Raw genomic sequence first — 460,847 nt, 5'->3', positions numbered from 1 at the left:
AGTTTGAGACCAGCCTGGTCAACATGGTGAAACCCCGTCTCTACTAAAAATACAAAAATTAGACAGGTGTGATGGTGTGTGTCTGTAATCCCAGATACTCAGGGGGCTGAGGCAGGAGAATCACTTGAACTAGGGGTGCAGAGGTTGCAGTGAGACAAGATGCCACTGCACTCCAGGCAGGGCAATAGAAGGAGACTCCGTCTCAAAAAAAAAAAAAAAAAAAGATATACAAATAGCCAGCAAACATATAAAAAAAAATGGTCAGCATCACTAATCATCAGAGAAATGCAAATTAAAACCACAATGAGATACCACCTTACTCCTGCAAGGATGGTCATAAGTAAAAAGTCAAAAAACTAAAGATACTGGCATGGATGTGATGAAAAAGGAACAATTTTACACTACTGTTGGTATTGTAAATTAGTACAACCACTATGGAAAACAATGTGGAGATTCCTTAACGTACTAAAAGTAGAATTACCACTCAATCTAGTAATCCCATTACTGGGTATCTACCCTAAGGAAGTCATTATATGAAAAAGACACATGCACACACAGGTTTACAGCAGCACAACTCACAATTGCAAAGATATGGACCCAACCTAAATGCCCATCAGCCAAAGAATGGACAAAGAAAATGTAGTATATATACACCATGGAATACTATTCAGACATAAAAAGGAATGAAATAATGTCTTTACAGCAACTTGGATGGAGCTGGAGGCCATTATTCTGAGTAAAGTAACTCAGGAGTAGAAAACCAAATAGCATATGTTCTCACTTATAAGTGAGAGCTAAGCTATGAGGATGCAAAGTCATAAGAATGATGTAATGGAATTTGGAGACTCTGTGTGTGAGGGGAAATGTTGGGAGGGGGGTGTGGGATAAAATACTACCCATTGGGCACAATGTACACTGCTTCGGTGACAGGTGCACTAAAATCTCAGAAATCAGCACTAAATAACTTATTCATGTAACCAAAAGCCACCTGTACCCCCAAATCTATTGAAATGAAAAAAAGAGAGAGTAAAGAATCAGAACAAGGAAAAAATAGAAATGTAAAATAAATGAGCTTGGAAAAGAACTACCTCAAAGAGAGATGGCTTTCTGCACCTCCACCTTCAAAGTGGAACAATTAACCTCCATTTCTGATTCTCTCTCCCCACGAAAGAGAAAACAAGAGATCATATTGAGTACTATTTGAAAATTGGAAGATTTTTATATGTACTATTTTATTTGATCTCATGTATGCTTTTATAGTAATATGTCTCGCCCTGACCTCACCTGACCTCCAAACTTACAGTCGAATTGCCTGCTTGAGATCTTCACTGGAAATTTAATAGGCATCTCAAAGTTAGCACACCAAAACTTGGTGAGGTTCCCTGTGCTTTCCAACAACGCCCCTTTCCTATAGTCATCTTCCCCACAGCCCAGGCAAGAAATCTCAGAATCAGCCTAATTTTGTATTTCCTTTACATGCAGTCAATCCTGCAGCAAGTTGTATTAGTGTTACTTTCAAAACATATCCTGAGTATGTCTACTCAGCATGCCACAGCTACCATCTCAGTCCAAGACCACTGTCTCTCAGCTAAGTGATGCCAAAGACCTCCTAAAACTGATCTATTGACTCTACCTTTGCCACTCCACAGTCTAGTCTCCACTCAGCGAATCATCTTTTAAAAATAGAAGAGTGTGCCTTACTCCATTAAATCATCTGATGGCTTCCCCCTGCTTTCTCTTTCCACAGCCTATAATGCCCCCTATGTGGTTTGGACCCTACTTCCATCCTCAACTACATTTCATCCCACTCTTCTCCTTACTCACTGCATCCCAACCAGAGAGTCTGCCCATTAAGAAGCCAAGTTCACACTTCCTTACAGCCTTAGCATCTGCTCTAATGCCCCAGATCTTTTGTTTTGCTTTTTTTTTTTTGGTGATTTGGGAGTCAGCTGAAATGTCACTTCTTCAGATGTCTTTCATGATCACCTAATATAAATCTTAATCCGCACACATTCTATCCATTACCCTACTGTTTTTCTTCTTTCATAGCTCATATCACTATCTGATATTTTCCCTTTTTGTTTGTTGTTCAACTCTCTCAAGTAGAAAATATTATCCATGAGAATAGGCGTTTGGTCTGCTATGTTAACCACTGTTCCCATAGCAGCTAGAACAGTGGTGGTCTGTAACAAGCAGTCATTAATATTTGTTGAATGAATACATAAATGAAGCCCTAGATATATTTTAAAAATGTATTTAGAAATGTAGCAATTAATAACCCTATAGTAAAAGTAACATTAGGCTGAACTTCTGTGACATAATCAATTATTAATGTTTCAGCTTACAAAGGGGCTAATAAATCCAAGTGATAGTATTTCAATAGTCAAAATATATTATACTACCTCTGGGAAGTGGGTCTTTGAAGTATTATTATACACAAAGCAAACTTTTTGAGGTTGTTGGTAGAGAGGAACTCTTAAAATTTAAAAAAAAAAATCCAGGGGTAGAGTAAAATAGGCTGACAAAGACACTTATATACAGAGTGAATAGAGTGAGAGTTGTTCAAAGTTCTTATGGTGAATGGTGACCCAGGAAGTGAGAAAGTCACTAGGCAAGAAGAGCGGACTTCACCTGGCTGGACCTGAATTGAGTTCAGTTTACAATGAAGGTTTAGCGGGGTGGGGTGCAGTTAAGAATTATTCTTATATAATAACATCTTATAAATACAGTAAGCTTTAGTGAGGGCGCTCTCTTTAAAGAATTTTCTACTTTTTATTATGTTAGGTAACTCTCACTGAAACAGAGAAGACAATGATTGCATGGAGTATGGAAATAAAAAGTCGCCTGCGGAATGCACACATTGTAAAAAATGTGTAAAAGGAAAAGATGAGATCCTGACAAAGTCCAAAAAAAGGACATAAAGCAGTAAATGGTAACCTGGACTCATAAGAGTTGATACCATATTTAGAGTTAAAAAACACATGCAATCAATCCTAATTATCCATGGCAACATGGCAAATGTTAACACAGGGACACTTCTCATCACACAGCCATCAGAATTCAATGTGTGAATTTGGAATTGAAACTCATTTCACTCTCACACAACATAATTATGAGGTAAATTTTCTGGAAAAACAATGCATGTAATAGATTCTAAAGTCAAATGGAAGTGATTTTTAAATTATTTGCTATTTTGGGTTATTCAGAGTAACTAAATGTTGATTTTATAGTTATATCATGTATTTGAAATGAGTAAAAGAATAAATGAATTTATATAAAGTAAATTAGACTGCGGTGGTAACTAGCTGCAAATAGAAAGGTGGGCAGTTCAATATATAAGCTTTCATTTCTAGTATAGCTTTATGCTTTAAAATTTATAAATGTTATATATATGTGTGTGTGTGTATGTGTGTGCACATGTGTGTGTTTGTGTGTGTGTACAAATAAATTTCAGGCTAGAATGCACCTGATAGATTATCAGGTCCAATCCTTTGTTATTATGGGCTTAAATATTCTTTCCTTTACCATTAAGCATATACTGATCAAAATTGCTGTGTAAAGTGTGGCTAAGGTACCTTAGCCCTGAAAGGTCCTGGGTTTTGCCCAAGGTCACAGTATTGATTGAGGGTGGGGCTGGCATGTCTCTTGACTCACAGTACTGGCCCCCTAAGAAACATACATCTCCATTTGTATCATTAGGTAATTCAAACCAATTCGGTTAGGGCTATGAATAGATTATTTCTCTATCAAGTAATTTTTACTTTTAGTATCATTTTTTAAATTTTCAGTACCATTTGAATTACGTTTTATTGTCTTCTAAAATTACCTCTTAGGAAAAAGGCAGGAAGTTTAGGCCATGTTTTCCAACACTGTATGTATAATGATTTGATTTTTAAAACCCTAATATTTGAAGAAAGTATTCTTGAGCTCCAGATCTGTCTTTATTCTCTGGCTCATGCAACTATGGAAACATTACACTTGTATGTTCAGCATCCTAAAAATATATGTTTTAAATATTCTATAAGATTTTGTCACTTTTTATGGATTTTTTTGGAACCAAAAGAATACGTCTTCATTTCCTGTAGGGACTCAAACACAAAAGTGACTGTTGACACCTGATTTCCTTTTGGCAGATGACCAGATAGAATCAGCATTAACAATGTGCAGAAAAATGCCAAATGAGGGGGAAATGACAAATGTGTCAGGTGATTTAATATCGAGTAAAGATAAAGGTTAACAGAAGTGATCTTTTCTTCTTCGTTTGCAAAATAAGTTAAAAGTGCTTTTGCCTTTGTAAAATACTTTACAAAGTATGTCTTTAAAATGAAGACAGTGGTTTTATATATGTTCTGTAAAAATTTTGATCAGTATATGTTTAGTAGTGAGGGGGGTCATTTAAACCCCAACACTTGGGGAAAAGCTAAGTAATTATAATCAGATGATGAATTTCTTCAAGTAGGTTGAGCAATCATAATCAAACCTGAGAATATTTTATGTATAAACTCATAACCAGGAGCTTGAGAACAAAGTCACTCATTCCATTTCTTGTTGGCCTGTTGCCATTAATACCAGTGTTCCTCGCTCTCAAGGAGTCTTGGTGACTCCTTGTCACCGGGGAGTTTAATGGCAGAGGATGGTGGATTGGCATGAACTCAACATCATGACCACCTACAAAAGTGAACTGAATAGTTTTTCCCTCTCCTTTATAATGAGGATATCCTTATAACATCCTCCTAATTAAAAAATATTAAATGGCCAATGAAGATAATTTTTAAAATGCAGAGAAGCACAAAGGAAAGATTTTTTAAAAAATATTTTTTTGATCACCTCTAATCTGACCACCTAAATATAATCCCTACTAAGATCTTGGCATATCTTTACTATAAAATCATATTTTATATTCCATTCATACTATTCTTGGCAGAGCCAATTTCCCATTTCAGTAAGTATTCTTCTACAACATCTCTTAAATGGCCGCATGCTATTCCATTATATGGATATACTATAATTTACTTAACCAGTCTTCAATAATTAGTGCTCCAGATTGTTTTATTTCTCACAATTATTCATTATGTCAGCAGATTAATTTTTATTCTTTGGTATTCTGTTTTTCTTTTCAAATAGGGATACCAAGTAAAGTAAGAATAATTACGGAAGAAGCATCTATTTTATTTTTATGAATAAATATGCTCATTAGAATAAAGCATTATAGAGGTTATAAAAAGTGTCTTTTGTCAGTTTGGCATGGCATGATGTAATATTGAATGAATTATTAAATTAGCTGTAGTCTACTAAAAAACTGATATATATATGATATATCTATATCTATATATACATATAGATATATATAATCCAAGTTATGATTCTGGATGTAATCATAATATTAGAACAACCAGCACATTTCTTTTTGTGAAAATTCCTATTCTCAGTGATCTCTACAAAGTTTGTTTCAATATATTCCTTTTTTTTAGCTTTAAGTTGGAGGTTTCAAGTATCTTCCTTTTTTTAGCTTTAAGTTCAAGGGTACATGTATCTTCCTTTTTTTAGCTTTAAGTTCAAGGGTATATGTGCAGGTTTGTTATATAGGTAAGCTTGCGTCATGCAGGTCCAATATCTTCTTTAGCATCCTACTAAATACCAGAGGCATTGAGGTTGGCTTGAAATTGGCAAGAAGTTATAGGCCCATTTTATCTCCTAATAAAAAAGTTTTGATGCCATTCTTGGATCAAATTGTTAATTTAAATATGATATAGCAATGTTTAGTAAAAAGCATGAATTAGGAAACATTAAAAATTTTTTAACAGGAAAAGAATACGGACTGCTCAGCTACAACAACTGTTAACAATGGCTAAACTGAAAGATGTGGTAGAGCACTATTCAAATGTGGAGGTAGGAGATGAGAATAAAACCCAAATAAATACAGTTTCTGAGATGTAGTGAAAACACTGATGAACTGATTTTAACCATGGAATAACTGAATTTGTTAGTAAACAAGGATCTTTCTAATGAGTTTACCGTATGTAAAACTTTGTTCTGTGCTTTTTCTATCCCTAATAAATATGTTTACTATAAAGACATTTATCACTTTACCACCCAATTTTCATGGACACTAAACCATATGAAAAACACACACACACAGACACACACAAACACACATACACACACACACATTTTTTTTTTTTTTGCAAATCCTTTCTTTACTACTTTGAAGAGTAACACTGTAGTCAGTCATCTTTTTAAACTAGAACATTATGAATGGGAATGTTCCCATATTAGAGATATGAAATAGGTTAATAATTTCATATTAGATGCTATTGCTCTTCTGGGCAGGTATATTTCTTAGCCAATACAGAAAATCAAGAAACACATCCAAACCAAGAACATATTTTGTTGCTATCTTTTAGGAAAGAAGTATTCCTTCTTTCTCCTGGAATTAATTTCTTGACTCACAGCTGGAGTAACTTCCATTTTTCTTTCACAAAGCCTAAAACAAATTCCACACATATTTTGGATCAGAATACAACCATTTTGAAAAATCTGTATAAACCAGCTGTTTACATGCCTCTTTTTTGTTTCATTGGTTACCTGCAAGAGGGTTTTTACATAGACCCAGAAATGCAGAGAGAATCCTCTACAGCCAAATCTAGCATACCCTGTGGTACAATGTTAGAAGAAAAAGTACCTATTGTTTTCAAGATCAGATTCTTTAAAGCTGATACACATGATGATAATCTGATAATAAATATCAAAATGAAGTTGTACATTTTTTGCATTATACAGATCATACAGCTATATTGTGCATTGTGAGATTAATATAACCAAATATGTAATGTTGTCAGCAACACTACAATATTAAACATATACAAAATGTTCTCGCTGCATTTACTATTTGGATATACAATGCTAGCATCAATTTTAAGATGCTATATTCTTTGTTACCAGAATACATCTCCACAAGCAGCCTGTGTTTAGACGCTGGCATCATATCAGTGTGTGTGTGTGTGTATCATTATGTAAGTTAAACTCATATTTACTGATTTTGCAAAGGATTTTAAAATTATAATGACAATTTCTTAGATCATATGCATGCTGATTTTCCCCTAGTATTCTTGTTCTCTAATCATATAGGTAGAAATGTATGTGATGTACAATAAAATATGAGCTATAAAATCAGCAACAATTCTTATACCTTAATAATACCATAGTTTAACACAAAAATAATGCTTTCTTCCTTCTCCATTCCCTGAAAGCCACAAAACTCTGAGTACATCTGCAGGAAGCAAGATAGGTAATTTTTAGAGGTATTCCAAATTGTAATGGCACAATTGGAGAGATTCTGTTTGAAAAACAGTAAGAAACCTAATTTCTACAAGTAACTCTCTTGGACTCTCATTAAACCGAAGCCTACACAGATTTGAAAATAAATAAATGAGTAAATCACCATAGTAACCATGAAGTTTATAGCTATTCACCTGGAGTCAGATAACCTGAATATGAGTTCTAGATGAAGATGGGATTGTGTACATTTATTGTGCTTGGCTCTATCCTAGGTGTTTGGTTTATCCTCACATCCTTATAGAACATGCGTTACATGTTCCATTTAACAACTGTGCAAACAGAGACCCTGTGGTTTGATGTAACTTACTCCTAGTGACTGTGCTAGAATGAGCACCTGAATTTGCAAGCAAGATCCATCCTCAATCTATTACTACGTACATTCTCTGGCTCCATCAGTTGCATTGAACTTCTTGCCTATTAGTTTCCTCATGTGCGGAAGGGAGATAAGAATGCTCGATTACACATCTCCTAAGGTTTTCAAAGAATCAATTGCAATGTAAAACAACCTTTAAAACTATGTGGCCCTCTACAACCTTAAGGATTAAGAGATAAAAAGCTAGGAGTTATTAGCAAGAAAAGCCAGAGCCCACATTTCATCACAGTTCCTTTTTCCTTTTCTCCCTTTCCATTTATTCTTCTAACCCCTCTCTTCTGATTAATCTCTTCCTGACACAGTGAAAATTCTTGTTTCTGGCTGTTTAAAATTGCCCAACAGGAGAACTGAGCTTAGATCATAGGATATGCCTTCTTGCTCTCCTTCTATTTCATCTTCAACTCTCTGTAACAGGACTTCGATCCAATTAGGAAAAGTGCATCTCCTCCTCTAAAGATGGCTACATGAGTGAAATGTAGGTAGATGTCTTTGTTCAGTCAACAACTTGTACAACTATATTTGGCCAGTGAACACTGCTTTGGCAAACTCACCAATGACCTTTTATTGGCAAAATCCAATGGACACTTTTAAACTTCATCTTGTTTAAATTCCTTGTGACATTTGACAATGCCGAGAATTCCTTCACAGAACAAATTTCCCCTCCTTAGTAAAGCTGATACCAATGTCTCCTGATTCTCCTCCTAAAGTTCTGACAGTTTCTCTTAGTTTTCTTCACAGGCTATTCTTCTTCTAGCTTCTTCTAGGGTCTATCTGTGTCGAGCACTCTTTTTTCTCACTGCATACCAATCATGAGCAACCCATAAATGACGCTACATGAGGTTTGGGCTAAAACCTATAGAAGACTGAAATCTCTGGATGTGAGGAAAATCTCAAACCCAGCCCTTGGTGGAAGAGGTAGGATGCTCTGGGAGCGAGGCATTAGCGCTGCACTTGTTTTCTTGGTTCACCCCACTATCTGTGCACTACTCTATCCATTACTGTCCGTCCTAGAGAAGCCATAGGGCTGTATTATGGAGGCAGTTGGTGGTGACAAGGGGCGTCTCATCCATGTTCATAACTAACACTTGTCACAGGACCTGGTATACCATAGGCACTGGGGGAATATTTCATTGAATTGAATGAATGATGTTAACCATACCCCTTTAAGGTGCTGAGTGACCTCAGAAAAGTCACTTCAAACTCTCTGGACCTCAGATTCCCCATGTGTAAAACAGAGAAAATAATAATCACAAGGCCTTCCTGGAAATTTAATTTTAAGGCTGAACAAATATTTTTGAATCGTGAGGTGTTATGCAAATGTCAAGGTTAAAAGATTAGGGAATTACCTCCGTGTTGTTAATAAATGTGCCTAGATATTACTAATTTGATGACTGAAAGAAAATGTTCGATTTTGTCATTTATAATTTTTTATTCAATAAAACAGATAACCTAAATGGTAGAAATTCACTGTTCTTCCTAAGGAATTCAATTAAATTACTTTAATCTTGAATTGAAAATTATACCCAATTAACAGATCTCTGTTTCTGGAATTTAATCAGAAGTTGAAAAATGTGCCCACCTCTGTTTCATTGTTTCCCTGAATGATACATGGAGCTCATGGCTTCAGCTCCTACTTCTTTGCAAATGACTTTGAAACTATTGCCGTCTGACTTTTGTTCCCATAAATTCTCTGAACCGTTCTTATCAACATGACCAAAACCTCCTTTTTGCTAAATCCAGGAGACACTTTTAGCCCTCTCTTATTTGACCATCTTAGCAGGATTTGACAGAGTCAATCATCTCTCCTCATTGAAATGTTTGTGTAGCTTGGCATCTGTGACACTCTACTCTCCTGATTTTCCTTAACATTTAAAATTTTTCCCTCTCAGTTCTTTTTCTGCATTAATTGTTCTTTGGAGTTATGTTCTTGGCTTTTTTCCCCCTCCACATTTACTACTCAGGTAATCTAATGCACTCTTAGGCTTTCACTCATGATCTACATGTGGGTTATTTCCAGGTGTTTTCTCCAATCCAGGGCACTCTTCAGAGTTTCACACCCAAATATTTAGATGTCTTAAAAAAACAAAACAAACAAACAAACAAACAAAAAAAAACAGCCAGATGTTCACAGACAATTTCAACTCAATGTGTTCAACATTGAACCATCATCTTTCCCTTCCTCAGATATTCTTCCTGTTGTGTTCCTGGTTTAATGAACGGGTCTATGTAAAAGGGCCATCCATGAAGGGATGATGCATGAAAAAGACAGCAGTCTAAGTGTCTTAAGTAGAAGGAATATAATTTAGGGCCTCTGCACATGATGTTCCTTCCATCTGAAGTCCTTCCCCCACTCCCCAACTCCTGCCACTGCTATCTTTGTTCAGTTAATTGTTACTAATCCTAAGGTTTCTGATTTAGGTGTAATCTAATCCTGGAAAATTCCTTGACCCTCAAAGTCTGAATAAAGTGCCCTTCTTACATAGTTTGTCAGAAATCTGTCATAGATACTTTTCTATCACAGATGCTCATCATATTGTATTGTAATTGTGAGTTTGTCTGTCTCACACACTAGGCTTTAAGCTACATGAAAGCAGGGACCATATCTGTTGTACCTGTCTTTGTACTCACAATCCCTAATACAATGGCAGGCATAAGCCATTTCATGCCTCTACCCTCATCCTTGCTGTTTGAACTGTATCCCTTACCTTCCCAGTGGCACACATTTTCTCAACATTCCTAAGTCAGCTCAGGTGTTACTTGCACTATACATTTTTTTCTTGACCTGAAAGGTAGAATGCATTCCTTTCTTCTTTAAAGTTCCTGCCCTTCTTGAAGATTGTTTGCAAGTAGTAGAAATGGATTTCAACTATTTTCAGTGAACGTGAGGCTTTATAACGCAGATATAAGCAGGCATGCTCAGATACAGCCATAGCATTGGCTAAAATCTTGAAACATTTCCATAATAGTTGCTAAATAGCCACTATCTGTGTTCCTACAAGAGCCAGCCCAGCCACTGCAGCCACTCTCCCTGGATCTCTCGGCACAAACAGAAACTAACTACCAGGAGATCCTCAGTATCTGCTCCAGCACCATGGATAGTGGCCATGAGGCTTAGAGCTTGGAAAAATATCTATTAATCCAGAAATACATGGTCTCAGACCTCTTCTTCTCTCTGTGTATCTGGTCATATTTTTTATTATTTGCCCATAAACTTTTATGTATCTTTAAGTACACGAAGGCAAATGTATCTACCCCAACTTCCTATTCCTTCCCAGCACCTACAGAGACTGACTAGCATCTGTAATTGCTAATTTTTTAAACATCTTTATTATATAATTTATTTTTTCCTTCTTTTATCACACATTATTGAATTTTATCATACAGAGGCACAATATGAACTCCTAAGCCAGTGAGGGAAACTGTCTAGTAAACAGATCATCACACTTCAGTCTAAATGGTAAATAAAAATATGGACACATTATCATGGGAGCACAAACGAGGAATTAACTTTGCATGGAGGATTGAGTCCTGGATTAAAGATCTGGGCAGATTAGGGTTAGATTCAGGCCTGTTAGTGTAGGCGTGAACCCAAAACGCAATGACCAAGAGAGAAAGAGTGCTCTAGTCAGTCTAAATCTCACGTATTCTGTGCGTCACTCTTTTATAGAGAGAACTTTTACTTTTCAGTGCTAGCCCATCTCTATAGGGGTGAAAGCAGTTACTAAGGTGTTTCAAATTTCTTTTACAATTAAAAGTCCTTCGGTGTTAGCTTTGCCAACTGAGCAATGAGAACATATGGCAGTACTCACTCATTCATTCCACAAACACATAATGAGGCCCCTATGTGCCAGTCATGATGCTGGGAATTAGTGGTTTATGAACAAGCTAAAATCCAATGTGACTGCTAATTTAAATTCCTGGGAGAAAAAGTCTTGCTTAAAATGGGTGTCAATCCTGGACTATTCACCAGTGACCACAGAGCAGGGTCACACATTGCAGAAATAATTGAATGTGTCCAACTTTGTACCCAGAGTGGACAGTTCCCAGGAAAAGGGACATGGGCTAAGCTCCCACCAAAAGGCATCTTCTGTAATCCCCTGAACCCAGCCCAGGATGCTAAAGCAGCCTAAAGTACTCTTTTGCACTTACTGCTATATATATATGCAAATATACATACATAAATATTACACACACACACACACACACACACACACACACACACACATTTGGAGACAGAATCTCATTCTATTACCCAGGCTGGAGTGCAGTGGCATGATCTCGGCTCACTGCAACCTCAGCTTCCCGGGCTCAAGCCATCCTTCCACCTTAGCCTCACAAGTAGCTAGGACTACAGGTGTGTGCCACCATGCTTGGTTAATTTTTGTATTCTTTTGTAGAGACTAGGTTTTTCCATGTTGCTCAGACTGATCTGGAACTCCTAAGCTCAAGTGATCTGCCTGTCTCGACCCCTCAAAGTACTGGGATTACATGTGTGAGCCACTGCTCCCAGCTATAGATTATTTTTCTAATGGACTGTAAGTAGCTTGAAGCAGGGGCTATAACTTATATTTTGATATCCCCAGTGGCTAGAACAGCACCTCACACAAATAGGTGATCAGTAAATGTTCATTTAACACATAAATGAAAATGATAGAGGGGAGAAAGCAACTAGAAACAATCATCTAGTCTATTTTTTAAATCTGTGTTCCAAAAAGCACTAATCCTGTAAGACAGTCTACATCAGGAATAAGCAATTTTTTTTCTGTAAAGAGCCAGATAGTAAATATTTTAGGTATTGCAGGCCACATATGCTCTTTGTTGCACATTCTTCTTGGTGCTATTTTTTACCCTTTTAAAAAGTAGAAGTTATTTTTAGCTTCAAAACAGGCAACAGGTGGAATCTGGCTCATGGGCCATAGTTTACTGCAGGTTGCTTTACATCATAAAATAAGTTTGATGTGGTAGACAGAATAACGGCTCCCAAAGATGTCCATGCCCTAATCCTGGGGACCAGAGAATATGTTACCTTTCACGGCAAACGGGACTTTACAAATATTATTAAATTAAAGATCTTGACGTTGGGGGATGAGCCAGATGGCCCCAATGCAATCACAAGGGTTCTAATAAGAGGGAGACAGAAGGACTAGAGTCAGTCAGAGAGACAGATTTGAAGATGCCCCACTGCTGACTTTGAAGTTGAGACAAGGGCCCACTAGCCCAGGAATGCAGGCAGCTTCTACAAGCTGAAAAAAGCAAGGAAACAGATTATCTCCCAAAGCCTCTAAAAGAATTGTAGCCATGAAGACCCATTGTGTACTTCTGAACTCCAAAACTATAAGATAATAAGTTTTTATGGTTTTAAGCCAGTACCTGTGTGGCAATTTGTTATAGCAGTAATTGAAAACTAATATATTTGGGAAGTATAGAAGAGTATATTCCTCTTCTTGGATATTCATTATGTATATTACAGGCTCTAAGAAATCCTGATAGAGAAAATTGTTTCTATTTGTTTCACAAATAAGTTTTCAAAGTCATTCTTAGTGGACACTTGTTTTGGCTATCCAGAATAAGTTCTATCTGTAGCCCAGTTATTTTTTATGGAACTCCTTCCTCTCCAATCTCACTGCATGTGTTTCGGAAGGAGCTGACCTCAGTTCTAGAAATAGGCATGTGATTTATATCAACAGCATGTAGTGGACACATGATCCATTTCTAGTGACTGGAAAACAGGCCAAGTATGTTTCCAGAATTTACAAGGGAAGAAGTCTTTTCTTTTCAAAAATGCTATTAAGACAATGGGAAGGGGACTGAAACTGTTGGAAGCACCTGGCTTGTGAAAGGAGCTGACAAAGATGCAGAATTCAGAGATGAAAAGCACCAGACTATATTAGTTTTCTGTTGCTGCTATAACAAATTACCACAAACAGTGGCTTAAAACAACACAAATCTGTGATCCTACAGTTCTGGAAGTGAGTTATAGGTCACTAGAGTAAAATCAAGGAGTGGGCAGGTCTGTGTTTCTTTCTGGAAGCACTAAAGGAGAATCCAATTTCTGCTCCTTCAGGTTGCTACTGTAGGACAAAGGCCCCATTTACTTTCTGCCTGTTCAACTGGGAGTTGTTCCCAAGTTCTAAGGGCCACCACATTCCTTGACTTGTGGCTCATTTCCTTCATTTTCAAAGCCATCAACAGTGGGCTGAGGCCTTATGATGTCCATTTCCCTTATGTATTCCTCTTTCACTTTAAAGCACTTGTGTGATTAGATTGGGCCCAGTATAGTCTCCTTAACTCTTAATCACATCTGCAAAGTCCCTTTTGCCATATAAGGTAACATTTCACAGTTTCTAGTGTCAGGGCATGAACACCTTTAGGGGAGCATTATTCTTCCTGTGATACAGGTACCAATGATATTCAAGCCACAGGGTTACCTATATGGCCTCCTCTACCCCTGGACTTTTCAGCTCTCTCAGAAGATAAACCCCATTTTTTGGTTAAGCTAGCTTGAGATAGGTATTTTATAACGTGTAGCTTTAGGAAACCCTAACTACAACATAATTGGACTAGAAACTCTTGCATTTTTTTTTTTTTAAAAAGAGGCAGACATGGTAGTTTATGCCTATAATCCCAACAGTTTGGAAGACTGAGGTGGGAGAACTGCTTGAGGTGAGGAGTCTGAGACCCGCCTGGGCAACATGGTGAGACCCAGTCTTTACAAAAAATAAAAATACAAAAATGTGCTGTGCATGGTGCCATACATCTGTAGTGCCAGCTACTTGGGAGGCCAAGGCAAGAAGATCACTTAAACACAGGAGGTCAAGGCTTCATTGAGCCACGTTCATGCCCCTGCACTCTAGCTTGGGTGATAGAGTAAGACCTTGTCTCAAAACCAAACAAAACATTGTGTGTGTTTCTCTCAAAGAGATGGTGTTCCAAAGCATACTCTGGGGAATGTTTATTTATTCCCCAATTTTCTAATTTTATAAAAGAAGCCAAAAAAAAAATTTCCTAAAGTCACAAAACTAGTTCATTTCAGAGTCGGTCATGAATCTCCAAATTCCAGACTCCCAGTACAATGTTTGTCAGTACATTAAAAGTTTTTATTTATTTATTTATTTTTTGAGATGGAGTTTCACTCTTGTTACCCAGGCTGGAGTGCAATGGCACTCTCGAGTAGATGGGATTACAGGCATGCACCACCATGCCCAGCTAACTTTGTATTTTCAGTAGAGATGGGTTTCACCATGTTGGTCAAGCTGGTCTCAAACTGCTAACCTCAGGTCATCCACCCTACTTGGCCTCCCAAAGTGCTGGGATTACAGGCGTGAGCCACCATACCTGGCCAGTTTTTCTTTTATTATAAATGTCTAGTTTTTCCTACAGTGGCCAACATCAAACACATCCTTCTATAAAGACATGCACAGTCTCCATTTGTGCCCAACAGGCTAACATCTGGATTTTATTTGCTATCAAAACTACTGCCTTTCTGTCTATCTAGAGTAAGTCAATTGACTACTTGTTTGGTGGACTAATCATTTATTTACTCATTCATTCATTAACAGAATTATTTAGCTGCAATAATAAACCAAATTATCTCATAGTTGTTAAATATTCATTAAACTTTTACAAATTAGTATATCTTTTCTTTTTAAAGAAATGTTAGAAATGTTTAATAGGAATATTGCTTTCTTTCTGTAGACAAGTGTTTGTTACTGTTTTAGTTCCCGACAACCTGGGCCAAGGTGACCTTGTTCAGTTCCTAGTGGGAAAATGCATCCTTTTTCCTGGCAAGGATGAAAGAATGTACGTTGGAGAAGGATTTCTAATTTCTGGAACTGAGAACAGCTTAGTCTCATAAGTCACTCCTGACTAGCTCAAGAGGTGTCCGTGATGTTTGATTCTGTTCCCAGCTATCAGCAATGGATTAAAGAAATGAAGTAACATTAGCATTAAATGACTTAAGATTTTTCAGTGTTAACTTTTGTGTAAAACAGTACACTTACAAATTTCACTTTATACATTTGTTTAATTATTTTTTGAAATGGCAGAAGTAAATATGTGCTACTTTGTGTTTTTCTCTCTTCCTACCTTCTTTGCTCCACACCATGTGAGCCTAACTGTATCCCTATGCTGGGCTCCTTTCCCACCTGGCAAACTCAGTACCCCAGTGCTTCCTTTTCATCTTCTCCAGTGTTGGTTGAAGTCTGGTCCAGGGTAAGGTCTGTGGGACCATCTGGTGTAGAGAGAAAGAAGGGTTGCTCCCTTCAGATCTCTTCAAGAAATTGCTGTGATTTCCCCACTCAGGCCAGAATCCATTGTCAGAGTGCATTTACTTCTTTCCTTGTCTGTTCAGAGCGACTGCCTCAATTCTAGAAAGTATTTTTTTGAAAATATTTCTAGTTTTTTTTTCCATGAAATGGAGATGAGATGCACACGTTATTGCTGACATATGAGGCTTTGCTTTTCCCACTGTGGCTAAATTTTTAAAATAAGATAGGTGTAGTTTTATTTTATTTTCATGTTAGTAGGGGTAAAATTGTGTGTGTGTGTGTGTGTGTGTGTGTGTGTGTGTGTAATCTATCTACCAACTATCAATCTATTTATCTATTTTCTCATGGTTAACAAAAACTAGACTCCAGAGTCAAACTACCCAAATGTAAATATTTTAAATTCTTATTCTACTACCCACTAGCATCATAATTTCGTAATTTTTACCAGGTTATTCGACTTCTATATTCCTTATCTATCTCATCTGTATAATAGGGCCAACATAAAATGCTTTACACCTAGTAATGAAATGAAATAATGCACATGGAATGCTTGGACCAGCATCTGATATATAGTAAGCACTTTAAAAAGTGTTAGCTACTATTATTATTGAAGTAAATTGTATGTCTATGTGAACCAAGGAAAGAGATAAATTCTAGGCAGAACCAAAGGGAAAAGTAAAGGGAAGAAAAGTAGATATATCTAGGTTACCAGGAAGAAAAGGAAGAAGCTTAAGACTTCAATGTTTTCCCCTCAATCAAACCACAAGGAGCTATAGCACATCCTTGCAGTAAGCCTCATCTTTAGGCTTTACCATACAAGGGGATTATATTCTGTAGCTTGAAAATACTAAATTGAGGAATTCTCCTGGTTGAGAATGTTTTTCCAAGGACTAATTTAATTACCTTGCTATTATGTTTACCATTATTTCTATGGAGAAAAATATATTACAGATTACTAACAAACCAAAGTAGAATAACTTTTGAAATGAGCGCCATTAGTAAACTTGGATAGCCTAAAGAGTATATTTTTGGTTGATGAAAAGAAAGGAATGTAGGTGTCCCACAGATGATCATGTTCTTGTCACCAACAAGCTGTATGTTTTCTGAAAAAAGAAATAAAAATGATTTTTACTTTAATCTTAAAAAATTTGTTTTAGAGATAGAGTTTTGCTCTCTTGCCAGGCTGGAGTACAGTCATGCAACCACAGCCCACTGCAATCTCAAACTCGTAGCTTCAAGTGATCCTCCTGCCTCAGCCTCCCAAGTAACTAGGACTACAGGTAAGTACTATCATGCCTGGCTATTTTGTTTTTATTTTTGTAGAGATGGGGTCTCACTATGTTGTCCAAGGCTAGTCTCAAACTCCTGGCCTCAAGAGATCTTCCTGTCTCAGTTTCCCAGTGTGCTGAGATTACAGGTTTGAGCCATTGTGCCTGGCCAAAAATGCATTTGTAAATGTTAATTTAATTTCAAACATGGGAAGAAGTAATATCTTTACTAACAAATTGTAAATTAAATGCTTCATTGTATTTTTCCTTCTTGTGGAATAATAAAAACAAACTTTTCTTCAAATGAGAATTCTTACAAGTTTATAGTGAATCTGGCAAGAAATGTTTCAAATTGCAAACACATGAGAAAAGGAGAGAAATCCAGGGAGTCTTTATCAATCACAATACAAACATCTGAGGAAATAATTACTCCGAAAGTGTACAGTTACAGCTGATAGTAATTGCTACACAATGTAAATTGTTGTTTCCTTAAATTTTTAAAAAATATTTTGCTTTCAGAAAAAGTATAATTTAATTTTTTGGTTAATATATCTTGATATTTACACAATAGACAATAGTATCTTTAACAAAGAAGAACTTAATTGAAATGCCAAAAAGTTCAATCATTTAAATTATTTTCAATTTTATGCAAATAATGATGAAATTATACAGAAAGTTAAAGCAGAAAATGTTTTTAATACAGTACCTCATAAAAAGTCTCAATCATATTTTATACTATTGAACAATGTTTATTTTATCTCATTGGATAGATGCAGATGAGATGGGATAGATTGTGTTTCTAGAATGAGAACACTAAATCAGCAAATGGCAGAGCCATCATCCCAGTATCCCTTTGGAGTTGCAATCCCTGCATTTCATCTTGACTAAGACTCTTCCACTGTGGTAGCCAGCCCCTGAGATGGCCTCCAGTGATCCTTGTCTCTTAGTATCCTATGTTGATTCTTTTCACATTGAATAGGGCTGACTTGTGCAACAAATAAGGTATTGTGGAAATGACAGAGTGTGACTTCTGAAGCTAAGTCATAAAAACATTGAAACTTGTATCCTTTTCTCTTGTATCATTTGCTTTGGGAGGAGATAGCTATTGTGAGGAGACTCAAGCACCCTATGGTGAGATCAATGTGGCAAAGAATCCTTTCAGACTTGAAAGACCCTGAGCCAGAACCACCCATCCAAACCACTTCTGAATTCCTGACCGTAAAATCTCTAAGATAAAAAAAATGTTTGTTGTTTTAAGCTGTCAAGTTGGAGAAAGTGAAGTAACATCCTTATCTTCAAACACCTGGGTTATGGCTCATCTTTGGCCATGGTTTCTTCCAGCTACTATTCATATAATTGTTGGTAACATCTCCCAGGTTGCAGTGATGCTTGCCCTTCATAATGCCAAACGTCTTCCACCAATCTCTAATTTTTTATTAGCCTTCAGCCTCTATTTCCTCCTCCTTTTCTTAAAGGCTCAAGCTTTAATAATGTCTAACCTGACATAAAATTTAGGTGAAACTTCCAGGACAGCCAGTTGTACATTCGGTCTGTCATTATTGCTCAAAATTGTTGACCAGAGCAAAATTAATGATAAAATCAAACAAGCAATGTAGCAAAGTGCCATGGAAGAAAACACAGAATGATACCTGAATGCTTACTGGCTAAAAGCTTAAAATGGTACTAATCATATGCATTGGATGACTGGCTGTGAGAAAAAGCCTTATTTATTTATATTACATTTGAAACAGTCAGGGTAGGTTAGATTGTGCTGTAATATAAACAACCCCAAAATCTTAGAGATTTTGTAGAACAAAGATTATTTCTTGCTCACACTACTTCTCCATGGGTTGACTTCGTATTTTGCTTCGTATCATTCTCATTTCACATCATCCTAACTTCAGTCTAACTGAGTAGCAGTGGGAGCATTTCCAGTTACCACCACAGAAGGGAAAGGCTACAGCAATGTGTACTCAATTTTGCCCAAAATCCATTGACAAAACTAGTCACACTGCCATACCTAATTTCAAAAAAGAGGAGGGAGGAAATATAATACTATTGTGTGCACAAGGAGGAGAATATCTGGTGAACAACACATATGCCACAATATGTGTACAAATTTATCCCAAATATTTCTGAGTTGAATAGCACTAATTAGGTGATACTATATAAGAAATTCTTATAGTGTGACTTTTTTTCAGGCATAGGTGGGATGGGGTGAGATGAAGATGAAATGAAGTGGAGAGAGTATAGAAGGAACAAAAATGTTGCAAGGACAATTAACTGCATTTATTTGTTATTTTTGTGTGTTAAAGATCTAATGTCTCATACCATGGGGAAGAGGAAATGATGAGAGTAACTAGATGTTTGAAGAATCAATAAGTTAATGGATAAACTAATGAAACCTATGATTTTGAGTATTTCATTAGTGGTCTCAGATGGCTCCTGGACTCTCAAAGTTAAACCAGTCCCTCTAGTAGTCTTTTTGATTAACTGATTGCCTTCCCTGGAATGCTCAGTACCTGTGCTAAGAGTGACCTAGGCTAGTCTGGAATCATTGAACCCATGGGAGATTGTGTTTTTCAAATCTGGACCTCAATGAACTTGAGGTCCTTCCCTGTAAATTGTAGCATTTTCTTCCATTACAGAATTTATGAATGTCCTAACACCACCCATGTGAGATATCTGTCATTAATTCCATTAATTCATAAAGATGATTATAAGCATCAAGGTAATCAGAACTTTTCCTAAGGGCCTTTGATCCTTAAATTTTCTCCCACATTTTGCGAAGTAAAAAACAAATTTACTGCCTTGACCAAATTACATGGTGAAAATTTTAAATAAGTACAGTCATGCATTGCATAATATTACATAACAACATTTCAGTCAACAACAGTCAATGTATAATATTATAATGGAGCTGAAAAATTCCTGTCACCTAGTGACACTGTAGCCATCCTAATGCCTAATGAAATGTTTGCATGTTTGTGGTGATGCTGGCATAAACAAACCTACTACATTGTCAGTCATATAAAGCATATCACATACAACTATGTATAGTACATAATATTCGATGATAATAATAAATTACTGTGTTACTCATTTATCTATTTACTATAGTATACTTTTAACCACTATTTTGTGCACTCATTCTACTTATAAAAAAGAGTTAACTTTAAAACAGCCTCAGGTAGGTCCTTCAGGAGGTATTCTAGAAGAAGGTGTTTCTATCATAAGAGATGACAGCTATATGTTATTGCTTCTGAAGAACTTCCAGTGGGACAAAATGTGGAGGTGAAAGACAGTGATACTGATGATCCTGACTCTGTGTAGGTCCAGCTAATGTATTCGTTTGAGTCTTCATTTTTAACAAAAATGTTGAAAAAGTATATATATACACATATACATATATATAGAGAGAGAGAGACAGGGAGGGAGAGAGAGAGAAAATTTATAGACTAGGATATAAAGAAAACATTTTTGTACAGCTGCACAATGTGTTTGTGTTTTAAGCTGTTATTATAAAAGTGTAAAAAGTTGTAAATAATTAACAATCTGTAAAGCTACAGTAAGCTAAGGTAAATTTATTGTTGAAGAGATAATTTTTTAAAAATAAGTTTAGTGTAATCCAAATATATGTTGTTTATAAAATATATGGTAGTGCACAGTAGTATCCTTGACCTTCACATTGCATTCACCAAGCTCCATTCATGGTAGTACCCTATACAGGGGTATCTTTTTAAAAATTTTTTAAATTTTTGATTATTTTTGGTTTTTAAGGAGTGGAAAATGTAATAGACAAGAAAGAAGAAAGAAGAAAATGGCTCCCCCGTACAGAGTGAGGGGGGCTCCGAATGGACAAACCTCCATTTTTAAAATCTTTTATACCATATTTTCACTGTACCTCTTCTACGTTTAGATACAAAAATACCATTGTGTTACAATTGCCTACAGTATTCAGTACAGTAACATGCTGTACAGGCTTCTGGTCTAGAAGCAACAACCTATACCACATAGCCTAGGTATGTAGTAGGCTATAACCTCTAGGTTTGTGTAAATACATTCTATGATGTCTGCATGACAAAATTATCTAATGACACATTTCTCAGAAACTGTTCATCATTAAGTGGCACAAGATTGTCATTGCCCACTATAAAATATTTTCCTCTTCAGCTGTTTAGTAGACCTGTGTATAATCTTTGCAATATTACTATTTAAAAAGGTATTTTGAGATTTTTAAAAGAAGTGTAAAATATCAAATAGGTTTAAAATACTTTTAGCCTCTAAATAAATGTTATACTGTGTCAAACTATTTGGGCCACCAAAAGGTAAAAATAGAAAGAAATTTGTAAGTACCTTGATTTTTTTCTTCCCAATATTTTCAAATCTCTCTGGGACCATTTAAAATAATTACTATTTCAAGATCTCAAATTTCAGCATTTCTTACTTATATTATATTTTCATTTAATAACTGCTCTGCTAATGTCTTCGCTTGTCATCTTGCGTTGTACCCAAGATTAAAGTATTGCATGTATGTATATACTGACTGCTCTATCATGTATTTTGTTATAAAAAGGCATTTCAATAGAATATTTAGAAACATTCTTAAGGTGTTTGTAAATTTAAACTGCTTGCTGATCACAGCTGCCAGACTGAGACACTTTCAAAAGTAAGTTATTTATCTATAATTTGTTTCAAATAGAAGCAGTCTCACAGTTTTTAGCATTTTATAGTTATCAATATCATTATGAAATATTTTTAAAACATATTCTAGAAATAAGCAAGTTTTCAGCTTATGGAAATTATAACTTAAAGCATGACAAACAAGTAAGTACAGAACAGTATAAGGAATTACTAAGATGAGGAAGGGATGTTCCCAGAAGGAGAAAGCAATGGAAAGGCATTCAGTGAGGATATGAAAAAGATTTGCTAAGCTAGTTGCCACTCCTCTTTCAGATGAAAATGTCATTTGAGTTTCATCAAGAAGAGCTGAGTCTCCCATATCAATAGTTGATCATTTTCCCTTATTCTTTGACCCAGAAAAGCAAATGAAAGCTGACTGGAAATGAAAAGGCGCAGGTTCTAATGTTAAGTTCAGCTTACTTGGTCGAGGCCCCCAACTAAACTGTCTCTCATTATTTTTTCATCACTGAAAAACAGATGAGACTAGTGGAATTATATAGTTTTATAGTTTTAGCACATTACTACCACAATTAGTGTTAAATGAGTCAAACAAAAGGAAAACTTAGCCAAAATTAAATGAAGCCACTTTGAGATGAATAATGGCTTTCCATTTCCAATTAACCTAAGGCACTGCAAAATAACCAGATAATATTATCAGCACACAGCTAGTTCACCTGTTGTTCTAAAGTCTAGATTAAGCAAATCAAAAAAGTCCCCAGACTCTTAGTTCAGGTTGCTTTAGATTTAACAACAAAGAAGAGTTTCAAATTTCAAGATGCTAAAGAAAGTAATATAATGAATGGCTGATTATGAGATTGGGGAAAAGAAAAGGCTTGTTCTGATGAGTAACATTTCCACCCTTTGTGTTTAATTTGTGTCGCAAATGTTGATATTTTATAATTTTTTATTTATTTATTTACATTTATTTATTTATTTTACTGTTTCAAGCTAGGAGTAGGACTTCAGCATTCTATAATCTTTTACCTAAAGTTTTGTTCCAAAGTTGTGATAAAGACCAAAAAAGATAAAGTCACGTAAGTATGTAAAAAAAGGGAGGGTGACAAAAGATAAAAATATAGTCAATTTGAAAGGCAGTATTTCATCCATGTGTTAATAATGGTATGAGTTCAGGACTTAGGAAGCAAGATAACTAAATGGTGAGGTTCTATGCCAAATGCTCCAGAATACACAGACACAGTTACGATGAAGTGCAGAACTGAGATTTGGATACAGAGAATTCTCAATCTTTTTATCAGCATAGTATCAGGTGTCTACCAGCTTGGGGATGCCCTCCCCTTCACCACTCATGTAGACACACACAAAGGAATACTTGGAAACAGAGCAGGACTTCCAGTATCTCATAAATACAATGACAGATTTCCCAAGAATTATACTCTGGGTTAGAGGAAACCAAGAATAGAAAATGTTCTTAAAAGGAAAATCCATAAAGAGATATCTGACCCTAACCTCAACTACCAGAGCTACAGAGAAGAGAAACAAAGACTTTGTTATAAAGAAGACATTAAAACAAACACATGTACAACATTGATAAGCATTTTACTCAAAGGGAGAAAAGAACGGGAAGGGCTGAAAGTCTCTACACAAGCCAATCTTTTTGATGAAAATATATTTCCTTTTTTCTTCTGGTCTCCTCTATAAGACAGTGCACAAAGTGCTCATTTATATTTTCTTTGTTTTCATCCCAAAGCTAGAAGATCAAAGAGTTAATAAAACCTCCTAGCTATAGAAGGTCATTACAAAACTAAATGCAGCAATTCAAAGTGGAAAATAGAATGAATGCCAAGGAGATGTTTAACAAAGTAACATTCTAGATGTATTCTTTGAAGAACATTTGCAGACTCGTTTGATTGCTTTAGAGCGCACAGGGAACAATGCAGCTGCATGGAGCTAACATTGACTGATGGTTGCATTCTGCCAAACCAAAGCCAGGCGGCTTAGAATCACAAGTGTATCTGATATAGAATTACCTAATATAGTGGAAATATTCATGTGTATTTTGCATAGCAAAATAATATTAAAAACTTCCACCTTTTCCCCCCTTGGGCCTAATTAAATGCCCAAACATAAGACATGAGTCTATTCATTGGAAAAATAATTTGAAGCACTATTTTTCCAAAAACTGACAAAATTGGATGGCAAAATAAGGGATTAGCTTAATGCTTCCCATTAGCTATTGAGATCCTCCTTCTTTTGCTTTTTTCTTCTTTTTTTTTTCTTTAGTGCTGACATCCTTATAATGGTAGCAAATACAGAATACAAAAGGGAGTCTTTGGAAATCATCAATATTACCACACTGATTTATTCAAAAGAGACAGGTTGGTACACTGGTCTTGCATTACAGTGTGACATGCTAGAGTTTGCCATTCACTGTACACTGTCATCTAAATGCTTGAGTTCCCCCAAAATTCTTATGTTGAAACCTGATCCTCAATAGTATTGAGAGGTAGGGCCTTTAAGAGGTGATTAGGTCATAAGGGCAGAGACCTCATGAATGGAATTGGCACCCTCATAAAAGAGGCCAAAAGAAGTTTGTTTGCCCCTTCCTCCATGTGAGGACCCACCTAGAAGTCACCATCTATGAAGCAGAAAGCAGGCCCTCAGCAGACATGAAATCTCCTGGTGCTTTGATTTGGACTTCCCAACCTCTAGAACTGTGAGAAATAAATTTCTACTGTTTATATTTTTGATAGCAGCTCAAATGGACTAAAACACTGTAACCCTGGGGTCTTAGCATTAGGACCCATTAAACAGGTTTCCTCCTGGAGAAGAAACAGCAGAACATCCTAGAACATCAGAAGTGCCCATCCTGTTGGTAGGGCCATGGCTATGTGGCAACATGAAGGCCAAATGATAGAGGGTATTTAAGGTCTCCTACTGAGGTCTAATCAAATGATGTTTTTCCCACTATTTGAAAACTTGGGAAAAACTTGTTTTCATGTTGAGGTAAAAGGAGATCTTTCCTAGGGTAATTTGAAGGTGAATTGAAGACTGGCATAGCTAGGTGTTCATATAATGATTTTATTTAGGAGAGTGTAATTAAAAAAAAAAGCATAGAAATATTTAAATAGCTGAGATTAAGCTTTAATCAATTAAACTTTTTAATTATTTGGGGCAAATAACTAACATTTCACTATCAAATGAATCTGTTTTGAAGTACCATTGAAAGTTGTGCTGGTGCCAATAAACAGTCTTTTTGCCTCAGTGGTGCATGTCACCTTCCTGCAAGGCAACTAGTTTGCAGATATGGTCAGAGGGAAAATTACTGAACAACAAAATGAAAAGGGGGCATAAGTCAGCCAGCTTTCTCAATCCTAGGAAAGGAAACTTCCCTCCTGCTTATGAAAGAGGACGATTGTGCTCAGTACCACTTAACCAGTGCCAACAATCTGGTAAGCCCTCTATTCAGTGCTACACCAGGGCTACAGAAAGGTGACCTGGAGTTTGGGGCCGAGGTCAGGGAAAGGTCACTGCCTGAAAAATGAAACTAGTCAAAAGAAAAGAATCCTAGGAATGGGTGAGGTTACTCATCCACTAAAGTAGCCCAATCTAAAAGATGGCATTTTTTTTTCTGGTAGTTTAGTGGTCAGGGAAAAAATAAAAGAGAAAGAAAAGGATTTGTTAAAAAAAATATATTCAAAATTCTAAGCCTTTTAAATAATCCTGCTGACCCTTGCAAGCTTGTCCTAGCATGCTTTGAAGTGTGGCCATAAGAATCAGCATTTTGTCACTAAAATGCCTACAGACTTTCTCTATTTTTTTACTTCTGCTTTTTAGGTTCATCAGTTCCCCTCTCCTCTCGCTGGTTTTCCTCTCCATCACCACCACTACAATTTCAAAACTAAAAATCAGATGTTAGGTATGAAGACACCATTACCCTGTTGTTTGAAACGTGCTCTGAACTAGCTGGTTGACTTTCCCCTCCTCAGCATCTTCTTGGTGCCTTTCTATAAAGGCAGCGTATCCAACACATGCCAGTATGTGGACCTTAGTTGGTCATGGTATGCCAGGAGTGCCTGTTTTAAATAACCCCTTTTAAGGTTAAAGGAACTTAAATTCTTGGCATATTTATTTGCCCTTTCATAGCTTTTATCTTTGAGATGTAGATGAGTGCTTACAGGGTGCCTGGAATGGAAACAGGCTATAGGATGAAGGAGCATGGGCTCAGGGTTGCATATTTTCAGGCTTCCCCACCTCAAAACAAAACAAAACAAAACAAAAAAATCCATGACATTTCTTTTCCTGGATGGCAAAAATGAAAACATTTTATGAATAAATCCACAAATAAAATGATATCACTTTAAAGATGTGAAAAAACTAGGTGTACTTTGAAAAAGTACATTTTAAATAGGGAGCCAGAAGCAGATATGTGCAACTGCAATGTTTACTATTCATCTGATTTCTTTTTCTAAGAAACACAAAAACCATGAAGTTAGAAAGAATTCAATTAACTCTCTTCAGTGTGCAGAAGGATGTAGGAGTTTCAACTTCCTTTTGTTTTATATTGGTTGTCAAGAATTCATACAAGAAAGTCAATTTTATACAAAATAATTTTACAAAATTACTTTTAAGATAGTCAATTTCCATAGATCAACTTCAGTAGGTCATATAATATGTCTTTTAATATGAACTCCTTAGCTTTATTAGTGCATTAAAAATTATTTATCTTGCAAAATAATAAATTAAAAACAGAATTAGAATATCTTTGCTTTATGTAGCCACAGTATTAAGTTAAAATAGTATAATGCATGTTATACAAAGAGAAATGTAAATGGGGCCTAAAAGAACATTTTTAAGTCAGTTTCACATTAAACATTGAATAGAAAAGTTGACTTATCTTAAGTAAAGCAAGTCACTACATCACTCTGCTACAGCAAATGTTTCTTTGTAAATGAGGATGAACTGACAATGCTTGAAAGTATAGTTCATCAGAATCACAAGAAACCAAATATTATGAATGTGTAAAATTCCATGTTTATTTAATATCGGTTACACAGCCAGTTTATTGAAACCAGTCTTTGTAAAGACAAATAATATGTCTGATGAACATAAACAGTATCATACAGTTGAAATTCATCCTGTATTTTCACCTGAATAAAGATGTCATTATGCAAGAATTTCAACAATAAAGACCTTGCCTTGAATTGGCATGGCATCTCTCAGAGCTTCAAGGCAGCACAGTCTTCCATCCAACTCCAGAGATTATCAGCTCTACATCAGGGAACTTCAGTGATTAACTTGTCCACACTTAGCTACCATGGAACCTTCCTCCAGTATCTGCATTGGCCTCCAGTGTAGTCAGTGACATGGGCACCTTCTCAGAGGACATATCCAGAACCCAAGCTGGGTATTCCTAGGACAAAAAATATGCAGATAATGTAAATAAGGCTCATTCCAGTCACAGAGAAGTATGAGTGTTATACTGCTTAATAATGATACCAACAAATATTAATTTTATTGTTATAGTTGCCCATATATATTAAAGTTTACTATGTGCCAGGCATAGCACACTAGCTCATAAAATTGACATAAGAACCCTATAACTATTAAAATTATCTCTGCTCCAGAGGCCAAGAAACTTGAAAAAGTGGTAGAAGCAGGGTTTGCATCATCAAACACAGCTCAGGTAAGACTAGTAGCTTCCTTTACTCAACATTGTAATGAACTAATAGTTTCTTCAAAGCCACTCACACCTTTTTTTCTGCCCTGCCTTTCTCTCTTTCTTTCAATTAGTTTTTAAATTGATATATAAAATGTTATATATTTACTGTGTACATCATGATGTTTGGAAGTATATATACATTGTGGAATAGTTAAACTTAGCTAATTAACAAATTTATTACCTCATGTAGTTACCATTTTTGTGGTGAGAACACTTAAAATCTACTCTCTTAGAATTTTCCAAGATACAATCTATCATCATTAACTATAGTTACCATGCTGTAAAATAGCCCTCTTGAATTTATTCCTCCTATCTAACTATAAATATGTATCCTTCCACTGCACTCCAGCCTGGGCGACAGAGAGAGACTCCGTCTCAAAAAAAAAACAAAAAACAAAGCAAAACAAAACAAACAAAAACAAAAACAAATAAATATGTATGCTTTAACTAACAACTTCCCCCATCCTCAACTTCCTAACCACTCATCCTCTGGTAACTATCATTATACTCTTTACATCTTTTCCTTCTTTTCTTTCTTTTCCTTCTTCCTTCCTTCCTTCTTTCTTTCTTTCTTTCTTTCTTTCTTTCTTTCTTTCTTTCTTTCTTTTTCTTTCTTTCTTTCTTTTTCTTTTCCTTCCTTCCTTCCTTCCTTCCTTCCTTCCTTCCTTCCTTCCTTCCTTCCTTCCTTCCTTCCTTCCTTCCTTCCTTCCTTCCTTCCTTTCTCTCTTTCTCTCTTTCTCTCTCTCTTTCTCTTTTTTTTTTTTCAGAGTTTCACTCTTGTTGCCCAGGCTGGAGTACAATGGTATGATCTCATCTCACTGCAAACTTTGCCTTCCGGGCTCAAGCAATTCTCTCACCTCAGCCTCCTGAGTAACTGGAATTACAGGTGACTGCCACCACTCCCAGCTAATTTTTTTTTTTTTTTTTGTATTTTTAGTAGAGATGGGGTTTCACCACATTGGCCAGGCTGGTCTCAAACTGCTGATTTCAGGTGATCCACCTGCCTCGGCCTTCCAAAGTGTTGGGATTACAAGCGTGAGCCACTGCGCCCAGGCTTACGCTCTCCACTTCTATGAAATCATCTTTTTTAGATTCCACATGTAATAGATCATGTAGTACTTGTCTGTCTGTGCCTGGCTTATTTTACTTAACATAATGCCCTCCAAGTTAATCCATGTTGTCAGAAATGACAGGATTTCCTTTTTTTTATGACTGAGTAGTATTCCATTGTGTGTGTATATACCACATTTTCTTTATTCATTCCACTGTTGAGGGACATTTAGATTGATTCCATATATTGGCTATTGTGAATAGTGCTGCAATAAACATGGGAGTGCAGCTGTATTGTCAACATATCAATTTCCTTTTTCTTTGGATGTATATTCAGTAGTGAAATTGCTGGATCATATGGTAGTTCTATTTTGAGGTTTTCGATGAACTTCCTTGTGGATTCTGTAACTGCTGTACTAATTTAAATTACATCAAAAGTATGCAGGGGTTCTCTTGTCTCCACATCCTCACTAATACTTGTTATCTTGGTTTTTTTTTTTTTTTTTTTTTTGGATAATAGTCATCCTGATAGATGTGAAGTGATATCTTGTGTTTTTTTTCATTTGTGTTTCCTGTGTGATTAGTGATGTTGAATGTTTTTTTCATATATAGTACCTGTTGGCCATTTGTATGTCTTCTACTAAAAAATGCCTATTTGGGCCTTTTCCCATTTTTTAATCAGGTTATTTGTTTTCATGCTATTGAGTTACTTTTATAGAGGCTAACTAAAATTCTTGATATTTTAGAAAGACTTCCTTCTGCCTCTCTGATAATATTTTTCTTTTTCTTACAATTTTTACATTCCAAACCACAACACAGCTCTCCTTGCAACCAGGAGTGGCCATGTGATGGATTCTGACCAACGAGATGCAAGCCGAAGTTGCTAATTGGGACTCCTAAAATCACTTTTAAAAAGTCATGGACTCATGATCTCTTCACCCTTCTTCTGCCTGTCTCAAATTGTCCATCGTCAGATTTCTTTTTACACAAAAAAATTATTTTCAGCTAGGCCATGTTAATTTGATTTTCTGCTACATGCAGCTGACTGTACTGATTATCTAAAACTGCTTTATAAAGTTTTGTGACTAGGGGGTGGGAGCAATGATCACTCATATTCGTTAAGTGAAAGGATAAATGATTGAATTGTGTATCTTAATTGTGGTATATTCTGTACAACATTTTTACAATAAATTATGCTGAATGAGTTTCTTTCTATTTGATACCAAAGGCTAACACATCTGAAATAACTGTCAGTTTTTCTCCTTGCTAAAAGTGCACAGATTAAAAAATAAGCCGTTTGGGCCATGTGCACTGAAAGAATGGCTATAACTCTTGCCCTGATCAGAGGGTTCCACAAACTAGCGTTGAACTCAGTGGGGGCCCAACAGAGAAGAAAAGGAGGAAATCCAGGAGATAAATTAAGGAATATTTGGAGATGGTGAGATACTTAAATTTTATAAAGATTTTTCAATTAAATTGAATAAAACCCACTTTGTAATCTCCCCCTATTAACGATTGAAATCCCATTTCCAACACTTATTGGGTATGTCATCTTAGACAAGGTTGTTTCACCTTCCTGAGGTTACTATATTTTTTAGCATAAAGTCAATATTTTACAATCCATCTCATAGTATTATTTTTAGGATGAACTAAAACAATGGATGTGAATTGCCTAGTACTGCGCTTGACACATAATATAAAGTTAGCAGACTTTCATGCCCTGTCTGCCTCCCTGCTACCCGATTCCCCACGACTCATCTCCATTGACCGAAGAATGACTTTAAAGACATCAGTCTAATCTCTGAAAGCATTTTTTCCTTTTCTTACCTCACAGCCCAGTCACTATACAAAGATATCATTTCACTGGACAGAGATATTAGTGAAAACAATGCCTCCTCCGACCAGGGTATAAGTTTCTTGAAGGCAGTAACCATGACTTAAAATGTCTGTGTCCCTTACAGAACTTGAGTTTCTAAAGAATTTCCAACTACACTATCTGAAAGGAAAAGAACTTTGAGATATTTAATTTTTAAATAATTTTTATCAATGCAAATGATCCTGTTTTTCAAGGTACAATCTTGTCAGCATTTACCACCAAATAAGCACAATGCTTGAAGACCTATAAAGTAGTTACGAACATAGACAAACCCATATTTTTGATGATAATATGAAGGCATATCAAAAAGAAAAGAATCCCAATATAATTTACAATCATTGTTTACTATGAACTATTCACTGCGCTAAGCACCTTCATACATTACCAACAATCCTTTCTAAAACTCTGCAAAGTAGGTGTTGCTAACTTCATATTATGGAAAGGAAAACCAAGGATACAAGACTTGACTAGCACTAACTGCTAAGTGAATCCAGAGCACCTTAGCCAGAGTGTGAATTCATATTTTTTATGTTCCCATGTTTGAGTTCTTTGTACTTCACACACTGCAGAGCAGAAGACATGAAGATTATTAATTTCTGGGGAAGAAAATTCAAAAATATCCATATAGTTTAATAGAAAACAACATTTTGGGATCTTAATTATTCAGATCCATACCACCAAAATTAATTTTTGTTTATAAAATAAACAATAAAATAACAAATATTTTTAAAGCAACATACAAAGTTCTAATTTAATCTTTACAGCTGTTCTGTAAGGTAGATATTATTACCTCTTCATATGAATAGATGTTGAAATTCAGAGAAATAAATTACTTTTCTAGATAACAAACCTTGAACCCACACCCTGGCATCATGATAGAGTTATTTCCACCACACCACAATATTATACTCCCTGGGTTATTTTACTTGAGTTTCAATGAAAAAAGGATACAGGAATGGATGAAGGGTGTTATGGTTTGGCTCTGTGTCCCCACCCAAATCTCATCTCAAATTGTAATCACCATGTGTCGACGGAGGGACCTGGTAGGAGGTGATTGGATCATGGGGATTGTTTTCTCCATGCTGTTTTCATGATAGTGAGTGAGTTCTCACAAGCTCTGATGATTTAAAAGTGTGGCACCTCCTTCTTTGCTCTCTTTCTCCTGCCATCATGTAAGATATGTCTTGCTTCCCCTTCACCTTCTGCCATGATTGAAAGTTTCCTGAGGCCTCTCCAACCATGCTGAACTGTGAGTCAATTAAATCTCTTCCATTTATAAATTACGCAGCTTCAGGTAGTTCTTTATAGCAGTATGAAAACAGACTAATACAGAAAATTGGTACCAGGAGAGAGGCATTGTTATAAAAATAACCTGAAAATGTAAAAGTGACTTTGGAACTGGGTAACAGACAGACATTGGAAGAGCTTAGAGGACTCAGAAGAAGACAGGAAGATGTGCGAAAGTTTGAAACTTCCTAGAGACTTGTTGAATGGTTATGACCAAAATGCTGATAGTGATATGGACATTGAAGTGCAGGTTGTTGTGGTCTCAGATGGAGATGAGGAACTTATTGGGAACTGGAGCAAATGCTACTCTTGCTATGTTTTAGCAAAGAGACTGGCAGAATTTCTGCTAAGACAATGGAGAAAATGTCTCCAGGCCATTTCAGAGATCTTCATGGCTTGGGAGGGAAAAATGGTTTCATGGGTTGGGCCCAGGGCCCCACTGCTCTGTGCAACCTCGAGACATGACACTCTGCATCCCAGCTGCTTCAGTTTCAGCTGTGGCTAAAAGAGACAAACATACAGCTAGGGCCATTGTTTCACAGGGTGCAAGTCCCAAGCTTTGGTGTCTTCCACATGGTGTTGGACCTGTGTGTGTGCAAAAGATAAGAATTGAGCTTTGGGAGCCTCTGCCTTGATTTCAGACGTTGTATGAAAACACCTGGATGTCCAGGCAGAAGTCTGCTGCAAGGGCAGAGCCCTCATGTAGAACTTCTACTAGGGCAGTGCAAAGGGGAAATGTGCGATTGGAGCCCCCACACAGAGTCCCCAGTGGGGCACGGCAGACTACCACTGTGAGAAGAGGGCCACCATCCTCCATACCCAAGAATGGTAGATCCACCAACATGTTGCACTGTGTGCCTGGAAAAGCCACAGGCACTCAACATCAGCCTATAAAAGCAGCCGTGGGGCCTGTACCCTCAGAGCCACAAAAGAACAGCTGTCCAAGGTTTTGGGAGCCCACCTCCTGCATCAGCATTGCCTGAATATGAGTCATGGAGTCAAAGGAGTTTATTTTGGAGCATTACAATTTAATGGCTACTTTGCTGGATTTCAGACTTGCGTGGGGCCTGTAGCCCTTTTGTTTTGAACAATTTCTCCTTTTTGGAATGGTAATATTGCCTGTACCCCCATGGTATTTGGAAGTAACTATCCTATTTATTTATTTATTTTTATTTATTTATTTTTTTTATTTTACAGACTCATAGGTGGAAGAGACTTGCCTTGCCTCAGATGGAACTTGCCTTGTCTCAGATGAGATTTGGACTTGGACTTTTAAGTTAATACTAAAATGAGCTAAGACTTTGGGGGACTGTTGGGAAGGCACGATTGATTTTGAAACGTGAAAAGGACATGAGATTTTGGAGGGAACAGGGGTGGAGTTATATGCTTTGGCTCTGTATCCCTACCCAAATCTTATCTTGAATTTTAATCCCCACATGTGGAAGGAGGGACCTGGTGAGAGGTGATTGGATCATGGGGGCAGTTTTCCCCATGCAGTTCTCATGATAGTGAGTGAGTTCTCATAAGATCTGATGGTTTAAAAGTGTGGCACTTCCTTCTTTGCTCTCTCCTGCCACCATGTAAGATGTTCTCACTTCCTCTTTACCTTCTGCTATGATTGTAAGTTTCCTGAGATCTCCCCAACCATGCAGAACTGAGTCAATTAAGCCTCTTCCCTTTATAATTTACCCAATCTCAGGTAATTCTTAAAGCAGTGTGAAAACAGACTAATACAAAGGCACGGACTTGTCACCATCTTTAGGCCTTCTTACTTCCATTATCTAAATTACTCTCTTTTGAACAAATGCTTTTTTCCAACAGGTGTCTTCTGAGAAGTCATTTTGATACAGTATGAATTCAATAAGACAAGTCTTCCATTGAGCATGCTTGGGCAAGTAAATATCAAATTTTCTAAAGGTCTTTAATTCATGCTTGGTGTTCAGCATGCCCTTTTTCTCCTCCTTAATGTTTGTTTTCAAATGAGCAGCAAAGAATCAATTTAAGAGCTGGAATAGCTCTGGGGTATTTAACAGGTGCTGAAACTCATGTTTAGGTCACCAGTTCAGATCCCAAGATATGTGGTTCTCTCTTCTGCTACTCATGATTTTAAGTAGGAAGACCCGATCACTACCTCTAAACTGGCATGTCCTACCATAAAACCGTTCCTCCCTACCTTCATTGAAGGTACTGGTGAGGAATCACCTAAGGTTGTTACCATTGAGAACTAGCAGAACAGTAACCATCATTCACTCCAATGACACATGGTGCATCTCTTATGCTACTAGAAGCAGCACAGCTGGATATAAGCAACCAGGTGAGGTGGGAGAGCATATATTCCTTGGAAAAAAGTCATCTTGAGTTTGGGAAAGGTGGGATTATGGTGAGCAGCAGAAAGAACAGAAAGGAGTAGGTGACAAAGAAGAAAGATGATGATCCAAGTTTGGACTAAATTAAGACAGAAAGAATGATCAAATGGATCAATAGCTAAACATGTCAGAGAAAAGGGGTCAAATGCCAAGTGTATCAACTTTGAAGACCAGAGAACCCTAGATAATAAAGATGGAAGTCAAAGCAGTTTACTCCGTTATTCTTAATAAGTCTTAGTTATCTTTTTATCGTCTCTAAGTGTTATAAACATTGTCTTCAGGTATTACTGAGAAAAGATGCTGAATTAGGAAGACCCAATAACATCTGTAGTTAATATCCTGGTTCCTGCAGTGGATGTAACAGTGTACGTCATAATTTAGGACCTCTAAGACTCCTTTCCATTTGGTTGTGCCAGACAGTGCATATTTTTTATTTTTTTCCTTCTCAAACTTTCGTTGACTGCTGTGTAATGCCTATTACCAAGAGTGAACACTTTTATTTTGCTGTTCTCTGTAACAAATCTTTACTAATTTAATCATCAAAGCAAACTTGTGAGACCAAATTTATTAATATCCCCATTTTACAAATATGGAATCAATGTAAGAGAAAGCCCTGGTGACTTTCCCAAGGTTATGTAGTTAGTAAAGTTAGGGTTTAAACTCAGTTAGTCTTCTCCAAATCCTTCTTCCTAAGCACCACACAATAATGTCTTGCTTAGATGTTTCATGGAGTTAAAATATTTTAGTCTTCTAAGGATAAAACTTCAGTACAAACAAAGTTATAGTTATGTTCCTAAGAATTTAGTGAACCCATCACTGACCTAAAAAGCCAAAACTGTTTTGTATTATAAATCTATAATATAATTCCTAATCCATTTAGGTATGCAAATTATATTTTTTAGAAATAAAAATTATAATATTCTTTTATCTACCTAATGACAATTATTACAGAAATATGAAAATTTCATGAAGAACTTAAGAATTATAATATTTAAATGGTTTTGTTCGAAAAGCTAAACCAGAACTAAATAGGGCACCTCTTTGAGGAATGTCTAGTTTACAAATAATGAAAGAGTTCTATATTCCTAACACCATTTCTGGGCACTATAAACATTGTTTGTATTAGTGAAAATGGTACTGCTGTTGGTGGCATTTCAAAAAAGGAAGCAGAAGTTCTACTTGGGAGTCGAACATAAATATAATCAGAAAAGATGATGAACTAAGTCATATTTACAAAAGGATTTAAAATAATGGCTCATGAGTCTTGTAAAATATTTTCCCCTTTTTAACATAGAATCACAAATAGTACCCTATTGGTTCATTTTTTTGATGTCATTTATGCCATAAATCTCCTTGCTAGATAGGAAATCTAGGCCATACCACCATTCTTTAAATTAAGGTTACTGTTCTTGCTTGGTGATTGGATGAAATAAAACCTAAAGATTACTTAATTTGTTTCATTTCATTTTGAAATCAATTTAAATCAGTGGCAATTAAATAGGCAAACTCCTAAAATTCATGGCATGGTCAGGGAGCATATGCATGGGAGTCTGCGTGTGTGTGTGAGTGTGTGTGTGTGTGTGTCTGTGTGTGTATGTGTCTGTGTGTAGTTTATGCATGTGCCCAAAGACTACTGCAGTGATGACAACTATTTGGTAGTAGAGACTGGTAAAAAGGGGAAAAAGGAAAAATTTAAATGAGGTGAACTTTTTCTCTATTGCATGTTTATCTACCAAAGTCATAGAAAACCCAGACTCATTTTAGGCTTCTTGAAAAGTAATCCAAAAACTGATTTAGCATCTCTTATAAGATGTGCACATATGGCCGGAATGCTAAACATCACATTGAATAAAAAGCAACTTTCTACTTTCCCCTAAAAAACCCTATTCTGATTGTACTGGTCTGCTTGGGCTGCCATAACAAAATACGATAGACTGGGCGGCTTTAATAACAGAAATTAATTTTCTTACAGTTCTGGAGGCGGGAAGTCTGAGATTTAAGTGTTGGCCCATTTGGTTTCTGCTGAGGGCTCTCTTCCTGGCTTGCAGACTGCCACCTTCTTGCTATTGCCTCACAGAGGGACGAAAACATTCAGTTCATAGCACCGACCAAAAATTATTTCCAGGCAATCCAGTGAGTAAAGTCTGACTATATTAGCCTGAGGCTTTTCTGAAGTATTCCTGTATCCACACAGCTCAAGTTTCTATCTCTGGCCTTACTAGAAGCATAAACTTTCTGGCTATATATCCCAGATATATGCTATCCAAGAAAACACCAGAATAAAGTACAATGGAAAAGTGGTTCTCAAAATGAGATTCAAGAATTTCTGAAGTTCTGTGATAATCCTATGTAGTCTATGGATTACGTAAAAATCTATGGATTCTGTAGTCCTGTGTTACGTAAAATAATCAATTTTGAGTGGCAATGTCCATCCTTTTTGTTCTGGCATGAGCTAATAATTTGCTTATCAGATATAGTAAAATTATGTGTCGGCTCACTATTACATCATCAAAAAGAGCACTAATTCTGATAAATTACTTTGACAGGTACAGCTGGAATAGAAAAGATAGTGGATTCCTTGGCTTCTTCCAAGTGGACTGAGGGTTGAAGTATTTTTCCAGTCATGTTCTTGAACACCAACTTTCATGGCATGCTGACATTTCCAGACTACTGAAGTTGTGATGATTAAATGATCCTGCATTTGATGAGAAGAAAGTTTGCACATTCTAAAGGAGCTAGGTTTCAAATGACTATATAGGGTACGATTTCCACTGAAGTGATTTCTCTTAATCTTAATCCTTAACCACTGTCACTGCTACAGTACCTTCCAAAAGTGAGCATAGTTTATAAAGTCTTCAGACTACCTTTCAGCACGTTAACATACTCTTCACAATCCCACAGTAAGAGCACCTTAAGTGCAGGGATGTTTTTCTTTCTTTTCTTTCTTTCCTTCCCTCCCTCTTTCCTTCCTTCTTCCCTACTTTCTCCCCTACCTCCCTCTCGCTCTCTCTCTTTCTTTCCTTTCTTATCCTCAGTGCCTAAGAATTTGTTCTATAGAAGTCTATTTGAATGAATGCATGGAGATACCTAAAGTGAGTGATTTGAGGTAAAGTGATACTTGATCACCTATATCGTAATGAAAGTGAGGCCAGGCATGGTGGCTCACACCTGTAATCCCAGCACTTTGAGAGGCCGAGGTGGGTGGATCACCTGAGGTCAGGAGTTCGAGACCAGCCCGGCCAACATGGTGAAATCCCGTCTCTACTAAAAATACAAAAATCAGCTGGGCATGGTGGCTGGCGCCTGTAGTCCCAGCTACTTGGGAGGCTGAGGCAGGAGAATTGCTTGAACCTGGGAAGCGGAGCTTGCAGTGAGCCAAGACTGCACCACTGCACTCCAGCCTGGGTAACAGAGCGAGACTCTTGTCTCAAAAAATAATAATACATTTTAAAAAAAGAGAAAAATAGGCTGTAGATATGGATGGGTAGTTCAAAAAATAAAAATAAAAAATAAAAAAGGGCTCATAAGGAAAGTGAAAAAAACATTAAAATGTACAACCATGTCAAACCATGCCAAAATGTCTGCTGATAGAAAGAGCCCTCCTCACTATCATATATAATCATTTAGAACAGAACAAGGCCTCCAGTTTTGTATCATTGCACCCCTGCCTAACTTCTATGATTCCATGTGAATTTAAAAAGCCGCTCTCAATCCCAAGGTTTACACTCACTAACTTTAGGCATCAGTGTCCAATTCTATGAAGTCTTAGAACAGCATCTACATTACAGTGCTCAAGCATCTTACAACATGCTCTTTGATGAGCGTGTTTGGGGAAAAAGTGACCAGTCTCTGTCACCATTCAGATCTCCTAATTTCAACTCACTCCTCTACTGGCATCTCTTTGGCCCACCAGAAATTTAAGAGAAAAAATATTGTGAAAAGACTATTTAAGTCTGGCCATTGAAGCAATTAGACAGTGCATCAGATTAAAATGACATCACTGTTATAACAAACTAGATTTCTTATAGCACTGGAGAAAAGAAAATTTACTGATGAACTTTGGCTTCGAATTTTATAAAACTCTAAGACAAGTTGTCATTTACCTTGAAATACTTTGAGATATTTACCTCCTGAACTTAAAATGTCCAACTTTCTTACTTCTGCCTTTCTGCATAATTCTTCCCTCTTCCAAGCAATAAACGGCAACTCAGTCTTCTGGGACCATATCCAATATTGTCTCTACCATGAAATCTTTCCTAATTTCTTCACTAAAATGTGTGCTTTAATTAATTTTTCTAAACATATTTCTCCTTGGTCCAAGTCCAAGGCCTGTGTCTTACTCATTTGCCTGTCCCTAACATTTAGCAGAGTATCTGATTAGTACACGTCAGGTACTCAGCAAATATATGTTAAATGCAAATAATTAATGAGTGCAACCACCTCCCAGAGATTTCAACTTCTCCCTAAAGTGGAATATAAACTGAAGTCATGATAGAGGAAGCCATCTTAAAATTTGATATTCATTATTATTATTATTAAAGAAGCCACTATTGAGGGAGGAATAAAAGATAGACAATGTTTCCATTCGAACTTTCCCAGGGAGGGCATGTCCTTATATTTTCAGAGTAGGCAAAAATCAGACACATTATTATTAAGGCCAATTTAATTCTCATTGTCCTGGAGTCATTTAACATTTAACGTAATTATCTGCTTGTACCATTAATAAAGAAGAGGAAAATATATACAACGTAAAGGTATCCCTACCTTGACAAAACCAGGTTTTAAACAATTCCACACTCTTCACTCTTTCCATGTTTATTATGTCTCTCAGGGGTCAATGTTAGAACAGATTTTAAGTTCTTGGTCATTTCCTCAAGCAAATATTCTGAAACAAAGGATCCAATAACACTTTCAATTTATAATATCTCACTACAAATTTTTAATTTTTTTTACAAATGAATTATTCAAGTTGCAATTGATAGTGGCTTCCTTTGAACATTATTTAAAGCTCTTTTTAAGTACCTAAAGGATAATAGAGAATAAGAAAATTCTTCTGTGATTGGTTAAAGAGCAAAGGTATGTGTGCTATTGACAATATGGAAAAAATCTGCCAAGTGATTTTAATTAAGCCCAATACTGTGAACCCATACTTGATGAGGAGGAGAACTAAGCAGGAAGCCAGTTATAGAGGATGACATGAAAGATGGGAGATCATTGGGTCTGAAACTCTGGAAGCAAAGATAAATGACTTTTTTTTTTTTAATCAAAAGGAATCAGTAATTTTTTGGCTAACTTAGTTGGCTTTTCCTCCATCAACTAGGGTATATTCTTTCCTCTCCTTAAGACTGTTTCCTTTTCTGTAAAATGGGACCATTGTAATACCCTTCATAAATGACCAGGATAGGCAGACCTGAAATAACAGTCCTTCCTGAACTCAGTCAGATAGGGTAAAAGTTGAGATAGAGAATGCTACTGGGAATTGCATTGCAAAAGAAACATCTGGCTGGACGCAGATGTAACCCTAATACTTTGGGAGGCCAAGGCAGGTGGATGGCTTGAACCTAGGAGTTTGAGACCAGCCTGGGCAATGTGGTGAAACCCCATCTCTACAAAAAGTAGTCAGGTGTGTTGTGCATGTCTGTAGTCTCAGCTACTTGGGAGGCTGAGGTGGGAGGATCACCTGAGCCCTGGAAGGTTGAGGTTGCAGTGAGCTGAGATGGTGCCACTGCATTCCAACCTGGGTGGCAGAGTGAGACCCTGTCGCAAAATAATAATTAATAAATAAATAAAAAGAAAGAAAGAAAGAAAGAAAGAAAGAAAGAAAGAAAGAAAGAAAGAAAAAGAAACATCCAAAACGGGAGGCTGAGTATTGGGGTGTATTCCAATTATGACACAGCTATGGGTTACTTGGTGTTGATAAATAAGTAAATAGCTCTTTGTGTCAGATTCCTCCCTGATAAAACAAGGGAGATTTGCAATACACATAAAGCAGTTGACCCTGAGCAAAGTCCTAAAAATAATTTGTGGGTTACATAAACCAAATTAACTCACACTGACATGGATTGCTAAAGAGGCATTGTGGAATCCACACACAAACAGTGTTGCTTCTAGTCTACCCCACCATCCTCTTTTCAGAGGAGATTACAGGAGAGACATTTCTAAAGACTGGACACTTAAAACAAACTCTCAAATGACCTGGGCTGGACTGCATGACATGATGCTGCTAGATGAATGGCAGTCTCATGAATGAATCAAGGAACTGTAAAGATGAATTTCAGGCCTTTGTGAAAATGGGTCACAAGTGATCCCCAATTTCAAATGATTGTCATTTCTGTTTCTGCTCAGACATTCTGCATCGGAAACAGATCTGCTCATGAATCCTTGCAAGAAAATCTAGCAGAGTACAACAGAGTGTTCCTTTTCCTGGTGAGCTAATGCACAGGAATATCCATTCTAGAGTCCGTGGTGTGCATGGAATGATATATCTTGGAATTTCCCAGGGACTGAAACTTCTCCAATGACTATTCGGTTGGGCTCTCAGAATTAGAAATAAACATGTCCGAGCCAGAGGGTGGGTCTGAAAATGGAAATCCTCAGGATGAGACAATATTAATTAGTTGGAAAGGGTGATAACTTTTCTCTGTCCCTAGTTCACAACCTGGGAGTGATTTAGACATTAGGATATGCAGCCTAATTTCCCATTTCAACCCTTGGTTTTATACTTCACTAATTGCTGTTAGTTATTTCTTTAGATAACCCAATAACACAGAGGTCTATTGGTCCCATTATTTGAATAAAGAAAACTGAGGCAGAGAAAGGATAAAAAATTAGTTCCCATCTGCCTGGGATTTTAAAATGTGTTAAATGTCTTACTCTGTTTTACCTCTTTCCATATACATTGATTTTAACATCCAATCAATGGATGAACCAGCTTGACTTTGCTGCCCACCTCTTCATTCCCTCCACTCCAACAAGAGACAGGCTTCAATAAATAGATACTAAGTAGACAAGGCAATAAAAGTTTTTAATCTAATTTAATTTAATTTATTGAGGCAGGATCTCACTTCATTGCCCAGGCTGGAGTGCAGTGGAACAATTATGGCTCATGGCAGCCTCAATCTCTTGGGCTTAAGAGAGCCTCCTGCCTCAGCCTTTGGAGTATCTGGGACTACAGGCATCTGCCACCATGTTCAGCTAATTTTTTTTAATGTTTTGGCCAAGCACAGTGGCTCACACCTGTAATTCCAGCACTTTGGGAGGCCAAGGCGGGCAGATCACTTGAGGTCAGGAGTTTGAGACCAACCTGACCAACATGGTCAAAACCTGTCTCTACTTAAAATACAAAAATTAGCTGGTTGTGGTGGTGGGCACCTGTAATCCCAGCTACTCAGGAGGCTGAGCCAGGAGAATAGCTTGAACCCAGGAGGCGGAGGTTGCAGTGAGCCAAGATTGTACCACTGCCCTCCAGCCTGGGCAACACAGCGGGACTCTGTCTCAAAAAAAAAAAAAAAAAAAAAAACAGTAAAAAAAAAAGTAAAATGTTTTATGGAGACAGGGTCTCACTATGATGCCCAGGCTGGTCTTGAACTTCTGGCCTCAAGCAATCCTCCCACCTCAACCTTCCAAAGTGCTGGGATTATAGGCATGAACCACTGCACCCAGCCAAATATGAAAGTTTTTAATTTTTAAGTCAATTAAAGATTGACTTTAAAAAGTTCATTTTAATTCAGAAGTGACCATTTTGTCATTCTGAAATTTTGTTCTTTGTCCTTCAGAATGTTTACTTGACTGGAGCATCCAGTGTGGTTGGAATCCCTGCGCAGTAGGAGGAAGTTGCTCTTGCATCCTTCTCAAACCTCACAGAAACACAAGGATTTCACAAAAATCTGTTGATTTCTTTCTTCAACTGCATTTAATTATGATATTTTTAAGACACAGAATTTCCTCTTAATTTAAAGCTTTCTTTTTCTAGGAGCATTTCAGTTTTTTCTTTTCTGTGAAAGCCTGTACATTTTTTTATAAAGATTCATTAGAAAGTTTGTCTTGCCATGTTTCCAAGAATTCAAGACTTGTAAACTTAAAACAAAACCCATTTTTACCTTTGCAAACCAGCCTCAAAAGAGAAAATAACCCTACTTTAGCTTTGAATTTAAAGTCAAATTTTATATTGAAGGAATTCTTTTCCATTCGCCTTCTCACTAACTCATGTCTCACAATTCTGGCTTCATTTTTCTAATATTTACAGTTCCTCTTCAATAACCTTGTCAAGTCAATCTTGTCATAATTTGGGGATGAAGAAATAAAGTTTTATTGTTTTTCAAGTTCAGACTTAGTGTATATTGTTCACAAAGTGATAAAAAAAAAAAGGTCATTTTGAAAAAATGATTCAAGTTGTCAAATAAAGTAGTGACATCCATTTCGTAGGTGGCCTATGGATAGCAGTCCTGATTTTATGATTTTCTGACCTCTCTGGGCTTTGGGTTTCCCATCTGTCCAGTGAGGGAGTTGGCTGCCAACTCCCCAAGATATAGTCATTAACACAGCAGCCTCGTGCTTTTCGCCATGTCACTGACTACAGCCATTATGTAATATTTCCACTGCTATATTCACTGCACTAATTTTCACTTGATGTTTGTCTTTAACTCGATTTTTATTTTTAACTTTAAGCGTGTTTTAAAAGGAAGCTTTGTGTACCTGCCATTTTAAAAAGTGTCATCCGTATAGTTGGTAACCCAAAAAATTATATTTTAATGAAAACCATACAGTATTATTAAATTCTGGCTCTATATAGTTATCTGCTGAAGACGCTGAGCCTGAGGCTTGTCTTCTATTTCTCAAAAAGGAAGATAAAAGTGTTAGAGACTTCTTTGTTAGCACCAGACTGAGAATTTCTTCTTGATATAATTAGAAGTCTCAAAAAACCTGAAAGAGGCTAATTTTCTCATTGTGTTATTCACTATCCATATGCTTCCTAAAAGTATCTTGTACACATTAGTGATCCATATTCCTCATCCCAGAAAAAAACTGGGCTGAATGTTGTTCTTAACAGTTTATTATATTGCAGATCAGTAATTTCAGTTTACAGACACACAAAAGATACAGAGGAGAGGTACATTCCTCTTCTGGTGCTTCAAAAAGCAGAAACACAAGCATCTTGTAAAAAGAGCTGACTCCTCTCTCTACTTCATGACTCTGGGTAACTTGTTTGGACACGAAAAGGTAATAAGGAAGTGTGAATAAGAGCAGGAATGAGAATCCAACTGGTCAACTTGATTTGGTTGTTGTAAAAGAACTTTATCTAACAATCAGATTGAAAAATGTCATTAAATCAGTCAAAACTATTTTTGTCAGAGCTGAAAGGCAAATGCTGGAATCCACTTGACAAAGTAGTTGTATTTTCACAGAGAATTGGTGCAGTTTTGGTAATACTGAAAAACTACTCGACCATCTTTAACTTGTTCTGACTACCAGTAGCCATTCATATAGTAAAAGTGAATGTTTTAAAAGCTGAAATGAATAACTATTTCTGCTATACTTGTTCATAGTTTTGTTTGTATGTCTGTGGTTTTTTGTTATAAGCTTGTATAGTTAAACACAAAGTAAAACTTCAGTTCAAAAACTTTACTTTCCCCTTTGTTTCCCCTTTGCTGCTAGAGTTACACAAATGACCAAAGTTTATAATCTTTTCATTATCCAGCATGAAGTAAAGATAATAATTAAAGCAGACTCATGTTGAAAGTAACAACAGAAAATTAGTGGGATAATTCACTGCTTTTTTTTTTTGGTTTTTACTTCTACTGCCAACATAAAACAGCATAATGGCAATTGAGATATCAATATTTTCAATGCTCCATTTTACTTGGCAGTAACTGCAAGGAAACCTATCCATCTCCCTGAGTCTTAAAGACAGTTCCTAAGATTAAAGCTAGCACTAGCCATTTCCGACGCTCACTTCTGAGTAGGAGATAGGTGGTTCACCTTCACCAGAAGCAGTCTCAAAAAATTCCCATGGCATCTGCCATTATGAGAGAATTTCAAGTTCATGTAAGCTTCAGTTGCTCCTTTATACCTTCACCTACCTAATTCCTGCTTTACCTTGTCTGGAAAAAAAATAAATGAACACAGTCTGGGTCCACAGACTGCAAGGCAAGTTCCTCACAGGATCTGCAAAATCAGACCCTGGGTGGGATCCTGAAATTCTGTGACTTGGTGTTGTGGAGAGCAGTGGCCTGGGAAACAGGAGCCCTGGGCTCCAGGCCCAGCTCTACCACTAACTGTGTGACACTGAGCAACTCTCCTGTATTTACTGGACTTCAGTATTCCCATCTCTAAGGGAAAAGGAGAGAAAGGATCTAGATAGTCATTTCTTGCTCTAACGTTCCATAATTCTGTCTACTTCTTATAGTGTTACAGTAGTTGTCTAGTGTTAAAAAATAATGTCAAATAATCTCAGACTTCAGAGCAGCAACCTAGTCTGGCTAAAAGTTTTAAAAAGATCAGGAAGCATGAACTCTCATCAAGCCATGCATTTTATTAAGGAATTAATAATAGACTCACAACTAGATAGATACGGTGATTTTGATTGGCTGGCTAACTCATTGACTCTGCCATGTATTGACTTTCAAGAAGTTAGAGAATAATATAGACCAACCCTTAAGCAGTTGATCTTCAAATACACTTGCATTAATATTTTGTTAATTTCATTTTATTTTCATCTCAGTGTGGCTAAAATTCCAGAGATAAATATCTTCCTTTATGTGAAGCCCTCAGGGAACAGTAGCATTGATACATTTATCATTAAAAAAAATGCAGGCTATCTGCCCAACAATTACATATAAAAGTACATTTGAGTGACTACACCAATAGAGGCCTTCATATTTTGTTAATATTTTGTTAATTTTCTTTTGTTTTGTTTTTTAAAGAGACAAGGTCTCGCTCTGTCTCCCAGGCCAGAGTGCAGTGGAGAGATCATAGTTCACTGCAACCTCAAACTCCTAGGCTCAAGGAATCCTCCTGCGTCAGCCCCCCAATTTTCTGAGACTACAGGCATATTCCACCACACCTGGCTAATCCTTAAACATTTTTTGTAGAGACAATGTTTTACAATGTTGCCTAGGCTGGTCTCAAACTCCAGGCTTCAAATGTTTCCCCCTTAGCCTCCCGAGAAGCTGGGGTTACAGGCACAAGCCACTGCACCCAGCTTAATGCAGGCCTTCATGTAAAATCAGTGGCTAACTTCAAGCTTCACAGGAAGGGCATGTTTCCACAGACAGGTGGAATATTCCCAAGCTGGAGGACTAGCTGAGAAAAGGCACCCAAACTTTATCCACTTAAAGTCTTTACTTTTCTGTAACAACTCCATCAACAGTGTAAAACTGAAAACCAAAGACTATGTTTTCCAAATATTTTTTCAAAAGCAAAAGACTATATTTATTTATTTTAAATTTCAGCCAAAATGTGATAACTTCTAATTACACAACGTTATTGTAATATTCTTTCCTTTGTTTTTTTTTTTTTTTTTCCAAGAGCAGTATTCTGACTTTAAGAAATGTAGGCCGGGCATGGTGGCTGACGCCTATAATACCAGCACTTTGGGAGGCTGAGGCAGGTGGATTACCTGAGGTCGGGAGTTCGAGACCAGCCTGACCAACATGGAGAAATTCCGTCTCTACTAAAAATACAAAATTAGCTAGGTATGGTAGTGCATGCCTGTAATCCCAGTTACTTGGGAGGCTGAGACAGGACAATTGCTTGAACCTGGGAGGCGGAGGTTGCGGTGAGCCGAGATCGCGCCATTGCACTATAGCCTGGGCAACAAGGGCGAAACTCTGTCTCAAAAAAAAAAAAAAAAAAAAAAAAAGAAATGTAGTGGATAATATTAAGTTCCTAAGAGAGTCAGTCAACATCTGTTAAAATTCAGCCATTCTGAATAGATAGCTGGTAAACTTTAGTGGGATTTTGTGCCTCAACTTGTTATTAAAGTTACTCCTGAGAAATGATCTTCAGTTTGAATTTCCCTTCCTTTGTGCATTCAGCAAACTAATATTAAAGGCCTACTACGTGTCAGACACACAGTAATCTCATGTGTGTTCCTTAGCACACTCCTTTCCGATGGAGATAGAGAAAAACCACCCCGTGGCTCAAGCTTGGAACCACATCCTGGAGGCCAAATGTCCACCTACTCCTAGAAAAGAGCAGAAAAGATGTCTGAGGCTAAAAACCGTGAGAATGTGTTCTGTACCGGAAATCCCAAGATCTCCTTCAGCTCCTCTCTGACTCACTTTCCTGAATTATATACTTCACACCTGATTTTCTTCATCAAGAGGGGGCAGCATAGCAAAGAATAATACTGCCTCTCTAGCCACACAAATTTGTTTCTGAATCCTCACTTCCCCACTTACTAGATGTGGAATTTGGGCATGTTCTTAAAACCTCTTTAAGCCTAAGTTTCTTCTTCTCTAAGTTGGAAATACTCTGCAGGGATAAAATGAGATAATGTGAGTAAAGCTCTTAGTACTGCGCCTGGCAAATGATAAGCACTCAGGAAAGTGTAGCTTCAATTTAATCTTGTCATTAGCTGAGCATAGAGATGACAAATGAACTAAGATTTATTAAGTTCCTAGTGATCCTTGGGCTAAAAGAGATTCTAGAAATTACCTTCTCCCCATTTTCTCTCCCCAACCCCACCCCACACAAGTTTCTTCTTTATAGATTTGAGAGCTAATTCTCTAGCTTGTGTACCGTGCTTTTCCTTAATAGCCTCTTTCTAATTCTTCATGATTTACTTTGGAAATATCACTGTATATCAAGAAAACCATCAACAGAGAGAAAAAAGAAAAAGAAAAATGGTAAAAATTTATATCATGACCTAAGAGATATTTATTAGTAGCTATTTCTATGTGGTAGAATTAATGATGATTTTCATTCTTTTGACTTGTGCTTTTTTGTATTTTCCAAATTTCTACATTAGCAAGTATTGCTTTTCAAAGAACGAAAAAGGTATTTAAAAAGTATGTGTGTGTATGAGAGTGTATAGCTGGAGGAAGTGACGTAATAAAATCAATAAAAAGATATGGTTGTAGGAGACTATGTGAAAGTAACTGAAACAGGCATGACTACAGAGAGAAAACTATTTTAGTAAAAAGCCCAGGACTTCGAGCTAGAAGACATTGGGTTAAAGTCTAGTTCACTGATTTGGTAGTTGTAGGACCTTTGTCATTTAACCTTGCTAAGCCTCATTTTTCTTATCAATAAAATGGGAGTAGTAGTATCATTCTCCTTGTAATTCCAAGTAATTCCTTAAAATTTAAGTGAGATTGCAAGTAAAAAATGTATGATACATTGTGCAGAGTTAGTGCTCAGACTGTAAGTCAGTGGACTCATAATCTGAGGAGTACGTAAATACTTTTAAAAAAGAATTAATCAGAAAATTTAGACAAAAGCTCCTGTACTAATTAACATTATTTCATGCACTTGGATGTCTCATCCATACCTGATGTGTAACATGGTAAAAACTGAATGTAATATCTTTTTTCTTATTTTCCGCACCAAAACCAGCTCCCTTTCTTGTATTTATTATACTGTTGATGAAAAGTTCCACTGTAGTGTAATTTTCCTATGTTAATAATATAGATTTATTCCAACCCTTGATTTTGCAATATTCAATCTGTTCCTTATTCCAATTGAGGTTTTCTCTGAAATATTGGTTTAGTTCAATCTTTTGTCTATATTTCCATTGACAATCTTGGCATATGCTGCTCTTTTCCCACTCCAAATGGATTTTTAATTTTTTTTGTTTTTTTGTTTTTTTGTTTTTTTGTTTTGAGATGGAGTCTTGCTCTGCCGCCCAGGCTGGAGTGTAGTGGCGTGATCTTGGCTCACTGCACTCTCTACCTCCCAGGTTCAAGTCATTCCCCTGCCTCAACTTCCTGTGTAGCTGGGATTACAGGTGCATACCACAATGCCCAGCTAATTTTTGTATTTTTAGTAGAGACAGGGTTTCACCATGTTGGCCAGACTAGTGTTGAACTCTTGATGTCAGGTAATTCACCCGCCTCGGCCTCCCAAAGTGCTGGGATTACATGCATGAGCCACTGAGCCCGGCCCCACGTGGATTTTTATGATGCCAGTGTCTCTCCTGAACATACTCAAGTGGCCTACAAATCTTCAAACTTCATTCTCATCACATCACTCTTTTTCATTAAAGCCTTCAATCTCGGCTGAGTGTGGTGGCTCATATCTGTAATCCCAGCACTTTGGAAGGCCAAGGTGAGAGGATCCCTTGAGAACAGGAGCTTGAGACCAACCTGGGCAACATAGTGAGATCCTGTCTCTACAAAAAAATGGAAAAATTAGCTGGGAGTGGTGGCAAGCCTGTATTCCCAGCTACTCAGGAGGCTAAGGTAGGAGGATTGCTTGAGCCTAGGAGTTGGAGACTGCTGTGAGCTGTGATTGCAACACCTGCTCCCGCTGCCCTCCAGCCTGGGTGACACAGTGAGACCCTGTCTCTTAAAATAAATAAATAATACATAAAATAAAAATAAAGCCTTCAATCTAAATTCTTCGTGTTACATTCAGGACTCTCCATGAAAGTATAACCAACTGCCCCTCCATCCAACACTGTATTTCTCCAACATCAGTTCTTAGTATTCTAAAGGCCCCAGGTTGGCCCTGTCCTGTGTTCAAATTTACTTCATCACTGTTCTCTACACAGAACATGCCTTTGAATGTTATTCTCTTTCAGAGTTTATGAGCCTCAGCACTATCAACATTTTGGGCGGCATTATTCTTTGTTGTGAGGGACTGTCCTGTGCATTGTAGGATGTTCAGCAGCATCCCTGACCTCTATTTTGTGACAACCAAAAATGTCCCCAGACATTGCCCACTCTCTCAGGGCAGGGGGTAAAATCATCCCCAATTTAGAACCACTCCTCTGCTTCTATGTTTTTGCCCATATTCCATAACAACTGCACTCTCAGATTACACTATAGGTGTACATAATAGTACTAGGGACTTTTTAGAACATTTATCCCAAATTTAACATTTGAATCTAAATTTGTTATAAGGATTCTCCATGTAATTTCCAGAGGGTTGTACAAGAGAATGCTGAATACACTGCATTCATTTTTCAAACATCGTCTGGATAGGATGGTGCTTCATGTTTTCCTTCTTAAAAGGCAGTACGTATTATTAAATGAAAAGATCTCCCTCACCATTAATCCTCAGAAAAGTAACAATTTTTTTAAAAAGTCCTCTTTTATTTTGCTGTGTAAATTACATCAATATGTATTTTTTACATATTATATTATCTTCTTGTTTGTCTATATTAGAACACATGTTCTAATTGCAGTGTAGGTGGAGCATGCAGTTCATATCTGAAACTGTCTATAATTTACACAAATGTATCCAATAATATGTTCATTAAATGTTAAACAATCAAGTATTAGGTGCTTTTTATAATGCATAAATTCTTAGTAGATTATCAAGTAAATGTTTAAGAGAGTTTTATTGATTATTGAAGAAATTGTTGGGGTTTTGCATGTACTAAGAATGCATTATTATTTTTCCTATTTACAATATAAATTATTTGCTTCTGCTACACAAAAATTTGCCTTCTCACATGTTTTCAGGAGTGGATTAGATTTAGATAATTAGAAATGGCTATAGTTACATTATTTGAGCACTTACGCAAAGGTTTGTGCTAAATATTTTGTATATGTTGTTTCTTTAAAATAAATACCAGCAGACATACCTAGACAGGAAAAATAGAGAATAGATGTGGAAGAGAGGTAGAAGATCTCATTTTAAATTTTTTAGAAAATATGAAAGTAATTCTGGTTCTTAATTCTAAGAGGAGATAAAAATCTGCTTGTTATTATAAGGTAGGACATTTTGTTCCCTTACTTTCCAATTTATTTCTCCATCCACTGAATTCTAGCTTCTGCCCCCACCAAATTACTAAAACTCCATTTGCCATATTCATCAATAGCCTCTTGTGGTGAATCCAATAGGTTTTTATTCCTTATTGTATGTGATTTTTTGACTTCCTTTAACACGTTTGACCATTAGGTCCCTTTAAAAATACTCTAGTCTCAAATGTTTATCCCAAGCCAAAATTCTTGCCTGATCTGCAGACGCAATGTTCAACTAAACACCAGGCATCACAACTTAGATGTCTTACAGACACTCCTATGATTCAATTATGTGACTGAATTCATCACATCTTCCTCATCCCAAATCTGCTTTTCCTCCTCTGATCACCACTTCAATAAATGGCTTCATATCACCTCAATGTTTTGAGCCAGGAATAAAGCATGATTGGTGAATTTCCTGTCCTTTGCTCCTTTACCCAAACAGTCATCAAATCTGTTGATATTTGTCTTTAATAGCTCTTAAACCTTTTATTTCTCCATCCTCACTGCTACCACCTTAGTTCTGAATCTCACAGTCTTTGACTACTTTATGCAGCAATTTCCTAATTGGCCTCCCAGGGGGTCAACTAAGTATAAAAATAAAGTGCTTATTTTCCTGAACTGACCAATCATGTATGCTAAAATAGATAAGACACCTCACACAGCTGTCAGACAATGCACAATGTGGAATGAGGTACAATGAGACTGCAGGAAGAAGGCAATGAGAGTACTATCAAAAAGCTAGGGGACCTTAGTTCAGGTGGGTGATAAAAGGCAGCTAAATGTGACTACTGGGTGTCATAAGGAAAAAGCCAAATTCTAAGGCAAAGACAAGAACCAAGGATAAGCAACTACTGAAACCAACCGGAATTACAGACAGAAACCAGGGAGCAGCAGTACAGGGATTTATAGGATTCTGCAGAATATCTTATTTTTATCCAGGCCATTTTTCATAAACCAGGTGTACACTTGCAAGTTCTTATACAACAGCATCTTGAAAGATGTCATGCAGTATCTTCCCTGAGATACATGGTCTTAAGAAGTGGGGTAAAATATTTCAACTGTATCCACAGTTAGAGACAACTGTATTGAGTCACAAATAGTCAATAGGAGGGAATAATAGAGTAAACTATTCCGGAAAAAGATAAAATATATGTCTAATTATATGTCATTTTCAGCTCCTCTACCTCAACTTCATTCTAGGAGATCTTAAGGCAAAAAACTTTGCCTTTATCTCATATATAACTGTTTCTGCTCTGATATCTGCTTAGGCTACTTTGGTCTCCCCCTTAGCTAATTTTGCTTATTTTGAAACAAGATTTTGTACAATTTGTTCCTGCTGCTTGCCATTGTATTAGACAAAGTGTTGACATGATGTGTTGTTCTTTAGATAGTAAACAGTCTATAAAAATAATTAGTTACAGATAAATAATGCGTATAGCAAAGGATGTCATTTTAGCTAAAGTAAATACATGAAAATTGGTAGATTCTAAACAATAAGTTTCTTCAGGCGTAAATTAAAATAATGTTTTGAGATACATATACCTACTATGTACCGACAAAAAATAAAAAATAAAATAATGATAAAATAAAATAATGTTTTGTTTTCCAATAAACATCAACTTCTTGCAAATAATTCTTAGGCTCTGAAAACTACCTTCTCTTAATTTTTTGTGAAAATGTCAATGAAAGTAGATAAAATTGTTCTTTGCCTATCCAAATGTTACAAACTTGTATAGATAAAAATGTGAGGTCACCATATTCCTTGGTTAGTTGATAAATACAAGAAATGTACACAATAGAATATGATATTGTATTCTGTTTTTTTTTTTTCAATGTCTTTTTTTTTTTTTTTTTTTTTTTTGAGACGGAGTCTTGCTCTTGTTGCCCAGGCTGGAGTGCAATGGCTTGATCTTAGCTCATTGCAACCTCTGCCTCCTGGGTTCAAGTGATTCTCCTGCCTCAGCCTCCCGAGTAGCTGGAATTACAGGCATGTGCCACCACACCCGGCTAATTTTGTATTTTTAGTAGAGGCAGGGTTTCTCCATGTTAGGCTGGTCTCGAACTCATGACCTCAGATGATCCTCCTGCCTCAGCCTCCCAAAGTGCTGGAATTACAGGCATGAGCCACCACGCTGGGTCTGCTTTCTTCAATTTTAAGAAATTTCATCTGATGCAGGCAAAATAAACATAAAGATATGCAATGTCTGTTTAGCTCTTCATTTTGAAGTGCTAAATACTTTTTTTTTTGATTCTGATTATAGTCCATAACTGATATTGTCTGTTTCATTGTTTTCAGGGGTAACTCTGAATTCTTTTTAAAGATGAAGAATTATGGAACAGATTACATGAAATGCTGTACAGTTAAGAGTAATTAATAGTGATTATGATAGTCATTAATTAATAAATTCATTGTATTTGTAACTATTTATAATAGTGAAATAGAAAGTGACTTTATGTTAATGGATCATGAGAGAAAAAGAAAAGTGTTTTCTTTTTTTTTTTTGAGACAAGGTCTCATTCTGCCACCCAGACTGGAGAGCAGTGGCGTGATGATACCTTACTGCAGCCTTGAACTCCTGGACTCAAGGGATCTTCCTGCCTCAGCCCCCCAGGTAGCTGGGACTACAGGTATGCCACCACACCCAGCTAATTTTTTTTTTTTTTTTCAGACGGAGTTTCGCTCTTGTTGCCCAGGGTGGAGTGCAATGGCGAGATCTTGGCTCACTGCAAACTCCGCCTCCTGGGTTCAAGCAATTCTCCTGCCTCAGCCTCCTGAGTAGCTGGGATTACAGGCATGTGCCACCACGCCCAGCTAATCTTGTATTTTTAGTAGAGACAGGGTTTCTCCATGTTGGTCAGGCTGGTCTCGAACTCCCGACCTCAGGTGATCTGCCCATCTTGGCCTCTCAAAGTGCTGGAATTACAGGTGTGAGCCACTGCACCCGGCCAATTAATTTTTTAATTTTTTTGCAGAGACAGGGTATCTCTCTGTTGCCCAGGATGGTCTCCGATCCCTATCCTCAAGCAATCCTTCCACCTCGGCTCCCAGATTGCTGGACTTTACAGGTAAGGGCAATTGTACCTAGCCAGAAACTCTAGGTTTTGGGGAGAGTGGGTGTGTGGAAATGTAATAGAGGATAAAACTTGTTAAAGATATCATCTAAATGCCTTGGCCATAGATTTTTTTTTCACATTTCTTCTGAGAAGACAAGATTTTTAAAATTATAATATTCTCTACATTCAAATGGTTCAGTGCTGACAATTATACACCACCTATATATTAACATGGTAAAATGCCACAGGGAGCAACTCATTGTTGCTACCTAATGATCTGATTCTCTGTGAACCAAAAAAAAAAAAAAAAAAAAGGTGTATATTTGCACAAACAAGGTACAAGGTGATGTCAGGATCTATTAACAAAAGTATGAAGGGTCTGAATCAACCAATATGTACCTGGTTGATATTGCCATGTCACATCAGCTCCTAGTCTTCAGTTGTTTCCAGTAAAACCACCTTATATTTTTATCATACTTTACAGTTTGCAGAAAGATCTCACATAAATTATCACATTGGATCCAAAAGAGAATCCAGTGAGATAGGTAGGGCAGATTTTTGTCAATATATACTAATAAGAAACATAGACATCTAGAATGTGGCCATAACATGTAATAAATATGATGCTGATTTATATCTCCCCTCAGATTAGGAGCCAGGGAGGGATGAGAAGTTAATTGAGCTGAGCATCTCAGAAACAGGAAGTCACAGCTAAACAGCAAGAGTTGCCACCGAGAAAAGAAATCAGCTTGGACAGAGATCTTGGTCTCAACACCAAAAGGCCCCTTTGAGTTTTTCTAGCAAGCGTCCCCAGTTCTAGGAAGCCAAGCACAGAGCAAACTCTGTGTGTACTGACTTCCAAACTGCTTGGTTTTGGATCCCTTCTCACATAGTCTGAAGGGAAAGGAGGCGTATTTGTTTCATTGGATTATATGGAACATCAGAAATCAGGTGGGGTGGCAGTGGTGGAATCTCTTAAAAGTCTTTTGAATTCTTTCGTCACTGAACTGGTCCTAGTTAAAATCCTGAGCAAAGAGATTAAACAAAAGAAAACAATATCACAGATACTGAACACAAGGGAATAGTTCATGTATCTGAAGAGCTCTTTAATTCTAAGCATAGTCAAGGAATAGTTTAGAGGACTTGCCTAAATCAATTTCACTTCAGAATGAAGACAATGTCTGGGTCATTGACCAACATTAATAGAAGAAAAAAAATCATTAGCTAAATAATGAAGTGACAGGAGTGGAGGAAGGTGAGAGGAAAGAACACACTAAAAAGGGAAACAGAAGACATGAGCAAAGTACAAAGGAAAAGGAAAAGAAATTGAATCTTTCTCATTTTTTTCCCCTTTGATAAAACATTCAGAACAAAGATTATAACCATACCTACTGTATAAAGGTTTAACATGCAGGAGATCAACACATCAACATAAGACCAGTTAGAAGTTCATGTCCAAGGTCAATGATACATTTTTCTTATTGCAAATCTTAAATGCAGAAATCTAATTATGAGGTATGAGGATTGACCCAGGCAAAAAGACAAACATTTTACAAAACAAAAATACACCTAATTCTCTAAATAAAAATGTTTTCATCAACACATTTAAAATATTATATCTCTAAAATCAGGATAAGTTTAAGTCATAATATGGAAAAATGTGCTTTTCAGGTAATGTAAAATACATGTATTTCTGCATTCACAAATACATTCCACTTGCTAAATAGATTTTGGTTTCAATTCTACTGACATATGCTTAATAAACCTAAAGTTCTAACTATGTTCTTTTGGTAAAATGTCAATTTGCACATGTATTCAATTTGCTTCCAGTCTTTTTTCCCATATGTTTATTGACTTTTAGCTTAGTCCCTGAGGTTCTTACAAATTATTTTCTTCTCTCTTAAGATGGGGACTGATCTAGCTCAAGTTATGCACCTAAAAACTTAGTTGTAAGTAAAAAATAGAACAATAAAAATAACAACCTGGAGTTATCTCAGTTATGTGCTCTGTACCAAACAAGACACTTTATTAGGTAAATCAGTTATTAGTGCTTCATTTCAGGATAGTCTCCATACGATGTTTTTGCACCTTATTGTGGATTTTAATAAATTTTTGGCTTAAACAAACTGAAATTTATCAGCTTACATAGTGATATCCACCATAGGCAAATATATTCAGGGAATTTCTGTTTGACTAACAACATCCTCCAGTGAACACCCCCACTCCGTTTTTGTCACACATGTGGTGGTAAAGAGAGGGAAGAGAAAAATCTTTGGAGATGTTGTGGAAAAAAAACACAAACTGTAAAGTCAAAATGCTTGATGGAGAGATTCTATTTTCTCTAGAAAAAAGTATCTTTCAATTTACCTCTGCCTCGAACGATTGTCTGGTCATATTCAGACATTAGTCACCTGCCCTAAGTCACACAGTTTGTAGCACTGCTAGAGAAAGAATCTAAAACGTGATGCTCACCGCATTCAAGACTGTATCCTTTTTTAGCAGGAAAAAATGGAAAAAGGTTTTAAGTTAAAACAGAGTTCATAAACATCCACTAGGGGTTGAAGAGGGCAGTCTGAATCCCCAAATTCTTTACATTCAACTATTCATGGTCCCAGATAACTCTGAAACTTATGGTTTGAAATTTTTGGTTACTGGCTGGCATCCATTCTGATTGGTTGCTATATCCATTTTAGTTGGTCCATTTATACTTAACAGCTTTATTTACTTATTTTAGAAACAAAGTCTCGCTCTGTCACCCAGGCTGGAGTGCAGTGACACAAATGTGGCTCATTGTAACCTTCGACTCCTGGAATCAAGGGATCCTCCTGCCTTAGCCTCCTAAGTAGCTAGGACTACAGGCACCTGTCATCATGCTTGGCTTTTTCTTTTTTTTCTTTTCTTTTTTTTTTTTTTTTTTCAGAGATGGGGTCTTGCTATGTTGCCCAGGCTGGTCCCAAACTCTGGCTCTTAAGCAATTCTCCCACCTCGGCTTCCCAAAGTTCTGAGATTATAGATGTGAGCCACCATGCTGGGCCTTAACATCTTTACTGAGGTAAAATTGATATGTAACAAACTGCTCATATTTAACTATATAATTTAAATGTATCTCTATGTGTACACCTGTGAAGCCATTACCACAATCAAGATAATGAACACATCCATCACTCCTCCCAAAGTTTCCTCATGCCTCTTTGTAATTCCTGCCTCCTGACCCTCCCCAACGATAACTGCTGATGCGCTTTTGTCCCTATACGTTAGTTTGAATTTCCTAGAATGTTACATAAATGATGTGTACTCATTTTTGTCTAGCATCTTCCACTCAGAATAATTATGTTGATTCTTCCATGTTGTAAAATGTATTCGTGGTTTATTATTTTACATTGCTGGGTAATATTTCATTGTTGGACTATACCATGATTTGTTTATCTATTCACTTGTCGATGGACTATTGTCTAAATTTTTAGGGTTATTAAGCTGTGCAGTGTTGAACTTTAGATGGGTGTACAACTACTATTCCATTTAGCCTATTTTTCTAATTCTACTTGGCAGTTCCTCATAATGTAATTCTTCGAAGGAATATTTCTGTTTCACAAAATGTCAACATCTTAGGGTTTGCAAGCTATTGCACTTTTTCTCCCCTTTAATTTAGGCTGGATTGGTCAGCTTAGTCAGTCAACAGTGTTTGAGAGACCTGAATAGCCCAATTAGAAAAAAGTATTGCAAGTTTATCTGAGATCCTTGGGAATAAAGATAGGTTTCCACTGAGTTTCATTGATTCTTTTCTTACTTAATTTTTTTGTTTGTTTGTTTGAGGAAACCATGTAAAACTTAGGTGTTACTAACTATTTTAAACAAAAATTAATTACAGTAATACTTATAACTAAGCTAAGAGTAAAAGATATATTTAGTTAGGGGATAAACTCATTTTTATTTTCTAATTTCAAGAGACATTTTTAAAACTAAGAGGTTTTTATTGGAATTGGAAAAATATATATTGATGTTATTTTTTTAACTGAAGGAAGTAAGACCAAGATGGGGCAGATTTCTAATTTTACTGATTGGCACTGTAGGAAAATGCTCATATTTCACAGGTATAACATTATTAATGCCCAATCCCGTAGTCCTTTTTCATGCAGAACTCCCACTGGGAGTACCACATGAGAAAGAAATGCAGGATGAGACCCGATTATTATAACTCACAAGACTAATTATGACTTTGAGTTTTCCTGGATAAGCTAATTCTTTCTGCACCCTGGGATCAGTAAGCACAAAAGTAGTCTCACTAGGGCTTCACTGCATTTAACATTATGTATATTTACAAATAAATTCAGAGACATTAAACAGTACTTCAGTTCTCCTCCATTTTCTTTGTAGTTTGTTTTTAAAATTATAAAAAAAATTTAAGACAATGCCACAGGTGTAGTTTTACTTTAAAAATAATAGTAAGGTACACACCAGTCATTTATTTTTTGGCTTTGACTCATCTGTTTTAAATAGACTATTTATTTTTATCAGCGTCACTGGTGAGTAAGACTAAGGAGGGACATCGGAAAGCAAGGATTAAAGAGAACTTCAAAGAAAAAAGTACGATAGACAAATAGGAGTTGGAAGGAAAAGACAGAAAGAGAACAACTGTTGTAGATAAAAGAATACTGTGGCAGGAGGGGCTTAATTTTATTTTTATTTGTGGAGAGCTTTGTGAATGACATAAAATGATTACATATTCTTGAATGATTTAAAATCAGTGTCTGATTTTCTGGCTTGACAAATCTCACAATCAATGATTCCAGAGTTTTCTATGATGCCACTATCAACAAATCCCTCCAACAGCCTTTTTTATTCAGTTACCCATTGTATCTCTATATGAGAGAAAGTCTCTTTGTGTACTAAGTAATTTCCATGTTGTGAAGTTTCTTGTCTTCAGATATCTTCAATTTTATGCTTTAGTCAGAAAACTCACATAGCATTCAAAAAGGAAAACTCAAAGCAATATAGACTTTTGTGCCCTTTACAAAGAATTAGAGCTGTGTGCCCCTACCAATATAGCAATATATTATATAAGGTCAATACTCCTTTTCACATGCCTCTAATACAGATACATTTTATGAGGTAGAACAGCAAACACTGAATCCCTCTAGTAGAGATGCACAAAACAAGTAATTATAGTTAGTTGTAGAAAAATAATTATGCAGTTGTGTGATGAAAACCAGTTTTTAACTGGGAGGGGAAATTCTACCAAAAAAGCACTTGGAAAAGCTAAATGTTGTGCTCTGGGAAACTTCTAAATGCAGCTGTATCACCAAAGAGAGGTACCATGGTTTTTTTTTTTTTTTTTTTCCCCGTAATAGCACATTGTACAATGGTACATTGAATGTAATACAGTATGCTCATGTACAAGGCACATATAATTACTGCTATTTTCTGTTGACTTTTCTGTCTAAGTGACCATTTTCTCTATTACCCACTCATATAATATTTTAGCAAGAATACCCTTTATTGTCACTTAATGCTTACCAGGTAGTCCTTGATTATGATTAAATAGACACCAAGGATCACTAACAGTTCTTATTTGGTGTCAGCTATTACTATCATAAATGTTACTGCATATTCCATATGTTCAAGATACATATAATAGCATTTAATATAGGAAAAAAGCAAACAGGGCTTTATTCATAATGTGGCATATTTTTCTATACATTAGAGAGGACATCAATGAAATGTGTACATTTCCACAGAAGGTATTTGTCGCAAATATCTAATGTTCATTTTGCTCTTACGTACACCTAACCCTCATTGAAGCCAAGAGGATTTTGCTTCCTTACTGTTAAGCATGGTTGTTCTGGGCCCTTTTAACTAAATCCACTACCATGAATGAAGTTAGAGCAGAAACAGCAAGTACAGCTGCATTTAGGCTTATATCAGCATTTCCGTTTAACACATTTTTAAACTACATTTAAGGAATGTGGAGGTTATGACATGAAATGACAAAACCCAAGCGTGTGAGCTGGATGAGACTATCTTTAGCCAGGCTTCCTGGGCCAACGGGAATGAAGTATACGGTCTAAAGAAAGAGGCTCAGCTTTGCCTCAGAATTTTCAGGAGTGTGGAGGCTCTTTTTAAAGTCTTAATATTAAGCATATCTTATCTATATACCATAATGGCATCTGTGGCCAGCAAACAAGCCCGTGAAGCTCGAGGAAGTTTCCATCCTAATCCTTTCATTGCTTCTTGCTACTTCCTCCTCCCTACAGCCATATACTGGACTCCATACCACTACAAAATGAAAAGAGCAAACAAATAAGACTACCTTTGGTGCAATTTCCATGGTTGCTTTCAAGTGAAATGCAACTTTTCTGCGTTTAGTAATTTGAGTTACTAAACTCTAAAACTGGTTTAGTAATTTGGGTGTAGAAAGGAATTGGTCAAGATAGAACCTTTAAATATCCATTTTATTATATGATGATCAATGTTAAAATAATGACAAATCTATCTATATTGCACATACCTGTATACATATATCTGTATATTCTTGTGAAATATAGAAACTCTGGTGCACATACCAAAGGATCTGTATTCATTTTTGCTTAGTTATTATCATTAATATCTTTGGGACATTTATTCATTGTAAATCTACCTTTATCGCCTCATTTTCTAATCAGTTGTAGAGCTTGATAGTAAATACACATGTTAGTGTGATATATTACATTGTCATTAATAACAAATTATTATGTATCATATCCTAAATGTTTTAGCAGACTAACATTTTCTCTTGGCAATTTAAATGATACAGCATAACCAACCACAAATTCTGAAATTGTATCTACTGAGATTTTGAATAAAAAAATTATTAAATCTGTTGCTATTTTGCAAGCTATTTTATTTTTAAAATGGTAATGTTTTCTTTAAAAACTTGGAAAAATAAATATTTGTTGCTAATTTCATACATTTATTTTGGCATACAGCATAGTGATTATTAATAATTGTTCTCTTTAAAAAGTAGATCTACTCATTAGGGGGATTGGGTTTTTAAATATAATGTTAAGATTAGTGTAATTAAGTACTTTGAATTCTTAAATACTCATTTAACAACTCCAAAAAAAAAAATTTTAGTTGAATGCTTTTAAAAGTTCTTCAAAAACCATTGTCAGTTTTATTTTGTAAAATCTACTTCAAAAATTAGTCGACTACTGTGAAAGAAATGCTTTTAATAGAGAGATGAAAAAAAGCGGGGAGGAGGGATTCAGGAGGAGAAAAATGTCAAGTGAATCAATATGATTAATTAAATTAAATGTGGATTCATAAAGCTCATATTCACAGATTTACACAATATATTCACAGTGACATTTAAAACATGTTTGGAAATCCCTAAAGTCCCACGTACATGAAGACATTTTTCATCTTTAAAAAATAAAAAAAGTATCTACGTAAAAAAATCATATATCTTTACTGCTAACTACTATATATGTTAATAGTTCTTTGACAGAAAAACAATTTTCAGCTGTAAAACTTTTAAAGGAAAATATATCTAGTTTTGCTACTTTCTGAGAAGTTTATCCTTAAGCCTATCCATAATCTTGGCTACAAATATAGCATAAATACTTTTTCTTGTTTTTAATTCATATCAAGGTCGTTTTGGTGTTAAGCCATTAAATTTACAACTCTCTATGCTGTTCTTCTACTGGGTCACTAAACTGTTAAAACTTAGCAGGTCAAATATTTATAAGAATAAATGTTAATTTTTACAAGTTGTAAAATATGATGTAGAGGAAAAGAACTGGTTCTTAAGTTTCTGAAATATATTGCTTTAAAAAAAAAAAAAACTCAGGCAACACAAAGACAAAAGTGATACCTTAAGCCTACTTGTAGAATTAATATGTCTGAATGATAAAAATGACAACAGGGTCTTTAACACAACATAACACCTAAAATAAGAGATTTGGAGAGAATATCCAGGTTCTGACAGTACTTACTGGTGTGATTTTTATGTAAGTCAATTTAACTTAAGAAAATTAATAGTCTTTAGGTATTAATTCTGAGTTGTTTATGATTACTCTGTCACAAAAGTCTATTAATGTTAGTGGGTTTCTCCTCCAATCCTGTGTATTTCATATTAGTATAAAGCCTTTTATTCCTGCTTTCATGAAGAGTATATTATATTGCTTTCACAACAATTCAGTCATAGCTCAAGCTATTTTAACAAATGACAATTTTTCCCTGTAAAAAAGGTTCCAAGATGAAGATTTTACATCACAGAGAAAATGGAGGAAAATTGAGAGAATACTTTATTTCCTTTAGTAGCTTGCTATTGATGATGAAAAACAAGGAAACAAATATAATTGGTAAAACAAACCCCAAAGGAAGTTTCAAGTATCTCAAATAGGGGAATATTCTTAGCTGTAAATAGCTCAATTTTATTTCTAGAACCTAAACTATGTATCCCTACCCACCCGCCCCCCACCACCACCAATCTTGCTTCCAATTTCAATACTTCAGCCTTATCAAGTAAACAAGCTATTGTTAGAATAGAAAATCCAGCTAAGGTTTGAGGGCTGCTGCCACGTCCCTCTCTTCCTAGCACAATTCGGTGCCAATAGCTTTTGGAAAAGGGAAGAAAGAAACGTCTGCCACTGTGGTGCGTGGAAGTAAAGGGGCAGAGGGGCATCACTTCAATCTCTTGGCTCTGGCTCTTTCTCACTCTCGCATCTCCAGAGAAAAGAGATGCTCTTCATTCACAAAACAAAACAAGAAAATCTCTATAATTATTTTTGGCTCAGCTCCATTGAAATTCATTCTCCTGGAAGCGTCTCTGTTTTAGATTAAAACAATGCTTAGAATATTCATTCTCTGCTCCCCTTTTCTTGCTTTCTCTCTCACTACCCCTGCATGCCACCCACCCCCAACCCACCCACCCACCACCATTTTCCTCTTGCTTTCTCTATTTCTCAGTCTTGGTTTGTTTTGCTGTCTGCCCCTGCCTTTGGTTATATTTTTTCTTAATAGTACCAAAGTTAGGCCTCAGAGATTGCTAATACCAGTGCCTACAAGTGCCTACTCAAGGTCTCCATGTTTAATGTCATTTGTTCAATCTCCTCCCCTCTTTCAGTCAGGGAATTTTCCCAATCCTGTGTCACTGGTCATATTTTATGATTGTTGATTTGCTGATATAATGCTTCAAACCAAAAAATAGATCACTTCTTGTTTTATCCTGTTCAGTAAAATTGGGAATACAATTTACTTTCTCTTTCTTACAGACCTCTCTTCAATATCTAGTCCTCAAAAGATGAATAAAATCTTCGTTGTCCATAGTACATGGTAGTTATTAAATTTCAGCAGAAAAGCATAGAAAATTATTATTTAAAAAATCTAAATTTTACCATTTAGTCAGACAAAATTTAATGCATGAAAGAAGGATATAACTATACAAATTTTTTTTATCACTTTTAACCTTGATTTTTTTTCTTTACGGTAAAACTTTTGGCTCTTCTCTTTGCTAAGGGAAAACAATTTCAGCAAATGGAAAGTCGAATTCCTTTTCCAAACAAAGTTTGTGTGTACATATTAACAAAAGTTATTTGTGCTGTGAAATGTGGGGTCCTGTTTCCTGAAACAGTGGATTCATTTTGGAACCTACTACAAGACAATAATTTTATTTATAATGACTTACATCCTGTGGAATTCCAATTTCTCATACCTTTCAATTTTTGGTGACTGTAGACAAAAGTTGCTGATAAACCTTTTACAGAAAGAGGCGGATCTGATACCTACATTCATTAATATTAATGCATTATTCTGTTTCTTACTTTCTAATTGTAATAATGAATTTGAGTTCGTTTCAAATTCTTGGTTGTTAGCAAAGGCATCCAACCTTAGTACCCATCACCCGTGGAGTGCGCTTCCTATTTAGGGGTACATTTCTGCTCCTTTGAACAATGAATGTTTTATGTGGATACTGTATTCATATATAAGTAAGCCCTACCCTTCCTGCACCATCTTGACAAACAAAACAAAATCCTGACAGTTGCCTAGATCTGAAATGTCTCTAGGATTTCCTATATGCTCAACAACACAAAAGCAATTGTGTAAGCGTGTATTTAAAAGAGTTTGAAAATCCATTCTAAGACTTCACAAGAACTGATTACTGAACTCCATTTGGTTTACCAAATAAAGAGGAGAAAAGAAAAAAAAAAGGAAAAGCACACACTGCCGTTAATTACACTGTAAACATTAAATATTCTTTCTTTCTATCCTTTGCCCTTTTCAAAAAGAAAGGTGGTAATTTACATGTACTGTGCCTCTTTCCTCTCATTGTTTTAATTCCTTTCCTTCTGGTTTCTTTTTACTTCTATAGAAAAGAGGTGGACATATTTGAGAAGATAGAAATGTTTACCTAGTACATTTGTACATTTTCTTCATGTAAAGAAAGAGCGTAGGCACCTTCTACTTTGTCTTATGACCTTTGTTAAGCCACTAATCTGGAAGCTGCATTTTAATTACAAAATATTGTAAAGGAATATAGTAGGAATACACAACCTTTGATTCCTAGCCAAATGAGAGAAGTTTAATAGCAATGTATAGTTGCAGGAATGGTTATGCTTGGGATCCATATGCATGTTCAACTCACACATTCAGGCAGTGCAATAAAGCAGGGAAAAAACAGCTGATACACAAAAGGGACCGTCTAGACAGTACCCCATCAGTCTGGCTAAATTTGGTGCTGGCATTCCCAACGGGATTGTAATATAATTGTTCTGGTGTCTGCGTTCATTCTCCCTGTCAAACACCATTCCAAATATACATCCTTCTCCCCCCAACCATTCTTGTTCCACAAATATGAAGCCCAAACTGTGCCATGTTGGAGAGGGTGTTAGATGGCTCAAGCCAAAGAAAACGTTATAATTTAGCAAAATCACATTGTTTAATTCCTAAAAAAAAAAAAAAAAAAAAAAAAAAAAAACCCTGTTACATCTTAGCTCCAAATAGAATTAATTTCAATCAAATTGTAATAATTTAAATTAAGAACATGGAAAAGATTTCAATGCAAATACAAACAACCTGAAAATATTCAGCACCTTAGATGAAAGCAAATAGGCCTTTTTGCTCCCTGATATTTATTAGCCTCTGTCAGAGACGTGAAAGTGTAATGATCGACATGGATCATAAATTCTAATGAGGAAAAAACCTAATGAAAAAAATGTTAAGCAAAAGCATTGAAAAAAGGCAAATTGTGTATTTTTTCTTTCTTGTGCTTAAAGCCATAATTTTTTTACTCTAAACACCTTACGAAAGTTGAAATTGTGATATTTATATATGAACAACTTCATAGTTTTGGCTTTTTATAAAAGAAACCAGCCATACTTACCCACAAATTTATAATAACTATCAATTAATATTTTTAAAATACTTTGGTTTAAAACACTGAGAAAATGGAAATCACTACTTACAAAACCGAATAAACCAAAAGGGACACGATTAAAATGAATAATACACAGATTATTGGCAAAAATATTTATAATCTAAAAACTTCCACAATGTTGAAATTAAAACTGTCAGATTCCTTTTTTTTTAAAAAAGGAAAATTCAGACTTTAGGATTACCATATAATATAACCACAGATACATTTATTTTATTTTCTGTTTTAACATGTCACCTCTGGGCATTGCTTAGATATTAAAATTGGGCAGTAAACCTATATTTTAATCTTTTTTTTAATTCCAAAAAAAAAATATTTTGGGAAAGAAGCTGGGCTGTTTGTTTTGTCTTGTTTTATTAAGTGTAAATCTATGTTTGTACTTCTGATTTTGGAGGTTTAATAATCCTTTCCTTGATGCTGTAAATAGAAATTGGTCTCCCACCTCCCAGCAGTTTTGAGATTCTAGATTAGGAACCCAAGTGAGTGAAGAAATCTCCCAACCCCCATCAGGGACTACTCTAACTAAAGAAAAATCAAAGAAAATACTTCAGGCACTACATCCTGCCTTTATCCAACTTCAGGAGGCTGAGAGACAAACACACCAACCAAAACGGGGCACAAGCGAGAAATGGCTGTTCCAGAAAGAAGCAACACACAGTCTCAACTCGCACAAAGACAGAGCACCAATTACACAGAAAACCACAACCAAAGCAATCCGGAAACACTCAGATATGCTTTGGAGATGCCTTAAAATGCTCACGTGGAAAAGAAAGAGAAAATAAGTTTAAGAGATTGTATCCTTTTATTTTTAATTTTTAAAAATGTAATTAGTGACTTCATACTTTTCCTTTCTTTGTATAAAATTGCTATTCTGATGTGCACATGGGTGCTAGAAACAGTCATTAAAAAGATAATATTTGAGCATAGTGCCTGCCGGAAGCTGGGTATTTTGCTTGTGATTGTTTTTTTATTCGCTTTTATTTTACTTTTTTAGAATACATACATGGTATAAAGTGAAAGAAAGGCATACTGTAGGCCTCTGTGAGATGAGACAGCGTAGCAAAATCTGAGTTTTATACTTAGTTTTCAAACTATTGAATAATATCCTATGAGACCTCTTAGGTCTTAACTGGATTAAAATGAATATATTTGTGCTCCGGCTCTTTTCAGCTAACTAATGTACATGTGAATTGATAGTGTACGAGGGAGCAGGCGAGAGCAAGTGTATATGACACTGGGAGTGGATGCAGGGGCCAGGCCGAGTGTGACTGTGTGAAGGAGCGTGCAGGACGGTGTGGGCTGTCTGGACAGAGTGAGAGAAATGAAAATTAGCAGGCCTTGGGGTCTGGTGCGTTTTGTCCAGAACCACAAGAGAAGCTTAGTTGGGAGATGAGGGGGGAGGGGAAGGGTGTTGGTGAAGGGAGGGTGGAGAAGGAGGTGTGGCGTGTGTGTGTGTGTGTGTGTGTGTGTGTGTGTGTGTGTGTGTGTGTGTGACTCTGAGGTTTCAGTTATGGTTGAGCCTTGGGTTTTTGTTTTGGCGGTTCCCAGCATAAATAGGCTGGAGTTTCAGGTTCAGGGTGGAGTGCATGCCAGGGGATCGGATCGTCGTTCTGAGTTTCTCTTTCTGGCCCTTCTCTATGGTTGCTGCTCAGAACATTGCGGCTGTGAAGGATTGGGGGGAGAAGCAAGGGATGGGGGTCTGTCTGCAGCTGCCCCTCTCACAGTTGAATAAAAGAACTTTTTTTTTCAGGGGTAGGGAAGCTGTGAATACCTTTCCCAATAAGAGATGAGGCATATTGAAAACTATATTAAATTACCCTGATTAACAATTTAGCCACGAACAGGGGAGCTTTGGGAGATCTCTATAGGCAGGACTGGGGGCTATTCATGCCAGCAGCTAAGAGGTCGAAAGGTTTCTGAAGTTCACAGGCTCAGAGCCTTTGTTATGCTAACAGACAATCTCAAATCAGCTGCCTAGTGGAGTGTGAAATATAAATGATTCCTTGAGAACTTCCAATAAGTTGTCACTCTTGCTCTCCAAATACCAGGACAGGCTGCTAATTTCTAGCGGGCCCTTTTGCAACATTGCTAGCCCTAAATGAATGCCTTTGTAGTTCAAATAATCTTTTCAAGGGAGCTGTCCTATCATCATAGCCCAAATGCATCTTGGTTTTGACTATTAAATGAAAATCAGGGCTCAACTGTGCTTGACTTTTCCAAGCGCCCGATGTTTGGGAAGGATGGTGGCAGCTCTCATGCACAACAAGTTAGCACCCACTGCAGGAGGCCAGGGCATTAATAACAGCCCACAGCCCCCAGCTACCCCAACTCTCACCCCCACTCCCTACTGGGAACAAAGCTCCAGGAGAGATTTACGTGGCTTCCCTTGGGCTGGACTACCTTCCTCTTTCAACCACACCAACATTTCTTTAATTTATGGACCCTCTATCCAAGAGGATAGCCAGCTGACCTGCTAGCATCTGACTGGTCACTTCGAAGCATCAACTTTGGGGATGGATGTATTCATTCTTCAGGGCAGATGAGAGGTCAAGGGGAAGAGGGCAAGGTGTGCGTCCAGGCCATGCCCCTAGTATCAGATGCCTGTGGATATTATTTTATCATTTTCCCATGAGAAGGATGTGAACATGGCTTATGATCTTGAGGGTGACCTTTGAGCAGGTCCCAATGGATAGAAAACCAGTCTTGGCTCTCGGAGTTAAAATTGCAAAGCTTTTAAAATAAGGAAAAGCACCCCCATTCTAAATCTCAAACAAGCTGAGAGGAGTGAGAATGAGAATCTATCAGGGACAGTGTGCTCAAACATTCTTATAGAAAGGACAATGCAATTTATACAAATAAAGAAAACACATAGACAAGAGGACACAAACGAAAGGAAACTAGAAATCCATCTGCATCAGCCTTCACAAAGGAAAGGATAAAACCTTACAGCAATAACTTGGGCCCTGAAAATTTTGATATTTTTGACTCCATGACCTCCACTTCCTTGCTGAAATATAAAAAGGTCCATGATATCACAGAAGCCTCAGCTTTTTCCAAACAGAGCAGGTTTGATTTTTGAGGCAAGGAATGGGAAAAAATCAAATGGACTACATTTCTTAGTATATAATTAGGGTAAGTTTACATTCACATAAACAATATTTTAAAATACATCATTAAGTAACTTTATGAAGCTGGATGATACAGCCATACAGAAAAACCGAGGGCCTTGGTTTCTCGTCATCTTATTGTTCTTCTAATTACAATGATTTAAAATGATTACATCAAAAATATTCTGGGGAAGTTAGTTTCTACTGGTTTAGAAACTGATTTAAGTAAACACTTCTTTGTACTCTAGGTCTACTAAAACTTCTGACTATATATTAAAACATGAATTAGATATAAATAAGAATGGTGGCATAATTTCATCAGTTTTGAAATCGTCTAGCTTACCTTTTAAAATCTTTTTTAAAAAGCCAGGGTAGACAGTACAATTGTGAAGGACTCTGGGATTCAACTCAGAGAATTTGGTTCTTAGACTAGGAGCCAGTGTTTAAGAATCAGGTCATCTTTGTCTTTCAAATTCTTATTTGTTTCACTCAGTAAAACAATCTGCAAATAATATTGCCTAGGAAAATTAGTTCAGATTACTGACATTACAGGAGTAAAAGTTTATGGTTTCTTCTGCCAAATGTCAAAATTAAACAATAATGTATTATTGATCCACTCACACCCTTCTCAGGGAGACTTAGCATCCTTGTTATCCTTATTTTACACACAGTAAAGTGACTGGCTTTGGATGCACTCCTAATTATGCAAAACAGAAGGCAACATTGATAGCTAAAAGTTCAGCACATGAGAGACAATGTGCCTAAATTTAACTTTTCATCTCTTTTCCATCTTTTAAAATTTAATTAATATTAAATGGTAGAGTATCTACACATTATTGACACATTCTGGACATTCAAAGGAGAAATACTTTCCCTGTGCTTTCCAAATACTTATTTTACCACTTCGAAGTGTCCTCTCTCTTTCTGTCTTTAACACATCAAAACAGGGAAGAAAGCGCTTTTGTGTTATAACTACAGAGAAAACATTTGAGAATGTGTCAATGCACTGAATACCAGCACCAGTTTGGGGGTTGGTTTGTTTTTTTCCCCCTGCCGTGGTATTTCTTTTCCCTCTGCTTTTGCAGTCTTTAAACTCTGACCACTTTTAGAAAAGCAATGGTTGAAATGAAAAGTTAGGACAAATTGCATTAAACCTGTGTGTTGCCAGAATATGAGCGTGATGAAAGCAGGGTTGGGACATTATGGAGCCATAGCAGCTCTCCACACACAGAAAATTAAAATAAAATAAAACATAAAAGCTTTTTTTTTTTTTTTTCTCTCTCTCTCTCCCTCTTTCTTAAATACCCATGATCTAAAAGAAAGGGAATTCCTCTTTTAAAAAAAGTTTCCAGGGTTGCCATTTCTCCATCGTGGGGGTGTCTGAATGCGTGTGTTTATGTGCGTGCATGTGAGTATGTGTTTGGGGAGAAAAGAAAGAATGGGGAGGAGGAAGGGCAGATAACTTTACTGACATATTAATTCTTTAGATAGCAGTAAATGAATGGTCCAAATAGACATTTGTTTCCCTTAATAAGTTTTGTACAGGTCTCTTACAAGCTGTAGCATATGCTTCATTTATATGTATATTTATTTAGAAGTTTAGAGAATAATAGCTGTAGTTTGGCTATAGTAGCAGTTATTATTTAAAGTCCAAAGAGGTTACAACTTTTCTGCTACTCTAAACATGAATACAAAGGTCTCTTGTATATGCCTCTTGCTTTATGTTGAGGGCCAATTAAAAATAAAGATAATATTCTGTCGAGCCTTAGGAGGCGAAAGAATGAGGCTAAAAGGCAAAACGACTCCAAGATGGCTGCCTCTTCCTTCTTCCCCCTCCTTACTGCCTGTTTTCCACATGAAAATTAATGTAATATTTTGTTTAGAAATCACATTGTAGGTCATTTGCAAATGAGGCAGCCTCTGAGGCACCAACATCTGCCTAGAATACCCTCATGATGCCATCGAGGTATGGAAAGGGATTAAAATGCAAACATTCAAATGTATTTAGGTTTGTACATAGTGACTAGAATCACACACATACACACTTGAATGTGTGAACAACACACACAGCTGCAAATGGAATAAAAGGCCAAAATCCTTCTTAATTCTTAGGACAGAAGGGCAAAGGAAGGCGCCAGGCCACCACCTTTCTCCCCAAAGGTTAGAAAATGCACAGTTCATGGTCTGGATTCGATGTTTTAAAAAAGATATATCTTACTGATGACTCTCTCATTAGCCAGACTTCTGAAGTCTGGGGAGACAAGATTTCCATAAATTATCTCTCTAACTCATCTCATGCTGGTGCAAAATGCAAAGCTAAATTTTTAAAATTGTTAATATTTTTTTAAAAAGAGAAAATACTAAGCTAACCAGTTTCCTGACAAACAGGTTAAAAGATTAAGATCACTAGTAATTATTACTATTAATTATAATAAATAATTTTTATCATAAAATTCCACCCATAAAGCTAAACTAAAAATAATGTAGGAAATAAATAAAAGCATATTTGGCTCTTTCTAATAGATTTATAGCAGGTTACTGAGCAGACTTGACTGCACTAGGCAAAGAACAAAGCAAATGGTTTAGTTCCTACAGGAAATATATTAAAAAGAAAAAAAGGAAAAACCCCCACAACCCTTTATCTAAAAGCCATCAGGGACAAGCACTCAATACAAGTTAACAAGCAGGAACTGATAAGATAACATTTATATGAGGTCAGAAGTCAAATGCCAGTCAAAGGCTTTTAACCTCTTGGGTCATAAACAGGAATAGTTAAAAGTGAGAGGTAGTTATTTATCGGATTTTAAGGGTACCTGATCATTGCCAGAGAATCACCGATAATGAAACTAATTGGGATTTATAGAAAAAGAACTTTGTAGCTGTTCAAAGAAAATTAACCTACAAACCCACAATTCTTCAATTGGTAGGGAGAAAAACAAACAAAAAATCCCTCTTTTGGGAGAGAAATAAATCTGGCAGTATAAATAGTAACAAAATCTCTCTCTCAAAATCAATAATTTATGACTAATGTACATATCGATTAATATATAGTAAATAATTTTTAAAAAAATTCTGTATTAACAATCTAACAACAAAAATAAGCATTACATAAGGTATTTCCAAGTTTTGTTCTTTTTCTTTGTTCCTTTTCAGACCCTCTAAATTAGACAGAATATAACTCCAATATCACAATATTTCTTGCCCTCAGAATGCCATCATTTATAAATTTCAATATATATATATTCTAATAGCAATTATTTTTAAACATTGGAATATTGAAACTGCTTAATTAAATTTTTATCTTAATCTATCCAGAGAAACAGATGTCTCTTTTATTTGCTGTCAGAATATTTTTTCTTTGTTTTGATTTTTGTCCTTTTTGTCTCTTTTTAGGTTTACATTCCAAACTCCCAATCGTTCCTGGTCTCTGCATCCATGCTGGTTCATATTTTCAAAGCATACCCACCCCTCTTTTTTCTTTTGCAATAAAAGAAAGCAGATCTAGATATTTCTTTCTAGAGAGAGATAGAGGGATTGTTGTTAGGCCTGCTAAGGCCCACTGTTTCTTTAAACAGAGTCCATAATACCCTAGGCGAACATTGTGGATTTAAAATGCTTTTAAATATTTATCACTAGTATTTTATCATCATATTCAAATGACACCTGGAGTGCACTCACCTTTATTGACAATCTCTGTTCTGAAAGTCCATTTGCTTCCTTAAAGCCCCCCAAGCAGAACAAGGACTACCCGTTTTCATTCAGTTAATGTTTAGTAAAAAACCAAGCAACCTTAATCAGCATGCTGATTGCATCGTCAACTAACAAATAATTTACTACTCTGAGCATTGCATTCCATTAAAAGCTCATTAAATTTTCTGTTCTCCAATGGGAGGTTTAGCTTTTGAACTGCATGCTTTTGCTTCGAATGATCATTTATTCAATCTTTGCAAAATGTTGTGGGGTTTTTTTTTTCCTAAAGTATAGGTGAGCATTTCAATACCTATAGATTGCAAACATATGGAAACACAGCCCAGAGTTGGAGAATGTTCAATTTGATTTATAAACTCTGTTTAATAAAAATTCAACACAATCTCTTGTACTTTTAGTAAATTCAGAAATAGTTGAGTATATCTGTGGTTATATGTGATCCAAACATAGTCTCAGAAATATGAATACATCATATAAAATATCAAAACCTTTTTTATGCTTAAATTTTTCTTTTCTGCCTGTTATAGCTATAATTATTTTTATCCTTGTAAATAGTTGTTTTCCACTGATTGAAAAAGGGGCATGATACCACAAAGCTCTTACCCTATTTGATGCCACACTTAATACTTTGGGGGGGGGGGTGGGCAGTGGCTGGTTACCCAAAGAAACCACATTTTCTGGGGTTTGCACATTTTTTACAAACTCATAATCCCCTGAATTGTTTTCATGTTCAGACTTGTCTAGGAAAGAATGTATTTATTATTTTTAATTTAGGGAAATGTAAGAAAATATCAGGCCCCCAAATTAACATGCATCTTTGGATTGCTAATTGTGCTCATTGCAAATTTGGGTCATTTTGCATGAGTGACTCTAATGTAGGGCTGAGATTGCCACGCAGCCAGCCCAGTGGATTCCTGATTCCCCGTGCTAATCCTGAACTCCGTGATTGTGTCAGGTGCAGTTCTGTATGCTCTAGCAGCTGGCTCATCCTCATCAATGCAAATAAGGCAACTCCTACAATCAGAGCCTCACGAGTGTGAGGCCTGATTGCTGAGGGCAGGCTAAAACACTACACAGACTCTCACTTTCAAATCCCGCTAAGTGACAAGACAACTGCAATGTCCCTCCAGTTCAAAATCAACCTTTCGAAAGCAAAACAAGAAGAAAGGGATGGCTACAAAGAGGAGGAAAATCCCAATGTTTGGGAAGTGGACTCGTTTAGATGGGTTTTATTTAGATACAGAGATAATGTAAAGTGCATTTCAACACATAATTATTTAGCTCCTATTCTGTGCAAGATACTTTGCTTTAAGAGCTGCAGGGTAGATACAAAGGTGAGGAAGAACACACTTCCAGCTTCCAAGGAACCCTATCACTTGATTGCAGAAAATGGTAAAGATTAAGATAATAGTAGAACTATTATTAAGGAGCAGTCACCAAAATCATAAATGAAAACCAGAAAACATACTTTTAAGGGAAGTATTTAGAGATGACATATTTGTGGCATAGACGTTATGAGCAAGACTTTGGAAGCTTAGGGTTCAAATCCCAGCTTTGCCACTTACTTGCTCAAGTTACTTTGCCTTTCTAAACTGTAATGTCATCATCTGCAAAATGGTGGCAACACAAGCACCTAGCTCAGAGATCGTGAAGAATGAAATGAGATTATGTAAATAACAACTTACCACAGTACTTGGCACATAGTAAGTGCTCAATAATGTCAGCTATGATTATTATTATTTCCTTCTTAACACACAAAGAAGGATGGGATCCAAAAATAACAGTGTGCCACAGTTTGAAAGGCATTTATTTGATCTTGTCTCTAAATTCCCATTTTACATGTAGCACTTACCCAGTGGAAGTGAAAATACAGTGAACGCTAAAAAGCCCTGTGTCTCTCGGTGGTGTCTGGACAACCCTGGCAACTCGGAACATGAAGGAGAGAACAAGAATTCCCTGTGCTTTTCCTTTTCTTCTTTTCCAAACACGTGTGCAGACTTCCCCTGCATTTCAGCCCCACCCTCTTTATTTTACTGCCTAATCTATAAAGGAGGATTAACAGCAGCACGCTGCTTTGGCATAGAGCAGATTCTGGGTGAGGACCTGTAGGTAGAGTTTAATGAATACAATTTTCTAGGACTGTGAGTGCATATTTTTAGCTCCATGCTGGGCTTCAGCGTTGGTTCTTGAGACAGATGAACAGACCCTTTGATCAGACTTGGGTGTCGCTCCAAGAAGAACCTTTTCTCAGAAAGTCGTTAGGAAAAAAAAAAAAAAATTGTCTTCTGTTGCCCTTATTCCTAATGTGCACTCTATAGATTCAGATTCCAGATAACTGGTCCTGATCTCAGTAAATTAATTGCATTGCAATATTGAGTTACACCATTGTGGAAAGAAAAAGTACTCCTGGGCAGGAACAGATCCACTTTCTCACGAAAGAGAATGGCTGGTGCTCAAGTGTGTGGTTGCCATCCTTTCCCTTTTGAGAGTAGGGTAGAGGTAGTTAACCTTCCTGGGGGAGGTTTGGCCTAGACAACATCATAGACACTATATCCCCCCTGGAGTTACCAAACAATAAAACTGCTTCCTTTGCCAAACACAAAGAATGGTCTGGAGTTGAATATTAGCAAACAGCAAACCACATAAAGAAGACAAAAAAAGGGAGAGAGGGAGAAGGAAGAAAAGAATAGGAAGAAGGACGGAAGAAAGGAAACAAAATTACATAAAGAGGAAAGCATAAAATAAGATCTCTTTTCTGCTTTAGCTTGCCAGAGAAAGAGGGCAGCCATCCAGTTTTGTCATAATTTTAGCTAGTGCCAGGCAAGGATGGAAAGGTGGAGAAGAAGGGATTTTGATATAATGCCAAGCAGGTCAGGGATGATGCACCGGGTCTTTGGAAATAGCTGAGACTTTAATACCTTGGCATTGGGAGAGTGTGCACAAGATGGGGAAGGATTTGATCTTTTGCATTCCTGCTCAGGACCCTCTCCTTCTCAATCTAATAGGATTAACAGATATTTTCCTAAGCGGAAATCAAAATGTGTCAAATCATCTGAGGCAGTCAATTTGTTCACAATGCCCACGTTCTTACAGTACAGATGCAGCACTATTCAAAAACAGTTTCATTTCAAGAGATACAAAGCAGCAGAGATGTAAACATTTATCTTCATAATCTTACCCTCCTTTCAGACTGCTTAATTTTTCCCAGTGATTTTCCCCTCCTCTTTCACTCTCCCCGCCTCACCCCCCGCCCCAGCTCAAGCTTCAAAACATCTAGTACAAAAAAGACATGACTTCCCCAGAGGATTCGGGTCTCAGTGATCCTGATGATGCAATGTGTGCTCTCCATTATTCCTAGAAGCTCACTGGATATGTTCCTGTATCCCGCCTCACAGCTTCAGTTGTCCTTATTTTTGCATCCCTTACAAATCCTCCTTGAACACCTGCAAAGGTTACCTCCACCTCTTCCTCCCACCTCATTCCAAGTTATCAGAACTCCTTCCCCACCCTTGCCACCCCACCTCTACACTATTTTTTTAAAATTATTATTATTGCTATTATTATCCTCTCCACCAGCACAGTCCATGTGGTTTCTCCTTAGGGAGGTATTAAGTTGCCTTCCCTTGTGCTACCTTAAAACCGCTTGTCCTCTTGCAGCTAATTTTGAACACAACAGACCACTGTCACCTTTGGAAGAATGAATGAAAGTAGTTAGAGTAGGATTCTAACTTCACATTGTTGGCATTCCTGAAAATCTCATACATTTTCATTGCCCCCTCCCCACTTCCCTTCTTTCTCATTGAGACCCCATAGCAGCAATTAGAAGCTCTGAAATGAATAGAAACAATAGCTACCAGTGTGTGTTATTCTTAAAACTTGAATAGTAGACATTTAGCAAGCAGAATAAAGGCCAATTTTATTCCTCTTTCTTATCACTTGTATATTCAGTATACATATATAGTTTTTTTAAAAGTAGATTACTGGCTGGGCGTGGTGGCTCACACCTATAATCCCAGCACTTTGGGAGACTGAGGTGGGCGGATCATGAGGTCAAGAGATCAAGACCATGCTGGCCAACAGGATGAAGCCCCGTCTCTACTAAAACTACAAAAATTAGCAGGGCATGGTGGTGCATGCCTGTAGTCCCAGCTACTAGGGAGGCTGAGGCAGGAGAATCCCTTGAACCCAGGAGGCGGAGGTTGCAGTGAGTGGAGATCACTGCTCTCCAGCCGGGGTGACAGAGCGACATTCCATCCCCCCCCCCAAAAAAAGTGGATTACTGACTATAATCTCCATAACAACATATTTTTCACTGATACATTTTCGGTGTCTATTACACCATAATTCTCCATGTGATTGTGGTGTCAAAATATGATGAATTGGTCCATTCTCCCTAGAGAGTCCTCTCCACCATTTTTCCTTCCCACCTGTTAAAACCCTACCCATTCTGTGGGATCCAACTTACACCACATCTCCTCTAGGAAATTTTCCCAGATCCTCCCAGAAGAGTTATTCTCCCTCCCCCAGGGCTCCTAGTGAGGACGTTTATGTCTTTCCTGTCTCACCCACTGGAGTTGGTTTTGTATTCTGGCCACTGTTGATGTCTGTCTGCACCCAGGCCAGGAGGCCTGGAGCACAAAGAACTTATCTGTCCTTCTGGTTTCTCTGTCACTCCTACAAGAGGGCCTGGCACAGCAGAGTGACTCTATCAACTGAAGATGATGTACGTATGGATGATATCTCAGCTATCTGAGCCTGAGAAAAGGCCACTAGTACCTGTTTTGAGCATGTCTGGATGAGGGAGATGTCAAGCCACTCCTGGCCCTCTTCTCCCACCTCATTCCCACTTATACATGACAATGATTTTGAGGCTTCCTCACATTAGAATTTTTAATATTTTTTTCATCTAAATGCTCATCTTTAGTAAATATGTAACTAGATGAATTGTGAAGTGAGAGAATTAAAAAGTGCTATCTTATATCTGAATGAATAAATCATTTATATTAGCTCTTCTCTTTCTAGGCTAGTCTGGAATTGGCAACAAATACCTAAGCATCAGTACTCTTTGACATAGTGTATTCATTTATTTTTATTTTTTAAGCAGTCTGACAAGTTATTTACTGTGTCAATTAGCATTGGCCTGAAAAGGAGTTGTTGTGCTACATGTGTTTATGTTCAGCTTTTGAGTTGTCCTGATAATTCTGGCTTTTATTTGTACAGGTATTTATCTTGAAAGAATCACTACCACCACCACAAAACCCCTACCTCATATTTTAACATTTTCTTAGAACCATACCTTGTTTGCAACCCCATCATTTCAGTATTAAATTTTTTCTCTTGATAAGGCAAATGACACTTTAGCCTTAGTTAATGTAAAACAGGAAGGTGTTAATCTCATTTTCAACATGTCAGCTCTTCCAGGTAGGGTATTAATACGCAAGATCCCCTGCTGGCAGCCTCAACAGAATCTTTCCAGCTGTGAAGTGAAGTCCAAACCTGGTAATTTTTGCTTTCTTTTATTGTTTGTGCTCAGGTCTGCTTCATTCATTGAAAAAGGTATAGCAGTAGCTAAATGCATATAAAGAAACAAAGGGATGTTTGCAAACTATTGACTTAACTCTGTACTCAGACACTATGCTAGGTTTGTTTTAAAATATTCACACACTACAAACATTTGGGTATGTTTGATGATAAATAGCAACTAGGTAAGACATATTTGAAAGATCCCCAGAGATCTATAATTTTGCATCAGAGAACTCCAGTCCAGTGTCACCAATACCTTTGTTTAATTTGCTTTCTTTAAAACAATAATCTGGACTAAACAAGGAACAGTAGGGGCTATGTTGTAGGAAGTATTTTGGGATCCTTATCTAACAAAAAAATTATATTCTTGAAGTAATGTGGGAACCAAACTTTCAATTTTTATTTTTTCTTCACATTGTAGAGATGAAAGGAAAAAAATGTTTTCATAGTACTGAGTTGGTGTGGACAGTGTGAAGGAGATATTTTTCCTACAAAAATTTTTAGGAGTTTGGGGAATTGGTTCTACTTATCCTACTCTATTTCTATAAACACTAAAGGTGTTTTTGTAGGGGCAATTTCAAAAGAGGGCAGTTAGAGCAAAGAGGAAATCAGTAACTATAGTGAATATATAAAAATATTAAAATTAAGCTTTCTATTTGTAAATATGATTAATAACAAAGCTTAATTTTTAAAAATACGATGTAAATATGATTAATAGGTTTTAAAGAAAATTTCACATGGTTCCAATTTAAGAAAGAATTAGAATAGGCATTTTAATTTCACACAGGAATGGAATTATATGTGGCTTTAAAAAATTATTGCTAAATAGATTGTAAATACTGATAAGCTATTTGTTCATTTGAGCTAAAAACAGGAGAGAAACAGAAAAAATAAAATGGGATGGCAGCACAGACAAATAAAATAATATTTACAGGGTGGGCAAGTAAGAGGATGTGGCCATAGAAAAGCATGAAAGGACCTGGGCCCTGGAGGCATGCAACTAGTCTCGTACCTAGTTGAGGAGAGATTTGAGAGGAGAGATAGTGATGATGCCACTGAAGAGGTTAATTTTTGCACATGTCCTCCCACTTGCTAGTCACATGTTCTTGTTTCATAGTTGAGACAGGTATTATTATGCCCACTATACAGATAAAGAGACACAAATGCAGAGAAGTTGAGGTTCCTCTGAAATAGAGAGTTACATGTCAGCCCCAGCCCAGCCCTGTGATTCTTCTCCTTTTTTTTTCCTTTCTTTCTTTTTTGTAAGGTTAGGATGAGAGCTTAAAGACTGCGAAAGGGAGGGAAAAAAGATGAACCAAAAATATGTGAAATTTTTTTAAAAGAGTCACTGAGGAATTCTGAGCTGTCAAATATATCCAGAAAAATAAGGCAGGGAAAAAGTGAGATTATAGGGTTTTGAAAAATTCCTGTTCAAGTTCGTAACATGCACAGTGCTTCTTTTAATTCATCTCCTGTCTGTACATATTTTCCCACACACCATTCTGTAGTTATAGAATTAATTCCCTTGCCCACTGGGTCAGTATTTTATTACTTTACTGGTTTCTTTTTGTAATAGCTTTTTTATACTCCTTGCCAGTGAAAGTGCACCCCCAGAAGAAGAGGACGACCAAAGGAAGGAAAACGTGGGCAGGAAAGGCCTGGCAAGCAAGGTCACTGTTAGAGCCACATCTCGATTGTTCCATTTTCCCAGTGGGCACTATTACACATTTCCCCTTAAGCATGAGGCCATGTTATTTTCTGTGTTTAGCTTTTACCTAGAACATGGATGAGCTCATCTGAAAATATAACAAAATTAAATTCTATCATTGCTCATTGCAACCACGTAGCTGATATTTTATGTATTGCATCTTAAATCTCCTTCTGGAAGTGTAACAGAGTTATAACCTGTATAATTTGTACCATTGTTGACATTTTTATCTTCTTCGAAAACAATTTAGTACAACTTTAATTGAAGATCTTAAGCCTCACAGGTTAGTGGGCTTGGAGCAGGATGTGGAAATAATGGGAGAAAACCACTCATCAAAGTAGTTAAATGACTTGAACTCGATCACACAATTGGCTGAGTGTGGATTGAGAACCTCGAGTTTTATTTTAGGCTCTGGATTTTACCACATTGCCTTTCAAATTCATTTCAGCAGGACACGGTGGCTCATGCCTGTAATCTCAGCAATTTGGGAGGCCAAGGCGGGTGGATTACTTAAGGTCAGGAGTTCTAGACCAGCCTGGCCAACATGGTGAAACCCCATCTCTACTACCAATACAAAAATTAGCTGAGCATGGTGGCAGGTGCCTGTATCCCAGCTACTCAGGAGACTGAGGCAGGAGAATCACTTGAACCGGGGAGACGGAGGTTGCAGTGAGCCAAGATCACACCACTGCACTCCAGCATGGGCAAAAGAGTGAGACTCTGTCAAAAATAAATAAATAAATAAATTCATTTCAGTCAGTGTTTATTGATCACTTGCCGTGTGTTAAATGCTATAGATAATTGCATTAGAATTCCCCAGCCATGAGCTTATTCTTTTATTAGGGTATGTCCAAACAGGTCTAGAAGAAAAATTTTAAAACATCTTTCACAGGAAGAGAAATTTCTAAGTCAAAACATTCATTTCCCCCCCAACACAAAACCCCAACATATAATTATGCAACAACATAGATGAGGGAAATCTTTAGCTACAAGTAGTGAAAAACAATCAATACTACAAAACTATTGGCCTTATTTGTATGTCTGCCAAAATAAGTAAGAACACAGGCAGTGAAAGAAAAACTTGACTACTAAGGTACCTTCCTTACTCAAAGCTACCATCTCCAAATATTCACCGAGTCAACCAACAAGTATCAAGTACTCATTTCCTGTCAGGCACTGGATTAGAGATCTGAGAATGAACAAAACAGATGTAATTCCTACCATATTGAATGAAATAATTTGAATATCTTTTCTACTTTCAAAATATAAGCTAATATACTTTCCAGCCATTCATATTTTAGTAAGAATTACTTTAGATGAATAATCAATTTTCTTGGTTCTCTGTTATGGGAGTTAGCGAGAGCTCAGTTTTATTGTTCATGGTGAGGTTGCAGGGCAGAAAACAGAGAAATAACAATAAAAAAGTGAGAGGTCATTTTAGAACATGGAGAATCTGGGGAGTGTGTCCCAGAATTCAATGCCAACAAATATCGAGTACTCATTTCCTGTCAGGCACTAGATTAGAGAACTGAGAATTCCAAGGAATGATGCCACCATGAAAAGCTCATGGTTACCTTAGGGGTTTGGGTGTCTAGAGAAAAGTAGGAGAGGAGTGACCAAGGAAAACATTGCGTTCTTATTGCCTAAGGATCTTGGTGTCAAATTCATTGATCCAGGAATCTGTGAACTTAGAAACCTTATTAAAGAATTTGGATTTTTTTTCCCCCACAAACGGAACACTTTTTTTTTTTTTTTTTGATAGGAAGTAGGATTTATTGTTTGGCATTAGGAGATGGCCACACAGTGGAAACCTTCATGAGTAGAGAGCTTGTCATTTGTCCAGAGGGCCATAATTGGGCATGTATTTGACTCCATAGTCATCTGGAATGAACTACTTCTCAGCCACCATGTCTCCAACTTCATTCAAATTGAACTTGATAAAGTACCACTTCTTTGAGATGTGGATCTTCTGGCAGCCAGGAACTTGAACTTGGCACTGTGTAGGGCCTCAATCACATGCTCCTTGTTCTGCTTGGTGCAGATGGACCTGATGACTTGGCCAATATGAACCCCGGCTATGATGCTCTGAAGCTTTCCAATGGCACCTTGCATACCTGTCTACAGCCTACACAGGGACAGCATAAGGTCAGAGACATGAGCATACCTTGGAAAGGGCTATCTCCAAGGACCCTTAGAGGCAACCCATACAAGAAACAGGCTGCGTACACTACCAAGGAACCTGCTGTTTGCAGTCATTGCACACCAAGCCTCCATGAGGAAAAGAGCTCGATCAACTTAACTAGCTGCAGACAAATAGGCTTTTTTATTTGCCACTATTAAAATCAAACTTTAAACAGATTCTTGGACTTGTGGCTCATATCCATCAGCTCATTCAACGTTAGCACCTGTCTTGTCCCCGGTAGCTTTTCCAGAACAACTAACTTCACCATGAAACTCTATTAGTTTTCCCAATTCAAACTCGGGTTTCTTCAGCTTTTTACTTTTCTAATGAATACATCATGAAGAGGATAAATAGATTGGCAAGCATTTTCTATGTCTTTTCCAACGTTGTCTGGAATCAATTTATTGACCACTTCTTTGAAGTCATTTGTCTATACTTCTTTGTTTATGATTTCCGTTGTCTCCTTCTGAATTTGACATACCTGGTGGTGCTGAGCATAAGAGGTCTTCTGTATCTAACTGTTGCATTTTATATAAAAACAATACAGAACTAACCAAGCAAATGACCATTGGTAGTCTTGACACTGACATGAGCTTCAGTCATGGTCTACCGTTTTTTGACCATGGAACATATTTTGTCATGGGTAAGATCCATGCCATGGAAGTCAGTCAGGCAGTTTTTGCCCTGAACATCTTCAGTAATCGGCTTGTTTATTCTAAATGCAACTTCATTATTCTGCAGATCAGCAAGTCCCACTTCAAACACATGACCCTTAAGGTCATCATGGGTAATTCTTGTTCCTTGAATCCTGGTAACTAGTGTCTTTCCAATATTCCTTATGTTGAACATAGTAAGTGCTTTCACATAATAACAATCTTTCTTAGAAAATGGATCAACCCCTTTCTTCTTGGCTTCTTTTTTGCTGCCTTTCATAAGACATTTATTCTTGCCAACCACCATGGTGCTGTTCAGAGACCCAAAAAGCAAGAATTTGGATTTTGTCAACCTTGAATAATGTCTACAAAATATCACCTCTTAGTAATCTTTCATGAGTGATCGTTCTAGCCCCAGAAAGACAGAAAGACTGTTATATGTTCTGGCTCATGATATGGTCTGACAGGACAGTCTTTCTGTCTGTTCTATGTCAGACCATATCATGAGCCAGATAGCTGATATTTTAGGTAGGTTTGGAACAGTTTTTTAAAAAACATTTTCTACCAAAGTACCCCTAACTGGTAGTAGAGGAGAAAGTTTTGAGAGGCAAAACTCCATCAACAGAATTACACCAGTGATGGTAGGGTAAAAAGAGAACTGTAGAGGGTAAGTCAAGGCAGGAGTCTGAAATGCCTTTAAAATCTTGTGGTTGTTTTCCTTAAAAATTTAAGCAATTATTATATACCACCCCATAACAGGTTCATGTTTTTTATTGTTTCTGTTTTTGTTTTCAGACAGTCTCGCTCTGTCACCCAGGCTGGAGTACAGTGGAGCCATTATGAATCATTGCAGCCTCAACCTCAATGCTTAAGCGTCCTCTGACCTCTGCCTCCCAAGTAGCTGGGACTACAGGCACTCACCACCATGCCTGGTTAATTTTTTTTTTTAATTGTATAGACAAGGTTTTGCCATGTTGCCCAAGCTGGCCTTGAACTCCTGGACTCAAATGGTCCACCCACCTCGGCCTCCCCAGGTGCCAGGATTACAGGTATGAGCCACTGCACCTGACCTCATGTTTATTTTACATCTAAGCAATGCTTTAAAATACCTGCTAGTATTAAAATTGACTCTATGGGAAGAGATGCCATGATAACTGTGTGGTCTCAGTCCACCCACACACTTCGGCACATGCACGAGGATGTTTTACAGGGTTTTGTTGGGGAAAATACTAAATACACATGTTCAGTTTTCTAAGCAGTCACAGTGCCATGGTTTAGTTGAATTGAGAGTACCTTGAATTGGTTTGTAAGAGTGTGATTGGTCTCAGCATTCCCATTCATTACTGGGACCCCCAAGTTTCCAAGGATTTTTCTATGATCTACATCTGACTGCCAGTGACAAGGGCTTGTATGGCCAGGACAAGTAGAAAATATGGGACCCAGCATTCCAGCTCAAAATGATTCTAGGTGAAGCATCCCTGCCAGCCATTCCCATATGGGCTGTTGTTGGGGTGATCAGACCCAACACCAGGTCATGGGGGAGAAGAAGTCCAGCAGAGTCAAAGGATTGAGAAAAAGACAATTTGAGAGAGAAAGTGGGACCAGGGGGCCATAGCAAGTGTGGAGGCTGTGAAGGTACCAAGCTCTGCGAGCCCACGCTATTTATTGGTGCTCAAACAAATAAACAGGTGGTGAGGATGTGGGGGTTGAAAGGAAACAGTGTATCAAGTGAATGAGAAATACATGGCTGCTTGAGATAACAGGAGTGCTAGAAGCAAGAAGCCAGCAAGTCTAGCAGACATGGAAGCCCTGCCTCAGCTTCTCTCCAAACACTCATCTTTTCTCTCAATAGGCTGTTGATAGAATTTTGCCTTTTAAACATCCCCCTCTACTACCAGACTTGGCCCCAGAGAAGTCTGACTGAGTGTAAGGCACAGAGAGCACAGAGAAGCTGATCCACCTCTGCCATTATCTAGGTTTCTTCATCTCATCAATATTTATTGAGGGCTGGGCGCGGTGGCTCAAGCCTGTAATCACAGCATTTTCGGAGGTCAAGGTTGGCAGATCACTTGAGGCCAGGAGTTTGAGACCAGCATGACCAATATGGCAAAACCCCATCTCTACTAAAAACACAAAAATTAGCAGGGCGTGGTGGCGCATGCCTGTAATTCTAGCTACTCGCGAGGCTCAGTCACAAGAACTGCTTGAACCCAGGATGGGGAGCTTGCAGTGAGCCTAGATCACGCCACTGCACTCTAGCCTGAGCAAAAGAGAGAGACTCTGTGTCAAAAAATAAAATAAATTAAATTAAATTTTAAAAAAGGCTTTGCAGATGTGAGGGTATGGACTTTGAGATGGGAATATTATCATGGATTAGGTGGGCCTAATCTAATCAGATCGGTCCTTAAAATCTGAACCTTTTTCATGCTGGGAGAAAGAGGAGATGAGAGAAGGATAGATTAAAAATGTGAGGCCAGGCGTGGTGGCTCATGCCTGTAATTCCAGCATTTTGGAAGGCCGAGGCACGTGGATCACCGGAGCTCAGGAGCTCATGACCAGCCTGGCCAACATGGTGAAACCCCATCTCCACTAAAAATATAAAAATTAGCTGGGTGTGGTGGCACACGCCTGTAATCCCAGCTACTTGGGAGGCTGAGGCTAGAAGATTGCTTGAACCCAGGAGGCGGGGGTTGCAGTGAGCCAAGATCATGCCACTGTATTCCAGCCTGGAGGACAGAGTGAGACTCTGTCTACATTAAAAAAAAGAAAAAAGAAAAAAGAAAAAAAAAATGTGAGGGACTCAACCCACTGTTGCTGGCTTTGAAGTGGAAAGAGAGGCAATAAGAAAAGGAACACAGCCTTGACAACATCTTGCTTTTCTCCCAGTGAGACCTGTGTCAAATTTCTGATTTCCAGAACTGTAAGATGATAGGTTCTGTGTTATTTTAAGGTACTCAATTTGTGGTAACTAATCACAGCAGCCAATAGGAAACTAATAAAATTCCCATCCTCCTTGTGCTTGTATTCTAGTGAAAATAAAAATAAATATAAATAACAGGGCATCTAAATATGCTAATAAGAGGTGGGAAGGAAATGAATGAAGTGATGTGAATGGGACTATAATGGACTCATCTGTCAACTTTTTAATGCTTTAAGAATGCTCTAATGCATGAATTTTGGCGTTAGGCAAAGATTAGCTCCCCCATAGGAGTTATTTGTGTATCTCTTTTCCAGCTAGAGACGGGCATTTGACTTGGGCTCCACTAATAATACAGCCATGCTAGAATTTAAATTAGAGGCTACTTATGCAAAAGGGAAGGAGAGTTCAGGTAATTTCTCTCTCTCCCTCCCTCCCTTCCTCCTTCTTTCCGTCCCTCCAGCCCTCTTTTCCACTATCTCTTTCTCACTCTCTATCTCCCTCCCTCCTGTAATAGTAGCTGGGGCTGCAAGGTAATATACAGCACAAAACAGCCAACTTGCCTTTGGTAGCTAGAATTACTCCTTCATCAGATAAGTTCTGCTTCTGCAATATAGCTTTAGATGCTGTTCTGGAAGCTGAGCCCAAGCCTAGCTCTCCAGCCCTCTCAACAATTCTGTAAACCACAAAACATCTTTGTATTACTCTTTTTCTGCTTAACCAACTGAAGTCACTTTTGATTTCTTGCAACTGAAGGCCCTGAAGGAAATAGATAGTCATTAGACTTTGGACTGTGGTTAAAGAGGTCTCTCTGAGAAGGTGAACTGGGGCAGGAAGAATGTGAAGGAGCAAGTAAGGGCCAAGGAAGCAGTCAGACTGAAGAAATGTGAAGACTACGGTGCTGGAGCTGGGGTACAGAAAAAGCAGGACAAACAACGCCCTTGCCTTTGTGGAGTTTACCTCTGGTAGGGGGTATCTAGATAGTTAAAGGGAAGCAAATGATAGGCAACATAATTTCAGATACGTGTTATAAAGGAAGCAAAAGAGAGAATTACAGGCTTCAGGCCAGGAGCTATTTTGGATAGGATGGGCAGGAAAGTCCTCTCGGAAGGAAGTGACATTACAGAGACATAGGAGATTTATGACTTAGAGAGTGTCCCTCAAATACAATATTGGGACTCTGCTCAGGGAGGTGAATTTCCTAAGAGTTCTTCAAGCAAAAACATAAACAAATATTGGAGGGTCATCTCTACCAAGGTTAGGAGTATTGGGGAAATTCAACACACGTTTAAAATGCTCCTAGAGACATAAATTTTTCAATAGCAGTTATGATCATCTTTTTGATGATGTTCTCAACCTTGAACTTGTCAAATACAAATGATAACATTTTTAGGGAGATAATGCCTTACATTATGAACATTTGTTCACATCTACAAATTAGCTTGAATTTTGTCTTGGATACTTTCTATGTGAACAAGTACTAAAAAAAAATAAAGCAGATGCAATGTTGGTTCTTCATCACTTCTGTCAGTGGCTCTTCTAGTTTGACAGACTAGGCTGTCAACAACGGAATGAAGCCAGTGAGAGGTGACAATGTGCTAGCTGCCCTCACTCTCGGTGCCTCCTTGGCCTGGGTATCTACTCTGGCGGTGCTTGAGGGGCCCTTCAGCCTGCCACTGCACTGTGGGAGCCCCTCTCTGGGCTGGCCGAGGCCAGAACTGGCTCCCTCTGCTTGCAGGGAGGTGTGGAGGGAGAAGTGCGGGCGGGCTGCGGAGGGCGCTCGCAGGTCAGTGTGAATTCCCGTGGGCACACGCGCCGGCTCGGTGGGGCCCCGCACACAGAGCGGCCGGCCGGCATCACTGGCCCAGGGCAGTGAGGGGCTTAGCACCCAGGCCAGCAGCTGCAAAGGTTGCTCCAGGTCCCCCAGCAGTGCTGGTCCGATGGCACCATGCTCGAGTTCTCACCGGGCCTCAGCTGTCTCCCCATGGGGTAAGGCTCAGGACCTGCAGCCCACCATGCCCAAACCCCTCCTCCACTGTGGGTTCCCGTGCAGCCCAAGCCTCCCCAAGGGGAACGCCTCCTGCTCCCTGACACCCGGTCCTATCGACCGCCCAAGGGCTGAGGAGTGCAGGCGCAGCTCGGGACTGGCGGGCAGCTCTGCCTGCAGCCCCTGTGCGGGATCCACTGGATGAAGCCAGCTGGGCTCCTGAGTCTGGTGGGGACTTGGGGAACTTTTATATCTAGCTAAGGGATCATAAATGCACCAATCAACACTCTGTGTCTAGCTCAGGGTTTGTAAATACACCAATCAGTACTCTGTGTCTAGCTCAAGGTTTGTAAATACACCAGTTGGTGCTCTGTATTTAGCTAACTCTGTGTCTAGCTAACCTAGTGGGGACTTGGAAAACTTTTCCGCCTAGCACTGTGTCTAGCTAGCTCAAGGATTGTAAATGCACCAATCAGCACTCTGTCAAAACGGAGCAATCAGCTCTCTGTAAAATGGACCAATCTGCAGGATGTGAGTGGGGCCAGACAAGGGAATAAAAGCAGGCTGCCCGGGCCAGCCAGTGGCAACCCGGGTCAGCCGGTGACAACCAGCTCCAGTCCCCTTCCACACTGTGGAAGCTTTGTTGTTTTTGCTCTTTGCAATAAATCTTGCTGCTGCTCACTCTTTGGGTCCATGCTGCCTTTAAGAGCTGTAACACTCACTGCGACGGTCTACAGCTTCACTCCTGAAGCCAGTGAGACCACGAACCCACTGGGAAGAATGAACAACTCCAGATGTGCCACCTTTAAGAACTGTAACACTCATTGTGAAGGTCTGCAGCTTCGCTCCTGCCAACAAGACCACGAACCCACCAGAAGGAAGAAGCTCCAGACACATCTGAACGTCTGAAGGAACAAACACCAGACACACCATCTTTAAGAACTGTAACACTCACAGTGAGGGTCCGCGGCTTCATTCTTGAAGTCAGCGAGACCAAGAACCCACCAATTCCGGACACACCGGTGCTAACAGAAAGAAACGTCAACTTCAGGCAAGAGTCTTCCAAAATAATATGTTTGCAGATGGAAGTTGCTGGTTTTCTGTGAGCATGAAAAATTAATTATCAGTGAAAGGGCATTTACTACTTTCAAAGTCCATCTATTTATTGACTTTTTAAAAAAAATCTTCCCAGAGAAAAGAACTATTTTCTAAAATTGATTAATCAACTTACTGACCTGAGTCAAAGGTTTGATGAAAAACAGAATGAATGTACTTTCTCATATAAATCCCAGAAAACAGAGGGCTTTTGGCCTGTTTTTATTCAAAGCAGTTATCTGAAGTATCTTTTCCTGTGAAAAATCAGAAAATTATTCAAGTAAAATATTAACAGATTTATGGTAAATATGGCAAAGTGAACATATACATCTACTTTTACTTTCTTTTCAAACCCCAGAAATGGCAATAAGACACTTAAAAAAAATTATTATACTCTAAGTTCTAGAGTACATGTGCACAATGTGCAGGTTTGTTACATATGTATACATGTGCCATGTTGGTGTGCTGCACCCATTAGCTCGTAATTTACATTAGGTATATTTCCTAATGCTATCCCTCCCCCCTCCCCCCATCCCATGACAGGCCCCAGTGTGAGATGTTCCCCTTCCTGTGTCCAAGTCTTCTCATTGTTCAGTTCCCACCTATGAGTGAGAATATGTGGCACTGGTTTTCTGTTCTTGTGATAGTTTGCTGAGAATGACGGTTTCCAGCTGCATCCATGTCCCTACAAAGGACATGAACGCATCCTTTTTTATGGCTGCATAGTATTTCATGGTGTGTATGTGCCACATTTCCTTAATCTAGTCTGTCATTGATGGACATGTGGGTTGGTTCCAAGTCTTTGCTATTTTGAATAGTGCCACAATAAACATACGTGTGCATGTGACTTTATAGCAGTATGATTTATAATCCTTTTGGTATATCCCCAGTAATATATACATGGGGATGGTTGGGTCAAATAGTATTTCTAGTTCTAGATCCTTGAGGAATCGCCACACTGTCTTCCACAATGGTTGAACTAGTTTACAGTCCCACCAACAGTGTAAAAGTGGTCTTATTTCTCCACATCCTCTCCAGCATCTGTTGTTTCCTGACTTTTTAATGATTGCCATTCTAACTGGTGTGAGATCATATCTCATTGTGGTTTTGATTTGCATTTCTCTGATGGCGAGTGATGATGAGCATTTTTTCATGTGTCTTTTGGCTGCATAAATGTCTTCTTTTGAGAAGTGTCTGTTCATATCCTTTGCACACTTTTTGATGGGGTTGTTTTTTTTTTCCTTGTAAATTTGAGTTCTTTGTAGGTTCTGGATATTAGCCCTTTGTCACTTGGGTAGATTGAAAAAATGTTTTCCCATTCTGTAGGTTGTCTCTTCACTCTGATGGAAGTTTCTTTTGCTGTGCCAGAAGCTCTTTAGTTTAATTAGATCCTATTTGTCTATTTTGCCTTTTGTTGCCATTGCTTTTGGTGATTTAGACATGAAGTCCTTGCCCATGCCTATGTCCTGAATGGTATTGTCTAGGTTTTCTTCTAGGGTTTTATGGTTTTAGGTCTAAAATTTAAGTCTCTAATCCATCTTGAATTAATTTTTGTATAAGATATAAGGAAGGGATCCAGTTTCAGCTTTCTACATATGGCTAGCTAGTTTTTCCAGCACCATTTATTAAATAGGGAATCCTTTCCCCATTTCTTGTTTTTGTGAGGTTTGTCAAAGATCAGATGGTTGTAGATGTGTGGTGTTATTTCTGAGGGCTCTGTTCTGTTCCATTGCTCTGTGTTGGTACCAGTACCATGCTGTTTTGGTTACTGCAGCCCTGTAGTAGAGTTTGAAGTCAGGTAGCATGATGCCTCTAGCTTTGTTCTTTTGGTTTAGGATTGTCTTGGCAATGCGGGCTCTTTTTTGGTTCTATATGAACTTGAAAGTAGTTTTTTCCAATTCTGTGAGGAAAGTAATTGGTAGCTTACTGGGGATGGCATTGAATCTATAAATTACCTTGGGCAGTATGGCCATTTTCACGATATTGATTCTTCCTGTCCATGAGCATGGAATGTTCTTCCATTTGTTTGTGCCCTCTTTTATTTCATTGAGCAGTGGTTTGTAGTTCTCCTTGAAGAGGTCCTTCACATCCCTTGTAAGTTGGATTCCTAGGTATTTTATTTTCTTTGTAGCAATTGTGAATGGGAGTTAACTCACGATTTGGCTCTCTGTTTGTCTGTTACTGGTGTATAAGAATGCTTGTGCGGTTGGGCGCGGTGGCTCAAGCCTGTAATCCCAGCACTTTGCGAGGCCAAGATGGGCGAATCACGAGGTCAGGAGATTGAGACCATCCTGGCTAACACGGTGAAACCCCGTCTCTACTAAAAAATACAAAAAACTAACCGGGCGAGGTGGCAGGCGCCTGTAGTCCCAGCTACTCAGGAGGCTGAGGCAGGAGAATGGCGTAAACCCGGGAGATGAAGCTTGCAGTGAGCTGAGATCTGGCCACTGCACTCCAGCCTGGGCGACAGAGCAAGACTCCGTCTCAAAAAACAAAACAAAACAAAACAAAAGAATGCTTGTGATTTTTGCACATTGATTTTGTATCCTGAGACTTTGCTGAAGTTGCTTATCAGCTTAAGGAGATTTTGGGCTGAGACAATGGTGTTTTCTAAATATACAATCATGTCATCTGCAAACAGGGACAATTTGACTTCCTCTTTTCCTAATTGAATAAATACCCTTTATTTCTTTCTCCTGCCTGATTGCCCTGGCCAGAATTTTCAACACTATGTTGAATAGGAGTGGTGAGAGAGGGCATCCCTGTCTTGTGCCAGTTTTCAAAGGGAATGTTTCCAGTTTTTGCCCATTCAGTATGATGTTGGCTGTGGGTTTGTCATAAATAGCTCTTATTATTTTGAGATAAGTTCCATCAATACCGAATTTATTGAGAGTTTTTAGCATGAAGGGCTGTTGAATTTTGTCAAAGGCTTTTTTGGCATCTATTGAGATAATCATGTGGTTCTTGTCTTTGGTTCTGTTTATATGCTGGATTATGTTTATTGATTTGCGAATGTTGAACCAGCCTTGCATCCCAGGGATGAAGCCCACTTGATCATGGTGGATAAGCTTTTTGATGTGCTGTTGGATTCGGTTTGCCAGTATTTTATTGAGGATTTTTGCATCGATGTTCATCAGGGATATTGGTCTAAAATTCTCTTTTTTTCTTGTATCTCTGCCGGGCTTTGGTATCAGTATAATGTTGGCATCATAAAATGAGTTAGGGAGGATTCCCTCTTTTTCTATTCATTGGAATCATTTCAGAAGCAATGGTACCAGTTCCTCTTTGTACCTCTGGTAGAATTTGGCTGTGAATCCATCTGGTCCTGGACTTTTTTTGGTTGGTGGACTATTAATTATTGTCTCAATCTCAGAGCCTGCTATTGGTCTATTCAGGGATTCACCTTCTTCCTGGTTTAGTCTTGGGAGAGTGTATGTGTCCAGGAATTTATACATTTCTTCTAGGTTTTCTAGTTTATTTGCATAGAGGTGTTTATGGTATTCTCTGATGGTAGTTTGTATTTTCTCTGGGGTCGGTGGTGATATCCCCTTTACCATTTTTTATTGTGTCTATTTGATTCTTCTCTCTTTTCTTCTTTGTTAGTCTTACTAGCGGTCTATCAGTTTTGTTGATCTTTTCAAAAAACCAGCTCCTGGATTCATTGATTTTTTGAAGGGATTTTTGTGTCTCTATCTCCTTCAGTTCTGCTCTGATCTTAGTTATTTCTTGCCTTCTGCTAGCTTTTGAATGTGTTTGCTCTTGCTTGTCTGGTTCTTGTAATTGTGATGTTAGAGTGTCAGTTTTAGATCTTTCCTGCTTTCTCTTGTGGGCATTTAGTGCTATAAATTTCCCTCTAAACACTGCTTTAAATGTGTCCCAGAGATTCTGGTATGTTGTATCTTTGTTCTCATTGGTTTGAAAGAACATCTTTATTTCTGCCTTCATTTCATTATGTATCCAGTAGTCATTCAGGGGCAGGTTGTTCAGTTTCCATGTAGTTGAGTGGTTTTGAGGGAGTTTCTTAATCCTGAGTTCTAGTTTGATGGCACTGTGGTCTGAGAGACAGTTTGTTATAATTTCTGTTCTTTTACATTTGCTGAGAAGTGCTTTACTTCCAACTATGTGGTCAATTTTGGAATAAGAATAAGACACATTTTTAAGAAGCACAAATCAATAAGGACAGAGAGAACAAAAGAGTGTAACAAAACAAGCAAGTGAACAATATAGAGACTGAGACGCAGGTGAATTAGTGGTAAAAAGAACATAACAAGCTGGGCACAGTGGCTTATGCCTGTAATCCCAGCACTTTGGGAGGCCGAGGTAGGTGGATTTCTTGATTACAGGAATTCAAGAACAGCCTGGGCAACATGGTGAAACTGCATCTCTACTAAAATTAAAAAATGAGCTGGACAAGGTAGCGTGCGCCTGCAGTCCAAGTGACTTGGGAGGATGAGGAGGGAGAATCACCGGAGCCTGGAGAATTTGAGGCTATAGTGAGCTGAGATCATGCCACTCCAGACTGGGTCACAGAGCAAGACTGCGTCTCAAAACTGAAAGCCGGCAAAGGGAAAGGCTGTAGACTAACTCTGTTTTACACCAGAGGCTGCACAAAGCTCTGGGACTGACAGCACTAGAAAGTCTCCGGAAAAATAGGAAGATTGGCTGAAAGTCCCAGACAGCAGTCAGATCCATCAGTGGCGTCTCCAACTCCTAGCATCTGGCAACTACCACTCTATTTTTCTTCTCTCCCTACCTTCTCACCCTGGCAGAGGATCAGAGATCTAGTCTCTGGGGAAGGTATAAAACAGAGTCTTTTGGCCGATGGGGTTTGAAGGTAACGATAGGATACTGAGGGAAAATAATGCATGTTAAATGCTTAAAATCCTGCTCCTCTTTATCTACCTGACTTTCAGAATACTAGCTGACAGACTTTTACCGTTAGCCTGGAGATTGGAAAATCCTCCCCCACAGCCTGACCAGCTCAAGAAAAAAAGTTTCAAGATAATAGCATTCTAAATTCCCCAACAAAATAGCCAGGCTAGAATGCCCCAAAGTAAAAACTGTGATTGGATAAGCTGCTTCCCCACCTCCAGCCTCAATTACTCCCAACTCACGCCAACACATTCAGAGATGCCCACTGCCTTTTAATTTTAGGGAAGCCTTTAACTTGAAAGGTAAAAGGACCAAAGCAAAACAGCAGATAAATGCAACTTAGAGCAAATGCATACCCTACATGGAAAAGAAAACTCCAAAAACAAAATAAAACAGAAATCACATTATTAATATATTCAGAAAGATAAAAAACAACATTGCTACCATGAAACAAGTATAATATACTGTATAATAAATAAGAATATTCACAGAAATAAAACAATCTATTATTTAAAAATATATGTATGATAGCAGAAATGAAAACAAATTGGAAGTTTTCCTAGTCTGTTTTGTGCTGCTATAATAGAACAGCAGAAACTGAGTAATCTATAAACAATAGAAATTTATTTGACTCATGGTTCTGAAGGCTGGGAAGTCCGTGATTGAGGGGCCACATCTGATAAGTTCATCACAGTTCATCACCTGGCTGAAGAGCAGAAGGGCACAAGAGCACTCGGGAGAGAAAGGAAGAAAGTGAAACTCATTCTTTCATCAGGAGTCCATTTTTAAGATAACTAACCTATTCCCCAAATCAGGACAATAATTCATTCATGAGAGCAGAGCCCTCATGGCTTATTTACCTTTTAGAGACCTCCGTTCGCCACACTGTTGCATTGAGAATGAAGTTTCTAACACATAAACTGTGGGGACACATTCAAACCACAGCAGAAGGGCTGGAAGATAAAAATTTCTAAGGAAATTTCCCAGAGTGTGGAACAGAGAAACAGAGATGTGGAGTATTGAAAACAGAGATTTAAAAAAAAAAAAAAAAAAAAAAAGATAATTAGCCAAGGAGATCCAAAATCCAAATAATAGGAGTCTCAGAATCAGAGAGCAACAACAAAAATGTGTGTGTATGAAGAGGGGAGATGTGTTAGTCTTGCTACCTAACAAATTACCACAAACTAGAATTAAGTATTGCCCTACAGTTTCCATGGGCCGAAGTTCAGATACACTCACTTGGCTTCTCTGCTCAAGGTCTCACAAGACTACAATTAAGGAGTTAGCTAGGGCTGGAGTCTCATCACAGGCTAAGAGTCCTCTTCTGAGTTCACACATTTGTTGGCAGAAATAATTTCTTTTCAGGTTTAGAATCCATGGTAGCTAGCATTTTCAAGGCTATCAAGAGAGTCTCTCACTTCTACGCCTTCTTTTAAAAGTCTCAATTGCTGGGTGTGGTGGCACATGCCTGTAATCCCAGAACTTTGGGAGGCCCAGGTGGGAGGATCACTTGAGCCCAGGAGTTAGAGGTTACAGTGAGCCATGATTGCACCACTGTTCTCCAGCCTGGGTGACAGAGCAAAACCTGCTCTTAAACAAATAAATAAATAAATGGCTCATTTGACTAGGTCAGGTATACCCAGGAAAATCTCTTTTAATTAACTAACTTAAAATTAACTGATTAGGGTCCTATATTATATCTACAAAATTTCTCGCCTTTGCCATATAACATAGTAAAATCATATAATTATGGGGAGTGCTATTTCATCACCTTTGCCATATTCTTTTTTTAATTTGTTTTCTTATTTTTATTTATTTTTTAAAATTATACTTTAAGTTCTGGGATACGTGTGCAGAACCTGCAGGTTTGTTACATAGGTATACACGTGCCATGGTGGTTTGCTCTACCCATCAACCCATTATCTACATTATGTATTTCTCCTAATGCTATCTCTCCCCTGGTTGCCCATCCCCCGACAGGTACCAGTGTGTGATGTTCTCCCTGTGTCCATGTGTTCTCATTGGTCGACTCCCACTTATGAGTGCGAGCATATGGCGTTTGGTTTTCTGTTCCTGTGTTAGTTTGCTGAGAATGATGGTTTCCTGCTTCATCCATGTCCCTGCAAAGGACATGAACTCATCCTTTATTATGACTGCATAGTATTCCATGGTGTATATGTGCCACATTTTCTTTATCTAGTCTATCATTGATGGGCATTTGGGTTGGTTCAAAGTCTTTGCTATTGTGAACAGTGCTGCAATAAACACATGTATGCATGTGTCATTGTAGTAGGATGATTTATAATCCTTTGGGTATACCCAGTAATGGATGGCTGGGTCAAATGGTATTTCTGGTTCAAGATCTTTGAGGAATCGCCACAATGTCTTCCACAATGGTTGAACTAATTTACACTCCCACCAAAAGTGTAAAGTTCCTCTTTCTTCAGATCCTCTCCAGCATCTGTTGTTTCCTGACTTTTTAACGATCACCATTCTAACTGGTATGAGATGGCATCTCATTGTGGTTTTGATCTGCATTTCTCTAATGACCAGTGACGATGAGCTATTTTTCATATGTTGGCCGCATAAATGTCTTCTTTTGAGAAGTGTCTGTTCATATCCTTTGCCCACTTCTTTTTTTTTTAATTAAAAAGTAAACTTTAACGTTGAAAATGCAAACTTGGGGAGGGCAGAAAGATCACACACAAGGCTGTCACTTCATACCTGGAGGGTTGCACAGCGGCCAGGCAGATGCTCTCCTCACTTCCTGGACTGTGAGGCGGCCAGACAGAGGCGCTCCTCACTTCCCATATTGTGAGGTGGCCTGGCAGAGGCGCTCCTCACTTCCCAGACGGTAGGGCGGCCAGGCAGAGGAGCTCCTCATATCCTAGACTGTGCGGGGGCTGGGCAGAGGCACTCCTTACTTCCCAGACAGGGCGGTGGCCAGGCAGAGGCACTCCTCTCTTCCCAGTCAGCTGGGCAGCCGGGCAGAGGCACTCCTCAGTTCCCAGATGGTGGCCTTTGCCCACTTTCTGATGGGGTTCTTTGTTTTTTTCTTGTAAATTTGTTTAAGTTCTTTGTAGATTCTGGATGTTAACCCTCTGTCAGATGGATAGGTTGCAAAAATTGTCACCCATTCTATAGGTTGACTGTTCATTCTGATGATAGTTTCTTTTGCTGTGCGGAAGCTCTTTAGTTTAGTTAGATTCCATTTGTCAAAGCTTGCTTTTGTTGCCATTGCTTTTGTTTTAGTCAGGAAGTCTTTGCCCATGTCTCTGTCCTGAATTGTATTGCCTAGGTTTTCTTCTAGGGTTTTTTTGGTTTTAGGTCTTACGTTTAAGTCTTTAATCCATCTTGAATTAATTTTTGCATAAAGTGTAAGGAAGGGGTCCAGTTTCAGTTTTCTGCATATGGCTAGCCAGTTTTCCAGCCTCCACTGGTGATACCTTTGCCATATTCTATTGGTTAGAAGTTCAAACTTCCACTCATACTCAAGGAGAGGAGTTTCTATAAAGGCAGAAATCATGGGGGTAATCTTAGAATTCTGCTATCAGCAGAGGGGAGGGGATCATTAAACAAACAGTACAAGACAACTATTCAGACCTGAAACTTATGATCCTCCAGATTGAAATAACTCATTAAAATGCCAGCATAAATGATGAAAATAGATCCACATCAGACTTTGAGAAAACTGTTGGCTACAGGAAACTCCGATAAAAGGGTGCATGTCACAAAACAGATTAGAAATGGAAATGACATTATATTTTTAAATAACAATACTTCAATCTCAAAGGCAATGAAACAATGTGTTTAAAATTATAAAGCAAAAATCATGTCTACCCTTGCATTCTATACGTAGAAAACCTACCTAATTTCAGGATAAAATAAAGATGTTTTCAGACACGTATGATCTCAATTATTGCCCATGTACCTTTTCTCAGAAGAATGCCTGAGGATTTGCTCCATTAAAAAGATGAGAAAACAAAACCAAAGAATAGTACAGGATAATTAGCATAAGAACAAGGCAAAGGGAATCCCAAGAGGATGGTAAAGGAGGATCCCAAACTATCATTGTGCAGGGTTGACAAAGCAACACACCCAGAAAAATTTCTTCCATAAGATAAAATTGAGAATAAGAGAAGAAATTGATAGAATATGTACTACATCTTAATATACTTGAGAGAAATTTAGACAATTGACAGAGTTTGGGCTTGCATTAGTGATAAACAAGTCAGGGAAACCCAAGAAAACAAACAATAATATAAACTAATTAATCCAAAAAGTTGTGCAGGAAAGGAAAAGAAATACTTGTTGACTACATGGCACAGCTGTTTACTACATGACATAGGGAGACACGTGGCATATGAGTAATATTTACTATGATCATAATAATGTAAACACTAAGTTGGGATATAAATATACATAGAGAATGAAGAAATGGAAAAGTTGTGTATGTGTTGTAGAGACATAGGGAGGGGAAGTAAGCTAGATCTTCAACTTCTATTGCAATAGATCCGTAGATAACACCTAAAACTGTGAAAAAAACAAGAGGCTATGCAAGCATCCTATTTGGAGACATGAAGGTAAATATCAAAATATCAGCCAAAAATGATAGAAGTGCTTCTGGGGAAGAGAAAATAGAACAGGGAAAGAGAAGGCAGGAACCTCCATTTTTCTATAGCAAGGCTTATAAATGTATTTCACATTTTACATTGTGTATGTATAACTCTGCTGCAAAATATGAAAGAAACATGTCCAAGCACAAGTGATCAAATAAAGCAATTACTTAGATAATTGCCTCACCTTTTTATGCTAGATACATTGACTAATTCCTCACATAAGTTCACTATAATGTTCATTTTGTTATGTTTAAAATAAAGTTTACCAGAACTTAAACAGCAAATGAATGTTTTCCTTCAGAGCTTTCACCTTAAGATGTAAGGCACTTAGTTCAAAGTTGTTGCAACTACCCAAAATATTTTTGGAGCTGTCTTTATAATTTCAAAGCCTATGACAAATTTCTTTAAATAACTTCAGAAGTGTCAATTCATGGATTTAATATTTTATAAGAAGCAGAAATCATATGGCAGGAACATGTGACATGCCTCCTCCTGCTTCACCTTCCTCCATAATTGTAAGCTTCTTTTGGCCTCCGCAGAAGCCAGGCAGATGCTAGCTCTATGCTTCCTGTAAAGCCTGCAGAAGCCTCTCTAACTAGTTCCTATGTCTCTTTGACTTATGACCATTGTGGTTTTCTGTTTTTGTTTCTTGAGCACTTCCTTACTTTCTGGAAGTACCAGATACTCCACACTTACCTTGTATATTTTCTACCTCAATTCTAGAATCAACCATCTCCCCAAGAAGCCCTGGTTCCCTTCATTGGAGAATGGTATTACAAAACACGATCTGGGTACTAGGTGTGCTAGTTTCTTCTGGGGCTTCCTTGCCTCTAGGCTCTTTGATAAAAGGGAAGCTGAAGTGAGGAAATATGTGTGTGTATACTAACTTACGTATATATGCACATACCTCTAATTTTTTTCCTTCATTCATCTGTGTCTGTGTTAAGCTAAACATGATTTCATATTGAATTCTCCAACTCTAATTCATTACCATACCGATCATTCTAGCCTGTTACACTTGCTGATCTGTAAGCTCCCACTCCAAATGGTGAGAAACTTGACTTGCACCATCCATCATTGTCTTAGTCCCATTTTGTGTTACTATAACACAATACCACCAAATAGGTAATTTACAAACAATGGAAGTTTATTTGACTCATTGTTCTGGAGGCTGGGAAGTCCAGGATCAAGAGGCCACATCTGGTGAGGGCTTTCTTTTCTTTTTTTTTTTTTTTTTTAATAATTATACTTTATGTTCTAGGGTACATGTGCACAATGTGTAGGTTTGTTACATATGTATACATGTGCCATGTTGGTGTGCTGCACCCATTAACTCGTCATTTACATTAGGTATATCTCCTAATGCTATCCCTACCCCTACCCCCCTCCCCACAACAGGCCCTGGTGTGTGATGTTCCCCTTCCTGTGTCCAAGTGATCTCACTGTTCAATTCCCATCCATGAGTGAGAACATGTGGTGTTTGGTTTTCTATTCTTGCTATGGTTTGCTGAGAATGATGGTTTCCAGCTACATCCATGTCCCTACAAAGGACATGAACTCATCCTTTTTTATGGCTGCATAGTATTCCATGATGTATATATGCCACATTTTCTTAATCCAGTCTGTCATTGATGGACATTTGGGTTGGTTCCAAGTCTTTGCTATTGTGAATAGTGCCGCAATAAAACTATGTCATATGATAGAAGTCACCACATGGCCAGGAAGCATGTGCCAGAGAAGGCAAGAGGGGGCCAAACTCACATTTTTAAGGAACCCACTCCCATGGCAACTAACCCACTCACATGATAACAGGATTAATACATTTATGAAGACAGAGCTCTCATGATCTAATCACCTCTTGAAGGTCCCATATTTCAACACTGTTGCATTTGGGGTTAAATTTCCAACACATGAACTTTAGGGGACATATTCAAACCATAGCAATCATCCATTTACTTAACTGTTCAATTCCAGTATGCATGTATGCTGTGTATATGTATTCATACCCCATGGGAAAATCTACTTGATCAACTATAATAGCATGCTTATGTATGGTTGCTTTTGCCATTAGTCTTATGGACTCCACTCATTTTCAAATTCCTTAGGTCATTAACCGATTCTTCAACTACCTTTAGTGAGATTATTTCATATAATTGCGGTACAATTAGATTCTTATGTCACAGTTGCATTTCATTCTGGGATCCTACAATACCTGAAATATCTTTAAATTTGCATACATTGTTTTATTCTTTTTGCCATAAAATTACTTCTATGGGTTTTGACAAACACATGGCATTATGTAGTCACCATTATAGTAACATATAAAAGAAGCTCACCACTTTAAAACATTCCCCATGTGCTTCTCCTAATCAACATCCCCAACCATTACCAACCAAAGCCCTTGGCAACAACTAATCTTTTTTAAATGTCTCTATAGTTTTGCATTTTCCAAAATGTTATATAAATGGAATCATAGCTTTTTAGAATGATCTCTTTCACTATGCAATATGTATTTAAGATTCTTCCTTGTCTTTACATAGCTTCATGGTTTATTCCTTTTTATTACTAAATAGTTTTCCAGTGTATGGATGTACAATAGTTTGTTCACTTATCTTTTAAAGGACACCTTGATTGCTTCCAATTTTTTGGAATTATGAATAAACATTCATATACAAGTGTTTATGTGGACATAACTTTTCAAATCAGTTGAAATACCTAGGAGCATGGTTGCTGGATTGTATGGTAAGACTATGTTAACTTTATAAGAAGCTATTAAACTGTTTTCTAAAGTGGCTGTGCTATTTTGCATCCCATCAGCAATGAATGAGAGTTCCTGTTGTTTGGTATCCTTGCCAGCAATTGGTATTGACAGTTTTTTTTTTTTAGATTTTAGCCATTTTAATAGGTGTATAGTGGTATTTCATTGCTATTTTAATTTCTATTTCTCTAATGACAAATGATGTTAAGCATCTTTTTAAATGCTTATTTGCCATCTATGTATCTTGTTTAGCCACATTTCTTTTTAGCACAGTTTTTCCTTAAGAAGGGTGAAATATGGTTGGCTGGGTTTCACACTTTTTAATTGGTCATATTCTTGTCCTAATTCATCCTGATTGGTGTTTTCATAATTCTTCAGATCTCTGCCTCACTTTTAGACTCTGCATCCTGGATTACTTTTAAGGGCCTAATCTCTTTCTTTAACTGTAAATTTTTATTAGTTTAAAGCTCAGAACGATTCCAAATTCTTAATGCGAGGGAGAAGGACATGACTTCATTGTTGCTTCATTAAGTTCTGTACTAAGTATTTTTTCTCTTTAAAAAAAATCATTGTATTTAACTGTAACCATGCCTCAAATATTTTAAACTGCTTAACCAATAATAAAAATTATCCCAATATTTTCCTTTAAGCTTTTATTTAGTGTAGTGGTTTCCCAACTTTGGTGTATATCAGAATCTCAGAAAGCCAGAAAAGAACACTGGCCCAGGCTCATTAAATTAGGATGGCGCATGGACTTTTGTATTTTTATCAAGATCCCCAGGTGTTTTTGATACCAACCAAAGTTTGAGAACCACTGGTTTGGTGTTTGGAGAAAAGTGAAAGTGAGGCAGTCCTCTCCAGCTGAGGGCCAGTCTAACCCTCAATAGAGAACACAATCAGCACAATCAGCCTGTCTAGACACCAATAATAGCTTCAGAAACCAGTGCTGTTATCTCACTAAGTTCTCAATCTAATACTTTACCGAGGTTTGTGTGCAAGATTTTTGTCTAGAGTTGAAATTGAACATCAGTAGAATATTTTTACAGAACAAGATACCATAAAAAACTGGGTTTATTCTGCAGAGTTCACCAAAGCAACATTTTAAAGTCATCTGGACACATCGTACCAGGTTGAATTAAAACTGTTAAAAGATGTGCCTCCAGAATTTGCATTTTAAGAACTACAGGGCAACATACAGGGCAGACAATCTATACATCTTTTCATATTACTGATTCACTACTCTTCTATGCAATAAAAATTAAATGGCATTTTTTTACAACAAAGCATTAAGCTAAATTGAGAAGACCAGATTCAACAATACAGCATGTTTTATAACTAGAAAGCAACTATTTCTTAGATATTTTTTCTTTAAAAACTCAGTCTTCATGTGCTTTGTGTTCTAAGCTATGGCTAATATTCAGTATAACTTAAGAGGGAACAGTTCCAAGAAAAACTTCATCTCATCAAAACGTTATTTGCATATTCATAAGATTTCACTTTCAGGCAGAGACATGAGCTCTTTTTCTTGCAAGTTATTACATCAATATACAAATAAGCATCAAGAAAAATGTGAATAAAGATATTAAATGAAAAAATGTTCATTCACCAGTGCACAGTTTAATATTAGGTGAAGAGTATGCTTGCTTGATTACAAGTAAATTTTAAAGGTAAATAATTGCACTCATTGTTCATATAAATATTTAGTTGCCATTATTACTAATAATTGCTAATACTGATGAGTGTACTTCTAAACAATTGTTTGAATTTGCTAGAAAATATCAGCAATATGACTTTCTTGGAAAACGTATCTAAATTTTAACTGAGGGGCTATTTTTTAAATCAAAATGACACACCAAAGTGTGGTTGAAAGCACTTTGCTTTTTCAAAAATCTCTCCAAACTCACTTGTAATCTAGAAATGAGTATTTTCCCATGAAAGTACAAAATATCAAATGCTTGAGCATCTTTTGCCAGAAATTGGATTATGCTATTCATTTTACCAGTAGCTAATGACCACTCTTAGGAGATATTATATTTCCTCAAATTTTTGCTGTGAGGGTAACACTATCAGGTAAACATAAATTTTTTTTTTTTTTTTAAGAAATTTAAACTCTTCTTCTTAATCTCATCTTCAGCATATTTGGATGTATCTAAACTGTGTTCTTAGTTTGTCTATATCAGATCATTTCAGTCTTTCCTTCAAGTTAAAAGGAATCTTATGTATTTCACTTAATACTAATCCTAGAAAGCAAGAAATACATGAAAACCACAGATCCTTAATGACTTTGATTTATTAATCAGTGACAAATACTTCTGTCTGACCATCACTGAAGCACTAACTGTAACAGTGTTGCATAAGGAAAGCATTTTGAACAGCAGTGGGACACAAATCCTATTAGTGAGGGAGACTCTTCCTAAATAACTTTTTATTAATACTTATAATTTTTACTTTACTCTTAGGGACAAAAGATGTGCCCCATAGTTAACAAAAAAGTTGACTTCCTTAAACATAATCATGCTATTCCAGTTTAACATCTCTAAAAAGTCAGTCTGAGTTGAGGTGATCACAGTTTCCATGAACTAAGCCTGCCTAAAGTTTTAGTTGATTTGAGAAACCAAAGACAGCCTGCTGCAGTTTGCAAAAATGCTGATTTGTGAGGCTCAGGTCATTATTTATTGGTGTCTAGACTTAAAACTTCTTTAACCTTACACTTTAACCTCAGGGGCCCCAAACCAGTTTCAGGGTCAGCAAAGTCCTTTGGTTGTATTTTCATGAGAATTGAGATCAGTAGGTGGAGAAGCCATGCCCCAGCCTTGGAATACATTAGAGAGTGGGCTGAGAGCACTTCTGCACAGCTTTTGAAGGCGGTTGCCATCAGGTTGTTAGCTCACACCCCAGCCTCAGAGCACATCCTATGACTTTATTCTTTATATGGTTTTCTTCTGAAGCAGTGGAGTGGTTTTAAAATTCCATTTCTGACCCACAAGACCCTCAGTGATCCTGTTCTTGCACCCCACATAAGCTACTTTCCTTCATTCATGCACTGCAGGTACAAGTCTATTGTTCACATCTATTAACCAGACATACTGAAAAGGCCTTTATATTTTCTTCAGTAAAAATCTAGAACACTTTTCTCAATTTTAAATTCTAATAATCATGCTAAGACTTTGATACATGCAGGCCACAAGTGAGAAAATAGACTACATTTAACTTAATTAAATTCGTATTGTCATTCTGAAACACCAATTTTTAAGGGATTGAAATGTACCTGAACTGTAAATATTTTTTAAATAAAATAACTGACTCAAATATATGTGAAGAAGAAAATATCCAAACCTCTCATATGTATTTCAAAAGAAATAAAATCCTCTAATGAGAGTTATTGTTGAAACTGAATTAGTGTTTAGTTGTTAAACCAAGTCATAACACACTGCAGGTCTTTCCTGAATGTCCTACATTTCTCAGCAAGAATCCACTTTTTGCTCAACAACTTTATTCTTAATTCACAAAAGAAAAATAGTTTCACCACTGATAAGTAAATTAAAAGTTACTGTTAGAGGAATAGTAACCATTTTATAAATGAAATAGAGAGAGTAATTTTCATACTTGGATGTCAAAAGAGAAATCCCAAGTCTGCCATTTGCTTGCCTAAAATGCATGACATGACTTTATGAATATTCATATATGATTTTATTACAATACTAAAAACTGGGTTTATTATCCACTAGATTTGAAAAACAACTTGTTTGGGATCACATGTTTTTGGTATTTTGGTGCCCAAAGAAGAATGATTTATTGAAGAAAGAAGATGATTTCTGAGAAAAAAAGTGTGTGTGTGTGTGTGTGTGAATGTACATATGTAATTATCTGTTACAAAAATAATTCTGCTGACATTGATTACTATCCTCACATGCAGATGTGGCTGAAAAGACTATTTCATAACCAATAACGTATGTGGAACTATAGATGAATGAAGTTTGGTTTGGGGTTACAGGTCTGTTGTAGATCCCGCTGCTGTCTTCTCCTCCTAGACCCTGTCTAGACACTAAGAACAGCGAGTCTTGACCACCAACACTAACATCCATGCATCACCTCTAGGGTGGCCAGACTGTCAGAGACCCAGATATATTCTTCATTGTAATTAATCTGCTATATAGACAAACTGAGCTAATTAGTTTGGTCAAAGTTTTGGTCCAAACTGTTCTTAGAATGTTCTCTGACATTATAAATGATGAAACTATTTGTAATTTGTAAATTAAAGAACTAAGATGACTACATCAGTTAATTTTGCCAGGAATAAAAGAATTTCAGAGCATTAGTCACTGAAAACATTTTCCTAGGCTTCCTAGGAGACAGTAGAGCAGGGAAGAATGTATGGGATTTGATTTGACTAATCTAACATGGTTAGCCATTACCTGTCATGTTCCAACTTAAGCAAATAGGCAAACCAATGAAAAACCTTTATGCTGTGAATGAAGAAGGAAGAGCTGAACCAGAAAATGATGAGATATCTGAAAAGTTCTTTGGAAACACATCTTCTAGTTAGGATCCTTTATTGATGTACTGTGTTTAATTTCTGAAATTTTCTAATTCCAAACGGGAAACAAAATATATGAATACGTTTTACACAGTTTTACTCTGTAATCTTTAAAGATGCTATTTTTTTTAAAAAATAATAATGTAATAAGCATCTGCAAAAGCACCACACAAGACAAAAGTCAGGACCATGGCGCAAACCTGTAACTAACCTTGTGGTTCCGTATCAACTGGAAAGAGTCATCATTCAGCATTCTATTTCATAATTCCAGTGCTTTTCCTTTTATGTAGTCTTTGGGAATTTATAAATAGTAGCTGAAGACTTGTGTTTTTAACTTTATATAAAGAACATCATGCTATATGTACTCTCCTCTATTTTTCACACCAAATTGTGTTATGCAATGAGCTCTCGTGCCTTTTTGTGAAGTTAAGTAGAGTAAGGAATGTTCAAAATATCCTTGCACCTTGGGCCTTTGGTTGTACTACCAGGGTTCCTTCAGATGCTGTGATCTTTTCCAGCACAGTCAACAATTGTGTGTAAATACACATATGACAGCACACACAGTCAGAAACATAGACAATTAGGGAAGAAATTTGCACATGGGTTGCAGCTTGCCTAGTCGGTTTACAGATTTTTGATTGTAGCAGTTGATCTGGATGTCTATCAATAACAGTGTTTGATAGGAACATTCAAGAGGATGACAAAACTATGCAGTTACCTTTAATATGATTATATATCATTTAGAATGCTTTATGTTGCAAGCACTGAAAACCCAATTGAAACTAGCTTAAACAATAAAGAGGATTTACTGGTTCAACAGATTGTTAAGTAGTACAGTGTAAGCTTCAGGACAAATTTGATTAAATGACTTAAAGACATCAAAATAAAATTGATTTATTTTGTTTTTTCATGTTTTGTTGGTCTCATTCTCTGCCTTGTACATCATCATCTTCATTCTAAAATTGGTTTCTCTTGTCCTGGTAAAACGACTGTAGAGAGGTCTAGCCTGGGCAACGAAGCAAGACCGTGTCTCTACAAAATTAAATTAAATTAAAATAAAGGGAAAAAAAAGAAAGAAAGAGAGGACTAGCTTTTGAACGATACCACAGAAAATGGAGGAACCTGCTTTCCTAGAACCCCCCAGAAAAGTTACTTTCATGTTGTACTGGTTTGAATTAGTAAAAAGTCTCTATAATATTTGACTTCCTCCAATATGCTCTTCAAAATGCTGTTATTAATTACTTATTGTCCCTAAATAGCTTCACTGATTTATGTAACTCTGGAATTTGTTGTTTCTAAAAAGTGTACCCAATGATGTATCAATATTGGTCCATCAGTAGTAATAAGGGTATCACACTAATGCAAGATGTTAATAAGAGGAAAACAGTGTGGGGGTGGGGAGATCATGGAGGAAGGAGTATAATTCCTTTACACTCTTTCTGTAAACTTCATATAGTTCTAAAAATGTCTATTTTTTCTTCTTTTTCTTTTTTTTTTTAAATAATAAAGCAATCCTCTGGCCAGCTACCTTCTTTTTCTGCACACAATGACATTCCAGAATTGTCTTTCCACTGTGTCCTTTGACAATGTTACCAGAAAAGGGGGTATTGATCGAGACCCCAAGAGAGGGTTCTTGGATCTCACACAGAAAGGAATTCAAGGCATCACAGAGTTTAGTGGGAAGAGAGAGTGTATTGAGAGCTACTCCATTACAGAGGAGGGCATCTTTAGAAAGCAAGGGGAGGAATGCACTGTCTTTGTTTTAAGTTTTTCTTATATAAAAAAGAAAAATGTAAAGACTAAACTAAGCTGTGCCTATGGGCGGGTGGGCTGACAACATGACAAAATTTATTATTCTATTGATTTAAAGAAAACCATATCCTTGACATTTTAGTATGTAAGTATATCAAATCATAACTATAATTATCTTGAAAGCATATATTGTCATGGGTATTGGAACATCTGGACTTTCTGTTGTAGGAGTTTGTCCTTGCAAGCATTACTAAGCTGCTTCCTTAGCTATAAACATCTTAGGACCATGGGTTGTGACTGGCAAGGAATGTGCCTTGCTAGTTTTAAGATGGGGTTTTACTTAAAATGGCATTACTTCAGCTTTCCTAAGCTCCTGCTTCCCTAACAACATGAATCGCCAAATTTATTCCTAGATGATTCCTCCACCCATCTTTGGCAGGAACGTGAATATCATGACACTTGCTATGCAGCAACATCAAATATCTTCCCAAGATATGCCAGTACAGGGTGAAAATATGTTATTCCTTCAATCCCACCATCAACAATATCCAAATTTACTTTTTTTTTTTTTTTTTTTTTTTTTTTTTTTTTTTTTTGAGACGGAGTCCCGCTCTGTCGCCCAGGCTGGAGTGCAGTGGCCGGATCTCAGCTCACTGCAAGCTCCGCCTCCCGGGTTCACGCCATTCTCCTGCCTCAGCCTCCCGAGTAGCTGGGACTACAGGCGCCCGCCACCTCGCCCGGCTAGTTTTTTGTATTTTTTAGTAGAGACGGGGTTTCACCGTGTTAGCCAGGATGTTCTCGATCTCCTGACCTCGTGATCCGCCCGACTCGGCCTCCCAAAGTGCCAAATTTACTTTTAAGTGAAACTAGACAAATATATAATCTAATAAGGAATGTGTTCAAGTTATATCACCTCTGACATCTTCTGAATATAATGATTGGTCAAAAATTAAAGACTTTTGGAAAAAATGAAGAATATATTCAAAATGTTTATAAATAATTTTTTGATTATTATTTTTCCTTTGTTTTCTCTTTGAATACTCAAAAGAATGTGTCATTTGTATTTATTTTTAGTTGTAGTCCTTTTTGATTAAGTAGCAGAATATCAATATCCTGGGGTATAAATAGCTCTAGCTGAGAGCAAACAAAGGCTTCTGGGTGCTGTGTAGTACAGAGCCAATACAGTTATCATAAATTTCACTTCTAACAAAAGACATCAGGGTTAACAAAATTGTTTAATTTGCTCAGGCAGGATGAACCTTGTGCCTCTGCAAATTATTTCATGAGCTTTATGTTGAATAATGCTCTAGAGAGATACTTTTTTCTCCATTTATACCCGAGTAGGAGTTAGCGTCTAGTTTATTTCAAGTACATAATATATGTGAAAAAGTGCTTGCAAATTAGAGGAATTATTGTAACACAAGTCTGCCTTAAGACATACAGGCTCTCAAGTTAAACAGGAATTACATTCTTTAGCTAACAGATTTATGGAATGTAATGAAATTTTGCTACCGGGTAGTAAGAATAGACTGTAGTCTTTTTCAGTGGAGAATCGGATAAAGTAAGTAGGAGACAGTGTCGAGAAAGAACAATGGAGTCGGTATTAAAAGCTCCATATGACCTTGAGCTGCTTGACTTCTATGAACTTTAGTTTCTTTATCTGTAAGGTAGTAATTCTAGGACCTATTATTATTAGGATCAAATTATATAACAGATATGAATGTTTTATGCCTTTCAAAGAGCTAACTATATTAGTTTAAGATGTTATTATAAAAGAGGTAAGGGGACTATCTTAAGGCACATGAAATAGGGTGAGAGGAATATTCTGTGATATACAGGGTAAGCTGTGTTAATGAATAAAGTCTTTGCTAGAAGTCTCTATAAACCCAGGTAAGTGTTCTGAGAACTAAGGGAAAGTGTGTAAAGCAGAGCTTCTCAACCACGGTACACATGAGAATCACCCAAATCTAGCAAAAAAAAGAAAAAAACCAATTCCAAGATCTCACCTAGCTTGTGTATTTAAAATAACAAATGAAGTGAACAAATGATTTCGAAGGACACATTCATTTAAGAATTACGGTCTAGTCCAGAAATAAGCAAATTTTTTTTTTTTTTTTTTTTTTTTTTTGAGACGGAGTCTGGCTCTGTCTCCCAGACTGGAGTGCAGTGGCCGGATCTCAGCTCACTGCAAGCTCCGCCTCCCGGGTTTACGCCATTCTCCTGCCTCAGCCTCCGGAGTATCTGGGACTACAGGCGCCCGCCACCTCGCCCGGCTAGTTTTTTGTGTTTTTTAGTAGAGACGGGGTTTCAGCGTATTAGCCAGGATGGTCTCCATCTCCTGACCTTGTGATCCGCCCGTCTCGGCCTCCCAAAGTGCTGGGATTACAGGCTTGAACCACCGCGCCCGGCCGAAATAAGCAATTTTTGTTCTGAAAGAAGCAGCTGGTAAATATTTTCTCTTCTGCAGGCCACGTAAGGTGTCTGTCTTACCTTCTTTGTTTTTTTAAAAAAACCCTTAAAAACGCAATGAACGTTCTTAGCTCCCCAGCTGTGCAAAAACAAGCCAGGGTGGAATCTGACTTTAGATAATGAAAGGGCTCACATCATGGTTTGTAAATTAGTGTATAATACATATACAATATATTGCAACTATGTGGATGCTTCTCTTTTTCATTTTTGTGAAATATTTGAATATAGAGTCTTGTCTTACTCATTTTTATATTCCTGAAACCTAGCACATTTCCTGGCACATCACAGTTACTCAGTAACTATTGGATAGATGGATGGAAAAGAGAAGGTCTCTTAAGAAAGTTTAATCTTACAGGCTATAATATTTGCAAAATCTGTTCGATGGTAACAGAGATGATGGTTTCCCAGTTAATTTCATTAAACAGTAAAAAAAAAAAAGAAAGAAAGAAAGAAACAAAACAAAGAAAAGAAAACACGAAAAAAAACCCTACTGGTTTAATATTAATACCTGTTGACATTAACTATGTTAAACAGATATTGACGAAAATCCATTTTACTTGTTGTTTTGAAAAAGCATAGTCTTGATTTTGTGGTACTTTTAGGAAGTATCTTGGGTGCAATACTTAGAAAAATTTCTCTAAAAACTGTGTCTGAGGGTGAGAATGGGGAAATTGAGAAAACTATCAAATTGTATGTAAAGAAGAAATTTGTCAGGGAGATATTCGATCTCTACCAGTTATGTACTTAAAGCTCTGGATTAGTGCTGAGTGTATACTTTGTTAATTCTTAAATGTGACTGGTTATAAGAATGCATTCTCTAATTTAAAGCTATTGATAGTAACAATATGAGCACGATTGTGAAGTATGACATTACAGTGCAGTCATAGTCATCTAATTGGCTTAAAATGTGTCTGCTTCATGTGGTATTGCTTCTTGGCCTTCTGGATATCAAGATCTGATATCTTGTCACAGATCAAACTGCCCAATTTCTTGATCTGATTACTGCTTTCACTGCTTTCTCAACTGAGGTAACCCTTTTCAGTAGTTTTATGGCTCACTTTTTACCTAGGTTTCCCTTTACGACAGCTTGACTCCATCTCACAGGACAACACTGAGTTGGGTGTTTGACAACTGCTCCTTGACTCAAGTGAATGTTTCTTTCTAAATTGCTGCATTAGCCTGCTAACAGTCTCCTACTTCTGGGATCAACTGCACCAATTCCTCATGTTTCTTGATTTTGCCTTGTTTATCCTACCTCATGGATATTTGTCCTATCCCGTGGCTGTTTATCTTATCCCTGATTTGCTTAATAGCATTTTAGATATTGACAATATGGAACTTTCCCTGATCTCTGAGCTGTTGGGAAATAGCTACAATTGATCATTATTACTCCCCTACCCCCTAGGCATACTTTTGTGTTCCAGGACAAGGCTTACTGCAAAGAATCGGCCTAACTTTTTTGACTTAGATGAAACTCACTGTGGTCCTTCTTGTTTACCTATGACAAGGCCTGTCACAGACCCTCCGATTCCTATTTTTTGCCTCATAATAATTACCTAAGCTGTCCACATTGACCAATCTCAACAAAATACTGAACTTGACCAAAATGTAGTCAAGCTTCTCTCCCACCCCAAAACACCTGAACTTTGCCCCATTTTTGAGTATTGGAACACAAAACAGTCCCTCCTGAGCAGCCTTTCCAGATAATCAGCAGATGTAAGAAAAGACATTCTCCGATCAACTGTCTGATCATGCCACCTGCTCATCCCAGTCCCCCATACCTGATTCTTTCTAGCCTTTTTCTCCCTCCCTGTAAAAGGAAAATTCCTTTCTGCCTGACCTTTCAGGTGTTTGCAGATCTTACAGTCAAAGCACTCTCCCTATTGCAATAGTCCCCTTTCCCATATTGCAATAACTCTTTTGAATAAAATCTCTTATCTAAGCAGATTTGTGTTTCTTTCACAATATCATTACTTCAGCAAATCTTGGGTTAGATAACTCTTCTAGGAGTATCTATTGTGTTAGATACTCATCTGAGGGATTTCATAATGTCATGTGATTATCCCAATCAGAGGACTAAGAGGGCTGATCACATTGGGGAACAGGGTTGTGTTCTTGCCTGAATTCCTCATTAGAATGTGAACTTCTGAGGGCAGGCTCTGGGCTCTCTTTACCTCATAACCCTGATCCCTTATAGAGTTCTGAGACAATTGAGAGTCCAATTAACGGTAACTACTTAATTTTTTAATTAAATTAACAGCCAGACTTTTCCCCTGTGAAGATGGACAACTGGTCTGAGAAACCGTTTCTGACTTCTGTGGGTAAATGAACTAGGGGTGAGGAAGGGGACATCACATGGGGATTATTTCTTACCTTCTGCATAGGAATGACATTTGAGCCCAGAAGGGGCAATTTTGATTAGACAAAGGTCTGGCAGCTAGCACTGCCACCCTTCGCTGTCCCTTATCAAACTATGTAGGAAAGCAATTTTGATTATTGTTGTAGAGGCCATCAGTTCTAGAAAAATATCCCAGAAGAAAATGGGTTTTTTTATTCCTTCTGGCTCAAAATAGTGGCTTATACACTTCTGGAGATGGAAGGAATACCAGCTTCAATTTATCAAACACATAAAATGTTAACTGTGTCATTTTATTGAACCTTTATGACATACATCACCAAGATATGATTTATACTACATCAGGAATGCTGCTTCTGCACTCTCTACTCCAGCCAAGGGATCCAGTCTCGCCTCAAGGACTCCAGATGAAAACCTCAGTGTAGGTAATACAGGAGACTGGTTTCTATGTTCAGAAATAGTTTCTGACCTGAGTCAAAATGTCTTTAGAATAGTAACTTTTATTTTGTTTGTTTTCCTCAGGAGCATTCTAACCTTATTATTCAGATTCTTTGCCTAAATTCTCGACTCACTATTAATCTTATCTAGTTAGATCTCCAACTTTCTGATACTCAAACCTTTTGCCTAGGCACTATCTCTGCCCAATTTAATTTGGTGTTTTGTGGCATCTTGGTCTATCTCACTTCTCTGTCTGGGCCCTTGGACAGAACCCATCAATGTCTAATCCACCTAAGCACCTCTAATCCATAGTTGCTCTTCAGCCTAACGATGGTTTGCATCCAGCTCATGTTGACATCCCACAGGCTGCTCTGCTTCTCCCTGGGTACATGCCCCACTATGCTCACTCGGCTCTTTGTTGGCTGCTTGTCTTACACTTTTGCATGCTGCTGTCCACAGTTCTAGGAATATACCATGTAGTTCAGAAATAAAGCATCTGGAAAACTCCAACATATTTTCATTATTTTTAATGAAAGTAATATGTTTATATAATTCTAAATGTCAATGGAGAGTGCAGTTAGGAAAAGGTGGGTGTAGGAGACAGTAACTTCACAGTGCAGAAATCTGTCAAACACTACCACAGACAGATTATCAAGTCCAGTATTAACAGTGATAAGCCATATTGACAGTATGTACCCTTGAGATATAATATGATGAAAATGACACTTTACCTCTGAGGCATTCCTCCCAGAAACCTATAACCCCAAAATAAGCATGAGAAAAACATCAGACAAACTCCAAAAGAGAACCATCTTACAAAATACCTGACCAGTATTTCTTACAATAATAATGTTAAGACTATTAAAAACAAAAATGTCTGGGCAACTGTCCCAGCCATGAGGAGCCTAAAGAGACAAAACAAATAAATACAATGTGGTGTCTTGGATAGGATCCTGTAACACAAAAAGAACATTGGGTAAAAACTTAAAATTTCGGCCACCTGCAATGGCTCATGCCTATAATTCCAGCATGTTGGGAGACCAAGGCAGGCAGATTACTTGAGGTCAGGAGTTTAAGATTAGCCAGGTCAACATGGCAAAATCCCACCTCTACTAAAAATACAAAAATTAGCCAGAGGTGGTGGCATGCCCTGTAAGTCCAGCTACTCAGGAGGCTGAGGCATGAGAGTCACTTGAACTTAGGAGGTGGAGGCTGCAGTGAGCTGAGATTGTGCCACTGCACTCCAGCCTAGGTGATGGAGTGAGACTCTGTCAAAAAAACAAAACAAAACAAAAAACCTTTAAATATTTGAATAAAGTATCACCTCTGGTTAATAATAATGTACTAGTGTTTGTTCATTAATTGTAAGGAATGTATCATACTGAAGTAACATGTCAATAGTAAGGGAAATTGTTATGGGCTATATGTAAACTTTGCATTATCTTCTCAAGTTTCCTGTAAATTTAAACTGTTCTAAAAAATAGTATTGTTTTAAGAAAGAAAAATGGTGTAAATAAATTAGATGACTGGGAAAAAAATCAGTCTAACTATAATACTTAAAATGAAAAGCAGCAGATCCGTGATTATTATAAGTCCTTTGTCCTAGTGGCAACTATTTTCAATTCATTGAATTGTTTCTCATGGCTTTACTGTATACTTCTAAATAATATGCTTTTGTGGCAGTTTTTTTCATTTATTTATACTAGACATTATCCATTGACTTCCTGCGATGGCAGATGAGTACTTAGCTCTCTTCCATCAGGTCCCTTCTGCTCATTGCCCATTACATTTTCACAACTTTTGGTTAATCCACATTCAGTATTCAATTTTCTGTAATTATGTAATCTTATGTACTGTTAAGCTACATTGTGTTCTGATTACTTTTCCTTTATGAACACCATTTGCTTTTACTGAAATTAATAACTGCTTCTTTTTAAAATTTGCTTGGTTCTCTATGTACATATAGCTAATTCTTCCCAAACATTCTAAAAGCTACATGGTTAAACCCTCTGGACTTTATTTTTCAAAATAACAGACATCAGAACCAGTTTCATTTTGTTCTGGCCCTTTTTCATGCAAGCTCTCTCTCTCTCTCTCTCTCTCTCTCTCTCTCTCTCTCTCCCCCCCCCCCCCCTCTCTCTCTCTCCCCTCTAGATTATGCCTTAGGTATCATTCCGAAACTTCTCTGTGTCACCCTTCTGATGAATCCTGTTTTTAGGATCAGATTTCTTCTTTCTCAGCATACTTTCTCATTTAGATGCAGGACATTCTTTAGTATCTTTTTTTACTGCTTTCCATCTTTCCATGCAGTACATTATGCATGTACTCAGTTTGAAAAGAGAAATAGTTTTATAGGTATGTGCAGAAAAATCACAATCTCCTTGTTTGGGGTCCCTAGAAAACTAGGTTCAAGGCAGAAGTTTATGTTTTATATATATTTTTATGGTGCAATCCCAGGAACACAGTAGTGAGGGAAAAATAAAGTAAGAAAGGAAAAGAAGGGGAACAAATAACAGAGTATGCCTTAATTAGCTAGTCTCAGCTTTGCGGTAAGTGTAGCAGATTGGACTTGTGAGATGTCTTCATCAAGGTCATTTAAATAGAGAAACAATTATCTAACAGTTCACGTCTCCCTTTTGTCAAAGTCTACTCCACTGAATATCAACTTCCCAATGTTTCCAGACTGTGCTGTCTAGCATATCCAGGCAGGTGCTGAGGAAACCTTAGTCCAGGAATGCAGTGGTGACATCTGAGGTTTAAGCCACAGTGCACACAGAGAGTGAGTGGGTCTATGCTAATGACAACCTTTACCTTTTCACCAGCAAACTGCATCCATGTGAGCCCTGCTAAAGCGTAACTTCTGAGGGAACATGGGTGCTAAATAGATCCAGTGGTCTTTTGTACTTCATTGGTAACAGAGATGAGCTGAGGGGAAGGAGAAGAGAGGCTCTTTTCCTAAGACATGAGTCAAGGAACTTTTAGTTTGCTCCTATGAGCAACATAAGGAACCAGGAGGAGACACTGCCTCAGCCTTGACCAGCGCAGAAGGCAAAATGCCATAATGACACAATCCTTGACATGGAGTTCAACAAACCTTCCTCCACCATGATGAAAATCTTTTCTCTGTGGCCTGTGAGAATGCAATTCATGTCAGGTGATCTAACTGAAGAGTCATCAGAAGCATCAAGCAGATTGCTGGTTGTGATGGTTAATATTATGTGCCACTTGGACTGGACTAAGGGATGCCCAGATAGCTGGTAAAACATTATTTCTGGGTATCTCTATGAGGATGTTTCCGGAAGAGATTAGCATTTAAATCCATAGACTGTGTAAAGAAGATTGCTCTCACCAGTGTGTTTGGGCATCACCCAATCAATTGAGGCCTGAATTTAAGAGATGGTTGAATTTTATCTCTCTGCCTGAGCTGACATCATCTTTTTCTGCCCTGGTTCTCAGACCTTCAGACATGAATCTAGACTTACACCATCTCCATCCTCCTCTCTCTACCCACTAGTTTTCAGACCTTCGCACTTAAACTGGGTTGTACTGTGTTGACTCCTGATTCTCAGGCCTTTGGGTTCGGATTGAGATACCATTACCGACTTTCCTGTACCTCCAGCTTATAAATTCCAAGGGTTTTAAGGGCTCAGGCCTTTGTCCCTGGCTCTGGGCCTCAGTCCTTAAAACTCTTGGAATTTCCTGAGTGATAGAAATGGCTTTTATTAGTAATAAGTCCCTTTTTAACACATGTGAGTTTATGCTATGAGGTGGGGTCCTAGATAGCCTCAGGATAGAGCTGGTCACCAGAAAGATCCAAGTGATTTGAGAGTTGGAATTCCTAGAAGATAACATAGGAGGAAAGCTAGATGACCTTGGTTTAGTGATGACTTTTTAAATACAAAATCAAAGGCATGGCTCATGAAATAAAGAATTGATAAGCTGGGTTTTATTAGAATTAAACATCCCTGCTCTGCAACAGACACTGTCAAGAGAGCTAAAAGATAAGCTATAGACTGAAAGAAAATATTTGCAAAAGACAGTCTGATGAAAGATTGTTATCTGAAATACACCAACAACTCTTAAAACTCAACAATAAGAGAATAAACAATCTGATTAAAAACTGGACCAAAGATCTTAACAGTCATTTTCCTGAAGGAGATATGCAGATAGCAAATAAGCATATGAAAAAGTGCTCGATGTCATATGTCAGGAGGGATGTGCAAATTAAAACAATGAGATACCACTACACATCTATAATAATGGCCAGAATCCAGAAGAATGACAATGCCAAATGCTGGTGAGGATGAAGCAACAAGAACTCTCATTCATAGCTGGTAGGGATGTAAAATGATAGAGTCACTTTAGAAGACAGTTTAGCTGTGTCTTACCAAACTAACCATATCTTTATTATATGATCCACCAATATTACTCCTTGGTATTTACCCAAATGAGATGAAAACTTAGGTCTACACAAAAAATCCTGCACATGGACATTTAGACCAGATTGATTCAGGACTGCCAAAACTTAGAAACAACCAGTATGTTCTTCAGCAGGTGAATGAATAAACTGTTGTACATCCAGGCAATGGAATATTACTCAGAGCAAAAAAGACATAAACTATCAAGCCATAAAAAGGCATGGAGGAAGGCCAGGCATGGTGGCACATGCCTGTAATCCCAGCATTTCAGGAGGCTGAGGCAGGTGGATTTATTGAGGCCAGGAGTTTGAGATCAGCCTGGCCAACATGGTGAAACCCCATCTCTACTAAAAATACAAAAATTAATCAAGGGTGGTGGTGCATGCCTGTAGTCCCAGCTGCCTGGGAGGCTGAGATATAAGAATCGCTTGAACCCGGGATGCTCTGGGAGGTGGCGGTTGCAGTGAGCCCAGATCATGCTGCTGCACTCCAACCTGGGCAACAGAGGAAGACTCTGTCTCAAACAAAAACAAAAACAAAAATAAAAAACCATGGAGGAAACTTAAATGCATATTACAATGTGAAAAATCCAATCCGAAAAGCCTGTACACTATATAATTCCAATTATTGCCATTCATGAAAAGGCAAAAAAATGGAGACAATAAAACGATCAGTGGCTGACAGGAGTTGGGGGGATAAAAGGGATGAATAGAGAGAACAGGATAATTTTAAGACAGTAAAAATACTGTATGATACTATAATGGTGGATAGATGTCATTACAAATTTCAAATCTATAGAATATAGAATACCAAGAAGGAATACTAACATAAACAGAGGACTCTGGTTAATAATCATGTGTGGTGTACGTCCATCAACTGTAAGAAATGTACTACTCTGGTGGGGGATGTTGACAATGAGGAAGGCTGTGCATGTGTGGGGCAGGAAGACTTGGGAAATCTCTGTACCTTCCACTAAAATTTGCTATGAACCTAAAACTGCTCTAAAAATAATAACTATTGAAAAAAATCCCATCCCCAGAGAATTGTCACTATTTGACAGATCTCGAAATTCCTGGAAAATCTTTATTTGCAGGACTTGTCGTTATTTGACTTGTCTCAGATCTTGCTCAGTGAAAAAAAGCCCTATCCCTAGAGTGTTTTTCAAAAACAATCAGAGGAAATTGTTTCACATTGCACTTTACTGAGCTAGTGATACCAGTAGTGGCAAATAGACGAAGACCAAAAGACCTAAAAAGAATATGTAGAAAATAAAATCTCCATGAGGGATTTGAAAAATCCAACATATTCCTGAGAATGCGGAAGGCAGAACAATGTACTTGTCCAGAAAAAACACCTGAGAACCCCCTTATATTTCAACTCTGGCTGATGCTGAGACCCTGTGCAATCAGGAAGTGAGGCTAAAGCAAGGTTATAAACTATTGGAGGCCCACTATACACATGGAGACCTTAGGTGAAGAGTAGAAGACTTATTGTTTTAAAGGCACTTAAGGAAATCTATGTCCAGTCATTACTTGACTACAAAGTTAACCAAGGAGAAACGTCAGCAGCTATATACAAGGAATACAGACTTCACAGAATCAGTCCAGACAAGTCACTGAACAAAACGAGCAGTGAAAAAGAACAATAACAAACAGCAACAACAGTAAACTCTGGAGGGAATAGAGACCTGATTTCCAGAATTGCCACAATCTATCTTTTACAATGTCTACCTTTCAATTAAAATTATGAGACATGGGAAAACCCAGGAAAGTATGGTCCATACAGAAGGGAAAAATAATAGTTCACAGAAATTGTCCTTAAGGAAGCCCAAATATTGGACTGCTAGACAGAAACTTTAAATCAGCTTTTATAATATTTCAAAGAACTAAAATCACATCTAAAACATTAAAAGAAGGTCTGAGAGTGTTTTGTCAAATAGAAAATAACAATGAAGAGATAGAAATTATAAAATAATTTGAATAGAAATTTTAGAGTTCAGAAGTATAACTAGAATAAGAAATTGATTAGAGAGGCTCAGCAACAGATAAGAGTTAGCAAAAGAAAAAAATCAGTGAACTTAATATAAATTGGCCAGACTTGGTGGCCCATGCCTCTAATCCCAGCACTTTGGGAGGCCAAGCTCAAGACCAGCCTGGCTAACATGGTGAAACCCTGTCTCTACTAAAAATACAAAAATTAGCCAGACATGGTGGCACATGCCTGTAGTCCTGGCTACTCAGGAAGCTGAGGCAGGAGAATAATTTGAACCCGAGAGGCAGAGGTTGCAGTGAGCCGAGATCATGCCACTGCACTCCAGCCTGGGTGACAGAGTGAGACTCCCTCTCAAAAAGAAAAAAAGAAGATAAATTAGTTGAAATTATTCATTCTGAAGAACAAAAAGAAAAAAAGAAGAAAAAGGAATAGAGCCTAAGATATCAAACATCTAACATATGCATAAGGGAAGGCCCAGAAGGAGAGGAGGGAGATAAAGTGGCAGAGAGAATATTTGTAGAAGTAATGACCAAAAACATTCCCAATTTGATGAAAATCATTAATCTACACATCCCAAAAGCTCAACAAACTCCAAGTAAAATAATTGAAATTATTGCACACTTAGTCCAAATTGTCAAAAGCCAAAGAAAAAAAGATAATCTTATTTTATTTTACTATTTTAGTTTTTTTTCTGAGATGGAGTCTAGCTTTGTCGCGCAGGCTGTAGTGCAGTGGCGTGATCTCAGCTCACTGCAAGCTCCGCCTCCTGATTCATGCCATTCTCCTGCCTCAGATTGCTGAGTAGCTGGGACTACCTTGCCCGCCACCACGCCCAGCTAACTTTTTGTATTTTTAGTAGAGACGGGGTTTTGCTGTGTTAGCCAGGATGGTCTCCATCTCCTGATCTCGTGATCCGTCCGCCTCCACCTCCAAAAGTGCTGGGATTACAGGCATGAGCCACTGCGCCTGGCCCAAAAAAGATAATCTTGAAATAAAAATGACTCATCATTTCAAGGGATTGTCATCCAAGAATTCTGTGTTCATCAAAACTATCCTTCAAAAGCAAAGGGAATTTAAGATATTCTCAGAAAAACAACTGAAAGAATTTATGACTGAAAGACATGTACTACAAGAAACATGTACTAAAGAGAGTACTCAGGCTGAAGTGAAACAACACTAGATAGTAACTTGAAACCACACAAATAAATAAAGAACTCTCATAAAGGTAATTATGTAAGTAAATATGAAAGACCAGTATACATTTATATTTGTTGCTATCTCTTTTTGTCTCCTATGTGACTTAAAAGACAACTGCATAAAGCAATAATTATGAAACTTTTTATGGGTTTATATGAATGAAGTTGTAGTTTATATGATAATAACAGCATACAGGAGGGGAAGGAAACAGAGCTAAACTGAAGAAAAGTTTTGGCATTAAGCCAAACTAAGAATTAACTAAAAAAAAAATAAAAGAAACGACAAGTGAATTAAAATGGTATACTGGAAAATATCTATTAACATACAAAAAGGCAGTAATGGAGGAATACCGGAACAAACAAAGACGTAAAAACAAATATTCAGATGACAGCCATAAATTATATTAAATGTAAATAGGTTAAGCACTCTAATGAAAAGGCAGACATTGACAGAATGGATTTAAAAAACATAACCCAACTATGAGCTGTATACAACAAATACACTTCACAAGGACACAAATAAGTTGAAAGTAAAAAGATCGAAAAAAAAGATACACTGTGGAAATAGTTACCAAAAGAGAGCTGGAGTGCATATGCTAATATAAACACTATTCTCAACTGGGCCAGAAAGGAAATCACTGCTCTTCCTTTATGACTTAACTTCTATTTGTCTAGAATTTAATAATTATCTTTTCTTATTTGCTTAGTTTTCCATGTATTTATTTGATTCCATGCAAATCCCTCACAATCATCTAAATCTCCTTTCAAAATGTTCAAACACATCAAGTATTCCAATTTTACGTTCCTAATGGTATTTCTCATACAGTCTTCTGCCATGATAATATGTATGGGTTACCCTCTATGCCTGCATTTTTCATCCTAGTATCTCCCTTCATAACATCATGGTTATTAGTTTCATCTCATCTCATCTTGGATTGAAAATACTGCTTCTGGTTTGCCAGGCCTTCCTCTTTCTTGGTTTGTTCCCTCATTTTGGTAGAACTCAGCCTCCAAGAGCTTCCTGAGAGAAGGAATAAGAAAATTTTTTTTAAGAAATTTCCTGCCAACGTGTTTATTGTATTCTGAAACTTGCTTGAAATTTGGCTCGGTATAAAATGTTTGGTTGCAAGTCATTTTCTTTCAGAATTTTAAAGGCATGTCTCCAATGACCTTGAACTTCCTATACTCCAATATGAAATATTCAACAATTTTGATTTTTATTTTTATGTGACCTATTTTTTCTTTCTGAAACACTATCTCCACTGTACAAAAATTTTACAGTGACGTGCCTTGGTATGAGTCTATTTCATCTGTTTTCTGGGACACTGTGGGTTCTTTTTTCCTACTTCCTATGGATATTTAAAGATCTAGCTTACATATAAAATTTGCTGATCAGTGAAAGGCATAGAGGAATAAAATACAATCAGAAAAAGCCAAGAGGCTCTTAATCACTGATCTAGGGACACCCTAATACAGGTGGGTTCTGGCTAACTCAAGAAAGAGGAGGGAAAGATGTTTAAAGGGAAAGAATGGATTAGTTGTTTTAATAAGTATTCAGCCCCAATTGTAGTAACTAGGACAGAAAAACAGACTGGCAAAATGAAGTTTTTGCGTGGAAGGTTAGTAGTTCTGGGTCATTTTGAGGACAGGTTTCCTCTCAATAAAATATAATATACATTATAGCCTTAATCAAATATTTTAATATGAGCTAGTCTTTCAGACTCAGAATGCCTTTTATTTTTTATCATGTCTACAAACCTCTGCCATGTAAAAAAAAAAAGATTTTTTAAAATTATTATTCTTTAAGTTCTAGGGTACATGTGCGCAACGTGAAGGTTTCATGCATAGGTATACATGTGCCATGCTGGTTTGCTGCACCCATCAACTCATCATTTACACTAGGTATTTCTTCTTATACTTTCTCCCCCAGACCCCCATCCCCAACTGGCCCCGGTGTGTGATGTTCCCTGCCCTGTGTCCAAGTGACCTTATTGTTCAGTTCCCACCTATGACTGAGAACATGTGGTGTTTGGTTTTCTGTCCTTGTGATAGTTTGCTGAGAATGATGGTTTCCAGCTTCATCCATGTCCCTGTAAAGGATATGAGCTCATCCTTTTTTATGGCTGCATAGTATTCCATGGTATATATGTGCCATATTTTCTTAATCCAGTCTATCACTGATGGACATTTGGGTTGGTTTCAAGTCTTTGGTATTGTGAATAGTGCCACAATAAACATATGTGTGCATGTGTCTTTATAGTAGCATGATTTATAATCCTTTGGGTATATACCCAGTAACGGGATTGCTGGGTCAAATGGTTATTCTAGTTCAAGATCCTTAAGGAATCACCAAACTGTCTTCCACAATGGTTGAACCAATTTACACTCCCACCAACAGTGTAAAAGTGTTCCTATTTCTCCACATCCTCTCCAGCATCTATTGTTCCCTTTTTAATGATTGCCATTCTAACTGGCATGAGATGGTATCTCATTGTGGTTTTGATTTGCATTTGTCTGATGACCAGTGATGAGCATTTTTTCGTGTGTCTGTTGGCTGCATAGGTGTCTTCTTTTGAGAAGAGTCTGCTCGTATTCTTTGCCCACTTTTTGATGGGGTTGTTTTTTTTCTTGTAAATTTGTTTGAGTTCTTTGTAGACTCTGGATATTAGCCCTTTGTCAGATGGGTAGATTGCAAAAATTTTCTCCCATTCTGTAGGTTGCCTGTTCACTCTGATGGTAGTTTCTTTTGCTGTGCAGAAGCTCTTTAGTTTAATTAGATCCCATTTGCCTATTTTGGCTTTTGTTACCACTGCTTTTGGTGTTTTAGTTATGAAGCCCTTGCCCATGCCTATGTCCTGAATGATATTGCCTATGTTTTCTTCTAGGGTTTTTATGGTTTTAGGTCTAACATTTAAGTCTTTAATCCATCTGGAATTAATTTTTGTATAAGATGTAAGGAAGGGATCCAGTTTCAGCTTTCTACATATGGCTAGCCAGTTTTCCCAGCACCATTTATTAAATAGGGAATCCTTTCCCCATTCCTTGTTTTTGTGAGGTTTGTCAAAGATCAGATGGTTGTAGGTGTGTGGCATTATTTCTGAGGCCTCTGTTCTGTTCCACTGGATTATCTCTGTTTTGGTACCAGTACCGTACTGTTTTGGTTAATGTAGCCTCGTAGTATAGTTTGAAGTCAGGTAGCATGATGCTTCCAGCTTGATTCTTTTTGCTTAGGATTGTCTAGGCAATGCAGGCTCTTTTTTGTTTCCATATGAACTTGAAAGTAGTTTTTTCCAATTCTGTGAAAAAAGTCATTGGTAACTTGATGGGGGTGGCATTGGATATTATCCAGGAGAACTTCCCCAACCTAGCAAGGTAAGCCAACATTCAAAATCAGGAAATACAGAGAACACCACAAAGATACTCCTCGTGAAGAGCAAATCCAAGACACATAATTGTTAGATTCAGCAAGGTGGAAATGAAAGAAAAAGTTTTTAGGGCAGCCAGAGATAAAGGCCGAGTTACCCACATAGGGCGGCCCAGGAGACTAACAGCAGGTGTCTCGGCAGAAGCCCTATAAGTCAGAAGACAGCAGGGGCCAAAATTCAACATTCTTAAAGAAAATAATTTTCAACCCGGAATTTCATATCCAGCCAAACTAAGCTTCATAAGTGAAGGAGAAATAAAATCCTTTACAGACAAGCAAATGCTGAGAGGTTTTGTCACCACCAGGCCTGCCTTACAAGAGACCCTGAAGGAGGCACTAAACACGGAAAGAAACAACCGGTACCAGCCACTGCAAAAACATGCCAAATAGTAAAGACCATCGATGCTATGAAGAAACTGCATCAATTAATGGACAAAATAACCCGTGAACACATTAATGACAGAATCAAATTCACACATAACAATATTAACCTTAAATGTAAATGGGCTAAATGCCCCAATTAAAAGACACAGACTGGCAGTTGGATAAAGGGTCAAGACCCATCAGTGTTCTGCATTCAGGAGACCCATCTCATGTGCAAAGACATGCATAGGCTCAAAATAAAGGGATGGAGGAAGATCTACCAAGCAAATGGAAAGATAAAAAAGCAGAGGTTGCAATCCTAGTCTCTGATAAAACAGACTTTAAACCAACAAAGATCAAAAGAGACAAAGAAGGCCAGTACATAATGGTAAAGGGATCAATTCAACAAGAAAAGCTAACTATCCTAAATACATATGCACCCAATACAGGAGCATCCAGATTCATAAAGCAAGTCCTCAGAAGCCTACAAAGAGACAGACTCCCACACAATAATAATGGGAGACATTAACACCCCACTGTCAATATTAGACAGACCAATGAGACAGAAGGTTAACAAGGATATCCAGGACTTGAACTCAGCTCTGCAACAAGCAGACATAATTGACATCTACAGAACTCTCCACCCCAAATCAATAGAATTTATATTCTTCTCAGCACCACATCGCACTGATTCTAAAATTGACCACATAATTGGAGGTAAAGTACTCCTCAGCAAATGTAAAAGAACAGAAATCACAACAAACTGTCTCTCAGACCACAGTGCAATCAAATTAGAACTCAGGATTAAGAACCTCTGCCATTTTTTGCCTGAAACATATATTTTTTGAGGTGTAAGTCTTTCATAAAATGTTAACTCTAAATAGGATTGGAATGAAATTTAAGAAAATATGTTCTATTATCAAAATTCTAGTGCTCAATTCTTTTCTTTTTCCTTTGAAGCTGAAATCAAAACATTTAACTTAAGATATACTACCATAAGTACATAAAACAGTATTTTTAGATGAAAAATACTGCTAAAGCAGAAAAGAGAGTTTTTGAAGGATAGGAAGTGATAGGGTTAACTAGAAAATGTGGCAAATATTTTGATTGAATATTATTTTATTTGCAGTGTCTTCTCTCTATTTAAATCCTGTGACATAAAGATAAATAAATTATATGTGGTCTGTAAAATATTTAATATCAGCTTTTCCAAAGTACACTTTTCTTTTTTTCTAATCTGTGAAGATTGACAAAGGGAATTTAACAAAGAATTTCTATTCTTTCTTTCTTACCTCATCTGGGAGATGAACTTAGTAGATACACCAATATCTAACTATTCTATTCCCAAGTTATTTTAATTATTAGGATAAAAAATTTTTGTTCCTCAAGGCAGTAATACTTCAACAGTTTATTGGACTTTACCAGAGGGAAAACACTTCTAAGGATGTGATTCATTAGGTCTGGGCTCTCAAGCATTGAATGTAGACATTTATCTAAAAACTAGATGAATGACACCAAACAAAAATTAAAACTTAAAAATGAGAAATTTAATGTGTCCATGGATTAACTTTTATTATCTTGCTATTAATAGTTAAAGCAATGACTAGTGAAAGCTGAATGAGCCTTGTGAACCTAATTTTAAAAATTATATACCCTAAGAATAATTTTTGGTTGCAAGATTTAAGATGATCATGTTTCTAGATACTCAAAAGATATTCTTGATCCCTCTCTTATTCAACCCTTTAAAAACTGTTAATTGTGTAGTGAGGCTTCTTGCTCAAAATGGAAAGGAAAAAAATGCCAGATTTTTTAAAATGTGGTAAATGCCACAGAAATTTGAGGAGAAGGAGGCAGAAACTATCAAATATTTGCAAAGTGCATTTTAAAACTGACAAAGTAAAGGAACACATATGAAACTAGAAGTCCAACTGGAAAATATGTATTTACCTGAATCACTACTAGTAAAAATGTATTATTTTGAATTGAGAGGGTGCTCACCTGTTAATATTCCTCCATAGCATTACTATTTATTCTCACATCTAAAATTTTTAAAAAGTTAAGTTGCCCTGTTCTTTTGGGTTTAGCACTAAAATCCTGAATTACCACCAAAGGGTACATATTATTCTGATCAGGATAGTCCTACAGTTTGAAGATTTTAATTCTATCTAAAAGTAGAGCTCTGGCACTTTTCTTCCCACTTGTTCCCAACAACAGTATCCTGTAGTTTGCAAAGACTAGCTGAGTGATGAATCAGACAGAACCTAAATTAACTCTGTGAGCCTTTTAATGTTGACTTCTGACTCACAAAAGTACACTATCATATGAGAGGATTATACCACCAGGCTTCAAATAACCACATGAATAACTCCTATTATAGAGATTGCATTAAAGTGTATAAGTGGTTTGAATGGACACATGCTCTTGAAGTCCAGACCTCGTGAGCATAAATTAGTCAAAAAATAAGCCTCCAAGGTGCTGCCAGGAGTGATGTTCCAAACCATTAAAAAGCACACAATTCTTCCAGTTATCATTCACCATGGAAGTTGTTCTCATTATGACGAATGTCAAAGTTGTCCGTGAAATGCCTTCCATTCACGAATGCAGAGCAAAGACAGCAGAATGAGATAGTATACAAATTAATGAAATTCTCACAGTGTAATTTTTGAAACTTCTTATGAAACTCTTTAAACCAGAAGAAAAAATTTAAAAACAGCATATTTATGTTTGTTTTAAAACAGCACTTTTGATACCATTTTAATTCAGTGATTATGAGATTTCATGTATTCAAGTATTTGAGTGCTTGTTTTTGCTTAATCTTCTGTTATCAATTTTAAATTTTATTGTTTTATAGTGAAGAATAAGGTCTGTATAATTTTTATTTTTAAAAATTATCAGGGTTTTCTTTGTAGTCTATTTATGATCACATTGTCCATGGATTCCTGAACAATTTGTCCTTTGTTCATGGGGCACATATATATAGTGTGTATGTATAAAAAATTTTCTGCTGGGTGCAGTGGCTCACACCAGTGATCCTAGCACTTTGGGAGGCCAAGGTGGGTGGATCACAAGGTCAGGAGTTCAAGACCAGCCTGGCCAAGATGGTGAAATCCGGTCTCTACTAAAAATACAAAAATTAGCCGGGCATGGTGGTGGGCACCTGTAATCCCATCTACTCAGGAAGCTGAGGCAGATAATTGCTTGAACCCGTGAGGTGGAGGTTGCAGTGAGCTGAGATCATGCCACTGCCCTCCAGCCTGGGTGACAGAGCAAGACTCCATCTCAAAAAATAAAAAATAAAATGAAAACCTTTCCAAGTTGATCCAGACTTTCATTTAGTGAGGACCTTGTTTTAAAATTTCCAATTGAAACTCTAATCTAATAGAATACTAGTTTCCAAAAACAAAATAAACCTATGGGGCTTTGGTAAAGTGTGAAAATGACAGATTATAATATTGCCATGTAAAAATAGCTACAATATTGCCATATAAAAAATAGGCAAGAGATTTCTACTTCTTGGAAAATGGAGTGGAAGTACTTTCCCTTATTTCTCCCAATAAGTACAAATAAAATCCATAAATATGATAGATGAGACAAATACAAGAAGATTCTGGAAGATGGAGAGAAGAAGGCAGACTGACTAGAAATCACAGGACCTGAGGAATGCCACAGTGGTTAAGTTCCCTGGGTTTTCTTCTTGCCTCATATATTCCATTCTTAGAGCTCAAGAACCTGAAAACTTGGAAATGCTAATGAGCACAGACAAAAAAGAAATTATCCAACAAAACTTGCTATCTCTAACCGAAGAACCAGAAAAGGAATAACTTAGCAAGACTAAAAACTTATAAAAGCAATAATCACTCTACTCCAGCTGAACCCCACAAAAAAACCGTGGTCCCACCCGCACCTCCATCAGTAAAGGCCAAGTGGGCAGCCTAGATTTTCACTTTTGTAAGGTTGTAATAAGGATCCCTAACATTCCCGCCTGGATGATACTAGAAAAGGAAAAGTACGGAGCTAGCTTTCATTCCACCAGTTAGGTGATGAGCATATCCATCCCCATCATGTCAGTAGAGACAAAATGGAGGGCCTGGATTGTCACCCCCACCTGCCAGTAATGACTTATTCCATCCCCTCTATGCTGGGACTACACCAGAGGAAATCTAATGGAGAGCCAAACTTTCATTATTATTCCCTGGTAATGAAATATCACCATACGGGTGTCAGTGGAAGCCACCGTGGGGAGATGGAACTCCCACCTTTGCCCATCAGTGACAAGGAGTCTCTCCTGCTCAGGTGTCAACAGAGGTTGGGTGGAGGACTTTTCTTTTCTTTCTTTCTTTTTCTTTTTCTTTCTTTTTTTTGAGAAGGTCTTGCTCTGTCGCCCAAGCCAAAGTGCAATGGTACAATCATAGCTCACTGCAGCCTCCCACTCTTGGGTTCAAGCTTTCCACCTACCTAAGCCTCCCAAGTAGCTGGGACTACAGGTATGAATGACCATGTCCAGCTAATTAAAAAAAAAAAAAATTTTGTAGAGTTAGGGGTCTCATTACATTGCCCAGGTTGGTCTCATCTTTTGGGCTCAAGTGATTCTCCTGCCTTGGCCTCACAAAGTCCTGGGATTACAGGCGTGAGCCACTAGGCCCAGCTTGAGTGGAGAACTTCACCTTTTACTTCCAGCTGGAAGTAGTGAGGTGATGCCCTCACTTTCCCCTCCAGAGCACTATAAAAAAAATTAAACCAGCTAAAACAAAAAGTTTACAAAATATCCAGAGTTTCATAACATAATATATAAATGTTCAGGATGCAATTAAAAATTATTCATACTAAGAGCAAGGAAGATCTCAAACAGAATAAAAAAGACAACCAGTAAATGCCAATACCAAGATGACAGAAATGTTAGAATTTTCTGACAAAGGTTTTAAAAAATGCATTGAATGAAAATGAAAATATAACACATCAGATTTGTGGAACACAGCTAAAGCAGGACTTAGAGGGAAATTTATGCAGTAAATGTATAACTTTAAAAAAAGAGGCCAGGTGTAGTGGCTCACGCCTGTAATCCCAACACTTTGGGAGGCCTAGGCAGGTGGATCACTTGAGGTCAGGAGTTCGAAACCGACCTGGCCAACATGATGAAACCCTGTCTCTAATAAAAATACAAAAAATTAGCCAGGCATGGTTGGGGCACCTGTAATCCCATCTACTCAGGAGGCTGAGGCAGGAGAATCTTTTGAACCTGGAGGCGGAGGTTGCAGTGAGCTGAGATCATGCCACTGTATTCCAGCCTAGGTGACAAGAGCGAAATTCCATGTCAAAAAAGAGAGGGAAAATGGCAAATCAACAATTGAAGGTCTCACTTCAATAACTAAAAAGCCAAGAGCAAAATAATCTCAAAGCAAGCAGAAAGAAGGAAAGAATAAGGATAATAACAGAAATCAATGAAGTTGAAAACAGAAAAATAGCAGAGAAAATCAATGAAGCAAATCACTGGTTCTGTGAAAAGAGCAATAAAACATACAAATGTCTAGCAATACTGGCAAAGAAAAAAGAAGAGAAGACACAAATTACAAACATCAGAAATAAAACAGGGGATATCACTACAGAAGAAGCAGATATCAAAATGATAATAAGGGAATACAACACACATAAATTTGACAATTCCTTGATAAACACAAACTATCACAACTCACCCAATATTAAATAAATGTGAATAGGCCTGTAACTATTCAGGAAATTGATAACTTAGAATTCCTGAAAAAGAATCCTTCAGGCTCGAATGGTTTTACTAGAGAATAGTACCAAATATTTAAAGAAGAATTAACAGTAATTTTATATAATCTGTTCCAGGAAAATAGAAAAGAATATTTCCCAATTCATTTTATGATATCAAAACTAGACAAAGACAGTACAAACAATAACAGCAACAACACAGACCAAAATCGTTGATGAATATTGATGAAGAAAACCTTAACAAAATATTAGTAAATAAATTTTAACAACATACAAAACACATTATCTACCATAATATAATGCAGTTTATCAGTGGATGCAAAGATGGTTCAGTTTTTATTTTTTATTTTTTATTTTTTGAGACTGGGTCTTACTCCGTCTCTCAGTACAGTGGTGCGATTCGGCTCACCACAACCTCCACCTGCTGGGTTCAAGCAATTCTCCTGCCTCAGCCTCCCAAGTAGCTGGGATTATAGGCGTCTGCCACCATGCCTGGCTAATTTTTGCATTTTTAGTAGTGACAGGGTTTCACCATGTTGGCCAGGCTGGTCTTAAACTCTTGACCTCAAGTAATCCACCCACCTTGGCCTCCCAAAGTGCTGGGATTACAGGCATGAGTCACCATGCCCAACTGATGGTTCAATATTTAAAAATCAATATTCAAAATCAGTCAAATCAATGCTATTAAACAGACTAAAGAAGAAAAACACAAGATCATATCCATTGAGAAAGAAAAGGCTTCTGGCAAAATTCAACTCCCATTCACATTCACAGAGAGAGAGAAAAAAAATATCAGAAAAGTAGGAATAGAAGGGAACCTCTTTAACTTGATAAAGAGCAACTACCAAAACCTTACAATAATATACTTAATGATGAAAGAATTTCTGCTTCCCCTCTAAGATTAGGAAAAAGGCAAAGATGTCCACTCCTTCCATTCTTATTCAACCTAGAACTTAAAGTTCTAGTCTGTGCAATAAAGCAAGAAAAGGAAATTAAATTATACACATTGAAAAGGAAGAAACAAACTGTCCATATTTGCAGGTGACATTATGATCCACATAGGAAATCCCAAATAATTTATAAAATACTCTTAGAACTAATAAGTGAGTTCAGCAAGGTTGCAGGATATATGATAAACATACAAAAATCAATTGCATTTATTTTTCTTTTTCCTGTCTTTTTAAAATATAAAATATTTTTAATTTTTGTGGGTACATGGTAGGTGTATATATTTATGGGATACGTGACATACTTTGATATAGGCATATAATGCATAATAATCACATCAGGGTAAATGGGATACCAATTACCTCAGGCATTTATTTCTTCTTTGTGTTAAAAACAATCCAATTATTTTCTTTTAGTTACATTTAAAATGTACAATAAATTATTATTGACTATACTCACTCTGTTGTGCTATTAAATACTAGATCTTATTCATTCTAACTGTTTTTTTGTACCCATTAGCCATCCTCCCTTCCTTCTAGCCCCTAACTACCCTTCTCAACTTATGGTAGCTATCACTCTACTCTTTGTCTCCATGAGTTCAATTGTTTCACTTTTTAGCTCCCACAAATAAGTAAGAACATGCAAAATTTTTCTTTCTTTGACTGGCGTATTTCACTTAGCAGGACATATTACAGTTCTATCCATGTTGTTGCAAATGATAGCATTTCATTCTTTTTTATGGCTGCACAGTACTTCATTGTGTATATGTACCACATTTGCTTTGTTCATTCATCTGTTGATGGACACAAGTTGCTTCCAAATCTTGGCTATTGTAAATATTGCTACAACAAACATGGGAATGAAGAAATCTTTTTTACACACTGATTTTCTTTCTTTTGGATATATACCAAGTAGTGTAATTGCTGGATCATATGGTAGCTCCATTTTCAGTTCTTTGAAGAATCTCCAAACTGTTCTCCTTAGAGGTTGTACTAATATATTAATACATTCCCACCAACAGTGTACAGAAGTTTCCTTTTCTCCACATCCTCACCAACATTTGTTATTGCATGCCTTTTGGATAAAAGTCATTTTAACTGGGATGAGATAACATCTCATTGTAGTTTCAATTTGTATTTCTTTGATGATCAATGATGTTAACCAGCTTTTTATATACTTGTCATTTTTATGACTTCTTTTGTGAAATGTCTATTCAGATGTTTTGCCCATTTTTAAATATGATTCTTGGATTTTTTTCCTATAGAATTGTTTGCAATCCTTATATATTCTGGTTATTAATCCCTTATCAGATGGATAGTTTGCAAATATTCTCTCCCATTCTGTGGGACGTCTCTTCACTTTTTTAAATTGTTTCCTTTGCTGGGCAGAAGCTTTTTAACTCAATGTGATACCATTTGACTACTTTTGCTTTAGTTGCTTGTGTTTGAGGGGAATTAATCAAGAAATTTTTGCCTACTCCAATTTCCTGAAGAATTTTGCCAATATTTTCTTTTAGTAGTTTCATAGTTTGACATCTTAGATTTAAGTCCTTAATCCATTATGATTTGATTTTCGCACATGATGAGAAGTAGGGGTCTAGCTTCATTCTTCTGCCTATAGATATGTAGTTTTCCCAGTACAATTTATTGAAGGTACTGTTCTTTCCCCAAGGTATGTTCTTGACATGTTTGTCAAAAATGAATTCACTGTAGAAGTATGGATTTGTTTCTGGGGTCTGTATTCTGTTCCACTGGTCTATGTGTTTTTATGCTAGTACCATGCTGTTTTGATTACTATCACTCTGTAGTATAATTTGAAGTCAGGTAATGTGATTCCTCCAGTTTTATTCTTTTTGCTGAAGATAGCTTTGGCTATTCTGGGTCTTTTGTGGCTCCATATAAATTTTAGGATTTTTTTTTTCTATTTTTGTGAAGAATATCATTGGTATTTTTATAAGGATTGTGTTGAATCTGTAGATTGCTTTGGGAAGTATGGACATTTTAACAATAATGATTATTCCAATCCTTGAACATGGAATATCTTTTCATTTTTTGGTTTTGTCTTCAGTTTCATCAGTGTTTTATAGTTTTTATTGTAGAGATTGTTCACTTTTTTAGTTAATTGCTAGGTATTTAATTTTATTTGTAGCTATTGTAAATGGGATTACTTTTTAAATTTCTTTTTCAGATTATTCACTGTCAGCATATGAAAATGCTACAGATTTTTGTATGTTGATTTTGTATCATGCAATTTTACTGAATTTGTTTTTCAGTTATAATAATTTTCTTATGGAGTCTTTGGTTTTTTCTAAATACAAGATTATATCATCTGCAAACAAGGATAATTTGACTTCTTCCTTTCCAATTTAGATGTCCATCATTTTTTCTCTTGTCTGATTGCTCTAGCTAGGATTTCCACTACTATGTTGAATAACAGTGGTGAAAGTGGGCATCCTTGTCATAGTCCATACTTAATATGTCATCCATATTAAGTATGATACTAGCTGTGGGTCTGTCATATACGGCTTTTATTATGTTGAGGTATGTTTCTTCTATACCCAGCTTTTTGAGGAGTTTTGTCATCAAGAGTTGTTGAATTTTACCAAATGCATTTTCAGTATCGTTGAAATGATCATATGGTTTTTGTCCTCTATTCTGTTGATATAATGTGTCACATTGATTGATTTGCGTAAGTTAAACCAACCTTGCATCCCTGTGATAAATCCCACTTGGTCATGTTGAATGATCTTTTTAATATGTTGTTGAATTTGGTTTGCTAGTAGTTTGTTGAGGATTTTTGCACTTATGTTAATCAGATATATTGGCCTGTAGTTTTCTCTTTTGATGTCTCTTTGTCTAGTTTTGGTATCAGGGTATTATCCTGACTTTTAATGGCAAAAAATATCAATTACTTTGTAATAATACTAGCCTTGCAGAATAAGTTTGGAACTATTCCCCCTTCCTCTATTTTATAAAATTTTTTGAATAGGATTGGTATTAGGTATCCTTTAAATGTTTGGTAAAATTCCAGTGAAGCCATTGAGTCCTGGACTTTTCTTTGCTGGGAGACATTTTATTATAACTTCAATTTTGTTACTTGTTATTGGTCTCTTCAGGTTTTGGATTTCTTCATGGTTTAATCTCAGTTGTATGTGTCTAGGATTATATCCATTTCTTCTAGGTTTTCCAGTTTATTGGCATGTAGTTGCTCATGGTAGCCTCTAATGATCATCTGAATTGTTGCAGTATTGGTTGTAATGTGTTCTTTTTCATCTCTAATTTTATTTATTCAAGACTTCTTTTTTTTCTTAGTCTGGCTAAAGGCTAGTCAATTTCATTGATCTTTACAAAGAACCAACTTTTCATTGTCTTGATCTTTTTTTGTTTTCTTTATTTCAGTTTCATTTACTTTTACTCTAGTCTTTATTTTTTTTTTTTTTCTATTAATTCGGGGTTTGATTTGCTCTTGCTTTTCTAGTTATTTAAGATGCATCATTAGGTTGTTTATTTGAAGATTCTCTATGTTTTTATGTAGGCTCTTATAGCTATAGACTTCCCCCTTGGTAGTGCTTTTGCTATATCCCATAGGTTTTGATATGTTATGTTTCCATTACCATTTGCTTCAATAAATTTTTCAGTCTCCTACTTAATTCTTAATTCATTGACCCACTGGTCATACAGAAACATGTTATTTAATTTCCATGTGTTTGTACAGTTTCCAAAATTCTTCTTGTTATTAATTTTTAGTTTTATTACATTGTGATTAGAGAAGATACTTGATATTATTTCCATTTTTTTATGTTTTAACACTTGTTCTGTATTGAGAATAATAATGAGTATTCTGCAGTCATTGGATAAAATGTTCGATAATTGTCTATTAGATCCATTTGGTCTATAGTGCACATTCAGTCCAGTGTTCCTTTGTTGATCTTCTGTCTGGTTGATCTGTTCAATGCTGAAAGTGAGGTGTATAAGTCACCAGCTATGATTATATCAAGGTCTCTCTCTAACTTTAATAACATTTGCTTTATATATCTGGGTGCTCCAGTGTTGGATGTATAATATATATTTGTAATTGTTATATCCATTTGCTGAATTGACCCATTTTCATTACATAATGACCATTTTCATCTCTTTTTATAGTTTTTGTCTTGAAATTTATTTTCTCTGATACAAATATAGCTACTCCTGCTTTTGTTTCGTTTCCATTTGCATAGAATACCTTTTTCCATCCGTTTATTTTTGGTCTGTGTGTGTCTTTGTAGGTGAAGTGTGTTTCTTGTAAGCAACAGATCATCAGGTCTTTTTTTTTTTTTTTTTAATCTATTCAGCCATTCTGTCTTCTGATAGGAGAGTTTATTCTGTTTAAATTCAATGTTATTATTAATAAGTAAGGTCTTACTCTTGCTATTTTGTAATTTGTGTTCTGGTGTTCTGTGGTATTCTCTTCCTTATTCCTTCCTGTTTTCCTTTTAGTGAAAGTGATTTTCTCTGGTGGTATGTTTTAATTTCCTGCTTTTTATTTTTTGTGTATCCATTGTATGTGTTTTTATTTGAGGCTACCATGAGGCTTGCAAATAATTTGTTATAATCCATGATTTTAAACTGATGACAGCTTAACACTGATTGCATAAACAAACAACCAAAGAAAAAACTAATAAATCTCCACACTTTGTTTGTCCTATCACTTTTTAACTTTTTTTTCTAGTTATATCTTATTGTATCATCTATGTCTTGAAAAGTTGGAGTAGTCATTATTTTGATTAGTTCCTCTTTTAATCTTTGTACTTAACATATGAGTAGTTTATACACCACAATTGTTGTTATAAGATTCTGTGGTTTTCTGTGTATTTACCGTTACCAGTGAGTTTTGTACCTTCAGAAGATTTATTATTACCAATTAATGTCCTTTTTTTTCAGGTTGAAAATCTCCCCTTAGCATTTCTTGTAGGACAGATCTAGTGTTGATGAAATCCCTTAGTTTTTGTTTAGAAAATATTTATCCTTCATGTTTGAAGGATGTTTTCACTGGATATACTATTCTAGGGTAAAAGTTTTTTCCTTAGAACTTTAAGTATGTCATGCCACTCTCTCCTGGCCTGTAAAGCTTCCACTGAATAGTCTGCTGCCAGAAATACTGGAGCTCCACTGCATGCTATTTGTTTCTTTTCTCTTGATACTTTTAAGATCCTTCCTTTATCCTTGACCTTTGGAAGTCTGAATATTAAAAGTTTTGAGGTGTCTTCTTTGGGCTAAATCTGCTTGGTCTTCCATAGCATTCTTATACTTGAATATTGATATCTTTCTCTAGGTTTGGAACATTCCCTGCTATTATCCCTTTGAGTAAACTTTCCACCCTTATCTCTCTCTACCTCCTCTTTAAGGCCAATAACTCTTAGATTTGCCCACTTGGGACTATTTTCTAGATCTTGTAGGCATGTGTCATTGTTTTTTATTCTTTTTTCTTTTGTCTCCTCTGACTGCATATTTTCAAATAGCCTGTCTTAAAGCTCACAAATTCTTTCTTCTGCTTGATCAGTTCTGCTGTTAAGAGATTCTGATGCATGCTTCAGTATGTGAATTGCATTTTTCAACTCTAGAATTTCTGTTTGATTCTTTTAAATTATTTCAATCTCTTGCCTGACAGCTATCTGTCAGACAAATAGCTGTTTTAAGGAAACTCAGTGAAATTCAAAATAACACATGAATTATCTGTCTGAATGGTCACATATCTTTGTCTCTCTGGGATTGTTTATCAAAATCCCAGCAAGGTTTTTTTGTGGCTATAGATAAGATTATTCTAAAATGTATACACAAACTAACAAAACAAAACAAAACAAAACCACAAAAGAAACTAGAAAGCTAAAATGATTTTGAAAGAAAGTAATGTGGGAGGAATCAAATAAGCTTTCATTCGAAGCTTATTATATAGCTACAGAAATTAAGACTACATGGTATTGGTGGAGAGATAGTCTTATAGATCAGTGAAGCATAACCCGAAACCCAGAAATAGACCCATATGAATATGCCCAACTGATTTTTGTCAAAGGTGCAAAATAAATTAAATGAAGGGGAAAGAGACCTTTAAACAAATGATGCTGGAGCAATTGAAAACCTATAGGCAAACCACTCCCCATCAAAAAAAAAAATTTAAAAACCAACCTGAATTTATGTCTCATATATTATACAAAAAGTAATTCAAAATGAATCACAAAATTAAATGTAAACCATAAGACTATAAAGCTTTCAGGAAAAAAAAAAAAAAAAAACGTAGGGGAATTCTCTGGAATCTACGTAGGGACAAGACAAAGAATTCTTAGACTCAATCCCAAAGCATGATACATAAAAGAAAATAATTGCTAAATCAATTTGATTAAAATTTGAAACTTTGGTGAGTGAAATACCCTATTTAGAAAATATTTGAAACCATGTACCTGACAAAATGTGGATCTAGAATGTATAAAACCCTTAAAATTCAATGGTAAAAAAGCAAACAATCCAGCCAGGTGTGGTGGCACACACCTGTAAACCCAGCTCTTTGGAAGAATGAGGTGGAAGGATTGCTTAACCCCTGGAGTTTGAGACCAGCTTGGGCAACATGACAAGACCCCATCTCTATTTTAAAAATAAAAATGTTAAAAAGAATGTTTTAAAGCAAAGAATCCAATTAAAACATGGGATAGGAAAAAATTATGAAGAGACATTTTACCAAAGAAGATATACAGATGGGCAGATAAAAATAAGATGCTCAACATCATTAGTCATTAGAGAAATGCCAAAAATCACAACGAGCTAACACTAAGCACTTAACAGAATGACTTAAGAGAAAATAGTGACAACACCAAATGTTGGTAAAAATGAGGAGGAATTGTACCATTCATACATCGTTGGTGGGAATTAAAAATGGTACAGCTACTCTGGAAATAGTTTAACAGTTTCGTTAAAAGTTAAACATGCAAACACTTTTCAGCCCAACAATTTCACTCTTGGGCATTTACTCTAGAGAAATGAAGACATGAGTTTACACAAAAACTTGTACTTTGATATTTTTGGTAGCTTTGTAACAGCCAAAAACTGAAAATAACCCAGATATCCTTCAACAGGTCTATGTGGTAAAACAAACTGGTATATCCACACCATGAAATATTACTCAGCAATAAAAAGTATTGATACACACAACAACCTATTGTAATCACCAGAGAATTGTACTGAGTGGAAAAAAATGCCAAAAATTTACACATTGATTATTACATTTATATAACTTTTTTTTTTTTTAATTGAGACAGAGTCTCACTCTGTCACTCAGAGTGGAGTGTTCTGTCCCCTAGGGTGGAGTGTTGGGGTGCAGTGGCATGATCTCAGCTCACTGCAACCTCCACCTGCCAGCTTCAAGTGATTCTCCTGCATCAGCCTCTCCAGTAGCAGGGACTACAGGTGCTTGCCACTACGTCCAGCTAGTTTCTGTATTTTTAGCAGAGATGGGGTTTTGCCATGTAGGCCAGGTTGGTCTCAAACTCCTGACTTCAGGTAATCCACCTGTCTCGGCCTCTTAAAGTGTTGGGATTACAGGCATGAGCCATGGCACCCAGGCATTTATATAACATTCTTAAAATTACAAAATTATAAAACTGGAGAAGAGATTAGTGGTTGCCAAGGCTTGAGGAAGGGGTCAATGGGAGAGAAGTAAAGGCGGCTATAAAAGGGCAACCAGAGGGATCTTCGTGGTTATGGAAGTGTTCTGTATCTTGATTGTTATCAATGTCTATATCCTGGTTATGATATTGTTCTATATTGTATTCCTAAGATGCTACCACTGAGGGGAACTGGGTAGGTAAAGGGTATACTGGAATCTCTTATAATATTTCTTACTCCATGTGAATCTACAGTCATGTCACAACAAAAGATTTAATTTTAAGATACAATTTTTTAAAACAGGCAAGCTATTTGGACATTTACCAAGAAACCATAAGAGTGACAGAACAGAAATATTATATGGCAAACCTGGGGAGGGAGCAATAAAATATAAGGAAGAAAGTGAGGCTTCCAAAAATCAAGAAACCCCCATGGGCAATATTGATGTTTACATTAATGTATATATAAACTACAGTCAACTACTTGCTGAGGTAAAATTGACTGAGATCCACTAGTTGTGACCTACTAAAAGATTTCATCTTGAGAGAAGGAAGGATAGAAAGTGAATCTTAAATTTATAAGCACTCTTTCTTCACAATATGGTTTAGATACTTCAATATAAGACATTTAGAGTAAGACCCTATCTGAACATTCTTGTTTTACTTGACTGCAATATCCTGTGATTTTTCTCAGAGATCATTTATTCTACCCTTCTAAATATGTGAACTGAAAATTGATGGTAGTTGGGAATCCTACCTTTTTATCTCTTATTTGGGTGGTGTTAACTGCAACAAAGCAGAATTTTTTGCAGTTGTTCATGTGACTTAATGGACAAATTGATGACTTTTTCTCTAGTCACTGCTATTGCCTCTCTACATTTCACATTATTTAATGCTTACTCCACCATTAAATTGCTACAGTCCTAATGTGATACTGATGGCTAATTTTTACCGAGTATTTATTGCATGCCAGGCACATACTAGGCATTATTATTTATAAACTATTTATACATTTGTTAACTCCTTAATAAGTATCATTTAATATTTATTAACATGTATTAAATTCTTAACAACCCTATGGGTTAGATTTTGTTATTATTAACTTTTACAATGAGATACAGAAAGGTACATTAGTTTACTCTAGGTAATTCCTATGCTACTAAATATTATAGTGAAGCCAGGACACAAATTTCAGTGATTTTAACTCTAGAGCTCATGCTTTTAGTCACTGTGCTTTTTAATTGTATTATTATTTTTTTAGAGACAAGGTCTTGCTCTATTTCCCAGGCCGGTGTGCAGTGGTGCAATCATGGTTCACTGCAGCCTCAACTTCCTCGGCTCAAGAGATCCTCCCATCTCAGCCTCCTGAGTAGTTGGGACTACAGGTGCACACCACCATGCCCAGCTAAATTTTTAACTTGTTTTAAGGAGAGGAAGTCTCATTATGTTGCCCAGGTTGATCTTGAGCTGCTGGCCTCAAGCAATTCTCCTGCCTTGGCCTCCCAAAGCACTGGCATCACAGGTGTGAGCCACCATGCATGGCCTTAACCACTGTACTTTATGGCCTTTCATGAAATTGTATTATGTAGTAACATATATGACAGGTCTCTAAAAGCTGTGCGATGCAAATATAAGACGTGACAGATTCTAACTAGTTTTGCCTTGCATTTTGGTACAACCAGCTGACTGAATTTGGGTTAATGATATGTGAGCAAAATGATACATGTCACTTTCAGGGCTAACCCATAAAGCCTTCCTACCGTGATCTTCCATTTGATTCTCTATACTTTAACTGAATAGAAAGAACTTCAAGGACATAGAGGAGGTCTGAACTACAAGGTAGAAGGAGTTTGCATCCCTGCATTGCTACTGAGAGAAGAGCTACCTAACCAGGAACATCCGCATCAAACTGTTGCTTGAATAAGAAATAAACTTTCAGTATTTTAAACCATTTAAATTTGGCATTGTTTATCATTAGCCAACCTTGAGTAAACACAAGATGTTAGTAGTAGTGTTATTGTCTGAGTTATCTTCTGTCTTTTGCTCTTTTTCTTTTCTTATATAAAGTCAAATCCTTAATTCTCCAAGATTTTGTTTACAGCCCTCTTTATTTCTTTTACTCAATCATCTGCTCAGGAATTTTATGTTTGGTGATCTGTTCCATGTGAGTAAATATGAAGTTTCCTCTCTCTTCCTCTCTCTTATTTATTTTTAATTTTTAAATACTGTCATTGTGTATATTTGAGGTTTGCAACATGATGTTATGGAATACATAGAGATAACTATAGAAACATAATGCAATGGCTATTACAGTGAAGCAGATTAACATATCTATAATCTCACATAGTTACTTCTTTTTGTGACAATAACAGCTAAAATCTAGTTATTTAACAAAAATCCCTAACACAATACAGTTTTATTAACTTGTTCCTTAGGTCGTACCTTAGATCTCTCATTCTTCTTTCAGAGGGATAGTATTTTCCTGTCATTTGGTCACCTCTATCTAGGTGTCCTTTTCCTCACCCTTCAGACCAGTTATTGTCCGGAGCTGCGTGGCCCGGCCATAGCGATTGTAACTGACGACTGACGCCTGAGCTCTATACATTTCCACTTTATGCCTCCTCCCTAGATTTACTTTTTTCCCTGTTCTGCTGTCTCATACGCCAGTACAAAATGGCGCTCTTCCTGGTTCTTTATCACCCATTTTCCCGTGCCCGGGAAAATGATCAACTTACAGCGTAGGCGCCATCCCGCGCCCGGGAAAATTACCAACCCGTGGTGCAGGCGCAACATGACTTCCGACCGAAGAAACCGAGACCTACCTGGCCGCGCCCACCGCAGGGCCACCATCATCGCCCTGGGCCAACCTCCGCCCCTGCCGGTCTATATAAGACATTACACTGCCACCAATAAACGAGACTTGATCAGGATACTGTCTTGTCTCCATTTCTCGTGTCTCTTGTCCCCCCCGAGTTCCCACTCCCTCTTCTAGGGCCTACATTGACGATCCCGCGGGGCGGGACAAGTTATGACTAAATCTACCTTGTCTTCACTAATCTGGGCCCTGACATCTCTACTTCTGTGCGCCCAGACTGGGAATATAATCTTGAATTTATCTTTGATTATTTTCTGTCCTCCTTCTCTCTCCTCACAATTCAATCAATTGTCCAAATATTCTCCCTCTACAGCCCACCTCTTTTCTGTCCTCTCTTTTCATTTTCTATTGTCATTGTTATTTCCTCATTGCATAACCCCTCCTGAACTCTGTAACATCTTCCTAACTGGAATTTGAATTCAGATCAGCTTCACTTCAGTCTCTTTCTTTCCCGCATAATCAAAGCTCTAATCAAGTCACGCTAAAGTCACTGATGGCTAGGCTATTAACTGCTGTAATAATTTTAAATGTCACAATTTAACATCCAAAATCATCAAACAATAATAATAAAAATAATTCTTAGTTTCATCTCATTCTCCTATACCCCAGTAGATGCTTTATGTGCCAGCTAAGCAGCACAGCATTAAACATAAACAGTCTAGGCCATTTTAAACTACACATCTACCTGGACTTCTTTTTTTCTTTCTTTCTTTTTAAGAGACAAAATCTCGCTGTGTTGGCCAAGTTGTTCTTGAATTCCTGGCCTCAAGCAGTCCTCTCACCTTGGCCTCCCAAAGTGTCAGGATTGCAGACATGAGCCACCATGCCTGGCCTCTTTTTTTCTTTTCCTTTCTTAAAGTGTTGAATATTTTATTAATATTACATTTTAAAAGCTTTACATTTGTGATACACTAAGATACAGGACTTCTGCTTATTATAGAAGTTACCTTGGCTTATCAAAAGACTGCTCTTTTGTCAAGGTCTATCTCAAATGCCACTTCTTTCATGAAGGCCTTCTAAGAAACATTTTCTATTATGAAAAAATTAAATGTATAAAGACATGAACAAAATTGCACAATGAACCCCCATGTGCCCATTATATAGCTTCAGTAATGACGAACTCATACCGAGTCTCGATTCACCCCTACTCACTGCCTTCTCCTTTATCAGGTTCCAAGGTGAATACAACCACTCCCTTCTCTTTGCATCTCTCTTGCAGCACTAGCATTGCTATAAGCATTTTATACCTATTTCCATACATTTTGTACTCTCTCCTAGATGTAAAGTCCCTTGAAGGTAAGGTCTCTGTGTTGCTGCTTTCAGCACCTATCCAGCACTGAGTTTAATAGACAAAAAACAACACATTTTTTTTTAATTTGAATTGAAATATCTAATGCTATTTTAAAAGGAGTTATTTTTCCCAAAGTTTATAATCAGATCTTTTGGAAAAAATTATCTCTATGCAAAGCCAGCATGAGCACCAATCCTATTTTTAAATTTTCTGAGAAGGAGATCCATGTGCTTCTTTAGTAATCCAATGCCCTGTTTGGATTATCTTAATAATCACTCAATTCTATGCTGAGCGTTAGCTCGGGGTGACATTGGATAAATCGTGTGGAATTAGCATAGTGAATATATTCTCTTTGCCTGCTTCCTTATTAGCAAACTACATATTCCCATTCTAGCTCACAAAAGAATTATGAGATTAAATAGCGTAGTCACCTATTGATTATACAGGTTATGAACCCTTGAGAATTTTTTTTGTGCCCTATCTAGATCTGTTGTCCAATTTTGTGTTTTTGTTATTTACTAATTCTCCTCTCAGAAGATTGATGCAAAGGGATAGAGGACACAAAGCCTAAATTATGTAGCAGTGAGGGTCAGCAAAAAAGTTGGCTGTGTAGAAAATTAAAGCAATTAACTAAAATGAAGATCATCTGTCCTTGATTGTTATGAATGATAAAGAATAATCTGTGAAGCATGTTGAGTTCCTTAGAGAAAGTCTTTATTTGTGGTTGTTAGTGTTTGCATATCTATATGTCTATTGTGTCTATGTGTGTGTGCGTGCACACACGTGTGCATGTGCTCGCTTTATCATGGACCTCCTTTTTCTTCAAATTTAATATTTTATTGTTTCAAGAATTTCATCAAAAATTAAGAATTTGTCAAACCTTAAAAGAACATAAAGAATTGAAAATATGAACTTCATGAAACCATTTACCATGTTTCCATGATAATTTCTAATGTTGGGAATAAAATTGTGGATTGTTTGGTTTTTATTATGCTTATGCGCACTTTGAAGTGAAATACTAAATCCAGCATTAAACCAAAAATGAGATTACAGAAAAGACTATGCAAAAGACTCTGTCTAATATATGGTCAATTAATCTTTGACAAAGACTCCAAGAATGCACAGTGATGAGAAAGAATAGTCTTGTTAATAAATGGTATTAGGAAAACTGGATATGCTGATGCAAAAAAAAAAAAAAAAAAGAAAGAAAGTCAATCAATCAGATCCTTATCTTACACCACACACAAAATCAACCCAAGATGAATTAAAGATTTAAATATAAGATCTGAAACTATTAAGACTCCTAGAAGAAAACACAGGGGAAAAGCTCCATGACATTGGACTTAACAATGATTTCTTGGATATGCCACCCAAAGAACAGGCAACAAAAGCAAAAATAAACAAATGGTATTACATCAAACTAGAAAGTTTCTCCACAGCACGGAAAACAATCCACAAAATGAAAAAGGAAACTATGGAATGGGAGAAGATATTTGCAAGCCACAAGGCCATAAAAGGAATCAATATCCAATATATATGAGGAACTCACACAACTTAATAGCAGAAAAAACAAAGAACCTGAGTTAAAAATGGGCAGAGTGACTCGTGCTTATAATGCAAACATTTTAGGAGGATGAGCAGGGAGGCTAAGAGTTCAAAACCAGCCTGGGCAACGTAGTGGGATCCTGTATCTACCAAAAGTTAAAAAAATTAGCTGGGCATGGTGCTACGTGCCTGTAGTCTTAGCTACTCAGGAGGCTGAGGCAGGCAGATTGCTTGAGCCCAGGCATTTGAAGCTGCAGTGACACACCACCACACTAAAGCCTGGGTGACAGACAAGATCCTGCTGAAAAAAAAAAAAAAAAAAAAAAACCTAAAAATTAAAAATAAAATTAAAATGGGCAAAAGATCTGAATGTACATTTTTCCAAAGAAGACATAAAAATGACCGGGAGGTATATGAAAAGGTGCCTAATATCTTAAATTATCAGGCAAACGCAAATCAAAACCACAATGCAATACCACCTCACACCTGTTATGATGACTATTAGCAAAAAGTCAAAAGATAACAAGTGTTGGTTAGGGTGTAGAGAAAAGAAAACTCTCATCACAGTGGAAATATATATTAGTACAGCTATTATGGAAAACAGTATGGAGGTTTTTCAAAAAATTAAAAATAGAACTATCGCATGATTCAGCAATCTCACTACTGAATATATATCCAAAGAAAAATAAAATTGATATGTTGAAGATATAGCTGCACTACCATGTTCACTGCAGGATTATTCACAATAGCAAAGATATGGAATCAATCTAAGTGTCCATCAACTGATGAATTAATAAAGAAAATGTGATCCATACACACACAAAACACACACACACACACACACACTGGATATTATTTACCCTTAAAAGAAAAAAGGAAATTCTGACATTTGTGACAACATTGAGGAACCTGGAAGACATTAAAGTAAGCCACACACAGAAAGACGAATACTGCATGATCTCACTTATATGCGAAATCTAAAAAAGTCACATTCACAGAAACAGAGAGAAGGGTGTTACCAGTGGTTAGGGGAAAGGAGAAATGGGAAGATGTTGGTTGAAGAGTATAAACTTGCAGCTATAAGGTTAACAAGTTCTGGAGCCCTAATGTATGGCATGGTGACTATAATTAATAATAATGCATTGTATACTTAAAATTTGCTGAGAGAGAGGATCTCAAGTATTTTCATCATACACACAAAGACATAACTATGTGATGCAATAGATATGTTTATTAGCTTGATTATGGTAACCATTTTACAATATATACATATATCACAACATCATATTATACACCCTAAATATATGCAATTTCTACTTGCCAACTACACCTCAGTAAAGCTGGGAAAATCTATTTATTGAACCAAAAAAATCCATGCATTAGAAAAAGATTATCTGAACAGTTACATTATTATGCAAGGTTGATGTGAAGGTAAAAGTCTTGTAAGTAACAAGTGAGCCAAAAGAATTACCTAGCATTACCATTTCATAATATTTTTGTAGTTTTCAACTTATAGTATGTGTAGTTGCTCTGATAAAATTATAATATGCTATATTAGAGTGGGGAAAAATAATTATATACTTTGGTGGTATTGAGTAATTTGGAAATTTGCAAAGATCTAAAGATGCATCTTTGAAAAGGCCAGTCTGGTTTATCATTGACAAGGGAATATAGAGTACCTGGAGGTCATCTTTTTAGCCGTCATTACTTGAATTAGGCAGTGCCCTAAAGTTATGCAGAGAAATTAGCTGCGTGTGATGGCACATGCCTATAGTCCCAGCTACTCGGGAATCTGAGGCGGGAGAATTTCTTGAGCCCATGAGTTCCAGGTTGCAGTGAGCTATGATCATGTCTCTGCACTCAAGCCGGGGTGACAGATTGAGGCCTGGTCTCCTTTAAAAAAAAAAAATGCATAGAAGCCCAAGCTGTGGGGCCATACTGAAACTTGTTTGGTGTCCTTGTCTCTATGAGAAGCACCCAATGAGATATTTCTCACTGGTCTTGACAAGATATTGCATACATCTTTTTAATTGTTATTTTTTAATTTAAATGCTTACTATTAAAAGAAAAAGGTTTGAAAACTACTGACCAGGTTTCCCGCAACCTCAGCTTTCCTCTACGTAAGATTTTACTTGCATCTAAAAAATCTCTGACATACCAGTTAGGGTCCTATTTGTGAGGTCCTTTATCGATTATATGATTTTTAGTCCATGTCTGAGTTAGACACTATCTTTCAAAGTCTTCATTTCAAATTCATTTAGTTACCAGTTTTTCACACTAGACAAATTATTTGGATTCTTTAATTAGAATTTATTTTTCTAAGCATAAACCCCTCTTTTCCCTTTAATTTTCATTTGTTCTTCATTGCTTACCACATTATGGGCAATCTCTGTATTCTGGCATTTTAAATCTTTGATCACATGGCACCAGAGCTGTCTACCACTGCATGCCTACATGTGCCTTAGAGTGCAGTAGAGCTGAGGGCCAGGACAGTATCTCACACATGCTGTGTTAAGTCTTACAGAAACAATATCAAACAACTAAATATGCTGTTGTTGCTGTTATGCTTCCCATTGTTAGCCCCAAGTAACTAATATATATATATATTTTTTAAGATGGAGTCTCACTTTGTCACCAGGTTGGAGTGCAGTGGCGCGATCTCAGCTCACTGCAGCGGCCACCTGCTGGGTTCAAGCGATTCTCCGGCCTCAGCCTCCCAAGTAGCTGGGATTACAAGCACGCACCACCACGCCCAGCTAAATTTTGTATTTTTAGTAGAGACAGGGTTTCACCATGTTGGCCAGGATGGTCTCGATCTCCTGACCTCATGATCCACCAGCCTCGGCCTCCCAAAGTGCTGGGATTACAGGCGTGAACCACCACACCCAGCCACTAATTTTTTTTTTTTTAAACTCTGACTGAAGGAGAAAAATGTTTTGTTTTCTCTCCCTCTCTGAAAAAAAAAATGCTTACATTTTAGGGAAAGTTGTCTCAGTTTGTTTTGTGTTGCTATGACAGAGTCCCACACCTCCCATAACACCTCCCGTTAGGTCCCATCTCCCAACACTGTTGCATCACATACTAAATTTCCACCACAGGCTTTTTGGGATATATATTCAAACCCTAGTAGAACTGAATATGTGTATTTTTTACTTTTGTATTTCTTCTATTTTTCAAGAAATAGCCTATTTCTTCCCATTTAGAATATATTTTTCAAATCTTCACAACACACAGCAACATATTTAATATTAAACCTGTAACATGACAATAAGGTTAATAAATGCTTAATAAAACCACCAGTTTGTTTACTTTCTGAAAGCATATAAGAAAATAAAAATGATTGATTACTTTATTTGGTAAATTTCGTACTTCTAAAATATGTCAAATGAAAGACAGAAATCCCTCATTTATTGCCAGACAAATATAACAATGAAACACAGCTTTATCACAGTTATTTACGTAATTAAATATTCTGTTTTATTTTAGGAATTCTTCAGAGGAGGTATTGTTCACATTTAAAACAAAAAAAAATTGTTTAATATCTTAAATCAAAGGTTTTAAAACCACGTGGTACATTTTAATTTAACTAAAAATATGCAAACTACTAATCTTAGTTGTTTTCTGTTTAATTCTATTCCTGAAAGATTTCTAACATAGTCTCATGCCCAATTTTCTAGAGATAGCTTGCAGCTTATTAGCTTGCTTCCATTTAGTAATAATTAGGGTATTTGGATGCACTAAATAAAATATGATATATCACAGATTTGGTAATGCATATAAGTTACCTTAAATACTTTCTGGTGATTGCCCAGTGACTATATTTATGCATATTACATTTATATATCTTATATATAAAAACACATACATGAATTCCTGAAAATGTATTATAGATTGAGTGATGTTTGTCTTCAATTATAGTACGTGTTTTTCTTTTTCCTTGAATGGCTCTTCCCAGTTTATTCTATGACTCAGGTACACTAACCACAGTTCAACTTAAACACTGAAGTTGCTTTTACATTGCTTATCCAGGTTGGGGGAGAGGATAGAAGAGGAGGGTGCAGAGGGTCAGGAACCATGGAGAATGATGAGAAAGCTCAGTGGCTGGGTCCGACAGTTTCTTTAGAAAATGTAATTCAATCTACTTCTCCTTGGCTTTGTATTTGCAACTGTTTGAAGTTATATAAATATTTTCTTCTGTTTAACATCTTAACTTTTCTTTTCCATGCTCATGTCCTCATAATGAATACATTGTTATCAAAATAAATTTATATTAAAAAAGAATGAATTTGCTGCTACTAATTCCTCTGGAGTATATACCTAGAATTACCCAAGTAGGAAGCAGTCAATTCAAATTAACTGCCACTTAGAGTCCCCGACCCTCAGAAACCACTGCTTGTTTATTCCTTTCCACTGTGTCTTGTTGCTTATGGCATGCCTCTTCTAAAGGTAGTCATATGGGGCTCATGTTATGCTTTAGTTTCAGCTGCCCTGAGGGATTATTTGCATTTTGGAATCTATAGTTTCAGTCAGACCATAATAAGCATAACATCAAATTTCATTAAAATTAGTCCCGAACTTTTCACATGATGTGATAATAAACAAATACAATACATTCTACACAATATGCCTTCTACAATGGAGTTAAAGGAACATATGGGCTGGGTTCACTGGTAATGCCTATAATCCCAGAGCTTTGGGAGGCTGAGTTGGGCTGATCGCTTGAGCTCAGGAGTTTGAGACCAGCCTGGACAACATAGTGAAACTCCATCTCTACAAAAAATGCAAAAATATTAGCTGGGCATGGTGGTGGGTACTTGTGGTCCCAGCTACTCCCGAAGCTGAGGTGGAAGGATGGCTTGAGCCAGGGTGGCAGAGGTTGCAGTGAGCCAAGAATGTGCCACTGCAATCCAGCCTGGGTGACAGAGCGAGACCCTGTCTCAAAAAAAAAAAGGGGGGGCACATATGATAGGAGAAAATAAGGTAGACAAGTCTTTATCAGCCAACTTAAATGCTGTGTTGTTTATCACAAACTGGAATATTTTATGTTACATTATTTTATTCACTTTACATTATTCATTCCTTGGCACAACCCTATCAGAATGATATTCTTATTATTCCCATTTTATACACTAGGAAACTGAAACTTAGATTAGTAATTAGTTCAAAGCCACATAGATAAGAGAGGCTAAGAATTACACTAAGCTCTAATAGCCTTCAGAGTTGAGGCCTGTGAGCATTGCTTATGTGTACAACCTTGGAGGTACTGAAGATCAAAATAAGAGATAAAAAACAAAAAATGAGAGAATATGGAACAATTAGTAAATTATATCACATTGCATAAAACAGTTACATGATCATAACTAGACTTTTTAGTTCATAATCCAGACTTATTTTAAAAAATTATATATACAGGAGGAGTAGGACACATGAAACATCACTTTTAAGAAAAGAAAATCCTTGTAACCTCAAAATGGGAGTTTTCCCTATAACTGAAGACTTAAAAGTTACCTACAGGCTAATAATAGATTTTAAATGCTATTTATGAGTTTACTACCCTATATTCATTGACCCTTAGTCTCTATCTCCCCCAGGGGATTTTCTTTCTCCTCTTAGCCTCACCTCTTTAGGTACCACCCATCACTGAGATCTTAGCACTTGATCTCTTTTAATTCTTCAGTGTTCATTCATTCAGCTCTCATTACTACGCAGAGAAATCCTATGGTAGACTCAATGTGAATGACTTCAAGAGAGATAAGAGTTCCTTCTTTATTAAACAAGATGTTGAGGTTACTACCCTTTCTACGTTTCTTAGTTTTTTCTCTTTTCTTTTATTTTCATCTTAAACTAACCTTGGATAAACTCATTGAACTCTGCCATTCTAAAATCCAGAGATTATATAATCTGGAGAAGGTTATCTGGAGAGAATCCAGGTCCAATACAAGAATCCACACCCTTATGCCTTCAGACAGCATCTGGCAATTGCACAGTCCAATTTTCTTGATTCCATTCAGTCAGTTCTGGAACTTGACTTGGAATGCATTTCCTTGACCATTCTTCAAGTTGCCATCTCAGACTACCAGAAGGCCATCAGGCTCTCTGTCACTTCTCTTTCCCCTGACTCTACCAGCTTAGTTTCCTTTGTACTCTTGTGTTCTTTGCTTAGTTACATTTTAAGTCAAGGAATCATGCTCTATTTTACTTCTGTTCAGAATCTAACACTATGTTGTAGACAGTTGCACCTGGATTCTATCTAGTGAGACTCTCCAAGGGAATTGCAGTTCTAACTTTAGAGAGAACTGCTTGTTTTCAATTTTGGTATCAATTTTATAGCTTTGTATAGATTTAGCCATTGGAGGGAAAAAGAGATATTTTGTAGCAATGGTCCTATTTTTACAAAAGAAATTATTTTATAATTTTCAGGGTAGGCAAAGTTACTCAAATAAATTTAAGAACTAAAGAGTAGACACCAAGTGTCCTGCTTCTTTTTAACTTTTAGGCAAATATCCCAATCGTTAGTTTTTATTCATTCTGACACCATATCTGGAGAATAAGTTTTTATTTGTGCATACTGAACATGACGTAGTGACATATGATTAAAGCAAGCTGTTATACATACAACTGTAAAATTTGCAGCAAAAATAAGGCACCAGGCTTTGCTACTTTAAATATATATCCACTTAAAACTAATATTTTAGGAAAGATGATTAAAGTAAGGAACAATCAAAAGTGAAAAGATAGCAGCACCTCCCTTTGAAGTGGAAAAAGTCCCTTGGTCTAACTAGGGAGTGCTGACTTCGAAAAATTGGTAGTTTGACACCGTGGAAGAAATAAAATTGTCATGAACAAAGGTGAAGAGGGATTATATTTGTCAAGAAGAGACTCCTTCTGGATGAACTGTCTGAGGGCTGTGGCATGTCACATCTTGTCTTGGAAAGTTAATGACTGGTAATGTTGGAGGAATAGGTCTTTTGTCAGATCATTATAGCAGCCTAGTTACAACTGCCTTAAGATGTAATGACTGGTTCAGATAAGGGGCCAAAATACTTCAGGTGAAACACGACTCAATCCAATCACCTTTTCCCTGATTAGCAGAGGGAAGCCAAGGCAGTTTTACCTAGAAGGCACTAAGGGTGAGCCCTAGGGCAAGAACACAGAAGCTGCTTTTGGTCCTCAGAAAATGAGGGCTGAAGAGTTTGCTTGGTCCCTGACACTGTGCACGTAGTCAGCTCTGCTTTGCTCAGCCTTGCTCTAGTATGAACAGAGTTGGTTTTGGAATGTACTCGTCTTATTTTAAGCATCCTGGAAGAATGGAAAGCAAAAAATTAACCTAGAAAATTGAATGAGGCTGGATGAAAGGTGTTCTTGTATTAAATTAAATATTTTATTGCTCTTTACAAAAAAGGACAAGATACCACGCAGTTTAGGTACATATCAGGAAGTCAATAGGAAAACTGTCCCTTTCTAGGAGTTCTAGGGGTCAAATTTAATGCGTGAGTACAGTGAAAGAGCATTGGTTTTTTCCTCATCTATTACTGCATCCCAGTTTTGATGTGTGTTTAGATCTCATCTAATGTGAAAAAGGAGAGGACAAGAAAGGCTACTATTGAAGAAAAACACAAAGAAGCATTATTAGGATGACAAATACTCTTTTAAATTTCATCTTAACTGTTAATTTTAAAGATAATTTTCTCTTGTTTAAAAAAAAAATCATGCCAGGTGCGGTGGCTTATGCCTATAATCCCAGCACTTTGGGAGGCTGAGGATCATTTAAGCCCAGTTGAGACCAACCTGGGCAACATGGTGAAACCCCATCTCTACTGAAAATACAAAAACTGGCCAGGTGTAGTGGTGCATACCTGTAGTTCCAGCTACTTGGGCAGCTGAGGTGGGAGGATTGGCTTGAGCCGAGGAGGTGGATTTGCAGTGAGCTGAGGTCATGCCATTGCACTCCAGCTTAGGCCACAGAGTGAGGCAGACTCCATCACAGAAAGAAAGAAAAGAAAGAAAAGAAAGAAAGAAAGAGAAAGAAAGAGGAAGGAAGGAAGGAAGGAAGGAAGGAAGGAAGGAAGGAAGGAAGGAAGGAAGGAAGGAAGAAAGAAAGAAAGAAAGAAAGAAAGAAAGAAAGAAAGAAAGAAAGAGAGAGAGAAAGGAGGGAGGGAGGGAGAGAGGGAAGGAAGGAAGGGAGGGAGGGAGGGAGGGAGGAAGGAAGGAAGGAAGGAAGGAAGGAAGGAAAGAAAGAAAGAAAGAAAGAAAGAAAGAAAGAAAGAAAGAAAGAAAGAAAGAAAGAAAGAAAGAAAGAAAGAAAGAGAAAGAAAGAAATTAGCCAGGTGTGGTGATGTGTGCTTATAGTCCCAGCTCCTCAGAGGCTGAGGTTGGAGGATGTTTGAACCCAGGAGGTCAAGGCTGTAGTGAGCTCAGATCATGCTGCTGCACTCCAACCTGGGTGACAAAGTGAGACCCTGTCTCAGAAAAACAAACAAACAAACAAACCAACAGACAAAAAGTACACACTTAACATACTGCTTATTACTACCCCAAGTAATCTACAGATTTAATATCAAAATGCCAATGATGTTCTTCACAGGATTAGAAGAAATTATTTTTCTTTCTTTTCTTTCTTCCTTCTTCTCCTTTTATTCTTCCTCCTCCTCCTCCTTCTTCTTTTTGTAGAGATAGGGTCTATGTTGCTCAAGCTGGTATCGAATTCCAGGGCTCAACCGATCCTCCCACACTGGCCTCCTAAAGTGCTGGGATTGATTACAGATGTGAGCCACTATGCCTGGCTGAAAAAAATAAGCCTTAAAATTTGTATGGAACCACAAAAGACCCTGAACAGCCAAAGCAATCCTGAGCAAAAAGAATAAAAATATACTACAAAGCTGTAGTAGCAAAACAGCATGGTACTGGCATAAAAACAGACACATAGACCAATGTAACAGAATGGAGAACCCAGATATTAATCCTCACATTTACAGCCAACTGACTTTTGACAAAGGCACCAAGAACATACATTAGGGAAAGGACAGTCTCTACAATAAATGGTGCTGGGGAAACAGGATGTCCATATGCAGAAGAATGAAACTAAACCCCCACGTCTCACTCTACTAAAAAAATCAATTCTAAATGGAGCTGAGACCTAAATGTAAGATCCAAAACTATAAACTACTAGGAAAAAAAAAAAACACACACACACACACACAAAGGAAACACTTTAGGACATTGGTCTGGGAAAAGATTTTGTGAATAAGACCTCAAAAACATAGGCAACAAAAGCAAAAATAAACAAATGGGTTATATCAAACCAAAAAGCTTCTGCACAGCCAAGGAAGCAATCAACAGATTGAAAAGATAACCTACAGAATGAGAGAAAATATTTGCAAACTATTCATTTGACAGGGGATTAATATCCAGGATATACAATGAACTCAAACATCTCAACCACAGGAAGCAAACAATCTCATTATAAAATGGATAGGTGATCTGAACAGACATTTCTCACTTGATCTTAGCCAAAAGGCCTATAAGCGATGAACAAACATTTTTCAAAAGAAGACATACAAATCACCAACAAATGTATGAAAAACTACTCAACATCATTAATCACTAGGGAAATGCAAATCAAAATGACAATGAGGTATTATTTCATCCCAGTCAGGATGATTATCAAAAAGGTGAAAATAGCAAATGCTGATGAAGATGTGGAGAAAAGGAAACTCTCATACACTGTTTGTGGGAATGTAAACTAGTACAGCCACTATAGGGAACGGTATGTAGATTCCTAAAAACACTCCAAATAGAACTGCCATTTGATCTAGCATTCCCACTACTGGGCACCTATCCAAAGGAAAGGAAATTGGTGTGTCAAAGAGACATCTGCACCCCCATGTTCATTGCAATACTATTTGCAATAACCAAAACATAAAATCAACCTAGGTGTCCAACAACTAGTGAATGCATAAAGAAAATATGTTATATAAACACAATAGAATGCCATTCTCCCATAAAAAAAGAATGAAATACTGTTATTTGTGGCAATATGGATGAACGAAAGGACATTATGTTACTTGAAATAAGCCAGGAACAGAAAATGAAACACCACATGCTCTCATTCATATGTGGAAGTGTAAAATAATTTATTTTGGATTGGTGCAAACCTAATAAAACAGGTTTTGCACCAACCTAATAGAACAGAGGCTGTTAGAGGCTGGGAAGGATGTGAAGGAGGAGATAGGGAGAGATTTATTAAAGGATACAAAATTACAGTTAGATAGAAGGAATAACTTCTAGCGTTCTATACTACTCGAGAACCGAAAATATCTGAGACAGATCTCAGTCAATTTAGAGTTTATTTCGCCACGGTTAAGAATGTGGCCTCAAGAGATCCTGGTGACATGTGCCCAAGGTGGTCAGGGTACAGCATGCTTTTTTTTTTTTTTTTTTTTTTTCTTGAGATGGAGTCTTGCTCTGTCTCCCAGGCTGGAGTGCAGTGCCATGATCTCAGCTCGCTGCAGCCTCTGCTTCCTGGGTTCAAGTGATTCTCCTGTCTCAGCCTCCCAAGTAGCTGGGGTTATAAGCATGCACCACCACGCTCAGCTAATTTTTGTGATTTTAGTAGAGATGGGGTTTCACTGTGTTGGCCAGGCTGGTCTCGACTCCTGACCTCAGGTGATCCACCTGCCTCAGCCTCCTAAAGTGCTGGGATTACAGGTGGGAGCCACTGCGCCTAGCCACTGCTTGCTTTTACATATTTTAGGGATACATAACACATTAATTAATACATGTAAGATTTACATTGGTTCAATATGGAAGAGCAGGACAACTGGAGGCAGTGAAGGGTGGGATGGGAGGACTTCCAGGTCATAGACAGATTTAAATATATTCTGATTGGTTGAAAGAGTTATCACTAGAAAGGAATCTCTGCGTTAAGATAAGTCTTGATTCAATCACGACTGAACTGTGTAACCCTTGCCAACCCCTCATTCGGGGCCCAAATCTTGTCTCGTGAATCACTAATACCTCATCATGTGGTAGATTTCTCAGAACCAAGATTCTTCCCCCTGCCCTAATGAAAAATGACCACACTGGAGATTTCCAGTGCTGCAGTTCACCTATCAACTGATTGAAGTCTCCTGAGGCAAGACATCACCCTGAGTTTGCTAAGCTCTATGATTTAAACGATGCCACCGTCTTTGAGGCCAATCCTTACAGCTAAGATTATTTCTGAGATCCTTCTGCCATTTCCGAGCTTGCTTTCTGACAGCTGCTGAGTTTCCTGCATGCCTCGCAAGTAAGCCTGCACAATATTTTGCAGATGCACAGAATTAGTATTTATTTAGAGCTGTGTTTGATAGTGAGATTTGAGTAAACTGAACCGCTTCTCTGAGTCTCATTTTAAAATCTGTAACATGAGGAAGTTAAAAAGTTTCTGAGTCCTAAAGTTTAACATGTTAAAAATTATCCTAACCAATGATTTAAATATACTGACAAAGATCAAGATGAGCTCATCAATCCGCTTATCTCTTCAGAAAAAAATATTCCTCAGAAAAAAAAAATAAAAACAAAATGAATCTCATAACTTTACTTAAATCTGAATAGGTACTATTGGCAGACTAGAATTTTAAGGAATCCACACAAGTACAAAAGATAGAAGCCAGAGAGGATCAGACTGATACTCAAAAAAGAATTCCTACAAAGTTGAGAGTAGACTTGGAATTTTTCATACATTCATTCATTCACTCATTCATGTATGTATTGATTTAGATATTATGTAAAAAGTGCCTACTACATGCCAGGCACTGTTTTTAGCACTAAGCATAACATAGTGAACAAAACAGAGTCCCTCTCTTCATGAAGATTTCAATCTTGTAAGGAAAACACACAAGAAGCAAGCAAATAAACAATAAGCGATATATGCTTGGTAATGATGGTAAGTACTATGAAGAACAAAATAAAGCCGTGTAAGGAATTAGAGTGTGAAGTGGGGCCAGAAGATGCTATTTTTCAATGGGTTGGTCAGCGAAAGCCTCTCTAAGGAGGTGACATTTGAACAAAGAACTGAAAGAAATATGTGAGCATGCCAAGTGCTCATCTGAGGGAAGAGCATTTCAGGCAGAGTGAATAGTAAGTGTAAAGACCATGATCCAGGAGTGTGTTTGGTGAATTGAGGACTGAGAAGGTCCCAGTGGCCAAAGCAGAGTAAACACCAAAGGCAGAAGGGACAGATCATTAAAGCCTTCTAGGAAGGCAGGGTAAGGACTAAGAGACATAGAATTTTGTTCTAAATGTGATGACATGCCAAAAGAGAGTTTTAAGGCACAATTTGACTTGTAGATTTTTTTTTTTTTATATAAGAGACAGGGTCTCGATGTGTTGCCCAGGTGGGAGTACAGTGGATTATCTACAGGAGTGATCATAGCACACTACAGTCTCCAACTCTTGAGCTCAAACAACACTCTTGCCTCAGCCTCCAGAGTAGCTGGGGTTACAGGGGTGTGCTACCACAATTTGCATTTTTTTTTTTTTTAAAAGGATGACTCTTGCTTTTATGTGGAAAATAAAGAACATGAGGGAGGGGGTACAGAAGGAAAGAACCAAAGTAAACAAGCCAGTCAGAGGTTACAGGAAAGGTCCAAGCAGAGATGGTGATGGTTTGTTCTAGGGCAGTAGCCACAGAGGTTATGTACAAAAAAAAAAAAAAAAAAAAAAAAAAAAAAAAAAAAATCAGAAATACCTACAATTAATTCTAAACAATTATTTGAACTGGAAATAAAATTAATAAATTCCAGATTATTATCACCTGGAATGATACAACATGGCAGTAGTAGGAGAAAGAGGACCAAAGGGAGTGAAATTGATCAAGGGCAAGACACAGATGCTGTTTAATTATAGGAGTTGAAGAATAATATAAGTAAAATGGTGGTTAAAATTGAAATATTTGTGTGCAGAAGAAAAATCAGATGTATAATTTCTACGCTACTAAAATAAAGAAGAAAGCAACTTAATTTCACAAATGGCAAAAAAGAAAAAAGTAGTAAATCGTATAAAATGGCAGGAATAAATAAAATCACAATTAATACAAATAAATTAAATCCTTCTAATGAAATAAAGCCCATATATAATTGGGCTTTAAAAATCCAGCTATAGGGCACAGTGACTCATGCCTGAAATCCCAAAGCACTTTAGGAGGCCAAGGCAGGCAGATCACTTGAGGCCAGGAGTTCAATGCCAGTTTGACTAACATGGAAAAACCCCGTCTCTACCAAAATACAAAAATTAGGTGTGGTGGCACATGCCTGTAACGCAGCTACTCCAGTGGCTGAGGCACTAGAATCTCTTGAACCCAGGAGGCAGATGGAGGTTGCAGTGAACCAATATCTCACTACTGCACTCCAGCCTGGGTAACAGAGCGAGACTCTGTCTCAAAAGAAAAAAAAATACAGCTATATTGGAACACAGTATCAGAACCACCTGGAGACTCATTGTCAGAATCAATATTTCATAAGAATCAAGGAGTAGACTTTTGGATAAAGGGCTTTTTCTTTTAGGACCCTAGAAAGTTAAGCAGGGATGTTTGGCATATCTGGGCCCTGACACTTGTGATTTCTCCTGGAGAAAAGAAACGAGTGCTGAAGAACAGGCTAGAAGGTATGCTTATTTCTACTCCTCAGGATATAGATTTTGTGCCTTTTTGAACTTAGTTTTTCCATGTATTTATTTTTTGCTTATTTTTTAAAAAAGGCAGTTGAGTAAATTGTTCACTCAAATAATATGTTTAAAATAACATTTTGGGGAGGTTATCACACATATAAAATTATGTGATTTTTGACAAAGGTGAAATTCAGTAGCGAATGGATGAGTTTTTGAATAGATGGTTCTGGATCAATTGGATATCTATTTTGGAAAAAATGAACCCTGACCCCTTCCTCACATTATTCACAATATTAATTAAAAATAGATCAAAGACCTAAATGTGAAGAGTAAAATAATGAAACTCTAGAAGAAAACAGAGTATCTTCAGGTCCTTAAGATAGGCAATGTTTTCTGGCTGGGCACGGTGGGGCCTATAATCCCAGTACTTTAGGAGGCCGGGGTGGGCGGATCACAAGGTCAGGAGATTGAGACCATCCTGGCTAACATGGTGAAACCCCGACTCTACTAAAAAATACAAAAAAATTAGCCGGGCATAGTGGCTGGCACCTGTAGTCCCAGCTACTCGGGAGGCTGAGGCAGAAGAATGGCATGAACCCCAGAAGCGGAGCTTGCAGTGAGTGGAGATCGCTCCACTGCACTCCAGCCTGGGTGACAGAGTGAGACTCCGTCAAAAAAAAAAAAAAAGATAGCCAATGTTTTTATTATTATTATTATTATTATTATTATATTCGAAGTTCTAGAGTACAGGTGCACAACGTGCAGGTTTGATACATAGGTATACATGTGCCATTTTGGCTTGCTGCACCCATCAACTCAGCATTTACATTAGGTATTTCTCCTAATGCTACCCCTCCCCCAGACCCCCACCCCACAACAGGCCCCGATGTGTGATGTTCCCCGCCCTGTGATCTCATTGTTCAGTTCCCACCTATAAGTGAGAACATGAGGTGTTTGGTTTTCTGTCCTTGTGATAGTTTGCTGAGAATGATGGTTTTTTTCCAGTTTCATCCATGTCCCTACAAAGGACACGAACTCATCCTGTTTTATGGCTGCATAGTATTCCATGATGTATATGTCCCACATTTTCTTAATCCAGAGTATCATTGATGGACATTTGGGTTGGTTCCAAGTCTTTGCTATTGTGAATAGTGCAGCAATAAACATATGTGTACATGTATCTTTATAGTAGCATGATTGATAATCCTTTGGGTATATACCCAGTAATGGAATGGCTGGGTCAAATGGTAATTCTAGTTCATGATTCTTAAGGAATCACCACACTGTCTTCCACAATGGTTGAACAAATTTACACTCCCACCAACAGTGTAAAAGCATTCCTATTTCTCCACATCCTCTCCAGCATCTGTTGTTTCCTGACATTTTAATGATTGCCATTCTAACTGGCATGAGATGGTATCTCATTGTGGTTTTGATTTGCATTTCTCTGATGGCCAGTGATGATGAGCATTTTTTCATGTGTTTGTTGGCTGCATAAATGTCTTCTTTTGAGAAGTGTCTGTTATATCCTTTGCCCACTTTTTGATGGGGTTGTTTTTTTTCTTGTAAATTTGTTGGGAGTTCTTTGTAGACTCTGGATATTAGTCCTTTGTCAGATGGGTGGATTGCAAAAATTTTCTCCCATTCTGTAAATTGTCTGTCCACTCTGATGGTAGTTTCTTTTGCCGTGCAGAAGCTCTTTAGTTTAATTGGATCCCATTTGTCTATTTTGGCTTTTGTTGCCATTGCTTTTGGTGTTTTAGTCATGAAGTTCTTGCCCATGCCTACGTCCTAAATGGTATTGCCTAGGTTTTCTTCTAGGGCTTTTATAGTTTTAGGTCTAACATTTAAGTCTTTAATCCATCTTGCATTAATTTTTATATAAGATGTAAGGAAGGGATCCAGTTTCAGCTTTTTACATATGGCTAGCCAGTTTTCCCAGCACCATTTATTAAATAGGGAATCCTTTCCCCATTTCCTTTTTTTTTTTTTTTTGGTGTGTGTGTGTGTGGTTTGTCAAAGATCAGATGGTTGTAGATGTGTGGCATTATTTCTGAGGGTTCCATTGGTCTATATATCTGTTTTGGTACCAGTACCATGCTGTTTTGGTTACTGTAGACTTGTAATACACTTTGAAGTCAGGTAGCGTGATGCCTCTAGTTTTGTTCTTTTTTGCTTAGGATTGTCTAGGCAATGCGGACTCTTTTTTGGTTCCATATGAACTTTAAAGTAGTTTTTTCCAATTCTGTGAAGAAAGTCATTGGTAGCTTGATGGGGATGGCATTGAATCCATAAATTACTTTGGGCAGTATGGCCATTTTCATGATATTGATTATTCCTATCCAAGAGCATGGAATATTCTTCCATTTGTTTGTCTTCTCTTTTATTTCCTTGGGCAGTGGTTTGTAGTCTCCTTGAAAAGGTCCTGCACATCCTTTGTAAGTTGGATTTCTAGGTATTTTATTCTCTTTGTAGCAATTGTGAATGGGAGTTCACTCATGATTTGGCTCTCTGTTATTGGTGTATAGGAATGTTTGTGAATTTTGCACATTGATTTTGTATCGAGATTTTGCTGAAGTTGCTTATCAGCTAAAGGAGATTTTGGGCTGAGAGGATGGGGTTTTCTAAATACACAATCATGTCATCTGCAAACAGGGACAACTGGACTTCTTCTTTTCCTAACTGAATACCGTTTATTTCTTCCTCTTGCCTGATTGCCCTAGCCAGAACTTCCAACACTATGTTGAATAGGAGTGGTGAGATAGGGCACCCTTGTCTTGTGCTGGTTTTCAAAGGGAATGCTTCCAGTTTTTACCCATTCAGCATGATATTGGCTGTGAGTTTGTCATAAATAGCTTATTATATTGAGGTATGTGCCATCAATACCTAGTTTATTGAGAGTTTTTGTCATGAAGGGCTGTTGAATTTTGTCAAAGGCCTTTTCTGCATCTATTGAGATAATCATGTGGTTTTTGTCACTGGTTCTGTGTATGTGATGGATTACTTTTATTGATTTGCATATGTTGAACCAGCCTTGCATCCCAGTGCTGAAGCCGACTTGATCATGGTGGATAAGCTTTTTGATGTGCTGCTGGATTTGGTTTGCCAGTATTTTATTGATGATTTTCGCATCGATGTTCATCAGGGACATTGGTCTAAAATTCTCTTCTTTTGTTGTGACTCTGCCAGGCTTTGGTATTAGAATGATGTTGGCCTCATAAAATGAGTTAGGGAGGATTCCCTCTTTTTCTATTCATTGGAATAGTTTCAGAAGGAATGGTACCAGCTCCTCTTTGTACCTCTCGTAGAATTCAGTCGTTAATCCATCTGGTCCTGGACTTCTTTTGTTTTATAGGCTATTAGTTATTGCCTCAATTTCAGAGCCTGCTATTGGTCTATTCAGAGATTCACCTTCTTCCTGGTTTAGTCTTGGGAGAGTGTATGTGTCCAGGAATTTATCCATTTCTTCTAGATTTTCTAGTTTATTGGCATAGAGGTGTTTATAATATTCTCTGATGATAGTTTTCATTTTTGTGGGATCAGCAGTGATATCCCATTGATCTTTTTCTTTATTGCATCTATTTGATTCTTCTCCCTTTTCTTCTTTATTAGTCTTGCTAGTGGTCTATCAATTTTGTTGATCTTTTCAAAAAACCGGCTCCTGGATTCATTATTTTTTTGAACGGCTTTTTGTGTCTCTATCTCTTTGAGTTATCTGATCTTAGTTATTTCTTGCCTTCTGCTAGCTTTTGAATTTGTTTTCTCTTGCTTCTCTAGTTATTTTAATTAAGATGTTAGGGTGTCAATTTTATATCTTTCCTGCTTTCTCTTGTGGGTATTTAGTGCTATAAATTTCCCTCTACACTGGCTTTAAATGTGTCCCAGAGATTCAGGTATGTTGTGTCTTTGTTCTCATTGGTTTCAAAGAACATCTTTCTATCTGCCTTCATTTCGTTATTTACCCAGTAGTCATTCGGGAGCAAGTTGTTCAGTTTCCATGTAGTTGTGTGATTTTGAGTGAGTTTCTTAATCCTGAGTTCTAATTTGATTGCACTGTCATCTGAGACACAGTTTGTTGTGATTTCTGTTTTTTACATTTGCTGAGGAGTGCTTTACTTCCAATTATATGGTCAATTTTAGAATCAGTGTGATGTGGTGCTGAGAAGAATGTAAAGTCTGTTGATTTGGGGTGGAGAGTTCTGTAAATGTCTATTAGGTCTGCTTGTTGCAGAGCTGAGTTCAGGTCCGGGATATCCTTGTTAACTTTCTGTCTCATTGATCTGTCTAATATTGACAGTGGGGTGTTAACGTCTCCCATTATTATTGTGTGGGAGTCTAAGTTTCTTTGTAGGCCTTTAAGGACTTGCTGTATGAATCTAGGTGCTCCTGTATTAGGTGCATATACATTTAGGATAGTTAGCTCTTCTTGTTGAATTGATCCCTTTACCATTATGTAATGGCCTGCTTTGTCTCTTTTGATCTTTGTTGGTTTAAAGTCTGTTTTATCAGAGACTAGGATTCCAACCCCTGCCTTTTCTTTTGTTTTTCATTTGCTTGGTAGATCTTCCTCCATCCCTTTATTTTGAGCCTATGTGTGTCTTTCCACGTGAGATGGGTCTCCTGAATATGGCACACTGATTGGTCCTGACTCTTTATCCAATTTGCCAGTCTGTGTCTTTTAATTGGGGCATTTAGCCTATTTACATTTAAGGTTAATATTGTTATGTGTGAATTTGATTCTGTCATTAATGTGTTCATGGGTAATTTTGCCTATTAATTGATGCAGTTTCTTCATAGCATGATGGTCTTTACTATTTGGCATGTTTTTGAAGTGACTGGTACTGGTTGTTTCTTTCCATGTTTAGTGCTTCCTTCAGGGACTCTTGTAAGGCAGGCCTGGTGGTAACAAAATCTCCCAGCATTTGCTTGTCTGTAAAGGATTTTATTTCTCCTTTACTTATGAAGCTTAGTTTGGCTGGATACAAAATCTGGGTCGAAAATTGTTTTCTTTAAGAATGTTGAATATTGGCCCCCACTCTCTTCTGGCTTGTAGAATTTCTGCCAAGAGATCTGCTGTTAGTCTGATGGGCTGCCCTTTGTGGGTAACTCGACCTTTATCTCTGGCTGCCCTTAACACTTTTTCCTTCATTTCAACCTTGGTGAATCTGACAATTATGTGTCTTGGGGTTGCTCTTCTTGAGGAGTATCTTTGTGTTGTTCTCCGTATTTCCTGAATTTGAATGTTGGCCTGCCTTACTAGCTTAGGGACGTTCTCCTGGATAATATCCTGAAGAGTGTTTTCCAACTTGGTTCCATTCTCCCATCACATTCAGGTACACCAATCAAATGTAGGTTTGGTCTTTTCACATAGTCCCATATTTCTTGGAGGCTTTGTTCATTTCTTTTTACTGTTTTTTCTCTAATCTTGTCGTGTCACTTTTTTCATGAATTTGATCTTCAATCACTGATACCCTTTCTTCCACTTGATCAAATCAGCTATTGAAGCTTGTGCATGCATCACGAAGTTCTCATGCCATGGTTTTCAGCTCCATCAGGTCATTTAAGGCCTTCTCTACACTGTTTATTCTAGTTAACCATTCATCTAATCTTTTTTCAAGGTTTTTAGCTTCCTTGCAATGATTTTGAACATCCTCCTTTAGCTCGGAGAAATCTGTTATTACCAACCTTCTGAAGCCTACTTCTGTCAACTTGTCAAAGTCATTCTTTGTCCAGCTTTCTTCTGCTGGTGGTGAGGAGCTGCGATCCTTTGGAGGAGAAGAGGTGCTCTGATTTTTAGAATTTTCAGCTTCTGCTCTGGTTTCTCCCCATCTTTGTGGTTTTATCTACCTTTGGTCTTTGATGTTGTTGACCTACAGATGGAGTTTTGATGTAGATGATCTTTTTGTTGATGTTGATGCTATTCCTTTCTGTTTGTTAGTTTTTCTTCTAACAGTCAGGTCCCTCAGCTGCACGTCTGTCGGAGTTTGCTGGAGTTCCACTCCAGACCCTGTTTCCCTGGTTATCACCAGCAGAGGCTGCAGAATAGCAAATACTGAAGAACAGCAAATATTGCTGACTGATCCTTCCTCTGGAAGCTTCACCCCAGAAGGGCAGCTGCCTATATGTGTCTGTCAGCCCCTACTGGGAGGTGTCTCCCAGTTAGGCTACACGGGGGTCAGGGATCCACTTGAGGAGGCAGTCTGTCCGTTCTCAGAGCTCAAATGCCGTGCTGGGAGAACCACTGCTTTCTTCAGAGCTGTCAGACAGGGACGTTTAAGTCTGCAGAAGTTGTCTGCTGCCTTTTGTTCAGCTATGCCTTGCCCACAGAGGTGGAGTTGAGAGGCAGTAGGCCTTGTTGAGCTGTGGTGGGCTCCACCCAGTTCGAGCTTCCCAGCCGCTTTGTTTACCTACTCAAGCCTCAGCAATGGTGGACACCCCTCCCCCAGCCAGGCTGCTGCCTCATAGATTGATCTCAGACTGCTGTACTAGCAGTGAGCAAGGCTCCAGGGGCATGGGACCCAATGAGCCATGCACAGGAGAGAATCACCTTGTCTGCCAGTTGCTAAGACCTTGGGAAAAGTGCAGTATTTGGGCAGGGAGTGTCCCATTTTTCCAGGTAGTCTGTCATGGCTTCCCTTGGCTAGGAAAGGGAAATCCCCAGACCCCTTGCACTTCCCGGGTGAGGTAACGCCCCACCCTTCTTTAGCTCGCCCTCCCTGGGCTGCTCCCACTGTCCAACCAGTCCCAATGAGATGAACCAGGTACCTCAGTTGGAAATGCAGAAATCACCCATCTTCTGTGTCTATCACGCTGGGAGCTGCAGACCTGAGCTCCTCCTATTTGGCCATCTTGGAATACCCCCGGCAATGTTTTCTTAAATACGAAAAGCACTAACCATGAAAGAACAGTTTGATCAAATAGATTTCATTAAAATTAAAAACTTCTGTTCATTGAAACACATCATTAAGAGAGTGAGCAATAATCTACAGATTAGGAGAAGAAAAATATAAAACAACTATTAACATATGACTTGTACCCAAAATACATAAAACTTGACTACAAATCAGTAAGAGAAAGAAAACTCAATGTTTTAAGAAATGAACAAAAGATGCAAGTAGGCCTTTCATAAATGTGGATATTTAAACAGCCAATAAGCAAATTAAAAAGAATTCAATATCATTGTTTATCAGGGAACTGAAAATTAAAACCATACTCAGATTCCATTACATACTTTCAAAATCAGCACTACTACTTCTATACATTGTTGGTGGGGTTTAAATGGTTACAACATTTAAATGGGTGGGGTTTAAATGTTCCTCCCATTTCTAAATCCCCTATACCCATTAGCAAATTTTCATTCTGCAATAAAATTCCTTTGCCTAGCACAAGGTGATAGTTTTTTTTTTTTTTTTTTTTTTTTTTTTTTTTTCGTACATAGCTTTTCCTTTCTAGTTCAACTGGCAAATACCAAGGACATAATAAAAACTAAACTTATAAATCTGTACCAGCCTCCTTCCTTGTCTATTCATCCTATCTTTACTTTCCTTGGTTCCTTACTACAAGACAAAGTGGCCTGTGTTTCCTCACTTATCATGGAGATACCCTTAATCTAGCATGTCTAGTTTAACAGTTACATGATCTGTGTATATTGATGAAATAATTACTAGTAGAGAGTACACATGGAGAGCTCCCCTAAAACTGAAAACTTAAATTTTTTTTATTACTTTCAAGGGACTTTGTATATACTAATCACTTTATAAACAGGGAATGAATTTGGCGTAATAGTAATCAGACAAAAACTAAAGACCAGAATATTTAGGGAAGTAAAGTTGCTCTCACATTCTAGGTATGAAAAGATAATGACCCTCCAATTTTGTCTGAGTGTCCCTTCATTTTACCTCATCGTAGGTAACATGTTTCATTTCTTCTATTATAGATGTTCAGAACAGCAAATTTAAAAAAAAAAAAAAAAATCCACTTCTTTTTCTCTTTTTCCTCATAGCCTTTACACACTGAAATCACTGTTTTCCATGGCCATGGCCAGAGATTTCCTGCTAGCATCTCTTCAAAAGTAGTCTGTGCTCTTCCAACCTTTTCTCTCCACAGCACCCCTACAGTCAAATCCAAACTTCAGGAGCCAGTGTTACCTCTTAGTCTTAGTGCTTTCAGGAAATTCACTTTCAGGAAAAGGATTTGATAGATAATTCACTTTTTTTCCACAGGTGACTGCTTTAAGGAATTATCTTTTAAAATCTTTTAAATTATGTTTTAAAATGAATTTCTGATGGTGGAATTTTAAAGTCTGACAAACTAGTAGAGGGATGGCGGTTGGATTTTTAGGTTAGTAACCTTCCCTCTAACCTTCCCTCTGCCCCTTATAGGTACAACACACAATCTTTTTTCCAGTAAAGCTAGTTCTGTTTTCAACAGACTACAAAGTATAGCTATCTGATCTGCCCTTAGTCCCATGTAACTTTGATCTATTTTCTTTCAGAGGTATCTCCTTCTCAAAAAGCCAGGAGGAACTGGCAAAGAGTTGAAAAGAGTTCTTTTTTTTTCACCCAGACTGAAATGACCTAAGTTGCAAGGACTGGGTGATCTCAGTTTCTTTGCAAAGCACAAAGTGTTGTTTTTCGTGGTTGGTAGTAAACAAAGAATAGAATGCATCACTGGTAACACTTAACCAAAAACAACTCTTCAGTTTATGACCTAATGCCTAAATCAATGGCAGCTTACAATGGACATGTCTGTAAGTGGAGACCCTGAATATAATAAAATGCTAACATTCACGACTTCTGTAAAAAGCATTAGCAACTAAATAAATCCAACCATTGCTGCCTTTGCACTGAGCATGAAGAACATTTCTACTGTTTAATAAGAAAGAACATCATCTCAATAGCTTCTAATATATAATGTTCAAATTTATAAATCTATTGCTTTAGTATTTTAAAGTCAGGGCCTTAGTGTGGAAGGTCTATAGCCCAAAGAGATCAATAGCATTTTGTGTGATGTTAATATGTTACCATTATTTGAGGTTCAAATAAAAATTAATAAGGGAATCCCTAAAATTAATAGCCAAAGCAAAAATTTATGGAGAGATGGTGGACTCAACTCTTTGTGATGCATTACTAAAAGGTAGGTATAGAACTCTTTGAGGCTCTCTCTCTTTAAATACAAAACCTGCTCCTTTGGTCTCTTTGTATAAATAGTAAATACCAAATAAACATCAGTGATGTGGGGGTTAACATTAGCATCCTTATACCTAAGTCAATATTGCACCACCTAAAAATAATTATATGCTCCCATCCTCAGTTTGTGTCTTTGACATATCTTCTTCTTTCTTACACAGACACTTGAAATTTGGCATCTACAAGTAAAGAATGAATTTACCCAAAACAGGTGGCCATGGCATAAGGAACTAGTATGACAAATTGACTAAGGATGTTAATAATCATACTTGTAGCTATCATATATGCATAAAGCACTTGCTATGTTAAGGATTGTTTTAAGCCCTTAATGTATACTAGCTCATTTAATCCTTTCAAAACTCTATAAACTAATTATTATTCCCAATTTACAGAGAACAAATAGAAGGAAAAATGAGATAAAATTGTTCCTATCATTGCAGTTAGGAACTGCCAGAATGTGAAACTAGGCACTCTCACTCTGAAGCGACATTAGTAGCCACGTGAACTATTTAAATTAATCAGTTATTCATATTTTCATCAAATATGCACCACATTTTCAGCACTGTGGTAGACTCCATGGCATATATGAGTGAGTGATATGAGATATGGTACCTACTTTTATAGAATGTAAGGCCTAGCAGTCCCCATGAATATTAATCAAATTGTTACACAAACAAATGTAAAACTGCAATGTTACTGGTACACAAAGGAGGGATGTATGATGCTATGAGAATCAATCAGGGAGATTAGGGAAAGTTTTGCTGAGGTACTCACATACGCACTAGATATGAAAGATAGGCAGACTTAAATTAGACAAAGAGGAAGAGGAGATTTCAAGGCAGAGGAAACACCGTGTACAAATTCTCTGTGGTAAGTGGCAACAGAAAGAGTACTAGTAATTGAAAAAAGGCCAGTGTGAGGTGGGATCACAGAGAGTGAGAGAAAGAAGAGTACGAGACAAGGCTGGAAAGGTTTTATAGGTCATGGTAACTTACATCTTTGCCTTATTTTTCAAGCACTGAAAGATTTTATATTATTTTATTATTGTTACTCTTAATTTTTTAGAGATAGAATCTCACTCTGTCACCCAGTCTGGGGTGTAGTGGCATGATCATGGCTCACTGCAGCTTCGAACTACTGGGCTCAAGCAATCCTTCCACCTCAACCTCCCTAGTAGCTAGGACTACAGGGCTGTGCCACCACACCCAGCTAAATATTTTTTTATTTTTATTTTTATTTTTTTTGAGACGGAGTCTTGCTCTGTTACCCAGGCTGGGGTGCAGTGGCACGATCTCGGCTCACTGCAAGCTCTGCCTCCCAGGTTCACATCATTCTCCTGCCTCAGTCTTCCGAGTAGCTGGGACTACAGGCGCCCACCACCACGCCTGGCTAATTTTTTTTTTATATATATATATTTAGTAGAGACGGGGTTTCACCGTGTTAGCCAGAATGGTTTCAATCTCCTGACCTCCTGATCCACCCGCCTCAGCCTCCCAAAATGCTGGGATTACAGGCGTGAGCCACCGTGCTCGGCCTAAATCTTTCATTTTTTAGAGATGAGATCAGTCACTGTGCTGCCCAGGCTGGTCTCAAACTCCTGGGCTCAGGTGATTCTCCTGCCTTAGCCTCCCAAAGTGCTGGGATTACAGGTGTGAGCCACCATGCCCAGCCCGAGCACTGAAAGATTTTAAATGCGGGAAATTACATAAATAGGTTTGTATTTTTAAAAGACTCATCTAACTTTAATGCTGACAATGGGATGGAAAAAGACCAATGAAAATGCATAAATGAGTTAAAAGTTTATTGTAATAGACCAAGTGACAGATGACTGGACTGGAGTGAAGAGGGTGATAAAGAGAAGTAGATTGAATCGAACTATCATAGGCTTGGCTTTTTATCATAGAAAAATCAATAGGGCTCTCTTGCAAAACGATCTAAGCAAGTTTGGTCACATACGACTATTTTGTTCCTTTTTGACAGGTAAAGGTAGTCACCAACTGTTGAGTGAAAGGGTTGGCTACTAAGTTACGATAAAACAAGTCTTGGGCCAAATTGTGTTGTACACACAAATATTTAAAAACTATGGCTAAGTGTGGTGGCTCATGCCTATAATCCCAGCACTTTGGGAGGCTGAGGTGGGCAGATGACTTGAGGCCAGGAGTTCAAGACCAGCCCGATCAATATGACGAAACCCCGTCTCTGAAAAAAATACAAAAATTAACTGGATGTCCTGGCCCACGCCTATAATTCCAGCTACTCAGGAGGCTGAGGCAGATAATCGCTTGAACCTGCGAGGCAGAGGCTGCAGTGAGCCGAGATCGTGCCACTGCACTCTAGCCTGGAAGACAGAATGAGACTCCTTGTCTGAAAATAAAAAATAAACAGTTATTGACAGGGAGTCATACACACAACAATTCATATAATCTCTTCAATAAACTCAATTAACATCGAACTCTTTCATGTATTAGTTATCCATTGATGCACAACAAATTACCTCAAAATTTAGTGACCTGAAACAACAATAAATATTTATTATATGAGAGTTTCTGTAGGTCAGGGATTTGAGAATAGGTTGGCTGAGTAGTTTTGGTTCAGGGTCTCTCATGAATCAAGATGTAAGCCAGAGATGTTGTTACCTAAGGCTTAACTGGGACTGGATGATCTGCTTCCAAGATGGCTCACTCACATGACTGACGAATTAATCTTCATGTTTCCAAAATATCTTATTGGTTACATAGACCAGCTCTATTTGATATGGGAAGAGACTATAAAAAGAGATGAACACTAAGGATCACTGGTGTTAGGTCACTGAGGGCCAAGGAGGCTGCCTATCATATATGACTACCACATGTATGATAGTTCATTTAAGGCAAACACGGCAATATTGAGGCAGGATTTAGTCAACCAGAATCCATAGAATCAATAGCTAGATACAGGACATTTTAGAATCAAACCTTGGATGCCATTCCTAAGGATAAAGATTATGATGCTTACTAGATTTTTACACCCCATTTTGCAAAGGCAGAATGTCTAAAATATATTAGCCAATTCACATACTTTGAACAACACTAATTTCACCAGTGAAAACACATTGCCACATTGCTTATATTAATCATGCTAATTAGAAAAATTATAGTGTTGTTCAAGATAAGTATGACTTGAGCCCTTGACATAGCTTCCTCTGGAATGTGGCCTTTTGATTAAATATTTTCTGACCACACATGGGAATGTGACTTCTTAATTATGGCAAGCAAGTGCACTTATAGCCTAAATTAACACATATAATATCACATACATATATATCCACAGAATATCATATTATCTATGATCATTTATTTGAAAGTAAATTAAAGACATCATAATACCATCCATTATTTAGAAGATGCAACCCATGAGCTAAAGTAACTATATTGGCCAATGACTATCACCAAATGGGGCTGTTCATGCTGGATAAAACAACTTACAATGGAAATTACTGAATGGTCATTAGTGAAGCATTCTGGATTGGAATGTGTTACAGAAAAGGCACTTATATTGATTTTTATTTTTGAGGACAAAGCATTTAAGATTATATTATAGGGTTAACATGAGAATTACACAATATATTATTTCAAAGCACTTAGGACAAGTGCCTGGCACATACTAAAGTTGTCAGTAAATGTGATGATGAAGACGATGATGATGATGATGGTGGTGGTGTGGTGGTTATCATCTAACAACTTCAGATAGATACATGTCTCTTTATGATTATCAGTTGTACTAAACACAGCTATACTACCCAGATTCCTTTTCAGGGCTGAAAGAGTTCTTTGCTCAGCTTCTGGGAATGACATTAGCTGACAGCTCTCAAAATATCAGCTCCATACAGGAACTGCTCTCAACCTTACTCAAGGTCACAATCATTTCCAGGAGTCAGCCATTAGATAAATGAGTGGGCACTGATGTACATACAGAGGTTCAACCCCCTGCCTTCATTTGGGATGCCTCTAAAGTGCCACTCTAGCTTTAGAGCCACCCTAGGGTCAGCTTAGGCTTTATTATAAGTACATCACAGCCAACTTCTTCCTCTACTCAATCCTGCATTTCCCCAGTGTTGATTATAAGAGCATTCTCAAATAAATATTCCTGCATGCAAATCTCCATCTCAGGGTCTGTTTTCCAGGGAACATGATCAAGCACATCAACGTTATTTAGTAAATTAGAAAGCTGTAAAGCTGGGTGTGATGGCTCATGCTGTAATCCCAGTACTTTTGGAGGCTGAGGCAGAAGAATCGCTTGAGGCCAGAAGTTCGAGACCAGCCTGGGAAACAGAGCAAAACCTTGTCTCTACAAAATATTTTTTAAAATAATATATATATTTTTTTAAGTTAAAAAGAAGACTGCATACACAAACGTACCTGGCTGAGCGCAGTGGCTCACGCCTGTAATCCCAGCATTTTGGGAGGCCAAGGCGGGTGAATCACCTGAGATCAGGAGTTCGAGACCAGCCTGGCCAACATGGTGAAACTCCATCTCTACTAAAAATACAAAAATTAGTCAGGCGTGGTGGTGCGTGCCTGTAATCCCAGCTACTCGGGAGGCTGAGACAGGAGAATTGCTTGAACACAGGAGGTGGAGGTTGCAGTGAGCTGAGATCACGGCATGGAGCTCCAGCCTGGGTGACAATAGTGAAACTCCATCTCAAAACAACAACAACAAAACAACAACAATAACAACAACAACAAAAATGTACCCGTCTATTGTTTGGTACTGATTAACACAAGGTATAAGTTTGAGATAAAGTTATACACGTAATTTAAAATATTATTGTTCACTTAGATTAGAAATTTGAGATCTTAAGTTGGTACTAGAGACTAATAGAAAAAGTTGTTAATTGAAATGTTTATCACATTAAATACTTTCTTACTGGAAAATTTGAAAAGGTACATACAAGTGTTCATCTCATGTATGAGAGCACAAAAGGCCATGACAACTTTTAACACAACAAGCAAAGTTAGCATACAGGTTCTGTTTGTCAGGATAGGCTAGGGAATAATGCTCCTAGTTATAAACTATACAAAAATCTGAGAGGCCTATCACATGACAGTTTCTTATTCAGGCAAATCTGCCAAGAGTGCAGGAGTTTCTCCATGTCAGCCCTTCACATAGTGACTCAACATTCCAGATTGCTCCCTTTTTCTGGTGTCTCCATTTCAATGTGATGTCTCAGGGCTCTTTGTTCCAGAAAAGACAGTATGGATGGGCAAATCATACACTGACTCTTACATGCTTTGGTATGGAAGTGATACATATCACCTTTGGTCACTGTCCATTGGTAGAACTAGTCACATGGCCCTGCTCAGCTTGCAGAACTAAGAAATGTAGAATTTTGTGTATTCAGAAAAGAGAGAAAGATTGAAAATATTGGCAAATATTGGTAATATCATTGACGGGGAAATTATACCGTCCAAGGAAAGCTAATATTTTAGTACCCATAAGGATTGTCTTATTAAAAATCTGCTTTTTATGTTGTTTTTGAGATAGGGTCTTACTCTGTCACCCAAACTGGAGCACAGCAGTGTGATCAGAGATCACTACAGCCTCGACCTCCTGGGTTCAAGCAATCTTCCCACCTCAGCCTCCCTTGTAGCTGGGACTACAGGTGCATGCCAGCACACCCAGTTATTTTTTTAAAATTTTTTTGCAGATATGGAGTCTCACAATGTTGCCTAGGCTGATCTTGAACTCCTGGGCTCAAGGGATCCTCCCACCTCAGCCTCCCAAAGCGCTGGGATTACAGGCATGTGCCACCCCCCCAGCAAAAATTCCTCTCTTGAGACAAACTTTCTGCATAGATTTTATCCTAGAAAAGTAATTGTAAGCCCCTATGTTTATTATGTAATTTGGATGAAAGCAAATGTATTAAGTATATAGACAGACTCAGCATCTAAAGTAGAATTTAGCAAGGCATGGATAGTCTCTTCAGTTGTAAGATAAACAGTAAAAATAGACCACTTTGAGTGGGGAGTGAAAATTTTGGTATAATTTTTTTTCCAGAGGTTTCCTTGAAAAGATAATTGTAAAACTTAAAAGTAAGAATAAAATACAGTCACATGTTGCTTAACAGACAGGAATATGTTCTGAGAAATGCATCATTAGGTGATTGTATGAAAATCTTAGAATATACTTACACACGCCTAGATGGTATTGCCTACTACACACCTACACTGTACAGTATAGCTCATTACTCTTAGATTATAGACATAGCATGTTACTTTACTGAATGCTGTAAGCAATTGTAACACAATAGGAAGTACTTTTGTATCTAAACATAGAAGAGATTCAGTAAAAATACAGTATAAAAGATTAAAAATAGAACACCTGTCTAGGGCACTTACCATGAACACAGCTTGCAGTACTACAAGTTGTTTTGGGTGAGTGAGTGAGTGAGTGGTGAGTGAATGTGAAGGCTGAGGACATTACTGTCCAGTACTGTAGACTTTATAAACACTGTACACTTAGGCTACCCCAAATTTATTTTTAAAAATATTTCTTAAATAATAAATTAATCTTAGCTTACTATAAATTTTTCATGGTTTTGTTCCTTTTTAACTTTTAAAAAATTATTGATATCTAATAAATATACATATTTCTGGGGTACATGCATACAATGTATAAGGATCAAATCAATGTATTTAGGATATCCATCACCTCAAACGTTTATTATTTCTTTGTGTTGTGAACATTTCAAATATTCTCTTGCAGCTATTTTTAAATATATAATAAATTATCGTTAACTATAGCCATCCTCCATGCTATGGAACATTAGAACTTATCCCTTCTTTCTGTGTGTTTCTACCCTTTAACCAATCTTACTTTACTCACTCCACCACACCCTTCCTAATCTCCAGTAACTTTTTTTCTACTCTCTACCTCCATGAGATCAACTTTCTTAGCTCCCACACGAATGAGATCACGCAGTATTTGTCTTTCTGTACCTGGCTAATTGCACTTAACATAACGACCTCCAGTTCTGTCCATATTGCTACAAATGATAGGATTTTATTCCCTTTTTGTTGCAGAATAGTATGCCATTGTGTATATATAGCACATTTTCTTTATCCATCTGTTGAGGGATGCTTAGTTTGATTTCATACCTTGACTATTGTGAATAGTGCTGCAATAAACAAGGGAGCGAAGATGTCTTTTTGATATACTGATTTCCCCTCTGGGGAGATAAATACCCAGTAGTGGGATTGCTGGATCATATGAAAGTTGTATTTTCAGTTTTTTGAGAAACCTCCATACTGTTTTTCACTATGGCTGTATTTTTTTTTATTTGTGTGTGTGTGTGTGTGTGTGTGTGTGTGTGTGTGTATGTGTTTGAGATGGAGTCTTACTCTGTCACCCAGGCTGGAGTGCAGAGGCATGATCTCGGCTCACTGCAATCTCCACCTCCCAAGCTCAGATGATTCTCCCACCTCAACCTCCCAAGTAGCTGGGATTACAGGTGGGGCCCACCATGCCTGGCTAATTTTTGTATTTTTAGTAGAGATGGCCAGGCAGATCTTGAACTCCTGGCCTCAAGTGATCTGCCCACCTTGGCCTCCCAAAGTCGTGGGATTATAGGCATGAACCACTGCACCTGGCCAATAGCTGCACTAATTTACATTCTCTCCAACAGTGTATGTTTCCTTTGCTCTGCATCCTGGCCAGCATTTATTTCTTGTCTTCTTAAAATTGTTTAATTAGTAGTATTTTTTTAGAGATGGGGTCTCATTATGTTGTCCAGGCTAGAGTGCAGTGATCACAGGTGTGATCATAGCACGTTGCAGCTCAGATTCCTGGCCCCAACCTTCTGAGTAGCTGGGATCACAGACATATGCCACCACACCTGACTATTTTTTGCCTTTTTGATAACAGCCATTCTAACTGGGGTGAGATGATATCTCACTGTGGTTTTGATCTGCATTTCCCTGATGATTAGTAATGTTGGGCATTTTTTCATGTATTTGTTGGCCGTTTGCTTGTTTTCTTTTGAGACATGTCTATTCAGATCCTTCCCCCACTTTTTAATGGGATTATTTGTTTTTTTCCTGTTAAGTTTCTTATATATTCTGTATATTCGTTCTTTATCAGATTAATAGTTTGCAAATACTTTCTGTCACTCTACAAGTTGTCTCTTCACTCTGTTGATCATTTCCTTTGCTGTGCAGGGAGTTTTTTAGTTTAATATAATCTATTTATTTATTTATTTTTGTTTCTGTTGCCTGTGCTTTTGAAGTCTTAGCCATAAAATCGTTGACTAGACCAATGAAGACTAATGTCCTGAAGTGTTTCTTCTGTGTTTTCTTTTAGTAGTTTTACAGTTTGGTGTCTCATATTCAAGTTTTAAATTCATTTTGAATTGACACTTGTATATGGTGAGAGATAGGAATTTAGTGTCATTCTTCTGTATGTGGATATCCAATTTTCCCAACATGATTTATTAAAAAGAATATCCTTTCCCTAATTTATATTCTTGGCATATTCATCAAAAATCAGTTGGCTATAGATGGATTATTCTTAGGTTCTCTATTCTGTTCCACTGGTATATGTGTCATTTTTATACGAGGAATGTGTTGTTTGGGTTATTATAGCTTAGTATATTTTGAAGTCTGGTTGGGCAATGCCTCTCACTTTATAATTTTTGCTCAGGAATGCTTTGGCTACCCAGGGCCTTTTGTGGTTCCATACAAATTTTAGGGTTGTTTTTTCTATTTCTGTGAATAATTTTATTGGTGTTTTTATAGGGATTGCATTGAATCTGTAGATTACTTTGGGTAGTATGGTCATTTTAACAATATTAATTATTTCTATCCATGAACATGAGATAGAAATAGGACACATTTGTTTGTGTCCTTTTCAATTTCTTTCATCAATGTTACATTGTTTTTGGCATAGAGGTATTTTACTGCCTTGGTTACATTTATTTCTAAGTTTTTTTTTTTTGTAGCTATTGTAAATGGAATTGCTTTCTTAATGTATGTTTCAGCTTGTCTGTTATTGGTGTATAGAAACACTACTGATTTTTGTATGTTGGTTTTGCATCCTGAAAATTTACTGAATTTGTTTATCAGTTTTTAGAGCTTTTTGGTGGAGTCTATTTTGTCTTGTTTTGCTTATTAACAGTGTCTTGCTCTGTCACAACCCAGGCTAGAGTACAGTGGCATGATCATTGCTCACTGCAGCCTTGAACTCCAGGGCTCAAGTGATCCTCCCACGCTAGGTTCACAAGTAGCTAGGACAACAGGCATGTGCCACCGCATCTGGCTAAAATTTTTAAATTTTTTTAGAGATGGGGTCTCACTATGTTGCCCAGGCTGGTCTTGAACCCCTGGGCTCAAGTGATCCTCCTGCCTCAGCCTCTCAAAGTGCTGAGATTGCAGGTATGAGTCACCATGCTCAGTCTTTTTGGTGGAGTCTTTAGGTTTTTCTAGATATCAGATTATGTTGTCTGCAAAGAGAAAATATATGACCTCCTTTTTTCCAATTGGATGTCTTTTAATTCCTTCTCTTGCCTGATTGCTCTGGCAAGGACTTCCAGTACCGTGTTGAATAAGAGTGGTGAAAGTGGTCATCCTTGTCTTGTTCCAGTTCTTCGCAGAAAGGCTTTCAGCTTTTGCCTGTTCAGTATGATTTTAGCTCCAGGCTAACCATATATGACCCTTAATATGTTGAGGTAAATTCCTTCTACATCTAACTTGTTGAGAGTTTTTATCATGAAGGAAGTTAAATTTTAACAAATGCTTTTCTGTATCTGTTGAGATGATCATAAAGTTTTTGTCTTTCATTCTGTTGATATCACACTTATTAATTTGCATATGTTGAACTATGCTTGCATCCCTGGGTAAAGCCCACTTCATCATGGTGTATTATCTTTTGATGTGCTGTAACTTTTTTACTTTATAAACTTTTTATTTTTAAAAACTTTGTAACTCTTTTGTAATAACACAGTTTAAAACACAAATGCAGTGTGCAGTTGTATAAAAATATTTGGTTTCTTTATATCCTTATGCTATATGCTTTTTTCCATTTAAAAAGTTTTTAATTTAAAAAAATGTTTTAAATACTGTAATCCCAGCACTTTGGGAGGCCGAGGTAGGTGGACCACTTTGGCAGGCCGAGATAGGTGGACCACGAGGTCAGGAGATCGAGAGCATCCTGGCTAACACGGTGAAACCCCGTCCCTATTAAAAGTACAAAAAATTAGCTGGGTGTGGTGGCGGGTGCCCACAATCCCAGCTACTTGGGAGGTTGAGGCAGGAGAATGGCATGAACCCAGGAGGTGGAGCTTGCAGTGAGCTGAGATCACACTACTGCACTCCAGCCTGGGCAACAGTGCAAGACTCCGTCTCAAAAAAAAAAAAAAAAAAAGAATGAAGACACATACAAACACATCAGCCTAAGCCTACACAGGTTCAAGATCATCAATATCACCATCTTTCACCACCATATCTTGTCCCACTGGAAGTTCTTCAGGGGCAACAACACACAGGGAGCTGTCACCTCCTATGATAACAATGCCGCCTTCTGGAATGTCTCCTGAAAGACCTGCCCAAGGCTGCTTAACAGTTAACTTTTTATAAATATAAGTATAGGAAATATACTCTACAATAATAAAAAGTATAGTATAGCAAATACATAAGCCAGTGACAGTTGTTTATTATTATTATCAAGTATTATATACTGTGGATAATTGTGTGTGCTAAACTTTTATGCTAGACTGGCAATGCAGTAGGTTTGTTTACACCAGCATGACTACAAACATGTGCAATGTGTTGTGCTACATTACGATTACTACAATGTCACTAGGTAATAGAAATTTTTCAGCTTCATTATAATCGTACAGGACAACCACTGTACAAAAGGTCAGACGTTGACCCAAATATTGTTATGAGGTACATGGCTGAAGTTGTTGTATGTATAATAAAAGTGAGCTTTGCCTAAATTTAATTCCACATTTAAGCATTCACTTCTTTAAAAAGGACTCTCAGGGCACTGTAGCTCATACCTGTAATCCCAGAACTTTGGGAGGTCAAGCAGAAGGATTGAGTCCAGGGGTTCAAGACCAGCCTGGACAACATAGCAGGACTCCCATCTCAAAAATAAATAAGTAAATAAAAAGGAGTAAAATTCCCCTGTCAAGTAAGTATACCTCACACCCTTATTTCTATGGCATTCTTCAATAAGAAAAACATTCATATGAGAAACATTCCATATTATAGATTATAAGAAACCGCATACCATGAAAAGTTCAAACATGAAAATAGTCCATGAAAACAAAAGTGAATGAAGATACAAATTTCCACGCTTTCCAGACCTTAAAAATAAACATACTAATTTATTTTTGGCTTACAGTCCTATATAATTTTATCACATGCAATTGTTTAATATAATGATCACTACAATCAAGATATAAAACTATTCCATCACTCCAAAGAAATTCTCTTATGCTGCCCATTCATGGTCACACCCTCCCCACAACCCTAACCCCTGGCACTACTGATCAGTTCTTCATTGCTGTGATTTTTATCATTTTGAAAATGTTATATAAACAGAATCACATAATAGATAACCTTTTGAGATTAGCTTTTATTTCAGTCAGCATAACAGCCTTGAGATGCACTCAAGTTGTTGTATATATCAATAGTGTTTTCCTTTTTATTGCTCAGTAGGATTTCATGATAGGGTTATGCCAGTTTGTTCATTCATCAATTGGAGGACATCTGATTGTTTCATTTTGGGCTATTGCAAATAAAGCTGATATGAACATTTATGCACATGGTTTTGTGTGTAAGTTTTGATCTCTCTAGAATGAATATCCAGTAGTTGTATTATTGGGTTGTACATTAAGTGTATGTTTAACTTTATAAGAAACTGCCAAACTGTTTTCTAGTGTGATGGTATCATTTTACATTAGCATCAGCAATGTATGAGAGATCTAGTTACTCCGCATTTTGTCAGCACTTGATATCATCAGTACTTTTTATTTTAACCATTCTAACAGGTGTGTGGTGATAGCTCATTGAGGTGTTAATTTGCATTTTTCTAATGGTCAATTATGTTGATATATAATAATGCTTTACACTTACATCATGTTTTGCATTTTTGCAAATAATGTTTTAAACATCTCAATTAATCTTCACAAGTACGGTGTGGCTATTTTATTTTATTTTATTTCATTTCATTTTGAGACAGAGTCTCACTCTGTCATCCAGACTGGAGTGCAGTGGCTCGGTTTCGACTCACTGCAACCTCCACCTCCCAGGTTCAAGCAATTCTTGTGCCTCAGCCTCCTGAGTAGCTGGGATTGCAGGTGCCTGCCACAATGCTGGGCTAATTTTTGTATTTTTAGTAGAGATGGGGTTTCACCATGTTGGTCAGGCTGGCCTTGAACTCTTGACCTCAAGTGATCTACCTGCCTCAGCCTCCCAAAGTGCTAGGATTACAGGTGTGAGCCACTGCACCCGGCTCAGGGTGGTTTATTTTAATTGATAAAAAGCTGATATATAAATCTAGAAGAGAGCAAAATGTTGTTACTTCAAAGCAGAATCAAAAGAGTTTAAAACTCAAAAAGAAATGAGGCACTTTAGTCAAAATTCCCCATTTTACAGAGAACTAAGTTCCAGAGGGATTAAATGGTTTCTCGCACAGCTGGAATCACACCCAAAAACCACACTTCCGATTCTTGAATTTCTTCCATAATGTCCTATCAAGGAATTGATAATTTACGCTTGAATCTTTCAAGTGACTGGGAAGCCACTCATTTTTTTGCTCTATTCTTTTTGGATGTGTTTCCTGATATTGAACTGAAATGACATATAAGCAAGTGACTGTCTGCAAGTATTTTGACATCGAGTTGAAATGGCTTGCTATAGCTCCTGTCAATGGGTCTAGTTCCATCCTCCAAGACCTTCCAGTGGAAGCATGATCACTTTTTAACATGGCAAGACGTCAGATGCCTGAAGACAGTCATCATGATCTCATATATATATATATATTCCAGGCTAAGCATTTACATTTTCATTCAACCGTTCTTAAGGTGAGCTTCTTCATCATTCTGCTTGCTTTTATGTAAACCAGTCCTAGATATCTTATGGTGCAAAATACTGAAGAAAATATTCCTAGTAATATAGCCAGAGTATATATATTTTCCAATTATTCATATCTACTGCAAGAAATAATGTAATGTCCTTGCCTTTCACTTAGTATATCATGAGTATTTCTTTATATCATTAAAAACTATCTGTAAATGTATTCTTAAAATTTTAAGTTGAATCTTTTATTTTAAAATTGTTTATTTTTTGAATGTGTTACATGCACATGGCACAAAATTCAAAACATTCAAGAGGTTTTACAGTAAAAAATCATTTTTCCCAGACTTCTAGTTGACTATAACATGCTACTCTATAATGTGACATATTTCAGACACCCATTTTTTAGAGACATAACTCTTTATGATTATGACACTATCATATGGCTATACTGTCTTTTTAATCATTCGTGCTAAACTTTTTTGCCATTATAATTTTTTATAAACTTCCTAATATATATATAACTTTATGAATGTATTTTAGATTTTTTTTAAGTAGATTCTTAGAAGAAAATTGCTGCATTAAATAGTATGGCTTGTGCATAATAACTTTCCACAAAATTACTATTTTATGTTTGCAACAGTAGTATATGTTTATGGTAAATATTATTTTTTCCAGCTTATTAAATGTCTAAAGGTGTTTCACACATGCCAGTGCCTGTCGATATCATACAATTAAATGTGGTTTTTATTTTTTACCAAATATAATGCCTTACAATTAATATTTGTTATATTTTATCTGTTTACGTTTGTTTTATTCACCAGATTTTAAACTCCTGCAGTCCAACATACCTTATTCATATTCTAAAGCCTAACATAGACATTTACCCAGGTAGATATTCCATAAATTTTTGACATCTAAATGAGTGGATAAAGTTAAAAATCCTACTAGTTTGTTGGACTCTGCCTATATTGTTATAGACTCTCAAAATTTTATTGATTCTAATTATGCCTATATAGAATTTAGCCCAGAGCCAACATCAAGCTGTTCCAAAGTTTGGGGAAAATACTATCCTTCCTGATTTTGTGAATCAGGTAAAAATTTGATAAATATGGATTCTATGTTTTCATTTAAGTCAATGAAACACAGATGACCCAGGACTGTAATTCTATACTAAAAACCTCTGGAGAGGCTGACTGCCATCTAGGAGTCAGTATCCTTTGGATGCTAAGTCCTTCTCTGACAGTACTACCATCTAGCCTCCCCAGCCCCTCCAACTTACTCACAAGGATATGATAAAAAAAAAAAAAAAAAAAAAAGTAACTAATACCTCATTGGCCCAGATAAATATTACTTACTGAATTTTATTGGCTGACTAGTCTAGTAACTCTATCAGGAATTAGAAAGAAAATTAAATTAGACTGAAATAAAATGTTATAGATAAATCCGTGCTGTATTCGATTGATTACTGCTTTCTCTTACAGATGCTCCCAAAGCATCCTTTAATTATTCCTTTTAGATTGTTGTCTAGGATCAGCATGGTCCTGGCTGGTTATCAGGGGTGTTAAGAGAATCTCAGTTGAATGAATAAAGTCTTAGTCAAATAAAGATAGATTATTTATTTGGGAGGGTTTCCATGTGATATGGGTTATCATTTTATATCACTGGCACTCCTGTAGATGTCCATAATCTTTTCCGTATTTCTGAGAGCTTGTGACTACTTAGATTACTGAAAAATACTTTTTCCTATTAGTAGTTTGGATAGGGTCGAGTAAAGTATCTGCATACAGACACCTGTGACTCCTGCTACACATGAAGGGGATGGGAAGTGGGAAGCAGTTTTCAATTAAACAAAGACTCTCTCTGATCACATGAAATAATCTTTGGGGGATCTTTGGATATTAGCTTGGCTGCCACATGACTTCCCGGTTCTGGTAACCTGTAGTAACCCTATCAGGTCTATTTCAAACTCTGGCAATCTCTGTCAGAGCAGAGACTGTGGGGTCTGTCATTTGCTCATTCCATTCTGGTTCACATAGTCCAACCAAGAAGTCCCTCAGACTTCCTCTACCCTCCAGCACCCATTTCATTATCTCCCATTCCCTCCAAGCCAGGAAAACCTAATTGTGATGGTTAATTTTACGTGTCAACTTGACTGTGTTAAGGGATATCCAGATAGATGATAAAACAGTATTTCTGTGTGCCTCTGTGAAGAAATTAGCATTTGAATCAAGACGGACTAAAAATCTGCTCTACCAACGTGGGTGGGCATCATCCAATTCATTGGAGGCCTGCCCAAATAGAACAAAAAGGGCAGAGAAAAGGTGAATTTGCTTTCTTCTTGAGTTGGGACCTCCATCTTCTCCTACCCCTGGACATCAGAGCTCCTGGTTCTGCAGTCGTCAGACTCTAGGACTTATACTAGCATCCCTACCCCACATTCTCAGGCCTTACATTGGGTGTTAAGTTATTGGTTCTCCTGGTTCTCAGCCCTTTGAACTTGAACTTAATTACACCATTGGCTTTCCTGGTTCTCCAGCTTGCAGATGGCAGATCTTAGGTTTCTGTGATTGAGACATTTCCATAATAAATTATCTATCTATTTATCTATCTATCTATCTATCGATCGATCGATCGATCATCTATCTATCTGAAAAAGATAAGCTGAGGTACAATAAAATTTTAAAGTTTATTTGAGCAAACAGTGATTCACAAATTGGGCAACTCTAAACCAGAAGTGGTTTGGGAGCTCTGCTGAAGGAATGCAGTGTGGAAGATTTTATAGGAGGAACATGAAAGCAAAGACAATATTTGATTGGTTACAGTTATATCATTTCCGTCTTTGGTCATCCTCTTGGAAAGTCCCTAGCTACATAATTATAAAGCTGCTTCTGACTGATTGAGCATAAGTTCTGTGTTATATTCATTTACCATAAATAGCTCAAGTTAAGTTTTAGATTATGTTTGCAAATCAAGCAAGGTTAACTTATGAGGCCTAACTGGGTTTGTCTGCACAGAGATTCGTCAGGCTTGGTTTCCATTTTTAATTTGCTTTAACAACATGTATCATTCTATTGGCTTTGCTTCTCTGGAGAACCCTAATACACAAGTCTCTTAGAGATATTACTGTATTCTCTTTGAACTCTTGTGTATTAACTTTATAGGGCTTCTGTAACAAATTACCACAAACTGATGGCTTAAAACAATACAAATTTATTCTCTTAGTTCTGAGGCCAGAAGTCCAAAATCAATGCATTAGCAAGGCTGTACTTCTGCGGGAGGATCAAAAATCTGTTCTTGGCCTTCTCCAGCTTTAGTGGCTGTCAGCATTCCTTGATTTATGATTACTCCATTCTCTGCCTCCACAGTCACAACTACCCCCTCCTCTTCTCCATGTCTTCTCTTCTGTCATATATGAATACATGTCATTGGCTTTACAGTCCACCAGATAATCCAGGATGAACTCCTCATCTCAAGGTTCTTAATTACATCTGCAAAGACCTTTTTATCCAAGTAAGGTACCATTCACAGATTCCAGGATTAGGAGGAAGGCTTTCCTTTTGCAGGGGCCACCATTCTACCCCTACATCTTACCTAAGAATACAGGTTTTTCTTCTTTCAAGCTTTGCCTCTTGAAGCTCTGAAGAAATTTAAGACTTGTTCTTTTCTCATCACCTTAGCTTTGAAGACTTATGTCTCCATTTTAAGCATGCCTTTGGCAAATTCAGTGTATTCTTTTGTTTCAGTTGGGTTTTTTTTTGTTTTGGAATTTCTTCTTCTTTTGGTTAAATGACACCAATGGGCAAAAAAGTTACTTAGTAAAAAAAAAAAAAAAAAAATTCAGGGATTGAGATTTCCACTTTTCAACCTGAAGGCAGATGTTTTCCCATGTTTAGTGTTCTATTACATTTTCCATAATTCCTCAAAGATGAGTACCACTATTCTCAGATCTCATTTGTACTTTTTTTTTTTTTTTTTTTTTTCTGAGACAGAGTCTCGCTCTGTCGCCCAGGCTGGAGTGCAGTGGCCGGATCTCAGCTCACTGCAAGCTCCGCCTCCTGGGTTTTGGCCATTCTCCTGCCTCAGCCTCTCGAGTAGCTGGGACTACAGGCGTCCGCCACCATGCCCGGCTAGTTTTTTGTATTTTTTTAGTAGAGACGGGGTTTCACCATGTTAGCCAGGATGGTCTCGATCTCCTGATCATTTGTACTTTTTACCCCAAAGCCTGTAATGTAAAACACTCAGAGCAAATGTTATAATCTAAATTCAAACTGTTAAGTACTCTCTTAGAAAATTTTTTCCCCTAATTAGGAACAGTATTGCTTTCTGTCAATATCTATATGCTTTTGAGTAATATTAACAAGTTGCTATTTGTTGTGAGCCTGGCTCAGTGTTTTGAATATGTTATTTCTATTAATGAGAAAAATCCTATGGGAAAGGCATTGCTATGTCTATTTTACAGATGGGGAAAAGGATACCCAGAATAATGTAACAAGTAATGTTGTCAAAGACAAAATTTCAACAAATGTAAAGATCTAATTGGTTTTTATTAGTGATTCTAGAATTGGGCAGCATCTCGTTCTATAAAATAGAATAGTGCTTCAGTAAGTTGAGCAGAGGAAGTGGACTTTATAGAGAGAAAGGGGCTAAAGAAAGCAGAACTAAGGAATAAAAAGTGTATTGATCATTTCAAAACGTTACTTTCCTTACAGGGTTAAAAAAGAGGGGACTTCCTTATCACACTGATTAAAATTGGCCTGTTTGGAGATTTGGTTGTTTTTTCCCTCCTGATTTCTTGGAAGGTCAGATAAACAACTTAGTTTTGGTTTGGTGACCTGGAGTTTTAGTATGAGTGACTCCATTTTGGTTTGGTCTGGAGGGGCCTAGTGCAGGAGCCCAATCCAAAACAATAGCCTCCCATAAATTTTGTTAAACAGTGCTGAAACAGAATTAAACCTAGGTTTGCCTGGCCCCACAAACACATGTTCTTTCTATGATGTCAACCCACTTCTCTAGTTTCCTTTGTAGAGAATGAAGCAAATAGTAGTTAAGGAGTTCCTTCTCTGTCAGCTCTAACCTTACAGTAGATGCTGCTAGTGGGCGTTTCCCTTTCTTGATCTTCTGGTTCTGAACAGAATTTTAAAAGGCCTGTTCTTTGTCCTTCCTTAGCATTTTTTGCAAGTCTCACCTCATTTGGGGGTTTCAGGTTTCTTGACACTATCCTTTAGGGCCCATGTTACCTTCTTATAATTATCCTTGGTATGTGGTTGCTTTCTCCCAAGGTTTCTGTCACTTCCAATTAGCCAAGCAATTCCTCCTTGTTGGTCAGAATTAGGTTCCCAGTTGCTCTGCTGGGACGTTAAATCATGAGAAAGGCAAGTCAAAAACTTGTTAGATGTTTTTGATTTTAGCCCAATAAAACTTTTAACGTGGTCCAGCTATTTAAATTTTCTTTTTGTTTGTTGCATTGCTATAGGTATTGACAAATAGTATACTGAGGGCATTGTGTTATCAACAACTAATTCCTTTATGGAGAATTGCAATGTAGCAATATATATTTGAAACCAGTTTTTGTTGTTTTTGGAAACGGTCTCACTTTGTTGCCCAAGCTGGAGTGCAGTGGCACGATCATGGCTCATTACAGCCTCAACTTCCCAGGCTCAAGCCATCCTCCTGTCTCAGCCTTCCCAGTAGCTGGTACCACAGGTGTGAGCCACTATGCCTAGTTAATTTTGTAATTTTTTTGTACTGGTGGGAGTCTCACTATGTTGCCCAGGCTGGTCTTGAACTCCTGGCCTCAAGCAATCCTCTCACTTTGGCCTCCCAAAGTGCTGGGATTACAGGCCCGAGCCACAGTGCCCAGCTGAAATTAGTTTTAAGTCTTTTGTATAAAACACTAAAGCAGTTCCAAGCTTCCCATTGTCTATATGTACACATGGCTATTTTAGCACATTCCCATTTGTTAGCCTCCACTCAAGTTCACCATGTGGAAAAATATTTTCTAATAAACTAATCTATTTGTATATCACATCTTGAGTGTAATCCCAAACCAGAAAATAGGAAATGGGATGGGGAATATGACCTCTTTGAAGCAAAACATGTCAGAAAGCCTATAAATAAGATCATAAAGTAGAGGGCCATGAATTGAGGTGGGAAAAATATTATAATTCTTGCTAACTTCTAAGTAAGATTTAGGATTTCTTTCCATTGTGAACATATGCAAAAAACCACAGTGTTATTACAACTATTTTGGTGACTTTTTCACTTACAAAAATCACAAACATTTTCCTATCACATTACTATATTTGTAGATATCTCAAGATACAATTAGTATTATTTCAAAATTATACATTAGACCTGCTAGATTTTATTATTTAATGCAATAATAAAAAGTACATGTAAAGTATACATTTATTAAATATTTTGATTACCATATTTTAGTATAATTGATTTTATTTATAATCCTGTGCATTATATTTGACGTACAAAAAACATTACTCTAAAAAGGACTCTCTAGGCTTCACTAGACTGTCAAAGGGATCTGTGGCATAAAAAAAGGTTAAGAATATCTGTTACAGACTCTGGCATGGTAGTTAAGAGCATGTAGTCTGATGTCACACTGCTTGGGTTCAAATTCTGCCCTGTCACATATGATATGACTTTGGTTATATTATGTATAATCTTTGTGTCTTAGATTCTTCATGTGTAAAATGGAGATAATAATGCCTACCTAAAAGTCTTGCTATGAATATGAAGTAATATCAGTAACAAGCTTAATACAATGCCAGCATATAGTATGTTATTTATCCTTGTATCCACCCAGATGAAGAGTTTCATTTGGATCCTATTTACATTTATTTATCTTACATACTTTTTTTACTGTGTTGTCACACAGTTACTAACGCTGACTAAAGTTTTTAATTATATTTTAAAATACTGACTAGTTTTAAATTATATTTTAAAAATACATGTATAAGGAAGAATGATAAAGTCCCACATGCCCTCCATCCACTTTAAGGAGAAAAAAGTTACTTTTACTCTAAAAAGGATGCATATAATTTATTATCCAAACAGTGACAATTTGGGGAGTGACAATGCTATTAATCATTACACCAGAAAATCAGAAAACCAGAACTGTGCTAGGTAAACCAGGACTGTTTGGCCAAACCAACACGTATAATTATCATACTCTTAAGCTCTTTGTTCACCTATTTCTTACTTCATTCCCTTCCCTCTGTAGCTAGAGGAAATCACTGTCTTGAATTTGGGCTTATCATTCTTTTGCTTTCATTTATAGATTTACTTCCTATGTTTGTACTCTTATGCTATTTACTTTCATTGGTTCTTTATATAAGTAGAATCCTACTGTAAAATTCTTTTGTGAATTGTTTTTTTGCTCAACATTTTGTTAGAGATTTATCTATGTCCACGAATTTGTAATTCATTTTTTCCACCACTATATTCTACTGTATGAGCATATACAATGTATTTAATCACTCTACTGTTGATGGACGGTGGATTTTTTTTCCATGTTTCACTGTTATAAACGCCATTTTGAATTTTCTTGCTCGTCTCCTGCTATACATTTTTCCTGGGTCACAGAAGATGTGTATCTTCAGTTACTAGATAACACCATATTGTTTCCCAAATTGATTATATCAATTCATACTCCATCCAGCAATTATAAGAATTGTAATGATATTGCCAGACTTTTACATTTTTGTTCATCTGGTGGGTGTGAAATGGTATTTCCTTGTGGTTGGGTATCTTTTCAGGTTTTCTCCTGTATGAATTGCCTGTTTGGGGTGGAGAGCATTATCTTCATTTTTATTGAATTGTAGTGGTTCTTTACACAGTGTGAATACTGATCCTTTCGATAGTCATATGTGTTGCAAAGATCTTTTCTCAATTTGTGACTTGTCTTTTGTTTTCCTATGGTGTCTTTTTCCTTTTTAACTATTTATTATGGAAAATGAAAACATACCATAGTCTCCTTTTATCTATGGTTTTGCTTTCCACAGTTTTAGTTACCTGCATTCACCTCCTGTCCAAAAATACTGAAAAATTCCGGAAATAATTCATTCGTTTTAAATTACACATCATTTTGAGCAGCATGATGAAACCTGCCATTCTGCTCCATCTTGCCCAGGATGTGAGTCTTCCCTTTGTCCAGTGTATCAGTGCTGTATATGCTACCCACCTGTTGGTCACTTAGTAGACTTCTTGGTTATCAGATCAAGTGTAGCGGTATCACAGTGTTTGTGTTCTTTATTTTACTTAATGGTTCAGAGTGTAAGAGTGGTGATGCTGGCAATTTTGGATATGCCAAAGAGAAGCTGTAAAGTGCTTCCTTTAAGTGAAAACATAAAAGTTCTCAATAAGGAAAGAAAAAACACAGTATATATAGGGTCCAGTACTATCCTCAGTTTCAGGCCTCCCCTGGGGGTCTTGGAACATATTCCCTGAAGTGGGGACTACTGCATGTAAAAGTATGCAGAACAGAATACTAAGTCCCCATATACTTATTATTCAACAATTCTCAACTCATAACCAATCTGGATTTATACTACCACCCACTTTCCACATCTCTTATCTTGAAGCATATCCCAGACATTGTATCACTACATCTCTAAATATTTCAATATGTATTTCTAAAAGGAACTTTAAAAATTACTATGATCACACAAAAAATGGTTAATTCCTTAATATCATCAAATATTAAACAAGCATTCAAATTTCTATCATAAATGTGCCCTTACAAAATTTTTCAAAAAAGCAATTTGAATAATGATACAGATAAAATCCTGTGGTAGACAACCTCCAAAATGGCACCCAATAATCCCTTCTCATACTGTACTTAGTTGGTTTGTGTGTCTGTGTTAGTCTGTTCTGCATTGCTATAAAACAATACCTGAGGCTGGGTAATTTATAAAGAAAAGAACTTTACTTGGCTCACAGTTCTGCAGGCTGTAGAAGCATGGCACCAGCATCTGCTTCTGGTGAGGGCCTCAGGAAGCTTTTTGTCATGGCAGAAGGGAAGGAGAGCAGCATTTCATATGGTGAGAAAGGGAGCAAAAGAGATGACAGGCTCTTTTAAACAACCAGCTCTTGTGTGAACTCACATAGCGAGAACTCATTGCCGCAAGGACAGCACCAAGCCATTCATAAGGGATCTACCCTCATGAACCAAACCAGCCCCACTTCCAACATTGAGAATCACATTTCAACACGAGATTTGGAGGGTACACACATCCAAACCATGTCAGTGACCCACAGTTTGGCCACATATCTGTGTAATAATATGTCACTTTGGGGGCTAGGTCAAAAAAGGCATTAAAAAAACATGGTGGCTTCTGCTTCTTTCTCTCTCGGATTACTTGTTTTAGGGGAAGCCAGGAAGCTCTATGAAGGGGTACATGTGGGAAGGAAGTGTGGTATTCAGCTAAATAGCTAGTGAAGAACTAAAGTGTCCTGCCAATAGCATGTGAAAGTGAATCCTCTAGTACTAGTTAAAACATCAGATGATAACAGTCTCAGCTGATGGTTTGACTGATAACTTCACAAGAGACAATGAACCAGAGCCACTCAGCTATGCTGCTTCTGGATTTTTGACCTTCAAACGCTACATGAGATAATGAATGTTTATTGCTTTACATGTTGTATTTTGGGGCAGTTTGTTATGCAGCAAGAGAAAATTAGTATACATTCTGGTACTCGGAAGTGGGATGTTATCAAAAACCTAAAATGTAAGTGTGGTTTTGGAACTGGCGGTGAGCAGAAGGTAGAACTTGGAGGAGTTAATGAAAGTTTGAAGAGCTTTGAAGAAATTTTTTTATAGAAGCATAATAGATAACCTTTGAGGAGGCTGCAGGTGACATCTTAACAGATTTGAAATCTCTTGTTGGAAAGTAGAGGGAAGGAGATCCTTGTTACATAATGGCAGAAAGTTTAGCAAATTTGTTACCCACAGATATGTACAAAGTAGAAAATATGCCTAATTAACTGATTGATCTAGCAAAGGAGATTGCCAGCCAAATGTTAAATATTTCATGTGTATTTTTTCTTGTTGCTTATAGTAAAATGTGTGAGGAGAGAGACAGTCAAAGGAAGAACTGTTAAACAAAAAGGAGCCACGGCTAGGCATGGTGGCTTATGCCTAAAATCCCAGAACTATGGGAGGCTGAGGTGGGAGGAATGCTTGAAGCCAGGAGTCCAAGATCACCTGGCCAACACAGCAAAAACCAGACTCTATTACAAACAAACAAGTCAAAACTTGCTGGATTTGAAGATTCCCAGCCTGTGCAGATGACAAATGATGCTAAAATTGGGGATGTCTCCGCGCAAAACAAATCCAGGACACTGCCAAACAAAAAGTTGAGGGTGTAGTTATAAAGTCCTTTAATAGCTCACAAAGATCTTAAGTTGTGCCTCAGAGTATTTTCATCAAACGATGTGTCTCAGAAAAATCTCTGAATAACATCACAGGTTTTAAAAAAGTTTAAGGGTGTTTTCATCAGCAAAAGCCCGAGGTACAGGAGTTTATGTGGAAGAGATTTGTGGTTGTTGCTTTTGTCTAATGGAGTGAACTCAAAATTCACAAGTGAGCCACTTTTAAGAGAAGGCTTTTAGCAGAAACACAGCCAGCCTGGACTAAAACGCACAGAGAGGACCAAATGGAAAGAAGCTTGTGGGACATTCAAGCTTCTATAGGCAGAAAGCAGGCAGAACTGTAAACAAGAAAAAGAAAGGGTGACTGAGTAGGTCCAAGATCCCAGAAAGCAGAACTAAGAGAATTCTAGCCTTGAAACTTGACCAAGGAACTACCACTGTGCCCAGGTGGGTTTCAGAATTTCCGTGAACCTATGTACCTCCAATGTTCCCTCTTTTTAAATATACATGTCCACATTTATTATTTGATTCATTTTCTATTACATGTGGAAGCAGAGACTATGTCTTTAGTGTATGGGTCTTCACATAAAAAAGAACTCTTCTTGAGGAGCTGTACTTAAGTGCACCTATGAGTGGCATCCACAATTGGAACTGATTTAGATTCTAGACTTTGAACTAATGGTGTAATAAGATGAGAGCTTTGGAGAGCTTTTGGAGGGGATGAATATATTTTGCAAATCAAGAACTATCAATCATTGGGGCCAAATTGTGACAGCCAGCTTCCCAGTATTCATGCTCTTGTGTAATCTCCTCCCATATATTGTCAGGGAAATGTCTGTGTGACTAACAGTATAAAGTAGAAGTAATGGTTTATCACTGAGTGATCACGGTTTCTCTCTTGGATCACCTGTTCTGAAGAAAGCCAGCTGCCACATTGTGAGAAAACAAGGCAGCTCTAGGAATGAGCCCTCTAGGAAGTGGATCCTCTAACACCAGTCAGACTTTCAGACTACAGCCCAGCCAACATCTTGACTGCAAATTCATGAGACCCTGTGCCAGAATATATGGCTGAGACACCCATGGATCCCAAATCCTAAGAAAGTGTATAAATATTTTTAGATTTAAGCTAGGGTGATTTGTTATACAGTAAGATAACTAATGCAAGTTCACAGGCTGCTTCATATTGAACTAAGTCTCTTGCAATCTAGTTTTCTCCACTTGTCCTTCTCCCTCTCCCTTTCTCCTGCAACATATTTGTTGAAATTAATTTGTCCCAATATTCTCCAAAGTTGGATTTTTCATTTATATTTTCCATTCCAAAATATTACGTTGCGGTAGGTCTCATTGGCTTAAGGTTTTATTGGTGTTTATATTTCCTGCAAATTGGATGGATCTAAATACCTGATTAGTATCAGGGTCAAATTTTTGATAAGATTTTAAAATCAGTAGTGGTGTTTTTCCATTAAGAAGCATATAATGTTTTCTTGTCATGTTAGCAGCTGTTGAAATGCAATAAATGAATCCATGTGTTCATTAGGAATTTCAAAATGGCAATTTTCTATCACTCCTCCATTTATTAGCTGGAATACGTGTATAAAGAGAACCCTCCCCTCCTCTACTATGTGGTTACCTACAGTTCACATAGAAAAGGCAGGACAAATGCCTACTAAAAAAAAAAAACAAACTGGTTTTCAAAATAATGAATTGATGCAACAGCATCTTCTACTGTTGACCAACTAAACGCTGTTTTACAATCATTACGTACTCATAGATTTAAAGATGCTTGATATGTTCCAATCAATTGGCATTTACTGTCCTTATTGACACTCAAATGGTCTCATCTATGGCCAGAAGGATGCTTTTCAGTTGTCTCCTGAGTCCATTTGATATGACACCCTCATAGTCTATAATAGCTTCCTTGCTATCTAGCACAACGCCAGGCTCATCTTGTACATTTCCTGTGCATGACTGAAATTAACCGCTATTCCAAGGGATTATGGAGTCTTTTGAACAGGAGTTTTTAACTTTAACGTTTTGGACATACACATTTCCCTTTATACATATTACATTTCCCTACCATAAGATCATAAAAATATTTTGCAATCTTTCTTTTGAAGGTTTAATATGTTTTCCTTTCACACTTACATCTTAGTCACCTGAAACTACTTTTTCTGTATGGTGTTAGGTAGGGAGGACCAACTTCATTTTTCCCCCTATGAATATCCAGCATCATTTACTGAAATGCTCTAGCTTTTCTTGCTGGTACGCAATGCCATCTCTGCCATAAGTCAAGATTCCTTACAATCAGGATTCCTTATAAATCAATTTTTCCATCTCTAAGCAGTATTACAATATCCTAATTACTATGGTTTTAACAGATTTATTGAGGTACAATTCACATACCAATTTACTCATTTAAAGTGCACAACTGAATTCATTTTAGTATATCTACAGAAACGTGCAACTACACATTTTAGAACTTTATTGCCTCAAAAAGAAACTGCACCCTTTAGCTATCACTACCTTGGGCCCCCATCACCCCAAACTTTGCAAGCCCTAAACAACCACAATCTATTGTCTCAATACATTTCCTACTTTATACATTTTATTTAAATGGAATCATACGTGGTCTTTTGTGACTGGCTTCATTTCAGCATGCTTTCAAGGTTTATCCACATTCCAGCAGGTATTAGTACTTCATTCCTTTTGCGGCCAAATATATCCCATTATATAAATACGTCACTTTTTGAGTATCTTTTCATGGATAAACATTTTATCTTTTGATGGCTATTTGAGTTGTTTTTATGTTTTTGCTGTTATGAATATCTACAAGTCAATTCCATCTTAAATTTGCTTCTGGAATATCCTGAATTCTGCTCTTTGTCATAGAGACTTTAGAATCAGTTTGTCAAGCTCCTTGATAAACTCATTTGGGATTTCTATTGCAATTATCTTCATTGTGTAGGGGAGCATTGCCATCTTAACTCGAGTCTTTTAATAATTAATTACAGCAATTTTAAAATTAGATATTTTTAAATGTCTGCCAATAGTTTTGTAATTTTCTACAGAGGTCTTCTATACCTTTTGTTAATTACCTATAGATAATTTATATTTTCAAAGCAATATAGTAAATGGTATGTTACAAAAATCATTTTCTAACAGTTCATTTCTGCTGGAGAGAAATGCAATTCACTTTTGTATATTGATAGTCCTATCAGTCTGTTTTCACACTGCTATACATACTGAAGACTAATTTATAAAGAAAAGGGGTTTAATTGGCTCATGGTTCTGCAAGCTGTACAGGAAGCACAGTGGCTTCTGCTTCTGAGGCAGCTTCAGGAAGCTTCCAATCATGGTGGAAGGCAAAGGGGGAATAAGAGCAAGAGACGGGGAGAGCTACCACACAATTCTAAATTACCAGATCTCCTGAGAACTATTTTAGTCCTCAGAACTATTTACTACCAAGAGGATGGTACTAAACCACTAATGAGAAACCTATTCCCATGATGCAATCTCCCACCAGGCCTCACCTCCAACATTGGGGATTACAATTCAACATGAGATTTGGGTAGGGACACAGATCCACACCATATCAATAGTATATTCAGAATCCTTGCAAAGCTCTTAAATAATTTATCTGTAGACTAAGTTATGTTTATTTCCAATTTTTAATCTTTTATTTTTCTTGCCTTATAATGCTGGCTAGGATCTCCAACATAGCACCTGTTCCTGATTCTAATGGACTGCTTCAAATACTTCATCTTAAAATATTGTTGCTGTAGTTTTATTAGCTTAAGGAAGTTCTACACAATTCTAATTTGCCCAAAGGTTTATCCATGTCTGTTAATTTTTGCAAATAGTTTTCTTTTCCTGCATCTGTTTAGATAGCCAGACACTTTTTCTAATCTTTTAATAAAATACATTCCTGGGTTAAATCCAACCTGATCGTGTTTTATTGTCTTGTCTTAAAAACAAATTTTCTGAGGTCTGTTTTATTCAGGATTTTTGTCTTTGTGAATATGACAGGGTTCTAATTCTTACTGCCCTTATCAAATCATTACTGCCCTAATAAAATCATTTTATTAGGCTTCTGTGACCTTGATGTTAAATTTGATAAGGGCAGTAAGGGCTAATTCCACAGTATATAAGTGGAATATACTATGTATGGAAGTAGAATATACTGTGGAATGGTTTGTGTAAAATTGAAATGATCTGTCCTTTGAAGGTTTCACAAAAGTCTCTGGGCATCATGATTTCTTACATCAACATCCCACCATTTATATTTTCCATTACTTGTTAGCTTTTGAAAAGTTACATTTTTCTGGAACTGTCTACTTCATTGATATTTTCCCATTATAAAGTTGTTCGTAATTTCTCACCAATCTCTACAGCATTTGTAACAATGTCCCCATTTTCACTTCTAATATTTATTTATTTATTTACTTTTTCCAAGAGACAAAGGTCTCATTATGTTGCCCAGGCTAGTCTCACATTCCTGGCCTCAAGGGATGCTCCTGCCTTGGCCTCCCAACGTGCTGAAATTACAGACGTGAGCTACCACACTCAGCTTGGACAAAATATAAAACAAACATCTGAGAGCGTTAGAGACAATAAAGTATTCAGAAGGAAAAAACAGAGTTGTTGAATCCAGCATTTATATTAGCTTTTCCTCTGGAGTATCTTCTGATTCCTGAGATGATGGCTGAAAAGTTGAACAGAGTTTCTCACCCATAGAATTAAAAAGACAAAAACTGAAGTTTAGGGCCTGGTCTGGTAAACTCTGCATGCTTGAGTTAGAACTTTAGAGGTTTACATTCTGAGAGAAAGTATGAACAGTAAGTAGACCTGCCTATATTCTAATTGTCTCTATCACTAACTGGATTAAGATGATCTTGGATTACTAGTGTCCAAAGGTCTTGCCAGGAGACATGAATTCTTTCTTTAGAAAACACCATCATATTGGACTTCAAAGTATAGTTTCCCCATAAACAATTCAATCAAAACAATTCTGACATTCAATTAAAGCATAGCCTAAACCAAGTTTTATATATTTATAATGTTTATAAAATAAATAATATAAAATAACATAAAAATAAGGGACATAAAAACAAGAAAATGTGATAACAACAACAAGAAAAGTGTCAGATAATAGCAGACATCATAGTTATTAGATACAGGTTTTAAAGTAATTATGATTAGTATGTTTGAGAAAATAAAAGATGAGATATTGGGTAAACAACTGGAAACAATAAAACAGAATCAAGTAGAAATGTTTGAACTGATAACCAAAAATATAACTAAAATAAATGCTTCAAGAGAGATTTTTTTTTTTTTAACAGATTAGAGACTACTAAAAGAAAATAGTGAACTGAAAGTTAAGAAGAAATATCCAGGATGAAACAGATAGGAAAATAAATGGATACAAGGGACAAAGTGAACTCTCAAATACACATGTAAGGGGAATATCAAAAGAAGAGGAGAAAGGAGAGTGAAGGCAGAAGCAATGTCTGATGAAACATACCTAAGAATTTTCTCAAACAGCCTAAGGACATCACATCCAGATTCAAGAAACATTACAAATCTCAAAGAGGGAAAAACACACACACACACACACACACAAACAAACACAAAACACATGTGGGCACATCAAACTTAAGACAAACCTCTTAAAAGTAGCCATTCAAAAAAGAGATTATACTGTGGCATATACTTTGAAGAGAAAAAAACAAAATGGACATCATGTCTCAGAGGACATAATGGAAACCAGAAGGAATAAAATATATCTCCAAAATGATAAAATAGCTGCTAATTCAGCAAAAAGGTTCTTAAAAAATAAAAGTAAAATAAGACAGTTTCAGGACAGAAAATCTGAATGGAATTGCTACCAGTAGACAGTCAAAGAAATATGAAAGTACGTCCTTCAAGAAGAAAAAAGATCTTAGATGGAAGCTCAGAATCCAGGAACCACAAAACACAAGAGAAAAAGTTAATGTTTGGGAAATGTAAATTCATACTGTATAAAAAAAAGTCTTGAGAATTTAGGAAATACATATCAAGAATATATAATGTATATAACATGAGGTGGGGCAGTAAATGAAGTTGATGTATTCTCAGCTCCTTTCATTGTCCCGGAAGAAGTATAATACCAAATTATCTTAAAGATGATAAACCAAGTTTCCATGTTTTAATACCTGAGGTGAACAGTAAAAAGATACTAAAAGATACCTGTCAAGCTTATGAGGTAGAAAAAATGGAATAATTAAAAATAATCTAAAAGGTCTATATCCATACCACCCTGAATATGCTTGTTCTCATCTGATCTGGGAAGCTAAGTAAGGTTGGGGCTGATTGGCACTTGGATGAGAGTCTGCCTGGGAATATCAGGTGCTATGGCCTAAGGAAAAAAAAAAAAATCAAAAAAGCAAAAGAGAGAAAATGAAAATAGGAGAGGCGGGACAGATAAAATAAGAATAATGACAAACTTAAATCCAAATACGTTAGTAATTATGTAACATGTAAGCAGACTCTTTACTCCAATTAACAAATTACCAAAGTAGATTTAAAAATATATATTATCACTCTTTGCATTAAAACCAAACTACCATAAACTGGGTGACTTAAACAACAGAAATTTATTTCTCACAGTTCTGGAGGCTGGGCAGTTAGAGAAGAGTGCCAGCATGGTTGGCACAAATCAGGCCCTCTTCCTGATTTGTAGTTGTCTGTTTTCTTGCTGTGTCCTCACATGGTGAAGAGCAAAGAAAGAGGGGAAGCAAGCTGTCTAGTGTCTCTTGTTGTAAAGGCACTAATTCCATGGAGGGCTTCGCCCTCATTATTTAATCACCCCCCAAAGGCCCCATCTACTAATATCATGTCATTGGAGATTAGGGTTTCAATATAAGAATTTTGGTGTGGAGGGAGAGGGGACACAAACATGCAGTCTATAAAATGCTTTTTAATTTTTTGAGACAGGATCTTGCTCTGTGGCCCAGGCTGGAGTGCAGTGGCATGATCTTGGTTTACTGCAATGTCTACCTCTTGGGTCCAAGTGATACTTCCACCTCAGCCTCCTGAGTAGCTGGAACTGTGGGCACACACCATCACACTCAGGTAATTTTTAAATTTTTTTAGAGAAGAGGTCTCTCTATATTGCCTAGGCTAGTCTCTAACTCTTGTGCTCTAGTGATCCTCCCGCCTCAGCCTCCCAAAGTGCTGCAATAACAGGAGTGAGCCACTGTGCCCAGCCTAAAATGCTGTTTTAACTTAGACAATAAACATTTCCATTAGAAAGACTAGTCTAATGACTCTTTAAGAGCTAGATAAAATTCCACTAAGCATATATAACAATTGATCAATCTTATTGTATGTAAGACTGCAACAAACTTTTTACCATTATAGGTATGACTACAAATAAGTATTTGTCATAAAGCATTTTAAGGGCAATTTAAATGAAGTAACTTTTACAACATTCACTTAAATGATATTTCTTAAGGGGAAGGCGGGAAAACAAAACAAGGTCCCAGCCTTGGAGGAATTTATAGTCTAATTAGGAGAACAGTATACATTAGGGAAAAAAAAATTACAATGAAAGCATACGACACTTATACTTCTTCAGAAACAGCAGAAATTTCTTAGCAGAAAAACTAATCAGAACATGTTGCAAAAAATATGGACTGAACTATGAAAAAGTGATATATCTTAATGGTTGAAAGAGTTCCAGGTCAGTGTGGGTATCATAACTTTTTGTTGGTCTTGAAAGCATTTGAGAACAGTTCTCACTCAGGATATTTCAACTCATCACAAAGCCCGAATGGTAAGCAACCAAGACTTTTCTCAAAGATTATGCTCCTAATTCCCTTGCTGAAACTACTGAATTTCTTTTCATCTCCATCATCTATCTTTTCTTCCCTTTCATAACCGTGCCCTTTCTTTGTATCTTCGTCAAAGACACCCACCTATTTTAAATAATGGAAACAGGAAAATTATTGTACTTCAAGGCAGGCAACCAACAGATAATATTATTATTCTACAAAATAAAAAAGACTGGGTGGCACTTCCTTAAAACATATATCCATTTTAATCATTAAATAGCATTACTTATATTACAGATTTTTCACATGTAATTGAGAGAACTGTGTGAAATAGAACATTAAAGGATAGTAATCAAGTTATTTATCAACTTGATTAAATAAGGAACATTGAACTCCATGATCTATTAAAAATGATAAGCAGATGATCAAAACTACGATTTCTTTTTATGGTTTTACTCTGGCAGGAATGGATTCCATTCTGATAGTAATCCCAGTTTTACTGTCACATAGAAGATACTTTGTGAACTTCAATGACTGCCAGGTTTAGGACAGATATTAAGAACCACAGTGTCAGAAATGAAAGAATACAATTTCACAGAATGTGTTGTTTCTGACAGGTTGATAGCCACTTACCTTCTCCATCTTTTCTTCCTCATGGATAGCAGCTACTTCCCACAGATACACCAACAGACAATTCCAGCCCCTCTCTACCACACTTACCAGTTGCAAGTGCCCTGTGGCTTGTCTATTTACAACCCTGTCCCTACACAGCAGAAGCGGAACCCTTCAGGAAGTTCTGGATTCATCCTCAGCAGGATCTGTTTCACAAACTATTCTCCAGTCTCACCTCCCCTCCAGCTATTCTGTCAGTACTTACGATTCCTAGATCTTCTTTAATTGTCACGCTGTTCGTCCCCCCACAAAGCCAAATTTAAACAACAACAAAACCCTCATACACTCAGTCTGTGTCCCTTTCCTGACATAAAGTAACTGACCCTGTGCATGCTTCTTTTGGATGGCTGAGAACTCCGATTCCTTTGGGTCATATACAGCTTGGATACCATACCCTCCAGGTACTCTGATAAGGAGGGTGAAATTTAGTATCTATACACCTGCCTACTCAACCTTCTTAACTTCCCTCAAAACTTCCTAGTTTCCCTTCCCAATTCCAACTTTATAAAAAACGTCACACTATGGCACAAAGTGAATTCATGGATGAAATTACTAACAGCTACAATTTAAGTAAGGATCCCCAAGTCGTGAGACAAATTTCTGGGTTGAAAGTGCTCTGTATATCCATTTCAAGCCTGCCTCCAGTACGACGTCTCATTATAATCAAATAAAAAGGCAGAAAAAGTTGACTGGAATAGAGTTTGGGAAAAACACAAAATTAAAAGGTGTATGAGAGTTTCACTTATTTGCATCTGATATAGATATATATCAGATAGAAAAAGAAAACCCCTCATACATTCAGTCTGTATCCCCTTTCCTGACATAAAGCAACTGGCCCTGTGCATGCTTCTTTTGGATGGCTGAGAACCCCGATATATCGATACATATCTGTCTATATCATAGATATAGATCACAGATATAGACAGATACCTATATGGAAAACGTCCATATTGGAACGTATTAAACAGGCAGAATTTTCTTCCTGGTTTCTCTGCTCTTGGTAGATGTTCTTCCGACTTCAATTGCCACCTGTGAATAGTGAAGAAACTTCTCACTATGAGATTCCATTGCCCTGAGGGAGGGAGAGCTACGGTACCCACTAAAGCAGGGAACAGAAGCAACTGAGGGGCAGGTCTGCGGAAATGAGGATATGCTAATAAGGGACCGAGTCGGGAAAGCTAGAGGGTAAAAAGAGGGCGTCAGTTAAGCTGAGACAAAACGACGGCCAAACGCGGTCTTGACACTCTAAATCACCAGGGTCTGGAGTCGACTCCCTTCGCGCACCCTCACTCCCAATCCCGGCCCCCTCCCGCCCCTCTCCCGCTCCCCACACCAACGTGTGCCTCCGTCACCTCTCAGACAGTGGATGCGTTCCTGCTGAAACCACCCAACCTACCTCAGGGTCCTCGCAAGCGCAGCCACTGCGCTCCGCCCGCCGACGTACCTGTGCTGCGCCTGCGCCTCCTCCGCGCTCTCAAGGTCAGCACCGCCCCCAGCCCATAACCTGGCACCCACGGAAGTTGCTTTAGAGGACGTCCTGCGTATCTTCACCTCTGCGTGGCGTGGGGTCGACGGCGCTCTGGAGAAGGGAGGAACTTCCTGTCCCGCGCGCGCACAACTTCCGGCAGAGCCGGAAGACCCTCTCTTTCGCTGTTTGAGAGGCTCCCGGCTCAAGGACCGGGAGGTGAGAGGTTTGGGACTGTCCCGGGGACTCCGGGGTGTCTGGTCCACGACCTATCCTAGGCGCCATGGTGAGTTCTTCTGTGAGAGCAGGAGTGACAACGGTGGGGCGAAAAGGGTGGGGAGGTCAGTCCTGTAAAAAGAGCCATCAGGTGCTCTGCTCAGAATGGAGTGAGTTGAGACGTTGGGATGAGCTGCTGGGCAGGACCCACCACCTGTCCTAGAGTGTCTGAGCCCCTGAGGAAGCAGCGTTACGCCTGCCTGGCTGGGAAACTAGCGGGCCGGAGGTAGGGGCGTATCTGTCAGGGAGTATGGACTGGGTAGCCTGCCTGTTAATGGCCCATTTACTGAGTATGGCCTGTGGCGCCAGGTGATCCCAGAGTTGACCTTGCCGGGTCAATCACCTCTTCTGCGCCCCCTTCCCCAGCCGCAGAACAGTGGCCAAGAACTTCGGATCTTGGAAATGCGTTTAGCCTCTCCAGGTGGACACAACGGGTCTCCTTCTTGTACAGGATCAACACCTGTCATTTAAAGAAACGGCAGTCCACTTATTCTTTACACTTAGCCATTTCATAATTGAAAAGGGTGTCAAATAGAAAACCCGAATTAGTAAGGACAGACTTTATTCGAAAGGAATATTGCAAGGGTGTGGAGGAGGTTGAAGGAACTGTTGCAGTAGGGAGAAGGACCATAAGATTTGCATGCCCCTTAAAGATTAGGCAGAAAGGGTTTGTCTTTTATAGGGAGGGGTAAATAAGACGTCAGGAATTGGGGTGAAAAGGTGGGTATGATCCGACAGTAACCAGATAATGTTTTACCCTGAGCCCATCTATTCTGAGGAGGAGCTGTTAAGAGAGGTTTGTATATGTTGTTTCAGACTGGGGAAGGACAAAATTCAGGTACCCCACGGAAGAGAATCTTGAAGTTTGACTAAGAAGTACTTTGTTCCGATTGATCTGTGGGACAGGTACTTCAGCAAGTCATTTACGGAGCAAAGGATGGGAATTAGAAGGGTCTGGTTATGGCCTTGTTTTAGGTAAACAAGGGGTAAGGGGGGTATGGATCGACCCTTAGGCTTATCTGAGTTCTACAGGAAAGGTGATTCTTTGCAGCAAGCCAATTTCTCAGAACACAAACAGGGGCAAGGGGTTTCTTACCCTTTGCAGTTTTTCCAAGATCACAGGGCTCTGGTGAAGTTCATTATTGTCATTTTCTTCACTGTGTACAAGATTTCAGACCCTCGCCTGCAGAGGCGTCTGTCCTGGAATTTAACTTCAGTTTGCTGTGTATTTTCAGGGCCAAATATTGCCAACGAACCTTATTGTGTGTGGTGATTGGCTTTTGAATGACTTAGAAACTTAACAGAGTGTAGAACAAAGATCTTCAAAATAATGTAGTTCCTGGTCCACTTTAACAGATAACCTATCTCTTTAAAGTGGTTTTTTTTTTTTTTTTTTTTTTTTTTTTTTTTTTTACCTCAGTGGATAATATGGTTTTTATTGAGTTGTTTTTCTTTTGTATCAGTGAAATTAGACAAGGATAGGGAAAACAGAACTGGGAGGAACCAAAGCCTAGTAATCACTCTTCCATCCCCAGTTTTACAGAAGAAAGAATCTGGAGTCTAGAAATTGACAGTGATTTATCTAAAGCAACAGTAGTTTGACAGTCTGGACTAAAACTCATATTTTCATTTTTAAAATTTTAGATTAACTTTTGACTTTTTGGTCTGAAAAGTTGAAGATAAAGTATAATTAAAATACTTAAACTCATCATAGTCACAGAAAAGCTGAATGTGAGCTTGTTCTCAGTGTTTTGGAATACTAGAAGTAGAACCCTTCTTATCCTGTCAGTTCAGAAGAGGTAGTTAATGTTTGGAACTAATGTAATCTTACGCTGTTTTTCTGAATGCCATTTTAGAGCTAACTAGTTGGCTCTCTTCCTTCTGGAATTGCTTATATTTCTGAGTTAATTATCTTGGCTGAGTTTTATCTTTCCCAGCTATGAAATTGATAATGTCTGTATATGCAAGTGTGGTTAATGCTTGGAATTTTTCAAAAGAAAGAGTTTAACCATTAAATGAAGTGAACGTGGGCTGAATTTATTGAGGATTCAGCTCGTTGAAATCAGAACTTGTTTTGCATTGCTGGGGCCTAATGATATTACGGAAAGAACATTAGTATTGAACCCAGAGGACCCAGATTCTGCTCATTGTTAGTTATATAGATTTGGAAAAGTCACTCAATTTTGATAAGAGTTCCAAATTCCTCCCAGATAAGAGAAGTGGGACTTGATGGGTACTAAAGCACCTTCTTACATTTGTGATTCCGTGACTACTCAGAACATTTTTCAGGATAGTTATGTGTTTCAGATTAAATAAAAGTCTGATTTCCACTGTTTTGTTTCCGTGCCATTTTGGTTTAAGTTTGATTTCCTTTATCATTCTCTTTTTCATTTTTTTCATAAGTCACATAGATAATACTTGGAATCTATGTGTGTTTGGCCAAGTCTTTCACTACTATCTTAAATACTGCTCCAGAATGGAACGCAACTCTTGGAATGTTTCGATTTAATTCTTGTTTTAATTAATGATAAACTAATTCTGTGCTCTCATTCTCTGACACATTATGTAAACCAAAACTCAATGGATACCTGTGTCTATAACAAGGTTTTTGTATTATGAATACAGGAGAATAGGATTATGATACAGACAAAATACTGAACCCACGCTTAATTTTTATGCTTTCAAGTTGTGAAGACAAGTCTATGGGAAATTTCCTAATGGAATAAAGCCATTTGCTCTATTGCACTTTCCTTTTTGAAAATTACAGACCAACTTTGATCAAATAGAAATCTTTCTACCATTCAAGCTAATTTGTGGGAGATAGGTAGATTAGAGCTAGCTCCTGGAATTGCAGATATCATGGCTTGCATTTGTGTATCATCCTGTAGTAACTTACTGCTGGAATTGAACAATGGTTTGTGGGCAGGTGTGGGAGAGGGGGCCGTGGGGAGGTTGTAAACCTTTGCCATAATCAAGTGGATTTAATGAGAAGTTTTCTTTTTGAGGGTAGTGGAGGGGAGTGTTGGGAAGAGTGTAGTAAATGCTATAAGAGAAATACATATAATAGTCTCAAAGAGTACAGCGGAAATAAATTAATTCTAACTGAGAGCAGGTTGGGTCACGTAGTAGGTCACAGGTTCCCAACCCCTGGGACTGTGGACTCCTACTGGTCCATGGCCTGTTAGGAACTGGGCTGCACAGCAGGAGGTGAGTGGTGGGCAAGTGAGTATTAATGCCTGAGGTCCATCTCCTGTCAGATCAGTGGTAGCGTGATATTCTCATAGGAGCGCAAACCCTGTTGTGAACTGTGCATGCGAGGGATATGGGTTGGATGACCCTTATGAGAATCTAATGCCTGATGATCTGAGGTGGAACAATTTCATCCCGAAACCATCCTCCCTCCACACTGCCCCCACCATGTGTGAAAAAATTTGTCTTCCATGAAACTGATTCCTGATGCCAAAAAGGTTGGGGACTGCTGTAGTAGGTGACTTCAACTGAGTTTTTAAAGTGGGTTAATATACTAGTTTTCAAGCTTGAGTTTGCGTAGGAATCATCTGTACTACTTTATAAAAACACTTCTCTGGGCTCATAATTTGTGGTAGCATGAAGTTTTAGAATTGTATTTTTAAATTTTTTAAAAATTTTTACTTTAAGTTCTGGGATATATGAGCAGAACATGCAGGTTTGTTACATAGGTATAAATGTGCCATGGTGGTTTGCTGCATTTATCAACCCATCATCTATGTTTTAAACTCTGGATGCATTAGGTGTTTGTCCTGATGCTCTCCCTCCCCTTGCCCCCAACCCCCTGACAGGCCCCGGTGTGTGATGTTTCCCACTCTGTGTCCATGTATTCGCATTGTTTAACTCCCACTTATGAGTGAGAACATGGTTTGGTTTTCTGTTCCTGTGTTAGTTTGCTGAGAATGATGGCTTTAAGCTTCATCCATGTCCCTGCAAAGGGCTTAAACTCATTTTTTTTATGGCTGCATAGTATTCCATGGAGTATATGTGCCACATTTTTGTGATCTAGTCTACCATTGATGGGCATTTCAGTTGGTTCCAAGTCTTTGCTATTGTAAATAGTGCTGCAATAAACATACGTGTGCATGTATCTTTAGAGTAGAATGATTTATAGTCCTTTGGATATATACCCAGTAATGGGATTGCTGGGTCAAATGTTATTTCTGGTTCTAGATCCTTGAGAAATCGCCACACTGTCTTCCACAATGGTTGAACTAATTTACCCTCCCACCAGTAGTGTAAAAGCGTTCCTGTTTCTCCACAGTCTCGCCAGCATCTGTTGTTTGCTGACTTTTAAAATAATTGTCATTCTCACTGGCACAAGATGGTATCTCATTGTGGTTTTGATTTGTATTTCTCTAATGACCAATGATGATGACCTTTTTTTTCGTATTTCTTGGCCATATAAATGTCTTCTTTTGAGAAGTGTCTGTTTATATCCTTTGCCCACTTTTTGATGGGGAGTTGTTTTTTTCTTGTAAATTTGTTTGTTTCTCGTAGATTCTGTATATTAGAATTGCATTTTTAATAAGTTCTGCTTTTAAGTTTTTTTTTTTTTTTTTTAAATCCTTACTCTAGTACTGGATGCAGTTCAGAGTTAAATTGGTGGACCTTAAACCCCTACTAGAGAGAAATGCAAGTATAAGAGACTTTGATGGAAATACTGGAGGTCCTTTTGCTAGCTCAGTGGTAATTTGACATGTACAGTTTGAAGGATGGATTCGGTCAGGTATTAGCAGTTAACTACTAAGGTTAACTTTTAGGTTTAAAACATTCAGGTTTCTTCTCAGTTCTCTGACTTTATTTTCTTCTGACTGCTTTCCTTCACTACTTTCTTACTACAGAGGCCTAGTTGAAATAATGTTATAGACTGACTTTTCTCTTGGTTAGTATTTGGTTGGTTCAAGGTTGGTTTTTAAGATTAGTTGATACTTTGGGCTTTGATCCACTTAAAAAAAAAATTGTGGCCGGGCGCGGTGGCTCAAGCCTGTAATCCCAGCACTTTGGGAGGCCGAGACGGGCGGATCACGAGTTCAGGAGATCGAGACCATCCTGGCTAACACGGTGAAACCCCGTCTCTACTAAAATACCAAAAAAAAAAAAAATTAGCCGGGCGAGGTGGCGGGCGCCTGTACTCCCAGCTACTCGGGAGGCTGAGGCAGGAGAATGGCGGGAACCCGGGAGGCGGGGCTTGCAGTGAGCTGAGATCCGGCCATTGCACTCCAGCCTGGGCAACAGAGCTAGACTCCGTCTCAAAAAAAAAAAAAAAAAAATTGTTTCTTTTGTTTTCTCTGGGACAAAAGCCTAAAGTGCATTAAGTTGATTTCAGAAAATCAGAAGATATTCTAAAGATATTCATTTCTAAGAGAGAAGTTATTATTTTCTTACTGTCGTTAACATGGTTTTGCCCATGTTAATAAGAATGAATACAGCTTGTCTCAAAGGAACTTTTTAGAAATAAACTTAAGTATAAACTGCCTTTCTACTCTTTGTATACCACTTACCTTTGAGTTAGAGAAAAAAAGAAATCCTTACAGTCATGGTGAAATGAATATTCTCTTGACTTCGAAATGACTGTACCTTTTGTTTCACCAAACTTTAAAAAAAGTTCTTAAATCATTCATTTGTTATGTATTCACCATCTGTATGCCAGGCACTGTTCTTGGCAACAGGGATATAACTGCTTAAAAGCAGAGACAGTCTCGACCCTCATTTATTGGGAGAGGCTGATGATAATCTCATGATGAAATGAGCATGTAATATGTCAGTCGTGATACATTTAACAAAGATAGAGTAAAGGGATAGAAAATACCTGTTTTAGATAGGGCATGTAGGGAAAGCTTCAATGAGGAGGTGACATTGTGGCAAATTTGGATGCATAGATATTCAGCCCATGTGACTGGTACCTATGCGTACATATTTATTAACTGCTCCTGAAAAATTATTGTAGTGCAGTGTATCTAAAAATCAAGCACAAAGCTCATACTGTTTTCAATTGTATAAATCTTTCCATAAATTTATTTACTGTCAACTTTCCAAACAGTAAACAGAAAAATAATAGAAGTGTGTGTTTTTAAAGATAGCAATCGATTATGTGAAATTTCATGTAATATATTTTATTTTTGTGTCACATTAAAATTTTTTTGCAGACTTTTTAAAGAGTAGTTTTAGGTTCACAGCAATTTTAAGAGGAAGATACAAGAGATTTCCTAGATATTCCCTGCTCCCACATATGCATGTCCTCTTCTATTATCAACATCCTTCTCCAGACTGGTAAATTTCTTACAACTGATGAATCTATATTGACACGCCATAATTGCCCAAAGTCCATAGTGTACTTTGGGGTTCATTCTTGGTGTTGTACTTTCTATGGGTTTGGATATAGTTGGAATCTTACAGTATGTAGACTTTTCAGATTGACTTCTTTCACTTGGGAATATGCATTTAAGGTTCCTCTCTGTCTTTTCATGGCTTAATAGTCCATTTCTTTATAGGGTTTAATAATATTCCATTGTCTGATGTACCACAGTTTATTCACCTACTGAGGGATATCTTGGTTGCTTCCAGATTTTGGCAATTATGAATAAAGTTGATATAAACATCTATGTACAGTTTTTTGTGTGGACAAAACTTTTCAGCTCCTTTGGGTAAAAACCAGCAAGTGCAATTACTGGACGATATGGTAGGACTGTAAGGAACCACAAACTGTCTTCCATAGAGGTTATATCATTTTGCATTACTACCATCAATGAATCAGCGTTTCCATTGCTCTACATTCTTGCCAGCATTCGGTGTTGTCAGTGTTCTGGATTTTGGCCATTCTAATAAGTGTGTAATGGTATTTCCTTATTTTAATTTGTATTTTCCTAATGACATGATGTGGAACATCTTTTCATTTTTTTACTTTCTGTCTGTATGTGTTTGGCAAGGTGTCTTTTAAGGTCTTTGATCCATTTTTTAAATAAGGTTGTTTTCTTGTTGAATTTAATTAAGAGTTGGTTATATTTTGTATAACAGTCCTTATCAGATATGTCTTTTGCAAATATTTTCCCCTGGTCTGGTTTGCTTTCTCATTTCCTTGGCATTGTCTTTTACAGAGCGGATTTTAATTGTAATGAAGTACAGCTTATCAGCTCTTTCTTTCATGGATCATGCCTTTGGTTTTTTGTCTAAAAAGTTGTTGCCTTGTCCACAGCCATCTATGTTATCTAACAGGACTTTTATAACTTTGAGTTTTACATTTAGGTCTATGTTCTATTTGAGTTAACTTTTGTGAAGAGTGTAAGGTGTGTGTCTAGAGTCTTTTTTTTTTTTTTTTTTTTTTTTTTTTTTTGCACATGAATGTCTAGTTGTTTCAGTACCATTTGTTGAAATGTTTTTTTTTTTTTTTTCCCCTCCATTGTATTGCCTGTGTCCTTTTGTCAAAGATCATTTGACTATATGTGGGTCTATTTCTGACCCCTCTATTCTATTCTGTTGATCTGTTTATTTCTTCTTTCATCCATAACAGAGTCTTTATTATTCTAGCTTTCTAGTGAATCTTGAAGTTGGTTCATGTCAGTCCTCCAGCTTTGTTCTTCAGTATTGTGTTGGCTCTTCTGGGTCTTTTGCCTCTTCAAATAAACTTTAGAACATTTCTTTTTCTTTTTCGTTTTTCTTCTTCTTCTTCTTCTTCTTCTTTTTTTTTTTTTTTTGATATCCTTAAAGTAACTTGCTTGGATTTTGATTGTCATTGCATTGAATCTGTAGATTAAGTTGAGAAGGACTGCCTCCTTGGTAATATCCTTTTCATGAACATGGAATATCTCTCCATTTATTTAGTTCTTTGATTTCAGTCATCAGAGTTTTGTAGTTTTCTTCATAGAGATCTTGGCAGATTTTATTAGATTTATCCGTTAGTATTCATTTTTTTTCTGGGTGCTAATGTAAGTAGTATTTTTAATTTCAAATTCCACTTGTTCATTGCTAGTATGTAGGAAAGTGATTGACTTGTATATTAACTTTGTATCCTGCAACCTTGCTATAATTGCTTATTAGTTCCAGGATATGCCACCTATTTTTAGTCTTTTAAGTTATTGCAGTTCTTAGAGAATACAATTACAACTCACTTATCCAATGATTTTTATGTTCACATCTTTTAATTGTATAAAACAGGCATAGTAGTTCTGTTGTTAAAGTAGGTTAAATATCTTTTGCGTTTTGGCTATAAACTATAAGATTTAGAAAACCTAAAACAGTTTAAACTTTTGCTACTTTGATACTGAGACTTGGGATCTTAGTATCTTATTTTAAATTAAAAACATTCTTAATCATTATGAAAATCGATGTGTGTGAGGTGTGCTGGCAAGCACCTGTAGTTCCAGCTACTTGGGAGGCTGAGGTGAATAGATCACTTGAGCCCAGGAGTTTGAGATTGCAGTGAGCTGTAATCATGCTGCTGCGCTCCAGCCAGAGAAACAGAGTGAGACCCTGTTATAAAACACAAAACAAAAACTAAAAATGACTATTTGAAAAGTAAAAATAAATACGTGGCATTAAAAGTGTTCTTGAACTAGAATTCTATGATTTTTATAGTTTGATTCAAGTTTCTGTGATTCTGATTGTGTAAATTTGGAAATACTGTTGATGAACATTTAGCTGAATGTACATTATAGGATACAAAGAGAGGAATATTCAGTTTCTATGAAATTCGAGAAGGGTTTCGTAAAGAAAAGTTTGGATAAGATTTTTAAGGGTGAGTAGCAATATGTCTGGTGGGTAAGAAATTAAATTTTACTTTTCCTCAATAACGATAGCAGCTGCATTTATTTTGCATTTAATATTTACCACGTATTATTCTACATTCCACTTATATTGACTCATTTACATCTTTATGAAGTAGTTAAATTCTGTTTTTTTAAACCTCTATCTTACAGATATAGAAATGGAGGCACAGCAAGATTAGATTAACTTGTCCAAAATCACACAGCTAGTGATGACAGAATTTGACTTTTAACCCAGGCTTCTTGTCCATTGTGTTGTTGTGCCAGTCTGACTATTGTTTATCTTGAGTAAGATTCAACTTATGAAAAGATTGAATTTCACAAGTTCAATCTCGTGTTTGAAATGCAAAAACATTTTCCTATAGAAATCATAATTAGTAATGATATTTTTAGAAAATGTTTCCCAAACCTAGTTAATACGTAATATATCTCTATAATATTCAAGCAATTAATCATTACTATCCAGCATAGCAGTACTGATTGACATTTCTAACTAGGTGTCAAACATATGTGCCACTGCTGCAGTAAGTCACAAGATTCTTTCATATTTCTTCTGCCTTAACTGCATCCACTTAAGGCACTGCTTTACACCAAAGCTTTAATTTCTCTTAGGCCTGAAGATGCACTTCTAGTAACACTGATGAGTTGAAGAGCAATTTGAGAAATTGGGGATGAGAAGTTCTCCTGAACTTGAATTTCTTATAAGTGTAAGCATTTAGTGAGTTGCACTTGTTCCAAGCCTATCTCACAGTTATCCCAGTTCTTTTCCTGAGGACTCTTCTTTCCACTTGGGCTATTTGCAACTAGAACTTTCTTTCTTCTTCAGGTTGCAAAGAAGAATGTAATGTTGTAGAGTACCTTGCCTTTCCTTCCATACATTCAGCAGACATAGTTCCTTTAAGGGATTTTACTGCTAGGAGAATTTCATAGGTCATATTCCCATGTTACTGCTTCACAGGTGTTTACTCATTTACTTGCTTATCACAGAGATCCTCTAGGGGAAAAAGAGACAATAATGATGGGATGTTCTAGTAAATTTTTGGAAGTATAGAGGTTCGGATTGTGAAGAGGAGATGAGATAAATAGTAAGTGGCACTGCAGAGAGAAAGGGAGATTTTTCTCTACTGGTAGAAGTGGCTGATGAAGAAGGAACTTCAACAAGCTGTTCTGCTCCATGTTATAAATATATGATTATAGACTGCCAACAGTTAATGCCGTGAGTACTTGATAACATACGGCTATGGCTGTTTTTAAAGTAAGATTAATACTTTTATCTTTGTGATAAGTAATTAGAAGCCCTTTGAAATACTAATCTAAAGTATTTGTTTATATAGCTATCTTATGTCTGCCCTTTACACAGCGCTTAGCTGATTTTTGTTATCTTTTACCTGGTGATTGCCACCATTTGCCCCAATGCACTGAACCACTTAGAAAAAGCAATGTCATAGTTTCCAGCTTTCTTTTTCTAAAAGAAAAAGTCATACAGCAAGGTTCTGTTACTGAAGCCAAGACTTCATTACCTTTACTATTATGGAGTATTTTTATTATTTCTGGAGATTTGGGGCCTTTTTACAATGAACATAAATGATCAAATTCTTATGGTTTATGGGGATATGTATTTAAGTGTTCGTGTTCCATAACTAGAACCATTTGTTTCTGCATTCACCCTTGGTCAAGAGAGAAAGCATGACATTTTTTCCTTGAAAGATTTGTTTTTATTGATGGTTAAATTTATTACTAGAATTTTACTTATGTTTAAATTAATGCTTACTTCCTCCTTCTTCCCTTCCTCTGAGAAGATTAATTAACATCAGGACAATGAAGCTTCATTGTATCAGTTATTACTAGACAGTTTAGTTGTTTGGGTAGGATATTGCATGTCGAATGTAACGGTCTTTTCTTATCACAGTCTTTAAGAAAAAGTAGAAAAGAGCCCGGATAACGGGAATTAAAAATAATTACCAACAAAATATGTTTTCTAGTCAGTAGGGACAGATAAGCAAGCTTTAAAAACATTCATTGTACTGCAGGTCATAACTTTAATTGAGGCATTTAGTTCTTGATGATTCAAACTATTTTCTAATTTGATTTCAACTAACATTTACTGAATGCTTATTCTTGATTTTAATAGAGAGCTTCCCACTTAATCATTCTTATCAGAAGTGTTTAATGTCATCATAGTTCCTTCTCTTGATAACCACTAAAAAGAAAACGTTTGGATTATAAAGAAAATGAATCATTTAAAAAGAGAGAATTGGCCACGTATCTGAGAGAGAGATTTTTTTTTAAACTATAGAACTGTTGGCATTCACAGGTCTTTCCTGAGAGAAATACCCACAAACTACTAATTGAGGTGAATATAATGGGTGGTGGGCTAGGTGTACTCCTTTAATTTGGAACTCGGATTTCCTTTCAGGTCTTATAAATATTAGCTCATTTAATCTTTATGAGAAAGAATTATTCCTTGCCATTAGCAATAATTACACAGGCTTTTTTTGTGGTTTAGAAATGTTAAATCTGTGAATGCCAGTGATTAATTGTGTATTTAGCTAAAATATTGCAATCATAGACAATATGATCTGTTTGGTATTTTGGAGATCATTTGCCAGCCTTGTCATTTTGTAGATAAGGAATGAATCCCAGGGAGAGCTTTTCTAATTGCTGTGTAGCTAGTTATTGACAGAACTACTTCGATCCTAGCGTGTTTAATTATTTAATGCATTAAAAATATTTACAATGAATGCATTTACCTAACAGTTAACATTAGGGGTACACATTAAATTTTCTTGGCTTTTGTGTATGGCTTAAAATTTAGTTCAGCTGAAATTTTTATATTAAATTTGTTTAATGAAGCTTTATCAGTGCACTTTGAGCAAAGTTTTGCTTTTTAGTTTGTTTAAAGGAAAAATTTTGTTTGTTTGTTTGTTTTTTTTTTGAGACAAATTCTCGCTCTGTTGCCCAGGCTGGAGTGCAGTGGTGTGATCTCGGCTCACTGCAACCTGCGCCTCCTGGGTTCAAGTGATTCTTGCGATTCTCGTGCCTCAGTCTCCTGCGTAGCTGGGATTACAGGCTGTCACTGCTACTCCTGGCTAATTTTCGTATTTTTACTAGTGAGGAGGTTTCACCATGTTGGCCAGTCTGGTCTGGAATTCCTGACCTCGAGTGATCTGCCTGACTCAGGCTTCCAAAACCCTGAGATTACAGGCCTTAGCCACAGCACCTGGCCTTAAAAGGAAAGTATTGTAACACAAAGCTATTGCATTAAACTGAGAAGATTGTCTTGTAAAAACAGATATACTCCTTCCTTTGAGAAAGGAGAAAGCACAATATATTGTATGTAGAAAGCACAATTTATTATCTTTTAAAGTTAATAATTTTCCTTATGCTAAAGCTTAGTGTGTGACACACAGTAGGAACCTGAATGCAGTGAAGAACAGTGGGAAAAATTTATGTTTTATCCATTTATTTTATCAAAAGGTAAAGATTTATTCAACTTGTGTTGAATATCTGTCATCTCCCACCATCCTGGGAGTGGAGGCTGAAGAAATGAGATGAATGCCATTTTAGAGGGGGAGAGATCCTTAAATTAGTGGTCACAATTGAGCATGATACAGGTTATTTTGGAGTTATGCAAATGTTCTTTAGTAGAAGTTGGAAAATCAACGAACGTTTTATAGTGCACATGAATGTTGAAGACTGAGTAGCAATTGGTCTAAACAAGCTGATTTGTACATGTCAAGCATGTCTTTTCATTAATTGATTTTGGCTAATGACTTCTTTGAATATATACCTGTAGAGATATTTTCTATAATGTTAGAAAATACTCTTAAAGAAGAGTGGCAGAATTTAGGAAGCTTTCTTCCATTGAACCTTTTATTTGTTACTTTTTAGTACTATAGTGAAACATTTATGCATGTCTTGGCTAGAGATGAAGTGGGTTGTTAATATGTTTAAGAATATTTTCTTCCTTGTCAACATTTTAATGACTATGGCATTGCTTTATATGAGATATTCATTATTTATTCAACCTCTTTTAACGGTGGAAAGTTATATTTTAAAATAAACAATTTAATTTGAACACCAATATGTTAAAATGGTTTATGTCTTATGTTTAATTAGAATGTCTTCTATTCTTATGAAAAAGTATCTTTTTCCTTGCCTTCTTTGTTGTTGGTCTTCCATTTGCCTTATCATTTGTACTACGGAAAATGTCTTTTTATTTCTAAATTTAATCAAAATCTGATAAATGATTTTGTATCGTCATCTTTATCCGAAAGTCTAGAGCTAGTATTTTTTAAGATAGTTACGTCAAGTTCACACATTCTACTGTTATAGTTCTAATCTTTAAAAAATTTAGAATGTATCTAGGCATTGAGGATTTATGCTTTTTGACCTTTGAAAGGACATTAAATTTCTTGTTTTTCTGATTTAGAAAATGGCAAAAAAAAATATGCTTTCACTTCTTAGGGAAATTAAAAATGTATTTTATGCTGTAAAACATTAGTGCTGACAAACCCAATTAATTCTGTAAACAATTACATTTGGAAATTTATCTGAGTTCAAATTATAGCCCCCTACCCCCAGTTTTTACTTCCAGTCCAGTTTACGGTCTGTAAGGGCTGCAGGTATGTTAGAAAACCAGTAAAGGCCACGATAGTGGGATACTAGAGAAGCTTTATGGGAAGGAAGTCTGGTGGTCTCTTCATGATTGTTTTATGGTGCTTTTATCAGCTTTGGCATTATATGGGAGAATTTCTCTTTTGGATTAAATATAGACAGTCTTCAGATGTACTAAAGAACCTATTGGAAATAACCATCTTCAAAAACCCAGTTTGGGTCCATCAGTTGCACATACTTTCATCACACTTTTCTTCTCAAGTTTCTAGACCTCTTAGTCATATTGCCAGAGTGGTAATCCTGGTTTTTTATCTTATGACATGACATTTTTTTCCTCCTTTGAAGACCCTGATCTTGGTGTGGTTGTTCTTCAAGTTTTTCTTTCAAACTTTGTCCATTTTGGTGCTTTCTTTGGTTCTTTTGATTACACACTTAATCATCCTGGATTTTCCTATTCTTGTAACCTGTATAAGGTCCCATGATAATCAATCTTTTTTCCCCCCCTTAAATTTTTTTTTATGGATACAGAGGGTCTCACTTTGTCAGGCTGGAGTACAGTGGTGCGCTCATGGCTCACTGCAATCTCAACCTACTGGGCTCAAGTGATTCACCTCAGCCTTCTGAATAGCTGGGATTACAAGCACATGCCACCATACCCAGCTAGTTTTTTCGTTTTTATTTCTGGTAAAGGGGTGTTTTGCTATGTTGCTCAGGCTGGTCTTGAACTTCTTCCCTCAAGTAATTCTCCTGCCTTGGCCTCCCAAAGTGTTGAGATTGTGGACATGAGCCACCACATCCTGCTAAATAAATCATTTTTCTGATGCTTTTACCTAATATGCTGAATCGTGCAGATTTGCAGGTGCTTGACAATCATTCCATCAATTCTATATTCCTCTTTTGTCAAAATTTTCACAAATTTTAGCTGTCCCTTCTTCCCCTCCTTTCTTTTACAGCTCAACTCCTTTCCCCATGGTGATTCTTAGGAGATGATCTGAGAATTTTGAATTTTGAAATAATCTATAATAAGTTATTAAGATAGCTTCCTATCTGCTGGAAGGTAGGAGATCTAGAACCTTGACCTGGTTTTTCCACTCCCCTGATCAAATTCATATAAACTGCGAGACCTCTGTTTTCAGAATTAATACATCTCCATACCTATTTGTGCTTTCAATTCAGTAGTATGTATGAGATCTTGTAATAGATAAACTTCTTTATGTTTTTGATTTCATCTATTTCTGACCCTTAAGCAATTAAATTCCCACATTTAACTCTTCAGCACCTCCCTAACATTGGTTCCTTCCCTTTTGCTTTAAGCATGTACATTTCTCTCTTATAATAAATATGTTTACATAATCACCTAAGTCTTATCTTACTGAAACTTGCAGAGATAATTACTAATCACATGCCTAATTTATTTTTTCTCTAAAAGTTTTAATTTAAAAAATTTTGCTTTTGATTTAGAAACTGTTTTGGTTCAAGATTTTATGGTATTGCTTGGACTATTTCAGTGGATTTCTAATATAGTTCCTTGCTTCCAATTACTTTTACCACTTCAATTTATTTTTTCCCATTATAGTTGCAGAGTCATTTCTCCAAAACATGTTTGATTTGGTTACTTCCAGGCTTTATATCCTGGAATTATTTCCAAGTACTTGCAGAAGAATCCATTTTGTGCAATCCATACCAAAGTCTAGCCATATGGAACTTCACATTATTTCTGGATTGTGCCGTTTGTTCTCTTTGTCTTTGTACAGGTAGGTATAACTGCCTGACCTTCTCTTCCTTTCCTGTTCTGATAGTGGAATACTCTTTTAAACCTTATCAAACTGATTCAGATGTCACCTCTGTGAACCAGTATTTCCCAGACCTCTTTTGTATATTTAATCACTCTTTTGGAGTGTTCCCATAACATTAGAGATTGATCTCTACCATACCACTTATATTTTATTTGTAGGTGGCAGTGAGGAGTGATTAACACTTAAAGTGTTTGATAAAATCCACATATGATGAAAGAAATGAGTTAAGTATTCCTTCCAGGACCCATGGTAGACTAGATTGTGGCCAAATTAATGGTATTTACATATCCAAAGAGAGTAATTTTTCGATAGGCTTTATCTAAAGAAAGAGTATATCAATAAAAATAGCTAGAAATGAACGTAATTTACCCCAAATCATTTGGGGGTTGACAGTATTCTACACTCTAGAGTGGTATTTTGTATATTTCATCAGACTTTCATCACTCCTTGAATGAAATATCCTTTAATGATACTTGCTCCTTTCTGCCCTAACTCACTACTCACCAAGCATCCTGTTTCTAATTTGGCTTCCAGTATATCATTAAGACAGTAATCGAATGGAACACTTAGTAAACCTAAATATCTGATCCACTTCATAGTTTGTTTCACTGTATATTAAGTGACAAAACTCTCACAAATCTTATTACAACCAGTCTGTCAATACATAAAGGTTGATCATCCTTTGTATATTAGCAAAAGCCTATTTGCTGTGTGTTCGGAAAAGCTGAGGATGCGCCCAGGTGCTTTCCTTGGGAGGCCTGTCTGAAGTTTGTCAGCCTTCTTTGTGAGTTTCTTTCAGTCTACAACTTTTCCTGTCAGTGGTTCTAGTATTCTACCAATCATCCAAACTAAAACATCTTGAAATAACCTTTGAAGCATTCCTCAGTTTTATTCTGCAGTTGTTTTATACTTTATGTTCAGTCACATTCAGAGTTTGATTTTCTTCTGAAGTAGCTTTTATTTTTGTTCTTTCCTTTTGTTTCAACTACGTTTATCTTATTCTTAGTTTTTGTCTTTAATAGATGAATATATCGCTATGTCTAATTTTCATCATGTGTTACTTGAATTATTTCAGCTCCCTACTCCTGCCTGTTTAGAAGTCCTAGGTGATCTTTCTATTAAACATTTCAGCTAAATACCTTCTCTTGGTTTTAAAGACTCAAGGAGCTAAAATTCAGTCTTCATCCTATTTTCCACAGTTCCTATTTATTTACTAAGTTTGCTTGGTTGAGCTAGGTGTTTTGCTATTGCATGTACCTTCTGTGTTCATGCTTGTCATTTAGCCTGAAATTGCCTTCTCTTTACTTTTCTATGTGATTTTAGTTTCTATCTTTAGGTTTCATCTACCCTATGAAACTTTATCCAATTTAAAAAATTTCTACAACCCATATTCATGGTACTGTGCAATTTTGTGCTCAAATATTATTTTAATATGTATATTTATTGTTACATAATATGTTAATCTTGGGTTTTAAGCTCTGTTAAGACAAATTCTTTTATAGTAGCCGCATTCATTCATTGAATTTTCAATGCTTTTTCTATTTATAGGTATAATTTTTATAGCGACATAATTTGAATTTACAGTGATTTTTAACATTAAGATCATAAATCATTTGTTATATAATTTATATTAATATGTAGTTCTTTTTGAAACCACCTTTGTGAAATTATGACAGTAAGAGAAATCTGACATAGGTGACTCCATCTTGCTTCTAACCTCCAAGCTGTCCTAGGTCATTTTTGGGCATAGGCCAGGCTAGCCTTGGGAGGCATTTATTTTATAGTTTAACTTAGAAGCTAGGATGATAATAGTTCCTGCCTAAAACTAATCCCTCCCTGTTGAAACCACCTGAAATTGCCGTTTAAGACTAGTGAAAGACCACAAGATTAGAATTATGGGAGGAGCTTGAATTCTATTAAGATGTAAGTGTAGTTTTTATAATCCCTTATTGCTCAGGAGTCATGTGGCCAGAAGTCATAAGATTTGTGACTTCCCCAATTACTCCTATAGATAACATCACTAGTAATACCTAAGATTGGTTTTTTTTGAGATGTTTTTCAGACTGACCACATGCAGACTGTAACTCATGACTCATCTGGTCCTGTGTCCCAGTTGAGTGTATGAAGCAGACTCCCGTTTTCTATACCCCTATGATTTCATCTCCAACCAAGCAGCAGTCCCCATTCCCTAGCCCCATTGTCCACCAAATTGTCCACAAAAGCTTTTAGCCTCTGAGACTTTGGGTGTGATCAGTCTCACTCAAATCAGTCACTTCTCACTCAGATCAGTCTCACTCAGTCAGTTGAGCCATTTCTTCCATGTGACTGGCCTTGCATTAAGTAAACTCTTTATTGCAGTGCCGTGATCTCTGTAAATTGATATTGTCTATGCAGCAGTCAGGAAGAGCCTATCAGGCAATTATAAATTTAGGGGCTTGTCTGGGGTCTGCGCTTCTGGGTGCCTGTCTGCTATTTGTCAGCTTTCCACTGGTACAGTGGAACTGGGGGTGAGCTCGGGCAGTTGCTTATTTGTCTCGAACTGAGGGCCATCTCTGATAGGTCTCTGCCAATGAGATGCGGTCAACCCTTTGTGCTTGGGCCTAATTGCAGTGAGGAAACAGTTCCTGGAAGATGTCTTTAAATTGGGCTGGTAAGCGTACAAAGCACTACCAACGTCCTCTTCCTTCTCCTGTTCTGGTTGGCCCCTTTTGGGCCAACTTAGCTCTCCCTAGATTGTACAGAGAGTCTTGGTTTAGCGAGATTTCTCTCCAGTTGGGTGGAGAACAAGGGCTTTTTTGGAAAAACACTCTTCTGGTCTGTATTCTGGTTCTGAGAGGCTTCTTGTCTGTCTTTGTCTGTGTTTTCTTACATGTATATCACGCTGGCTGGAATGGGAAATGTTAATGGGAGACTTGCCTATAGTTCTATGAAATGGAAAAGGATGATTTTTCTTTTGTAACATGTCTTGGCCCCCTCACCAAAGCCACTCAGAAAGAGGGAACCTAGAAACCCGGCAAGCTAACAGAAGGGTAAGAATTTCTTACCAGCCAGGCTTCTGGTCTTGGTCTCTCTCTCTCTCTTTCTCTCTCTCTGTGTGTGTGTGTGTGTGTGTGTGTGTGTGTGTGTGTGCGTGCGTGCGCGCGCGCGCGCATGCGTGCACAAACTGGCAGAGTAGATGGTAAAAATCACTGTCTCCTTTGCAAGATTTTGATTAATGGGAAAAAGGATTTATGAGTCTAGTCTTAGGATGTAATGAATCTGGTGTCTTTCTGTGTTGTTCTGTCATAGTGAAGGATACCATAGGATAGAACATAGATATAGGACCCCTGCAAGCCTTCTGGTCCAGCTGGCCCTGCAGATTGGTTAGTTCAAACTTTGTTGTGGGTTCCTGAGGCAAAAATGGGATGAGGTTTCCCTCTTGTCTTCTTTTGTGTCCATGGAGCTTGACTTTGTGACCACGTGGGGATACTCTCTCTTGGTCTCTGCCATCTAGAGTTACGAGTTTTAAGGTTCATGTGAGGCAGCTGATCTGAAAGGACTGAAAGTCTGAGAAAGGCCAGCACACTTTTTGGCCCCAGTGTGTCGAGTCCTTCAGTGAGTTTTGTCTTAAGAGGTCCCATCCCTATGGGCCTTTTATTGTTTTTTTGCTATCTTAAGCCCATTCTTTCTGAGAAAGAATTATCAGGGATAATTCTGGGGAGTAGGGATACTTCCTCTACTCCTTCTCTGGAAATACCTCTTGCTTATATGGTAAAAACCTGGAAAATTACGATCTGAGTTTTAAAAAAAGTTTTTGGGTTGAGTTGTCATTGGAACTAAGTACACGATTGAAAGAAAAAAAGATTTTTGAAATTTTTTGTTCTAAACAATTGAAAAGAGGTTAAATAATAGTGGCATGACTAGCCTTGAGAATCCCCTTGTTCAGTTAGAAATGCTTTGCAAGTTCAAAAATGACTGTGCTAGGCTCCTTCTGGGAAGAGTAATGGTGACTGCCCAGCACTGTAGCTCAGTAGCTAAGGATTTTGCCTTTCATGGTGATGGCTTGGATTCAATACCTGGCTTAGGGATTGAGTCCTTTCCGGTTTGACGTTTGTGAGACATTTTGCCTCTTATTGACCCTTTTCCCTTCCATGGACAGCTTTCCATTTCCTGCTTTCTTTCTGTGGAGGGCATACAGGGCTTTGAGGCCTTTGTATGTAGATGATTAGCTGGGAAACTGAGACTTTATAGAATGTGGCCAGACAGAAATGTGAGTTGTACCCAGTTTGCATCGCCAAACTTTCCTTTCTTTGTGCCACTTTGCCATTTATAAAACCACTTTTCGTTTCTTTGGAAATACCTGGTGTGTCTGTGGTTAAGTCATGATCTTAGTTAAGGCTTACTGGGGGGGGGGGGGAGGGGGGCAGAGGGGAGCGGAAGGCTTAAAAGCCAGAGGTGTCATCTGTTTGTCCTGGCTGGAGTCTGGTAATAAGAGATTTAAAAGAGCTCTATGGTTAAAAGGTGAATTAAAAGCTGGTAGGTAAGCTATACATATATTTAAAAGGCCTTTATAAGCTTTTTTTTGTCTTCTTGGATCTTGTTTTTTTGAGGAAGTTTTTTTTTTTTTCCCTCAGTCAACTGAATTGTTTCTCCATTTGCTTCTGTCTGTCCTCTTATTACCCTTGATGCCCACATGAGATGACCTAAGGCAGTTTCTGGCAGCCTGGGTCTCCTTGGGAAAAAGAGAGGTACCGTGATTTTGGGAGAAACCTCTGTTTTCCTCATGGAACCGCAAGAATTGTAAGCAGAGCAATCCCTCTCAGAATCGAAGTTGATGCTCTGTTTTGTGTAGTGTTACCTGACTTTTTTTTACTTTTGGAGACATCAGAAATTATTTGGCATTATGAGAGAACTTTTAGCCTTGGTGTGTAATAAGAGATATACTTTTAGGGCTGGCTAATGGCAGTTACGGAAGGGATATTCAGGTTTTTGCATGTTTAGATAAGAAAAGCATGCTTTTGACCACCTGAAAGGTATGGAAACATCCTACCTCCCACTGAGAAGTGAGACTCCTGTGGGAAGAATGGGCTTATTGACTTTGGGTTGTCCACCAGCCTTGGAAAAATGTCCTTACAGTGAAATTCACTATTTTGTCCTGTAGTGTTTCTGTCTTTTGGGGACCCAGGATTTGGTGTAAAAATGGAATCCTTGATTTTTATCTAGATCTTTCCATGTGAGGCAGACATCACTGATGATTCACAAAACTTCAGTCCACTGGGTCTTGACTCATACATTACCTTCCAAATGCCCTTTTACACCTTTTTGCTGTCAATAGTTTCTCTCTTCTTTTGCTGTGTTCTCATAGAATCCTCTTCCTGTCTTCTTATTACATTGTATTGTAAGCAGTTACAATTGCAGTACCATTACAATTGTATTGTAATGGTCCATTTACTCTCCTAGTGAACTGGCTGCTTATTGATGGCAGGGACTGTGCTTTTCCCCCATTGTTAGTGATCCAGTGCCCCACACATGTAGTTTGTTGTTCAATAAATGTTCACTGAATACACCAAATAGACTGGTGAAAAAAGCATTGAGTTGGAAATTGTCTGGGTGCCAGATACATCAGTAACCGGGTAGTTGAGTGATGTTTGTTGTTTGAACCCTGTTTTCCTTATACATAAATTGTTCAAAGATGGCTTGTTTAAATACGTCTAGTGTGAATTCTAAATTTTATGTGAACCTGGGTTGAAATGACAGTTTACATATTCTTTTGTAGTATAAATTATATGAGCATCCCTAAGAAGCCTGTCTCAACATATCATGCTGTCACTAAAACACGTAAACAGTCAAGAAACAAATGAATAGGAAGGTCATTGGGATATAATATCCTCTTTTTTATTTTCTCTTTTCTAACTTATTTAGGGAGATAACTGAAACCATTTGGGATGGTCTGAGTCCCAAGTATATATGCAGATATGCCTTTCAGTAGTAAACAATGTATGCTTTGTTTCCGTCTGTCAGCAGGAAAGCTAGTTTAATGAAACATAAATGTCAACTCCTGAGGTTGACACAATCCTCAAAGTTTGAATTTATAAATTGCAGCATGTTTGTATTTAAGTTTTTAGAGTTTAATTTTCAGTATTAATAAAGCAAGACAAAATACTGTTATTTGGTACATTTTATTTCTTAGAGAATTGTTTAATTTTTCTTAGTAAGAATTTGTGTAACCTTCCAAGAAACTATTACAAAAATTGTAAGGATCATTATTTTAGAGACTAAAGGCGGATAAGTTTTTCTTGCTCTTCATGGCCTTAGGTTAATAGATGTGGAAAGGTTGGAACCTAAGTTACCCCAATGTTTCACCCTTCTTGGGGCTTATGAGCTATTTTTTAAATGGCTTTCCCCAGTTCCAGTTATCAAGAAAATCAGTGCCTAGAGGCATTGAATCCAGACAGAAACCATCTCTTTGGTCAGTTATTGTTTTGGAGTGTTAATAAAACCATTAAGGCTACTTGAATCAATGACCCATATGGTTGTGTGTTTGAGACCTCAGCCATGATAAACTTGGTCAGTTTTCTATTGTGAAATTTATGTTTAAGATTATGGATAAATTTATTTAAGCATTCTCCTTTAATTAAAAATTATGAAGAATATTCAGGATATTTGATTTTTGAACATTTCAAAGTTCTGCTTTTTTATAAACTTACACAGTGACACTAAATTGGTTGGTGAAGACAGGTTATTGGAATGGTTTGTTTTTGAATTTTAAATGATTGTGTTTCTTAGTTAATGAACTGAGTACTATATACATTAATACATTAATCCCTGGCATGTACACTGTAATTGTCAATTGCATAGTAATATCTTAAAAGTTGATTTTAAGTTCAACATTAATAATATATTAAATTGATAATACATGTAATTCTCTAAAATGATTGCTATTTTGAAAGTATATTCTGAGGATTCGTTTTTAAATGTACATGAAATGGAGCAACTGTGGTGAACTGTTTTCCACATAATTTAAAAATTCTCTCTCCAAAAGCTTGCGTAGATTCCTGTATTGGAATAAAAGTTACTTTTTTTTTTCTTTTTTTCCAGTAGCACATATTTAGTCACCTACGAGCAGATACATTGTAGGATAGATCTGTTGACTTATATAGAAGAATATAATAATATATTTTTTTTAGCACAGTATTCAGGTGATGTTTTGGGAAATTATTTTCAGCCTCATTTAAGAAGACAGAAATGGCATAGTAAAGAGAGTGAGGTTACATTTTTGTATTGAACATTATTTTAGTTAAACATTAACACTGAGAATGTACCAACTATAGTGTGATGTTTGCCTTTCTTAGGGTCAGTCTCTTTAATTTCTTCTTTGCTTTTATGTTTGATCAGTCTCTGAATTCTTCAACAATGTCTCTAAAGTGTATTTCTCTTCTGGGTACCGAAGATACCACTGTAATTTAAAGTTTCATCATTTTTTGTCTGGATTATTACAGAAAGCTAGTTGGTATTTCCTAATTCTAGTCAATCCAGCTCACTGATTTTTGGTTGTTTGTTTTTGCCTTAATATAATTTACATCTTTAAAGGTAGATCTGTCAGCAGTATCTCATCATGTTTGGTGATTTGGAGGAAGGGGAGAGTTGGGCAAGATGCCCTCTTCCCCAGTTTATACACTGCCTCATATGTATCTTCTAGGTCAGTCTTTCTGAAATACCATTTAACAGCTGTGACTTGTAGTTGTGACTGAGACATAATTTTTGCTGTTAAGGAGCAGAAATCACATACTCTTAATAAATTATTATATATGTTTGTGAGAGATTTTACTGAATTATTACCTTGAAGATTCTGTGTAATGCTGTCACTTCTTTCAAAGCTAGGCTGATGTTCACTTTGTCCACAAAACTTTCCATGACTACAAAATGGTCTCTTGCTTTTAAGTCTATAATCTCAAATAGACCAACCTTCTGGCATACTTACTAATGTATTTCTTGGTCTTGTTCTGCCCGAAAGAGTTATTTGTAATGACATTCATTGTATGAAGATTGTAGAACTTCTATCACAAACTACACAGAAAATAGGATAGTAAATTCAAATGATAGGAAATGTGAAAGAAAAGGGTGAAAAATGCAGCCTTTGATGTTAGGTCAGTAGAAAAATGAACTGAACTTTAACCTAGTTGATAGAGTTTAAGACATTAAAATATCCACAAATAAAACCATAGTTGAGTCAGGTTTGGTAGACATTTTAAAAACAGTTGGGTAACATGATACCTCTAGTTTTGTTCTTTTTATCCCTGTTTGCAGATGACATGATTCTATATCTAGAAAACCCTATAGTCTGTGCCCAAAAGCTCCTTAATCTGACACACAACTTGAGGAAAGCTTCAGGACACAAAATCAATGTATAAAAATCAGTAGCATTCGTATACATCAACACCAAGTTGACAGCCAGGTCAAGAATGCAATCTGACTCACAATAGCCACAAAAAGAGTAAAATACCTAGGATTACAGCTAACTAAGGAAGTGAAAGACCTGTATAACCGGAATTACAAAATACTGCTCAAAGAAATCAGAGATAACGTCAACATATGGAAAAGCATTCCATGCTCATGGATAGAAAGAATTAATATTGTCCAAATGGCCATACTACCCAAAGCAGTGTACAGATTCAATGCTATTCCTATCAAAACTACCAGTGACATTCTTCACAGAATTAGAAAAAACTATTTTAATTCATATGAAACCAGAAAAGGTCGTATGGAACCAAAAAAGCTCAAATAGCCAAGGCAGTCCTAAGTAAACAAAAAAACAAAGCTTCGACTTCACATTATACCACAAGACTATAGTAACCAAAACGTCATGGTAGTGGTACAAAAACAGACACATAGACCAATGGAGCAGCATAGGGAACTCAGAAATAATGCCCCACACCTACAACCATGTGATGTTTGACAAAATCAATAGAAACAAGCAATGGGGAAAGATTTCCTGTTCAGTGAATCGTGCTGGGATAACCGCAAGCCATATACAGAAGATTAAAGCTGGACCCCTTCCTTATACCATGTACAAAAATCAACTTAAAATGGATTAAAAACTTAAACCTAAAATAAAAAACCAATAAAAACCCTGGAAGATAACCTAAGAAATACTATCCTGGACACAGGACCTGGGAAAGACTTCCTGACAAATATGCCAAAAACAATTACAACAATAACAAAAATTGGCAGATGGGACCTAATTATACTCTGTTAAAGAGCTTCTGCACAGTAAAAGAAACTATCAACAGAGTAAACAGACAACCTGCAGAATGAGAGAAAATATTTGCAAACTGTGCATCTGGCAAAGGTGTAATATTCCGAATGTATAAGGCACTTAAACAAATTTGCAAGCAAAAACCAGACAACCCATTCAAAAAGTGGGCAAAGGACATGAACAGACATTTTTCAGAAAAAGTGGGCAAGCGACACTTTTCAAACGAAGACATTTATGTGGCCAACAAGCATATGAAAAAAAAATGCTCAACATCACTAATCATTAGAGAAATGTAAATCAAAACCACAGTGAGACAGTGTCTCTCACACCAGTCAGAAGGGCTGTTAATAAAAAGTCAAAATATCACAGATGCTGGTGAGGTTATGGAGATAAGGAATCACTTATACACTGCTGGTGGAAATGTAATTTAGTTCAGCCATTGTGCAAAGCAGTTTGGCGACTTCTCAAATAACTTAAAACAGATTACCATTTGACCCAGCAATCCCATTTTTGGATATACATTCAAAGGACTGTAAATCATTCTACTGTAAACACACATGCATGCGTATGTTCATTGCAGCACTGTTCACAATAGCGAAGACATGAAATCAACCTAATGCCCATCAATGGTAGACTAGATAAAGAAAATGTGGTGTTAAATACATATATACCATCGAATACTATGCAACCTTTAAAAGAATGGGATCATGTCCATTGAAGCAACATGGATGGAGTTTGAGGCCTTTATCCTGAGCAAACTTACGCAAAAACAGAAAACCAAATACTACATATTCTCGTTTATAAGTGAGAGCTAAACACTGAGTTTACATTAACACAAAGAAGGGAACAACATACACTAGGGCCTACTTGTGGATGGAGGATAGGAGGAGGGTGATGATTGAAAAACTACCTATCAGGTACTATGCTCATTACCTAGGTGATGAAATAATTTGTACCCCAAACCACTGTGACATGCAATTTACCTGTATAACAAACCTGCACATATACCCCTGAACCTAAAATAAAAGTTAAATAAATAAATAAAATGGTCCTGTTTAAGAACCATTTTTAATTTCTTTTTTGAGAACTGTCTGGACATATTTTTTTCAAATTAGGCAATTGATCTTTGACTATAATTTATAATCTCTATAATATCCAATAAGTAAATTTATCTCTTTGTGATGAGTTATACTTTTCCCCAGTTAATGTTTTTACATTGTTTATATTATAGTTTCTTCATGCAGAAATTTTATTTTATTTTTTCAACTTGTTTTGGTCTTCTTTATCATTTAGGAGACTGCTGTCTCTTTTTGAAAGTCTTTATTCTTGACATCGTAAGAAAAATTTTGTCTTCTAGTAGTGATAATAACAATGACAATAAAAACAAATAGTACTAACATAACTCTGTACTGGGCACAGTTTCTAACCACAGCTTGATGAAGTAGATGGAATTTCTAACTCCATTTTATAGAAGGGGAACTAGACTTGCGGAATGTTTAATTAAATAACATGTCCAAAGTCATATAGCTAATAGGTGATGGAGACCAGCTTATAACTGAGGCAGTTTGGGTTCAGAATCCATTTTCTTAAACCAATAGGCCATACTGTTTTTTCTTCTTAAATTTTTTAACATTTTTAAGTGCTTTTTTGGTATATTAGATTTGAGGTAGGAATTCAACTTTGTTTTTGGAGTGCTTGGCTAGAGGAGGAGCCAGCAAAGGGGAGGGTAAAGGATTGATCATCAATGTAGTAATAAAGCAAGGAACGGGGTGTACCATGAAGTATACTACTGAGATTTAAGTTGAGGAAAACTAATTTGTCAAGATGGAGTGATCTTCCTTTATGGTATATGTTTCAGTGGAATATGCTGAAGTAGAAGTCAGATGGATACTGTGTGGGAGATAGGAGAAAATGGAAACAGTGAGAACAAGTCTTGAAAAGTGGCTGTGAATATGAGGTTGAGAGAAGGCTGTCAAACAGGGGGAAATTATTGTTATTCTTTAGAAAAAAATGAAAGAGACTTACAGGTGTTACACAATGCTGATAGGAAGGATTCAAAATAGAAAAGAGATTAAAGAAGATAGAGGAAGACTATTCAATGGCAGAAGTTCCTGAAAATCAAAGAGAGTGGGCTCTAAAGCATAGATACAGAGATTTGCTTTCTATAGAAGATGCTCTATTATTTCTGGGGTATAAGAAAAGACAGATGTAGATACAAGTGACTTTGTGAGCTTATTGGTGGGAAGTGAGAGAGTTCCCATTTGATTGTATCTGTTTTTCCTGTAAAGTAGATGTCCTCTACCGAGTGGAGAGTTAGACGTTTGAAGGGAGTTGGAGGGGTGAGGAGAGGAAAGAAGGTTCAAATTAGCCATCATGGAGAATATGGGAGGGATTGATGAGAGTAAACTAAGATAAATTGTTGGACATTAAGACTCATTCACTGGAAGTGGGTGGTAACAGCATGAGTTCAGTTTTCTTTATTAGTGACTTTCAGGCCAGTTCTGCCATCACATTTAGTACAGTTAATGGTTTATGATCACTACCACCTAGGATTAAAAACAGGCATATTACTTTTAAAGCTTGTCAAGCTAATGTTTTTAGTGTGTTGAGTAAATTGGAGAAGGATGAAGAAATCACTTTCCACTTCATTTTGATATCCTTAATTTATACAGAACATTTCTTGAGAATAGATTATAGATGTGTATGCTAAATCATTTTAAGTTTATATTAAACTATGTGATCTTGAATAACTAATTGCCTGAATTTAACAGTTGTCCCTCAGTATCCACAGGGAATTTGTCCCAGTACCACCCCATACCAAAATCTGAGGATGCTCAAGTCCCTTATATAAAATGACATAGTATTTGCATATAACCTATGCACTTCCTCCTCTATACTTGAAATCATCTCTAGATTACTTATAATACCTAATACAATGTAAATGCTATGTTAATAGTTATACTCTATTTTTAAAAATTTGTAATATATTTTTAATTGTATTATTTTTTACTGTATTTTTTTCCTGCATATTTTTGATCTGCAGTTGTGGAGCCTGCAGATATGGAGGGCTGAGAGTAATGTATTTTAATAGTAAACTCATTTTTCTTAAAATGTAATTTTCAAAATGTACAGAAAGTTTTCCAGCAATGTTCCCAAATCCAAATTCACTCATTATTAAAATTGTTTGTTTTTTTTACACAGGGTGTGATAGGTATACAGCTGGTTGTTACCATGGTGATGGCCAGTGTCATGCAGAAGATTATACCTCACTATTCTCTTGCTCGATGGCTACTCTGTAATGGCAGGTAAGGCAAGGATAGGCTGATTTCACCTGGCACTTTCAATCTCTAGTTTACCAAACTGATTAACTTCCTAGTTACTGTTTCTAAAAGTATAACAAAGGGAAGTCAGAAGAAAAATCTAGCTTTCTTGTTTCTCTTAAAAAATTATTATTTTTTTTTTCTGTGGAGACAAGACCTTGCTATGTTGCCCACGCTATTCTTCAACTCCTGGCCTCAAGCGATCCTCACACCTCAGCTTCCCAAAGTTCTGGGATTGTCTCGCTCTAGCTTTCTTATTACTCTTAGTTTGAGATATTTTTAGTTTATCTGTTTAGCACAAAGGTAATAGGGTCGTGGACAAGAATTCAGTCCTCTCACTGCTGCCTTTTTTTTTTCTCTGTCTGTGGGCACTGAAAACACCACATATTTTTCTAATTACCTTAAAAAAAATTTGGTCAACAAGGGGGTGAGAAATTGTAAATCCAAGTGCTTAAATATTTTTACCATTGTTCGAAGAAAATATTGAAAGCATATATTCTATTGGTGACTCAGTCCAGAATTTATTATTATATAGATGTTAGGAGGTCTCAGTTTTACTGCAAAGAATTTTAAACTGTTTAATTTAGCAAGGAAGGGGATGAAGTTGTGTTGTGGGATTTTAATTTTGTCTACTACACTGTAAGCTCACAATCCCTACTCCTTCCACAAAGGAGCTAAGTAGACTTGCTGAAACATGTACCTCCCACCCCCCAAAAAATTAGATTTAAAAACTATAGATATAGATACAGTGGGGCAAAATCAAAGAAAGTCTGCACACAGAAAAACATGCCAAAATCCTGTATAATTGTGAAAGGTAAGTGATAAATTTGGTACCGTGACTATTTACTTAAATTATTCATTTCAGTTAAATAACCAAATTTTGTTACTGCTTTGTATGTCCATTTTCTTTTGGTTAGGCCTATTAAAGTTAGAAAAAAATGGATACCTGTCCTAGTAATGATTTTATGTTCTACATGACAAATAACACTTTTCATTCAGGGTCTCCCCATTTACAAAGCTTAAATTTCCTTCACAGAATTTATTTTCTGTTTTAAATTATTTATATTCTTCTCTATGCTTTCTACTTTTTCCATATTGATGTTTAATATTGAAAAATATTATTCAGACTGCTTTAAAATTTGTTTGGAACAATGTGATACACAGGTGTGTGTATGTATAATGAATGTGTGAGAGCAGTTCACAAATGCACATTTTTAGGAGAAAAATAAATAATGACTAAAGTTTTGGTGAAGTGTAAAATAAGTGAAAATCAATAATCTTTAACTATTTTTTTTTTAACCGTGTAGGCTTAATATGCCTGTGCTATCTTGTTTACTGATTTCACTTATCTAAACCATTTTCGAAGACCAGGAAAAGATAAACATCAGCTGGGCAAATTATCATTAATTTGAAGTAAAAAGGGTCTCAGGAAACTACATAACGTACATTAAGGTAGCTTATTTTCTCCTGAGAATTGTGTGTTTCTAAACTATGTTTATGATGTAATGTCACTTCCGTATCTCCTTTGTCTGTAAAGACCTTGACAATTTTGTCCCATTTTAGTGTACGTGCATTTTCATCTTGTTACATATTCTACTTTCCATCTATTTCTATAAAATTTATGCTCACTAGTGAAAACTAAAGCCTGAGAGATCAAAAACCTGATTATCTTTATTAATATTGGAAGATTTATATTTAAAATCTTTTTGTGATAAGAATGTTTCATAAGTATACATAGATAATTTGAGGGTAAGCTCAGCCTTTAAAAAGCAACACAAAATTGGTTTTCTTTGTGATCTTGACTTGCTTTTGTAAATAGATTAACTTTTATGTTAATTAATGCTGCCTTTAATGCCATATCAGGGTCTAAGGATATCGAGACAGTCTAGTAATGGTTACTTTTCTGCTATAGGTAGTTTCATTTCCTCTCAATTTTTTTTTTTTTTTTTTTTAAGATTATTTACCTTTTTTAATGTTAAATCCTGAAATTTTGAGGTCATGTTGTCATTTATCTCAACTGAATAAAATTATTGATTTTATCCTTTTGGCATAATTATTGTTTTATGAGCTTTTTGTAATATATAATGATTCTGTTTTAACAGAAAAAAACCTAAAATTATAAATTGAATTGCCTATGTTAAAATATTACTGATGAGAAATGACAGTTTGCATTTTAAATCATATGATGCAGTTGGGTTGATAAATCTGAGGGCATTCTTTAGGGTCCATAAATGCTTAAAGGAATTAAAGGAATTTAAGGAGAGGATCATGATTTTTTTTTTTTTTTACAACGATGAATAGTGTAGGATGGCTTCGGAGTGACTATATTGAATAGGCTGGCTTGGGAGTGATTATATTGAATAGAACTATTTAAAAGAACTATTCAAGTAAATAGATGTGTAGATAACAGAGATTAATCATGAGTATGACAAGAAATTTGTTTCTGTATATATCATGTTAATATTCATGTATTCCATTGGTATCCTAAATTGTAAATAAATGTTCTTTTTTTTTAGTTATGGCTTCTCTTTTGGTGTCAAATAATCTGTCCCTGTCTCTCATTGACCAGCCAATCGTGGATCAAAAATATTCAGAAAAAAAATACAAATTTAAGTTTAAAAAAATACTATAAAAACTATTTATATAGCATCTACGTTGTATTAGGTATTATAAGAAACCTAGATATTATTTAATGTATAAAGGAGAATATATAGTTTATATGCAAATAAAAACTTTCATTATATAAGGAGTTTTAGCATCTTTGGATTTTGGTATCCTGGAAGGGGTGTTGTGGGTATTGGATGGTCCCCCACCTACCCTCAATTTCCCTCAGATACCTGGGGACAGTTGTATGTTGACTTAATGAGTAAGCCATTTTTCTTGATGAAATAAGCAATTATACTTGATGGAATAAGCAGCTTTTACTTACAAATTAGCAGTTTGTTGATTTTTAATATTAAAAAATTGACTTATTTTCTAGCTCTTGTTAAATAACACATATTGCTATTAGTATTTTTTTAGACTGTTCTTTTAAACTTTTTTTTTTTAAGAAACTGTGTATAGTCTTTAGTCTGGTTTAACTCCGTTAATATTATCCTTATAATTGTTTAAAACTTCTTTATACTGTTACAATTTTTAAATGTTTTGTTTCATTTAGATCTGTTCATTGAGCTAGGGAGATGTGGTGATATGTTGCAACTTCCAAAATCTCAGTGTTATAAAATTAATGAAAGTTTCTCAGTTTCTTCAGACACGAAGCAGGGTCAAATGGGGAATCAGAAAGGGATTGGGCAGCTCTCCAGGTAGGTCCTTCACAAAATGATGACTCAAGGGCTCAGCTATCCTCTGAGCTATCCTTCTTCCCTTATGGCTCCTCTGTTCCCCCTGCTACCTTAGAGTCCCCTGCTAGATTGCTGTGCCAGTTGGTGAGTGAAGAGAGAGTAAGCTGTGGATCTTTCAGGATATTCTAAAGTGTCAAACTTAGAAGTAGATACATCATTTTTACCCACATTGCATAGGTTGGGGCCCTGTGACTAGTTCTGGCCAAAGTGCTGGGGAGGCTGGGAAATAATACTTATGATATAAAAAACAAGATTGGTGAGTACCTAGTTGCTTTCTGCCATAGGTGATATTATCTCCATTTTTACAAATGACAAAACAAGTTTTAAATGATTTACTCAGTTTCACACACTGATAAATGAAACTGAAAGTCTGATTCACAGTCTAGTATTTATGTGATTTATGGCTGCTCATCAGTTCCACATCTTGTCCTGGAGCTGTCATACTTGAACAGAGTTTTAAATTTGGTCAGGGAGACAAATACAACTTTTTTACAATCACTGTGACTTTTGTTGGCAGTTTACAGGGTAATTTATTTAAATTATTTTCCTTTTCTATTTTGTTTTTCGAACCATACTTTGTCTTTTAGAATATATCCTTCAGGTTATAAGTAGTATGCACTTCACTTGCTGTATTCTTATGGATTCTTCACGACAACATAATCAGCTTTAATTTAAAGTAAATTAAAAGGCACATCAGCATTTGATTACCAAAAGCATGCTAAGTATTAAGTAGAGTTTAAGAACCTAATGCCCTCACACTATCTCTTTCTCTTTCCTTCCTAAAAGGGAATAAAAATCCTAAGAAGTTGCTTCTCTGTTGTGAACTGCTTTCCCTCATATAAGGAACACTTGTTCTAACAGTTGGTCATATCAGTTAAAGACGTTCTTATCATGTCCCACATACCACTGATTTGTAGCCAGAGTATTCACTACTTTGTATTGTAATAAAAGTTCCTTTTTGTTTTGAAGTTTGCTTGGCCCCTCTTTTCTTGGAGAGGTAAGTGTTAGGTTATATTCTTTGTACATTTGAATAGTGGGTTTTGCATGAGGAGTAGGATACTGCTTTTTCTCTGTGATAGCTTCCTTGCTGAACCTGCTTTCTGTTTTTTCTAATTGCTTAGTTCAAACCTCATGCATTTTTCTCTACCCCTTTATCTTCCTAAAACTACTTTGGTCTGCTGTTTCCCTTCATATGTCCCTCACTGAAGATATATTATGGTCAGATTTATTCTGATTTTTGTCTCATCCCATATTGATTAAAGAGGGTGTTATATCACCTTCATATTCAATTGCTCAATTGCTCTAATTCTTTGTGCCTGTTCTTTATTGCATGTTGCCTGATCCAGTAATCTGCAAGTTCCCTTTGGTGAGAGAAACCTACTATTCAAATGCACAGTAGGTGGGACCTATGACCTAAGGGAAAGGTTTAAACCTTCAGCTAGCACACTTATGGAATGCCTGAGTCCTTGCTCTCCTCGCCTTAGCTTTTCCAACTTCCAGTTCCAGAATGTTCATGATATTCTATCAAAATTTCCAACAAGTGTATATAATGTGTATAACAAATAGTATTTTAGCTACTTATGCTGAAAGATTGTCTAGGTTTTAAGTGGTATTTGTTTTCGCTTAAGCCTCCCCGCCACTGGTCAAAATTATAGAGATTTAGAATGGAGACTAAAACTGTCATTAGTGACTGTTTTAGTAGGTTAGGGCTGCTATTACAAAGTACCATAGACTGGGTGGCTTATCAACAGCAGAAATGTATTTCTCAGTTCTGGAGGCTGGAAGTCTGAGGTCAGCATGCTAGTATGGTCAGGTTCTGGTAAGGACCCTGTCTCAGGTTGCGGACTGCTTCTTGTATCATCACCTGGTGGAAAGAGAATAAGCTAGTTCTCTGACCTCCTTTTAAAAGGGCAGTAATCCTATTAATGAGGGCTCCACTCTCATGAACTAGTAACTCCTGAAAGTTCCCACCTCCAAATATCAAATTGAGTGTTAGATTTCAACACAAAAATTTGGGGGGGTGGGGACCATAAACATTCAGCAGTGACCTATGTTGTATATCATGAAATAGAGTTTTATATGATTATGTATTAAAGCTTATTTAGCTTGCGCTGTTAAAACTATGCTTTTCTGTGTTTGCTCACATTTAGGTTTCTATTTTAAATTTCTAAAAGTTTTATTTTTTCAAATTTCTAAAACACTATAAATGCTACTTAAATTTTAAAAATAAAGTCTAGGTCAGGACATTATTTTCTGCTACATATTTTTTCAGTGGTGTTGAACTGTTTTAGTATGAGTTGTAGTCTGATAATATTTTACATTAGAGGTTTATGTAAGAATGATCATTGAAAATTTTTTTTAATTATTTAGTAGAGTACAATATCAGATTGGCTTTATTATCAGAGTCACTGCAGATAATCTGAACATAAGTGAAAAAAGCCACCAAGTAGCCAAGGTAAAAGCTATGTACTGAAAAGTTGTATGTTTAACTTAAATATGAGAGACTTATTTATTTTAGAGACAGGATCTTGCTGTGTTGCCCAGGCTGGTTTCAGATCCTAGGCTCAAGCAAACCTCCTGCCTTAGCCTCCCAAAGTGCTGGGATTACAGGTGTGAGCCACCACACCCAACTGAGTTTTTAAGTGAGATTCTGTTAATACTTACTCTCTATTTTCTAAGAAATATATATTTTTCCCGTTTCAAAAACAGTACATATCTATAATGTGGAAAAATATAGTAAATTGATAAGTAAAATTAAAAGGCAATGAACTATATTCCCATCATTCAAAGACAGTCACTTTGTAAATTTTTTTGTATTTCTAATTGTTTCTGTTCATATTTTCCCCTCATGCTTGTGATATATTTTATGTCTAATTTTACATCATGTTCTTTGCTTAACATATTATCATAAAGCATTTTTCTCTAATTGTATTTTTGTGACCATTGACTTGCTGCATTCTAATGACTTTTATATCTGTGTCTGTTTTCCAAGCCCATATTAGAAAGGCACGCATAGTGCAGCAGTTGCAAGCAGGCAGTCATTTTACTGAGATAGACATACCACCTAATAGCAAAGGAAAAGACTGGAAATTGAGACCAGAATACAAAGTGTAGTAGCTGGGAACCATAGCATATGGAATCAAACTGTATATGCAGCACTGACTGCTAAAGAAAATTGTGAAACTGTACTTCTGGATTTTACTTGGAATCTATGATCACAGACCTTAGATGGCTGCTTTATACTGCCTGACAGAGTTTGTATGCTGTACTTCTCAGACAACGTTTTCAACCTAAATCCTTTCTCTCGAAAACTTAAGCATCCCTACCTCAGCCTTACCCTAAGCTCTTGAAACCAGAGCCCATCACTCTCATCTGTATACTACCAAACCACAACTCTGGTTAAATGTGCAGCCCGTCTTCTTTATCTTTAAATTTGTAAAATATATTTTATCACCTGCTCCATTTCAGTTGGATTATTCCTGTTACCACACACACTTTTTTTAAAAAAAAGTTCTCCCATTTAAAGTAACAACAACAAATAAAGAAGTCACAGCTCTACCTCTCTCCTCCTTAAAAAACGAAGCCCCTCCATATCCATTTCTTGGTTTTTGGCCATTGCTTTATTTCCCTTTGTAGCCAAATTTGTTCATATGTTGTCTACATAAACTTTACTTTTTCACTTTCTCAGTAACTAGTGTTACACTATCTTTTAGTTCCTTTTTAGTTGGTTTTATTAATCCCTATGGATTTAGATATCACAATTATATTATCACCTCAAATTATCTCTGAACTACAGATTCTAATATGCAGTTGCCCTCTTGTCATTTTTACTTGATGTCTCATGGGTACTTAAAACTCAGCATTTTTAAGTTCGTGATTTCTTCCTGATCTCTTCCATATCAGAAAATGTACCATCATCTTCAAATCAGAAATGTAGATATTATCCTGTATTACTTACTTTTGTTCACTCTCTACCTTTAGTCCATCAGCAAGACCTGTTGATTCACTGCCCTTGTCTCCTTCTAATTAACAGAACAATGAAAGGGATCTTAAAATGTGAATCGAATTATTTATCTACATTGCTTTGAGACCATTATTTAGCGTAAAATCTAAAGTCCATACTATGACCTATTAGCCTTTGCATGATCTGTTCCCATCTTACCTCTTCAGCCCCCTCTTATGTTTCTCCTTGAAGCTCTTGCCTCATTGGCTTTTAGTTACTGCAGTGTCTTATGTTCTTTCATGTCTCTGTGCTTTTGGACTTGGTGTTCTCTGCCAGGAATGCTCTTCCTCTGTTTTCTCATTCTTAAGGTTGCTGGTTAAATGTCTCAGAGAAGTTTGTCCTCACCTAATATCTAAGGCTGTCTCTCACATTTTCACCACTTGTTTCATTCTTTCATGTGGGATTAAAATTTATTTTTCACTATTTAATTGATTAAATTTTACCCCCCAACTGGAATATAACCATCAAAAAGGCAAGGGCTTTGGCTTTAATTGGTTGTGATTATATCTCCTCTGCCTAGCAGAGTATCTGAATACAGAAAATTCTCCCTAAGTGACTGATAAATGAATGAATGGGTAGGTGAGTTACAGACTAGAAGTGACCCTAAAAGTATCACGCATCCTTAGATTCCAACTTTGAACAATAATTCTCACTAATAACGATAACCCTGAGTTATCCCATAGGAAATGTAATAAATCTAAGCCATTTTAGAGAAATGAGTTTACAAAATAAGATTTAACAAGCATGAGTATATTTAAAAAGAAAATGTGTCTTAAGGCTGGGCGCGGTGGCTCACACCTGTAATCCCAGCACTTTGGGAGGCCAAGGCGGGCAGATCACGAGGTCAGGAGATTGAGACCATTCTGGCTAATATGGTGAAACCCCATCTCTACTAAAAATACAAAACATTAGCCGGGCGTGGTGGTGGGCGCCTGCAGTCCCAGCCACTCGGGAGGCTGAGGCAGGAGAATGGCATGAACCTGGAAGGCAGAGCTTGCAGTGAGCCGAGATCGCGCCACTGTACTCCAGCATGGGCAACAGAGCGAGACTCTGTCTCAAAAAAAAAAAAGGTAGAGAATGTGTCTTAAAATATTTCATTACTATAGGGCTCTAAATAAAACCTAATTTTTCCTATGCTGAGAGTTCTTTCACTAATTACTATTTCTCAGAGCTGAACAACTGATTTTAATCTTTATACATGAGTTATTCTGGATCATGTTCTTTTATATGAGTTATTTCTTATAAGTGTTCTTCTCAATGTTATGCACTCATCCTCATTATTTGGGGATTTTGTTTTGGGATTTGCCTACTTGCTAAAATGTATTTGTAATTCCAAAATCAGTGTTTTTGTGGTCATTCATGGACATAGACGGTGATGAAAAATTTGAGTGGTCTGTACGTGCATGCTCCTGCTTGAGGTCTAACAAGGCAACAGTCTGCCTTATTGTTTTGGCTGTCATACTGTAAACAAATCTCTTTTTTATGATCTGTTTAGGGCCACATTTTTTTTACAATTTTGCTTTTCATTGGTGATCTTGCTGTTTAAAATGACCCCCAAGCATAGTGCTGGTGGTAGTGTTTAGTATTCCTAAGCACAAGAAGGCTGCCTTATGGAAAAAAATTGCTGGAATGACGCACAGAACTCAAAACAAATGCTATACTTAATGATTACTAGTATTAGATAAGCTTTGTTCAGGGATGAATTATGCTTTTGGCTGTGAATTCAATGTTAGCGAATCAATGATATATATTAAATAAGATATATTTAAACAGAAACACACATAAAACAAGCTTGGGTATTGATCAGTTTATGAAAATGTTATGACCGGAAGCTCACAGGAACCTAACCCTGTATTTGCCCTAGGAGCAATGGTTCAGTGTTTGTGGCGACTTTATAAAACATAACTACCACGAATAATGAGAATCAATTCTGTAAGTTAAAATTCTGGACTTCAGTATAAATTCAGAAAGTGCCTCCTTACCTGTCTATTGTAATTTAGGGACTTTTAGATTGGGATATATATATTTTTTATCTTAAATTCATTAAGCAAAGAACTGAATTCATTTTGGTTCAGTTATCCTTTTTGAGCACTTACTATATGCCAATAACTACTAGCTTTGAAGTATACAAAAAGCAAGAAAGCCATAAAATCTTTTATCCAAGAATCTTTCACTTAGGGTAACATTCTATTTTAATTTTAATCCAACTTATCTGAAACCACCTGGATATGCTACGCTTGTATTCTGACAGTAATTACCTGGAGTTAGTACAAATCCCACAGGTTAAAGGCCAAGTTCTCCATAAGACTGCCCCTACTTCAGATACCAGCCTCAAGTTTTCAGGGTACCCAGGCCACCTGCACTTCTGACTTATTAATAGGTTACAAATCTGAGGATTCCCATGATCCCCTCAGGTCCAGTAATCTGCTAGAATGATTCATAGAACTTAGGAAACTGCTTTATCTATTATTACAGCTTTATTTAAAGGAAGCACATAGGGTTAGGTCTGGGAAAGAGCAGAGTTTCCATGCCCTTTCTTTCCCTCTGGAGTCTGAGGATGTCACCCTCTGGGCATATCAATGTGTTAACCAACAGGAAGTTCCTCTGAGCTTTGATGTCCAGAGTTTTTTTGAGTTTCATTATATAGGTACAATTTTAAGTCATTGATACAGAATTGATTTCAATGATCCAACTCAATTTCCAGGACCCATCCCTGGAGGTCAAGTTCCTGAAAGTCCTGACCCTCTAATCTTGTGCTTGGTGTTTCTGATAATCAGCTCCATCCTGCAGCTATCTGGGGCCCGCCTTGACCTACCTCATTAGCATAACAGAGATACTTCTACCACTCTTGTATTTATAAGGACTTTTAAAACTCTGTGTCAAGAACTGGGGACAAAGAGCAGATGTATTTTTTTTATTATACCACAAGAAGACTGCTTGTAAACACTAAGAGATAAATTAAGAGTTTGCCAAGTAGGGAAATAGGTGTTTACAAGGAGAGAAGAATATATGCAGAAAGCACCAAGGGATGAAAGAATTTGTGAGGAAGAAAGTGTCACTTCGTCAAGCCAGAAAGTGTCACCTTCAAATGAAAATGGTTGAAGGTGAACCTGGAAAAGTAGGCATCGGTCAGATCATGAAAGGCTGTAGAAGCAAGAGATAATGCATGACTCCCATGCAGATGTGGGCCTTGTAATATATGTTTTAATGGAAAATTTCAAGTATGCAAGGAGTAGATACAATGATGAATTCCTGTGTACTCATCACAGTTAATAGCTGGTGGCCAAACTTGTTTCATCTGTACTTACCCCACTTTACATTTCAGTGTATGTATCAAAAATAATGAGTTTTTTAAAATTACCACAATCTCATTATCGTACCTAAACTTTTTTAATAATAATTTTTTAATATCATCAAATATTCAGTCAGTACTCAGATTGCCAATTCTACAGTTGTTGGGTTTTTTGTGTGTTTTTTTGTTTTTGTTTTTGTTTGAGATAGGGTCTTACTTTGTTGCCCAGAGTGGAGGGCGGGGGCACAATGATGGCTCATTGCAACCTTGACCTCTCAGGCTCAAGCAGTCCTCCTACCTCATCCTCTCCCCCGACCACAGGTGCATGCCACCAGGCCTGGCTAATTTTTTAATGTTTTATAGAAGTAGGGTCTCACTGTGTTGCCCAGGTTGGTCTCAAACTCCTGGCTTCAGACAATCCTGCAGCCTTCTAAAGTTCTGGAATTACCAGTATGAGCCACCATGCCTGGCCTGCAGTGTTCTTAAAACAGCAAATCAAAGAGACCGTGTGCCATGACTAATGTTTGTAATCCCAGCATTTTGGAAAGCTGAGGAGGGAGGATCCTTTGAAGCAAGGAGTTTGCAACTCCTCTGGGCAACCAAGTGAGTCCCTATCTCTATTTGGGGGGGGGGGGGTGGGTAACAGCAATTGGGAAATTTCAAATTTAAAAATTCTAGATTTTTGTAATTGAAGAATTGGGGGGGGTCTAGCATACTAGATGGATTTCTTCCTGTATAATAGGGCCTTTGTCAAAGTTTTTGCCTAGCTGCCTTATTCATTGCTTTTCTCTGTGAGGAGCCTTGGAAGTGATTTAAACAGACATGGGTCTTGATAAGATTTGTATTATGGAAAATAAGTAAAGGTGGTCCACCTTTCTATAAGGTGAAAAAACAAGAAAACAATAACTAGAGGTAAGCTCAGATGGATTTGATGAGTAATGTGTCCACAGGAAGGCAGGGAGGATACCAGTGAGAGAATTTTGCAGTAGTCAGATGTTCAGAGGAAGATACACTGAAGTAAGGTCTCTGCAGTAGGGCAGAGTTTAGAATTTTAAGAGATGAGGAACAGAATTAATAATAACATGTGGAGAGAGCACATTGAAAATAAGATATAAATATCAAATTTAAGTGATTGGTAGATAGTTGGTACGACTAGGCAAGCCATGAAATTCAGGATGAGCCACTTGGTGCTTGGGAGGGAATAACTGTTTAGTTTGGATCTTGAGTATTCACTTCAGATTAAAGTATTTTGACTGTGGTAGAGAGGAATACAACCAGTTGTTGGATCCTTACCTGAGGAAGGTTAGATATAGCTAAAAGTAAAGTGTTTTGTAATACAATGATTTTCTCTAATTATTCTACACGTAAAGTTTGAGAATTCTCGAACTAAATTAAAAAAGCAAAAGAAAGGAAAGACTACCTGTAAACATGAGAGTTCATTCAAACAACTCTCTTTTTAAGATAATTCTCAGTTCCTTCAAATGAGGGATTAGTAGAGAATTAATGTGCTCCTGCCCATTTGGCTACAGACTTCACTTCATTTACTTTTAATAATAAGCTTGTATAATCTTAATATGTATTAATACATTGTCATTTGTAAGAAATATAAATACAAATGGCATTGCTGGACCTGGCATCTAGTAAGTGGTTGGTAAGTGTCTGCTGGATGTTTATCTAAACCCTTTTAAAGTTTAAGAGGTAGTATTTGTTTCAGATTACAGTTTTCACCTGATATTTCTCGACAGTGTCTTCACAAATATGAAACTTAATAAATATAGGATAAAGAATAATTCTGGTGATTTTAAGCGCTTTATTTAAAAGGATTCTTTTTTTGCTTAGTTTGAGGTGGTATCAACATCCTACAGAAGAAGAATTAAGAATTCTTGCAGGGAAACAGCAAAAAGGGAAAAGCAAAAAAGATAGGTAAGTTATACTGAGCTTGTAAAGTGTTAAATATTTAACACAATTTATATAAATATATTTTATGCTTTGAGTAAAGAAACATACCACTTATGTTGTAAGTAGTTGATAAATTTGAGATCAAAACCCATGAAAATCTAATCTGTAGTAATATATACACACAAAATAGTGATTATTTTACTCAAGAATGGTTAACTTTATTCTTTATTTAAATCATGAAAACAATATAGCCATCATACTAAAGAAAATGTAGTTGGGATTGATTGGGGAGAGACTTATAACCCGTATCTTTATCCTACAATTCATCAAAGATGTCAGTTGGTTTGGGTTATTTTCCAGTTTTTGCTGCTACTGTGTATTATGACATTGGGGAAATTAACCTGCTCTTGGCCTCAGTTTCCTCATTTTAAAATTAAAAGGGATGGACAATATAACTATGTAGGTGCCATCAGCTCTTGAATGTTCTTTTCATGTTTAAAGTTTATGAAGACAACTGCCTACTAATAAACCTCACAGAACAGACCATAGTAGCCTCATCTGTGAGATGGAAAGAGTAAACAAAACAATGTTTTGAATAATCCTTCCAACTTTAAAATTTTATATCTCTATTTAAATAGAATTCTTAGGGAGAGTGCATATTAATTACCTCTCTGAATGGACCGTAGTTTTCTCAACTGGGGATCCAAGAGGACGTCTTAGGTCCCCTGTGACTCTGAAATCATGATTGATTGACAACAAATTATAACCATGTTTCTCATGTATATCATAAAAATGCTAACCTAGCCTAATACATTTATAGAAGCTAAAAAATAATTAAACATTAATGATTATTTGGCATGAAATTGGAAATTTGAAAAGACTGTCTTTTTTAATCTTACTACCATCCTTTTTCACTTATCATTACAAATATACCTGGAAGCTCATTGGAATATTAATAGTAAACCTTCCTTCTTTTTAGTCCAGTAGTTAAGTTCTTTAATAAAATAGTCCTTCCTAACATTATAGTTTCCAGAGCACTTTTATACACAGTTCTACTTAATCCACAAAAAAAACCAAGAGTGTTAGCTAATAATTTAATTTACTCTTTATTAATGAGAAGCTATTGATCAGAGATATTAAATGAGTTGCCCAAGTTCACATAACTAGTAAGGTTATGTACTGGTAACCAGGATTTGAATCCAGGTTAGTTTTTAGTTTCTGTTTCTTTTTAACTATTCCACTTCCACCTGTTTATAGCTACCATGTTCAACATTTATAAAATTTAGTTATGTAGAAAGAGTCTCACTCTGTCAGTCAGGCCAAAGTGCAGTGGCAGAATTCTGGCTCATCGTGGCTTCAACCTCCTAGGCTCAAATGATCTTCCCACCTCAGCCTCCCAAGTAGCTGGGACCAGATGCATGCAACACCATGCCCAGCTAGTTTTTTAAAAAAAAATTTGTAGACACAGGGTCTCCTAGTGTTACCCAGGCTGGTCTCCCTGAGATTAAGCAGTCCTCCCGCCTCGATCTTCCTGGCCTCTCAAAGTGTTGGATTACAGGTGTGAGCCACTGCACCTGGCCTGAATCCTTATTATAATGCCTTGTAATGAATAATTATGTTCTAGAGTAATTTTTAATAGGTTGAACATGCCTTATAGTTACAAAAAGATACATTAACGTTGCTGTCTTATTCCTAGTAACAAGAATTATTTTTTGGTTTATTGACATGAAATTATTTTTTCCTGAGGCTTCCCAGTTTTTTATTCAAGGATAAATGCAAAGTTGTTTTTCAGTATTGAGATTAATAGTATTAAAACTTAGTTGAAGCTGGCCATGGGGGTGTGTACCTGTAGTCCCAGCTACTCAGAGGCTGAAGCAGGAAAATTGTTTGAGCCCAGGAATTTTGAGTCCAGCCTGGGCAACTGTGTGTCTAAAGAAATACATAAAATAATAAATTGAAACCTTAGTTTATTACTTTCTATATGTTTGTCTTTAAAAATTAAATTTGGAAATCATACAGATACACCAGAAGAATTTGTTTTCCTTCATTTGTGATTTTTAGTAAAAACTATTGCAAGTTAGTCTTTCATGTTTCTGAATTTCTCATACACATAAATCTTAATATAATTCTTCAACTCTGATTTGCATATGGTTCCGGGTCTGTTTATATGTATGTACGTGTGTGTGTTTATACACGTCACTTCAAGGAGAAGTGCACTTTGTCTTCATTTGCATTTACTCTTGTGCTTAAAGAAAAAAGAGAGTAGGAGAAATGGGTGTGAAATGCTAAGCTAGAAAAAAAGGTTTTGTTGCAGTAACTAATTTAGGTAATTATTTCCCTGGTAATCTGTATATTCACATAATAATTTACATTCAAATTTTATAGTACCCTTTTTAAAACTACCTTTGAGTACCTTACATCCTTATTGATGAAATATTAGGAATTCTGCCTTTACACTGTGAAATTTAAAACTTCATTTGTAATTAGTTTGAAACAAGCACTTGGATAACAGTGTAGGTAACTTGTTTTTTGTGTCACTTGTCTGATTTTTATAGGAAATATAATGGTCACATTGAAAGTAAGCCATTAACCATTCCAAAGGATATTGACCTTCATCTAGAAACAAAATCAGTTACAGAAGTGGATACTTTAGGTAAGGGAAATCTTGGTAAAATGTTCTATGAATCTCAGTTTTATATTATGGCAGTGAAAGTACTTTCATTTTAATCATTAAGTCCATTATACAGAATAAGGAATCTTTCTAAGAACTTAGATGCTCAAATGACTTCATTTGAATTGAATTTCTTTTTTTGTTCACCTAACTTGTATTATTTTTCCTATTTTCGGAAGAGGCTAACTTACACAAGTTTATTATGCAGTTTCTGTTTATTAGATTGAGATCACAGTCAATTTTTATTATCTAGAATTCTAGACTTCCTTTTACTCTTTGTTTCAGCCTGCCCTTTTCTAATGTGGCTTGCAAAACTGCATTTGAAATGTCTGGCCATGAGCAGCCCAGGGGTTGGGGTGCCTACTTTTATGCAGTTGAAAAATCGAATACAACTTTTTACTGCTCATGAACCTAATTACTAACAGCCTACTCCTGACCAGAATATTTACCAATAACATAAAAAATCAACACATATTTTTTGTGTTATATGTATTATATACTGTATTATAACAATAAAGTAAGCTAGAGAAAAGAAAATGTTATTAAGAAAATCATAAGGGAGAAAAAATATATTTCCTCTTAAGTGGAAGTGGATCATCATAAAAGTCTTCATCACTGTGATATTCACTTTCAGTAGGCCGAGGAGGAGAAGGAAGAGGAGGGGTTGGTCTTGCTGGTCAGAGGTGGCAGAGGTGGAAGAGAATCTGCATATAAGTAGATGTGCACAGTTCAAACTGTATTGTTCAAGGGTCAACTGTATTTCTATTGATTTACCCATATTTAGAGTAATTCAATTTTATTCTCACATATATTAGAAAGGAAAATGGTTTTAGAATAATGAACTGAATTAGAAATCAGAAAAATTTACTTATCCAGGATTTACTTTCATCCATTTGTTATTTCCAAATAGGTCATTTAGTTTTCCTCCTATAAATTATAGAACTGTAGTGTCTCAATTATTGTAATTATATAATGACTGTGATGATTCTAGTTTAAAATGATATGAATATGAAATTATTTGAATCTTAGAAGGAAGAGGCATCTAAGGTGATATAATTTAAAACACTGGTTTTTAAACTTTGGGATATATCAAAATCACTTGATGAGTTCTTTGAAATGGATTCTCTACTCCCATCCTTGAAGATTCAGTAAATGTAGAGTAGGTTTTGGGAATTTACATTTTTAAAAGTGCTCCAAGTGATTTTGATTTTTGACTAGGTTTGAGAACCACTGGTTTATGTGATAAATGAAATGATGCGTGTTTTTTAAAAATAATTCTGATAATGTCAAATAAGGTGTCATTATGTAATTTGACCCTTCTTGGGTTAAATCATACCACCATCAAAAAATCTTAAGAGGTCTAGCATCTCAAATAGTATTATTTTATGATACAAGGTGGCTTCAAAATACGTGAAGGTTTATTATTACATCTGTAAAGGTTGTATGTGTATGTAAAGCATGTCCTAGAACTAAAAAATATCAGTGAAGAGCAATATAAATCACTTGTCTAATATCATTTAGACTCTTTTTTTTTTTTTTTTTGAGACGGATTGCTCTGTCACCCAGGCTGGAGTGCAGTGGTGTGATCTCGGCTCACTGCAAGCTGCACCTCCCAGGTTTATGCCATTCTCCTGCCTCAGCCTCCCGAGTAGCTGGGACTACAGGTGCCCGCCACCACGCCCAGCTAATTTTTTTGTATTTTTTAGTGGAGACGGGGTTTCACCATGTTAGCCAGGATGGTCTCAATCTCCTGACCTCGTGATCTGCCCACCTCAGCCTCTCAAAGTGCTAGGATTACAGGCGTGAGCCACCGCGCCGGACCCATTTAGACTTTTAAGACTGGTTATGTCTTCCTCTTTTTTCTTTTTAACTATTTTACATTCAACATTTAAAACATTTAAAGGCACTTTGACTTTTTGATTAGTAGTTGTCACATATGTTTCACTACTCCTAAATGTGCTTACTTGTATAAAATGTTCATAGATACGTATAAGTACAATAATATATAAACGTTCTTCCTGATTTTTAGTAGTTTTGACATTTTTACAAATAATGTTTATTGAATAATTTGTCAGCTAGCTTTAATAAGATCTTAAAATTGTTGAGTATCAGACATTGTTACAATATTTTACTTGTATTACCCCATCCTCACAATTCTGAAGTAGGTAACTGTTATCAGTTTTTGTTTTTGTTTTTTTAATTCATTAGGAAGAAGAGTTAAATAACTTGGACAGGGTTACACACTGAATGTGGTACAGCCACTCAATGAGAACTAGGCTATTTTAATGAACTTAAAAAAAAAAAAAAAAAAAAGAATTTAGGGTATTGTAGCTTTAGCATGTAGTTTATGGAGTATTTGGTTTCACTTTTAGGATTTTTAGAACTAGTCGCAAATGATACTCGTTTATCAACTGGTCATGTAATATCAAGAGCATTTCCAGTTAACCAGAATAGCAGGGAGATGTTCATATATGTTTGTAAGTTTTCTTAGTCATTTGTGAATGCATGTTGTATATGTGTGTTTAGGTGAAAGTACAGGGTTTTCTGTCTTCTTTTGACTTCAATATTTTATTAAAAGGCATATATATAATTGTATTATTGATTACACAAAGAATGTAACATGAGTTAAATAGCCAAGAATATATATAATTTGTACTTTCATGGAATGTATATATTATTGATGTCTCAATAATTATCATAAAAGTCTATCTTAATTTGTATTAACTATGTATTATAAGAACCTCTTAAAGAACATTAGAACTTTTGAATGTCACTTCACTGTTTGCTATGAGTGAGTTCCATGGAGGAAGTCCCTATGAGTATGGGTAGGTTTGGAGAATTAGAATGCTTACTTAAATTATTGATAATAAAACTGAAAACTTTAAATGGATTTTGGTCTGTCCTTTCCATCCACTTCCCGACCTCCTTCCAGATAGAAAGCTCAGTATGGGTGATTTTTTTTTTTTTTCTTAGCAGGAGGAAGGGATTGAGGGTAAGCATCCTGTAACTGCATCAGAATCTTTCAGGCTTATGTTCAGAAGCTGTAGGTAAATCGCAATAGAAGACCTAAAGCAGGGCTGTGGTTCATGCCTGTAATAATCCCACCTCTTTTGGAGGCCGAGGTGGGAGGATGACTTGAGCCCAAGAGTTTGAGAACAGCCTGGGCAATATAGTGAAACCATATCTGTACAAAAAATTTAAAAATTCGCCAAGTTTGATGGTGTGCATCTGTAGTCTCAGCTACTAGGAAAGCTGAGGTGGGAAGATTGTTTGAGCCCCAGAAGCTGAAGCTTCAGTGAGCTATGATCACACCGCTGCACTCTCAGAAAACCTAAAGCAGTTAACCTAAAAGTTAAAGTACATTGAAGTAGATTAAGAGTGTTACAATAACTTGATGCAAATTTAAATATCATAAAAGGATTTTGAATTATCAAAATTTTATGTTCATCTTATAGAAATGGTATAAAATTTGGTTAGTTTTGATACTACTTTTAATAGGTCTTACTGTATGTGATATTTTCTAAATACTTTTTCTATAAGAATGTTGTATTTTCAAGTGTAATTGTATTATATTTTATCACTAAAAACTGTCCAAAGCAATGCAGATCATTTTATTATGTGCCATAAGAACATCTGAATTGATGGTTATGTACGTGATTTACTTCCACATTTTTAGGAGGCCTTCTAAAAAATGATGTTGATGTTTTGGACTACACTCTGGTAGAAGTAAACCAGAATACCTATGCCAACTGAGATGCAAAGGGTGATGGAATTATATTTACTTTCAAAGAATGTTAATTTCAATGTAAACTCTTAAGAATGGAATAGTTTGTTGAAAGGGTATGGTTTTATGGAAGATTAACAGACATTTTATAAACTTTTCTTGCAGAACAAAATAGGGTATAAGAGTTATATTTAGTTCATTATTTTTCTTGAGACAGAGTCTTGCTCTGTCATTCAGGTTGGAGTGCCGTGGCGTGAACTCAGCTCACTGCAACCTCCGCCTCCCAGGTTCAAGCTCTTCTACCTCGGCCTCCCAAGTAGCTGGGACTACAGGTGCCTGCCACAACGCCCAGCTAATTTTTGTATTTTTGGTAAAAACGGGGCTTTGCCGTGTTGGCCAGGCTAGTTTCGAACTCCTGACCTCAGGTGATCTGCCTGCATTGGCCTCCCAAAGTGCTGGGATTACCAGCGTGAGCCACCGCGTCCGGCCTTATTATTTTAATCTGTAGTATTTCATAGAATTACTAGTTTACAATTAGTACAGCCAATAATTGTAACATAAAGTTTAACTCTTACTTCACAGAAAGTGAACAGTATAACTAAATTGTTGTGTTCCAGACTAAGTTGTTTTCTGAAGTGAAGGTATTTAAAATAAAACACTTATAATTTCTGTAAAAAATAGCTAATGAGTTAATACCAATAAATTTGCAATCATACTTTACCAACAACTTAAATAACTTTGGTAATCTTTTAAGGTTTATTTTAATTTGTGAGGTATTAAAATTTAGTTTTGGATGCTAACATCCTCATTCTATTTCCTGCATTTTTAGATTCATATATTTGTAAATCTTACATTGCAAATGAACAAATAAAGTCTAGCATATTTTAATTATAAATAAGTCCTCATGAGTTATTTATGAAAATTTAAGTGAAACTTTTTTTTTTTTTCCCCAGCATTGCATTACTTTCCAGAATACCAGTGGCTGGTGGATTTCACAGTGGCTGCTACAGTTGTGTATCTAGTAACTGAAGTCTACTACAATTTTATGAAACCTACACAGGAAATGAATATCAGCTTAGTCTGGTGCCTGCTTGTTTTGTCTTTCGCAATGTATCCTTCAAAACATCATTAATATTAATTTATTTTGCAGATAACACCATTAGGTCTCATCTCTGATTTGAGAAAGATTTTATGTTATTAGATAACTTTTCTTTATTGAAATCTTTTTTATGTAATTGAAAATATTTTCAAAGTAATAGAGTTAAATAATTTAAAAAGCTAAATGTAAGAAAAATGCCAGTGCCCTGCTTTTCCTTTTTATCCAAGTCTAATGTCACAGAGACAGCCACGTTCACCCCTTTTAGGCATTTATTTTAGGAATTCCTTCCTTGTGTTTAAATATTATGTGATAATGGTACTATTTATATATTACTGCACCTTTCTCCCTCTTCTCTTTTCTTCCCTTCTTTCATTCTCCCAAAATAGTTAGAGATAACATTTTATTAAATTTATAGTCAGTTTTACCATGTTATGCCTATGAAAATATTATTTACAGCTGGACATTATAGTGTATTATTACTACTATAAATAATTTTTTATTTTTGTAATTGTGGAAACTATAAACTCTTCCACAGAATTGGTAGAACCTCAGTAGTTCAGATACTTCATTTGGTTTTTTTTTTTTTTCTCATAGAAATATCCTCCTGGAGCCCTCAGTTTTCTAAACTTCAGTATAACTAATATCCTGTGACTTTCTTCACTGTCTTCCAAAAATTCCCTCTACCCCTTTCTGGATCTCATGATTTCCTCTTCCTTGGTTTATTCTTTTTTTTTTTTTTTTTTTTTTTTTGCAGAGCACATTCTCCTATGGTGTCCTTAGAAAGGGTGCTAAAGTTTTATTTTTAAATCTTGCTTTCCTGGAATTATCTTTATTTTTCCCCTCATACTTGATTGATAGATTGGCTCAGTAGAAAATTCTAAGAAAGAAATAGGTTTGCTTGAGAATCTTGAAGTCTCTTGAGAAATTGGATGTCCTTTTGTTTTTCATATATACCTATCCTTCCCCTAGTACATACACCCTCTGGAAGCTTTTTCTTTTTATTCTTCTGGTTTCTGACGTTTTATCATTGATTGTGCTAAGTTCTAGATTTACCCTTTAAATCTGAAAACTCATGTCTTTTACTACTATTTTTGTTTTCTTATTTTTATTAAAATTAAATATGTTCCCTGCTCTTTTCTTTATTTCCGTCTCTCCAGCGGCAACTTCTTCTAGCTCTTCTCTGTTTGATGCTTACTTTTATATTTCCATGTACTTCCAAGGCTGTTCCTTGATTTTAGTTTTAAGCATAACTATTGCCATTTCAGTTTGGAAATAAGGATTAAGCACATATCTTTGGGCTGCCAGTTAACCACTGATCATTTTCTATTCATCTTCCACATATAGTAATGTCATGTTTTTAGAACAGTATTCAGTGTTTATGCCGTGATCATGTAAACACCACTCACAGATGAATAGTTAATTGCCTTAATGTATTCAGAAGTATCAAGTAATATGTCAATTTCATCTTGAATAGAGTTCCTCCTGGAGCCCTCAGATAAGCCCCAGTCTAGATTGGTTGACCTTCCCACCTGATGTGCACCTATTCCCCTGGTATCACTCATTATCATCTTCTTAGAGATTCTCTTTGCATCTCCCTCAAATTGGAGCTCTTTTTAAAGATACTCTATGTCTACCTCCTACTTGGTTTACTTTCTGATTTTGGTGGAGCATATTCTTCAGTATCATCTTCAAAAAGGTTGCATGGGAACTACATTTTTTGTGACCTTGCTGTTTTGAAAATATTTTACATTTTCCCTAAAAATTAATTTTTCCTTTGGCTGAGAATGTAATTCCATGCTGAAAATTATTCCCTTGATAATTTTGAAGGCATTATGTTTTTGTCTTTGAAGTTCCATTCTTACTCTTAAGAACTGAGCTGCCAATCCAATTTCTCATTTATTTTCTTTTTCTTTTGAGACAGGGTCTCACTGTGTTGCCTAGGCTGGAGTACAGTGGTGCAATCACATTCTCTGTTTATTTTTTGTAGAGGCAGGATCTCCCCAGCTTGCCCAAGCTGGTGTTAACTCCTGGCCTCAAGGCTTCTCCTGCCTTGGCCTTCCAGAGTGCTGAGATTACAGGTGTGATCTATTGCGCCCAGGAATCTGATTTTTTTATAAGTTCTGTTTTTTTCTTTGTGTTATCATTACCATCTTTTTTTAGCTAGCCACCTGGTGTGCTAAAATTTTATGATGATGTGCCATATTTAGGGTCTGTTTTCATCCCGTGTTGGGACTTTACCAGTCTATGAACTCATGTTCTTGAGTTCTAGAAAATTGTTTTGAATTATTTTATTCGTATCTACAGCCATACCACCCTGGACACACCCAATCTCGTCTGAATTATTTTATTGGTGATTTTTCTCTTCTCTATTTTCTCTCTTTCTGGAATGCTTATTATTCAGATATTCGATCTCCTAGACTGGTTTCCCAAGAGTGTTATCCTCTTTCTTGCATGTATATGTTTATGTTTATATTTTTATATTATTTGTTTTTCTGGGACATGTTCTTAACTTTCTTAACTTTTTATTGAGTTTATTATTTTGAATTTCTGCTATAATTTTTAATTTTCACAACCTCTTTTTCTTCTGTTCCACTGCCCCTTTGATGGAATTCTGCTCATTTTATGGTTACATTATCTTCCCGTGTCTGTTTAAGATATTAATGATAGATTTTGTTAAGGTTTTTTTCTTTTGTCTGCCTAGTATCTTTTTACTCTGAGTTGCTTTTGTTTGGTTGCTGTCTTTCACGTTGAAGGCTCTTAGAGAGCTCTAGTGACTGATGTTTGCCTGTCCGTAATTAAGTGTGAGACACTAAAAAACTGAATGGAAGCTCTGAGCACATGGTGAGGTAAGTTGCTGAATCATCTGGATAGGCCAGAGATTATCTTTTTACCCTCTCGAAAGCATAAATCTCCATACTTGCTTCAGATGTGGGCAGATTGAACTGGTTACTTTTAAAAAGTACTGATTTCATTAGTACTTATTTTTAATACCTCCTATTATTACCGCCTCCCCTCCCCCTGCCGCTGCCGCCACCACCACACACACATTCAGTAACCAGCACTTTCACCCTAGTGTAGAGAATTATTTGTCATCTAACCAATTTCCTTATCCTTTTGTGGAGTTTTGCAGTAAAAAGGCAGATTTCTTCTTGGCTGTCCGATTGAGCTTCTTCATTCTGTTGAGCCTGCTTTCTAGCTTCCACAATTTTTTTGCTTTTTCTCTTACTTTATTCATGTTTCTTAAAACCGGATTCCTTTACCATCATTTTGGTGGGATTTAGGAAGTGACAAAAAGTAACTGATTTGCTTAATCTGTCTTAAAGACTTTTTTTTTTTAGAGACATGGTCTTGCTCTGTTGCCCAGGCTGTAGTGCAGTGGTGTGGTCATAGTTCACTGCAGCCTCTAACTCCTGAGCTCAAATGTTTCTCCCACCCCAGCCCTCCGAGTAACTGAGAGTACAGGCACGTGCCATCACAACTGGCTAGGTCTGGGAAGTCTTAATAACTGCAGTACAGACTTTTAATCTTCCTGTTTTATCCATTCATCAACCCTGTGTTTGAAGGTACCTCGTATCTCCAGTACTTTTCCCAGGTTTCTGATGAACGAATTGGCTTTCTTCTTACTGAGTTCCTCCCCTTGCAGATCAAGTATAGCAGAGAAAGCTGAAACCTAATTGCTTTTCTCTATCCACTTAACATCTTCCAAAATTTTGTTGATTTCTTATTTATTTACTTACTTACTAATTTTTGTCTCTTTTTCTATTCTCTATTCTTGAGGTTTTTGACTTTTTTATGTGCCTTGCTGAGTTAGATTGTGACAATGAGCAGAGGAAATGCATGTCTTACGTCTTAATATTCAACCGGAGACTGTAGCACATCTTTTAAACTTGTTAAGTGGATACCATTTAAAATATGTGACATAATTTTACAGTTCATCACCAGCATACTACCCTTCCGTTGCCTCTTTTGGATTGATTTAGGTATAATTTAGACTAGGAGAGCCAGAAAAAAGTCTTAAGAGTCAATATCCACAAAGTATGTAGTATACTGGGTAGAAATACTAATCACGTGTGTTAGTTGAGAAACATCCTTAGATATCCAGTGTTACAGTAACTCTAAGAGCAGTTTTTAAATTCAAGCTCATAAAATATTCCTGTTTAATTCTGTGGTATTAAATATGTGAAAATAACAATCAGAATAAAGACCTATCCCTAGATATCAAGTCATATAAAACACATGAAAAATATTTTCCCATGATAATTAACACGAGCTGATTATATGTCATGTTACTTTTTTTATACTTCAGTGAGTTCTCATGTTCTCCAAAATACTGCCCTTTCTTTTTTTTCCCCCAGAGACAAGGTCTCACTCTATCGCCCAAGCTGTGGTGCAGTTGCACAGTCCTAACTCACCGTATCCTTGAGCTCCTGGGCTCAAGTAATCCTCCTGCCTCAGCCTCCAGAGTAGCTAGGACTACAGTTGCACCCAGCTAATTTTTGATTTTTATAGAGATGGGATCTCACTATGTTGTCCAGGCTAGTCTTAAACTCCTGGCCTCAAGCCATCCTCCTGCCTCAGCCTCCCAAAACACTGGGATTACAGGTATGAGTCTCTGTTCCCTGCCAGTATTGCTTATTATTGAATATTCTTTTCTTCACTTTCTTCATGGCTAACACCTATGTGGGAACACATATACTTGATTTGCAGTTTTATTTTAATGTGATTGAGCCCTTGATACATCCCTACCAGATAAGTTAGAAAAATATGCTTTTTAATAGCTATTCATATTGTTTATGTGAGTAAATTTTATGTTTCAGTTTACTCTCTAACGCCTAATAATGCGGGAGCAAAGGTCCCACACAGCCTTTAGCACTGGAACTGACTTTGCTTCGTTTTAAGTAATGCATTTGTGAAAGGCATCAAACAGTAACATCTCTGCAGGAATCCTGTAGCTGGCTGTCTCCCTATCCCAGAGAGGACAGAAAGTGCTGAAGAGCTTACAGGCCAAGCTACTTTCTGCCGGCTTTGATACTGCACAAAGAGGGTGGGGAAGGAGGCAGTAAAATTGTGTGTATGCTTGGGTATGTGATTTTTTGTTGTTGTTCAAACCTGTAGCATGTGATGAAGTTACCTACCACCTTTAAAGGCATATAGGAGACCAGAATTAAATTCCAGATATCCAGATTAACGCCAGAAAGAAATACGTTTACAGCCTATCTTTTATCTTTAGATAGGCTGGAATATAGCTGAAGTAACCCCTGTCTGTCTTCTCTTTGTTTTCTTATTGTATGTGCCTACTTATTAGTCAAACACATGTCTCCATTGATTACATAGGACAATAGCTTTGCTTAATTCCATAGTCATACATACTTCAGTTAATTCAGAAATTCTCTGCAGTTGTTACTGATGAAATGGTCTTTGTTAAAATGGTCCCTAAATTAAATGGTCCCCAAAATTAAAATGGTCCCCAAATTAGACACATAAAACTTTAAAAATCAGTTCACTTTAAGGAAGAAAATTAATTTCCATGATTTTTTTTTCTTTCCCTCATCACTTATATGTGACATACATAGGACAGCAAATTATGCTTTCTGCAGCATCTTAAAAGTTCTAAAAGCACAGGAATGACTTTTTAAAATTTGACACTAAAACCTTGAACCCTGAAACCTAGAACTGAGTCTTCTCTTGTCATCAGCTCTGCTTTCTGCTTCACCTGAGGTGTTCAGGCATCTCAGCCATCAGAGCTGCTTTGAATCTCACTCCTAAAGCCAAACTAATTCTCAGCTCTACTCTACTTTCTTTCTCATTTGTAATTCTAACCATTTTCTCTGACCAAGTCTGTGTGTTCCCCTTCCATTTATGCCAAGTTACATGTTATGGGGAAGGAAAAAGGTAAAGAAACCCTTGCAGTGAGGATGGAGTATTTCTATTAAGTGTCTTTCCTGTATGATGGCCCATGAAGTCTTAGAGTCACTGTAGAAATGTGTACTGATTTTATGGATATGAAGCATATCGTTTTCACTTATGAAAAAATGAAAAGTAAAAAGGTAAAAATGTGGCTTGCAAAGCCCGAGGTCCTTCGGTGGAAGTAAAACTTTAAAGAATGAAAATATTCTACAATGTATAGATTTTTTTTTCCCAAGAACCTTTCTTAGAAATAAGCTGTAGCACAGAGAGTAATACTGAGTCAATTATGTGAATTTGAGTGAGAAGAAAGCTATTCTACAAAGAGTGATAAAGCTTCTCAGTAGTCCTATTATATTTGGTTAAAGGCCTGGATCATTAGTCACATTTCCACAGTGCTTGTATTTTACAATGTGGAGGTTTAAGGTACAAAACCCTATTATGTATGTTTTCATGGCTACGTTAAAATTTTAATTTTCTTTCGTTGCCAGGCATACAAATTTTATGCAAAGCTAAAAACTGTGACTAGTTTAAGTTAAAATAAATTCTAAAGTTTTCTGGTTTAATATTCAGTTCTGTATGTAGATTTGTATATTAAAGGTCTACAAATGTTGCATTTATTTGCTGTGGGAAATAGACAACTACAACAAACTAGTACAACTTAGTCACCATTTCCAAATGCCTTCAAAGGCTCTAAGTTACTATATTCTTTTATTTACAAAAGTGTTCTGCTTTAGATTAATAAGGAAAAACAAAACATTTAATCCTGAAGTAAACTGTGTAAGATTTCAGTTCTAGTGAGAAAAAGAATGAAACTCAGAGTTATTGAATCTGAGCCAAGGTACTTGTTTTATGTTGAAAACTTGTATATGGCGTGTTATATCAAAGCCTGTTTGTTGTATGAACATGGAGATTTTTTCGTGACATTAATGCTGTCGTATTACTCAGATTTCAAGACAAAAAACTAGAATTAAATAGGGATTTGGGGTAATAGGACGTTATTTCTGTTTATTAATTTATAATTGAGTCTGACTTTGCTCTTTTAGCTGGAAAGTGATTTTTTTTTTTCTAAAACTAAAATTTTGTTCTGAAAATAAAAATTTTTCTGAAACTAAAAGATAGTTTTCTTTTGTATTTTAAATAAACGTTGTATATTATGCTTTTAGAAATTTTTGGCTATTATTTCTCTTTACAGTCTGGTTAGGTTGAGGCTGGCTCTAAGCTTTTTTTGTGGAATGGCGTTTTAAACATGCACGATACTTTTTTGCATATATCTAAGGGAATTTTAGGTTCTTTTTCTCTATAATTAAAGTAATGGAACTTGCATATCTAAGAAAGTATGAAAAATGTTTTAGTTTAAAACTATTTTTGTTAAAAAAAATTTTTTAACATTGGAAGATACAATCATATTATTTTTAAGACTTTTACTTAATAGGTCATTAGGATTAATGTACTTAGTTTTCAGTGTATATGTGTAATAAGTTCTTGGTATAGTTTGTAGGTTTCTTTGCAATGTAGAATGTGAAGTATAACGTATTTTTAGTATTTTAGTTGCCTTATGGAAAAACAAACATGGAAGATTTAATTGTTTGAATAGAAAAAAAATTAGGGATTTTATTTAGTACCAATGGTCAGAAAAACAATAGAATCTTTTTTCACAGAACAGAAAAACTCAGTTTGCATAAAAATCACTTAATTGAGTGGAAATATGTTCTGTTTTAAAGAGATAATCATAAATTTGTGAAAGTTTTTTGAGAAATCTCTGTGTTTATTCTTTAGGATACTATTTATCATTTTTGTGTATTAGCAACAAAATATTTCTTCTTGGAATATGGGTCTATTTCTTTTCTTCTCAAAAGAGCATTGATAAAATATCTTTGAACAATCTCGGGATGTTAGCGTATAGACAGTGTTTTCTTAATTTGAGAATTGGGCCTTTAAAGCAGTTTCTAAACTAAGTTGAAACATAATGGTACTTTTCTTTTTTTTTTTGAGATAGTCTCGCTCCGTCGCCCAGGCTGGAGTGAAGTCGTGATCTTGGCTTATTGCAGCCTCAGCCTCCTGGGTTCAAGTGAGTCTCGTGCCTCAGCCTCCTGGGTAGCTGGGACTATAGGCCACCACACCTGGCTAATTTTTTGTATTTTTAGTAGAGATGGTGTTTCACCACGTTGCCCAGGCTGGTCATGAATTCCTGAGCTCAGGCAATTTGCTCACCTCGACCTCCCAAGGTGCTAGGATTACAGGTGTGAGCCACTGGACCCGGCCCATAATAGTACTTTTATAAGTATATGTTATTTAAGTTGTTATTCTAAATCTGAGAGAAATTTGCCATTTTAGACCTAAAAATTGAACCTGTTTATCATTTGGAAGCTTATCTTCAGCTTGAAGGTAAACCTCCTGAGGAAATTGTACTACCTGTCCTTGACTTTTCTTTCCTATTACAATTTAGTGTTTTTATTTCTTGATTTGTTGAAATGTTTTGGTGGCGCTTTCTGTTAAAGCATGCATGTGGGGTAGGTAGCTATTTTTAGACTTTGCAGTTTTGAAAGTTAATTTTATACTCATTCTGTTGTTGGCATTTGGTTGGTTATAGAATTCTAGGTTATCTGTATTTTTCTTCATAATTTTGAAGGCATTGCTCCATTGTCCTCAACCTTGAAAAATGCTATTAAGAATTACTTATGGTGGGCCAGGCGCGGTGGCTCAAGCCTGTAATCCCCGCACTTTGGGAGGCCCAGACGGGTGGATCACGAGGTCAGGAGATCGAGACCATCCTGGCTAACACGGTGAAACCCCGTCTCTATTTTAAAAATACAAAAAACTAGCCGGGCGAGGTGGCGGGCGCCTGTAGTACCAGCTACTCGGGAGGCTGAGGCAGGAGAATGGCATAAACCTGGGAAGTGGAGCTTGCAGTGAGCTGAGATCCGGCCACTGCACTCCAGCCTGGGTGACAGAGCGAGACTCCGTCTCAAAAAAAAAAAAAAAAAGATTTACTTATGGTGATATTTAGTCTTTTGCATATACCTAATTTTGCTTTATTGTTCTTCTGAGGAAACTTTTACAGTTGTCTCTTGGTTGGTCTTGTTTCTGAAGGTTCATGATGATGTACCTCATGAGGATCTTTTTTACTTCTTTGTGGTGAGCTTTTGGTAGGCTCTTTAATTTGGAAACATCAAGTTTAGAAAATTTCTTTGATTATGTCTTTGAGAATTTCTTCTCTCTGTCCCTCCACTCCCATTTTCTTTCTCTGTCTCACATTTGTTAGTCAGATGTATGTTCTGGATTAACCTCTCATCAGCTTTTGTCTTTTTTTCTTTCTTTCTTTCTTTTTTTTTTTTTTTGATGGAATCTTGCTCTGTTACCAGGCTGGCGTGCAGTGGTGCGATCTTGGCTCACTGCAACGTCCATGTCCTGGATTCAAGCAATTCTCCTTCCTCAGCCTCCCGAGTTAGCTGGAATTACAGGCGCCCACCACCATGCCCGGCTAATTTTTGTATGTTCAGTAGAGACAGGATTTTGCCCTGTTGGCCAGGCTGGTCTTGAACTCCTAACCCCAGGTGATCTGCCCACCTTAGCCTCTCAAAGTGCTGGTATTACAGGTGTGAGCCACCATGCCTGGCCTTGTCTTACTTTTCATTTTGTCTTTTTGTTCTGCTTGATGGAACTTTTAATTTTTTTTTCTTGTTTTTCCTGTCCTGTTTCTTGTTGATGCCTAACCATTCCTTTTTCATAGCATCCTGCTCTTATTTCAAAGATGCATTTATCTTTGTCTAGCTTTATGAAATATACATATCCTATGTTTATAAATACCTAAATAAAAATGTGTGTATCTGTTTCTGTATATATAGTTATATATCTAAACTTCATTCTGCTGCCTTTATCATCTCTTTTTTTCTTGAAGTTACTTTTTTTCTGTTGCTGATTTTAGCTCTTTCTTTTTTTAAATAAGATGTGATGCTCTAATACAGATATTGCCTAACTATGACTTGCAGTATCTGGGTTGCAGCCTGTTTTTGTACAGCTCTTGAGCTAAGAATGGCTTTTTGACATTGTTAAAGTATTAGGGGAACAAAGTAGGCAGAAGAATATGCTACAGAGACTGCATATGGACCACAAAGCCTAAAGTATTTACTATCTGGTCTTTTATAGAATATGTTTTCCAATTCCTTTTTTAATGTCTGAGGATTCCTTTCATTTTTAAGAGATGGCCATTAAAAGCTGATTGGAAGCTCTGTATATAATTAGGGCTTGGTTAGTTTCACTAAGGAATACCTTGGTAATACTAAAGCCAGCTTTATTTTAGGTAGCCCAAAGTGTCATTGTTTATTGGTCTTTTCCTTGAGGCTTTTCAGTTTCTCTAGAGGAGAATCTCTTAATCTCCTGCCTGGAGTGTACAAACCTGCTACACATGTTTCCAAGGTGAGTACTACCTTTGAGTGTAGACTTTCACCTGATCATCCTGTTTTTGATGCAGTTGACTAAATCTGTACTCTCCTGTGCCTCAGGTTCAGTTTCTTCAGAGGCAAAAATCTTAGTCTTCTGCTGGAGTCAGAGTGGTCTGGCTGCATAGAAAGAAAATCAGTGGAGAGTTGTGAGCGCAGTTGCCACTTACATAGAAGTCAGTGCATACCACATCACTGCCTGTATACTTCTTAATCTTGTACCTCTTAAATTAAATTATCGAATTTTAAAGATTTAAACACAATCAGGAATGGTATCATTATCTGTTTGTATTGTATTGATCCATATGTTTTTGTATACATTCCCATAGTTTTGGTATTACATGTTAAATATTTAATTCAGTTATCTAGAAAACATTTAAGTTGTTGCTGAGAACTAGGATGATTTAATCTTTGATTTTCAAAATAACCCTGTGAGGTTGTGGATTGTGGTGGCGGCATTTTACAAATGAAGAAACTGAGACACGGAGAAATTAATTTTCATGTAGAAGATCACGTAGTTTAGTAAGAGTAGAACGAGGATTAAGCCAAACACTCTAGGTCTAGAGAATGCTTTCTTTACAACTTGGTCACACTATAGTTTAAAATAGTATATTGACTACATGGCAAGTGAATTATATTAGTAAGTGATACAATAAGTTCCAAAGAGGAAAAGAATGGCCTCAGCTGAGAAGGTAATGGTAAGTATCATGAAAGATGTGGAGGAGCTTTTGTTGAGTCTTGGATTAGGTAGGAGGAGGGAAGAGGGCAGTTCAGATGATAGATAATGATCGAAGACAGTGTAGTGATGACACTCAGGAGATGGTAAGTACACTATTCTGATTAAGGTGAAGATTTGGGGACTATGGAATGAAAACTTGAACATGTGGGTGTGGCCAGATCATAGTATTACATATGGGTTATTGGGAGATGGTGTTCTAATATGGAACTCAATAAATAATTTCGTTTTTAAGATTTATCCAGTATGCAATATGAAGTGAGGATGCAGTGATTATACCATTTTAGGCATTTGTGGTGTGGGACTGTAAAGCATTAGTGATAAGTGCAAGATCATGCTTCATGTCTGGATCAGGCTGCATATAATTTTGTTTTCCTTTAGTGTTGACATATTTTGTAATTTCAGTATTCTAGGATAACAAAGTGCAGTGGTAGGTGTAATTTTTGGGAAATTTTATTCTGATGATTTGGTACCACTTTTGGCCAAAGATACTATTTTGTTTTTCAGTGTAAGCAAAGAAGTTGGAAATTGTCTCCTTATAGATTCTAGTAAACATTTTCAGTAAAAATAAAGCAGTGTTTTTCAAACCTGGGTTTAAAGCATTTAGGCTATTAGAGATCATCGCTGTATCTTAAAAGCAATTCAGTTGTGGTTTTGCAGCTTGACTATATTCATCTTTCTTTGTCCTCTTCTAATATGTAAGCTCTTTGTTATAATGCCAAGAAAGAGATGGATGGACCTGTATTGTTTGATACAGGTTGAACATTACAGTCCAAAATCCAAAATGCTCCAAAATCTGAAACTTTTCCAGTACTGGCATGACACCAGAAGTAGAAAACTTTACACCTGGCCTCAAGTGAGAGATTGCAGTTAAAATGCAGTCAAAATTTTCTTCATGCATAAAATTATTAAATATATTGTATAAAATTACCTTCAGACTGTGTGTATAAGATATATATGAAAGGATTCTTTTGATGATGAGAATGTTTTAATTCTTTACTTCTGTCAGGGCGTTCTATTTTGAAAAGATTTTATGTGTTACTGCTATAAGTACCACATTGACTTAGGTGCTATGTACAGTTTTTTAGAGGCAATATAATCAATTGTTAAGTGCACAGATTCTAGATCCAGACTGTCTAGTTTTAAATCTCAACTTTCTCTAATCTAGCTGTGATTTTGAGGTTTTTACTTTTACCTCTCTGCCACAGTTGTTTTTTGTTGTTGTTGTCTGTTTGATTGTTTTCTGAGACAGAGTTTTACTCTTGTTGCCCAGGCTGGAGTGCAATGGTGCTATCTAGACTCACTGCAACTTCCATCTCCTGGATTCAAGCAATTCTCCTGCCTCAGCCTCCCGAGTAGCTGGGACTGCAGGCATGTGCCACCATGCCTGGCTAATTTTTGCATTTTAGGTAGAGATGGGGTTTCGCCATGTTTGCCAGGCTGGTCTCAAACTCCTGACTTCAGGCGATCTGCTCACCTAGACCTCCCAAAGTGTTGGGAGTTTATAGGCGTGAGCCAGTGCGCCTGGCCCACAGTTTGTTTTGTTTTGTTTTTTTAAGTTTTTTTAAATGTCTGTAAAGTAGCAATAATAATGTGGTTAATGTGAGAATTAAAAGTTAATTGGTATTGCCCGGCACATGGCAAGTACTAAATGATAGCTGTTATTTTCCATGCTTGACATAAAGTTTACGTAAAGGTTGCTTTTCTAGGTTTGTTTGCCAAGCACCTTATTTTGTTTGTTTTGCGATTTCAAGGAGAACAATTTGGTGTATAATGGAGATCTGAGTTCTAGCTTTGGGCCACGCACTGATTTAACCTTGATTAAATCAATTTGTGTGTGTGTCGGGATGGTTCAGATAAGATAATCTCTTCAGCCTATTTTAATAGATGAGCACGTTGAAACTTTGGCTGTGTTTGAATACTCAGTTGGAACTTGTTTTCTCTAAAGATTTTCGCTTAATACTAATGTGAAGTGGTGATCCCAGACATTTAGTTTTCATACTACAGATCAACAATAGCTACTAGTAAAATTCTCAAGTTTTAACTTGTTGAATTATTATGGATGATTCCTGTGTTATGTGTTTAATTATAAATGTAAACTGGTTTAACAGACATGCCTAATAAAGACAGTTCTCTAGAATAACCTCTACCCTGGCTTTTCATGTCACTGAGAACGTATTGCATAAAAATCTTGAAATAATCTTCTAGTAAAATTTGAGATAAACTAGAAATACATTCCCTAGCTATAACTTAGTATGTGGGTGCTCTTTTCCTTAATTTAAAAATGTTATAAACTCCACTTAGAAATAAATGTTGTAGCCAGATTTTATTGGAATCAAGTCCTATCAAGATCGTTGTGTATAGTTCCCATAAAGTTATTGTGGTTTTTCCTGAACTTTTCCTTCTGCAGCAAAGTTCTATTTTCATTAACTACACACTATTTTAAAGTAGAAGATGGTGGTGAAAGATCTGTTTGTGTCACCTTTGGATTTTTTTTCTTTGTCAAAGCAATGGCAGTATTGATTGTAACAGAAAATTATCTGGAATTTGGACTTGAAACAGGTAATAGTTTCATACAACTTTAAAAATCAATTTTGCTTTATCTAATGCTAATATTTTTGACCTCAGTATTTAAGTTTTATATCTGATAAATATTTAAAATTAAATTTAAAGTGTATACTCTGTAATGTTCTAAATAATTAACCTTTATTATTCTTAATTAAGATCTTCTTTTTTTGCTTTTGTTTTAGCTAAGTTTTTAATTAATATGTTTTCCAAAAATACTGTCTCATTTTTTTCCTTACAGTTAAATAAGTTTCTGTAATGCTAAAGTTTACTCACATAGTTAAAGAATTAATGCAAATTTTATGCACACTCATGGAATGTACAAATATCAAAGGGATGTTTTCAAAGCCTGTTCCTGCTAATAACCAAATTTTATTGCGTTATGGCATACTAATTAACACATGAAAGAGCTAAGCTAGTCACTTCAACATTTAAGATGCTCTGTTTTCTAGCATTTTATTTCCACAGAAAGATTCTATATTTCACATCTGTGATAAGAGTAATCTGTTTTTGTTTTTTTTTTTCCTACAGGGTTTACAAATTTTTCAGACAGTGCGATGCAGTTTCTTGAAAAGCAAGGTTTAGAATCTCAGTAAGTCTTTGAAAAATTAAGCATTATTTAAATTTAACATTTTATATTTTTAATAAAGCAGTATTTAGTATAGCTGTTTTAAATTAGTAAAGAGTTTTAAGTTGGACTGTCACTTCTAGAAACATCCTTACTCATAATTTTTATGACTATATAAAGTTAGTATCTTTCATAGAATTCTTATATAAATTTGCATTTCTTAAATTCATCTCCCTCAAAAGATTAAATTTCTATCCAAGTTATATATCAATTCCTTGTTGAATGTGTAAGTTAGGTTGTTGTGACTGCGACTAAAGAGATGCCTCATTTAGTTTACAGTTCACCAGAATCCATTATAGGTACTTGAATAATAGCAATCTTTTTGTAGAAATTTGCTTTGTTTTACTGTTATTGTTGTTTGTAACAGAATTGATTAGAAGAAAGGAAATTCTTCGAAAGCTAATTATAAAAATTTATCAGCTTCTTTAAAAATTTTATTTTTAGGAGTCCTGTTTCAAAACTTACTTTCAAATTTTTCCTGGCTATTTTCTGTTCACTCATTGGGGCTTTTTTGACATTTCCTGGATTACGGCTGGCTCAAATGCATCTGGATGCCCTGAATTTGGCAACAGAAAAAATTACACAGTAAGCGGAAAATGTACATAAGCACATGCAGATAAATATATGTTTTCCATCTTAATGAAGGTATAATATTGTAATGTAATCATAAATTATTGTATTGAAAATTAATAAATAACTATTTGATGTCACATTACTTCCTCTTTCAACTATAAGCAAGTTTCTTTTATTTGCTTCTAAATTTTAAGTCTTGTATTTAAAAAGATACACCATCAATTACTAAATTTGTCTTGCCTGTTAAAATGAAAATCTCAAAATTTATGTTCTTTCTAATTCAGGGGCTTACATTGAAATCTCTACAACTAAACTGAGGCTCCATAGAAATTTCCCTTAAAAAATAAGATCATTTTACTTTAAAATATTGTTTTAAGTTTTTATATGAATCTATTTAAATTAACTTTTTAATGTAAAATTTTATTTTAAAACATTTTAAAACTTAAAGTTGTATGTAAGAGATGTTTGTTTTCCTTAAGTTATTGACCTGCTTATTGACTCTTATTAAAATAATACATTAGTTTGGAATTGTTAATACTCTACAATGTTATATGTTGTACATTACTTCTAACTACCAAATTCTATCTTAGTTCTGAAATTCTACGTTTGGACAAGTTATATTTCATCTTCATATGTAGTTCAAAGCCCATTTACTGTATTCTTTGTGGTTGTCACAGATTTTTTTTGTTGTTGATGTAGACATCTTGGCAGAAAGATAGGCTTATATCTACTTCAACTCATATTCAGATCAAAGTTCCTGTCTCATCGTTTTGTTTTGCAGTAGAAGCCCAACTTGAGAATATTTCATTTTGATACGTGTATTTATAATCATTAAGTTTCTCTGGGTGATCTTATTTCCTAACATTTCTATTCTTTAAAACCTATTTTTAATGAGGCTGAGTCTTTAGTCTTTGCACATTCTTGTCTCTGTTACCTATGTCATTTCCCTTTAATTTAATTTTGACTGTCTTTTTTTTTTAACCTCACTTCCATTTTTCTACATATGCTTTATATGTGTGTTTACCTATTGTCACCTTCCACTACACACTCCTTCATCCTTCTTTTTTTTTTTTTTTTTTTTTTCCTTCTTTTACTCAGCGTGCTTTTGGCTACATCCTGCCTTTCTCCCACCACCCGTATCCCTAATGGCTTCTTTTAAGACAAAACCTGGTTCTCCCCCTCCTCTCTACACACACACTTCAGTCCACTAACCCCAGTGTTATGATTTAAATAAGCTGAAAAGGGTGGGTGGAGGGGAGCCCTTCACAAGCTACTGAAACCGCTGTGGGCTGCTCCTTGATACTAGAGTGTTCCCTAGCAACACTGCATACCTAATACTGCTTCTTTCTTCCCCACATCCGATGGTTTACCCAGGCTGTGGGATGAAAGAATCACTTTATAAAAACATTTCAAGCATTTAGTGGTGGTTGGGGGTGGAGCACACATTTTAGTGCCCTTTTTAGTAAAATGTGGCTTCATTTTAAGATTTTTTCCCTTTGGGGATTTGGGGTTTTATTTTCAGTTATTGCAGCCCCTCATTGTGTTGTAGCACTCTGCCTTGATATAAGGGTGTGGGCAAGCTAGTTCTGTTGTGAGAATAACATGACTGGCACAAAGAGCAGCATTCTCTTCACCCCCATGGCCAGGCACTAGGACCTGTTTTCATATCAGAGGTTAGAGCGAGAGTTCTGCCTTTCCCTGTCAGGTGTTCATGGCTTCCTGACCCAGCCCTGTTCACTCACACAGATCCCTGTCATTTGCCTGTGTAGTAATACTTTAAAATGTGGTGTTTGTGTGTATTTTGAATCCTCCAGTTTAGCTCTTAAGTGTGGTTGATAATGAAAGCAGTTTATGGTAATAAAATGTGTGAAGAATTTGCCTTTTTTCTGAAATAACAAAAATGTTCATCAGCCATCTGTCTCTGTAGGGTACAAACTTGGACAATTAACAATGAAGTTATAGTGCAGACCTGAAACCTTTGCTGTATTAGGTATATTGCCTTGTCAGGAGTAATGCAAATTTTTTTGATATATATATATATATCAAATATATATATATATCAAATTTTTTTGATATATATATATATGGGATAGGGAAATTATTTCAAGTGTGTTCATACTCATTCAAAAAGAAATTAAAATGTGGAATCACTTATGATTTTAACAATGGAAATTAAAAATTATACATGATCATTACACATTGAAAGGTTCCTCAGTTGCAGGTTGTTGGAGTAGGTTCCATCTGCCATATGCCTTCTAGTCATATGGACCTGGCTAATCACTATCATTTACTTGTAGATAATGAGGAGACACTTTGTTTCATTTGCACTAGAAAGTATCAGATGACTCTTCTGTACTGAAAATCCATTAGATTCATTGACTATCTAAAGTTAGAATCATTAAATACCTGCTTATTAAATCAGGAATAAAGTATGGGATTACTAAAGAATACTAGAATAGAAGTGAACAAATCTGAATTTTAGTCCTATATTTACCTCTGGCCTGTTATTGCCAAGAGCAAGTCATTTAACTTTTCTGCATCTAAATGTTCTCATTTGAAAAATTAAGATAATGACATAATTTCTCACAGGCTCAAATCAGTGTTAAATCATAATGATAAATATAAAATGATGGTGACAGTAGTACCGTAAGTAGTAGAATATTGCAAATAAGTTCCTACCTCCATTTTAGTAAGACCCAAGCTTCTGTAGTTTATTAGCACATGTTGTTTCTGAATTTTTATATTTATTTCTTACATATTTTCAGAACATTACTTCATATCAACTTCCTGGCACCTTTATTTATGGTTCTGCTCTGGGTAAAACCAATCACCAAAGACTACATTATGAACCCACCACTGGGTAAAGAAAGTATCCCTTTGTAAGTATGGGCATTTGAAAGCTGATTTTTATCACCAAAACTGCTTTACTAAATGTTATTTACTGTATTTGTTTTTCAGTGATAAAATCAGGACACTGTCTTTTTCAGACATTAATAGGAATGCTAAAAGATGTGTTAGAAAATTGAAGCTACAGAGCATCATTTAACATTTTTGTGATCTTTATTAGTTAAGGATTATTACTTTGCACTAATATTATCTTATACACTGTTTTTTTCTCTTCTTTACGTCCAGTCATCATCATTTTTCTGTTGTCATTGTGCCTATTGTTTAGATACTTTCTGGAGTTCTTTTGTTTTAATTGTGAAAATTATGGAGAAAAAAAGTAGTGTAAATGGAAACTCATATACTCAACCCCTATATTTGACAGTTGTTAACATTTTCCATATTTGCTTCATCCATTTTTTATTTTGTTTTTTGATGAAGCATTTTTGAATTAAATTAGAGACATAGCAGTTTTATCCCTTCATACTTTAGCTTGCACCTCTAAAAAAAAAAGGATATTTTCCTATATAACAATAATATCATCGTACCTAACAAAATTATCTAATACTAATACCTTAACATTATTATCTAATACTAGTTTATAGTTCTATAGTTAGGCAACTATATTTTAGCAGAAGATGGTGAGGAAACAAACAGTTTATTAATAGGCGTTAATAACTAGACTTGATATGTTAGCCTTGTAGAACTGTTAGAGTAATAGAAAGTTTCAGACAGAACTGGTCCAAACTCCAGCTCTCCTCCTCACTAAAATCTTTGCTTGAGGCAGATTACTTAACCACTGAGCCTCTGTTTCCCCATGTGGAAGACGAAGATAATAGTATCTACCTCACAAGGTTATCATTGGAGTAAATGAAAGAACACATGTAATGCAACCAGCTGGAATTAAGTGCTTAATAAATGTTCTTTTCACTGCTTTGCCTCATCAGAATTAAAATAGAAATACTTGACTAGTCGTTGACTCTGCAGTGTACCTTTTATATTGTGTACTTCTTTTAGATCCTGGTACCAGTTTTTCTTGGAGTATATATAAAATCAGTGATGACCATGATAATTTTTCTTTTTAGATTTAATCCTGTTGAACCCGGGAAATAGCCACTGAAAAAGTAATGCTTCCCCCCTGCCGATATACACTAATTACCTTAATGGTAATTTTAACTTGACAGATTCCTTAAGTATTGAAGAGTAATTCTAAGGATCCTAGGGTTCTAGAAAAATCTCAGAGAAACTGGTAATTCATATCTTTGATACTGAAAGCATTCCCAATCCTTCCTTGAAATTTGGTCGTGGAAACTGGATTTCATACTCCTGTCATTATGTTCTCTGATTTTATATTTGCCTTAGTTAAATTGAGAAAATAAGGAAACTAGCATTTATGATACACTTATACCAGTTATTATGTGAGATATTGATACTTTACATATTGTATCTTTTTATGGTAATTGTGCATATGTTGTTGTTCTCATCCTGTTTTATAAATGAAATAACAGGCTCAGAGGTTAAATAATTTGACTAAGGTTATTCAGCCAAATCGTGTGTACATAAAACACTTGGTAGTTATACCAACATTCACTTCCCTCTTCCAGTCTGATTAAATTACATGTGGATTCATTAGTAGTGAATACTTTATTTAATGGAAATGGGAATAAGGAACTTTTCCCTTGTGTGTATATTAAATTATAGGAAAAATGTGGTTTGTACATAAAGACCTGAGGTTCTCTTTCTTTGGTTTTACCTCTGCTCTCTTTTATTATTCTTTAATTTGAATTCATGGTTATTAGAGGCAGTTTTTAATTTTTGTTAAAAATCTAAAGTGCATATGGTAGATTGTGAAAAATGGCTTCCCATCAAAGAGGGTAGGATGAAGGAAAAATGAAGTGACAGGTTCTTCTTCTGTCACAGACAAATTGATTTGTGGAAAGGTGTTTGTAATCAGAAGCAAAAAATATGGTATAATGTAGTTTCAACCCAGAAATGTATTTGAGTCCATCATGTGTTCTGATAAAGCATTGAAAAAAAATAAAATATTGGTAAACAGAGTCCATGTGTGCTTATAACCTCATAAAAAGAACACAGCATACACAGGAAAGCTCAGAATGGCATCAGGAATTTAGGGTGATTTCTTCTGCCTGTGCTTTACCTGTGTACTTTAAGCCCCTCCTCATGCTCCTTCTTGAGATACTCTATCAGATCAATTTTTCAGGTATTTATGATGATACTGAATAATCTAATTAGAAAGTAGTATTTAATGACTATCATCCTAAATCCTGAACCCATAAACTGAGCAAATAATTTTCTAGTTCACTACCTTCTATTCCTTTCATTCACATTACCTGTTATCCTCAAAGGCTGTGAAATAGCTGTCTTCAGGCTGCTCCCAGTTAGTTGTCCTTGTTGCACAACTGGAGGGAGCACAGTATTGTTTATAGGTCCCCAGGAAAGGGTCAAGGCTGTGGGTAGGCTTGTGTCTTATGTACTGTTACCCTCACATGATGGCTCCCTAATCTCATTGTTCATTGTAGTGGAAACATGTTGATAAAATGTTACGCCTTTATCTTTCTTAGCGAACAGTGCATTTCCATTGGAATTTTATGTCCATGTCCCCTCGTGACTTAATAAAAAGAGAGAGTATATAAAGTAAAGCCTTTGTCCCATTCCCATTTCTTAACTCCATTTCATTAACAGTTCGAGCAAAATATTACACTTCAAATTTTCCTATATTATAGTTTTAGTTATGAGGTTTTTGTTTTTTTTTTTTTTGTAAATCTTTTCTCATTTGTTCTTCTTTATATGCATCCATTCTACCCTCATGTTCTTACGAATTTCAGGGAGACCCTTCTCAGTTCCAGGTTTTACCTGGCAAATCAGTCTGTGCATTACAACGGTCATATTAAGTGCCTGGTAGGTACTAGATATAAGACTAGATGCCAAGGGTGGTCTAGTTACTACATTCAAATTACTTGCAATGTATTTCTTCATCAGAGCAGAAACCCATGGTCTTTTAAAAACATTAAACACCAAAAGGACATCAGAAGTTATCTCTTTTTTCTAAAATTCTTTAAGCAGCCCTCATCAGTGATCTGGTTTCTGAAACGACGTCTTTTTTTTTTTTTTTTTTTTTTTTTTTTTTTTTTTTTTTGAGTCGGAGTCTCGCTCTGTCGCCCAGGCTGGAGTGCAGTGGCCGGATCTCAGCTCACTGCAAGCTCCGCCTCCCGGGTTTACGCCATTCTCCTGCCTCAGCCTCCCGAGTAGCTGGGACTACAGGTGCCCGCCACCTCGCCCGGCTAGTTTTTTGTATTTTTTTTTTTTAGTAGAGACGGGGTTTCATCATGTTAGCCAGGTGGTCTCGATCTGCTGACCTCATGATCCGCCCGTCTCGGCCTCCCAAAGTGCGAAATGATGTCTTTACGTTATGTGTTTTCACCTAGAATCCTAACCTTAAGTTTGAGGAATTGCTTAGAACCAAGCCAGCTTCAATGCATAACAAGTTAAATGAATTGTTGTAGAGGAATTTCAGGCATCTGATATCTTTCATAATGTATCAGAAGTTTTGATTTTCCAGTGGTCCCAAGTGAAGGCTCAGCAGAGTGGAAGATCCCATGCAAATAGGTGTATGATCAGGCAAAGCTGTACCCAATGATGTTTGGTGATTGACTTGATTAGTCCCACAGGCAATCCCTGCAGTTTTCTTGCTTTCCCCAACTTCTCTTTTCATGTCACAGCCAGTTTTTATCCATGGAGGAGGGTATATAGAGAAAAGGGTATCATGTATTGCTCTACTTTTTTCTTCTAGATACCTGTTAACTTCTTATGCTTTCATAATACATTTATCTAGTTCTGTTATTCAAGTGAAAGTATTATACAGATAAGTCTATGGCAGAGTCAGATTCTCTTGTGTGTCTAACTGTTACTAAGTATAGACTTCTTATATTTTATATGGTGAGCATTAACATACAACAAGCATGCTAGCATATTGTTGTCTTTGAGAGCACTATATCAACTTTTTGATCTGTAGAATGACAGAAGCCACATTTGATACTCTGCGACTCTGGTTAATAATCCTGCTGTGTGCTTTGCGGTTGGCCATGATGCGTAGTCACCTGCAAGCTTATTTAAATTTAGCCCAAAAATGTGTGGATCAGATGAAGAAAGAAGCAGGGCGAATAAGTACGGTTGAGCTACAGAAAATGGTAAGTTTTATACCCTAGTCAAAATGAAAAATAGCAAAAACCACACTTTAAGAAAAAAGAAAAATATTGGTTTCCTTTAGTAGATAGTATTTCAACCCGTCTTATTCTTATTGTAAATAAGCAAAACAATCTTAAGCTAACAGATATCAAAGAGACCTTTTTCTGATTTTGGTGCCACGTGAAGGAAGGGGTCTTAATTCTTCTTCCTGCCTTAAGTGCTTGGTGTCATACAGTGGGTGGTACAAAGCTGTTTTATGCCTAATATTGCTAAATGGGACCCTTCTAATTGATTTGAAAGACGTTATAACATATTGTCCAGACTTTAAGACTTAAAGAGTGGGAAATACTACTTTTAGTGGCTACATTTATTCATTTTAAATGTACTTGAATATGAAATGTAAGTATTTAATTTATTTGAGGCTTCCACAGAAGAAAAGGACAAGGAATCCATCTGCCACTATAATGGACCAATAACTTGATTGTATCTTTCTTTAAGAGAGGTAGTTTTAGCTACCTCCTTTTACTATTATGATTGTTATTTTATTTTTTTGTAGAGACAGCATCTCTCTATATAGCCCAGGCTTGTCTTGAACTCCTGAGCTCAAGCAATCCTCCTGCATCACCTCCCAAAGGATTGGGATTACAGGCTGAGCCACCATGCCCAACCAGCTCCAGTTTTTTATTCACCTCCATAGTTAGAGGCATTTATTAAGATTTAGACAACTTTTTTTCTGTTTTACCTTTTATATATTTTTATATTTTCCATAGTTTGACTTCAAATATGTTCATGTAGAATGGGGACTTAATTTTTTATTTATGAGGGATTTATGCTCATATGTGACTCTGCCTACTATTGTTATTTAGTTGGATATTTTAGGTAGATGCCCTTACATTTTGTTTTATCTTTGAAATATGAGTAAATGTATACCATTTGAATCTTAGTCATTATTTTCTCCAATATATATACATCATTTAAGAATTATTTTTAAGGAATCTATTTTAATGTTCTCACATTCCAAAAACTTGTCTTCAAATTGAGCCTTTCCAGAGTCATTTTGGGGACATTTAGCATTGACATTTAGCTTCCTTCTTGTGAAAGGATTATCTCTTAAACATTTTGGTATGACAATTATATGAAAGTTTAATTCACTCTTAACATGTCAGTTGTATTAGACACTTAAGAATGTTGTTGGTTGCAGGTGGCTCGAGTCTTTTATTATCTTTGTGTCATTGCACTGCAGTATGTGGCGCCTCTGGTAATGCTGCTTCATACAACTCTGCTTTTGAAAACACTAGGTAGGCATGCCCTGGCAACTAGGAAGCATCTTTTACTTTCTACCTATAATTAATAAGGCTTTTTGTCACCAACAAAGAAATGCAACTCTTAAAATTGTTTCTCTTTTTAAAAGCTGTAAAAAAGAACCATGGGAAAGTTTTAGCTGTGGAAGGTGATTTATCATTTTCATTTTGAAAACTCAGACCCATGGTTTTATAACTTTATGCTTTGTCTTCAAGAATTGTTTACTAAAGGTTAAGTCTCAGATTTACCCAGTAACTTTAGTAAGCACTGTTGATCTTAGTTACTTTTGTGTTATAAGAAAATGATTTAAGGTTTTGTTATTGCCTAATATTTATATTATTACAAGGCAATTATAAACTTAAATAAATTACAGAATGCTATGGTAAGTTCTAGTTTAGATAACTTACATTGAAAGGGTGAAGATTTCTCAGTACAAAATTCTACAAGTCTCTTCATTAAGCTATCAAGTACCCATGTGGTGTTATTCAAGAAGTATCTATTACTGCATTAATCATTTCCCCTTTTTTGGATCAGGCAATCAGCCACTGTTAGGGTTTAAGAAACCCAAAGGAACTAAAAGTATTATTTGGCTTCATGGACTTAGTGGGTGTTATAGACCTGATGATAGGTGTAGGTGCCCTGTAAGAATCTATGGAATGTAAAGGGATAAGTAGTTCAGTTGTAAATTAAGTGACTCATATCCTGTCCACTATAGGAAAGTATATGATGAAAAAAATTTCTGGAAGCTATTAATAGGTTTTCATATTGAAATCATAGATAATTTCTGAGAAGGGAATTTATTTTGATATTCTAGAAGTAGAAAATATTTCTCAGAAGTTTTTGAATCTGTCCTTGTCACTCCAGTAGAGTTAGCTGATTCATTTCTTATACAGTGAGGAAATTGTTTTTGTTATTTTACCCATTTTTAGTGCACATAATTAAAAGTATATCAGACTTTTCGCTTTTATGTGTACCTTTACTGATGAGGCCAGATAGTCTCTAGTCACGTTAACTTTTTAGGGATCTAGAAGGATTATTATTTTACTTTATTTTCAACATAAAATGATGTACTATGCCTCTAAACTTATTGTTAATTTCAAATATAGTAAAGATCTTTTTTTAGTGAAAAGCTTTGTAATTAGTTACTCTTCAAATTGTATTTGTGTCTTCGATTTTCTAGGTAATCATTCCTGGGGAATTTATCCAGAATCTATCTCTACCTTACCAGCGGATAATAGTCTACTTTCCAATTCTGTTTACTCTGAATTACCATCAGCTGAAGGGAAGATGAAGGTAACTGTTACGCAAATAACAGTGGCACTGAGCAGCTTAAAAAATATTTTTACTCCTCTTCTTTTTCGAGGACTTCTGTCTTTTCTGACCTGGTGGATTGCTGCTTGCCTCTTTTCTACAAGCCTTTTTGGGCTTTTCTATCACCAGTATCTGACTGTGGCATGAATCTCAGTTAACAAAAAAGCATATCCAAATCACACTTTAAATTCAAATATTTGTGCCCTTAATGGGCTGATGAAAACCAGAAGAAAGCAAATACAATGGAAAAAAAAAAAAACATATCAGAATGTCTTGTATTAAATGTTTCCTCTGTATTCTCAGGGTGAATTAATGTTGTAATATTTAAAATTACAAAATAGATTGTTATCTGTTACACTGTGGCATTGGAATTTTAACTCTTTGTATTTACTGGTAGGAGAGGGCTATCTACAAGGGTAATATTTCTGATTACCCTGGTTTACAGAAACCTCCAGCAGTCTTTGAAACATCTCACATGACTCTAGTTACTGATTGCTTTTAATGGTATTATGGTACTGTTGATAGTCATAGTGGCTGCCTATAGAACGATCTTCAAACTGAGCCATGCTTTAGGAGAGGGAAAGGGGCTAAAGTCTCTTCTGTTGGTAATATATTAGTTACTCTTGAAACAATAAAATCCAACAGAAAGGAAGAGATAGCTACTGTATATTACAGTAAAGAAAGCTGCATAGTTATTTTAAATTTAATGGAGATGAATATGGTTAAAATATATAACTACTGCTGCTTGAGAATAGCAAGAGTATTGTTTTAAAACATATTCTACCCAACTTGAGAGTTCTTTTAAAATGACTGGCCATATGAACATTTGTAATCTTGCCATTAGGTTTGGACCTGCCATATTTTATTTTATTCTACGATCCTAAATAGTTCCTTTTAATAGGCTAAAAATATTTATCAATACTGATCAGACTTTAAAGAAATTACTTTGTAAACCTGCTGACTACCTGTATGTATTGTATATATATTATATATTAAATATATAATATATTGAGATTATAAAAGATGAAAATATTGAATCCTTATAATATTTTAAGTTGCAGAATGTATGTTAAAAAGTGACTTGAATGAGATGTATTTGTATCTAGAAATTTTATTTCTTTTTGGAATGAGATTAAAATACATTTTGAAAGTTCAGCAGAGTAAGCAATTTATTTGTATTGCCTATGTGTGAGTGTATTTAAAGTTTTATGGACGCTTAATAATTTCTCCCAAATTAAAATTCTTTTTCTGTCATTTCTGAAAATCAGAATCTTTCCCTCCCAAATCAGGTCTACAGGTATCATGTATGCCTTGGTTAAATAGGACTCATTTTAAATTTGTAGTTTCTAGAATAAGAAATATTTTTGTTTTACTGGCCAAAGTTGAGATAATTTGAATGAAACATTCAAGGGAAATGAAAAAAAATAAAACTCTTTTTGATTCTTTTTACATCTAAAGTTTAAAATGAAGGGTCAAGATTGTAAAATGTATAAGAGATAAACAAAGGTAGTTTTTTTCTCTTTTTAAATAAATGAATAAATACTTTTCCATATAACTCTTAGGAGGCTGTCTTTATTTTCAGTGCCGTTACCACTGTTGAAAGCAAGTTTGAAACCCTTCTTTTGGAATAACTTTCAGGGCTTAAGGTTCACATTCATTTGAAAATTTTAATATAGCAAATTCCTGTCTTTGGGTGTAGATTTAAATATTTTGGAAATAGCCATGTTTTAAAAGAAAAGGAATGCTTATACACTGCTGGGGATGTAAATTACTTCCACTCCTATGGAAAACAGTATGGAGATTTCTCAAAGGACTAAAAATAGAACTACCACTTGACTGAGCAGTTTCAGTATTAGATATCAATCCAAATGACAGGGAATCATTTTATCAAAAAGAGACCTGCACTTATCTGTTATTGAAGCAGTATTCACAGTAGCAAAGTCATGGGGTCAACCTAAGTGGCCATCAATGGTTGATTGGATAAAGAATATGTGGTATGTATGCACCATAGAATACCATGCAGCCGTAAAAATAGAATGAAACCATGTTCTTTGCAGCAACATGGATGAAGCTGGAGGCCATTGTCCTAAGTGAACTAACTCAGAAACAGAAAATGAAATACCAGATGTTCTTTTATAAGCGGGAGCTGAACAATGAGTACTCATGGACATAAAAATGGAAATAATAGACACTAGGGATTCCAAAAGAGGGGAAGTGGGAAGGAGACAAGGGTTGAAACACTACCTGTTGGATACTATATTCACTATTTGATTATGGGTTCACTAGAAGCCCAAACCTCAGCATTGTGTAATACACCTATATAGCAAACCTGCACACGTACGCCCGGAAACTAAAATAAAACATTTTAAAAATTGAGTAGTAAGTACTTAAACTGGATAAAACTCTTTGAAATGAATTGTGAAGATATCCTAATGACGCTTCATGTGTATTTCCAAAGAAAGCATTTCAAATATATTTTGAGAGATATCAGCATCATCAAAATGTGTTTGTTTTGTAATAAGATGATACCAAAATTTAACATTTGTTTTGTTTCTGAAAGTTCTCACATGTTGGTCTAGAAAAGAATCTCACCTGGTATTTATAATCATTCTTACCAAAGAGCTACATTTTAAAAAGTAAAATTGAAGTTATTCTTTTGAGTTTCAAAGATTGTACAGTGGAGTAATATGGGGTAAAAGACATAGAATTCATTATTGGATGGAATAATGTGTATTCCTTAAGTTCTGTTAGTTCATTCTTTTTAAACTTAAACTCTAAGTATACTCTGGCTTGGGCAAACCAAGTATTATTTTAACAGGTTTAGTTTAGTGTTTTTAGCCTTTCAAAGCAAATTTGAAATAATTGGTTTATTTATGCATTTTGTCTTTGAACCTAGAGTTATGTTCTCTAAATGCAAAAGGGTTTGTACTTTATGTAAACCCAATAATGTTTTAATATCCCCAAATTAGACCAATATATTTCTTTTATTTTGTATTTTATACTTTAGTCAATATAATATTGCTTCAAAGCATATAGTTATTTTTATTATATGTGTTTGCCCTTATAATCTTGCTTTTGTATGATTAGTAGGATTGTGACAATTTATTGGTTCATGTCTTTCCTACTCTCCCACTTGCTAGCAATTGCACTATAAGATCAGAGCTGTATTCTTCCTGCTACCCCCATTGATTTGTCTGTAATGAAAAGGATATAATTTTTTTTTTTTTTTTTTTTTTTTGAGACGGAGTCTCGCTCTGTCGCCCAGGCTGGAGTGCAGTGGCGCTATCTCGGCTCACTGCAAGCTCCGCCTCCCGGGTTTACGCCATTCTCCTGCCTCAGCCTCCCGAGTAGCTGGGACTACGCCACCTCGCCCGGCTAATTTTTTTTTTTTGTATTTTTAGTAGAGACGGGGTTTCATTGTGTTAGCCAGGATGGTCTCGATCTCCTGACCTCGTGATCCGCCCGTCTCGGCCTTCCAAAGTGCTGGGATTACAGGCTTGAGCCACCGCGCCCGGCCAAAAGCATATAATTTTATCTTAATATCCATGTGCATTTTTATTATATTGGTATTTCTCCCAGAATCCCAATTGATGTGCATAAAATGACCAATGCATGCAAGCAGAATGGGCTCATTGTCTTATTGTTTCTGATACAAATATCATTGGTAAAATAGTGGCATTTCTTCCTCAGTTGTGATTCAGAAGAGAGATTCATCCATTAATGGAATTGACAGGTCCAGGAAGCAATAAATAGAATTCATTATGAAATCTATAATTGGAACTTCACTGAATAGATTTTATTCTTTCAAATGAAAGATTAAATTCTCAGTATTATGAAGCCTAAGGTCTCAACATTCTCTGAATTCATACACAGTTTCTGAACCATCACGTAATCGAAAATGGTCTATCAAGGTGTATGGCATTATTCAGCAAAATAAAACTAAGTGATTTTTAAATGCAGATCATCCTGTGTCTTTGCAAAGATTTAGGTGGCTTAAGGAATCGGATTTAAACACACTAGTGATACTAGAGCTTGAACCCAGTGTCTCGAATAGTTGTACCATCTCATCTTTTAACTCCTATCCATCGTATTATGTTCGCACCTCGGCTTTAGAACTGAGCTCGTTATGTGCTGTGAAGACTCTGACATGGACACCAAGGATGATCAAAAAGCTAATGTCTTGCTTGATATCTTGGGATTAAAATAAAAGCTAATGTCAAACTTTTCTTTTTTAAAGTGGTAAACATTTTCACATATTTTTGTTTTCTTCCTAAGTTGGGGAACAAAAATAGGTCGAGCCTTTTTATATGTTTGTCTTCTGTTTCCACTGGACTCCTTTTTTAGCTATGAACTCTTCATGTTGGACAGGCCTATTTTTAATGGATCAGAGTGTGTATTTTTCCATCCTATTGTTTTTTGTTTTGTTTTCCTCCCATCACTCCCTGCATGCGGGTACTGTTCTTTCTCCCGTTTGGGAAAAGACAATTTATTTTCTTAAATAAAGTAGTAGCATAATTTTGTAGGTAGAATGCTAATCTAAGAATCAGAAAACATCCCATTTCTGTCTATAGTTTTTTGTTTGTTTGTTTTTGCATCTTTAAAATGAAGAATTTACATTAAATGTGTGGCTATATATTTCTTTCTTTTTTTTTTTTTTTTTTTTTTTTTGGTGAGATGGAGTCTCTTTCTGTCACCCAGGCTGGAGTGCAGTGGCGCGATTTCGGTTCACTGCAAGCTCCACCTCCCAGGTTCACGCCATTCTCCTGCCTCAGCCTCCCGAGTAGCTGGGGACTACAGGTGTTTGCCACCACGGCTAGCTAATTTTTTTTTTTTTTTTTTTTTTTTTTTTGAGACAGAATCTCGCTCTGTCGCACAGGCCGGAGTGCAGTGGCACGATCCCTGGCCACTGCTAGCTCTGCCTCCCAGGTTCACGCCATTCTCCTGCCTCAGCCTCCCGAGTGGCTGGGACTACTCACCACACCCTGCTAATTTTTTTTTGTATTTTTAGTAGAGACGGGGTTTCACCATGTTAGCCAGCATGGTCTCGATCTCCTGACCTCATAATCCACCCGCCTTAGCCTCCCAAAGTGCTGGGATTACAGGCATGAGCCACCGCGCCCAGCCGGCTATATATTTCTAAATGTGGTAACTGATTTATCTGTGTTATGAGAAAAACATAACAGCTATGTTTGATTTTAGGAATGGTTACAGATCATGTTGGAGGGCATTCATTTTTTGTTATTTGAAAATGACTTCACAAAGAGTGTTTTCTCTGGAATAATTTGGTTTGTACCCATTTAATTATTTTTCAATAAATATCTGTTCAGTGCCAGTAATGTGCCATAGGCTGTTCCACGTACCCTAGCTACAGCAGTGAACAAAGCAGCAAAATCGCTTCCTTCCAAGAGCTTAGCATCTAATGGGGAGAATGCAGACAATAAATTAAGATGAAGAGTCTAATATGGGATATCTGTATGTGTATTGTTGAGCTGATGTCCCTGTTGGGGCAAGGAGGGCCTAAGACTTTTTCTTCTGCCATCTTGCTGACGTCATTCTCCGTTTGGAATTACATCTTTAATATGCTAAAAGAAAATAGCCACTAATGTAAGATTCCATGGCTTTTAATAGAAAGACTTTAAAAAGAAAAACTAAGGAGATTTGTGGTCAGGATGAAGGGCAGTAATCATAGATGAAGACATGGAAATGGACAAGGAAGGCATTTTAAATATTTGCAAATGGACAAAAAACATTTATTGAATGCCTCGTGTTATTTTAAAATTCAGCATATCTAAAGTTCACAATAACAATGGAAAAGGAAAGGATAAATGAAGTTAAAATAATATGTTTTTAGCAGTATCATGAAAGTGTGAATGTAATTTGTATTGTGATAAAAGATTAATGTACATTGTAATCTCTAAGATAATCCATAAAAGAATCCATAACAAGTAAATAGAAGAAGGAAATGGAATAATATTTAAAAGATGAAAACAAACCATATAGGACTGCGATCAAAAGTAGTGGAAATGAACACAACTATATCAGAAATTAGATTAAATGTAAATGGACTAAATACCCCAAACAAAAGTATTTTCAGATTACTTAAAAACAAAACTGTATGACTATATGGCACTTTTAAGAGTCAAATCTAAAGTTAAAAAGGCACAAAATTGAAAGTAGTAAAGTGAAATACTAAAGGAAACCTAATTTAATTACTCTATTAGAACAAAGTATGCAGTAAGACAAGAAGCATTACTAAAGAGATACATTTCATCATAACAGAGGTCATTCACCTTTAATACATTTCAGTGGCTGAAAACTCACACGCACACACAAGACCATAGAAATTCTAAACAATGTTGGACCTATAATCACGAAACAGTAATAATCACATTCAAGATTACATGGAACTTTATCAATATGACCACTGTATTAGGATTTTCTAGAGGGACACAACTAATAGGATATATGTATATATGTAGAGGAATTTACTAAGGAGAATTGACTCAGACAATCACAAGGTGAAATATCACAATAGGCTCTCTGCAAACTGAGGAGCAAGGAAGCCAGTCCGAGTCCCAAAACCTCAAAAGTCAGGAAGCCCAGCCTGCAGTCTGTGGCTGAATGCCCAAGAGCCCCTGGTAAATGAACTGGTGTAAGTCCAAGAGTCCAAAAACTGAAGAACTTGGAGTCTGATGTTCAAGGAAGGGCAGGAAACACCCAACACAGGAGAAAGATGACTACCAGCAGACAGCAAGTGCAAGTCTCCACTTTCTTCTGCCTGCTTTATTTTATCCTTTATACTTTTTGTATCCTTCAGTCCAATCAAGTTGACACTCAATCATCACAACCACAGTCTGGGCCATTCAAATAAAAAATAGATTAGGAAATATAAAAATACTGAAATTATTTGTAATGTTTCTCTGACCACGATGGAATTAAGCTAGAAATGATCAAAAAGATGGCCAGGCACAGTGGCTCATTCTTGTAATCCCAGCACTTTGGGAGACGGGTGGATCATCTGAGGTCAGGAGTTTGAAACCAGCCTGGCCAACATGGTGAAACCCTGTCCCTACTAAAATATATATGTGTATGTATATGTGTGTGTGTATGTGTGTGTATATATATATACGCACACAAAAATTAGCTGGACATGGTGGTGCACACCTGGAATCCCAGATACTCAGGAGGCTGAGACAGGAGAATCACTTGAACCTGGGAGGCGGAGGTTGCAGTGAGCTGAAATCACGCCACTCTACTCCAGCCTCGGCAACAAGAGTGAAACTGTGTCTCCAAAAAAAAAAAGTAAAAATAATGAAATCATTTGTAATGTTTTCTGACCACCATAGAATTAAGCTAGAAATGATCAAAAAGACAATAAAATTTCAACTGCCTTAACTTTAAGCATTCTATTTCTACATAATTCATTGGTTAAAGAGCAAATAAAAAGAAACTCAAGTATTTTGAACGGAAAGGTAAAGAACGTGACATCAAATTTTGATGCTATTTAACCCATTGTAGAACAAAATTTATAAAGTTTCCCATTCAAGAAGCTATAAGAGGTCATCAAACCTAAGGAAAGTAGAATTAAAGGAATAATTCAGCAAAAACCAATGAAATACTACACAAATGTATAATAGAGAAAATTAATAAAGCTAAAAATGATTGTTCCAAAAGATTAATGAAGTTGATTATATTCTTACCAAAAATAGCTCAAGGAGAAATAAAGTTAAAAACGGTCACCCATATCAATGCTAATTAAAAAACAGTAATCAAAATATGAGATGACTACAGACATTTAAAAAGACAGTAAGAATACAAGCAATGAATACTTGAAAAATTAGTAATTCTTGTTACAATAGTGTCAAAAAACAAGTTAGAAGTAGCTTTTTACCAACATATATAAGACCTGTACACTGAAATCTACAAAACAGTAAAAGAAATTAAAATAGACATAAGTAAATGATATCTTTCACATGAATGTATTGGAAGACTCAAAATGTTACATAAATGTATAAATTAACACAAATTTTATATAAATTCAACACAATCTAAATAATAGTTTCACCGAACTCTTTTAAATAAAAATGTTCTATCTGATCGTAAATTTATATGGAAATGTAAAGTACCTAGATTGTCCAAAGTATTTTGCAATGGAAAAATTTAGAGGATTTGAAATTTACTGTAAAGTGACATTGTGATTCTGCCATAAAGACAAACAAATGGATCAATGAAAGAGAAAGCTCAGAAATAGACTCATACTTACACACTCATTTAATTTTTGACAAAGGTGTCAAAGCAATACAATGGGGAAAGGAGAGTCATTGCAGCAATTGGTGCTAGATTAATTGGATGTCCACATTTAAAAATAAATGAACCTGAATCCCTACTTCATACTATACACAAGAATCAATTCAAGAGCCAAATGTAAAAGCTACAACATAGTTTGGCAATTAGTCGTGGGTATAGATTTCTTAGGACACAAAGTATTAACCATAAAATTGGTTTTTTTGTGGTTTTTTTTTGAGACAGAATCTCACTTTGTTGCCCAGGCTGGAGTGCAGTGGCACGATCTCAGCTCACTGCAACCTCTGCCTCCCGGGTTCAAGCAATTCTCCTGCCTTAGCCTGCTGAGTACAGGCGTGTGGCTAATTTTTTTTTTAGTAGACACATTTCGCCATTTTGGCCAGGCTGGTCTCGAATTCCTGATCTCAGCTAATCCACCTGCCTCGGCCTCCCAAATTGCTGGGATTACATGTGTGAGCCACCGCGCTCGGCCCCCATAAAATTGTTTTTAATAATGAAAGATTTCATAGAAATTAAAAATTTAGGCTCATCAAAAAACATAAGGAAATAGACATGCTACAACTTGAAATGAAATACTTGCAAAACGAGACAAAAGACTGGAATCAGGATATATAAGGAATTTTAAAAAATAGGAGATGGATGAGAAATTTGAATAGGCACTTCACAGTTGACAGTTAAGCACATGAAAAAGTGTTCAACCTCTAGCAATTTGATTACGATGATCCTTGGTATCGTTTTATGTTTCTTATTACTTGGGTTCATTCAGGTTCTTTGATCATTGGCATTTTATTTCAGGCCATGTTAAAGGCTGACTAGTTTTTCCTCCTGAGAAAAGAGGAGAAATTTGATTGCAATGCTTTGTTGGATTTTACAATTTTCTTGACATCTCTTTCTGCAAAAGAATGTGTTTAAAGGGTGTTATATTCTTTTTTTTTTTTTTTTTTTTTTTTTTTTTTTTGAGACGGAGTCTCACTCTGTCGCCCAGGCTGGAGTGCAGTGGCGCGATCTCGGCTCACTGCAAGCTCCGCCTCCCGGGTTCACGCCATTCTCCTGCCTCAGCCTCCCGAGTAGCTGGGACTACAGGCGCCCACAACCGCGCCCGGCTAATTTTTTGTATTTTTAGTAGAGACGGGGTTTCACCGTGGTCTCGATCTCCTGACCTTGTGATCCGCCCGCCTCGGCCTCCCAAAGTGCTGGGATTACAGGCGTGAGCCACCGCGCCCGGCGGGTGTTATATTCTTAAGTGTCAGGATGGCTACATAAAATTTTTAGTAAAAGCACTACCTGTATAAAAACATGTAAGACCTTTCAGTTACATACTCAGACGTACGGAGTAAACTTAATACTATTAATAGTTTTCTTTGACTCTTTATAGGTGTCGATTTTGCTTGAGAATATTGAAGGTCTTGACAGAAGTTGTGGATTTCAGTTTTAACAAATGCGTTTTAAGTGGAAGAGCATTTTCCTGGTCTTGTCCCTCCAATGTGAGAATTAGAAGTGCCATGTTTATGATTATTCAGCTGTATTTGTTGCTAACTTGTAAAGCAATACAAACATTTTTTGGTCCGTTTGACTGACTTTGTCCCACAGCTCATTGTTGCTCTGTTCATGTTTTCCAGGTTTCTTTTTTCTTTCTGTGTTTCATTTTGGATAGTTTTTATTGCTATGCTATGTTTTCAATTTGTCTTTTTATTTTTGGCAGCATCCTGTCTAATATTTAATTCAGTGAATTTTTCAATCTCAGACATTTTTAAAAACGTTTAGAACTCAATTCAAATTGAGTCTTTAAAGGTATGTTTATGCTTTCCTCTACTTTCTTGAACATATAAAATATCGTTATGATAGCAGATTGAATGTTCTTGTCTACTAATTTTATCTTGTGTCTGTTGACTGATTTTTCTTTTCATTGTGGGTCATGTTTTCCTGCTTGTTTGCATCACTGAAAATCATTGACTGGATTCCAGATATTATGAGTTTTGCCTGTTAAGTACGGGATATTTTTTTCCTTAAATAGAGTCATGTACTACATAATGACTTTTTGGTCAACAATGAACTGGGTACATAGAGGTGGTCCCATAAGATTATAATGGAGTTGAAAAATTTCTATCACCTAGTGATGTCGTAGCCATAATAACATCGTAGTGCATTGCATTGCTCATGTTTGTGGTGATGCTGGCATAAACCTGGAAGTCATATAAAAGCTTAGCACACAATTATGCACAGTACATTGTACTTAATAACAATAATAAGCTACTATGTTACTGATTCATATATTTGTTATACTTTTTATTATTATTTTAGAGTATAGTCCTACTTATTAGAAGAAAAAAGCAGGTCCTTCAGAAGGTATTCCAGAAGAAGGCATTGTTATCATGAGAGATGACAGTGCCATGCTTGTTACTGCCCCTGAAGACCTTCCAGTGGTATAAGATGTAGAGGGTAAGACAGGGATATTGAGGATTCTGACACTGTGCAGGCCTAGGCTAATGCAGGTGTGTCTTGTTTTATAACAAAAAGTTTAAAAAATAAAAAATAAAAATAAAAAGCTTTGAAAATAGTAAAAAGCATATAGAATATGCATATAAAGAAAGTAAATATTTTTGTACAGCTCTGTGTATTTGTGTTTTAGGCTAAGCTATTACAAGAACCCAAAATTAAAAAATAAAAACTTTATAAAGTAAAAAGTTACAGTAAGCTAACTTTAATTATTGAAGAAAGACAATATCTTTGTAAATTTAGTGTGGCCTATGTATACAGTGTTTGTAAGTCCACAGTAGTGTACAGTAATGTCCTAGGCCTTCACTTTGCCTCACTACTCACTGATTCATCCAAAGAAACTTCCAGTACTACAAGTTCCATTCATGGTAAGTACCCTAGACAGTTATGCTATTTTTAATCTTTTATACTGTATTTTTACTATACCTCTTTTGTTTAGCTATGGTGAGATACACAAATACTTAAAATTGTGTTACAATTGCCTGCAGTATTCAGGACAGTAACAAACTGCACAGGTTTGTAGCATAGGAACAATAGGCCATGCCATATAACATAGATGTGTAGTAGGCTGCACTATCTTGGTTTGTGTAAGTCCACCCTGTGATGTTTGCATGATGATTAAATTGCCTAAGGACACATTTCTCAAAACCTATCTCCATCATTAATTAGTGCATAATTGTATTCTTGAGCTTTGTGCTGGGATCCAACTAAGTCAATAGGAAACCAAGGAGGCAGTTTTGATTCTTTTAAGGCTTGTAGTTAAGGTGAGATCAGACTTTAATTTCATGCTAATTTTTACCCATACTGAGGCAATACCCTTTTGAGTACTCTACCAGTGCCTCATGTATTAAAAGGTTTTCCTACTTTGGCTAATGGGAACAGGAATTACACTATTCCTATCCTTGTATGAATTCAGAGGATTGTTCTGCCTGTCCTTTTTGGTGATTCTTTCCCCAACACTTAGAAATTTCCTCAAATGCATGCATTGGGCAGAACTTGGCTGAAGATGTGAGGGAACTCTCAACCTCTGTAGAGCTTTCTCACCCCGCAGCTTTCCTTTCTGGTACTCTTTTCTGTCAATTGTAGTTCCCTTAGCCTTACCAGATTCTCAACTCAGGAAGACTATTGGGCTCTGTTTAGTTTTTCCCCTGTGCTGTGACTGTACAATCAAGTCAGTAAGCTGGAACAATCAAGGTTTCATGTAGAATTTCTTTAGTTATTTAGTTTTGTAAAATACAGGAGTGGATCTGGTCCCTATTAATTTCACCTTAATTGGAAGAGGAAGTCCCCAGCTTCTGATTTTAATTTCTTACTAGAGAATTTTTATTCCCCCAGTAATATTCCTTTCAGAGACAGGCTTCCATTCACATACAATTTTAAAAGATGTGTAACTCAACATTATTGGTCATCAGGGATATTCTAATTAAAATCAAAATGAAATACCACTATACCAAATGTAGACAAGAATATGATGCAACTGGAAATCTGATACTTTGTGGTACAACTACTATGAAAATGACACGGCTACTTTACAAAAAAAGTTGTAATAGTTTCTTATAAAACTAAATTTACGCCTGTCCTGTGACCCAGCAATTTTACATTTATGTGGTTACTCAGGAGAAAAACACATCTACAAAAAGGTCAAGAATGTTCATAGCAGCTTTATTCAAAGTAGTCTCAGACTAAAAAAATGCCCAGGTGTCCATCAGTAGTAGAATATATACACACACTGGTATAAATAAACAATGGAATAATAGCAGTGAAAAAGTACAAACTGATGATTTATGCAAAACCTGGATGAATCTTTAATATGCTGAAATAAGTCTTATACAACAGAGTACATACTGTAAATTCCGTTTATGTAAGTTTCTAGAATAAACTAATGTACGGTGGAAAATATCAGAAGAATGGTTGACTTTTGGGAATGGTGGAGGTGGGGATTGACTGGGAAGAGGTATAAGGAAACTTTCTGAAGTGAGAATGTTTTATATCTTGTTAGGATTTGGGTTAAATGCGTATATGCCTCTGTCAAAATTCAATGGATGTCCACTTAAAATTTGTACATTTCATGTAATGTGAATTTTACCCTAGAAGGAAAAAGCTATGAGGAAAAAAAACTAAACATATTGAACTCTAATAATATGCAAAGAATATTTAGGGGAAAGTGTATCTGTAATTTACTTAAAAATTCCCACCGAAATAAGATAAATTGCTAGAACTATGAGTGATGAGTTGGTAGACATATACATTTTAAAACAAAATATTCATGGTAGCATCCAAGTGAAGCGTACATGTGTGTTCATTGTAAAATTCAACCTTCCAAGAATATTTATTACTTGAAATATTTATAATAAAATTTTGAAAAATGAAGAATATATAGGTTGAGCATCCTAAGTTTGATAATCTGAGATCTGAAATGCTCCAGAATCCAAAACTTTTGAGTGCCCACATGATGCTCAAAGGAAATACTAATTGGATCATTTTGGGTTTCAGACTTTTGGATTTGGAATGCTCAACTGGTAAGTATAATGCAAAAATATTCCAAAACCAGAAAACGCCCAAAATCTGCAAGGCTTCTGATTGCAAGCATTTTGGATAAGAGATAATCTCTATTATGAACAGCCTTACATCAATAAATTTGACAAATGAAGTGAAACATTTATTGGAAAAGGCAATTACCAAAGCAGCAAAAGAAGAAATAGAAAAATCTTAATAGTCTACTAGCTATTAAATAAAGGAAATTCATTATTTAAAAACTTCTGTACAAGGGAAATTCATAGCCCAGATGGCTTTATCTGCGAATTTTGCCCAATAGTTGAGGAAGATATAATATCAATTTTGCACAAAGTCTTCCAGAGTGAATGGTTCCTTACTCTTTTTATAAGCCAAGGTAATACTGACTCCAGAACCCGTTAAGAGATGTTACAAGAAAGGAACAAATTAAAAACCAATCTCTCTCATAATTATAGATGTAAATACCCTTGGTAAAAACATTAGCTAATCCAATTTAGTGCTGTATGCATCAAAGCAAGTGAGATTTAATCCAGGTTCGCTTTACATCTAAAAGCCAGTTAACATAATTTATCAGATTGAGAGGAAAAAATGCACAGAGCTAAACTAAATATTATGATTCAGGAAAAGCATTTAACAAAATGTAATAGCCATTCACAATAAAGCCTTTCAGAAAATTAGGATGAGAGAGAAGCATCCTTAATTGGAGGAAGATTATCTACTAAAAACCAATGGCAAATATTAATTATGAAGCATGTTATTGAAGACTTTTGTGCTCAGAAAAGAGACAAGGATTCCTACTATGACCATTTCCATTTGATCTTGTACTGGAGGTCCTAGGCAGTAAAATAATGCAAGATCAAAACAAACAAACATTAAGATTAGAAGGGTCAAAACTGTCATTATTCACTATTGTGTATGTGTACCTAAAATATGTATTTGAAATTCTTCATCAAAATATAAAAACAAACTGTATTTTGCAAGGTTGCCGTACACAGGTCGGTAGTAAAAAGTTAGTTGTATTTTCACATGCCAGCAACTGACTGAAAACAATATTTTAAAATGTTGCCATTGACCGTAACATCGAAAACTCCCAAATGTATAAGACTAAATCTAATAAAAGATGTGCCAAGACCTCCTCACTAAAAAATTTCAAAACATTTTTGTAAGTGAAGAATTTCTAAATAAATGGAGAGATATATAAAGTATTATTGCACAGATGTCAATCCCTCAAATCTACAGTTTCAGTACAGTCTCAATAAAAAGCCCAGCAGGTATTTTTGTGGAAACTAGTAAGTTGATTTAAAAATTCCTATGGAATACAAAAAGCCGAGATTCGTTGATGCAATTTTGAAAAAGAAGAATCCAGAGAAAATGATACATTCTAAAGTTCTTCTGATAAAGTCGAAGTGCTATTGCTAAATGGTTTTAGAAAAATGTGACCAATAAAACAGACAAGAAATTCCAGGAACTGACCCATACATACACAAACACCTACTTTAATTGTTTTTAAACTTTTATTTTTCATGGCTATGTAGTAGGTGCATACATGAGATATTTTGATACAGGCATGCAATGCATAATCACGTCAGAGTAAATGGAGTACCCATCACCTCAAGCATTTATCCTTTGTTACAAGTCATACTGCAAGTAAGTACAAGAAGTGATCTTTTCAATTAATGATGAATCAGTTGCATATCTATATCGAATAAAAATGTATGTTGACCCTTTTCTCAGACCATACAAAAAATTACAGACAGATTGCAGGTTTAAGCTGCGTGATTTTAATTAGGCAAAATTGGGGAAACTGGACCAAAAAAAAACCTGCTAATAAAGAAAATTGGTTAAATGGACTATATTAAAATTAAAAACCCCTGTTCACAAGAGAAAAATACCATTAAGAGGGTAAAACAAGGCCTTATAATGAGATTTTAAAAAATACATTCCAAAAAACCTCATACCCATAATCCACAAAGTGTACTTACAATCGATTATATTTATATATTTTTAAAAGACACCGAAAAAGAGAAAATGGCATGTCACAAATGAGGATATCGGAGTGGTCAATAACATGAAAACATGCGTGACTTCATTCATCATCAGGAAAATTAAAGTACAATGTGATACTACTATATATCTAACAAAACGGCTAAGTTTGAAAAGGTGGAAAATATCTTCAACCTCATTCTGATTGGTAAAATAAGAAACAAAAGATGGAAAATATCAAGTATTGGCAAGAATGTGAAGAACTTTCACAATATAAATGAGGATTTAAACTGCTATACATTCTAAGCAATTCCTATGTATTGCTATGTATCCTAATTGCTATACATGTTAAATTGAAAAAACGTAGTCATTTTCTTCTAAGGTTTAGCATGTTTCCTTGTGACAATTTCACTAGTAAGTATTTACCCCCCAAATTCCATACATGTTATAAAATGACATGTACTATACCATAGATAATAGCAGTTTAGTCCCAAATGGAGAAATATTCAAATGTCCTTCAACATTAGAATGAATAGATAAATTGTGATACATTCACAATGAGTGACATCAAAATGGATAAATTGTGGTAGAGTCATAATGAAATACACAATATCCATCAAAATGGATAAATTATGGTAGAGTCACAATGAAATAGTAGATGTAGTGTAGAGCAATGGGAAGAAATAGTCTATAACAGAACACAACAATGTAGATGAATCTCACAAACATTGATACTAAGAAAACATGCAACAAATGATACTTTGCAATTCCATTTATGCAAAGTACTAAAATAGACAAAACAAACATGCTGTTGGAAATCTGGATGTTGTAATTATTTCAAAGTAGCTCGAAGGGGGATTCTGAGGTGCTGGAACTACCTTGCATCTTAATCTAGGTGCTAGTTACAGAGTTGTGTTCTATTTGTGAAAATTCAAACTATGAAGTTATAATATGTGCAGTTTCCTATATGACTATCATACTTCTGAGAAAAAGCTAAAATTAGTGATGCTACTGATAAGTATATGATAGGCTGTTAAAATAGTGTGGCTCCCCCCACCCAGCAAACATTATGAAATCATACATAAAAATATATTTATTTTGAAATCTCAATTTTACTCCTGCCCACTCCTGAAAGAAAAAACAAACCTAATCTGATATCTATTTGCTGAATATGAAAGCCTAAAATGGCTACAATAAAGGTTTTTATAATTTTAGTAATAGTATTTTAGTATTTAAAATCTTAATCATACTGATTGGGATTACCAAATAGATATTGAAGAATGGAGTTGTAAATGTACAAACTTGTTTCAATCAGCATTTTTAAGAATTGTTTTCAACATTGTTAAATCAATCAGTTTAAAGTTTGAAAATTATCTTGCTTGCTCTTGAATGTGGTGATGACTCTTATATGTTTGATAACTTTGACTTTAAGTCATGCCAACTGAATAATACAGCAACTGTAAGATCAAAGGTTAATAATTATTTTAACTTTCAGTTGGGTGGTTGATCACATTATTTCTCTAAATACCACACAACCTGGTTCTTCTTAGCTCCTGCATGTCATGAACCAAAAGGAACATCATGTAATCCTTCAAAGCATAGCACCTAATCCTTGATTGATTACTTGGCACTGGGGAGTGTGTATGCTATTTTTAATAATAAAGAAGACAAATAGATTCTAAGAAGCTATTATTAGGTTCCTATTTATACCAATGTCTAATTATAGGATGGATTTGTTATTATTTGGCATTTGGGATTCATTTTTTGGATCAGGCTTTTAATAGTTTTAAATAGTATGTGAATATAAATAATATATGTATAAATGTTAAATATTCAGACTTATTATGTTGCTCTTGGACAAATTAAGAATTTTCAGTTCTTATGTGTATTCTAGACAGTGTAAAAACTGTCTTTTACTCTGGGTCATATTCCTACTGCCTTAACATATAAGCTTTTCAAGAGGAGTCAGGAGTTGGGAAGGAGTAGTAGTCTAAGGCTGCTTCTGCTAATTTACTATGATGTTATTACATGTAATGATTCATTTATTCACTGAATCATATATTTATAAATAAAATACATACATGTGTATATATAATATAGCAATGAGCCATCACTACATTATCATTTGGAATGGCTAACATCCAAAAACCCAGCAATACCAATTGCTGGCAAGGATGTGAAACAAGAACTCTCATGTGTTCCCGGTGGAAATGTAAAATGGTACAATCACTTTGGAAGACAATTTAGCAGTGTCTTATGTAGAAAAGTTTTTCACATATGGAAAAAAGCTCAACATCACTGATTGTTAGGAAATGCAAATCAAAACCACAATGAGATACCATCTCAAACCAGTCAGAATGGCTATTATTAAAAACTCAAAAAACAACAGATGCTGGCAAGGTTGTGGAGAAAAAGGAAGGCTTTTACACAGTTGATGGGAGTGTAAATTAGTTCAACCATTGTGGAAGACAATGTGGTGACTCCTCAAAGACCTAGAGGCAGAAATACCATTCAACTCAGCAATCCCATTACTGGGTATATACCCAAAGGAATAGAAATTGTTTTATTATTATTATTATTATTATTATTTTGAGACAGGGTCTGGCTCTGTCACCGAGGCTTGAGTGCAGTGGCATGATCTCGGCTTGCTGCAACCTTGGTCTCCTAGGCTGAAGCAATCCTCCCACCTCAGTCTCCCAAGTAGCTGAGACTATAGGCATGTGTCTCCACATCTGGCTAATTTTTGTATTTTTGTAAAGATGGGATTTCATCATGTTGCACAGGCTGGTCTCGAACTCCTGAGCTCAAGCAATACACCCGTGTTGGCCTCCCAAAGTGCTGAGATTACAAGCATGAGCCACCATGCCGGGCCTAAATCATTTCTATTAATATTATAAAGATACATGCATGCATATATTCATTGCAGCACTATCCACAATAGCAAAGACATGGTATCAACCTCAATACCTATCAATAGTAGGCTAGATAAAGAAAATGTGGTACATATACACCATGGAATATTATGCAAGCCATAAAAAGGAATGAGATCATATCCTTTGCGGGGACATGGATGGGGCTAGTGGCCATTATCCTTAGCAAACTAATGCAGGAACAGAAGACCAAAACCAAATACCACATATTCTCGCTTATAAGTAGGAGCTAAACGATGAGAACACATGGACACATTGGGGGAAACAACACACACTGGGGCCTGTTAGAGGGTGGGACATGGGAGCAGGGAGAGCATTAGGAAGAATAGCTAATGGATGCTGGGCTTAGTACCTGGGTGATGGGATAATCTATGTAGCAAACTACCATGGCACATGTTTACCTATGTAACAAGCCTGCACATCCTGCACATGTACACCTGAACTTAAAAGTTGGAAATAAAAAAACAGTTTTTCCATACCATTCAGGAACCACACTCCTAAGGTATTTGTTCAACTGCTTTGAAGACTTAGGTCAATACAAACCCCTGCATACAAGTGTTTATATCAGTTTTATTCATAATCACCAAAAACTAGGAGTAACCAAGATGTTCTTCAATAGGTGAATGAATAAACAAACTATGGTACATCCATGCAATGGAGTTCTACTCAGCAATGAAAAAGAGTAAATTATGAAGTCAAGCAAAGACTTAGATGAATCTTAATTGCATATTACTAAGTGAAAGAAGCCAAACTGGGGGTGGGGGGCATGGGGTCTGGCTCTGCCTGGCTAGAGTGCAGTTGTGCCATCTCGGCTTACTGTAACCTCCACCATATCTTAGTTTCTAATACCATTAGTCAGCAAATGAATCAGCGCTCTTTGAAGAAATGGCCAATTCTAGAATTGGGGCAGTAAGTATACAAGATGAGCATGGAGCATCTTGTGCCAGAATGTACAAGAAGTACTCAAAACAAAACCACCAACACTACCACCAACAGAAAAGCCAGAACCAAAGTCAAACCCAATAAAAATATAGGAAAAAAAAAATATTAAGACCATGTCAAAGGGACACAGGAGCCAACTTAAAAGTACTCCCAATGTTCAAACTGGAACAATTTGAGCAGCACAGTAAAGTGGTATTAAATTATAACCCAAAGCATAACGTGAACATCCATGAGTCCATACTGATGGAAATAAATGGTTGAATAAGTCAGTAAGTAGGGCAGAATAGATAAATCTCCAACGCAGATCAGTTCCAAATAATTTGCATACATATTCTACCCTCAAGGAGGGTGAGCATAACTCCTTATTTATTTATTTATTTATTTATTTATTTATTTATTTATTTATTTTTGAGACAGAGTTTTGCTCTTATTGCCTAGGCTAGAGTGCAGTGGTTCAATCTCGACTCACTGTAACCTCTGCCTTCCGGTTTCAAGCAATTCTCCTGCCTCAGCCTCCCAAGTCACTGGGATTACAGACTCCTGCCACCACGCCCAGCTAATTTTTTTGTATTTTTAGTAGAGACGAAGTTTTGCCATGTTGGTCAGGCTGGTCTTGAACTGCTGACCTTGTGATCCACCAACCTTGGCCTCCCAAAAAAGTGCTGGGATTACAGACATGAGCCACCGCACCCAGCTGAACTCCTCATTTCTTAAATGTGGGAAATGCAAAGCGACTTTCCTAGGAAAAGTACAGTATGAAAAGGAGAAAAAGAATAACCTGATAATGAAGAAACCTGAAAAACATCATCTTAGCCAAGTGATCAAGGTTAACATCAACAATGATAAGTTATGTTAATAGTTTGTACCCTAGATATGATGGGATGAGAATGGCATTTTGCCTCTGTGGTGTTTCTCCCACAAACCCATAATACCAGTAGAATCATGAAAGAAATATCAGAAAAATCCCAACAGAGGAACATTTTACAAAATACCTGACCAGTACTACTCAGAAATTTCAAGAATACCCAAAACGAGGAAATTCAGAGAAACTTAAAGCCAAGAAGTGACTAAAGAGACATGACAACTAAATGTAATGTGGTGTACTATACATGGTCCTGGAAAAGAAAAGGGACATTAGATAAAAACTAAGGAAATGTGAATGAGGTATGGACATCAGGTAATGTATCAAAAGTGGTTTATTAGTTATAATAAATGTACCATACTAATGTAAGATGTTGCTAATATGGGTACCTGGGTTTAGGGGATGTGGAGCTCTCTATACTATCTTTGCTATTTTTCTGTATGATAGTTACCCCTTATCTGCAGTTTTGCTTTCTGTGATTTCAATGATCAACCTATGATCAACCATTGAAAATACTAAATGAAAAATTCCAGAAATACACAATTTACAAGTTTTAAATTGCACACTATTCTGAGCAGCAGGATGAAATCTCTTGCTGTCCCACTCCAAGACATGAATCATCCCTTTGTCCAGTGTACCCATGTTGTATATGCTACCCACTCATTGGTCACTTAGTAGTCGCCTTGGTAATCAGATTGACAGATCACAAGAAGGGTGAGTACAGTACAATAAGCTATTGTGAGAGAGAGAGAGAGACCACATTCACATAACTTTTATTAGTACGGTGTTATAATGGTTTCATTTTATTGTTAATCTCTTACTGTGCCAAACTTATAAATTAATTTATAAATTAAACCTTATTTTATATATAGGAAAAAACAGTATGTATAGGGTTTGGCACTAGCTGTGGTTTCGGGCATCCACTGGGGTTTTAGAACATACTCCCAGAGGGTTGCTGGCAAGATGGTTGAATAAGAACAGCTCTGGTCGCAGCTCCCAGAAAGATCGACGAAAAAGGCGGGTGATTTCTGCATTTCCAACTGAGGTACCCAATTCATCTCACTGGGACTGGTTTAACAGTGGGTGCAACCCAAGGAGGGTGAGCCAAAGCAGGGTGGGGTGTCGCCTCACCCAGGAAGCACAAGGGATCGGGGAACTCCCTCTCCCAGCCAAGGGAAGCCATTACCGACTGCACCGTGCACTCCAGCCCAGATACTGCGCTTACCCCACGGGTCTCTGCAACCCCTAGACTAGGAGATTATTTCCAGTGTCTACACCACCAGGACCCTGGGTGGCCTGGGCGGTCTTTTGAGCAGATACCAAATTAGCCGCAGGAGTTTTTTTTTCATACTGCAGTGGTGCCTGGAATGTCAGCGAGACAGAACCATTCACTCCCCTGCAAAGGGTACTGAAGCCAGGGAGCCAAGTAGTCTGGCTCCGCGGGTCCCATCCCCAGGGAGCCCAGCAAGCTAAGATTCCCTGGCTTGAAGTTCTTTCTGCCAGCACAGCAGCAGTCTGAGCTCGATCTGGGACACTGGAGCTTGGTGGGGGGAGGGGCATCTGCCATTGCTGAGGCTTAAGTAGGCGATTTCACCCTCACAATGTAAACAAAGCCTCTAGGAAGTTAAAACTGGGCGGAGCCCACCTCAGCTCAGCAAGGCCACTGCGCCAGACTGTCTCCTCTCTGGGCAGGGCATCTCTGAAAAAAAAGGCAGCAGCTCCACCTTATAGATATAACCCCCACCTCCCTGGGACAGAGCACCATGGGGAAGTAGTGGTTGTAGGAGCAGCTTCAGCAGACTTAAACGTCCCTACTAGCAGCGGATCTACCAGCACAGCATTCCAGCTCTAATAAGGGACAGACTGCCCCCTTAGGTGGGTCCCTGACCCTCGTGCCTCCTGACTGGGAGACACCTCCCAGCAGGGGTTAACAGACACCTCATACAGGAGAGCTCTGGCTAGCATCTGGCAGGTGACCTTCTGGGACAAAGCTTCCAGAGGAAGGAAGAGGCAACAGTCTTTGCTGGTCTGCAGCCTCCACCAGTGACACCCAGGCAAACAAGGTCTGGAGTGGACCTCCAGCAAACTCCAGCAGACTGCAGCACACGCGCCTGTTAGAAGGAAAACTAACAGAAAGGAATAGGATCAACATCAACAAAAACGATCTCCACTCAGAGACCCCACCGAAGGTCACCGACTTCAAAGACAAAAGATAGATAAATCCACGAAGATGGGGAGAAATCAGCGCAAAAAGACTGAAAATTCCGAAAACCAGAATGCCTCTTCTCCTCCAAAGGACCACAACACCTCGCCAGGAAGGGAACAAGACTAGATGGAGAATGAGTTTGACGAATTGACAGAAGTAGGCTTCAGAAAGTGGGTGTTAATAAACTCCTCCAAGCTAAAGGAGCATGTTTTAACAATGCAAGGAAGCTAAGAACCTTGAAAAACGGTTGGACAAATTGCTAACTAGAATAACCAGTTTAGAGAAGAACATAAGTGACCTGAAGGAGCTGAAAAACAGCACGACAACTTCATGAAGCATTACAAGTATCAATAGCCAAATTGATCAACTGGAAGAAAGGATATCAAAGATTGAAGATCAACTAAATGAAATAAAGTGAGAAAACAAGATTAGAGAAAATAAGAGTGAAAAGAAATGAACAAAGCCTCCAAGAAGTATGGGATTGTGTGAAAAGACCAAATCTGTTTGATTGGTGCACCTGAAAGTGACGGGGAAAATGGAACCAAGTTGGAAAACACTCTTCAGGATATTATCCAGGAGAACTACCCCAATCTAGCAAGGCAGGCCAACATTCAAATTCAGGAAATACAGAGAACGCCACAAAAATACTCCCAGAGAAGAACAACCCCAAGACACACAATTGTTATTATTAGACAGATCAATGAGACAGAAAATTAATAAGGATATCCAGACGTGAACTCAGATCTGGACCAAGTGGACCTAATAGACATCTACAGAATACAGAACTCTCCACCCTAAATCAACAGAATATACATTCTTCTCAGCACCACATAGCAGTTATTCTAAAATTGACCACATAATTGGAAGTAAAACACTCCTCAGCAAATGCAAAAGAATGGAAATTAAACAGTCTCTCAGACCACAGTGCAATCAAATTAGAACTCAGGATTAAGAAACTCACTCAAAACCACACAACTACATGGAAACTGAACAACCTGCTCCTGAATGACTACTGGGTAAATAAATAAATGAAGGTAGAAATAAAGATGTTCTTTGAAACCAATGAGAACAAAGACACAGCGTACCAGAATCTCTGGGATACAGCTAAAGTAATGTGTAGAGGGAAATTTGTAGCACTAAATGCCCACAAGAGGAAGCAGGAAAGATCTAAAATTGACACCCTAACATCACAATTAAAAGAACTAGAGAAATAAGAGCAAAAAAATTCAAAAGCTAGCAGAAGAGAAGAAATAACTAAGATGAGAGCAGAACAGAAGGACATAGAGAAAGGAAAAACCCTTCAAAAAAAAAAAATCAATGAATCCAGGAGCTGGTTTTTTGAAAAGATCAACAAAATAGACCACTAACAAAACTAATAAAGAAGAAACAAGAGAAGAATAAAATAAATTCAATAAAAAATGATAAAAGGAATATCACCACAGATCCCACAGAAATACAAACTACAACCAGAGAATACTATAAACACCTCTACACAAATAAACTAGAAAATCTAGAAGAATGGATAAATTCCTGTACACAGACACCCTCCCAAGACTAAACCAGGAAGAATTTGAATCCCTGAATGGACCAATATCAAGTTTTGAAATGGAGGCAGCAATTAATAGCCTACCAACCAAAACAAAAGTCTAGGACCAGATAGATTCACAGCCGAATAATACCAGAGGTACAAAGAGGAGCTGGTACTATTCCTTCTGAAACTATTCCAAACAATAGAAAAAGAGGGACTCCTTCCTAACTCATTTTATGAGGGCAGCATCATCCTGATACCAAAACCTGGCAGAGACACAACAGAAAAAGAAAATTTCAGGCCAATATCCCTGATGAACATTGATGTGAAAACCCTCAATAAAATACTGGCAAACTGAATCCAGCAGCACATCAAAAAGCTTATCCACCATGATCAAGTTGGCTTCATCCTGGGAGGCAAGGCTGGTTCAACATACACAAATCAATAAACATAATCCATCACATAAACAGAACGAATGACAAAAACCACATGATTATCTCAATAGAGGCAGAAAAGGCCTTTGACAAAATTCAACAGTCCTTCATGCTAAAAAACTCAGAATAAACAAGGCATTGATGGAACGTATCTCAAAATAATAAGAGCTATTTATGACAAACCCACAGTCAATATCATACTGAATGGGCAAAAGCTGGAAGCATTCCCTTTGAAAACTGGCACAAGACAAGAATGCCCTCTCTCACCACTCCTATTCAACATGGTGTTGGAAGTTCTGGCTAGGGCAAGAGGCAAGATAAATAAATAAAGTGTATTCATTAGGAAAAGAAGAAGTCAAATTGTCTCTGTTTGCAGATGACATGGTTGTATATTTAGAAAACCCCATCGTCTCAGCCCCAAATCTCCTTAAGCTGATAAGCAACTTCAGCAAAGTCTCAGGATACAAGATCAATGTGCAAAAATCATAAGCAGTCCTATACACCAATAATAGACAAAGGGAGTCCTATACACCAATAATACACCAAAAATAGATAAATGACTGAACTCCCATTCACAATTGTTACAAAGAGAATAAAATACCTAGGAATACAACTTACAAGGGATGTAAAGGACCTCTTCAAGGAGAACTACAAACCATGCTCAAGGAAATAAGATAGGAGACAAACAAATGGAAGAACATTCCATGCTCATGGATAGGAAGAATTAATATTGTGAAAATGGCCATATTGCCCAAAGTAATTTATAGATTTGATGCTGTCCCTGTCAAGCTACCACTGACTTTCTTCACAGAATTGGAAAAAACTACTTTAAATTTCATATGGAACCAAAGAAGAGCTCACATAGCCAAGACAATCCTAAGCAGAAAGAACAAAGCTGGAGGCATCACGCTACCTAACTTCAAACTATACTTCAAGGCTACAGTAACCAAAACAGCATGGTGCTGGTGCCAAAACAGATATACAGAACAATGGAACAGAACAGAGGCCTCAGAAATAACGCCACACATCTAAAACCACCTGATCTTTGACAAACCTGACAAAAACAAGGACTGGGGAAAGGATGAAAGGATTCCCTATTTAATAAATGGTGTTTGGAAAATGCTAGCCATATGCAGAAAATTGAAACTGGATCCTGTCCTTAAACTTTATACAAAAATTAACTCATGATGGATTAAGGACTTAAACATAAGACCTAAAACCATAAAAACCTTAGAAGAAAACCTAGGCAATACCGTTCAAGACATAGGCATGGGCAAAGACTTCATGACTAAAACACCAAAAACAATGGCAACAAAAGCCAAAACTGACAAATGGGATCTGATTAAACTAAAGAGCTTCTGCACAGCAAAAGAAACCATCATCAGAGTGAACAGGCAACCTACAGAATGGGAGGAAATTTTTGCAATCTATCCATCTGACAAAGGGCTAATATCCAGAATCTACAAAGAACTTAAATAGATTTACAAGAAAAAAAACAACCTCATCAAAAAATGGGCAAAGGATATGAACAGACACTTCTCAAAAGAAGACATTTATGCAGCCAACAAACACGAAAAAAAGCTCATCATCACTGGTTATTAGAGAAATGCAAACCAAAACCATAATGAGATACTATCTCATGCCAGTTAGAATGGCGATCATTAAAAAGTCAGGAAGCCACAGATACTGGAGAGGATGTGGAGAAATAGGAACACTTTTACACCACAGGACCTGTCGGGGGGTGGGGAGCTAGGGGAGGAATAACATTAGGAGAAATATCTAATGTAGATAATGGGTTGATGGATGCAGCAAACCATCATTGTACGTGTATACCTATGTAACAAACCTGCACGTTCTGCACATGTATCCCAGAACTTAAAGTATGATTTTTAAAAAAAAAAAAGGAAGAAAGAAAGAAAAAGAACTTTTTCAACTCAAAAAAAAGAAGAATATATTCCCTATGGATAAGGGGGAAAAACTATCGATACAAAATTATTTTAAAATAAAGTTTTTATTTTATTATTCTAAAATAATAGAAATATTAAAACAAAAAGTTATTTAGAATAATAAAATTAAAAGTTTATTTTAAAAATTTATAAAGTTTATCCAAATGTTTATGAAAGTTATATAAATATTGGATTTCAGGAATGTGAAGAGTAAGACTAGAGCTCCCAGTCAGGTTTCTAAATGTAATAGTGTTTTTTACTGTTCTGTAGCAAAATAAGAATAGGGCGATGTAATATATTTTTCATGAAGCTAAATTGATGCAATATAAATAATGATTCCTTATTCTGAGATTGTTTGTGGAGTTTGTGATGTTAAAATATATTTTGCTTTGAAATGATGCTAATACTAGGTCTGGTCTACTAGTATAAAAAGTTGATATTGGTCCCTGAAATAAAAAGTCTGAGATCCATATCCTTTAGAAAATCAATTCCTGACAATTCAGAGATTTGCTCTTCTTCCTAAGCAGAGCCAAAATATTACTGTTCCATGGCGTTTTCTTATACCTTTCTCTACCTGTATTTAAGAGTCTAGATGGGTATCCTATACCTCTGGCACCCTCAGGCAAAGGAAATAAAAGCAGAAGAACCAAGTAAAATAAAAGCGAAGATTTCACACAATCTCCCTGGCATCCAGTGGTAGGAGGAAATGCCAGCCATCTCCAAATTTCAGAACCCATGAAAAAGACTCTTTTACCAACTCTTTTCAGTAAAGAAGAAAATGAAGACTAGAGAAGATGGCACCTCAGGGCAATGGATTCAGAAAGTAAGTAAGTGATGTAAATCTGTTTTTAACAGAACCCAAAAAGGTTGATTGTGGACTTTTGTGTTTAAGGGTGCAGTGAGCTAGGCATTTTTCTTCTGAGATTGCAAGAGTTAAAAGTTCCACTGCCTAACCTTTTGAGGTTATCTGAAAATAATTAAAACCTCCATTAACTTCCACAACTGCTCTTGCCTTGCATAACAGTTAAATGAAAAAAGCCAGGAAAAGTTTCAAATGTTTTCATTGATTGTCATACCTCTATAAAGTAAGTGTGTGGATGTTTTAGTGATGTGTATTCTTTATTCAGATGTGCATTAGTTTGGCCAGCAAACATTTAGTGGTTGCTATTTGCCACTGTAATGTACGTGCTGTACATGTAAATGTGAACAAGACATTCTTTGCCCCTAAATGGCTCATAATCTAGTTGAGAGACATAGTTGCCACACAGTATGGTAAGTGCTTCATTAAGGACTAATACAAATTTGATATTTAGAGAAAACTTTATGGAGGACAAAAGCTGTCTTGAAAGTTAGCGCAATGTTAAGAAAATACAGATTATTCAAGGTGAAAACTTCAAACTTCAGTTGGAATAATACTGAAAAGAAAAGAGATATTCTGTATCACAGATACAGGGGAGCAGTATAAAACATTATTTAAAATTCTATTTTAGACACCTGGGAATCTGAATTATAACTCTTTTATAATTTATACTCCTGCTGTGAGAGGGATTCTTTATGCATAAGATGAAGGAAAAGAAAATAGTCTGAGTCTCTTTCCTAAAACTTTATCTTTGTAGCCGCTAATAAAACACATGTAGCAGAAATCACTAAGCGTACAGAGGGTATACTTATCCAGAGACAAAGCTAGAGAAGCTTAGAGGTGGGCTCATATTAGAGAAAATGGATGAGGGTATGAGTTCTCTCTTGCAGAGAGAAGAGAGGCAGGCTTACAGTGGGGTGTCTTTCCACATTGAGTGCTAAGGCTAAGATCATGCGCCAATCTCAAAAGAAGGCAATCATTTGCTACTAGGCAAAATTATAAAAGTTGCACCAGCTGTTTTCCTGGGTGTCCTACAATATTAACATTACCTGAAAAAATTGTAGTTAAGATGGGTGGTAATTCCACTCAGACATCCCCCCCACTTGCAAAGCCCCTGAGGTTGGGTGATGTTGGTTGGAATGGCTGGGCATTTGGCCAAGGGAAGTTGAATTGTTGATGTATGTCATTTGGGCTTGGTGAAGTATATTTGTGTGGTGTTTTGCCACTGTTATGTACAGTTAAGTTTTGCCCACCATCTAATTATAGGACAGACTTCTAGGATATTCCTAACTCCCAGTGTGCTAATTCATCCAGCATCATGTCATTCGATGCTGGGTCAGAGGTGGGTCACCTAATAAAAATGTTATTTTTCTGAATATTTTGACATTTGTGTTACTTTCAGTGTTAAAATAATTGAGATTTGATGTGATATTTTAAGTAAATATACACTTTTTAACCTAATCATGTTTACATAAGTATATATTTTTCTTTTATTTTTATTTTTTCTGGAGGGGCACAGAGTCGCTCTGTCGCCCAGGCTGGAGTGCAGTGGTGTCATCTTGGCTCACTGCAAGCTCTGCCTCCAGGGTTCAAGCAATTGTCCTGCCTCAGCCTCCTGAGTAGCTGGGACTACAGGCGCATGCCGCCACGCCTGGATAATTTTTGTATTTTTAGTAGAGATGAGATTTCGCCATATTGGCCAGGATAGTCTTGATCTTCTGACCTCGTGATCCACCCGCCTTGGCCTCCAAAAGTGCTGGGATTACAGGCGTGAGCCAACACGCCTGGCCTATTTTTCTTAAAGAGGATCCCCAAAATTGTTTATGCTTCAGGCTCTGCAAAACATGAATATGTCCATGCTTAATTCATCTAATGGGAATTAGATAAATTCAACTCACTCTCCCTCTTGCTCATTATAATGATCAATCAGTCAAACCAACAACAATAATCTTGTCCGTCTGCTTGTTGATGCATAGAAGTACAAGAGGGTGAAATTTTTATTTCATATAAATATTACAAAAAGGTAAATTCTTGGCTGAGGTACTGTTTTCACCTGCCTGATTTTTCAGTTACGTGTAACTAGTTATTACAAAACTCCATATGACAACCATATAGTTTTTCCTTTATTTAATATTGAGAGAGGATGAAAGGCACAGGAATGGTCTAGAGATGAGGATACATTGTCACCAAGGAGGTACACAGCCAGAAGGAGAAGATTGAGAACTTTGAAAGCCAAGTCCAGTGACAACCCTATTAATAATCAGCCTGATCGTTATAAATAGAAGATGGACAAAGGGACCATTCCTCACTGGGAAACTTTAAAAAGCAGCTTCCAGTGACTCTAGAAGCTACACTGGTTTTTTCAAAAGTTGCCTTTCCAGAGACCGCAAAGCAAGAGAATAATTAATAAAATAATAACTCTATGAGCATCCTGAGGAACTTGTAGCTTTCTTGGATTTGATTTTTATCAGATGGGTGGAAATATGATTAAACCATTTGACACACAGAGGAAGATAATTGGAAGGATGAAGCTGAAGGGAAGCCTCCCGGTTTAGGTAGATGAGTTTTGAAGGCGATTTTATATGTTAAAAATACTACAAGAGGCAAGATACATTGATTCAAATCCTATGTATGCTACTTGATATGGCCCAGTTACCTCTAATGTACTATAAGGGCTTTCCATACACTATTTTCCATACAGGGTTGTCAGAAAATGAAATTGAGATAATCAGTGGCTGGCACACAGAATTACAAGGGTTCATTCTAAGAATACTATTGAGTCAAGCCTGTAATCCCAGCACTTTGGGAGGCCGAGATGGGCGGATCACGAGGTCAGGAGATCGAGACCATCCTGGCTAACACGGTGAAACCCCATTTCTACTAAAAAATACAGAAAAACTAGCCGGGCGAGGTGGCGGGCGCCTGTAGTCCCAGCTACTCGGGAGGTTGAGGCAGGAGAATGGCGTGAACCCGGGAGGGGGAGCTTGCAGTGAGCTGAGATCCAGCCACTACACTCCAGCCTAGGCGACAGAGCAAGACTCTGTCTCAAAAAAAAAAAAAAGAGAATACTATTGAGAAGGGAGGGTGCTTACCAAACTCCTGAAATTTTATGCAAATATTTCTGTGTGTGAACATTTTGAGGAGTAAGAGGTTCACAACTTTTATTAATTTCTTGAAAAGATCTGTGACAAAATAGGCTAAGAAGAATGGAAGTAGGAGCTCATTTATGTTTGTGAATGAATTGCAAATAAAAAAGGTCTGAAATTTTCTAGAAGTATAATGTCATCAAAAAGTAAAACGTCCGAGACAGAAGAGAAATTGAGTGAGGTTATAGTGGGAAAAGTATTCAAGTTGATGTTGATCAGATAAAGTGACACTCTATTTGTACTGATCGTTCAGTGCTATTCTTGCTTTCTAAGTCTTTTTTTTCTATGCCTAAAGAAGTAGAAAATATGTTCTACTTTTTCATGCTATGAGCCTATGAACATGGCTGACACATTTTCAATGCAAGTAATTAAAAAAAAAATTGATAATAGTTTAAAAGTTAAGGATGTGGTCCTGAATCTGCATCTAAATAATTATGTGAACTTGTGCAAGTAATTTGCTTCAGTTTTCCCAAGTGTGAAGTTGTAGTGATGAACCATTTCTTCTTCTTAAGAATAATGTTTAAAAAATGGACTAATAAATAAAAATATACTGAGTTTATTTGAGTGAATTAGCTATTTAAAATCAACATGTTAACTAATCATTAGAGAAATGCAAATAAAAACCACAATGAGATTTCATCTCACACCAGTTAGAATGGATATTATTGAAATATCAAAAAATAACAGATGTTGGTGAGGTTGTAAAGAAAAGAGAATGCTTATACACTGCTGGTGGGAATGTAAATTAGTTCAGCTATGTGGAAAGCAATTTGGTGATTTCTCAAAGACCTTAAAACAGAACTACCATTCAATCCAGCAATCCCATTATTGGGTATATACCCAAAGGAATATAAATTGTTCTCCCATAAAGACACATTCATGTATATGTTTATCACAGCACTATTTACAATGACAAAGGCATAGACTCAACCCATCAATGGTAGAGTAAAGAAAATGTGGTACATATACACCGTGGAATACTATGCAGCTGTAAAAAAGAACAAGATCATGTCCTATACAGCAACATGGATGGAGCTGGAGGCCGTTATCCTAAGTGAACTAACACAGAAACAGAAAACTAAATACAGCGTGTTTCACTTACAAGTGGGAGCTGAACGTTGCATACACATGGATACAAAGAAGGGAACAATAGACACTATGGCCTGCTTACAGGTGGAGAGTGGGAGGGGGGTGAGGATCAAAATATAACCAATCAGGTATATGCTTATTACCTGGGTTTTGAAATAATTTGTACACCAAACCACTGTAACACACAATTTGCCTATACAACAAACCTGCACATATCCCCCTGAATGTAAAATAAAAGTTAAAAAAATAAAACATAAAATTACAATGTTATAGCATATTTTTCTTTCAAAGAGTAATCTACTTTTACACATTTTATAGTAATGGTATTATCTCAATAAATTAATTTAAACTATTTCTTGAGAAGCTTAAATGTACTATTGGTATCTACATTTCAATATCCATTGGAATTGATGGTGAACATCTGTTTTTGTTTTGTTTTGTTTTGAGACAGAGTTTCACTCTTGTTGCCCAGGCTGGAGTGCAATGGTGCTATCTCATCTCACCGCAACCTCCGCCTCCCGGTTCAAGCGATTCTCCCGACTTAACCTCCCGAGTAGCTGGAATTACAGGCATGCACCACCATGCCCAGCTAATTTTGTATTTTTGGTAGAGACAAGGTTTCTCAATGTTGGTCAAACTGGTCTCGAACTCCCAACCTCAGGTGATCTGCTCACCTCGGCCTCCCAAAGTGCTGGGATTACAGGCATGTGCCACCTTGCCCGGACTGATGGTGAACATCTCAAGTCATTAGTTTCTTTACCTATCTAGTGGATTTTACATCATTATATGATTATCATTAATATCCTATTGTCAAAATCCAAAATCCCCATGTCTCATTGCACATATACTCATTCAGTCTTCACCCAACTAAGCCAATAAATTGTTAATATAAAGATCACTTTTTCAGGGGGCCATCACTTGAATCTCTAAAGTTGAATATCTTTCTCTCTTGCACATTTAATTACTTGTTCAACTCTTGTTTTCCCTATTAGACTATAAGAACCAGGTGGCAAAAACTGAGGTGTTTTTTTGTTTGTTTGTTTGGTTTTTTTTAATACTACTGTATCCCTAAGACTTAGTAAACAGCTTAATTTATAGCAAGAACTCAAAAAAGTTTGTCATCATTATTTATTTTAAAACCATCCTAAACTTATAGTAAAGTTGCAAATGCAGTACAGAGGACATTTTTTATGTATTTATTTATTTTTAATTTGCTGGACCATTTCACAGTGCTCACAAGATGCCTTTTCGCTCACTAAAATTATAATGTGTGTGTGTCTGTTTTTTTTTTTTTTTCTCCAAACAAAGACACTCTCCTAGGTAATCACAATACAATCATCAAAATCAGGAATTTGATATGGATATATGACTCCCATCTGAACTTTAGACCACAGTCAGGTTTCACCAATTGTCCCAGTAATGTCCTTTATAACGATCTGGTGCAGAATAAAATTTAGTTATTGAAGTAATTAAATTTAGTTATTCCAGCCTTTTCAGGCTGAAATCGTTCCTCAGTTTTTGTTTGTTTGTTTGTTTGTTTTTGTTTTTGTATGTTTTTTTGAGATGGAGTCTCATTCTGTTGCCAGGCGAAGTGCAGTGATGCAATCTCAACTCACTGCAACCTCCGCCTCCCGGGTTCAAGCAGTTCTCCTGCCTCAGCCTCCTGAGTAGCTGGGATTACAGGCACATACTACCATACCCAGCTAATTATTGTATTTTTAGTAGAGGCAGAGTTTCACCATGTTGACCAGGATGGTCTTCATCTCCTGACCTCGTGATCCGCCCGCCTCGGCCTCCTAAAGTGATGGGATTATAGGCATGAGCCACCTGGCCTGGCCGCTCCTCAGTCTTTTCTTGGTTTTCATGGTCTTAACTGTTTCACAGACTATAGGCCAATTATTTTGGAGGGTGACTCTCAGTTTGGACTTACAGTATGTTTTCTTATGAGTAAATTCAGGTTATTCAACTTTGGCAGGATTATCACACAAGTAATACCAAGATTTTCTCATTTCTCAGCTGGCACACAATTACTGATGATGTCCACTTAAAGCCCTAGATTAAGGCGGTGTTTGCCTCTGTAAAAATAGTGTTTATCTCTTTGAATTGTTAACTGTTTTGTGGAGAGATATCTTGAAACAATACGAATATCTTGGTCCTTCGTGTAAGTGAATAAGTTATTTTTATCATATAAACTCATCTTTGTTCAATGGATCATTATCTCTTACTATCATTACGTATATTGATGCTCAAAGTATCCCATATTTAGCCAGAGGAAGCCTCTTCAAACTGGTTCCTGTGACCTTTGATGTGTCCCCACCATTCTTTGAGCATATTTTACTTTCTGGTACAGCAAGGCATTCCATACTCATCTGGCACTTTCTGCACTCTGGAGTCAATTACTTCTCCAAGAAATCCTTGTTCCTTTTAGTGAATAATGATATTATTAAATCCACAAGCTGAGCTTTTATGTGTGTTTATTTCTTTTCGATTGTCGTTGTTTCTAGAACTTCACAGTGGACAGTGGACAGAGGACAGAGCTGTGGAATGGACAATCAGCCCTCTGTGTTTGTAGGTTCTGCATCTGTGGATTCAATCAACTGCAGACTGAAAATATCTGAGGGGAAAAAAAAGAATGGTTGCATCCATACTGAATATGTACAGACTTTTTTTCTTGTAATTATTCCCTAAACAAAACAGTAGACCAAGTATTTACATAACATTTAAGTTACATTAGGTATTATAAGTAATCTTGAGATAGTTCAAAGTATATGGGAAGATGCATGTAGGTTATATGCAAATAATACATCATTTTATATCAGGGATGCCGTGGGTTTTGGTATCCTCACAGAGTCCTGGAACAAATCCACCACAGATACGAAGGGTCAACTTTATGTGAATACATACACATGCACAAGTGTACACACATTTACATTTACTTTCATATTCATCATTATATACTGAGAACTGTGAATTCACATTAATAACTCCACTTCCTCCAAATCAACACCACAGGAACCATTCTATCTCCCTTTCCAGATTTGTAACTCCCTTCTTTGACGGTGAGAAACCTGTCTCTTGTTATCCTTCATACACTTACTTACTAAGCAATCTCCCTGTTTGTAATAAATCTCATGTCACCTGCACCATGCACCCCATGGTGTGGATGCTCTGTTCATCCTGTCCAGGTTATGACTCCCTCCACAAGACTGGTACTGCTGACCCTCTGTGGAGAAACTCCTTAACCCACTTCAGCTCCAACAACAGTACTGGGGCCACTTTCTGCCTGGATACCCTCCTCACCTCCTTTGGCTCAAACTCCCTGCTCTGTATCATGAGGAATGTCTTAGTCTGTTTGTGCTAATAAAACAAAGTACCACAGACTTGGTAATTTATAAAGAACAGAAATTTATTTCTTACAGTTTGGGAGGCTGAAAGTGCAAGATCAAGGCACTGGCAACCTCAGTGTCTGGTGAGGACACAATCTCTGGTTCCAAGATGGTGCTTGTTGCTGCATCCTCCAGAGAGGATGAATGCTCTGTCCTTACATGGTAGAAGGAACAGAAGGGCAGAAGGACCTAGCCTCTTCCTTCTAGACCTTTTATAAGGCACCAATCCAATTCATGAAGGCAGAACCTTCATGACCTAATCACCTTTAAAAGGCCTTAACTCTTAGTACTATCACACTGGATCTTAGATTCTAACACGTGAATTTGGGGGAGAATGCATACACTCAAACCATAGCAGAGGCCCCCCTACCACCAGCATGGATGCCTACGGATGCTTATCCCACCTGATGCCTCTAGGACTACATTGTTCAGAAGGAGCAAGGACTGCATTGTTCAGAAGGAGCAAAGGGTCAAAGATTACATTTTAAACTTATGAATGAAAACCAACTTAAAATGTTATTGACATTTTTTTCAAGTATATCCAACCTCTAGATATATTTTATCTCCTTTTCCAGACTAATCTGTGTTTCTCCGGATATATGATACAGTTCTGCTTTATCAGAGGAGGAATATTAAGAAAATTCCATGCTTTTTACACTTTTATTGTTAAGTTTTTGTATTTGTTTAGCTCAGCATTTCTCAACTGGAGAAATTTCCTGCCATTTTTGGCAGGAAATTCTTTGTTATAGGATTGTCCCACATACTGTAAGATATTTTGTATCCCTGACTCTCCATTCACTATTGCCACAAAAAGCCCCCCCACTAAAAACTTGGCATAATTAAAAAACAAAAACAATAATAAGTTACTCTACCCATTTCCAGCTGCTTCCTAGGAAAGCAATCTTCCCTCCATTGAGAACTGCTGGAGCTCTTTGCAGTTTGTATAATAGCTATTTCCTAACAAATTCTTAGGTTCACACTAATTCACATGGAGACTCACATAAAACAGTTCTATCACCATTTGTTCTACATCAAGTTTGTTAACCTTGTAGAACCCGTGCTTTTTTGGTCAAGTAATATCATATCGTCTTTGGCTTGGTAAGTGTCTCCTGATGGTCCTGTTTTAGGTTTAGAGGCCCACACCACCAAATTCTGCTTTGTAAAGGAATTTTCTTCGGTCACTAAAATGTCCCTGAAATTAATTGAAGCATGTAAGCCATAAATACAAAGCTGTCTGAAACAACTGGTTAGAAATATTTAAGTCCTCAATGCCATATATGAAATGTAAGTGTGTTTTTGGCTTCTTAGCTGTATATTTTCATAGAAATGGTGGATAGTTTGTGTTGGGACAAATCAACTTCTAGTTAAGAGTTAGGGCTGCACTCAGTATGCTCTTTCCAGAGCATCCTGAGCCTGTTGCCTGCTGATATGCTGATGGCAATGCCATTCTTCCCCTGATTGGACAAGGAAGGATGGTGTTTTCTCTGGGACTCACAGTCTTTTGCAACAATTTCATCTCCTGTCTTCACCATGTGTATATATGACAATCTACCTGCAGTGGGAAGAAGTCATAAGCTTTTCAGCTAGAGAGCTGTTTGTTTCCCCCTGGAACTAAAACAGATAGAAGATTGCTTGTGTTTTGCCCTTATGTTATAAATTTAGGTTTTCATCTGGAGGAGAAAAAATCTGTTCCTTATTCCACCAACTGTACAAATATAGAAATGAGAGTTAAGTTTCAATGCATGATATATTTGAAAATAATCACCTTAGATTTGAAAGTAAGATCTCTGTGAACACATGGTATGATTTTAAAAATTAGTGGGGTGCATCTGCTGATGTGAGCAGAAGCTGTGGCAGAGATATTTACTGCTTTCTAAATATGTAAATTATCGAAGAGCTACACATTTTATAAAGTGCTTCAATTTGTTACCACACTTCCCAGTCATATTCCAGTTAGGTGGGGGCCATGTGACTAGTTCTGACGACTAGTGTGAGCTAGAGTTGGGAGCAAAAGTGATGTATGTCACTGCAGCCTCAAATTTATAAGGATATGTTCATTTTATGCATGCTTTCAAGTAAACTAAATTTGAGTTGCACTAAAACTGGACATAGAATGTTTCTGTTAAGATAATTTCAACTGTCCTGGAAAATAGAAGACGTTATTGCACTAGTTTGATGAAATACCTCTGTTTAGAAACTAGTGTTTGGTTTTATTTAGTTTGGTTAAGAGAATATAATTCATTAGCTTGAATGATCTAATCTGAATGGGATTGGCTTAATAAATCAAAGACAAAAGCAAACTAGGGAATTGTGTCAACATGACAATGTTTCAATGCTCCTCGGTTAGTGGCTTAAGCTGTAAGAAAGTAATTTTAACTCATACTACTTTAACTGCATAATCCATTTCCTTTTTCATCCCTACTCTTATTTTCCCAGACAACATGGTGCATATTATTTCAAGGGCATTCCCAAAGAGTTGCATCAGCAGAGTCTTCTTTGCACCTTTAAATGACCTCTTTCAGTTCATTTAGGATTCTAGACAGATCACACACACACACACACACACACACACACACACCCCACACACACATCACTACCTTTGGACAGCTTATCTAAAATAAAATATTTCTTCATCGGAGAACTTTTAAGAATTTCATTGCTTGGTGCTGTTGAAAAAGGAAGATTTTGTGCACTGTGTCCTTATGACCATTTTTTTTTTCTCTGGGTGAACAACAAAAACAACGAGAAAAAACACAGAACAATTTCACACCTAAAATTGAAGGAGTTGATTACTGTCATTTTGATGATGTGCCTTTTACACGTTTGCAGTGGTTAAGAAAGACTTTATGGTTTGGAGCATGAGCACTTTAAAGTGATTCAAAATTATCGAAGAGCTACACATTTTATAAAGTGCTTCAATTTGTTACCAACTAGAGCAGCAGTGGAACGATTCTACAGAGCTTTTAGTACTATGCACAGCCTGCAAATGCTCTCATAATCTTCCCAGGTGTCGCTCCTTTACATGTGGGGGCTTGGAATTTTCCTGCCCAGAGACACTCCATCGCTAACAGCGGCAGAGCTTCTCTTCTTGAGGCCTGCATACCACAAAAGCAGTGCTCACATATGGGTTCAGTTTTGGCAATGCTACACACTCCAAATCAGCCTCTTATGGTCGTTTGGCTTTGCCAGATGAAAAAACTATTGATCTAAAAATGATTGGACAAGTAAGCACTCAATTTCGTGTCTAGAGGAGCTTAGGCATGTGAGAAGTAAAAATAGGTGGAATAAGAGTGTCAAGGTGGCTTGGATGACACTGCCAAATGAGTAAATGACTTTTCAGTCCCTTTGAGTCATGAAAAATACTAATGTTTAAAAAGTTAGTGCTTTTGAGAGAGACTGAAACTTTTTAAAAGTGGGGTTTAATGATTTCTTTCTGTTTTGCTATTAGCTTCCAGTTTTTACTGGCCTTTAATTTACATATTTTAAAACAACAGTAAGCCTTGCTTATGTAAAAGAAAAAATAAGGCATAATTTTTGAAATTTAAAATGACCAGGTGGCTTAGATATTGGCTTGTAATGCAGGGTTCCACTAGAACACAGGTACAATTTTTCCTTTTAAAATGAATTTACACAGCTAAGATGCATACTGAATGATACATGGCCTCTCCGTGTGATGGCCATAAATGGCACATTTTATTTCTTTAGAACTAGAGTTGTAGAGCTCAGCTAGTTCATTAAGGAGAGGGCAATCTTAAATCAGAACAAAGCTAAATGAGTAAAAGTCAGTTTAAATCCCCCAATTCTGGGAGGGATTTACTATTTCTCTAGTATATGAGTACCTGATGAGTTTAAGAGTGTTTGGAAAACTCGGGTCCTTGTGGTGATTCTTGCCTGAATTGAGATTAGACTCTACACTTCCAAGACCCTTTTCTCAGCTGTGCACTTTTTACTTACCATGCTGTTGATTATTCATTCCATTTAAGGGCATGAGGTGCTATTTTAGAAGAGGATTTACACAACTTATGAGTAATTTTAAAAACACCATGCTATCTGAGTTTTATATGTAGAAATATAGCATTTATATAGAGAGATATAGCATTTACATTGAGAATTATTAATACAATTAATTTGAGTGCATGTTACCCAAACATTGAAAGGCATTAGGTATTTCTCTCCAGCTGGCTGTCTTGGTGGAGTTTCCAGTGAATACCTCAGTGAATACCTCTTTTATCATCTAAACTGTTAAGCGAAGCTGATTTCTGATAAGATCTAAGACTTCAGAGCAACAATATGTATGGTAAGACAGAGAGCCTAGTTCACCACACTTCCTCAAGGACAACAGCGGGAAGATTGTATGTCATTTTAAGATAAAAACTTCCCCAGAAGATTTTATTTTTCCCCTCCCTCTACTTTCCTTCTTTTTCTTTTTTTGTCACCTCAAATTAACTAATACATGTAAAAAACCCACAGTGCTTGACTATTACTACAATTTTATCATTTTTATTATTTATTCCCTTTCTTTGCCTGCTTACATTTTTTCATCCAATAATCATGGGTATCCCTGTCTTGGTTGAGATGTCACTTTCTCTTGTCAGGAAAATTGGAATTGATGGTGACTTCCAACTCTCTGCTCTGAAGAAGACCCTGATAATACCATTGCAAGTGTGTGCACTGACCCACCACTGAAGGTCACAATCTGTTGCAGGCAGTGCTCTGTTGGGGAATTTTAGCCAGGTTTATTTACTTCTGCCTGATCCACTTTGTGATTTATTTGATTAAAGTGCAAGCACTTGGGTATTTGTAAAACAGAGTATAAAATATGCAAAGCATTCTGTTTTCGTTAGGAAAATCTATGAGCTATGAGTTGAAATTGCCAAAACTTGGTAAAATAATCAGGAATGAGAGATATTTGTCCTTACTTCCTAAGCAATAAACTGCAAATAAGGTCCATTTGTATACTGAATTAATAATATATTTTAATTCAGTTACAAAGTCAAGCAGATGATATAAAGCTTTTTAACCTTATTTCAATAATGCATTTATTTGCCATGATGATTATGTCTAAATGTACATTCCATATATTTTATAGAGTTGATCTAAGAAAGGAAATCTGATCTCTCTTCAGTGATTTTTTAGGAAGTTCTTACTTTTGAATTCTCTAAGTCATGCTTTTGTTTTTAAGTTAAATATGTTAAATGAATGCAAACATTTTATAGGCTGGACATTATTTAGACTTAAACCCTTTATGCCATGTAAAGTTCCTCCCCTCTCATTTTTACCTATCCAAATCCTATCCCTTATTTTCTGCTGTATATTCCATTCATCTTGGCTTAAAGCAATCTTTTCCTCCTTTGAATACCTATTATTGCACTTGCTCAAGTGACACTTATGACATTTACTGAATGCTGTAGACTCTTATTCCTAATACATCTTAATATATCTAATTTCCTGAACCTGATTTTCAGTTTCAGAACCTTGTCTGGACACATGGTTCATTCAACATTTACTAGACACATGTTTAGCAATTGACCACAATATGCAAATTTATGTTAACACTGGAGATGTAGTGGTGAAAAACATAGATATGACCACAACCCTCGCAGACCTGATATATAAGGTGAACATATGAATTAGAGTCAAAGAATGTGTATAATTTTCGGTATCAACTATAATGCTTAAACCATTGTGAGGGTACAGAAGATACTTTTGCGGAAGGATCTAAGATTCCATTTTTGTTGGTAAGCAAACTTACATCTAGTTGTAGAATGTCAACTGTTGTTGTGTATGCTTTTGCTACAAGTAAGATGTCTAGTTTCTTTAAGTTTCTTTAAAAAGGATGTGCAGTATAAATAAATTTCATTAATCCAAAGTTGTCTTGAGGATCTTAATACTCACATAGCACCCCCTAGAAATAAATGTTACATATCCATTTCACATTATGAAACATAAGTTTGAAAATGAGTTAAGTCACTCAAATAATCAAAGAGTGTTTTAGAACTAGCTGAATCTTCCTGCTAATTTATTTTGTAAATTAAATTCAGATTCATGATTGATCAGAAATTGCCAATAAAAAGTAATACATTAATTGTAATATTAAGTAAAGTATAAACAATATTAGAAGGGTTTTAAATTTTTAAAATATAGCTTCTGGTTCTATATGGCAATCTGACCTTCCTAAAATGTTAAAAAATATAGAAAATAATATTTAAATGTATGAAACAAAGGACACAGGAAGAGGCTAATAGAAAAAGTAGTTTTTTGTTTTTTTTTTCTTTAAAGTTCTAGGAGTTGAAAAATGGATGGAGAAGTGGGAAATGATAAACCAAAGCTGAAGCAGCCACTATTTAGAGCATGTGCAGAGTTGACTACGGCCTAAAAGGAGACAGTCTGCCATGTGGAACCCTCAAGGGCTCACAACTCAGAAATACCAGGGGTGTGGCAACATAAGAGATATGTAACTAATAACGGATATTTAATTGATTGCATGTGAAACTACCATAGCCCCCATATCAGTGTGTAGTATATAGGCATTGTACCACCTTCCAGACAAATATAGTGAAGGGACTTTGCTACAGAAATTGCCAAAATGGGTACAAGGACACTCATGTAGGTATTGATATCTCAGAGCAAAGACCTCTGAATTATGGCAAGTATGTGTTCCTCCATACACAGCTTCTCAATCACATTTCGTTAATTAAACTGCCAATATATAAGACCCTGCCCACATTCAGAGAGCTACCCGTCAGTCATTGTACTATATCCTAATTATAAACAGAAACCAAGTATCTCTAGTCCTTTGAAGAAAGCCAGCAATATAAATGAGAAAGACAAAGCAAAGCAAAACAAACAAACAAAAATCTGAAAACAAAAAGCAAGTCATAAAGAGAGAAACAAACAGGAAGACAGCAACACCCTGTAGAAAACAGGCAATTCAGGAACAACAGCCAAAAAGACTTAAAAATTCTAATTCATACATCCCAGATATTAAAAATGTAATGAAAACACATCAGTAAAACAAGAACAGGATGTTATCTATCTATATATAGATATAGATATCAGTTAAATGCCTGAACAATAAAATTAAGTAAATTTCAAAAAGGTAAAACAAATAGAAAAATAAGTGAAAAATATAATGGAAATGCCAAAGATAAAGAGATTATTCTTGGAGACTAACTTCAACTAATAGGAATTTCAGAAAGAAATAAGATAAGTAAAGGGAGATATTAGACAAAGTGCTATAACTTTTCTTAGAGCTGAAGAGCATGTGTAATTAAACTGAAAGTATCTATTGAATGTTCAGAACAATGAAAAAATGCAGACCCACATTAGATACATTATTTGAAACTATAGAACACTAAGGATAAAGAGAAGATCCTAAGCTTCCAGAGGGGAAGAAAGCCTTAACTTTTACAAAGGAATGAGAATAAGATTGGATTAGTCTTCTCATTAGCTATAGAAAATTGTGAATCAATGTCTTAAAATGTCTGAGGGTAAAATATTTAAAACCTAGAATTCTTCACCCAGCCAAATTATCAATATAGTTTGAAAATTGAATAAAGGACATTTGTAGTCAAGAAATAACTTAGAAAAATTGCCTCCCACCTACTTGGCTTTAAGAGGTTACTTGAGCAAAATAGTGGAGAAGAGAGAGGAGGTGATCCAAAAATAACATGAGATCCCATACAGAAAATGTTGGCTACAGCTCAGAAAATAATGAAGGGATGTTTCAGCCTGTGTTCTGTGTAGAGAGTTTGAATAAGTATTTGTCAAGATTTGAGTAGAAAAGAAGATGGCTCATGGAGACAGGCATTTAAATAAATAATAGATTCTAAGGATTTGATACCATTCTCGAGAATATGAGAAACCTATGAAGCCAACAATAATAGACAATTCAAGAAAAAAAGAAAGGCAATAGGAAACTCTAGGAAAAACAAAAAGGCTGCATGAGAGGAATTACAATTATGGTTGTACAATAAATAATATTTATTTCATCATGACAATTTAAAACCTTTCTTGATTTTCAATTTTATGTTCATCTTATAAAAAAGTACAAAAGTCTTATACAAGAATTAAAAAGCAGAATATAAGGTCATCAATTGCAATAATTTTTATTTCATCATGACAATTTAAAACTTTTTTTGGTTTTCAATTGTATGTTGAACTTATAAAAAAACACAAAAATCTTAATTTTATGGATTAAATAGCAGAATATAAGGTCTTCAATTGTAATAAGATAATCACAGAATGCAAAGAATATTATTTGGGTGGTGACAGGAGGAGAGCTAAAGTGTGAAATCAAGAGATATTACCTGTGGTTAACGAATCAAGAAATACATGTGAAAATTTATTAATTAAAATTAAAAAGACAATATACGAAAGAAAAATAGTGACATAACTATATTGAGAAATGGTGTGGAAAGTGGTAAGGGTAAACTATGTCTGCATTTTTTATGGCAGAAGTTTATGACCTTGTCCAAAATTGATAAACCAAAAACTAGATGTGTAAATATATTATTTACCAGTATGGTGGTAATCAGCAGCAGAATAAAAATCAGAGACAGTTAAAAACATTAAAACTGATTTTTAAAATGAGGAACTGTAATGGAGGTGGAGAAAATTGGGGCAAGAGACTGTAGCTTTTCATTGTAAATCATTCTGTACTATTTTAAAAATCATGTATATGCTTTACTTTGATAAAAATTAAAAATATTAAATAAATATAAATCATTATGGACAGAGAGAACTCTTCTTACTGAAAAATTAATGACCAGATTAAAAATTCTATTCACTCTCATTTCAAGCTCTCTCATACAAATATAGTAGTCTTCCTCTTTTTCCAGGCCTCCTCCAGATGTGACATTCTTTATACCTTCAAGAAAGTACTTTCCATGAGGACAGGGACATTGTGTGCAAGTTGACCTCTGAAATACAAAGGAACGTAACTGTTTCGTTTCATATTAAGTGTAACAGAAAATTCTCTGAAAATATAAGGATGGGAAAAAAAGAAGTAGGATGTTGTGGAAGCAACTAGGGGGAGTATAACCTAACTGAATACTGGCATTTCAATGTTCAGAATAAAGCCAATATTGCCTCAGACAACAATTAGGATAGAACTCAATCCTGTAATCTACATCCCACACAACAATAACTTATATTTATCATATGCTTATTATACATGTTACTTTGTATCCATTATATTTAATCATTACAATTCCAAGGGGTTAGTATTTGTACTGCCAGTATATGGTTAAAGAAATGACTCAGAAAGGTTAACTCAGAGAGCTTAGGTAACTTGTCCCAGGTCTCATGGTGGATAAATGGGAGTTAAGACAGTGAACCCAGCTCTGCTGAATCTACAATCCAGGTCACGCTGCCTTTTCTTTTCTTTCTGTTGCCACTAGCAATATAAGCATAGTCTTTGGATTCTTGGAAGCACCTGCTAATTTTCTGAAATTTTCTTTAATTTTGTGTTCCTATACTTCTTTCCACAAGTTATATGAGCATTAATTTAACACTCTTCTGTGTGAAGCACCACCTAATTGCTAAGAGTTTTGTCTCTGCAACCGGATTGCCTATGTTTAAACCTTGACTCTAGAATGCCAGTCATCAATATCATATGATGCTAAGCAGTGGGTTAACCTCTCTAAGCCCTGTTGTCCTTACCTGTAAATTGGTCATTATTGTCCATGCCTTCAGATGGTTTTCCTGGGTGGATTGAATGAGATAATCCACACAAAGCACTAAGAACAGTGCCTGACAATGTAACCTTTTGGCCTTTCCAGTAAGTTTGGTTTTACTGGCCCCAATTTCCCTCTGTTGGAAGACTTCTAAAAAGAGTTTTATGATAATGGACTGCTATAGCAATTTTATTTCAGATTTATGACATATCCTTAGTATCTTATTGTGTTCATTTTTTATCTTTATTTAAGAACATTTATAATATAGAACCCATGCTAGTAGTCACTAAAAAGCTACCAGTTCTTCCACAGGTCTAAATAGTTAAATAGACATTGGGTACCTTGCATATTTATTCATTCATTTAATTCACTCATTCTCTCAGACACGTGCCAGGTAGGCTGAGAGGAATAAGGGGATACCACATCACTGTTCTAACTATATCTACAAGAAGGTGGGCAAAATATAGTGCCCAAACTGGTTTTTGATCTTCTATCTTGTGTGAATGCTAGCTGTGGTAGGAATTAAAATAATGGCGTGTAGAATTCCGAATATTCCACTGTTAGTCCCTTGTAATCTGCTAACATTTAACACTTAAATGGTTGTGGACTAGAATAGCAGAATGGGCCAAAAATCCTGTCAATGAATGCAAGCGGATCTTAAGCAGCTTATTGAAATAAAAAAAAAGGGGGGGGTAAAGTTTAAAAAATGTATTCAGCCTTTATTCTGTAATGAGAAGAAAAATGCCAGTGCTTTAATTATAAACATGATTTCCTAAAGCATTCCAAGTTTTCCTTGGAGACTTTCAGGGCCAGGGATTGACTATCCTTGTGCCTGCTTGGATAGAAAAGGGCTTGATAAAACTGCTGTGTCCTCTGGCATGGTTTAATCACTTAATACCTTGTTCCAATTGAAAACATAACCAACCCTATTCAGATGATGGAACATCTACACTTGATCTGCCTATGGCTTGTGCAGTCACTGATATTTCCAAGGCAAGTCTTGTGATTATCAAAATGGAAATTAATTTCATAGACTTGAGGCCAAACTAAAAAAAATGTTCATCGTAGTAATCTGCTGATGATGATTCCTGAAAATATTGCTCAGAGTAAATAAACTCAGCATCAGCCTGGAAGAATGGGTCTAGGTGAGGACTGCATATTGGGAATAGAGGTGAGACTGGGGACAAGGGGTGAAGAATTGAGCAAAGATTCTTTGTTACTGGAGAAAAAGCCTCAACAATACTATCAGAGAGTATATATTTTTGTAGTTATTGATTCTTATAACCACTGAAATGAACCAGCTGTCTTCCACAGAAAGTTATCAAATTATCAAAGGTATTAATTTACCAACTTCAATAACTGAAGGAAAATTTAAGCTTGCTTTAGGGGCATGAAATTCTTATAAATAACATCATTCCTGAGAACATCGTTTCCTATAACTACAAGCAGTACCACTGGAGAACTTTACATAGCGTTTGGTACCTTTAAATTACTTTAAGAACTAATCATTTCATCCACGCAAAGGAAGAGCTACAGAAAGGTGCAAAAAAGATCACAAAGAAGTAAAGCATATTCTTATGACTAAATTGTGATGTTTGCTTTGAAAAACACTGAATAATGACAGATCCAGTTACTCTGCACACTGTCCAGAACTTTATGGACTTGTAAGACTAGACAGACTTGGGGAGCTCATCTGATTCAATTTCTTAATTGTATGGGTAAATTAGGCCCCAGCAGGATAAGGTATCTCATTTAAAATCACTAGATATTTAGAGGAAGACTCAATCAAAAATCTCTTCATTTTTAGCTTATTTTACATTCCAGGATGTCTAGAAAAATTATTACTTATATCCAAAATGTAAATGCAGTGATTGCTGTGGTGGTGGTTGTGTTCTCACTTATGAAGGCTTCAAGTGTAGATCAGTGGTTCTTTTTTGAATCATGAATCTCATTGGGTATCCAGTGAAAGATATGACCTCCTTTGCAAAAAAATAAAGATACATGCGTAAAGATACACAATTCTTTTTCATCTTTTCCGTATATTAATGGACTCTTAGACTATTAGGAGTGATGGATCAGGTTCGGAAGTCTTTGTAGACAGCAAAAACATGAGTTGGTTCTAATTACGTAAAATATTATGGGGAAATTTTAATTTTGATATTATTATTGCCTTGTTATTTTTATATAACTGCAGAGTACATTGAAGTAAAATATTTAAAAAACTATAATTTTTGAATTGGAGATTATTTAGTTCAATATCTCAAATTTAAAAAGCTGTGATATACTAAGAGTAAAGGACTTGAATTTCCCTGGCTAGTTAATAGCAGAGAAAAGACTATATTATGTTGTATGCATAAATTTATACACATATACTAAACTTAGAGCTGCTTTATGAGAAGAGCCAATTTAAAGGATAAATTTGACTTTTAAAGGATACATTTCTTATCAATACCATCTATTCTGATTTCTGCTTCAACATATTGTGACATTATGAAGTAAAAGGAGGAATTAAATTAAGAAATGCTTATCTTTGTGTTTATTAAATCAGAAAACGTCATTAGCAAAAATCTTCTTAGTATGTCTATATTTTAAAAATATCACCTATTTCTAACTCGATTGTGTAAAAATATAGTATATTTACATTTACAAAAAATTTTGGAAGCAATTTTCATGAAGCTTTAAATTCAAGAAATGTTAACGTTACTTTCAAGGGAAAAGTATTTGAAAACAGAAATACTTTTTGAATTGTTAAATCGATATATTTGTTAACAATCAAGTGGTTTCAGTTTATAAACCAGATACAAGCAAGCAGAATAAATAGGAAATAAATTAAGTGCTATTAGGAAGAATTTTAATATTGCAATATTATTGTAGCCATGTACCAGAAACTTCTGTAAAGGATCACCTGGAGGTGATGGGGCCCTGGCATTTGCCTGACAGTTGATCTGTGTCTCACACTCTGAGAAACCCAAATGCGGATCCTCAGTTCGTCCTGTTGAGGCATTGCTGCCTCCTCCCGAACCGCTGTTGTTTTGGAACAACGGTGTCACATCTGTGTGGGGCGACAAGATTCGTTCCCACTTCCACACTCATTCTGGACCCTTAGAACCTCTGGGAAGGGAAAACTGTTTTGACTTAAACTCCGTCCAGAACACTGGGTTTTGGAAGAAAGTTATTGCCAGGTGATTAATTCTCACTCCGGAGGTTGTCAGCTTGCTAGAGACGGCTGATGTCCGCTCGTGGTGTGCAGGGGATACTTTCTGCCTGCCTCAGCGACTCTTGTCGCTCTGGGCCCAGAGCTCGGCTTAGTACAGTGAACGACTCCTCTCTGCCCCTCCTGCCCGCCAGGGCTTTCAGGGTTCAGGTTTTCGATGTTTAACTTTGAACACCATTCATTTCCAGATAACCTTGACCCAGCTGGCCAAAGGCATCAAATGATCAGGAGTGGGTTCCAACTCTGGGGCCTGCAGGAAGAGCAAGCGCTGGCTCTGCACTTCCTAGAAGTTCTGCCAACTTTGCTCTTGTTGGTTTCCCGACCGGCTCTCTTCAACTCTCTTCTGAGAGCTGGAGAAAATAAAGACGCCTCTTAAACAGCAATGCTAAGGGACCGGTTTAATGCAAACAAGAGGCGTCAGAGTCCGCCACTGGTGTACTTGGGCACCACGTCCCGACTTGGATCCACTCTGCGCTCACCCCTTGGGAATGCGGGACATGAGTAAGATGTGACACCCTGAGCACATCGCTGCTGCTAGAGGACATTGCACGGGGTCTATGCTTTGTTTTGTTTTACTTTTTAACGTTTTTTACTCTCGTGTTCGGCTTGGAAACATGTTTTACTTGCCCACTTTCTCCCAACACATCCTCTTAGCTCTTTTTCTGCATCCCCTAACCCCCAAGATGAACGCGCGTGCCGGCAGCTGTGCTGACTTGACTCCAGTGACCATAGCCCAGCTTCTCAGTCCACTATCCCTGACACCCAGGGTCCCGGGGTCATACTAGTTCACTCGAGGGATAGGGGTCCCTCCATCTCGGGATACTACTTTTGGGACTTTTCCGCCCACCGCGGATGAAAGTCAGATAACAACCACTATGAGGGGCGCTACAGCAGCCAGAAGCCCCGGAAGGACTGGGCCAAGCCCCTTCCAGATCCTCTCGTTAGGTCTCAGAAAGACTTTTTTTAGGGTCCCTACTCCCTTTTCATCTGAGCTTTACACTTGACTTCGGCTATGAATTCCCAAATGGCAGGCAGGCAATGGGGGAGGGACCATGGATGAAAAAATAAGAACTAACAGGAGACACTCAGATTATATATTTATTTTATATAAAGAAATGATACATATGTAATTTTAGATTTTCTTCCGAATTAGAGTTCTGAGGCTATAGAAAACCTATTTTTAACACCCCCTTCTCTCATAACGGCCTTGATTGCTCAAATTGCTTCTAATTGGGTGGCACACATTACTGGAGACGAAGGACGAATGACAAGCAGCCTTCATTCTTTTGCAGATTTAGATAATGTCTCTGGATGAATATCTTTTCTGATCAGGAAGAACAGGAAAACTCTTAAACTGCCTGCAGTTTTCATAAGGGGTTTGTGCAATAGGGGGAAAATGTCCTGACCATCACACAAGCATGCAAATTGATGGCATTTTACAGAAAGCACCGCATAATAATCTAGTACCACCGTTTTTCCTCCCGGATCTGTCATGGTACAAAGAGTAAACATACTTTTTCTTTCTTTCTTTTCTTTTCTTTTCTTTTTTCTTTCTTTCTTTCTTTCTTTCTTTCTTTTTTTTTTTTTTTTTTTTTTTTTTTTTTAACTCACTTAGCCTTCCTTCCATCTCCTATTTGGGATCTGTAAAAGTTTTCAGTAAACCTCTTTAAAATATATACGTTATCCATATCCCCCTTCCCCTTGTCCAAGGTTTGGTCGGCCCTTAGTGCCCTTGGTGCCGCGTGCCAGCCCTGACAGCCGCGAGCAAGGTCATTATTACCTCGTAGACAGGCGCGTTTCAGAGTCAGCGACTGGCGAATACCCAGGGTCTCCGGGCTATTGGACCACCGAGAAGTGTAACCCCAACTTGAGATTGCTGAAGGCAAGCTTCCAAGGTGAGAGCTGGGTTTCCTTAGGTGCTTTCTGGCCGATCCCGGGTGGGGCACCTCAAAGGCTAGCACTCATCTAAAGCTGGAAGAAACTGAAATATTATGGACACCTGAACAAATCCGAGACACACATGATGTCTAAACTGCAGTTTCATTTTTCCACCACTCAGAAACAAACAAACAAACAAACACAAAAATAAAGTCATTGTTCTAGGCCAGAGGAAATGTGCCAAGAGGAAGTCACCCTTTCTGTTTCAACTTCAAAGGCAATGAATTTTTCTTGCAATTCTTTTATTTTAGAAAAGAAAACCCAGAATGGCAGGGACAAGCCCCTCCAGGCCACTTTAAATTTCGTCACAGTAGAGTCCTGGGCGGAGAGTGAAAATCCTGGGGTAAGGGTGTTTGTGGGTCTTTTGAATGGAAGCCCACCCAGGGCACCTGCCTGCAGAGTAGGGCGTTGGCACCGCCCGGGGCGGTAGCCCGCCGCCTGCGCCTTTCCACCACGCCCAGGCACAACTTTCCTTTTCTCTGTGTGCATCAAAGTAAGAATGCCCCAATTTTTGAGAAATCTAACACTTCTGCTGCATCAAAGGCCCATTGGCTCTATAGTTTCACATTTTACATTGGTCCTGAGAATGAGGTTATTAGTCTCATAAGAAAAGATTGAGCAGTGAGAAATGCTCAAAGATGGAATTCCAAATTGGCCCCTGCAGTAGGAGTGTGCCGCACCCCGGCCTTGACTGGGTCGCCAAATACTGTCGAAACTTTCTGGCTGCCTTTAGAAAGTCCCCTCTACTAGTCACTTGACGGGCAGGAGGTGCAACGCGGAGGGAAACATCACGGATTGGGGGTACTGGCAACTTTTAAAGGGTCTGAAAAATCCCTCCGATTTAGGGGATGCTTTTCCGCAGCAGTTTAAAAACTGGAAGGCAACATAAAAGCTTCTACTTTAAAAATGTAGCCCTGGTGATCCAATCCCGATCTTTTGGCTGGCAAAAACGCAATTGCCTGAAAACGAAATTGGCATTCGAATAGGGTCAGGTAAAGCTCAGAGTCCCTGTACTCATTTTGGACTCAAGAAAAGGCGCTTCCCGTCCCTACCTCTTTTAGAAAGAGAAAGGAAAAGGAGGAGAAAGCAGAAAGGGGGGAGAGCCGAGAGCGCAAGAAAGAAAGAAAGAGAAGAGGGAGATATTTAGCAAGTTAAAAGGTTAAATGTTGGAACAGATTTGTAAATATATAGACAACCCTCGTTATTTGGGATGTGTAATAATGCCTTTTTGTGGCGCTGTCTGGCTGGGAGGCTGCAGAGGACCGCTCCCCGGCACTTTCTGCACTAGGAAATGAACTGTAAGCTCATGGACTCGAAAAACAAAAACAGGGCTACCCTCCTTTGGAGGAAAGGGGATTCTCCCTCTATTCGGTCATTGAAAAATAAAAAGAAAAGAAGAAAAAAGAAAGTAAAAGGAAAGCAGGAGCAATGAGAAAATTTTATTTTTCTTAGGTATGATTTTTCAGGGAGCAACCCAGAAAGCTATCTTCAGGCTGAAATAATTTAAAAGTATTGTTTAAGCGGATGACATTCTCCAGCACTCAGTTATCCATTGTGCATCTATTATTTCTTTGAACTCAACTCTCTTGTCTAACAAGGGAGTGTGTGTGTGCCTGTTGTGTATGTGTGTGTGTTTAGAAAACCTCGGTTCTCCAGTGGTGCTTCCGTGGCTGAATAGGGTGGTTTTCTTTCGTTTTTCTCACGTTGATGTTTTCTGGACAACTGTACTGAGCGCTGTTGATGGCATCGGTGCTCTGCCCGTGCCCGTGGGCGGAGGACATAGGCTGTGGGTGTGTCCCGCCCGCAGGCGCGCGTGCGTGCGTGTGCGTGTTTGTGTGTGTGTGTATACACGTATTCTCTGGTGTGCATCAAATGGAGTCTTTTTCTTTTCTTGCCCGTGTCTGCGTCCTGCGTATATTAGTATTATGCAAATAGAGTCATTTCGCTTGAGTATTTTTTTTTTTTGGAGGGGGAAGGGATGAACCATTTTAATTCTTCTCTAGTATTTTCTCGCAGTCTTTCCACTGAGTGTGAATTCATTTGGATGCCTTTTCTGAGGTTCGTGTGTGTGTGTGTGTGTGCGTGTGTGTGTGGAGGGAGAGACTGCGTGACGGTCAGTGGGTGTGGTGTGTGCCTTGGTGTGTGGGAGAGCGTGCACAGTCTGTGAGGACCTTGTGAGCGATATGTGTTCTCTCCAGGTGTTCTGTTTGTCTTTGCCTTCCGTGCTTTGCGTTCTCAGAGGTGATTATGTGCACATTTACATATATGTGCCTATTCTCCTGCATTCATGTATTGTCTTTCTCCACAATCCACACATTTCATATATATTCTCTTATCTTTTGGCAAAGTGCCTTTTTATTCCTCGAAGAATATTTATTGATGTGATAATCTGAAATGAAAAGTGGTCTCCCATGAAGGAGATGGAAGAGAAAGGAGTGTTCATCTTTCTTAATAGACGGGGCAGAGCCAGTTGACTGGATCACAGGGTTTCTCTGCACTTTCTGCGTGTGTGTCTGTGTATGGGGGGTGGGGGTGGGGTGGGGGCGGGGGCGGGGGCGGGGGAGTAGGGAAAAGGAGCCTTTAACCAGAACAAAGATGGGCCATCGCGCCCCCTTGCGGACAGGCTGCATATCGCGCCGACCAGGCCCGCCCCGGCTTTCTTTAGTCGAATGAATCTTGTAATTTCTTCCGTTAAACCATTCAGGAGTCGTCTCTCAGTCCCAGCCCCCGGCCATCAGCCAATCACCAGGCGCCATGCAAATCACCTCTTCCGTTCTCTAAACCTGCGTCAGCCGCAGCGGCTGCTCTGGCTGCCCCGCCCCAGCTTCATTTCCTCCCCTCCCCTCCCCTTCCCTCCTTCGCCCCCGCCCGAGCAGCTGCCGGGGAAGAGGGCAGTGCTGGGTGCCTCATGCATATGCAGACCGATCCTCCTCCTCCCTCTACCTCCTGCCCCCTCCTGCCTCCTCCTCCCTTCCCCTCACCGCCACCGCCTCCTCCCGTTTCCCCTGCCGCGCCCGCGCTCCTGGACATGCAGTTCTCCGAGCTCTGGTCCCGAGCAGCTGTTTCTCAGAAGAAGGCCTACGTGCGCTCTTGGAGCAGACGAGGGAAAGGGAGGAAGGCTCTACCCTTAAAATCCTCTCGAAGGTCAAGTTTGAGGCTTGCCGAACGGAGGAGAAAAGTGTCGAAAAATGCCGCTACAGGGTTTGCGGGAAGGTTCTGCACGGAGACTGAGTTGGAAATGCCTTTCTCCCCCTAAACACCAGATTAATTTCTCTGAAACACACAGTGTATATTGGTCACGTCCAAAGGATGATGATAGATGGTTTTGTAAGCCCAGAGTACAGTGTGCATTTGTCTTGTATATCAAGGCTACAATGAAACCACGAAGAACTGGAGAGGAGATCACCCAGCGTTAGATCTGCTTAATAGGAGCGGGGAGAGCAAGTGAGGAGTGGAGATGGGGGGCGGGGCGAGTGGTGGCCCAAGACCTGCTGCAGGTGGGCTGTTCCCTGTCGGCTCCTGGACTAGGACTGGTAAGCCTACTAAGAGCGCAAACGGGGACCCATGAAAAGAAAAGAAAAAAATTCCTCGAGAAAAAACAAGACCCGGGAATAGTTTGTTACTGTTATTTACATCCAGACTCTGGTTTCCCGGCCCTTTACAGCTGCTGGTGAAGAGTATTCAAGCTTTAAATACTGCTCTGAACTGACCTTGAGGCACATTGAGAGGAAAAATCACGGGAGAAAATCGCGGTTTGTGTAGTGCTTTGAGATCCTCTAACGCGAAAGCAAGAGAATTGTGAAGTGACCTTGTTTCATAGATTTCTTTACGTCCACACTGGAATACTAAAGGACTTTTCAGTGAGAATTGAGTCAGTTCCCCCTTAAATCTTACACCGTGGAGAAGTGAGTAGAGAGCCCTAGATTTAAAATAACATTTTGTCAGCTTTTATTCTTTCAACACATTTTTATGAAGTGGTGCTTATTGTGTGCCAGGTACACAGCATCTTTTTCCATGCGAAACACATTTCGCAGGCAGTGATTTGCAGGTGTACCGGAAATTAGGGAAAGGGATAGGAATTCTGGATGCTTTTTGTTCTGGAATTGCTCATCGTGTTGCAAGAAGAAGTGATATAATAACAGATAAATGTGGCACAGTGTAACTTGGAGCATGGAAACAGCTTAAATATCTGTCAAAAGTGCAGTGAATTAATATATTGGCATATTCCTACAGTGAAATACTCTTTAAGAATGGACTATCTTAAAAGCAATGTTGGATGAAAAAAAGCAAATTGCAAAAAACGCATGTGATATTGGCCGGGCGTGGTGGCTCACGCCTGTCATCCCAACACTTTGGGACATCGAGGAGGGTGGATCACGAAGTCAGGAATTTGAGACCAGCTTGGCCAAGACGGTGAAACCCCGTCTGTACTAAAAATACACAAATTAGCCAGGTGCGGTGGCGGAGGCCTATAATCCCAGGTACTGGGGAGGCTGAGGCAGGAGAACCGCTTGAACCCTGGAGGCAGAGGTTACAGTGAGCCGAGATCGCTGCATTCTAGCCTGGGCTACAGAGCAAGACTCCGTCTCAAAAAAAATGTGACATTGATGTAATATTAATATCTATTAACATAAAATTATCCTCCCCGTAACAAAATTTGTTGGTACATAACTATGTAATAAAAATATAAAAGCATATTGGGGAAGAATGCGTGCCAACTCCAGCATGGAGGAGACCCCTGAAAGAGAAGGATATTGGCTGTATGAGTAATGTTTATTTTCTTTAAAAAAAAAAAAAAATCTTAGAAAGAAGCGGGAACATAGAGAGTTATGGGGAGGCTTTATAGAAGAGTTGACATTGAAGCTAAATTCTTGAAAGTGATAAGCAGGAGTTTAGTGGGAATATTTGAAAGACAATTCTTGAATACATGAGAATGAGAAATAAACTATGTGAAGTGTTTACACTTTTGATATTTAGTTTAACTACAGTAAAATTCACTTTTTCAGGGATATAAATTCTTTGAGTTTTACCAATGTGTAATGTAATCACGACCACAAGCAAGAAATAGAATTCCATCATCCTCCAAAACTTCTTTGCGTTGCCCTTTGTAGTCAATCCCTCCCTATATCCTGTAACCCTGGAAACCACTGATCTCTTTTCCATTCCTGTAGTTTTGTCTTTTACAGAATGTCATATAAATAGAATCATACAGCATGTAGCTTTCTTCTGTCTGGCTTCTTTTTACTAGCATAATGAATTTGATCTTCATCTGTGTTGTTGAGTGTATCAACAGTTTGCTCTTTTTGATTGCTGAGTAGTATTTCATTGTATGAATGTACTACAGATGGTTTATCCTTTTAACGGTTGTTGAAGGCCATTTGAGTTGTTTCTGATGTACAGTTTCTTGATTCCAGGGACTGGGTTCATTGTTGTCATGTATACTGGGGGTCTTCTGTGAATGGCTATTGTATTACAGGTAATTAGTGTGTACAGTTATTTCCCCTGAGAAGCTAATCTATAATCTGGTGTTACTGTGTAGAGCTAGGTAAAAACCTACCCAGCCAACTATATAAAAAAACACACATGTTGACAGTCTTTCAGAAGTTGCCCTTCAGCTTACTTACTGTAGTGAGTTCAATAGAAGAGACTCACTAAAGATGCCAGTTGATGATCAGCATGTGTGAACTTACATATATGTAGTGGAGGATCTAAATTTCTTATTCTTTGAGCACCTATGGATTTCCTAGTGTGGAATTATTCCTTGTTTCTAAATATTTCCTAAATTCTCCTTGAAAGATTAACCTTTGCTTTCTGAGGTCTGAGTGGATCTTTACTGGCAGGCAGCGTCCCCATACATTTGATACACGATGACAAATTCACATCCCCAGTGAAGGAGCTCTGAACACTTGTAAGGATTCACAGTAATTCCAGATTCTGGTCTGTACTGTCAACACTCAAGTGTTTAATTTCCTCTTGTTTGTTTCTCATCAGGACCCTGAAAAGCTGATAGCTGGGGTACATAGATTGGGTGCTGAGTTCAGGCACAAAGTAAGGAAGCCTGTGATACACAAGCACTTATTAATGTATCCCTTGAATTCCAAAGTCAAATATCAACTCTTTGTTTATATTTATAGCCTTATTTATTTATTTAAAAAAATCTCTAGTTCCTCATGGCTATCTGAAAGCTCTCTTTTGAAGGCAGCTGTAAGAGTCCATAATGTGCAAGATGGTAAGAAGAAGTGTAAATAAACATTCACAGATTGATGTCCTTTTGGGTGTGGTTCAGAGTCAAGAAAGGACAATCCCAACTGTAAAGACTGTTGGCAGTATTGGGATTGAAGGGGTGCTATTGTCTAATCCTAGTGCTCTTGCTGGAATAGGCTGTGTTTTGAACTTAAAATTGTATCCAGTTGCTAAATGTGAGACTGCATGTCATCCCTAGTTTTAGTTCTTCTAATCAGCATCACCCTCTGGCAAATGACACTAGAAAAAAGTTTTAACTAATAATTCAACTAAACAAATAGTAAAATAAACAATAGGAATTTCCTTTGGATACATTCTTAAGTAAACATTATAAAAGTTATAAATCAAGGGATGTAAATGCCACATTTTGACTTTGTTGAGCTCTGTGCCACCTTGGAAAAAAAGCCTACTTTATTTGTACCACAATTTTATCTCTTATAAAAGGGCAGAGGACTAAACATGTTGCTATTTATGATTTAAGATTCCCCCGGCAAGAAGCACTTTATGAACCCTAGACTTTGCTGTGATAGAGCTCTTTCATTAATCATGCCAAATGCAATGATTGAGGCATCCACTGTTTTCCCAATTAATTATAACACACCCAAGCTTCATGTTTGCCGGTGCACTTTGAAGATTTTGAAAAGTGGCCATTTCCTCAAAATAACCTAGTTTACAGCCCTTATTCATACAAGGTAATTTAGAGCATGCACTCATAACTTGTTTAGTAAGCATGTCCAAGCTAAGAAGTGTTGGCCCTGTGAAGCTCATCAGTCCAGTGACTTAACAGTAGTTCTTCCATTAATAGAAGATCACCAGCTGGGTGCGGTGGCTCACGTCTGTAATCCCAGCACTTTGGGGAGCCAAGGTGGGCAGATCCCAAGGTCAGGAGATTGAGACCATCCTGGCTGACACAGTGAAACTCCATCTCTACTAAAAATACCAAAAAATTAGTTGGGCATGGTGGCAGGCACCTGCAGTCCCAGCTATTTGGGAGACTGAGGCAGGAGAATGGCCTGAACCCAGGAGGTAGAGATTGCAGTGAGCTGAGATTGTGTCACTGCACTCCAGCCTGGGCAACAGAGCGAGACTCTGTCTTAAAACAAAACAAAACAAAACAAAAAAACAAACAACAACAAAAAAAAACCAAGCAAGCGAAGATCACCTTTGTGCTTTGTGCTATAGATAAATTGGTGCTGACTTAGTACCAAGACTGTGATTTCTAATGAAAATTAAACTATTGATGGAAAAAGAAAAAACAGAAAAAAAAAAAAAAGAAGAGACACCTTCCAAATGACCACCAATTTCATAATCATGGATTAAGCCAGTGAAGCTTTTTCTCTTGCAGGCACTGTGTTTTAAAATGAGATTCTGTTTAAGAGTGTTACAGTAGCGTAATATAAATCGGTGGCTATGGCTTTTTAAACTCTGGTTCTTTCTCCTGTAAAGCAGCATAAGTGAATGCCTTATCATAATGTCGGAATAATGACATCTCAAGGCCTGTGTGCTGCATTCACAAGCAAGGAGAGTCCCAGAACGAGGTTGACTCAGCAGTACCTGACCAGGCTGCTTAATGCACTGATGAATACCATTGCCCCTAGGAATTAAATATAGAGGTGCCTGGAGCTTGTGTAAAGTTCTCTGTGCCATTTGAAAAAGGTACTCGGAGAAAAGATGGGCTGATTTTTAATTTTCATGTTTTACTCATCTGTTTAAGTACATTTATGGTTTGCTTTGCAAAATGTCAACAGACATCCCCAGTGGTTAACATTTTTAAAAGACTGAATATTCTGTATTTACTCTAATACCATTTTAAAAATGTGGTCATCAATGCCTACAGGTTCATCTGTTAAGACAATCCATTCAAATGATTATTAAAAAAATAAACTCCATAACATTTTTTGTTATTTTCCCCATTGTCTCGAATTCTCATTGATTAGAATTCCAGCAAGATAGAAGTAAAGGTTTCATTTTAGTTTTGGTGCATTTAGGAAGGACTCCAAGTGAAATTTCCATCTATAAGATGGCTAAAGGATACTCTGAGAAGGAATTATCTGTTACCTACTAGTATTAGTGTCCCTTATTATATTATACACACCATTATACATTTGTATATTATATACTCAATGATTGACAAAGCACTTTCATATAAATTATCTCACAACAATCTTATAAGGCAGATTGTTAAAGGCAATTATTATCTTTATTTTACGTTGAAAGATACTGAGGTTCAGAAATATTTAAAATAGCTGTCACTTTAAGGAGTATACTTAATGGCAAGTAGTATTCTAATAACTTTACATGTTTTAATTCCTTTGATCCACACAGCAGCTGCAGGAAGTGGATAGTGTTATCATCATCCTCATTTTATAGATTAAACCACAAAAGTACAGAGAAGTCAAGTAGCCTGTCCAAAGGTGCACAGTGGGCAAATGGTAGAGTCAGATGGTGATACACCCAGTCTAATTCCAGATGGAAGTGCCTACTCATCACATCTCTCTGCTTATCCAAGGTTCAGCAACTTGCCTCAGGAAATTTGTCCATTAAGTATTGAATCCTGAATTAGAGCACGGGTCTCCTGACTTCCAGCAAAAATGCTTTTCCATCATGCATTTTGTTGTGACTTCTCTCATTATCTTTTGTTTTATCTCATGTTATGTTTTACTACGTTGTGTACTTCTCATCCTCCTCTTAATGGAATGTGAGTTTCCTCAGTGTCAAAAAGAGAGGATGATTCTTTTTATATGTGGTCTTTCCCCTTCATACCTGAAAATTCTCCTAACACAAGAGGTAGACTTTTAAAATGTGTTAAGTTGAATCAACATCGTAGAACTCTCTGAACACTTTAAGCCTAAAACTTACAATTGGAATTTTGGTGACATAAAAATAGTTGACAATGGGAATGGGACAGTAATTAAACTAAAAAAGGAAAGGAATGATGTAATAGAAAGAAGCAAGATAACAACAAAACAACAATGTTCATACAGCACTTACTATGTGCTACACACTTTTCATGGATCAACCTATTCAGTCCTTACAACAATCTATTATTATCTCCATTTTGTGAATGGAAAGACAGGGGCAGAGGTTAGATAATCAGTCCACAAATACATGTGTTTGTGGGCATATGTATGTAATACAGGGAGGGAAAAAAAAGCGATATATATTGCTTGGTTTCTCCACCTCCCAAGCCAAGAATTTCCTGTGGTTTTCTGGGTGTATGTATTTGTTTGACTTTTGTCAGGTAGTTTCTATTCTATATGCCCTATTCTACTGATTTTTCTTCCTCCAGTCTAGTCTCTGCATAACACCACAATTATTTTTCTAAAATACATATTTGATCCTGCTCCTCCTTGGTTTAGAATGTTTTTTGACTCCTGACCACTTACAAGTTATGTGACCTGCTACACCATAGCCCTGTTTTACATTTTTATAATCATTTTTGCCTTTTTCCCTAGACCTTTTATTATGATTATATTTAAACCCTCTTTCATCCCTGGGTGGACCATGTACTTTAACTCTTTTGTGACTTTACCCAGGTTGTTCACTCTACCTGGAATGTTGTTCCGCTCATTTTTACCTGGCGAATTACACTCATCCTGCAGGATGAAATTCAAATGTATTTCTTTTTGGATTTTTTTATGATCCGCAGATAGAATTAATATATAACCCTATTAATATATACATTTGACCCTTGCACAACATTGGTTTGAACTGCACAGGTCCACTTATATGTGGATTGTCTTCTGCCTCTGCCACCCCTGAGATAGCAAGACCAATCCCTCCTCTTCCTTCTCCTCAGCCTACTCAAGGTGAACACAATGAGGACAAAGACCTTTATTATGATCCATTTCCACTTAATAAATAGTATATTTTCTCTTCATTCTTAAGATTTTCTCTTTCTTTCTTCCTTCCTTTCTTCTTTCTTTCTTTCTTTCTTTCTTTCTTTCTTTCTTTCTTTCTTTCTTTCTTTCTTTCTTTCTTCTTTCTTTCTCTTTGTCTTCTCCTTCTCCTCCTCCCTCCTCCTCCTCCTCCTCTTCTTCTTCTTCCTCTTCCTCTTCTTCCTCTTCTTCCTCTTCTTCTTCTTCTTCCTCCTCCTCCTCCTCCTCCTCCTCCTCCTCTTCTTCTTCTTCTTCTTCTTCTTCTTCTTCTTCTTCTTCTTCTTCTTCTTCTTCTTCTTCTTCTTCTTCTTCTTCTTCTTCTTCTTCTCCTCTTCCTCTTCTTTCCTTCCTTCCTTCCTTCCTTCCTTCCTTCCTTCCTTCCTTCCTTCCTTCCTTCCTTCCTTCCTTCCTTCTCTTCTCTTCTCTTCTCTTCTCTTCTCTTCTCTTCTCTTCTCTTCTCTTCTCTTCTTTCTCTCTCTTTCTCTCTCTCTCTCTCTCTCTCTCTCTCTCTCTCTCTCTCTCTCTCTCTCTCTCTCTCTCTCTGTCTTTTGAGACAGGATCTTGATCTGTCACTCAGGCTGGAGTGCAGTAGCATGATCACAGTTCACTGCAGCCTTGAACTCGTGGCCTCAAGTGATCCTACTACCTCAGCCTCCTGAGTATCTAGAACTAAAATCATGTGTTGCCATGCCTGGCTATTTAAAAACTTTCTTTTTAGAGATGGTGTCCCGTTACATCGCCCAGGCTGGTCTCAAACTCCTGTACTCAAGCAATCCTCCTGCCTCAGCCTTCCAAAGTGCTGGGATTACAGGCATAAGCCACCATGCCTTATGACTTTCTTAATAATCTTTTCTTTTATCTAGCTAACTTTATTGTAAGAATACAGTATACAATATAGTTATCACACATAATATGTGTTAATTGACTTTATGTTATCGATAAGATTTCCAGTTGATAGTAAGCTATTAGTTAAGTTTGGGGGGATTTAAAATTTATATGTGAATTTTCAACTGCCTGGGAGGCTGGTGTCTCTAACCGTCACATTGTTTAAGAATCAATTATACTACAATTTAACAACAGCAGCAGCAGCAGCAGCAGCTGCTAACATCTAGTAAATGCTGAAATGCTACAATTCGGTTATTGTTGATGAAGAAAATTAGATGCAGAGGCTCTATGTAACTTGCCCAAGATCACTTGGGTAGTAAATTTTCAGACAGATCTGTCCGACCCCCAGTCCCCAAAACCCATAAATTTAACCACTTTGCTTTACTTCCTCCACTGATACCCCCAGTTTATTTACTCTTTCTCTTCAATAATATAAACTCTAGATAAAGAATTTTTTTTTCCATTGAATCAGAACTGGCTTGAATCTTATCTTTTTGATAGGCATAAACTTCAATATCACACTCTCGAAGTACCTCTCTCCCCTCTTCTGTATTACTCAGGAGTTCTTCAGGTTTACAGAATCCCCAAGGGAAATCATTTGGCCAGTAATATGATTTGGCTCTGTGTCCCCGCCCAAATCTGGTGTTGACTTGTAATTCCCAGTGTTAAAGGAGGGGTCAGATAGGAGGTGATAGAATCATGGGAGTGAACTTCCCCCTTGCTCTTCTTGTGACATAATTCTCATGACATATGGTTGTTGTAAAGTGTGTGGCACCTTCCTCTTTGCTCTCTCTCTCCTGTTGCCATGTGAAGGTGTGCCTTCTGCCTTAATTATAAGTTTCCTGAGACCTGCCCTGCCATGCCTCCTGTACAGCCTGTGGAACTGTAAGTCAATTAAACCTCTTTTCTTTATAAACTACCCAGTCTAAGGTAATTCTATATAGCAATGTGAGAATAAAGTAATATAGAAAATTGGTATTAGAGAAGTAGTGCATTCCTATAAAGATGCCTGAAAATGTGAAAGTGACTTTGGAACTGGGTAATGGTCAGAAGTTGGAATAATGTGGAGGGATCAGAAGAAGACAGAGAGATGAGGGAAAGTTTGGAAATTTCTATAGACTTGTTGAATACTTGTGACCAAAATGCTAATAGTGATATGGACAATGAAGTCCAGGCTGAAGTTATCTCAGATATTAAGAACTTATTGGGAACTGGAGTAAAGGTCACTCTTGTTATGCTTTAGCAAAGAGTCTGGCAGCATTGTGCACATGATCTAGAGATCTGTGGAACTGTGAACTTGAGATAAATGATTTAAGGTCTCTAGTGGAAGAAATTCCTAAGCAGCAAAGCATTCAAGAGGTAACCTGGCTGCTTCTAAAAGCCTACACGCATTTGCATAAACAAAGAAATAACGTGAAACTAGAACTTATATTTAAAAGGCAAGCAGAGCATAAATATTTGGAAAATTTGCAGCCCAACCATGCAGTAGAAAGGAAAAACCCATTTTCTGGGGTGAAACTCAAGTCTGCAGAAAGTTGCATAAGTAAAAAGGAGCTGAATGTTAACAGCCAAGATAGTGGGGAAAATGCTTCCAGGCCATTTCAGAGACCTTTGTAGCAGCCCCTCCCATCACAGACTTGGAGGCCTGGGAAGGAAAAATTGTATTTTTTCCTGGTTTTGTGGGCCAGTCCCAAGGCCCCACTGCCCTGTGTAGCCTCAAGACATGGTGCCCTGCATTCCAGCCACTTCAGCTCCAACCATGGCTAAAAGGGCCAATATATAGCTTGAGTCATTGCCTCAGAGGTTGCAAGTCCCAAGCCTTGGGGTGGCTTCCATGTGGTATTGGGCCTGTGGGTGCACAGAAGACAAGAGTGGAGGTTTGCAAGCCTCTGCCTATATTTCAGAGGATACATGGAAAGGCTTGGATGTCCAGGCAGAAGTCTGCAGCAGGTACTAAACCATCATAGGGAACCTCTACTAGGGCAATGTGGAGGGGAAACGTGGGGTTGGAGCCCCCACACAAAGTCCCCACTGGGGCACTGCCTAGTGGAGCTGTGAGAAGAGGGTCACCATCCTCCAGACCCCAGAATGATAGATCCACCAACAGCTTGCACTGTGTGCTTGGAAAAGCTGCAGGCACTCCATGCCAGCCTGTGAAAGCAGCTGCAGGGGCTTTACTCTGCAGAGCCACAGGAGCAGAGCTTCCAAAGGCCTTAGGAGTCCACCCTTGCATTATTGTGGCCTGGATGTGAGACTTGTAGTCAAAGGAGATGATTTTGGAGCTTTAAGGCTTAATGACTGCCCTAATGGATTTTAGACTCTCATGGGCTTGAAGCTCCTTTGTTTTGGCCAATTTCTCCTATTCAGAATGTGCGTATTTACCCAATGTCTGTACCCCCAATGTATCTTGAAAGTAACTAACTTGTTTTTTTATTTTGCGGGTTCATAAGCAGAAGGGACTTACCTTGTCTCAGATGAGACTTTGGACTTGGACTTTTGAGTTAATGCTGGAATGAGTTAAGACTTTGGGGGACTATTGGGAAGGCACGATTGTGTTTTGAAATGTGAGAAGGACATGAGACTTGGGAGGGACCATGGGTGAAATGAGATGGTTTGTATCTGTGTCCCCAACCAAATCTCATGCTGAATTGTAATCCCCAGTGTTGGAGGAGGTGCCTGGTAGGAGGTGATTGCATCATGGAGGTGAACTTCTCCCTTGCTGTTCTCATGATAAAGTTCTCGCAAGATCTGGTTGTTGTAAAGTGTGTGGCACCTTCCCCTTCACTCTCTTTCCCCTGTTACAATGTTAAGATGTGCTTGCTTCCCCTTCACCTTCCACCAGGATTATAAGCTTCCTGAGGCCTCCTCAGTAATGTCTCTGGTAACAGTCTACAGAACTGTGTGTCAAGTAAACCCCTTTTCTTTATAAACTACCCAGTCTCAGGTACTTCCACATAGCAATGTGAGAATGAACTGATATAGCCAGTCTTTTCCTAGAAGAATCCTGGTGCCTGGTATCTTCTAGGGCCTTGTGGCATTGCTTCCTTTTACCACATTGCACTGCACAGAGCTCTAGGCCAGGATGATCCCTTGAAGAAGGGTGATTTCCTCATGATTCAGATGTTGGTGCCTATCTTTTTATTTCATATATCATCCAAAGACCCACCAAAGATACGCCATGCTAGGGGGTATTCTCCAACTTCAGATTCCAACTTTGAAGGACAGAATAGAAAACTTCATTCCATCCTCTTGCTGCAGTGGCAATAATAAAGTACCACCTAAGTCTTCAGCAGGTCATTCTGTTAAGCAGTTAAGTCTTCAGTGGTACACCCCATTTATAAAACAAAAATGCAAAAACTTAATTATATGCACAAATGAAAGTTTCTCTTTTTATAGGAGTCACTTGTTATATTACAATTATGCTGCCATTGTTCAAGCATTTTTTGAATTCTTCTTCAGATTTTTTAGAGCCTACAGTCCCATCTTTTTGTTACTTTTAAAGAGAGCAAATATTTATACTTGAAAATGGATTTTATTTTGGAAAGAGCCCAATATTATTTGGTTTAGTCTTTTGAACAAAATCAGCATGAAAAACTGTTTTTGGTAGAAAAGGAGGTGAAACTATAAAGTAATGACACATTTTTTGAGTCTTACTGAGGCCAAAAGGGGATTTCCAAATACAGTGCCAGCAATAGAGTATGAGGGTAATAAGTATATAGCTCCCTAATGTGACAACACTAAGAATGAGAAATTTGAATACAAATATTCTGGTGTATTTGTGGCCAACCTAGTCTAATTACATCTATGAAGGCACAGCTTGCACATTTTGTCCAAAATTCTTGTTAAGACTATCTAGCTGTAGACCGATGCATCTCAAATTTATTTTGAACCCGAATCCCCTGAGTTGTCATTAAAATCAGATTTGCTTCAAGATTTGAATGTCCTGGGTCCTGAGAATCCGCATTTCTTACCACTCCCAGGTGAATTTGCAGATGGATATTGCTACCCATACTAAGTTACACTTGGGTTGGTTTGTTCCTTAGTAAAATATTTGTTTGTGCTCATGTACATATGAACTTTGCCTTGCTACAGAGAATTTTTTGTGTACTTTATCGATAAAGAAGCAGCAACGACCTGTGCCATTTTCCTTACATTGGATGTTTTCTTTGTTCAGAATGTAACAGAAATTTCCATAGAAGTATGAAAAAGTAGTTTAAATCTTCAACTTAACTAATTATTACATAGCAGATATTATCACATGAGAAAAAGCAAAGTACACTTTGATATATTTAAAGCTGCTATTTCTGATTTGACAGTTTTTGAAACTGATGTGACAAAAGTGCTCTTGCTAGCTGGCTAAAAACAAAATCTTTATTTCACAGCTAAAATGTAAATAGCTAAGATGTAATCGGAGGACTAAATTTCACAGCCACAAAAACACAGCTGTGAAACATAACTTTAGAGTTTAATAAAGGCAAATAGTTTTGCACACTAATAATGGATATTAGAAATAAAGATGAGAATGATTTTGTTAGAATTTTTTAGTGTTTACATACCTTCACTAATGTTGCCTGTTTAATTGAGAATATTCTCAAGTTACCTGCCATAAATGTGTTTATTGGATGCTTACTAGGTGTATCCTTCCAGGAATTAGTGATGCAGAAATGAATGTGATACTATATTTTTAAAAAGTTTTTAAAATTACATAATATGTTCTGATTTTTGAGTTAATTCTTTTTATATTTATAGAACTAGTGCATGTGAATTTGAAAAAAATACTAGAAAATACAGAAAAAGGTTAAAAAGTCAAATATACATTATTAAAAAATCACATCACTGTTAACAATTTTATGTTATATTTTAAGTTTTCATTGACCTAATTCTAAGTATTATTACTTCTGGCATGTTGGTGCACTTTTAAAAACACTGTGGCCACAACTCTTGCTGGACAGTGTCAAGATATATTCAAGTAAAATTTTTATACTGGTCCTGGCCTCAGCTGAAGTTTTGAAACCCACAATAACTTTGTGTATGGTGTGTGTGTAGGTGCATATATACATCTTTAGGGTGAAGAATCGGATTTTCTATGGGATCATCCCTTTCCTAATATTTGAAGGTTATTTTAGGTTGCAGTAAGGAACTGTAGAAGTAGCTGGGGATTCCATTTAATTTTAGATATGCATAGACCAGAGACCCTTTATGATATAACTGAGTAATATCACCAGAATTACTAACATACATATGTGTTCTGCTTCCTCAGTTTTGTGATAAAGTTTCTGAATTTTGATAATGTTGAATTGGGTGTCAGTGTATCTGGTTCTTTACTAAAATCTGTTGCACATTTTTCTCATCTGTAAAATAAGGTACATAAACTACATGTTTTCAGAGTTTTCTTGAAGTTTTGGAATTCTGCTTATTAAAATTCTTGTTTTGCAAGTAAATGGATCTATACTGCTAGGTACCTTCCTATATCTTTGATAATAACCTTTAAATCAATGCCAATCTAAGGTGTCTTTTAAAATCTCAAATCTACAGTAATAATTTAGGACAGGGTCTGGTAAACTACTGCCTGCAGGCCAAATATGGCCCATTTCCTGTTTTTGTAAATAAAGTGTTATTGAAACACAGCCACATCTATTCACTTAGGTATTGTTTATGACATATTTCGAGGTACAGTGGCAGGGTTGGGTATTGTGACAACCCAATGGCAGGGTTGGGTATTGTGACATAGTCTCTTGTGACAGAGACTATATTTACTATCTGAACCATCACAGGAAAAACTTATTAACCCTTTATCTAGATTAATAACTTTCTGGATTGATAAACATGTTTTCCTTCAGATACTTATAGTGACCATGAATAAGTATGATATCATAGTTATCATGATAACAGGAAGTATGGATATGGAAAATATGCTTGGGTCATTTGAAGCAGCTCTTTTTTTTAAAAAATTTAGGGTTATTCCTAAATAGACTTTATTTGGACTTGATTTCTGGAGGCCAGCTGAATCTGCATCAGGTAAACGTCATAACTGATGTCATGAGAGAAACTAGGGTGTTGGGTGGATACTCTTTGAGCCTGCCTAGATTCATCTTGACTGGCTCAGGTAGGAGTATTTTCAGTTAAAGTAGCTACCTTTTGTAATAACGACCAGGCCAAGAAAGCCACGGATTTTAAATATTGTAAGATTAGAGGTATTATTTCAAAAAGAATAAGTATCAAAGTCATGTTTATAGTTGATATACACAGTCCTCATGAAGATTAGGCAGTGCCTTGTTCAGGAGACCAGTCCCTGGGGTCTTTGAAAGAAAACGAACTCTCTCTGTGATAAGAGGTGTAAATCATCAAGTATTTAGGAGGGAAGTGAGTTGCAGCATTACTGGTGAAGATGTTCTAGTTGACCCATAATTACCTACCCTTTCCAAGACCACTGACTCAGAGGAAGGCTAGTAGAGACAGACCTCTCTGAATTCTCAATGAAGTCTGAGATGTCAGAATTTGCAAAATGAATTAGACCAGGCTGGGGACTCATGTTTTCTCAGGGGAAGAGAGGCATGTGCTATGTGCAGAGGGCCTAAAGAGAAGACAAATAAAGGAAACCCAAAGATAATTGGGTGAGAGTAAGGGAGGGAGAGGGCATTTCCTGACACCCTCTGTATTAACCCATTCTTGCATTGCCATAAATAAGTACCTGAGACTAGGTAATTTATAAAGAAAAGAGGTTTAATTGGCTTATGGTCCTGCAGACTGTACAGGAAGCACAGCAGCTTCTGCTCAGCTTCTAAGGAGGTCTCAGGAAACTTAAAATTATGGCAGAAGGCAAAGGGGGAGCCAGCACTTCACCTGGCCAGGAGTAGGTGGAAGATAGAGAGGTAGGGAGGCACCACACACTTTTAAACCACGAGATCTCATAAGAACTCTATCACAAGAGCAGCACCAAAGAAATGGTGCTAAACTATTTATGAAAGATCCACTCCCATGATCCGACCACCTCCTATCAGGCCACACCTCCAGCACTGGGGATTACAATTCAGTATGAGATTGGGGCAAGAACACAGATCCAAACCATATCAGCCTCCCTAGGCCTAAATAGGGAAATCTTGCGCTTCTAGGTACTACCAAAGGTTGGTAAGTAGACTTTAATGACCTCTAAGTTTTAGACACTGCATTATTCCTTGAACCTTTGGTAAAAGTATGCTAAAGTATCCATCAGAGACCAGTTCGTGTCGTTCTGATGAAAGGGTTCTGGAATGATTGTCAGTGTTAGAGGAACATTTTTATTCTGTTGATGGGAGTGTAAATTAGTTCAACCATTGTGGGAGACAGTGTGGCAATTCCTCAAGGATCTAGAATCAGAAATACCATTTGACCCAGCAATCCCATTACTGGGTATATACCCAAATAATTATGAATCATTCTACTCTAAAGACACATAAACACGTATGTTTATTGCAGCACTATTCACAATAGTGAAGACTTGAAACCAACCCAAATGCCCATCAATGATAGATTGGATAAAGACAATGTGATACATATACACCATGGAATACTACCAGCTATGATGAGCTTTTTTTCATATGTTTTTTGGACACATAAATGTCTTCTTTTGGGAAGCATCTGTTCATATTCTTTGCCCACTTTTTGATTTTTTTTTTTTTCCCGTAAATTTGTTTAAGTTTCTTGTAGATTCTGGATATTAGCCCTTTGTCAGATGGATAGATTGCAAAAATTTTCTCCTACTCTGTAGATTGCCTGTTCAGTCTGATGAGAGTTTCTTTTGCTGTGCAGAAGCTCTTTAGTTCAATTAGATCCCATTTGTCCATTTTGGCTTTTGTTGCCATTGCTTTTGGTGTTTTAGTCATGAAGTCTTTGCCCATGTCTATATCCTGAACAGTATTGCCTAGGTTTTCTTCTAAGGTTTTATGGTTTTAGGTCTAATATTTAAGTGTTTAATCCATCTTGAGTTAATTTTTGTATTAGGTGTAAGGAAGGGGTCTAGTTTCAGTTTTCTGCAAATGGCTAGCGAGTTTTCTCGATATTATTTATTAAAAAGGGAATCGTTTCCCCAATGCTTGTTTTTGTCAGGTTTGTCAAAGATCAGATGGTTGTAGATGTGTAGCACTATTTCTGAGGCCTCTGTTCTTCCATTGGTCTATATATCTATTTTAGCACCAATAGCATGCTGTTTTGGTTACTGTAGCCTTATAGTATAGTTTGAAGTCAGGTAGCATGATGCCTCCAGCTTTGTTCTTTTTGCTTGAGATTGTCTTGGCTATACAGGCTCTTTTTTGGTTTCATATAAAATGTAAAGTAGTTTTTTTCTAATCCTGTGGAGAATGTCAATGGTCGCTTGATGGGGATAGCATCAAATCTATAAATTACTTTGGGCACTATGGCCATTTTCATGATATTGATTCTTCCTATTCATGAGCATGGAATGTTCTTCCATTTGTTTGTGTCCTCTTTTATTTTATTGAGCAGTGGTTTGTAGTTCTCCTTGGAGAGGTCCTTCACATCCCTTGTAAGTTGTATTGCTATGTATTTTATTCTCTTTGTAGCAATTGTGAATGGGAGTTCACTCATGATTTGGCTCTCTGTTTGTTATTGGTGTGTAGGAATGCTTGTGATTTTTGCACATTGATTTTGTATCCTGAGACTTTGCTGAAATTGCTTATCAGCTTGAGGAGATTTTGGGCTGAGATGACGGAGTTCTCTAAATGTACAATAATGTCATCTGCAAACAGAAAATTTGACTTCCTCTCTCCCTATTTGAATGTCCTTTATTTCTTCCTCTCACCTGATTTTCCTGGCCAGAACTTGAATACTATGATGAAAGGGACTGGTGAGAGAGGGCATCCTTGTCTTGTGCCGGTTTTCAAAAGGAATGTTTCCAGCTTTTGCCCATTCAGCATGATATTGGCTGAGGGTTTGTCATAATTAGCTCTTATTATTTTGAGATACATTCCATCAATACCTAGTTTATTGGGAGTTTTTAGCATGAAGGGATGTTGAATTTTATCAAAGGCCTTTTCTGCATCTATTGAGATAATCATGTGGTTTTTATCTTTGGTTCTGTTTATGTGATGGATTACATTGATTGATTTGCATATGTTGAACCAGTCTTGCATCCCAGGGATGAAGTTTTTAATGTGCTGCTGGATTTGGTTTGCCAGTATTTTATTGAGGATATTCACATCGATGTTCATCAGGGATATTGGCCTGAAATTTCCTTTTTTTCTTGTATCTCTGTCAGGTTTTGGTATCAGGATGATGCTGGTTTCAAAAAATGAGTTTGGGAGCAGTCTCTATTTTTCTATTGTTTGGAATAGTTTCATAATGAATGGTAGTAGCTCCCCTTTGTACCTCTGGTAGAATTCGGCTGTAAATCCGTCCAGTCTGGGGTTGTTTTTGGTTGGTAGGCTATTAATTACTGCCTCAATTTCAGAATTTGTCATTGGTCTATTCAGGGTTTGACTTCTTCCTGGCTTAGTCTTGGGAGTGTGTATGTGTCTAGGAATTTATCAATTTCTTCTAGATTTTCTAGTTTATTTGCATGGAGGTGTTTATAGTATTCTCTGATGGTAGTTTGTATTTCGGTGGGATCGGTGGTGATATCACCTTTATCATTTTTTGTCTATTTGATTCTTCTCTCTTTTCTTCTGTTAGTCTGCTTAGCATTCTACCTATTTTGTTAATCTTTTCAGAAAACCACCTCCTGGACTCATTGATTTTTTGAAGGGTTTTTTGTGTCTTTATCTCCTTCAGTTCTGCGCTCATCTTAGTTATTTCTTGTCTTCTGCTAGCTTTTGAATTTGTTAGCTCTTGCTTCTCTAGTTCTTTTCATTGTGATGTTAGGGTGTCAATATTAGATCTTTCCCGCTTTCTCCTGTGGGCATTTAGTGCTATAAATTTCCCTCTAAACACTGTTTTAGCTGTGTCCGAGATTCTGGTACATTGTGTCTTTGTTCTCATAGGTTTCAAATAACTTATTTATTTCTGCCTTAATTCCATTATTTACCCAGTAGTCATTCAGGAGCAGGTTGTTCAGCTTCCATGTAGTTGTGCAGTTTTGAGTGGGTTTCTTAGTCTTAAGTTCTAATTTGATTGCACTGTGGTCTGAGAGACTGCTTGTCATGATTTCCTTTTTTTTTTTTTTTTTTTTTACATTTGCTGAGGAGTGTTTTACTTCCAATTATGGGGTCAATTTTAGAATAAGTGCTATGTGGTGCTGAGAGGAATGTACATTCTGTCGATTTGGGGTGGAGAGTTCTGTAGATCTATTAGGTCTACTTGGTCCAGAGCTGAGTTCAAGTCCTGAATATCCTTGTTAATTTTCTGTCTCGTTGATCTGTCTAATGTTGACAGTGGGGTGTTAAAGTCTCCCACTATTATTATATGAGTGTCTAAGTCTCTTTGTAGGTCTCTAAAACTTGATTTATGAATCTGGGTGCTCTTTTATTGGGTGCATATATATTTAGGATAGTTAGCTCTTCTTGTGGCATTGATCCCTTTACCACTATGTAATGGTCTTCTTTGGCTTTTTTGATCTTTGTTGATTTAAAGTCTGTTCTATCAGCGATTAGGATTGCAACCCCTGCCTTCTTTTGCTTTCCATTTGTTTGGTAAATATTCTCCATATCTTTATTTTAAGCCTATGTGTGTCTTTGCACGTGAGATGGGTCTCCTGAATGCAGCACGCTGATGGGTCTTGACTCTATCCAATTTGCCAGTCTATGCCTTTTAATTGGGGGCATTTAGCCTATTTATATTTAAGGTTAATATTGTTATGTGTGAATTTGATCCTGCCATTGGGATGCTAGCTGGTTATTTTACCCATTAGTGGATGCAGTTTTTTCATAGTTTCGATGGTATACGACTTGGTATTTTTTTTCAGTGACTGGTACTGGTTTTTCCTTCCCGTATCTTGTGCTTCCTTCAGGAGCTCTTGTAAGGCAGGCCTGGTGGTGACAAAAGCTCTCAGCGTTTGGTTGTCTGTAAAGGATTTTATTTCTCCTTCACTTATGAAGCCTAGTTTGGCTGAATATGAAATTCTGGATTGAAAATTATTTTCTTTAAGAATGTTGAATATTGGCCTCCACTGTCTTCTGGCATGTAGAGTTTCTCTAGAGAGATCTGCTGTTAGTCTGATGGGCTTCCCTTTGTGGGTAACCCTACCTTTCGCTCTGGCTGCCCTTAATATTTTTTTCCTTCATTTCAAACTTGGTGAATCTGACAATTATGTCTTGGGATTACTCTTCTTGATGTGTATCTTTGTGGTGTTCTCTGTATTTCCTGAATTTGAATGTTGGCCTGCCTTGCTAGGTTGGGGAAGTTGTCCTGGGTAATATCCTGAAAAGTGTTTTCCAACTTGGTTCCATTCTCCCTGTCACTTTCAGGTACACCAATCAAATGTAGGTTTAGTCTTTTTACATAGTCCCATATTTCTTGGAGGCTTTGTTTGCTCCTTTTCATTCTTTTTTTCTCTAATCTTATCTTTATGCTTTATTTCATTAAATTGGTCTTCAATCTCTGATATCCTTTCTTCCGCTTGATCAATTCGGCTGTTGATACTTGTGTATGCTTCATGAGGTTCTCATGCTGTGTTTCTCAGCTCCATCAGGTCATTTATATTCTTCTCTAAATTGGTTATTCTAGTTAGCAATTCCTCTAACCTTTTTTCAAGGTTCTTAGCTTCCTTCCATTGGGTTAGAACATGCTCCTTTAGCTTGGAGGAGTTTGCTATTACCCACCTTCTGAAACCTACTTTTGTCAATTTGTCAAACTCATTCTCCATCCGGTTTTGTTCCCTTGCTGATGAAGAGTTGTGATCCTTTGGAGGAAAAGAGGCATTCTGGTTTTTGGAATTTTCAGCCTTTTTTTTTTTGCTGGTTTTTCCTCATCTTCCTGGATTTATCTACCTTTGGTCTTTGATGCTGGTGACTTTTGGATGGGGTTTTTGTGTGGACATCCTTTCTGTTGATGTTGATGCTATTCCTTTCTGCTTGTTAGTTTTCCTTCTAACAGTCAGGCCCCTCTTCTGCAGGTCCGATGGAGTTTGCTGGAAGTCCACTCCAGACCCTGTTTGCCTGGGTATCACCAGCAGAGGCTGCAGAATAGCAAAGATTGCTGCCTGTTCTTTCCTCTGGAAGCTTCCTCCCAGAGGGACTCTCGCCAGATGCCAGCTGGATGTCTGATGTGTGAGGTGTCTGTCTATCCCTGCTGGGAGGTGTCTCCCAGTCAGGAGGTCTGGGGGTCAGGGACCCACTTGAGGTGGTAGTCTGTCCCTTAGTAAAGCTCAAGCATTGTACTGGTAGATCTGCTGCTCTCTTCAGAGTTGGCAGGCAGGAACGTTTAAGTCTGTTGAAGTGGTGTCCACAGCTGCCCCTTCCTCCAGGTGCTCCGTCCCAGGGAGATGGGAGTTTCATCTAGAAGTCCCTGACTGGGGCTGCTGCCTTTCTTTCAGAGATACCCTGCCCTGAGAGGAGGAATTTAGAGAGGCAATCTGGCTACAGTGCCTTTACCGAGCTGTGGTGGGCTCTGCCCAGTTCAAAGTTCTCGGTGGCTTTGTTTACACTATGAGGGGAAAATGGCCTATTCAAGCCTCAGTAATAGTGGATGCCCCTCCCGCCACCAAGCTGAAGCACCCAGGTCAACTTCAGACTGCTCTGCTGGCAGTGAGAATTTCAAGCTAGTGGATCTTAGTTTGCTGGGCTCTGTGGAGTGGGATCTGCTGATTGAGACCACTTGGCTCCCTGGCTTCAGTTACCTTTCCAGGGCAGTGAAGGGTTCTGTCTTGCTTTCGTTCCAGGCACCACTGGGGTATGAAAAAAGATTCCTGTGACTAGCTCAGTGTCTGCCCAAATGGCTACCCAGCTTTGTGCTTGAAAACTGGTGATCTAGTCTCCTGAGGGAATCTCCTGGTCTGTGGGGGTTGTGAAGACTGTGGGAAAAGTGTAGTATCTGGGCCAGAATGCCCCCTTAATCACAGTACAGTCCCTCACGGCTTTCCTTGGCTAGGGGAGGGAGTTCCCTGACTTCTTGCACTTCCCAGGTGAGGTGATGCCCCCCCCCCCCTGCTTTGGCTTGCCTTCCATGGACTGCACCCATTGTCTAACCATTCCCAATGAGATGAGCCGGGTACCTCAGTTGGAAATGCAGAAATCACCCGCCTTCTGCGTTGATCTTGCTGAGAGCTGCAGACTGGAGCTGTTCCTTTTTGGCTGTCTTGCCAGCCATCTGTTTTTTTTAACTGTAGTTTTTATTGTGTGGCTCACATATAGTGAAGAAATTTTCTTAAGTCTCTATTGGAATACTTAGGGTGACAGATAATCTTTCTTTTCAGGTATGAGAGGTAGTCTGGGAAACTGGCCAACATAGTGACATTTCCTGGGCATTTAAGCTTTCCCCCCACCCACAACAATGGGCAGAATGTTTATTATTGGGACTATTCTTGGAAATCTAAGAAATTTGGCAGTGATAATCATGGTGACTCAATTTTTCTGTCTGGCTCTCTTTGAGTGTGTTGTATAGACAGAGCTTATTGTTAGCCTTATTTCATTTTTCAACCTTTTATATTTTTGGAGGATGGCAGTCCTTGTTTATTGGCAAAAAGGTGGCATAAAAAGCGTGGCATACTCATGCCTATGTGGGAATGATTTGAGGGTATTCTGAGGTGTCTGTACAAAGAGATGTTTCCCAACGTTTCCTTAAACTCTGTACCTTAAGGGATTCATTTCATATGCTAAACACATTTTTTTTTCTGCATTATTCTCTCTTAACAACTTAGTGTGGATAATTTCTATCTAATTTCTTTAGTTATATTTTCAGCAGATTCAACCAGTATAACAGAAATTCAAGGCAGTCAGTCTAATGAAAGAGGAGCAGAAAGGATGCAGAAAAGAAAGAGAGAAGGATATTTGTTACATTATTTTACTGTATAAATACTTCAAATATCTGTATTAGAGGCTTCATGGGTTTTCTCTCTTCAGAAGAACATTAAAAATAGTACTAAAACCAATTTACAAAAGAGGCATGAGTTGGTCATGTGACTTTTCTTTGGTTGCTATAAGGACTTTTTTTACTGAAGTTAAAAGAGAGTTTTTCTTCAATACTACAGATGAGGATCACATTTGGTATGAAATATCTATGGAGTACTCATCAATAACTTGGAGGTGCTTAGTTACATTTTTCAATATTAACGTAATGAATAGATTCACAGAATCCCTCTCTTTAATTATCTGACCTCTAAAATCTTTTGTTATTTTTTGTTTCCCCATTTTTTCTGTTTCTGTTTTCTGGTACACATTTGAATGCTTGTTCTTATCTTTAAAAGTTGTAAAGTGGATTCATTTCAATCAGAAAATAAGACCACATTCATTAAGGATTACTTCAAAACATGGTATAAAGATGCTTCATTAAAAAATGTTTTCTTGTATATATATATTTTTTATCCTAGTCTTGTGGCAAATATGCCAGGAAATTTTAGTTTTCTGCAAAGGGGTACATTTGGCTTGGTATCTTATTAATACTGGTTCCAATCAGAAGTCTGTAATTTCCATGGATCAAAAAGCATAATTTTAAAAAACATGTTGAAATGTGTATTTAGTGTAAATGCACAATTTGCTGTAAACTATGGAGTATGTTTCTAGTGAGCCATATGATAACTAGGCTGTATTCTCCCTGTGACCCTATGAGCCCCTCTGGGGTAAGAACAATGCTCTCTTCATCTTCCTATCTCTGGAGCCTAATACAATGTTTAACATACTTCAGGTGCCTACGACCTGACATGTTGAACCAATGACTTAGTGATGATGTAATAAGAGTAAATAGGCATGCTTAGATAGGTAAATATGTACATGGGTGAAAGCAAATACTCCATTACAACTTTGTGATTCCATATGATATGGTTTGAATTTGTGTTCCTGCCCAAATCTCATATTGAATTGTAATCCCCAGTGTTGGAGGAGGGACCTGGTGGGAGGTGATGGGATCATGGGAGTGTGTTTTCCCCTTGTTGTTCTCATGACAGTGGTGAGTTCTCAGGAGATATGGTTGTTTAAAAGTATGTGGCACCTCCCCCTTCTCTATCGTCCTCCTGCTCTGGCCATGTAAGATGTGTCTGCTTCTCCTTCTGCCATGATTGAAAGTTTCCTGAGGCCTCTCCAGCCATGCTTCCTGTACTGCCTGCAAAACTATGAGCCAATTAAACCCCCTTTTAAAAATAAAATTACCCAGTTTCAGGTATTTCTTTATAGTAATGCCAGAATGGACTAATATGCCATATTGCATATGTTGCATGAGAAAATAATAGAGATTTGAATATACTTGCTTAGAGAGGTTTACTATTAGACATTTTAGTCTTCAGTGACTCATTTATGGAGAACAATCTAAATGCTAGAGTGATATTTGGGGAAGATATGTCTGACTCCAATAGTTTATCATATACTATCTGGTGTCATTAGTTTTCATATGTATATATGTATCATACCTCCAACTAGGATTGTAAATTTGTTGAAGGTGGGCTCTTAGTAGCTTTTGTTGTAAATTTGTTGAGAGTGGGATCTTAGTAGCTTTCATTCCCACATATGATAGAGGTTCAAAAACATTTATCCAATGTTAGTATTAGACTTCTGATTGGAACTCACTGAACGGTTTTGTATAAGACCTTCTGCATGTTTCCTCAAATGTAAAATTGGGTGAATAAAGCCTTTTCCAGGCTCTTCATACAAAATTTATATTTTGCTTTGAGTCTTGTAAAATGATTTTGTAATGATAAAAATTGAAGTAAGAATGAATATGTTTCACCAGTTAGAATGGCAATCATTAAAAAGTCAGGAAACAACAGGTGCTGGAGAGAATGTGGAGAAATAGGAACATTTTCATACTGTTGGTGGGATTATAAACTAGTTCAACCATTGTGGAAAACAGTATGGCAATTCCTCAAGGATCTAGAACTAGAAATACCATATGACCCAGCCATCACATTACTGGGTATATACCCAAAGGATTATAAATCATGCTGGTATAAAGACACATGCACACGTATGTTTATTGCGGCACTATTCACAATAGCAAAGACTTGGAATCAACCCAAATGTCCATCAGTGACAGATTGAATTAAGAAAAAGTGGCACATATACACCATGGAATAGTATGCAGCCATAAAAAAGGATGAGTTCATGTCCTTTGTAGGGAGATGGATGCAGCTGGAAACCATCATTCTCAGCAAACCATCGCAAGAACAGAAAATCAAACACCGCATGTTCTCACTCATGGGTGGGAATTGAACAATGAGATCACTTGGACACCGGAAGGGGAACATCATACACCGGGGCCTATTGTGGGGAGGGGGGAGGGGGGAGGAATGGCATTGGGAGTTATACCTGAGATAAATGGCGAGTTGATGGGTGCTGACTAGTTGATGGGTGCAGCACACCAACATGGCACATGTATACATATGTAACGAAACTGCACTTTGTGCACATGTACCCTAGAACTTAAAGTATTAAAAAAAAAAAAAAAAGAATGAGTGTGTTGGCAGTTTTACAACTAAGTGCTTTAGCTTGTGCATTTGAAAGATTACAGAAGCTTCTGGTTTTTGGCTGACATTTGAATCCTGGTTGTGCTACCTCTTGTAACTTGGCAAGTAAATGTAAGTTTTCAGAACCCTTGTTTGCTCTCTTACAAATGGTATTTGTAATTTTTTTTCCTTATAGTATTGTTGTGAGGTTAAATTTATAACATGTTTACTCTTAGGGGTGTGCCGAACATGGTAGATTCTCAGCAAACATGAGCTTCTTCCTCCATCTTGGTTTTCTGTTTAGTTCTCATGGCAATCTGACCAATTTTACAGCTTCAGATAAAATAGGTCTTTCTTTAATCAACATTTTCCCATGAACTCCAGACCTGGAGTTCAAGTCATCTAGAAGGTGAGTGTTTCCAGTCACCTTCCAGAGGTCCACATGTTTGTATTCTTACTTGCCTCTAAAACTTGACATGGCCCAACCAACTTCAATGTCTCAGCCCATCTTCACCTTTCAGAATTCTCTATTTGTTGCTGCAATTATCATTCTGTAGCAATCAGTTCAAAGACTATAGTCTGAGTTTTACTCACTTTCTTTTCCTTGTGCATTTATTTTGTTAAAGTTGGGAGAACTGATTCAGTATATCAAAGCAGAAGACCAACTCTTTCCCTTACCTCCAAACAATGTCTACAGGATGGCAATTGCTTGGTGAGGTCAATATATTCCAAGTCTGGCCATCGATCTTCCCACAACCTCCAGGTATAGGACTCTTTCCTTAAACTGTGTTGGGTAACCATTGACTCATCTTTGGTTCCTGGCCATGAACTCCAATTTGAACAATTTTGCAATTCAGTTAGACACAATAAAATTTATTAAATTATGACTTTTTTCATAATGATTATATTCCATGCCTGCCACCTAGGTTTACATTCTGGGTTAGACTTGGTTGTTCTCAGGTTTCCTTACCTTCACATTTACATACATTATTTTACTTGCCAAGATTATAAACAAAACTCATTGATTACAGATTGAAGATTTCTAGTTTCACTGTGAAGGAAACTTATATACAATGTTGCCAACCAGTCCATGGGGTTCTATTTATTTTATCTCATATCTTGCACACATCCCCACCTGTAATGCCAGCACCTTGGGAGACTGAGGTGGGAGGATTGGCTGAGGCGAAGAGTTTGAGACCATCCTGGGAAACATAGCCTTATTCTCATATCTACAAATAATAAAAACATTAGCTGGGCATGGTGGCACAAGCCAGTAGCCTCAACTACATAGGAGGTTGAGGCAGGAGTGTTTCTTGGGCCCAGGAATTTGAGGCTGCAATGAGCGATGGTTGTGCCACTGCACTCCAGCCTAGGTGACAGAGCCAGACCCTGTCTCTAAAAACAAAAACAATAAAACAAAACAAACAAACAAACAAACATCCCATTACTTCTAAATTCATTGGCACTATTCTGGAAATTGCTACCTTTCACCAGCATCATTGTGGTAGCCTCTGGTGTCAGGCTACTTTTGGTTGAAACTAACACAAAAAAAACTAAAAGTAGCTTTAATCATCAGGATTTAATTTTCCTTTCACATAAAGAAGATTTTAAGCAGGAGTTTCCATGGTTGCTTCAATAGTTCTGCAGTGTCAGGGCTCTGGAGTGTTTTTCCGTGACTCCCCTAACCTTCCCTTTATGGTCACAATATAGCTGCTGCAGCTCCATGCATCAGGTTCTCACACAAGAGCATTTAGCTGCAGGAAGGGAGAGGGAGGATTTCTCTTCATGAGTCTTTCTTACCAAGGGAGAAAAGCTTTCCCAGATAACTCTCAGAAGATTTCCCTTTATATCTCATTAGCCAGTATTTGTTCGCTTTCCCATGCCGTAGTGTGAATGCAGCCAGGAAGATAAATATCTGCTATTTTTAATCTCCATATTTGTTAGTGAGAAATAGGACGATTGGAAAGCTCTCAGGTTTTTAAATCCACCTTGCATTTCTGCCAAATGTGCTTCCTTGAATACATCACCCTTGTCTTAAACTTTCAGTAACTTCTATTGCTAGTAAATACAGTTCATTCCAGCTCCTTTTACTCCCTTAGTTTATCTCCTACTTTACTCTCCCATTGGCTATTTGGTGAACCCAGAATAGAACCAGCTCATCGCTTGTTCAAGCCTTTGCTCACGACATTTTCTCCTCTTGGAATCTCTTCCCCACAATCTTCCACTGAACGCCAACTTAGACGTCAATGCTCAGCTCCATGGCTGCTTTCTCCATAAGTCTTCCTTGTTCTCATTAGTTGTCATTTCCCCTTTCTTTCAACTTCTGTACTTTCTCCATATCACAGAGGCTGACCACTCATGGATTTAACATTTAAGTTTTGATTACTCACAAAACCCCACAAAAGTGCAGTTCAACGGCCTTTGTAACATTTCTAAGGTACAATCCAAACCTTGTCTGCTGCAAAGCTGGCATGCACGGGTGGATTTTCTCACTGGGAGGTAAGTCCTGTACTGCATAAGATTTAGACCTCAGTGAGGCTTCGATGTTTTTTCCTTGTTGTAATACAGGCAGTAAGTTTTGTGAACTCATTACAAGCTGTGCTCCATTGTGGAAAATGGCTGTTAATTGAGAGATAAAACTTTAGATGAAAGTTGAAAAGGTGGTTAACTTTTGGTTTGAGGAGAGGTACTGGAAAGGGTAATTCTCCAGAAACTGTGACTTATGGTAGCCAGGAGCCTGGAAAAATACATGCACATTCTTGAGACTGTGGTATAGAGTTTTCTTACCTTGTATTGTAAGACTCCTTGAAGACAGTAAGATTTCAAAAGGTTGGGAGAAATCAAACAGTGTGCTGTGATGGCTCTGGAAACAGAGAATTGAGGCTAAATTATAGCTCTGCCTGTTCTCCAAGACTAGCTGACCTTTTGGAAGATTCTTGATAATGTGAAACTTCAGTTTCCCCTTCCATAAAATGATGGGAAAAATACCCACCTCACAGCTATTAAGTGAGATAAAACCTGGAAAATGTCTTGTAAATTGTAAAACTATAGATAATTAAGTGATAACCATTATGTGTGACCATACATCTATCAGGAGAGCAAATGCTTAGAAAATATTTATTTAATGACTGAATAAATGAATGAATAAAGGAATGAAATGCTACTATTATAGCCTACTTATAGAAAAAAATGCTTTTATTTCTATAATAGTATCTCTGAGTTTCTAAGGCATTTTATTTGCTTGCATTACTAAAATATGAAAATCAATAAAATCATTACTGAGAATTAAATATCAGTAGATTATATCAATGTTAATATGAAGCTGAAGTTCTTTTTTGAATACATTGACTAGTCATAAACTGCTGGGCCTACACTTTCACTGTTTATGGCATTAGTGGAGGCCCTCACGTGCATCACAGCTTTGTAGTTCCTCTGGGACTATCTATTATCCCACAGATCCATTATCATCTATAATTCTCTTTAAAAACCTAATAGAATTTATGTCAGATGCCTGTGCTGTGTATTGTCTTCAAACATAACCTTTTCCGTATCTTTTTTGAGTGTTGAGCTTTTAAAAGGGTCTGATATTATTGGAATATTAGCTCACTTGTGCTTCAGATTTACACCTCTCCAAGGTAGGGAACATGTTGCTACTCTCTTGGCTAGAAAGGGATTCAAGAACCATGGGAATCTGTGAATAGCTTCACACCGCTGCTGGGCCAACCAAACCTAATATGCAACAGTGCCACGAACTGGACTGGGTGTACATTAAATGGTTTAGTTTTTCCAATGACCAGTTATAGAAAAAGAATGATTTGTCTTCCTTTTTAGAACATGCATTATTTCAGCTAATTTGCAGGTATTTAAATTAATTAACTTTGTTAATTTAAATAATTAACAAAAGAATAGGCTAGGGAGAGCCTGGAACTCCACACTAAGATATTTCTCTTATAATTCCACTACAACTCAAAGTTGGCTTTATCATTGGACATTATTTTAATTATATTAACTTTTTGGGATTGAAGTTAACTTTTTTTTCAACACATGGTCAATGTTATTCTATCAGTGGGGTCATTAACCATTGTCCCTGGTCAGAGCCTTTACATATGTGATTAAGTTAAGGATCTTGTTAAAGTGAAGTTATTCTGGATTATCCAGGTGGGCCCTAAACATAATCACAAGAGTTCTTATACCAGGACTGTAGATATTCAAACGTAGAAGGTGATGTTATTACAGAAGGAGCGAGAGAAAAATGATGGGATGCAGGGCCATGAGGCAAGGAATCAAAGCTAGAAAAGACAAAAGGTGAATTCTCTTGAGAGCCTCCAGAAGGAATCCTCTCTTCCAGAACCTTTAAGCCTTATTTTGTACTCGTAACACCCAGACCTGTAGCAGACTCGATTTGTGTTGTTTTAAGCCGCTGCATTTGTGGTAATTTCTTACAGCAGTGGTAAGAATATAGGTGGTTCTGGCCTGCGTAGATTGGGTGGTTCTGGGTGGTTGGAAGTGAAGTCTCTTCTCTCTTCACAATCCAGTGCATTCTAGGACGGCCATAAGCAGACACTCCTATTTCCTTCTCCTCACTGTCTCTTCCTGGGCAATAGGCCCTCTCCTTCCCGCTAACATTTTTAGAATCTGGCCCCAGATGTCAGCAGCCCATCTGGTGAACCCTATCCTTCACTCTTCCATCTAGTTTCCTTCTCTTTATTCTTAAAGTCTTTTCTTCATTTTATTTTTTCTCAATAGACGTTGATGGTCCATAAACCTTAGAACCAGAATCAACTTCATGAGCTATCTCCCTTTCTCAAATTCATGGAATATTTATTTTTCAAATATCCCCTGGTGAAGAATGGAAACATGTATGTTTCATCCTTCTAATGCAAGAAGAGGGGGGAAGGTAAACAAAGCAATTTATTTCTGTATGAAAAGAACATTTGTGTTTTGCCACACAATTGTGTCCTGGAATTTCTAAGTATCCTCTCTTTCTTTTTTTTTTTTTTTTTTTTAATGGCAGAACTGGAATTACTACTTAGGTTGCACACCCACACCCTTCCTGGTGCATTTTTGATAGTAAAAGAGAAAATATTCCATACTGTGGGCATATGTCTGACAAATAATTCTCTATAATTTCTTGCTTTGGTAAAACTTAACCATAGCCCAGGTTTTATACTACAAAAATGCCTATAACAAGTGATTGCAAGTCAAAAGTAAGTATTATGTAAGAGTTGGAAAAAATCTTATCTATCCAAAGCCATAATTTCCAAATAAAACTCTTTTCTGTGTTGGCAGCACATATGTATAATTTAGGCCTATTCTGAATAAAAGTGGCTGAGTTATCAAAACTCCATTAACCTAATTTGTTTAAATGGAAGTAGTACCTTATGCCTGGCTTAAATAGAATTTAAATGAAAAGGGAGAAGAAATATCATTCTATATAATTAAGGTGGCAGACCCCACTCATTTATAGAAAGAGAAGATGTAAAGTCAACAAAAGAAACCCTGTGGTATAGTGTTTGGCTTTGAAAATGCTAAATAAAAGGAAAGTAGTATAATGGCAGCAAGAACAGATATGTGATGCTTATTCAGAATCTTCAAATGCAAAATTTTCTTTTTTTTTTTCTCATTGATGCACATCTCACAAAAATGCATAAATGACTCTCATTTTGTCTTCTAGACTGTGGCCTATCATGTTAACTCCTGAGAGCCTTTAGTGTAACGTAAAGAAAACTCTATCAATAACATACATACATCCAAATTCTGTCAATTTGAAACCTTATTACTAGAAGTTATAGGCTCTGGAATTATCCTCGTCAGCCAACCTTCCCAGCAGTCTCTTTTGCATCTCTGAACTTCTTTATCATTGCATTTCTAGGGCTAGGAGTAATGGTGTGACAATTGCGTTGTGCTCCCTCCTCTCTTTAATTCTGTTTCTAAGGGTCGGGATGACCTACAGAGTGATAAAATATGCTAGTTGTTCAGTTGAGCCAGGTGTCCTTTGAGAAGCTAAGAAAAGGGCTAACAATGTCACAAAGTTATTAGTGTACTGTATATTACAAGCCACAAGCGACAGCTCTCAGTGAGACTATCCTGTTTGGGAGTCCGCCACTTCCTGCTGGAATCACCCCATAGCAGGTGGGAACCGACATTTCATCAAATATCTACGTTTGGTAGATGAGCAAGAGTCCACAGGCCTATAAATTAGAATAGGTATAATAGAGTTGATTAACAATGGAAAAAGGAGGATACATATTTTGTGTGCTTTTTTGATCCAGGAAATAAGATCTTTTATTCTGTACCATCATGGCCAGAGTATCTTAAAAAATTAAAATGTAAACTGTTGAAAATTTTTACAGGTGATGGCAGGTTTAACTGGAGCCCTCATAGGCCACTGAATCCTGCTCACCACTTCTTCCAGTCTGTAAAAAGCCAATAAAGACAAAACCAAAAACAAAGCAAATCCAAAATAAACAGCAGATTATTCATCCAATATTGGAATTGGTTGATCCTATCAGCTCTCAAAATCTCCAGTCACTAAATTCTGTCTTCTGACCACTGCCAAGTTGTTGAATATTGATTAGATGAGTCCTACTTACCCTTCTCACCTCGAGCTTCTAGATTCTATGTCTAGTGAACCCCCATCCCAATTTCTGGCTAACTTCTCTATTCTCTGGAGTCTACCTAAGAGCAAACTGTTCCCGTCTGCTATCTCTTCCACCTCCAGCTCAGGCCAGATCTTTCTGCCAGAGTGATCTCTTTCCCCTTTGTTATCCCTGGAGTCTGTGGCTTAGGCTTAATGAAGCTAACAGACTGCAGTGGGGAATAGGGGTTGGGGAAAGACAGGGTGGGCTCCAGGTGTTACTACTGCTAGTCCTAAACCATCAGTGAGCACTAGGGTATCCTATTATTGGAATATTCTTATCTAAATTCTCATAGTTCTTCTTTGTATCTTGAAGACAATTTTGTGATGTTTAAACCACAGTTGTAAAATAGGTACACTCAAGAGGAGAACACATTTCAAGCATTTTCTAAAAGTGTTTTTCTCCTCTAGTTATTTGAATTTTCTATTAATCAAAATAGTTTAGGCTGTAGAAACAAACGCTCCCCAAATTTTAGTGGCTCAAACAAAAAAACGTTTATTTTTCACTCAGACAAATGTGTATATTGGGTTGGCAAGGGGGTTCTCATCTTCAACATCACTCAGGGACCCTGATGACCAAAGCTCCATATGACACATGCCTCTAGAATTGGCTTAGGTCAAGAGATGTGGTGAGCTGTGCATAGCATGCAAAACTTCCACTGGAAGTGACACATGTCACTTGATTATGTTCAATTGGCTAATGCAAGCCCATGTCTGTATGTGCTTTGTAAACCAGAATATTTGTGAATAACCCTAACGAGTCCTAGAGGCAGCCTTTGCCATTTTGTGCTACCAGATCCTATGGTTATTCTGTTATTTTCCTCCTATTTTTATAAAACTTTCCTATATTTTCCATTTATTTTTCACAAATGCTCTTTCTACCTCCCTTCTATAAGTGAGCCTGGCTTTCTTATTAATGATGTTACCTCCCATGAAATTCTTGCCAGGACAGCTTTCTCTTCCCTTCTTTGATCAATAATAGAGGATAAAGAAAGAGGATTAATCTCCTTCCTTCTCCATTGCCCATTCCTGAATATTGTCCTGGCTGTTGAAATTCAGCAATCTCTTCTCTTTCCGACTGTCTCATGCAACCCTCCTTCTCTCCTAGCAGCTATGGTATTTGGAACTCTATGATACCTTTCTTCCTTACCCAGTGAATTTAACCTATCACTTTTTTTTTTTTTTAATCATGTCGGTGACACCACAGTTCCTTACTTCCTTGACACCAATGATCCCCAACTGCTCTCCATCCTTGGATCTCATAATCTATCTCCACAATCTCCAATTCTGAGTATCTTGCCTCTCCACAATCTCTTTAATGTCAGCTATTCTAAATTTCTTACTCATACTCATCCTGGTCTTTCTTCTCATCACAACCCTGACTCTGCTCTTTTTTCTCTTTTCTGTGAACTTCCTTCCAACTTCATTTCTTCCGTCTAGCTGTTTTCATGGTCAGCCGACTCAGCAGTACCTTCACGTATTGCCTAAAATTTCCCATGGACCTTGAACTTCTAAATATTTCCTTGCTAGGCTGAAGAGTGCTGCTAGAGAAAGCTGCACTGATTGAGTCTGCCACAAATTTATGCTTGTTCACTTTAACTGAGCTGTCCTTTCTGCTCAGCACTTCTTTTATTCATCTCTTGCTGACTCACTGCTCATCCCACACAGCCCTTTTTCCAATTATTTTTAACTCTTTTTAGGATTCAAGCTCTGCTCCAGATATGGCCCCAAAATACCTTTCCAGTTTTATCTCTCACTTCTCCCCAAAAGCTCTTTGCTTTTTGCTTTCCAAACTTCACGTTTGCTCACTGTTTTACACATTCCGATGAAAATGCTGCCTACTTTGCACAGGCATTTCTCCTCTGAAAGAGACCTCTATTTGTTGTAAACATCCATGCAATTTTTATTACCTTTTATGAGACTCAGCAAATATCTCCTTATTCTAGGTACCTGCACACATGTACATCTCCACAGTTTTATTTGTGCCCTTTAGAAGTAGAAACCATGAAGGTTTGTATACATAGTGTTTATCGGTGGTGCTTTGCCCTTAGGTGATCAGTTGGTGTTTGGTGAATACGTTGGAGAAATAAACATTAGTTAGTTGTCTGGAGAATTTTTTTTTTTTTTTTTTTTTTTTTTACTTTTCCATACAGAAGAAAAGTTAATACTAAATGTAAGGACTTAAAAATCTATGTTTACTATTTAAATTTTAATGCAACAGTTGCAGTTTGGGTTACCAGTACTAATAGGTTTAACATATTTGGGGAATAGTTAAAAGAGTTATGTGAAAGAGACCTATTTCTTATAACATTCTTGAATTCTCAGGCTCCTGTCTGTGCTGGTTAATTAAGACCTATACTCCTTCCTTTTTGTTTTTGAGACAGAGTCTTGCTCTGTCACCCAGGCTGGAGTGCAGTGGCACGATCTCGGCTCACTGCACTGGGTTCATGCCATTCTCCTGCCTCAGCCTCCTGAATAGCTGGACTACAGGCACCTGCCACCACGCCAGGCTAATTTTTTGTGTTTTTAGTAGAGACAGGGTTTCACTGTGTTAGCCAGGGTGGTCTCGATCTCCTGACCTCGTGATCTGCCTGCCTCAGCCTCCCAAAGTGCTGGAATTACAGGTGTGAGCCACCACGCCTGACCTACTTCATTTTTCTTTATATTTATTAACATATTTAATATCTGAATCAATAAAGACAATCACATGTTATGTTAGAGCAAACTGAATTAAATCTCGATATCCCGAATATACTTTGTTAAAAGTAGACCTTTCTGGAATTTGTGTGTAATCCCCTATCTCATCCAGAGTGTAGAATCACTGGAGAAATAAGACAAAAGATAGTCAGATGGAGAGCCCAAGTGTTCACTAAGGCTAGTATTGGAAAATGTGGGCAATAATGAAATTCCTATTATCATACTGCAAAATTAGACCTACTCATCCAGTCACAGGCAGCACTGGATCAGAGCAGGGCACCTCACACGGGGCCTGCTGCAGTACAACTTCCAGCATAGAAGAGCAAAGCAAGATGATAGCTTCCTGTGGGCGCCAAGAGACACCCATGCCTCTGACCTCTGTATCTGTTACAGGTAAGTTTCTCTACCTGATGAGGAGAGAGATGCTGTGGGGAAAAACAATATGAGTGGTTAGGGAAAAATACCTTCTTAGGGAAACTAAAGGAATGGGGTGAGAGCATTTCTATCTAATACTCCTGAACATGATGATATGATGTGATGCATGCATATATGGGATGATTAAGGGTCATCAGTGATGAGCAATCTAGTCACTTCTCTCTGTGGTGATTCTAATATAAATGAAATGGTATATTTATTAGTAACTTTTATTAAACACTATTAATATGTCAAAATTAGTTTAAAAACCTAGCTTCTTGGCTAAAACTTGGCTAAAACTTGATGTACATTATTACTTTACTAAGTTTAACCACATAACACATGGAAATGATAATCCGTAATCTAAATAGTTAAATTAATAATTATTTTGGGAACTACAATGTCATCATATAAGCTATACACCTTATTGAAGAGAGATTAATGTTAATAGAGGAAACGTAGCCAGGCAACTTTTGGTCCTAGTCAACACCTTCCCTAAAACTTTTAAGGGTGCAGGTACATTATTTTCAGCCTCAAAAAAACCCCTCTTCTTCTTTACTACATTTTTGATTATCTTACTTTGTTTGTGCTACTGTAACCCAGTGCCATGGACTAGCTGGCTTATAAATAACGTAAATTTATTTCTCTCAGTTCTGGAGACTGAGAAGTTCAAGATCAAAAGGCTAGTACATTTGGTGTCTGGTGAGGTGCCATTTTCTGGTTCATAGAGGCTTCTAGCTGTGTATTCACATGGTAGAAGGAGGAAGGCAGCTCTCTGGGGCCTCTTTTACAAGGCCAATAATTGTATTCATGAAGGCCATGCCTTTTTGTCCTAATCAACTTTCAAAAGATCCACTTCCTAATGCCATCAATATGAGGGTTAGGATTTCAACAAATGAATTTTGGGGGGATGCAAATATTCAGACCACAATGTGGGTTTATATATAAATAAAACTATTTCTTTTAGCTCCATTCATTGATCAATTCAATTTATCAAACAACCAGTAGATTAAAGGAAATAACTGGCATGATGGTTCAGTTAACTGACAAGTTATTTCCTGGATTTACTTTTGCTTAGGTTTAATTTTTCTTTTCTTTTCTTTAATAAACATATAAGATAAAATTTAATTTACTACCTCAACCATTTTTAAGTGTACAGGTCAGTAGTGTTGAGTATATTTACATTATTATGCAATAGACCTACAGAACTTTTTTATCTTGCTAAACTGATTCTATGTCCATTAAACAAAAATTTCCCATTTATCTCCCCTCCCTCCCAGAACCCTGGCAACCACCACTCTATTTTTTATTTCTATGAATTTGACCACTTTGGATATCTCACATAAGTAGAATCATATAGTCATCTTGAACTCCTTCTTTTCCTTCACACCTTCATCTTATTAATCACTAATTCTGGGCAATTCCATCTCCTATAGTCTGAATTTACCTTCCAGCCCCTCAGTTAAGGCCTTTATTATTTCTCTCCTGGGCAGTGCAACAGCCCTCTACCTTTCTTCTTGTCCTCTTGCAGTTCCTATATCACTGTGATTTCTCTAAAATTGGATTTGATTTATTTACTCCATCACATACAATTCCCTATGTATTTCCAGTTGCTTCTTTTCTAAGCTTCTTAGCATAGCATATATAGTCTTTCATAGTCTGGCTCTGCCTCCCTCTCTGGCTTCCATCATCCCCCTCTGACCCTCACTCTGTTCATTGCTCCCCAGCCACACTAAATGGTTCCTTTCTGTGTGTTCTGCACACTTGACTTTTCTTATGGAATGCCCCCTGCAGTTTTTTCTCTCCTGGATAATATCTAACTATATTGAAGTCTCAACTGAAAATTCTCCTCTTTTTGATTCCCATAGAACTCCATGTCTAGCCATCCTCGAGCAGTTTTCACCTTGCTTTCCAACTGTTTGTGTGTCTTCTCTTGATGGTAAATTCCTTAAAGACAAATTGTTTTATTTTTGATCATTTATTTTTTTCTCTAGTGCCTAGAATAGTACCTGGCATATAGCGGTTACTCAGTGATTATGAGCAAATAATGACATTTTAATCTTTGTGAAATTCTTTCTTTAGAAACACCTTATAATTCAACTAGTTCAAGAATATAATGCTTTTTTTGAAAGGAGTTTATACTTTTATATTACCATTCTATCTGTTGTTATTATATAAAAAGATCCACATGTATTTAAGGATGCATACAGGCACCAATAAATATATCTGTATATCTCTTGGAAGTCCCATCTATAACCTAGTTGTCTAACTTATTTAGGGCATTGTTTTCAAATTTATTCTTTCAATTAACAAAATTCTACCCTTTGTGGTTATTACTCCATGGGGTGCAAACACACAATTTAAAACTTCAATTAAAATACATAAACCAAAACAGCAGCAGTTAAAATAACATATTTGAAAAATTCTCAGCTGAAAATGATGCCCAATGGAAAATGGCAATTTAGAAAGATATATACACACAGAAACTATGAAGAAGAAAATGTTGATAATTTATAAATAATCTTTATTTGTGCCATAGAAAACAGATGTAGATTTATACTTTGCCCTTTTAAATCATCATCTCTTACTTTGAGGACACTATCTTATTCCTAGTTGTGGAAGTAATCAATATTTATACCACTATTTAAAAAATCTCTGAGACTGGGTCACTACCTTCTAAGCATTTTTGGTGGCAGAATCATTCCAATTACAACAGGAGGATGCCAAGAGAAGCCTCAAGATTGAGAGTAAAATGGGAGAGAACTGCATTTTTTGGTCACAGCATAGAATTCCACTTACCTTGAAATCCTGACTGGTTTTGTCTTCAATGTTTTGAAATAACCAGAGACGTTTTGATTATTTCACTGTAAATTATATTGTTTTAGGCTTTTGGTTAAAAAGTCGAGTAAACAATGAGATGAGGACGTGTAAAGGTTGGTCTACACAGTTACAGGGATTAGTGACAAAATTTTTGTCTAAACATTTTATTCTTTAAAAAATGTTATCTGAGGCCGGGCGCGGTGGCTCAAGCCTGTAATCCCAGCACTTTGGGAGGCCGAGACGGGTGGATCACGAGGTCAGGAGATCGAGACCATCCTGGCTAACACGGTGAAACCCCGTCTCTACTAAAAAAATACAAAAAACTAGCCGGGCGAGGTGGCGGGCGCCTGTAGTCCCAGCTACTCGGGAGGCTGAGGCAGGAGAATGGCGTGAACCCGGGAGGCGGAGCTTGCAGTGAGCTGAGATCTGGCCACTGCACTCCAGCCTGGGCGACAGAGCGAGACTCTGTCTCAAAAAAAAAAAAAAAAAAAAAAATGTTATCTGAATAGTGCTGCAATGAGCATACATGTGCATGTGTCTATATAGAATGACTTATATTCTTTTGGGTACATACTCGGTAATGGGATTGCTGGGTTGAATGGTATTTATGTCTTTAGGTCTTTGAGGAATCACTACACTGTCTTCCACGATGGCTGACACATGTGTGTGTATGTTTATTGCAGCATGATTCACAATAGCAAAGACTTGGAACCAACCCAAATGCCCATCAATGATAGACTGGATAAAGAAAATGTGGTACACATATACCATGGAATAGTATGCAGCCATAAAAAAGAATGAGATCATGTTCTTTGCAAAGTCATGGATGGAACTGGAGGACATCATCCTTAGCAAACGAATACAGGAACAGAACACCAAATACCACATGTCCTCACTTGTAAGTGAGAGCTAAATCATGAGAACATGTGGACATACAGAGGAGAACATACACTGGGGCCTTTCAGAGAGTGGAGGTTGGGAAGGAGGCGAGAATAAGGAAAAATAACTAATGCGTACTAGACATAATGCATACTAGATGATGAAATAATCTGTGCAACAAACCCTCATGACACAAGTTCATCTATGTAACAAACCTTCACTTGTACCCTTGAACTTAAAAGTTGAGAAAATGTTTTTCAAATACCTTCAGGGAAAAGAGGTTTTGTGAGCTTCTGGGTAGAATTTCAGGACATTTTCCAACTCTCCAATAAAATAGCTATTTATTGAGATTCTGCTATGTACAAGACACCATGGACGATAAAAGGCAGAATAAGTTATAGTACTTGCCTTCAAGGAATTGACACTCTATTGGAGTAAAGAAAATATGTACATGGACAGAACACAGCCTGCTTAAACAGTGGATAGAATATATTTGTTTACCTTGTACCCTCTTGAAATACCAATAAAATTAAAGAAAATATGTGAAGTAATAAACATAAGCAGAATGGGAGGATATACAATAATAGATTAAGCCCTTTTTAGAAGGTAGAAACGGATGTAAAAGTTCCCAGAGGTGGAAAACCTGATTCTAAATACCTACACAGGGCAATGGCAATGAGAAACATGAAATTTTGCTACAAAATCTCAGAAAGTCTCAGAAATTAAAGACACTTGGTATCACCAAAGACAGGAATAAGGCATGGAGTTGAAAACAGGGAGAACTGGTTGGGCATTTCTATAACAAGCACCTAGAGCTCCTTGGTTTTTTCCCTTTGCCAATGGTAACAGGAAGCAGTGGTTTTACTTTGTGAAAAAATTGAGCTAGAGAGGCTGAAATGAGTGGTGGGAAGAAAGACACTATGTATTAAAAATAGGAGGACTAAATGTTAAGCCCACCTTGAGCTGCTTGGCTATAAGAATACTTGAAATCAGGCCTTTATCCTCCAGGGAGAGTGGAGAATTTTCTCCATAGCTACCAAACTAGTATAGAGTGTTGGTCTGTGTCTGTCTAAAGAGACTGACATTTGGAGTCACCCTGCTAAAGGGCTATGTCTCTACCCAGCAGTGAAACCTACCAATTGATAAGTTCCACCTTCATATACATCTTCCAAACAGGTTTTTAGTGTTTCACTCTTAAATGAGAATGAGCAGCAACTTACTAGATACCTGATGAAAGCCTCCAGCAAGAAAAGCAGAGGAGAGAAAAAGGTAAGGGGTGGGGGAGGAGGGAGAGAGAGAGAGATAGAGAAAGAGAGAGAGAGCCAAAAGAACTTAGAGGAAAATATAGATAAGGCAGAAAACAGAAGAAATGCACTCCTCTACCTCAAAGCCATTGATAAAATCCTTAGAGAGCTGAGCGAATATACATTATATGTGAATTAAGAACCATTAAAAAGATATTCAAAAAACAACAAAAAAGAGCTCTTGGAAATTAAACATCAGATAGCCAAAATAAAAATTAAAAGCAATAGAAAATTCAGAAGTTAAGACCAATTTTCAGAAAGTGGAGGAAAAAGACAAAGAAACAGGCAAAAAATCAAGAAAAGATAAGAATATTAAGAGACCAATCTAAGGCCAAGCACAGTGGCTCACTCCTGTAATCCCAGCACTTTGGGAGGCAAAGGTGAGAAGCTTGCTTGAGCCCAAGAGTTAGAGACCAGCCTGGGCAACACGGGCAGACCTCATCTCTACAAAAATAAAGAAATTAACTGGGTGTGGGGGTCTACACCTGTGGTCCCAGCTACAAAGGAGGCTGAGGCGGGACGATAGCTGGAACCCCGGAAGTCAACGCTGCAGTAAGCCATGATCACACCACTGCACTCCAGCTTGGGTGGCAGAGTGAGTACCTGTTGAGAGAGAGGGATTGAGAGAGAGAGAGAGAGAGAGAGAGTGCGTGCAATCTAGAAAGGCCAATATCTTACTCCTAAAATGTTCAGAAAGAGAATGAAAAAAGAAAAAACTGAACAAAGACATAATATAAGAAAATTTCCAGAATTAAAAGACATATATTCCAGCATTGAAAGAGGCCTCTGAGTGCCCAGAATGAGGGCTCATGAAGGATCCACAGCAAAACACCTTGCAAGGAAATTTCAGGGCAACACAAATATAAAGAAGATTTTTTAAAATGCAGGTGAGGAAAAGTAGCTCACTTACAAAGGATCAAGAATTATAACGTCATCAAACTCCTCAATGTCAACAATGGAAGCTCAGGATTCTATATACATTCAAAGAATACATTAAGTACACAGGAGAATGAATGCATTTTGTAGGCAGAATCTCAGAAAATTTGCCTCCAATGTTTGCAGAAGCTATTTGAGACTTGCTTTGACAAAATGAAGGCATAACTCAGATCATGACATGGGAAGGATTGAAGGATTCCATGTAGGAGAGAAGAGGAAGGAAGAGCCGGGATGGCAACTGAGTTGCAAAACTACAGGATAAACAGTCTAGAGTGGAGCAGGGAGAGGGAGGGCTCTACAGGGCTGTGGTAAGAGACTACTGCTTATCTTCCTGAAGAGGCATGCTCAATGGACTTCAATAATGTGCAGGTTCTTCTTCTTCTTCTTTTTTTCTTTTTTACTTTGATAAAAATGAAGTTAAAATAAATCGTATTAAAAAAAGATGTTATATGCTACTAATAGGTTTGCAAACATAGTGCTTTAGGTACTGAAGAAGTAGAGATTCTTTCGGCTTAGAAGACAGCTTTCGGGGAGAAAGATGAATTTTGAAGGATAAGCATGGCAGAGATGGTCGGTGTTTGGTACACATCCACGTACCCATCTTTGTTAGGCTTTCTTGCATTTAGACTAGGTCCATGTGACTGGGATGTGACCAATGGGATGTGGGTGGAAGAGATGTAAGTCATTTGCAGGCCTGGCTTTTAAAATAGGCCTGCAAAATCCTGTGGTCATTTCTTTCTCTACAGCAGCAACCTTAGGGGCCAGATTCCAAATGGTGAGGAGAATGCCTGATTCAGATTTTATTTTGCAGAGTGTGAAATCAAATTTATCACCTTAAACCACTGAGATTTGAGGCTTTATTTGTTAACACAGCACACCTTAGGTATAGGCTATATGGTATGTAAGAGACAGCACAGAATAGTGATTAAAGGCAGGGATTCTGGAATCAAACTGACTGGGTTCACAACCTGCTATCACCTCTTATAACTGTGAGATCTTCGGCAAACTAATTTTAATGCCTCTGAGGCTCCCTTTCTTCATCTCTAAAGTCAGGATAGCAATAGTAACTTATCTCTTAGGGGTGCTTTAAAGATTAAATTTTTAAGATCTATGTATATGTTGGCTATTACTATTTTTATCATCTCAAATGTAGGTGTCTTAGTCTGTTTCTGCTGCTATAACAAAATACCATAGACTGGGTAATTTATAAAGAACAGAAGTTTATTTGGCTCATGGATCTGGAGGTGAAGATGTCCAAGAGCATGGTGCTGTCATCTGGCAAGGGTCACTCCAAGGTGGAAGGCAACAGGTGGAAACAAGCACATAGGAGACAGCAAGAAGGGTGAACTCTCTTTTATAATAACACACTCTTGCAATAACTAACCGACTCCCACAATAAAGACATTAATCCTTTCATGAGGACTCTGTCCTTGTGACCCAATTCTTTCTTATTACGCTTCACCTCACAACACAGTTGCATTGGGAATCAAGTTTACAACACATGAATTTAGAGAACACACTCAAACCCTAGCAGTAGGGAGACAAGGAATGGCATCCTAGGGGGGAGCAATAGAATGAAATAGAATGATAACTTCTCTTTGAGTTATAGTGTGCAAAAGGAGGAATGGAATATAAAGATGATTAAGGGTACTGTCTTAGTTCAGGCTGCAATAATGAGGTACTGTAGGCTAGGTGGCTTATAAACAACATGAATTGGTTTCTGAAGGTTGGAAGTCTGAGATCCAAGTGCCAGAGTGATTGGGTTCCAATGTGGGCCCTTTTCTGGGTTGCTGATTGCAGGCTGACTTCTCAGCATATCCTCACATGACGAAAAGAGGGTGAGAGAGCTCTCTGGGGTCCCTTTTTAAGAACGCTAATCTCTAACCTAATATGTAGTTTACTAACCTCCTAAAGACCCTGTATTAGTTTGTTCTCATACTGCTATGAAAAAATCCAAGACTGGGTAATTTATAAATAAAAGAGATTTAATTGACTCACAGTTTTGCATGGCTGGGAAGGCCTTAGTAAACTTACAATCATGGCAGAAGGCAAAGGGGGAGAAAGGCACCTTGTTCATGGGGCAGCAGGAAGGAGAAGTGCTGAGTAAGGAAGAAAAGCCCCTTAAAAAACCATCAGATCTTGTGAGAACTTGCTCACTATCGCGAGAACAGCATGAGGGTAAGCACACTCATGATTCAATTACCTTCCACTGGGTCCCTCCCAGGACACATGGGGATTATGGGAATTCAAGATGAGATTTGGGTGGTGACACAAAGCCAAACATATTAGGCCTTACCTCCTGATACTGCCATGTAGGGTTAGAATTTGACATACGAATTTTGGAGGAGTTTAGACATTCAGTCCGTTGCAGATACATAAGTTAGTGTATTCATTAGAGCATGATCAGGGAAAGAGACACAGTAAGAATAATATGAAATAAGGAGTTTATTACAGGGATTAGAGCTCATATAATTATAGGAGCTGAAGAAGTCTATGGAAGGTTGTTGGCTACACTTCCAGGGGTGGACGTGAAGGTCAGCAGGATCAGGGGTTTGGAAAAGAAGCTGGATGCAAAAAGCGGGAGAGAGAAGACAAATGGGAGCCCATTAGAACAATTTGGAAGCTTCATCTATCACCGCCTTCAACTTTGATGTAAGTGCCCTGCAGAAGGTGATCCAGCAGACCGGCATAGATAGTGTGAGTGGCAATGGAGCCTGGCACCAATACCCCCTAACCTTCATGACATCATAGCTCTTGCTTCACTTTTGGCTTTCTTGGAAGTTTCTTGGGCACTTTCTCTTGTATCCAACTAACTTAGATTCACACAAGGAAGAGACTTTGCAAAATGTCAGTCCAGACTAGTGTCAAATTGTGGAGACACCCTAGATGCCATGCTGATGAATTTGGGCTTTCCTATGATGGCTATGGAAGGCAGTTGAAGACTGACAGGATTAACAGACTCAGAATGGAAATAAGTGGGACCCTCAGCTAGGTTGTTTTTGAGGATGTTGATATGTTGTTAAAGTTGATCTTATTCACTATTTTTTGCACATCTACTCTATTTATACTTTATTTATAAAGCAATTCTACCTTATTTCATTACCTAGGAAGGCTCAGGGCACCTGTGTTTTTTCTGTTCATAAAGAATAATCCTTATCACTAGTACATGTGATAATTCCAGGGACAGACAGTGTTAGACATAGTGGACACAATTCAATGTCATTGTTGGTAAAATAGTAATAATATCATCTGTTTTTAAGTGCTTTAGGCCCTTTGGAGGAAAGATGTTACTGGATGTAGGTATAAAGCCAAAAAGAAAATTCAAGATGAAGAATGCTTATATGGTGATGGCTTAATAATGTCTTTCAGTGAGACAAGTGAACTGCAGTGTTTGAGAAAAATGAATGTTGCTACTTAATGGTGCAAGCTGTCCAAGTTTAATCATTTTAAAGAGTAGTTCTCCTTTTTGGCAGTGCTAAAATAAAGGCGTAGTGACTCTCCAGACAGAAAAAAAATAACTCACAACAAGATTTTTATGGCCCATTCTTCTCTCATTCTAAACTCTCTCCTTCTTCAAGGATCACATTTCACCATACATTTCAAGAAGCCTTCTCTGATGGCCTTGTTCAGAAGCCATCTTTTCTCAATTTGTGTAGTACTTTGTATTAGTTTTTGAAAAAATAATTCTCACCACATAGTGTTATCTGAACACTGGGAAATAGAGTAGGAGAAAGAAGACTCAGAAAGATCTAGGTTAGAATGCTTGTTCTCTGCCCATTTGTGTGACTTTGGGCAAGATACTTACCATCTCTTAGATTCAATTTCAATTTCCCAAAGTTTTGCCTAATTGCATTGTAGTACCTACCACATAGGCATAAAATAAATGCCAATTTCCTCCATCCTGCATTTTCTTTCTTTAAATTCATTACAGTATCCCCAATTGGTTTTAATCACTTTAAAAATAAGAATATTATCTTAATCACTGTTGACTTTCTCTCAGCATTAGCATAATGTCTGGCTGTAGGTGCTCAATATAATGCCATGATGAATAGATTAAAGGCATGGATGTAACCCACTCTAGCTTGGGTTCTGACTGAATAATGCTGCTGGGGATGGGGCAGTTTCTTTGTCTGGATTCTTGAAGTATATCTTCCAAAGGTAGCTCTTTTTTCATCAGAGAATTACGAGTGCATACCTCAATGGAGCTTCTACGATTACATCCACTGCTGAAGGTTGAACACAAGCAAATGTACTTTTGGAAAGAACAGAAAGGAGCTTTTGAGGTTTCCCCACCCCTAGTTTTCCCCAGGGCCCTGGAGATGCTTTCAGAAGTAGAGCATGATGGAGTGTTGACTTCTAGAAGTCCACCTTCCTGTCTTGAGCAGAATATAAAAGTGAAGGCAGCCTTTCTGAGAGAGTTTCCTCCCATGCTGGGCCCCACTGAAAAACCATTATTAACCCCACCAATTCACGTCCAAGTGGCATCAATCATTTGGATCATACGATGGCTGACTGTAAATTATGGCATTATCTCTGAGTACGAAGGTGATAATAATAATAATCATTTAAAAAAATCTCCTGGCATGGCCCCGGCCAACTGAGGACCTTAGCCAGATCTGTCATACTTGTTCTTAACATGAAAGGCTTGGTTTTTCCCTTGCACGCTCATACATCACTGGACCTGTCAAGGGTTTCTGTAGGACCAGTTGACATAGCTCAGAACAGCAGCTGCTGGATGGCTTTGGGGAGCCTGACTCAAGAAAGAGTTGCTGGGGTACAGGGACCACAAGCATTCTGCCGGAGACTGACATCCTGTTGTGCTGTCCTGCCACTGCCCTCAGTAAGTCACAACGAGGAGTAAACTGCTGTCACTGAGATGAAAGACCCCCTTCCTCTGATCTCTCCACTACAAAATTACTTCAGTGCCACACTGTATTTTATGTCAATACCTATTTTATTTTTCAAAATTGAAAAAGATATAAGTACATTGTTCCCTGAATTCCTGATGCTCTGGGTAACCTAGCAACTGAGTATGCCACATAGCACACAACAGAACATTATCATGCACTCCGTTCAACTAACAAGCAAGCAGCACAGATTTCCCTTGCACATGATTTAGGCTAAATTAACGGTTAATAGTTGCTATTAATATTAAAAATAATAATAACCTCCCTTTTTCATTTCTTAGAGATAGATTTGTAGGGAATAATGCTTGGTTCTAATTGTACATGTGGGAGAGTGTTTTTCATTGAGCCTACATCTTGCAAGTGATTTGCATGGGATTTAGGTAGCCAGCAGCATGCTGCAAAGTGATAATCACATGAAACAGAAGAATACATTCAGGACATTTGGAAACCATGCAAAATATTCAAGTTCAAAATTGACTCATGCTTTCCACCTCTGGGAAGTTGCTGTCAATAAGGGGCTTAAGTGCATGGATCAGGATGTCTAGCCAGGCTGACACTGCCCTCAGTCCTCCCAGAAGCCTGCCAGGAAGCCCTCTGGCAATCAGCTCTAGGACAAGAATAGAGCCGGAACAAGAGTCAGGGTCAGGGAGAAGTTCAAGAAGCTCTGACCTGAAAGAACATGGGCAAGGTCATGGCACAGAGCAAGAGTCTACTGAAGAATGGCAGAGGTTATGGGGAAGGGAGGAAAGCGTAGAAACAGAGGCTTGGACAGAACAAAGGAGGAAAGAAAGGACATTTTCAGGAACAAGGAGCAGAGCGTGAAACACACACAGCAACATGAGACAGGAGGTGGCTGGGTTGTTTTTTGGTAACAGGAAGTTCAAGGACTGGTGGATAGGTATCTAAAATAGGCTTTTGTGTCCATTTGTCCTTTACTTTAGATTTCCTTTGAAGTTGACCCATCTATTTGTGTTTTGTGAAAGTCAGTGACTTTTAAAGTCAGTTTAAAACACACATATACACATAAAAAACACACATACACACAAAACACTCATACATACACATTTTAATTAATGGGGCCTTGTGAATAGTTCACTGTTCACTCTTTCTCCTTTCCCCTCTTTTAAAAGCAATCAAATTAATTTGGTAGCTTCTTTCCTGAACCACCAGAACTTTAAGAAGCTTTTGCAACTTTCTTAGAACTCAGACCTCCAAAAAACCCCTTGGAAAGTCCTGCTGTTTCTCTCCTTAACTAGTCACCTCAATCTGAAGAACTAAGGGCCTTTCATTTTGAGTACGTCCTGCTGCTTTTTAATAATCTATGAATGAATTAGGCATTTTCGCCTTGAGGTTATAGCTGTTTCAAATAATGTTTCCTTCCAATCATGAAGAAAATATTTTAATACTTTCTGAGACTCTGAACAACCTGTTATTTGAAAAATATGCCCAGTGTCTCATCTAGATTGAATTAACTTCATTTGCAGATATCAGTATATAAAGCTGGATCCTGAAATACTATTTTTTAAAAAAAAATTAGAACAAAAGTTTAGGAGCACATTTTGCTTGTCAATACTCTAAGCCATTTTACTTATTTGGATACATTTTTGATACCGTAGTCAGGAATAGCCCTTCCTGTGCCTGGTTTCTAAGCGTTTGCAGTTTGTGCCGATTAAGTAGCAAAACCATTTGGTTGCACTCCTTGCCACCAGGGAACTGACAGGACACTAAATATCATTGCAGTGCAGCAAAGCATGGAGATGCTCCAAGAACAGCAGAGCTGAAAACATGAATACAATGCATAAGCTTTTGACTGGTTGGCAGAAGGATAATGGAAATCCAGGAATCAACAACAATCTGAAATTGTGCAGTATTTGGCATTGCTAGATTTTAAGGACAATATTTTAGAAAGCAGAGAACTGGTGTGATGATTGTTCCATGAATGCAGAGAAAGATCAGCTGCTTTTAAAAAAGGTCACATTAATGTATTTGTGCCCAAACACTTGTAAAAGCCAGACCACCCATGGGGAATGTGTTCTTGTCAAAGCCTCAAGTGGAGGGACCTGTGCATCCGAGGGTTTCTGTTGCTGAGGTGATGGGATGGGAGGCTGGGAGAGATGGCTGCCTTCTGAATTTCCAAGAGCCTTTAGGGCAGTGGCACAGAAAGAATGCACCCTTCAGTGCCTTAGAATCAATCTGTTAATTGTGTCAGGTATGGAGTTTTAGGGAGGGTATGACTTCACAGTTTGCCTTTAAAGTAGTTAACTTTATTTTCCCTATTCTAAAATGCTCTGTGTTAAAGGAGTATTGATAAAATGAAGAAAACTTCAAGAGCAAAACTGAGCAATCTTAGGACAGATTATGAAGATGATTGACTGAAATGCTCATGGTTTTCGTGCATTACAGGCAGAGTCAGAAATCAGGAAAGTCACTGTTAATGAGGAGACCGCTGGGGCCCTCATTTTCATCTGAAAACCACTGCAAACAGATGGACATCTGTTTAAAAAAGATAGAGTGGCTTTAAAAGTCAAATTGGAACTTTGTAAGTTCTATATTGTAAAACATGTAAGGTGACAAATAATACAAAAAAAAAAAAAAAAAAAAAAAAAAAGGCCTTCAGTGTTCTATGAAGACAGAGCAAAAAATGCCCCTCATAGGCTTACGGAAGAATGCTGTAGGGAAGGAACCCCTCCCCCACGACTAAGTATTCCTGTCCTCTGTAGGGACAGAGGGTGGTCTGGCCATACTGCAATTTAAATAGAGAACTAGGGAATATCTCTTAAGTATAAGGGAGAGGTGACACCCTTTTTTCTCAATGAATCTCAGTACTTTTCAGGGTTGGGTCTTTCTCCCTTCTCCTACAGATCCCTCCAATCGGGACAAGCAATGCCCTCAGGCCACTCATAAAGATGAAGGTGTTAGAGAGTCATTTAGAGCCTTCTCAATTGGGTGTCTATATCTTAAAAGCAGACAGTTGGAGCCAGTATCATTTAACCCAACAAAACACAATATTAATGATAGAATTCTGGATTTCTCCAGTGAAAGAGATTTATTTTGATGGGGGACAATCGCAGTATCTCTCTAATGATTTCGTGCCAGTAAACTATGAGCATAACCACAGTCTATCTTTCAGTTTTGTGTGAAAGGCCTTACAGCATATGAAATGTTCCCAAACTTTTTATTGGAATATTCGACTTAGCAAAAACGTATAGTATAGTCCTTGGTGTACAATTTTGTCTATTTACAGATGCCATCTTGTTGTGTTTTAAATTTTAGTTACTTGATAAATGAAGATAATATTAGGTTAGAAACCATTTTTAGAAAACATCTTGTAAAACTCTTCGTAAAGACAATGGTAGCAATCTATATGTCATATAATTTTACTCAGTTAAGAGTCACTATAATACGTTTAAAATGCATTAGAAAGCATTAGTGGATAACATACTTAAAATTTCTTAAAGTAATACAATATTTAAGGATGCAATTTATTCTTCCTTGCGAATATAATTGTGGTTCAGTTCAGAAAACAACCAAAAAACAAAATCAAAAAAGTCCCGTATGTGATTTCAAATTGGATGTTATTATTAAGTGTGTTAAAAAACAATGGTCCTCATTTTCTTTCATCCACTCGCCTATCCTTTCTCATTTTTTTCTTTCACTCTTCACCCCATGTTGGAGTGGGTCAAACATATTCTGGCAAAACAAGAATGCCAGTATAACACTCCCACTGAAGAGGGGAGTGGGGTGGGCGGGGTGGGCTGCAGGACACTGTGATTAGCAGCCCTGCCAAGTGGCCAGCACGTGGGGTATGCATTAATGGGCATTTATGATAACTGTGCTTGTGCCTGCAGCTGCACAGCAAATGAATTCTGCTGTCTTTTAGTACCCCATGCAGCAGCTTTCTTTTGCTATTTTGTGAGTAGTATGTCTTAAAATTCAGGTGCGACAGTTTGTCTGGATTTTGTGTCATGTTTGAAGATAAATGGCAAATCAAGACCAAATGGTCTTCAGAAAGATAATCTGTTGGATGAGAATCCAGAACACTGAGAGGGCATGTGAGTTGGAGGATCCTCCATGTCATATCCTAGGAGCCTGGCAAGGAGAGATGGCTGTTTCCCCTTGTTTCTGAATAATTAAATGCCCTTCCATGGAGTCCTTACCGCTTTTCAAACATGCAGTGGACACCAAAAAGCTTGCTGGAGAAGGTTTAAAATTTCTTTTCCATCAAAATAAAGATTCTGTTTTAAACCATAAGTGGAAAAATGTTTAATAAATAATTTTAAAACTGTATTGTATTGAAGTATTTAAAATGTCGGCAGAAGAATTAGGAAAATCTAGGCGGCTTTTTTGTTTCAAAAAATAAAATGCCCACCCCTGAATTAAAACATGGGCTTTAGTCATAATTTTTCATGCAGTTTTGAATTGTAATTATAAAAGTGCCAACTATGGAATAATTGGCTTGTACCAAGAATTGATTAATTGATACTTTTTAAATGTTTCTAGTTTCCTTCATTCAAGGAGTACTGAGCAACACACAAATGCTGGCACAAGCTAGAGATCTGACTTCCAAGTTGGGAGGATAACTTTGGCCTTGCTTTCTTACACTGAGCAGCTGGGAAGTGGTGTCCACTGTGTGTGTCTGTGTGTGTGTGCATGCGCGTGTGTGTGCACATATGTGTGTGTGTGTGTGTCTTCATATGGGTTCTATTAAGAGATCCTTGTTAGTTAATATGCTTGTTTAGGAATATTTCAAAAAAATTTATAGTACCATAATATGTACTGACTTATAACCCTTGGCAATCTGTTTATTTTCCAGGAATTGCAGATAATAAGCATAGCTTTATTTCAAGGTGGGTATGCTGAAAATTATGACAAAAAATGATGACAAAAGAAAGCAACAGCAATAACAAACAACAAAGACCTACCCCAAACCACACACACGCTGGCATACATGCACGAAGGAAAACTTGAAGTCCATTAGTCTAGTTACAGATAGCAGACAACTGAGCTAATCTGTTATCTTCAGATATTAGAGGAATATTGTGCTCTGGTCATCTCCCTACAGGGTCATTTGCTTGGCAGTTGGACAATGCTAGACACATGCTAACGGGGTTAATTGCAGCCACATGTAGGTTTTCTTTTTGGATGACAGGCCACTGCCTTAAAATTGATCCGCACACTGTCAGGGGACTAATTCTGGGCTTCCTTTCAGCCCCATCCTCATCCCGTGACAGACTGCTGCTACCTACAGGCCCTTGGACACACTTGCTTGGGTTTCTACGAAGTGTGGGAACAAGCACAGAGTTGGGTCAGAGGGCATGAAGCCAATGTCGCTACATGCATGTTTCTGCTTTTGTACTGGCCCTGGCCTTGTCCTACTTTATGCAGATTTTACCTCCACGAGATCCAGATTGTGCCATATGGGATTCCTGTGTATGACTAGTGAGGACACATGCTTGTGGGAACTATTCTAATGAAGGACCAACCCAGGCACTGCTGCCTGAACAGTTGCTTTTCCCAGGAGATGGTTGCACACAGAGGAGAATTTTTGTACGGGGGGGTTAGGGGTTATGTCTGGGGGCAAAGGCATTCTCAGTGTCTGGGAAAAGAGTTGTGTGTCTGGTTCTTTACAGAGTGTGTGTATGGAAATGGGAAGTTTTAGGGTAGAATTTTCTGAATAAAAATTTTACTTTGTTTTCTTTTCTCCTTAATTTTTATCCTTTCTGCTCTTTGTTCTTTTATTATCACTATTTCTTGTGCATGGTCTTGTGTATTTGCCTTTATCACTTCTGATGTTTGCTTTCCTTCCATATAATTATGCTTAATTTTAAAATGTCATGCTTGGATTTTTTTCTCCAATAGATTCTGTTGCTTCTCTGTTGCTTCAAGTCACATTTCCTTTGCTTATTCTGCATTACTTTATCAATCCTCATATATTTTGAAGGTGTCTCTTCTTTTTCTCTTTCTGTGTGTTATAACTTTTTACATTTTTATTCCTTAGCTTTGAAAGTCCTCTCTCTTCCTTTTTTCAAATGTCGTTGTTTGTAACTCTTTGTCATATGATTTTATTTAATCATTTATGATAGATGCATTCATTTTTATAGTTACTAAACAAAATGAAAACAACAGACATTCTTTTTGTCTTCTAATTTCTACTCAAATTTCTCTACATTAGCCCATTTTAAAGCATTTAATCTTTTTATTCATTTGTCTGCTCTCAGAAATAATTTTTGATTTCTATTTCATGAACGTATCCATCTCTAAATCCAAAATTCTCTCTATTTATAAATATATTTTCCTTTTATAAATAAATTTCTCTCATCTTTCTAGTTTAAGTGAATAATTTCACCGATTGCAGTTTTATTATGTTTTGTTTTAATAGTTATTCTCTGAGTAGCGCTTCTACTTTTCAGAGCTTGAGATTGAGTCTTGCACATAGAAAGAGTACATAACTTGGAGTCAGGAGTCAGATGATCTGGGTAGATCAGTCTGAGATCTGACTTAGTCTCTAGTAGTAGATTTATTTATGTTTACTTATTTATTCACTTATTCACTAATTACTAATTTGATTAAGCATGTCTCAAAATCTGCTCTGTACCTCTCCTATAACCCTCTTCTAGATTGGGTGATTCATTTTGGTGGGACATTTAGGCTTTCTTCTACGAGAAAGACAATTATACACATGACTATTCTCCTGATGAAAACTTTTGAAGTTGTTAATAGAAAAAAAATACTGAGAGTTTAGACATGCAAGATGTCCTCTTGCTTATATTTTACAACTTCAATTGAATTGGTCACTATCTGTTTCCAAACAGCTTTGGTCTTTCATAAAGATATTATCCCTGGAGTTAGTTTCACTTGTATTTATAGCTGGAGGTGAATTGATAAGCAGGGCTTTTCTTACATGTGGGTAGTATATTTTCACAGATACTGAGGAGCCTTTTGGCTTCCCCAAATACCTATGTGGCTAATCCCTAATATTCTACAGTTAGAAATTCACTCCTTTATCTTGAGGCGTAGTTTTGTGTTAAAATAGAAATACTCCTGAAAGGGTACTATGTCCAGTCATTAATGCCTCATCATATCGTTTCCTCTAAAGGAAACATTTTGGTAGCTAGAGGAAGCCAGCTTTAGGGGGAAAATTAGAAAGTGTAGGGAAGTTTGGTAGTTACTAAATACACAAGAAATTTATATTTTGCTTATTATCATCCCTATTAAAAAAGCAACTATTTACCATAGAATAAAACATCTTTTCGTTCTTCATTGTCAGAGTGGTTAAAAGTCCTGGTTTACCTATGTTGAACTAGAATCATTTTTAATACGGCCTTCTTTCACATTCAGAAGTAATCCAGCTTTATAAAATATATAGTCATCTTACTTTTAGGTGATATGGTAGAAGACAAGAATTAAAGGAGAGGAATTAAAGATACAATGTCATATTCATTGCTTTTAAAAACATTTTATTTTGTTATTTATTATTTTATTATTTATTGATATTTTTAGCTATTGCATATTTACATGTTTTCATTTCTTTCAATTGATTTTCTTTGAATCTTTATACATCATTACTAATTTTGGTGTAATTTATTCCACTTTGGGCACTTCTTCCTATTCTGACCTAAGAACAGACATATTCCTCTAATTCTCTTATCTGATGCCCTGTAAAAGGCTAGTGACTGTCTTCTCTTACAGAGATTAGGCTTGATTTGGGTGAAACATTTATTCTGGAAGTTTACATGTCATAAAATCAAGGGCAAGATATTAAGGACTAAACTTTTGCACCTGTCATTTACAGGCTGTATGACATTGGACAAGCTATTTAACCACTTTGAGCCTCAGCTTTCTTTTCTATAATGTGGGGACAATATTATTTACCTCTCAGATCTATGGTGAGAATTAAATGAGATCAGATACACAAAGGCCTGGCACAGAGAAGCAGAATGAGAATATATAATCCTTTGTTTTCGTATGGTTTCACTTAAGGCAGCATATTATTTCAAAGAGGTTGCTCTTTATAAAGTAATACTGTTATAGTAATGAAGGTAGAAGTAAGGATATATTAGTGCAATTATCCAGTTCTTTAGGGAATCGCCTTCCTGGTGCTGGCTTACTTCTGATTCTCCTTTTCCAGAATAAAGTCCACTGTTTCACACATTGCCTTAGAATGTTCAGGGGACGTGGAAATATTCTTTTAAGTTCCGCCAGGAAGCAATGCTACCGAAAGTCCATTTCTGGCCACAAATTTCCCTAGAATTTCAGGGAAATGGTCATGAACACAGAACAGGCATCATTTCTATAAGGTTTAAAACAAAAGAAAATAGAGAGAGAAAAAAAAGAATCAGACTTGAATCCCAAACAAACTTCCTGGATTTCTGTGAGTGCCTTCATGAGGCTCTTACAGCCTCTTCAGGTTTGCAATGCTCAGTGGTAGATTTTCAAACTGTTCATGCTGTAATGCCTTTGCTATGTCTCCTGTTACCTTGGCTGCACATCAATCCAGTCATTCTTCCATTAAGGATTTTGGAGAGAAGAACATCACCTTTTTTTCTACTTTCTTGAAAAAATTAGCTAGTATTTAATGTGGAGAATGTTTAAAAATTTTCATTTGTATTCAAAAATAGATGTCAAAGGATCCATATGATTTAGGTTCAATTTACATTTTAAAAAGGATAAAAAAATTTAATTCCCACCCTAGTCCCATTTTACCTCCTTTTGTCATTCGTTCAAGTACGCACTTGAAGGTGTTACTATAGTATGATGAATTTCTAAAAGTTATGTTTAGGGTAGCTCTAGGTTATACTATGAGTTTACAAGAATACCATGATTCAAAATAGAATGGTTGAGATTTGAAAGGGATTTGAGCAGGGCCCCATCCAGTTCCTTGACAAAAGAAAGAGAATTTACATTGTAGAAATGGGATTCCTTTCTCCTCCTTTCACCTACATTGGTGAAATAACTATAAGGTTAGTCTGCATGCAACAGGACATTTCCTTGGCTTGTCTGTTTGTTGTTATCAGGCTAGATCCTGCAGTTTCAATTTAGTTTAAAGCCAGAGTAAAGTCATTTTTTTATCCCAGAAGCTTGCATGAAGAGGTACAGAGGGTTAAGAGACTCCTTGCACGCATCAGGCTGTACCTGTATGCTAAACATGCACCATAAAGATAGTATTTGTGTTCATTCTTTCCAAAGAGGATTCTCAGCCCTGATTTTTCCATTGTCAAAGGTGATAAGCTACTATAGAGACTCAACTTCAAGAACCACTAATCCCCATAAAAGGCCAGCAAATGAGGAAGACAGGTTAAGATCATTAGCCAGAAGCTACACTGTTTTTAACTGACAGAGGGGATGCTGGCTAAAGAAAGTTCTTCTATTTTCAGAACTACTCTACCAAGGGAGAAAGCATGAACTTGCCACTATGAAAAGTAACCTTGTTTGTAACACAACTAAGCCAATTAAAGAGATGGCTTCATTTTTTGGAGGAGTTCCAAAAGAATGAAGCATGCTTTGTGTAAAGGAAATAATGCTTATATGGCCAAGTTTTCCATGGTCATTTCCCTTTCATCTAGGTTTTGTTGAGCTGCCATGTGGGTGTGTGTTCACACCATGTGTTTGTGCATAAGAGATACTTCTCTATTCAATAGAATAGATCAGCTTTACTCACCGATTGTGTGATAGCTTATGTATTAGTATATTGGTTTTTGCATTTTCTTATATAGGAAAACTGAAATCATTTGACCAAGATAAAAACCTTAAAAATATTTTGATTCTTTTAACAGAAATGAAATTGTTCTACTGTTTCCATGTATTATTCCTCACTTCTAAGTGTAAAACAGATAAGAACTTTTCTGAATGATGGATTTTGTCAATTCATTAGGAGGGACCTAATGAGCCCCTGCTATGTCACTATTCTAGAAACACATTTTACATTAAGTGTGACTCGCAGTTTTTTAGTGTTTGTTCTATAGATTGCATTAAAGAATAGGGCAGATTATGATAGGGTACAGAATGAAGGTAAGAGAATACTTCAAAACACTTAACTACCAAATCTTTGGCTAGGTGCCGAACAATTAGAGACTTTAAAAAAATGCTCAAATGTTGCCTCTTGTTATTGAAGACATTAGGATATGATGTATACTCATTGACACATACTGTTATTGCAATAATAATATGTATTCCCTAGTCTCTCCTAGCCTAGTGAAATTTGCCTTACTGCAAAAACTCTATATTGCTTTTGATGGTGATACTTGATATACCCAATTCTGATTAATAAGACAAATAAGTTATCTGTGGATATAAGTTACCATTAATGCTTTCAGATACGGGGTAAAAATGAAGTATGAGTCAACCTGTATTCAAGTATATTAGTTTGCTCTCATTGGGTAACAAATTAGCATGAACTTAGTAGTTTAAAAAAACACTTCTTATTTTAGCTCACAATTCTACAGGTCAGAAGTAAGACACAACATGAAAGGGTTCTTTGCCCAGAGTCTCACAAACTAAAATCAAATTGCTGGGCTGCATTCTTCCAAGCTCATGTGGTTGTGGTAGGATGCAATTCCTTGTGGTTCCAGGACTGAATATTCCATTTCCTTGCTGTCTGCCGGATGTGGCAGCTCTCAGTTCCTTTGAGGTCCCCATATTCCTTGCCGTGTGGCTTTCTCTGTCTTCAAACAAGCAACAGAGAATCTCCCTGATGTCAAATCCCTTTCACTCGTTAAATCTTTTTTTTTTTTTTCCTCCCCAGAAAAAGACCTGTTCCTTTTAAAAGATCACCTGATTAGGTCAGGTTCACCCAGCATAATCACTCTTTCTTAGAGTCAACTGATCTGGAACCTAATTACATCTGCAAAAACCCTTCAGGGCAGTACTCAGGGTAGTGTTTGACTAAATAACTGGGAGAAGGTGTATGCATACCAAGGGGTAAAAATTTTGAGGGGCCATCTCAGAGTTCTGCCTGAATATCATTCATCCAAATTATTAAATTAATTTGTGGGATTAATTTAAAGTTTTTTAGCTATAAGAAAAGCCTAAAAAGAGCAAAAGAATGTGGCTTATGCCTTGATCATCAAAACACTTTATTTAATTTTATACAGGTGACTCCCCCCACCTCAATCATGCCAGTTTGATTCAGCATTTTTATTGAAATAGATGTAAAATAAATGTAGATAAAGATATGTAAATATCTTTATGAATATATACTTTTACACTCCTATAGGGACAGGCCTAACACACTAACTGCATAAACTGAAACCAAATATAGAGTGACCCGCTTCAATCAAGCAACTATCATTCATTTAGTATTTGCTGTGTTTCACACGGTGTTCTCAATGATGAAGACAGAAAAGGGGTGTTATGCCCCAGTTAATTTCTAAATCTAATTAAATATCAGTTAAAATATCAAAGGCATTTTAAGAACATTGCAATCTATATGCAGGGATAATCAAATAATAATATATTTTTAAAAAGTATTAATAAGGAGAGTATTCCAAATGCTACTTAATAATATGGCAACAGCACGGTGATTTACACAGGGTGATTCAGCACAGGAATACAGGCAAATCAATGCAACATAATTGAAAATCCAAAAATATCTGATATATATGCCTTTAATATGAGTTTAACACAAAATAAAGTTGGTCTTTGAAATTACTGAGATTATGCTATGAAAACTATGAACTGCTTGGGAGAAAGTAGAGTTATATTCCTTTTTTATTACATATAAAATGTTTAGATGATAAAAAATGTAAAGATTAACAATGAGAACTTAAAATTATATGAGAACATTAGGTGAATATTTATTTTATTCTGGAGGCAAATAAATCTTCTTAAGCATAATCCCTAAAGCAGAAGCCAACACAGAAGTTGATAGATTCAATTACAGAGAAAACAAATGGTTCTGCAGATCAAAAACACCCTAAATAAATGAGAAGGGTCAGTTATAAAATGAGAAAAAAAAGTTTCCACAAATATGGCAGGAAAGGATTAATACCATTACTGTGCAATGAACCTTTACAAATCAATAAGTAAAACAAGTCAAAAAGAAAAAATGCAAAAGGAATAAGTAAAAATTCACAATGAAGAAATATAAATGCCCCTTCACTCCTCCAAAAAAGAAAAACAAAAATACCTAAAATAACTGATAAAGAAATTTAAATTGAAGCAATGAGATATCATTTCTTTGGCAATCTATCAAAGATTTAAAACAGGGAATGATTTTTACAAAGTTAGTACTATATTAAATGTTGAAGAAAATGTAGAGATATGAACATACAGACCTTTTGTAAGCTAATCAATTTGTAGAAAAATCCTGAAAGGTATGTACATTAGTTAATTCAGAATTCAAATTTTATTAATATATATTTTAAAATAGCTAAGAATAAATGCAAAGATTTAATCAAAATGTTTATTGCAGTATTATTTATAAAAAAATCATATAGTCTACGTATCCAACAATAAATTACAATAACTTCATATTATAGACTATTATATAGTATTCTGAATTATTTTGTAAAAGAATATTTCATTATCTTGGGAGGCAGAGGTGGGCAGATAACTTGAGGTCAGGAGTTCAAGACCAGCCTGGTCAACATGGTGAAACCCTGTCTCTACTAAAAATACAAAAAATTAGCTGGGCATGGTGGTGTGTGCCTGTAATCCCAGCTACTCGGAAGGCTGAGGCAGGGAGAATTGCTGGAACCCGGAGGCAAAGGTTGCAGTGAGCCGAGATGGCACCACTACAGTCCAGCCTGGATGCTCTGTCTCAAGCAAAACAAAACAAAACAAAACAACTATTGCATTCTCTGGTGAGTTTTAATTATATACATAATTTAAAAAGAATTCTTCCACCATATACAATTCATTCAATCATTATATGTATTATTCTAAAAACTTAGCAATTTAATTGTTTTTGATTTATGGGATTATAGATAGTATGAATTTTATTTTCTTTCTGCTGATTTTTATTTTCTAAATTTTCTGTGATAAATGTGCTATTTTTAATGATTTATCCCATTGTTATAGATATTATTATTGCAAATAAGAAGCTGGCAGTGGAACATAGCAGAAAGAGCATAGATTTTGAAACCCCAATGGACATGTGGTTGAATCCTGATTCATAGGTCACTGGCTATCCTATTGTGCTTCAGTCAAGTGCTTGCCCTGAACCAACTGACCTCTTGGCTGAGGAGCCAGGGTCATGTGTTCAAAACAAGGCTGCCTAGGGACTAGCCTTCAGCAGAAGTTGTAGGTGTTGTAGCTAGTCTCAAGGGTGTGGTAACTGTACTATGAACTATGATATAATAGTAAGTGCTAGATTTCTGGACTGAATAAAATGCTATCAAATAATGGAGAGAGGGAAAGAGGGCTCCTGAGACAATGTCACTGAAAAGGTGACACTGGTCTGGACTTTTCAAGATGGTGTAATTCACCAGATGGAGAAGGAGAAGCAGAGCAGGGAAAATGTATTAAAGGCAATGAGACATCACAAAGGAAGGCACGGAGGCCTGCGAAACTGTGTGTGTTTGGAGAATAGTGGAAAATATGGTTATTGGTGTGAAGAGTGGTGGCCAAAAAAAAAAAAAGACTAGAAAGGTAAGTGAGAGGTAGATTCCGGCTCTGCAAATGATCCTTCAATTTAAGGACTCCTCTGCTATAATTCAGGAATTCTTGGCCCTGGCAGCACCTTAGAATCACTTGGGAGCCTTTAAAAAGCAGGGATGCGTACCGGGCGCGGTGGCTCACGCCTGTAATCCCAGCACTTTGGGAGGCCAAGGCGGGCGGATCACGAGGTCAGGAGATAGAGACCATCCTGGCTAACACGGTGAAACGCCGTCTATACTAAAAAAATTGCAAAAAAATTAGCCGGACATGGTGGCGGGCGCCTGTAGTCCCAGCTACTTGGGAGGCTGAGGCAGGAGAATGGCGTGAACCCGGGAGGCGGAGCTTGCAGTGAGCCATGATCACGCCACTGCACTCCAGCCCAGGCAACAGAGCAAGATTCTTTCTCAAACAAAAAAGAGAAAAAAAAAGGTAGGGATGCATGGGTCCCAATCTGGTTTCAAAGTCCAAATTTCCAGAGACCGGGGTTAAGTATGTTTTGAAAGACTCAGGTGATTGAAACAGCAGCCACAGTCAAGAGCCACTGTTATAAACGATGTTATTTAACCTATCTGTCTCCTGTTTTCTGTACATTGTGTACAGTGTCTAACTCTCTCTTTTGTACTGAGGCTATTTTAAACTATACACTAGGCTCTCAGGGTATTACTAGGTAGAAGATTAGTCTTGGGTTATAATTTTCTTAGACTTTTAAGAGGTCGATAACACATCTCTACCTTTAACAGTTTCATCACATCTCAATTTCTTTATGATTTGCAACTCTCAAATCTCTAAGATAAACTTACCAAGAAATTTCTACCCCATTAAAACTTTTTCCCAGAGCCACGCTGCTGAGGCCTGTCTAAGCACACTCAATGGCAGGCACCTGTCTTCTACTTGTTCTTTCACTCAACCTTGTGGCCTTTTTCTGCCTTTCTTGGCTTATTAGTGGACTCTTCCCTTTGGGACTTTTACCTGTCAGATGATTCGTTCCACACAAGTGGGTGGAGCTTTCCTCTAATCTTCTCATAGGGTGACTTCCTTCAAAAAGGCTATTATTTATTCTTAGAACATGTATATTCCCTTATAATTGTCAATATCCTATTTTTTTGTTTAAAAAAATTTTGAGACTGACAGTTCTGGGCTTTCTTTATCACAACAATTTCTGAATATGGCAAATGTGGAAGAATTCAAACTCTTAAGCAATGCTACTATTTAGAGAGAGCACAGGTAGGGCACAGATTCTTTCAGTTGTAGTGAGAGCTAGCCAGGCTGCATAGGTTTTCTTACCTCTAATATTCAGAAGTGAATCAAGAGATTCATTAAAATAAAAGGCACCAACCATAGCCCCATAGTCCTAGAACTAATGAACACATAATAAATCCTAGTTCTTTCTAGGAAACTCCGAATGACACAGGCTAATAATCCATAAATATTCAGGAATCACTGTTATCTCAATCTGCCTAAACATGAGTTTGTCATACTGGCTATTGGTTGAGTGGATAATAAGAAACATTCTTCTCATCCAGTTAACTACTCTCGACTACCCTGGTGTGTTCTGCCTCTTCAGATTTTCCCTCAGCTCTCTGAGGTTTTCATAATGTTTTCAACTTTTGTGTTTTCTATAGGTCTTATATCTTTTGTAATTTAATGGTGTCTTCTGAAAAACAGGGTGATGGTACTAAGAAACTAAATGTTGTCTTTTGGATGGTGAGAAATCTATACTTAAAGGATTATTTTTAATTGCCTTATCAGCGGAAAGCATGTTTCTTTTTTTCTGTATAAACACGAATAGGCATTCAACATACAATTTAATTTAGGAAATAAATTATATAATCTGCTCTTAAAGATTATAATGGAATAAATACAGTTTTTCCAGAACTGAAGTGGAACTAAAAATTCTCAGTGATTTTGCCCAGACAGGTTGATAGGTGCAGCAAACCACCATGGCACATGTATACCTATGTAACAAACCTGCATGTTCAGCATTATGTTTTACTAGAACTTAAAGTAAAATTAAAAAAATAAATAAAATGAAAAAAGTTTTCTTACGTGAGTAAAAATGGCAGTTCACTGTGGATTGACACTTGGAACACACCTATTTTATAGGAGTAGGCAATCAATTTAGAGGATCAAAAGGTCTTTTTGTTTATTTTTACTTTTTTCAAAAGCTCTTTTTTAAACATTTCTATCCACCAAAGACTTGTTATTAGAATGAAAAGGTTATTAGAATGGTTATTCTATTATATATATATAGAATATTATATATATATAGGATATATATATTATATATATAGAATGGTTATCTATCTAATAACCCTTCAATAACCTATCAAAGGGTTATTAGAATGAAAAGAAGGGAATTAAAAATTAACATTATATTTTTATTATGAAAATTGTCTATGTAAAGGGAAAATATATATTGGGAGCCAGCTAAGCTCACCACTATACCACCAACACACTCAGAAAACCTATATTAAGCCATCAGTGTGGGATGATTTTGATGTCAGAGTTTTCAGAGATCACTCAAGTCAACTCTTCCGTTTTTCCAGAGTGGGGACAAGACCATAAGGAACTTGCTCAGAGGTCCACAGGAAGTCACTAGAAGGTGTTTTTATTATCTTTATATTTGACGTGAAACTGAAATTTGGAACATGTGCTCCACCTTTACTTTGGTAAATATTGAATTGTTTTCATGTTTTTTATTTAGGAAAAATCACAATTAGCCCTTTCCTTTAGATGTATATAAGAAAGTGACCATTAAGTTAGATCTAATTATTATTAGCTATAGTTTCTGATATGATTTTCACAGTGGTGTAGACATCTTCTGAGATATTAGACTTTAATAAAAGCAATGATTCGCATGATACTGCTGCTGAAGAATGCAACATACAGCATATCTATATATATGTGTGTGTATATATATATTTAGATCAGCGTTTTCAAATTGTATTAATTGAGATGGCATTAGTGTTCTGTGAAAAAAAGACATCCCTGACGAAATAAGCTTGGGAAACCCATTTTAAAGAAAGCTTAGCTAGATTCTTTTCTGTAGGACTATCTAGAACCTTAATATTCTTAAGCGTACTGTGAATCTCTCTGTTGGGGTAAATGATGTAATATTTCCCAAATATATTTGCCCATGGAACTCTCTTATTTTTTCTTTATTAAATAACTAACATTTCATCAGAATACCCATGTTTTGAAAAGTACAACTTATCAAATGCAGTTCTCAAATATCTCTTTCAGCTTTTCTGAAACTCAGTTTTATTTTTTAACTTTTAGTTTAGGTTTGTGAGTGTATGCACAGGTTTGTTACATGAAATTGTGCCATGAGAGTTTGTTGTACAGATTATTCCATCACCCATGTATTAAACCCAGTAGTCAATAGTTGTCTTTTCTGCTTCTTTACCTCCTCCCACCATCTACCCTCAAGTAGATGCCAGTGTCTTTGTTTCTTTCATTGTGCCCATGAGTTCTCGTCATTTAGCTCCCACTTATAAGTGAGAACATGCAGTATTTGGTTTTCTGTTCCTATATTAGTTTGCTAAGGATAGCTCCATGTTCCTGCAAAAGGCATGCTTTGTTCTTTTTTGTGGCTGCATAGTATTCCATGGTGTATATGTACCACATTTTCTTTATCCAATCTGTCACTGATGGACATTTAGGTTGATTCCATGTTGTTACTGTTGTGAATTGTGTTGCAATGAACATATCATGTGCATGTGTCTTTATAACAGAATGATTTATACTTCTCTCTGTATATACCCAGTAATGGGATTGCTGAGTTGAATGGTAGTTCTGCTTTTCGCTCTTTGAGGAATTGCCATTCTGCTTTCCACAATGACCGAACTAATTTACACTCCTGCCAACAGGGTGTAAATATTCCCTTTCCTCTGCATCTTTACTGGCATCTATTCTATTCTGGCTTTTAAATAATGGTCATTCTGACTGGTATCTCATTGTGGTTTTGATTTGCATTTCTCTAATAATCAGTGATATTGAGCTTTTTTTCATACACGTGTTGGCTGCATGAATGTCTTCTTTTGAAAAGTGTCTGTTAGTGTCCTTTGCCCACTTTTTAATGAGGTTGGTTGTTTTTCCCTTGTAAATTTGTTTAAGTTTCTTACAGATGCTGGAAATTCATTGTCAGGTGTATAATGTGCAAAAATGTTCTCACATTCAGTAGGTTGTCTATTTACCTTGTTGATAGTTTCTTTTGCTGTGCAGAAGCTCTTAAGCTTAATTATATCCCACTTGTCAATTTTTGCTTTTGTTGCTATGGCTTTTGGTGTTTTTGTAATGAAATATTTGCCTGTTCCCATGTCCAGGATGGTATTGACTAGGTTGTTTTCCAGGGTTTTTATAGTTTTGGGTTTTACATTTAAGTCTTTAATACATCTGGAGTTGATTTCTGTATGCAGCATAAGAAAGTGATCCAGCTTCAATCTTCTGCATATGGTTAACCAGTTACCCCACCACCATTTATTGAATAGGAAGTTTTTCCCAAAAACAGACAAGCTTTTTTGTCAGCTTGGTCAAAGATCAGATTTTTGTAGATGTGTGGCATTATTTCTGGGCTCTCTATTCTGTTCCATTCATCAATGTGCATGTTTTTGTATCAGTACCATGCTGTTTTGGTTACTATAGCCCTGTAGTATAGTTTGAAGTCAGGTAATCTGATGCTTCTAGTTAGCTTTGTTCTTTTGCTTAGGATTGCCTTGGCGATTTGGGCTCTTTTTTGGTTCCATATGAATTTTAAAATAGATTTTTCTAGTTATGTGAAGAATGTCCTTGGTAGTTTGATAGAAATAACATTGAATCTATAAATTGCTTTGGGCAGTATGGACATTTTAATGATATTGATTATTCCTATTCATGATCATGGGATAAGTGTGGGATTTTTCCCATTTGTTTGTGTCTTCTCTGATTTATTTGAACAGTATTTTGTAGTTCTCCTTTTAGAGATCTTTCATCTCCTTTATTAGCTCTATTCCTAGGTATTTTATTCTTTTTGTGGCAGTTGTGAATGGGATTGTCTTCCTGATTTGGCTTTCGATTTGACTATTGTTGGTGTATAGGGAAGCTAGTAAATTTTGCACATTGATTTTGTATCCTGAAACTTTGCTGAAGTTGTTTATGAGCTTAAGGAGCTTCTGGGCTGAGACAATGGGGTTTTCTAGATACAGAACCATTTTGTCTGCAAACAGAGATTATCTGACTTCCTCTCTTCCTATTTGGATGCCCATTCTTTCTTTTTCTTAACTGGTTGCTCTGGCTGGGACTTCCAATACTATGTTGAATAGGATTAGTGAGAGAGAGCATCCTTGTCTTGTGTCAGTTTTCAAGGGGAATGTTTTCAGTTTTGGCCCATTTAATATGATGTTGGCTGTGGGTTTGATGTATATGGCTCTTATTATTTTGAAGTATGTTCCTTCAATACCTATTATATTGAGAGTTTTTAACATGAAAGAAGTGTTGAATTTTACCAAAAGTCTTTTCTGTGTCTATTGAAATAATTATGTGGTTTTGACTTTTGTTCTGCTTATGAGACGAATCACATTTACTGATTTGTGTATGTTGAGCCAACCTTGCATCCTGGTGATGAGGCCTACTGAATCATGGGGGATTAACTTTTTGATGTATTGCTGAATTCAGTTTGCAAGTATTTTGTTGAGGATTTTTGCATTGATGTTCATCAAGGATATTGGCCTGAAGTTTTATATTTTGTGTGGGTCTCTGCCAGGTTTTGGTATCAGGATGATGTTGGCCTCACAGAATGAGTTGAGGAGGAGTCCCTCCTGCTCAAATTTTTGGAATAGTTTCGGGAAAAATGGTACCAACTCGTCTTTGTACATCCGGTAGACTTTGGCTGTGAATCAATCAGATCCTGAACTTTTTTTTGGTTGGTAGGCTATTTATTACTGATTCAATTTTGGAACTCATAATTGGTCTGTTCAGGGAATCGATTTCTCCCTAGTTCATTCTTGGGAGGGTATATGTATCCCAGGAATTTATCCATCTCTTCTAGGCTTTCTAGTTTGCATGCATAGAGGTGTTCATAGTAGTTTCTTATGGTTATTTCTATTTCTGTGGGGTCAGTGGTAATGTCCCCTTTATCATTACTAATTGTGTTTATTTGGATCTTCTTTCTTTTCTTCTTTATTAGTCTAGCTGGTGGCCTTTTTATCTTATTAAATTTTTCAAAAAAACAACTCCTGTATTCCTTGATTTTTTTAAATGATTTTTTGTCTCAGTTTCATTCAGTTCAGTTCTAATTTTGATTATTTCTTGCCTTCCACTAGCTTTGGCACTGATTTGTTTTTACTTCTCTAATTCCTTCGGTTGTTTTGTTAAGTTGTTAATTTGAGATCTAATTTTTTGATATGGGCATTGAGTGCTATGAATTTCTCTATGAATACTACCTTAGCCATGTCTCAGAGATTCTGGTATATTGGATCATTGTTCTCCTTAGTTAAAAATAACTTATTGATTTCTGCCTTAATTTCATTATTTACCCAAAGTCATTCAGGAGCATGTTGCTTAATTTCCATGTAATTGCATGGTTTTGAATTATTTTCTTAGTTTTTTGCTACTATTTTTATTGCACTGTGGCCCGAGAGTGTGTTTGGTATGATTTCAGTTCTTTTGCATTTGCTGAGGATTGTTTCTTGTCCAATTATATAGTCCATTTTAGAATGCGTACCATATGGTGGTGAGAAGAACGTTATTTTGAGGTGGAGAGTTTTGTAGAGGTCTGTCACATCCATTTGGTACAATTTGGGTTCATTTTCATACTGCTATGAAGAAATACCCAAGACTGGGTAATTTATAAAGAAAAAGAGATTTAATGGACTCACAATTCCATATGGCTGGGGAGGCCTCACAATCATGGCAGAAGGCTGAGGAGGAGCAAAGGCACATCTTACATGGCAGCAGGCAAGAGAGCATATGCAGAAGAGCAGCCATTCATAAAACCAGCAGATCTTGTGAGACTTATTCAGTATCATGAGATCAGCATGGAAAAACCCACCCCCATGATTTGATTACCTCCCATTGGGTCCCTCCCATGACACATGAGGATTATGGGAACTACAATTTAAGATGAGATTTGGGTGGGGACACAGCCAAACCATACCATTCCACCCCTGGTCCCTCTCGAATCTTGCGTTCTCACATTTCAAAACCAATCATGCCTTCTCAACAGTCCCCCCAAAGTCTTAACTCATTTGAGCATTAGCTCAAAAGTCCACCATCTAAAGTCTCATCTGAGACAAGGCAAGTCCCTTCCACCTATGCACCTGTAAAACCAAAAGCAAACAAAAGCAAGTTAGTTTTTTCATAATGGGAGTAAAAAAAAAGATACAATGGGGGTACAGGCATTGGATAAATACACTCAATCCAAATGGAAAAAATGGCCAACATGATGTGTCTACAGGCTCCATGAAAGTCTGAAATCCAATGGGGCAGTCAAATCTTAATGCTCCAAAATGATCTCTTTTGACTCCATATCTTACATCCAGGTCAAACTGATGCAAGACATAGACTCCCACAGCCTTGGGCAGATCCAGCCCTGTGGCTTTGCAGGGTACAGCCCCAGTCCTGGCTGCTTTCATGGACTGGTATTGAGTATCTACCATTCTGGGTTCTGGAGGACTGTGGCCCTCTTTTCACAGTTCCACTTGGCAGTGCCCCAGTGGGGACTCTGTGTGGGGTCTCTGACCCCACATTTCCCTTCTGCATGGCCTTAGCAGAGGTTCTCCATGAGGGCTCTGCCCCTTCAGCAAATTTCTGTCTGGACATCCTGGAGGTGCTCTCTCTTTTTCATACATCCTCTGAAATCTAGGTGGAGGCTCCCAAACTTCAATTCTTGATTTCTGTACACCTGCAAGCCCAACACCACATGGAAGCTACCAAGGCTTGGAGCTTGTGCTCTCTGAAGCCATGGTCCATGCTGTACCTTGGCCACTTTTAGCCATGACTGGAGTGGCTGGGAGGCAGGGCACCAAGTCCCTAGGCTGCACACAGCAGGGGAGACCCTGAACCTGGCTCAGGAGACCATTTTTCCCTCGTAAGCCTCTGGGCCTGTGATGGGAGGGGCTGCCTCAAGGTCTCAGATATGCCTTGGGGACATTTTCCCCATTGTTTTGGTGGTTAAGTTTGCTTCCTTGTTACTTATGCAAATTCTGCAGCTGGCTTGAATTTCTCCCCAGAAAATGGGTTTGTCTTTTCTACTGCATTGTGAGGCTGCAAATTCTTCAAACTTTTATGCTGTTTCCTCTTGAACACTTTAGAAATTTCTTCCACCAGATTCCCTAAATGATCTCTCTCAAGTTTAAAGTTTCACATATCTCTAGGGCAGGGGCAAAAATGCTGCTAGTCTCTTTGCATAGCAAGAGTGACCTTTACTCCAGTTCCTAAGAAGTTCCTCATCTCCATCTGAGACCACCTCAGCCTGGATTAATCATATGGAATAATTCATATGATTATTAGCATTTTTCTCAAAGCCATTCTAGAGTTTGGAACTCTAGAAAGTTCCAAACTTTCCCACATCTTCCTGTCTCTGAGCTCTCTAAGTCTTTAGGAAGTTCCAAACTGTCCCACTTGTTCCTGCTTTCTTCTGAATCCTCCAAACTGTTCCAATCTCTGCCTGTTACCTAGTTCCACAGTTGCTTCCATATTTTTGGGTATGTTTACAGAAGCAACCCACTACTCCCAGTACCAATTTACTGTATTAGTCCATTTTCATAATGTTATGAAGAAATACCCAATATTAGGTAATTTATAAAGAAAAGAGGTTTATAGACTCATAGTTCCACATGACTGGGGAAGCCTCACAATCATGGTGGAAGGTGAAGGAGGAGCAAAGGCATGTCTTACATGTTGGCAGGCAAGAGAGTGTGTACAGGGGAACTGCCCTTTATAAAACCATCAGATCTCAAAGACTTATTCACTGTCATGAGAACAGCATGGGAAAACCTGCCTCCATGATTCAATTACCTCCCACCAGGTTCCTCCCATGATACATGGGGATTATAGGAGCTAAAACTCAAGATGAGATTTGGGTGGGGATACAGCCTAACCATATGAGGTCCTGAATATCTTTGTTAATGTTCTGCCTTGATGATCTGTCTAATACTGTTAGTGGAATGTTGAAGTCCCTCATTATTATTGTGTAGGAGTTGATGTCTCTTTGTAAGTCACCAAGAACTTGCTTATGAACCTGTGTGCTTCTATGTCGGGTGCATGCATATTTAGGATAGTTAACTCTTGTTGTTGAATTTAACCCTTTACCATTATGTAATGCCCTTCTTTGTCTTTTTTGATCTTTGTTGGTTTGAAGTCTGCTTTGTATGAAATTAGAATCGCAACTCCTGCTTTTTTCTGTTTTCCATTTGCTTGATAAGTTTTCCTCCATCCCTTTATTTTGAGCCTATGGGTGTCATTACATGTGAGACAGCATTCTTGAAGACAGCATACCATCGAGTCTTGCTTTTTTATCCAGCTTGCTACTTTGTGCCTTTTAAGTGGGACATTTAAGCCATTTACATTCAAGGTTAGTATTGATATGTGTGGATTTGATCCTGTCATGTGTTGTCAGCTGGTTATTATGTTATCTTGTTTGTGTTTTTGCTTTATAGTGTCACTGGTATGTGTATTTAAGTGTGTTTTCATATTAGCTGGTAACAGTCTTTTCTTTCTATATTTAGTGCTCCTTTCAAGATCTCTTATAAGGTAGGTCTGGTGGTAAAAACTTCCTCAACATTTGCTTATCTTAAATGGATCTTATTTCTCCTTTGCTTAGGAAGCTTAGTTTAGCTGGTGATATGGTTTGGCTGTGTCCCCACTCAAATCTCATCTTGAATTTTAGCTCCAACAACTCCAACAACTCCACGGTACAGTAATTGAATAATGGGGCAGGTCTTTCCTGTGCTGTTCTCATGATAGTGAATAAGTCTCATGAAATCTGATGGTTTTATAAAGGGAAGTTTCCCTGCACAAGTTCTCTTCTTTTGTTTGCCACCATGTGAGATGTGCCTTTCACCTTATGTCACGATTGTGAGGCTTCCCCAGCCACATGGAACTGTCAGTCCACTAAACCTGTTCTTCCTTATAAATTACCCAGTCTTGGGTAAGTCTTTATCAGCAGTGCAAAAATGGACTAATACAGCTGGATATGAAATTCTTGGTTGAAGATTTTTTTCTTTAAGAACATTGAATATAGGCCCTGAATCTCTTCTGGCTTGTAGGGCTTCAGCTGAGGGGTCCCGCTGTTAGCCTGATGGGGTTCCCTTTGTAGGTGACCTCACCTTTCTCTTTAGTTGCCTTTAACATTCTTTCTTTCATTTTGACCTTGGAAAATCTGAAGGTTAGTGTCTTGGGGATCATCTTCTTGGGCAGAGTCTTGCAAAAGTCTCTGTATTTCCTGAATTTGACTGTTGGCCTCTCTAGCAAGGTTGGGCAAGTTTTCATGAACAATATCCAGAAATATGTTTTCCAGGTTGTTTGCTTTCTTGCCCACCCTTTCAGGGATGCCAGTGATTTGTAGATTTGGCCTATTTACATGATCCCATACTTCTTGGAGATTTTGCTCATTCCTTCTTATTCTTTTTATTTGATTTTTGTCTGGTAGTCTTATTTCAGAGAGCTAGTCTTAAAGTTCTGAATTTTATTTCTCAGCTTGGTTTATTCTGTTGGTAATACTTGTGACTGCATTGTGAAATTATTGTATTGTGTTATTCAGCTCTGTCAGACACATTAGTGTTTTTTTAATAAAATTTTAATATATTGGCTATTTAATATATTGCCTATTTTGTCCTTTAGCTCCTGTATGGCTTTCCTGTGATTCTCAGTTTCCTTGGATTAGGTTTTGCCATCCTCCTGAATCTCAATGATTTTTGTTCCTATCCATATTCTGAATTATATTTCTGTCATTTCAGCCAGCTCAGTCTGGTTAAGAACCCTTACTGAAGAATTTGTGCAGTTGTTTGGAAGACATAGAGCACTCTGGCCATTTGAGTTACCAAAGTTCTTGCATTGGATCTTTCTTATCTCTGCATTTGGGTGTTCATTTAACTGCAGTGTAGATTTAGTACAGTCAGTAGAGTTCTTTTCTGGATGTTTTCACAGAGCCGTGGTTTTGTGCAGGGTCTTTATTTGAAGCTGACTTCTTGTCTTTGGTTTCAGAGGGGGTATGTTAGTGAAGTAATTTTGGTATTGAAGCTTTGAAGTGTGATTCAGTAGGTGGCACTTAGACATATTTGTTGGTTGGTAGACTGTTACTCAGTCATGTGCTTCCTTTGTGTTTTCTCACAGTTGCAGCTGTGTTTCCTCTCAATGCTCTGAAAACATGTGTTCCTCTCCACCTTGACTGCTAGCTGTAGATTCTGGCTTGGCATTCCTTGGCTGCCCACTGCAGTTTTGGGGTGATCTCAGTATTTATGTTCCTTTCCCAACTTGGAGAGAGTAGAGGAAGGGACTTTAGTAGTGGTTGTTGCCAAGGGTCTTTCGATGGTCTCCTAGGGGCTCCACCCCAGAGAGATGCAGGTCAGCAATAACTAAGTGCAATCGGGCCAGGATGGAGGGTCTGTGCTGTGGGTGCAAGTTGGGGGTTCCTTATTTGGTGACAAGCAGTGGGGGTGGATGGGATCCATGGAAGATGGACTGACCTCCTCTGCTTGGGTCTGCTGCAGCTTGTGGAAGGTGTGGATAAGGCATTTAAGGTCTTTGCTCCTTCATTAGTCTGAGGGTAGCAAGACCACTGCAGAGGTAGTGGCAGAGAGGCTTTCAGTTACCCCTGGGGGCTCTGTTCAGGGAGTTGCTGAGCTGTTTACTGGCTTTATACTCCCAGTGAGGGGTGGCTGGAGGTCCAGGCCTGGAGAACCTACCCAGTGAAGAGATATGGGAATGGGCACCCATGTTAACAGTCTAGTCATTTTTCCTTAGGGCTGCTGCAGTACACTGGGAGCCCACTCCAGTCCATAGTCACCTCAGATTTTCTAGTACCTGGAAGTACCAACAGCGAAGGCCGCAAAACAGCAAAGATGGTGGCCTGTTCCACTCTCTAGGAGCTCTATTCTATCGAGATTTGACTCTTTTGCCAGCCCCACTGCACCTGTAGGAGGTGGCTGCAGACTCCAGTTGGGAGACCTCACTCAGTGAGGAGAAATGTGATTGGGGATCTGCTTAATAAAACAGACTGGCCATGCCTTTAGTAGAGCAGCTGTGCTGTTTTGGGGGTCCACTTCAGCCTCTGGTCACTTCAGGACTCTTCAAAGCCTGAAGGGTGGAATGGCTAAGTCACCCAAACAGCAAAAATGGTGGGCCACCCCTCTCTTTGGGAGCTCCATCTTAGAGAGGTTTCGAATCTCTGTCAGCCAGAAAAAAAAAAAAAAAAAAAAAAAAATATATATATATATATATACATAAAGTGGTGGGTGTGGCTGGAGACCCTAGTTGGGAGGTCCCACTCAGTTAGGAGGAATGGGATTGAGGACCCACTTAAAAAAGCAACCTGACCACATTTTTGTGGAACAGCTGTGCTGTGCTCAGGTACTGCTTCCGCCCCGGTCGGCTTGGACTCTCCAAAGCCCAAAGGCTGGAACCGCTAAGTCACTCAAACAGCAAAGATGGAGGCCCACCCCTTTCCATGGGAGCATCCTCTCAGGTAGGTACAATGCTGCTACAGGTGGCTGGCTGAAATTCCAAGCCAGTGCCTCTTATCCTGTGAGGTACCTTGGAAGTAGAGACTACAGACTGTTGCTGATCAGCACCCTGGATTCAGCCTCTTTCCTAGAGGTATGTACGAGGTCTAATCTCCTGTTTTGCCAGAGTGGCTGTTACTTTTGCTGAGAAGCCTGAAAAACCCAGGTATCTAAGGCTCCTGGGTCTCCATGTGTACCTGTGTGGCTCCGTGTAGCTCTGTGTGTTAGACTGAAGGCCCTGGTGGAGTGGGTTCATGAGGGGAGCTCCTGACCTGAAGGTTGCAAAGATCTATAAGAGAAGTATGGTTTTTTGGGGTTGCTCACTCATACCGATTGCATCTCTGGTTGGGGCTAGGGAAGGTTTCCCTGGCTCTGTGTCACTCCCTGGTGGGCCGTCATCCTGCCTTGCTTTTCACCATTCTCGTGGGTTGAGTTGTTTCCTTGATTAGTTCTAAAGTATGTACCTGGATGTGTCAATTAAAGGTGCCGTATTTACATTCATTCCCTTTCATTCCTCTGTGATTGTATTGTACCATCTTTTTGACGTGCTGTTGGATTCAGTTTGGTAGGAGGATTTTTGTGCCTATGTTCATCAGAGGTATTGACCTGTAGTTTTCTTTTTTGTTGTTGTTGTTTCTTTGCTTGGTTTTGGTATCAAGGTGATGCTGGGCTCATAGAATGAGTTAGGGAGAACTCTCTCCTTTTCAATTTTTTGAAATAGTTTCAGGAAGATTGATAATAGTTCTTCTTTGTACATTTGGCAGAAGTTAGCTGTTAATCCATCTGGTCTTAGGCTTTTCTTTGTTGGGAGACTTTATATTACTGATTCAATCTCAGTTACTGCTCTGTTCAAGCTTTTCATTTCTTCCTGTTTTGATCCTAGTAGGATGTATGTTTTCAGAAACTTATCTATTTCCTTAAAGCTTTACATTTTGTCAGCATGTAGTTGCTCATGGTAGTCTCTGATGATCTTTTGTATCTCTGTGATATCAGTTCTAATATCTCCTTTTTCCTTTCTGATTTTGTTTATTTGGTCTTCTCTCTTCCTGGTTAGTCTAGTTAGTAGTTACCAATTATTTTTATATTTTCAAAAGAGCATTTTTTTTTCATATAATTGATCCTTTGTATTGTTTTTTGGTCTCAATTTCATTTAGTTCTGCTATGGCCCTTGTTCTTCATTTCCTCCTGCTAATGTTGGGTTTGGTTTATTCTTGCTTTTCTGGGTCTTTGAGGTGCATTGTTGGATTGCTAATTTGGAATTTTTAAACTCTTTTGATGTAGGCATTTATTGCTATATACTTCCCCCTTAGCACTACTTTTGCTGTATCCCACAGGTCTTAGTATGTTGTGTTTCCATTTTCATTTGTTTCAAGAAATTGTTTGATTTCCATTTTATTTTTTTATTGATCCAATGATCATTCAGGAGCATGTTGTTTAATTTTTATGTATTTGTATAGTTTCCAAAGTTCCTTTTCCTATTGATTTCTCGTTTTATTCCATTGTGGTCTGAGAAGACACTTGATATGATTTCAAATTTTAAAAAATTTTCTGAGACTTTTTTATGTAGCCTATTATGTGGTACATCCTGCAGAATGTTCCATGTGTTGATGGAAAAAAAATGTACATTCTGTAGTTGTTGGATAGAGTGTTCTGTAAATATCTGTTAGGGCCATTTGGTCTAAAGTCCAGTTTAAATTCAATGTTTCTTTGTTGAATTTCTCTCTAGCTGATTTGTTTAATGCTGAGGGTGGAATGTTGAGTCCCCCACTATTATGGTATTGAAGTTTATCTCTTTCTTTAGATCTAGAATATTTGTTTTATGAATTTGGGTGTTCCAGTTTTGGATGTATATTTGTTTAGAATTGTTAAATATTCTTGCTGAATTGATCCCTTTATCATTGTTTAATAATCTTACTTGTCTTTTTTTAATTGTTCTTGAGATAAAGTCTTTTTATCTGATATAAGTATAGCTACTCCTGCTGACTTTTGTTTTCCTTTTGCATATAATAACCTTTTCCATTCCTTTACTTTCAGTTTATATGTGTCTTTACTGCTAAGGTGAGTTTCTTACAAGAAGTACATAGTTGGATCATGCTTTTTTAAAAAATCAATTCAGCCATTCTGTATCTTCTAAGTGGAGAATTTAATTCATTTATGTTCAAGGTTACTATTGATATATGATGCTGTGTTTCTGTCACATTATAAATTGTTTTCTGATTGTTTTATATATTGTTTATTCCTTTATTTTTCTCTTATTGTTTGTCTTTTAAGCATTTCTTATAATAAATTGCCTCAGTATTTGCTTGTCTGGGAAAGACTTTACTTCTTCATTTATAAAATATAATTGTGTTGGTTATAGTATTTTTGGCTTCTTGACTGTGAGATTTTTTTCTTTCAGCACCTTAAAAATATCGTCCCGTTCTCTTCTGGTCTTTAAACTTTCTGCTGAGAAATCCACTGTGAATCTAATGGGATTTCCTTCATAGGTGACTAGCCACCTTTCTCTTGCTGTTTTTAGAATTTATTCTTTATCATTGACTTTAGACGGTCTGATAATAATGTGCCATGGAGACCATTTTCCATTGTATCTGCCCATTGATCATTGAACTTCTTGCCTCTGAGTGTCTAAATCTCTTGCTAGACTTGGGAATTTTTCATTTATTATTTTGTTAAATTGATTTTCTAATCCTTTTGTTTTCTCTTTTCCTTGGGAATACCAGTAATTTGTGTATTTGGTCACTTTATGTTGTCTCAAATGTCATGAAGGCTTTGCTTATTCTTTTTTGTGTTTTTTTTTCTTTATTTTTATCTGACTGGGTTATTTCTTTTTTTTTTAATTTTCTTTTTTTGAGTTTTTAAATTATTATTATTATACTTTAAGTTCTAGGGTACATGTGCATAACGTGCAGGTTTGTTACATACGTATACTTGTGCCATGTTGGCGTGCTGCACCCGTCAACTCATCAGCACCTATCAACTCATCATTTACATCAGATATAACTCCCAATGCATTCCCTCCCCCCTCCCCCCTCCCCATGATAGGCCCCGGCGTGTGATGTTCCCCTTCCCAAGTCCAAGTGATCTCACTGTTCAGTTCCCACCTATGAGTGAGAACATGCGGTGTTTGGTTTTCTGTCCTTGTGACAGTTTGCTCAGAATGATGGTTTCCAGCTGCATCCATGTCCCTACAAAAGACACAAACTCATCCTTTTTTATGGCTGCATAGTATTCCATGGTATATATGTGCCACATTTTCTTAATCCAGTCTGTCACTGATGGACATTTGGGTTGATTCCAAGTCTTTGCTATTGTGAATTGTGCCACAATAAACATATGTGTGCATGTGTCTTTATAGCAGCATGATTTATAATCCTTTGGGTATATACCCAGTAATGGGATGGCTGGGTCATATGGTACTTCTAGTTCTAGATCCTTGAGGAATCGCCACACTGTTTTCCATAATGGTTGAACTAGTTTACAATCCCACCAATAGTGTAAAAGTGTTCCTATTTCTCCACATCCTCTCCAGCATCTGTTGTTTCCTGATTTTTTAATGATTGCCATTCTAACTGGTATGAGATGGTATCTCATTGTGGTTTTGATTTGCATTTCTCTGATGGTGAGCGATGATGAGCATTTTTTCATGTGTCTGTTGTCTGTATGAATATCTTCTTTTGAGAAATGTCTGTTCATATCCTTTGCCCACTTTTTGATGGGGTTGTTTGTTTTTTTCTTGTAAATTTGTTTGCGTTCTTTATAGGTTCTGGATATTAGCCCTTTGTCAGATGAGGAGATTGCAAAAATTTTCTCCCATTCTGTAGGTTGCCTGTTCACTCTGATGGTAGTTTCTTTTGCTGTGCAGAAGCTCTTTAGTTTAATGAGATTCCATTTGTCAATTTTGGCTTTTGTTGCCATTACTTTTGGTGTTTTAGACATGAAGTCCTTGCCCATGCCTATGTCCTGAGTAGTATCACCTAGGTTTTCTTCTAGGATTTTTATGGTTTTAGGTCTAACATTTAAGTCTCTAATCCATCTTGAATTAATTTTTGTATAAGGAGTAAGGAAAGGATCCAGTTTCAGCTTTCTACTTATGGCTAGCCAATTTTCCCAGCACCATTTATTAAATAGGGAATCTTTTCCCCATTTCTTGTTTTTCTCAGATTTGTCAAAGATCAGATGACTGTAGATGTTTGATATTATTTCTGAGGGCTCTGTTCTGTTCCATTGGTCTATATCTCTGTTTTGGTACCAGTACCATGCTGTTTTGGTTACTGTGGCCTTGTAGTATAGTTTGAAGTCAGGTAGTGTGATGCCTCCAGCTTTGTTCTTTTGGCTTGGAATTGTCTTGGCAATGTGGGGTCTTTTTTGGTTCCATATGAACTTTAAAGCAGTTTTTTCCAATTCTATGAAGAAAGTCATTGGTAACTTAATGGGGATGGCATTGAATCTATAAATTTTCTTGGGCAGTATGGCCATTTTCACAATATTGATTCCTTCTATCCATGAGCATGGTGTGTTCTTCCATTTGTTTGTGTCCTCTTTTATTTCACTGAGCAGTGGTTTGTAGTTCTCCTTGAAGAGTTCATTTACATCCCTTGTCAGTTGGATTCCTAGGTATTTTATTCTCTTTGAAGCTACTGTGAATGGGAGTTCATTCATGATTAGGCTCTCTGTTTGTCTGTTACTGGTGTATAAGAATGCTTGTGATTTTGGCACATTAATTTTGTATCCTGAGACTTTGCTGAAGTGGCTTATCAGCTTAAGGAGATTTTGGGCTGAGACGAAGGGGTTTTCTAAATATACAATCATGTCATCTGCAAACAGGGACAATTTGACTTCTTTTCCTAACCAAATACTCTTTATTTCTTTCTCTTGCCTGATTGCCCTAGCCAGAACTTCCAACACTATGTTGAATAGGAGTGGTGAGAGAGGGCATCCCTGTCTTGTGCCACTTTTCAAAGGGAAAGCTTCCAGTTTTTGCCCATTCAGTATGATATTGCCTGTGGGTTTGTCATAAATAGCTCTTACTATTTTGAGATATGTTCCATCAATACCAAATTTATTGAGTTTTTAGCATGAAGGGCTGTTGAATTTTGTCAAAGGCCTTTTCTGCATCTATTGAGATAATCATGTGGTTTTTGTCTTTGGTTCTGTTTATATGCTGGATTACATTTACTGATTTGCATGTGTTGAACCAGCTTTGCATCGCAGGGATGAAGCCCACTTGATCATAGTGGATAAGCCTTTTGATGTGCTGCTGGATTCCGTTTGCCAGTATTTTATTGAGGATTTTTGCATTGATGTTCATCAGGGATATTGGTCTAAAATTCTCTTTTTTTGTTGTGTCTCTGCCAGGCTTTGGTATCAGGATGATGCTGGCCTCACAAAATGAGTTAGGGAGGATTCCCTCTTTTTCTATTGATTGGAATAGTTTCAGAAGGAATGGTACCAACTCCTCCTTGTACCTCTGGTAGAATTTGGCTGTGAATCTGTGTGGTCCTGGACTTTTTTTGGTTGGTAGGCTATTAGTTATTGCCTCAATTTCAGAGCCTGCTATTGGTCTATTCAGGGATTCAACTTCTTCCTGGTTTAGTCTTGGGAGAGCATAAGTGTCCAGGAAATTATCCATTTCTTCTAGGTTTTCTAGTTTATTTGCATAGAGATGTTTATAGTATCTCTGATGGTTGTTTGTATTTTTGCAGGGTTGGTGGTGATATCCCCTTTATCATTTTTTATTGCATCTATTTGATTCTTCTCTCTTTTTTTCTTTAGTAGTCTTTTTAGGGGTCTATCAATTTTGTTGATCTTTTCAAACAACCAGCTCCTGGATTCATTGATTTTTTTTGGAGGGTTTTTGTGTCTCTATCTCCTTCAGTTCTGCTCTGATCTTAGTTATTTCTTGCCTTCTACTAGCTTTTGAATGTGTTTGCTCTTGCTTCTCTAGTTCTTTTAATTGTGATGTTAGGGTGTCAATTTTAGATCTTTCCTGCTTTCTCTTATGGGCATTTAGTGCTATAAATTTTCCTCTACACACTGCTTTAAATGTGTCCCAGAGATTCTGGTATGTTGTATCTTTGTTCTCATTGGTTTCAAAGAACATCTTTATTTCTGCCTTCATTTTGTTATGTACCCAGTAGTCATTCAGGAGCAGGTTGTTCTGTTTCCATGTAGTTGAGTGGTTTTGATTGAATTTCTTAGTCCTGAGTTTTAGTTTGATGGCACTGTGGTCTGAGAGACAGTTTGTTATAATTTCTGTTCTTTTACATTTGCTGAGGAGTGCTTTACTTCCAACTATGTGGTCAATTTTGGAATAAGTGCAATGGGGTGCTGAGAAGAATGTATATTCTGTTGATTTGGGGTGAAGAGTTCTGTAGATGTCTATTAGGTCAGTTTGGTGCAGAGTTGAGTTCAATTCCTGGATATCCTTGTTAACTTTCTGTCTCGTTGATCTGTCTAATGTTGACAGTGCGGTGTTAAAGTCTTCCATTATTATTGTATGGGAGTCTAAGTCTCTTTGTAAGTCTCTAAGGACTTGCTTTATGAATCTGGGTGCTCCTGTATTGGGTGCATATATATTTAGGATAGTTATTTCTTCCTGATGTATTGATCCCTTTACCATTATGCAATCGCCTTCTTTGTCTCTTTTGATCTTTGATGTTTTAAAGTCTGTTTTATCAGAGACTAGGATTTCAACCCCTGCTTCTTTTTGTTTTCCATTTGTTTGGTAGATCTTCCTCCATCCCTTTATTTTGAGCCTATGTGTGTCTCTGCATGTGAGATTGGTCTCCTGAATACAGCAGACTGATGGGTCTTGACTCTTCATCCAATTTGACAGTCTGTGTCTTTTAATTGGACCATTTAATCCATTTACATTTAAGGTTAATATTGTTATGTGTGAACTTGATCCTGTCATTATGATATTAGCTGGTTATTTTGCTCGTTAGTTGATGCAGTTTCTTCCTAGCGTTGATGGTCTTTACATTTTGGCATGTTTTTCAATGGCTGGTACTGGTAGTTCCTTTCCATGTTTAGTGCTTCCTTCAGGATCTCTTGTAGGGTAGGCCTGGTGGTGACAAAATCTCTAAGCATTTGCTTGTCTGTAAAGGATTTTATTTCTCCTTCACTTATGAAACTTAGTTTGGCTAGATATGAAATTCTGGGTTGAAAATTATTTTCTTTAAGAATGTTGAATATTGGCCTCCACTCTCTTCTGGCTTGTAGAGTTTCTGCCGAGAGATCTGCTGTTAGTCTGATGGGCTTCCCTTTGTGGGTAACCTGCCCTTTCTCTCTGGCTGCCCTTTAGATTTTTTCCTTCATTTCAACTTTGGTGAATCTGACAATTATGTGTCTTGGAGTTGCTCTTCTCGAGGAGTATCTTTGTGGTGTTCTCTGTATTTCCTGAATTTGAATGTTGGCCTGCCTTACTAGGTTGGGGAAGTTCTCCTGGATGATATCCTGAAGAGTGTTTTCCAACTTGGTTCCATTTTCCCCGTCTGTTTCAGGTACACCAATCAGACGTAGATTTAGTCTTTTCACATAATCCCATATTTCTTGGAGGGTTTGTTCATTTCTTTTTCCTCTTTTTCCTTTAGACTTCTCTTCTCTCTTCATTTCATTCATTTGATCTTCAATCACTGATACTCTTTCTCCCACTTGATCGGATTGGTTACTGAAGCTTGTGCATTTGTCACGTAGTTTTCATGTCACGGTTTTCATCTCTGTCAGTTCGTTTGTGGTCTTCTCTGTATTGATTATTCTAGTTATCCATTCTTCCATTCTTTTTTCAAGGTTTTTAGTTTCTTTGCACTGGGTATGTAGTTCCTCCTTTAGCTCTGAGAAGTTTGATCGACTGAAGCCTTCTTCTGTCAACTCGTCAAAGTTATTCTCCATCCAGCTTTGTTCCATTGCTGGTGATGAGCTGCATTCCTTTGGAGGGGGAGATGTGCTCTGATTTTTTGAATTTCCAGCTTTTCTGCACTGTTTTTTCCCCATCTTTGTGGTTTTATCTGCCTTTGGTCTTTGACAATGGTGACGTACTGATGGGGTTTTGATGTGGGTGTCCTTTCTGTTTGTTAGTTTTCTTTCTAACAGTCAGGATCCTCAGCTGCAGGTCTGTTGGAGTTTGCTTGAAGTCCACTCCAGACCCTGTTTTCCTGGGTATCAGAAGCAGAGGCTGCAGAAGATAGAATATTGCTGAACAGTGAGCGTTGCTGTCTGATTCTTTCTCTGAAAGCTTTGTCTCAGAGGTGTACCCAGCCATGTGAGGTGTGAGGTGTCAGTCTGTACCTAGTGGGGGATGTCTCCCAGTTAGACTACTCAGGGGTCAGGGACCCACTTGTGCAGCAGGCAGTCTGTGCATTCTCAGATCTCAACTTCCGTGCTGGGAGAACCACTGATCTCTTCAAAGCTGTCAGAGAGGGACATTTACATCTGCAGAGGTTTATGCTGCTTTTTGTTTAGCTGTGCCGTGTCCCCAGAGGTGGAGTCTATAGAGGCAGGCAGTTCTCCTTGAGCTGCGGTGGGCTCCTCCCAATTCTAGCTTCCTGGAGGCTTTGTTTACCTACTTAAGCCTCATCAATGGTGGGCGCCCCTCCCCCAGCCTCGCTGCTGCCTTGCAGTTAGATCTCAGACTGCTGTGCCAGCAACGAGGGAGGCTCCATGGGTATGGGACCCTCCAGGCCAGGTGTGGGATATAATCTCCTGGTGTTCCATTTGCTAAGACCCTTGGTAAAGTGTAGTATTAGGGTGGGAGTTACCCGATTTTCCAGGTGTTGTGTGTCTCAGTTTCCCTTTGCTAGGAAAAGGAATTCCCTTCCCCCTTGCACTTCCCAGGTGAGGCAATGCCTTGCCCTGCTTCAGCTCTCACTGGTTGGGCTGCAACCACTGACCAGCACCAACCATCTGGCACTCCCCAGTGAGATGAACCCGGTACCTCAGTTGAAAATGCAGAAATCACCCATCTTCTGTGTTGCTCACACTGGGAGCTGGAGGCTGGAGCTGTTCCTATTCGGCCATCTTCAGCATGTGCCCCAATGCTGAATTTTTAATAATAGCAGAGCAGTAACCACCCAGGGTGCACACCAGTATGGTGCCCATCATCTCAGTTCAGGCCTGAGGGAAATACAGGTGCCTTTGTGCATAATGGTCACCTGTTTCTCTGTCCTTGGAAAGTTCCCAAGTCACCACCAACTGTTTTGCCCATGGTTTCAAAAGTAGAGGGGCTTCTCAACACTTTGCGTGTCACCAGATTGTTGCAGGGGTGAGGGCATCAGGGAAGCAGCCCCACCCACCTACCCTTTCCATGGGCCTTCAAGTTCCTCGGAAGTCCATCTCTGTTAGACTCTTGCTGCTTCCCTTTTTTGCTCCTTAGCTTCTTCTTGCAGCACTCCAACAGGTCCTAGCTTTCTTCCATCAGTTTTCTATTCAGATAATTCCCTTCACCTGTAACTTCAATCTTTCTGAGAAGAACTGGCATCCAATGTTGCTAATCAGCCATCTTGGGAGAAAAAAAAAGCAATTTCTTTTTAGTTGTTAAAATTGCTGAATTCATTTTTGAGGCTCATGAAGGTTTTGGAGAGATAATTAACAAGTTTACATTCACATATATTTTATTGCCTTTCTGTTCTTATTGCTATAATTACTAGGATTCATTTTCAAATTTTTATAAATACTTTTTTTGGGGGTAAATTTTTTCTGCAGAAAATAACTTTTATAACATTTGAAATTAAAAATTTATGCATATAAATTTTATAAAACAGTGAAATATTTTCATCTGGCATATGTCTGCATCAACGTAAATTTTATTTAAGATAATTTGGTTTATACTGATTTTAATCATTCCTATAATGGTCAACACATTTTCAAAGTCCTTTTGCATATATTATGTCATTCCATATATTAAATTCATAATATTTTCAAACAGTATCAGTCATGATCACTCTTCATACAGCCATGCAAAGTAGACAATACCAGCATTGTCCCTTTCTAAATAGCCCTGACTGGACAGAGGAAGAAGAAACTGAGTCAGAAAGATGACACATAATTCATCTGGTCACAGAGTAGTATTATGTAAGGCGTTTAGTTGTTTTTGAATTACTAAACATTTATTCATTTTGTTTCTTACGTAAATTTGGCAGATTTCTTTATCTACTGGGTAAGTACTTCATTGCAAAGAATCTTGCAAATTGCTCTTGGTCGTCTTACATGATAAATTATTTGCACTTAGAGAAATAGTGATTTATGCTTTACTTTACTAACCACATAATGCCTAGGGTATAAGGGCTGCCTGATATGAGTTTTGGTTTTGAGTGCCTGGCACTTTATTATTCATTTGCAGAGATAGTTCAAAATATTTTAATTATATGGCTATTACTTTTCTAATGTCATATGCAAGTGCAGAATGTTTGCACACACCACGCTTTGCCATTAGTCATGTCTCCTAACATTTTCCTGGCCCACGTTCCAATTCTTCAATGTATTGAAAGTTACTGTGTAGCAGCAGGTAAGAGCTGACCTCAATCAGAGGTGGACTTTTTTTTCTAGTACTAGGATAGGAATCTGTTGTTAACAAATGATTATCTAAAAATGTAGCGTAAAAAAGGATCATCATGTGGTTGACTGTAATTTGGGATTAAAAATGACCAGATCAAGTGGTCAGAATACAGTGTATTGAATTTATCTGTACTAGTTCTTTTTGTCCTCTAGAGTCATTAGAAAGCTCAAACATAGTAGCAACATCTCTTTTATCTAGAGTTCACTCCTTCAGCTACTGAACCTAGCAGTAGATACGGCTATGAGCAAGACAGTCAGCCAAAATCAATAACAACAACAACAAACCAAAAAACTTTTAAGAAGCAAATACAGATGCCAAGATGTCTTTGCACTATATTTCACATATTAAAGACAAATCTAATGCCTCATTACCTCATATAATTTCAGTGTCAGATTATCTGGGTTTCTAGCCTGTTAGAATTTGAGATTGGAATAATACATTGACTACTAGACATAGGAATATTGATAGTATTAAATAGTTATAGCTGAAAACGTGAACAGATAAAAGTAAATAAGTATCAAGTGTAAGAAATACTTTCACTTGTATGGAAACCTTATTCACTATCAGTGCCAGATAAACAGGGGGTCATTATATTTTGTAAAATAGCCAGGGTCTGCATATAAGGGTTGAAAATTTCCCTACACACTTAAGTACTTAAAAATAATATTGAAAAGCCCAAATTTGGAGGCTTTATTTTCTGAGTGATTCTATAAAAGAAAAGAGAGACCATAATAGCTGTTCCCTTTTTAATCATTTGCCCTTTCATTTGTTTTGTTTTATTTTATTTTTCATGAAAATTTTGATGTCTCTTGTCTCCTTGCCCTCTTCTCTTCAGAGAGCCATTTAATGTCTGTCAAATGTCATGTTACATGTTATAATAACACCACATGGTTATATATAACACCATAAAATATATGTGTGTGACAGCTAGTCATAACCATGCCAGTGATGATGATCAGATTCTATTATATATTTTTAAAAGTTTATATGACATTTACATCATAGGCTACTTCTGTGCTCATCTCTGTGGTGGTAATTTTTAAAATCATCTATCTTTTTTCTTTTCTTTCAAATTAACCATTGCATGGAAAAAAGATAATACCGAGCAAAAATTATGTTTGATGAACTTAAAGATATATTTTTTCAATCTTAATTTTTTAATATTAAACATTTGTAGTCACTGTATACATTTTAGGCCATCTAAATTATTTGGAAGCATAAGGTAATGATTCTCAAGCATGTTATTTTAGAAAAATTGCAAGAAATAACTTAGAAAGGAAGTACAAATATATTATTGTATGGAGGAGTAAATCAAAACAAGACTATATATGTTAAACTAGGAAATATTATTGAACAAAATGAAAAGATATCTATGAAGAAAGAAATAGCAGAAGTTGTTCCTGGAAAAGATGAAAAATAGAGGAATTTTTAAAAGCTTTCCATTTTAATGACCTGATAACAGGGGAGAAAATGGAGTTACGTGTGAGTTGATTTGCTGTAGTTGCATGAGAACCACATTTTGTCTCAGAACTACTGCAATTGAATCTGTGGAACGACTTTAGGAGGAATCCTAAGTGACTAAATTTCATGCAACAATCATTATTGTGGGCATTTTCAGGTGATGTCCCTCTGTCTTTCTAGATTCTTATGTTATGTTTTTAATAACTTTTACATTTTTCATGTGTTTCATAAAAAATCTCATAATCAAGATTTTACCCAACTGTAGCAGAAAGCCTTAAACAGAGCTGAAATACCTCAATCATTTTCTTTTGATGTCTCTCAGAAATTAGCTAAATTAAAGCCACTCATAATGTTACACTATAAGAACTTAAAATGGAGGAAACAAAGTGCTTAATATTCCAAGCATGACCCAAATACTAAATACAAAGAGATCTGACAGAAAAGACTTTTGCTGAACTCTGTGGAGAGCTCTCATTGAGAAGAAAATACCCAATAAATAAATAAAGTAAAAAGTAAAACCTCAAACTAAACCAACCATAAAAAATTCAGTGGTTACCTATCTTATACTTCATGTCATTTTGTTTCATGCCGAAGCAATGGCTAGCTAATTAGGATTTTTAAATAAAACTGTGTAAAACTGTGTGACTCTTTTTTTTTGTTGTTTTTTGTTTTTTTACTTTGCATCTTCTTAGTCAGGTATCTGCAAATACTATTCGTGTCAATTGTCTCAGAGAAAAATATAGACTAATTAAAATGCTAATCTTTAGTAAACACATAAGTACTTGCATGAAAATTAAACACTTGGATTGCTAATTCATGAATACATGCTCAGACATCAGGAACGCTGCAACTAGTGTGGACTTCAGTCTTGGGCTTAACAGCCTCGTCTACATGTCAAATCCACTTCAGGAATGAGAATATCTACCATTGAAATCACCCAGTGTGCCTTCTCTCAAGAGTATCTAAGGAGAAAAGAAAAGTGATGTGCACTTTGAGAAGATTATTTAAAGCCTGCAGATTCATTAGGAGAGAACTTAATTGTGATAGAATCTATAATCCTTTCAGTTCATCCCATAAATAATAACAGTCTGAACTCTATTGAATCACATGGCCTCTTTTGCAAAAACCTATAGAAGAGAGTCCTCAAAATTGAATAGATGGAATTGAATGGACCTGATAAGTGGGAACTAGAATTTGATGGACAGCCTTTCACCTCTAGGTTATTGGTTTGTATCTGACCCAGGTGATGAAAAGTCGTTGTTCTACAATGGCTGTTTAGTAGTTTTCTGTGTAATGAGCTGTTGGCTTCAGTCCATTCCTCAGTGGACAGGTGTTTGATCGCATTCCCAAATCACCACTCCACTTGTCAGTCACATTTGAGGTCAAGGGCTAAATAGGAACTGAGGCTGAAATACTTTCTCATTCTGATGAGTACAGACCTTCCTTTGTTGGTTGACTTGGTTGAAAAACAAAAACTGCCATAGTCACTGTTCATGCTCTGCCTATATTCTATGTAAGAAGATTTTATTGTTTAGGAGTTCTATCATAATGAAAAATTATTAGGTTCTTGAAAGTACATGTTTTTATTGTTACATATCATGAAAAGAGAGATGCCTAAATACACTCTCAGTCCCGAAGGACATTAAAATTTAAATTTATTAATCTAACTGTAAGAAAAATATGTCATACTGAGAAAGCATTGACATCTGGTTTTAATTCACTGACACAGAAGAATTGTGATAGAGGCTCCAAATTCTCAGTAATAAAACTGGCAGTTAGAAGATAGCCAGCAGCTGAAAATTACATGATCTTTCTGGCTGGAAGAACAGCTCTCTTTGAGGTGGGAGGTAGAAGAAGACATGTAGAAAAGACTCTATTTAATGCCTTCTAATATTTATAAAGTGGGTATAAACTGCTTTAGTTTAAACTTGGTTTAAATACTTTTGTTTCTATATTGTCCACCATTATAGAAATATGGATTTATATTTATCAGCATTTCTGGAAAAGTTTGTGGCTTGGAGTGATAGGTCAAGGCCCAAAGCCAGAGAACTCAGAAGTTTTAACCCACTGGATGTTTCCGACAAAGATGTGTTTTAAGTAAGAGTTATGCAGCTCTTATTCACTGGCTTCTGTAGCTCTGGTCTTTACTCACTTAAGAAAAATAGTACCAACTTGAGTCATCTTATTGTCTGTCCTGGTGGGGTTTATTGCTAAATACATTGCTAACTTATTAAAAGTGACTGGATTGAATGACAAAATTTAAATCAATCTTAATTATCATGTGTCTCATAGTTCATTTTTAAGCTTGAATCTATGTGACTAAAAATTACCAGCTAACTCATTACACTGGTGGTTTCTTTTACTCATTGATCTAATAGCAAACATTCTATTACTATAGTCCTTAGAAACTGGAAAAATGACAAAATACTAGGAACCCTAAGGTTTGTCATGAAACCAAGGGCTGTATTATTTCTTGAGAGTTATATTTTTGTACCTATGCCCAGTTTTCTTGTCTCACTTTTATTTTTATTTCTTTTAGGCCCATTGAGAAAATGATGCATTTGTTCAAGTTTTTGAAAAAACAAGTGGTAAAAACACTTGTTATTGGTAAAAACAAGGGGCAGGATTTCCATGGGACTATCTGTAGACAAATTTCAACTGGTGTTTTCTCTATGTCCTCATAATATTTATGTAATTAGTAAACTTGAAAGGTAAAAATTTGACTTGAACTGTGACAATACCTAAATAGTTAATTTTTCTTTCCTTAGAAAATGAGCTTTATTAATGTAAATAGCTACTGAACTTTTTGAAAGTTTAGAAATACCATAAATATTTATTGAATGCCAACCAGGTAAGAATAAGTGAAGGCCAAGAGTCTTAGAAAAAACATTTTAATAATTTTACTCTAAAAGGCAGTCAGGGTTGATACAGTTTGGCTCTGTGTCCCCAACCAAATCTCATCTTGAACTGTAATTCCCATGTGTCGAGGGAGGGAGGTAATTGTTTCCCCTATGCTACTCTCATGAGAGTGAATGAGTTCTCATGAGATCTGATGGTTTTATAAATGTTTGACAGTTCCTACTTCACAAGCTTTCTTTCCTGCCAACTTGTGAAGAAGGTGCTTGCTTCCCCTTCTGCCATGATTGTAAGTTTCCTGAGGCCTCCTCAGCCCTGTGGAATGGTGAGTCAATTAAACTTCTTTCCTTTATAAATTACCCAGTTTGGGGTATTTCTTTATAGCAGTGTGGAAATGGATTAATAAAAGGTTATTTGTATTATATTCCCCTTCTTCAGTGAGATTGTGAGAAAACAATGAGTACCCCTTTGTATTGGGTGGGAGGTTCTTGAAGCAAGAGGAAGACTATTTTATCTTTAGCAATTCCTACTGGACTTGAGGGCTTGCTTTCTAAACCCTGACACATGGAGAATCATATGTCATGTTATCCATGTTTAACCTATTTATTCATATTGCTCTTGTCAGTATTTAGTCTGATCAGCCAACACCTGCCTGATTTGGAAGGGTTTAATTCTTAGTGCTTTTCTCATACTTGTTAAATGATGCTTACTGGAGTCAACACAGCTTCAGGCCCACAATACAGGATGCTGACGATTGAGTGTGTTAAGTGAGTCTGCCCAAATTTCCAGTGCCCTGTTAATATTTGTCTTCCTGTCTTATATCAGATGCTCTACCTAAAGACGTTAATCTTCAGAACAATAAGCAAGTTGAGTTCATATTCCTCCAGTTTTACTTAAAAATCATGTTGGATACCCGTAGTATTAAGTAACTGTGTGTAAGATGAAGGCTTTGGGCAGGTGGTAAAGGCAGCTTGTGGGAGCCCCTTTCCCCCTGCTCAGAGTCAGTGCTGCTTATTAACAGCAGATGGGTGCTGCAATGGAGGACTTGTGTGGGAGCCTACACCATTATCAAAGGTGTGGCATGAGTGTGTGCTTATGTGCATGTGTGTGTGTGTGTGTGTGCATGGTGTTTTAAATACAACTGTATTCAGTTAATCATACTGGTGGGAAACAAGTCTTGTGGTGGCATTGGTAGGGGGTTTGCAGCAAGTTATTCAGTCTGGCAACTATTGCAAATTAGGGCCTTATTCAGGAAGGGATATCAGTTTAAGAGTAGACAGAACACACTTTACTGTGGTTAATTCAGACCTTCTTTGAATGGGGTACATTTTCTTAGAAGCAGCCACAAAGATAAATGCATCACGTGAACCTTGGAACCGAACTGCTGAATGAAGATATTGGAGGACTGGAGCTATTCATTTCCATTTACAGAATCCAAATTGCTGAAAAGTCATGGGAAGGCAGGAAAGAGACTTCTTGTTTTTCAAAATGGTCCCTGGCATTTGTCTGCCTGCGTCATCCAATGTAGTATCTCATTCTGCTGCCACCCAGAGTCCCATTCACTGGTTTGTTTAACCTCAAAGTGGGAAAGTAACTAACACAAATACATTCATTGTCCATGCTCTAATAGAATTAAGGTTCCCAATACACTGCCTGCATTTGAATGAGGTTTGTTACACACTGGCTTTTATGGTCACACCCTTTTCCCTTGATGGTTCTTAAGAATGGCAGAAGCAGGAGACCAGAAATTTTGTAAGCTCATAAATATGAAGCACACTGTGTTTAAATAATGCCAGGGTGGTGATACAAATGGACCAATGCCAGGAAGCTCAAAGTTAAAGTTAACAATTCATCCTTACATCACTATGAATAAGAAGGGAGGAGAAAGGGGCACTGTGTTGGTTATGGTTGTGCTGCCAGCAGATTGGGATAGCTCTAATGGGCCAATGTGGCACAGAGCTTTGAATTGCACAGTGTTTACCCAGAAGACAGGAAGTAGGTCTATTCTGCTTCAGAAAGGCCAGTTCAATAAATTGGGGAAATTACATAATACTGTTTATTTCACACTGTACATTATCAACTTGACTGTAAGCATTTGGAAATAAATCTATATCTAGTATCTTGCCAGTTGGTGGCAAAGACTAGCACAGGACATTTAAAACAGATGCGGTTATTATGGGACTGTGTGGGCAGACCATGGCAGGTTTTCACTAGTTATTTTTTCTACCCTGCCGTTAAACTGCTGTTGCCTTCTATTTCCTCCACCTGCAATAATGAAAAGAACCTGAGCATAGTCTTGGAAATACCATAGTGAAGGTGACCAAGGTACAAGTTGTTTGTCATTCAGAGGTGGACTCACTGCTCAGAAACAAAGTACCACATTTTGATGACTTCTTTTTCTCTTTCTTTGTTTTATTTTCCCGGAGTTTGCCATTTGGTTATTTGGTAACTATCTTCAAGATCAGAAGTTTACTCTATCTTTTGTCAAAGTGAAGTTGGCCATGTACTTTTGACGATTATAGTGCATTACATTTGTGGTGGTAAAGAAGCAAATATTTATCTTTTTTTAACACTAAGATGAGAGGAAGATGAATGTTCTTTAACAGTTATTGAACAGGTAACTTTCTAAAATACAATCAATCACTTTTAAAAATAAAATAATAAATTACATGTCATTTTCTACTTGATATGTAATTGCATTTGATTTGTCTTGTTCTTTTTTTTTTTTTTTTTTTTTTTTTTGAGACTGAGTCTCCCTTAGTCGCCCAGGCTGGAGTGCAATGGCGCCATCTCGGCTCACTGCAAGCTCCGCCTCCCGGGTTCACGCCATTCTCCTGCCTCAGCCTCCCGAGTAGCTGGGACTACAGGCGCCCGCCGCCTCGCCCGGCTAATTTTTTGCATTTTTAGTAGAGACGGGGTTTCACCGTGTTAGCCAGGATGGTCTCGATCTCCTGACCTCGTGATCCGCCCGCCTCGGCCTCCCAAAGTGCTGGGATTACAGGCGTGAGCCACCGCGCCCGGCCGATTTGTCTTGTTCTTAATATATGCATTTTATTTTCATAATCTTTAACTCCATATTTTATATAAACTAAATTTCTTATAACTCCACATTGCTATGCTCTGCTTAACCTTATTTTTCTTTCTTCTGCAATGGTTTTTAGTCCCAACTCAGATCTTCAATGCCTTAGGTAACCCATGGTTGCAGGCAATGCCCCTTTGGCAGCTACCTTGGTTCTTTTGGGCACTAGATTCTCTTTGGAGCCAATTAAGCCTGAAGAATGCCTGAATCTTTGAATATCTGTACTCAAAAGGCAGTACACATAGAGATATCCTGTTGTAAGTGTATTCTTTTTCCCAGCAGGTTTTAAAACATAATGATAATAATGAAGACACAACTACTGTTGCTACCACAACCAGCTAATAGTAGTTTATTCAGTTCTCCCTATGTGTTGGGCACCGTGCTAAGTGCTCTTTGCGAGTTATCTTATTTAAACTTTATAAAAAACTCTGTGGAATACGTCCTATTACTAATCTCATTGTATCAGTTAGAAATGTCTCCAGCTGCAAGTAACTGAGAGCTCAACTTAGAATAGCAGAATAAATTAAACATAGGTGCTTTTTTTTTTTTTTTTTAACATAAAAGGAAGTTTTGAGATAGGCAATTATGGATAGTTTTCTGTGTCTCAATGATGTCAGGGCCAGTATATTTGGGATTCTCCAGGACTTTCCCTCAAATTGCAAGATTATTGCCACAATTTCAGACTTCTCTTCTGCATTTAAAGCAAAAAGAGGTAGAGCTACCTACCTTTGTCTCTTCTAGAGGCAGCAAAGGGTTTCTTAGTGTCTGCTACTAGAGATATATCTCACTAGCCGTAACGATTCCATATGAACAGCATTATATCCTCACTGGAATGTAAGTGGCTAACTCTTTCACCTTCTATTGGTGTAGTCAGACTAAGTATTTGTTACTCCTACTTAGAGATAAGGAGAGCAGGGCACAGATAGGCTAATTGCCTCACTTTAAGGAGCTGGTAAGTGGCAGTACCAGGGTTTGAACTCAGGCTGTGTGATTCCAGAGCCCACATTCTTAATCAGGATGACACATGGTTTTCTCTATTTCTTTAGTTCATTTTTTCCCCTTATGGAGATGTGGCAACCAGAGGGAATACTTAAATAAAGTAGTTCTCATATAATTTGAATCTACAGGACTGTTTCAATGTCAGTTTAATTTACACAGCCCTCATTTGCCATCATATTGCTAAAGATGGAAATCTCCAAAGCATATTATCGAACTGTATTTAAACAGGCTATCATCTTGTCACTTACATGTGTTACCGAAGAATCTCACCACTTATGGACAAATACTGTTATTTTAAGAGCTTTAATTCCTCTTATTTTTTACACTGCGAACTGAGCATGCCCAAGTATGCTTTGAAACCTGTAATTAGGATACAAACTGTCTTATTGCCAAGCAATTCTTCCTTCCTCTCACCACAAACTCAGTAATAGTTTTCCATTGCAGATAATTGTCAGATATATTAGTGTATTTTTTCTTAATTAAAAAAATAGCAATAGAGCTTCCTCTCACTTTTAAGGTCCCTTGGTTATAAATTTGTTAGTTGTTTTATTTGATTAGCAGATAGCTGTAATTACAGACACTTTGGGGGATATCTGCATATCTTTCCAAAATGCAAGGAAGCTAGAAGATACACAGGGGTCCATTTGCTAAAAAATAAAGTGGTAGGGAAGGGCTTGTTCCAATTCTCATTGCCATTCTTTTCCCCAGGAGTTGCTAGTGAATAGAGCAGGTATAATACCTAGCAATGCCACATATATTATACACTAGTTTTATTTGGTTCATAATAAAGGTGGTGCATCCCAATTCCAAAATGGATGAGACTTACATAAAGTCTAAAAAAAAAATCGACAACTTTACACTGCGAAGGTCCTAGAATATGTAAACATAAAATATGTAATCTATCTTTGATTTGCACCATAATGCTCCTTTGCTTTGAAATCATGGCTATATTACCAAACTGACAGTTTTAATGGAAAAAGTGGCTTTCAAAAGCTGCTGTTGAAAACACACTGCATAATTCTCCAAGTCGTGAATATTTTACTACCAACATATGCAAGAAGGCAGTGAAAACACACTGGCGTTTTATTCCCCGTGAGCTGGAATGGAAAACATTCACTGGTGTTAAAACTGCATATTTGTAATATATGAAAATTCTTAAATACCTATGAATGTACACTGTTGTTACTGGCAGGAGCACCACTTAATAGAGTCATTTGGAAGACAATAAATGTGTATATTTTCATTTGTAATTTGCTCATTCAGCAAATGTCTATCAGGTGCCCATTGTATGTCAGGCACTGTACTAGGCTCAATACAAAGATGAACAGGGAAAATCCCCCGCGACTGCTATCAGCGAATTCAGTCTAGTGGAGGTGTGTCATGTGGAAGGCCCTGGATGAATGCCGTGGAGGCACTTGGGGAAGACTGGAACTCATGGGCAGGGAAGTCAAGTGCAAAGTTCCTTGAGTTTCTTGTAGCCTGTGGAGGGTATGTTTGGGTCAGAGAACAGTTGATAGCCCTGTTTGGCTGTGTACCAGCTGATAGATCCTGCCCTTTTGTGCCTTTTGTGGTCAAGAGAATGTTAGTTGGGGGACTGAGAGGTAACAATTTTCCCATCAGTGCTGGCTGTTTTTAGAAGTGATGAGAAATGCCAGCTCCCTATACCTGGAGACCTGGGACCCTGGTTCCTTAGGAAGTCCAGGTAGGGTAGCCCATTTTTCTGAAGGGAGCAACTGGCCCTGCTTCCCCCTAGCTCACTGACAGGCCACCTAGGACAAACCTTGATTGGATCTTGGATTAAAGAAAAAAAAAAGAAAGCTATAAATAACATTTTGAGGATAATTTGGGTTATTTAAATATGAGCTCTATGCTAGATGACATTATTTATTTAATTTTAAATTTCTTGGGTGTGGCAATTGTATTGTTGCTAATAGGAGACTGTTGAGGTACTTAGGGGTACCCCAAGATACTTAGGGGTATCATGATACTGGCAACTGATTTTTGAGATGGTTCAGGAAAAAACATGTGTATGTGTGTGTGTGTGCATGTGTGCACGTACTTGTGTGGAGAGAGAGAGCTTGAACAAGTATGCCAAACTGATAACAAACTAGTGAATTTAGGTGAAAGAAACGTAATTTTTTTCTTCATATGGCTTTCTCACTGCATCTCTGTGTGTCATCTTCTCTTTTTTAAAGTTTTATATTATTTTAATTGGCACGTAATAACTGTACATATTTATGAGGTACAATTTAATGTTTTGCTACATGTATACATAATGATCAAATCAGGGCAATTAACCTCAAATATTTATCATTTCTTTGTGGTGACAACCTTCAAAATCATCTCTTCTAGCTATTTTGAAATATGCAACACTTTATGGCTAGCTATAGTCAGCCTACTGTGCAATAGAACATCAGAATTTCTTTCTCCACTGACTGACTTTTCCTGCTCCTTTCACCTTGCTTCATTTGCCCAACCTCTGGTCACCACTATTCTACTCTGCTTCTACGAGTAACTTTTTTAGATTTCACATGATTGAGATCACACAGAATTTGTCTTTCTGTGTCTGGCTTACTTCATTTACAAAATGTCTTCCAGGTTCATCTATGTTCTTAAAAATGACAGGATTTTCTTTTTTTCAATTGCTGAATAATATTCTTTTGCATAAATATTTCATATTTTCTTTTTCCATTTAATTGTTGTTATTTTGGTTGATACAGTATTTTCACTATTATAAATAATGCTGCAATAAACACCAGAATGCAGATACCTCTTTAATGCATTGACTTCATGTCCTCTGGATATATACCTAGTAGTGGGGTTTCTGGATCATATGGTTGTTTTATTTTTAATTTTTTGAGAAACCTGCATATTATTTTCCATATTGGCTGTACTAATTTACATTTCTACTAACAGTATGTAAGGGTCTCTTTTTCTCCACGTTTTCACCGACACTTGTTATCTTTTGTCTTTTTGATTACAGTCATTCTGACTGGAGGAAGGTGTATCTCACTGTAGTTTTAATTTGCTTTTCCCTGATGATTAGTGATGTTGAGCATTTCAAAATATATTTGTTGGCCATTTGTATGTCTTCTTTTGGAAATGTCTGTTGAGGTAGTTTGCCCATTTTTTAATCAGATTATTTTTTGTTGTTTTGCTATTGAGTTGTTTGAGTACCTTGTAAATTCTTAACATTAACCTCTTATCAGATGTATAGTTTGCAATTATTCTTTCCAATTTGGTAGGTTGTCTCTACAATCTGTTGATTATTTTCTTTGTTGTGTAGAAACTTTTTAGTATGATGTAATTACATTAGTCTATTTTTGCATTTATTGCCTGTGCTTTTGAGGTTTTATCCATAAAGTCTTTGTCCAGAATGATGTCATGAAACATTTATCCTATGTCTTCTTCTAATAGTTTCATAGTTTTTAGTCTTATATTTAAGTCTGTAATCCATTTTGAGTTACAGTACTTTTTTAAAATAAAATTTTATAACTTTGAATCCAGAAAATTCATAAACAATGATAACATATGTGCCCTAATTAGGACAGTTTGCACAGAAATTTAGTGGTTAAGTTTGGCTCACTGTTGAACAGGACAGAATTGTGTAATTAAAATGTGTTTATAAAATTAAAAAACTCTTAGATATCATTGTAACAACTATATTACAATCTCTTAGCTAAATGAGTAGTTACTGAACAAAGTACACAATAAAGATAATTAATATGTTTTTAAATTATTTTTCCAACCTAGGCATATCAGTCAGATTTCTGATATTTGATCTATAAAAATAGATGCAGAAATAGATATGGACTTAGAGGGAAAAAATTATACAACTGGGTTTGGACAAAAGTTCATCCCCTACTCTCTCCCCAGCCCCTATTACTACTTTATATGGGAATACCTCTTGTTTTATTATACGATATATGTCAGTACATCTAGATGTTGATTAGGTTATCAAAACTTTTGAATTTGCATCTCACTCTTACTTCCTGCTGTCTCTTTCAGTGTCCGTTAACTTCTTGACAACATTGCAGGAGGGAGAAGAATTGAGAGTATTATAGACTGAATTTCTCCCAAACTGCCAAAATCCATAGGTTATAACTCTAACCCGCAATACGTTTCAATGTGACTGTGTGTGGAAATAGGGCCTTTAAAGAGGTAATTAAGGTTAAATGAAGTCATAATATAACAAAAAACGAAAGCTGCAGACCAATATCCCTGATGAATATAGATGCAAAAATCCTCAACAAAATGCTAGCAAACTGAATCAAACAGCACATGAAAAAGGCACATCATGATCAAATGGGTTTTATCCCAGGGATGGAGGGATGGTTTAACATATACAAGTCAATAAATGTGATATGCCACATTAATAGAATTAAAAACAAAAACCATATACTCATCTCAATAGACGCAGAAAAAGCATTTGACAAAATCCATCATCCCTTTATGATAAAAACCCTCAACAAAATCGGCATAGAAGGGACCTACCTCAAAGTAATAAAAGCTATATATGACAAACACACAGCCAACATCATACTGAATGGGGAAAGCCTGAAAACATTCCCCCTGAGAACTAGAACAAGACAAAGGTGCCCATTTTCACTACTTCTATCCAACACAGTACTGGAAGTCCTAGACAGAGCAATCAGGCAAGAGAAAGAAATAAAGAACATCCAGATTGAAAAAGGGGAAGTCAAACTGTCACTGCTCACTGATGATATGATTGTACACCTAGTAAACTCTAAAGACTCCTTCAAAAGGTTCCTAGATATCATTAACGAATTCAGTGAAATCTTAGGTTACAAAATCAACGTACGCAAATCAGTAGCACTGCTATACACCAACAACAACCAAGCTGAGAGTCAAATAAAAAACTCAACCCCTGTTACAACAGCTGCAACAACAACAACAATAACACATACACACCCACAAACTAGGAAAATACTTAACCAAGGAGATGAAAGCTCTCTGTAAAGAAAACTATAAAACACTGCTGAAAGAGATCATACATGACAAAAACAAATGGAAACACATCCCATGCTCAGGGAAGGGAAGAATCAATATTGTGAAAATAACCATACGCACAAAGCAACCTATAGATTCAATGCAATTCCCATCAAAGTACCATCATAATTCTTCACAGAACTACAAAAACTATTAAAATTCATATGAAACCAAACAAGGGCCCACATAGCCAAAGCAAGACTAAGCAAAAAGAACAAATCTGGAGGCTTCACATTACCTGACTTCAAACTATACTACTTGGCTATAGTTACCAAAACAGCATGGTACTGGTATAAAAATAGGCACATAGGCCAATTGAACAGAATACAGAATAAAGAAATAAAGTTAAATGCTTACAGACAACTGATCTTCAACAAAGTACACAAAAACATAAATTGGGGAGAGGACTCCTTATTCAATAAATGGTGCTGGGAAAACTGGCAAGCCAGATGTAGGAAATGAAAGTGGATCCCCATCTCTCACCTTATACAAAAAGCAACTCGAGATGGATCAAAGACTTAAATCTAAGACCTGAAATGATAAAAAAATTCTTTAAGATAACTTCAAAAAATATATAAACAACTCTTCTGGACATTGGCTTAGGCAAAGAATTCATGACTAAGACCCTAAAAACAAATGCAACAAAAACAAAAATAAGTAAATGGGACATAATAAAACTAAAAATCTTCACAGTGGAAGAAATAATCAGCAGAGGAAACAGACAACCCATAGAGTGAGAGAAAATCTTCTTAAACTGTGCATCAGACAAAGGACTAGTATCCAGAATCTACAAGGAACTCAAAAAAATCAGTAAGAAAAAATAAATGATCCCATCAAAAAGTGGCCAAAGGACATGAATAGACAATTCTCAAAAGAAGATATGCAAACAGCCAACAAACATACGAAAAAATGCGCAATATCATTAATCATCAAGGAAATGCAAATTAAGACCACAAAGAGATACCGCCTTACTCCTGCAAGAATGACCACGACTAAAAAGTCATAAATAATAGATGGTGGCATGGATGTGGTGAAAAGGGAACACTTTTATACTGCTGGTGGGAATGTATATTAATACAACCATTATGGAAAACAGTATGAAGACTCCTTAAAGAACTAAAAGTGAACTACCATTTGATTCAGCAATCCTACTACTGGGTATCTAGCCAAAGGAAAATAAGTCATTATATGAAAAAGACACATGCACATGCGTGTTTGTAGTAGCATAATTTGCAAATGTAAAGATATGGAACCAACCTTAATGCCCATTGAGAAATAAAGAAAATGATAAAGAAAATGTGGTATAAATACACCGTGGAACACTACTCAGCCTTCATAAAAAGGAACCAAATAATGACTTTTGCAGAAACCTGGATAGAGCTGGAGACCATTACTTCAAGTGAAGTAACTCAGGAATGGAAAATCAAATATCGTTTTTCTCTCTTATAAGTGGGAGCTAAGCTGTGAGGATGCAAAGGCATAAGAGTGATATAATAAACTTTGGCGACTTGAGGAGAAGGTTGGGATGGGGATGAGGAATAAAAGATCACTTATTGGGTACAGTGTACACTGCCTTGGTGACGGATGCACTAAAATCTCAGGAGTCACCATTAAAGATCTTGTCCATGTATCCAAAAACCACCTGTATCCCAAAAACTATTGAAAAAAATTGAGGTCATAAGGGTGGAGATCCAATCCAATATGAGTGGTGACCTTATAAAAAGAATAAAAGACACCAGGTATGCTCACACACAGAGGAAAGGCTGTGTGAGGACAGAGCAGGAAGGTGGCCATCAGCAAGGCCAAGAGACGAGGCATCAGGAGAAACTAAGCCAGCTGACACCTTGAACTTGGGCTTTCAACCTCCAGAACTGTTTAAACTTATACTAACCAGTCTGTGATATTTTGTTATGGCAGTCCAAGCAGACTAATACAATGAGAAAAGATTGAAATGAATTAGCATGCTTATTGACAGGTAAAGGACGGCTGGGTGTTCCCCAATATTTGTTCTCCTTTTCCTTTCCTTTCTAAGTGGTAGAACACTGATCATTAACTAGTTACATGGTTTGCTGGAATAAAGATATATTTTCCAGCCCTCCTTGTGGCTGAGTATAGACATATTATTAGGTTCTGGCTAATGGAATATACACCGATTTGTATATATCTTTCAAAAAATGCTCTTAAAGAGAGAGAGACTGTAACTCCTTCTTACCTCACCCCCTTTTTTTTCCTTGTTACTGACTGGAATGCAGTCATGATGGCTAGAACTTAAGCAGCCATCTTAGATCATGAGGTAGAAGGCATATATTGAGGTATCAAGTGCCTAGGTCTTTGACTGTGGAGTCTTACAAAGAACCTGGACTGTTTATTTACAGATTTTGTTTATTTGAGAGAGGGAGAAAAAATGTCTCTTTTCTCAGTTAAGTTATATTTTTGGTTTTATGTCATTTATTGCTAACCTTACTTTGAATTATTTTAGCTAACTGCTCCCATGTAATTTTCACCTTTATGTCCTTGATCTACTCTTCTGAATAACATAGTACAGAACAGGTCGAATTATATTTCCACATGACAAGCATAATGCTCAAAGACTAATACCCTGTCCTCCTTAGGTCTGTAAACTAAGTTCAGTTGACCCTCCATGACAGTGGATTCAACTAACCTTAGGTTGAAAATTTGAAAAAATAAACCACACAATAAAAACAGCAATACAAAATAAAATGATACAAATAAAAACAATACAATGTAACAATTATTTATATAGCATTTACATTGTATTAGGTATTATAAACAATCTAGACATGATTGAAAGTATATGGGAGGGTGCGCATAGGTTATATGCAAATACTGTGCCACTTTATATAAAGGACTTGAGTATTTGCAGATTTTTGTTATTTGTCGGGAGTCCTGGAATTAATCTCCTGCAGATACCAAGGAACAGTTGTATAACTGATACCTCAACTGTCCCTCATAAGACACCTTAATCATTCTCCTGAGATCCTGGTTTATTCAGTCATTCTTTATTTCCATAAATTGAGAGTTAGCTGCATGGTATATATTTCATAGAAATGATACATCACAAAATAATTCTAGTTTTGGGTGCAGTGAAAGGAAATATTTGGTAGGGAATGTCCTGAAACTGACTTAGAAATGACTTTTAGAACATATTTTTCGATTTATTCTTATTCTTTAAATCATAGATCTCAGTTGTACTAATAGATAAATCAGTTTGCATAGTTCTTTACTCAATAATGTTTATCAACATCCGACTATTGGAATTACCAAAGAGTAGAGAGAATCTTCTCTTATTGCCGGGCAGAAATAGGTATGTTAATAGGTAATTTGTCTCTCACAGTTCTGCAGCTGCTCTTCTAGTTAACATGGTGAAAGATAAGCTGGATGGCCAACTTGAGCAATTTGCTGCAATCTGCAATGTAAAGAACATTTTTCAAAACTGTCTTTTAATAATAGCCTAACAGGTGTGAGGTTATATCTCATTGTGGTTTTGATTTGCATTTCTCTGATCATTAGTGATGTTGAACATCTTTTCCTATACCTTTTGACAATTCTTAACATCTTTTTTGGAGAACTGCCTTTTTAAGTCTTTAGCCCATTTTAAAAATCAGGTTATTATTATTATTATTGCTACTGAACTATGGGAATTGCTTATATGTTTTGGAAATCAACCATTTATTTGATAGATAATTTGCAAATATTTTCTCCCATTCTGTAGGCCTTTTCTCCACTCTGTTGATTGTTTTCCTTGCTGTGCAAAAGATTTTTAGTTTGATGTAGTCTCACTTGTCTATTTCTGCTTTTGTTGCCTGTGTTTTGGAAGTCATAGCCATGAAATGAAAAACAACACGTGTTGGTGATGATGTGGAAAAATTAGAACCCTTGTTCTAATTTCTGCAAAATGGTGCAGTAACTATGGAAAACAGTGTGGAGATTCCTCACAAAATTAAAATAAACTACCACATGATCCAGCAATCCTACTTCTGGGTACTTTTCCAAAAGAACTGAAATCAAGATCTTAAAGAGATATTAGCACTTCTGTGTTTGTTGTAGCACTAGACGCAATAGCCAAGATGTGGGAAACACCTATTTATCCCCCATTTTATTTATTTTCAATAAAGAAAATGTGATACAAACAATGGAGGATTGTTCAGACTTTAAAAAAGGAACTGCTGACGTATTTTATGTTATGGATGAACGTTGAGAACATATGTTAGGTGAAATAAGCCAGTCACAGAAGGATAAATACTGTATGATTTCACTTACATGAGGTGTCTAAAATAGCCAAATTCACAGGATCAGAGAGCGGAACTGTGATTGCCAGAGGCTTAAGGGAGGGAGAAATGGGAGTCACTAATCAATGAGCATAAAGTCTCAGTTATGCAAGATGAATACATTCTATAGGTCTATTGTATAACATTATCTCTGTAATTAACAACACTATATTGCACAGAAAATTTTCTAAAAGGGTAGATTTCATGTTGTGTTCTTACAACAATAAAATAATTTTTTTTGAAAAGCTATCTTTTCCTTTTGCATGCAAGAGTCTTTATAGGTCTACACAAAAATGTCTTTGCATTGTTCACATCTTGGGTCTGGATCAGCTAACCAAAAACATTTATTGAGAATTTAAGTTGTATATATAACACATTCCATTGGAGTTAGAAGAAGTAGAAGATATAGAATTTTTGCCCTTAAGAAGTTTGTGTGTTATTATAGACTTTTTGATAATTTTCTGGGAGGATCTATAAGAAACTGAAAGAACTGGATAATTTCAGTGATAGAATCTAAACTATATTAGGACAGAAATGAGATATGTTTTGCCTGCTGCTTTAACCTACTACCAAGCATACTGCCTGTCATACTATATGTACTACTGGTTTATTTTATTTTAGTATCACTTGCTTGAATGAAATAGGGCTTTTAAAGTATATTTTCCTGATCCAATGCCAAGTGCAATGAACAATGATAAAACTGCATCTATTTTGATCAGTGTCTATGTAACATCATGCACAGATGGAGATTTAGCATTATTTAATTGACCTAATGAATCTGGCAATCTAGTCCAAATTTCAATTGATGTATTTGACAGACTGAATAGACATAAACAAATATGTATTAAAACTTCACCTGTCTGAATTTGGTGGATACAAAGCCATAGATCTACTCTGAAAGACTTTAGTAGTGTCTACTAGTAGAAGAAATTACTTATGAATACGTAGTTTTAAATTTTTTATTTTGAGATAATTTTAGACTTATGGAAGAGTTGTAAAAATAGAGCAAAATTTTTTCTTGTATCTTTCACCCAGCTTCCCCTAATGTCAAAAATCTAACATACCAGAGCACAACTGGCAAAAGAAAAAAAAAGAAGAATTAACATTTGCACAATACAATTTACTTAGCAAGAGACTCTTTGGACTATGCTGATTTTTCCACTGCATTAGTCTGTTTTCACAAAGACATATCCAAGATTGGGCAATTTACAAAAGAAAAACATATCCAAAGGAAAAGGTTTACTAGACTTACAGTTCCATGTGGCTGGGGAGGCCTCACAATAACGGTGGAAAATGAAAGGCACATCTCACATGGCAGCAGACAAGACAAGAGACCTTGTATGAGGAAACTCCCCTTTTTAAAACTATCAGATCTTGTGAGACAAATTCACAGTCATGAGAATAGCATGGGAGAGACCCACCCCCATGATTCCATTACCTCCCAGTGTGTCCCTCCCACAACACGTCAGAACGGTGGGAGTTACAATTCAAGATGAGATTTGGATGGGGGCGCAGCCAAACCGTATCATCCACTAATATTCTTTTCCTTCCAGGATCAAATCCAGGATTGCACATTGCATTTTTTTGTCATGTCATCTTTGTCTGCTCCAATCTATGACAGTTTCTCAGTCTTTCCTTTACTCTCATGACCTTGAGACTTTTGAAAAGTACTGGTCAGGTATCTTGTAGAACATCATTCACTTTGGGTTTGTCTGCTATTTTCTCATGACTATATTTAAGCCATACATTATTAGGAAAAACATCACAAACGTAATGTGTCATTTTCAGTGCATTATATGGAGGTACAGCACGTAGATATATTTTATTACTTGTGAAATTAACTTTGGACAGTTGGTTAAGGTGATGTCTGTCAGGTTTCTCCACTGTAAAGTTACTATTTTTCTCTTTGTAATGAATAAACATTGATTTTGGAAAAAGAACTTTGAAATTATCCAAATATTCTGTTTCTCTTGAATGTTTACTCACTAATTTTAACATTAATCAGTGGATCTTGCCTGCAGCAATTATTGTTCTAATGGCTATTTTTTATTTCCCTCATTTCTTGTACATATATTAATTGGAAAAGAATAAGTGAGTAAATAGAAAAGCTGTGTTCCTTCTGCTCCATTTATTTATGTTTATATACATAAACATTTTAGGTAAATAAAAATCTGAAATCAAGGATACTTATTTTATTCTTTGGAGTATAAGCTAATATTACTTTTATTTGCTTTGGTGTTCAATTTGTTATGGATTTAACCATTTGGTATACCTTCAGGTTAACTCCTGTAACCTTTCTATATGCCCCTATCATTTCTTTAGTATTTCCTTACCCTTATTTCTAGCACAACAAGAAGCCCCAGGCTTGGTTTGTATTTTAACTACCGCAGCCTTGGAATCAACCATTTTTCCAAGAAGCCTTTGTTCTTTTTATTAGAGAATAGTACTTAGAAACCAAGATGTGGATGCTGAGTGTGATCATTCCTACTGAGATATTACTGCTTGTAATCCCTTGCAGCAGACAGAGCTAGTTTGTGTGTAGTTTGTATATATTTGTGTGTAGTTACCCATGCATACACATATCCATTTTTTTATTTTTATATCTCTCTTTCTGCATATATATGTTTTAAAAGAAAGAAGCCTAAGTTCATACTCATACAATTTAGCACGTTTCATTCTAAAACCTTTTCCCTTTATTTATAACTTCTTTCTTTGACAGTGAGAAACCTAGCTCTTAATACCTACAATATATTTATTTACTTATTTAACCTCATTATTCATATGAAGTATTTTCCAGATTACTTTTCCATATCCCTGTAATGAAGAAAAGTATCAAGTGGAGTACAGAAATACAATGTTCGTATGTAGTTCCTTTGGTCTTTAACCTACCATATCTAGCCAAAACACTGTTTTCCAAAGTTACCTACCTCAGCTTCTTTCTTCTCTATCTCCTTTAGTGCAGTTATATATTTAATTATTATACTATTAGATGCATTTGTAAAAATCTACACTGACTTTTCAATTCCTCCTATATATTATTTTTGAAAAAAAATATTAGGTAAGAAAGTTTACTTTGTGGTATACATTTCTATGGGTTTTGAAAGTCATGTGACTAACACCAGAGTTCTTTACACAACAGTTCCATCACCCCCACATTCTCTTGTGCTGTCCCCCTTGTACTTAACCCCCAAAATGTCTGTTTTTACTACTAGAAAATTAACTTGTTGGGATCATACCTGTCTGCACCTATTTTTGGATTTTAAGTTCTTACAGAGCTAAGTTGATGCTCATTAGATCCTTGTTGAATAGTTTATAACCTAACAGTTAGTATATGATTGGCACTGCTGAAAAATCTAAGGGAATGAATAAATGAATGACTCAAAGTGCATATAGATGATGAAGGTGATATTTTGTTTGGAGGTTGAATCACTTCTTAACTATTGCTGTTAACAAACTTTATCAAAACTCGGTGGCTTAAAACAATAAGCATTTATTTAGCTTAGGAGTCTGTTGGTTGATTGGTTAGTTTTTCTAGTTTTTTCCTGGCTTCATTGGGTTTGATTGGGCTCATGTGCTGATTGTCGGTTGGTTAGCTAGAGTCTGGCTGGTCTAGAGTGGCCTCACTCACCTGTCTGGCCAGGCTAGGCTGGGCTTGTTTTATATAGTAGGGTAGTGTTCCTTGAGAGTAAGTAGAAGTGGTCAAGCCTCTCGGGTACTAGGCTTGAAATCAGACAGCATTACTGCTACTGTATTCCAATGGCAGAAGCAAGTCACAAGATGAGCCCAGATTTAAGAAGCAGGGAAATAATCTCTACTTCTGGATGGGAGGAAATTTAATGTCAAATTGCAAAGGGCATGGATACAGCGTTCAATCTATCACAAAATCTATGTAAATATATTTGAAGGCCTCACAAAGACTCTTAATGTAAATATTAAAGCCATCCATCCTGTTCCCTGTTGGCCATGATCTTGTGTGTTTATTTTCCTTACTGGCTTCCCCTCACTCCAACACATTAAAAAAAATCTGATTCTGGAAAGCTGATGTGAGACTCAGAGATCAAAAACTGGCTCTTATGAGGGGTTTATCACAATTTTTTACAACAATTTCCACTTGTTAGTCGCACTTCCTTCTCTTTGCCTACCCCATTATTTCTATCCCTTTTGCTTGTAAATAAGTTCTTCAAATATAAATTTATAAGTTCATTGAAAAAAGTGAGTAAAATGATCACTGCACATTTACATATGACAAAAGGAAACTTCAGAAAATTGGAATCCTACAACTAAACCACGTTCAGAATATAAAGGCTTGATGGTATATTCTCTTCGTTGGATGCTTACTTCTTTGTTAATAGGCTTAATTAGTTGTACACAGTTAATTGTATAAATTAAATTACATAGCATGATACTATTTCTGGTACTTGAACTGTTTTTCTCATAGTCATTCTATTCCAATCAGAGCTTTTTATATTATTCCCTGTATTCTTTTCCCTTCATGATTCTCACACCACCCGGTGACAGCTTTCATTAGAGTGCAGTCAGTTTTGCTTTAACAGTTATCCTAAGTAGTAAACGATGATGGTGGATGTATCAGGGCTGACATGTTCCATCAATCTAAGATACTTGAAAAGGAATGGTTAAATTGATGCCCCAAAGTTTGATTTTTGCTTCAACACTTTTTGTTGGTTTAAGCAAACTGCTGGGTACAGATGTCTCTAAGTCCTCAGACAGCCTCTGGAAAATTCAACACATCTTGAATAAAAATGTGTTAGAGAAAAGAAAATGATACCCAGAGTCCAAACAGGTGCATCAGGCAATGCATTTAATGAAGTTACTAAATTTTGATTTTGCAAAACAAGGCTTCAGTATGAAAAAAAAAACAGGAAAGATGATAACGACATGATTTGCAACAATTGCAATATATATGTATTACTGTCTTCAGGGAATAATGAATTATTCTAATCAATCCTACATCTATTGTGGAGAAAGAAATCCTCTTTAACTATATTTAATAGTGTTAGTTTAGAGGCAAATGATATTAAAATGACTGAACATTTGGGAATAAAAACAAAAATACTGTACACTTAAAATCTTTTAGTCATTTGCTAAAAAGGCAATTCTTTCTCACGATAAAACCAGTCAGGAACTATACCTTTAGGAAATGATGGGGGAAAAAGCAATTGAGGCAGCATGATAGTTGACTGTACTAGCCCAGTGATTTTTTCAAACTGGACTCTAGGGATTCCTAGGTGTCATGTCTCAGAGGCTGTCATACGGGACTCAAGTTGATGAGGACCCACCTTGCTCTCTCAGATCTCTCCAATCCTCTTCACCATTGCCCATCATCAATCTATGAGGCAGTTCTAATTACATTTGTTTTGTTTGTTAGATTTACTTGAAAAAAGTTCTAAAGAAAAAGTAAACTCCTATCCTAGAGTATCAAAAGATAGAAAGAGAGAAAGCAAGAGAGAGGGAGAGATAGAGGAGAGTGAGAGAGAGAGAGAGAGAGAGGCAGGAGAGAGACAGAAAGAGGAGGGAGGCAGAGAGAGAAGAGAGAGAAAGAAAGGGAGCTGAAATCACAGTATATGCTTAATTTAGTATGTCTAATTATTCCCATATTGTAAAGGTGTGTAAGCCAGAAACATAGGACAATATCAGGCAAAGGTAAACCAGAACATGACAGTGATGTGCATATGTTTATAACACCTTTCACTAATATTTCCCACAAATGGAAATTAAGTAGAATTCAATAGCTCTATTTTAAGGATATTTAGAGAAAGCAGGCATAGTGCACATGAAACTAAATATCTTTGAATCCTGCAAAATATTGGGCAACCAAAAAAATTCTTGAATTTGTCTTTTTTCCACACAGGATCAATTTGGATTATCTTTCTACAATCATTAAGTAATAGTTTCTAGGATGTTGAATTTTGTAACAATAGATTTTCAAAAATTATAGGAAACAACATCACAAAAGGTAGCTCACTTTACATTTTTGGAAAACATTCAAATAACAAAATTGCAGCTACATCTACTGACATCATCATTTCACAAGAGAAAGGATATTTTAACACCAGAAATTTAGGAAGAATAACATTTCAGATAAAATAATGTAGAAGGCCCGGGCAGGGTGGCTCATGTCTATAATCCCAGCACTTTGGGAGGCTGAGGTAGGCGGATCACTTGAGGTCAGGAGTTCCAGACCCACTTGGCCAGCGTGGCAAAACCCTGCCTCTACTAAAAATACAAAAATTAGCCAGGCGTGGTAGCATGTGCCTGTAATCCCAGCTATTCTGGAGGCTGAGGCAGGAGAATCACTTGAACCCAGGAGGTGGAGGTTGCAGTGAGCCGAGACTGCACCACTGCACTCCAGCCTGGGTGTCAGAACAAGACTTTGTCTCAAATAATAGTAGTAGTAGTAGTAGTAATAATAATAATAATAATAATAATAGCAGAGTAGCATGCTATTTGTCTCTCTGTCTCTGTCTGTCTGTGTTTCTTTCTCAAACAGATAGTTCAAACTGTTTTCTCTCTACATTCCGGTAGTACAGAGGTGATGGAGATCTAAGTTGTTTGTAGTCTTCTCTATTGATAAGGAGATAGCGCACTTTCTACAACAATCTGGCAACATAGTTTACTGGGACACAGTACTGAGAAATAACATGGATCATGGCTGTCTGTATGATGACCCAGACCTGCAGGTCACACTGATCAGTTTCAATTTGCATTAGAGATGATGGCTAGAAGAGATTGCTAGAATGTTTTGTCCACCCTCTAGCTGTTTCTAGATTTCTGTGACTTTACCCACACATATATGTAGGTGATTTCACCAAAAACACAAAGTGACTTTGTCACAGACCATATTTCAGATCTCCTAACATTTTTTAGAGACTCTGTGAGATAGGGGAACACAATAGTTAAGACCGATTGACTGCCTCATATGTTTCCAGAAGTATAGCAAGATTCTTACATATGTATGCCATTTTATCTTAAATAATCCTTATGGGTTTTGGTAGTTATTATTACCTCACTTTTACTGATAGGAAACTAAGACCTACATAACTTAATAATTTAAGTAACTTCCACAAGAACCCCCCTCTTCTTCCCCCAGAGAGAGAGAGAGGGACAGAGAGAGAAAGAGAGAGAGAGAGAGAGATACTTGTGCAGCCTAGGGAGGCAAGGCAGGGCAGTGGTTAGGTGGGTGGAAACCTTTCTAAATTCTGCTCTTGTTTCTCCTCTCTGCGGGGCAATCACTCCACTACAGATTCCTCTCATGGCAGGAATCAGTGGTCAAAGCGCTTGTGTGGATCTGGGAGTTCGCCAAATGGTAAGATGGCAGTGTTTAAGCCTTGCTGTGGCGCAGAGTGGATGAAGGCAGGTACTGCCTCACAACTATTCTCAAGCCTTCACCCTTTCCTCATGAACACCTGGGGTTCAGCCTTTCCCCAAAGGACATTAGGAAACAGAGGAACTGGTATATCCAGGAGTACATGAGCTCACAAATGAAAATTACTAGATGACTGTGAAGTATAACCCAAGAAAGAAAGTCAACTGTGGTGGCTACTGTTAGCTTTCTGCAAAATTAATTCTCTTTCTTGCTAAGTTTGACTGCATTTCTAAGCCTCTGCTTCAGTTAGGTGTGGTCATGTGATTAAGTTTTCACCAGCGTAATGTAAGCAGACATGATTTCTGCTATTTCCATCCTTAAGTCTTAATGGCACTGGGCATGCCTTCTCTTAGCCTTCTCTACCCTATTCACTGGTGGGGACCCAGGCTTAGTGGCAAGTCATCTTAACTATGCAGATGATTCCAGTGACCACAGGATGGTTGAGCAGCCCAATGGGAGGAACCCAGCATTGTGAATGATCACATGTGGCAGAGTAACTTGCTGACCACTGCTTTCCCCACACCTGTCACATGAGAGAGCAAAAAATATCTATGTTCTTTAAGCCACTGCATTTTGGGTCTTCCTGTGATAATACTTTGGCCATATCCTAACTTATGTAAAAAGAAATTGGACAATATATGTATCTTGTGTGATCTAAAGCAGAATATTGAAGCATGATTGCCTAGAATTTAGGAAAAACATGACGAAATGTACTTGAGGGGTTTAGGGAAGGAAGTAGCAAACTGAAAGAACAAGAAGAAACTATAAGAAAGTGGAAATGCTTTGGCTTTCTCTGAATGTCACAGGTACCTAATAAGTCATAGGAACCATTCATCTGTCCTTTGTCTTTCTTTCCCAACTCGTGGACATCTTTTGGATGCAGTCATTTGCTTTTCTCTTTTGGTTTTATGTATTTCACATTCCTTTGCTATCATTTTTTAAAAAGGGATTTTTAGAATAAAACATAGATAAGGCAAATGTATTCCACATGTAAAGGGAAGGCTCAAGTTCCTCTTACTGATCTTGGTTTTTGGATCATGAACATTTCTTAGATGTTTGTAATTTCCATAGTGTAATTTGCTTTTACAAAATAGAAAATTTACAAATGTTTGTAAAAATTAGGAGAAGTCTAAGTAAATTATGGCATCCATGTGTTGCAATATTAATTTTTAATGACAAAAAATTTTGAATTTTTTTGAATGACAAAGAATTTTTAATGACAAAAAAATTTACACAATAATTTTAATTTTAGAACCTATACAAAATTGTAGATATATTATGTATCTCAAGTATGTATGCTATGTACAGGATGGTACATGTACAGGATAAAGATCAATAGAAAATCTGATAAAATATTATGTTAAATCTAAGAGCTGGGATTACTTTTCTTCAATAGTTTATGATTTTTTTTTTATTATACACTAAGTTCTAGGGTACATGTGCACAACGTGCAGGTTTGTTACATATGTATACATGTGCCATGCTGGTGTGCTGCACCCATTAACTCGTCATTTACATTAGGTATGTCTCCTAATGCTATCCCTCCCCCCTACCCCCCTCCCCACAATAGGACCCAGTGTGTGATGCTCCCCTTCCTGTGTCCAAGTGATCTCATTATTCAATTCCCACCTATGAGTGAGAACATGTGGTATTTGGTTTTCTGTTCTTGCGATAGTTTGCTGAGAATGATGGTTTCCAGCTGCATCCATCTCCCTACAAAGGACACGAACTCATCCTTTTTTATGGCTGCATAGTATTCCATGGTGTATATGTGCCACATTTTCTTAATCCAGTCTGTCACTGATGGATATTTGGGTTGATTCCAAGTCTTTGCTATTGTGAATAGTGCCACAATAAACACACGTGTGCATGTGTTTTTATAGCAGCATGACTTATTGATTTTTTTTTTTCACTCATTGCTCTTTAAAGTCCTTAGATGATTTGACTCTATTAAAAGTTTGCGGCTAAATCCTATATTTTTCTTTGACTTTGTATAGTATCTGTAACTTTATGATACAGGGAAGGATTGGCAAACTACAGTCGGCAAGTCAAATGTTTTTGTAAATAGAATTTCATGGGAACACAGCCACACTCAATTGTTTATCTTTTCCATGACTGCTTTCATGCTACAATAACAGAGTTGAGCAGTTGTAACAGAGGCTATATGGCCTGTATAGCCTAAACTATTTACTATCTGACTCTTTACAGAAAAACTTTGCTGGCCACTGGCAAAGAGGAAGAACGGCTTTGTCACATCTTACATATAATATACCTATTTCCCTGCTCCAAAGTATATTCCTAAAGGTCTTCTAAAATAATCTGATCTTTTTCTCACAATGCCATAATGGACTATTTTTAATTTTACTAATTTGAAAATATTTCAACTGATATTACTTCAGCAAATATTTAGAGAGGTCCCACTGTGAATCTAGACACGATGGTGGGTAGAATAATAGTGAAATAAAACAAAATTAAATATTTCCTAGCCATAAAATTTTCATAGCTTAATTCTGAGACTATTGATGGTCTGATTTTATCATTATCCTCCCAAAAAACTGCCACCTAGGTGATTTTCTTTTCAATAATTGAAAGAGTAGATTTAAATACTGGATACAAACTTTTATGCTGATTGATGGAACTTTTGCCTTGAATATGTAGGCTTCTATGTGCATATTATGATCTGCTGAAAGCTTTCTGAGTGCTCTGTGTCACTCTCTCCAAATAACCCTCCTAATGACCTTCAAGGGGTGTCTTTTTTCAAGCTGAAAGATTCTACTAGTGATAACCTAATGGGATATTGATGCTCCAGGAAGAGACGAACCAGCCTGCCTTACAGTTGCATTTCTTATATTTGGTATTGCGACTTCAAAGCATAGTAGGTGCTTAATTAATAAATGACCAGCAAATAAATCCATAAACGAGTGAATGAAAGGATCTGGATCTGGCTAGCCTTTTTCTTTTAGCATGATATCACAATTTAGATGTAATTAAGGAGCTGATATTGAGCTGACACAGAAGACCCTGCTAAAAGAAGAGTCAAGTCAAAGACAAAGCAACTATTTCACAACTTTTGTCCAAAGTGGACCTATATATAAAGACTGCTATGGTCAGCTTCATGTAATAATAACAATGATTGTTAATTTGACTAATATTGGTATTTGTATGGTGCTCAGTCTTTCCCAACAAGCCTAATGTGGTTTGAATATTTGTCTCGTCTTGTTGAAACTTAATTGCTGTTGTAACAGTAGTAAGAGGTGGGACCTATAAGAGGTTTTTAGGCAATGAGGTCTCTGTCCTAATGAATGGATTAATGACATTATCACAGGGGGGATTCCTCATAAAAGGAGGAGTCCAGCCGCCTTCTTTCTCTCTCTATCTCCCCTTGGTTCCCCCGCTGTCTCTGGCCTGTCTACCTTCTGCATTGTGAGGATATAGCATTTGTTCACCATGTGATATTGAAAAAAGAAGGCCCTTGCAGGAAATACCATTCTAGACATAGGCCTTGACAAAGATTTTATGATGGAGACACCAAAAGCGATTGCAACAAAAACAAAAATTGACAAATAGAACCTAATTAAACTAAAGAGCTTCTGCACAGTAAAAGAAATTTTCAACAGAATAAACAGCCTACAGAATGGGAGAAAATATTTGAAAACTATACATTCCCATCTAGTATCCAGAATCTTTTAGAAACTTAAATAAATTAACAAGAAAAAAACAAACAACCTCACTTAAAAGTGGGCAAAGGACATGAACAGACACTTTCCTTTCTTTCTTTCTTTTAATTATTATTATACTTTAAGTTCTAGGGTATGTGTGCACAATGTGCAGGTTTGTTACATATGTATACATGTGCCATGTTGGTGTGCTGCACCCATTAACTCATCATTTACATTAGGTATATCTCCTAATGCTGTTCCTCCTCCCTCCCCCCACCCCATGACAGGCCCTGGTGTGTGGTGTTCCGTACCCTGTGTCCAAGTGATCTCATTGTTCAATTCCCACCTATGAGTGAGAACTTGCAGTGTTTGGTTTCCTGTCCTTGTGATAGTTTGCTCAGAATGATGGCTTCCAGTTTCATCCATGTCACTACAAAGGACATGAACTCATCCTTTTTTATGGCTGTGTAGTATTCCATGGTGTATATGTGCCACATTTTCTTAATCCAGTCTATTATTGATGGACATCTGGGTTGATTCCAAGTCTTTTCTATTGTGAATAGTGCTGCAGTAAACATACTTGTGCATGTGTCTTTATAGCAGCATGATTTATAATCCTTTGGGTATATGCCCAGTAATGGAATGGCTGGGTCAAATGGTATTTCCAGTTCTAGATCCTTGAGGAATCGCCACACTGTCTTCCACAATGGTTGAATTAGTTTACAGTCCCACCAACAGTGTACAAATGTTCCTATTTCTCCACATCCTCTCCAGCATCTGTTGTTTCCTGACTTTTTAATGATTGCCATTCTAACTGGTTTGAGATGGTATCTCATTGTGGTTTTGATTTGCATTTCTCTGATGGCCAGTGATGATGAGCATTTTTTCACGTATCTGTTGGCTGCATAAATGTCTTATTTTGAGAAGCAGAACAGACACTTTTCAAAAGACAACATACATGTGGCCGACAAGCATATAAAAAATGCTCAACATTAATCATTAGAGAAATGCAAATCAAAACCAGTGAGATACCATCTCACACCAGTCAGAATGGCTATTACTAAAAAGTCAAAAAATAACAGATGCTGGTGAGGTTGCAGAGGAAATGGAATGCTGGTATGCTGCTGGTGGAATGTAAATTAGTTCAGCCACTGTGGAAAGCAGTTTAGAGATTTCTCAAAGAACTCAGAACTACCATTTAAACCAGCAATCCCTTTATTGAGTATAACCCTGAAGGAACATATAAATCATTCTCCCATAAAGACATGCCTATGTTCATCACAACACTATTCACAATAGCAAACACCATGGAATCAATCTAGATGCCCATCAACAGTGGGCTGCTTAAAGAAAATGTGCTACATATACACCATTGCATACTACACACACAGCAATGCAAAAGAATGAGATCATGAACTTTGCAGCAATATGGATGGAGCCAGAGGCCATTACTCTTAGCAAACTAACTCAGGAATAGACAACCAAATACCACATGTTCTTACTTATAAGTGGGAGCTAAACATTGAATACACATGGACACAAAGAAGGGAACAGTAGACACTGAGGTCTACTTAAGGGTGGAGGGCCAGAGGAGGGCAAGGATTGAAAAATTACCTGTCAGGTACCATTCTTATTACCTGGGTGATGAAATAATCTGTACACCAAACCACTATGACACATAATTTACCCATACCTGAACATGTACCCCTGAAAATAAAATAAAAGTTTTTCTTTCTTTCTTTTTTTTTTTTTAAAAAAAGGAAGGCTCTCATAGTTGTGAGAACTTTGATCTTGGACTTTACAGCCTCCAGAACTGTGAGAAAATAAATATCTCTTCATCATAAATTACCTAGTTAGTGACATTCTGTTATAGAAACACAAAATGAACTAGGACAAAGCCCTTATTGATTATTCAACACATCCATTTGGTAGGGAAACTCTAGCAGGTTAGGATTTTGTGTTGCATTTATAGAAACACACCAAAAATGACACCTCAGGTAGAATAAATTCTATCTGCTCTTTATAAAAACCCAGCAAAAATGACACCTCAGCTAGGATAAATTCTATCCCCTAAGTCATGAGCCAATATGTATTTCCTCCTATGAGTGGATTGGCAATCCGTATTGCTATGGTCAAATGTGTCCTCACCACAATTTATGAGTTGAAATTTCATCACTAATATGGTAGTATTAAAATGTGATACCTTTGGGAAGTAATAAAGTCATGAGGCCAGAGCTCCCACAAAAGGGGTTTATGCTTTTATAAAAGGGGTTGAAGGGAGCCTCCTAGCTCCTTTGGCCCCTTCCACCATGGGAAGACATAGAGTGGGTGCCATTTATAAGGAACAGGCCCCTATCAGACATTGAATCTGTTGGCATCTTGATCTTGAACTTCCCAGCCTCTAGAACTATTTGGTTTAGGGTATTTTGTTATAGTAGCAAGAATGAAGCAAGACTCCTGTGATAATCAACATTTCCAGGACCCATAGGAAATCACTGATTCTGTCAAGTAAATGAGACTCTAATTAAACAAATAGGAAGCTTAAGCATTTTTTGCAAAACAGAAACAAAACAACATGAATTGAAGATAGTCTAATAATACACGTGCAAGCAACAAAAATCTTTAAGCTAACTATCTTTCTGTGTATAAGGTCTCTTTATCTACCACATAATAAAGTTAAATAATAAGCTAGACAAAGAAATTTGAAAGGATCAAAAAGATTATTTAAATTTTCTGCTTTTGTTACAATGCAACTCTCCCCAAATGTATTTTGCACTTTAAAATTCAGCTACTGTGGAAATACACCATAAATATAATTTATAAATTAACAAAAATGTCTGTACATTGGCGATCATGTTCAAATTTATTACTGACAGGGTACTAGATCAATAATTGGAGACCATTGCCTCAGTAATCTGAGGAAATAAACCTTTCTTAGGAAGTGCCTCTTTAATCATTAAGATTTCTAATCAAATGCCAATTATTATCTATGTACTTTTTCATTAGCTTTTATTAATATTTTATCATAATGTTGATATGTCAGTGTATTAATATCTTTGTTTTCATTAAATAAAAATTATAATGAGGAAAGATAACTAATGGTGATTATTTTGCATTCCATGATAATGCTTCCTATTTCATCTACCTTAATGGTTTTAATAAAGGACAAATAAAATTTTACTCAATTAAAACATTTTTAATTGTATTTTTAAATAAATTGTATTATATATTTACATATATATTTTATATTGTATATTTAAGTATATAAATATGATATATGATCTATTTACTATATATTTAAATATATAAAATATGATATATATATTTAAATATATACATCATGATGTTATGGAATACATATGGATAGTAAAAGGGCTACTACAGTGATATAAATTAACACACTTACTTTACAGTTACCTTTTTTTGTGTTTTTGTGGCCAGAGCAGGTAAAATCTACTCATTTAGCTTGAATCCTAAATACAGTACAATTTTATTACCTGTAGTGCTCATGTGGTACTTTAGATCTCTAGACTTGCTAATCCTACATACCTGTTCCTTTATATCCTCTGATTTGTACCTCGCCATTTCCTCCCTGCAGGCTGACCCTGGTAACTGCTCTTTTTGTTCTCTATCTTGGTATATTTGAATAAAAAAGATAGATTCCACGTATAAGTGCTATTATGTAATTTTTTTTTTTTTTTGGCTGGCACATTTTACTTAGCATAATGTGCTCCAAGGTCATCCATACTGTGACAAATGGCAAGATCTTGTTCTTTGTTTATGATGAATAATATTCCATTGTTTATGTATATATACACTACAGTGTATTTATCCATTCTTCTGTTGACAGACACTTAGGTTGTTTTCATATCTTGGCTACTGTGAGTAATCTATAATGAACATGGGAATGCAGATATTTTTACACAGTGTTGATTTTATTTCCTTTCTGTGTATGCCCAAAAGAGGGATTGCTGGGTCATATGGTAGTTCTATTTTTAATTTCTTTAGAAACCTTCATACTGTTTTTCATAATGGCTACACCAATCTACATTTCCACCAGCAGTGTGCAAGATTTCCCTTTTTTTCCCTACAAAAATTGAACTCTATTTATTTAACAAACATCTTAAAATATGTACCACATGAGAGAAATGTGCCCTGATATGCCTTATTCAGAGATGCAAATCTGGGGAAGATCTCAGGGACCTTCTAATATCTTGGTTTATTTCCAGTTGAATAAAGTTCAAGCCAGTAATTTCCAGAATAAGCAAAAGGTTGTGATTGAAGCAAACCTGATATGGTTTGGATGTTTGTCTCCTCCAAATCTCATGTTGAAATGTGATCCCCAATGTTGGAGATAGGGCCTAGAGGGAGGTGTTTTGGTCATAGGGGCGGATCCCTCATAAATGGCTTGGTGCCCTTCCTGTAGTGATGAGTGAGTTTTTGCTCACTCATCACTATGAGAGCTCGTTGTTTAGATGAATCTGGCACCTCCCCCTCTCTCTCTTGCTCCCTCTCTCACCATGTGACATGCCTGCTCTCCCCTTGCCTTCTCATGTGATTGGGAGCTTCCTGAGACCCCAGCAGAGACCGAGCAGATGCTGGTGCCATGCTTGTACAGTCTGCAGAACCATGGGCAAAATAAACCTCTTTTCTTTATAAATTGCCCAGTCTTGGGTATTCCTTTTTAGCAACTCAAAACAAACTAATGCAAATCCCAACTTGTCTTTTCTCAGGACTACACAATAACCACAGTGAGTTATAGTCTGTTTACTCTGATTTCAAAGGATATTTCCTGCTTTGTATTTACAATTCCCACTCTAATCTAGAGCTACTGTTGTGATTTGGTTGGGGTTGTTTAGTCAACCTTAGACTGACTGTGTTGGGACCATTTCTCACGTTGCAGCTTGCCTTGACTATTTCTGGAAGAGTTCAACACATTCAAAGAGAGGGGGATAATTATAAACAAGTGAACAATTGTTTTTTCTAGTAAATAACAAAGACTTTTAGAACTCAAAGAGATCTTAGGAATTAGCTCATTCAAGTCATCCCTAGTAGTGCTCTGATAAGAAATCATCCAGGTTGAGTGTGATTCAAGTTTATAAACATATGAGAACCTTCTGTAACTAGATGCCTTCGTGTCCCATTATTCCATTTTTGCATCCACTGATAGGAAACTAATAAATTCATAAGAGAACCTATTTCATTATCTGGCAGCTCTAATTGTTAAAAATTTATTTTGTATGTTGTGTATTAATATATGCCTTCCTGAAAATTTCAATCATTGATTCTAGTTCTAATGAACTAAATTCTTCTAACAAATGTCACTTTTGAATCTTGTACTCCCTAGGACAATTTGAAAACAGGTATGAATTGCATATTTTGAGTCACACGTTTTCATTGCTTTGGTGTATTGAAAGAACGTCTCTTAAAGCACAAAGCTCAAAGATTTTAAATGAAAAGACATCTCTGATATTCTGAAAACAATAATGCTATTATCAAATGTTCAGCCATTTTAAGCATCAATAAGCAAGTTTAGTAGCATATAAACCAGAAAGTATATCATGTATGTCAAATTCTACTTTATGACTCTCTTTTATGATTATTCCCCTGTGAAATCTGGGATAGATCTTGAATTGTTACTGATTCAAATGCTGTTCTCCTTTTTCTCTTTCAATTTTCAAAAAATATATTGGAAACCAGTGAAACCAAATTTTATATCATCATAGGTACAAAGAATGATTAAATCTGATCGCACTTAACTCCAGGGAAGGAAAGAAGGCTATTTAAGTTGGGCAGGTGATTCTGCTTATTCTTCTGGTCAGTGAACATTAGGTGCAGGTTTGCTGTTCTCCCCGTGGGACACAGTAATCCTATATTCTGATAGTGTGAGCGTCTAATCTCCCTGACTGGAACTCTAATATCTAAATATAAACATTTTTTTCCAACAACTTGACTCCTAAATGCAAGCAAACCTAAGCCGGCTGAACTGAGGACATGATCATTGGAGCTAATGCAAGAAGAAAAATTGCCTGTGCTAGACTTACTGAGAGGTGTTACTGAACTCTGTGCGATTTTTTTTTTTTTTTTGGTAATTATGACTAGTTTCTTTCTGCTTTGACTTAAAACTTATTGATGACTAGGTAAGATTGAACCTAAAGTTAATGTTTTTCTTTTCTTCCTTAACATGGATAGTTAGGGAAGCTTTCCCTAAAATACTTTATTGAAAAAAAAAAACCAAAAAACAAAAAACAGAACTTTTAAGAGAGATTCTAGGAAAAGATGTGACAGCCTCTGCTTTAGTTTTTAACTCATCTCTAGCCAGACCAAGAAATGGAAATGCAAATATTAGAAGCCCATTCAAATCAAAGGAAGAGGGTGTTAACTTTGAGCTTAAATATTTATAAGAATAACTGGAAATTTGACTTTCTCCAAATATACAGAAATATATGGATTGTTGGAAATCTCATTGTGTTCCTCAGGAAGTTACTCTCCACTGGACTGGTGCTGGCTGATAGAGAAGCCAATATGCAATATGCCAAAGTGGTCATTCCTGAGAAGTTAAAATGATGATAAAAGAAACCCCTATAATCATTTAATGTCATTTCCTTTTGGGATTTGTGTGTTTCCTAGAAACTCTGGGTGTTTCTCTGAGTGGGAAATAGAGAGATGCAGTAGTCACTTTACTTGTTATCGACAATTTTTTGCTTACAGGAATTTGAGACATGTCAGTGACAAGGTGAATATATAGGATGGAGAAGAGAAATGGTGTTACTGAGTGATGAGAATTGGATTGAGTGAATGTTACCATTCAACTTCAGGTGTGCTAACCTAGTGATTTTAAATAAAAACACTTTTGGTTCTCATTAATCCTTTATTTACACAATTAGGGCCAGGTTTTAAAGTAAAACAAACTTTCTTTGTGATACACATTGATATAATAGAACACTACTGACATTTTCTTATTTATTTTCATTTTTATATAAAAATTCTTAAACAGTGTTTATTATATGCCAAGTAGATTCTAAGCACTTGACGGATACTAATTCATTTAAATTTTATAACAACTTTTTAGAGTAGGTACTATTGTTGTGTCCATTTCACAGATGGGGAAATGGATACGGAAATGTTAAGCAACGTGGCTAGTCAGTGGCAAAACCAGGCCTCTTCTCTTCCATTTCACCTCAGGTTGTCATGTAAATCCTATTTGAAACATGTACCCTGATTAAAAAATTGTTGGGGGAGTACTGTTTTAGGGAATAAAAATAAAACTAACCCCCCAAATGCTACCACTACCATAAAGAAAAAACAAAACAAAACACCAATCTACATGCACAGCTGAGCTCACTGGAAGGTAATCACTAGGTCCCTGAAATGAACCTGAGTGTTAACCCCAATAGCTGATGCCATGGTAACTAGAGGTGAGAGTGGGTGATAAATTGGGTAGTAGAGATTGAGTCGTGGTAAAATCTAAGGACTTTGTTTCTGATGCTCAAATGAAGATAGCAGATTAGGATTTAAATCCATCCAAAGAGGTGCATTGAAACTCATATGTTCATATAATGTTAGGATGCTCAAAATGCTACAACTTCAGTGAAAGTACAAATAGAAAAAATATTAGCCATTTTCTTTTGCTCTGGATTCTCGGTAGAATAAAAAAGCTCCTTTTAGAACATATAACCACGGCCATTCATGCAAGCGTGAGGGTTAAATCCCCAAACTAAAAAGCTAACGCATAATTAGTAATACTTTTGCTAATGACAGCTAACAGAAGAAAAATGAACTTTTTTGAGGGACATTCCATGCACTGGTCCTCAATTCCCGCGGTTAAAAGTCCTGCTGAAGATGAGCTCATAATCCAAATCTAAGTAACTACACTAAAAAATATTTACCAAGAGTGAGAATCAGTGAAACAACAAACTGTAAGATAAAACCTGAGACTTTTAGATATTAGAACACTTGGATAATAGAAAATACATATGTTTAAAAATAACTAAACATAAAAAAATAGAATAAATAAAGGAGGAAAAAGGACATGATTAGAAAACATGAAGCATATTTGAAAAATAGTCAAATGGATTTTCTAGAAAGTAAAAATGAAGTCACTAAAATTAAAAACTTGATAGAAGTCTTCAGCAGTAGATTATACATAGCTAAAGATAATTAATGTTTTCCCCTAAATCCTAAATGATAGTGAAGCTGGAAATATATTTTTTGGTAAGACAAGTTTGAGGAAATTATTATAATGCAGCAAAGAGGGTAATATAGTTGAAAATTATAAAAAAGGCATAGAGGATAAAATGAAATTTAACCGATGCCTGATAGGACTCCCAGAAGGAAAAAATAGAGATAATAGGGGAAAATTTTTCAGTATCACAGTGAGTCCCAAAAATGGTAAATAAAAATGATCTTTTATCTAGCTACATCACAGTAAAACTGCAAAACACCAAATACCAAGTGAGAAATCTTAAAAGCTACAGAAGAAAAGGATTATCTATAAAAGAACTCCAACTAAACAGTAGACTTATCAACAGCAACAGGAAGCCAGAGATAATGGAAAAATCTTCAAAATGGTGAAAGAAATGAACCACCAACCAAAAAACATATGTCCAGCTTCACTATCATTTAGGAGTTAGGGAAAAATGTATTTAAAGTGAACAAGCAAGCAAGCAAACAAAGCATCTACTACAGTAAGAAGAAAATTTAACCTAAGAAAAAGGACTAAGATGTAAGAATGTTGAGTAAATAAATTTGTAAACTGGTCTTTAAATCTAAAAAGTTGTTAGCTATAAATAAATATGAAAATATCGAATAATTTGGAGAAATTAGTTCAAATAAAGTAAATCAATATTTATAGAATTTACATATAAGGAGGAAAGAACAGAGTTAACACATTCTAAAGTTCTACACTAATTTGCCTGTTATATATCTTCTTTGGATAAATTTCTGCTCAAATCTTTAGCCCATTTGAAAATGTGTTTAAGTTTTCAGAATTCTTCATACGTTCCCAGTACAAGTTCCATTTCAGATAGGTGATTTACAAATCTTTTCTCACAAAGTGTAGTTTGTCTTTTCTTTCTTGCAACAGTGTTTTTTGAAGAGTGAAGTTTTAAATTTTGATAAGTCCATTTATCATTTTCTTATTTTATGGGTTGAGCTTTTGCTGTCATACCTGAGAATTCTCTCTCTAACATTAGATCACAGAATTTTCTCCTATGTTTTATTCTAAAAGTTTTACAACTTTCAATTTGACACTTATATTTGTGATCACTTTTGAATTACTTTTTATATAAGATATACCATTTAGGTTGAGATTGATCTTTTGGCACATGGGTGTCCAATTATTTAATCATCACTTGTTGAAAAGACTATTCTTTCTCCCTTGAACAGTCTTTACACATTTTGTCAAAAATCAATCTGAAGGATTTGTTTGGGTTTATTTGTGTAATTGCTATGGTCATTCATCTGTATGTCTGTCCCATGATGAATACTACACTGTTTTAATTATTGTAATTTCATGATACATCTTAAAGTTGGGTAGTATGATTTTTTTGACTTTATTGTTTTTCAAAATTATTTTGGTAGTCCTAGTTCTTTTGTCGTTTCAAATAAATTTTACAATACATATTTTCTACATATACAAAAATATATACTTTTTAAAAATATATACTTTTATATACAAATATATACTTTTGTATATATACAAAACTGTATATACACATATACTTTTCTCTATATATAAAAATATATACAAATATATACCTTTCTATACATACAAATATTTTGCTGGATTTTCATTGGAATTATATCCACAGCTCAATTTAGAGAGAATTGGCATTTTTACTGTGTTGAGTTTTCCAGTTCATGAACGCATGCTTCTCCATTTACTTAGATTTCGTTGAATAACGATGTGTAGTTTTCAGTATTGTTATATGTGGCCCTTCCCCAAATTTGCATATTGACATCCTAACCTCCAGTACCTAGTAATGTGACCCTACTTGGAGATAAGGTCTATATAAAGGTAATCAAGTTAAAATGAGCTCATTAGAACAAGACCAATTCAATATGATTGTTGCACTTATGAAGAGGTGAAATTTGGAGACACATGAACATGATGGTATGCCATATGAAGATGAAGGCGGAGATTGAGATGATGCCAAAGAACGCTAAAGATTAAGGTTAGTAGCGAACCACCAGAAGCTAGGAGAGAGGCATGAAACAGATTCTTCCTCACAACCCTCAGATGGAAGCAACCCTGCTAACACCTTGACCTTGGATTCCAAGCCTCCAGAGCTGTGAGACAATACACTTCTGTTGTTTCAACCACTCAGTTTGTAATACTTCATTACAGCAGCCCTAGAAAACTATTACAAACATCAAGTGTATGTGTTTTGATAGATTTGTATTTATTTCATTTTTGATTTTTTCTTTTCTAAGATTTTAATATTTCCCTAGTAAATGCTGAATATTTCATTTGTCTCATATTAAGACAGGAATTTCTCAGATTTGCAAGTTTTTATTGATACTTCAACTAAAAATACTGTTATTTAAAAGGACACTACAAATTTCAAGTTAGATCTCTGGGCTGTTATAACTAATTTTTTCACTTTTAGTATCTATTTAATTCAATTTGCCTAATTAAATGTGTTTGCATCCTATTTGGCAACTTCACTGCATAACTGTGAAGAAACACTTATAATCAAGTGATATACTGATACTCTATGACTTATATAACTCTAGGTATTTCTTGAAAGTAGAGTTAAAGCAAACACTTATTGCATTTCACCATGTAAGCCACCAGTCCCCAGAAAAATAATTTACATGTTCTATAACATTAAATGAGTTATATTTTCATTAAATTCATTTATTTCTCAGAAAGAAGGCATTTTAAGATCACATCCATTAAATCTAAGAGTTTTGCTTTAACTTTTTCCTCCTTTCTCCTTAGCACCCTTACAACCTCCACAATATAAGGCTTAACTGGCCTCATATTATATTTAATGATCAAATCAATTGTCTCAATACTTTTCTAATCCTTGCATACCTTGTTTTTGTCACTAAGATGTTTTTCTTGGTCTTTGTTTGGTTATCCCTGGTAGATTAGGTGCCCATGTGGTGTACTACATTGATAGCTCTCTTTATGCTTGTGTATCATGAGATGTTTAAATGGACTTTGTGGTTTTCCTCTGCCAAACTATGAGTTCCATGCTGGCAGGGATGGAGTCTGCTGGCCCCCTGTGTATATCCTCAGCCCTCACACAATGCCTATTCACTATGTATTTAGCTCTAGTACACAGCTGCAGGTGCTCCATATTTATATGTTTAATGAATGAATGAATGAATGAAAAGATAAACAGTAACTGAGTCAAATAATCTTTCCATAAAATTCTAATTTTGTAACTATTTAATATAAACAATTATATTTTCTTGACATTAATTATCTATTTAACTGGAAGGCTAAGAAATCTAATACATTCAAATTTATAGGCATAACGTAAACTAATCATATCTCACTAGCCACATTTGCTTTCAACACTTTATTCCATGTTCATAATACTGATGTCAACATTGGCATAAAATATTCAAATAAAATATAAGCAGCTTGAACTTTCTCAGTGAATTTAAACTTGAACACATCAGGAGCTGCAAGGTCAAGAATTCTCTGTTTTTCCCTGCAGGAAGCATACTTTACCAGTAAGTAAACTGAGACAAGAGTAAGAGTTCTCTCTTTGCTTTCATTTTTTCTCTTCATAAAGGGATTTAATAGTAGCCATCTTGGAGGGATTGGGGGAAATTAATTGTGGAGTCCCAGGAGCTCCTTAGAAGAGAGTAATACACTTACCCAGAAAATGATTTTTTGCACTGAAACTAATCAAATAGAATCCAGATAAACGTTATTTAGTGCTTATCTCTTAGGACATGAACAGACAGAAGATTAGGACTCTATCTCAGTGAAATGCCAAGGATAGTGGCTTTGTGTCCACCCAACTGTGGCTTTACAACTGAGTTTTTCTGTTTTATTTAGATATTTGCATTTGCTTAAATACAGTCAGTGAGTGATCAAGAAATGCTGACTTAAAATATTTCATGAGTGAGTCATTCATCATCACATGTTCCTTTGAGGTAGGTAAAATGCTGTCACTCTCACCTGCCCATTCTTATTTGATAAATGCTAATTGATATTATCTGACTTTCAAATAAATTGTAAGAAGGTGGGTTTGTTACATCCCTTCTTATTAATTTTGGTTGAATAGTTCTGACTTTTACCTAATCCTGATGAATAGCTTGTACCTGATTGTCTTAGTGTTTGCTTCACACCTCAACAATATTGAGAATAATATAAAGGAAAGCTGCCTTCCCTAAACAGAAAGGAAGAAAAAAACCCAGCAAGGGAATCAGCATAAAAAAGATAAAAGAATGAATATAATGATAATACAGAGGTCCACAGATCCTTGAATGTTACAATGGCCCCCTAGAAATAAAAGTCTTCTCTAAATAGGAAACTGAAGTTTTATATATTTTTTATTTAAAATATACATAAATGAAAAATTTAGTTTAGTATTAAGTTTTAATCATTGCCATTTTTAAATGACTATTTATACGTACACAAGTGAACAATCTTTCTTCATATAAACATGGATTGCCTGCCTTAATAATTAATAGACTGATATATTCTAGGGAAACAAATTTTACCCCTTCTAAATGTTTCCAGCATGCCAATCACTTAACTCAAACCAGTTATTATATTTAACAATTCAAAAATGTGCTTTGTAGAGTAAATAATTTTCATTCCCCTAATGCCGTGTGCCCTTAGTCTTTCAGGCTTTTTTTGTTTTGGTAGTGAATCACTTGAAAATATAGTAAGAGTTGATAGTACAAAACCAGTGTACTATAATTATTTGTGATGAAGAAATTAACCTTAAGCTAAGCTACACTCTCATTTGCTTGTGATCGGTGCTCAGGGACACTGATTATTAAAAAAAATGGAATTAGCTTTTGTCTAATATTTCTTGGTTGCACTGTGATCTTAGCCTTGTTAGTACTTCTGTTCCCAGTACTGTTTTAAGAGGAAAGAAAGAGGCATGTAGCCAGTGGAGAAGGTTGCAGGACACCTAGAGCTCTCTATACGTAATAATTTGAGAATTTAGATGCCTGAAAGTCTTGACATGAAGTTCAATTTGGAAGAAACCCTCAAAAGGCACTGAGCTGTCAATCATTTTTTCCACTGAGTCTAGAGCGTTGTTTTACAGGAACAGCAGAGTTCCATCTTAAATTTCTACCAAAAGATAAGTCAGTGACTTAAAAAAAAGTTCATAACAACAACATCACTAAAATCAAATTGCCTTCCAGAGGAAAGTAAAAAAGTGAAAGCTGTGAAGAATGGAAGCAACAGAATAGGTCATTGCTCTATCATTTTCTGTAGCATCCTAAACTGTGATAAGTACCTGATCATAGTTGTGTCTCAATTTCTAGTCTCTGAGCCAAGTTAGTACCACCTGGTGTGATTTGAAATCACCCCAAAGAGCTGATGATGCCTCATGGAAAACAGTGAAAGACATTCCATTTAGCAGACATCCCTCTCCAAGTCCAAAAGGCTTTTTTTTTTTTTTTTCCCGGCACATTCTGCCACTTTCATTTCTGATATTAACCCAGATCATCTTTGTTCATCAGAGGATTTGCTTCTGCCTCTTTCATTTCAGCTTCACCTTAACTTAGCTTAGGATGTAACAATCAAGCTCTATTCTTGCAAAGGAGACTGGGCCAATATATTACGGATTATTCAGTCAATTGCTATTTCAGGTGGAAGGAGTATTGCAGGAACACTGCTTCTGGAGTTCTATTTCTAAGACTTTTATTTTATGCCTGCCCATGACTTCCAGTTCCAATGTTGATTCTGGATTTGTAATGGACAAATTAAGGGAAGTAAAGTGTAGAGAGTGCAGTTTATTGACAGAAGTTTCTATCAACACTCTTTCCTCACTCCTATTCATCCAAGGATAATGTAATTTCAAAAGATGCTAGAATCCAAAGAATGGCTTTTTTTTTTTTCTATAGGCCAGCCTTGTTGATGAGTGTGTACTGGTTGACTATAGTCTAGAAAGATGCCTTCCTTGATTCCTTGATCCCTGCCTAACTGTGCCAGTCAACAGGTACTGGTCGATATTAGAGAACTCTAGCAAACAAACAAACAAATAAACAAAAAAACAAAAAAACAAAAACTTGGAGAAACATTGAGGAGTTGATTTAGCAGTCTCAAGTTACTTTGTCTCTGGGCATGGAAGACTGGCCTTAGGAGTGTACAGTAACATTAGAAGGGATAATATTTTAAAAAACAATTATGGGCTGGATGCAGTGGCTCACGCCTGTAATCCCAGCACTTTGGGAGGCTGAGGCAGGCAGATCACGAAGTCAGGAGATCGAGACTATCCTGACGAACATGGTGAAACCCCATAGTCCAATGGGGGCTCTGATGCCTTCTAAAGAAATCTTTTTTTAAAAGCCCCAATTATTTGCCTAAGCCAATGTATAGAAGGATTTTTTCTGATGTTGTCTTCTAGAATTTTTACGATTTCAGGTCTTAGATTTAAGTCCTTGATCCATCTTGAGTAGATTTTTTTATAAGGTGAGAGATGAGGGTCCAGTTTCATTCTTCTACATGTGGCTTGACAGTTATCCCAGCACCATTTGTTGAATTGAGTGTCCATTCCCCCCTTTATGTTTTTGTTTGCTTTGTCGAAGATCAGTTGGCTTTAATATTTGGCTTTATTTCTGGGTTCTCTATTCTGTTCCATTGGTCTATGAGCCTACTTTTATACCAGTACCATGCTGATTTGGTGACTATGGCCTTACAGTATATTATAGTCAGGTAATGTAATGCCTCCAGATTTGTTCTTTTTGCTTAGTTTTGCTTTGGCTATGCTCTTTCTTGGTTCCATTTGAATTTTGTGTTGTCCTGTCTAGTTCTGTGAAGAATGATGGTGGTATTTTGATAAGAATTGCATTGACTTTGTAGATTGCTTTTGGCAGTATGGTCATTTTCACAATATTGATTCTAACCAAAAGCAGATGCAACAAAAACAGTGATAAGTAGGTAGGATTTAATTAAACTAAAAAGCTTCTGCACAGCAAAAGAAACAGCAGAGTAAACAGACAACCACAGAGTGGGAGAAATCTTCACAATCTATACATCCAACAAAGGACTAATATTTAGAATCTACAAGGAACTCAAACAAATTATCAAGAAAAAACAAACAATCCCATGAAAAACGTGGGCTAAGGACATGAATAGACAATTCTCAAAACAGGATATACAAATGGCCAAAAAACATATGAAAAAATACTCAACATCACTAATGATTAGGGAAATGGAAATCAAAACCACAATCCAATATCATCTTACTCCCCCAAGAATGGCCATAATCAAAAAATAAAAAAAAAAAAATAGATGTTTGCAGGGATATAGTGAAAAGGGAACACTTTTACACTGTTGGTGGGAATGTAAACTAGTATAACCACTGTGGAAAACAGTGTGGGGATTCCTTTAAGAATTAAAAGTAGAACTACCATTTGATCTAGCAATTCCATTATTGGGTATTTGCCCAGAAAATAAGTCACTATATGAAAAAGACACTTGCATAAGCATGTTTATAGCAGCACATTTTGCAATTGCAAAAATACGGAACTAACCCGAAGTCCATCAATCAATGAGTGGATAAAGAAATTGTGTATATACACAATATATATACATACACACAGTGGAATACTATTCGGCTATAAAAAGGAATGAAATAATGGCATTCACAGCAATCTGGATGGAATTGGGGACCATTATTCAAGTAAACTAATTCAAAAATGGAAAACCAAACATTGTATGTTCTCACTCATAGTGGGAGCTAAGCTATGAGGATGCAAAGGCATAAGAATGATACAATGGACTTTGGGGACTTGAGGGAAACAGTGAGTGGCAGGTGAGGGATACAAGACTACAAAATGGGTACAGTGTGTACTGCTCGGATGAGGGGTGCACCAAAATCTCACAAATAACCACTAAAGAACTTACTCGTAATCAACACAACCTGTTCCCCAAAACCTATGGAAAAGAAGCCCAATTCAACTAAGACATAAAGAATGCTTCTAAGAAGGTGAAACAATCTGGTTTCTCTAGGGTGTTACTAAGATTGGGAGTTTACACAGATTTTAAAGGAAGACTGAGAGTCTTTTATGTCCACTTCAGTCTGGTTCCAAGTGTGTGGTGATCTTTTATGATGCCACTGTATACTTTTATGGGACTTTGGTCAATGAGAAAGATACCAGTAAAATATTTTCTACCTACCAATACAGGGGTATGTTAAGGCCTCTCCATCTTTGTTTGTTTTCACCTAATGTTACTGTGAGACTAAGGGAGATAGTTGGGTACCACCTCGATTGTGTAGGTCACTTCAGGAAATAATGGATGCAAGGATGAAGAAAAATGAAAAGTGGCCATAAAAGAAATGTTGGCTTCTTGTTCCAAATCTATTGTTTCATAAAACATTCGAAGCCATTTTCCAATGTCAATTTGCCCATCTCTCATAAGCAGATGGCACTTCCTATTCATGATTCCTTATGAGAATAATGTGACATTTAATCAACTGCTTATGAGGAAACATAGTGAAGAATATTATCTAAAATAACACTGTTATTTTATTTATGTTTAAGTGGAGAGTAGTTTTATGTTATTCAAAATGTGGTTTTATAGAACACATAGACTCCAGCCTAACTGCCAGGGTAGGCTGATCCTGAATAATTTATTTCAGAATGTTCTGTCACTTTGTACTGGCACTTAAATGGAAAAAGTTCTCTAATATTCATTTTGATGAATAATTAGTTTAGGAGGAATCTTTAGATTGTAGTCTTGGATTGCAGAGTTGAAATTTAATCATTTCAACACAGTTGTCTTCAATGCCAACATAAACCAGGGATAAATTATATCCAATCAGTGAATGGATTTAATGCATGGTTCACAGGTTGTGGGAACTAATAAATATTTGTAAGCGTATTATCAAAATTCTTAAGTAAGGGCATTATATGATTTGTATTATAGTAGTTTGGGTTCAAGTTAAAAAAAATAATTCTAACTTATATTGCGTCTGGAACAAGGGAAAATGAAAAAAAAAGATATTTTTAGTTGGGCTAATATTTTCCATTCTGAAATGTAGCTTGGATATAATAACAAATAAAACACTTAGAGAAACAATTGATAAAACCAGTATTGAAAAGATTGACAAAGGGTTTTTTTCCCTCTCCCTCTTCCAAAGGCGAACCTCCACACAAAATCTTAGCCTGAAGTTTTAAACTGTCTGCTACAAACAATTGCCACTTTCCAAGTGCAGACTGGCAAGTGCACAAAGAGCAAAGTTTAGTCAAAGTTCATTTTCAGGTCATCCACCCTGGAACCATCAATCTGGACAACCTCTGCGTAACCTCTTCCAAGATTGTGGACTGGAACGGGATCCTTTGCAGTCTCATTAGAGCATGCAACAATTAATTTGTCCTAAATAGGAAATTAAACAGTCAAGTACAGTGTAGAGAAGAGGTCAGAAAATGGGTCTTGAGGTGCATTCATAGCCACTGTTTGGAAGTTTTCCCCAGGCCTCTAGGAAGGTGGGTCAGATTCCAAAGAGAAATCACTGTGTAGGACAAACATGACAAAACCATGCAAAACACATACATAAGTAGAAGAGAAATTTAACCTGAGAACAAATCGCCAGTGTTTTTAATGCTGCTCAGGCTTGTCTGTCTTTTAGGAGACTTAAGGTGAGAATTCAGGCAAAGATACTTCACAAGTCCAGTGCATATAAACCCAGAAAACTCAACACCATTGTCCTTGAACCTACTTCTGATTGTATGCTACTCTTGTATTCATAAGCTAGAGATTCTGTTATGAGAAAATGGGAGAAAAAGGTCTGATGTAGCGTTCTATTGAGTTAATGCTGTTTGTGAAGTCACAGTGAATTGAACCATTGTCTTCCAAGATACAATTTTGACATAATTAGAGAAGTTGAATGGTTATCATTAGCAATGCACACAGGAAATTTTGAAAAATAGATAAAATGCTATTTTTTAGCAATAGAAGAATACAAAGTTCTTAACTACTGTCTTATACAAAACTATGATATCTATATGTGTCTATCATAATTTTGCATATGATGTCTATGTATCATATTTTTTCATTAGCTGAAAGTTAGTCTTTTTATGGTAAAATAGAAATGTAAAAATCGTGGCATTATATGTTATATGTGTATATGTGATCAGATTTTTAAAAGCCTCTACATCTCTTTATATTTGATGAACTTAGTACAATGTAAATCTATAATAATAAATTATAGATTTATTTAGTAAAATAGTATACCATATAAGGTATAAAGAATAAAAAATAAATAATGAAATAAAAGTAAATACAGGTCGTTGACTGAGAAGTTGCTCAAAGTAACAAGAGTTGGAAAGTAAAAAATTTCTAAAAAGGTAAAGTTTATCAGAAATTTATGGTTACACAGCATCAAGAAAAAAAGATAAAATCATTCTCAAGTCCATTGAATATTTCCCATAAATGTGAAAAGACACATCTTTGAACATTAAAAATTCTGACCATTAAATTACTATGGGATACTAAGTCTCTGATTTTGCTTCCTCCACACCATATTAAGCGTTAATGTTTCCACACCATATTAAGCGTTAATGTTAACACCTTAGTCTTACAAGACTATTCATTTTTTTATCCAGAAAATAAGCAATTATCTTATGATCTAGCCTTTTAAATATCACATTTGTTGAAGTATAATTTGCATTCAGTAAAATTTACCCTTTTAGGTGTATAATTCCATGAGTTTTAATAAATATATACAAGTGTATAACCACCACCATAATCAGGATATTGAACACTTCCATCATCCCGTGAAATCTCCTCATGCCTCTTTGTAGTCAGTTTCCTCACCCTGTTCATGGCCATCACTGATATTATTACAGTTCTTTTAGTTTTACCTTAGTTTAATGTTTATTTTTGCATTTTCAGACTATCATATACATGGAATCCTTCATGTGATTATTTCTGTCTTTTTCACTAAACATAATGAACACATGCTGTATTCAGTAGTTTGTGCCTTTTTATTGCAGAATAATATTCCACTGTGTGAATGACAACAATTTATCCATTCACTGGCTGAGGGGTATTTGAGTTGTTTCCTTTTTTTTTTTTTTTTTTAGATGGAATTTTGCTCTTGTTGCCCAGGCTGGAGTGCAATGGTGTAATCTCGGCTCACCACAACCTCCGTCTCCTGGGTTCAAGCAATTCTCCTGCCTCAGTCTCCGAGGTAGCTGGGATTATAGGCATGCGCCACCATGCCCAGCTAATTTTGTATTTTTAGTAGAGATGGGGTTTCTCCATATTGGTCAGGCTGGTCTCAAACTCCCTCTTCAGGTGATCCGCCCGCCTCGGCCTCCCAAAGTGCTGGGATTACAGGCGTGAGCCGCTGCACCTGGTCTGTTTCCAGTTTTTAGTGATTATTCACAAAGCTGCTATAAAAATTCATGCATGGGTTTTTGTGTAAACATAAAATTTAATTTCTCTTGGGTAAATATCTAGGAGTGGGACTGCTGGGTGATATGGTAAATGTATGTTTAACTTTGTAAGACCTTATAAGAAAATGCCAAATGATTTTCCAAAGTGACTGTATCATTTAGCATTCCCACTAGCGATGTTTGAAAGTTCTAATCTTTCCATATCTTTGCCAGTACTTGATAGCATCAGTTTTTGAATTTTAGTAGCTCTAATATATGCATAGTAGTATCTCATCATAGTCATGTCATAAACTGTGACAGAGACTGTAGACTTAATACAGCCTTGGGGCAAGACTAAATGTGTATGCTTGTCCATTTCAAGTGAGTATATACTGCTTATCCTCTTTCCTGATAGGAGTGGAAATGGTCACATTTTCCAGGTTTTAATTTGCATTTCCCTAATGGCTAATGATGTTGAACACTTTTCATGCACATATTGCCATCCATATTTCTTCCTTGGTGAAGCCAAAATATTACCAAGTTCTAAGCAAGTGACAGTAGCTGCCCACTTCCAGACTTCTTGTTGAATGAGAAAAATGAAACCTTATTTGTGTTACACCAGTGATAGATGTTCTTTGTTACATGAAGCTGAAGGCATTCCCAAATTACACAATCTTCTTTTTAAATTACGACTTCGTGTTCACATTTCTGTATCCCCCTTTTTTGTTGTTAATGGTATCATCATTACACCATCATCTAAGGCAGAAAATCAACCCATTTTTAATTTGTATTGCTCTCTTATCTCTCAAAGCGACAATTCACATCTCTTGCTGAACTATTACAATATTTCTGTCACTGGTCTCCATGCCGCCAGTTTTTCCTCCACATTGATATTAGCATTTCCACTTTAAAATGCAAATGAGACACTGAAACTTCCCACTTAAGACCTTTAGTAGTTTACCACTACTTGTACAGACAGATCTGAAGGTCTTAGAATAGCATGTATATCCTTTCACAATCTTTCCCCAGTCTGCCTTCTCAGCTTCATCATCTGTCTCTGCTCCTCCTTTTACTTCCTGCACTCACTCGTGTTTTATGTTCCTATCGAACAGAACCATTCATCCTTCTCTTTCACAATTCAGAGTCCTTGAAATGTTGTTTGCTCTGTTGGCTTTCGAAAGGCCTCTCCTCTTTCTCTTATCTGGACAATCTCTATTCATTTGTCAAGGCCAATATCATACATTACTTCTATAAAACACTCCTCACCCCTTCTGAAGAGAGTTCTATACTTCCTTGTGCTTCCATGGAACTTTATCCCTTCCTTTATTTTCGTACTTTCTCACATTAGGTTTTTATGTGATGGTTTTCTCTAACAGTGTTTTTGAAATAGGTGATAACTATAAATGATATTTTGAGATCTCTGAAACAACTGCACTGTGATATTAAAAACCAGCCACAAAAATACCAGTCTCATAAAATGATTAAAAGTGATGATGTTCAGTGTATAAATTAATCAGGAGAAATGGGGATATAAGTTTTAGCAAGTTTGTGTCATTATGAGTTTGTATAAAGGGTTTTGTTAGAAGAAATAAAGGCTTAAGACCATGTGACACGTGAACTATGTTTCCAGATAAGGAGATGGCTGAACAAATGACTCCTTTTTTAATCACCTGTTCTATTTTTTATGATTTAATATATGAATCTCTTTTATATGATTGCATTTTAGATTTGATTGATTTGAGTTTTTAATTGTTAAATATGGAATTGATGAGACTTGGTTTTATGAGAATATAATTGGATGTAAATTAGGCTTTGGTCAAATTTAAACTGAAAATTTATCAGGGAAATTTTTAATCCTTTTTCTTTCTTTTTGCCTCAGTTTCCTCATTTGTAAAATTAAAGTGCCAGACTAGATGACCTTGAAGGTCCTAAGGAGGTTGAAGAGTTGAAGATTACAGTTTTATATAGAGGAAATAACTGTGTAGTTCATCAACTCTTTCATTTTTCAAGACATTATTTTGGCTTCTGGAAGCCTATGAAAAATCCCCTCATTTACCACTATTTGTATTCATTATCTAGACATTGTCTTCATATAGAAATGGTACTAGTAATCACATCAGTTCTAATATGGAAAATGATATGTTTCTTTCCAGTAGCCAAATTTTAAACATGAAACATGATAGGCTTAAGGAACCAGTGCTGTCAGAATTACCTATATGTAATTATTGCAAGACTATATCATTTTTTAGAATTGCTTCAAATCTTGAGAAGATTTAATACCATAGGGACTGATAAGTTCTACAGCCTAAGAGGCAGGCTGTTTGCACCGCAGCCTGGCGAAGTGCTGCAGAGTTCTTTCTTGTGTGCAGCCATAGTCAATGCCGACTGCCTTTATATCATTTGGCGAATTGGTTAGAGCAGCATTCCCAAGTATGGAATACGCTACCTCTACAACCTGAGAAGAAATATTAGGTGTCATTCTTCATGGTAGGGATCCTGCAACATAATAATTTGCCCTTTACATAGGAGGGGATGTTCTGGCATACTACATATCACTCGACCTCTTAAAATTGTAATGTTATATAGAATTTGTAGGCCCCTGAATCTTTTTTTTTTTTTTTTTTTTTTTTTGAGACGGAGTCTCACGCTGTTGCCCAGGCTGGAGTGCAGTGGCGCGATCTCGGCTCACTGCAAGCTCCGCCTCCCGGGTTCCCGCCATTCTCCTGCCTCAGCCTCCTGAGTAGCTGGGACTACAGGCGCCCGCCACCGCGCCCGGCTAATTTTTTGTATTTTTAGTAGAGACGGAGTTTCACTGTGGTCTCGATCTCCTGACCTTGTGATCCGCCCGCCTCGGCCTCCCAAAGTGCTGGGATTACAGGCTTGAGCCACCGCGCCCGGCCTAGCTCCTGAATCTTTGTAAGGTTTATCCTCTACCTTCTAAAGCACATGTGTTTTAACGAAGGCCTCCTATACACTTGTCAATTCTTAATCTTCTTGTCTGATTAACATGATGCTGTCAATATAGTGGATCAACGTGGTGAGTTGTGAAATGTCTAGATGAGTCAGGTGATTCATCTAGATTCTGACAAAGGTTGCAGAGTTAATGTAGTCTTGAAGCAAGACTAAATGTATATGTTTGTCCACTTCAACTGGATATGTGTTGCTTCTTATCCTCTTTCCTGATAGGAGTGAAAAAGATCGCATTTGCCAGATCAATGACTACAGCTTGTACCAGAGGCTGTGTTAATCTGTTTTGGTAAACACACCACATCTGGCATAGCAGCTGCAATTGGTTAAGTTTATGGTAGTGAAATGTCATCTTCAGGATCCACCTGGTTTTGTTGTATTCATTAGGCAATGATGAATTTAATAGAGACGTGATGGTGTCCACTACCCCTACATTTTTTTAGGTCTATAAGTGTGACACTATCCCCTACCATTATCACCAGGATGAAATATTATTTTGGGTTATAAAAGGAAAGTTTCAGAGGTTTGCATTTGACTTTCTCTGCTGTGGTGGGTTGTACCTTACATACCAAGGACCAATTATGGTGGTTCTGCATACTACCAAGTATGTTCAGCCTAATTACACATTGGAGACCAAAGCAGTGATCACCATGGACTTAGTAGACGGACCTGCTGTAAGCCATACCTAGGTCAGGACTCGACTCTATACCTGGCTCCCATATACCTCTACTTGAACAGGGGGCCATGATGACTTTTGAGGCCTGTGGTTATCAATGTTAACATGGATCCTGTGTCCAACGGCTGTAAAAACATATGAGTATTCCTTTCTCAAGTTTATGGCTTAGATCCCCTTAGGGAGAACTACCAAATATATTTGCTACAGGGTTGTAAATTTCCTTCTCCTAGGGACTCAGCATCTCTTTCAGTCACTGAATTTTATGCCTCAAAACTGGCTGGAGCTTATAAACAGCTTTTTAGTGGAGCAACTGCTCTCATTCTCTTGATTATCTATCCTCAATTTTTTTGGTTGTATAAGTTAAAAAATACACTTGTTGGCTGTCCGTCTGTTTCTCCTAGGAATGCCATGTTCTTTCAACCATGTCATCCCGTGTTTCATAGTCCTGTTCCATCCCTGTCAGGACCCTGACCTTGGAACAACAGACCTGCTGGGATTGAGAATTTAGCTGTAAATATACTATCTTTTTTTTTTTTTTTTTTTTTTTTTTTTTTGATGGAGTCTTCCTCTGTCACCAGGCTGGAGTGCAGTGGTGTGATCTCGGCTCGCTGCAACCTCCGCCTCCCAGGTTCAAGCGATCCTCCTGCCTCAGCCTCCCAAGTAGCTGGGACTACAGGTGCACGCCACCATGCCCAGATAATTTTTTTGTGTTTTTGGTAGAGACAGGTTTTCACCATGTTGGCCTGTATGGTCCCAATCTCTTGACCTAGTGATCTGCCCGCCTTGGCTTCCTAAAGTGCTGGGATTACAGGCATGAGCCACCGCGCCTGGCCATATGCTATCTTATAATTAAGTTCTGGGCCTGATATTTTGCCTTTCTGGCACTTTGGTTGCAAAAGATTAGAGCCCTTTAAATGCTGCCAAAGAGACCCTCTGGCTTTCATACTTTGACTTAAATTATTGATTAATTTTTCTGTCTTTTATTATAATCTCCGTTACTAAATTTCCCAGATTTCCTGAATACCTGAGATATCACCCACACCAATGCATTCTTTTTCACTAGGTTGCCATTGACAAAGGTTTTATCAGTGGACCTGTTATAGCATGCCAGGGACCATCAGTAATCCACCTAGCACAAGGGACGGGGTCCTCACTCCCATTTGGCCAGTGAATGATCCAGCTCCAACATTCCATTTTAGAGCCTGCTTCCTAGGATTACTCTTGGCACTGTTTTCTATCAGATTCCCTGGAAAAATGCTCTAATTGAGAAACGTGTTTTCAGGAAGTCTCAGATTATTATGAAAATTGGCTCATGCAATTATGGAGGCAGAGAAATCCCATACTATGCCTTTTGCAAGCTAGGGAACCAGGAAATTTGGTAGTATCATTCAGTCCAAGTCCAAAGATTTGAGACAAGAGCTAGAGTGAGTCGGGTGGGCAGTGGCTGGTGTACGTCCTGGAGTCTGAAAGCCTGAGAACCAGGAGCTCTGATATCTAAGGGCAGGAGAAGATGAATGCTTTAGCTAACAGAAAGAGAAAGTAAATTTGCTTTTCCTCTACCTTTTTGTTCTATTTGGGTCTTCAACAGATTGAATGATGTCTATACAAATTGGTGTGGGTTTATCTCCTTTACTCAGTCTACTGATTCAAATGACAATCTCTTCCCAAAACACCTTCACAGACAAACCCAGAAATAATTTTTACTAGCTACGTGAGCATCTCTGAACCCAGTCAAGTTGATATATAAATAAGCCATGACAATATGTAAAGAGTCAGGGAAGAAGGATTGGGCAACAGGAGAAGTTGAATGGCCATGCAGTTGCAAGAAAGGCCTCAGTTAATCATACAGAGAGCTCTGGAGCTTTGACGGTCTTTCAGAGTTGTCTGAATTCAAGGCATGGGGCCCAAACATTTCTACTCCTACATTAACTGGTTGTTAAGTAAACCTTGCCTTCAAGGTAGAGTGACTTTGGGCAGGTGACTTTCTTCTACCAAAGGCAGTTTCTAAAAGAAAACTCTATTGTAAGCAGTCGATAGTTAACACTCCTGGAAGATATGGGAATGAATGTCATGGTCCTGAAGGGGTATCTTGGCAGCACACTACAGCATCCACTACAGATATCATAGAAAGTGGTGTTTAGTATCCTTTAAAATTTTCTCTGATTTAAGTGTCATTTTATTTTAGTACTATTCTTAAAAAATGAGTATTTTATTTATAATAAATAAATAAAAGTAAATTTGAGTCTTCATTAAAAAGCCAAGACACATAGCTTTCTAATTTCTAAATTTCTAATTTTTTTTTATCTGTGATTGTTAAATTAAATTTTCTCAAGTTTGAGGTGATTGGAGAAACTGATTTGGCTCTAACTCAGTAGAAAAGTCAGTATTGGAAAACACTTGCTGTTTAGCACCTACCATATTTCTTGTTTAAAATAAAAATATTGCCATAGAACATTATTTATATTCTTTCCAAGGGATATTCCTGTCACTCTCAATCAGGACTACAGCATGTATTGTCCCGGCTCTGAGAGTATTGGCTGCCATAGCTCACAGTTGAATTCTCTCTCCAGTGTTTGTTCATAGTCAAAGGATGCCACTTTGCCTACAGTTATGTCTTATTCCTATTTCATGGCACCCCTTATCCTGCAGTTGAGCAATGTGAAGTAAAAAAGGCTCAGTCCCTTTGCCTTAATTCAAAGCAACTTTGAAGGACCATCTCACCAATAGTCTCCCACAAGAATAGCTAATACCTGTATTGTGATTGCCTCATGGCTTACTCCTTCCCTCTACCCAATTCTGTTTTCCCTTTTTCCTTGTACCTGAGAACATTCCCCAATAAATTTTCTGCAGGCAAATATCCATTTCAAAGCCTGTTTCTAAAAAACCCAACCTTGAAAAAATCCTTTCTGTAATTTGACTATGGGAAAAAGAGAATTCTCCGAACAATTATGATAAAATTGAGTAGATACATAATGTGTTGAATTCTAAAATTTAATTTTTAAAGATAGGAGTTATAT

The 460,847-nt window shown here is 36.9% G+C and overlaps 2 protein-coding genes, 1 long non-coding RNA gene and 1 other non-coding gene across 20 annotated transcripts; 1 reads left to right on the top strand and 3 right to left on the bottom strand.

Annotated features, from left to right (window-relative positions):
* Positions 1 to 15,714: 15,714 nt before the first annotated feature.
* Positions 15,715 to 198,976, bottom strand: LOC107129950 (uncharacterized). Of its 2 annotated transcripts, XR_006699031.3 has the most exons (3): positions 198,818 to 198,976; positions 187,497 to 198,450; positions 15,715 to 27,300 (listed from the first exon to the last, which is right to left on the bottom strand). It is a non-coding gene; the product is annotated as an uncharacterized lncRNA (long non-coding RNA). The 2 variants fall into 2 exon arrangements; XR_012413854.1 differs by having other exon boundaries at positions 187,497 to 198,976.
* Positions 80,786 to 80,921, bottom strand: LOC123574267 (small nucleolar RNA SNORA70). The gene has a single exon (XR_006699153.1). It is a non-coding gene; the product is annotated as a small nucleolar RNA SNORA70 (small nucleolar RNA).
* LOC107130025 (small ribosomal subunit protein eS1-like) lies at positions 81,238 to 81,898 on the bottom strand. The gene has a single exon (XM_015451667.4). It carries the CDS (start codon positions 81,752 to 81,754, stop codon positions 81,401 to 81,403), a length of 354 nt encoding a protein of 117 aa, XP_015307153.3. The 5' UTR covers positions 81,755 to 81,898; the 3' UTR covers positions 81,238 to 81,400.
* Positions 198,977 to 199,044: 68 nt separating the features above from the next.
* Positions 199,045 to 272,653, top strand: TMEM161B (transmembrane protein 161B). Of its 16 annotated transcripts, none has more exons than XM_065545797.1 (13): positions 199,045 to 199,172; positions 226,801 to 226,904; positions 239,395 to 239,478; positions 242,010 to 242,107; positions 245,802 to 245,888; positions 246,803 to 246,959; positions 260,441 to 260,592; positions 261,127 to 261,187; positions 261,668 to 261,808; positions 264,562 to 264,675; positions 268,713 to 268,887; positions 270,087 to 270,183; positions 271,368 to 272,653. In XM_065545797.1, exons 6-13 carry the CDS (start codon positions 246,895 to 246,897, stop codon positions 271,643 to 271,645), a joined length of 1,083 nt encoding a protein of 360 aa, XP_065401869.1. In that variant the 5' UTR covers positions 199,045 to 199,172; positions 226,801 to 226,904; positions 239,395 to 239,478; positions 242,010 to 242,107; positions 245,802 to 245,888; positions 246,803 to 246,894; the 3' UTR covers positions 271,646 to 272,653. The 16 variants fall into 16 exon arrangements, 14 of the variants coding, with proteins under 14 accessions (XP_065401869.1, XP_045250733.1, XP_073849874.1 ...); XM_045394798.2 differs by lacking the exon at positions 245,802 to 245,888 and adding an exon at positions 231,230 to 231,257; XM_073993773.1 differs by lacking the exon at positions 261,668 to 261,808 and adding an exon at positions 231,047 to 231,257.
* Positions 272,654 to 460,847: the final 188,194 nt, after the last annotated feature.

This window comes from Macaca fascicularis, chromosome 6 (genome assembly GCF_037993035.2).
Source record: "Macaca fascicularis isolate 582-1 chromosome 6, T2T-MFA8v1.1".
In the NCBI taxonomy this organism is placed as follows: Eukaryota; Metazoa; Chordata; class Mammalia; order Primates; family Cercopithecidae; genus Macaca; species Macaca fascicularis.
Note: the sequence above shows the minus strand (reverse complement) of the source record. Positions and strands in the feature narration are given on the sequence as shown.

Coding starts and splice junctions, on each gene's coding strand:
- LOC107130025 (XM_015451667.4), bottom strand. CDS start 81,754: ATGGTGGTTGGCAAGAATAAATGTCTTATGAAAGGCAGCAAAAAAGAA.
- TMEM161B (XM_005557334.4), top strand. Junction 260,593..261,126: donor GGAATTTGGACTTGAAACAG/GTAATAGTTTCA, acceptor TTTTTCCTACAG/GGTTTACAAATTTTTCAGAC. Junction 268,888..270,086: donor CGGTTGAGCTACAGAAAATG/GTAAGTTTTATA, acceptor TGTTGGTTGCAG/GTGGCTCGAGTCTTTTATTA.